A 529,658-nucleotide genomic window follows, 5' to 3' on the forward strand; every position below is an offset into this window, starting at 1 on the left:
GATAAGAAGCCAAAAGCTGCACAGAATGTTCTGGAAGCCCGTTTCCACACTGGGGGGAAGCCACATAGTATGCTATAATAATGAGAACATATACTATATGTCAATTATGACATGTCAATTACTTATTATTTCATAATAATGAGAACATTTTCTGAAAATTGTTCATATCTCATTATTATGAAATAGTAAGTCGTTATTATGAGAACTTAAGTCATAATTATTCGATACTAAGTCATAATTATGATGTCATTATTGTGATATCGGATTTCATTATTATGAGTGAGCAATTAAGTCATTATTATAAGATACGATTTCATTATTATGAGATAGGAAGTCATACTTGTGAGATACTAAGCCATTATTATCAGATAAGTCGTTTTTACGAAATAGCAAGTCATAATTATAAGCTACGTTCGATAGGCTCTTATTATTATGATAGAAATAACTGTGAGAAGATTCTCTCGTTATTTTGATATATTAAGTCATTATTATAAGAAACCTTTCCATTGTTATAGTGTCTGAAACAGGTTTCTATAGTATGGAGATATTTTGGAGGAAGAAGAAGAAGAAAAAAGTCAAACAAAATGGCGACTCCATTCATTTCTCAGACTCCGAGCAATGAAACACCTAAAACTTTGAACCGCCAGGGATTAGGAAATTATGTATTTACGTCGTACAAACAACTAAAACGAACAAGGCATAAGAAATTACACGATTTCATAGCTATCAGATTTTTTTGTTTTGCCTCATGAGCGAAACCGAAAGTAACCTTGATGTTTTCCCAGTGTGATAAATCAGAGCTCGGCGGGATGTGTTTAGTGCTCGGTGTTTGTGGCGACTCCTCGTGTTAATTAGTCACCAAACGCGTGACTTTCACGCAAGTAAGAAGAAGGGATTGTGTGCGGAGGTTTGTTTTTTCTCTCATTAGACTGGAAAAGAAGGACAGCATGGTGTGTTCTTCAGTCATCAGGTATTTCTTCGGCTACTCCACTCCGAAAATCTTAGTCATCCAGAGTAAGAAAGTGGGCGCTATTAACCGCCTGGGCCAGGCTCTGGTTATTGCATATATTGTAGGGTAAGTGTCATTTTAAAATGTCCATGTATGTTTAATTTTATTACGTTTATTTCAAATAGAGAAGAAAATCGCGCTTAATTTATATTTTATACACACACAAAAAAAAGACTGAATTTACCTCAGAAGCAGTGGAAAGTAAGAAGTTGCTAGAAGTCGCCAGGTGACACCCTGGGCTAATTTGCATATTAATTGATTCATCATTATCATTTGCATATGACATAACAAATGAGGGTATATGAAGAAAAAAAGCAACGTAGAATATAAGAGAATAAAATATAGTTTTATCAGAATATGAAGCAATGTTTTATCACTTATTTCTTTAAGTAGGAAACTCAACTAATTTTTTTTACAAATTTACAAAATGCTACCTTCTATCAAGAATATAGACAAAAAGAACTAGTCTAGTAGCTGTACGTTGTCGTGAAATGGATATGAAGGAAACAGTTACTGATGAAATAAAACTTATTTGGAAAAAGAAAATAGTTTAAAATGAGTGTGCAGGTGGGACAAACAAAGGTGCTCAGTGACTGGTTGGTGGGAACAGCGGTGCTCAGTGACTGGTTGGTGGGAACAGCGGTGCTCAGTGACTGGTTGGTGGGAACAGCGGTGCTCAGTGACTGGTTGGTGGGAACAGCGGTGCTCAGTGGGTTGGTTGGTGGGAACAGCGGTGCTCAGTGGGTTGGTTGGTGGGAACAGCGGTGCTCAGTGGGTTGGTTGGTGGGAACAGCGGTGCTCAGTGGGTTGGTTGGTGGGAACAGCGGTGCTCAGTGACTGGTTGGTTGGTGGGAACAGCGGTGCTCAGTGACTGGTTGGTTGGTGGGAACAGCGGTGCTCAGTGACTGGTTGGTTGGTGGGAACAGCGGTGCTCAGTGACTGGTTGGTTGGTGGGAACAGCGGTGCTCAGTGACTGGTTGGTTGGTGGGAACAGCGGTGCTCAGTGACGGGTTGGTTGGTGGGAACAGCGGTGCTCAGTGACGGGTTGGTTGGTGGGAACAGCGGTGCTCAGTGACGGGTTGGTTGGTGGGAACAGCGGTGCTCAGTGACGGGTTGGTTGGTGGGAACAGCGGTGCTCAGTGACGGGTTGGTTGGTGGGAACAGCGGTGCTCAGTGACGGGTTGGTTGGTGGGAACAGCGGTGCTCAGTGACGGGTTGGTTGGTGGGAACAGCCGTTTGGGTAAGTGCAACTCAGTCAGGCTTTACACAGTGGTGGACACCTGAGCAAACAGTCTTTCAACATTCATCATCATCATCAGTAGTTGTAATGTGAACCATATTGAGTGCAAAACAATTGTTAATGACTGCTCAAAAAGTTGTTAGATTTGTGGCTAGCTCTTTCTTCTTTTTAAAATTAAAGTCATTAAAAGTCTCTAAAAAGTTGCCACATCTATAGTGACCATCTCTAAGTTCACAACACTGGCCAAAGGAGCTTATGAGGGTGATTTTACGATTGGGGTGCAATTTGTGCCCCACAGGTACAGTACCAGTCAAACGTTTGGACACAGCTTCTGATTCAATGGATTTTCTTTATTTTTATTCATTAAGACACTTCATGTCTTAATCATGGACTGGCATTTGTCTTTACTTAGTTGAGCAATTCTTGACATAATATGGATTACTACAGTTGTGGAATAGGGCTATTTACTGTGTCTTTTATTATTTACTGTTTGATCTCAAGTGCATTAAGAAGGCAAGAAATTGCACCAATTTAACTTTTGATGAGGCACAGCTGTTAGCTGAAAAGCATTCCAGGTGACTACCTCATGAAGCTGGTTAAGATAATGCCAATAGTGTGCAAATTGTCATCAAGGTAAACACTGGCTACTTTGAAGAATCTAAAATATGAAACATATTTTGTTTAAAAAAAAAAATTTTGTTTACCACATGATTCCATTTGTTATCTGAGCACGAGTAGAATGGCGGCTGCCAGCGGCACCTTTGTATGCCTTCGACTCGGCCATGTTGAGCTGTATCCTTCATAATTAAGCTATTCAGCCGTAAGAGAGGATGATTCAAGCACTATTGAACTCATGGAAATGGTGCTATACAAGTTCATTATCGGTGTTATTTCAGAGGTTCGATGTCCGTCTTATTCTACAATGTAGAAAATAGTCAAAATACAAAAAAAGCTATGAATGAGTAGGTTTCCAAACTTTTGACTGGTACTGTTTGATTTACAAATATGTATTTAAAGTTAAAATAAATTTTAAACATGGATAAAGTTTCCTTCAGATAAACAACAAAAACACATCTGAACTAGATAGAGCTCGACACCAACGGCATCGACGGGGATGCCTCCGCCCGGTAGACTACACGCCTTATTAAGTTGTGATCTGGGGATGGACATTTGACCTCACAGTAATCTTGACCTGGTGAAATTACTTGTATTAGCCTTGGAGATACGGTGTTTGCAAGGTTTTCGGACAGACTTTTGACCTCACAGTGACCTTGACCTTAGACCTTTTGATCTCAAAATCTAATCAGTTTATCTTTGTCCCCAAATGCACAAATGGTGAAATTTCACCAAACTTCCTTTCAGTAGCCTTTGAGATATCGCGTTCACAAGGTTTCGGGACGGACACACGCATGCACGGACGTCTTGACCTTAGACCGTTTGACCTCAAAATCTAATCAGTTTATCTTTGTCCCCAAATGCACAAATGGTGAAAGTCTGGTGAGATTCCTTTCATCTGCCTTGGAGATATTGTGTTCACAAGGTTTTCGGACAGTCATTTGACCTCACAGTGACCTTGACCTTAGACCTTTTGATCTCAAAATCTAATCAGTTCATGTTTGTCCCAAAGCGCACAAATGGTGAAAGTTTGGTGAAATTCCTTTCATTAGCCTTTGAGATATCGCATTCACAATGTTGCGGGACAGACGGACAACTTAAAAACATAATGCCTCCTGCACCTTATGGTGGCGGAGGCATAAAAAAAGTGTGTGAGACATCTTAGTGACACGTTTTCCAATATTTCACTCCGATGATGTCACTTCCAGTGTTTTCCCGCTGACTAGATGAGTGTTGTCAAAATGGTGAATAAGTTCAAAGTTAAAATTATTTTGGTGAACTTGTTTTTTTTTCTCTTTGTGCATGTGTCCATATAATATAAAGAACATTTATACTGTGGCATGAACATATGACGTTTATCTTCTTGTGTTGAAAATATTTTCACTTGTTCACTTCACTCACTCGTGAAATATGTTCACCACTCGAAGATACGTAAACTTCATATCATGGCACAGCTTTGTAATATCCTCCCTCTCCCTCGTATATGCATGCATCTCTAACAATTCAAATATCCTGAAAAAGTTAAATTTTCTGTAATTTAATTCAAAAAGGTAAATGTTCATATATTCTGTTTTCATTACACATAAAGTGAAAGATTTCAAGCCTTTTTTGTTTTAAAGATTATGGCTTATAGCTCATGAAAACCAGAAATCCAGTATCTCAAATTATTAGAATATTTCCTAAGCTCAATCAAAAAAGGATTTACAATACAGAAATTTCCAACTTCTGGAAAGTATGTTCATTTTATACACTCAGTACTTGGTTGGGGCTTCTTTACCATGAATTACTGCATCAGTATGGCGTGGCATGGAGGCGATCAGCCTGTGGCACTGCTGAGGTGTTATTGAAGCCCAGGTTGCTTTGATAGCAGCCCTCAGCTCGTCTGTATTTTTGGGTCGGGTCTTTCTCATCTTTTTCTTAACAGTACCCCATAGATTCTCTATCGGGTTCAGGTTAGGTGAATTGGCTGGCCAATCAAGCACAGTAATAGCATGGTCTGCAAACTATTTGGTAGTAGTTTTGGCACTGTGGGCAGGTGCTAAGTCTTGCTGGAAAAGGAAATCGGCATCTCCATAAAGCTTGTCAGCAGATGGAAGCATGAAGTGCTCTAAAATTTCCTAGTAGACGGCTGCGTTGACTTTGGACTTGATAAAACACAGTGGACCAACACCAGCAGATGACATGGCACCCAAAATCATTACAGACTGCGGAAACTTCACACTGGGTTTCAAACACCTTGGATTCTGTCCCTCTCCACTCTTCCTCCAGACTCTGAGACCTTGATTTCCAAATGAAATGCAGAATTTACTTTCATCTGAAAAGAGGACTTTGGGCCACTGAGCAATAGTCCAGTTCTTTCTCTCCTTAGTCCAGGTAAGACACTAATGATGTTGTCTCTGGTTCAGGAGTGGCTTGATATTAGGAATGAGACAGTTGTAGCCTGTTTCCTGAAGATGTCTGTGCGTGGTGGCTCTTGATGCACTGACACCAACCTCAGTCCACTCCTTGTGAAGCTCTTCCAAGTTCTTGAACTGACTTTTCTTGACAATCCTCTCAAGGCTGCAGTCATCCCTGTTGCTTGTGCACCTTTTCCAGCCAGCCTTTTTAGCAATGACCTTCTGTGGCTTACCCTCCTTGTGGAGGGAGTCAATGATTGTTTTCTGGACAACTGTCAAGTCAGCAGTCTTCCCCATGATGGTGATTGCGTGTACTGAACTAGATTGAGAGATACATGGTATTTATACTGTTTTACTCAAAATGAAAGGATTCTAAAATGGAGATTTTTAAAAATCTTTTTTTGCGCTGTAGGTCGTAAGTATTAAAATAGAAAAATGCTTGAAACATTTAGTGTAATGAATCTAAAATGTATTACATTTTCACTTTCTCAAATAACTGATGGAAAATATTGAACTTTTTCATGTTATTCTAATTGTTTGAGGTGTGTGTACACACACACAGTACTGTGCAAAAATCTTAGGCACCCTATTTTTTTCATGCAACCTTTGTTACAGATTTCTATTTTATGACTTCTACATTATCGAGTCAGTACAAAAACATTCGAGTTCCAAACGTTCGTTTTCCAGCACAGAATTAAATGTTGGAAGGGAAAAAACATGTTTATATCTGAGCAGCATATTACATAAGAGACCACTTTTCAGATTAAAAAAGAAACCATATTTTAAACAAAGGGTTGTCTCACACCAAATATTGACTTTCATTTATTATGGCTTACTGGGGTTTATAATTTTTTTTTTTTAATGTTGAAACATTTAATTATTTTTAGAGCCATTTTTGGTCTACAGCATTTCTTTACATGTGCCTAAGACTTTTGTGCAATGCTGTATATTAACAAATTAAGTTGACCTGATAAAACATGAAATATCTTGGGTTCATACTGTCTGCAATGAAATACTAGTCAAAGTAAACTTAGAAATTGCTGCTTTCTTTTTTATGCCTCCACCACTGTAAGGTGCAGGAGGCATTATGTTTTCGGGTTGTCCGTGCGTCCATCCCGAAACCTTGTGAACGCGATATCTCAAAGGCTAATGAAAGGAATTTCACCAAACTTTCACCATTTGTGCGCTTTGGGACAAACATGAACTGATTAGATTTTGAGATCAAAAGGTCTAAGGTCAAGGTCACTGTGAGGTCAAATGACTGTCCGAAAACCTTGTGAACACAATATCTCCAAGGCAGATGAAAGGAATCTCACCAGACTTTCACCATTTGTGCATTTGGGGACAAAGATAAACTGATTAGATTTTGAGGTCAAAAGGTCTAAGGTCAAGGTCACTGTGAGGTCAAATGTCTGTCCGAAAACCTTGTGAACACAGTATCTCCAAGGCTACTACAAGTAATTTCACCAGGTCAAGATTACTGTGAGGTCAAATGTCCATCCCCAAATCACAACTTAATAAGGCGTGTAGTCTACCAGGCGTGGCATCCCCATCGACGCCATCGGCGTAGAGTTCTATCTAGTTTTATTTGTATTTTCTATACTTTTTCTGATTTAGGGTTGTACCTGCGTAGAGTTGGTTAAATTGTGTGGGTTTATTTACTTATTTATTTTTTATTATAGTAAATACATTTTTAATATCTGCCTGCTGAAATAACTATCATTGCACAGATATGTGTGTGTTCTGAAGAAAGGCTACCAGGACACTGACTCCATTGTCAGCTCAGTCACTACCAAGGTGAAAGGTCTAGCACTGACTAACACAACGGACTTGGGTGTGCGGGTTTGGGACGTGGCCGACTACGTTGTGCCCCCTCAGGTACTCCATCGTTCTAAGAAAGAGAAGGTACCGTTGCGAGTAATCAAAACCCAGCCAAACAACCTGATCAGCCTATCCCTGTGTTCCAATACTGTTTTCAGCTTCCCTTGTAAGCTTCCACTAACCACTTTAGAAGAGGTGTGTGGTGGGAAGCAGGTTTTTTTAAATACACTGGTAAGAGTGGTGTTTACATGATTGCTTAATAGCTTTACATATTCACTTTCCTTTTCAGCTTGCTAACCAGTTACTGTGCTAATCACCAGGTAGAACAATGTACTGAGATTATATTGGTTTTCATATGCAGGTTACATAAAACCAGTCTGAACATCGCAAATCATGCATCCATCATGATCTATGCTGCGTATCCATCAGGGTTGTGGGGGAAGCTGGACCCAGTCCCAATCCCAACTGACTTCAGTTGAGAGGGAGGGTACACTCTGGGCATGTCACCAAACTATTGCAGGGCTAATGTAGATGAGAACAACCATTAACACCATGTAGAGTAGCCTGTTGAACTAATCCATATGTCTTTGGACTGTGGGAGGAAACCGGAGCACCTGGAGGAAATCCGTGCAGACTCCACACAGAAAGGCCCCAGTTGGCTGTGAGGTTTGAACCCAGAACCTTCTTGCTGTGAGTATCCAGGAAAGGCCAAGCCTTTGAGGAGCAAAGATGGGTTGAAGAGCTCTAGTTTGTCAACAAATGTGTGAGAATTATTGAAATGTGTAATAGCAATGTTCCTTAAAGAAAGATGCAAAGAGATTTGGATATTTCACCCTCTATGGTGCATAAGTTCATAAAATGATTCAAGGAATCTGGAGGAATTTGTGTGTAAAGGGCAAGGGCACAAGCCTAAGCTGAACATCTGTAATCTCAGATCCCTCAGAAGGCACTGCATCAAGAACCGTCATTCATCTACAGCTGATATAACCACATGGGCTCAGGATTACTTTGACAAACCTTTCTCAAGTATTACAATATGGAGTTACATCCACAAATACCAGTTAAAACTTTACTCTGCAAAAAGGAAGCCTGATGTTAACTGTGTGCAGAAACTCTGACATCTCTGGTTTCTGAGGCATCTGGGATGGACCATCACCCAGTGGAAATGTGTATCATTGTCAGATGAATCAGTTTTCCAGGTCCTTTTTTGTAAGAAATGGATGCTGTGTGCTCCGGACCACAGATGAAAAGGACCATCCAGACTGTTACCAGCAACAAGTCCGAAAGCCAGGTTCTGTCATGGTAATGGGGTCATGTCAATGCCCTTGGAAAAGGTAACTAAAGGTCAATTTATGCTGACAACCCAGTCCTCGCAGATAGCGTCGCAGATGGCGTCTGCGTAGCCCCCCCTTCGCAGACGCTCTGCGCGCACCTCCCAAAAATTGTGACCACCGCAGAAGCCTCGCAGACGAGAGGGTTCTGATTGGTCCACTCTACATCCGCTGTACACGCACTTCCGCTTCCCTACTTTCCCGGTTTGGTTTGTTTTCACGACCGCCATTTTTAAAAACACGAGTGAAGATGGAGCAGCACGAAGAGCGGTTGATCGAGGAAGTGAGGAAGTACGTACATCTATACGACTCCAGTTCTAGTCATTATAAGTAACCAGAGGATAAACCCTCCACTAACCACACCCACCAACTACTCCTAGCGATTTCGCGACTTCGCGCCCCCTTGCGTTGTGGCGGTGAATAACATCGCGCACGCCTATTACTCCCCGCTCAACGATAAATTACAACTGTCTGCGAAAAGCTATCTGCGAAAGCCTTGTTGCAAGAGCATGCAGAGGCCCTTACACTTCTGTGATGGCAGCATAATGCAGAAAGGTACATTGAGATTTTGGAGCAACATGTGCTGCCTTCAAGATGACAACTTTCCCAGGGATATTTCAACAAGACAATGCAAAACCACATTCTGCACACGGTTAAAAGGTGTGATTGTGGAATAAGAGGGAGCCTGTCTCCTCGGTCCCTGAGAAGAGAATGTGTGGAGAATTTTGAAATGAAAAATATGACCTTGACGATCCCGTACTGTTACACACCTTAAGACCTGTTTGCAGGAAGAATGGGCCAAAATAACATCTGAAATGCTTCATCACTTGGTGTCTTCAGTCCCTAAACATCTTTTAAGCGTTGTGAGGAAAAAATGGCAACACGTACAAAGTGGTAAATGCTTTACTGTCCCAACTTTTTTTTAAAGTGTGTTGCAAGAATGAAAGTGTGTTTTTAAAAAAAAAATTATTTTGGGAAAAAAAATCATGAGGTAAGACCTCACATAATATGCTGTTACATTATTTTGAGTGCAATACAGCTAATATGTTGTTTACAAGTCATTGTTTTCAGTTTTAATTTCAACTTCAACATACCATCCCAACTTTTTCTGATTTGGGGTTGTAGTTTATTCTTGGTTCCTCAAAGGAAGCTAATCTTAAGCCCTGTATACTATCTGAAAGCATATACCTTTGGACAGACTGATGTTGAAGCTTGTTGTTTCACCAAGCTGAAAAAATAATCAGTAACTGTTGCTCGACTGTCCTACATATTGTGGTCAGCGTTCTAAGATTATTGGACTTCCTGCTGTCCACCTGAATACTGTGTACGAGCAGCAGGCTAGCGGCCTGGCTCGTCGAATTCTTAAGGACTCGACTCATGCTTTGTTCCCGGCATTTGAGCAGCTGCCATCTGGTCGCAGGTTCCGCTGTCCGGCCTGTAAGACCCAGAGGAGGAGAGCAACCTTTTTTCCAAGTGTTATTCTCTTCTTGAACTCTAAGAAGTCTAAGACAGTTACAATAACTTAAGTCTTCTGTACAATACTCTAGTGCAATATCACCTTGTCACTTTAACTACAATGTCACTCTAATTATATTGTCATTTTTAATTTTACCCACGCGTCCTTTTATTTATTTGCCATATTTTATCTGCTGCCTTTTTTAAATTTATTTATTTATTTTTCTTTGTTACTGGCAACAGGCCTGCCATTGTATATTGTACATAATACGCTGTTTTTTTTTTCCCCCACCTATTTTTGTGATTTTATTCTTTTTGTGATTTTATTTTCTTGCTTTTTTAATGTACCGCTCTTCGGCCTTCTAATTGCCCTTCGGGGATAAATAAAGTTTTGTCTAAGTCTAAGCTTAGGGTATCTCATGAATTATTACATTACTGACAGTGTAATCATGTGATGAAGAAAAATTCTCATCATGCATTCAAGTTTTGGGTATCTGACAATCCATACATGAGCTAAGCTAATGGAATTGAACAGCTTTTCACAGATTGTGAAAAGATTTTCCCCAGCAAGCTGAAAGGGAGGATGTTTGTAAAACAGTATTGGAACACAAGATGAAGAGTGGGAGTGAATTTGGTTCATGGTGCTTCAAAATTGTTCTCCATATTTAATTCAGCTATCATTATTATTATTATAAGCTTTTTCATAAGTGTTCCACAGATTTATCATAAATGTTTGGTGTTATTAAGAATGTTCAATAAGAAATGAATTTAAAACCCAATTCTGGAATTCTGTACATCAGTGCAAGAGAAAAATTGTGATGCATCTAAGAAACAATTCTGTTTCCCTTCCTCTGTGAAGTAGGGCTGTGGTTGCACATGCACTAACTGACACACCACTGATAGATCTGTGTGGATCTGCTGAACTTTCTATCAAGGTTTCATATCATGAGTTACACTGGTGGGCGTGGTGTTGGGGTTGAGTACACGCTAATTTCAGATAGTTAACTTCATGTTTAGGTTATGTTAACATTTAAATAACTTTTTAGCTTCATGTGTATAGAGAAGATTCTGTGTGAGAGCGAAACAAATTCACACCAGTTAAAAGAAAAGCATACATGTGGTATTGTATTTCATTTGCATCATGTGGATAACGTGTTGCACTGAAAAGCAAAACGTTCGTTGCATTGCTTGATCTCTTTAGCGAGGAGCATTAAGGGATTTTTTTTTAAGTATTAAATGTTGTCATAAATGAATGTGAGCTACCTTTAAAAGCAATCCATGCCAATGTGTTGCATTTCACTGTGCAATAGATAAGCAGTCACAGATGTGATATTGGGATAATGTAACTCTGAGCTGTAAGTATTTTATTCATATTCACACTTAATTTGTTTTGAATAATAAGTCTGAGACGCTTGATGATTTAAAGTTTTGGTGATCAATGCATCAGTACATGAGTTCGGCTTGGGATTGGACAGTGATTGCATTTCAGTGTAGCGTGACTGCAATACACCGATCAAAGTGAAATGCAACTGCCGAGTATATTCACTTCAAGTTTAGCATTTAATTCTTAAAAAAGCAGTCAACTAAATCGATCATGCATTGTAAACAGTGATTTATAGTGTACCATTATTTCTGCATGTCATTAATGAATACGATAACGTTTTTACAATTTTTTTTTACTAGTATGACCTTCTGTCTGGCACAGAATCTTCTCCCTACATATGAGGCATCATTTACTGCTAATTCCAGTCAGAACTGCGACTTTCATATTGCAGAATCAAGCCAATTGAATGCCTAATTCATAAAAGACCAGCAAGTTATACTATGCAAATATAAACCTTCTCTAATCTCTTGGTGTGTTTTATTTGATTCATTTCCTTGTATTCTATAGCTACCAGTGTGTGCTACTAAAAGTTTGCCTCTCTTGCTGTAGATAACAAAAGGAAGTGAAAACCATTGTACTACTTGGTTTGTCTGTTGAGAGGGTGGTCAAACAGATTTCTGATTTTGTGTGTGTGTGTGTGTTTTGTTTGTTTTTTCTGTATCAGGAGGAGAATTCGTTCTTTGTGATGACGAACCTGAACATCACACCCAACCAAACACAGTCACGATGTGCTGAGGTGGGATTTTATTCCTGATCTACACCCAGTACATACTAATGATATCTAACAGAATAACATGGTCTTCACTTAACTTCCTGTTGTATTTGTGCATGTCACCGCGCTGTACGCTTCTTGTCTTGATTTAGCAAAGGTTGAGCAGAAAGCAGTCTATACTGTGCACGCTGTTTGACTTGGCTTATCTCCTCATTTCTTTTCAACCAAGAAGTGAGACTTTGTGGGTAGAGGCTGATCTCATGCTCATCTCTCACAATGATTTTACACCATTCTAAATAGCTTTCACAATGAGCAAATTATTTTCGATGGAAAAATCTATAGTACCAGTCAAAAGTTTGGACACCCCTACTCATTCATAGGTTTTTCTGTATTTTGACGATTTTCTACATTGTCGAACAATACTGAAGACCACAAAGCTATGAAATAAACAGAACTTCTACAGTATGGAATTACAGTGGTGCTTGAAAGTTTGTGAACCCTTTAGAATTTTCTATATTTCTGCGTAAATCTGACCGAAAACAACAACAGATTTTCACACAAGTCCTAAAAGTAGATAAAGAGAACCCAGTTAAACAAATGAGATGAAAAATATTATACTTGATCATTTATTTATTGAGGAAAATGATCCAGTATTACATATGTGAGTGGCAAAAGTATGTGAACCTTTGCTTTCAGTATCTGGTGTGACCCCCTTGTGCAGCAATAACTGCAGCTAAATGTTTCCGGTAACTGTTGATCAGTCCTGCACACCGGCTTGGAGGAATTTTAGCCCGTTTCTCCGTACAGAACAGCTTCAACTATGGGATGTTGGTGGGTTTCTTCACATGAACTGCTCGCTTCAGGTCCTTCCACAACATTTTGATTGGATTAAGGTCAGGACTTTGACTTGGCCATTCCAAAACATTAACTTTATTCTTCTTTAACCATTCTTTGGTAGAACAACTTGTGTGCTTCAGGTCATTGTCTTGCTGCATGACCCACCTTCTCTTGAGATTCAGTTCATGGACAGATGTCCTGACAGTTTCCTTTAGAATTCGCTGGTATAATTCAGAATTCATTGTTCCATCAATGATGGCAAGCCGTCCTGGCACAGATGTAGCAAAACAGGCTCAAACCATGATCCTACCACCACCATGTTTCACAGATGGGATAAGGTTCTTATGCTGGAATGTAGTGTTTTCCTTTCTCCAAACATAACGCTTCTCATTTAAACCAAAAAGTTCTATTTTGGTCTCACCCGTCCACAAAACATTTTTCCAATAGCCTTCTGGCTTGTCCACGTGATCTTTAGCAAACTGCAGACGAGCAGCAATGTTCTTTTTGGAAAGCAGTGGCTTTCTCCTTGCAACCCTGCCATGCACACCATTGTTGTGTTTTCCTGATGGTGGACTCATGAACATTGGCTAATGTGAGAGAGGCCTTCGGTTGCTTAGAAGTTACCCTGGGGTCCTTTGTGACCTTGCCGACTATTACACGCCTTGCTTTTGGAGTGATCTTTGTTGGTCAACCCCTCCTTGGGAGGGTAACAATGGTCTTGAATTTCCTCCATTTGTACACAATCTGTCTGACTGTGGATTAGTGGAGTCCAAACTCTTTTAGAGATAGTTTTGTAACCTTTTCCAGCCTGATGAGCATCAACACCTTTTTCTGAGATCCTCAGAAATCTCCTTTGTTCGTGCCATTATGCACTTCCACAAACGTGTTGTGAAGATCAGACTTTGCTAGATCCTTGTTCTTTAAATAAAACAGGGTGCCCACTCACACCTGATTGTCATCCCATTGATTGAAAACACCTGACTCTAATTTCACCTTCAAATTAGCTGCTAATCCTAGAGGTTCACATACTTTTGCCACTCACAGATATGTAATATTGGATCATTTTCCTCAGTAAATAAATTACCCAGTATAATAATTTTGTCTCATTTGTTTAACTGGGTTCTCTTTATCTACTTTTAGGACTTTTAAAAATCTGATGATGTTTTAGGTCATATTTATGCAGAAATATAGAACATTCTAAAGGGTTCACAAACTTTCAAGCACTGCTGTATGTGGTGAAAAAAGTGTTAATATAGTTCATATTTTTGATTTTTCAAAGTAGCCAGTGTTTACCTTGATGACGCTTTGTACGCTATTGGCATTATCTTAAACAGCTTCATGAGGTAGTCACCTGGAATGCTTTTCAATTAACAGCTGTGCCTCGTCAAAAGTTAATTAGTGCAATTTCTGACTTAATGTGTTTGAGACCTAAATAGTAAATAAAAATACAGTAAATAGCCCTATTCCATAACTGTAGTAATCCATATTATTTCAAGAACTGCTCAACTAAGTAAAGGGATGACATCCATCATTACTTGAAGACATGAAGCATCTTTAAATTAATAAAAATAAAGAAAAAAAAACATTGAGTTAGAAGCTGTGTCAGAACTTTTGACTGGAACTGTGTGTGTGTGTGTGTGTGTGTGTATGCTTGGATATTAGTAGTTATTCTATCCACATTCACTGGATATGAGCAATCGCGCGCTCTGATCGGCTATTCTACTACTAGGCTATTAGCTCCTATACCATGAGTAGAGAAAAACAAAATGGCAGCGCATGTTGCTGAACTAACCCAGAACGAAATAAAAACTCTACTCAAAATCCCAAAAACTACAAAAAAAAAGCAACAAAATATGGAATGAAAATATTTGATGGTAAGAATATATCGGGGTTTTTTTGAGTGGTTCAAAAGCTCAAGGAAGTTTGAAAATTACATAACTGAAATGTCCAAGGAAGAAGTAAATAAACGTCTAAAGCTATTGTATACCTCGGCAAGACGGCACTTTCTACAAAAAAAACCACAAGTCAATTTGTGCAGCCATCAATAGGTTTTTAAGAAGTCCGCCTAATAACAAAGCCTTGACAATAGTTGCTGACCCAGCATTTTCAGAAGCAAATGATGTTCTTGATGCCTTCGTAAAGGACTTGAAAAAAACAGGAAAAATTGCAGGAGTTGTACACAAGAAAGCAATGACCCAAGAATGTTTTACTACGCATGTATGTAATTTATCATGTGTCCACTAAGCAGAAATTATTTTTTTCAGATGATTTGGATAAAGTTTTTATCAAACTTGCAAAAAATAAATGTCTCTCAAAATTCAGTGAATGTGGATTGAATAAAAGTTGTTCCACTCAGTCTCATCGTACATGGCTTTTAGCTAACTCGGTGCTATGCACCTCTTCAGCCATCAACTCATGTACCACTCAATTTCGTGGAATAACTGTTAAATATCCCTTCATTGCATACTAGTTAGAAAGTCACGTTTTAAACATTTCAAGATGTAGTCTTATTAAACTTGACCTGTAGACTTTGTGAAATGAAATCATTCGACATATTGTTTCTTGTAGAATCCTGGACCTGAAACATCATGCGTCTCTGATCGAGATTGTAAGAGAGGATTTCATGACAGTCGACGAAACGGTAAGGTCTGGTTTTGAGTACAGGGAGATTTCTTAGAAAATCCTTCTTCCTTCTTCTTCCCCCTCCTCCTCTCGCATGACCATTATCATGTGGTAAACTTATAAAACGTCTCTGCTACATGACACAAGCTTCCCTGCATATCTGCACTGCCAAAGCAGCATGCGTACTGCAGATGCAGAGTAGTTGTAAATAACTTCATGATTTTCTTGTGAATTTTTGTTTGCTGTTTCAAAGCAAAGAATTGAAGTTGCCTAAATTAAAGGCAGAAATGCAAGCTGTTCTGCCAAGGCTTCTTAGAGTTGGATGATGGACAATGATCTAATCCCTAATTATTTGAGACCAGAACTTCTGTGACCCAGCACTTTTAGAGCCTTTCCTCAAAATCCTTATAGGCAAGTCTCATTTAGCAGCCATCTTGGTAACTTGGCTGGTGGTTATTTCAGGCTAACAAACTCTGGCCCCTGTGTAAATGAACAGTGAGAGGGCCATAACTGCACTTTCAATGACCACCAGGACATAACTTGATTTATCAAATTTGATAAATACCGGGGTGGCACGGTGGTGTAGTGGTTAGCGCTGTCGCCTCACAGCAAGAAGGTCCGGGTTCGAGCCCCGTGGCCGGCGAGGGCCTTTCTGTGCGGAGTTTGCATGTTCTCCCCGTGTCCGCATGGGTTTCCTCCGGGTGCTTCGGTTTCCCCCACAGTCCAAAGACATGCAGGTTAGGTTAACTGGTGACTCTAAATTGACCGTAGGTGTGAATGTGAGTGTGAATGGTTGTCTGTGTCTATGTGTCAGCCCTGTGATGACCTGGCGACTTGTCCAGGGTGTACCCCGCCTTTCGCCCGTAGTCAGCTGGGATAGGCTCCAGCTTGCCTGCAACCCTGTAGAACAGGATAAAGCGGCTAGAGATAATGAGATGAGATGATAAATACCGCTGAAAGGTACAACCCCGATTCCAAAAAAGTTGGGACAAAGTACAAATTGTCAATAAAAATGGAATGCAATGATGTCGAAGTTTCAAAATTCCATATTTTATTCAGAATAGAACATAGATGACATGTATATCAAATGTTTAAACTGAGAAAATGTATCATTTAAAGAGAAAAATTAGGTGATTTTTAAATTTCATGACAACACATCTCAAAAAAAAGTTGGGACAAGGCCATGTTTACCACTGTGAGACATCCCCTTTTCTCTTTACAACAGTCTGTAAACGTCTGGGGACTGAGGAGACAAGTTGCTCAAGTTTAGGGATAGGAATGTTAACCCATTCTTGTCTAATGTAGGATTCTAGTTGCTCAACTGTCTTAGGTCTTTTTTGTCGTATCTTCCGTTTTATGATGCGCCAAATGTTTTCTATGGGTGAAAGATCTGGACTGCAGGCTGGCCAGTTCAGTACCCGGACCCTTCTTCTACGCAGCCATGATGCTGTAATTGATGCAGTATGTGGTTTGGCATTGTCATGTTGGAAAATGCAAGGTCTTCCCTGAAAGAGACGTCGTCTGGATGGGAGCATATGTTGCTCTCGAACCTGGATATACCTTTCAGCATTGATGGTGTCTTTCCAGATGTGTAAGCTGCCCATGCCACACGCACTAATGCAACCCCATACCATCAGAGATGCAGGCTTCTGAACTGAGCGCTGATAACAACTTGGGTCGTCCTTCTCCTCTTTAGTCCGAATGACACGGCGTCCCTGATTTCCATAAAGAACTTTAAAATTTTGATTCGTCTGACCACAGAACAGTTTTCCACTTTGCCACAGTCCATTTTAAATGAGCCTTGGCCCAGAGAAGACGTCTGCGCTTCTGGATCATGTTTAGATATGGCTTCTTCTTTGAACTATAGAGTTTTAGCTGCCAATGGCGGATGGCACGGTGGATTGTGTTCACAGATAATGTTCTCTGGAAATATTCCTGAGCCCATTTTGTGATTTCCAATACAGAAGCATGCCTGTATGTGATGCAGTGCCGTCTAAGGGCCCGAAGATCACGGGCACCCAGTATGGTTTTCCGGCCTTGACCCTTGCGCACAGAGATTCTTCCAGATTCTCTGAATTTTTTGATGATGATATGCACTGTAAATGATGATATGTTCAAACTCCTTTGCAATTTTACACTGTTGAACTCCTTTCTGATATTGCTCCACTATTTGTCGGCGCAGAATTAGGGAGATTGGTGATCCTCTTCCCATCTTTACTTCTGAGAGCCGCTGCCACTCCAAGATGCTCTTTTTATACCCAGTCATGTTAATGACCTATTGCCAATTGACCTAATGAGTTGCAGTTTGCTCCTCCAGCTGTTCCTTTTTTGTACCTTTAACTTTCCCAGCCTCTTATTGCCCCTGTCCCAACTTTTTTGAGATGTGTTGCTGTCATGAAATTTCAAATGAGCCAATATTTGGCATGAAATTTCAAAATGTCTCACTTTCGACATTTGATATGTTGTCTATGTTCTATTGTGAATACAATATCAGTTTTTCAGATTTGTAAATTATTGCATTCCGTTTTTATTTACAATTTGTACTTTGTCCCAACTTTTTTGGAATCGGGGTTGTAGACTGCATTTCAGATTTTTCAAGTGTAGGTCATAAAAAGAATTTTCCCTGACACCCAATTATATTTGTTTAGTGAACTGAAAGCTACTGAATTTGATTCACAGAATTCCAATTTTATTAGTTTTTTTTTTGTATTTTATTTATTTATTTATTTATTTATTTTAAATGGAACAATTAAAAAAAATCGTTGGAGAATTTAGGGCCACATGGCCCTAAATTCTCCAACGATTTTTTTTTTTCCTGTTTCACCGTGACCCAATTCAAGATACTACGTCATGCATCACGTGGCGGGCTTTCCCCGTTTGCACAAGGCATTGTAGGATACAAATTTGAAACAGGAGAAGAAAATGGAGGATGTGTGCACGCGAATGAAACGTGAAGGACCGACTACAGTAACGGAAAGCGAGAAGAAAAGACGTTATGTTGCGAAGGAACGGAAACGCAGGACCAAACTAATAAATATCGGCGGTCAGCGAGCACCTTGGTGTGATCAGCTGTTCGTTTAGCAAGTTTCCCCTCTCGGGTAGCTGCGTGTGCGCGTTGTCTGCAACCAGTGGGAGATTTGGGGAGGGGGATGCAAGTCATGTGGAAATCACATGACTACTTCGTGGGTGGGGATTGGCTTAGCCTTTGGAGGTGATTGCTTTGTTACTGCAAAGTCTCACACGTGGCGATATCTCTGCATCAACTCGGCGACTGGCAATTTTATTTATTTATTTATTTTTAATTGCAGAATATCAAGCATGTTTGATACCTGCGATCTATTGCAAGCAACAATAAATCGCCATTGCAAATATCTGCACATGAAGCAATTTTTTGCTTGGGTCAAAAAGTTGCACGACCAAGTGACGGAAAATCGCTCGTGTGTGCCGGGCTTTAGACACAAAAAGTAAGTTGCTGAGCTTCTGGATGGAAAGAGTGTGTTGGAATGAAGGGGAGTTGGCTTTGGGCTTGAGTCTAAAAACAGCTGTTGAGTGCAGTGCAGTGAAGTGCAGGATTTTGAAGGGGTTAAAAGCCTACAATCACTTAAAACGTGAAAACACACCATTCTCTAAACAAGAGCCCACCCTGGAGAAGACTGGTGATAGCCTGTCAGTCTGGAGCTTTCTGACGATCAGAAAGTAATGCAGATCATCAGTTGGTAATGCACTGCAGGCTGATATTAAAGCTGCCTTAGTGAAACTGAAGTTGGATATTTTACTACAGCTGATCGAATGCCTGGTCCATTTCATGATGCGTGGTAAAAACTCTGCCACCTGCTGCTACACAGGCACTACTGTAGATCATCTTCTCCTGTCTGAAACATTAACTGGACATTCTGGTGATATTTAGATACATTTTTAGGCCATCATTAAAGCTGAAATTCTTGAATCTGTTCAGTAACTAGTCAGTTATGTCTGTTCAATGAAATGATTGCATAGTTTGCCTGGATGCATAGCCTGATCATGCAGCCCAACACTGCATGCAGTAAACTGCTGGAAATTTCCAGGTCCGAATGAACAAACCCAAACAGTACTTTCTGAACTCACTGCATGCCAGTTGCAGATACTGATTCTTTCACTTTAGTGACTCACTCCAAAAGGTAGAGTCAAATAAATCTGCCCTGGTGGTCTGGAAAAATGAAATGGGACATAAGGATAAGTATGTACCCATGGTTCTGCGACTGCAACATGTATAGGATACCCACATGGCGCCTAAAACCGAAAGGTGTCCGCATTAACTTTTTCAGCAGTTTACGCTACAGTAGCTCTTCTGTGGGATTGTACCATATGGGCAAGCCTTCGTGCCCCATGTGAATCAGTGAGCCTTGGCCAGCTGTGACTCTGTCGCCGGGTCACCGGCTGTCCTTCCTTGGATCACTTTTGATAGGTAATAACCACTGCATACCGGGAACACCCCACAAGATGTGCCATTTTGAAGATGCTCAGACCCAGTCATCTAGCAGTCACAATTTGGCCCTTGTCAAAGTCACTCGTATCCTTACACTTTCCCATTTTTTTTCCTGCTTCCAACACATCAACTTCAAGAACTGACTGTTCTCTTACTGCCTGATATATCCCACCCCTTGACAGGTGCCACTGTAATGACATAATCAATGTTGTTGTTCACTTCACCTGTCAGTGGTCATAATGTTAAGGCCCGGTCCCACTGGCCAATGGACACAAAACGTATGCAAAAAGGACACAGCGGACGAGCAAAATTTCGGGGGTGGCTCTATCCGTTTTCATCCGCTCCAGAAATGGACAAAATTGGCGAAAATTTGCGAAAACAGAACGGAAAAGAACGGACATGGGTAGTATATAGCGGGGATGTTAAACGCATGTTCATAGGAAGCCTAGCGGAAGAAAGCGGATGGAAGTGGATGACAGCTCCGAAGGGGTTACCGGTGATAACTGAGAAGCGGACGCATAGCAGAAAGAGCGGATGCATAGCGGATGAAGGGGATGCATCATGTACGCCTAACGGAAACAATGGGGATGTTGCGCGGATGTATATCGGATGCAGACCGTTCACTGCGCATGCGGGGGGTATGAATTGCGTCTGCTCCGCGGATATAAAGGGATGCAGCACGCACGCCGTCAGCATAAAGCGGAAAGACGTGCTGGCGGCTACATCGATACATCTCTACTACATCTCGTTTTTGAAGAAGGCTACTCCCCCTTTTTATACAAAATATCGATTGTCCGCTAGGTGTCCTTCTACATACTCTAGACATACTCCAGACATCCTAAATATACAAGATACATCCCAGATATAAACGCTTTGTCCGTTTTGAATACTTTATATACGAGATGCATACGCTTACATCCTTTCTATTTCCGTGCTACTAACGATGAATAGACGTTTCATGTACCTTATCTTTCCTCCCTCTTTCCATTTTCAGCTGCAGCGGATGTGAGTTGCGAGGATGCCCAGAGGATGCAGAGAGGATACAGCAGACGTTTAACGGATGATAACGGACATAGAACGTTTGTTGCTCGTTGTAAATGTTCGCTGGATGTGGGTGGAGCACAGAGGGCGGCAGGACAGAGACTGAGTTCGCAAAACTCTTTTATTCGCACTTTTCAGCGGAAGCGGTTTTCTCTCTCAGTCACACACACACACATTCCGGTGCTCGGGTTGTAGCGCTCCTCTGCTCTCGCTCTCCCTCCTTAAATAGCCCGGTTTACTGGGGAGAACACACAAAACATAGATTAATCACACTCAGGTGAAGCGATTCTGCCACTTACCTTCCCCAACTCCGCCCTCCTGTCACAGACCGGCGCTTGACCACGCCCCCGCTGCCACATACCCCCACCGCCCGACTCAGGCCGGGCGCCCGTCCGGCCCGCAGCCGACTCCCCCCCCCCCCCCCTTGACGGGAGAGGAAGTCCGCAACGACCATCTGCGCCCCCGGCCTGTGGACCACCTTGAAGTTGAAAGGTTGGAGCGCTAGATACCAACGGGTGATCTGCGCGTTGGCATCCTTCATGCGGTGGAGCCACTGGAGGGGCGCGTGGTCCGAACAGAGGGTGAAAGAGCGCCCCAGCAGGTAGTAACGGAGGGCGAGGACCGCCCACTTGATCGCCAGACACTCTTTTTCGATAGTGCTGTAGCGCCCCTCACGCACCGACAGCTTCCGGCTGATGTATAATACTGGGCGATCCTCTCCCCCCACCTGCTGGGACAAAACGGCCCCCAGCCCTCTGTCCGACGCATCCGTCTGTAACAAAAAAGGGAGAGAGAAGTCAGGGGAGTGTAACAGTGGCCCCCCACACAGTGCAGCCTTTACCTCAGAGAAAGCCCGCTGGCACTGCTCCGTCCACTGGACCGGATCTGGCGCCCCCTTTTTAGTGAGGTCAGTCAGCGGGCTGGTGACGTCCGAATAATTAGGTATAAACCTACGATAATAGCCAGCCAGCCCCAGGAACTGTCTCACCCCCTTTTTGGTCTTGGGCCTCGGGCAGGCCGCAATTGCTGCGGTCTTATTAATTTGGGGACGCACCTGCCCGTTACCCAAGTGGAAGCCCAGATACCGTACTTCCACCCGCCCAATCGCACACTTCTTCGGGTTGGCAGTGAGCCCCGCCCGCCTCAGCGACCTAAGGACGGCCCTCAGGTGTTGCAGGTGCCGCTGCCAGTCATTACTATAAATGATGATGTCATCCAAGTAAGCGGCCGCATAGGTGGCGTGGGGCCGGAGGACCCGGTCCATCAGCCGCTGAAACGTAGCGGGCGCCCCAAACAGCCCAAATGGAAGTGTGACGAACTGGTGTAAGCCGAACGGTGTGGAAAAGGCCGTTTTTTCCCGGGATAATGGAGTCAAGGGGATCTGCCAATATCCCTTCGTCAAATCCAGTGTCGAGTAAAAGCGAGCCGTGCCTAGTCGATCGAGCAGCTCATCAATACGAGGCATTGGGTACGCGTCAAATTTAGACACCGCGTTGACTTTTCTGTAGTCCACACAGAACCGGACCGAGCCGTCGGCCTTGGGAACCAAGACCACCGGGCTGCTCCAGTCACTGTGGGACTCCTCGACAATGCCCATTTCGAGCATGGCCTGAAGTTCTTCCCGAACCACCTTTTTTTTGTGTTCGGGTAATCTATAAGGACGGCTACGCACTACCACCCCCGGGGGCGTCTCTATGTGGTGTTCTATGAGATTGGTGCGACCGGGCAGGGGCGAGAACACATCCGAAAACTCGGCCTGCAACTGGGCGACCTCCGTGAGTTGGGTCGGGGAGAGGTGGTCTCCACAGGGGACCGGAGAGGTGCGAGATGCCAATGACCTTTTTTGGACCTCCGGCCCCAGCTCCGCCTTCTCCGGAACTACCGACACCAACGCCACGGGGACCTCCTCGTTCCAGAGCTTCAGCAGATTGAGGTGGTAGATCTGTAGCGCCCCCTCCCTGTCCGTTCGCCTAACCTCATAGTCGACGTCCCCGACTCGCCGTGTGACCTCGAAGGGCCCTTGCCACTTGGCGATTAATTTGGAGCTCGACGTGGGCAGCAGGACGAGTACCTTATCTCCCGGAGTGAACTCTCTAAGGCGCGTGCCCTTGTTGTACAGGCGGGTTTGCCGTTCCTGGGCCTGCCGCAAATTCTCCTGAGTTAAGTGGGTGAGTGTGTGGAGTTTTGCGCGCAGATCCATAACGTATTGAATTTCATTTTTGCTCTGCGAAGGTCCCTCCTCCCAATTTTCCCGCAGTACATCTAAGATGCCGCGCGGCTTACGCCCATATAATAATTCAAACGGGGAGAACCCCGTGGAGGCTTGGGGGACCTCTCGCACTGCAAACAACAAGGGTTCGAGCCACTTATCCCAGTTACGTGCGTCCTCACTTACGAATTTTTTGATAATATTCTTGAGGGTGCGGTTGAACCGTTCGACTAAACCGTCCGTCTGTGGGTGATACACGCTGGTGCGGATCGGCTTAATACCCAGTAGCCCATACAGTTCGGCCAGTGTTCGTGACATAAACGAGGTGCCTTGGTCAGTCAGAATCTCTTTCGGGATTCCGACCCGGGAGATGACGTGGAAGAGGGCCTCTGCAATACTACGTGCGGAGATATTGCGAAGAGGCACCGCTTCCGGGTATCGCGTTGCATAGTCCACCAGAACCAATATAAAGCGGTACCCTCGTGTTGACCGATCTAATGGCCCGACGAGATCCATCCCAATTCTTTCAAACGGGGTCTCGATTAATGGTAGGGGGCGCAAAGGCGCTTTTGGAATGGCCGCGGGATTAACTAACTGGCATTCGCGGCACGCCGTACACCACTTACGGACGTCGCCGCGAATCCCCGGCCAATAGAACCGGGCCATTATCCGGGCGAGTGTTTTATCCTGCCCGAGGTGTCCCGCCATGGGATTAAAGTGAGCCGCCTGGAATACCAATTCCCGGCGGCTCTTTGGAATTAACAACTGGGTGACACGCTCCTTCGTCTGAGTGTCCTGCGTCACTCGGTACAACCTATCCTTTAAAATGGAAAAATAGGGGAAGGTCGGGGTGGCGTTCGGCTGGAGCGTTTGACCATCGATTACTCTCACTTGGTCAAACGCGTGTCGCAGAGTTTCGTCTCGCGATTGTTCCAGTGGGAAATCCGCGAGGGATTCCCCAATAGAAAGAGGAGGGGCCGGGGGCTCCTCACTCTGTCGCGGAGATGACGTAGACGGCTCTGCGACCGCAGCTCCAGCCAAAACGACACCGGGACCCCCACCCGCTAACCGGCAGGACCCACTCTTTACTAGGTGTGCCATCAACCCCCGGAATCCCGGCCAATCAGTCCCCAAGATCAAAGAGTGGGTAAGGCGAGGATTAACCGCCGCCTTTACTATGGATTTGTCCCCTCTGAAATATATGTGGACTGACACCAACGGGTAGCAGTGAACATCCCCGTGCACACACAACACCTTCACCCCTTGTGCTCCCCCCCAATGCCTCGTCTTGCACCAGGCTTTGGCGGATCGAGGTCTGGTTGCAACCCGAATCCACCAACGCCTGATATGTCGCCCCTTGTACACTTACCGGTATGCGATATGCTCCGGCCTGATCGAGGGCAGCCTCTGGCGCGTCGGGGATCCGCACCACCGCCCCCACCTCCATCGCGACACACTGTTGCTGCAGGTGGCCCGGTTCCCCGCAGCGCCAGCAAACCGGCCCGGGCCTCCCCTCTGCAGCTGTGGTTTGAGGGTCACTCACCTGAGGGGGGGGAGAGACAGACACAGAAGGGAGAAACGGGAGGGCACCACGGGTGCGGCGGGCCGGCTGGGGTGGAGCCGGCCCCCGCCTCCGTGGTGGGGGAATGGGGCGAGGACGGGACACGGGAGGAGGGGAAAGAGAGAGAGAGAGAGAGAAGAGGAGAGAGAAGAAGATGACAGCCGTTGTCCTGCCGCCGGGACAGCCGCCAGATGATCCTCCGCCAGTCCTACGGCCTGATCCAGCGACGCCGGGCGGTGGCACTGGACCCACTCCGCGGTTCCGGCGGGTAGGCGGGCGATGAATTGTTCCAGCGCCACCTGGTCGATGATCCCCTCGGCGTCGCGATCTTCGGCCCTCAGCCACCGCCAGCAGGCGTCCCGGAGCTGCTGGCCGAACGCGAATGGGCTGCCGACTTCCTCCATTCGCAGCGCGCGGAAGCGCTGGCGCTGCTGCTCCGGCGTGCGCCCCACGCGCTGGAGGACAGCCCGGCGAAGGTCGGCGTAGGCCAGCCGGTGGTCGGCGGGGAGCTGTAGTGCGGCTAACTGCGCCTCTCCCGTCAGGAGGGGGAGGAGGCGCGCCGCGCGCTGCTCCATCGGCCACCCCGAGGCTTCGGCGACCTGTTCGAACAACGCGATGAATGCCTCGGGGTCGTCCTGCGGGCCCATCTTAGTCAAGGTGATGGGAGACGGGCCCGCGGCCGGTGCGCTGGTGGACCCCGCCGACGCGAGGAGGCGCCGGAACGCCTCTCGGTCTTCCTGTTGAGCCAGCACCAGGGCTTCGAAGCGCTGCTCCTGCTCCTTCCGGAGCGTGACGAGTGCCTGGTGCTGGCTCTGCTGAGCCGTGGCGAGGGCGTGGATCAAGTCCGCGAACGGGGAGGATTCCATGGGGCTGCAGGACAGGTGCTCCACGATCCCGGGTTTCGGCACCACTGTAAATGTTCGCTGGATGTGGGTGGAGCACAGAGGGCGGCAGGACAGAGACTGAGTTCGCAAAACTCTTTTATTCGCACTTTTCAGCGGAAGCGGTTTTCTCTCTCAGTCACACACACACACACACACACATTCCGGTGCTCGGGTTGTAGCGCTCCTCTGCTCTCGCTCTCCCTCCTTAAATAGCCCGGTTTACTGGGGAGAACACACAAAACATAGATTAATCACACTCAGGTGAAGCGATTCTGCCACTTACCTTCCCCAACTCCGCCCTCCTGTCACAGACCGGCGCTTGACCACGCCCCCGCTGCCACACTCGTATATGTCGCGGATTTACATTGTACACGGCGGAAAGTTCATCCGTTCTAAAAGTTTTGTGCAGCTCAAAACTTTTTGCGCGGATGAAATCACAGTGGACGGATGCTCGATGGATAGAGCGTATGAAGCACGTATGCAATGAGTACACAACGGATGCATAGCATTTTCCAACGGATGGCAAAGATTTTTTTACGTTTTACATCCTCTTTGCATCCGTAAGTGCAGTGGGACCGGGCCTTTATGGTTGATCAGTGTACATCAGATATTAAGACAATTTGTGTTGTAGCATTATTGTAAAGCACTATTACTTTCAGTTAAAGGTGTATTGTTGCAGCTTATACACTGATCTTTTTTTTTTTTAATGACTTTTAAGGTGTACAGACAGGCAAGTGCGTGAACTTTTCAGAGTCAGAGATGACGTGTGAGGTGTTCGCCTGGTGTCCTCTGGAGAAAAACAACAATCCTCCAAAGTAAGTTCCTACTGAAATATACTTTATCTTGATCAACTTTTCAATACGTCAAATATATTGTGTATCACAGTTTATTGCTTTTTCTTACATACAATAAGGTTATCAAATTGAATACTTTGTATGAGAAACATAACTGTTTGAATATCCAGATCACACATCATTTGCTGCAATTTTTTTTTTAAAAGTGTTGTGACTTCTTCATATATTTCTCGACAAGGAGAACCTGATCCCAAAATGCCATAAAAAGTGTGAGACCACATATTTTATGATATTACCAAAATGGAGCATGACTGACTTCTTATTGGTATTGTCTAATTCTTAAAGAAAGAAAACCTGTATTATTAGAAAACCCTGAATCTGATGATTACCTAATTCAAATACCATAATATAACTGCATTTTAATGAACTGCTATCTTTTTAATCTGAGTGTTTTTATTACCTCCGCCAAGGAGGTTATGTTTTCGGTAGCGTTGGTTGGTTTGTTTGTTGGTTTGTCTGTTAGCAACATTACGGAAAAAGTTATAAACGGATTGCTCTGAAAATTTTTCCAGAGGCGTGACTGGGCACAAGTAACAATCCATTAAATTTTGGCTGTGATCCGGATCACCTTCTGGATCCCGGATTTTTTTTTTTTTTTAAAGGATTCTTGGTGGAGGTCTGTGCTCTTGGAGTGCTTTTCTAGTATTTTCCTTGCTTTCTGTTTTTAATTCTTCAATACAGCATATTTTGTTCTTCACTATGTTTCACTTATGCTTTTAGAGACCCAGTGAATTCAAGGTACTCCACTGTAATGTATTTACTTAGATAAAATAATATGGAGCGGGACAGTGGTGCAGCAGGTAACATTGCCCGTTTACAGCTCTAGGTCTAGTCCTGAGCTTGCGTCCGTGTCTGGGTTTTTTTTTTTTTTGCATGTTCTCACCATGGGTTTCCTCTGGGTTCTCCAGTTTCCTCCCATTGTCCAAATACATGCATATAGTTGGATTGGTTACACTAAATTGCCTCTAGGTGTGAATGTGTGCATGCGTATGCCTGGTGAATAAAACCCTATTTCATCATCCTTTTTTCTTCGTCTGAGTAGCTTTCTCCTAACATCTTACCCTGCATCTCTTTGTACCGTCAAATCCATGGTCATCACATGGCAGCTCTACTGAAGCTCAGTAATACCTAATGTGACTTGCTCTTGTTGGAAAACAATGCATCAAGATGCAAGTGTTCTACGCTAAAGCAGGTAGACTTCAACTATATGTTGAAGTATAGCTAACATGATGGACTGTTCTCATGTTTATTTTCTTGGAGTTTGGGCTCAGGAGCTCTTTATCAAGGATCCAGATGAAGCATTACAACACAAACAGCTACAAGCTTTGACACATCTGTCTTTGTCATTCATTTCCTGGTAACAGCAAAATGTCATCCTGTGGAGCGCCCTCCCCGGAGGGATATCTACTTTTGGATATAATGCCTCATTTCTTGATTAGACTGAGTTCACAATTTCCATAGAGACAGTAGACTTGAATGTTTGTGAATGTTAACAGATTTCCTGGATTTCAAATCACTGTTGTCCAGCATTAGAAGAGGTTACAGTAACATTCTTGAAATACTCTCCTTTTTTGGTCCCTTTCATAGACCTCCAATGCTAGCAGAAGCAGAAAACTTCACTGTCCTCATAAAGAACAGCATTCGATACCCCAAATTCAATTTCAACAAGTAAGTTGACACATTATATGCAATACAATACGTCAACATTAAAAATATTCTATCATTTGACTTCAAATTCTCAGCAAATATGCTGGCTTATTTATTTAAAAATATATATTTTTTTAATTTTACACAGACGAAACATACTGCCCCATGTAAACAGCACCTACTTGTCACAGTGTGTGTTTAACCGTAAAACGGATCCAGACTGTCCAATTTTTAGACTCGGAGACATCGTATCTGAAGCCAGTGAAGATTTCCAGACCATGGCAGTTCAGGTTTGAAGAACTAATACAGGCTATTTATTTTTACTCAATATCACATGAGAAACCAATAGAAAGTCTTTGAGGTTTAAAGGTTTAAAAAAAAAAACTATTAAAACCACACTGAATTCTTAAAAAAAAAAAAAAAAACCACCAACCTCTTCATACAGGAGTTATACAATGACAGGTTTTAGTAAAGGTTTATATAATATAAAATGTGTGTGTGTACAACCCCGATTCCAAAAAAGTTGGGACAAAGTACAAATTGTAAATAAAAACGAAATGCAATAATTTACAAATCTCAAAAACTGATATTGTATTCACAGTAGAACATAGACAACATATCAAATGTCGAAAGTGAGACATTTTGAAATTTCATGCCAAATATTGGCTCATTTGAAATTTCATGACCGCAACACATCTCAAAAAAGTTGGGACGGGGCAATAAGAGGCTGGAAAAGTTAAAGGTACAAAAAAAGGAACAGCTGGAGGACCAAATTGCAACTCGTTAGGTCAATTGGCAATAGGTCATTAACATGACTGGGTATAAAAAGAGCATCTTGGAGTGGCAGCGGCTCTCAGAAGTAAAGATGGGAAGAGGATCGCCAATCCCCCTAATTCTGCGCCGACAAATAGTGGAGCAATATCAGAAAGGAGTTCAACAGTGTAAAATTGCAAAGAGTTTGAACATGTCTACAATGCATAATATCGTCAAAAGATTCAGAGAATCTGGAAGAATCTCTGTGCGTAAGGCTCAAGGCCGGAAAACCATACTGGGTGCCCGTGATCTTCGGGCCCTTAGATGGCACTGCATCACATACAGGCATGCTTCTGTATTGGAAATCACAAAATGGGCTCAGGAATATTTCCAGAGAACATTATCTGTGAACACAATTCACCGTGCCATCCGCCGTTGCCAACTAAAACTCTATAGTTCAAAGAAGAAGCCGTATCTAAACATGATCCAGAAGCACAGACGTCTTCTCTGGGCCAAGGGTCATTTAAAATGGACTGTGGCAAAGTGGAAAACTGTTCTGTGGTCAGACGAATCAAAATTTGAAGTTCTTTATGGAAAAAAGGGACACCGTGTCATTCGGACTAAAGAGGAGAAGGACGACCCGAGTTGTTATCAGCGCTCAGTTCAGAAGCCTGCATCTCTGATGGTATGGGGTTGCATTAGTGCGTGTGGCACGGGCAGCTTACACATCTTGTAAAACACCATCAATGCTGAAAGGTATATCCAGGTTCTAGAGCAACATATGTTCCCATCCAGACGACGTCTCTTTCAGGGAAGACCTTGCATTTTCCAACATGACAATGCCAAACCACATACTGCATCAATTACAGCATCATGGCTACGTAGAAGAAGGGTCTGGGTACTGAACTGGCCAGCCTGCAGTCCAGATCTTTCACCCATAGAAAACATTTGGCGCATCATAAAACGGAAGATACGACAAAAAAGACCTAAGACAGTTGAGCAACTAGAATCCTACATTAGACAAGAATGGGTTAACATTCCTATCCCTAAACTTGAACAACTTGTCTCCTCAGTCCCCAGACATTTACAGACTGTTGTAAAGAGAAAAGGGGATGTCTCACAGTGGTAAACATGGCCTTGTCCCAACTTTTTTGAAATGTGTTGTTGTCATGAAATTTAAAATCACCTAATTTTTCTCTTTAAATGATACATTTTCTCAGTTTAAACGTTTGATATGTCATCTGTGTTCTATTCTGAATAAAATATGGAATTTTGAAACTTCCACATCATTGCATTCTGTTTTTATTTACAATTTGTACTTTGTCCCAACTTTTTTGGAATCGGGTGTGTGTGTGTGTGTGTGTGTGTGTGTGTGTGTATAAATAAAAATATGTGCAGTGCCTAAAAGCGGAGCTCCCGATGAGTGTATAAGCAAAATATTTGCAAGAGCACAAAATTAACCTGAAATATAATAATAATAGCAGCATATGAACATTCAAATTCTGTAATGTAGTGTAGTATATTATATGGACACGAGTGTTTTACTGGGAAATACGCCACTCGTATTTTTCACATGAACTATATCCAGGACATGGAGAACTACAACTGTGACATTTTAAATAATATTGGTTGCCGTTGAGTAGTATCAGAGCTATTCCATTCAGCTAGCATGATACTGAACAAGTCGAAGACGAGTTCAAGATCATGCTAGCTGAATGGAATATCTCTTGTATACCATAAAAAAAGGCTAATGCCCGTGAATCGGTGCCATCAGCGCAGCGGTGAAGTCACCTTCCAGCCAGTGTAGCGTTCATCATTAGAGTTAGCGAATGTTGATAAAGCGGTCAAGCCAGTGCTATCGAGAGCAAGTAGCATAGGCTAATGACTGACTGAGAAACTAAGCTTTCTGTCTCAAGACTCTTCTTTCATGCACACTTGCTACAGTATTTTTCACTCAGACTTAAGTATTCATTTCCCAATGTAATTTACTTGGTTACTTTTAAAATCAACATCAACAACTACACACAGCAGAGCTACCTGGCACCCTGCTGCTAATCCCTTGCTGAATCCTTTGCCCTGTTGCTTTTTTGGTGTGTCTGGCTAAGTTTTGGCTGAGCCGCAGTCCCTGCTCTAATAGTAAAGATTCGACACTGCTTATAAATATATGTGGAAAATATCTCTAATGGAATTTTAGTAACCTTTTGGGTGTTCAATGCGTCGTTCATGTTCCCGGCGAACAAAGAAATGCTTCTGTGCATACGCAGCAGAAAACTCTCATTGGATATTCGCATTGGCTCCGACATATGACGTCTTGTTGCCTTGACAACCATGCAATATTGTGAACCATATTCGGCACTCATTCTCCATTGGGTAGAGTGACTTAATACATGTAGGATAAGCGATATGCTAACAATATTGGATGCTATTGAACCAAATGAATGAAACCCGCTAGAAGGGAATAGAACACACATTTTTATTCCATCAAAAAAGTGTCCTGTATGTATAATAACTTTCTGTACGTCACTCATGAGGAAATTGATTAATTGTTTGATAAATTTGGGTATTTTGTGAATGTGTCGATGTAATAAAAGAACATCACACGTTAGCTTGAAGATATGAAGTTTATCTTCTCATGTTGAGAAACTTGCATTTTTCATACAAAATGCATCGCAGATCTGAGTGACTTGTTTTTCGATATTTCACTCCGATGACGTCACTCCCAGTGTTTTCCCGCTGACTAGACAAATTGGTTCAAAATTAAAATTCTCCTGATTAACGCGTGGGGGGGTGGTTGTGGCGGTTTCTATATAATATTAAGAACATTACATGCTTGCGCAAAGATATGAAGCTTCTCGTGTTGAAAAATATCACACATTTGCTTTGCTCACTCATGATGTGTACATTCACCACTTTAAGATAAACTTCGTATCTTTGTGCCACCGTATAATATCCTCCTATTTTTTTCGTGGCCTGGTTTCCATCAAATCCTGCGCTCTGATTGGCTGGCGACTGGGTCTGTATCCTACGATACGGACCCCGGTTATGTACCTCTGGCAACTCGCTCATTCACAACAACAAACATAGTAGCAATTTTTGTCAACCTTTATCTTTTTTATAAGATTTATTTATAAGATTATCAAAAATCTTATAAATTTTTGCCAGCATTTCTCAGGAGAATAGCATTAATTTTACATCATGGATAGCGATAATGACAGTGTTCACAGCGAAAGCGAGTTTTACTACCCTGAGGAAGAAGAAATAAAAAAAAAACATTTCAGGAGAAAGCTAAAAACCTGTAACTGTTGCTAACGCCGAGCAAAAACATGGCTGAATCCTGAATGACTCAATTTTGTATAAATGGGGGACTACATAGGCGGCAAAATGTAGGGTTTTTTTTTCCTGCCATGGAAGTGCACTTGTATACTGAGGAGGAAGCCATTTGCTTTACAGCTGTGAATGAGGATTCAAAATGGCGGCTCGGCTTGGTTTTCCCTTTCGGGCGCTCTCGTTTTCTGTTAGAATTTGGTAAAGAAAAAAATAAATATATTATTTACCAGCTTAAGGTCGGTCCGTATGGTGAAATACCGTGACCTCGGCCTTGAATACTGACCTCGGCCCAGAGGGCCTCGCTCAGTACTTTCAAGACCTCGGTCACGGTATTTCACGATACGGACCTCCCAGCCGGTAAATAACATGTATGTATTTCGCATCAGTAAATTGCTGCATTGTCTTGTGACAATGAAACCAATAATGAGAGGCACATCGCAGTTATGAATACATATTTATTCCTTTCTTTGACCCCAAAGAAACACCATGGCATTTATTATGGTGTGACTCTGCTGGGCGCCTGGTGGACAGCAGTGAACCAGCGATTTCACGTTACATCATTACTATATATTACTATAACAATTCCCCGATTGCTGTTGATGCTGAATAACAGGCAGGCGGGATCAGATTCACTTTTTGAGTTTTATTTCAAAACTACCACTCAAACAAAACAAGCATGCTTTTCAGCCGACTTAAACTAATGCTCAAATCAATGCACCGGCGTGACTTCAGCCCGGAGAAGCTGATGACTTTCTGCTCCTCTCCCCCTTTTATCTGCTCGCCCTCACTGCACGCAAACACACAGACAGCACATAATTCACAACAGGTGCTTTCACTTTGCCACTCTCCTTCACCGGCTTCGCTCTCCATTCATAAACTGGCCCTTGATCATGACCCTGCTGCCACATGGACATAAAAACTTATCGATCCGTGGTAGTTTTAGATTATTGAAAATTAAGGAAAATGCTCATAATTGCTATTGAGCTGTGCAATAATTGCTTACATGAGTGTGCAGAGTAAGAAATCTTTCAGTTTTTTTTTTAAAAAAAGCATACATTGCCTGCTATGAAAAATCCAGTCGGATAAAAATCTACTAGAAAACATCTTCCTTGACCGAATGCAATGTATGAGCTCTGAGGGTTCTGCAATCTTGATATTTCAAACTCAATATGTTGAACAGTTGTCTGGTTACAGCTGTCACCTGTCCAACAAGCTAGTGGACTAACAAAGCTGTTTTAATTAGTTTTATATGAAACTGTCAGTTTTCCATACAATGTGTTGGTAAATAATCCCACATTTATTTTTTAAAAAGCAAATAAAAAATGAGCATTGGATTAAAAACCCATCTATCTTTATGTAAATAAAGATACAAATTTCCTTGTCTGGTGGTCAAGTGTTTTGAGATGCATTGCCTTGCGCTTGCGGTCGGGTTCCCTGTGGTGGTACATGTTGTTCAGTCCATCAGTTCTATTGTATCATACAGCTATCGGTTCAACCTTGTCTGTATCTTTTCGGATGTAAAAAAAAAAAAAGTAAAAATTGACTTACTCAAATTTATAAATCATTAAAACAAAGAAGGATATAAATGAATTAATTGTAGACATTTAATCAGTTATATTTGATCCACAGGGGGGAGTGATAGGAGTGCAGATTCGCTGGGACTGTGATCTGGACTTGTCTGATAATTCGTGTGTCCCTCACTACACATTCCGCAGATTAGATAATAAGGATCCTGACAACATTGCCTTAGGATACAACTTCAGGTTTGCTGTGATAGTGTTACAGAATGTATCTCTGGGATTTATTGCTCATTAACTGTCTCTTCTGTTATGGTTCACTTTTGATGTCCATGACAAAATTACAGGTTTGCAAAATATTACAAAAATACAGAGGACCAGGAGATCAGGACGTTAATCAAAGGCTACGGCATTCGCTTTGACGTTATGGTCCTTGGAAATGTGAGTCTTTTTCCCTCAGGTCTGTGAAAACAGTCTCTGTTCTTATGATTTAAAATTGATTGAGGTGGGGGTATTTTTTTTTTTTTTTTTTTTGCTTATACAGGCAGGGAAATTCAATATTATCCCAACATTGCTCAACATTGGGGCTGGGTTGGCACTCCTTGGCCTGGTAAGTACTGATGTATGATGGATTTGGAACTTGCATAATTAATCTTAAAAGGAAGCAAAATGGGGAAAGTTAAAATTTTCGCTCGCCTTATCTTGACCCTTTCACCACTACGTAATGTTCTCCAGAAGTGGTTTCACTGTAGTAGGGAAACTGGAAGAGCAGTCTGCAGTGGTGAAAAGGATATATATTGTCTGATAGTTCTTAAAAGTCTGAAAGAGCAAGAATGCTGACCCAGGACAAATTCTTACTCTATGCAATTACAGTTTATTTACGTTTATGAACAGATAAGGAGGGAATTAGGCAGGGAAGTAACCAAGAGACCAAGATTAACTCCACAATGCTACCACCACCATGCTTCACTATGGCGATGTTCTCATCAGGGTGATGAACAGCATTGGGTTTCTGTCAAACATAAGATTCCGTACGAAGGTCTCTCCAGACCAGATGACCCTTTTCCACTTGTTTGCTTAGTGCCCCACAATTTGCAAACAAACGGAATGTGATTTATAAAGGCACTATGAGTCACAAATATGCACACCATACTTCACAAATACAACACACCTCTCAAACGAACACAATGTGCTTTGCAAAGTATAAAACACGGCTATCAAATAGTGCGTTTTGCAAATACAAATGTTACTTACAAACAAATGCTTGACAGGTTCCACAAATGTAAAGAATGCAAATAAATCAGCAATATTTGAATTGCTAAATTGACCGTAGGTATGAGTGTGAATGGTTGTTTGTCTGTATATGTCAGCCCTGTGATGTGGCAAGTTGTCCAGGGTGTACCCTGCCTCTCACCCATAGTCAGCTGGGATAGGCTCCAGCTTGCCCGCAACCCTGCACAGGATAAGCGGCTATGGATAATGGGTGGATGGAAATCCAGACATTTTATATGCTTGGAGTTCTCTGGTGTGCCCTCTAGTGGAATCCTCCAATAACATGCGTAGTACATAGGCAAGTATGTGAACAATTACGTTCATGATGCAGGCGGTTGTCAGCACAAACGCATAGTTAAAATTCAACTAATTTACCTTTCCAAGGGCGTTGCCTTGAATTTCTCTTGAGCAATGTGTATGAAGATGGTGTGTCAATATGAGCGGTCATCGGGTAAATTTTGATATCTATGTAGCTTGTCAGAAATGCAGTTGTTTTGAAGATGTGAAGGTTAACTGCAACAGTGAAATTTCCCCTGAAAGTAATGCGTTATCACCATGTTCTAAATGTTAATTTGGTAGATAACCCAGTGATGATTATCACTGACTCGCTAGCAGTAACTGTGCTGTTGGGTGTTTTTCTATGAAATAATAAATGTTTCACTTTATTGCTACTATCCGAAGCAGCCTAGAAGGACTTTGACCTGAACTGTAACTAGTGCTGATGGTAAATCATGCTTTTTAAAAAAATATATTTATACATGTATAAAACCTCCAACAACACGTAAACTGCTAGTGAGCCAGTGATGGATATCGCTTGATTATTATCCAAATAAATGTTATGTAGAACCTGGTTAAAATCGTTACTTCATTGTTGCAGTTACCTTTCAAGTCTTCAAAACAACTGCATTTCTGACCAGCTATAAAGAGAACATTATTTACCTGTCAACCGCTCATGTTGACACACCTTTGACGCATCTGGAGAAATCCAAGGCAACTCTTTTGGAAAGTTGAACAAGCTGAATGGAGGGGTGGATACCCCTGTGGCGCCACCTGCTGCTTGTGTTCAACCCTTTGTGTGTTTTTTTTTTTTTTTCAAATCAGGAATTTGCATTTGCATGGATTAAAGTTTTCCGTCGCTACGATGGATTTCTGTCAACTGGGAGCGCTAAAGATCAATAATGAGAGTGATGCAGATCTGAGGAAAAAAGGGGGGTAGGCCCATAGGTCTGACACCGATGTGATTTAGAACTTCACCAAGCTGCTGTGATTGCCTGTTGTTGAACCCTTTCTTGTGCTATGTTTGAGTATATGTAAAGGAATAAGTTGTTGCGCTAGATAGGCCTAAATAAATAAATAGTACAGCCTACACTACTGCCTAGTCCCGGGGAGGCTCGGCGTAGGCAGCGAGCCGCGGTGCTCGGCTTGAGTTTCGTTTCTATCGGCAACTCCAGCCCGACTTTGGACGCTCGTAACTCGGCCAGGGGAGGTCCCAGCCTCTCCAAACTTGGCAGCCAGCGACCTCTGCCCTCTCCCCAACGAACCAGCGCTGCCAGGGCGGGCCAGCCCCGTGCCTCGGGACTCGATTCACCCCAAGGCGAGCCGCGGCGCTCCGCATCAGTTTCCTTTTAACGGCGGCTCCACTGATGAAACAATTTGGCTGTCCTACTACTAGGTAACTACTTGCCTACTACTAATACTAGGCCTATTGTAGTAATAATAATAATAATGATGATGATGATGATGATGATATTTGCCTATTGAAAGGTGATCAGGTAAAAAAATCTAAACAGCCCTGTTGAAGCCGCAGCGAGACCTATGCTATTAAGCCTTTTGTAGGTTAAACAGGCTTTGGCAGACAACGTTCTGGAAAGGCTGTGTTTTTCTTTGGTTTGATTAGCCTACAATTTAATCTTTTTTAAACATTATGGTTTCAGCAGTTCGCTTCAACATTGGAGGCTGCAGAGTCGGGCTGCAAGATTTCCCGACACTTGTTTAAGATGCCAAACTTCATAGTAAGGAGAAAATAATTCCACAGTATTTAGTGCCTCGTCAGTCTCAAAAATTAATAGTGAAGGACCAACGCGAATTAAGTCCCAAAAAACATCTCGTAGGCCTATATTTTACATTTTCAAAAAAGTCTGGAATTGGATGTCGGTCAGTGGAGTGTAATGAAGTGTCTCATTCACTAAGCACAAAAGGTCAGAAAACAGTGGAGAAAACAGCTATTGCTTAAACAGGCTACTAATGGTTTACATTAGTAAATTTAATGTATGTGACAAATTCATTGATTAAATAGATAAAGAAGCGAATACTCCAAAGCTCAAAATTCAGGAAAGTGGCTCCGGTGTCGCAAGTGCACAAGAACAGTTATTTGAAAGTTAACCTAATGAATTTTGTGCGTACGTGTGCGATTTCATGAAGAACCGGGACAATTGGCATTCGGTGAAAGATTCACACCTATGACTCATTATATTCACGCGCGCCCTCTCGCCCATTGTTACTTCGTTTTCCCGATTTACACGCGTGTCTGAAGATGGAGTTTTCAGAAATCTCCACTCTGCCCAGAGTTTGCAAAAGTAGCTGTTTTCAGTGACTGAAACCTCTGTATAGGTGTGAATGAGAGGTGCAACCGAATAAATAAATATGCGTCTTTTTTATCCGGCTACATGTAGGCTATCACTGCGCAAAGCCTCCAATGTTGAAATGGTAGTAATATTTGTTAAAATAATAGTAGGCTAATTTCCACATTAATTGGTAAAATGGCCCAAGGGATGTGATGGGGGGGATGGCCGTTTTATAAGGGGGATGATTTGAGATTTTTATTTCAGAAGGGGGATGCCTCCCCCCACATCCCCCCTCAACTAGAGTACTGCGTATAAGGCCACCTGACATAGGCCCTTCGAGTTCCATCACTAGAGCGCGTCAAATTACTTTCGGTTTTGCCAGCATGGACACGCTTCTTTTAAATGAAGGCACAGATGTGTCAGACATCGACAAAACGGTAAAGAATAAGTGGAGATGGGCTTGGCGAAATGAAATGGGCGATAATGGCAAGCTCCTGCTGCTGTGCCAAGGAAAAAGAAACAAAAACAGGCATCAGGTGTTGCCAAACTAGATGCCTTTGGCTTCACTGCGAAGAAGCAGAAAAAGTGAACTTTCACTTTACTTTTCTTGTTTCCTGGCTTTATTTCAACAGATTTTCCTATTTTTCTTTCTGTTCCACTCTTCTGAAAGCATGGTTCAAGTTCGACTGCACTTGCACTTTTCTCTGAACCACTGTTGTGCATTACTAAAGTATTGTTGAAATAAATTTGCACTTTGCGCTGAAAACTTGATGTTTCATCATGAATAGCCAGTAATGACAATGGTAAAGTCTTGCCTTAGCTTTAGTCATTTGTTAAAATTATGTAAATGTACTATAAGTAGGGGCTTAGGGGATGATGGACAACACGGCGTTTAAAATTTGACGCATCGCTGACATGGTAGGGGAGCTTTTTTTTTTTTCAGTCAGATTTTTTTTTTTTTTTGCTTTAATCCATGCATTTGCAACTTGTACAAGTGGAATAACAGTGCCATGCCACATTTATGTGTACTTGTCAAAAAAAAAAAAAAGGTCAGATCTTTAAAACCGATTACACAAACTTGCAAAATGTTGTGGAACCTGTCCAGCATTTGTTTGTAAGTAGCATTTTTGTATTTGAAAAATAAATTTTTACTTTTTTTTTTGTATTTTGCAAAGCACACGGTGTTTATTTGAGAGGTGCTTTGTGTTTGTAAAGGATGGTGTGTGTGTGTGTGTGTGTGTGTTTATTTGCGAATCGTCGAGCTTTTGTAAAACATATTCAGAGTGTTGGTGACATTTTGGCAGCTTTCTAACTCCATAATTTTTGTTTACTAATCAATAGTGAGTAGAGGTCCTTTAAAGCTATATGGCTTTTCGATTTCAAGAAATCAGTGAAATTTAGTTCCCTCTGAAATTTGGTCATTGTGAATGCATGTTTTATTTCTGTTTAAAAAAAAAAAAAAAAGGGCCATTCTGTGGCTGAGAAGTTATTTAATTTGAGGAGATTCCCTAGCAAACAATGTGCATGAAATCGCTTGCTTTGCGCAGTCAAGCAGACTGGGGAAGTCCGTGTGCACATGCGCAGGTTTACCTTTTGAGTTTTCCGGCATCCGGTGTTGCATTACTGCCATCTATAGGTTTACCTTTGACCATGCACTGACAGTTACATCGTTCTGTCGCTAAACGAACAGCTGATCACACCGAGGTGCTCGCTGACCGCCAGTATTTATTAGTTTGGTCCTGCGTTTAATTTCCTTTGCAACATAACGTCTTTTCTTCTCGCTTTCCGTTAATGTAGTCGGTCTTTCACATTTCATTCGCACACTCGCGTCCTCCATTTTCCTCTCCTGGTTTCAACTTTGTATCACACAATGCTTTGCGTGAATGGGGAAAGCCCCCTACGTGATGCATGACGTAGTATCTTGAATTGGGTCGTGATGAAGCAAGAAAAAAAATAGTAGAGAATTTAGGGCAGGCGGCACGGTGGTGTAGTGGTTAGCGCTGTCGCCTCACAGCAAGAAGGTCCAGTTTCGAGCCCCGTGGCCGGCGAGGGCCTTTCTGTGCAGAGTTTGCATGTTCTCCCCGTGTCCGCGTGGGTTTCCTCCGGGTGCTCCGGTTTCCCCCACAGTCCAAAGACATGCAGGTTAGGTTAACTGGTGACTCTAAATTGACCGTAGGTGTGAATGTGAGTGTGAATGGTTGTCTGTGTCTGTGTGTCAGCCCTGTGATGACCTGGCGACTTGTCCAGGGTGTACCCCGCCTTTCGCCCGTAGTCAGCTGGGATAGGCTCCAGCTTGCCTGCGACCCTGTAGAAGGATAAAGCGGCTAGAGATAATGAGATGAGATGAGAATTTAGGGCCACTGTTTAAAAAAAACTAATAAAATTGGAAGTCTGTGATTTGAATTCGGTAGCTTTCGGTCCACTAAACAAAAATAATCGGGTGTCGGGGAAAATTCTTTTTATGACCTAAACTTGGGGGTGGCACGGTGGTGTAGTGGTTGGCGCTGTCGCCTCACAGCAAGAAGGTCCGGGTTCGAGCCCCATGGCCGGCGAGGGCCTTTCTGTGCGGAGTTTGCACGTTCTCCCCGTGTCCGCGTGGGTTTCCTCCGGGTGCTCCGGTTTCCCCCACAGTCCAAAGACATGCAGGTTAGGTTAACTGGTGACTCTAAATTGACCGTAGGTGTGAGTGTGAATGGGTGTCTGTGTCAGCCCTGTGATGACCTGGCGACTTGTCCAGGGTGTACCCCGCCTTTCGCCCGTAGTCAGCTGGGATAGGCTCCAGCTTGCCTGCAACCCTGTAGAACAGGATAAAGCGGCTAGAGATAATGAGATGAGACCTAAACTTGAAAAATCTGAAAGAGCAGTTTATGTATAATTCTGTATATTATGTGTATGTACTGTTGTCTTGGCTTATTATAGCAACCCAATACAAATTCTGAAGTTCATCCTGGAAGTTTGACCTTCATGGTTTTTCAGGTGAATGTGGTGTGTGACTGGATTTCTCTGACTTGCATGCAAAAAAGTCACTATTACAGAGAACAGAAGTTTACTTATGTCGATGACTATGAGAGTGTGAGTATTTTTCTTTTCTTTTTTTTTTCCAGTCTGTGCAGACATCCTGCATTGTATATGGTGCTTATTGTTGCATGTACTTGTATCACATTTATTGAATCTAGTTGACCCTGGGGACTTGAAGGATTCTTCTAGCAACACATTTAACCAGCATTCAGACAACTTAATCTGTACAAATGCTCAATTAATGCATTTCTTTTTCTTTTCTTTTTTGGTCTGTTAGTTGTCCAGTGACGTTCCATAGAAGCAATGATTTCATGACCTGAAGATTTGCTGGGTGCCCACTGACACATGTTTAATATTAGTATTTTTATTACACCTGCTGAATGTTTTTTACTTTCATGGATCAATTAAATTAAATGTAAACAACTCACTTGCTTAACTGTCAAATTTTTAAATAATGATCAATTGTATAAATCTTCTAACATGCAGTTTGTTTATTTTTTAAATTCAGTCTCGAAATGTTAAAGATGACATTTGCAATGTTTAAAAGTTTTTCCTTTTGTATTGTAATGAGCATTGTAATGATGTCCCCCCCCCCCCCCCCCCCCCATTTTGCCTTAAAAATGCAACTTAGAAGGTATATGCTGTTTTAACGGAAGGGGTGGTCAGCCGTGAGGAAGGAAAATATAAGGTACCAGAGGGCCTTAAATGTTTATTGCAGCAACTGCTTATTGGTTATTGTGATATCTGAATATAGACCACAGAAAACACATTTTTCCACAGCATGGACATGGGCTTTCATTTCATTTTCAACACTTCCCCTCATGACTTAACTGAGCACTTGTGGTGAAAATTGGGGGAGAGTATAGGGGTGTATTTTTAAACAGGAATTCAATGGGAAAAGAAAAGGTTTTCATGTATAGATGGATTAAAACCAAATTGGAAGGGCTTGTGTAAAGCTGCATTGATTTCCATTGCTTATTCAGGGGAATCATAAAATGCAGAGAGATGCCCAGACAATGGCCCATTCAAGGGAGTAACTTTGATTTTGACATTGGTGGGGACACAAAAGTGATCCAAGGCAGAGCTTCCGAAAGGTGTTTTTTTTTTTTTCCCCTTTTTTTTTTTCCCCTAATGGTTAGGAAGTTAGTCTTTGGATCCCAGGGTTGCAGGTTCAAATCCCACCCTTACCTCTCCCTACATCTCCATCCATGGCTGAAGTGCCCTTGAGCAAGGCACCTAACCCAACATTGCTAGAATCTGATGATTTATTACTTTTACACCACACAATTCCTAATTTGTGTTTAAGCAGTCGTTCTGTCTCTTCCACAGAAATACATGAAAATAAGAATTAAAAACTTTAAGCATTTTTAGCATTAAATATTGTTTTGTTTTGTTTTTAAATTTCAATATCTGTGGTGTTTGACATGGGGGGGGGGTCTCAAAATTCACTGACTGCCTTATTGAGACACTCATAAATAGGTGCTACTGGTGGCATTTTCTATTCTGTAATTAAGCTCAATTTTAGTTAAAATGATATTTGGATATATAATTTAGTGATTGCCTATTATAGCATGATTATGATTACATTAGTATTGCATTTGTAGTATACCCCCCCTTTTTTTGTTGCCCCTCCATTTTCCATATTATGTCTTTTTGTTGCCTGTTTGTGTTTGTAACGTGTGTTATGATTTTCACTGCAGATGTGCTTGTGACTTCATGTTCATGCGGCAGTTACCAATATTCGTCTGTAGGTGGCAGTAAAAGACCATGGATTTGTTGCATCTAGCCTAGCCTAGTAGTAGTAGAAAGAGGTCTCTGTAAAACGGTGAACGCAGCAGACTCAGTGGCTGTCACGCTGTTGATTCTGAAGGCCTCTGCATGCTCTTGCGACAAGGCTTTCGCAGATAGCTTTTTGCAGACAGTTGTAATTTATTGTTGAGCGGGGATAATAGGCGTGCGCGATGTTATTCACCGGCACAACGCAAGGGGGCGCGAAGTCACTAGGAGTAGTTGGTGGGTGTGGTTAGTGGAGTGTTTATCCTCCGGTTACTTATAATGACTAGAACTTTTTTTTTTAATAATGACTAGAACTGGAGTCGTATAGATGTACGTACTTCCTCACTTCCTCAATCAACCACTCTTCATGCTGCTCCATCTTCGCTCGTGTTTTTAAAAATGCCGGTCGTGAAAACAAAACAAACCGGGAAAGTAGGGAAGCGGAAGTGCGTGCACAGCGGATGTAGAGTGGACCAATCAGAGCCCTCTTGTCTGCGGCGCTGTCTGCGAGGCTTCTGCGGTGGTCACAATTTTTGGGAGGTGCTCGCAGAGCGTCTGTGAAGGTGGGGGGGCTACGCAGCCACTGTCTGCGACGCTATCTGCGAGGACTGGGTTGTCAGCATAAATTGGCCTTGAAACGCAAGTCGCGCATCTGCATGGCCATGCAGTAGCCTACATCTGACTACTTACATTCTGTAAAACCATTAGGTCTATAAATTTAACATTCATTCATTGAGGATATTATCTAACACCAAGTTACATTGCTCCAGCATTCCTTTTCTCTGCAGCTATGCAGTAGCCTAGCTCGGATGCGTCCTGTCATGTTGCTAAACCTGCCTAAGGAGCCGCAGCAATACTTTTCTGAAGGGTTTCCATACAGCAAAAGGATTTTGTTGAGTTTTTAAAGCTCGACGGAAACCCTGCACTTACATTCTTGACTTTGAAGAAGAATGAATGAATGTCTCGTTTCTTGGGAGGGGAGCTGTCGTCCATGATACTCAAGTCAGCATGCGAGTCGTAGGGCAAGCATGCATGGACATCGAAGTCCAGCTCAATTTGTAGGCTGACGGAGAGTGGGGGGTGCGTGGGGTAGGTCAGGTGTGTACGTGTGAAATACGGGGGGTTGATGGGCGGGTAGTCATGGCTGCTGTGGGAAGTGTGCTGCTTTTACAGCAGATGGAGTGACAGCTGGGGTAGCCAACCATGTAAGTTAGCGAGAAACAGGTAGCTAATCAGAGAATGTATATCTACGTTAGGGGGGGATTATTAGCAGTGTCATACATTTAACCCTTTTGTGTGCTATATAATCATTGCTCAGGTTAGGACATCGGTTTTATTGATCGTGATTACACAGTAGCGGCTGAGTATTGGTAGGGACACGTCCTTACCCAAAATTACGCCCTAGGGCCCATTTACTTTTTGGTGAATATGGAAAAAAAACAGAAAAAGGTAGATGTTGAGCTTGATGCTGCCACTTTACAACAAACTCTATTTCCAGAAATGTTGGAATATTTTCCAAAATGCAATAAAAACAAAAATCTGTGATTTAAGTTACGTGAACCTTTTTTTTAACTGACAAAAGTACAAAGAAAGATGTGCAATAGTTTTGCTGACTGACTTGATTGTATTTTGTAAGTATAAATGAAGTTTAGAATTTGATGCCTGCAACACACTCAGAAAAATTGGGATAGAGGCATTATTACCATTGTATTACATCACCTTTCCTTTTAATAACACTTTTTTTTAAAGATATTCTTTTGGGCTTTTTTCACCTTTATTGGATAGGACAGTGCAGAGACAGGAAATGACCTTGGGTCAAAATCGAACCTGGGTCCCCAGATTTATGGTACGGCACCTTATCCACCTGAGCCACGACACCCCCCTTAATAACACCTCCCTTAATAACACCTTTTTAATCGTATGGAAACTGAGGATACTAATTGTTTCAATTTTGCAATTGGAATTTTTGTCCCTCTTTGCTTCATACAAGACTTCAGCTGCTCCTCCACAGTCTGTGGACACCGTTGTCCCATTCTTCTCTTCATGTGCCATACATTCTCAATAGGAGACAGAGCTGTACTAGCAGTGGGCCGGTCAAGCACATGCCCTCTGTCTATGAAGTCATGTAGCCCATGCAGAATGAGGCCTAGCATTGTCCTGCTGAAATGAGCATGAACTTCCCAGGAAGAGTTGTTGCCTTGATGAATATGTCTCGCTAAAATCCCAGTATACACCCCAAAATATTAGTGGTACCTTCACACTAATACAACTCCCCCATACCATCATAGATGCTGGCTTTTGCACCTTTCTTTGATAACAAACTGGGTGGCTGTGTTCACCTTTTTGGCACTGAGAACTCAATGTCTGGTTTTCCTGAAAACAAACTGAAATGTGGACTCATCTGACCACAGCATATGTTTCCACGGTCTTTCAGTCCATCTGAGAAGTTCAGGCCCAGTGAAATCAGTGGCATTTCTGCACAGAATTGATGAATGGCTTCCTCCTTGCGCAATACATTTTCAGGTTGCATTTCTGGATGCAGTTGTGGACTTGGTTCAGTGACCAGTTTTCCGAAGTACTCTCATGCCTATGTGGCTAGATTTGTCATGTTGGCATGATGGTTTCTCAGGCAGTGCTGCCTGAGGGCTTGAAGGTCACGCACATTCAACAGCAGTTTCCAGCCTCGCCCTTTATACACGGAGATGTCTCCGAATTTTCTGAATCTTTTCACAATATTATGTATTTGTAGATTTTGGAAGACCTAAATTCTCTGTAATTTTGAATTGAGAAACATTCTTTTTGAGTTGACTAACAATTCTCTCACGAATTTTGGCAGAAAGGGGTGAGCCATGACCCGTCCTTGATTGCAAAAACTGAGCTTTTGGTGCATGCTCCTTTTATACCCAATCATGATCCCCTCACCTGTCACCAATTAACCTGCTTATTGTGGAATATTCCAAAATGGCGTTACTGGAATAGCCTATAAACCTTTTGTCTTATTTTGCCTTTGTCCTGCTTTTTTTTTTTTTGAGTGTTGCAGGCATCAAATTCTCCATTAATATTTACAAAATACAATTAGGTTGGTCCAAAGAACTATTAAGCCTTTTCTTTGTACTTTTGCCAGTTAAATAAAGGTTCATGTGAATTAACATCATATATATTGCTTTTATTGCATTTTGGAAAATATCCCAGCTTTTCTGGAAATGAGGTTTGAACATGTTCAATGATGTCTAATGAAAAGAAGGTGTTTATTGACCTGTGTTCAAGTATAGCCATACCACTCTCAGAGGCTAAACAGAGTTGGGCCTGGCTAGTACTTGGATGGGAGACTACCTGGGAATACCAGGTGCTGTAAGTTTTTTGGGGCAGCCATGACCTAAATTCTTAGAGAAGCAGCTTTAGGACCAAAAGGTTGCCACTTTCGTTCCCTGGACCAGTAAGAAAACGTATGGGTGGAGGGAGTGAATGAACAGCACTTTCCCCTCCCTCTACATTCCTGGCTGAAGTGCCCCTTGAGCAAGGCATCTACAGTAACCCTCAACTGCTCTGTGTGTGTGTGTGTGTGTGTGTTCGTGTTCAAATGGGTTAAATGCAGAGAAAGAAATTCACAGTGCTCTAATGGTATATATGACAAGGGTTTCTTCTTCTCAGTATCACTTCCTTTACCTAATGTGCTGGTCAGTGAACCACCAGGGGGCAGTCACCTCCACTAATTCTTGATGGCCCTCAGAAGACACCATGTATGCTAGTCAGCAAAAACAAACTCTTTATTCTTAAATGAAAGCCACTCTCTTATTATAGCCTGCAAGAATGGCCTAGGGCTGTGATTTACATCCATTGAAGAAAATGAATTTAATTTTTAAAAAGCAATCCCCTGTTGATCTGTTTTTCATTGAAGACCTCACCCCCACCCTCATTCATCTTCACTGGCTCCCAGTCAAGTCCCACATCACATATAAAATCCTCCTTCTCATCTACAAATCTCTTCATGCCTTTGCTCCCCAGTATTTGTCGGATCTCTTACACTACTACACCCCATCCCAGCCTCTGCAGTCCACTGATAAGGGTGTGCTCCTTTATCCTCTGCACCAGACTGCAGACATTTGGGGATAGAGCCTTCAATGTAGCTCAGGGCCGGCTCTAGGTCTTTGGCTGCCCTAGGCGAGATTGAGTTTTGCCCCCCCCCCCCCCCCCCCCCAAGAAAAAAACCCTCTAATAACATCTAAATAACACTTTAATCTAATCACTCTATTCTATTACTATTAATGTACGGTGCATGGACAATAAACAAGAAGTCATTTTTATCTTTTTCATTATTGTTATTATTGTTATCATTATTCACATAAAGTGTCACAAAGTAAAATGACCACACAAATTCAATACATATCTCCATATAATGGGCAAAAACTCTTCCGCACCCTGTTCAAAGTGTAGTGCATGGACAATAAACAAAAAATTATTTTTAGTTTCTTTTTTGCTATTAAAAGTTAAGTCATCTCTGAAGAATTAACAAATTAAATGAATAAAAAATTCTACAATTCTAAATTGTGCAAACTTAAGCACCCTGTTAGGACATCAATGGGCTGTATTTTCAAACAAAAGTGCTTGATATATACATGCACATGCAATTTTTCTGTTTCATAGACGCAGAGATGATGATGGACTGTCGCTGAGGATCATGGGAAGGCTAATGTAGCGTGGGGAATAGAGAAAATCAATAATCGTAAATTAGAGTTATTATTTCGTTTTGGTTTCCCTGTTTATTATTTGTTCTGTTTTGAGCTGGAAAAAGGAAAACAAACACCAATCCCTCATTTTTTTGTCATACAGAAAAACAGGAAAACGAAATATTGAGTGGTTTTTTTGTTTGTTTTTTCGTTTTCCAGATTGAATGGAATACTTGAATGATCGGATGATACACGGACCTTAATTGTACAGCATGCATAACGTAGATAACTGACATAGATCTGTTGCTTGTTTTGAATATGGCTGCACTTGGAGCAGTCTGTCGGTGTCGTTGAGCAGTCTGGGCTGAAGTAATGGTCTTTTATGCACCGAACACGTTTCGCAGCGAGATATTCCAATGGTGCCTGGCACGTTTTTTTTTTTTTTTAATAAAACAAAGTTGCTTTGTTGATCTGTGTTCTCATTAAAATGACAGTTTAGCAGCTCATTCAAGCAACCATGTTGCGAAGAGCTTCCTGGAGGAAAATATAATAAATGCGTTGAAAACAAGAAACAATCTCACTGCGTCAAGACTGCAGGGAAACGAAACAAGCACTCAGATGTGTTCTCTTTACCAGCGCCGGCGACTGCTATAGGCGACCTAGTGTGCCCAGGGGCGCCAAGGGCGACCAAAACCCCACCAAAAAGGAGGGATGGAGTTATTGAATGGAGATGTTACCAAGTGCATCACTGGTGTACAGTGTTTTCAACCACTGTGCTGCCGAACTCTAGTACCGCGGAACACTAGTGTGCCGTGAGAGATCACCACGTGTACCGTGGAAAATTATAGAATGACTGTATATTGTAAATATTGGCAACAGCGTTTTAGTTTCAGTCAGCATTTTCTATTGGTGATGTGCCTTGAGATTTTTTCATTGAAAAAAGTGCGTCCTGGCTCATGAAAGGTTGAAAACCTTTTTTACAACACCTCTGATGCAGCTGGGGATGTAGAAATACGCGCTCCTTACCTCTGCTGTTACACTACCTGTGACAGTAGCTTCTGCTGAAAGAAGCTTTTCAAAATTAAAACTGCTGAAGACATACTTAAGGTCAACAATGAGTCAAGAACGTCTGAATGGGCTTGCTCTAATGAGCATCAACCAAGAGATCTCAAGAGAAATATCATTTGATGATATTATCAAGGAATTTGCCATTAGGAAGACCAGACGAGTCCCATTGTAATGTTACTTCAATAACAAAGTACCCATAATAGCACTTTTGTTTGAAAATACAGCCCATTGATGTCCTAACAGGGTGCTTAAGTTTGCACAATTTAGAATTGTAGAATTTTTTATTCATTTAATTTGTTAATTCTTCAGAGATGACTTAACTTTTAATAGCAAAAAAGAAACTAAAAATATTTTTTTGTTTATTGTCCATGCACTACACTTTGAACAGGGTGTGGAAGAGTTTTTGCCCATTATATGGAGATATGTATTGAATTTGTGTGGTCATTTTACTTTGTGACACTTTATGTGAATAATGATAACAATAATAACAATAATGAAAAAGATAAAAATGACTTCTTGTTTATTGTCCATGCACCGTACATTGTTTAATAGTAATAGAATAGAGTGATTAGATTAAAGTGTTATTTAGATGTTATTAGAGGGTTTTTTTCTGGGGGGGGGCGCCAAAACTCAATCTCACCTAGGGCAGCCAAAAACCTAGAGCCGGCCCTGCTGACTCGTTTTCAGAATAGTGGAAGTCATAATTTTTCTCCCCCCGTTTCTGCGCCCCTGGATGGACGCAGCGCCCTTAGCATTTGCCTATTGAGGTATTTCACCTGACGTCACAGGGTCACGTGACGCCCCGGTGTCCGCCATTTTGGACGGCAAGCTAGCTAATGTCAACAACAGTAGCTGGTATGTTACTGTAGCAATGTTTACGTTCAGTCATTTGGATGACTGTTAAAACCTTTCAGTCTCAAGTTTTTCCTTTACTGGATTTACTAGTTTACTGAGCCAGCCAGCCCCGGAGCGCTAGCTAGCCAGCCAGCCAGCCCCAGAGCGCTAGCTAGCCAGCCAGCCGGCCCCGGAGCGCTAGCCAGCCAGCCGGCTCCGGAGCGCTAGCCAGCCAGCCGGCTCCGGAGCGCTAGCTAGCCAGCCAGCCAGCCGGCCCCGGAGCGCTAGCCAGCCAGCTGGCTCCGAAGCGCTAGCTAGCCCCGGAGCGCTAGCTAGCCAGCCAGCCAGCCAGCCCGCCCCGGAGCGCTAGCCAGCCAGCCAGCCCGCCCCGGAGCGCGCTCAGTAAACTAGTAAATACAGTAAAGGAAAAACTTACAACGGGCCATGTCTCAACAGACTAAGAAGTTATTTCAATGACATTTAATAACATTTTGTTTATCCTGAGGACCGAAAGTAAATGAAAATGTGAACAAATCTTAGCTGTCAGTGAACAATCCTGGTGGAAGCAGGTAAACGTCGTTCTCCAAGCCTACTAACCTCAATTTTTGCAAATACCTCTCCCTCTGCTTGCCCTGTAAATGCCCTACGTCGCTGGATAGTGAAGGTGTTTTCTGCATCTCGCTCCTTTTTCTTTTATGTTTTTCGTTTGTCGCCTTCATCGCATTCAAACTGATTCGAGCCGTGCCGTCCAAAATGGCAGCATCACATGACTTGGTCACGTGAGTGAAATACCTCAATATTGCCTATGCCACGGGCCGGCTCTGATGTAGCTGCTCCCACTCTCTGGAACTCTCTCCGTCTGGTGATCCGCAATCCTCCTTCCCTTGGTTCCTTCAAAAAAAAAACCACCTAAAATCTCACTTGTTCACTCAAGCTTTTCGTTTTTAATTTGTTTTTAATTTTTTGTTTCACTATGTAAAGTGCCCTTGGGTTCCCTGAAAGGCTTATTATTATTATTATTATTATTATTATTATTATTATGTGATGTTAAAATGGTGCAATGCATAGTTTACTTTTCAGTATGGTAGGTTTTCTCTGTTTCACTCAACAAAGTTATTCTGTTTGTGTATTGAATTTCATGGTTTTTTTTTTTCCACCAGTGTTTTGCTTTTTGTTCTGCCACAGAATCTTCTCCATTCAATCTATACACATGCATATATGCTGACAGAGGATACATCAATATATGTGGTGAACTGTGATATTATCGGGGGGGGGTCATGACAGCTCAGCTTCATGCAACCAAATTCACCAACATGGAGTAGACTTTGACCTCAAACTGGTCCTGATCTGTCAGACAAGACAAATTCAAAGACTATTTTTTCCTGGAGAGAATGAATGGTATTCTGTGAAGACATTGTGGTTGCAACTCTACCGCAGACCTCTGAAATACACTACATGGCCAGAAGTTTATGGACACCTGACAGTTATGTCCATTTCTGATTTTTGAACATCCCAATCCAGATTTAGGCCGAATCCCATTTCACCCCTTGGACCAACCCCTTGGCCCTTCCCCTCCATTTTGCGCGTTCACGTGAAGGGGTAGGGGTATCCCAATCCCAGTTAACGCGGAGGGGTAGGGGAAGGGGTAGGGCTTCTGTACCCCTCCAAACGGAGATTTTAGAAATTAGAATTGGGATTGGGCCTTAGTCCCCCTTTGCTGTTCTAATAACTGCTACTCTTCTGACAAGGATTTCCACTAGGTTTTAGTGCATGGCTGTAGGAATTTACTCATTCAGCTACAAGAGCATTAATGAAGTCAGGCACTAACATTGGGTGAGGAGTCCGATTCATCCCAAAGGTGTTCACTGGGGTTGAGGTGAGTCTCTTTACAGGCCACTCAAGTTCTTTCACTCTAACCTTGGCATACTATGTCTCTATGGACCTTGCTTTTGCACAGCTGTAACAAGTTTGAGCTAGACCAACAAGTTTGGGCATATAAAGACATCCTTTCATCCAACAGTTCGGGGAAGACCCTCATATGGGTGTAATGGTCAGCTGTCCACAAACTTTTGGCCTGATAGTATACGGGTAGGAAAATGTAACATATTTGCTACACTGAAAGTGCTGTTGAGAACAGGTGAGACATTAGCTCCATGGTCTCACCAGAAATGCACCAAACTTTTACAGACCCAGCTTGGTGACAACTCCTGTTGCAGGAGCCTGAGAGAGTAGACCTATATGAAAGAGTGAATCCATGTTCTTTAAAAAAGGAAGAGTCTTGCATCCAGGTTACAGTAGTCATATGGCAGCTATTTGGCCATTTACAACCGGTTGGGGTGATGGTGTAAGCAGCACTGTTCGCTATAGACACCTCGAAATAAGGGAAGGAAAACCGATCTATTTCATGGCAAGATGTTTCATGTGCAAATCTCTATTTTAGTTGGTTAAAAGTTAGCTAGTCAGTTTTCTTTGCATATGTTAGCTCGCTGCCGGGTGCTTTTCTTGTCTCTGAGTAATGCTATATACATCAGGGTATACAGTGGTGCTTGAAAGTTTGTGAACCCTTTAGAATTTTCTATATTTCTGCATAAATATGACCTAAAACATCATCAGATTTTCACACAAGTCCTAAAAGTAGATAAAGAGAACCCAGTTAAACAAATGAGACAAAAATATTATACTTGGTCATTTATTTCTTGAGGAAAATGATCCAAAATTGCATATCTGTGAGTGGCAAAAGTATGTGAACCTCTAGGATTAGCAGTTAATTTGAAGGTGAAATTAGAGTCAGGTGTTTTCAATCAATGGGATGACAATCAGGTGTGAGTGGGCACCCTGTTTTATTTAAAGAACAGGGATCTATCAAAGTCTGATCTTCACATCATGTGTTTGGGGAAGTGTATCATGGCATGAACAAAGGAGATTTCTGAGGGCCTCAGAAAAAGCGTTGTTGATGCTCATCAGGCTGGAAAAGGTTACAAAACCATCTGTAAAAAGTGTGGACTCCACCAATCCACAGTCAGACAGATTGTGTACAAATGGAGGAAATTCAAGACCATTGTTACCCTCCCCAGGAGTGGTCGACCAACAAAGATCACTCCAAGAGCAAGGCGTGTAATAGTCAGCGGGGTCACAAAGGACCCCGGGGTAACTTCTAAGCAACTGAAGGTCTCTCTCACATTGGCTAATGTTAATGTTCATGAGTCCACCATCAGGCGAACACTGAACAACAATGGTGTGCATGGCAGGGTTGCAAGGAGAAAGCCACTGCTCTCCAAAAAGAACATTTCTGCTCATCTGCAGTTTGCTAAAGATCATGTGGACAAGCCAGAAGGCTGTTGGAAAAATGTTTTGTGGATGGATGAGACCAAAATAGAACTTTTTGGTTTAAATGAGAAGCTTTATGTTTGGAGAAAGGAAAACACTGCATTCCAGCATAAGAACCTTATCCCATCTGTGAAACATGGTGGTGGTAGTATCATGGTTTGGGCCTGTTTTGCTGCATCTGGGCCAGGACGGCTTGCTATCATTGATGGAACAATGAATTCTGAATTATACCAGCGAATTCTAAAAGAAAATGTCAGGATATCTGTCCATGAACTGAATCTCAAGAGAAGGTGGGTCATGCAGCAAGACAACGACCCTAAGCACACAAGTCGTTCTACCAAAGAATGGTTAAAGAAGAATAAAGTTAATGTTTTGGAATGGCCAAGTCAAAATCCTGACCTTAATCCAATCGAAATATTGTGGAAGGACCTGAAGCGAGCAGTTCATGTGAGGAAACCCACCAACATCCCAGAGTTGAAGCTGTTCTGTATGGAGGAACGGGCTAAAATTCCTCCAAGCCGGTGTACAGGACTGATCAACAGTTAGCAGAAATGTTTAGTTGCAGTTATTGCTGCACAAGGGGGTCACATCAGATACTGAAAGCAAAGGTTCACATACTTTTGCCACTCACAGATATGTAATATTGGATCATTTTCCTCAATAAATAAATGAGCAAGTATAATATTTTTGTCTTATTTGTTTAACTGGATTCTCTTTATCTACTTTTAAGACTTGTGTGAAAATCTGATGATGTTTTAGGTCATATTTATGCAGAAATATAGAAAATTCTAAAGGGTTCACAAACTTTCAAGCACCACTGTACATATCCAAATTGAATATCCACCGCAGGTACAAATCTCTTTGTTGGCTACTGATGGAGATATTTGTTTGGCATGCCTTGCAACTTGTTTTGACTAGTTTCAGTTAAATCCTTGAAACATATTTGCTTGCACATCTACTCTCTGTTTTTCATAAGATGAGCCTGATCAGGAATTTTCCATCACCTGTTGAAGCTACCCTATCACAATCAGCCAACTTGGCTTCCTGAAATTACATTTTCCAATCATATTGCTACATCACACTCTTGAATGTGGACATATACTCATGCTTGTCTTTCGGTAAATGGAGAAACATCTCTAAACAGTTGTGTCTGAGTCAGTGACTGTCACTCTTGGATATGCGAGGCAGAATCTTATATTATATAGAGGATTTATATTTCTAGATCGTTCATACTTTATCAATTCAACTTTCTTCAATACAGACAAATCAAAACCTATCAGCTACTGACATCCCAGGTGCAAATAGCATCTGTCATTAAAGGGGGCAATTCACCCTTCCCAGAATCCTCTGTGCCAAATAGCGAGTTGCCATTTTCAATGCTAGCAATATTCCAAAAACAATCTGCAACAATCTGGTGACATCCCAGGCCATACATCTTAAATCACCATGTAAAATTGAGGATATTTTGTCAAAGTATCTATATATTTTAAATTCTTTTGACTGATCCATTTTCATATGGTCATTCCATTTTAATGGACCTGGCCTCAGATGGAAATAAAAACTTTTGTATATTTTTTTTCAAAGCTTCCATGTATGACGTGTATATATAGAAAAGGAGTTTTTGTTCCACATAGAGCTAGCAGGTAGAGGTCATGTGCTTTCAAAACAAACAACGAATTGGATTCTGGGAAGGATGAGCTGGCCACTTTAAAGGGATCCTCCAGCAGATTTTCTCTTAAACTTATGTTAAGTAAAAGTATTCATAGATTTCAACAGTCAAACATTCATTTTCGGAGACCAAATAGTGTTCTAGAAAAATTTATTTTTATTAAAATACCAGATGGGCCTCCTGCGGAAGTGACATATGCAATGACATGGCATAGTGGAAGATTGGAGCAACTCGGCTGTTTATATCCTCTGCTTGCATCGTGGTTTTGCTAGTAGAGTTTGAGCAAATCATCTAATAAGATGCTTTCTTCTCCCAACAAAGAACACTGGATAATCTTGTCTTCGAAGACAACTGTCTCTGTCTGGATTTCAACACTGACTGGTTCATCTGTTTGCGCAGCAATATCCCTCTTTCCGGTCAATTCACATTCCTAGCACATAAATGAAACTGAAACTACCATGAAATAAAACTTCAGAAATTTCAAATGAGTGAGTGTCAAATGGGGTGGTGTAGTAGTTAGCACTGTCGCCTCACAGCAAGAAGGTCCTGGGTTCGAGCTCACCTGCTGACAAGGCCTTTCTGTGTGGAGTTTGCATGTTCTCCCCATGTCTGCGTGCATTTGCTCTGTTTCCCCCCACAGTCCAAAGACATGCAGGTTAGCCTAATTAGTGACTGTAAATTGACTGTAGGTGTGAATGGTTGTTTGTCTGTATGTGTCAGCCCTGTGATGACCTGGCGACTTGTCCAGGGTGTACCTCGCCTCTCGCCCATAGTTAGCTGGGATAGGCTCCAGCTTGCCTGCAACCATGCACAGGATAAGCGGCTACAGATAATGGATGGATTGAGTTTAAATGAGCAACTGGAGCCAGGGCTCATATTAAAGTTTTTGGCAAGCAGCGCTCACGCGGGGGGTTTGGGGGCGAGTAACTGGTCAAGCCACGGTTGTAGCGGGCTGAGCCTGGGCTGTTTTGAAAGGACTCTGGGAGAGGGAGGTGCCTGTAAAGTTTGCCGGGGCTATGACTTTCAGTGGCCGAGTTATGAATTTTTAAATCCCTGCATGCGTGCAACTGAAGCTAGGGCTCATATTAAAGTTTTCAGCGAGCCGCACTTACGTGGGGGGGTTCAGGGGTGAATACTGGGCTGAGCCGTGGTCGTAGCGGGCTAAGCCTGGGCTGTTTCAAAAGGTCTTTGGGAGAGGGAGGTGCCTGTAAAGTTTGGTGGGGCTACAACTTTTGGTGGCTGAGTTATGAATTTTTAAATGTGGCTGGAGCCAAGGCTCATATTAAAGTTTTCAGTGAGTTGCGCTCCCGCGGGGCTTCGGGAGTGAATAGCGCATCAAGCTGTGGTTGTTGTGAGCTGTGGCTGCCTTCTCCAGAAAGGGCTCAGTGTGCTCTACGCCCCTGTGAAAATCCATAGCAATCTGGTAAAATTAGTTAAAATATTTTTGCAGATGTGCATCTGTCAGATTCTTGGGTTGGAGCCGTCCCTGTATACTACAAAGAATCATGGTAGAACAAAGTCAAAACTAATCTTTCGGTGTTGTTGTCTCTGTTGCCACTCAACATTGCATCGGTGGACTTTTGGAGCTGAACGATGGGCAAATATTGTTGGCATGGCATTGTCTTTTATCTTTCTTTTTGTTCTGGAAGCCCCTATTAATCTTGCTTTTAATTCTGTTGATTAATCAAAACAGGATGGTTCAACATGTTTGGAGCATAAGTAGGGCACTGCAGACAGATTGTTTTGAGGCCTTCCGATGGAATGAATCCATTTCTTGCGAATAGTCAGACGATTCTGGCCAGGTAAACAGTGAAAAGATATCTTCTCGTCCTTCTTTTTAGCATCATTTTGGCATTTATATGCTGTGCAATGAGGCATACTTATTTAAAAACCTATAAATTCGGTAAAAATACTTGTAAAACTACCAAAACCACATTGTAAGCAGAGTCGTACTTGTAAAACAGCCGAGTTGCTCCAAGCTTCCACTAGTCCACCTCATCGCATATGTCACTTCCGTGGGAGGCCCATCTGGTATTTTAAGAAAAATACATTTTTCTAGAACACTGACTGTTGAAATCTATGAATACTTTTAACTAACATAAGTTTAAGAGTAAATCCACTGGAAGATCCCTTTAAGGATGACCACTGTATAACTGAATTTGTAACATAGCTATGACCCAAGTTATTGAATATACATTATTTACTCTTTAGCCTATTATTCTAGAAGACTCCATATTTCATTCAGATGTGAAGATAAATTACTGAAAAAGCAAACAAACAAAGACACAGTAAACAGTCCCATTTGAATTTGTTAATAGGTTAAAATAGGACAACACTCAACAACTTATATTACATTGAATTTACATTTAGCATAAACCGCTAACTCGATGTCCAGGCTTCCATTTTGTTTGACAGTCATGATGAGGCTGTTACTAGGCAATTGGTAAGTACAGACACCAAGCATAAGTTAGCTGATTTAGCGACCCAGCATATATCCATTAAGTCTTTTATATAGAGAAAGTATGTCATATTCGCTCAGATGTGAAGACAGAGTGACTGTGAAAACAAGACAAAACCATCAGGAATATCAACATTTCACTCAGCTTTTATGGTAAATGTTTAGAAACAGCAGAGGTGGACAAAGTACCCAACTTTATTACTTAAGTCAAAGTACAGATCCCACTGGTCAAATGTTACTCCGATACAAGTGAAAGTTGTACAGTCAAATTTTTACTGAAGTTAAAGTACTGAAGTACTTGCTTTTAAAAATACTTAAGTATTAAAAGTACATTTTCTGTTAACACATTGTTGTATTATTGCCACAACGCTTATAATACCTCATGCCTCTGAAGCAATCTACTGGATTATTTTGTAAATTCTCAAAATGAACGCATGCTGTGCCATCATGGTGGTTTAACGTTAAGCTAGCTAGTCAGTGAAGCTCCACCTGACATGCTAACAAACTCTTTTCAAACTCAAAATCATATTGGGTAGCTAACTTTTACTATAAAAGATTTCTACATTGTTTATTTGACAAGATTGTGCTAAAACATATTTCTGAAAGGACTTCAGATAAGTTAATATTATTCATTTTAGTGTAACTCTGTTTTTACATGCTAACTAACAGTATCCAAGTTACCTAGCTATGTGTTAACATTAGCCGTGGACAAGGCTACGGCAACTTGGCAGGCAAATCCATAGAAAGTCATTTGACTAACCGAGACTGCATAGCTATTGCAATATTACCGCTAGCTCTAAAAGCACAGACAACTTCATTGCAAGCTTTCTCTCGGAATAAAACGTTTATATACCTCAGTATGCTTCCGCAGGTTGGACGGCAAGTTTTTGTAGGCCTTGATGTGGTTTGTTTTAGGTAAACAAAGCAAACTTTTATAAAACAAAACGAATCTTTAATCCTTGCAGAAAACTGAAACATGGGTTCTAGGTATGGCCATGGGTGTGTGCATTCCCCAAAAGAACCGCTTCCTTCCATTCTGCCATCAACTGATCGTGTTCAAATAATGCTGCTGAGAAATCATTGAACTTGATTTTATACAGTCTATGGATGTGACGTAACCCTAGTGATTACTGATAGGCTGTCTCAGTGCCACCTGCATAAAAAACAATCATGTTTTAGAAAAGAAAAGAAAAAAACATCCACTTTAAAAGCTGTTTCATAGTAACAAGTAACGAGGACCTTGATAGAAATGTAGTGGAGTAAAAAGTATGATATTTGTCTTTCAAATGTAGTGAAGTTAAAGTCACAAGTTTCCAAAAAAATACTCAAGTAAAGTACAGATGCTCAAAAAGTGTACTTAAGTATAGTACTCAAGTAAATGTACTTCGTTACTGTGCACCTCTGAGAAACAGACTCCAGCCAACTAATATACTCTGAAATTACACCCAGGATAAACCGCTAACCCAACCCCCAAGCTTTCTGCCATATTGAGACACACTGTCTCCTCATGAGCTCAAAACAGTTTAACTTCTGAAGTCATAAGTATCACAAAAGTGAGCTGTTTCTATGGAATTTTCTCAAACAGTGAATATGATCCCATTTGAGAAGTCTTGGATATGTTCTAGCAGTATTAAAATGGCTGTCATAATATGAACATTGAACATGAACTCACAAATGACTGTGGAAAAATGAAATGCTGCAAAATGTATCACTTATCATGAAAGTATCTTGAAATATTATGACATACTATGTTGATAATAGGCGGCATGGTGGTGTAGTGGTTAGCGCTATCGCCTCACAGCAAGAAGGTCCAGGTTCAAGCCCCGTGGCCGGCAAGGGCCTTTCTGTGCGGAGTTTGCATGTTCTCCCCGTGTCCGCGTGGGTTTCCTCCGAGTGCTCCGGTTTCCCCCACAGTCCAAAGACATGCAGGTTAGGTTAACTGGTGACTCTAAATTGACCGTAGGTGTGAGTGTGAATGGTTGTCTATGTGTCAGCCCTGTGATGATCTGGCGACTTGTCCAGGGTGTACCCCACCTTTCACCCGTAGTCAGCTGGGATAGGCTTGTTGCGACCCTGTAGAACAGGATAAAGTGGCTAGAGATGATATGTTGATAATATTGTCATATAACACTATATGGGAGGAAGAGAAGAGTATGGCTTGATGATGGGGTTGGAGAGTATGGGCAATAAATACATGTACATACCCTGTACTACAATATATGCCTGAAGGTTTATTCCAGGTGAAAAAGAAAGAGAAAGAGACAGCAGTAGACAAACTGAAAAAAAATTAAACCTACGTTATTTTGAAATACAGTGCTAAATTGCGAGAGGAACTTAAAACAAAAGGGATTTTAAATAACCAACACACTTTCAATAATTATGGGAACTAAACTGGTTTATAATATCATAATCAAAGATATGTTTTTTCTCTTTCTCTCTCTCTTTACTGTGGTGATTTTATACCCTTAATGTAACCACACACATATGTAGCCATGCACACATGCCTTGATGTCATCATATAAAGAATAATCTGGTTTATGACAATTGTATTTTGATTCATATGTAAATCACACACATACAGATGAAATCACACACAAAGACTGATTTAATTTTATGCTGATTGTATATTAATTCAAAGTCAAGCATACTGATTTTCAGTAAAGAGTAAATGAAGTTAATTTGATTAATAAGTTGATTTTATGAATGATCATAATTACAGTAAAATACAGTAAAGACATTGAGATTGTTTATACTAAAAGGTTGTTTTCTGCTAAATCACAGGCCTATACAAAAAGTGTTTTATTCTAACTCCAGCACCTGCAGTGTTATATGTTATAATAAGTTAGCCAAGACCATGTTGAATTAAGCAGTTGTTCATTCTGGAGTGTTTTGCATGCTGATGTAATACATTTTATCAAGTTATTCTGAACTGGGTATTGTTACAAGCTGCAATGTGCATTTTCTTTTTTTAATCCTATGGTGTGGTAGACTGGCCAAGGCCATGAGTGTTGTTTGTTTGCACCTGCAACCTGTATGCATTTTTAACCTGATTTGGCTCCAGTCATTTTGTATCATGTATTGTATGCTATGAATACTGTGTTGTTCATGATGTACCACTTCTTATCATATGTTTTGATTCTTTCTGAATTGACCATTCATGCTGGAAAATTTGGCTCGGTTGATACAAAATACAAGAAGCGTGAGATGTACTGCCCAATAGAAAATGTTGAAGTGGTATGATGTGACATGTTAACCAATGAGATTATTTGTATACACTGTTCTTTGGGGTTTTTTTTGGAAGCTGTATAAAATGAGAACTTTGTGATTTTGAGTTGGTTCACTCTGCAGACCAAACATGGCTTTTATTAGTTGATTTAATAAATGTCTAAACTTTTCTGCAACCTCTTGGACTTTGAATCATTTCTGCTTGGAGGGTTTAAGAGTTTCCATGACATTACTTGCCTTAAAGTGATCAACAATAACAACATTTCTGAATCAGACACTATATGTGACTAAAACTTGACCAGGTAGTTGCGGGCCTCCATTAGACGCTTCTGGCGGCTTTGCAGGTTACTGCGTTTGTTGCCAATGTCATGATCTTCTTTCAGCAGCTGATCCATGTTGTTTTTGTCCTGCATGAGCTGTAGCATTTCTCTCTGCAGCTGCACCGCTGACTCCTGCAGCAGCAGGTACCTGGTCATCAGCGGCAGCTGATCAGCCAGACGCTTACTCGCAATCTAAACACATAATAAATAACAAAAAAATTAAGACCATAGCTCCAGTGCAAAACTAAAGAAGAATCAGACATGATATAATCAGGATTCAGGTTGGACAATAGGGTCAATGCTAAATCTTGTTTTTTACTTGCTTTGTTAGCAGGTTTTGGCAAACTATTATTAACTATGACTTGCAATAAAAGTTCCTAAAAGGCAGTAACATGGCTAAATAAATGCTAGCCTTTTATAAATGCTAATAACAAACGAGAGCTAATACAAACATGCCTGGAAAATGTATTTATAGGCTAAGCCTATAAATTAAGGTTGTAAAGTAGCATGAGGTTTAGAATTATTGTGCCATTTTACTGTGGTAAACTAATGTTCTCATCTCATCATCTCTAGCCGCTTTATCCTGTTCTACAGGGTCGCAGGCAAGCTGGAGCCTATCCCAGCTGACTACGGGCGAAAGGCGGGGTACACCCTGGACAAGTCGCCAGGTCATCACAGGGCTGACACATAGACACAGACAACCATTCACACTCACATTCACACCTACGGTCAATTTAGAGTCACCAGTTAACCTAACCTGCATGTCTTTGGACTGTGGGGGAAACCGGAGCACCCGGAGGAAACCGACGCTGACACGGGGAGAACATGCAAACTCCGCACAGAAAGGCCCTTGCCGGCCACGGGGCTCGAACCCAGACCTTCTTGCTGTGAGGCGACAGCGCTAACCACTACACCACCGTGCCGCCCCTAAACTAATGTTAAATTGCTAATAATTACAGCTTGAATTCACAGACATCAGTTAGCATGTTGCTATTCACAAGAAGAAATGAACTATAGCTAATAACCACTGACGCTGTAGTAGGACTTGAGGTGACGCATGAGTTCTTCAAGAGTGGCTGTGTTGTCTGCTTGATTGTATAAACTGCATGAAGCAATGCTAGGGATGCTGGATTTTTGGTTCTCTTCTTCCTCTTGGCGCCTCAGCGTGCTCACGGTGTTGCTGTACGTGCTGTCTTGTGTGTAGATGACCAGTTCCATCTTAAACTGAGTCCTCAGCATCGATTCAGCTTCCGACTCCTTCACCTGCTTTATGCATTCAATCTTTGTCTGGAGGAACAACAAAGAATCATCACACAGTGACATGCTTGAAGATTAGATTCATTGAAAGTTTAAATGTGTTGACTGCAAAGTCATCTGAAACTTTTTTTTTTTGTGCATGGCATTTTCCTATGTCTCACAAGAACAATATCACGTAGACAAGATCTGATCATTTTAAAGTACTGAGGGTCACTTTTCTCTGTTTTGGGACTATTTTCCTACCTCTTGCAGTAAACAGTATGGCCCTACGGAAATAGCCAAATGCAAACGCAGCTCACAGAGCACGCGAGTGAAGTGCACAAGCTGTGATTCGGGACTGAGCCGCTGTGTGTGTGATCCCAGCGCATACCACTTAACACTTGAAAGTGGAAGGATGGCAAGCCTAAAGACAATCATAACTACACAATGGGCAGTATTTGCATCAGTATTTGCAGTATTTTCATACTTTTATACTCTTTAATGAAAGGTGATACAAGGCGGAAGTCCGCGCCGTTTTTCAGCAGTCGCGTCATATGACCTACGCCAGCGAATCGGGAAGGTGGATGTCACAGTGACGTTGTCCAATGACGACGCCAGCTAGAGCTCAGCACAGAGTATCCGCGTATCTCAATGTTTACACAGCACCGGATCAGACACGATCTGGATTGAATACGTGGACGCTGGCGGAGTCCCGTTTCCCGGCGTTTCTAGGCGGTTTAATGTAAACGGACAGTGCATCCGCGAAGAAAACGAGACAGATACGGTCTAATGTAAACTTGGCCTAAGGGTGAGAGGCAGGGTACACCCTGGACAAGTTGCCAGGTTACAAGTTGCATGGCTAACACATACAGACAAACAACCATTCACACCTACGGTCAGGCTACGTTTACATTACGTCGAATCAGCGGATCATCAGATTAATGTTCTTAAAATGATTCGCGTTTACACTAAAACCGTTAGCCGTGCACATAGCAACGCCAATACGCAGATACGCTCGGCTCCGCAGGCATCCTGCGCTCCAAATCACTCCGCCCTGAACAGCGAGTGCCCTCTGGAGGGTGCGCACTCCGGCCCTGCGCAGCTCACACAGCGCGCAAGTGAAGTGCAGAAGCCACGATTCGGGACTGAGCCGCTGTGTGTGTGATCCCAGCGCATATCACTTACTACTTGCAAGTGGAAGGATGGCAAGCCTAAAGACAATCATAACTACACAATGGGCAGTATTTGCATCAGTATTTGCAGTATTTTCATACTTTTATACTCTTTAATGAAAGGTGATACAAGGCGGAAGTCCGCGCCGGTTTTCAGCAGTCGCGTCACATGACCAACGCCAGCGAATCAGGAAGGTGGATGTCACAGTGACGTTGTCCAATGAGACGCCAGCTAGAGCTCAGCACAGCGTATTCGCGTATTCTGAATGTTTACACAGCACCGGACCAGATATGATCTAGATTGAATACGTGGACGCTGGCGGATTCCCGTTTCCTGGCTTTTCCAGGGGGTTTAATGTAAACGGACAGTGCATCCGCGAAGAAAACGAGATAGATACGGTCTAATGTAAACGTAGCCTCAATTTAGAGCCACCAATTAGCCTAATCTGCATGTCTATGGACTGTGGGAAAAACTGGAGCACCTGGAGGAAACCCACGCAGACATGAGGAGAACATGCAAACTCCACACAGAAAGGCCCTCGTCGGCTGCTGGGCTCGAACCTAGGACCTTCTTGCTGTGAGGCAACAGTGCTAACCACTACACCACCATGCCGTGTAGGTATTCTATAAAACTTTAAATCAGAAAAAGTCATTTTTCCCCATGTGAATTTGAAGAAATGAATGAGGTTATCTGACTTAGTAAACAAATATAGTACCTGGCTACTCCCCAAGGTGCAAAGCATTATGGGTATGTGAAAGTGGTCAACGGAACTTTGTCACAACAAAATGGTGACATACAGAAAACATTGTGCCAATTAAAAGCTTATATTATACCAGCAGATCATGTTACATCTAAAAGCTGAAACATGCAGGCATCACAGATCCATATAATTGACCCACAAATGTATTTATTTATTATTTATTCTGCACACTGCTCTCTCTCTCTCTCTCTGTTTATCTGTCTGTCTGTGTGCGCGTGTGTTCACAGCTTCAGATGGGTTAAATGCAGAGGAGTAATTTTGCTGTGTTTGAGTGTACATGTGACAAAAATAAAGGCTGCTTCTTCTTAATTTATTCACAAATATATTTATTCCACTTGAAGTGTACAACAAACCAGCTACCGGATTTGGGACACACTGACATGCTGAACTATTTAGTGTTTGGACTTCTAAATACACTGGAGATGCTAAATGCAGACAAAAGTACAGATTAGGGATCGACCGATATGTTTTTTTCAGGGCCGATACCGATTATTATGGAATTGGGATGCCGATAACCGATATGTGCAACCGATAAATGTAAACATTATAATTCACATGAAATTAAACATAGCACACACTGACAAAGACCTTCATATCCATGAAATGTATGTTTAATTGTAAAATTGAACATGAAATTTTGTGCAGGGAGATGCCAGCAGCATTTGTACAATAAAGTCAAACATTAGTTAGAATAAAATGAGAAATAAAATAATAAAATAAATATTCACCAATAAAAAAAATAAATCACTCCCTACTATATTACAGCTCACCATTTTCAGTGGAAAATAAATGAAAATACACTCTGGATTCTTTTACACTAAGAACTAAGTAAGACTTACCAACTTCAAGTAGTTTTTAAATAACAAACCAAGTGTAGGGAGCTGCCTGCAGCATTTTTTAAAAAGTAAAATCAAACATACAGTAAAGTAGGGTATCACTCCCTTTCCGAATCAGAAGCGCTAGCGAGGAGAATCACTTGCGCAAGAATTATAAATACTAGTCACACCTGGCTTGTTTAAATGTTCAAACAGCGCTTTATAAAGTTGCCTTGACCACCTCTCTGAATGGCTGTCATTCTACTGTTCGAGTAGAACTACTGACACATTCACAACGTTTCCAGACGGGGATTTAAAAATGACTGGAGCCTACGTTATGCTGTTTCAGCGAGACTAGTTGGTTGTAGGCTAATTCAAGTGCTTCCTTCCGTAAGCTAAGTTTGCCTGGCTACACAGATGCAAATGGACAATTTTAACGAGTAGTAGATGAAGAATGTAAACATATAATGATGTTGTGCTTTTGCAACTTGTGTGTTTGTGACTTATTGCGGCAAAAGCAGCGTGTCCTTACCTTGATACGGGCGCCTTGAAACAGTTCAGAGTGTTTAGCTGCGCGTGCCGATTGGCTATATCTCTTGTGCCAAACAAATCAGATGTTGTGGTGGGCGGGACCGTGTTCTTGAACTCAGAGAGGCGAGTGCAGGAAAGGATGTGCAGTGACAGTCGCGTTAGGAACGAAATGGCTACAAAAAGGCATGTTATCGGCATATCGGTAGAAATTATGGCCGATACTGATAACCCTAAAAATGCAGAATATCGGCCCGATATATCGGTCAGGCCGATTATTGGTCGACCCCTAGTACAGATGCCTACCAATATTTCGAGGCAGGTTTCATGCATGCCAGAATGTTATGGGAAATTCCCAATAAAGAAAAATACCTTATAACGACAAAGGTAAGGCCAAATTTGGACTTCTAATAGTAATAAACAAGCCAGGGCCTAGATCTAGCATGTTTTATTGTGTTTAGCCTTGTCTACATTATCAGTACATAACAAACATGCTGCTAGTCAAGCCAAGCACTAAGTCTAATAAAATATATTATGTCCAAAGCCCACATCCAGATATACATTTTAACACTGCACAGAGCTTTCACACTAACCTGATATAAAATGTTCTCCACACACACAGGAATGTTTTACTGGCATCCAGTCTTCTTGTTTAACTGCAGCTCACTATTTTTCTCATATTTCTGGGTTTGCGGGGAAGTGGTGAAAAGTTAAACCAGGCTTATCTTCACATCTGTTATTACATCCAAAAGCACTACTACAAGTTTCTGGCATTGTTCTTTTAGATGTAACTTCTACAATTGTATTTGTAGATGTACTGAATTGGGTTTACAATCACTCGCATTCACTTGTGCCGTTTGTTGTCCAACACAAACCTTGGCCGGATAAGCAAATCCACAATTACAATGATGCCATGTTAAAGGCCCCTATAACTGCATACTTGCTACTGTGGAACTGAGCCCATGCATTCTAAGGCTGAGACAACTAAGTGCTAGCTAGAATGATTTAGTTATCTGTCCAGAAAAATTACGTTATCTAACCTTGCTCTATCTTGCAGTTGCACTCACTAGGCAGGCTTTCATTAACTTTTCCGCTGGCTTTTAGTCGGTGGGAGAGCGGAGTCTGCCATGTTTACCTTCGTCAACTTGTTTTGGTTAAAAGTAGGTCAAACATGCCCCACAGTGGCCACGTGATACTGATGCTTGTTTTCTTTGGCAATTTTTGGAATTGTAAAATGCGGGACGAAGTTTATCTTGGCAAAACAGTGACACACAGGGTACACAGTGTGTGCAGCATTGCAACTTCTCAAAACACCAACAGCTATAGCCACAGAACATCCATCCATCCAACCATTATCTGTAGCCGTTTATCCTGTTCTACAGGGTCACAGGCAAGCTGGAGCCTATCCCAGCTGACTATGGGCGAGAGGCGGGGTACACCCTGGGCAAGTCGCCAGGTTATCGCAGGGCTGACACAGGGACAAACAACCATTCACACTCACATTCACACCTACGGTCAATTTAAAGCCACCAATTAGCCTAACCTGCATGCCTTTGGACTGTGGGGGAAACCGGAGCACCTGGAGGAAACCCATGCAGACACGGGGAGAACATGCAAACTCCACACAGAAAGGTCCTCGTGGGCTGCTGGGCTCAAACCCAGGACCTTCTTGCTGTGAGGTGACAGTACTAACCACTACACCACCATGCCGCCGCCACAGAACATTTTGCACAGAATTCAAATTTGCAGTCAGCACCTTTAAAGCTATACGGCCTGTCAATTTCATAAAATCGGTGAAATTTAATTCCCTCTGAAATTTGGTCACTGTGATAAATGTTTATTTCTGCAATATCTAAAAAATCCAGGCCATTCTGCAGTTGGGAAGTTATTTAATTTGAGTGGATTCCCTAGCAAATAATGTGCATGAAATCGCTTGCTTCGTGCAGTCAAGCAAGCAGAGGAAGTCCGGTGTGCACATACACAGGTTTACCTGCTTCTTCTTCTTTTCCTTCTTCTTTTGGGTTTTGCTGCAGCTGGCATCCAGTGTTACATTACTGCCATCTACAGGTTTACCTTGATCGTACACTGACAGTTACATCATTCTGTCACTGAACGAACAGCTGATCACATGGAGGTGCTCGCTGATGGCTGATATTTATTAGTTTGGTTCTGAGTTTCCTTTCCTTCACAACATAATGTCTTTTCTCCTCACTTTCTGTTACTGTAGTCGGTCTTTCATGCTTCATTTGCACCCTCCATTTTCCTCTCCTGTTTCAAATTTGTATCCCACAATGCCTTGCATGAACGGGGAAAGCCCACCAGGTGATGCATGACGTAGTATCTTGAATTGGGTCATGGTGAAGCAAGAAAAATAGCAGAGAATTTAGGGCCATGTGGCCCTAAATTCATTAATTGTTCTATTTAAAAAAAAATAATAATAATAAAATTGGAAGTCTGTGATTCAAATTCAGTAGCTTTCGGTCCACTAAACAAAAATAATTGGGTGTCAGAGAAAATTCTTTTTATGACCTAAACTTGAAAAATCTGAAAGGCAGTCTACCTTTAACTATTGTGCTAGGTCTTTTGTTCATGTCTAACATATATTGTCATATGGTGCTCATGCTCCATCACTCATCAGCAGAGTTCGTCCATATAGTTTATTGATGTAAATAGGAGGACCTACCTTTGCCATTTTGAGGAGATTGGGGAAACCCAAGAAGCTGTATTGAGCCAGTTGAATGAAGGCCTTCCGAATGAGATCTAAAGACAGATGGGGAAATTTCTGTAAATACAGTGTCCTGTAATAAAACTCAATACAAACACCAAAGGAAACCCAGAATGTGGTTAGGCTCTGTGGAAATATGAAAGTCTTTCTCTATATACTGTAGGTGTATGAGCATTTAACTTCAAACAAGTTCATGACATATACCTGAGATTTCCTTCAGTTTCCTGATGGCAGGTTCTTCCAGTTGCTTGATCTGGTCCTTCACTATCACCTCAAAGGTCTTGTAGTTGATGAATCCTGGGAGTTCTCTGCCTCTGTATTTTTTTTCATATTTCTGCACTTCTTCCTCAATCCTCGTGTTAACTAGAAAAATCCCCAAAGTATTCAGGTATACGAGTATAACACTTGTCTAACCTTTCAACACAGTTTATGAAATTATCACAATATTGATTTCAACCTCTTTATTCTTCATCACTTGCAACACTTTTCCAGCTTAGATAACCAACTGGGTAGGATTTCTTCCATATATTTAACAAATGAAGTGTTAGGAATTTTGGCAATTTGGTTTTCACTTTCAAACAGTGTCTGGACAAATGATTTCCAAATTTTCAAGCTTATCACCTTTCTATCTAAATATCTAATGTAGTCAAACATTCTGTATTTTGACACTTGCTTGATAAAAAAAAAGTGTGGGTAACAGAGTTAGAACTGTGTGAAAGCAGGGGGCCAGGCACCATGTCCCTAATGTCTGTAATATATCAACACACCACTACTCACATGTCTCTCCTGAGCTGTCCAGATGATTCTTCCAGAGAAAAAAGTGCTGCCGCAGATCTGAGAAGATGTTGAAATGTTGGACGCTCTTCAGCTCCTCTCCAGTCGTGAGGTTAATTGTGTCCTGATTGAATGCTGTGATTTTCTAATACACACCATAAAAACAAAAATCATTAGTGAACTTGAAAACACCAAAATTTTATAGAAAAGCCACACATGTATTAAATAAATAGAAAAGACTAGACTACGTAGATGGTTAATTTTCTGGGACACATTAAATTTAATATCTAACAATGCTAGCTTTTACAAGGCAAAATAACATTTGAAATGTAGAAAAAGTAGGCTGAGATTCAATACTGTGTACATTTTTCATTACATTGGCATTTTTTAAATTTCTTGGTTGTTCTTCATGTCCAAAGAAGACTTTTCATTTAGCAATTCATTGGTGAGCTTGGATGTGACTCTGTAGTCCCAATCTCGAGGCGTAGAGTCTGGAGCAACATGGTCATTGAAATTCAGTGGCTGTGATCATTGCTGGTGTTGAGCGTCATTTTTCTCTTGCAGTGATGAGTTTTTGGCAGCGAGCCACCTCAAAGTTAGAAGAGGCTTGGTGGACTGACACTTGCAATTGAGGTCAAACAGCGGAGCATGTCTCTAGATTCTTGGGTTTGAAGTTGGCTTTGACAGTGTCCTTGAATCATTTCTATGGTCAACCTTTGTGTCTCTTTCCACATGTGAGTTCTCTGTACAACAGGGATCTGGGGATGCAGTGCTCTTCCATTTGGATGATATGCCTCACCCACCAGACCTGAGCCTTGATGAGCATGGATTCAATGCTGGTACATTCAGCACGGTCCAAGACTTCGAGGTTTGTGATGCAATCCTGCCACCGGATTCCAAGTATGAAGCGGAGAACTTGCATGTGGAAGTTTTCCAGGTTTTTGATGTGCCTGCGATATAGTGTCCAGGTTTCACATCCATAGAGAAGACAGGACTACCGCATTGCAGACTTTGAGTTTTGTTGTCAAACGGATGTTGTGCTGGTTAAGCACTCTTATGAAGCCTTCCCACAGCCTGGCTTGCTTTGCTAATCTGAGCTTCAATTTCTCTGTCTAGTGAGCCATCCTGAGAAAGGGTGCTTCCAAGGTAATTGAAGCGCTCAACATTAACGAGCTGGGTGCCATCTATGGCCCTGTCCACACGGCAACGGATTCAGGTGACTCCGATACAATTGCTTATCGTTTAGGCCTGGCGTCCACAAGGCACCGGCGTTTTGGGTGCCCAAAACGCAATCTTTTTGAGAACGGGTTCCAGAGTGGAAAGATCTGGCAACGTTGCCGTTGTGAAGTCGTCTGGATGAGTAGAACGGATTAGATTACGATGACATCACAACCACATGACTGTGAGTGCTTCACGCCGGGTAGAAGTGTAACGAACTCGATGCAAGTTGTCAACAAATCCTATAACTTGGTTCATGAAACGCGCTTACAAAATATTTTCACTGTGAATATTTATTGTGTAATGGTGCAAAGTGAGAGAGAGAGAGACTCTGCCCTTAGGGCAGAGTCAATCCCGCCAGCAAAAATAGGGAAAAAAAGGAGCGATCTCACCTCTTCAGATGTTGGTTTTAGTCCTAAAATACATTCCTCAAAAAGGGCGTAGAAGAGCAAATTAATCCATCAACGTGTAGCATTCAATTTATTCCGGACCATTAAAGACGCCGCCTTCCGCGTAGAATCATATGTCATCCTCGCCACCATATTGGATAGGTCAAAGCGGAGAATAAAGATTCATGTGCTGCGTTTAACTGTACCAACAGGTTTACCGTCCAAACGAGATCACATGGGATTACCTTTCACAGGTGAGAAACAACAAATTAATCCATCAACGTGTAGCATTCAATTTATTCCGGACCATTAAAGACGCCGCCTTCCGCGTAGAATCATACGTCATCCTCGCCGCCATATTGGATAGGTCAAAGCGGAGAATAAAGATTAGCTGCATTTAACTGTACCAACAGGTTTGCCGTCCAAACGAGATCACATGGGATTACCTTTCACAGGTGAGACTGGAAAAATACTTTTCATTGTATTTGGTCATTATAATGTAATTTTACAAACAGATTTTCCTGACTTTGTGGCTAATATGAAGTCTCGCACATAATAGTTTATGCTCATGCGTCCTTACTTCTTCTATTGTTCTGGTGTCTCCGAAGGGACCGTCTTACAGCGCCCCTAGAGGTGTGGCATGTGTATTGCATCATTTTCAGCAAGCGTTGCGTTGCCATATGGACCTGATATTTTACTGATCGTTGCCCATTTGGACGCGATATATTTTTAAATAACATCTCATTGTCGTTGTCGTGTGGATGTAGCCTATGATGATGGTTGGCTTGGAGTGGCTTGTGTTTGGTGCAGGCTGATTGAGCACTTCGGTCTTGCTGAGGCTGACAATCAGGCCAAATAGCTTTGAAGCTTCTGAGGAGTGATCATACATCAACTGCAAGTCAGACACTTCATGGGCCACTAACACAGTCGTCTGCAAAAAGAGCTTCCTGGGTAAGGTTTTGGAAGATTTTTGTTTTTGCTGTGAGGCAGTGAAGGTCAAAAAAGGAGCCATCCAGACACTATCTGATGTAAAGGAGCCATCCAGACACTATTCTTCAGCAAGTCCAGCATACGCCTTTCTCCAGGCCCTGGGCTGCATAAGACAACATGGAGGTGAAGAAGAGGTTGAAGAGGACTGGAGCTAGGGCACGGCCCTGTTTTACACCATTACTGATCTCAAAAGCCTCTGTCACATTACTACTGGAGAGGACCTGACCAGTCATACCTTCATGAAAGAGCTGGATGATTTTGACAAATTTCAGAGGGAATTTGATGCACTCAAGGATTGTCCAGAATGCTTTCTTGTTGATAGTGTCAAAGGCTTTCATCAGGTCAATGGAGACTGAATAGAGGGGCATATGTTGCTCTATGTACTTTTCTTGAAGCTGTCTCCTTACAAAAATCATATCCCTGGTGCTTCGGCCTGGCCTGAAGTCACACTGTGCCTCTGGAAGATTCTGCTCAGAAATAGTGATGAGTCTGTTGAGAATAACTTGAGTGAAGATCTTTCTGGCAATCAAGAGGAGTGAGATGCCCCTGTAGTTCCTGCAGTCTGCCTTACTACCTTTTATTCTTGTAGGGGGAGATGATCAGGGCATTGTGGAAGTCATCTGGCATCTTCTCCTCTTCCCACACATTCTGCAGGACATCATGAAAGGTGTCGAGGACAGCAGTCTGAGTGAATGACCTTGATGTCCGTAACGTCACAGCAGGAAGTCTATCGGGCTCATCGCCATTTCCGCTATACTAAAACACAGAGCTGACTGCAACTCCGATCTAGAGCCCTGCACTCCCGCAGGAGTCCCGCGGGACCTGTGGGACCCGACACAAAGCAGTGCGGCGCGGGACAAATTTTGAAAGCTCATTGCGGGCGCGGGTGGGAGGGGGAGTGCACAATGTGGGAGCGGGCGGGAGAGGTGATAAGCTGCAGTCCCGCTAACTAAAAATGTGTTTAAAATAAAATTTATAAATTATTAATTTATGTCTATCATATATAATTTGTGCTGGATATTTTATTTGGCATTGATAAAAACATTTTAAGATGCCTAAATTTGCGGATGTGGTCTAATCTCGCGTACGTTTCTGATTCCTTTCCGCTCTTCTGTGTTTGAGATCTCCGATCATGGCAGAAGAGCAGAGCTCCTCTAGTGAAGCTCACAGTGCTTCAGAAGTAGTGCTGCTTTAAAAAGAGGTACATTCGCGCATTTGGGAAACGCACCCCTGAAAGTGAGCTGTAGATATTTATGCTCAAATCCACTCAAAGTAGGGGGCGGGGCACCATCACGCTGTGTCTTTAAATTATATTAATTTCTTATAGGCCTACTTGTATTTCCTAGAATATAAATGTGAGGAGTGACATATAAGCTATGTGCAATGTACAATATTCTTAATATCCACTGTCGATTTTGGTAGGTGTGTTGGGTATCTCTGTAAAGCCTCAGCTGCGCATGCTGCCTGGCAACACGCACCCTCGCTACGTGTGCTAGGTGAAGGATCGGTCAGTGGAGAGCTCAGCTAAGCTCAGCATGTTTAATTCCCCAAGCCAATGACAAGAACTTTCGTGAGAAATAACGCGAACGTCTGCATCATGCGGGATTTGTGGGCGGGAGCGAGACAAAATATGGCAGGCTCGGGCGGGAGCGGGACTGAAAATCATAATTCTTTGCGGGAGCGGTACTGCAAATTCTGTCCCGCGCAGACCTCTACTCCGATCCTCCATTTTGAGCTAATTTATCGCCATGCCACATAGATGCGTTTTTGGCTGGTACAGCAGCATGACAGAAGCTGGATTTATGTTGCATTCATGGCCCAAGAATGTTCAAACTGCAAAGATTTGGACATGTTTTGCAGGAAGTTCATGGGCCCATTGGGCACTTATGAAGTGGTCTCTCCTCTGCTCTGCACATTTTACTGAAGACTCGTATGAGACCTCTGATCTGTTGAGGAGCGTTGGCTATAAGCCCGTATTGAAAGAGGGTGCAGTACCAACAATTAAATAAAAAGAAAACTACAAGAAAAGGAAAGTTATTTATTTATTTATTTATTTTTAAAAGGAAAGTGAGTTCAGTTGCACCAGTCCTCCCAGAGTGAGCCAAGGGTTGTTGCTAAAACCCGGGACGGAACAGGACATGACATATCACTCAGGCAGTGACCTCCCCGCAGTTGTTGCTAAAACTAGTGACATCCCATTCCATCCCAGGTTTTAGTAACTGCCTGAGCCCAGCAGTAATGGCGGAATGCACAGTATGAAGAAAAGTGAATGAGTGGAGCAGCCATCTGATTTCTAAACTGGATATTGCTGCCATCTCACCCTTACATGGAAGAAGTGAATGAATGGAGAACTGAACAAACAACTGAAAGTCAGAATGTTTCAAAAATAATCGGCCACAAGATCGGCCTTCAAGAAGCAAGAACACAGGCGGATAAGCTCCGACTCTCATTTGGATTAAAAAAAACATTGTTTACCTGCATTTAGATTAATACATGTAACTTGTATTGTGTGTTTAAGTTACCAGTATAAGATTAGTTAATTTGCTTCAGAATGTGATTGTCTCAGTTCATCTGATTATTTAATTAGCCTTTTACATTTTATCAGTGAAAATGCATGCATGTACATGTATGTTGCATAAGTTATAACACCTATCCTGTTTTAATGAGAGTCAACCCACAATCAATGAAGTCAAATCAGTCTTAGTTGAGCAAGTTGGCAATGGTATTTCTTACTTTCACCGTAAATTTTTATTTATATGACTTGCCTATAGCTGTCAAAGGCCTCGGCCTTAAAACCGGTTCCTGCTGTGATGTCACGCACTCAGGGCTGGCTGGCTCAGCGGAGCAGCTAGAATGCCAACTTTGCGGTCGATTTTAACTCTCAAAAATATTTTTTAAAATTCCCATTTATGCAGCATATAAGAGTCAAGGATGGAGATACAATCCACTCAGAAATTTATTTAAAAATAAAGGTTCTGCGTATCTCCTTTAAGGTCTACTGCCTAATATATCTCAGCAGGGATGCCATCCTTTCCTGATGCTCTACCCGAGTTAGTCTGGAAGATTGCTTTCTTGATCTTATCAACAGAGGGCAGTAAGTCCAGCTCATCTTGATTTGACTCAATACAGCAGGTCAATAGTGGAGGGGCTGTTAAGCAGATTACTGAAGTGTTCTACCTATCCTTCTCTCAGTCCTGCCTGGTCTTTGATCAGAGTGGTGCCCTCCAAAGACAGCAGTGGAGAGCAGCCAGAACTTGTGGGGCCATACACTGTCTTCAAGGAGCTGAAGAACTCCTTGGCATTGTGGGAGTCTGCATACCTCTGTACTTCTTCAGCTTTGTGCTGCCACCACTGGTACTGCATCTTTCACAGGTCTGACTGAACTTTTTTGTGAAGTTTCTTGAGCTTGTGAGAGTGGGTGTGTAGGCACTTATGTTGGTGAGGTGTCTAGACTTGCTGAGTGGAATGGGCAGCTTTATGAGGTGTTCAATGATCCCGGCTAGAAGAACAGGTATGCTTTTGAGCAGAGCTGACTTGCTGGTGAACCCTAATCCATGGAGCCTGTCCTCAGCTTGGGGTTTCCCCTTCCAGAAAAATGTGTATCCACCTCCCTCTTCCTTCATAGACCCTTCATCAGCAAACCAGGTTTTGCTAAGTGCAGCAATGTCAACCTTGTATCTCTACAGTTCTCTGGTGACTAGCGCCATCCTTCTCTTGAGTCTGGTGGTGCCAGCTTTGTCTAGCAGTGACATTCCATCCCCCCATGATGAGCTTCATTCATCTTTTGGTTTGTTTGACCACTGAGGGATGAGTCTGCCCGCCACAGTTTGCTGGCCAGACAATTTAAGGGCAAACATTTGGTTGGGGCACCTATTCTAGCCTCCTTCCTCATGTGAGGATGGGCATTGATGTCTTAAAGAGGCTGCCCAGACACCCTGGGTGCTGTCGGACCTTACTGTTGTCCTGGGTCAGAAAAGAATGACCACAGGCCCAAGGGCCACCTACGTGCAGGTTTATGACTACAACACACAGTAGTCACCGCCACCTGTTGCTTCAACATGCGCCCATCACTGCAAGACTTGTTCTATGTGCACTGACTGATCAAATTGCTTAACGGACCTGTACAGGAATATTTTAAAAGTGGAAGAACCATTGCACTGGGGTAGTCCCAGTCTCTTAGCCTGAGGAGTCTTGATCCAGTGGCATGAGAGACCATTATGACTAGAGACATCCCGGCTGCAGTGGATGACCAGGACTGCTTAGTGTCACATCTATGCTCTTGTAGGTGTAATTAATGATTTTGTGTATTTAAGTTTGGGTAAGTGATCACTCTTTAATAGTTACATGAAATCAGTCTCATTAAATTTGAAGGTTAATAGTTAAAATGAATCAATCCTATTGAATCGTTTAATTTGACTCATTTGAATTGAATCATATCATAGAATCAGTCTCATTTGAATCGTGTGAAGTGAATCATTCAATGAATCGAGTCAATGAATCAAACCAGGGAATCATTTAGTGAATCGTTCAATGAATCATTTAGTGAATCAAGTGAATCATTTAGTGCATCAAGTGAATCATTTAGAATTTGATAATTCAAATTTATCACTTACCAAACTGCATCTAATTATTCATACACCTTAGGAGTTCTTTGACGATGTGGGTGACTTCAAAGTATTGGAAACAACAGACAACACCACAACTTCAATAATACTGGAGTTTATTATAAAAAGATAAAAATTTTAATAAAAAGAAAAGGAAAAATTGAACAATCTAATAGCAGCAGAATTGAAATCTTCTGTAAACAGAGTGTGTGTGTGTGTGTGTGTGTGTGTGTGTGTGTGTGTGTGTGTGTGTGTGAGAAAAGAGAGAGAGAGAGACCTTGGCTCTCTCTCTAAGTTGGAATGTGTCTGTACCAGGACGTGCTATCTGCAATCTTGGTATGTGTGTGTGTGTCCGTGCCAGGACGGACCAGGGTGTCTTATCTGCAATCTTGGAGGAGGGGAATCCTCAAAGTTTAGTGAGCACGTGTGTGTATAAGCAGTTTTAGCTTGTGAGTTAACTGAACAAAAGTATTTCTAACTAGCCATGTGCTTCCAGGCCTAGTGTGTAAAACCTGAAGGCTTTAATTAAAATTAAACATTCAAACAGTCATCTGTAGTTTATATGGCTTTAAATGTAAACAGGAGAATTGCTATCAAGGTTGAATTAAACTTAGGACTTATGATATTTAATTCAAAGATGAGATACAGGACCTCTTGGAACAAAGGGGAAGGAGGAGGGGTTTGCCACGTGTTTCCTTTCTAGAACAAAGAGTTTAGCTCTGCCTTGCTAGCTTAAACATGCGGTCAGGGCCTGTTTGGGCCTGTGAACACGTGTTGAAAGCCCTCCTTGGAGAGAGAGACTTTTCAAACAGCTAAACCCTCTTAGCTTTCTAGTATTACCCGAGTTACTGAAATCTTAATGAGATCAGGATATGTGTGAGTAATGAAATTAGAATGTTAGGAGAGAGACAGAACATGCAAGACTTACTGATTAACCAAATTAAAATCAATAGTACCAAATAATAGAAAATCAACAATAATACAGTGTGCACACTTATTTCTGAATCTAACTTCACACTTAGTGAATTAATTACTAAAACTAATCTTTCGCCCAGTGCCTTTTCTTACTGCAAAAGGTCTCACCTTTGTAGGAAGCACCGTCTCACTGGAGAAGTCGATCTTGGAGAGGAAGTTTGCGCTTCGGTGAGGAAGAGAGAGATTGCTGTGAAGATCTTCGTGGATGATGATGAAAGTCTTTTCAGCAGTGCCGCGCGCACGGATTTAAGAAGAGAAAAGGGGGGGCCAGCCACTTTTCTAAGCAAAAATAAATTTGCTTTCACTTGCCGTTGCGTGCGCCTTTAAAAGAAAATGATACTTGCAAAAACCGGTTTAATAACTCGCTTGAGTTGATGATCGCGTGTTTCTGAAATCTAACTTGATCAGAGTTAGATAGAGGAGGAAACGCGCGGTTCAGACGTCTGATGGTGAGTCTCGGTTGGAGTCCGACGCGAAAGAGCGAAGATGGCCGAGTTCCAAGTCCTTTTGTTGAAACCTGAGGAATGTGTACGTGATCCCGCCCAGGCGTGACGTAGTCAACGCGGAAGTTGGCTGGGAATTGTAGTTCTTAGACCAAGATGGCGGCATGATACCTACACTCTGATGCACTCCACAGCACTTGCTGACACTGCCTTTGTGACTGAGTTTTAGTGGTGATCTCTTCTGTTCACTCTGCCAGGAATCAGTCTTCATATGCAATAGGGCTGACAAACCCAAACTTAGCTCACCAAGGGTTTCAGACCCATCGGCTACCTGCCAAAGCCATTGTTCGGGGGGTGGTCACTGTCACATGCTGTCAGCTTCATGAAGCCACAGGTGAGAGCTGAGTGCAAGTAGAGGACCAATAACAGACAAACTTTCCTGAACAGAATAAGGCAAGCCCCCCTAGCCAAAGATACTGCCTCTACCAGACACCCCAAACCCCCTTTTTTAGTTGTAATATAATTGATGTAATTAAGCTTTTTGTTTTTTTGTCTTGACTAGCTTGCTAATTTAGTTACTGCGCCAGCAAGTGGTATTGTAGATTTGCAGTCATGGCACAGTGTTTTACTAACAAACTTCCGTAAGTTGATTTAGGAAGGTATATAATTTAGATACCATTATTATTATTTCAGGCGGCACGGTGGTGTAGTGGTTAGCACTGTCGCCTCACAGCAAGAAGGTCCTGGGTTTGAGCCCCAGGGCCGGCGAGGGCCTTTCTGTGTGGAGTTTGCATGTTCTCCCCGTGTCCGCGTGGGTTTCCTCCGGGTGCTCCGGTTTCCCCCACAGTCCAAAGACATGCAGGTTAGGTTAACTGGTGACTCTAAATTGACCGTAGGTGTGAGTGTGAATGGTTGTCTGTGTCTATGTGTCAGCCCTGTGATGACCTGGCGACTTGTCCAGGGTGTACCCCGCCTTTCGCCCATAGTCAGCTGGGATAGGCTCCAGCTTGCCTGCGACCCTGTAGAAGGATAAAGCGGCTAGAGATAATGAGATGAGATGAGATTATTATTTCAGTGTGTGGGAATCTCACTGTTGAGCTTTATTTGAATTGTGTGCATCACTCACATCAATCAGGAAGCAGTTCCTCTCTCCTGGTTCTGTAGGAGGCCCTAAGCCATAGCGATCCAGTTCAGCTTGAGTTTCAGCCAACTTCATCTCAATCTGCTCCTCCAGCCGTGGCAGAGATAGCTAAACGCACACACATAAACACACCTTACAAGCAGGAAAGATTATTTGTTACACAATTCAAGGGACGTGTTCGTGAAACAAAGATATCTTTACCTCAATGTGATGGACGAGTTCGAGCGTGAGTTTCTCAGCCAGGTTGGGAATGGTGGCCATGCCTTCCTCATACAGTGTGCTGTAAAAAAAAACATCAAGCCCATTTTATGCTCAGCTCATGTAGTGTTAGTTCAATATCAGCAGTTCTGTCATTTTCAGAGTAAAAGAGAAAAATAATAGTCATGTTTGCTGGTTTAGTGAACTCTATCTCTAATAACTGACAAATAACTTAATATAGTTTAAAGGCGCACTATGTAGGATCTAGTGGCATCTAGCAGTGAAGTTGCAGGTTACAACCAACTGAATGTCTCTCCCTGACCATATCCAGGCATGTATTAGAACGCATGGTTGCCACAAGGTACCTGTAATGTACTTCCAAAATGATATCATCTACAACTGCATCAAATAGTCTGTCAGCTAATTAGGTTACTTTAAATAGATTTTATTTAGTTTAGGGTAGCGGGTGGACACCCCTTTTTGGGTGGTTCAAAAAGTAAGGCGGTTCACAAAGTTCACGCAGTAAGGCATCTCCTTCCTTCTGCTAGACTGGGAGTCCATCCTGGGATGGTGGTAGCACTCCCTTAACCTGCCAATTGCTAGGGATACCGGCAAAGCCATGGTGAGCAGCACGGTGGTTGTGTGCGCATGGTGGAGGAATTTGGAGGTGTGAGTGCAGCAGAGGAAACTGCACTCACATTGATGTTGGGTGGAAGATCTACAAGATACTGACAATGGCCAAGGTCAGCCAGTCCAGTAAAGTTGACTACTGCCAGGACTATAGGTATAGCATCTGCGGTTTCCTTCTCTAGCCACCAATGTCTCAACCCCAAATCCATCACTTATCCCACATTGCCCATCGCACAGTTAAACAAGGTGTGTGTCCTGCAAATCCTGCTCAGTATGTGGTCAAAAAGTTGGCTAACAACCCAGAAATAATACTCTCCTCAAGAGTAAAGAGGATGTTTTTATCACCACATTTAACATGAGAACACTATCATCAGAATCCCAAATTCGGGAACTAGTTGCTTCAACCGAAGCTTACAGTCATGATACAACTCCCCACAACACCCCTACAACTCCTTTGAGAATGTCAGCTCCGACCATCGAACAGTGACTTCAAGGATGCATCCAAGTCTTCGAGCAAGCAATGCAAAATCCACATGCATCCCCCTTGTAACTCGTCCCAAGGACCTGGACATAAAGAAAGGCCCTTTCTCTATGGAAGAGCTCTCAGTCGTTCTAAAGAAACTCTCAAATGGGAAAGCTTCTGGCCTAGACAACATCCCAGCTGAAGTCTGGAAGACGGGAGCTTTTAATGAAGAACTCCTTTGTATGTATAACGCTGTCTACTCTGAAAATCCCATCGACCGATGGACCCAATGATGCATCCTACACTTCCCTAAGAAAGGAGATTTCAGAGTTTCAACTAATTACAGAGGCATCACACTCACCGCCGTCACAGCAAAAATCTACAATCTACTCCTTCTCAACTGAGTATGCCCAAAGTTGGAAGCTTTACTCCAGCGTAACCAAAATGACTTCCGTGAAAACAGATCGACAACTGGCCAAATTTTCACAGTTAGATGCATCATCGAGGGAGTAAAGGTGAAAAATCTACCAGCGGTTTTACTGTTTGGAGACTTTGCGAAAGCCTTTGACTCCATCTACTGTGGAAAAAATGGAAGAGATTCTCCTTGCTTATGGCATTCCAGGGCTTTGAACCGGTTCAAGGAACGAAAATGAAAACCGGGAACTTTTTCTATTTCACATGGAACAGAAATGAAACCAGAAACTTTATTATTTTTTATGTTCCGGAACAGAAACGCTTATTAAAAATAATGGTAACCGGTTAATACCGTTTTTTATTTCGTTCCTCAAAGTTTCCGTAGCCTACAAATTAAAAAGTCATTCTCCTCCTGCGCAAGTTTCTATGACCCGCTGGCGTTCACTTCCTGTGTGACGTTCCCTGATTGAATGGAGAGCGCGGGAAGGTGGACTGCTATCACGTCTCCATGTGATAATAAGTGAATTACTGAGTGTTTGAGCAAAGAAGAACCTGAACGATGCAACCTCCCTATTGGCTGTTTGTAAAAATGTATCAGTTGTTGCCCTTCCCACGGGAATGATCGCGGGCTCGAGAGACGAGACCTGACGAGTTAGTTCGTTGGTAGCAGAACAAAATGTCTGGACACAAATCGGGTTTTCAGAAAAGGAAAGAAAATAAACGGAGGGTTGAAAATACAAAAAAGGAGGCAGAAAATGCAAAACGAGTTTTAAGGTAGGACAAATGGTTACTTTTTAAGGCAGCCCGCCGTGGCTGCAGGCTTTCAGTTGTCATTGAATGGTTACTTTTCTGAGGCAGCCCGCCGTGGCTGCCTGCAGGCTTATTTATTATAGCCCATTTAGTTAAAATAGTTGATATAAAATGTTTATAGTTATAGTTATGTGATGGTTGTCCTGATTTAGACTGTTTTTTTTTTTTTTGGGGGGGGGGGGGGGGGGGGTTGCGCGATGTTGCACCCGGGTCCAGATTAGGGCAGAACCGGCCCTGGCTACATTTCAGGTGTAGTTTGTTTTATGTATGTATGTACTTGCATAGATGTGTACTTGGTCTTCCAATTTGGCGCCTAACAAAATCTCGCGGCGCGGTGACGTCATGCGGTAGCCCTCTATAGGGCCTGACTAGCCTTTGGTAACACACTGAACGAATTCTCTTTCATTTTTGGCACTTTTTCTGTTTGTGTAGATGGGAAGACATACTGAGAATCCAAATCGCCAACATTTGAAATAATAATTGTTTTGAATTATTTCTTGTCTTATTTAATGAAGGTTGTAATAGAATTAGCCTACATTTGGCTTAAGCTGGATGAGACAGAGACATAATTTTATAGCCATTTGTTAAACAGCTGACAGGGAACGTAATTAACTGTTCCGGGAACGAAATTTTTTTTGTTCTAACCGGTTCTGGAACGTCTATTTAATGGTGGAACCCAAAACCGGAAACGTTAAAATTCTGTTTCTGTTCAGAACGAACCAATAGGAAAAAAATTCTGGTTCAAAGCCCTGTGGCATTCCCAGAGAAACACCAGATGCAATCATAATACTTTACAAGAACGTGTGATCTATGGTGCGTTCTCCTGATGGAGACACCAACTTCTTCAACATACTTGCAGGGGTCCAGCAGGGTGATGCACTTGGCCCGTACCTGTTTGTTATCTGTCTTGACTACATCCTATGGATGTCAGTGGACGAGTATAATGAGCTTGGATTCACTCTGGAACAAGCCAGGAGTCGCCGCTATCCAGCACAAAAAAAAAATCACCAACGCTGACTATGCTGATGATTTGGTTATCTTTGCTGATGACATAACCAGTGCTACTTCTCTACTTCACTCTGGGGAAGAAGCTGCAAGAAGTTCAAGGCTATGTGTCAACGCTTGAAAAACTGAGTTTATGATCTTCAATATGGAAGGTACCATCAGGCATCTCCTCTTCTCAGCACAGATGGGAACACACTGATCTTGGACAAGGATAAAATCCTTGAGTGTTGAGCAGAACACTTCCATTGCGTTCTCAATCACTCGTCCACAATCAACGACGACACGATCGCAAGACTGCCCCAAGTCCCAATCAACCACACGCTCGCCGAACTTCCAACCGAAGACAAGGTAGAAAAAGCCATTAAGCACCTGTCCAGCGGTGAGGCACCTGGTGCTGACTCGATCCTGGCTGAGCTCTACATCTCTGGTGGTCCACAATTGATTGCGAGCCTCATGGCCCTATTCCAGTCCATGTGGCACCAAGAAAAGATCCCACAGGAATTCAAGGATTCCTTGGTTGTCCACCTCTACAAATGGAAAGGAAACAGGAATGTGTGTGACAACCACCATGGCATCTCCCTGCTGTCTATCGCTGGGAAAATTCTGGCCAGAATCATGCTAAATCGTCTCAGCGCGCACCTTGAACAAGACCTGTTACCTGAGAGCCAGTGTGGGTTTAGGAGGGGTCGCAGTACCGTGGACATGATCTTTGCCGCTCGGCAGCTACAAGAGAAATGTCAGGAGCAAAATGTCAGACTCTACACCACTTTTGTGGACCTGACGAAAGCCTTTGACACTGTCTGCCGAGAAGGGCTTTGGAAGATCAGGCCAAGTTTGGATGCCCCGACAGATTCATCTCGATGGTCCAGCAGTTTCATGACAACATGTATGCAAGGGTGCAGAATGACGGCGAGTACTCCCAGCCATTCCCTGTGACCAATGGAGTAAAGCAGGGACGGAAAGCTCTTCAACTTGTGGAGATTGCAGGCTAAAACCAAAGTTCAGGAAGACATTGCCAGTGACTTTCTCTTCACCAATGACTGTGCGCTGAACGCTAGTACAGAGTCTGACATGCAGGAAAGCATGGACCTGTTCTCAAAAGACTGTGATGACTTCAGCCTCACAATCTCCACGAAGAAGACCGAGGTCTTGTACCAGCAAGCGCCAGGAGCCCCCTACACAGAGCCCTTAATCACGGTCAATGGACAGAGACTCACTGTGGCAGACAAATTCGTCTACCTGGAAAGCACTGTCACGCTCCATCAACATCGATGAGGAAGTGGCCTACAGGATTGCCAGAGCCAGCTCTGCTTTCAGCAGACTCTGAGACAGGGTCTGGCAAAGAAGAGGACTGAGCCTGCAGACCAAATTGAAGGTGTACTGTGCAGTAGTCCTTCCCTCCCTTCTGTATGCCTGCGAAGCATGGACAATCTACAGTCGACATGCCAGAAAGCTCAACACCTTCCACATGAAGTGCCTCAGGACTCTGCTCCACATTAAATAGCAGGACAAAGTTCCTGACACCGAGGTAGTCCAGCGGGCACAAATGGAGAGCATCCATGCCACCATCATGCATTCCCAACTTCAGTGGGCTGGCCATATACATCGCATGGACGACAACCGACTCCCGAAGAGACTGATCTATGGTGAGCAGACTGCTGGCAAGCGCTCTCACGGTGGTCAGAAGAAGCACTACAAAGACACCCTGAAAGTCTCCCTGAAGTGCTGTAGCATCAACCCTGCCACCTGGGAAGAAACTGCGCAAAACCGTCCTGCTTGGCGCACCCTAGTCAGATCCGGCATAGCTGATTTCGAGGAGCGACGTGTTGAGAAACAGCAGGAGAAACACCAGTGCCACAAAGACCGTGCAAGCACCTCCTCCCAGCTAGGTCCAGCTCCGCACATTCCCTGTCCCCACTGCAACAGAATGTTCAGAGCGAAGATAGGTCTGACCAACCGCGCACACACATCCACCCAGTGATGCAGTGAAGTCGAGGTCATCTTTGCCAGCGAAGGACGAACAACAACCATCAGGTCTCTAGATGGTGACAAGATCAAAGAGGCCAAGGAGTTCACGTATCTTGGCAGTAACATTGTCTCCACTAAGAGAGATATAGAACCTTGGCAAGGCCTTGGGAGCCCTTAACAGCCTTGACAAGGTTTGGAAATCCAACCTGTCCCCCAACCTGAAATGCAACATTTTTCAAGCTACTGTCGAGTAAGTCCTGGTCTATGGATCAACTGCTTGGACCTTGACTGTAAAGCTGATGGCCTCCCTTGACAACGCTTTTACATGCATGATGCAAGCGGCTCAAAATGTCAGCTGGAGGGATCACTTCACAAATAAGGATCTCTACGGTAATATACCAGCATTATCCATCACCATCCAGGAGAGGAGGTTGCAATTTGCTAGCCATTGCTGGTGCAGCAAAAAACCTCCTTCTATGGCAGCCCAAGTATGGTTCCACCTCTGTGGGTCGTCCCATGCATACCTTCCTTCACCAACTGCAGAATGACATGGGCTGCCTTTCCGAGGGGCTCCTGGCTGTGATGTCCAATCAGGATGGATGGAGGGGCAGAGTCAAGGGAGTCCAAGCTAGCTTGACCAGGTGATGATGACGAGTTGTTTAGTCTGTTAAACTATAGGTCATAACTTCCATGTAAGATAGTGAATATTATTGTTGTTTGTTCCACATTGTGGTAGCCATTTTACTGCTGTAGTATGTTCCTGATGTGAGTGGGATACTGAGGTGCGACAGGTGGAGACTGATGTTAACAGAGACTTTATTTTTGAATATCGTGCTTGCTTTTCAGTTTACTATTCTCGTTTGTTCACACATGCATGCACACACACACATGCTCTGGTTGGGAGAGATTTCCCTTCTTTGCTCTCTCTCTCCTTTTCTATCCTCCGCTGTCACTGCAAAACACACACATACCACATTAACTGACAAGAGGTGTACTGACTTTGCCACTCACCTTCCCTGGCCCCGCCCTCCATTCACAAACTGACACTTGGCCACGCCCCCACTGCCACAATTGCTGGTTCTGGGTTGGAGCCCAGTAGCCAACGGGGGCCTTTCTGTGTGGAGTTTGCATGTTCTCCCTGTGTCTGCATGGATTTCCTCCGGGTGCTCCGGTTTCCCCCACAGTTCAAAGACATGCGGTTAGGTTAGCATGGGGCGGCCTTGGGCTGAAGTGCCCTTGAGCAAGGCACCTAACCCCCAACTGTTCCCCAGGCACTGTAGCATAGCTGCCCACTGCTCTGGGTAGGTGTGTGTGTGCTCATTGCTCACTCGTGTGTGTGCATGCATGTGTTCACTGCTTCAGATGGGTTAAATGGAGAGGATGAATTTCACTGTGTTTAAGTGTGCATGTGACAAATAAAGGCTTCATCTCCTCCTTCTAACATATTTTTTCTCCATTTGATGAATCAAATCCCAGATAGACCACCCAATAACATTACCAAGGTTAGAGGGCAAGGGAAGAAGAGAGAGGAGAAGCAGAGGTGGTGGAGCTGTCGGGGCCAGGCGAGGAAGGGAAGCTACCAGCTACCAATACATTTAAAGTTGCATTTATATTCCAAGGCTAAATTATCTTTCCAGCAGAAAGTAAGCAACTATATTATCCCTTTGAAAACATTTATTCCTCATCAGTGATTTCTATCTGAGAAAGGCCACACCAGTGTTTATCCTTGTTTTCTGCTGCCACCTGTCCTGATCATGTCTTTTTATTTCATGCTTGCCTTCTTGGACATGAGTTAATGCTTACTCACTTTTTCTTGCTAAACAATAAATATAATCCTCCATTTTTCAAAATTTGGGTTCTCAAACTTGCAAGCCAATACCAGCAAACACTAATTCCTCTTCTTTCTTCTTCTTTGTCTTCCTTCTGGTGCTTCCTTCTGGATTCATGCTGCCACTTGTAAAAATGTGAAAGGCAGAAGATGCTCTCTAGAGGTTTTTTCATTCTGGTCTACTTTAGAAACACAGCAGCATAACACAGTGGCCCCTGTGGAAGAGGACCTGCTCCCTATGTAGAAATGAAGGGCTTGTTCTACGTTTACGTAAAACACAATGATTCATACTTACAGGTAATTATACACTAAAGAAAACATACTTATGAATACTATATTCCATTTCTGCTAATATATCCTCCTAAATCCTACATGGTGCACCTTTAAAGATCAGTTTAAGTAAAATGACTCTCAAATAATACTGAAAGTGAATACTGAATTTTCAAATATTTTTAACAAATTATTCATTTATGTAAATATATGTCTCATGTGACATATTAAATGTGTTCTTTTCATCAGGAATGTAGGCAACAGATGGATGTAAAAGCAGTAGAGAGCTTATTGTAGCAAAGCTGGCAGACCAAATTGGTGATCGAAGGTAACTAAATAATTAGCACAGAATAATGAGGCTTGGTAAAGTAAGGCACGGGAACACTGGGCGGTTACTTCACAATAAATGTTTGACTCGAGAGTCTTTAAATACACGGTGGTAATGAGGTTGTGATTGGGAACAGGAGTGTGCAATAATCAGTACTCCAGAGACTGAGAGTGGTGAAGTACAGGTTGGTTATTGTAGTCCGCAGCGGTCATGTTTGGAGGCCGCTACAAACTCTGGGAAATGGAGTCTTGAGTGCAAGTAGGGGCAGATATAACAATTAAATTTTTGTAATTGTGAAATATAATGTGATTGTTAATTAAATATGAATAATAATATTAACACTAGGTTAAATATTATTTTAAAAAACACGATCATTAATATAATTAAAAATATCACAGAGATTGAGTGTGCCAATAGTCTATATATTTTTAATCAATTCCAAATAGTACTAGTTCAAATTATAAATCTCAACTCATGATCAATTCAGTATAATTTCAGAATAATTCAAATTTTCAAATCGACCTTCCTAAAGTAAAACATGGCACCTGAAATGTGGGTGGTCTTTAAAGAAGTCCTTCTCCTTTTCGGTGGCTTCGTGCAGAGAGACGCGGTCCATGATCTCCTTCTGTCCTCGGCACCTGACAATCATGTAGCCTTTATTGAGGTAAATTACCTCGTTATGGATGATGGACACTACTGTCTCCTCCGTGCCTTTATCCACCAGGTCGGGCTTCGTTAGGATGCCTTTTATAATCAACACACACAAACATACAAGCTCAATGAAGCCAGCTGATGTATGTGGTAAATTTAGAGAGGAATAAAAAGAATCTCCACAGTATTTATGAAAAAGCTGCACAGACCAAGGGTCCTCTCGCCATTTGGATCAACTTCTTGTGCCATCTTCAGTGCTTCAGTAGTAGCGATATCCACGTTACATGGTACCACCACCAGGTTGATGGTTTCTTGCTTTGTGATGAACTTTTTGATCAGCCTTTTAATCTGAATGAAAGTCATTAATGTGTATTAGCGTGTATTACGAGGTATCAACTGTAACTAGGGATGCATCAGTAGCATTGTGGTACTCACTGATGTACAGCTTAGCGTTTAAGATGTTAAGGATCAAATGTGAGACAATGGACACTAGGCCTACATCATATAATAGCACCTGGTATTGGATAACCCTCCTAGCTCCCCAGGGCAAGTGCTATGGAAATGGAGATCAGCGCTGCCCAATGCACCGATTGCATGGCGCGGGAAGGACTTAGAAGGTATTGGATGCTTTACCTGTTCTCCAATGTTCTCTGGTTGGCCTTTGACAGCCACACGAGCTATACCAGGCAGATCGATGAGTGTGAGGTCAGGAACATCAGCTGATGTTACTTCCAGGCTAATGAGCTCATCACTGATACCCACGCCGACCCCAGCCATATGGTCCTGAGCTAAAAATGGCATGGATATAAGCCAGGAATAGTTTAACATCTAGGTATATAAAAGTGCATGACTAACATTAAGGAATACACACCAACTGCTGGAGTTTTTAACTAACCAAATTAGCTAAGTATTGTTAAAAAATAAGCTCAAACAAAGCTAGCTAACATTAATGAATACATCCAAACAGAGTGATCTAGCTAGCATGAGTGAAAAAGGGTTTCATGTGGAGCACTACCTTCTCTAATCTTTTTCTCCACATCTGCTGGATCTTCAATCTCCTCCTTGTAATCCTGATCCTGATCTTTCTTGTACTTGATCTTTCCATGCCAGAGGTCTTCCTCACGGCTCCTCTTCATCTTCAGTTCGAGTGGACATCTTGTCACGATACCTGTGTTTATAGACCAAATCAGAATGTTTGTCAACACTCAGGTGGGCAGTTCGCAGTGGATGAATTGTGACCACACAACAGTGAAACTACTGATGAAATTATGTCATGTTTGCCAAATCCCAACCACTAGCTAGTTCTCCCCATCATCATCATCATCATCATCTCTTGTCATGCCACCTGTATTTTGTTATTTGTATCTTTCGATTTTTGCATTGGTTTCTCATTGGAAGTGGGGCAGGCTGTGTCAGCCAATCTATATAAAACTAGTAGGCCTGTTGCTTTTAATGTGCTAGTGATTATCCAGCATGATTTGTTTAGCTCTGGGTCAACTTTGTGTGCATGATGTGCTCTTGCCCATATTGGTGAGCAGTATTCTGCAGTGGAAGAGCATAGTGCCAGAGCAGTTTGCTTCAGAGTATTGGGATCTGCTCTCCAAATGTTGTTTAGTTTGCTGAGATTATTTCTTGTTGACAGTTCATTTTTGAGTTTGTTTATATTTTATTTAAAAGATAGTATTTTTCAAGGGTAACACCTAGGTAGACTGGATTTGGGTGGTTTTCCAGTTATCTGTTGCCCCACCTGATATTTAGTTTCCTGTTTGTTTGGTGATTATTAAGATGGAAAGCACACACCTGCGTTTTGCTGAAGTTATCATTCAGGTACCATGGTTTGTAGTATGTAGAAAGAGTGTTTAGGGTATTTGATAATATTTCTTCAATTGTGAAGAAAGAGCCTGACTATGTGACTGTTGCCCCTTTTCCACCAAAGCAGTTCCAGGGCTGGTTCGGGGCCACTGCTTAGTTTGTAACCGGGTTTTCTGTTTCCACTGACAAAGAACTGACTCTGGGGCCAGAAAAAACAGTTCCAGGCTAGCACCAACTCTCTGCTGGGCCAGAGGAAAGAACCGCTTACGTCAGCAGAGGGGCGGAGTTGTTAAGACCAACAACAATAACAAGACCGTGAAAGATCACCATTTGTAAGCGACGAGAAGCAGCAGCTGTACAAACGCGAAGTCATCCATTATTATTATTATTATTATTGTTGTTGTTGTTGCTGCTGCTGCTTCTTCCGTGTTGTTTTTGCTTTGATATTCGCGCCAAGGTTTATGCAAACGTAGCGACGTAACTGACATATACAGCGACGTAATGACATATACAACGACGTAACTGACGTATACAGCGACATAATGACGTGGCTTCCCTTAGCACCGCAAGCTATGGAAAAGCAAACTGGTTCTCAGCTGGCTCGCAAGTTGAACGAGTTGTGAACCAGCGCTGGAACTGATTTGATGGAAAAGGGGTAAATGAAGAGGTCATCTGCATATATGAACCTGTGAATGTTCTGGTACTGTGGTTGGTCATTTGTATAAATGTTAAACAACATGGGGGCCTGAACTGAGCCCTGTGGGAGTCTGTCATTCTGAACTCTCCACCTGCTTTGCCTGTAATCCATTTCCATGAAGAATTGCCAATTAACAAACAGTGACTTTATTATGTGAACCATGGTGGTGGTCAGAACCGTTTGGGCCACTTTTAGTAGAAGTGCCCTGTGGTTCACTGTGTCATAAGCAGCTATGAGATTGACAAAAACTGCACAGGTGATTTGTCTAGTCTAAAACCCATCCTTGATTTATTGTGTCAGGTTTGATACATGACTTCAGCATGATCGTCCAGTTTGGAAGCCAGCTTGGTCATGTGCTAATTGTTCTTTAACAGATGGAAAAAAGTGGGCCATGATCATGCATTCACATAGTTTGTACAGAATGCACAATAGGGATATTGATTGGTAACTTTTGTGGGACACTGGGTCTTTACTTGGTTTCAACAGAGGTACCACTTTTGCTCTTCTCCAGATCTTTGGACTTTGGAAGGCTGCCACACACTTATTATAAAGTGACAGGAGCCATGCCTTTGCTTTGTCCCTAAAGTGTCGTATAATCTCTGTCGTGATTCACTCCAGGCTGGCTGCTTTCCCAGATGTAAGGTGTTTCATGGCCACATTCAGTTCTTCTGAGGTGAACAGTTTAACTACTGTGCATAATGTGGCCCATATCCATGTCCTGTTTCATTTTCTTTAAGTATCCCCTTTCTTTGTTGTGGGGCTTTCCGTTGAGTAGTAGTTGGTGGGCTACTGCATTGGGGTGACAGCAGCTATTCTTGGCTGGGATTCCTTTTCCGAGTTTAATTTTTTGATGGTTACCCAGGCTTTTTTGCTGGTATGGGTTATATCTATACTGCTTATGATTTCTTGCTAGCGCTCTATTCTTTCATTGCTAATTGAGGCTAGCAAGGTCTCTCCAAGGTCTGTGGTGTTCTCTGCAAAATGATCATTGTTGTATGTTTGAATATACTCCTGGTACACTTCTTTACTTTGGTTGGTGAGACCAGGGATTTGGTTTTTCTTTGCAACCTCCCATACCATGGTTTGGAAGTTATTGTACTGCAGTGGGTCTGGGCAGATGTTGGGGACCCCAGCTTTAAGATCTGATGCAAAGCTTTCCCATTTAGCCTTGTAGAAGTTAAACCTGTGTTTAAGTTTTGTCTCATGGGGTCTGATGACAGGTTCTATGTCAATGACCATTTGTTGATATTGGGATTTGGGTACTGGGTCACTGTGGCAGTGGGGGCATGGCCAAGCATCAGTTTGTGAATGGAGGTTGGGGCTGGGGAAGGTGAGTGGCCAAGTCATTACACCTGATGTCAATTAATGTGTGTGTGTGTGTTTGTTTGTTTGTTGCAGTGATGGTAGAGCATAAAAGGAGGGGGAGAGCAAAGAAGAGGGCTCTCTCGACCAGAACATGTGTGTGTGTGTGTGTGTGTGTGTGTGTGTGTGTGTGTGTGTGTGTGTGACTGTGTGAGTAAGTAAAGCTGAAAAACTAAGAAAATAAGGAAAATAAAGTGTGTGTGTGAACATCAACTCCTGCCTGCTGTGCTTCTGTGATCCACCCACATCAGGGATCTGTTACAGTGGTGCCAAAACCCGGGAGTACAGAAGGGAACCACCACATGGAGTCTTCCCCATTCAAAGAGCTCATCCATGCCCTCACTACCGCTCAGCAGAACCAGCATCAAGCACTGATTGCCCTCTGGAAGGAGTAAGAGCAACACTTTGAAGCCTTGATGCTGGTCCAGCAGGAAGATTGCCAAGCGTTCTGGCATCTGCTCGCATCGGCAGAGGCTTTGACCCTCACCACAGCAGGCACCCTCATGAAGATGGGCCCGCAGGATGATCCGGAAGCGTTCCTCACCCTCTTTGAGCAAGTGGTCAAAACGCAGGGGTGGCCACTCGAGCAGTGTGTGACGTGCCTCCTCCCACTTCTGGCTGGTGAGGCGCAGCTCGCAAAGCAGCAGTTCCCTGCTGACAACTGACTGATGTATGCCGATCTGAAGAAAGCCATCCTGCAGCATGTCGGCCGCTCCCCGGAACAACATTGCCAGCACTTCTGGATGCTGGCATTAGAGGAGGTTGGCCGGCCATTCGCATTTGGCCAGCAACTCCGGGATGCCTGCCGGCAGTGGCTGAGGACAGAAGCCCGTGACGCCAATGGGATCATCGATCTGGTGGCACTGGAACAGTTCATCTCTCAACTTCCAGAAGGAACGGCGGAATGGGTCTAGTGTCATCGCCTGGTGTCACTAGAACAAGCTATCAAGTTGGCGGAGGACCATCTGGAGGCAGTTCTGATGGCAGGTGGATGAGGAGACTCTCCTCGTTTCCTGTCTCTCTCTCCTTTTCCCCCCCTTGCCCTCTCTCTCTCTCTCTCTCTCTCTCTTCCCCACCCCATTCCCCCACCACGGAGGCGGTGGCAGGCTTCTCCCCAGCCGGCCCTTCGCACCAGTGGTGTCCTTCCATCTTCCTCTTCCATGTCTGTCTTCTCCCCCTCAGGTGGGTGATGCCCATAATGCCGGTGCAGAGGGAAAGCCTGGGCTGGTGTGCTGGCATGGTGGGGAGCCGGAGCATCTCCAGAGTCAGGGCTCCGCAATGGATTTGGGAGCTGTGATCTGGATCCCCAACGCACCAGGGACCACCCCCGATCGGGCTGGAACGTATCGCATACCGGTAAGCGTTCAAGGGGATACATATCATGTGTTGGGTGGATTCCGGTTGCAATCAGCCCTCAATTCACCAAAGCCTGGTGCAAGGTGAGGCATTGGGGAGAGCACAAGCAGTGAAGGTGTTGTGTGTGCATGGGGATGTTCACAATTATCCTGTAGTGTCCGTTCATATTCTATTCTGGGGCCAAATGCATAGAATTAAGGTGGCTGTTAATCCTCGTCTCACCCACTCACTAATTTTGGGGACTGATTGGCCAGGGTTTAAAGAATTGATGGAACACATAGTGAGAGATGGGTCCTGCATAAATATGTCATGGGAAGATCCCTGTGTGGCATTGACTGGGAAAGCTGTCACAGAGCCTTCTACATCAACACCACATCAGGGCGATACGAGGAGTGAGGAGCAGCTTGCCCCTCCTCCCTCTCTTGGGGATTCCCTTGAGTATTTCCCATTAGAGCAGTCATGAGACTAGACTCTGCAGCATGCGTTTGAACAAGTGAGAGTAATCGATGGTCAAACTCTCCAGCCAAGCGCGACACCGGTCTTCCCATATTTTGTTATTATTAAGGATAGATTGTACCGAGTGATGCAGGACACTCAAACCGGTGAACAGATAACCCAGTTGTTGATCCCAAAGAACTGTAGGGAACTCGTATTCCATGCGGCTCACTTTAATCCCATGGCTGGACATGTGGGGCAAGATAAAACATTAGCCTGAATAATGGCCTGGTTCTTTGGGCCAGGGATTCGCAGGGATGTCCGTCGGTGGTGTGCAGCGTACCGCGAATGCCAATGAGTAAATTCTGTGGCCATGCCAAAAGCACCTTTGTGCCCTTTCCCTCTAATTGAGACCCCTTTTGAGAGAATTGGTATGGATCTCGTCAGGCCATTAGCTCGGTCAGCACGGGGATAGCGCTTTATTTTAGTTCTGGTGGCCTATGCAACGCAATATCCGGAAGCGGTGCCTCTCTGCAATATTTCTGCACGCAGCATTGCGGAAGCGCACTTCCATATTATCTCCCGGGTCGAGATTCCGAAATGTGTGCACGACACATTTATGTCATGCACACTGCCTGAGCTGTATGGGTTATTGGGGATTAAGTCTATCCGCACCAGTGACTATCACCCACAAACGGATGGCTTAGTGGAGCAGTTTAATCAGAATCACTTTTTTTCAGAATCACTTTTATTGCCAGGTATGTGGACACACACGAGGAATTTGACTCCGGTATCACTTAGCTCTCATAGTACAAAACAGATAAATGTGCATACACAAACAAACAACAAAAATGGTGCAATAGGTGCATAGTGCAAAGTTATCCAGGTAAGTCAAGTATGAAATAGATAAATAAATATAAAGTATACAGTGTGCACAGAATGACAATATGAGTGTGCAGATATTTTACAAGTGATATTACTGATATACGAATCTGGATTTTAGCTGTTCATCACAGAAAGTATTTTCCCTTTTGGTGTAATATGGTGCATAGTGCAAAGATGAAATAGTAAATATAAGTAAGTATAAATATAATATAAGTAACAGTGAGCACAGAATGACAGTATGAGTGTGCAGATATTTTGCAAGTGATATTACTGATATATGAATCTGGATTTTAGCTGTTCATCACAGAGACAGCCTGAGGGAAGAAACTATTCTTGTGTCTGGTTGTTTTTGCATACAGTGATCTATATCGCCTCCCTGAGGGGAGAAGTTTAAACAGTTTGTGACCAGGGTGTGATGGGTCCGCAGAGATGTTACCTGCCCATTTCCTGACTCTGGACAAGTATAGGTCTTGGATGGAGGGCAGGTTGACACCAATAATTTTCTCTGCAGACCTTATTGTCCATTGCAGTCTGTTCTTCTCCTGTTTGGTGACCGATCCAAACCAAACAGTGATGAAAGAGCAAAGAACAGACTGAATGATGGCAGAGTAGAATTGAGTCAGCAGCTCCTTAGGCAGGTTGAGCTTCCTGAGCTGGCGCAGAAAGTACAACCTCTGCTGAGCCTTTTTGATGATAGTGACTGTGTTGGTCTCCCACTTCAAGTCCCGAGAGATTGTGGAACCCAGAAACCTGAAGCTTTCAACAGCAGTCACAGTGTTGATGGTGATGGGCAGCAGAATGGGGGGGCTCCTCCTAAAGTCCACTGTCATCTCCACAGTTTTGAGCGTGTTCAGCTCCAGATTGTTCTGGCTGCACCAACAGACCAGCCGTTCAACCTCCCGTCTGTCTGCAGACTCGTCACCATCTCGGATGAGGCCGATGACCATTGTATCATCCGCAAATTTCAGGAGTTTAACAGACAGGTCTCTTGAGGTGCAGTCGTTAGTATAAAGGGAGAAGAGCAGTGGGGAGAGCACATACCCATGGGGGGTGTCAGTGCTGAAGGTCCGAGTGCTGGATATGATGCTCCCCATCCTCACCTGCTGCTTCCTGTCAGTTTGTAATCCACTGACAGGTGGAGGAGGGCACAGTGAGCTGGATGAGCTTGGTGTGGAAGATGTCTGGAACAATGGTGTTGAATGCTGAACTGAAGTCCATGAACAGGATCCTGGCGTACGTCCCTGCAGTGTCAAGGTGTTGCAGGATGTAGTGTAGACCCATATTTATAGCATCATCCACTGACCTGTTTGCCCGGTAGGCAAACTGCAGGGGGTCCAGCAGGGGATCTGTGATGTCCTTCAGGTATGACAACACCAGTCTCTCGAAGGACTTCATGACTACAGATGTGAGGGCAACAGGCCTGTAGTCATTCAGTCCTGTGATATTGGTTTTCTTAGGAACCGGGATTATTGTGGAGCGTTTGAAGCATGAGGGGACTTCACATAGCTCCAGGGATCTATTAAAGATCTGGGTGAAGATGGGAGCCAGCTGGTCAGCACAGACCTTCAGACAAGATGGTGACACACCATCTGGGCCAGGTGCCTTCCTGATCTTCTGTCTGTGGAAAAGCTGACAGACATCCTCTTCACAGATCTTGAGTGCTGGTGGGGGGTCAGAGGCGGGGGGTGGCAGAATGGCAGGGGGTGTAAATGGGTCTTTAATGACTGAAGGGGGGAGAGGTGTGAATGTGTCGAATCTGCAGTAAAACACATTCAGCTCATCAGCCAGTTGATGGTTCACTGCAGTGTTGGGGGATGGTCTCCTATAGTCAGTAATGTTCTGCAGGCTTCTCCACACTGACGTCGGATCGTTTGCTGAAAGGCTGTTTTTAATCTTATCAGCATAGCTCCTCTTAGCTGCTTTCACCTCCATTGTCAGTGTCTTTCTGGCCTGATTATACAGAACTCTGTCTCCACTTTTGTAGGCCTCTTCTTTGTTCTGACGAAGTTGCCTGAGTTTTGCAGTGAACCAGGGTTTATTGTTGTATATGCGGAAGGTTTTGGTAGGCACACACATATCCTCACAAAAACTGATGTAAGATGTCACAGTATCAGTCAGTTCATGCAGGTCTGAGGCTGCAGCCTCAAAAACACTCCAATCAGTGCAGTCAAAGCAGGCTTGTAGTTCCACTTCAAGCCTGCTTTGACTGCACTGATTGGAGTGTTTATCAAACACTCAAAAACTTAATTCGGAAATTTGTAAGTGAGGATGCATGTAATTGGGATAAATGGCTCAAGCCCCTGTTATTTGCAGTACAAGAGGTCCTGCAAGCCTCCACAGGTTTCTCACCATTTGAGTTATTATATAGGCGCAAGCATTTTCGACGTGCTACGGGAAAATTGGGAGGCAGGACCTTTGCCTAGCAAGCACAAAATTCAACACGTTCTCAATCTGCGTGCAAAACTCCACACACTCACTCACTTAACCCAGGAGAATTTACGATAGGCACAAGAACGTCAAATCCGGCTGTATGACAGGGGCACGCACCTTAGAGAGTTCACACCGGGAGACAAAGTGTTTGTATTATTGCCCACGTCAAGCTCCAAATTAATCGTCAAGTGGCAAGGGCCTTTCAAGGTCAAATGGTGAGTTGGGGACGTTGACTATGAGGTGAGGTAAACAGATGGGGTGGGGAATTGCAAATTTACCACCTCAACCTGCTAAAACGTTGGAATGAGGGGATCCCTGTGGCGTTGGCATCGGTAGTCCCAAAGAAGGTGGAGGTGGGGCCGGAGGTAAAAAGAAGTAACATCTCAAACCACTCCAGTCCCTTGTGGAGACCACCTCTCACTGGCACAACTCCTGGAGGTGGCCAAGTTGCAGAAGGAATTTTCTGGCATATTCTCGTCCCTTCCTGGCTGCACCCACCTCATAGAACACCACATTGAGACGCTCCCAGGGGTGGTGGTCCGTAGCTGCCCTTAATGCTTGCCCGAACACACAAAAAAAAGGTGGTTTGGGAGGAATTCAAGGCCATGCTCGAAATAGGCATAATCGAAGAGTTCCACAGTGACTGGAGCAGCCCAGTGGTCCTGGTTCCCAAGACCGACGGGTAGGTCCGGTCCTGTGTGGACTATAGAAAGGTCAACATGGTGTCTAAATTTGATTCATACCCAATGCCTTGCATTGATGAATTGCTCAATCGGTTAGGCGCTGCTCACTTTTATTAGACACTGGATCTAATGAAGGAATATTGGCAGATCCCCCTTGACTCTTCTATCCTGAGAGAAAACTGCCTTTTCCACACCGTTTGGATTACACCAATTTGTCACGCTCCCTTTCGGGTTGTTTGGAGTGCCCGCTCTGTTCCAGTGCCTCATGGGCAAGATCCTCCGCCCTTATGCTGCCTACACGGCCGCATACCTTGATGACATAATCATTTATAGTAATGATTGGCCGTGGCATCTGGAACACCTTTGGGCCATCCTAGACTCCTTGAGGCATGCAGGTCTCACAGCTAACCCAAAAAAGTGTGCAATTGGGCGGGTGGAAGTACGGTATCTAGTTTTCCACTTGGGTCATGGGCAGGTGCGTCCCCAAATTAACAAGACTGCAGCAATTGTGGCCTGCCTGAGGCCCAAGACCAAAAAGGGGGTGAGACAGTTCTTGGGGCTGGCTAGCTACTATCATAGTTTCATACCTAATTATTCGGACGTCACCAGCCTGCTGACTGATCTCACTAAAAAGGGAGCAGCAGATCCGGTCCAGTGGATGGAGCAGTGCCAACAGGCTTTCAATAAAGTAAAAGCTGCACTGTGTGGGAAGCCACTTTTACACTCCCCTGATTTCTCTCTCCCCTTTATTTTACAGTTAGACGCATCGGACAGAGGGCTGGGGGCCATTCTGTCCCAGAAGGTGGAGGGTGAGGAGCGTCCCATCCTGTACATCAGCCGCAAGCTCTCAATGCATGAAAGCAAGTGTAGCACCATTGAAAAGGAGTGCCTGGCCATCAAGTGGGCAGTCCTTGCCCTCCGATACTACCTGCTGGGGCACCCTTTCACCCTCCATTTGGACCACACACCCCTCCAGTGGCTTCACCGCATGAAGGATGCCAATGCATGGATCACCTATTGGTATCTCGCCCTCCAGCCGTTTAAGTTCGAGGTGGTCCACAGACCGGGGGCGCAGATGGTGGTGGCAGACTTCTTGTCCCATCGGGGGGGGAGTCCGCTGCAAGCCAGATGGCTCCCCAGCCCGAGTCGGGCAGTGGGGGTATGTGGCAGCGGAGGCGTGGTCAAGCATCAGTTTGTGAATGGAGGGCGGGGCCGGGGAAGGTTAGTGGCCAAGCCATTACACCTGATGTCCATTAATGTGTGTGTGTGTGTGTGTGTGTGTGTGTGTGTGTGTGTGTGTGTGTGTGTGAGTTGCAGTGATGGTGGAGCATAAAAGGAGGGGGAGAGCAGAGAAGAGGGCTCTCCTGACCAGAACATGTGTGTGTGACTGTGTGAGTGAGCAAAGCTGAAAAGTTAAGAAAATAAGTAAAATAAAGTGTGTGTGTGTGAACATCAACTCCCGCGTACCGTGCTTCTGTGCTCCACCCACATCAGGGATCTGTTAGTCACCAATGGATTTGTCAAAATTCTGGTAGTGTCTGGATGAGACAAATGCTAGGTCAGGGTTGTACTCCTTCCTCCAGAGTGCACTCTGCAAAAATACATTGTCCTTTGCATTATGGATGATTATGAGGGTAAAGCTTACAGCCTACTCCTCCACTGCTTCTCCATCGCCATTTTTGTGACTGTAGCTCCAGATGGTATTGTGGCTTGTATTGTTGGTGGCAGTTTGTAAACTTAAACTGGATGCTTAAGTGTCCAGTATTTACTTGAAGGATCTCCAGCAGAGCTGGCCCGTGGCATAGGCAATATAGCCAAATGCTAAGGGCGCTGCATCCATCCAGGGGCGCAGAAATGGGGGGAGAAAAATTATGACTTCCACTATTCTGAAAACGAGTCAGCATTATAATGTCTTAGCCTAATTTAATTGTACAGCAAAGCATGTAGTCAGGGTGCGATTTGTCAAAAAAGGTGGGGTGGGGTGTGGTGGTGGTTGTTAATCATGAAACAAGCGCTCAACAGTGGTTCGCCCTGTCTATAGTGTGTCTTCAGGCGTGCAAGTGCGCATCCGCGGCTATTCTCTGTTTTGGCCATGTAATCATAGCCGGCGATTGCTATAGGCGACCTAGGCAATTGCCTAGAGCGCAAAGTGTGCCCAGGGGCGCCAAGGGCGACCAAAACCCCACCAAAAAGGAGGGATGGAGTTATTGAATGGAGATGTTACCAAGTGCATCAGTGGTGTACAGTGTTTTCAACCACTGTGCTGCCGAACTCTAGTACCGCGGAACACTAGTGTGCCGTGAGAGATCACCAAGTGTACCGTGGAAAATTATAGAATGGCTGTATATTGTAAATATTGGCAACAGCGTTTTAGTTTCAGTCAACATTTTCTATTGGTGATGTGCCTTGAGATTTTTTCATTGAAAAAAGTGCGCCCTGGCTCAAAAAGGTTGAAAAACAAGTGTAGCCTACGCAGTAGTGGTCGGTGATTTCCTTATGCCTACTAAAAATGCACAATGATAGGTTATAAGAGGGGCGGGGGGAGCGGTGTTCATCGGGGAATGAGAATGGCTATCCACTGCAAAAAGTAACCCAGACTACAAGTGCTTAAATGAAGAAATCCAAACTCTCGGGTGCGCAAGGGCGCAAACGAAGGCTACAGGAAGAAACAAATAGAGCCAAGTATAGAGGTAAGTCTGATCTAATCTCTCATATCAACCATTATAGTGGCAAATTAATATTTTAGACACCTGAATCAATGTCTGCCTAGCTAATTAGATGCAAACAGCAATAGACTTCAATAACAAAGTACCCATAATAGCACTTTTGTTTGAAAATACAGCCCATTGATGTCCTAACAGGGTGCTTAAGTTTGCACAATTTAGAATTGTAGAATTTTTTATTTATTTAATTTGTTAATTCTTCAGAGATGACAACTTTTAATAGCAAAAAAGAAACTAAAAATAATTTCTTGTTTATTGTCCATGCACTACACTTTGAACAGGGTGCGGAAGAGTTTTTGCCCATTATATGGAGATATGTATTGAATTTGTGTGGTCATTTTACTTTGTGACACTTTATGTTAATAATGATAACAATAATAACAACAATGAAAAAGATAAAAATGACTTCTTGTTTATTGTCCATGCACCGTACATTGTTTAATAGTAATAGAATAGAGTGATTTAGATTAAAGTGTTATTTAGATGTTATTAGAGGGTTTTTTTTCTTGGGGGGGGCACCAAAACTCAATCTTGCCTAGGGCAGCCAAAGACCTAGAGCTGGCCCTGATCTCCAGCCCACCATCTGAGCAGTCTCCACTATTCAGGATGATGGATTTATATTGCACTGCTGTAGACAGAGCTTGGGTGGGCGATAATTAGGTGCATGACTGGTATTTTTGGTGGCACTGAGTCTTTATGTGTCTCTTGTAGGCATAGTATATCAGCGTCTAGGTTGGCAAGCAGTTCCAATTTTGTACCAAACAGTCCTTCAGCATTAAACCTGGTGACTCTGAACTTTGGCATCTCCTTGTCCAGAGGCTGAGGATTTATCCTTTTACCACCTCTGGATGTACAATACAGTGTGATGTGAATTGTATCAGTTGGTCACCAAGAAGGATTAACAGGGGCACTGTAAGAATATTTGCTACGGTATATGCCCCCAGCTCTTCCCCATCATGTAGACCGAGTGAAGGCTAGCATGGGATTTCCCTGAGACACATGAAGCCAAACATTGTTTGAAGCTCATGGTCATGCTATGTCCTAGCGCAGCTGAATACACTGTGAAAAAAGCACAAACCTGCCCTCAGAAGTACATACAAGATCCTACAGATGCCTACAATTGACTGATTGTCAAGGGAAAGAGGATAACACCATCTCTCCCATCCTAACACCAGTTTTACTCTCTACTGACTCCCAGCCATGGATGGTTGTGCCTTCATGGGGATACAAAATTGTAGTCATGAATGCTTTTTCCTGTTACGAGCAGTTTATGCCAGTCCTGGAAAACTCTACAGTTATGAACTACCCTTTCAAGGCCAATGTATATCCCTGGCACAAGAGGTAGCCAAGGATCATAGCTTTCATCTTAAGAAGGTTCAAACTACTCTCAAAGCTAGGTTACTCTACAGACACATTAACTGACTTCCAAAGTAGTGTTCAGGTAATAAGCATCAGAAAAACATGAAAATCATGGCCATTAGCACTGTATATTTATTTGAGATTACTGCCCATTTTAATAAAGTGAAAATAATCTACACTACTGGTATATGGCTAAAAGTATGTGGATACAATCCATGACTGTCATGCCCATATGTGCTTGTGTAGCCCTGGTCACTGCATCCTAGTCATTAATTTAGTTGACCATAGATTATTTGCAAAGTAAATAAATAAATTCATACAGTTCATGACACATGGATACATAGGATTTATGACAAAAATATGTTAAATATATCAGTCTTTTGATTTTTCCGTGAGGTTTGCCTTATGCAAAGAAAGACAGCATAGACGTTTTTTCCTCCCTATGAGTGGGGGGGACCGAACGAGGTGAATTTAAATCTGGGTGGGACGAATCCCCCCTGTCCCCCCCTCTATCTGCGCCCGTGGGGACTTCAACAACGTGCAATTTCGTAAATGGAACTTTCCATCGTTCGTATGCTAACAGTTTAAACTAGCAACATAGCCAGCAATTTACTTACATTTCTTCTAGTGTCCATCGCAAAAAACACAAAATCCTCGCTCAGCCAGCGGCAAAACAATTTTTATGCTGTTGACTCTTACAATGACAGCAAGAGGAAGGCAAAATGTCGAAGTTTCAAGTGCTCAGTGAGCAGAATCTGCCGCGAATGTCGGCAATCAGCCGCCTCCAGAGAGGAAAACTAACAGCGTAAAGTCACTGGCGGCTTCTGATTGGCTCAGCTTGCGCATGTGAACTCCACATGTCACCCACGTCCTTGCGCATGTGAACTCCACATGTCACCCATGTCTTTGCGCATGTGAACTCCACATGTCACCCATGTCTTTATCCCATGAAAGAACAGCACATTTGCCACTTTTGAGATAAAATGAAGTGCATATGAATAAACGTGTGTGTTTATTCCTTTTTGGATTTATAGATTACCATTCGGTTTATTGAGGTGCACAGCAGTACATGCATAGTTGCTGGGTGCGATTTGCTGGGGGGGAAGGGGGGGATCATCCCCCCCTCTGGTTTTTATCTCTGCTGAAAAAAATCCTCGGGGACAACCCCGTCAATAAAACAAACAAACCAAAAAAAAAGTTGACATGACAGGCATGTTGTGACACAGTTTTCTATGGTCTACATTGCACTCACTTTCAAAATGACCCGAAGTGGCAGCTTTGATGTTCACGAACGTCCCCAGCAAATAGATACATTGTAGATAATAACAATATCCAGAGTGTGAACGTGGATTTAGCGCCATGAATCACATCCTTACTGATGAGCGCAACAGAATGAATGTATCCACACTGACAGCCTTCTTTTCCTCGCTGTCAATGGGCCAGACGTGCGTTCCTTCCCTGCTGAGAAATTCGCAGAAATGTGGATTAAAGAAGGGCGAAACGCGGCAGATAGCGCACCGACGGGAAAGCAGAAAAGGCCACATGAACTGCGCCATCAGAGCAAACTGTTCATTTAGTATTCATGTATTTTAGTGATTTTCGAGTCACTGTCCATTTAATCCGGAGGGAGAGAAACATCACAGCAACGCGACAAGCAATGCGAACTTTGTTGTGTGTTAGTGTTCGTGTATTTAGTCAGAGAGATAGGATGATGAATTTACTATCTCTGGTTTAGTGTTCATTTTCATTTAGTGTTTGGGCAGCGGGGGCGTGGTCAAGCATTGGTCTGTGACAGAGGGACGGCAGGACAGAACTGATTTCACACAACTCGCTTTTATTCAGCTTTTCAGCTTCTAGCTGCACTCGCACACAAATCAGTCGTCTAGTTGTGGAGAGAGCTCCCGCTGCTCTCGCTCTCTCTCCTTAAATAGAGCGCGGTCACTGGGAAAACACACAAGCACGTGTAACGACAGGTGTAGTGATTCTGCCACTTACCTTCCCTGACTCCGCCCTCCTGTCACAGACCGATGCTTGACCACGCCCCCGCTGCCAGAGTGTTATTCATTTGATATCATCGGATGTTATTGAGCTGTTAGCCTATTGTTACCTTAGTTTTGTGACGTTTCATGATTAAAAAAAAACATCCCCCTCTTCTGTTTTTTTGACAAATCGCACCCTGCATAGTTGCAACTGCGCAGACTACACAGGTTGTGAGCTCGAGCTTGGTTGCTATGGTTACCCACAACAAGTTTGACAGGCATATCGGGGACAGCTCCTCCTAGTTCAGGACCCCAACACGGCATGATGAAGGGTGCCAAAAGGCAGAAAACGATTGCATCGTTTTTTCAAAAAAAAAAAAAGACTGTAAGTAATCTGTGCCTTACTTTATCATATCATCTTGCAATTTTTTGATAGTTTGTTCAAAATAATGTCGTAGTGAAAGTAAAATCGTACGGAGTAGAGATGCCTTTCTGGTAGCCTCCTTCTTTCGGTGGTAGCCTGTAGATACAGTGCTCAGAAGGCAGTTTTAATGTTTAATCTGGCGTTCCCTGCCATAATTTCAGAGAGCATATTGTTTCATAAGGAAACTTTGTGAAGAGTTGTTGACTGACTGACGCTCACGCAACACACAGGCATAGTTAGGATGCACTGGTTTACACTTTACACACACACACACACACACACACGCACACACACACACGTAGCCCAGCCTCTCGCTATATTTAACAGTTGGAACTTAGCGGTTTTAAAACTAGTTTTGCAGTTTTGCAATTTCTGTGCGTGATGATAATGTGTAAACTTTGGATTTCCATAGGCTATGTTAAAATGTTATCATTGCCCTGGCCTGCAGGTAGTTCCTGGTGATGGCAGTGAGGGAGGTGAAATAACATGTATACACACTACCGTTCAAAAGTTTGGGGTCACCCAGACAATTTTGTGTTTTCCATGAAAAGTCACACTTTTATTTACCACCATAAGTTGTAAAATGAATAGAAAATATAGTCAAGACATTTTTCTGGCCATTTTGAGCATTTAATCGACCCCACAAATATGATGCTCCAGAAACTCAATCTGCTCAAAGGAAGGTCAGTTTTATAGCTTCTCTAAAGAGCTAAACTGTTTTCAGCTGTGCTAACATGATTGTACAAGGGTTTTCTAATCATCCATTAGCCTTCTGAGGCAATGAGCAAACACATTGTACCATTAGAACACTGGAGTGATACAGTAGTTGCTGGAAATGGGCCTCTATACACCTATGGAGATATTGCACCAAAAACCACACATTTGCAGCTAGAATAGTCATTTACCACATTAGCAATGTATCTTGTATTTCTGATTAGTTTAAAGTGATCTTCATTGAAAAGAACAGTGCTTTTCTTTCAAAAATAAGGACATTTCAAAGTGACCCCAAACTTTTGAACGGTAGTGTGTGTGTGTGTGTGTGTGTATATATATATATATATATATATATATATATATATATATATATATATATATATATATGTACATATATATACACGTGTGTGTGTGTGTGTGTGATATATATATATATATATATATATATATATATATATATATATATATATATATATATATATATATAAAATACACAAAATGGAATCATTTGCTGACAGCTCAGTCCCCCCCAGTTCAAAAATCCTATCTGCGCCCCTGGAACTCCCATGTCCCCTGTGTTTTTGAAAGTGGTTGGAAACTGGATTGGCATGAGCTGTGATCATAGTGCCACTGTATGTGTGTACAGGATTTTGATCTCTGGTGAGTGACCATTGATATTAACTCATAAATGATGTTTTGAATGTGTATATGCCAGTTAAGTTAGTACGGATGAACAAGATGTTAATTTCATATGTTGTATTAAAGGAGAAATGTTCATGCTAAGAAAATATATAGCTCGTTTATATTATTACATGGCTCTCACCCATACATGTCAACCTTTGGCCAATCAAACCTGTATAACCAACCTCCAAAATCCGTATTTCCGTTATAAAATCCGTATAAGATGCAAATTAAAATAATTTACCTAAAATTTGAATGATAATTAACAATGATATATCCAAGTTACTTTTTATTCAATATTAATAACAATAAACCTTCAGAATAATACAAAGCTCCAATGTTTGACAAAAACACAAAGTGTCACTCTAATGTTCTGAATTGTACTCCATGACAGCTTTTTTTAGCAGTCTGCACCAATACCTCACTAGGCTGCATGTCACAGCAAGTGTCTGTGTTGATCTTGCCGGAGTGCCCATTCAGAATCTTTTCAGTCGCTAGTGAAAGTCGCTCAGGTGGAAATACGTGTTTCAGACAAAATGTTACTTCCCGGTTGGCGGGATTCTCGCAATGCGGTGTGCGCATGATCAAAAGTGGAACGAAGTCTCGCTACCACAAGATAACGCGCGATTTCATAAGACTCTTTACTGGCTGTTTGTGCTGTCTGTGGTGTACAGTACGTTTGTAAATGTTATGCGCTCTTTTATCATCGTGGGAATTGATTATAGCTCTAAATAAATATTGAAGTTTTTTTAAAGAATCCGTATAACTTTATTTGTATGCCCGTATACTACGTTTATTGAATCAAATCCGTATAAAATACGGACATTCCGTATAGGTTGACATGTATGCTCACTTCATATGGTTCCGAGTGAGTGGAGATGAAGAAAGACATGAGACAAAGTTGATGTTTAGCCATATTTTAATTAGTGTAGTGATTGTAATTCATATGGATATGCATGTATATGTAGTTGTTATCAATAACATTATTGTAAACTTGGTTTGGCCTACACAGGTCAGGGTTTTTTTTGTCTCTCTTCTTTTTTATGGGTTTCCTTCTTCTGTGAACCCCAGGAGCGCCGCATGGACTCTTCTGCTGTGATCACTTCCGTACTGTAGAGGTGGAGGTAGCTTCCAGCAGTTGTGGCGAGCCAACCAAATTGGAGATAAGAATTGTGATTTTGTTATCCACCCGGTTGATCTATATATTTAATTTCTGGAGTGATATTGTGACCTTTTAAAAATTTTTTCTACAAATAATTTTCCAGTATCATCTTCATTTTTATTGTACTGTCGCTTTCCTTTTTGTACTTTCCACTTTCGCTTTCCTTTTTCCGTTTTTTTTTCTCTTTTTTTCGGAAGAACGCCGAGACCGGAAGCTTTTTTTTTTCTCCTTCTCCTCCTGCGTAAAGACCACAAGCGGAGGCCATCCACATCGGATCTGCTTTAATATCAACAGATCTTTGATTAAGGTACATGAATCTTTTCATCATGGCACATTTTCAGCCTGTTCAGTGTGCTGAGTGCAGGATGTTTAGTCATTCTTCCTCCGTCGCTAGTGATAGCTCTATTTGTGATAAGTGCAGATTAGTTAGCTCTCTGACGGACAAGATTACAGTGCTAGAAGCGTGTGTCCAGGCTTTAGAGAAGGTCAGTGAGCGTGAGAATAGTGTAGTTTCTGTAGAGGAAAGTCTGGATGCCCTAGGTGGAGTTAGTGATCCCCCAACTCCGGCATTAGAGCCCTTACAGTGGGGCGAATGGGTGACGGCTCAGCGGCATAAGCGTAGAGCTAAAGCTACCGCTGAGGCTCGCCCACGGGAGCACCACTCCTCTCCGCATCACGTGTCGAACAGGTTTGCTCTCCTTAGTGATGCACCCGCTGAGAAACCTGAAAGAGCTCTGGTTATAGGGGACTCTATCATCCAGCATGTGAAATTAGCTCAGCCTTTAGGGGCACCAGCAGCTTTAGTCAGGTGTATACCGGGAGCCAGGGTGCCGGACATAGCAGGTAATCTTAGGGTCCTAGGCAAGCACAGGTTCTCAAAGATAGTTATCCATGTAGGAGCTAACGAGATATACCTTTGTCAGTCTGAGGTTACCAAGAGTAACTTTGTAGAGGTGTTTAAATTAGCAAAGGCGATGTCCGATGCTGTAGTATGCTCTGGCCCCATCCCAATGCGGTGTGGCGATGTAGCTAACAGCAGGTTATGGTCGGTGGTGGTGCTCTGAAAACAGTGTGGGCTTTATAGATAATTGGGCTAATTTTGAGGGCACTGCTAGCCTGTTAGGGCAGGACGGTATCCATCCCACTCAAGAAGGTGCTGCTCTCATTTCCTGCAGCATAGGTCATAGTCTCAGAACAGGCCTAGTTAATTTCTAACAATCCAGAGTCAAGGCCAGGGAGCAGATGAACAGGCTAAACAGACTGTCTGCTAGCTGCACAGAGTCGTCACTCAGGGTCCACTACATCGAGACTGTGTCTGTTCCCCGAGCTCAACAAAAAGGTAGAAATATTCAGAGTGTTTGTTCCAGTAACCTAATCAATGTAAAATTAGATCATACTGACTGTACAGCTGCTGCCAGCACCTTTGATCTAAAAGGTGGGGCTATTAAATATTAGATCTCTTGCATCTAAAGCGCTAATGGTTAATGAACTCATTACTGATAAGGAGTTTAATATACTTTGTTTAACTGAAACATGGATTAAGCCAAATGAATATATAGCATTAAATGAAATGAGTCCTCCTGGATACAGTTATATACACCAGCCTCGTCTAACTGGCAGAGGAGGTATTGCGGTTATTTATAATGATTATCTAGGTGTAACACAAAAACCTGGTTATAAATTTAATACATTTGAAGTTCTTCATACTCATATAATGTATGTAGCCTCAAAAAATAAGTCTACCCAGTTAATTCCATTACTTATTATTTACAGGCCCCCAGGGCCATATTCTGAGTTTCTTTCTGAATTTGCAGATTTTATCTCAGATCTGGTTATTTCCTTAGACAAAGCTTTAGTTGTCGGAGATTTTAATATTCACTTCGATAACCCAGAAGACCCTTTAAAAACAGCATTTGTGTCCATTTTAGATTCAGTCGGGATTAATCAGAATGTCATAGGACCGACTCATAGCGGTGGTCACACTCTTGATCTAATACTAACATTCGGGTTAAACGTAGTTATCTCAGATCATTATCTCATCTCATTCAAACTATGTCTGAGTAATAATATATGCACCTCACCATGCTACTGTATTAAACGTACATTCACGTCAACTACTGCACAGAGCTTTATAAATGATCTCCCAGAGTTATCAACTTTGATTGGGTCACTGTCAGCCCCTGCAGAACTTGATCAGGCAACTGAATGCTTAGAGTCAACATTCCGCCATACCTTAGATAATGTAGCTCCTCTTAAAAGGAAAATGGTCAGAGACAAAAAATTAACACCCTGGTATAATGATGACACTCGCACATTAAAACAGACCACTCAAAAATTGGAACGTAAATGGCGTCAAACAAAATTGGTAGTGTTCAAATTAGCATAGAAGGAGAGCTTCCTGAAGTATAGAAAAGCTCTTAGTGCTGCGAGAACAACATATCTCTCCTCCCTAATAGAAGATAACAAAAATAATCCTAGATTCTTATTTAATACTGTAGCAAAATTAACCAGGAATAAGTCCACTATAGACACATGCATACCTGTAGTATGTAGTAGCAACGATTTCATGAATTTTTTTTAATGACAAAATTGAGAATATCCGACAAAAAATTCAAACTACTAATTTAAGGTCAGACAATGTAAGTGACCCTGTAGTTAACAATATAACTGTATCAGATCATCAATTAGAATGTTTTACTCCCCTAAAAGAAACTGAATTACTTTCATTAATCTCGGCATCAAAAGCCTCAACTTGCGTACTAGATCCCTTACCTACACGTCTGTTCAAACAGATAATACCTGAAGTAATTGAACCGCTTCTAAAAATAATAAATTCTTCTCTTACGATTGGCTATGTACCCAAATCCTTTAAACTAGCAGTTATCAAACCCCTGATTAAAAAACCTGACCTTGATCCCTATTTGTCCAGGGTGTACCGCTCCTTTCGCCCGTAGTCAGCTGGGATAGGCTCCAGCTTGCCTGCGACCCTATAGAACAGGATAAAGCAGCTAGAGATAATGAGACCTTGATCCCTGTCAGCTGTCCAATTATCGGCCAATATCAAACCTCCCCTTTATCTCCAAGATCCTTGAAAAAGCTGTGGCACAGCAGTTATGCTCATATTTACATAGGAATAACATCCATGAAATGTATCAGTCAGGATTTAGACCTAATCATAGCACAGAGACAGCTTTGGTTAAAGTAGTAAATGACTGTGCCAGCGGGGGCGTGGTCAAGCGCCGGTCTGTGACAGGAGGGCAGAGTCAGGGAAGGTAAGTGGCAGAATCACTACACCTGACTGCAATTAACCTGTGTTTGTGTGTGTGTCTTCCCAGTGACCGCGCCCTATTTAGGGAGGGAGAGCGAGAGCAGAAGAGCTCATCCCCGAACAAGACGCCAGTCATGTGTGTGTTTAGTGGGAAAAGTTGTTAGACTGAAAAGTATAGCAATAAACGCTTTTGGTGAACCTGATCTCTGTCCTGCCGTCCTCTGTGCTCCACCCACCGACACTGAACGGCTACAGTGGTGCCGAAACCCAGGAGTGGAGCACCAACGCCGAACCGCCCCATGGAGTCTTCCCAGTTCGCCGACCTGGTCCATGCCCTCGCCACAGCCCAGCAAAGCCAGCACCAGGCACTAGTCACGCTCCGTAAGGAGCAGGAGCAGCGCTTCAAGGCCCTGGTGTTGGCCCAGCAAGAGGACCGACAGGCGTTCCGGCACCTCCTCGCGTTGGCAGGGACAACCGACGCTTCCACCGCGGGCCCATCCTCCCTCACCCTGACAAAGATGGGCCCGCAGGATGACCCCGAGGCTTTCATCACGCTCTTTGAGCAAGTCGCGGAGACCTCGGGGTGGCCAATGGACCAGCGCACGGCGCGTCTCCTCCCCCTGCTAAAGGGAGAGGCACAGCTGGCCGCGCTACAGCTCCCCGCCAATCGCCAGCTGGCTTACGCGGACCTTCGCCGGGCCATCCTCCAGCGTGTGGGGCGCACACCCGAACAGCAGCGCCAGCGCTTCCGCGCTCTGCGCTTGGAGGAAGTCAGCCGGCCGTTCGCGTTTGGCCAGCAACTCCGGGACGCCTGCTGGCGGTGGCTGAGGGCCAACAACCGCAACGCCGAGGGGATCATCGATCAGGTGGTGCTGGAGCAGTTCATCGCGCGCTTGCCGACAGGAACCGCAGAGTGGGTCCAGTGCCACCGCCCGGCGTCGCTGGATCAGGCCATCGAGCTGGCGGGGGACCATTTGGCGGCTGTTCCGGTGGCAGGACAGCAGACCGCCTCTTCTCTCCTCTTCTCTCTCTCTCTCTCTCTCTCTCTCTCTCTCTCTCTCTCTCCCTCCTCCTGTATCCCGTCCTTGCCCCATTCCCCCACCACGGAGGTGGGGGCCGGCACCACCCCAGCCAGCCCGCCCCACCTGCGGTGCCCTCCCGTTTCTCCCTTCTGTGTCGGTCTCTCCCCCCCTCCCCCCCCCCCCCCCTCAGGTGAGTGAGCCCCAGAACACCGGTGCAGAGGGAAAGCCCGGGCCGGTTTGCTGGCGCTGTGGGGAGCCGGGCCACCTGCAACAGCAGTGCTCGGCGATGGAAGTGGGCACGGTGGTTCAGATCCCCGATGCGCCAGAGACCGCCCTCGATCGGGCCGGAGCGTATCGCATACCGGTGAGTATCCAAGGGGATACATATCAGGCGTTGGTGGATTCTGGCTGTAATCAGACCTCAATTCACCAAAGCCTGGTTCAAAACGAAGCATTGGGGGGAGCACAGGGGGTGAAGGTGTTGTGTGTGCACGGGGATGTTCACAGCTACCCTTTGGTGTCGGTCCACATTTTTTTCAAAGGGGAAAAAGTTATAGTGAAGGCGGCGGTTAATCCTCGCCTTACCCTCTCTTTAATTTTGGGGACTGATTGGCCGGGATTTCGGGATTTAATGACGCACTTAGTCAAGAGTGGGTCCTGCCATTTAACGGGGGGAGGTCCCGGTGTCACTTTGGCGGGAGCAGCTGTCACAGAGCCGTCTACATCATCTCCGCGTCAGAGTGAGGAGCCGCCGGCCCCTCCTCTCTCTCTTGGGGAATCCCTCGCAGATTTCCCATTAGAGCAATCGCGAGACGAGACTCTGCGACATGCGTTTGATCAAGTGAGAGTAATCGATGGTCAAACGTTCCAGCCGAACGCCACCCCGTCCTTCCCCTACTTCGCGATTATGAAGGCTAGGTTATACCAAGTGACGCAGGACACTCAAACTAAAGAGCGAGTCACGCAGCTTTTAATTCCGAAGAGCCGCTGGGAATTGGTATTCCAGGCAGCTCACTTTAATCCCATGGCTGGACACTTAGGGCAGGATAAGACACTAGCCTGAATAATGGCCCGATTCTATTGGCCGGGGATTCACGGCGATGTTCGTAGGTGGTGTACGGCGTGCCGCGAATGCCAGTTAGTAAATCCAGCGGCCATTCCAAAAGCGCCTTTGCGCCCTCTTCCATTGATCAAGACCCTGTTTGAGAGAATTGGAATGGATCTTGTCGGGCCATTAGATCGGTCAGCACGGGGGTACTGCTTTATATTAGTTCTGGTGGACTATGCAACGCGATACCCGGAAGCAGTGCCTCTGCGCAATATCTCAGCACGCAGTACTGCGGAGGCACTCTTCCGCGTTATCTCCCGAGTTGGAATCCCGAAAGAGATTCTGACTGATCAAGGCACCATGTTTATGTCACGGACACTGCGCGAACTGTATGGGTTATTGGGGATTAAGCCGAGCCGCACCAGTGTGTATCACCCACAAACGGATGGTTTAGTGGAACGGTTCAATCGCACCCTCAAAAATATTATTAAAAAATTCGTAAGTGAGGACGCATGTAACTAGGATAAGTGGCTCGAGCCCTTGTTGTTTTCAGTGTGAGAGGTCCCCCAAGCCTCCATGGGGTTCTCCCCGTTCGAATTATTATATAGGCGTAAGCCGCGCGGCATCCTAGACATGCTGCGGGAAAATTGGGAGGAGGGACCTTTACAAAGTAAGAACGAAATTCAATATGTTATGGACCTGCGCGCAAAACTCCACACGCTCACCCACCTAACCCAGGAGAATTTGCAGCAGGCCCAAGAACGGCAAGCCCGCCTGTACAACAAGGGTACGCGCCTTAGGGAGTTCACACTGGGAGATAAAGTACTAGTACTGTTGCCCACATCGAGCTCCAAATTGATCGCCAAGTGGCAAGGACCCTTTGAGGTCACACAGCGAGTCAGGGATGTCGACTATGAGGTGAGGCGAACGGACAGGGGTGGAGCGCTACAAATTTACCACCTCAATCTGCTTAAACTCTGGAATGAGGAGGTCCCCGCGGTGTTGGTGTTGGTGGTTCCGGAGAAGGCAGAGCTGGGGTCGGAGATTCAAAAAGGGACTTTGGCATCGCATACCTCTCCGGTCCCCTGTGGAGACCACCTCTCCCCGACCCAACTCACGGAGGTCTCCCAGTTGCAGACCGAGTTTTTGGATGTGTTCTCGCCCCTGCCCGGTCACACTAACCTCATAGAGCACGACATAGAGACGCCCCTGGGGGTGGTAGTGCGTAGCCGCCCTTACAGGCTACCCGAACACAAAAAAAGGTGGTTCGGGAAGAACTTGAGACCATGCTTGAAATGGGAATCGTCGAGGAGTCCCACAGTGACTGGAGCAGCCCGGTGGTCTTGGTACCCAAGGCCGATGGGTTGGTCCGGTTCTGTGTGGACTATAGAAAAGTCAACGTGGTGTCTAAATTCAATGCGTACCCGATGCCTCGTATTGATGAGTTGCTCGATCGACTCGGCACTGCTCGCTTTTATTCGACGCTGGATTTGATGGGATATTGGCAGATCCCCTTGACTCCGCTATCCCGAGAAAAAACGGCCTTTTCCACACCGTTTGGTTTACACCAATTCGTCACCCTTCCGTTTGGGCTGTTTGGGGCGCCCGCTACATTTCAGCGGCTGATGGACAGAGTCCTCCGCCCGCACGCCACTTACGCGGCCGTGTATCTAGATGATATCATTTATAGTAACAACTGGCAGAGGCACCTTGAACATCTAAGGGCCATCCTTAGGTCGCTGAGACGAGCGGGGCTCACAGCCAACCCAAAGAAGTGTGCGATTGGGCGGGTGGAAGTACGGTATCTGGGCTTCCACTTGGGCAACGGGCAGGTGCGTCCCCAAATTAATAAGATGGCAGCGATTGCGGCCTGCCTGAGGCCCAAGACCAAAAAGGGGGTGAGACAGTTCCTGGGGCTGGCTGGCTATTACCGTAGGTTTATACCTAATTATTCGGATGTCACCAGCCTGCTGACTGATCTCACTAAAAAGGGGGCACCAGATCCGGTCCAGTGGACAGAGCAATGCCAGCGGGCTTTTTCTGAGGTAAAGGCTGCACTGTGTGGGGGGCCACTTCTACACTCCCCTGACTTTTCTCTCCCCTTTATGTTGCAGACCGATGCGTCGGACAGAGGGCTGGGGGCGGTTTTGTCCCAGGAGGTGGAGGGGGAGGACCGCCCCATCCTGTACATCAGCAGGAAGCTGTCAGTGCATGAGGGGCGCTACAGCACGATCGAGAAAGAGTGTCTGGCAATCAAGTGGGCGGTCCTCACCCTCCGTTACTACCTGCCGGGGCGCCCTTTCACCCTCTGTTCAGACCACGCGCCCATCCAGTGGCTCCACCGCATGAAAGATGCCAACGCGCGGATCACCAGTTGGTATCTGGCACTCCAACCCTTCAATTTTAAGGTGGTCCACAGGCCGGGGGCGCAGATGGTCGTGGCGGACTTCCTCTCCCGTCGGGGGGAGTCGGCTGCAGGCCGGACGGCCGCCCGGCCTGAGTCAGGCGGTGGGGATATGTGGCAGCGGGGGCGTGGTCAAGCGCCGGTCTGTGACAGGAGGGCGGAGTCAGGGAAGGTAAGTGGCAGAATCACTATACCTGACTGCAATTAACCTGTGTTTGTGTGTGTCTTCCCAGTGACCGCGCCCTATTTACGGAGGGAGAGCGAGAGCAGAAGAGCTCATCCCCGAACAAGACGCCAGTCGTGTGTGTGTGTGTGTGTTTAGTGGGAAAAGTTGTTAGACTGAAAAGTATAGCAATAAACGCTTTTGGTGAACCTGATCTCTGTCCTGCCGTCCTCTGTGCTCCACCCACCGACACTGAACGGCTACAACGACCTACTGTTGGCGTCTGATCAGGGCTGTGTCTCGCTGCTTGTGTTGCTTGACCTTAGTGCAGCATTTGATACCATTGATCATTCCATTCTTCTGGATAGACTAGAAAATGTTGTGGGAGTTAAGGGAACAGCCCTCTCCTGGCTCAGCTCTTATTTAACTGATCGCTATCAGTATGTTGATATAAATGGTGATATTTCTAGACGTACTGAGGTAAAGTTTGGTGTTCCACAAGGTTCTGTCTTGGGTCCACTGCTTTCTTCTTTATATATGTTACCTCTGGGTGATTATTATTCGTAAATGTTGTATTAGTTTCCACTGTTATGCTGATGACACACAGTTGTATGTTCCTGCAAATCCTGATGAGAGACACCAGCTTAAGAGAATTGAGAAATGTGTTAAGAACATTAGACACTGGATGCTTATTAACTTCCTTCTGCTTAACTCTGACAAGACTGAAGTACTTGTACTAGGACCACATGCAGCTAGAAGTAAATTTTCTGATTACACAGTAACTCTGGATGGCCTTTCTGTTTCTTCACGTGCAGCAGTAAAAGACCTCGGAGTGATTATTGACCCCAGTCTTTCATTCGAAACTCACATTGATAACATCACCCGGATAGCTTTCTTTCATCTCAGAAATATTGCTAAGATAAGAACTTTAATGTCACTACATGATGCTGAAAAACTAGTTCATGCTTTCGTTACCTCCAGGTTGGATTACTGTAATGCCTTACTGTCTGGATGTTCCAATAAGTGCATAAACAAGCTCCAGTTAGTTCAAAATGCAGCAGCAAGAGTACTTACTAGAACTAGAAAATATGACCACATCACCCTCATCTTATCCACACTGCATTGGCTCCCAATCAAATTTCGTATTGATTATAAAGTACTACTATTGACCTTTAAAGCACTGAATGGTCTCACACCACAGTACCTGAGTGAACTTCTGCTCCTCTATGACCTGCCATGCCTACTTAGATCAAAAGATGCAGGCTATCTGCTGGTACCTCATATAGTGAAGGCTACATCAGGGGGCAGAACCTTTTTTTACAAAGCCCCACAGTTATGGAACAGCCTTTCAAGTAGTGTTCAGGAATCAGACACAGTCTCAGAGTTTAAGTCTAGGCTGAAAACATATCTATTTAGTCAAGCCTTTTGTTATGGTGTTTATGAGGTAAAGGTGTAGATCTGGAGGGTCCTCAGACATAGTGTTTTGGTAAACTGGGATGTATGGATGCTGTCAGTCCCCACTCGCTTGCTCACTCGAGTTTGTTGACAGTGTAGTGACTTATGTCCCGGGGCTCCCTCATGCCTGTGTTACCTTCTGGCTCTCCCCTTTTAGTTATGCTGTCATAGTTCTTTTTTTTTTTAATATATTTTTTGGGCTTTTTTTCACCTTTATTGGATAGGACAGTGTAAAGACAGGAAATGAGCAGGAGAGAGAGACAGGGAGGGATCAGGAAATGACCTCGGGTCGGAATCAAACCCAGGTCCCCGGATTTATGGTGTGGCGCCTTATCCACCTGAGCCACAACGCCCCCTGTTACGCTGTCATAGTTAGTTGCCGGAGTCCAAGCTTGTACTCAGTGCAATATGTATACTGTTCCTACTTATTCAGGTGACATTGGGCATACCTAACAACCTGTGTTTTCTCTCCGTCTCTCTCCCTCTCCCCCCTCATCTGTCCCTCTGAGTTACATGTTAGTCCTGGGATTGAGATGCTGACCTCTTCTGCTCCTTGGACCTGCTTGATCCTTCCTGGTGCCCTGTGTCTGGTTGGAGTCTCATCGCATCGCTCCTGTAGAGGACAGCCCCATGAGGACAGTTGGAATTCACACCTGGAGGACGCTCTGGACTCTCACAGTAATGCTTTTGTGGCTGAGGACTACAATTGACTTGCTAACTTTAGAACTGCAGTTGTCATGAACAGTTTTGCACTCAAGTTTCCATCAATGAAGAGTTTATAACATCAACAAAACTGACTTCATGTTAAAACTGTTAATATTATAGTCATGCTGTCTGTTGTTGCCCAAATGAGGATGGGCTCCCTTTTGAGTCTGGTTCCTCTCAAGGTTTCTTCCTCATGTCATCTGAGGAAGTTTTTCCTTACCACCGTCGCCACAGGCTTGCTCATTGGGGATAGATTAGGGATAAAATTAGCTCATGTTTTAAGTCGTTCAAATTCTGTAAAGCTGTTTGCAACAATGTTTATTGTTAAAAGCGCTATACAAATAAACTTGACTTGACCTTTCATGCACTGAAGGACCTTCTAATTTTATTATTATTTTTGTTGTTGTTGCTGTTGTTTGTTTATGCGTTAATACAATACACATAAAACTTACCTGTGAGTTGTGTGCGGTTTTGCTCCATACCTAAGAAAAAATGGTAAACCCATTGAGTTGATTTTTTCGTGGTTTGTCCGTGTACGTGTACCACCAGTCATACACACCGCCTAGTGGCCAGTGTTAGTAATTACCAGTCATACACACCGCCTAGTGGCCAGTGCTAGCCAGTAAAGAAATAAAACAAAAGAGACTGGCTATAGAGGATTTCGATGTGACGTCACAGGTGACGTGACGCCCAGGTGTCCGCCATTTTGAAGGTCAAGCTAGCTAATGTCAACAACAGTAGCTAGTATGTTACTGTAGCAATGTTTACGTTCAGTCATTTGGATGACTGTTAAAACCTTTCAGTCTCAAGTTTTTCCTTTACTGTATTTACTAGTTTACTGAGCTAGTGCGCTCGGGCAGGCTGGGAGCTAGCGCGCTCGCTCCCAGCCTGCCCGAGCTAGTGTGCTCGCTCTCAGCCTGCCCGAGCACGCTAGCTCAGTAAACTAGTAAATACAGTAAAGGAAAAACTTGAGACTGAAAGGTTTTAACAGTCATCCAAATGACTGAACGTAAACATTGCTACAGTAACATACTAGCTACTGTTGTTGACATTAGCTAGTGCTAACAGCTAGCTGCTAATGCACTGCTGCTACAACTACACCGACCCTAATAATACAGTTCTTGGTCATTGCCTGGTAACAGCAAATTTATAACGGGCCATGTCTCAACAGACTAAGAAGTTATTTCAATGACATTTAATAACATTTTGTTTATCCTGAGGACCGAAAGTAAATGAAAATGTGAACAAACCTTAGCTGTAATAAGATGGCGACCACCGGCTCCAGGGATGACCCGCTGATGTAGGCATGTTACCCAGCCTGGTTTTTAATGACATAGGTATACAGATCATGTGGGCCGAAGTCAGGTAAAGACGAGGGCTTCGTGTACTTCCGTACGTCAGTGAACAATCCTGGTGGAAGCAGGTAAACGTCGTTCTCTAAGCCTGCTAACCTCAATTTTTGCAAATACCTCTCCCTCTGCTCGCCCTGTAAATGCCCTATGTCGCTGGATAGTGAAGGTGTTTTTTGCATCTCGCTCCTTTTTCTTTTATGTTTTTTCCCTGGTATTTCCCACACACCTGACTGCAGGTCAGGAAGATCACCCGCGCTGCAGCGCTGCAAAGCCAGAAAAAGATAGCCTGGTAACGTGTATGGATCACGTACACCAGCATCATTGATTTTCTGGTGATATCGCTTCTTACTCGTGTCATCTAGGCCGGATAAAATACTCGACAATGAGACTTCGTCGTGATCAACAGTGTATCGCTACCGGTAGTCGCCATATTTGTGACCGTCAAAATGGCGCCGGCTACTTGTTGACATGGCAACGGTCACGTGGGTCGAAAACCTCTATAGGAAAATTCTACAACCCAGAAACAGATGGGAGCTCCGCTTTTAGGCAGTGCCTAAATCTATATATTACATATGAACATCAGAACGTTTGGTAAGCCTTGTACTTAAGTAGTTAGGTGCCAAGTTATTTAAACATTTATAAACCATAGTAACATCATGCAGGGGTAACATATCTACAGTCAGCCAACCAAGCTCATTTAGTGTAGGAGAGATGTGGTCGTATTTTCTAGTATTAGTAATCGTGCAGCAAAGTTTTGCATAAGTTGCAGCTTGTGAATGTTTTGTTTAAAAGTTCCAAACCAAACAGTAGAGCAGTACATTAATTTGCTGAAAACAAAAGAGTTCAAAATTACATACAAAACTTCCTTGGAGAATAAATAACGGACCCTACTTATTTGACATAGACTAGACAAAAGTGATGAAGACCGTGCAGAAATACGATCATTAAAAGTCAAACTGGAGTCCAGTATAACACCCAGATCTCTTGCAGATAGTACGGGTGTTAACTGTTTACCCAGGAAGGGTAATGTGACGTCAGATAGCTGGGATATAAGTTGGCTCACTCCAAATAAGACAAGCTTGGTCTTGTCAGGATTAATCAGAATATGGTTTACACAGCACCAACCTGCCACAAGAAGGACTTCAGCTACCTGGCCAAGGCATATGTCGAGGTCCTTAGTTGAAAAGGACAAGTAGTAGATCTTTACTGTTATAACTGCCTCTGAAAACTTAGGAAGGATTTCCACTAGATTTTAGAACATGGTATGGCAACAGGGGCGTGGCCAAGCGGGAGTTTGTGAATGGAGGGCAGGGTCAGGGAAGGTAAGTGGCTAAGTCATTACACCTGGTGTCCATTAATGTGTGTGGGTGTGTTTGTTTGTTGCAGGGATTGAGCATAAAAGGAGGGGGAGAGCAAAGAAGAGCATCTCCCTGACCCCAACGCATGTGTGTGACTGAATGAATGAATGAATTAAATAATTAATGTAGCAAGCTGAAAAGCTCATCTCATCTCATTATCTGTAGCCGCTTTATCCTGTTCTACAGGGTCGCAGACAAGCTGGAGCCTATCCCAGCTGACTATGGGCGAAAGGTGGGGTACACCCTGGACAAGTCGCCAGTTCATCACAGGGCTGACACACAGACAACCATTCACACTCACATTCACACCTACGGTCAATTTAGAGTCACCAGTTAACCTAACCTGCATGTCTTTGGACTGTGGGGGAAACCGGAGCACCCAGAGGAAACCCATGCGGACACGGGGAGAACATGCAAACTCCACACAGAAAGGCCCTCGCCGGCCATGGGGCTCGAACCCAGACCTTCTTGCTGTGAGGTGACAGCGCTAACCACTACACCACCGTGCCGCCCAGCTGAAAAGCTAAAATAAGTCAAATAAAAAGAGTGTATGCGAACATCAACTCTCGCCTGCTGTGCTTCTATGCTCCACCCACATCAGGAACTGTTACAGTGGTGCCAAAACCCAGGACGCACAGAAGGGAACCACCCCATGGAGTCCTCCCCATTCAAAGAGCTCATCCTTGCCCTCGCTACCGCCCAGCAGAACCAGCATCAAGCACTGATCGCCCTCCAAAAGGAACAAGCACAAAGCTTCGAAGCCTTGATGCTGGCCCAGTAGGAAGATCCGGCATCAAGCGTTCCGGCATCTGCTCGCGTCAGCAGGGGCGTCAGCCATCACCGCAGCTGGCACCCTCACGAAGATGGGCCCACAGGACGATCCGGAAGTGTTCCTCGCCCTCTTCGAACAAGCAGCCGAGGTGTGGGGGTGGCGGCTGGAGCAGCGCGCAGTGCGCCTCCTCCCGCTCCTGACTTGCAAGGCGCAGCTCGCAGCGCAGCAGCTCCCTGCTGACAGCCGACTGGTGTATGCTGACCTGAAGAAAGCCATCCTGCAGCATGTCGGCCGCTCCCTGGAACAACATTGCCAGTGCTTCCGGATGCTGGCATTGGAGGAGGTCGGCCGGTCGTTTGCATTCGGCCAGCAACTCCAGGATGTTTGCTGGTGGTGGCTGAGGGCGGAAGATTGCGATGCCGACAAGATCATTGATCTGGTGGCACTGGAACAGTTAATCTCTCGACTTCCGGAAGGAACAGCAGAATGGGTCCAGTGTCCTCGCCTCGCGTCGCTAGAACGAGCCATCGAGCTGGCGGAGGACCATCTGGAGGCGGCTATGATGGCAGGCAGACCAGGCATCTCTCCTCACTTCTCTCTCTTCTCCCCCATCTCTCTTTTCTCTCCCCACCCCATTCACCTACCACAGAGGCGGCAGCTGGTTCCTCCCCAGCCGGCCCGTTGCACCTATGGTGTCCTCCTATCTCCCTCTTCCATGTCTGTGTTGTCTCCTCTTCAGATGAGTGACTCCCATAACGCCGGTGCAGAGGGAAAGCCTGGGCCGGTGTGCTGGCGAGGCGGGGAGTCGGAGCATCTCCAGAGTCGTAGCTCCACCAGGGAGGTGAGAGCTGTGATCTGGATCCCCAATGCACCAGAAACTGCCCCCGATCGGGCCGGAACATATCGGATACCAGTAAGTGTTCAAGGGGATACATATCACACGTTGGTGGATTCTGGTTGTAACCAGACCTCAGTTCACCAGTGCCTGGTGCAAGGTGAGGCATTGGGGAGAGCACAAGCGGTGAAGGTGTTATGTGTGCATGGGGATGTTCACAATTACCCTCTAGTGTCTGTCCATATTCTATTCCGGGGCCAAATGCATAGAATTAAGGCGGCAGTTAACCCTCGTCTCACCCACTCGTTAATTTTGGGAACTGATTGGCCAGGGTTTAAAGAATTGATGGAACACATAATGAGAGGTGGGTCTTGCATAAATATGTCACGGGAAGCTCCCAGTGTGGCATTGACTGGGGAAGCTGTCACAGAGCCATCTACATCAGCACCGTGTCAGAGCGATGCGAGGAGTGAGGAGCACCCCGCCCCTCCTCCCTCTCTCAGGGATTCCCTTGGGGATTTCCCGTTAGAGCAGTCGCGAGACGAGACTCTGCGGCATGCGTTTGACCATTCCACTTGGTACAACTTTCCCTTATTTCGCTATTATTAAGGATAGGTTGTACCGAGTGACACAGAACACTCAAACTGGAGAACAGATAACTCAATTGTTGCTCCCAAAGAGCCACAGGGAACTCATATTCCATGCGGCTCACTTTAATCCCATGGCTGAACACTTGGGGCAAGATAAAACATTAGCCCGACTAATGGCCTGGTTCTACTGGCCAGGGATTCGCAGGGATGTCCATCGGTGGTGTGTGGCGTGCCATGAATGCCAGTTAGTAAATCCCGCGGCCACTCCAAAAGCACCTTTGTGCCCTCTCCCTCTAATCAAGACCCCTTTTGAAAGAATTGGGATGGATCTTGTCGGGCCATTAGATTGGTCAGCACGGGGATATCGCTTTATTTTAGTTCTGGTGGACTATGCAATGCGATATCCGGAAACAGTGCCTCTCCGCAATATCTCAGCACACAGTATTGCGGAAGTGCTATTCCGCTTTATCTCCCGGGTTGGGATTCCGAAAGAAATCCTGACAGACCAAGGTACTTTGCTTGTCACGCACACTGCACGAACTGTATGGGTTACTGGGGATTAAGTCTATCCGCACCAATGTCTATCACCTACAAACGGATGGCTTAGTGGTGCGTTTTAACCAAACACTCAAGAACATAATTCGGAAATTTGTAAGTGAGGACGCACGTAATTGGGATAAGTGGCTCGAGCCCCTGTTAATTGCAGTACGAGAGGTCCCGCAAGTGTCCACTGGGTTTTCTCCATTCGAATTATTATATGGGTGTAAGCCGCGTGGCATTTTGGATGTACTACGAGAAAATTGGGAGGAGGGACCTTCGCCTAGCAAGAATGAAATTCAGTACATTCTTGACCTGCGCGCAAAACTCCATACACTCACGCACTTAACCCAGGAGAATTTGCGGTAGGCACAAGAACGTCAAAGCCAGCTGTATGACAGGCACGCATCTTAGAGAGTTCACACCGGGAGACAAAGTGCTTATATTATTGCCCACGTCGAGTTCTAAATTAATCGCCAAGTGGAAAGGACCCTTCGAGGTCGCACATTGAGTTGGGAACGTCAACTATGAGGTGAGGCGAGCAGATAGGGGTGGGGTATTGCAAATCTACCATCTCAACCTTATAAAACACTGGAATGAGGGGATCCCTGTGGCATTGGCATCGGTAGTTCCAGAGAAGGTGGAGCTGGGGCCAGAGGTAAAAAATGTAACATCTCAAAACACTCTGGTCCCCTGTGGAGACCACCTCTCTCCGACCCAACTTACAGAGGTAGCTAAGTTGCAGGAGAAATTTTCTGACGTGTTCTAGCCCCTATCCAGTCGCACCCACCTCATAGAACACCACATCGAGATGCCCCCGGGGGTGGTGGTGCGTAGCCGCCCTTACCGCCTACCCGAACACAAAAAAAAAGTGGTCTGGGATGAACTCAAGGCCATGCTCGAGATGGGCATAATCGAGGAGCCCCACAGTGACAGGGTGTGTTTGTTTGTTGCAGGAATCAAGAGTAAAAGGAGGGGGAAAGCAGAGAAGAGCATCTCCCTGACCCCAACACGTGACATCCAGAACTGTTACACATGGCTGTTGGAATTTTTGTTCATTCAGTCATAAGACAGAGCATGAGTGAGATTTGACGCTGACTTCAGATGAGGAGGCCTGGCACACAACCAACATTCCAGTTCAATGAAAAGGTTCAACAGGTTTGAAGTTCAACAGGTTTGAAATTCGAGTGAATGGAAATTTTAAAGTTGCAACATACAAAGGCATTCTAGCCAATTGTGTGTTTTCAACTTCACAGCAACGTATATCTCTTATTAATTCCTTGTTTTTCATATTTCAAAGACTATTGCAGGGTTCTCCACGAGGGGTTTTAGAGGTGTGGGCCGCCCCCCTTTCTGTGATTCCTGCCCCCGTTTAATTTCTGCCGCCCCTTTACAAAAGGAAGAGACGTCCCTTTGTTTTCTTTGTGACAGATAGCCTTTCTCTGTTGGAGTACCGACAACGCGACAACACCCGAGTGTGAAACTCATTTACCAGCAATTAGTTTAGTTAGTCTGACGATTATAGTCTAAGAAAAGCGTTTCACACTTCGGCGTTTTTGACACATTGTTCTTGAGCCGGGGGATAACATGCCTTTATAATAACGTGTGAATCGACACCAAGTTCGAGATAACTGATTGTTATTATCGGCAGAGAAATAAAGGATAAAAACAAAAAGTTCAAAGTTGGTGCGGCAAGCGTGATATTGCCTATAAAACTGTGAGGATATAACCTGGCTATCAGTGTTACTGTAGCTCTTGAAGTGCGTACACTCTGTCGAAATGTCTCTCGAGCGATTCGGTTTTACGCGTAAGCATTGAAGTGGATGTTTAGGAAAAGAGGAAAGCAGGTAATTTTGAGTTAGTTTCTTTCAAATATCAAAGCATTTTGTGCAACCATATTTTAGAGATCATGTTAGGCTGTGTAACTATAGACCCCTTCGCAGTAAACGTCATTCATACGTAAGCGGAAATTGCGCGCGCAGCCTGGACCCAAAAAAGACTCAGCGATGCCTAGTTGTTGTGTTGTCGGGTGTCAGAATCGTAGCAGTGATGGGGTTAAAATGTTCAGAATTCCAGCAGGATCTCATCCATTCCAAAAAAATCGCCGACGTCTATGGCTACAAGCCATCAAACGTGTAGACTGGGATGAAAGCACCATCAAAAATGCGCAGGTTTGCAGCGCCCACTTCATCACAGGTAAGATCAGGCTATTTATTAAATCTTTCTTTTTTATTCTTTCTAGTCTTCGTTTATTGATGTAGCAAAATACTTTGGTAACGTTTGTCTGATTAGCTGGGTCATAGTTACACAATGTAATGAATATTGTTCGCATGTTAACTTAGCTTTGTATGCAATTTTGTTTGTAGGAGAGGTCTCGCTTGACTCAAGCAGTCCAGATTTTGTGCCATCATTATTTGTGTATGCTGAAAATCACAATTTTAAAGCAAGGATGGAAAGGTAAAATTGTGTGCCCTCACTCTAAATGCCAACTTACGTTGACTGCTCTAACCTAGCTCCCGCCCCGTTCAGTTTCATTTCTGGTCTCTGCCTCTCGCTTTTTACGCAGCTCTGATTTCTCTTAGCTGCACTCTTTACACTGTCATTCCTTTCATGCCATTACCTCCTGCAAATTGCTGTTTAGTGTTGGTATTTACTGTTGTAGCTAAAGCCACATTGCCATCACATCACTGGCATAATTTGATTAAAACAAAATGAATATGAATGTCTCATCTCATTATCTCTAGCCGCTTTATCCTTCTACAGGGTCGCAGGCAAGCTGGAGCCTATCCCAGCTGACTACGGGCGAAAGGCGGGGTACACCCTGGACAAGTCGCCAGGTTGAATATGAATGTCCCATTGTTAATCAAGTTGTACATGCCCGCACATAACATAATCATATGCGTCTAAAGACTTGTAGGCACGAAGTTTTTCGTGGGTGTACACTGAAGTCTTGTCAATAAGGTACGAGTATATATCTGGCCATTGTATACCAGGGAACTTACTAACATTGTCCGTCCACTCTTTAATTAAATATGGATCCGGTAGGCGATATCCACTTGTTAGAGTTAACTTATTTATGTATAGCATTCTCGATATTGTAACGACAATTGTTTTGCATAATCTGACAGCTCATAATGCCGGTCTATGGGCAGCGCCATTGTTTCTGGGTCCAGGCTGCGCGCGCATCCTGGCAACGGTCGGTTTGTTTACAAACATGCAAAGGGGTCTATTACAATGCATTTTCCTTGTCTGTATGAATGAGTTTAAATTACAATGTCTTTTTTCTTTTTTATCTTCTTAGACTGTTAACTGGTGAACATGGATGGAGCAGTGTAAATATAGCCATGGAGCAGTGTAAATATAGTTAAAACAACATCTTTTCAATGTACTTTACTCTCTAAAAAAAATTATTTTTTCCAGTGGTGCCTGCAATTACATTTCCATTTCAAACAATGTCAGCTTTTGTGGAGCAGTGTGAATATAGTTAATACAAAAACTTTTCTGTACTTTTCTGTTCTTTTTTTGTAGTTTGCTAAATAAAAAAATATTTTTTCCAGTTCCATTTCAAACAATGTGTCTGAATATGATGTGTAAGTGTGTAATGTTTGATGTATGATGTGTTTTGTACCAGTCCAATTGATTCCTCTATTCTAAATGATTACTATTTGAGAGTACTTTATCCAAATTTTATGCAAATGACATATGTAAATTTATGCAAATTTGTTTCAAGGTCATCCGATTGACCCCCACCCCCCTATATTTTCAATCCGTGGAGAACCCTGTATTGTCACATTTTAATGCCCTTTTATGCCTGACATAGTCCTGACATGAGTACACACACCTTTTCCACTCCTTTCTTTCTTATTTACATCACAACCCAAAAGACACTTTGTCATTAAACATTCAGCGAGCACCAGTCAAACATGTTTGTGGGTACAAACAAATGATAAATCAAATGGCTGCCCATTCATCCCTCACACACTTTTCATTCATCTTCCCTCTTCTGATGAATTTTCTAGGAAGATTCATATTTTGACTCCCTTAAATATATAAAATGTAGTCCATACTAATTCTTCTCGCACTTTTGAGACTTTCTTCCTGCCATGGTTCCAAAGAAATGTTCATTTTCAAGCTGTAGCCATCTTAAGCAAAAGAAAACTAAACAAACCTATACATCAGTGTATTTCCTAGTAGCTGTCTAACCCTGCTGTCCTTTCTTTCATCCTTCTTTCTTTCTAGATAGCCAGTGAGTCCACTATTTAGAGAATTTCTGTAGAAAATGGTCATGCTTGGACAAAGCTCATGACCAATGAATATAAAACATTGTCATTTTTACCCTTTAATCATATAATTAATGTAATTGATCAATCGGTCAATTAATTCATTCATTAAACAAATGTATTCATTCATTCATTCATTCATTCATCCGTTTATCCCACAATCCTTCCATATCCTTTATGGGAGTTTTTGTTCTATAATGTTTGATGTTGCCCCATGGAGCCTCACCACTCCCGCGGGGCAGCGCGACTCCGGACAGCGCCTCCAGCACCGAGCTCTTCCCCGAGCTCTGGTCTCCGATCACGGCGATGGCGGGCAGCGCGAGGTCCTTCTCCACCCCGAGCGCGCGCAGAGAGTCGATCAGGTCGATGCACGGACGCACTTTCTCCTCATACTGCTCACTCAGGCTCGCGCTCATCTCTGACAGCTGATAGCTAAACCTGGCAAACAGATCAGCAATTATTAGAATTATTAATTATAATTACTGCGCTTTTACGCGGCTTTGCTTTCTCCGTGTTTCTTGGAAAACTGAAACTTATACACCCGGATGCTGTACCTTTTATATAAATCAGACGAATCGGTTATTTCTAAATGATTCTTCTAGCGGAGTCGATTCATGGAATATATATATAATATATATAAACTCGGCTCATCGTTACTTTAAAGAATCGATTCAGTGAGTCGAATCTTTCTTCTGTAGCTGACTAAAAGGCCGAAAACGAAAGTATAAGCATCGGGTTTTGTCTTTTATAAGTTTTCATTTCGTGGTAGGGTTCCACAGAAAAGACCAAATGTGTTATTTCTAACCTGATTTGCTCTAATTGCGTTTTTGCACACATATAGGTTATATTTGGGTTATTTTAGGGGGAAAAGTGTACAGGTTTTATAGCAAAGTAAGCTACTAAAGTTCTCACTGAAGAAAATGCTGGAAAAAAATGCTCCGAATGAGAAGCATTAGAGCATAAAATGTGTACACTGTAAAATTTTTCACTGTGAATTTATAGTAATTATCTGGCAACAGCTTCGACAGCAAAGTACTGTAATTTTTTTTACAGTTCCTTACTGTATTTTAGAATTGCAGTATTTTACTAGAAATAAATGTACAGCTCTTTACTATATTCTTGTAAATTTACAGCACAATACTGGTCAGTTTTGTCAGCAAATTACTGTATATTTACAGTATGTAAGCTGTATTTGAATCTACAAAACTGTAGATTCAAATACAGCTTACATACTGTAAATGCACAGTAATTTGCTGACAAAACTGTCAGTTAATAATAATAATAATAAATAATGGGAGAGGGGCGGCACAGTGGTGTAGTGGTTAGTGCTGTTGCCTCACAGCAAGAAGGTCCGGGTTCGAGCCCCGTGGCTGGCGAGGGCCTTTCTGTGTGGAGTTTGCATGTTCTCCCCGTGTCCGCGTGGGTTTCCTCCGGGTGCTCTGGTTTCCCCCACAGTCCAAAGACATGCAGGTTAGGTTAACTGGTGACTCTAAATTGACCGTAGGTGTGAATGTGAGTGTGAATGGTTGTCTGTGTCTATGTGTCAGCCCTGTGATGACCTGGCGACTTGTCCAGGGTGTACTCTGCCTTTCACCTGTAGTCAGCTGGGATAGGCTCCAGCTTGCCTGCGGCCCTGTAGAACAGGATAAAGCGGCTAGAGATAATGAGATGAGATGAGAAAAGAACATCAAACTAGTTGTTTTTAATTAACTTGTTGCAGAACAGCAGCAGTCTAGTTTGCATGAGTATTACATCAGGGAAGTGAACACAAAACAATCACACTTTCTATTTTACTGAATAGTTTAAAACTTGAGCGCCAACAGTTTGAATAAGAAAAAACACTGGGTTTAGTCACTGAATGAGTGAGTGAGGGAGTAAATAAGTGAACACATGACTGGGTGCAATAGGGTGTGTGTGGGGGTGTGTATGGAAGATCAGACAAAGTCCCACTTGAAGTCACTGAGCTTCTTGATAAGTTTGCAGACATGCAGATTCATTGACGTTGCCTTCTTTTTTGACCATCTTCCCACTCTTCTTGCTCTGCACTTTCTCATGGCATGCTTTTGTGCCCCTCTCAGGATTGATGGCAATGCAGGTTCTGAAAAACATTGCAGAATGAAAAAAAAACTTCTTTCAGGTGACATTAATCTATGAATGTGGCGTACCAAGCAAGAACCTGTTCAGTACAAAGTAGTGGTCCAGAATATTGAGCCATGTGATTGTCACATTTCACTAAGTAGGCATGTATCAAGTCACACCAGTGATCAAGTTAAAAAGAAGAATGTGATGGAAAGGAAATAGTATCAGCCCTAACGGTGTTAGCAAAGGCAGCAGTAACATGTATAGTTGCTGTTCTTATGTCAGAGGCACCAGTGGTTATCACTAGGTTACTGGACAACAGCAATGTATGAAGAAAAATCAATCATGTCGAGCTGTGTGGTACAGTATATGGAAAAAGCATCGACCGCTGAATCAATTCCAGTGTGCACACTGTATCATCTTGAGACTGAAGATTGAAATTGTAGGAGGAGGAGGAGAAGACTATAGCAAGTCCCAGAACAAAGGAGGTTCCTTCACACAGCACCTCTTTTTCTATGCTCATCATCCATCGCTGGTTAGTCTGTCATTGGACTTGAAAGAAAGATTAGATTATAAACATAAGCATTACTAGAAATGGCAAAAATAATTGAATCAAGCTCTTACACCATTTACACGGACATTTACACCACACGCTGCATTCGGAAAGCCACCAGCATTGTGGCCGACCCCATGCACCCCTCACACAATCTCTTCACCCTCCTGCAGTCTGGAAAAAGGTACTGAAGCATTTGGGCCTTCACAGCCAGACTCTGTAACAGTTTCTTCCCTCATGCCATCAGACTCCTCAATTCTGAGGGACTGGACTGGTACTCACTGACTGCTGAACACACCACTCACACTGCAATCTTTGGACAGTGGACAATAATGCACTATTGCTTTACAATGTTTATATGTCTCTCACACACAAGGTTTATTAATAAATTAATACATTTATTTATTTATTCCTTTTTTATACTACCTCAATATGCACACTCAACTCTACACTTTATGTTGTTTGTGTTGTTTATTGTCTGCAGTGTTGCACTCCTTGCACTCTTGCACTTTGTGTGTTGTAGACTGTAGTCCTGTAATGTTTAGATTGTAGTCCTGTTATGTTTAGATTGTAGTCCTGTGATGCTTAATGTAGCACCATGGTCCTGGATAAACGTTGTTTCATTTTAACTGTGTACTGTACCAAGTGTACCGTATATGGTTGAAATGACAAAAAGAACCTTAACCTTAAATGGGCAGGCTGAAAGAGTAAAAAATAAAAAGAAAATAATTCAAATGTTATTATGGTCCACCTACTGAACTAATTAAGACAAAAACTTGACAAATGTTAAGAAATCTTATCTAATGCATTTTTAAATGAAAGTTGTAGAACTTATTTCTGTTGACTTATTCCCCACTAAAAACTAGATGGCAGTGTTGGCCATTTGTTTTGCACTCCACCTTTCACCTGAAGTCAGACAGGGATTGGCTCCAGCTTCCTCCTTGACCCCGACTGGATAAGCAATGTAGATAATGGATGGATGGATGGATGGATCATTACTGGTCTCATCTCATCTCATTATCTCTAGCCGCTTTATCCTGTTCTACAGGGTCGCAGGCAAGCTGGAGCCTATCCCAGCTGACTACGGGCAAAAGGCGGAGTACACCCTGGACAAGTTGCCAGGTCATCACAGGGCTGACACATAGACAAAGACAACCATTCACACCTACAGTCAATTTAGAGTCACCAGTTAACCTAACCTGCATGTCTTTGGACTGTGGGGGAAACCAGAGCACCCGGAGGAAACCCACGTGGACACGGGGAGAACATGCAAACTCCGCACAGAAAGGCCCTCGCTGGCCACGGGGCTCGAACCCTGACCTTCTTGCTGTGAGGCGACAGCACTAACCACTACACCACCATGGCGATTGCCATTTTTGTAAAACATCACTAGTACATATAGTAACCATGGAGCAGTGTGATTCTTGCCCTGAAGGGCCTCTATTAGCACTTGATCCCATTTTTGGCTACTAACCTAAGTATAATAACTGTACTGTGCAATTAGACAGTGAGCATGCATTGAACTTATCTCATTATCTCTAGCCACCTTATCCTGTTCTACAGGGTCGCAGGCAAGCTGGAGCCTATCCCAGCTGACTATGGGCGAAAGGCAGGGTACACCCTGGACAAGTTGCCAGGTCATCACAAGGCTGGCACATAGACAACCATTCACACTCACGGTCAAGTTAGAGTCACCAGTTAACCTAACCTGCATGTCTTTGGACTGTGGCGGAAACCGGAGCACACGGAGGAAACCCACGCGGACACGGAGAACATGCAAATTCCGCACAGAAAAGCTCTCGTCAGTCACAGGGCTCGAACCCGGACCTTCTTGCTGTGAGGCGACAGCGCTAACCACTACACCACCATATTGAACTCATGTATTATGAAAATTTTTATCAGTGGAAGTAGCTGGTCAACTGTGTTATCATGAAAGGGAAGTGTTTACTTCCATTTAATGGAAGAGCAACAATAACTCAGCCACAAAGTGGTAGATCATGCAAACTCACATTGTAGGATCACTAAGTGTTAAAGCATATAGCATGCAAAAAAAAAAATCATCACATGTACCTGCATCACTCATTACAGAGTTTCAAAATGCCTCTGGATGCATCATCAGCACAAAAACTATCCATCTGGGGCTTCAGGAAATGGGTCTCCATGGCTGAGTAGCTGCACACAAGCTTTAGATCACCATTTACAATGCCAAGCATTGGCTGGAGTGGTGTAAAACACACTGCCATTAGACTCTGGAGCAGTGGAAACACATTCTCTGGAGTGATGAATCATGCTTCACTATTACCCCGTTTTGACCCACAGGGAATGGGTTCCATTCTGGTTCATGCAGTAAATTTTGAACCATTCAAACCATTTTAGCCAAAAATAAATTGCTTCAGAACCTGAAAAGTTGGTTCCCAGCTGGATTAGCTATTTTTTCCAGTGCAAACCGTGATGACATCAGTGGCCGTGTGATTAGTTTGATGAAGCAGAGCATAGTAATGGAGAAAAAAAAATTGAAAAAGATATATCTTTCGAAAAAATAGAATGAAAATAAATATCGGCAATAACAGAACAAAAGCTCACAGATAATCATTGCACATGTCATCAATCTTGCTACTCTTTATAACCATGGTAAGCAGAAAAGCATCTCAGCATACAACAGCAGAAGACCACATTGTATTCCACTCCTGCCAGCCAAGAACAGGAATCATAGACTCAAGAACAAGTTCCTATTAAAGTGGCCGGTGTGTGTAAACATGCATTAGCTATATAAAGGTCCAGTTGCAGATTATATTGAGGTGTTGGATGGTAGTGGTTTGTCAATTGATGGCAGTCAATTGCTTGTTAAAAAATAAGCTCCTTTTTTCTTTATCTTCACACAATCTCTGTGTGTGGTAAGTATAGTCTAATCAGGAAGCAATATCTCATCTCATCTCATCTCATTATCTCTAGCCGCTTTATCCTTCTACAGGGTCGCAGGCAAGCTGGAGCCTATCCCAGCTGACTACGGGCGAAAGGCGGGGTACACCCTGGACAAGTCGCCAGGTCATCACAGGGCTGACACATAGACACAGACAACCATTCACACTCACATTCACACCTACGGTCAATTTAGAGTCACCAGTTAACCTAACCTGCATGTCTTTGGACTGTGGGGGAAACCGGAGCACCCGGAGGAAACCCACGCGGACACGGGGAGAACATGCAAACTCCGCACAGAAAGGCCCTCGCCGGCCACGGGGCTCGAACCCGGACCTTCTTGCTGTGAGGCGACAGCGCTAACCACTACACCACCGTGCCGCCCAGGAAGCAATATTGGAAAAAAAAAAAAAAACATGTTCTACAAACATGACTCTAAAATCCTCCCAGAAATCAACAGGAGCTCATGACCATAGATTTTAGTAGAGCAGGACAATATTAATAATGACACAGCATAGATTGGGAGTGATAACGGGTAAATGCGACAGTGAGGGGGTAAGGTGCCTGGCTGGAGCCAGTGGCAGAATCATAGGGTCTGTGCAGCGGGCCCCCACTAGCTTTACCTTTGCTGAACACTTCAATGAGCTCCCAGTAAATCTCCAGAATGTTTGTAGTGGCTGTGACTTCAGGGCTGTCTACTGAGGTGGAAGCAACAGTGAGCTTGACGACACCCAGACAATTTTGGAGGCAAGATTTGCCTCCAAAAATATCCAGCCATGATATCTCAGGGTCATTCTGTTACATCCATGGAAACCCCAGGATGATATGTTCATGGTAACATGACCAAGAAGGAGGTGGTTTCATAATTTCTCTGACTTGGACCATGAGAGGCTTGGTGCTTAAGGCGATGATTCCACTTCCAATGACACCTCCATCAATAATCCCTGATCATTAGAGGATGTTGGAGTGGTTGGGGGGGATGTGAAATTTTCATACAGCATCAGAGTTTATGAAGTTCCCAGCTGCTCAGGAGTCGATCAGGGATGAAAGAACAAAGTCAGATTCTGAGACCCTTATCTGCACATCAAGCATGAATGAGCAGTGAGAGAGACTTAAATGGCCTCACTGAGAGTGGGCTTGATGTGGTCAGTGTTCTCTCAGCTATCGGTGAGGGATTGGAGCTTCCTTGTTGGGAGGGACAACATGACATGATGTGCTTGAAGCCCCCAAAGTACAACCCCAATTCCAAAAAAGTTGGGACATGGTGTAAAATCTAAATAAAAACAGAATGAGAAGATTTGCAAATCATGGAAACCCTACATTTCATTAAAAATAGTACAAAGACAACATATCACATGTTGGAACCGAGAAATTTAATTGTTTTTCGAAAAATTTCTGCTCATTTTGAATTTGATGTCAGCAACATGTTTCAGAAAAGTTGGGACAGGGGCAACAAAAGACTGAAAAAGTTGTGTAATTCTAAAAAACTAATTTGGTTAGTTGTCAACAGGTCAGTAAGATGATTGTGTATAAAAAGAGCATCCCAGATAGGCGGAGTCTCTCAGAAGTAAAGATAGGGCAGGGTTCACCGCTCTGTGAAAGACTGCGTGGGCAAACAGTGCAACAATTTAAGAATAACGTTCCTTAATGTAAATCTACAAAGAATTTGGGGATCACAATCATCTATGGTCCATAATATCATTAAAAGATTCAGAGAATCTGGAGAAATCTCTGTATGCAAGAGACAAGGCCGAAAACTGACATTGGATGCCTGTGATCTTCAGGCCCTCAGGAGACACTGCATTAAAAGCAGACACGTGTCTGGAGTGGAAATCACTGTATGGGCTCAGGAACACTTCAGAAAACCATCATCTGTGAAAACAGTTCATTACTGCATCCACAAATGCAAGTTAAAACCAGATATAAACAATATCCAGAAACCCCGCCCCTTTCTCTGGTCCCGAGCTCTTTAACGATGGACTGAGGTGAAGTGGAAAACTGTCAAATGAATCAAAAGTAGAAATTCTTTTTAGAAATCATGGACCCCATGTCCTCCAGGCTAAAGAGGAGAGGGACCATCTGGCGTGTTATCAGTGCACAGCTCAAAAGCCAGCATCTGTGATGGTATGAGGGGGCATTAGTGCACATGACATGGGGAGCTTGTACATCTGGGAAGGCATCATTTATGCTGAATGATATAAACACGGGGTGGCACGATGGTGTAGTGGTGTCGCCTCACAGCAAGAAGGTCCGGGTTCGAGCCCCGTGGCCGACGAGGGCCTTTCTGTGTGGAGTTTGCATGTTGTCTGCGTGGGTTTCCTCCGGGTGCTCCGGTTTCCTCCACAGTCCAAAGACATGCAGGTTAGGTTAACTGGTGACTCTAAATTGACCATAGGTGTGAATGGTTGTCTGTGTCTATGTGTCAGCCCTGTGATGACCTGGCGACTTGTCCAGGGTGTACCCTGCCTTTCGCCCCTAGTCAGCTGGGATAGGCTCCAGCTTGCCTGCGACCCTGTAGAAGGATAAAGCGACTAGAGATAATGAGATGAGATATAAACACGTTTCAGAGCAATATGCTGCCATCCAGACTAAATCTTTTTCAGGGTGTAATGGAAATTTCTAATAAACACTTCAGAACGCTTAACAGTTGTCTTTTCAGTCATTTATTATAGTAGATCATATAAAGATATAAAATAGGAAAGGAAAGAGAAGAATAGAAGAAGACATCACTTCTGATGATGCCGAGAGTACGCGCACTCTCTCTGAGTTGTGTTTTAGTGGCTGCTATCTATTATACTCTAAAGGCATTTGCTTACTGCTTGCATCTTCACGTGATTGGCTCAAGATTTTCTATGAAGCTTTGTTAGAGCGTGCACCTGGCGTGCGGGCGGATGCGTAGTTATGAGAACTCAGGCACCCTGCTTATCACCACCAAGGCCAGGAATGGTGGTTACATCATGAGAAGATGCAAGCTAGGATGAACTCAAGCACCCTGCTCATTACCACCAAGGCCACAGAAAAGCGATTACAACATAGGAAAAAACATCTTTCTCAGTATAGGCCACTTGAGCTCAACACACAGAAACACAGAGAATAATAATGTTCATCCATTAAAAATTCCCTCACATTCCCCCCTTTTTATCCTATAGGATAAATTGCTAAAAGGAAAGAAAAGAACTGTACACAGTTTCAGTGATAAGAGTTCTCAGAGAGATTCGACTTAACACGTCATTGAGTGTACAGGGATAATGCTAAGGCTGTTTTTATAAGACATAGACATCTTAAATAAATGCTAGCAAGCCATATACATAGATCAGGAATAATAGAACAGGAAACAATCATAATGAAAGTGTTTTAAGTCAGGACTAATTTCATGTCAACTGTGCTGATGTCATGGAATGGTGGGTTATAGTCTTCGTGTGGGTTTGGAGGCCAGTCAGGCAAGTCATCGGAGTCTATTTTCACCATCTGGTAACCGATATTTGTCAGCTGCCTCTGAAACACAGACATACAACATTGACAGAGAACAGGAAGCAAACATAACATCACAATCACTAAGCCCAGGACCGGTATGGTGGATAGAATTAGAGTCTTCCATCCACTAAACCAACGCCACCAGCTGTCTTTATCTCCTCCATGTTCGTCTGCTCGTAATTGTTCAGCAACCTTGCGCATCTTGTTCAGTGCCTCAGTGATGTTACCATGTTAACCCTTGCCCTTCTTGACGTGTATTGGTGCTCAGAGGGCGGGCACGCCCTATCAGCCCTCGTCCCACCTCACCGGGACTTGGAGGAAACTCAAAACCCTAAGACTTATCTATCAGCTAGACACTGAAATACTCTTCCCTATTGAGGGTGCGTGCATGATTGATGTGATACTCGCACTGTTCCATGCAGTGATGCCTTTCTTCCTCATGAGCTTTAGTCAGCGTCTGGTCACTTAGGCCTTCCTTTTCCTCCTGCTCAGCCGGTTCAGGAACCCTCCTGCAGTGGCTAGCATGGATCCACATCACTCTGCCTGTGACTTTCACTGCCATTGGGGTCGTGAGCAGGACCTGGAATGGGCCGTTCCACCGTGGCTTGTTCCACTTGGTTCATCGGAAGTCCTTTACCACGATCCAATCCCCTGGTTGTAGATCGTGCAGAGGTCCCTCAGCGGGTTTGGGAAGTGCTTCTTTTACCTGTTTGTGGATAGATTTCAAAGCAGAGGACAACGTTGCACAGTAATTCAACATTGCATCATCACACAGTGTGGTGTCCAGCAGTGTTTCTTGAGCTGGCCCTATCCCCGTGTTGGGTACTCGTCCAAACAGAATTTTGAATGGGCTTAACCCATGTTTAGGCCTAGTTTGCATCCTCATTTGTGTGAGTACTACAGGGAGGACCTTTGTTCATCCTAGCCCTGTTTCTGCACAAGCTTTGCTTAGTTTATTTTTAAGGGACCCATTTTCCCTCTCTACTGCTCCTGCACTGGCAGGATGATGGGCACAATGTTGTTTCAGGTCTATCCCTAGGAATGCTCCTATTTTCTTTAGGGCTGCATTAACAAATGGTGTTCCACTGTCACTTGAGATTTTGCTAGGTATACCCCACCTAGGAATTACATCTCTCAGGAGTGCTTTGACTACCGCCTCTGAGTCTTGTTTAGCTGTGGGGAATACTTCTACCCATTTTGAAAACATGTCAACTATTACCAGGCAACACCTTTTCCCTTCACTAGGTGTCAGTTCAATAAAGTCCATTTGGAGGTGATCAAATGGTTTGTCTGGTATTGGGTGTGCTGCTTGAGTTAGTCTGATACCTTGACCTGCATTATGTTGTGCACATATCAAGCATTGCTTGCAAAATTTTGCAGCATAATTTGAAAACCCCTTTGTGAACCATCTCTTTGTTACTTCTGCTACCATCCCCCCTTTTGACACATGGGTGAGCCCATGTGCCAATTTTGCATAGAAAGGGAACATGTATTTTGGTAGACAGGGATGGCCCGAGGGACAAACCCAGACCGAGTTTGCAAGGATACAGCCTGCCTGTTTCCAGACTCGTCTCTCGTCCTGGGTGGCAGTGCTCTGAAGGTCTGCTAGCTGTAAACAAGGGGTAGAAACCTGAGGAAAGGCAAGGTTAGAGGGTGAACTGGAAGCCGAGGCTGCACACTTAGCTGCCGCATCCGCCCTGGCATTCCCTTGAGACACAAGATCAGTATTGTTAGTATGGGCAGCACACTTACACACAGCAATGGCTCTAGGGAGTAGAACAGCATCCAACAACTCAGAGACCAGTTTATGATGTGCAATGGGAGATCCTGTGCTAGTGAGAGAATTTCTGTGTTTCCAAATAGTGCCAAAATCGTGCACAACGCCAAACGTGTACCTACTGTACGTAAAAATATTGACAGATCACCCTGCAGCCAATTTGCATGTCTCGATAAGGGCACAGAGCTCTGCGGCCTGTGCTGACAGGTTTGAGGGCAGACACAATGCCTTGAGGACCTCGTGATCTGAGACTATGGCAAAACCTACTTTGTTCTTTCCCGTCTCTGGGTCTCTGGAGGCTGAACCATCCACATAGAGGATCATGTCTGGATTTTCCAAAGGGTCGCTCTTTATGTCTGCCCTGGGGGAACAAAAATCATTAGTGAGAGCAACACAGTCATGTGGCTCTCCATCGTCCTCTGTAGGGAGAAGAGAGGCAGGATTCAGAACAGTACAACGTTTCACAATGATGTTAGGCATATCAAGTATGACTGTGTTATACTTCAACCATCTCTGTGCTGACAAATGTGACGTCTTTTTCTCCAACAGAAGCAGGGAGACAGCATGTGGGACCAAAAGGGTGAGGTTAGAATACCCCACAATATTTCTGGAGGCAGTTACCGCCTTTTCAGCTGCAGCAACTGCACGCAGGCAAACAGGAAGTCCAGCCGCCACTGGATCCAGCCTGCTGGAGAAGTAAGCTACAGGTCTCAACCTATCCCCGTGTTTCTGCAAAAGAACAGAGGTCATAAAACCCTTCTTTTCATTGACAGTTTGAACAAATGGTTTATTGGGGTCAGGCAGTCCCAGAGTGGGTGTGGTCTGCAGAGCGCTCTTTAGGGACGTCAGGCATGTGCGGGACAGCTGCAGCATTGACTGCTTGCAGATCTTGGACAAACCTCCACTTATCGGGCTGGGACGGTTTTCTTCCTTCTTAACTGGAAAAATAGGAGTGCGCACTGGAGAGTCCTGGCAAGGGACAATTACATCTGCCTTCAGCAACGAATCAAAGACCGGTTTTATACCTGCAATTGCTTCTGGTTTGAGTGGGTACTGGGTCTGTTTAGGACTGAAATCTGATTTGGGGGTGATCACCACTGGTTCAGCATTCTTTATTAGGCCCACATCATGTTTACCCTTTGCCCAAACGGAATTTGGAACTCCCGCCAATTTGGGGTGCACCTCTGCTGGAGTTATGCCTGTGGAAACAGAGACAAACAGGCCACTATGGCCAGGGTCCCCAGGATCCCGGTCATCAGTGGCTAATATTACGCTGCGCTTAACATACACACACATAGCATGACTTTGTTTGTAGACCCCAAGCCTTTGACAAAACAACACACTAGGGTCCTCTGTTTGGGACCATTCATTGCCATTGACTGCACACTTCCTGACCCATTTCCCCACGTCTTTCCAATGGGCGGCTCGCGGTTTTGCTAATGAGACATGGGGTATAGAATCAATGATGTCAAAGAAATCATGTTGGCAGCAGCCGACCTCAAAGTCCTCTGACACGAGGCCACGTATAACATGTTTGAGAACACTGCGATGAGCAATGATGCAGCTGTTTGGACAACAAGTGAAATGGACCTGCACAGCACAATAATGTTTAGACCAATATGTAGTTTTGAGGGTCAATCTTTCACGTGTGTGGGGGTCTGCAAACCAAGTCTTTTCAAACTCTACATTTTGCCCTTGGTGAACATGTGCTGTGCAATGTAAATATTCCTCTTTCATATAATCTGTGTCAACTGATGAGGTGTTCAAGCGTGAGAGCTGTACAAGGTGTTTTGGAGTTTGTGTGAGCTGATCTGAGCAGAGCCGCCAGACATACACATACAGGGGGCTTCCAAACCCATACTGCACACCGCACATTTCACTTACTTCAATAGTTAGTCCATCTGGAGTGGATGTGAGATTTACTTCTAATTTGCACATTAAATCATGTGCTAACAAATTTACTGGACATGTATGTGAGATGAGGAATGAGTGGGACGTAACTATTCCTCCCTCGCTTTTACATGGGAGGTTGACTGAGAAAGTTTCGGTTACAGGTCGTCCTGAGATGCCCACTGTCTGAATAGAATTTGAGCTGAGCGGTGGGTCTACTGGAAGTACCCCATGTTGTATCACTGAGTGTGCTGCTCCAGAATCTACTAAAAAGGTTAACACATGCCCACACACAGTGAGGGGCATACAAGGGAGTTTAGAAAAGGGAGTAGTTGTGTATTTTAACAAACTTAATGCAACTTCAGGTGTATCTATCTGGACTGGTGTATCGGGCGTTTCTGTGTAGTCTTGCTGTTGCATGCAGGTGCTGCTACTAATGTGTTTAATGTTATGTGAATGCTCCTGTCTATGTGTATGTGTATCATCAGGTGTGTGTGTGTTACCTCCCCTGTTCTCTGTGTGGGGCCCGTTCCCGGAGTCTGCCCATCAGTCTGCTTTGCTGTACTCCTCACGGGGCTTCTGCCTGTTACTGTGGAGACAATTTCGAGCAATGTGTCCCTTTTGATTGCAGTTGTAGCAGGTTGCACCTTTTATCCAGGACGAGTCACTCCAGGTTGTCCTGTCTCGGCCCCTACTTCGACCTCTTCCTCCTCTTGTTCCTTTTTCTCCAGGCTGAACAGTCTGGAAAAGAGTGAGAGTGGCAGCGTGTAGATCTTGGTCTCTTTGTGTCTACTTTGTCTTCTCCTTCTCTTTCAGCAGCTTTTCTGCATGCACAGCGTACTGCTCGATCTTGGTGAGACTGGTGGTTTCCCACAGGAGACAGAGCTGCTTTACTAACTTGGCCACTGCTGGATCCATACCGCTCATGAAACTGTTCCGCAGGTGCGCTTCCCAGACCTCAGGAGTGCCTTCCACTCCAGCCAGGGTCGCGGGTCTGGTCAGGCCACTGTGTTTCTCATGCACAGCAGTGAGACGGGTGAGAAATGCTGACACCCCTTCTCCATCTTCTTGCTTACACATACTGATCTTAGTCATGTCTATGTTCAAAGGAAAAGCACTATCCAGATGAGCACAGAGAGCAGTGATGGTATCTCTATACTCACTATTGCCAGCCGCGCTCCAGTCTGGTGTAGTCATTCGCTGGTCAGCTTCCGGACAATCTTTGGAAACTTTGCTCCAATCTATACCCATCTTGATCATGAGTAGGCGGCGAAGTTCATGGGTGGTCGGTCGGAATTCTCTGCAAAATATCAACAGCTCATTACCAAATGTCTTTCCTCCTACCTCTCTCACATTGGGAAGAGAAGCCATGCTTTCCTTGATATCGGCTGTCATCCAGGGTCTGTGGACTAAAAGCACGCCATCAGCTCCAGCCACTTCCACCATTGGAAGATGAAGAACTTCAGACTTTAGGTTACAGCCTTGTGGACCCACTGGTGAGCACGTGGTCAGGTCCAGGAGAGTATCTTTTCCATCGCCATATGTAAGACCGGATCTCATGTGTGATGGAGACGCGAGGGGAGGCGCTGATGCTGGAGGCAGCTGGTAGGCTGGGAGAGATTCCAGAGGCTCAGGTTCTTTTTTTTTTCTTTGTCTTGACTTCTCCTCCTTTCTGTGGGTGAAGTGCTTGTGGGAATGATGTTCCGCCTTGCTGAGGAGGCAGTGTGTGTCGGGGTGTTGGGGCAGACTCCAGGTCAGGGTCCATCTGAAATTTCAAACACTGAGAAGAGGGTGAGAGCCCTGCCTGTCGTTTCTCTCTTTTGTACTCTCTCTTAAGTGTTTCTTCTTTCCATGCAGAAAACGCCCTCCAGTCCCCTAAGAACTTAACATTATCTGCAGACTCTTCTTTTTCCTTCTGTTTCAACTTTTCTTCTAACTGTCCTATCTGCCTGGGACTAAAACTGCCCTTTCCAGGGAATCCTAAGTCCTTTACCCATATATCAAACTGTGCCAAATAATCCTCGCCATACGAGGTTTTCATAAACTGGATGTTTGGGCTGTCATAGGAACAGCCAATTCTTATTATAGCACATGTAGCTTCACACTTACTTGCTTTTTCTTTTCTTTCCCTAACTTACTGTTTCTGTTCCTCATTGTACACTGTTATATCAATAGGTTATGACAACAGCGGCTGAGTTTTTTTTTTTTTTAGGATCACAAGAAGAACAGGTTGGACTATGTCCAAAAATGCGACACAATAATCCTTTAGGTGTGTTCTTATTAGTAAACAATTTATCTGACATTTGCCTTAAGCTAAAGTAGGCATCATTTAACACAACAACCTCAAAGACAACTCGCGCATGTGTACAAATCTGTTTCTCTGTTTCAGAATTTGGAGGAGGACAGTACTCTGTTAATTCATCAATATTTTGCGTGCACACCGGTGTGTCTTTGCAACTTCGTGATCGAACCTCTCTATCCCGTTCCTCCGACGGGCCAGTTGTTCACACAGAACAAAGGGAGCAAGATTCAGTTCTTTCCCAGTTACGAATCGCTGAACGTGAGTCCGTCGAGACACGCACCCATACTTCCTTCGCTCAAGTAGGTGAGCCGTTACCCAGTCGTCACTTGGGCGGATAATTCTCTTACACAACCCAATAAACTACTCGCAGTTTATTGTCTCAAAATTGTGTTTTATCCGTTTTCTGCAAACATATTGATGGTACCACAGCTTAGCAGTCCTCCTGGGCTCAGACAAACTTCTGTCCATCTCTTATATCATTTTTAAATACTAGGACAAATCTCTGTCCATTTCTTGTATCATTCTTTAAATACTGTTTCCACTAATTTCTTTACACAAGAATGCAAAGTTATCACTTACTGGTTCGGTGAGCCCTGACGGTCTGGTCTCTCATCCGAGTTCTCAGCTCCGCACCGTAGCCTTGGGAGTGTTCCGTCGTCCGAGGATCAGACGCATAGGGCCCACCCAGGGGACGCCAAATTGTAATGGAAATTTCTAATAAACACTTCAGAACGCTTAACAGTTGTCTTTTCAGTCATTTATTATAGTAGATCATATAAAGATATAAAATAGGAAAGGAAAGAGAAGAATAGAAGAAGACATCACTTCTGATGATGCCGAGAGTACGCGCACTCTCTCTGAGTTGTGTTTTAGTGGCTGCTATCTATTATACTCTAAAGGCATTTGCTTACTGCTTGCATCTTCACGTGATTGGCTCAAGATTTTCTATGAAGCTTTGTTAGAGCGTGCACCTGGCGTGCGGGCGGATGCGTAGTTATGAGAACTCAGGCACCCTGCTTATCACCACCAAGGCCAGGAATGGTGGTTACATCATGAGAAGATGCAAGCTAGGATGAACTCAAGCACCCTGCTCATTACCACCAAGGCCACAGAAAAGCGATTACAACATAGGAAAAAACACCTTTCTCAGTATAGGCCACTTGAGCTCAACACACAGAAACACAGAGAATAATAATGTTCATCCATTAAAAATTCCCTCACAAGGGAAGGCCTTCCTTCTTTCAGCAAGACAACGCCAAACCGCTTTCTGCACATATTAAAACTACATGGCTCCGTAGTAAAAGAGTCTGGGTGCTAAACTGGCCTGCTGCAGTCCAGACCTGTCTCCCTTTTAAAACATTTGGCGCATTATGAAGCGCAAAATACGACAAAAGAGACCCTGAACTGTTGAGCATCTGAAATTATATATCAGGCAAGAATGGGACAACATTTCTCTTTCAAAACTACAGCAGATGATCTCCTCAGTTCCCAAACATTTACAGAGTGTTGTTAACAGTAGAGATGATGCAACACAGTGGTAAACACACCCCTGTCCCAACTTTTCTGAAAGATGTTGCTGACATCAAATTCAAAATGAGCATATATTTCTCAAAAAACAAAATTTCTCAGTTTCAATATATGATATGTTGTCTTTGTACTATTTTCAATTAAATATAGCATTTCCATGATTTGTAAATTATCACATTCTGTCTTTATTTACAGTTTACACAGCATCCCAACTTTTTTGGAATTAGGATTGTAGAAATACCACCTCACCCTATGCCTTCACTCATGTTCGGAGAGGCTCAGCTTGGCTCATGAAATCTGCATGGGTTCCATGCTTGGGAGGCATATGCAGTGAGGGTCAGTTTCTGAGCAGGTTGGCAAGTTGGACAGACATATCAATTAGTGAATCGATGGAGGTTTGGTTGTCATGACATACCAGCTCGTTGAGTATCTCATGATTTAGATCTTGGCAGAAAGCAAATTTTGAGGCAGTTTCATTCCAACCACTTCTAGCTCAAGAGCATACTCTGCAACACGTTTCTTCTTTTGCTTGACCATGAGCAACTATACACCAACCTCAACCCCATCTGGGTTATGATTAAAGACTATGAAAAAGTTCAATGAATTGATCATTTGAGGATGTAGGTTTGCCAACCTTTTCCCACTTTAGCACTTCCCTGGTGAGAAGGTTCAAACTGGGTGATTCTTTGTTGGTCTGTGGTCCCCACCTGTGCAGCAAAAAACAAGGACCACTGCAGCAGAAATCCTTTACACTCAGACGTGCGAGAACTCTGTGAACTTGTCAGGCTAGGGAATCAGTGCGTTGGGAGTCATTACTTATACAGGGAGAGCTAGGAGTGCTATGACACAGCGTTGGTAAGCTGGGCAATACATGCATCAAGTTCACTCAGACATTGCTGCTGTTCTCCTAAGAGACAGCCCTGTGTAGAGAAAGCCTGCTCTACTCTCCTATGAAGTAAACTGTCAGGTAAGCAGGTGACCGATGGTTGTAAGTGCAGTTTAGAAAATTTTTATTTAGGCAATCAGGCAGACAAATCCAAAAACTGAGACAAAAGCAGAATCAATAGGCAGGCAAGGTACAGGTGAGGTACAAAAAGAATATCAAAGGCAATGGTAAAGAGCAAAATCCAAGAATCCATGCAAACGGTACAAAATCAAAAGGCTTGGTAAAGCCAGAACAATGCTCACAGAGAGTTTACTTTGCACAGAAACTACAAAAACTAAAGCCCTAATCTAGTGTGAGGTGAGATTGTGAACAGGTGCATGTAAATCAGGTGACTGAGTGGTGAGGTGTATGTTGGATGTTGTAGTCCAGGGCAACAGGTATGTTTGTAAGACTCAATGCAGTATAGAAAGAAATTCCTTTAACAGACACTTGGATTGTGTTTCTTTGGAAGCAAATAAAACACAACAGAGGGATTTTCAACAGCTATATGAACCAATCAGAAATGTGAATATTTTGGGGCATCATAGCTCAGGTGGCTAAGGCGCTATACCATAAATTCGGGGACCTGGGTTCAATTCTAACCCAAGGTCATTTCCTGATCTCTCTCCTGCACATTTCCTGTCTCTACACTGTCCTATCCAATAAAGGTAAAAAAAATCTTTAAAAGAAATGTGAATATTTTAAATAATTTACCATTTCATGCATTTGACAGATTTACACCACCTTTAAATGATAATTTACCAAAAATAGACACTATATTTGACTTCATGATTGGGTCTAAAACTTGACCAGGTAGTTGCGGGCCTTCATTAGACGCTTCTGGCGGCTTTCCAGGTTGCTGCGTTTGTTGCCGATATCATGATCTTCTTTCAGCAGGAGCTCCATGTTGTTTTTGTCCTGTATGAGCTGTAGCATTTCTCTCTGCAGCTGCACTGCTGACTCCTGCAGCAGCAGGTACCTGATCACCAGTGGCAGTTGGTCAGCCAGGCGCTTACTCGCAATCTAAACACGTTTAATTAAGAAAAATTTAATTCCACAAATGTAGACAATCAAGATCTTACAGAGTCGTTCAGGAATAAGAACTGAGAATAACATAACATCATTGGTTGCTTTATTAGGAACACCTGCACCCCTGCTGTTTCATACAGTTACCCAATCAGGCAACCATGTGGCAGCAACACAGTGTACGTACAAAATCATGCAGATACAGGTCAAGCACTTCAGTTCATGTTCACATCAAATATCAGAATGGGGAAAAAAATATGATCTCAGTAACTTTGTTCATGGCATAGTTGTTGATTGCTGGTGCCAGAGAGGCTGGTTTGAACATTTCAGAAACAACTAATCTTCTGGGACTTTCACAAACACAAGTTGACCCTGAATGGGGTATAAACATCCAGTGAGTGGCACTTCTGCTATGTTGCTGAGAGATGTCAGAGGAGAAGGGTGAGACTGTTTCAAGCTGATAGGAAGGCTATGGTGGTGGTACAGTGGTTTGTACTGTTGCCTCACAGCAAGAAGGTTCTGGGCTCAAGCCCAGCGGCTGACAGGGGCCTTTCTGTGTGGAGTTTGCATGTTCTCCTTGTGTCTGTGTGGGTTTTCTCTGGGTGCTCCGGTTTCCTCCACAGTTCAAAGACATGCAGGTTAGGTTAACACAGGGCGGCTTTAGGCTGAGGTGCCCTTGAGCAAGGCACCTAACCCCCCAACTGCTCCCTGGGTGCTGTTAGCATGGCTGCCTACTGCTCTGGGTATGTGTGTGTGCTCATTGTGCATGTGTTCACTGCTTCAGATGGGTTAAATGCAGAGAGGAATTTCACAAGTGTATGTGTGATAAATAAAGTTCTTCACAACTGTGCTGAGCAGAAAAGCATCTCAGAAGGCACAAAACATCAAACCTCGAAGTGAATGGGCTACTACAGGAGAAGACCACACTGGGTTCCACTCAAAGAAACTAGACAGTTTAACTTTTCCTGGGTTTTTTTGTTTGTTTTTTTCCCCCCCAAACAATCTTGAACTGTCCAGTTTCGGTGAGTATATTAACAGTTTCCAGTCTGCATGCATGAGACAGGGTACAGGATTTAGTCAATAGTTGAATATTCTCATTTGTATCTTATGACCTGTTTTTATATTAATAATCACCTGGATAGCCAGACATATGATCTAAATATGATTGAGATTGGACAATGTGACTGATGATAAAACCTGAAGCCTACTGTGGCAGCAATGATGTGGTCGAGCGTCGGCTGTGAATGGCAAGGAGTCAGATTGAACCAGTAGGTAACATGGGATGAGTTACACCTGTGTCTTATTGCTGGCTGTCTATTAACGTGTCTCTGTGTCTTCTAGACGGCCAGTAACCAGAGAGCGAGCGAGCGAGCGGAGTTACCAAGCACTGTTTGTGTGTGAGAGTGAGTGTGCAGCAAGGTCACTAAAAAGTGAAATTAGAGATAAAAATAAAAACACACCTGCACTGTGACACCTGTCTCCCTGTTCCTTATTGCCCAAACATTAAAAGTACTACACCTACATTTAGTTTTCATTTGCTTATCTTACATGATTTGACAAACTTTTATTAATTACAATTTGCAGTTTACATATTTGTTAAAGTTGCTACACTAGTGCCAAAACCCAGGAGTGATGAACAAATGCCCCCATAGAGTCTGAACCAGTCAGCGAGCTCCTCCAGGCCCTCACCAGCAACCTCCAGTGCCAGCACCAAGACCTTTCACGCTGTCTGTCGATCAGGGGCACCGCTTCCAGGGGCTGCTCGAGGCTCAGTTGGAGGACCAGCAGATGTAGAGGAGTCTGGTTCAGCCAGTGGGTATTCCAGCGGTCGCTCTTGCGTCCAGAATTCCCATCTAGCTGATCAAGATGGGGCCGCAGGACAACCCAGAAGCTTTTGTCAAGCTGTTTGAACATGTCGCCAAGGTGAGCTTGTGGCCAACTTCACAGTGGATGGCCCGCCCTTTGCCGCTCCTGTCAGGGAAAGTCCAGCTCGTGGCTTGGCAGCTACCGATCACCAGCATGCTGGAGTACTTGGACCTGAAGCAGGCTATACTGCAGTGGGTCAGCCACATCCCAGAAGAACACTGTCAGTGTATTCGCATGCTGGCATATGGCAAAGTCGGCTACCCGTTTGCTTTCGCACAACAGCTCCAAGATGTCTGAGCATGGTGGTTGCTGGCAAGCGAGTAGGAGATCAAGGACACCATCAATCAAGTGACAGTGAAGCAATTCATCGCACAACTGCCACGCAAAACACTGTGTGAATCACCATGCACTGTCATTGGAGGAGGTGGTCCAGCTGGCAGAAGATCACCTGATGCCATTTATGGGAGCAGATGCTCTGGCAGCTTCTCTTTCTCTCGCTCTCTCCTCACCCCTCCCCTACCCCAGCCCTGTGGAAATGGGGGCCAATTCTCCTGAAACTGGTTCCCTGAAATTGTGTCTCTCTCCGTGTTTTCTCAACCAGTTCTCCCTTGATCTCTATACTGATGCTAACCTCCTCTCTCTCTCTCTCTCCACAGATGGACCCATCCATGCCCACCAAAATCAGGAGCAAGTCCGGGCAGGTCTGTTGGTGCGGCAGGAAGGCTGGGATTTCCTGGATTCAGCACTTTTTCAAAGATGTGGGGATTCTGATTCACATTCCTGACATGCCATGGGCTTCCCCCAATCAAGCAGGAATGTACTCTGAGTATCCAAAGGGTACACATCAAGCTTTGATGGATTCTGGTTCTAATCAGACCTTCATGCATCAAAGCCTGGTTCAATACTGGGCACTAGGAAATGCACGATTGGTGAAGGTGAGGTGTGTACACTGGGAAGTTCACAAATATCCATTAATGCCAATCACTATTCATTTCCAGGGTGGAAAAACATAGTGTGGAGGCGGCAGTTAGTGGTTCTCCTGGGGACAGATTGGCTTGGGTTTAGAACATTAACAAAACAGTTAGTCGTGGATGTGTCTTGCAGTAACACATCATGGGGGAATCCTGTGGCTGGGGAGGTGGTCCCAGCATTGTCCACGTCAGCACCACATCATGATGACACGGAGAGTGGGGAGGGCCCTGCACCTCCCTTCTCTCTTGGGAATTCCCTCCCAGGTTTCCTACTGGAGCAGACAACAAGACTGTGAGGCAAGCTTTTGACCAAGTGAGAGTAATTGATGGTCAAAACCTCCAGCCTAACATTGCGCTGTCCTACCCGTATTTCTCTATTATAAAAGCAGATACTGTAGGCAGAACCTTTATTTTTAAATACATTTCTGAGTGGATAGTATCTCCATCCTTGACTTGTATGCTGCATAAATGGGAATAAAAAAATATATTTTTGAAAGTTAAAATCAACCGTGGCATGGTGATGTAGTGGTTAGCGCTGTCGCCTCACAGCAAGAAGGTCCGGGTTCGAGCCCCATGGCCGGCAAGGGCCTTTCTGTGTGGAGTTTGCATGTTCTCCCTGTGGCCGCGTGGGTTTCCTCCGGGTGCTCCGGTTTCCCCCACAGTCCAAAGACATGCAGGTTAGGTTAACTGGTGACTCTAAATTGACCGTAGGTGTGAGTGTGAATGGTTGTCTGTGTCCATGTATCAGCCTTGTGATGACCTGGCGACTTGTCCAGGGTGCACCCCAGCTTTCGCCCGTAGTCAGCTGGGATAGGCTCCAGCTTGCCTGCGACCCTGTAGAACAGGATAAAGCAGCTGGAGATAATGAGATGAGAAGAAAATTAACCACAAAGTTGGCATTTAAGCTGCCCCGCTGAGCTAGCCATGCCTGAGTGCATGACATCACAGCGGTAACCGGTTTTAAGGCCGAGGCCTTTTACAGCTATAGACCAAAGTCATATAAATAAAAATTTATGGTGAAAGTAAGAAATACCGTTACCAACTTGCTCAACTAAGACTGCATTGACTGCATTGACTCTCATTAAAACAGGATAGGTGTTATAACTTATGCAACATGTATGTACATGCATGCATTTTCACTGATAAAACATAAAAGGCTAATTAAATAATCAGATGAAATGAGACAATCACATTCTGAAGCAGGGCGGCACGGTGGTGTAGTGGTTAGCGCTGTCGCCTCACAGCAAGAAGGTCCTGGGTTCGAGCCCCGGGGCCGGCGAGGGCCTTTCTGTGTGGAGTTTGCATGTTGTCCGCGTGGGTTTCCTCCGGGTGCTCCGGTTTCCCCCACAGTCCAAAGACATGCAGGTTAGGTTAACTGGTGACTCTAAATTGACCGTGAGTGTGAATGGTTGTCTGTGTCTATGTGTCAGCCCTGTGATGACCTGGCGACTTGTCCAGGGTGTACCCTGCCTTTCGCCCGTAGTCAGCTGGGATAGGCTCCAGCTTGCCTGCAACCCTGTAGAAGGATAAAGCGGCTATAGATGATGAGATGAGACATTCTGAAGCAAATTAAATAATCTTATACCGGTAACTTAAATGCACAATACAAGTTACATGTATTAATCTAAATGCAAGTAAACAACATGTTTTTGTTTTGTTTTTTATCCCAGTGAGAGTCGGAGCTTACCCGTCTGTGTTCTCGCTTCTTGAAGGCCAATCTTGTGGCCGATTGTTTTGAAACAATCTGACTATCAGTTGTTCTTTCACTTCTCCGTTCATTCACTTCTTCCACATAAGGGCGAGATGGCAGCAATATCCAGTTTAGAAATAAGACGGCTGCTCCACTCATTCTCTATTTTGTCCATACTGAGTACTCCGCCATTACTGCTCGGCTCAGGCAATTACTAAAACCCGGGTGGAACAGGACGTCACCGGTTTTAGCAACAACCACGGGGAGGTCACTGCTCGAGCGATATGTCCCATTCTGTCCCGGACTTTAGCAACAACCCTCGGCTCACTCCGGGTTATAAAAAAAAATAAATTAAATAAATACTTTCCTTTTCTTGTAGTTTTCTTTAATTGTTGATACTGCACCCTCTTTCAATATGGGCTTATAGCCAACGCTCCTCAACAGATCAGAGGTTTCGTATGAGTCCTCAGTAAAATGTGCAGAGCAGAGGAGAGACCACTTCATAGGCACCCAATGTGCCCGTGAACTTTTCGCAAAACATGTCCAAATCTTTGCAGTTTGAACATTCTTGGACCATGAATGCAACATAAATCCACCTTCTGTTGTGTTGCTGGCAGGTGCAGCAACACATCTACGTGGCATGGTGATAAATTAGCTCAAAATGGAGGATCGGAGTTGCGGTCAGCTCTGTATTTTAGTATAGCAGAAATGGCAATGAGACCGAAAAACTTCCTGCTGTGACGTTATGGATGTCAAGGTCATTCACTCAGACCGCTACCTATATAAATCACTTTTTAATCATAAAAATTACTATATTAGATCTATTGTTAACGCTTAAAACTATTCCTGTGCCATTCTTGAGGTCTCAAGGCATTTATAAACGAAAGTGAGGCCATGGCTCTGCATGTATACTTTAAGGATGGGCAACACTGAGTGACACAAGACACTCAGATGAAAGAAGATACAACACAGTTGTTGGCCCAAATAGCTATAGGGAACTTGTATTCCATCATAATCCGATGGCTGAGCATTTAGATCAGGATAAAATGCTAAATTGCCTCATGGTCCACTTCTATTGGCCAGGGATTCATGCCAGTGTCTGCAGGTGGTGCGCAGCTTGTCATGAATGCCAGCTGGTAAATCCAGCAGCCACACCAAAGGCCCCATTGCGTCCATTACCATTAATCAATATCCCCTTTGAGAGAATTGTGATGGATCTTGTCAGGCCATTAGATCAATCTGCACAAGATTATTGCTGTGTGTTAGTCATAGTGGATTAAGCAACACAATAACCGGAAGCAGTGCCTTTTTGCAATATCTCCGCACATAGGGTTGCAGAGGCACTCTTTTGCATTATCTCCCGAGTCAGGATTCTGTAAGAAATCCTGACTGATCAAGGCACTACTTTCATGTCATGTACACTACATGAACTGGACAAATATTAGGGATTAAATTGATTCGTACTAGTGTTTACCATCTGCAATGGACAGGCTGGTCGAATGATTTAATCAAACGCTGAACAGTGCGATTCATAAGTTCATTTAGAGGGATGTTAGAAACATAAGTGGCTAGACCCTCTGTTGTTTGCATTGCATGAGGCTGACAAGCCTCCACCAGGTTTTCCCTGTTTGAATTACTGTATGGGTGCAAGCCTCATAGTGTCTTGGACGTCATTAGAGAAAATTGAGAGGAGGGACCTTCTCAATGCAAAAATGAATTTCAATACGTGCTTGACCCGAGAGCAAAACTCCATGCACTGAGTCACATAACCAATGAGAATTTGCTACAGGTGCAAGAACGTCAATCCCATTTGTACAACAGAGGGACAAGGCTAAGGAAATTTTCACTGGAAGATAAAGAACTCATTTTACTGCCCACATCAAGCTTAAAATTACTCAAGGAGCAAGGGCCCTTTGAGGTCACATGGTGAACTGGATGGAGAAGTTGACTATGAGGTCAGGCGCATGGATAGGGGTAATGCATGTCAAATTTACCACCTCAATCTCCTGAAATTGAAATGGAGAGAGGAGGTCCCTGTGGCTCTGATGAAGGTAGTTCCCAAAAGGGCAGAGCTGGGACCAGAGGTAAGTCCAAAAAGTGTGGCCCAATTCACCCTAGTCCCCTGTGGAAACCACCACTCACCATCACAGACAGCACAAGCTATCAGGTTGCAGGAGGAATTCTGCAATGTGCTTTCAGCCCTTCCCAGTTGCAGTAACCTCATAGAGCACCACATAGAGACTCCCCCAGTGGTGGTGACACGCAGCTGACCGTATTGGCCCCCATGCACAAAAAAATGTGGTTTGGGATGAACTCAAGGCAATGCTTGACATGGGGGTAATTGAGGACTCGCACAGCAACTGGAGCAGCCCTGTTGTTTTGGTTCCCAAGACCAACGTGACAGTCTGGTTTGTGTAGACTATTGAAAAGTCAAACACAGTGTCTAAATTTGACACATATCTGATGCCCACACTGATGAACTGCTCGATCTGTTAGGCGCATGTCACTTTTATTCAACACTGGACACTGGCAGATTCCCTTGACTCCATTAACCCACAAAAAACAAAAACAAACAAAAAAACAGCTTTTTCCACTCCATTTGGGTTACATCAGTTTGTCACACTTCCATTTGGGTTGTTTGGGGCCCCAGTGACATTTCAGCATCTCATGGACAGAATCCTCCATCCCTACAGTGTGTATGCTACTGCCTATTTAGACGACATCATGATTTATAGTAATGACTGGCAGCGGCATTTATAACATCCGAGGGCTGTCCTGAAATTGCTGAGGTGTGCAGGACTCATGGCAAACTGAAAAAAGTGTGCAGTTGGGTGGGTGGAAGTATGGTATCTGGGTTTCCACTTGGGTCATGGGCAGGTGTATCCCCAAATTGATAAGATTGCAGCAAGTGCAGCCTGCCCGAGTCCTAAGATCAAAAAGGGGGTGAGGCAGTTCCTAGGGCTGGTTGGCTGTTATAGGTGGTTTGTGCCTAATTGTTTGGACGCCACCAGCCCTCTGACTGACCTCACTAAAAGGGGGGCACCAGATCCGGTCCAGTGGACAGAGCCGAACAAATGAGCTTTTGCTCAGGTTAAAGCAGTTTTATGTGGGGGCCCGCTGTTGCATTCACTTGACTTTTCTCTCCCTTTTGTTTTACAGACCAAAGTGTTGGTCCAGTGGCTTCACCATATGAAGGATGCCAATGCGCAGATACATAGGCCATGGGGTTATATGGCAGCAAGGGCTTGGTCAAGCATCAGCTGTGAACAGCAAGGAGTCCGGTTGAACCAGCAGGAAACATGGGATGAGTTACATCTGTGTCTAATTGATGGCTATCTATTAATATGTGTCTCTGTGCGTCTTCTAGATGGCCATTAACCAGAGAGAGAGAGAAATGAGTTACCAAGCACTGTGCTTGTGTGTGTATGATTGAGTGTGCAGCAAGGTCACTGAAAAATGAATTTGGAGATAAAAATTAAAATGCACCTGCACTGTGACACCTGTCTCCCTTTTTCTTATTGCCCAAACATTAAAACTGCTACACCTACATTTAGTTTATTTGCTTATCTTGCATGATTTGACAAACTTTTATTGATTACAATTTGCAGTTTACATATTTATTAAATAATAATTCAGCACTCGCAGTAATATGGCTGAAGGAATGTTCATGTCAAAATGCTGACCTATAGCAAATGAGCAGTGTTGGGCACGTTACTTTCAAAAAGTAATTAGTTATAGTTACTAGTTACTTTTCCCAAAAAGTAACTGAGTTAGTAACGGAGTTACTTTGTCATAAAAGTAACTAATTACCAGGGAAAGTAATTATTCCGTTACATTTTGTTCCCCTCAAAAAAAAAATCAAATTCAATTAGTGTAATCATAATAAAAGTGAATGTTAAATGTGTTTAATGACTGAAATGGACACTTAACAGAACCAATTAGTAATGTTATCTACACTATATTAATATTTTTGTGGGACAGTGTGAGATAAGACATCTATCAAATGTAATATATTTTTGTAGTTATTAAAATTGTTACTACACTCAAAAAAACCCCAAACATTGGATTTACTTAACCGAGTTATGGCAACCGGTCCAACGAAACTGTGTTAATTTAGATGTATTGAATACAGTTTTGTTGAGTTTTTCAACACAACTGTATTCAATACATCTAAATTAACACAGTTTCGTTGGACCGGTTGCCATAACTCGGTTAAGTAAATCCAATGGGGTTTTTTTTGAGTGTAATTACTGGCCACTGACGAGGACAAACGCTTTGTTCCTCAACATAATGTGCATTGCACGTAAACACTCTTGCCTTTTATTTCAAGTAATGAAAAGTAATGGCTGTATTTCCAATGTGAAAGCGCAGTGCTGGGCTGACCGCTCGCCATCGCTGTGTCTTCCGATTGAAAGAGCGCGCAGTAGTGCAGTAGGCGTGGCCTACCTACGTATGCTGTCCAAATCTACTCTGATTGGCTTACTGTGCCGTTGTCTCGTGTCTCCCCGCCCCACACTAAAGCAGAGGAAAGAAAGGCTGAATGAGCAGCGTGCCAGATGAGAACAGCTTTAATAAAGTAACGCATAGCATTTTATTGTAAGTAACGGGAACGGCGTTATAACGATGTAAAAAGTAATTAGTTAGATTACTCGTTACTAAAAAAAGTAACGCCGTTTATTTCTAACGCCGTTATTCCCATCACTGCAAATGAGAGATAGCAAGGCTTTAAATTAGGGTATTCAGAGTAGTGTGAGGTTTAGAATCTTTCTCATGTTGTTATTTGCAAGAACACTTACGTTGTAGTAGGACTTCAGGTGGCGCATCAGTTCTTCTAGAGTGGCTTCATCATCTAAGTGATCATATAAACTATGAGAAGGAGGGAAAGCCACACCAAATTGTTGCCTCTGTTCTTCTTCCTCCTTATTTTTCAGCATATGCAGGCTATTTTTATACATGCTGTCTTGGGTGTAGATGATCAGCTCCATCTTAAACTGAGTCCTCAACATCAATTCAGCTTCCGACTCCTTCACCTGCTTTATGTTCTCGATCATGGTCTGGAAGAACAAAGAACCATCAAACCATGATATGCCTGAACATGATATATTGCTTAATGTTTATCATATATTGTCATCTGGTGCTCATGGTCAAGAGATCATAGGCAGAGATTGTAACATTTGTTGGCCATACCTTTGCCATTTTGAGGAGATTGGGGAAGCCCAGGAAGCTGTGTAGAGCCAATTGGATGAAGCCCTTTCGAATGAGATCTAAAGACAGTTTGGGAAATCTCTGTAAATACAAAGTCCTGTAGTAAAAGTTGATATAAACACAAAAGACAACCCAGAGTGGGAATGATACATTTATGTGAGATCTGTGGAAAAATGATGGAACAGTGGTGTTTCTCTACTTCACCATGTGATAAGTTGCATATGTATTTCCAGATTATATCCTTTATATACACAAAACATTTTGAACAAATCTAGGCAACGACGGTGTGTTATCCCAATGCCAAGACCACAACACACACAATGCAGACAAAAAATACAAAGCCTAAGATAAGGTTCCAAACATTTAACTTCAAACTAGTTCCTGCCATATACCTGAGACTTCCTTTAGTTTGCTGATGGCAGGTTCCTCCAGCTGCTTGATCTGGTCCTTCACTATCCCCTCGAAGGTCTTATAGTTGATGAATCCTGGGAGTTCTCTACCTCTGTATTTTTCCTCATAGTCCTTCATTTCCTTCTCAATTTTCTTGTTAACTACACAATTCAACAAAGTATTCAGGATAAAAATAAATGACGCAGTGTGCTCCATTCTATGCTCTCTCAACACTCATCTTTTTTTTTGAAAATGGAAAATTATACTGTTGATAACATCACAGTTTATGAAATTCATTTTTATCACTTTAATATATCATCACACCCCTACTTACATGTCAGTCCTGACTTGTCTAGTTGAACCTTCCAGTGAACAAACTGCTTCCTCAGACTTGGAAAGATGTTGACATGTGACACGCTCTTCAGAGCCTCTCCAGTTGTCAGGTTGATGGCATCCTGAGTGAAGGCTGTGATTTTCTATTAAACACCACAAAAACAAAGATCTTAATAAAACAAAGATGCTCAAATATAAAGTTCAACCAAATTTGTTTGCTTTCTTGTCTTCTCAGTTTCACATAATATAAATCCACAGGCCCATTATGATGGTTACCAGGAAAGATTAGCTGTTCTGGTAAACATTTATTTGAAAAGATCAACAGGGGCATGTTAAATTCAACTAAGTGGGTCTGAATTTTGGACTGTGGTTAGTGTATGTAGCAGTGCATAGTTTCCATCATTTAACAATTTGTAAGTTGATTTTTGAAACATTATATTAATGATCACTTATGATTAAAATGCACTAATCATTTTAATGATGATGAATTACATTATTTCAAAGTTTAGGAACTGTTGAGATTTATTTTGATTGTGTGTATCACTCACATCAATCAGGAAATATAACCTCTCTCCTGGCTCTGTAGGAGGCCCTGAGCCGTAGCGATCCAAATCAGCCTGAGTTTCAGCCAACTTCATTTCAATCTGCTTCTCTAGTTGTGGAAGGGACCGCTAAACAAAACACACACACACACACACACTTTACTGTGAGTAAGGATTTTACTACAAGTAGGCACATCAGGTGAAAATTCAAATTCAATCCAAATTGATTGAAACTGCTCTCACTGAGTTCAGAAATGAATGCAGAACATACTTTTTACAGAATTAAAATATATTTATCCATTCTTGAGATATTACAAATCAAAGACTGAAAAAATGGCTTAATTTTTAGAAAACTAACATAATATTCTGTAACAGGATAACATGGTCCAAAATGGACCTAATTTATGAATGAGATCAAAATTTTTTTCTTAATAACTTTATTTTTCAAGATATTTACATGGAAATTGGCAGACACATACAATGGTGCTTGAAAGTTTGTGAACCCTTTAGAATTTTCTATATTTCTGCATAAATATGAACTGAAACTTCATCAGATTTTCACACAAGTCCTAAAAGTTGATAAAGAGAACCCAGCTAAACAAATGAGACAAAAATATTAAACTTGGTCATTTATTTATTGAGGAAAATGATCCAATATTACATATTTGTGAGGGGCAAAAGTATGTGAACCTTTGCTTTCAGTATCTGGTGTGACCCCCTTGTGCAGCAATAACTGCAACTAAACGTTTCTGGTAACTGTTGATCAGTCCTGCACACCGGCTTGGAGGAATTTTAGCCCATTCCGCTGTACAGAACAGCTTCAACTCTGGGATGTTGGTGGGTTTCCTCACATGAACTGCTCGCTTCAGGTCCTTCCACAACATTTCAATTGGATTAAGGTCAAGGTCAGGACTTTGACTTGGCCATTCCAAAACATTAACTTTATTCTTCTTTAACCATTCTTTAGTAGAACCACTTGTGTGCTTAGGGTCGTTGTCTTGCTGCATGACCCACCTTCTCTTGAGATTCAATTCATGGACAGATGTCCTGACATTTTCCTTTAGAATTCACTGGTATAATTCAGAATTCATTGTTCCATCAATGATGGCAAGCTGTCCTGGCCCAGATGCAGCAAAACAGGCCCAAACCATGATACTACCACCACCATGTTTCACAAATGGGATAAGGTTCTTATGCTGGAATGCAGTGTTTCCCTTTCTCCAAACATAACACTTCTCATTTAAACCAAAGAGTTCTATTTTGGCAGGGGCGCAGATAGGATTTTTGAACTGGGGGGGACTGAGCTGTCAGCAAATGATTCCATTTTGTGTATATATATATATATATATAAAACTTTCCAAACTTTTGAACAGTAGTGTATATATATATATATATATATATATATATATATATATATATATATATATATATATATACACACACACATATATATATATATATATATATATATATACACACATATATATATATATATATATATATATATATATATATATTATATATATATATATATATATATATATATATATATATATATATATATATATATATATATATACAGTGGGGCAAAAAAGAATTTAGTCAGTCACCAATTGTGCAAGTTCTCCCACTTAAAAAGATGAGAGAGGCCTGTGATTTTCATCATAGGTATACCTCAACTATGATAGACAAAATGAGAGAAAAAAAATCCAGAAAATCACATTGTCTAATTTTTAAATAATTTATTTGCAAATTATGGTGGAAAATAAGTATTTGGTCAATAACAAAAGTTCATCTCAATACTTTGCTATATACCCTTTGTTGGCAATGACAGAGGTCAAACGTTTTCTATAAGTCTTCACAAGGTTTTCACACACTGTTGCTGGTATTTTGGCCCATTCCTCCATGCAGATCTCCTCTAGAGCAGTGATGTTTTGGGGCTGTCGCTGGGCAACACGGACTTTCAACTCCCTCCAAAGATTTTCTATGGGGTTGAGATCTGGAGACTGGCTAGGCCACTCCAGGACCTTGAAATGCTTCTTACGAAGCTACTCCTTCGTTGCCCGGGCGGTGTGTCTGGGATCATTGTCATGCTGAAAGACCCAGCCACGTTTCATCTTCAATGCCCTTGCTGATGGAAGGAGGTTTTCACTCAAAAGCTCACGATACATGGCCCCATTCATTCTTTCCTTTACACGGATCAGTCGTCCTGGTCCCTTTGCAGAAAAACAGCCCCAAAGCATGATGTTTCCACCCCCATGCTTCACAGTAGGTATGGTGTTCTTTGGATGCAACTCAGCATTCTTTCTCCTCCAAACACAATAAGTTGAGTTTTTACCAAAAAGTTCTATTTTGGTTTCATCTGACCATTCTCCCAATCCTCTTCTGGATCATCCAAATGCTCTCTAGCAAACTTCAGATGGGCCTGGACATGTACTGGCTTAAGCAGGGGGACACGTCTGGCACTACAGGATTTGAGTCCCTGGCGGTGTAGTGTGTTACTGATGGTAGCCTTTGTTACTTTGGTCTCAGCTCTCTGCAGGTCATTCATTAGGTCCCCCCATGTGGTTCTGGGATTTTTGCTCACCGTTCTTGTGATCATTTTGACCCCACGGGGTGAGATCTTGCATGGAGCCCCAGATCGAGGGAGATTATCAGTGGTCTTGTATGTCTTCCATTTTCTAATAATTGCTCCTACAGTTGATTTCTTCACACCAAGCTGCTTACCTATTGCAGATTCAGTCTTCCCAGCCTGGTGCAGGTCTACAATTTTGTTTCTGGTGTCCTTTGACAGCTCTTTGGTCTTGGCCATAGTGGAGTTTGGAGTGTAACTGTTTGAGGTTGTGGACAGGTGTCTTTTATACTGATAACGAGTTCAAACAGGTGCCATTAATACAGGTAACGAGTGGAGGACAGAGGAGCCTCTTAAGGAAGAAGTTACAGGTCTGTGAGAGCCAGAAATCTTGCTTGTTTGTAGGTGACCAAATACTTATTTTACCGAGGAATTTACCAATTAATTCATTAAAAATCCTACAATGTGATTTCCTGGATTCTTTCCCCCCATTCTGTCTCTCATAGTTGAAGTGTACGTATGACAAAAATCACAGGCCTCTCTCATCTTTTTAAGTGGGAGAACTTGCACAATTGGTGGCTGACTAAATACTTTTTTGCCCCACTGTATATATATATATATATATATATATATATATATATATATATATATATATACACACACTACCGTTCAAAAGTTTGGGGTCACTTTGAAATGTCCTTATTTTTGAAAGAAAAGCACTGTTCTTTTCAATGAAGATAACTTTAAACTAATCAGAAATACACTCTATACATTGCTAATGTGGTAAATGACTATTCTAGCTGCAAATGTCTGGTTTTTGGTGCAATATCTCCATAGGTGTATAGAGGCACATTTCCAGCAACTACTGTATCACTCCAGTGTTCTAATGGTACAATGTGTTTGCTCATTGCCTCAGAAGGCTAATGGATGATTAGAAAACCCTTGTACAATCATGTTAGCACAGCTGAAAACAGTTTGGCTCTTTAGAGAAGCTATAAAACTGACCTTCCTTTGAGCAGATTGAGTTTCTGGAGCATCACATTTGTGGGGTCGATTAAATGCTCAAAATGGCCAGAAAAATGTCTTGACTATACTTTCTATTCATTTTACAACTTATGGTGGTAAATAAAAGTGTGACTTTTCATGGAAAACACAAAATTGTCTGGGTGACCCCAAACTTTTGAACGGTAGTGTGTATTCATGTTATTTCACCTCCCTCACTGCCATCACCAGGAACTACCTGCAGGCCAGGGCAATGATAACATTTTAACATAGCCTATGGAAATCCAAAGTTTACACATTATCATCACGCACAGAAATTGCAAAACTGCAAAGCTAGTTTTAAAACCGCTAAGTTCCAACTGTTAACCATAGCGAGAGGCTGGGCTACGTGTGTGTGTGTAAAGTGTAAACCAGTGCATCCTGACTTTCTAACTATGCCTGTGTGTTGCGTGAGCGTCAGTCAGTCAACAACTCTTCACAAAGTTTCCTTATGAAACAATATGCTCGCTGAAATTATGGCAGGGAACGCCAGATTAAACATTAAAACTGCCTTCTGAGCACTGTATCTACAGGCTACCACTGAAAGAAGGAGGCTACCAGAAAGGCATCTCTACTCCGTACGATTTTACTTTCACTACGACATTACTTTGAACAGACTATCAAAAAATTGCAAGGTGATATGATAAAGTAAGGCACAGTTTACTTACAGTCGTTTTTTTTTTTGAAAAAACGATGCAATCGTTTTCTGCCTTTTGGCACCATCATGCCGTGTTGGGGTCCTGAACTAGGAGGCGCTGTCCCTGATATGCCTGTCAAACTTGTGAGTAACCATAGCAACCAAGCTCGAGCTCGCAACCTGTGCAGTCTGCGCAGTTGCAACTATGTCTGTACTGCTGTGCACCTCAATAAACCGAATGGTAATTAGTCTTTTGATTTTTCCGTGAGGTTTGCCTTATGCAAAGAAAGACAGCATAGACGTTTTTTCCTCCCTATGAGTGGGGGGGACCGAACGAGGTGAATTTAAATCTGGGTGGAACGAATCCCCCCCGTCCCCCCCTCTATTTGCGCCCGTGTATTTTGGTCTCATCCGTCCACAAAACATTTTTCCAATAGCCTTCTGGCTTGTCCACGTGATCTTTAGCAAACTGCAGACAAGCAGCAATGTTCTTTTTGGAGAGCACTGGCTCTCTCCTTGCAACCCTGCCATGCACACCATTGTTGTTCAGTGTTCTCCTGATGGTGGACTCATGAACATTAACATTAGCCAATGTGAGAGAGGCCTTCAGTTGCTTAGAAGTTCACCTGGGGTCCTTTGTGACCTCGCCGACTATTACACGCCTTGCTCTTGAAGTGATCTTTGTTGGTCGACCACTCCTGGGGAGGGTAACAATGGTCTTGAATTTCCTCCATTTGTACACAATCTGTCTGACTGTGGATTGGTGGAGTCCAAACTCTTTAGAGATGGTTTTGCAACCTTTTCCAGCCTGATGAGCATCAACAACGCTTTTCCGAGGCCTTCAGAAACCTCCTTTGTTCGTGCCATGATACACTTTCACAAACGCGTTGTGAAGATCAGACTTTGATAGAGCCCTGTTCTTTAAATAAAACAGGGTGCCCACTCACACCTGATTGTCATCCCATTGATTGAAAACACCTGACTCTAATTTCACCTTCAAATTAACTGCTAATCCTAGAGGTTCACATACTTTTGCCACTCACAGATATGTAATATTAGATAATTTTCCTCAATAAATAAATGGCCAAGTATAATATTTTTGTCTCATTTGTTTAACTTAGCTCTCTTTATCTACTTGTTAGAACCTGTGTCTGTCTCAGTTCAGATGCGTTGACGTAAGAGCGCTCTGGAGCAGGGTTAAAGCAAACCACACGAGTTAAATCAATCTGGTTTATTCAGGCACTGCTCAGTGATACACACAGAGAGCAGGGTTTATATACATCAGAAGCTTGCGTGACAAGATAAGTAAGGGGCTCGGGGGCACAAGGTCAACTCGCCAGATAAGGAGTCGTTTTTATTATACATGAAAGAGCAGACCATACACCCCCTAGAACAGGAGGAACCAGGAATGTGGTTTCAGCGAAACTAGAAGGTACAGAGAAAATAAAAGAGTATGTTCTCGCGATTATGCACGTTTACCAGGGTGTGAAAGGGTCATAAAGCTCAGGACAGCTATGCACGAGAACACACACAATCTTACAATCCCCTCTTTTATACTTTGTTTACAGAGTATAACTACAGTTTAGACTCTAATGTATTGGCAGACATAGGGGTGTAACCAGAGTGCGCAACCATCATATTGTAGATCCTATCCATACAGCAACCTAATGAAAAGTTCGTATTTCCCTGTCGTTCTACACACACTGGGAACACAAATTTTGGTGGTACCTGAGCCGAGAACCCTTGAGGTCGAAACATTTCTGGAATCCAAAACTTCCGCATCGTTCGTATAGATTTTAAGCAATCAGTTAGGTTATTCAACGTGTTCTTGTGACAATTGTGCAAGCCTTTTACCTGCGAGTGGTTAGAGAATTCGGAATGAGTGTGTGTTTGATTAACTGTATACCCTCCCAGACACACCAAAGTTAAACATGAGCGAGCTAACTGTTGTAAGGCGCCAAACGAGCCGTTCTGCGACCTAGGAGCGAGAGACACAGATGCTGAGCTCACAGGCATTAAATGACAGACATAACATGATTCATTAGTATGTTGTTTAGCAGTCCAGTTGGCAAATTGCCAAAAAACGTTGTCCTCGTGGCTGGCTTGAGCGGGATTCCCTGCTCCAAGCACTAAGACCAATACCAGAAGGAAAGTCATACTGGTCACTGACTTTGTTCTTTCTGTGTCCACAGGATGTAGATAGTTGAAGGTAGCCCAGGCTCACGTGTCTTCCAGATTCCTCAGTTCAGAAGTCTGCGGGACGCACCGACCATCCCCTCTTTGTAGATCAGCCGAAACCGGATCACTCCGGATGCTGGAAAGGGGATCCCTGAAAAGGCCGTCAGCTATTGTCACAGCAACTTTCTGAAACACAAAAACCTGTTAAGCATCAACAATATAGATTTCTATTACATTGGAGCCTTCTTTATTCGACTGGCATGAATCCACTGTGGAAAAAGGTCAGTTAGTACAGCCGTTCGAGTTACAGCGAGCACATCCGTGGGTTCACTGTAGGGCGGTTCCTCCAAAGGAGCGCCTAATTTCGCAAATTTCTTTACCAACACTTTATCCCCTACCTCAAAGGGGTGAGTGGGTGCCTCAGGAATGGGAGGCTTTTTGGAATTTAGTCTCGTCCAGTACTCATCCAACACCCGCATGAGACCCACGGCGTACTCACTGAGATGTACATCAAGATCACTCGTTCCTATAGCCTGCATACCTCTGCGCCAGGGTGTAGGAAAAGGCCGGCCCATCACGAGCTCATACGGAGACAGGTTGTCGAGGGCCACTTGAGCGGTCATTCGCATGTCAGCGAGGACTAAGGGTAAAATTTGTACCCAGTTTTTAGTGCCGGTTTCTTGCATTGCCTTGCGCAGCTTACCCTTGATTGTTCTATTTGCGCGCTCCACAATGCCGGAGGATTGTGGATGGTACGGGATGTGGAATCGCCAAAGGATTTTTAAGTCTTTACACAGTTCTTGTGTCACCTTAGAGGTGAACGGCGTACCTTTGTCAGAGTCTATCCCTACCGGGAGACCATAACGCGGAATGATTTCTTGCGTCAATTTGTTTACCGCCGTGCGAGCGTCTTCTTTCCCGCAAGGGAAAGCCTCCACCCATCGTGAAAATTTGTCGACCATGACCAAAAGATACTTAAAGGGGCCCTGTTTTGGCATGTGAGTAAAGTCAATCTGCCATTCCTGGAACGGCGTGTCAGGTATGGGAAGGTGCTGATGTACCGCGCCTGGTTTAGATGGATTATTCTGTGCGCACGTTAAACATCTGTCTAGAATGTGATGTACATCGGTGTGTATTTTGTCGATGCAAAATATTTTGGATAAATCCTCCACTACCCCCCTTCGTCCGCGGTGAGTGGGACCATGAAACTCGCGGACGAGAAATGGAGTGCAATGTCTAGGCAAACAGAGGCGACCCTGAGCATCGATCCGAACGCCGTCAGACGGCTGCGCGCCGCATGAGTCCCAGAAATGGTTGTCTGAGGCCGAAGCGGAGGCCTGGAGGGAGATCAAGTCAATGTCCGGAAGAACGGCACTAATCATGCGACTGGATGAGACCAGGGAGAGAGTAAGCGAAGGCGGAAAAACACCGGAGGCAGCCGCGGCTTTGGCAATGCGATCGGCGAGAGAGTTTCCCCTGATCTCAAAAGAGTCCCCAATACAATGAGCACGAGTCTTAACAATGGCTAAAGAGCGCGGGAGAAGACAGGCGGTGATTAAATCAGTAACAAGCGAAGAATGAGAAATGGGCTTACCGTCTGCAGTGGTGAACCCACGCGAAGCCCAAATCCGACCAAAGTCGTGAGCAACGCCGAAAGCGTAACGTGAATCAGTGTAGATAGTGACGTCTGTGTCCTGGGCAATAACACATGCACGGGTTAGAGCGTATAGTTCGGCAGCCTGAGCCGAGGAGAAAGGAAGAGAAAAAGCTTCAACAGTTTCATCAGGAAGGCGGCACACAGAATAACCACACACGAAAACGCCGTCAGAGGGGCGTGAGCACGAGCCGTCCACAAACAGCGAATCACCTGAAAGTAACGGGGTGGAGCGTAAGTCGGGGCGGATACTTGTCTCGAAAAGAATGCTAGAAATGCAGTCGTGTGTTTCAGAAGGAAGAAAATCATCCTGTGAATTGAGGAGGCGCTGAAGCGCGTGCGCGAGAGAATCAAAAGAGGAGGAGGGCTTAACAGTAAGGTTTTCGGTGGCCAAAAGAATAGACTCGTATCCAGAGCGACGCTGCGCAGATAAATGCTGGGTACTGAGGTTCTTTAAAACGTGCACTACATCATGTGAGGTGTGGAGAACGAGCGGGTGAGACAAAACCAGCCGTTCAGCGTCCGTGACCATGACAGCACATGCAGCCACCGCCCTGAGGCAAGCAGGGAGGCCCTGTGCCACAGAATCAAGAGTTTTAGAGAGGAACGCACAAGGCCGCATACCCCCCCCGTGCTCCTGCGCCAAAACCCCAGACGCAGTTCCCTGCTGGTTGCACACATATAAATGAAACGGCAAACGGTAATTCGGAAGTCCGAGAGCAGGGGCCGAGCATAAAGCCTGTTTCAAGGCCCTGAAGGCCGTCAGCATCTCATCAGACCACACCAGGGGCTGAGTCAAAGGGTCCGAGTGCAGAATTGCAGAGCGCAGACACTTGTCATAGGTGGAACAGTCAGGAATCCACTGGCGGCAGTAATTGATAAGTCCCAGAAAAGCCATGAGGGCGTGTTTGGTGGCAGGCACCTGAGTGTCTAGGATGACCTGCACACGCTCGGGGCTGAGCCTGCGGGAGCCCTGGGAGAGATCGTGACCCAGATATCGAACATTGGGGAGGCAGAACTGAAGCTTAGTTCGTGAGACCTTGAAACCTTCTTGCGCCAGAAGAGAGAGGAGAGCGAGTGTGGCTTTAGCGCAAAGGTCCTCGTCCTCCGCCGTTACCAGAAGATCATCCGCGTATTGGAGCACGGAGGAGCCCGAGGGGAGGCACAAACCGGCCAAGGCGTCCCTCACTACGGCTGTAAAAACCGCGGGGGAATCGACATATCCTTGGGGTAACCTGGTCCATGTGTACTGCTTTCCCCTGTGCGTAAAAGCGAACAGGGGCTGCGTGTCGTGGCCCACAGGGACGCTGAAAAAGGCAGAACAGAGATCAATTACAGAGAAAAACGCATGTTCACACGGAATCGAGGCCATAAGAGAGGGAACGTCTGGAACTAATGGGGCGACTGGGATAATTAACTCATTAATCTTACGCAAATCCTGGGTGAAACGCCACGTGCCGTTGGGCTTCTGCACCGGGTTCACTGGAGTGTTATAAGGGCTGACACAGGGAACAACCACACCTTGCTCTAGGAGAGAACACAGAACATCATCAATGCCAGACAGTTTAGCTGGGGAAAGGGGGTACTGTTTTACATATACTGGCGAAGAGTGTTTAATGACCGCCTCGTAAGGGGTACAGTTAACAAAGCCCACCTCGTCCTTATGTTCCGCCCAAAGAGAAGCTGGGAGATCAGAAAGAGAGGGTGTGAGGCAGGTAACGGCACAAGCAGCATTGAGAAGGTTATGGGGAAGAGAAAGAGAGGTGAGGGCAAGAGCAGCCGACGAGGTTTCGTCTGGTATGTCAACAACCATGTGTGAGCCATTAAAAGAAATAGAGAGCCCTAGGAGGCTCATGAGGTCCCGTCCAAGCAGGTTAAAAGGGCAATCAGGCATGCAAACAAAGGAGTGAGAAAACTTCAGTAAAGGATCAAGGGCACAAGTAACAGAAAGGGGGGGCGTGCAACTGGAATGGAAAGGAACCCCTTCTATTCCCACAGAGCTTACAGACCGTGTAGATAAAGGACCCGCATATTCCCTCCCCACTGAGGACATGGTAGCCCCGGTGTCGAGTAAAAAAGGATATTCAGTCCCTGCCAGGCATAAAACAATAGTGGGAAGATCTTCGTTAAGAGGGGAGCTGAATAAAAGATTTAACATAGCAACGGTCGGGGTTTCATCGCTCTGAGGGCAGCCCTATGGGCGGGCAGGATCTCTCTGCCCTGTGGGGCTTGAACCGGCGCGCATGACGGGTTTCTCGCGTTCCTGCTCATCTCGCTGTTTCGCATGACATTCTCTTATCCAGTGCCCCTCTTTTCCACAATAGTGGCACTTTCCATTTCTCCTCCCTCCCCCGCCGCGCGGTCCCGTTCGGCGACCCCTCTCCTGTCGTCCCTCCGCTCGTCCGCCCGGCACGACGGATAAACATGCTTTATTCGTTTTACAGTCTAAAAGACCATCGCTCTCCAGCGTGCGCACCCGCTCCCCGGCCTGACGGAGGACCAGATTATTCCGGTCACTCCAGTGATGTTTTAAAACGCTCTGTATTTCGGGGCGACAATTAGACAGAAAGGTGGACAAGAACATTGGGTTCGGGTTTGCCAAATCAAGTTCAAGACCTCCCAAATGTTGCCAAACTTCCCCAAAGCGCTTCCAGAAAGCCGACGTCAGCTCAGAACGCTCCTGTTTGCAATTAGTGACCTGTGACAGGTCTCTATTTGCTTGTTTTAAGGCGAGCAGGTATCGCGTCAATTGCTCACGAAGCTGCTGCAGTGCGTTCGGCGTGTCCTTCCAAAAGAAGGTAGTCACGGTGCGCCGACGCGGGCGACCGTCATCCCCTTCATACTCTTCCTTAATATTTTCAGCTTGATCATTGACGGGGCGGAGGACCTGTACGTTTTCTAACAGGGCCGTCTCATCGTATGCGCCTCCTAATTTATTTTGCAGAATAAACCGGTAGTCGGCTCCCGTTAGCTGACAGTTACGAGAAACATTAATTAACTGATCAACAAAAAGCAAGGGCTTATCGGGTGACGGAAGAAGCGAGATGATGTCCTTAAGAGCCGACGGGGACGGAGGAGTTATATCAATACCACTGCGCTTTGCAACCCATACACAAGCAGCGTTTTGTGGCGGATAAGGACGCGAGCCGGCGTCTGGTCCCACATCATCGGGATTATCCCAATCGTCATCATCAGTGTCATCATCGGTATCGTCACTACTTTCTTCGTCTTTGCCGTTCTTGGCTGATGCAGGCGCACCCTTTATCCCTCCGGGACGCTGCCCTCTGTCAACCGTGGGGGGGGGGCACGCAGACACAGCAGCCAGGGACGGATAAATTTTAGGAATCGTTTTTGCAGCTGACGGCGATTTACCAGTAATTTTTCCAGCCTTACTATAAGGTGGAGGTTTACTATCTAACGAGGCTGGAGGAGCAGAATGAGATTTGGATTTTCCTAGCGCCGCCTCCTCCGTTTCCTTGGTGACAGGTGCAGCCCGAGGCTTCGGGATGGATTTCAGGACTGAACGGGGAGTATAAGCCTGTTTAAAATTATCCCAAATCTTCTTCATGTCATACCACTTAGCGTAACCCTCCCGCATATACGGGCGATCCCATCCGGGGTCCCCTAATCCCTCATAAATCATGCGATGGGCCGATGCAAGATAACCAGGATCGAATGTACCTTGACGAGGATATGAAGGAATTTGAGGGTTGGCCTCGGTCCAACCTGCCAAATTATCGAGCCAGGGAGAAACATAATAAGCGAAACCGCACCTAGTCATCCATTCGGCCGGGGTTTCCCCTGGCGCAGGCTTAGGGAACGAGCTTCCCATCGTACAATGACAACAAACGGATCTGAAGAGGAACAGACAACAAATATAGTACAAATTTGTATAGCGCGCTCTTCCTGGACTCGAACCAGGGAAAACTGTCCTCCGTAGGACACTACGAAACTACTGCCAACCAGGTAGTCAATCAAACATGTCTTACCTGATTGAGAGTATCACGTCGGGGTCACCAAATTGTTAGAACCTGTGTCTGTCTCAGTTCAGATGCGTTGACGTAAGAGCGCTCTGGAGCAGGGTTGAAACAAACCACACGAGTTAAATCAATCTGGTTTATTCAGGCACTGCTCAGTGATACACACAGAGAGCAGGGTTTATATACATCAGAAGCTTGCGTGACAAGATAAGTAAGGGGCTCGGGGGCACAAGGTCAACTCGCCAGATAAGGAGTCGTTTTTATTATACATGAAAGAGCAGACCATACACCCCCTAGAACAGGAGGAACCAGGAATGTGGTTTCAGCGAAACTAGAAGGTACAGAGAAAATAAAAGAGTATGTTCTCGCGATTATGCACGTTTACCAGGGTGTGAAAGGGTCATAAGTTCAGTACAGCTATGCACGAGAACACACATACAATCTTACACTACTTTTAGGACTTGTGTGAAAATCTGATGATGTTTTAGGTCATATTTATGCAGAAATATAGGAAATTCTAAAGGGTTCACAAACTTTCAAGCACCACTGTAGTTAGTTATTGACATGAATCAGTTTGATTTGAAAAAAAATAAGTAGGTAAAGCTATGAAAACTCACTTCAAAGTCTCCTATGAATCATAACATCAAAACTAGCAGACAGAAAATTTTGCTGAATACTTCATCAGAAACAGTGAGAGCTAGAGAACATCCCTATAAAAGTTATCTGACTGATATTCATGAGTAATCCAGTCGGAAACCGATCAGAAGAGAGAGAGCCTGACCACTTTCCCGTGACTCAAAAAGTACCGGCAGTTTCCCGACGTCATGCGAGCAGAGAGTGCACTCTGTTGTACCAACTTCAACCTGCCGTTACTCCCAAAGTACTGAACAGATCTTAACAAGATAAATTTCTTTGGAAAGCAGAAATTATAAACTTTTTAATTATAGTATTCACAATAGAAAATATTCAAGAGTTAAGCGCTGACAGGTTTGTAAACTTAGATGAGCGTCTGCATGCAGAATTTTCACACCACGGCCAGCGAGCGCCTGATATACCTACTAAAAGCAAGGGTTTTCCTTGCATGCAATCACAGGATCTTGAAACAATGCTTTCTTTACCTCGATATGAAGGACGAGTTCAAGTGTGAGTTTCTCAGCTAGTTTAGGAATGGTGGTCATGCCTTCGTCATACAGCACACTGTGGAAAATATTATTCATATTTTAAACTCAGCTTTTTATAAAATGCAATTTTTTTCTGGTTTAGTGATCGCTATGGCCCCTTGTACTAGCTAATATGTTTAATAATCTTATCATAAGATTTAACTTTTTACATACTGCTCCTTGAATGCCCTAAAGGAATTTCAATCCCAAATTCAAATGTTTGATTTTAAAACATTTTTAAATGACAACTCTAAAGACAGAACTGTCCCAAATATGAATAAAATGTGCACCTGAAATGTGGGTGGTCTTTAAAGAAGTCCTTCTCCTTATCGGTGGCTTCTTGCAGAGAGACGCGGTCCATGATCTCCTTCTGCCCTCGGCACCTGACAATCATGTAGCCTTTAGTGAGGTAAATGATCTCATTATGGATGATGGACACTACTGTCTCCTCCGTGCCTTTATCCACTAGGTCAGGCTTTGTTAGGATGCCTTTTATAATCAACACACGCAAAGAAGTTCATGGAAGACATCGACTGCATGTGGCATAGGAAAAGAAGAAGATGAACAAGAAAAAACACCCACAAGTTTTGTAGTTTGCTGTAAATTAAAATGATATATTAATGTAAAGACTGCACAGACCAAGGGTTCTCTCGCCGTTTGGATCAACGTCCTGTGCCATCTTTAGTGCTTCAGTGGTGGCGATGTCCACATTACATGGCACAACCACCAGGTTGATGGTTTCTTGCTTGGTGATGAACTTTTGGATCAGCCTCTTAATCTGAATGAAAGTCATTAATGTGCTGATATTACAGCTCAATACAACAATGGTTAATTTTTATGTTTTATCAGGGTGTACCATGTTATAATAGTGGCATATTTATTAAGAATACCACATTTTAAAAATATTTATTAGTTAATCCCTCAGGGTGGCACGGTGGTGTAGTGGTTAGTGCTGTCACCTCACAGCAAGAAGGTCCGGGTTTGAGCCCCGTGGCCGGCAAGGGCCTTTCTGTGTGGAGTTTGCATGTTGTCCGCGTGGGTTTCCTCCGGGTGCTCCGGTTTCCCCCAAAGACATGCAGGTTAGGTTAACTGGTGACTCTAAATTGACCATGAGTGTGAATGGTTGTCTTTGTCTACAGTTGTGCTCATAAGTTTACATACCCTGGCAGAATCTATGATTCTTTGACCATTTTTCAGAGAATATGAATGATAACACAAAAACATCTTTTCCACTCATGCTTAGTGGTTGGGTGAAACCATTTATTGTCAAACGACTGTGTTTTCTCTTTTTAAATCATAATGACAACAGAAACTACCCAAATGACCCTGATCAAAAGTTCACATACCCTAGTGATTTTGGCCTGATAACATGCACAGAAGTTGACACAAATGGGTTTGAATGGCTACTAAAGGTAACATCCTCACCTGTGATCTGTTTGCTTGTAATCAGTGTGTGTGCATAAAAGCTGAGTGAGTTTCTGGGATCCAGACAGACTCTTGCATCTTTCATCCAGCCACTGATGGTTCTGGATTCTGAGTCATGGGGAAAGCAAAAGAATTGTCAACGGATCTACGGGAAAAGGTAGTTGAACTGTATAAAACAGGAAAGGGATACAAAAAGATATCCACGGAATTGATAATGCCAGTCAGCAGTGTTCAAACTGTGATTAACAAATGGAAAATCAGGGGTTCTGTTAAAACCAAACCCCGGTCAAGTAGACCAACAAAAATTTACGCCAAACAGCACAGAGACAAGTCTCAAAACTTCTGGAACAAGGTAATTTGAAGTGATGAGACCAAAATTGAACTTTTTGGCCACAACCATAAACGTTACATTTGGAGAGGTGTCAACAAGGCCTATGATGAAAGGAACACCATTTCTACTGTAAAGCACGGAGGTGGATTGCTGATGTTTTGGGGATGTGTGAGCTCCAAAGGCACAGGAAACTTGGTCAAAGTTGAAGGAAAGATGAATGCAGCACGTTATCAACAAATACTGGAGGCAAATTTGCACTCATCAGCCCGGAAGCTGCGCATGGGACGTACTTGGACATTCCAACATGACAATGATCCAAAACACAAGGCCACGTCGACCTGTCATTGGCTACAGCAGAACAAAGTGAAAGTTCTGGAGTGGCCATTTCAGTCTCCTGACCACAATATCATTGAGCCACTCCGGGGAGATCTCAAGCGCGCAGTTCATGCAAGACAGCCCAGGAATTTAGAGGAACTGGAGGCTTTTTGCCAAGAAGAATGGGCAGCTTTACCATCTGAGAAAATAAAGAGCCTCATCCACAACTACCACAAAAGACTTCAGGCTGTTATTGATGTTAGAGGGGGCAATACACGGTATTAAGAACTGGGGTGTGTAAACTTTTGATCAGGGTCATTTGGATGTTTTTTGTTGTCATTATGATTTAAAAATAGAAAACAGTTGTTTATCAATAAATGGCTTCACCCAACCACTAACCATGAGTGGGGAAAAAAGTTTTTGTGTTATCATTCATATTCTCTGAAAAAAGGCCAAGAAAGCAAAAATTCTGCCAGGGTATGTAAACTTATGAGCACAACTGTATGTGTCAGCCCTGTGATGACCTGGCGACTTGTCCAGGGTGTACTCCGCCTTTCGCCTGTAGTCAGCTGGGATAGGCTCCAGCTTGCCTGCGACCCTGTAGAACAGGATAAAGCGGCTAGAGATAATGAGATGAGATGAGTTAATCCCTCATAAAATATGTCAGTTAGGGAGGCCTGGCCATTGTGCCTGATGACCCAAATTTGACTATTTTGCCTTACTTGAACTCCGATGTTCTCTGGTTGGCCTTTGACTGCCACCCGGGCAATACCAGGCAGATCGATGAGTGTAAGGTTGGGAACGTTGGCCAAAGTCACCTCTAAGCTGATGAGGTCATCACAGATGTTCACACCAACCCCAGCCATTTGGTCCTGAGCTATAAAAAATGGAAAGCACATAAGACAATAATAGTAAGGGAAAAAGTAGTAAGAAAGCAAGAGATATGCACAGTTATGTGCATAACTAAGAAAAGCTAGCTAAAAGTAGAGAAACTCACTAACCAAAAAAACGTTTAAAAAAGCCAAAATTATGATGGCAGAGTAGGGCTATTTTAGGCTTTAAAAAATGAAGCTAAGCCAGGGGGTAATATTCTGAGAAAAAAACCTCAGTGTTACGTCCATGTGCATTGGCAACTCATGTGCAGTGCTCAAGCTTATTAGGATGAATTGCCATGCACCTGTTCCTGATCAGAGCACTTTCACAGCTCGTGCTTATAAGGATTTTCAATAACACACAGACGTTACAAAGTATACGCTCTGTACCTTGTGTCTGATGTTACCAACCCTTATGTTATTGTGTTATTTTTCTGGTTCTGACTATTTTGCAATTTTGGATTTTGCCCTCTGTCTTTGCCTCCAATACACTGTCTGTGCCTTGCTTGACCATTGCCAGTTTCTCGACTCTGCTTTTGCCCAACATTTTGGATCTATTTGCCAGTGTGTTTCGATTAACTCTTTCAGCACTTATAGCCATCTATTGCCATTTAATATCGTCTATTTCATAACACTCAGAATTTCCAAGATTAAAGGGTTTTTTTTAATATATTTTTTTAAATCTTGGATATTCTCCAAGCTTATTAAGTCATAATTTCATTAGGAAAAAAAACCTCAGAAATTGTCAGTCCTGTGCGTTGTGGTGCGTACACCTGAAGGCGTGCCTCGGGCTGCATGGCGGCGAGTGAGCTCCAGCACGCACGCCGTGAACAAGGCGCACCTGTTCTCAATTAGAGAACTAGGTGTTTAGCTATTTAAGGACTGCACTGATGCAAATCCAATGCAAAGTATTATGCTACATTAAGTGCGCATTACTGAGCTTTTCTTCCCATGTTTGTGGTTTCTCAATTCTTGTTCCTGTTTCTAGTTCTCGTTTTGCCTCTGACATACTGTTTGCGCCTCGATCGACCCTTTGCCCGTATTCTTGTTTATGACCTTGCCTGCCGATTTGGACTGTTTGCCTTTTTTGTATATATATATATATATATATATATATATATATATACACACTTCATTAAACTAAACACTTCTGCCTCCCTCACATACTTGACAGAATACTTTGCCATACCATGGATGTAGCAGACGTGTTTCAATACACGATTCCACACCGATTCCGGGTTTCCCTGCTGCTAGCCTCATATTTCCACCAGTGTACTGATGCTTACCCTCCTACACCCTATGATGGAGAATATCACCCGTGTGGATTCCACATCCAGTGTGGGGTCCTCTATGAGGACTTCCAAGAGCCCAAGCCACCCAAACCCATCTGGGTAAGCTTCATCCTGACGTTCATTGCTGGACGAGCATGCAGATGGGTGGAATACCTGATTTGGGTTGAACACCCGTGCCTTCGAAACTCTCAGACCTTCTTTGCCATGCTCAAGTTTATCTTTGAGTCAGTAGTAAAGGAGGAACCCCATGAACATTTTTGGGGAGGGGCAATCATGCCAGTGGGCAACTCAGCAGAGGAGGCCGTCGCTCTAAAGCGCCTCCTAAAGGCAACCATTCCTGTGGCTGACTCAGCTGAGGAGACCATCGCTCCAGAGTTCCCTCCAGTGACTGATATAGAGACAGCAGAGGAGGCTGTCTCTTTTGAGCTGGTTTCTCAGCCAGAACCAGCACCTGAACTGATGCCTGAACCCTTGTCGATATCAGAATCTATGCTTGAACCGGTGCCAGCATCTGTTCCTGCTCCCATGCCAGAGGTGGAGCCAATGTCTGCTCTCATGCCAGAGGCAGAGCCAATGTCTGCTCCAGAGCCTGCATCAGGGCCCACTCCAGTGCCAAAGCCTGCGCCTACTCCAGAGCCTACTCCAGTGCCAGAGCCGGTGCCTACTTCAAAGCCTACTCCTAGCTAAGAACCCAAGTCGTGTCCAGACCCTGAGCCCAAACCCCCACCGGGGTCAAGTATGATGGATTTTCACTCCCGGGGGAGCTCTTTGGGAGGGGGTTCTGTCAGTCCTGTGCGCTGTGGTGCATGCACCTGAAGGCGCGCCTCAGGCTGCGCGTGCGGCTTGTGAGCTCCAGCACCAGCACCTGTTCTCAATTAGAGAACTAGGTGTTTAGCGCTGATGCAAATGTGATGCAAAGTATTAAACTACGTTAAGTGTGCATTACTGAGCCTTTCTTCCCGTGTTTGTGGTTTCCTGGTTTCTCGATTCTTGTTCCTGTTTCTCGTTCTTGTTTTGCCTCCGACATACTGTTTGCGCCTCGACCAACCCTTTGTCTGCATTTTCGTTTATGACCTTGCCTGCCGGGCGGCACGGTGGTGTAGTGGTTAGCGCTGTTGCCTCACAGCAAGAAGGTCCTGGGTTCGAGCCCCGGGGCCGGCGAGGGCCTTTCTGTGTGGAGTTTGCATGTTCTCCCCGTGTCCGCGTGGGTTTCCTCCGGGTGCTCCGGTTTCCCCCACAGTCCAAAGACATGCAGGTTAGGTTAACTGGTGACTCTAAATTGACCGTAGGTGTGAATGGTTGTCTGTGTCTATGTGTCAGCCCTGTGATGACCTGGCGACTTGTCCAGGGTGTACCCCGCCTTTCGCCCGTAGTCAGCTGGGATAGGCTCCAGCTTGCCTGCGACCCTGTAGAAGGATAAAGCGGCTAGAGATAATGAGATGAGATGAGATGAATTTACATGAGAAAAAAAATCAGAAATTCCAAGATTAAAACATCACAAATTTACATGAAAAACAAACTTGGAAAAATCATGTTTGTCAGTGAGCCAGATGGCTTCACTGTGCAAGTTTGGATCAGCGTCATTACACCACAGATCCCACGCGTCAGCCAAGAGTTATAGGAAATGCAGTCAAAAAGAATAAAGCGCTAAGGGAGTTTCAACTATAGTTCCCAGAATGCATTGCAGCCAGTAAGCATGATGGTATTATTCTCCTAAATTTGTGACTTCCATCTTGGAATTTCTGACTTTTTAATCTTGGAATTTCTGAGTTTTTTTCCCCCCCACAAATTTATATTTTCCAAGATTATAAAATCACGAGGTTTTTTTTCTCGTAAATGTACAATTCAATTCTGAATTTTTTTCCCTAGAATATTACCCCCTCCTCAGTGCCATTTTTTTTTTACCTACAATGGCCATAATATGTTGTTGTACAAAATAAACCTTGCCAGCTAACATTAGAGAAAATATCCAAACAGAAGTAAATCACTAAACAACTTTTTATGGGTTACTTATTATGGGTTACTTTGGGTAGATTCATTGTTTACGTATAATCCTAATTAAATCCATTCATGTTCCATTCTGTAACATGATAAAATGTTTCTACAAATGCAAGAAAAGTGGGAAATGGGGATTATGCTCAATGTTTCCTGGTAGGTTTAATAAAATATTAGCCATATAAAGGCCCAGTCACACAGCCGATCACGCATAAATCACGTATAAAGTTGGCTTGTGCGTGATTGTCAGTGGAGAAATTGACCATTTTTTGGGGGTGTGCGTGGTCGAAAATCACCGATTAATTGCGCATGAACTACGTACAAATCACTTACAATCACTTACAAATCACGCACATCAGCGCATAGGGTCAAAAGAGGGACAATTTCTGGTTTTTATTGACGAACACTCCACGCATAAACTGCGTATGAACCACGTATAAGCACGCATGAACCACACACTAGCACTGATGAACGACGCATAGAGTGCGCATGTCAGTGGATATCAGTGAAATGTACGTGTTACTACAGCGAGACATGCGTGATATGTGCGTTATTCGTCAGTGAAAAGTCATCGACGTGCGCGGTAGCGGTAAATTTCTTGCGATCAACCACTAACGGTCCACGCATATGTCGAGCATTGTCCGCGTCAGAACTACGGCAAAGGACGCACGAATTACGTTAAACGGCGCACAATCGCGCATACTTGTGCGTGATCAATATTTTTGAGCAGCTCAAAACCTGGAATCGTGCACAAACCCGATTCGTCGAACATCCACTGACAACTACTGATGCTCCACGTCAAAAAAACTTATGAATTACGCACAGCACCGATGAATCGCGCACGACTTGAAATTTATGCGCAATTCATGCGTAAATCGTAAGTTTTGGCTGTGTGACTGGGCCTTTAGCATTTAGGCAAAACTTATTCAAATTTCCTTGATTTTGTTCTTGCAGAGTTGCAGAGAATGCAGAGTTGAATATCTAATAATATAGTTAAAATATTTTATGCATCAGGGTCTGTGTACTACCTTCCCTAATCTTTTGCTCAACAGCTTCTGGATCTTGAAACTCCTCCTCATAATCATGGTACTGGATCTTTCCATGCCAGACGTCTTCCTCTTTGCTCTTTTTCATCTTGAGCTCGAGCGGACATCGCGTCACGATACCTGCATGTTTAATGGCAGAGAATTAATGGATGCTAAAAGCTTAATAGATCCTTTTACTGATTAGGATCATCTTCAGTTTCTATTTTAGAACAACTGAAGCTAGTTGTGTTAGTTAGCGAGCAATTTCATTGCAAAACAAAGAAAGTGACTGAAAAAAAAGACAGTGACTGTTCTTGTTTTAATTTCATCATTGATATACAGTAAAAAAGACCTTGTATGATCACATCTTTCAAACTTAGCCTGCTGCCATATAAGTTTCGAGTAATGATATCCTTTCTGTCCTGCTCATATTTCACTGTTCTTCCTTTGTCCACATACCTGTCCCTGTTGTTCGTCCATTCATCCTTTCATCCTCCCACAGACTCGAGGCAAATTTATTTGCATAGCATATTATGTAGGCAGGGCAGCACGGTGGTGTAGTGGTTAGCACTATCGCCTTACAGCAAGAAGGTCCTGGGTTCGAGCCCAGTGGCCGAAGAGAGCCTTTCTGTGTGGAGTTTGCATGCTCTCCGCGTGGGTTTCCACTGGGTGCTCTGGTTTCCCCTACAGTCCAAAGGCATGCAGTTCAGGCTAATTGGTGGCTCCAAATTGACCGTAGATGTGAGTGTGAATGGTTGTCTGTGTCTATGTGTCAGCCCTGCGATGACCTGGCGACTTGTCCAGGGTGTACCCTGCCTCTTGCCCATAAATCAGCTGGGATAGGCTCCAGCTTGGCTGTGACCCTGTAGAACAGGATAAGCGGCTACAGATGATGGATGGATGGATGGATGGATGGATTATGTAGGCAGAGGACATTCAAAACTCTTTACATAGCAGACAAGAAAAGAATGTCACACCACCGACTGAGGAGAGATAACAAAATTCAATCCAATTTAATATTTTTATATACAACTTTGAACAAACATTGTCAGAAAACAGATTTACAGAAATCTGGAAAGTGATTTAGATCTCTAACTGGATGTTCACTAAAATGATCCAGTTTTAGATATTTCAACTTGTGCCCTCCACAATTATTGGCACCCCTTGTAAAGATTAGTAAAAAGGGTAGAAAAAAAATCCACCTTTTGGTGAAGTCGCTTCATCTCACGTTGAAAAAATGAGAAAAATCTCATCTCATCTCATCTCATTATCTCTAGCCGCTTTATCCTGTTCTACAGGGTCGCAGGCAAGCTGGAGCCTATCACAGCTGACTACGGGTGAAAGGCGGGGTACACCCTGGACAAGTCGCCAGGTCATCACAGGGCTGACACACAGACAACCAGTCACACTCACATTCACACCTACGGTCAATTTAGAGTCACCAGTTAACCTAACCTGCATGTCTTTGGACTGTGGGGGAAACCGGAGCACCCGGAGGAAACCCACGCGGACACGGGGAGAACATGCAAACTCCACACAGAAAAGCCCTTGCCGTCTAACCTGGAACTTTCTTGCTGTGAGGAGACCGTGCTAACCACTACACCACCGTGCCGCCCTTTTTTTTTTTTTAGCTTTTTGGAAATAAACACTCAAGGTAGGTTTGGTATAAAAAGAAGGATGGCTATAATGAAAAGAACCCTATCCCAAGGTTCTGTGATGTTCTGGGGCTGTTTTTCCTCCAAAGGCCTGGAGACCTTGTTAGGGTGCATGGCATCATGGACTCCATGAAATACCAGGACATTTTAAATCACAGTCTGGTGCCAGTGATTGTGGAAGGCACTTTTGTAAAGTTATTTTTGTTTAAAAAGTTATTTTTAAACTACAGTTGAATGAATGTCTCATCTCATCTCTCATTATCTCTAGCCGCTTTATCCTTCTACAGGGTCGCAGGCAAGCTGGAGCCTATCCCAGCTGACTACGGGCGAAAGGCAGGGTACACCCTGGACAAGTCGCCAGGTCATTACAGGGCTGACACATAGACACAGACAACCATTCACACCTACGGTCAATTTAGAGTCACCAGTTAACCTAACCTGCATGTCTTTGGACTGTGGGGGAAACCGGAGCACCCGGAGGAAACCCACGCGGACACGGGGAGAACATGCAAACTCCACACAGAAAGGCCCTCGCCGGCCCCGGGGCTCGAACCCAGGACCTTCTTGCTGTGAGGCGACAGCGCTAACCACTACACCACCGTGCCGCCCTTGAATGAATGTGAATAGGTTATGTTTAATGCATGAAAATAGTTAATATAAAAGGGTTTTTTCTAAGTAAAAATAAAATGATGTTGCCCCATGGAGCCTCACCACTCCCGCGGGGCAGCGCGACTCCGGACAGCGCCTCCAGCACCGAGCTCTTCCCCGAGCTCTGGTCTCCGATCACGGCGATGGCGGGCAGCGCGAGGTCCTTCTCCACCCCGAGCGCGCGCAGAGAGTCGATCAGGTCGATGCACGGACGCACTTTCTCCTCATACTGCTCACTCAGGCTCGCGCTCATCTCTGACAGCTGATAGCTAAACCTGGCAAACAGATCAGCAATTATTAGAATTATTAATTATAATTACTGCGGGCGGCACGGTGGTGTAGTGGTTAGCGCTGTCGCCTCACAGCAAGAAGGTCCTGGGTTCGAGCCCCGGGGCCGGCGAGGGCCTTTCTGTGTGGAGTTTGCATGTTCTCCCCGTGTCCGCGTGGGTTTCCTCCGGGTGCTCCGGTTTCCCCCACAGTCCAAAGACATGCAGGTTAGGCTAACTGGTGACTCTAAATTGACTGTAGGTGTGAATGTGAGTGTGAATGGTTGTCTGTGTCTATGTGTCAGCCCTGTGATGACCTGGCGACTTGTCCAGGGTGTACCCCGCCTTTCGCCCGTAGTCAGCTGGGATAGGCTCCAGCTTGCCTGCGACCCTGTAGAAGGATAAAGCGGCTAGAGATAATGAGATGAGATGAGATAATTACTGCGCTTTTACGCGGCTTTATGTCCTCCGTGCTTCTTGAGTACTTTGATGCTCCAGGTTGCTTCACCTGTCAAGCAAATTGCCAACGAATCGGTTCTTTCTAAATGATTCTTTGAATCGAGTCGATCCCAGGAGTCGCGTGCAAACAAGCACCAGGGCCGCGTTAACCCTTGCCGAGGCCCTGGGCAGACACCCCCCCCCCCCCCCGAGGCCCCGCCCCCGCCTGTTGTCAACTGCGCTCAGCAAATTCACCCCCTCAGACGTGCCTGTCTAACTAGACACAGAAACGTAAATAATGACAGTGGCACAATTAGAAATACTATTGACCATACTAGCGAGACATCCACTTTCACCTGAACAAGATTTTTGAAGTAGACATTCCTTGTAAGGCGGCACGGTGGTGTAGTGGTGGTTACTAACCACTACACCACCGTGCCGCTGTTCTGAAATTTCTTCCTACCTATAATTTCTTCCTACCCATAGCGGAAATTTATAGCTGTATCTGAAATTTCTTCCTACCTATAGTTTCTTCCTACCTGTAGCGGAAATTTATAGCTGTATCTGATATTTTGTCCTACCTTGTGAAAATATCCTACCAGCACAAATATCTTCTTCCCTCTGTGTTCAGGGTGGTAGCAAATTATTATAGACATCAAACCCCTATAAATATCTGCTTCCCTCCATCTTTTAGGAGGTAGCACATTATTATAGATATCAAATCCCCATAAATATCTGCTTCCTCTGTGGTGAGGGTGGTAGCAAATTAGCTGTATCTGATATTTTGTCCTACCTTGTGAAAATATCCTACCAGCACATATATCTTCTTCCCTCTGTGTTCAGGGTGGTAGCAAATTATTATAGACATCAAACCCCTATAAATATCTGCTTCCCTCCATCTTTTAGGAGGTAGCACATTATTATAGATATCAAATCCCCATAAATATCTGCTTCCTCTGTGTTGAGGGTGGTAGCAAATTATTATAGACATATAACCCCTATAAATATCTCCTTCCCTCCATCTTTTAGGTGGTAGCACATTATTATAGATATCAAATCCCCATAAATATCTGCTTCCTCTGTGTTGAGGGTGGTAGCAAATTATTATAGACATATAACCCCTATAAATATCTGCTTCCCTCCATCTTTTAGGTGGTAGCACATTATTATAGATATCAAATCCCCATAAATATCTGCTTCCTCTGTGTTGAGGGTGGTAGCAAATTATTATAGACATATAACCCCTATAAATATCTGCTTCCCTCCATCTTTTAGGTGGTAGCACATTATTATAGATATCAAATCCCCATAAATATCTGCTTCCTCTGTGTTGAGGGTGGTAGCAAATTATTATAGACATATAACCCCTATAAATATCTGCTTCCCTCCATCTTTTAGGTGGTAGCACATTATTATAGATATCAAATCCCCATAAATATCTGCTTCCTCTGTGTTGAGGGTGGTAGCAAATTATTATAGACATATAACCCCTATAAATATCTGCTTCCCTCCATCTTTTAGGTGGTAGCACATTATTATAGATATCAAATCCCCATAAATATCTTCTTCCCTCTGTGTTCAGGGTGGTAGCAAATTATTATAGACATCAAACCCCTATAAATATCTGCTTCCCTCCATCTTTTAGGTGGTAGCACATTATTATAGATATCAAATCCCCATAAATATCTGCTTCCTCTGTGTTGAGGGTGGTAGCAAATTATTATAGACATCAAACCCCTATAAATATCTGCTTCCCTCCATCTTTTAGGTGGTAGCACATTATTATAGATATCAAATCCCCATAAATATCTGCTTCCTCTGTGTTGAGGGTGGTAGCAAATTATTATAGACATATAACCCCTATAAATATCTGCTTCCCTCCATCTTTTAGGTGGTAGCACATTATTATAGATATCAAATCCCCATAAATATCTGCTTCCTCTGTGTTCAGGGTGGTAGCAAATTATTATAGACATATAACCCCTATAAATATCTGCTTCCCTCCATCTTTTAGGTGGTAGCACATTATTATAGATATCAAATCCCCATAAATATCTGCTTCCTCTGTGTTCAGGGTGGTAGCAAATTATTACAGTACAGTGAATATGGTCCAACAACTACTTCAACTTTGCCGCGGTCTTTAGCCGCCCAGAGTTCCTTCACTAAAACAAATACAAAGAAAAAGTGTGGCAAAATATATTTATTAACTTTATGAAAACGTGAATAAATCTTGCAACTTCTGCAGCTGATTTGGACTTGAGTGGAAAAGCTTCCACCCACTTGGAAAAAAAATCAGTAGCTGTCAAAATGTATTGAAAGCCATTGACAGTTTTGGGAAGTGGTCCAGTAAGGTCGATCCCAATCAAATCCCACACGCCAGAGACCTAAAAAAAAGTAATATAAAGATAACCATAACACTAAACTGTTCACCTCCCATAAGGACATAGGGAGAATGTGATTTCACACTATTGTTACCTACTGTATAGTTTTGCACGAGTATTAATATGTATTTACCTTTATCGGCTGCAACTCCCCCACTGCAGTCAATGGTTTTCCAACCTTTTGGCATCTGTCACATTCTAAGATCTTGAAAATATATAAACTACATTATTAACATTATTTGTGTGTGACAGTCAGTTTATATTAAACAAACAAACAAACAAACAAAAAAACATTAAAAAAACATACCCAATTTTTTATGTCTACAGACATCCCAGTCCAGTAGAACCTGGAAGAGATTGCTGCCCATGTTTTAAGGATGCCAGTATGACCGCCCATGGGGGAGGAATGGAACTCCATGAAAAGTCTCCTGGCTTCCTCCCTCTTTTTCACCACCTTCTTATTACCAAACCAGAGATCTTTTTCTGTTAATGATACATTACTTTAATAATGCGTTATCGCCACATACAGTATTCTAAATAACATGCATCATAGACTTGTGATACTAACCCCTTACTCTGAATTTGGAGGCATATCTCCTCAGGTTTTGCCTCTGACTTTTTCCATACCCCGAGGGGTATGTGCCTTCTGTCAGGAGGGCATGCACCTGATCTCATTTACTTTCCATGTCTGTACAGTAATGTTAAAATGACTGTAGGTCAATACACTCTCAAAAGAGATGTGTTAAAAACAACACATATTTAACACATCAGCGTGTTTATATAAGGACAACACAGTTTGTGTTAATAAATGTGTTGAACTCTATAACACAGTAACTGTGTTGAACTATTTAACACACTAGTGTGTTAAAACAACACAGTTTGTGTTTTATTAATATTAAATAAATAAAACACAAACTGTGTTGTTTTAACACACTAGTGTGTTAAATAGTTCAACACAGTTACTGTGTTATAGAGTTCAACACATTTATTAACACAAACTGTGTTGTCCTTATATAAACACGCTGATGTGTTAAATATGTGTTGTTTTTAACACATCTCTTTTGAGAGTGTATCACAGAGACTTGCAAACGAGCCTATGTAATACCAGAGACATGCAAACCCTGCGCTAATGTAAAGGTAGGCTACTGAGTAAGTTTCGAAACAGCTGGTAAACAGAGCTATTACACATCGAACTGCATGCTCTCAGAAACAATCATATCATGTATCATAAAAACGTACATCGTCTTGTAAACTAGCTTAGGCTACACAGCGAGATAATGTATTGTAAAGATGTATTTCGTCTCGCAAACTGCAAAGTCTGGGCTAATTTCGTAGGCGCATGAGCAAGTTGTATGACTACATGAAAATGACAATGCTTCGCAGTATTAGCTATTCAAACTGCATTCAAACACATATCATGCACGTGGCAAGTTGAACTATTTGACTGTCAAACATATGCATTGAATACTGGTCATAGAAGGTATTAAAAATACAAGAAACTAACCTTGTGTAATACAGTAGCAGAAAATTATGGCCCTGTGAATTCGCCGTTGTACGCATGCGCAGTTAACTCGGGTAGGACGTTTTCATGGGTAGGATGAAATTTCAGAACACCGCCTTACAAGGAATGTCTACTTCAAAAAATCTTGTTCAGGTGAAAGTGGATGTCTGGTTAGCGCTGTCGCCTCACAGCAAGAAGGTCCGGGTTCGAGCCCTGTGGCCGGCGAGGGCTTTTCTGTGCGGAGTTTGCATGTTCTCCCCGTGTCCGCGTGGGTTTCCTCTGGGTGCTCCGGTTTCCGCCACAGTCCAAAGACATGCAGGTTAGGTTAACTGGTGACTCTAAATTGACCGTAGGTGTGAATGTGAGTGTGAATGGTTGTCTGTGTCAGCCCTGTGATGACCTGGCGACTTGTCCAGGGTGTACCCCGCCTTTCGCCCGTAGTCAGCTGGGATAGGCTCCAGCTTGCCTGCGACCCTGTAGAAGAGGATAAAGTGGCTAGAGATAATGAGATGAGATGAGAATATGTTGAATCGATCATATTTTTTTGTAGAATTTACAAATTGTTGTAGTTTAAACACAGACAAACTGTAATACTAAAACAGAATGTGATAGTTAAAATTACATCATTGCACTGTTAAAAAAATTAAAAAAAATGTCAGTAGAGGCTCTCCGGCACATTTCGTAAAACTCTAAATCAAATAAAATATCTGTTTAGTAGATCGTTGCTTGTAACCATCATTTTACATTGAATCCCGATGAAATGTTCATGCAATCATTGTTTATTGTAAAATGAATATCTGTAAAATTAACAGTTATGTATTGATTACTGTACATTGAATACCTGTAAAATTTACATTTAGTTATCATTAATTGTACATGGAATCCCAGTGAAATGTACAAGTTATTCTGTAATGTTGTTTACATTTCACTGTATTTTAACAGGATTATTCTGGCAACCACAGCCATGGGCGCCACCAGGGGGGAAAGGTTAGAACAATTCTAGGGGCCCAGCACTGCCATGGGGCCCTTTAAGGGGCTGATAATATGCTTTTAATGATTTTAATAAGACTTTTGAAATAACAACAATGCAATATTCCATCTGGTAAAATGAGCTAATTGAACAAGGTTGTCTATTTCTTGAGTTCTTCAACATATTGTCATTTAACCCTCCCCCTTTTGCAAAATGGTACGGTCCAGTTCTGGTAGAAGCGCGATGCGTTAAATCTGTGTGCTGATCAGTGCAACGCTACTTGCTGCTGTGTCGCGGTGCAGCAGCCAGCCAGCCAGCAGTGGAGTGCGTACAGTCTTATCTCATTCTCTCTAGCCGCTTTATCCTTCTACAGGGTCGCAGGCAAGCTGGAGCCTATCCCAGCTGACTATGGGCGAAAGGCGGGGTACACCCTGGACAAGTCGCCAGGTCATCGCAGGGCTGACACATAGACACAGACAACCATTCACACTCACATTCACACCTACGGTCAATTTAGAGTCACCAGTTAACCTAACCTGCATGTCTTTGGACTGTGGGGGAAACCGGAGCACCCGGAGGAAACCCACGCGGACACGGGGAGAACATGCAAACTCCACACAGAAAGGCCCTCGCCGGCCCCGGGGCTCGAACCCAGGACCTTCTTGCTATGAGGCGACAGCGCTAACCACTACACCACCGTGCCACCCTGCGTACAGTCTATGATCGCTAAATATGAAGAGTGGCTGTCAAAAACATAAAGAAAGGCAGCTGAAAGCTGAGAGGGACCGGAGAGGCAGGCAACTGGTCACTCAGTTTTTCCCAAAGAAAGGTACCGGTAGCTATCGCTCACATGTGTGTTCAACATATTAGTGAATGGTAAATGAACAGTATGAACGTGGTTGGATTAGCCTATCAAGAGAACACTTTTACAGTTTGTACAGTGACATTTTTTCCATTTTAATAACTGAACTGACTTGTGTGATAAACAAGATGAAATATTACGTTATGCTGGTGCTAATAACTAGTGCTAATAACCAGTTTCATAACTAATGGGGTGCCCTAAATATGCACAGATTCAGCCTCAGGGGGACCTCCGCCCTACCAAACCACTGAACCCCCCTTTGGAGAAGGAGGTAAGCAGCAATACAACCCATAAATGCTTTAGGATTGACGTTTTTAATGAGCGAGCGCCATATACAGTTTGCTAGATTAAAGTGTTACTAATAATGGACACCAGTCAAGTGTTTGACATGGTTACGTGCAGGGGCGCCGCTAGAAATCTTGGGCCCTATGAAAGATTACAATTTAGGGCCCCCCGGTAAAATTTTCAAGCTCAAGCAACTGAATTTCAAGTCTGTTTTTGGCTGGCACTTCTACTTTACTATGCATGTGATCAGCTACCTATCAAGTTTAGGTGATACAATTATTTGGTATACGAGCATTTTAAATGCAGAACTGTCAGAATTAGACTGAATAGACTGTTGCCTTAAAAATGATATATATGGAAGATATATATTTTTCTTTTATGAGCAACTATTATTAGGCCACTCAGTAGCCTATGGAGTTCATTCAATCCAAATGTTTGTGTTGAGAGAAATTGCATGCATCACTGTATCAGTATGGATTTATAACATCCTGTATGCACATTATGGATACTCCAGAGCCCTCCAGCAAACATCATCAATAATCAGGATTACAAAATGTATTCCTTTGTTTCCTCCATTTATTGACTTATTGTATGTGATCAAATGTATGCCTTGACGAATAACTACACTAGTTTTTTGATACAATTACATAGTGCACTGCAACAAATCCACTAAGTGTTTTTGGTTTCTTTTAGGCATCACACATTTATTAGAAAACACAGCAAATGTTCAAATATTCAAGTTAAATACTTAGCAACAGTATCAATAAATCCACACATGAACAATAGCAATGATATCTATGACCACAGCTAATATGCAAAATATTAAAGTTAAATACTTAACAATATCAACAAATCCACACATGAACAATGGCAAAACATCTAGACTTAATTATACAATAAAGATACCTATGAAAAAAGGTGATTTTTTTTTCACACACAGTGTGATATTCGGACTTCATAATTTATCACTCCTGCTTAGCAACTTCTAGAATGTTCACCTCTGTTGCGCACATAGAAAAACTAACAGCTGCTCTAAGCTGCGCTAATAGCGGCGCTGCGCATACACGGAGCTACACATTTCACGTGTCCCGCGCCCAGAATCAGACTGTACCATTAGTAAAAAGGGTGGAGGGGTGAAATGACAATATCATAAATAATTCAAGAAAAATCTCATCTCATTATCTGTAGCCGCTTTATCCTGTTCTACAGGGTCGCAGGCGAGCTGGAGCCTATCCCAGCTGACTACGGGCGAAAGGCGGGGTACACCCTGGACAAGTCGCCAGGTCATCACAGGACCGACACATAGACACAGACAACCATTCACACTCACGGTCAATTTAGAGTCACCAGTTAACCTAACCTGCATGTCTTTGGACTGTGGGGGAAACCGGAGCACCCGGAGGAAACCCACGCGGACACGGGGAGAACATGCAAACTCCGCACAGAAAGGCCCTCACCGGCCACGGGGCTCGAACCCAGACCTTCTTGCTGTGAGGCGACAGCGCTAACCACTACACCACCGTGCCGCCTAATTCAAGGAAAATGTTATAGCAAATCATAACCATGTATAATTTGCAAATTTTAACAGATGAAATGAAATATTTTATTTCAAAAACTTACACAAGGCAATACTATTAAAATAATATTAATATCCCTCACGCGGCACGGTGGTGTAGTGGTTAGGGCTGTCGCCTCACAGCAAGAAGGTCCTGGGTTCGAGCCCCGGGGCCGGCGAGGGCCTTTCTGTGCGGAGTTTGCATGTTCTCCCCGTGTCCGCGTGGGTTTCCTCCGGGTGCTCCGGTTTCCCCCACAGTCCAAAGACATGCAGGTTAGGTTAACTGGTGACTCTAAATTGACCGTAGGTGTGAATGTGAGTGTGAATGGTTGTCTGTGTCTATGTGTCAGCCCTGTGATGACCTGGCGACTTGTCCAGGGTGTACCCCGCCTTTCGCCCGTAGTCAGCTGGGATAGGCTCCAGCTTGCCTGCGACCCTGTAGAAGGATAAAGCGGCTAGAGATAATGAATGATGAATGAATAATATCCCTCACAGGCCCCCCTGTCAGTGCCAGGCCCTTAGAATCGTCCTAACTTTCCCCCCCTAGCGGCGCCCCTGGTTACGTGTGTGGAATGTTCACACGTTCTAAACCATTGGTTTCAAATTGAGGAGCTGGAGAAAGCGCAGCACACATAAAAGAGGGATAGAGGTTACAACATATGAAGAAATACGTACGTAATTGATCAAATTGAAATGTCACTCCGTGTCACTTTGAAATAAATTTATAATAAGATGTTTCCTGTCTTTTATGGGTAACATTTGTAAGGCTACTGAGTATGGAGTTCATTTAAATGCATCAAACTTGTCCCTGGTAGGTTAATACATAAAATGTAATAAAGTCACAAACTCAAGGTCCATGGGCTATCAAAAGTCAAATAATGACAATAGTGCAATTGTGACGAGGGTGGGCAAAGTTGGGGGGCCCAAAATTCTAATCTTTCATGGGGCCCAAAATTTCTGGCAGCGCCCCTGACCACAGCTGCCAGTATTTTTCCGTAAAAACAACGGATTTTTTTTTACAGTGTGGTGGCGAGTAAAAAAACAATATCAAGAAGATGGTTAAAGTCAGACCCTCCTACAATAGGAGAATGGCTAGATGTAATTCATGATATATACACAATGGAAAAGTTGACTTACTCCCTCAAAATAAAGACTGACGACTTTTCTAGAATCTGGCTTAGATGGACTGGGTATGTTGAACAAGTGGGTTTAAGATCAGATTTTGCTTGAGGTATCTTCCTGTAATGTATGTATGCATGCCACTTTTCTTTAATTCTTTTCTAAGGAAAGCAGTGAAACTTAACCCTATGTTCTAATTGTTTTTATTGTATATAAAAATGTTCAAAAAATAGCCCAGGCACACAATGTTGTGACGATTATGGATGGATATTTTTTGGGTTTTCTCTGCTGGAAATGGTTTTATTTGGGTTTGAATTGTTTACCTATTTTAGTTTTTGCAAAGGAAACTACTGTGTAAAGAAAGAAAGAAATGAGAAATGGAAGGATAATATCCTCTATTGTATGTGACCTGATGGCTAAATAAAGAGAAAATTACAAAACAAGAAATACTATTGAACGATAAGACTTTATATCCATCAACACCTACACTACCGTTCAAAAGTTTGGGGTCACTTTGAAATTTCCTTATTTTTGAAAGAAAAGCACTGTTCTTTTCAATGAAGATCACTTTAAACTAATCAGAAATACACTCTATACATTGATAATGTGGTAAATGACTATTCTAGCTGCAAATGTCTGGTTTTTGGTGCAATATCTATATAGGTGTACTGTATAGAGGCCCATTTCCAGCAACTATCACTCCAGTGTTCTAATGGTACAATGTGTTTGCTCATTGCCTCAGAAGGCTAAGGGATGATTAGAAAACCCTTGTACAATCATGTTAGCACAGCTGAAAACAGTTTAGCTCTTTAGAGAAGCTATAAAACTGACCTTCCTTTGAGCAGATTGAGTTTCTGGAGCATCACATTTGTGGGGTCGATTAAATGCTCAAAATGGCCAGAAAAATGTCTTGACTATATTTTCTATTCATTTTACAACTTATGGTGGTAAATAAAAGTGTGACTTTTCATGGAAAACACAAAATTGTCTGGGTGACCCCAAACTTTTGAACGGTAGTGTATTTAATCGAGAAAAAGCAGTGGTGAAATAGGCAATTGCATGGTGAAAAAATCCGTCAGACATCACAGTTAACAAGTCTGGTTAACTAAAGTTTAGCCTCAAGAAGCCTTTGAATGAGTGAGTCAATGAACAACATGTCAAGAACATAACCGAGGCCTACAACAGTTTCTTTAGTATTCAGAACAAGAACATTCATTTGGTATATAACCGTTCATTTTCATTTTGGAATCCAGGCGACTTTAACTTGTGAAAACAAAGAAAGAAAAATATCTTGCTTCTCAGAAATAAATCTCAAAATGTTAGGCTATGTGAAACATTTCATCCTTTCACACACGTAATGGGGCGGCACAGTGGTGTAGTGGTTAGCGCTGTCGCCTCACAGCAAGAAGGTCCTGGGTTCGAGCCCCGGGGCCGGCGAGGGCCTTTCTGTGTGGAGTTTGCATGTTCTCCCCGTGTCCGTGTGGGTTTCCTCCGGGTGCTCCGGTTTCCCCCACAGTCCAAAGACATGCAGGTTAGGTTAACTGGTGACTCTAAATTGACCGTAGGTGTGAGTGTGAATGGTTGTCTGTGTCTATGTGTCAGCCCTGTGATGACCTGGCGACTTGTCCAGGGTGTATCCCGCCTTTCGCCCGTAGTCAGCTGGGATAGGCTCCAGCTTGCCTGCGACCCTGTAGAAGGATAAAGCAGCTAGAGATAATGAGATGAGATGAGACACACGTAATGTCCCAAACAGCAGTGGCACACAGCTTTGCGCATTCAGTTTGACAGTCATGGGTCAACTTACAAGGGCACTTTCCTACTTTTCTGGAAAACGAAGTCATTAATTAAATCTTTGAACTCAAGCTGGCGTAGCGTGTGAAGACATGGTGGACAGTGATCATATTGACAATGGCGGGTGATTTATGCGACGGGACAAGGTGGGCTTCCTTACGGGTGGCGAAATGCATCAAAAATGTTATCAATATGATCAAAACTTCTGAAGATATCGTTTCATATTTTCCGATCTCGCTACCTCCGAGGCCCCCTAGTGGCCGAGGCCCTGGGCAGCTGCCCATGAAGCCCATTAGGATAACACGACCTTGACAAGCACAAACAAATCAAAGAAAAACAACAACAACATGTTGTTGGCTCATACAGAGTAGACAACATGGCTTAGTGTAGCTGTGTGTCTCTGCAGCTAGTCTACACAGTAAACTCTCCTCACTTAAACAGGTTTGTTCTGAAGAGTCTCATCTCATCATCCCTAGCCGCTTTATCCTGTTCTACAGGGTCGCAGGCAAGCTGGAGCCTATCCCAGCTGACTACGGGCGAAAGGCAGGGTACACCCTGGACAAGTCACCAGGTCATCACAGGGCTGACACAGACAACCGGTCACACCTATGGTCAATTTAGAGTCACCAGTTAACCTAACCTGCATGTCTTTGGACTGTGGGGGAAACCGGAGCACCCAGAGGAAACCCACGCGGGCATGGGGAGAACATGCAAAGTCCACACAGAAAGGCCCTCGTCGGCCATGGGGCTCGAACCCGGACCTTCTTGCTGTGAGGCAACAGTGCTAACCACTACACTACCGTGCCGCCCTATCCTGGACCAATTTAGTGGGTTTTTTTATATGAAAGTATGTCCCTTTACACACTCATCCAGAAGGGTAATTTTGCACAAGGCCATCTGTCTACAGCAGAAAAAAATAAAATAACAAAACACGTCTGGAAAAATCCCAAGTGAGGTGTGCAGTTGGACCAACTGAATGGTTCAAGGTGAAGGTGGGACTCCATCAGGGATTTGCTTTGAGTCCTTTCTTGTTTGCCATAGCGATGGATAGCTTGACGGACAAAGTGAGGCAAGAGTCACCATGGAACATGATGTTTGCTGATGATATTGTGATATGTGGTGAAAGTAGAAAGTTGGGTTTGGAGAGATGGAGGTATGCATTGGAACGAAGAGGAATGAAGGTGAGCAGTAGCAAAACAGAATACATGTGCATCAATGAGAATGGGGATGAGAGTGTAGTGAAGATACAAGGAGTAGACGTAAAGAAAGTTGGTGAATTCAAGTACCTGGGGTCAACTGTGCAGGAAAATGGGGGCTGCGATAGTGAGGTGAGAAAGAGAGTGCAGGCAGGATGGAGAAGGATTTCGGGAGTCATTTGTGATAGGAAAGTCCCAGCAAAAGTGAAAGGTAAGATGTATAAGACAGTAGTGAGACCAGCTGTGATGTATGGATTGGAGACCGTACCCTTAACGAAGAGACAGGAGGCAAAGTTGGAGGTGGTGGAGTTGAGGATGATAAGGTTTGCGATGGGAGTGACGAGGTTGGACAGGATAAGGAACGAGCACATCAGAGGGACAGCACATGTGGAGAGCTTGGGAATTAAGCTAAGAGAGATGAGACTGAGATGGTATGGGCACATCCTGAGAAGAGATGCAGAGCATGTTGGAAGGAGAATGTTGAGGATGGAGCTGCCAAGCAAACGAAAACAAGGAAGGCCAAAGAGGAGATACAGTACATGGATGTGGTGAGAGAGAACATGAAAGTGGCAGGTGTGGTAGAGAAGAATGCAGAAGATGGAGCAATGGAGACAAAAGATCCGCTGTGGCGACCCCTAATCGGGAGCAGCCAAAAGAAGAAGAAGAAGTCTGGAAAAATCCCAAAGGAGTCTGGAGCCATATTGATCCAGATTCGTGACGTCATGTGCGGATCCGCCAGCAGGCAGAGAGACCCTGCATGGATTCAGTGCACAGTCTGTGTAGACCAAGTTTAGCAGCTAGCGATTTTGCATTTAAATGATGATAGTTAAAAGCTTCAGCTTCTAAAACCATGGATTCATGTATCAATGCTCATCTATCTATTGTTACATAAATCATATTTTTTCTAATTACTATTATGTATTTATATATTTCTTCATTTAGAAGAGTACTGGCTACTGTAGGAGAAAGATTTCATTAGCTACACACATGGAATCAGCTAAGCAGGGTTGTATATACATTTAATGTGTTTGACAGGTCCCAAGATCTCAAGCCCTGACACGCATATCCCTTGATACAGTGCCTTGAAAAAGTATTCATACCCCTTGAACTTGTTCACATTTTTCCACCTTACAACCACGAACTTAAAAGTTTTTTATTGAGATTTTATGTGATAGACCAACACAGAGTAGCACATAATTAAGAAGTGAAACGAAAATGATAAATGGTCTTCAAAATTTTAAGCAAATAAAAAGCTGAAAAATGTGGTGTGCATTAGTATTCAACCCCCCTGCGTCAATACTTTGTAGAGCCACCTTTTGCTGCAATTACAGCTGCAAGTCTTTTCTGGTATGTCTCTACCAGCTTTGCACATCTAGACACTGAAATTTTTGCCCATTCTTCTTTCCAAAATAGCGCAAGCTCAGCCAGATTGGATGGAGAGCGTCTGTGAACAGCAATTTTCAAGTCTTGCCACAGATGCGCAATGGGATTTTGGTCTGGACTTTGACTGGGCCATTCTAACACATGAATATTCTTTGATCTAAACCATTCCATTGTAGCTCTGGCTGTATGTTTAGGGTCATTGTCTTGCTGGAAGGTGAATCTCCTTCCCAGTCTCAAGTCTTTTGCAGCCTCCAACAGGTTTTCTTCCAGGATTACCCTGTATTTAGCTCCATCCATCTTCCCATCAACTCTGACCAGCTTCCCTGTCCCTGCTGAAGAATAGCATCCCCATAGCATGATGCTGCCACCACCATGTTTCACAGTGGGGATGGTGTGTGCAGGGTGATGAGCAGTGTTAGTTTTCCACCACACATAGCGCTTTGCATTTAGGCCAAAAAGTTCAACTTTGGTCTCATCTGACCAAAGCACCTTCTTCCACATGTTTGCTGTGTCCCCTACATGGCTTCTGGCAAACTACAAATGGGACTTCTTATGCCTGTCTTTCAACAATGGCTTTCTTCTTGCCACTCTTCCAAAAAGGCCAGATTTGTGGAGTGTACGACTTCTAGTTGTCCTGTGCACAGATTCTCCCACCTGAGCTGTGGATTTCTGCAGCTCCTCCAGAGTGATCATGGGCCTCTTGGCTGCTTCTCTGACCAGTGCTCTCCTTGCTCGCTCTGTCAGTTTAAGTGGACAGCCATGTCTTGGTAGGTTTGCAGTTGTGCCATACTTTTTCCATTTTTGAATGATGGATTGATCAGTGCTTCTTGAGATGTTCAGAGCTTGGGATATTTTTTTATAACCTAATCCTGCTTTAAACTTCTCCAGAACTTTATCCCTGACCTGTCTGGTGAGTTCTTTGGTCTTCATGATGCTGTTTGTTCTTCAGTGTACTCTAACAAACCACTGAGGCCTTCACAGAACAAGTGTATTTATGCTGAGAGTAAATTACACACAGTAGGACTCTATTAACTAATTAGATGACTTCTGAAGGCAATTGATTGCACTGGATTTTATTTAGAGGTATCAGAGTACAGGGGGCTGAATACTAATGCACACCATATTTTTCAGATTTTTATTTGTTTAAAAGTTTGAAGACCATTTATCATTTTCGTTTCACTGCACAATTATGTGTTACTCTGTCTTGGTCTATCACATAAAATCTCAATAAAAACTTTTAAGTTCGTGGTTGTAAGGTGGAAAAATGTGAAAAAGTTCAAGGGGTATGAATACTTTTTCAAGGCATTGTACATGTGAAGTAAGTGTATTATCGCCCAGCGCTTTTGTGTTGCTTACTTTTGTATGTGTCAATAAATAACATTATCCATGTACCACACAAACACAGGAACACCTAATTTAGAGTATAGTTTCTCTTATTTCTTACCCTGGCAACAGTCAACTTGTGAATTGCCGATTTTCTCTGTCTTTTTCTCAGCTCTGCTTGGTCCTTGGCTTTGAGGGCCTCAGTGGATGCGACACTTTGCCTTCTGTCAGGGGAGACGAACACGGCTGGCTCCTTTGGTGACGCTGGCACAAATGGAGACGGTGTTGCTTTGGGCATTCTAACAGATGGAACTGTGTCTTTTTTCAGATCAAGTTGTTTCTTGAAGCCCATTTCCCACTGCAAATAGTTCTCAAAGTCGTCGGGCTTTATGAAGCAAGCCCCGCATATGATGCTGTGGTCTGTTGCATGTTGCCAGTTTTTCCGGGTGCCTCGCACGAAGCGCTCCCATTTCTCGCTCATTGTCCGGTCTTTTGGAAAACCATGAGTACTAATCCCATCATGATTGGTGTTGCCACACCTTCCTACGATACATCTGTTAACCATTTTAATAATTACGTGATAACGTTGAAGAAATTTGCAGAAAACCACCAGGTCATTTTCTCATAAACAAATCAACGCTGACATGGGATTCAGAAGGAGGCGTCCCGCATGTGATGTCACAAAAATCAGTGTTTACCAGGAAATCCAAACACCAAGTTTTTTCAGAGGTAGACAAATTTGCCTCAAATGGCTTGATTTCAACTGAATTTTTCTGGTATTGCGCAAGGTAAAACAATTGCACAAAATGCAAAATGTGACAGATATTTGACCAAAGTTTAATATAAAATAAGAGAATTACATTGATCTTGCTCCTAAATATATCCAAGATGTGCCCTTTAAAGCATATACGCAGAACCATGGCCTCACTTTCGTTTATAAATGCCTTGAGACCTCAGGAATGGCACAGGAATAGTTTTAAGCATTAACAATAAATCTAATATAGTAATTTTTACGATTAAAGTGATTTATATAGGTAGCTGTCTGAGTGAATGACCTTGACGTCCATAACGTCACAGCAGGAAGTCTATCGGTCTCATTGCCGGTAGCTGGTTTGCAGGTATACTTTTCAAGTGGAACAAATACATTTATGGCTAAATTAAGAAGAACAAGTCTTTATTTTGTCACAATTAATCCATGTACGCACGCGCGCGCACATACACACACACACACAAAGAGAGAAAGAGAGAGAGCAAGCAGGGGGCTGAATAAATAAATAAATATATTTGTGGGTAAATTCTATGGATCTGTGATGCCTGCTGGAAGAGAAAAGCAGGGCAGATTGAGACTCAAGCGGCTGTGGTTTGTTTACACTCGATACTAAAACTTGTAGCGTCCTAGCAACCTTCTCAAAGATGCATACAAAAGCTTAGAAACTTCTTTTTACCCGGGCAAAAACGATAGAGGATTTATTACCTCCGCCAAGGAGGTTATGTTTTCAGTAGCGCTGGTTGGTTTGTTTGTTTGTTTGTTGGTTTGTCTGTTAGCAACATTACGGAAAAAGTAATGAACGGATTGCTCTGAAATTTTTTCCAGAGGTGTGACTGGGTACAAGTAACAATCCATTAAATTTTGGCGGTGATCCGGATCACCTTCTGGATCCCGGATTTTTTTAAAGGATTAATCTTTTCCCCATTAAAATGAATGGGCGCATGACGCAAAAAACAGATTTTTCCTTCTGTAGGCCAAACCGTAAGGTGTAAAGTCATGAAACTTGGTACACTGATAGAGGAGTGATTGATTTCATCAAGTTTCATGTTGGTACGTCTCACGCTGTAGCGCCACCAACTGATCACAGTCTTACATGCGTTCATGCATGTAACTTTTGATCCGTATGTCCGATTTTCATAAGTCTGGTGCCGTTGGAATCCTTGGAGCTAGACGATTCCAACGCACCCTATCACGTCATTCTCCGCCTAATTAGACTTTCCGCCATTTTGAATTTTGTCCAAAGTGAAGGTAGAGTGACCCTGGCCGCATGTTTTGTCCGATCAACACGAAACTTGGCAAACATGATTTCCAGTCCATGCCTAATGAATATTATTCGTTTCACTCTCATATGTCGAAGCGTTCCCCCGTGGCAGCCAATCAAAATAGATGGCAAAGCCACCAAACAGGAAGTGAGCTCATATCATGGAAACATTTTGACTTATCAAGACCATATTTAGTGGCATGACTTTGGACACCATCCAAACTACCCTCATCAAATATGGTGTCATTTGGCCACTAGGGGGCGTCACAATTAGCAAAAACGTATTTTGGCTCATATCTCAGAAACGCTTTGATGTATCAAGACCATATTTCTTGAGATGACTTTCGGCACCAGTTCATGTACGCTCATCAAATTTGATGTCATTTGGCCGCTAGGGGGCGCCACAAGGAGCAACAACGTGTTTTGGGTCATATCTCTTTACGGATTTAGAATTACATCTACATTTTGATGTTAGTGATGCTCTGGGATGTCCCTGTAAAGAACCTTGCCAGCCTGTCATCTCTGTATGAGAATCCGCCTTGTGTCTTGGCCAAACTTTTGCGTGTTGACACAAAACTTGTCATGTGGGCGTGTGGTCGCCTCTCTTGCCAGGTCGCCATGGCGGCGCACCTGAGCAAGCACACTTTTGCATTTTCTCCAGAAATGCATTCAAGTTATTATTATTACCTCCGCCAAGGAGGTTATGTTTTCGGTAGCGTTGGTTTGTTTGTTGGTTGGTTGGTTTGTCTGTTAGCAACATTACAGAAAAAGTAATGAACGGATTGCTCTGAAATTTTTTCCAGAGGTGTGACTGGGTGCAAGTAACAATCCATTAAATTTTGGCGGTGATCTGGGTCACCTTCTGGATCCCGGATTTTTTTAAAGGATTCTTGGCGGAGGTCTGCGCTCTCCGAGTGCTTTTCTAGTCTTGTAGTGTTCTGATCCCCAGATCTTTAACCCAGCCACATATAAAAAGTTGTTCTCCTCCAGGTTCTTCCAGGTTTTCATCTGTTTGTCCGTGTAGAACAATGTCTGCAGCAGCAGCAGGTACTGTAGTTTGAGATGTCGGGGAACTCAATGGATGGATAATTTTCCAACTCGTAATGAATGAATGAGTAACTTTATTTAAACATGATAAGTTGATCAGCGGGCGGCACGGTGGTATACATAACTATTGTCTTTATTTAACAGTATACATAACTATTGTCTTTGTATTTAGTTACGGCTACAATAGGATCAAAATTTATTCTACTAATGTCAAATTTAGCTAGTAAAATTCTTGCATAGGAAAAATAAGGATCTATCCCATTGAGTCATTTCTATATCCACTTCTTTTGAGTGTACTTCTAGGTTTTAATAACTTGCTTGTTTTCTGTACACAAACATGGCAATAAGTTCTTGTGTGAATCGACCAGACTCCACTTTTGGATCATTAATCCCTTTTGACTGAGAATGCTCTGCATGCATGGTTTTATGTTGGTTTCTGGCACATCCATGCAGTTTTAAATACAGTACCTACAATTAAAAACAGTTTGTTTTTATTGCATTTATTTAATTCCTGGACTCCCATCTGTAACAGGGAGTGGTGTTGCATTCCATTAATACACTTTACAATAGATTATTAGATTCTAATAAAATAGATGAGCCAAAATAATTGGGGATCTTTTTTAATGGGCCCCGACTCATTACAAGTATTCTCAGACTGCACTGTAGACTACATGTAAAGGGTGTGCACCATCTTTTTATGTTTATGGTGTCATTAACACGCATGTTCACAAGCCAAAATGATAAGATGCTGCAGCAGGCTTACTGAGTACACACACACACGTGTTGGCTGTCCAGCTACTGCTCATATTCATTAATAGGGTACCCCTGTACTTACTATACCCTGTGTATGTACATAGGACATGTGCCATTTTGGGGCTGAGCCTCACTTTGATTTTTACGACAGCAGCTGGATAGGTCTGTGAGAGATGATGATTTTTGTAACGGCTCTGAAGAAAATCTGCTTGGGCCTCTTGGCTCACACTGTCAAGAAAACAGTATTTTTGTATTTATAATGTATATTCATTTTGGATATAGAAGCATACGTTATATTTATGGAAACAGACACTGAAACATTCTCTTCATTAAACCCATCTCTCATTTCTTGCAGCACTGACAGGGCTTAAAGCTCCCATCAATCCCTGTTATATAGGTTTCATGGTTCTTCAGTACAGCACAGTTCCTATATATTGTGCCATATCAGGTGTAGTTCTAGCCCAGATTAGAGGTTAAAGGGGAGTTATTGGGGGCAAAGAGGAGGTTTAAAAGTGAATTTTGGGGGGAAATGTTTATAGTTATCTCTGTATTAAGCTCTGTCTGTTAGGGTTTTGCTGGGATTCAAACCCAGGTCGCTGGTGTGATAATCTAGCAAACCCCCACTAGGCATGACTCAAGTGCAGAGGCGTGAGGCATAGGTAGAGTATCAAAAAACAGTTTATTTACAAAATATGCAATCCGATGGGAAAAACAAAAAGAAAATCCAAAAGCTCAGAAGATGTATGAGAAAAAAAAATCTAAAAGTTCAAAGTCAAAACAAAAGGCCAAAGATAAGAAAAGGCAAAAATCCAAACGCTCAGAAGATCAAAAATACAAAGTCCAAAGATAGCAAAAACATCAAAAACACAAGGGCACAGGCAAGATACGTGGGACAGAGAAAACTAGCACTAGGCAACATAGCATAAAGACTCCGTGACTAGGGAACAAACAGAGGGGTATTTATACACAAACTAATAAAGGAACAGGGCAGGGCAGGAAACAAGCAATCAAGACAAACACAAGACACAGTGGCGGCCTCTAGAGGCCAAAACAAACATGACAAGATAAACATAACAGTGGCCTCTAGAGGCCAAAACAGTCCCAGTCCTAACAGGACCCCCCCCCCCCCCCCCCGGAGCGTCTCCTGACGTTCCCAGGGCGATCCGGATGGGCCAAATGGAAGTCCCGGCACAGTCCTTTATCTAAAATGTCCTGGGCGGGGACCCAACAGCGTTCCTCAGGGCCATATCCCTCCCAATCTACCAGATATTGAAGTCCGCCGCGGACCCAGCGGGAGTCAAGCAGGCGATGCACGGTGAACACAGTCTGACCCTGGAAGATGCGGGGCGGTGGGGGATTCCTAGGGGCAGGGGCATGCGTGGACGTCAGTACGGGCCGCAACAGGGAAACATGGAATGTGGGGTTGATCCTCAGAGTCCGGGGCAACTGGAGCCGGTAGGCGACAGGGTTCACCCTGCGCACCACCTTGAAGGGGCCAATGTAGTGAGGAGCAAGCTTGCGGTTCTCCACCCGCAGTGGAAGGTCCTTGGTGGACAGCCAAACCCGCTGCCCAGGGCGGAAAGCGTGGGCAGGTCTTCTATGGCAGTTGGCCTGAATCTGGTTGGTTCTGGAGGTCTGGATGAGGGTCCTCCTGACCTTGCTCCAGGTCTTGCGACACCGTCTCAAGTATTGATTGACTGAGGGCACCCCAGCGTCCTCCTCCTGGTCCGGGAACAGGGGTGGCTGGAACCCGAATTGGCACTGGAATGGTGACAGCTTGGTGGCCGATGACTGCAGGGTGTTGTGGGCGTACTCTGCCCATGGCAGCCAGGTGCTCCACGATGTCGGGTTATCCATAGCCAGGCCTTGCAGGGTGGTTTCCAGGTCCTGGTTGAGCCTCTCCATCTGGCCATTGGACTGTGGGTGGAAACCAGAGGAAAGGCTGGCAGTGGCTCTGATGACCTTGCAAAACCCGTGCCACACTCGGGAGGAGAACTGGGGCCCCCGGTCAGAGACGATATCCTGTGGGAGACCAAAGACTCGGAAGACGTGATTAAACAACAGTTTAGCTGTTTCAAGAGCAGAAGGGAGCTTGCACAGTGGTAAAAAGCAGCAGGCCTTGGAGAATCTGTCAACTATGACTAAAATGACAGTGTTACCTTGTGGCTCAGGGAGACCCGTGATGAAGTCGACTGCCACGTGGGACCAGGGATGCCGGGGAATGGTCAGAGGATGCAGGAGACCCTGGGGATGATGACGTGGGTTCTTGCTTCTGGTGCACACTTCGCAGGAAAGGACGAATGACCTCACTTCCTTCTCCATGCTAGGCCACCAGAAGCGTCTTCTCAAAAAGTCCAGGGTCCTTCAAGTTCCCGGGTGGGCGGTGAGAGGGGACGAGTGACCCCACTGGAGAACCTTGGCCCGGGCTTGATGTGGGACATACAAGAGGCCCGGTGGCCCCGTCCCAGGACCAGGGTCCTGGCGTTGGGCTCGTCGGATGGCCTCCTCAACACCCCAGCGGACAGGGGCCACAATCTGGGACACAGGGATAATAGGCCCAACTTCGCTCTCCCTGTTGGTGGGAGCGAACAGCCTGGAAAGTGCGTCAGGTTTGGTATTTTTGGAGCCGGGGCGGTATGATAGGGTAAAGTCGAACCGACTGAAAAATAAGGCCCACCTAGCCTGTCATGGACTGAGTCTCTTTGCTTGCTGGAGGTACTCCAGGTTCTTGTGGTCCATCCAGACCAAAAATGAATGTTGCGCTCCCTCCAGCCAGTGCCTCCACTCCTCAAGGTCCAGTTTAACTGCTAGCAGTTCTCGATCCCCCACGTCATACTGGGACTCCGCAGAACTCAGGCGGTGAGTGCAGGGGTGCAACCTTCCTTACGAGTGTTGAGAGAGGACCGCGCCGACGCCGCTGTCCGAGGCGTCCACCTCAACGACGAAGGGTTGCGAAGGGTCCGGGAGGACCAGAATGGGTGCCGTGCAGAAGCGGTGCTTGAGGTCTTTGAATGCCTTTTCCGCCTGAGGAGACCAGACATATGATCCACCTGTCCCTTTGGTGAGGTCCGATATGGGCGCTGCTACAGAACTAAAGTTCCTGATGAACTTGCAGTAGAAGTTAGCAAATCCTAAGAACCGCTGAACCTCTTTGACAGACTTGGGGGTGGGCCAGTCCCGGACGGCCAGGGTCTTGGCTGGATCCATCTGGAGTTGGCCTGTCCGTACAATAAAACCCAGAAAGGAGACCTCGGGAACATGAAATTCGCATTTCTGGGCCTTAGCGAACAGATTGTTCTGTAGCAGCCTCTGGAGAACCTGGCAGACATGGTAGCGGTGCTCCTGCACGGTCTTGGAAAAGATTAGGATGTCGTCGAGGTAGACAAAAACGTATAGGTTAATCATGTCCCTCAAGACGTCGTTGATTAGGTCCTGAAAAACAGCTGGTGCATTGGTGAGTCCGAAGGGCATCACCTGGTACTCGTAGTGCCCAGATGGGGTGTTAAAGGTAGTCTTCCACTTGTCTCCCTGTCAGATACGGATGAGGTGGTATGCATTCTGTAAGTCCAATTTGGTGAAGATAGTGGCATCTTGGAGCAGATCGAACGCTGTAGACATCAGTGGAAGGGGATAGCGGTTGCGTACAGTGATCTTGTTCAGACCCCTGTAATCAATACATGGCCGGAGCCCCCCCATCCTTCTTGCCGACAAAGAAGAAGCCTGCACCAGCGGGTGAGGTGGAGGGTCGAATGAACTCAGAGGCCAAGGCTTCCTTGATGTACTCCTCCATGGCCTTGCGTTCTGGCTGAGAGAGGGAAAACAGTCTGCCACGAGGAGGGGTAGTCCCAGGGAGCAACTCGATGGCACAGTCGTAGGCACGGTGCGGAGGGAGAACGGCGGCCCTGCTCTTACTGAAAACTTCCTTGAGATCCCAGTACTCTGTGGGAACTTGAGATAACTCAGTGAGATCAGGAGGCTCGACAGGAGACACAGGAGAGCTAGAGAGCAGCCAAGAGGCATAGCAAGCAGGACCCCACTCCACAACCTGGCTAGTGACCCAGTCTATACGAGGGTTGTGGCAGGTAAGCCAAGGAAGACCTAGAATAACTGGGAACTCAGGTGAAGGAATCAGGTGCAGGGATATTTCTTCCTTGTGACCTTGAGACTGGAGGAAGACTGGAGAAGTTACTTGGGTGACTCTTCTGTCACCTAAGGCTTGGCCATCCAGGGCAGACACAGACAGTGGGACTTCAAGAGGTGCAGTCGGGACATTGATACTTTGGGCGAAGTGAACATCCATAAAGTTTCCAGCCACCCCGGAGTCTAACAAGGCCTGACAAGAGTGGACGGACTCACCCCAGGAGATGGAGACCGGAATGTAGACTCCTTGGCCAGGGAGTTTGGGAGAGAGGGTAGGCTGGAGCTCAAAGGTGAGTTGGCACTGGGTAAGGAACTCCCGACACTCACTGTGCTTGCCGTCATACCTCTGTGGTGCAGGAAGGCTGGGTTCACGAGGTGAAGGCAGCATGGCAGGAGGCACTGGAGCAGGAGCAGAATCAGGCGGAGGAGATGGGGGCAGAGAAGTCAGCTGTGCCAGGGTTTTCCCAATTTGCTGAAGCAGTACCTCGTGGCGAGCAAGGGTCTCACATTGGCTTGCAAGAGTCCGTCCATGAGTGTCCATGGTGGATCCGAGGCGTGTTAACGCGGCCATCATTCCCTGAAGGTTAGCCGGGTAGCCAGTTGAAGAAGCCTCTGCTGAGTCGGTCATGACGGAGTCTTTCTGTTAGGGTTTTGCTGGGATTCGAACCCAGGTCGCTGGTGTGATAATCCAGCAAACCCCCACTAGGCCACCAGGGGGAATGACTCAAGTGCAGAGGCGTGAGGCATAGGTAGAGTATCAAAAAACAGTTTATTTACAAAATATACAATCCGATGGGAAAAACAAAAAGAAAATCCAAAAGCTCAGAAGATCTCATCTCATTATCTCTAGCCACTTTATCCTGTTCTACAGGGTTGCAGGCAAGCTGGAGCCTATCCCAGCTGACTGCGGGCGAAAGGCGGGGTACACCCTGGACAAGTCACCAGGTCATCACAGGGCTGACACATAGACACAGACAACCATTCACACCTACAGTCAATTTAGAGTCACCAGTTAACCTAACCTGCATGACTTTGGGGGAAACCCACACGGACACGGGGAGAACATGCAAACTCCGCACAGAAAGGCCCTCGCCGGCCACGGGGCTCGAACCAGGACCTTCTTGCTGTGAGGCGACAGTGCTAACCACTACACCACCATGCCGCCCAGCTCAGAAGATGTATGAGAAAAATAAAAATCCAAAAGTTCAAAGTCAAAACAAAAGGCCAAAGATAAGAAAAGAAAAGGCAAAAATCCAAACGCTCAGAAGATCAAAAATACAAAGTCCAAAGATAGCAAAAACATCAAAAACACAAGGGCACAGGCAAGATACGTGGGACAGAGAAAACTAGCACTAGGCAACATAGCATAAAGACTCCGTGACTAGGGAACAAACAGAGGGGTATTTATACACAAACTAATAAAGGAACAGGGCGGGGCAGGAAACAAGCAATCAAGACAAACACAAGACACAGTGGCGGCCTCTAGAGGCCAAAACAAACATGACAAGATAAACATAACAGCGGCCTCTAGAGGCCAAAAACAGTCCCAGTCCTAACACGGTCTTAAATAGCCACTTACATTCCCTCAGTTTCCCTGGGTATATTCACTGTCTTATATGTACACTGAATGTCCTGAGCAGGAGCTCAGATTGCAGTTGCTAAAATAGTAATAATTTATTGATAGAAGGTGTTTTGTGGTCAGTGTACTACAGTGTAGTGTGTCATGTGGTAATGCATTATATGACAATGCAACTTTCATAAATATTACCATATATCAGTTGTAATTGTGTTCTATGCATATACCTGCAACTCTGACAATATCATTTTCAGTGACAAATAAAATAGTTTTGAAAGTTTCTACTTTTAAAACATATTTTTGATATGGTAATTTTCTTTAAGAGATTTCATTTACAACATGTCTCTGAAAGTTCAAAATGTATCTCCAGGCATTTAAAAACTGCAGAGCTTCCGGGGGCCTCTGGCGGCCTTATTGGGTTGACTGGCTTTCCCATTTTCCTGGATTGGTATTTTGATTATGGTTTTTTTTTTTAATAATGATGTATGTAATACTAACACTTTAAACTACAGCCAGCAAATATACAGGGTATGAACCTGTTCAAATCATTGGCTCTATTAAACACTTAACACTTTAATGTTTCTGTTAAACTAAATGAGAAGAAAGTTAAAGCGCACAAAGCATCTAACTTACAAATATATATTCTACATCTGTGACCTCATAGATGTATTTCATATAACCTAGGCTAGACATACTGAACATTAAAAGTGTTATGTGTTTAATCATTTTTTCTCTTTATCAAAATCCATCAGGTGTAATAGAATTATTAGACAAAGATGATATGGCTAATATTAACCACTAGATGGCACTGTTGGCCTTTTGTCCTTTCTCCAACTTCATTGCTAATTGTTCTGTGGGAGGGGAAAGGATCAAAATACAGAGGTAATTAGACAAGACGCCTTTATTTATCACACGTACACTAAAGCACAGACTTAAGCACACAGTGATATTTAACCTCTGCATTTAACCCATCTGAAGCAGTGAACACACATACCCAGAGCAGTAGGCAGCTACCGTATGCTACAGCGCCCGGGGAGCAGTTGAGGTTGGGTGCCTTGCAGGGACAGATCCAGACCGATGTAACCTATGCATGTGCATCAGCCAGAAATATATATGCACCACTTGGCATCGGTCACAGGGCATTTGTTTATATGTGGCTATAGCCCATGTAGCTAGCCACTAGCTAGCTACATGGGCTATAGTCACGCTCAACCAGCAGACCAATGGTCCAACCACCTATGGTAAACGTGATGCTTACCTGACCTAATTACCTGTATTCTTACGATGCTTTGTGTAGCATGATCTGACACAAAGAACCTAGGTCAAACCAATAAAATGCTCAAGAAAGAGATCGAAAATTTGAAAGTCACCATGAATAATGGGCTGAGCTGCGGTCATAGCAGGCCGTGCCTGGCTGTTTCGAAAGGTCTTGGGGAGAAGGAGGTGCCTGTAATGTTTGGCAGGGCTCGGACTTTTGGTGGCCAAGTTATGAATTTTTAAATTTCTGTGTGCATGTGCGGCTGGAGCCAGGGCTCATATTAAAGTTTTAGGCGAGCTGTGCTTGCACAGGGGGTTTGGGAGCGAATAATGGGCCGAGCGGGGGTCATAATGGGCCGTGGCTGCCCTCTTCGGAAAGGGCTCGGTGTGCTCTATGCCCCTGTGAAAATCCATCGCGATCTGGTAAAATTAGTGTAAACGTGCATCTTTCAGATTCTTGGGCTGGATCTGTCCCTGCCTTGCATGTCTTTGAACTGTGGGGGAAACCAGAGCACCTGGAGGAAACCCACGCAGGCATGGGGAGAACATGCAAACTCCGCACAGAAAGGCCCCCGTCGGCCATTGGGCTTGAACCCAGAACCTTCTTGTTGTGAAGTGACAGTGCTAACCACTGCACCACCATGGTGCCCCCCAAAAATGACAGTAAGCTCTAAAAGTGACACGACACCATACACCCTAAGAAGTGGATATTTCTCTTAGAAAAGTGACAATATACCACAGTGTGGTGGCACAGTGGTGTAGTGGTTAGAATTGTCGCCTCACAACAAGAAGGTTCTGGGTTTGAGTCTGGTGGCCTTTCTGTGTGGAGTTTGCATGTTCTCCCCGTGTCGGCGTGGGTTTTCTCCTGGTGCTCTGGTGTCCCCCACAGTTCAAAGACATGCAGTTAGATTAACATGGGATGGCCTTGGGCTGAAGTGCCCTTGAGCGAGGCACCTAACCCCCAATTGCTCCCCGGGTGCTGTTAGCATGGCTGCCCACTGCTCTTGTTATGTGTGTGTTCACTGCTTCAGATGGGTTAAATGCAGAGAGGAGTTTTGCAAGTGTCCATGTGATGAATAAAGTTATTCTTCTTTTAAAAAGTGGTTATATCTGTAAGATTTGATCATTCATTAAAAACTGAGCATCTGCACATCAGGCATAGCCCTAAAAAGTGTCACTAAGCCATAATAATTGACTGCATGCCCCCCAAAAAACAAAGCAACAAAACACACACACACGTTGTGATCATATTTAATGATATTATCACCCTTTTGGATGCATTTATGTGTGGAATGTTATGTTTTAAGAAAATAATCAGTGACAGGGTGATGTGATGAATTGGAGCTACTGTTACCAATCTGAACCTGATTATTTTCCTATAACGGCTTGTCCCTAAATGATTATTCCTCTCATCACAACAATTTAGGGTTTAATCTCTCTGTTGAAGTTGCTAAGAAAGATTTTGTACTGTGAAATATTATGCATACCAGGTGAAAGGTTTTGAACTGTCTATACTCTGTACTGTACTGTATGCACTGAAGAAAGCTGAATTGACAAAGAATGATCAAGAAATGTAGTCTTCTGCCGCCTTGGAGATTCTGCCTCACGGATGTCCAGAATGGGGCGGCACGGTGGTGTAGTGGTTAGCACTGTCGCCTCACAGCAAGAAGGTCCTGGGTTTGAGCCCAGTAGCTGGCGAGGGCCTTTCTGTGTGGAGTTTGCATGTTCTCCCCGTGTCTGCGTGGGTTTCCTCTGGTTTCCCCCACAGTCCAAAGACATGCAGGTTAGGCTAATTGGTGGCTCTAAATTGACCATAGGTGTGAATGTGAGTGTGAATGGTTGTTTGTCTCTATGTGTCAGCCCTGCGATGACCTGGCGACTTGTCCAGGGTGCATGTTCTCCCCGTGTCTGCGTGGGTTTCCTCTGGTTTTCCCCACAGTCTAACGGCATTTAGATTAGATTAGATTCAACTTTATTATCATTACTCATACAGGGTAACGAAATGCAGTTAGCATCTAATCAGAAGTGCAAATAGCAGAAGTGCAGTATAATACAGTATGTACAGATAAGCAATATATACAGGTGAATGCAGTTATGTACAGCTAGTGCAAATGAGATGGTTATAGTGAGTAGAGAATGTTCAGATAAATAAATAGGATGTTCAATAGTTCTGTGCAGTATATGTACAGTAGTTAAGGGAGAAGTAACTACAGGTAGGGCTATAAAAAAGGGTGGTTATAATTATCCTTAAGGCTATATACAGAAGTAGCTAACTTGCTATGCAGATGTCTTGTGGATATAAAAGGAGTCAAATAGGCATTCAGAATATACACATATACATACATATATACACCTATACATGCACACCTAAACTTAAGTGTGGATGTAAGCATATACATATATACACACACATGCAAGACTGGCTGTGTAGATAGATCCAACAGCAGCGAATATTGATGAATATGTACAACTATGGACCCAGATGTGCAGTTATCAAGTAATTGGTGGCTCTAAATTGATCATAGGTGTGAATGTGAGTGTGAATGGTTGTTTGTCTCTATGTGTCAGCCCTGTGATAACCTGGCGACTTGTCCAGGGTGCACCCCGCCTCTCGCCCATAGTCAGCTGGGATAGGCTCCAGCTTGCCTGCGACCCTGCAGAACAGGATAAGCGGATACAGATAATGGATGGATATTCAGAAGCACTGACACAGTCATAGAATCAGCTGTACAGAGATGTTTCTTACTTTCCTGACAAACACGAGTATACACTCGCCAGCTACTTTATTAGGAACATCCATACACCTGCTGTTTTATGCAGTTCTCTAATCAGCCAATCCTTTGACAGCAGCACAATGCATCAAACCATACAGATAGAAATCAAGAGCTTCAGTTAATGTTCACTTCAAACAGTTTACACACAAGTATAGGAGTACGGTGTAATGGCTTTTTATTCCGTGCGGTGGCAGCAGAGACCCCTACATGCTTTTGTTTGAGGAACCGCAGAAGAAGAAGGATTACCAAACGGAGATCTCGAGCTCACTGACGTTATCGCTATGCGCTAGCATCACTGGTCTTATATATGGGCGTGGCTATTCTCGAAGACGGGTGGGAAAACAACACGTATCTGCATTATCGTCACACGACGTCCACCGGTTTTTACATCATGATGGCCGCCGCCTTGAGGGGAAGCTTTGTATCATTGGCCAAGGTGAGGGAGCGTTAATGATGATAAATACAAAACGGTATTTTAATTGAGGATGTTGAACTTACATAAAAAAGGTATAAAAGATGTCCATTGGAGTTTAGTGCAGTGTTTTGGGTAAAAACTAACAGTTCCTCAGTAGCGAGCAACGTGTTTAGATAGATACTGTTAAGATAACTTTCTCGAAATTTCTCCAGCTATTACATACATACATGCATGTGTGTGTGTTAAAAACAAAGTTGCTGCTTTGGGTGTACAGGTGAAGAGAATATTGATTTTAGTTTCCCATATAGCTTTAAAAATTAGGCATGTTTTTATTGTAAATGTATTCTCCTTGGTTGGAGTTAAATGGCTTTATTAGCTGATGTTAGAGCTTGATAAAGGCGTCTCTTCCCTTATTATCGCCTTGTCAGTGCAGTGAAGAATTATTGTGGTTATATTTTGTTATTAAGCTGAAATACATGATAAAACTGCCATTCAGATATCTTCAGTAAGAATCTGAGGTGACTCGTTTTTGGGGGGACAGTGCTCAGTGTAAACGAGTACACCCTCTTTGAAAAGTAACATTTTAAACAATATCTCAATGAACACAAACAATTTCCAAAATGTTGACAAGACAAAGTTTAATATAACATCTGTTTAACTTATAACGGGGAAAAAGTAAGGCTAGTAATATAACTTGGATTACACATTTTTCAGTTTTACTCAAATTAGGGTGGTGCAAAAATGAGTACACCCCATAACAAAAACTACTACATCTAGTACTTTGTATGGCCTCCATGATTTTTAATGACAGCACCAAGTCTTCTAGGCATGGAATGAACAAGTTGGCGACATTTTCAGCGGATACAGATAATGGATGGATATTCAGAAGCACTGACACAGTCATAGAATCAGCTGTACAGAGATGTTTCTTACTTTCCTGACAGACAAACACGAGTATACACTCGCCAGCTACTTTATTAGGAACATCCATACACCTGCTGTTTTATGCAGTTCTCTAATCAGCCAATCCTTTGACAGCAGCACAATGCATCAAACCATACAGATAGAAATCAAGAGCTTCAGTTAATCTTTCAATTACGTTCATTATGTCATATATTAAATATAGTTAGTTTTTTTTTTGCTTTTTTATCAGACATCTAGTTTTTAGGTTTGTTTACCTGACATGTTTCGACGTACGACTGTCGTCTTCCTCAGAGTGTCACCGGATGTTATTGGTGACGCATCTTTTACCAGCTGATGTTTCCGAAGGCGTGGCCTTCCTGTCTGGTTTGCCAGAGTCATCCGCACAGAAGATAATAAACATCAGCGCTGGATCAGGGAGGCCATGGAGATCCGTAAGCGAAGTCCGAGGACCATCAACCGGGATGAGGGAGCATACATGCTCTCCCATACCTGGAGTGCCATCTTGCAGGGGACGAACAGACAGTAGAAGGCGTGACCGACCTGTCAAACCAGACAGGAAGGCCACGCCTTCGGAAACATCAGCTGATAAAAGATGCATCACCAATAACTCTGGTGACACTCTGAGGAAGACGACAGTCGTACGTCGAAACATGTCAGGTAAACAAACCTAAAAACTAGATGTCTGATAAAAAAGAAAAAAAAACTAACTATAGCTTCAGTTAATGTTAATGACATTTTGCAACATCAGTCTTTTTCCATTCTTCAACAATGACCTCTTTTAGTGACTGGATGCTGGATGGAGAGTGATGCTCAACTTGCTTCTTGGGTCATTCCATGTCAATTCAACCGGGGCCCGCGCACTTAGGTCTGAAAAAATCACCAGATGTACCCATGTTACCTAGGAGAAACACTGTAAATTTATTTGAATGTAAGATGTATACTTTCCATGTTACAGCCAGTTTTACTGAGGGAGGGGGGTTACTCTCAGAGTAACCACAGGTGCCCCTAAAATCACTGAATCATTGAAATTGAAACGGATACCTCCACCGCTGCACAGGCGCTCTCAGGTGATCATGTTAGGGCAAAATTGGCCTTTGGTTATTTACTCTTTACATTAATGTTATAGAAAACATTGCTCTCAAGGGTGCATTTTGCCCATGTTCAGGGTGGAAAATAAAAAAGAGAGATTTGAGTAAGACAAGCCAAATTGGTGTTTTTAAAAAGAAGGGATCATGGAAAATAAAGAAGAAAATATTTTTAAAAATCTGCGCACATTCCCACAAGGTGTTACGGTGCTCTGAAAATGACATCCAAAATGATTTGTCAGACTTGTGAGGTCTTCTGTTCAAACACTGATAGAGTTTCCTTTCTGTTTATTGCTTTTTTTGAGAGTGTTTCTACTTCTCTCAATAAGGGAAAAAAAATCAAGAGCCTATGTTGGGTAAAAATATGTCTTCTGAAGGCCTAAACAGAGCACAGCCAAAAACTCCAATAAAATTTTGATCATCTTTGAGGGAGTGCTATGACTATGCAGGATCATCCAGACCCAGAATGACAGTTTTGCTACATACTATTCCTATTTATGTACCAGCATGCAAAATTTGAGCCTCCTACATGGTTTAGTTCTTGAGCTATGGGCTTGTGAATTTTGACAAAAAAAAAAGAGTCTGAACAAAATTGACACCCCCCTCCCCCAGTAAAACTGGCTGTAACATGGAAAGTATACATCTTACATTCAAATAAATTTACAGTGTTTCTCCTAGCTAACATGGGTATATCTGGTGATTTTTTTTATTTTTTTTTTTCAGAATTTTTTGAGACCTAAGTGCGCGGGCCCCGGTTGAATTGACATGGAATGACCCTCTTTAGAATTCCCCATCGGTGTTCGATTGGGTTCAGATCAGGAGACGTACTTGGCCACTGAATCACTTTCACCCTGTTCTTCTTCAGAAATCCAACAGTGGCCTTAGATGTGTGTTTAGTCATGTTGGAAAAATGCACGACGATCAAGGGCACGGAGTGAAGGTAGCATCTTCTCTTTCAATATAGATCAATACATCTGAATTCATGATGCCATGAGTGAAATGCAGCTCCCCGACACCAGCAGCACTCACGCAGCCCTACATAAGGACACTGCCACCACCATGTTTCACTGTAGGCACCATGCATTTTTCTTTGTATTCCTCACCTTTGCGACATCATACAGTTTTGAAGCCATCAGTTCCAAAAACATTTCTCTTGGTCTCATCACTCCAGAGTATAGAGTCCCAGTAATCTTCATCTTTGTCACCATGGGCCCTGGCAAACTCTAGGCGGGCTTTTTTGTGCCTGGACTTTAGGAGAGGCTTCTTTCGTGGACAGCATCCATGCATGCCATTCCTCTGCAGTGTACGCCGTATTGTGTCACGGGAAATAGTCGCCCCAGTTTGGCTTTCTACTTCTTTAGATAACTGCAGTGAACTTGCATGCTGATTTTCTTCAACCCTTCTCATCAGAAGATGCTCCTGTCGAGGTGTTAACTTCCGTGGACGACCTGGATGTCTCTGTGAGATGGTTGCAGTTCCATCTTTCTTAAATTTTTGTACCACTTTTGCTACAGTATTCTGACTGATAAGTAAAGCTTTGCTGATCTTCTTGTAGCCTTCACCTTTGTGATGTAAAGAAATTATTTTCTTTGGGGAATTCTAAGTTGAGCATCACTCTCCATCCAGCATCCAGTCACTAAAAGAGGTCATTGTTGAAGAATGGAAAAAGATTGATGTTGCAAAATGTCGCCAACTTGTTCATTCCATGCCTAGAAGACTTGGTGCTGTCATTAAAAATCATGGAGGCCATACAAAGTACTAGATGTAGTAGTTTTTGTTGTGGGGTGTACTCATTTTTGCACCACCCTAATTTGAGTAAAACTGAAAAATGTGTAATCTAAGTTATATTATTAACCTTACTTTCCCGTTATAAGTTAAACAGATGTTCTATTAAACTTTGTCTTGTCAACATTTTGGAAATTGTGTTCATTGAGATATTGTTTAAAATGTTACTTTTCAAAGGGGGTGTACTCATTTACACTGAGCACTGTAATTAATTGTACGCTACTGCAGTGTAGCAGGAATATTTCATAGCCTGTGTAGTGCACTAATATTGGGAACAAGGTACAGTATCTAATATTAAGTGATTCCCTTGGAGGTATATAATAACATTACACGATGTGTAGCAGGATTGAAATTCATCACTTACTTACTGATAGATAGAAGCACCTTTTAATAAGAACACCTACACACTTGATCATCCATGTAAAAATGCCATCATTGTGACTTTGACCGTGGCATGGTTGTAATGCCAAGTAGGCTGGTTTAGGTATTTCATTAGCTGTTGACCTCCTGGGATGTTGACGTTCCCAACAGTCTTTAGAGTTTACACAGAATAGTGTGGGGGAAAAAAACACCACATCCAGTTCTGCAGGTGGAAGTGCCTTGTTGACAAGAGAGGTTAGAAGAGAATGACCAGACTGGTTTGAGAGCTAACAGGAAGGCCATGGTAACTCAAATAACCACTCTTTACAGCCATGATGAGCAGAAAAGCATCTCGCCCTGGGTTCCACTCTTGTCAGAAGTTGAGGAAATACATACGCATACTTAGATTGGAGAAAATCATGTCATTAGCGAAGATTTTCTTGAGGATGTAGAAATCTTTGTTGCATTAATATTGGCAGTATGGTGTTCAGTCCCATATTGTTTCTTATTGATCTTATAATACTCTACATAGTGTGCATGGATTAAAGTTTTCCGTCGTGTGACGGATTTCCGTCAACTGAAGTCTCCCAAGGCCAAATGTGAGGTCGGTGCTGATCCGAGGAGAATTAAAATGACGGGTGGTTGGGTAGAGATTGGGTTATAACACTGATGTGTTGCAACACCAACTATCAGCAGGGTTTATTTAACTTTTTTGTTTTTGAGCCATGCTTTGTGTCGTTCATTTCCTATGTTTGATCATGTTTAAACGTTCGCTGTCTACGGTGCGGCATTAAAAAAACACGCGCTGTCAAAATTGGCAAAATACATTCCCATGTGCTTGGCGTGCTTGTGTCTGACCATTTCTGTTTTGTATTAAATTAAATCTTGCCAAAATGACTTAGTTCAAACCTGGACATATAGAAATAGAGCATGTAAAAAAAAAAACGAAAAAATAAACCCCGGAAAGCCCGCTCCTCTGCTTCAGCCAGACTTGAAGACCCGACGGTGCAATGCTTGCAGACTGTCAGAAGTAATTAGACCTAAATTTATAGCTAACAAATCAGCAGACACCCCAACAATTATTATTTTCGTTAGGCCAGTGTATAAGGTATGTTAGAACCGTGCCTTATAGCCTACGTTATATCACAATTTAAAGGACGTTTGAGGAGTTGGAGGCTGCGAGCGCAATGATGTTCCGACATGCGCTAAACTTTATTCCCTGAAAATCATACACCAGCGTTCAATGCCCCAAACAGTCAAAATGTCTAGAAGACTACGGTTAAATAATAATCATAGCCTACTCAGTTAAATTACGTCAAAACATCTGTTTCTGGCCTATGAAATGATGGAGGAAAATGAGAACGAACGCAAAGTAGATAGCAGCCAACTTAACACGATCTTTTAGGTAACTTAACACTCGTGTTGGCCACAATATTTCTCTTAATAAAATCTTGAATTGTTTTTGAAGTCGTATTCAACACAAAGTAAGGTCAAACCCCAATTTTAATTTAAGCGAAGATCCAAACTTTTTTCTATATTGACGTCGAGCATAGAGGAGCATGTCATTCTGCTTTCGGTTTCGGCAGCATGGATGCGCTTTACATGAAAGAAGGCACTGATGTGTCTGCCATCGATAAAGGTGTAAAAAACAAGTGGAGGTGGGCTTGGCTGTACGAAATGGGTGAAAACGGAAAGCCATTTAGTTCATGGTGCAAAAAACTAAACATTCCAGGCGCTTGCATTTGTGTGGTTTGCCACAAAAAAATAATATACGGAAGCAATGGAAAGAGTGCAATAAATTGAATATATTAATCCATTAATTAATTGATGATAGTTATCAGTTCTAAGTTAACCATTCTCAGAATTTCATCGAAATCCACCCATAACCCCCCTCCTGTAGAATTTCATCGAAATCCACCCATAACCCCCCCCACCACCCGTAAATTTTGTCAAATAATTTTTTTTTGCTTTAATCCATGAGTGTGTAGATGAATAATTTTATACGCTGTTGAGTGCGTATAAATGGTATATAGGGTGTAAGCTGCTGAATCCCAAACGGCCCTCTATTGTAACATGTAGAAGCCATTGTTTTATAGCCTATGTAGAGAGCATGGATCTGGAAGCCTTTTGGGATTTAGCTAGATGTACACCGATCAGCCATAACATTATGACCACTGACAGGTGAAGTGAATAACATTTGATTATCTCTTTACAGTGGCACCTTGTCAAGGGGTGAGATATATTAGGCAGCAAGAAAACGATCAGTTCTCGAAGTTGATGTGTTGGAAGCAGGAAAAATGGGCAAGCGTAAGGATTTGAGTGACTTTGACAAGGACCAAATTGTGATGGTTAGATGACTAGGTTTGAGCATATCCAAAATGGCACATCTTGTGGGGTGTTCTTGGTATGCAGTGGTTAGTACCTTTCTGTTTTAGCCAGCATTAACTTTTTCAGCAGTTTGTGCTACAGTAGCTCTTCTGTGCGATTGGACCATATGGGCTAGCCTTCGACACCCATGACCCTGTCGCTGGTTCACCGGTTGAGCTTCCTTGGGCCACTTTTGGTAGGTACTAACCATTGCATACTGGGAACACCCCCCAAGATGTGCCATTTTGGAGATGCCCAGACCCAGTCATCTAGCCATCACAATCTGGCCCTTGTCAGAGTTGCTCAGATCCTTACGCTTGCCCATTTTTCCTGCTTCCAACACATCAACTTCAAGAAATGACTGTTCTCTTGCTGCCTAATATATCCCATCCCTTGATGGGTATTGTTGATTTATTTCATTACAATGTTATTCACTTTACCTGTCAGTGGTCATAATGTTATGGCTGATCGGTGTATAATGACGCTAAAAGTCTGCCATAGTATAGTTTAAATAATGAATAACTACAAATTATGCAGTGATGCATAATTGCTGAAAAAGTTCATTAATAATGAATTATATAATATGCAAACTACACGATACAACAATAGTGATTAAACTAGATTCTGCATTAAACAGCTCGCTAACAAAACGTTTTTTTTTACAGAGCTAAGACTGGTCCATAAACATAAGAAGTTTGACCTGAGCGCATAGATGGTTAGGTGACCTTTTGACCTCTGTTGACTGTTTCCTGTTTGACCCATCCATAGGGCCTGACTGGTGCTGCCATAAAGCCACTGTGCGTGCGCTCGCTGAGCCTCTCAACCAATCAGAATGCTTCAGAGACTCCACCAGCGCGGGCTGACAGCACCTTCAAGGTCACGATGGTGCCAGGAGATGGTGTCGGACCTGAACTCATGATGGCTGTCAAAGAAGTGTTCAAGGTAAATATAAAGTGTTTCTGCATGAGCACTGACATTAAATTAAAGGAGCAGAAGCTGTTTAATACCAACGGTTCCAGGGTATTTCTCGGTCACAAATGCTTACTTGGTAGGACAGGTCCTTCAGAGGCAGGTGTGCGTTATTGAAAAAGCCCTGCCTTGTACATGTGCATAAGATTGTGGGTGCTTTAAGAATGCAGAGGATACACACAAGCATCGTTGCAAAATTCTCTGAACGAAGGACTCAGTCCATGGTGGAATTTGAAAGATTCTAGACATTGGAACAGTTCTTCTACGGGATTTGATAACGTGGCATTCTTGAAATGCAGCTGTTATGTATCCTTCCTTGACTTTGAGAGAAACCGCCAGTTTAAAAAAACAAAACAAAAACAAAACCACATAACCTCTAGTATGGTGAGAGCCTGTGACAGGACAAGTTGTGACAAGGAAATCTGAAGAAATTATAATATTAACATTGTGCTATGATGGTACAGAGGTAGAGCAATTTATATTTCTACAGTGAACTGAAAATAATGCAAAGGCTAAGTATGATGCACTGTTTTCTTTGATTACCTGTTCCGGCCTGGTCTACATTTAAAACGTTAAATATTCCTGTTTGGCTTGCTTTAGTATCCCCTGACATTAATAGTTGCTAGAGACTTGATTTACAGTGTCTTGCAAAAGTATTCATCTCCCTTTTGTGTTTGTCCTGTTTTATTGCATTACAAGATGGAATTACAGAGACTCAGATTGTTGGCGCGCCCGCGTCTAAGACGCACTATTTCAAATAATGAACGCATTGTCGAGAGGGGCAGGGGCCAATATGGATGCGAGTATTTTATACCCTATTTGGAACGTTTTGTGGCGTATTACTTGACTTCATGGTCTCAATATCAAAAATCTTGCACAAATATGCAACTTCCAACATAATTATCTGGATATTCAACAGATTTCAGCATCGGATGAATTTGTTTTGACTGCTGCCATATTGAATATACGTCGGACCCGTTCGTGTATTTACGCCGCCCCGTTTGTAGCGTCCCAAGCGAGTAAAACCTGATCCAAGTCTTTCGCCAGGTGGCGTCTTACGGTCTATGTACAAATATTCGAAAGAGACAAGAAAACATGGATAAGAAAAAAAAGAAAAATACATCTATTTTGTCATTTTTCAGCAGAAAGAGAGTACATTCACCTGAAAAAACTGACACCCCTGATACCCAAGGTAATTAGTCATACTAGATTTACACACATCCTGATTCTGATGATTTAATCAACTGTTGTATCATTAGTATCAGACATTATTAATTTTCAAACTTCATAGCCTGAATTTGAACCCAAGATTGAAGATTCAGCATCCCATCTGATTCTCTGAAATTAGAAGTAGAGATGATTAGAGACAAGCAGAATTACACCGTCACAGCATGCAAAAAACAAACCCATTCTTGTGCTATAATTTACAAGGAGGAGATAATATAGATGTGATATATAGTGGCCTGTGGTTGAATTCCAAAATATTGCCACTGATTAAACAATATCTCAATATATTTGGTTGAAGCATTGATTTTTGTCATCGACATTGCTTCATATGGCTTCTAATACCAAAAAAAAAAAACAGAATTGAGAAGAAAAAAACAGAATTGAGAAGAAAAAAACAGCCCCTGGGCTGCCCCAGCTGTTCATTGGGCTCGCTTCGCTCACTAGGTTCGCTTCAACTGAAGGATAATCACTGGGCCCCCCATTGTAGAAATGGGCCCCTGTTTTTTCCCAGGAGGGGCCATGTGGGCCCCTTGACCTGCAAAACAATCTGAGTCTCTGGAATTAAAATGGACTATTATTGGGGGGGTTAGCACCATTTGATTTACACAACATGCCTACCATTTTAAAGGTGCAAATTGTCTTTTTACTGTGACACAAACAATAAGATGAAAAAAACAGTAATCTGGAGTGTGCATAGGTTTGAAACCCCTAAATAAGAGCTGGACCAAACAATTAACTTCATAAGTCACATAATTAGTTGATTTAAGATCCACCTGTGTGCAATCAGTGTCACATGATGTGTCACATGGTGTCTTTATAAATCAACCTGTTCTGGAAGGACCGTCCCTGTGTCCAAAATCACTCCCTACTCACTATATAGTGAGTTCGCCATTTTGTAGTGCTGTCCGAATGTATAGTGAGAATTATTACACCCTATATAGTGCACTCAAAGTATCCCACAATGCATCATGAAAAGTAGTGTACAACCGATGGTCACTAACCAAGCAATATATACACCATCATGCATTGTGGTCACGCTGAAAGAAATCAAATCAAAAGCCTCAAATTTAATTTAATAAAAGGCAACAGCAAAGAAGACAGGATTCAGCCTTGATTTAAAAGAACTGAAAGATGCAGCAGACACAAAGTACTTTGTATTTATTAATATGGGAAATACGCGCAGTATAATATCTATCACAAAAATACATGCATGTATTTATTATTGAACACCCACCAGCCAACTGATCTGGCACATTTTAATTGTGCGACAGTAATGATGTAAATAGCAGCGTGACAGACTAGTGTCCGAAAGCGTTTTTTTCATTTTACCAATGAGCTCACTATATAGTTCTCTATATAGGGAGTAGTGAACAGGTGAGTGGTTTTGGACACAGGGTCTGACTCTGCAACACTACTAAGCAAGCAATATGAAAACCAAGGAGCACTCCAAACATGTCAGACAGAGTTGTGGAGGAATATAGATCAGGGTTGGGTTATTTTAAAAAAAATCCAAAATTTTATATCCCACAGAGCACCATTAAATCCATTATCGCAAAATGGAAAGAATATGGCACCACTACAAACCTGACAAGAGAAGGCTGCCACACTAAAACTTATGGCCCTTTTCCACTACCCTTTTTCAGCTCACTTCAGCTCGCTTCAGCTCACTTCAGCCCGACACGGCTCGCGTTTCGACTACCAAAAAACAGCACGACTCAGCTCGCTTCAGCCCTGCTTAGCCCCTAAAACTCGCATCGTTTTGGAGTGGGGCTGAAGCGAGCCAAAGCGAGCCGAGTGAGGTTGGGGGCGTGAGCAGACACTCCCCTGTGCACTGATTGGTGAGGAGGAGTGTCCTCACATGCCCACACGCCCCGCGAGCACGCTGGGATCTGTAAACACCGTAAACCCGGAAGAAAGAGAATTACGAATTACGAGAATTTCTGAAGCCTTATGCGCCTCGCCTCATCTATACGCTCTTGCCAGTATCTGTTGGCGTTGTCGGTGACAACAAGCCACAGAACCAAGACCAGCAACACTAACGACTCCATGTCCTCCATGTTTATTGTTTACTATCCGGGTCGTGACACTACCGCTTAAAAGCTCACTGATGTCACTGTTTGTGCTGCTTAACGACATCACGTGACGTCCACCCACTTTCGCTAACTCCACCCAATGTGTCCACCCACTTCCAGCCAGCACGGTTCAGCGCGGTTGTAGTCGAAATGCAACTCCAATAGCCTCACTCAGCTCGACTCAGCACGGCACGGCTCAGCCCGACTCAGCCGCGTTTGTAGTGGAAAAGTGGCATTACAGACTGGTCAAGGAGGGCATTTATGCAATAAAGACACCAAAGAGAACACTGAAGGAGCTGCAAAGGTCCACAGTAGAAATGGGAGTATCTGTCCATAGGACCACTTTAAGCCATACACTCCACAGAGTGGGGCTTTATGGAAGAGTGGCCAGAAAAAAAAAGCCATTGTTTAAATGAAAACAAACAAAAACAAGAAAGCACATTTGGAGTTTGCCCAACAGCATAAGCCAGACTCCCCAAACAGGGAAGATGATTCTCTGGTCAGATAAGACTAAAATTAAACTTTTTGGCCATCATGGGAAATGCCATGTGTGGTGCAAACCCAACACTTTCCAACACCCTGAGAACACCATTCCTACAGTGAAGCATGGTGGTGGCAGCATTAAGGTATTAGGCAGAGACCCGTCCACCCGTAAATTTGACGGGCAATTGCCGATTTCAACGGGCAAGTATACACACAGACGGATACTGAAACGGACGATAATGCCGAAAATTTTCGCACATGAATACTCCCACATGTCATCCGATAAATCCAGTTATGTTCCGCCCACACACGGACTGGCCATCGGGAGTAGCGGGAGTTTTCCCGGTGGGCTGGTGGTTCAGCGTGGGCCGGCGGAGGAAAAAAAAAAAAAAAAAACAGTTGCGCGCTGGCCTTTAATATGATAAGCAATGTTAACAGTTTCTTTAACAAACTGTTAACATTGCTTATTACAGTTGCGCGCTGGCCTTTAATATGATAAGCAATGTTAACAGTTTGTTAAAGAAACTGTTAACATTGCTTATCATATTAAAGGCCAGCGCGCAACTGTTTTTTTTTTTTTTTTTTCTCCGCTGGCCCACACTGAACCACCGGCCCACTGGGAAAACGAGGGTTATGTATATAACCGCGGTTCTATGAGTTTCGGATGACCGCCAGAGGCGGTGCTTTCAGCACATGGATATCCATCACACGAACGTGCAGGTCGAGTAATAGTAACAACAAAGTCACGTGTGACCTGGGTGACGTCACCCCGTGACCCCGGCATAAAAGACCGGTAAACCCAGGAAGTGACCTCTTGGCAAATCTTCTCGTGTACACTCCGAGTGACTGCCAAGCTCTGGCGGTCATCCGAAACTCATAGAACCGCGGTTATATACATAACCCTCGTTCTATTTCATTTCTACTGACCGCCAGAGGCGGTGCTTTCAGCACATGGATGACTAATACCAACCAGGTCATGAGGAGTGCCTACCCGTACCCAGTGCTGCTGCGACGGGCCTGGAATGACAGCCGTCGCCACAGGATTATGTGGGACGACATTAAGACGGTAAAACCTGGTGAAGGTGCAGCTGGAAGCCCAGGAGGCTGTGCTGCATATGTCTGAAAGGGGCACGCCCTTCAGTGATGCCCGTGAGGCTACCACGCCCCGTGCAGAGTGCGCCCTGGCAGCCGGAGGAATCGGGAAGCCACTGTGCCTGTAGGCATGTAATATGGCCTCGACTATCCACTTGGATAGCCTCTGCTTAGAGAGCGCCAGACCCCTCGACGGTCCTGTGTGGCACAAAAACAGGGCGTCACTCCTACGGAAGCCCTCTGTACGCGACACGTACACCCTGAGGGCGCGAACTGGGCACAAAAGTTCCGACCTCTCACCATGGCCCGCCTCGAACGCCGCAAGGCTAAGGGGCTGGTTGACGAAGGTAGCAGAGAGGTTCTTTGGGAGGAAAGAGGGGTTAGGCCACAGGGTGACCCCACTGTCGCTGGAGTGCCACTGCAGGCACTCCCCACTGACTGACAGCGCGTGTAGTTCCCCGACGCGCCTCGTCGATGTAATGGCCAGAAGAAAAGCAGTCTTCAGGAAGAGCCATGAAATGTCTGCCGTGAGCAGGGGCTCAGAACGGTGCGTCGCAGAGAGCCTGCAGCACCAATGAAGGTCCCATGTGGGTACCCGGCTCCGTCGGGGGGGTCTCAACCGGAGAGCACCCTTCAAGAAACGTGCCACCAAGGCGTGGGACCCCACGGTCCTTCCCCCAACTCTGGCATGCTGAGCAGAGATGGCAGCTGCATAGACCTTGATGGTGGCAGGGGTAAGACCCTTATCAAAGCAGAGACTGGCGGAACAGTCAAATGGTCGGCAGGGGGCAGCATGTAGGCTCCTCCCCCCGAGTTAAGCACCAGTTGGAGAAAAGCCTCCATCTGTTGGCATAGAGGGCATTGGTGGGGGGTGCCCGAGAGCTTGCAATGGTATTGACCACTGCCGGCTCACAAGGACCTCGCAGGGGGTCCGGCCCTTCAGCGGCCATACCCAGAGCTGCAGACGGGCTGGATCCGGGTGCCAGATCTGCCCTCCCAGCTGTGATAGCAGGTCAGTCCTCACTGGCAGGCACCAGGGGTCGCCGTTCAGAAGTTGCAGCAACTTGGGAACCACACTCTGCCCGGCCACCGGGGGGGCGACAAGCAGCAGCCCGTGGTGGTCCATCGCAACCCTGTGTAGGGTTGGCACGATCAGCAGCAGAGGGGGGAAGGCATACAGCAGTTGCCTCGGCCAAGCATGCGCCAGCGCATCCTGGCCCAGGGGACTGGGGCCGTGGAGGCTGAACCACAGAGGGCAGTGTGCCGACTCCTGGCAGGCAAAGAGGTCCACCTCTGCCCTGCCAAAACATTCCCAGATGGCGAGAACCACCGCTGGGTTGAGTCTCTATTCCCCGGGATCGGGGTCCTGGCGGGACAGCAGGTCTGCTGCCCTGTTGGCAGTGCCTGGCAAGTACATGGCACACAGGCTCAAGAGATGTCGATGGGCCCACCGCAGAAGTTGGCCAGCCACTTCCAAGCACTGGAGGGACTTTGTGCCTCCCTGGTGGTTGATGTAGTACACTACCGTAGCGTTGTCCGTCCGCACCAGAACGTGTCTGCCGGTCAGGCCTAGGAGGAAGTGCTGTAGGCCGAGGAACACGGCCCGTAGCTCCAGCACGTTGATGTGCTGCGCCCGTGCAGCACCGGGTGGAGGTGGAGACCGTTGAACCACCTCTGAAGCGGCATAAGTCCAGAAGTCCCAGCGGGACCAGAGAGGAGGCTGCCGTAAGCATGCCCAGCAGGCGCTGAAAGGTCTTCAGGGCGAGTGACCTACCCCGTCCGAAGCGGCCAAGCAGTAGGCGGATGTTGTGGATCCTGGTCTGGGAGGGAGTTACCATCAACGACCTCGAATCCAGGTGCATGCCCAAGAAAGTAGTCTCCCGGCTGGGCACCAGCGAGCTCTTCTTGTAATTCACCCTGAGCCCCAGCTCTACGACATGCGAGAGCACAGTCGCGATGTTGGTGCGGGCCTGAGCTGCTGACTGTGAACAGACAAGCCAGTCGTCCAGGTAGGGCAGGACACGCAAACCCCTTGCCTGAAGTAGTGCCGCTGCCGCACATCCGGTGAACACACGGGGTGCCAGCGATATCCCAAAGGGCAGAACATTGAACTCGAAAGCCTGGCCCTCGAAGGCAAACCGCAGGAACTGCCTGTGGTGTGGCACAATGGGAGCATGGAAGTAGGCGTCTTTCAGGTCGAAGGTGACAAACCAGTCGCCCGCCTGGATGTGGTGTAAGACATCCACTGTACGCAGCATGCGGAATCTCATGGTCCTCAAGTGGGAATTGAGGGACCTCAGGTCGAGGATCGGGCGGATACCGCCGTCCTTCGGAACCAGAAAATACCTGGAGTAGAACCCACCTTGCTGTCTCTGCCTGTCGACGGGAGAGACTGCTCCTTTCTCCAGGAGGGTGGCGATTTCCTGCCGGGGGACGAGGGACTTCCCCGGATGGCTCACGGTGGTGTGTTTGACCCCATGGAATGTGGTGGACGGCGGCAGAACTGGATGCGGTAACCCTCGGTGAGGGTCACCAGCACCCAGGGGTCAACGCTCTCCAGCTTTGGAGCTGTTCGCTGGAAAAGCGGCCGACCGCCGGCGCGCTGATGTCAGCGCCGTCCAGAGCGCCCCCGTCGGTCACCATGGGGGCGACGAGGAGTGGACTGGGTGTAGGGGGCGGCACCGCGGGTCCGGGAGGTGGTGGGGTGGCGAAAGTCATCAACCCGTCTGGTCTCCTGGCGGGTGCGTGGCCGAGACAGAGTCGGTGTGGGCCCCCTGAAGGACTGGGCAACATTGCCATGGTGGTGGGCCTGGCGGGAGCCAGCGAACTGCTGTTACGCCTAGATGACCTGGGCACTCCGATCCAGGGCTTGCTGAGTGGCTTCGCCAAACAGCTCCCCGGGGACAACAGGGAGAGAGTGCAGCACACGCCGGTCGGGCTCGGCCAGAGGGGACTGTGCCCGCCATATCTGCTGGCGGCCGAGGGTGAGATACGACATCAGCCGGCCCAGTTCCCGCGACGAGTAGGCAAAGGCCTGGAGCCGCGTCACACAGCTCCCGTGATGCCGCGCTCGTCCCCTCCAGCGTCTGGGGGTCCATGACACCTGGCTGGCAGAAGGGAACTTAAATAGGGCGAGAACGCTCCAAGTGAGTAGCCCAAAATAAACTATCAGGCGGAAATAAAAAATAAACGACCGGGCGAACACACCCGTGGTCGGGAATATTAACAAGGATGGCGCCGTGCGCTACAGAACTGATAAACAGCGGCGAGAAACACCGCTTTAATTTAAATGAATGAAGACCGCTTACCTGAGCGACAACAAACCGGCCTCCAGCAGCGAGGACACGCCTCGGAGGGCTAGTCAGCTAACTCCACCGAGCGAGAGCGCTCAGCTTAACGGAGTAACAAACAATACGAATATAACACACAAGACAGCCGGCCCGTGAGCAGGCCGCGCTTCTCAATGTTGGGCATCTGCAGGAGGCCATAGGTAGGGGTGTCCTGCATTGCCGCCAGGGCCCTGCAGCGGGAACACTGCCCCCTGTGGCGGAGGCTGAAGATTCGCCAGCAGGGCCTTCATCTCCTCCAGCTCGGTGGACATCACCTCCACCTTCTGAGCCAAATCGCCCGAGCGCTTCTTTTTCGCCTTAAAAGCGAAGACGTGTGGGGGAACCCACGGCGCTTGCTGGGCCCCGCTGCTGCAGCCGACACCGTGTCCTGTCCCCCCGAGGCCCGGGGGATGTCAGACGGAGAATCCAGCCGAGCCAGCCCGGCGGTCCGCGCAGCCACGCTCAGGCACATGCAGTCTGCGCAGGCCGTGTCCGTCAGCCCCTGCCGCAGGTGATCAATACCCAGGCATGAGGGGCACTCGCGGTGGCCGTCCTCCGGTTCGAGGGGGACCGGCAGTTGGCGCAGCGAGAGAAGAGGTCCATGACGCCTGGCTGGCAGAAGGGAACTTAAAAAATAGGGCGAGAACACCCCAAGTAAGCAGCCCAAAATAAACAATCAGGCGGTAATGAAAAACGACCGGGCGAACACACCCGTGGTCGGGAATATTAACAAGGATAGGCGCCGTGCGCCACAGCACTGATAAGCAGCGGCGAGAAACACCGTTTTAATTTAGATGAATGAAAACCGCTTACCTGGGCGACAACAAGCCAGCCTCCAGCGGCGAGGACACCGCCCCGGAGGGCTAGTCAGCTAACTCCACCGAGCGAGAGCGCTCAGCTTAACGGAGTAACAATACGAATACAACACACAAGACCGCCGGCCTGTGAGCAGGCCGGAGACAAGGCTACACAAAATAAGGCGGTTAATAATATTAACAAAGATAGGCGCAGTGCGCCACAGAACTGATAAACAGCGGCGAGGAACACCGCTTTAAATTAAATAAATGAAAACCGCTTACCTGAATGAGGACAAGCCGGCCTCCAGCGGTGAGGACACCGCCCCGGAGGACTAATCAGCTAACTCCGCCGAGCGAGAGCGCTCAGCTTAACGGAGTAACAAACAATACAACACAAGACCGCCGGCCTGTGAGCAGGCCGGAGACAAGGCTACACAAAATAAGGTGGTTAATAATATTAACAAAGATAGGCGCAGTGCGCCACAGAACTGATAAACAGCGGCGAGAAACACCGCTTTAAATTAAATGAATGAAAACCGCTTACCTGAATGAAGACAAGCCGGCCTCCAGCGGTGAGGACACCGCCCCGGAGGACTAATCAGCTAACTCCACCGAGCGAGAGCGCTCAGCTTAACGGAGTAATAAATCAATACGAATACAACACACAAGACAGCCGGCCTGTGAACAGGCCGGTGGCGAGGCTACACAAAACAAGGTGGTTAATAATATTAACAAGGATAGGCGCCGAGCGCCGCAGAACTGATAAACAGCGGCGAGAGGAACGCCGCTTTAATTTAAATAAATGAAACCCGCTTACCTGAAGCGAAAACAAGCCGGCCTCCAGCGGTGAGGACACCGCCCCGGAGGGCTAATCAGCTAACTCCACCGAGCGAGAGCGCTCAGCTTACGGAGTAATAAATCAATACGAATATAACGACAAGAGTTGGTGGACTTAGCGCAGTTTCTTGGAGGGTGCATAAGCACAGCCCCAACCCTACGGGTAACGAAACTACCACAGCGCTTTGTCCAAATTTCAACCCAACTCGCAACCTGCAAACGCGAGAAGATGTAAGCGGTCACTTCCTGGGTTTACCGGTCTTTTATGCCGGGGTCACGGGGTGACGTCACCCAGGTCACACGTGACTTTGTTGTTACTATTACTCGACCTGCACGTTCGTGTGATGGATATCCATGTGCTGAAAGCACCGCCTCTGGCGGTCAGTAGAAACGAAATAGAACTCCCGCTACTCCCGATGGCCAGTCCGTGTGTGGTTCCGCCATCATTTACAAATCGTAAGAAACACAGTTTAATACGAAAAATACTGAAAACTTGAAATGAAAAATCAGAATATTTCATCGTTTCCGCCATTTTGGCCCGCACTGAATCTTGTAACATGCGGACTGAATAAATCGCGAATTCTGATTGGTCGAAAATTGCCAAACACCCTGCGTTGTAGTTTCCTCTTTCTTGGCGGGAGAACCGCATTTTTTTTTGCTGACTCACTCTTCTGGATCAAGATGAATCCCAACAAACGCCCCAAATTGAATGTGACAAAAACTGATTCGTTTTTCCACAAAAAGACAGAAAAGGTATGTGTGATACATTGATTAACAAGGGGGGTTCATTGGGGTATGGTAAAATAGAATACTGTTGGTTTTTTTTTTTATTAAATACTGTAACTAGATCAAAAGATTATATACAATTCATTGTTGTTTATTTTCTTTTCACTTTTGTTACCAAATCAAACACCATACATACATCTGATACATTCAGGAGTGAAACTGAAAAAAATACAAAGTAAAAATATGCAATATTTCTGATCAAAAATTACACGCCATTTCACCCTGAAAATGTCCTAGAATGCAGGAAATGAAGTCTAAATTTCAAAAATTTTCTGGGGGGGCATGCCCCCAGACCCCCCTAGAGGGACTTCGCGCCTGCGGCGCTCGTCTTCGCACCTGCGGCGCTTATCAGGATTATATAAAATATTATTTTTGACTGGTAAATTTCTTTTTCTGCCTAATACCCTAGGCAGCATCATGCTGTGGGGATATTTTTCATCTGCAGGGACAGGAAAGCTGGTCAGCAGTGAAGGAAAGATAGATGGCACTAAATACAGGGCAATTCTGGAGGAAAACCTGTTTGAGTCAGCCAGAGGTCTGAGACTGGGTTGAAGGTTCACATTCCAGCAGGACAATGACCCTCAACATACTGCTAAAGCTACACTAGAGTGGTTTAAAGGGAAACATTTACATGTCTTTGAATTACCTAATCAAAGCCCAGACCTCAATCCAATTGAGAATTTGTGCCATAACTTGAAGATTGCTGAACATCAACGCATCTCATCTAACTTGAAGGAGTTGGAGCAGTTTTGCCTTGAGGAATGGGCAAAAATCCCAGTGGCTAGATGTATCCCATCTAATAGAGATGTACCCCAAGAGGCTGGCAGCAAAAGGTGGCTCTACAAAGAATTGGCTTTGGGGTTGAATACCTATGCAAACTCCACATTTCTGTTTTTTCATGTTTGTGTCACAATAAAACAACAATTTTCACCTTTAAAGCGGTAGGCATGTTGTGTTTATCAGATGATTGACCCCCCCATAAAATAAAATAAATTCCAGCTTGTAATGCGACAAAACGGGACAAACGCCAAGGGGGATGAATACTTTTGCAAGACACTGTAGAGACTTAAATTATTGCTTTTCTACAGTATCGGGTATGTTAAGGCACAGTTTCCATCCCTCTCTCCCCTTGCAGGGTGCTGATGTACCTGTGGAGTTTGAGGAATTCCATCTGAGTGAGGTACAGAACATGGCAAGTGAGGAGAAGCTGGACCAGGTGCTGACCTCCATGAAGAACAACAAAGTGGCCATCAAAGGTAATCTATTTACAAATGTTTTATATAAGCTTGGGGTCAATGCCTATTTCATCCATCAATAATCAAAATTTTCCCAATGATTTTCAATGCATCAGTTTTTTTTTTTCCCCCAGATAAAAAAAAAAAAGGTGTAAATAAATAGATGAATCCTTCACCCTTTCACCACTGCATAACTGTTTCCAGAAGGCGTTTCCTTATGACAGTGAGATCGGAGTAGCAGTCTGCAGTGGTGAAAGGGTTAATTATCTACAACCCCAAATCAGAAAAAGTTGGAACAGTGTGGCCAATGTAAATAAAAAAGAAAGCAGTGATTTCTAAATTTACTTTGACTTGTGTTTCATAGCAGACAGTCTGAACCCAAGATATTTCATGTTTTGTCTGGTCAACTTCATTTCATTTGTTAATATACATCCATTCCTGCGTTTCAGGCCTGTAACACATTCCAAAAAAGTTGGGATGAGGCAATTTAGGGCTAGTAATGAGGGAACACAAATAATGATGTGATTTGAAACTGGTGATGTCAACAGGTGAATGCAATCATATTTGGTATGAAATCAGTATCCAGGAAAGGCCTAGTCTTTGAGGAGAAAAGATGAGCTGAGGATCTCAATTTTGTCAACAAATGTGTGAGAAAAGTATTGAAATGTTTAAAAACAATGTTCTTCAAAGAAAGATACGAAGGGATTTAAATATTTCATTCTCTACAGTGTACAGTTAAACGATTCAAGGAGTCTGGAGGAAATTTTTTTTTTTAAGATTTTTTTTTGGGCTTTTTTCACCTTTATTGGATAGGACAGTGTAGAGACAGGAAATGAGCGGGAGAGAGAGACGGGGAGGGATCGGGAAATGACCTCGGGCTGGAATCGAACCCGGGTCCCCGGATTTATGGTATGGCGCCTTATCCACCTGAGCCACGACGCCCCCAAACTGGAGGAATTTTGATAAGTAAAGGGCAAGGGCACAAGCCTAAGCTGAACACCCGTGATCTCCGATCCCTCAGACAGCACTGCATCAAGAACCGTCATTCATCTATAGCTGATATAACCACATGGGTTCAGGATTACTTTGGTCAACCTTTGTCAAGCACTACAATATGGAGTTATATCCACAAATACCAGTTAAAACTTTACTGTGCAAAAAAGAAGCCTTATGTTAGCGGTGTCTGGAATCACTGTTGACTTCTCTGGGCTCGGAGGCATCTGGGAAGGACCATCACCCAGTGGAAACGTGTATTGTGGTCAGACGAATCAGTATTCCAGACCAGACCAAAGATGAAAAGGACCATCCAGACTTACCAGCAACAAGTCCAAGTGCCCTTGGCAAAAGTAACTTACACTTCTGTGATGGCAGAAAAGTACATTGAGATTTTGGAGCAACATGTGCTGCCGTCAAGATGACATCTTTTCCAGGGAAATTTCAACAAGACAATGCAAAACCACATTCTGCACACATTACAAAGGCATGGCTGTGGAAGAAGAGGGTGCCTGTCCCCTCGGTCCCCAGTAGAGAATGTGTATTGATCTTAGAAATGAAAAATATGATAACGACGACCCCGTACTGTTGCACACCTTAAAACCTGTTTGCAGGAAGAATGGGACAAAATAACACCTGAAACGCTTCATCACTTGGTCTTTTCAGTACCTAAACATCTTAAGCGTTGTGAGAAAGAATGGCAACGTTATAAAGTGGTAAATGCTTTCCTGTCCCAACCTTTCTTTTTGAAATGTGTCGCAAGAATCAAAATTGAAATAAGTGTTTATTTTGGAAAAAAAATACCCAATAAAATTTACGAGGTACAATATCAGATAATGTGCTGTTGTATTGTTTTGTGTGCAATACATGTCAAAGATTATTTACAAATCATTTTCAGTTTTAATTTCAATTCCAGCGTACCGTCCCAACTTTTTCCGATTTGGGGTTGTGAGTTGCGAAGTCTCTTTGGTATTCAGTGTCCTGTAAGGAAGCACCATTAGATGGTGCCGTATTAGCCTGCCTGATTGTGACCAAGCAAAAGGTGAACAAGGTAATGGGATAATAACTGTATCCACCCCTTGTGGTCTCTGAAAGCTGTTATTTTCCACTACATTAAACGGAAAGCAAATTGAATGAATTGGAAAGCACATGCATTAGAGTTCTAATTTAAATTTTGGCTAATTTTAATGCGTCCATGCCTCAAAAACATGTCGATAAAACAGCATGCTGGTCAAGAATTGATATCGGGGTTTATTTTATTTTTTTTTTAAAGTGACATGCCTAGTTATCCTAGTACATCATTAAAGCACTGACCGTTATGTCAAAGGAATTGAATAGCAATATCAGTTTTCCTAATTCTAAGGTATGTTTGGAATTATCAGTGCAAGTCTAGAAATGTGCAAAGATTGCCAACTTCGTCTTTTCTAGACTGGATGCACTGAAATATACATTGCATATACATTCCTATTCTTCTGTGTACCAAAATAATTATTTTCTTTATACTAGGGCAGTTGAAGTTAACGTGATGATAACATTTTCATGCAAATTTCTTTGAACGATACTAATTTTTTTGATGCGCGATTAACGCATGCACATTCTGTTGCCCCCTCTCCCATCATTTGGGAAATCAGGAAGTGACAGCGCGAGTGAGCGATGCTGCGAGTAGCTGGTCGGTGCAAGTTGTGATAAAATGCACTTATACAGGATCAACTTATATTGTTGCATTCTGACTACTTTATTATTATTTTTTTATGTTTTAATATGCTTTTGATGGTTCAGAGGGGAGAAAACAAAACATGTTTAGGTCCATGTGTGTGTGTTTCTAAGCATACAGACTGTACACTGGAGTGAGAATGAGAATTTTTGTTCTGAGAAATTTGTGAGTGACGTAAAAGTGTTTTATAAATGCAGTTTTTGCTCACGAATGTACTGTATTGCATTTTACTGGAAAACGGCTTTGAGCTGTGTGGCGTAACAAATGCATTTATTTGGGTTTTTGTATTTTTATTTTCTTTATTTAAAAGATGGACACTACTGTTTTCCAGGGTTCACATCACTGAGTTTGTTTAGTTTATTTTATTGCATAGTTTGAGGCTGGATGTTGAGCACAGAACTAGAGGAAAATACTATATTGTTTTGTTCACACTGCATTGTGCTAAACCCTAAATTATAAATGCTTTATAACGCTGCTTTATTTTTGAAATGAAGTGGGGGAATAAAATAACCACAAAAATATTTTTTTGCTCTGTCCAGCCTTATCCTTCCTGACCCGGCCACATACATTTGCATAAAGCAAGAATATTTGTCCACTCCCACTCCCCAAAAACTTGAAAAGTGCCCCTCTAAGTTACATTTTTAGAACAGCTTAAAAAAGAAGCGTGATTGTGAGGTAACTATGGACAATGTGATTAATCGACATTAAATATTTTAATCGATTGACAGCCCTACTTCATGCATTTTCACAAATGCTATGTTTAATCATTTGCATAGATGTTCAGCAGTTTCACTAATAAGGGATAATTAAAAAATTGTGGCTTTGTTTTTTCTGGACATAGGGAAGATCCACACACCGATGGAGTACAAAGGAGAGCTGGCTTCCTATGAGATGAGACTAAGGTTCTGCTTCATTCACAACACAGCACACTTTGCAGAAACATTGTAGCACTACTACAGATGAATAGTGAGAAGACCCCTTGACCCCACAGACCGGCTGTTGAGACTGTGTGGGTTGTTGGAAACAGTACATATTGTTAAGTAGGTACTCATATGACATGTCTTTAGAAAGCTAAGGCTCTTGTGATTTCAATTGAGGCAAACCATTTCAAGATACAGTCAATGCCTCTGTCAGATGACCAACGAACAATCAATAGCAAAATTCAGGTAATTCACCTATGAGCCTCATAATACTCCACTGATTGTTTTTAATGGAATGGTAATCAGTCTTGTTATATTGGGAAAGGTCTAGATGATCCAATTCAGTAACTATTTAGTCCAAAACAAGTTATTACATCAATAAAGACCCACGGACTGCAACTGCATCATTTCAAATTAGCTGGCAGATGTGCCTGATCTTCCACATATTCTTGGTCATAATTCCAGTTCGCTGAACTCTGACCTTTCGATTGACACCTCAGTTGTGCTTCCATGTCCTGTCCGCAGCCTAAAATAGCCAATGAGATTCTGTGCTGAAAAGAAGTGCGTGCCTCTCTTCTTTTGTGTTCAGACCGAGCAAATTTCAACCAGTTGTGCTGAAGAATGGCACATGCAGCTTCAACCAAAGAATATACATTGCTTCGTCAAGGAAGCACATAAAACACATCCATAAAGCATGCATAAAATTTGTAATTGTTTTGCTAAGCTTGTGCAAAGTGGCAAATATGATTTTTATACTTGGGATGTAAACTCAACTGGGATATAAATGGATATCTAGTGCCATCTTCTGGCAACACACAGAGTTGCTGGGTCCAAAGGGCCCTCATCTCATCTCATTATCTGTAGCCGCTTTATCCTGTTCTACAGGGTCGCAGGCAAGCTGGAGCCTATCCCAGCTGACTACGGGCGAAAGGCGGGGTACACCCTGGACAAGTCGCCAGGTCATCACAGGGCTGACACATAGACACAGACAACCATTCACACTCACATTCACACCTACGGTCAATTTAGAGCCACCAGTTAACCTAACCTGCATGTCTTTGGACTGTGGGGGAAACCGGAGCACCCGGAGGAAACCCACGCGGACACGGGGAGAATATGCAAACTCCGCACAGAAAGGCCCTCGCCGGCCACGGGGCTCGAACCCTGACCTTCTTGCTGTGAGGCGACAGCGCTAACCACTACACCATCGTGCCACCCCCAAAGGGTGCTATGTTTCTTTTTATATTTTAGAGATTTTTTTTTTATTTGTATTTTTCACAGACAGCAGGAAATATTTAACATCTGCATCACTGCAAATACAGTAGTCCCAAAGCAATTCAGCTATCTGTTCTTTTACAGTGTGAACACCACTCACAAAACAAACAAACCAACAAAAAGCAAAACAAAGTGCCTACAAACATAAATAACAATTGACATTGACCTCTGCTCATACAGAACAGTTACATATATACAGCTAAACAGACATGTTCTCTATATAGTTCAAAAAAGGCCCCCAAATCTGGTTGAATAGTTCTTCTTTCCCCCTAACATTGAAAGTAACTCTCTCATACAGTTGGAGGAAAATGTTTGTACACCCTTTGGAATTTTTTACATTTCTGCCTAAATTGGTCATAAAACATCATCTGAACTCTCCAGCAATCTTAAGAATGAACAAACAGTGTCTGCTTGAACTAAAACCACCCAAACATTTGCGTTTTATCATATTTTTATTGACCATAAGATGGAATTATTCACAGGATAGGGAGGCATAAGTAAGTACACCCTTTGATTTAGTAGCTCGTTGACCCTCCTCTGGCTGCAATAACTTCAACCAGACGTTTCCTGTAGTTGCAGACTAGATGGGCACAACGATCAGGAGAAATCTTGCACCATTCCTCTTTGCAAAACTGTTGCAATTCAGCAAGATTCCTGGGATGCCTGGAATGGATGGCTTTCTTGAGGTCATGCCACAACATCTCGATTGGATTGAGGTCGGGGCTTTGACTGGGCCATTCCAGAACGTGAATTTTGTTCTTCTGAAACCATTCTAATGTCGACCTTATTCTGTGTTTAGGGTCATTGTCCTGTTGCAGGACCCATCCTCTCTTGAGTTTCAACTTTTTGACAGATTGCCTCAGGTTTTTCTGCAAAATATCTTGATATACTTCAGAATTCATTTTCCCATTGATTAGAGCCAATTGTCCAGGTCCAGAGGCAGCAAAGCACCCCCACACCATGATGCTACCACCACCATACTTGACGGTGGGGATGAGGTTTTGCTGATGGTGTGCTGTACCGACTTTCCTCCACACATGATGTGGTGTGTTCCCCCCCAAACAATTCAACTTTGGTTTCATCAGACCACAATATGTTTTTCCAGTGGTGCTGAGGAGCATCCAAATGCTTTTTCGCGAACTCCAAATGAGCAGAAATGTTCTTTCTGGACAGCAATGGCTTCCTCCGTGGCCTTCTCCCATGAATCCCATTCTTGTTCAGTGTCTTTCTTATAGTAGATGTGTCCACAGAGATGTCTGCATGTTTCAGTGATTTCCTCAAGTCTTCAGCGGACACTCTTGGATTCTTTTTTACCTCATAGATGATGACTCGCAGTGCCTTTGGAGTGATCTTCACAGGGCGGCCACTCCTTGGCAGAGTAACAACCGTTCCAAATTGTCTCCATTTATACACAATTTTTCTAATTGTAGACACATGAACACCAAGGGTCTTAGAGATGGTTTTGTAACCCTTTTTAGCTTTATACAAATCAATTATTTTGTGTCTTAAGTCTTTAGACAGCTCCTTTGAGCGAGGCATGATGCACAGAACATGCCTCTCATCAAAACACACCTTTTAACTGGTTTTCCAGTGGGGTGGGTAGCTTACGACACACCTCAGTGATTGGACATCAGGTTGGCTCACACCTGAGTCAAATTGTTTAATCATCTAATTAGTCTAATTCGCTCTTGGATGAGCCTTAGCTAAGGGTGTACTTACTTATGCCTCCCTATCCTGTCAATATTTCCATCTTATGGCCAATAAAAATATAATAACATGTAATTGTTTGAGTGGTTTTAGTTCAAGCAGACACTGTTTGTTCATTCTTAAGATTGCTGGAGAGTTCAGGTGATGTTTTATGACCAATTTAGGCAGAAATGTAAAAAATTCCAAAGGGTGTACAAACATTTTCCTCCGACTGTATAGGGCGATTTTTGTCAGTAGCTCAGTCCATTCTTTAAATGAGCAAGACGTAGATGATTTCCAGTGTCTCAGGATAATGCGACATCCTGATACAGTTGCCAAACGTACCCATAACTTGTATCTTTTAGTTATTTTGATATTTTCTGGCAGCAAACCAAAAATACATAAATCTGGTGACATAGAGAGATCACATTGAAGAAGAGAACTTAAAAGATTCACAGTCCCATCCCAGAGATCAACATTTTTTTCACATTCGTACAACATGTGCATCAAAGTCCCAGTTTCTTTCTGACATTTCCAACAAGTATCGCTGTCCATTAATTTCAGTTTGGCTAGTTTACAGGGGGTCCAGTACTTTCTGTGGAGCAGTTTGTACTGAATGAGCTGAGATTGCATTTCCTGTGAGCTAATATACCAAGACTCAACCAACCACTTCCACGTATCTTCTAGAACTGGAGTGCCTAAGTCTTTCTCCCAACACAACCTCAATCCCTCTAATTTGGGGGCTCGCGCCTCTCTGATAAGATGGTAGAAAGTAGAGGCTTTTTTAAAGCCAGGTTTCATAAATACCTCCTGAAAACCAGATGGCGGGTCTGGGGCAGACTTCAATTTAGCTCTAATACAATGTGAGAGTTGTAAATATTTCCAATACTCCTTTTGATCAAGGTTAAATTCTTGTTTGATATCACTAAATGATTTAATACCATTGTCACTAAACACATCCCCCAATAGATTAATACCAGATTTGGACCATGTTTCCCACATAAATGTTTTTTTATCAATTAGCAGTTTTTTATTAAACCAAATGGAAGCTTTGGTTGAAAGAAAAGGACAAATATTAATAAGTTGGTAAGGCCTCGACCATGTTTCTTGTACAAAAGCCAAAACTGGGTCGTCAAAGGGTGTCCGTCTACCACTCTGGGTGAGAGAGGCCTCTAATGTAGTCGGGGCCAAAAGCCCTTCCTCCATGTTCACCCATGATGGCCTCTGATCTGGAAATGTGTAAAGTTTCTACATTTTCGCTAATTGGGAGAGAGAGAATGCATAGTGGTACCAGTCCACCTTAGACAAAGCCAGACCGCCCCCAACTTTGGCAGCATATAGTTTAGACCTACTAAAAGCTGGCTTTTTACCCGCCCACACAAAGTCCTCCACAATTTTGTTGTAAAGTTTAAGCAGGCATTGCGGAAAGGTCAAAGGTAACATATACATAATGTACTGAATCTTTGGGGAAATAATCATCTTAACTAAGTTAATTCTGCCTAATAAAGAGAGATTAATTTTTGCCCAGTTCTGCAGAAGAGATCTAATATTTTGTATAACTGGATTAATATTTACATGCATTATTTTATCCAAACCAGGGGTCAATTTAATCCCCAGGTAAATCATACCCATAGGCATCCATTTACAGTCGGAGGAAAATGTTTGTACACCCTTTGGAATTTTTTACATTTCTGCCTAAATTGGTCATAAAACATCACCTGAACTCTCCAGCAATCTTAAGAATGAACAAACAGTGTCTGCTTGAACTAAAACCACTCAAACAATTACATGTTATTATATTTTTATTGGCCATAAGATGGAAATATTGACAGGATAGGGAGGCATAAGTAAGTACACCCTTAGCTAAGGCTCATCCAAGAGCGAATTAGACTAATTAGATGATTAAACAATTTGACTCAGGTGTGAGCCAACCTGATGTCCAATCACTGAGGTGTGTCGTAAGCTACCCACCCCACTGGAAAACCAGTTAAAAGGTGTGTTTTGATGAGAGGCATGTTCTGTGCATCATGCCTCGCTCAAAGGAGCTGTCTAAAGACTTAAGACACAAAATAATTGATTTGTATAAAGCTAAAAAGGGTTACAAAACCATCTCTAAGACCCTTGGTGTTCATGTGTCTACAATTAGAAAAATTGTGTATAAATGGAGACAATTTGGAACGGTTGTTACTCTGCCAAGGAGTGGCCGCCCTGTGAAGATCACTCCAAAGGCACTGCGAGTCATCATCTATGAGGTAAAAAAGAATCCAAGAGTGTCCGCTGAAGACTTGAGGAAATCACTGAAACATGCAGACATCTCTGTGGACACATCTACTATAAGAAAGACACTGAACAAGAATGGGATTCATGGGAGAAGGCCACGGAGGAAGCCATTGCTGTCCAGAAAGAACATTTCTGCTCATTTGGAGTTCGCGAAAAAGCATTTGGATGCTCCTCAGCGCCACTGGAAAAACATATTGTGGTCTGATGAAACCAAAGTTGAATTGTTTGGGGGGGAACACACCACATCATGTGTGGAGGAAAGTCGGTACAGCACACCATCAGCAAAACCTCATCCCCACCGTCAAGTATGGTGGCGGTAGCATCATGGTGTGGGGGTGCTTTGCTGCCTCTGGACCTGGACAATTGGCTCTAATCAATGGGAAAATGAATTCTGAAGTATATCAAGATATTTTGCAGAAAAACCTGAGGCAATCTGTCAAAAAGTTGAAACTCAAGAGAGGATGGGTCCTGCAACAGGACAATGACCCTAAACACAGAATAAGGTCGACATTAGAATGGTTTCAGAAGAACAAAATTCACGTTCTGGAATGGCCCAGTCAAAGCCCCGACCTCAATCCAATCGAGATGTTGTGGCATGACCTCAAGAAAGCCATCCATTCCAGGCATCCCAGGAATCTTGCTGAATTGCAACAGTTTTGCAAAGAGGAATGGTGCAAGATTTCTCCTGATCGTTGTGCCCATCTAGTCTGCAACTACAGGAAACGTCTGGTTGAAGTTATTGCAGCCAGAGGAGGGTCAACGAGCTACTAAATCAAAGGGTGTACTTACTTATGCCTCCCTATCCTGTGAATAATTCCATCTTATGGTCAATAAAAATATGATAAAACGCAAATGTTTGGGTGGTTTTAGTTCAAGCAGACACTGTTTGTTCATTCTTAAGATTGCTGGAGAGTTCAGATGATGTTTTATGACCAATTTAGGCAGAAATGTAAAAAATTCCAAAGGGTGTACAAACATTTTCCTCCAACTGTAAATTGCCATGAGCTCCTAATGGCAAGGGGGCACATTTTAGAAAGAGGCATAGCCTCTGACTTTGACCAATTAATGGTATAACCAGATATTTCAGAAAATGAGTCAATAATTGAGGACATAGACGGCACTGCCACATCAGGATTACTTGAAATCAAAAGAATGTCGTCAGCATACAAAAAAAGTTTGTGTTCTTCTTGCCCCATACGTACCCCTTCGATATGTTTGCATTCACGTAATGCAATTGCAAGGGGTTCAAGAAATAAAGCAAAAATCAGTGGCGATAAAGGTGAGCCCTGTCTAGTACCTCGACTAAGATTAAAGGACGGTGACATTATCCCATTCGTAAGAACAGTAGCCACAGGGTCAGTGTACACTAACTCCAACCACTGCATGAAAGACTGACCAAAACCAAATTTTCTTAACGTGTAAAATAAAAAGGCGTATTCCACTTTATCGAACGCCTTCTCGGCGTCTAGGGAGAAGGCGACAACAGGATCTGGGTTATTTCTGCTCCTCCAAAATATGTGCAATATCCTCCGCAGGTTATCAGCTGAACATCTATACTTAAAACCCACCTGGTCCCCATGCACTAAACTAGGAAGCACTTTCTCAAGCCTAATTGCAAGAACCTTGGAAATAATTTTTTCATCCACATTAATCAACAAAATTGGATAATAGTTACCACAATGTTGAGGGTCTTTCCCTTTTTTGTGTAATAACTGCTGATCTCATGCTACGTGGCAGTCTACCCCTCTCCAGAGCGTCTGTATAGACTGCTAATAACCTAGGAGCCAGTTCTTCCACAAAAATTTTATAGAAATCTGATGGAAATCCATCATTACCAGGCGACTTGCCCAACTTTAAGACTTTTGATAGCCTGTTTTATTTCAGTTATAGTAAGCTCTTCTTCTAGCCCCGTTCTCTGTTCCCTCGTCAAAGTAGGTGTTTTAATTGAAGAAAAGAATTCTGATAATCTTTGTTCCTCTACAGGTCCATTAGAGGTATATAACTCTTTATAAAACTTAAACACCTCATTAATCTCCATCTTATCAGTGGTCAGTGTATTATTATCCTCATTGAAAATGGAGGGAATTAAATTATTAGACTGTATTTGACGTACTCTATGTGCAAGTAATTTGCCAGTTTTCTCACCCTGTTCAAAATATTTCTGATTTAGACAGAACATGGCGTGTTCAACTTTCTTCTGTAATATGCTATTTAGATCAAATTTCAGTTTAATTAATTTATTCCATATTTCCTCGTCTGGATGTGACGTGTTGTTTTTCAAGAGCCTTAATGTCCTGTTCTAACCTCAACATTTCCCCCCTCTGGGCCTTTTTCATCAAGGAGCTATATTGAATAAGACAGACCCTTATATAGGCTTTGAAAGCATCCCAGGTGAGGCCAACATCTTCAATAGATCCTTCATTACATTCCCAGAATTCCTTCATTTTCAACCTTATATATTCACAATAGCTCTTATTGTGTAAGAGTGAACTGTTAAAGGACCCATGGCATGGTGGTTTGTTGATGCTTTAAACGGGCTCGTGGAGGTTTCCGGATGTTATATCCGCAGCCTTTCTCGAAATGAACCCTCGGCACGTAGATATAGCCTCCTGGGAGAAAGCCCCATTTCAGCCCTTTTCCCAGTGCGTCGTTTTGCTAATGAGAAGCATGGAGGCGGGGAAGGGTAGAGGGTGGGGGCGGGCCATGGGGGGAGGGGCTAGCGCAGAGTACCTGGCTAACTGCAGGAAGCGGTTAGCTGCACAGCTAATGTAGCCATTGCAAGGCTAACGCACCGATTTTAAAACACGGCAAAACGACTTAACAGTTATACACTTACTTGTTCGGTGTTTGTGGCTGATGCGGCAGGGATGCTTGGTACGGACCCAGGCTTCAGTGACAGTTGATGTGCAAAACCTGCCCTGTACTGTCCCAAGTTGTGGAAACATTCATCAGGAAAATGCTTCCGACAAACATACACCGTCTTAGGTAGACTCGACGGCGTATTATTGGAGTAAATAAAATTAAGCCACTGCGTCTTCAGGGGCTCTCCCGTCGGCAGTAAAAACAGACTCCTTTCTGTGTTGTCACATCCATGTACAGCGCAATTTCCGTGTTTCGCTCGCTTAGGTGGTGCCATGTTATTGTGTCCTCTATGGTCTCCTCACTACAAAATTGAAGTGACGTATCTATGGTGGCAACTTTTGAGCTGGGCGGGCAATCCATACAGTGGGTGGGAATCCAGAGGGGGGGCGTGGGGATCATTTCCCTTGCTGACGTAGTAACGGGAAGAGCCTATCAACGCGCCATTTTGATGCGCCATTCTCAAATGTTGACGAAGGGTGGGCATAGTTTGGTTTACACATTATGACATTTCTAGCCACTGGGGTGACTTAAGAAGGTCAGAGGAACTCATTTTAACGTTAAAAAACCTCAGAAAGTGAAAATTTCATGCCATGGGACCTTTAAGACGCCACCTAAATGAGGGTGGAACTTTTTCCCTACTAGACAGGAGGAGCTCAATTGGGGTGTGATCAGTTACAACAATGTTACCAATAGATGACCCAATAGTTTGACCCACCAAGGAGCGAGATATAAGGAAGTAATCTATCCTAGAATATGTAGAATGTGGATGGGAGAAACATGTGTAGTCACGTTCTTGTGGATGGAGCACTCTCCGTATATCCACTAAGGCTAGCTCGTCTGACACCACATCCAAAGCCGCACACACGGAATCGTGTATTTGTTTGGGTTTTGAAGGCTTGTCTAGAAACACATCCCTGACCTGGTTGAAATCCCCTCCGATAATAATATTCGTATTCCCAACATTACGTATTAAATTGCAAATTTCATGGAAAAAGTCAGGTTGAGGAGAGTTGGGGGCATAAATATTCACCACAGTCATCTTCTGACCCTCTAGCGCAGCATCCAAAATCACCCATCTACCATCTTTATCAGCATAATGTTTGAAAACCTGGAAGTCAAAGTTTCTTTTAACCAGTATAACCACGCCTCTTTTCCTACTAGAGAATGTACTAAAATACACCTGGCCCACCCAGTCTCTTTTAAGTTTTAAAGATTCCTCCTCATCAAGATGAGTTTCCTGAATAAGAGCAATGTCTGTCTTTTTCTGCTTTAAATAAGTCGGGATTTTCTTCCTTTTAACTACAACCCCGATTCCAAAAAAGTTGGGACAAAGTACAAATTGTAAATAAAAACGGAATGTAATGATGTGGAAGTTTCAAAATTCCATATTTTATTCAGAATAGAACATAGATGACATATCAAATGTTTAAACTGAGAAAATGTATCATTTAAAGAGAGAAATTAGGTGACTTTAAATTTCATGACAACAACACATCTCAAAAAAGTTGGGACAAGGCCATGTTTACCACTGTGAGACATCCCCTTTTCTCTTTACAACAGTCTGTAAACATCTGGGGACTGAGGAGACAAGTTGCTCAAGTTTAGGGATAGGAATGTTAACCCATTCTTGTCTAATGTAGGATTCTAGTTGCTCAACCGTCTTAGGTCTTTTTTGTCGTATCTTCCGTTTTATGATGCGCCAAATGTTTTCTATGGGTGAAAGATCTGGACTGCAGGCTGGCCAGTTCAGTACCCGGACCCTTCTTCTACGCAGCCATGATGCTGTAATTGATGCAGTATGTGGTTTGGCATTGTCATGTTGGAAAATGCAAGGTCTTCCCTGAAAGAGACGTCGTCTGGATGGGAGCATATGTTGCTCTAGAACCTGGATATACCTTTCAGCATTGATGGTGTCTTTCCAGATGTGTAAGCTGCCCATGCCACACGCACTAATGCAACCCCATACCATCAGAGATGCAGGCTTCTGAACTGAGCGCTGATAACAACTTGGGTCATCCTTCTCCTCTTTAGTCCGAATGACACGGCATCCCTCATTTTCATAAAGAACTTCACATTTTGATTTGTCTGACCACAGAACAGTTTTCCACTTTGCCACAGTCCATTTTAAATGAGCCTTGGCCCAGAGAAGACGTCTGCGCTTCTGGATCATGTTTAGATACGGCTTCTTCTTTGAACTATAGAGTTTTAGCTGGCAACGGCGGATGGCACGGTGAATTGTGTTCACAGATAATGTTCTCTGGAAATATTCCTGAGCCCATTTTGTGATTTCCAGTACAGAAGCATGCCTGTATGTGATGCAGTGCCGTCTAAGGGCCCGAAGATCACGGGCACCCAGTATGGTTTTCCGGCCTTGACCCTTACGCACAGAGATTCTTCCAGATTCTCTGATTCTTTTGATGATATTATACACTGTAGATGATGATATGTTCAAGCTCTTTGCAATTTTACACTGTCAAACTCCTTTCTGATATTGCTCCACTATTTGTCAGCGCAGAATTAGGGGAATTGGTGATCCTCATCCCATCTTTACTTCTGAGAGCCGCTGCCACTCCAAGATGCTCTTTTTATACCCAGTCATGTTAATGACCTATTACCAATTGACCTAATGAGTTGCAGTTTGGTCCTCCAGCTGTTCCTTTTTTGTACCTTTAACTTTTCCAGCATCTTATTGCCCCTGTCCCAACTTTTTTGAGATGTGTTGCTGTCATGAAATTTCAAATGAGCCAATATTTGGCATGAAATTTCAAAATGTCTCACTTTTGACATTTGATATGTTGTCTATGTTCTATTGTGAATACAATATCAGTTTTTGAGATTTGTAAATTATTGCATTCTGTTTTTATTTACAATTTGTACTTTGTCCCAACTTTTTTGGAATCGGGGTTGTATATTATGACAACCCGCTATATTCCATGAAACTATTTTACACACTGTCATAAAGCCATATAACCCATATTATAGCACAAGCCCAAATAATTACATTCTGTTTAACCCATAATATCGCAGCACACCATTCTTGATATAACCCAGAGGTCAATATAGATTCAACAATGCAAAATAGTAGGCACATCAATAAAAAAACAAAGACAAAAACCGTTGGGTAGAACTAAACCCAACATAACAAATATTCAGCAGGTCCGTAGCACTCATTGGTCCCATTTGGCCACCCTCCTCACTCGTTCCTCCCCACCCCCTCTCTATATAGGCTATCTGTATCAAAACAAAAACGCCGTAGAGATATTCAAACGTAGTCAGTTAGCGGCTCTAATAATAAAAACCCTGAAAATAATTTCCCTGTAACGTTTCCAAGTGCATAGGCTATACATTTTCCCCATAAAGAATAAGTAAAGTTATCCCATTAGGCTAATAAGCCAGCAACAGGGAAGATATGTGAATCAACTATTACCTGTCATTATTATAAGTAATTAGATTAAGCTGTGTTAACCAGTATCCTCAGTTTCTGAAGGCACCAGATCTCGGTCATCCTCCACTTCGATTGGCGAGAGTCCGCTGATGAATCGTTTTGCCTCTGCGGGACTGGAGAACTCATGTTGTTCGTTGTTCACAGAGAAAGACATGATGGCAGGAAAGCGCAGCGCATAGAGAATCTTGCGCTGTTGCAGCAAGGTGCGCACCCCGTCAAACTTCTTGCGTTTCTCTAGGACCTCTGGCGCATAGTCCTGAAACAGGCGCACTCTCATGCCTCTCCAGACAATCATCTTCTTTCTAGCTGCCGCCATAACGCGCGTCTTGGCTTTATCCCTTAAAAAGCGGACGATGATGTGTCTAGGTCTCGGATCCTCCTCGTCGGATTTAGGGCCCACGCGATGAATTCTATCGATTTCAAACCAAGCATCTTCCCCTTCAATTTGCAACGCCTCAGACAGCAGGGTTTTCACACAACCCTCTAGGTCAGAGCCCTCTGTCCCCTCTTTGACACCAGAGATTCTAACGTTTTGACGTCGGAAAAAGCCCTCTAGAGTCGTCAGTTTTTCTTGCAGGCGGTGGTTCTGTTTCTCCAACTCTCTCCTAGTTGAGCTCGCTTTGTTCTCCTCATCCTCCAGGTGGGAAATTCTCGTTTCTGCTTCGTCCATCCTACCGCCAAGAGTTGTCACCATTTCATTAAGACTCTCAATACCACCTTTCACTACAGTCATATCGTTAGCTAACTGCTCAAGAATAGATCTTATGGCAGTCAGTTCACCAGCAACATTGTCCTTCGATAGATTTTTAGATTCAGCAGGTGGCTCCGCCATCTTCAATAAAGTTGTAGCCGGCGAAGTTTGTGTAGGTTTCCCTCTAGAAGCAGTAGGCTGATTCCGTGTAAAATAGTGACTTTTTTGACTCCTCACACTGCAGTAAAGCTACCTAAATCAATATATTGTAAAATTATCGACGTTACATGAATATTAACGAGGGTTTGAGGAATTCCGAGCTCCGCTCTGGTTTAGGCAGCCATCCTGGGCAGGTGTACCACGTGACTCCTATATTTTAGATATTCTATAAATTGTATATAATACAGATATAAACTATAATATACATTATTATATTTGAATAAGTAATATATACTTGTGTAAAGCTAATTATTTGACCTTTTTATATGCACAAAGTTTAGTTTCAAGAAGGGAGGGGAAAGCACTATAAATGTGTTTTATACTCCTTATACAGTAGATATGAGACAGGGTCCCTCTAGTACCCCTTTTCGACCAAGTGGGAACAGGTTCTTGAACCGGTTCTGTTCACGACTCTTTGAACCTTGGTGCCAGCTAGCAAACCAGCCCACACTTTCACCAGTTTTGAAGGAATCATTGTAATCAAGGATGTGCCATGAACAGAGGGTGTTGCACAATGCACCATGGATGTAAACAGTAGTAGCAAGGTGGCAGTGTGCATTGATTACCTGCACGCTTATTTTCCTATTATTGCAGATATTTGCATTTGGTCCCCCCCCCCCCCCCCCCCCCCCCCCTTCCCTGAAGATGTGTCCTTTTCCGTTGTGTTCTGCATTGCTGTGGTCCACTTCCTCTCTAAAATAATTGCGTGCCCACTGATGTAATCATGCTTTGCGCTGGGAAAACCAGCTATATTTTGGTTTCAGCTGGAAACCAACTTTTCAGGTTCCGAACCAATTTATTTTTGGTCGAAATGCTCTGAACAGTTCAAAATTTGGTGTGCGACTCAGAATGGAACCCATTCCCTGTTGGCCAAAAAGGGGTATCTGTGTTACCTTTCATTAGAGACCAAAATTCAAGCCTTTTTTATTTATTAATTTAAATCCTAGGTATGTACCATGGTTACCAAGGGTCCTTTGAAGTCTTCAAATGGCCCCTTTTGGAAAACATCTAGACAAACCCTTAGTAAAACATGCAAAATATTTGTTCTGTTATAAAATTTGATCTTGGCGTAGGTAATGCTTCATGATGTGGTCCCATTGTATTTTAAAGCTAAAAAGTCCCGGTCATAGTCATCTGCAGGCATCTGTTTTGGGGGGAAATCAGACGGAAAGAAAAACATCTTGCGTCAATGTGTGTAGCCTTCTATTAATCAATGCCAGTAGCCTTTACTGTACAATGATTTGTGACTATTGTTGAAAAACCTTCAGTGTCACCTTTTAGAAAAGACCAAAACCATGCTTGTTCTCCAAATGGTTCAAGAACAGCTTTCAGTTAATTTTGGGTACACATTTAAGCCAATTTCCCAAGAAGACCTAAGGGATTTTAAAAAATGAAGGTAATCTTTTTTTTTTTCTTATTGTAGAGTGTAAATAATGCCGCTTTTCCACTACAAACGCGGCTGAGCCGTGCCGTGCCGAGTCGAGCTGAGCGGGGCTGTTGGAGTTGCATTTCGACTACAACCGCGCTGAACCGTGCTGGCTGGAAGTGGGTGGACACATTGGGTGGAGTTAGTGAAAGTGGGTGGACGTCACGTGATGTCGTTAAGCAGCGCAAACAGTGACATCAGTGACAGTGGCGGAACAAGTCAGAGCCGGGCCGGGGGCGGGGCAAATGACCGGGCCCTTTATTAAAGCTTATCATAACATCATTTTAGGCTACAAAATGTCCGCAACTGCGGTGTTTACCAATTTCAACACTACCGGGTGCAACTATGTTATTTAGTACATCAAGTCCTTCAAACGAACATGTAACTCAGAAACAAAAAACATTAGGATACTGTACATGGCTCATAATAAAACATCAATAGCCTATACTGCGCACATTATTTGAAGGGCATACGAATGAGCGCTCAGAGTGGTGACAGGAAGAGTCAGAAATAAAAGGAGCGCGGTGCAAACCTCACTGAATGCACTGTGTTTACCAATTTCAACACTACGGGGTGCAACTATGTTATTTTGTACATTAAGTCCTTCAAACGAACATGTAACTCAGAAACAAAAAAACATTAGGCGACATACTGTACATGGCTCATAATAAAACATCAATAGCCTACTGCGCGCATTATTTGAAGGGCATACGGCGAGCCTTGCGCTCCGCGAACTCGTCCACGATGCTCTGTATGTCACTGATTCAGTGATCTTTTAAGCGGTAGTCTCACGACCCGAATAGTAAACAATAAACATGGAGGACATGGAGTCGTTAGTGTTGCTGGTCTTGGTGCTGTGGCCAACAGATACTGGCAAGAGCGTATAGATGAGGCGAGGAGGCGCATAAGGCTTCAGAAATTCTCGTAATTCGTAATTATTCTTCTTCCGGGTTTGCGGTGTTTACAGATCCCAGCGCGCTCGCGGGGCGTGTGTGGGCATGTAAGGACACGCCTCCTCACCAATCAGTGCACAGGGGAGTGTCTGCTCACGCCCCCAACCTCAGTCGGCACGGTTTGGCTCGCTTCAGCCCCACTCCAAAACGGTGCGAGTTTTAGGGGCTAAGCAGGGCTGAAACGAGCTGAGTCGTGCTGGTTTTTGGTAGTCGAAACGCGAGCCGTGTCGGGCTGAAGTGAGCTGAAGCGAGCTGAAGTGAGCTGAAAAAGGGTAGTGGAAAAGGGCCATAAGAGAGAAAAGAAACAAGACCAGCCATTTTGTTTCAGATTAAAAAAAAACCCATCCTTTTTATGTAATGCTTTAATTTCACTTGAACATGATCTCTGGAATAGAAATCCATCCATCCATTATTTCTAGCCACTTATCCTGTACAGGGTCGCAGGCAAGCTGGAGCCTATCCCAGCTGACTACGGGCGAAAGGCAGGGTACACCCTGGACAAGTCGACAGGTCATCACAGGGCTGACACATAGACACAGACAACCATTCACACTCACACCTACGGTCAATTTAGAGCCACCAATTAGCCTAACCTGCATGTCTTTGGACTGTGGGGGAAACCGGAGCACCCGGAGGAAACCCACGCGGACACGGGGAGAACATGCAAACTCCACACAGAAAGGCCACTGTTGGCTACTGGGCTCGAACCCGGACCTTCTTGCTGTGAGGCGACAGTGCTAACCACTACGCCACCGTGCCGACCGGAATAGAAATCCAGCTTTTAAGAAATATTTTGTTATTTTCAGTTTATAATAAAAATTGGATGACCTGTAGTGTGATAAATTACCCTCCCCCCCAAAAAAAAACACTAAAAACAAAAAACTGACCATTGCTTAGGTGTTAAACTCTTTCTGATATTAAGTGACACCCCCAGAAGCCCCTCCCCCACCCCATCTTGTATTAGTAATCTTTTGATTGGTGCTTTGGAGTATGTTTGGGAAGTAATGTGAAGTAAAATCTATCAATGCATTTTCAAATTATATATTTAATATCAAGTGTATTTATTAGCATTGCATGAAAATTTTAACAAAAGGACAAGATGGTGTAAAATGTAACATCTTGCAATTTTAGCTGTAATGCTAATTAGAAAGTGATTATGTGCTGATCAGCACTAATGTATTGAAACAGTTTAAGCAGCAGCTAACCAGTAGTCAAATGCCACCCATGTGGAACAAGGATTTGTATGAGGGGAATTGTGTGGGGGTTTTTTAGGGTTCCTGAGTGTGTCTTTTTGTGTTTTTAATGACAGGAGGAAGCTGGACCTGTTTGCTAACGTGGTTCATGTGAACAGCCTGCCGGGTTACAGCACGCGCCACAACAACCTGGACCTGGTGATCATCCGCGAACAAACTGAGGGCGAATACAGCTCACTGGAGCATGAGGTCTCTCACTCTCTCACACACACACACGCGCATGGTCTGATTCATTGAAGAGATCTGTCAAATAGGTTAGCTATTGTAATTACCTCTCTGATATGTTGCAGCGGCCTAACCCAATCAGATCTACCAGATCGAAACAGAAAAATTTACTATTAAAACCAGTTGTTAAAACAAAGTATGGTGAAGCAGCTTTTAGCTACTATGCAGTGCAGCTATGGAACCAACTGACAGAGGACATTAAAAATGCTCCTGCTGTTGGCAGCTTCAAATCTAGGTTAAAGACCAAGCTGTTTTCAGATGCTTTCTGTTAAGTAATTAATATTGTCTTCTTTACATTTTTTATAATCTTTACTTTCTCTGCATGTTTTAAATTTACTTTAACTTTATTCTATTTTATTCTGCTGTTTTTTTTCTTTTTCTCCTCCTATTTGAACTACTACTTCATTTTATTTTATTTCTACTATTGTTTAATTCTTATTATTTTCTTTTAATTCTTTTAATTAATTGTTTTAGAATAAAAATAAAATTATTTTATGTAATTTTATTTCTCTATTGTTTACTGTTTTTGTTTTTACTTCTGTAAAGCACATTGAACTGCCATTGTGTATGGAATGTGCTATATAAATAAACTTGCCTTGCCTTGCCTATTGTTTAACACCTGAACAGGACAGAGTGTAAAATTTTCTTTTGTCTGTAAATTACATTGGACAAAATTCAGTATGTTTATCGAATTTGCGACCCTGAGAGGAGATGTCTGGAACATGTGCTGAAGTGTTCAGTTCAACCCATTACTTTTGGTTCTTGACTTGACCCTCGTTATTCACTAGGCAAAATCAGATCCACTCTTGACCCTTTTCAGTTTGTTTTTAATAGTCATGAGCTAATAATGAATGTAATGAGACCTTTAAGTGGATGGTAGACATATTTCTCTTTATTGCGGTGCTGCCTCCTGTTTGCATGTTGTACTGTACGTGTGTACGGTCATAACTTAATATTTGGAAATTGTTTTCCCCTTTATAAACCATTGTGAAGATTGAAAGCTGTGTGGCTTGGCTGAGGTAAACAGTGTAGTCAGATCAGGGAAAACTGAGTGATTACTACAAGTTTGGAGTGTTTGTGTGATAAAACTAATGGCTTACTTATTTTCCTTCCTATTTTCTATCCAATCAAATATAAAAAAAACATTATAACAAGGAATTGTTTTGTGTGCTACAGAGTGTGACTGGAGTGGTTGAGTGTCTGAAGATCATCACAAGAGAGAAGTCACGCCGCATTGCCAAGTTTGCCTTTGACTACGCCACCAAAAAGGGCCGGAACAAAGTTACAGCAGTGCACAAGGCCAACATCATGTGAGCCATAATATAGGATCTATTTTTACATCTAGGACTAGTCTTTTAATGAGCCATTCATACTACATCACATGTTGCGTTTTTAAACATAGGCAGTTTAACAGGGTGGAATTCATTTGTCGTTACAAATGTTAGCAGTTTTAATCAGGTCCTTAAAAGGTTCATTGAGAGGCCTTAATGAACAAGCCTAACTGAGCCCAAAAGCTTCCTTTTGGTCATTTGAGGTTAAGATTAGGTTAAGGCAGGGGTGGGCAATTATTTTTTCCATGGGGCCACATGAGAAACAGAAAATTTTGTGGAGGGCCAGACCAAAAGGCTGAACTAAATTCTGCATTATATTAATTGTATTTCTTTATATAAAACAGTAAATAACATTGTTTTTACAAGCTGCTAAGACTGGTAAGAGTATGGAAAAAAACGAGGTTGCCTTACAAAAAATGTCATTTATTCAATCAAATTTCCCAAAACAATGGTTAACAAAATGTGAACGTTTGTACCTTTTTTTTTTTCAGTCACATTCACCCCAAAACACAATAAAGACATCACAATATTGTCTTTCTACTCCAAATATCAAGCAAGATACATCATATTATAATAATGATGCCCACATTTGTAGTCTAATCAGTTTATTTGTTCAGTGAGAGAAATCTCGTCTCTGTTGGTCTTTAACGAGTGCATCAGAGTCAGGTTGAATGTCTGAGGTGGAGATGCGAAGCACAGCTGACAGATGATCATCAGTCGATTCGGTGTAGGTATCAGATCTACAGATCAGCTCGGGCTCCGGCGCCTGCTGGTGACGTCACACAATGTGATTGGCTGGACCATTTGAAGGATGACGTACAAGTTTGTGGTTGGTCTGGACAAATTACGGAAGTAGTTATCGCGGGATTAGGTTTCGTGGGATTTCATGTCATGTTCATGTCGCACGCATTACGTTTTTGTTGAACACAACTTCAAAATAAAAGCAATGCACATTCAGTCCATGCACGAGGTAAAATTAGAAAATACGTTTATTTTGTAATTTCTAATTAACCTTACGCGGGCCGGTCAGAATGAACCGAAGGGCCGGATGTGGCCCGCGGGCCGTATAATGCCCAGGTCTGGGTTAAGGTGTGGACATGGTGACATTTAAGGCAGCTACTTAATACCATAATTAACATCAGTGGAAACTCCTGACAAGAACAGTAAGACAAATGGGTGTGCATCTCTTTACATGAGAGAGTAAGAACTTTTTTTTTTGTCCCCCCCCCCCCCGGTCCAAACAGGAAGTTGGGTGATGGGCTCTTCCTGCAGAGCTGCGCTGAGGTGGCTGAGCTGTATCCCAAGATCAAATACGAAAACATCATCATTGATAACTGCTGCATGCAGGTACTGGAACTTAATCAAGCTCACAATTAGTTACACCATAATTTATAAACCTTCAACTGTAATTTGTAATTTATTTTCACTGGAAATTTCATGCAAAGTTCAATCTTTGTACTAAAATATAAGGCCATTCTGTAAGCTCTGTGCTTTGCTTTGTTGTTTAGCTGGTCCAGAACCCATACCAGTTTGATGTCCTGGTAATGCCAAACCTCTATGGTAACATCATTGATAACCTGGCTGCAGGTTTAGTGGGTGGAGCTGGCGTGGTACCCGGAGAGAGCTACAGTGCTGAATATGCTGTGTTTGAGACGGTCAGTGTTTTAGATCATACACTGGGGGGGGGGGAGAACAGAAATGAGCCTGAAAATCAAATGTTGTGTTTATCTTGTGTGGGTCAAAGCTTTAGTGGCTTATAAAATTGATGAAATTTGTTTCATTTTCAGATAGGAGTATAGATAGTTTTCACTGACGTCACGGCATTCCGGGGAACGCCCCCCAGCCTCCGTCTTGTGGGTCAAACAAAACAGACCATCGCCATTACCGGCTACGTTATCTCGGACGAATTTATGAAGTTATATAGTCAGTTTTCTAAAATAAAGATCAATGTCAGCAAAATCAAGCAAACAGAAGTATATAGATACAATAGACGACATCTCACCACAACGGTATGCAGCCAAACTGGCCTTGATTGGGGGAATTGACCCCTACGAAGTGGACAAAGATGCATTTTCAAGTGACTATGCAGGGCTGCCAAAGCCTGAAACTGCCAAAGCCTGCTCCAAAGCCTGAAACTGACTTCATCAAACTTTAAAGGCTGTCTGATATATACAACTTTATATATTCTAGCATTAAATAGACTGTTGAATAACAGGGATGCAAACAGTGCGCCTTTTGGCGGATGCCGCCTTTTTCACGGCTGAATCGCGCAGATCCGATTTTTTTTTTAGGGGGGGCGTTGGAGTGTCTGATTATAATTTCAAAGTAAATTCTGTATTAAAATTACTAAATAAGCAAATCCATTACAGTCCATGAAACAGGAAGTATAAGGATGAGAAAAAAACAATTTAAATCGGAAAGCTGCGCACATTTGCGCAGCCCGAGCGGTGTGCAGGACTGCGCAAATGTGCGCAGCTTTCCGATTTAAACTGTTGTTTTTTTTTTTTCTGCGGATCTGCGCGATTCAGCCGTGAAAAAGGCGGCATCCGCCAAAAGGCGCGCTCTTTGCATCCCTGGTTGATTAAACACAAATCAAATCATACAGAATAGACCTAAAATGTTTTTCAAAAATGACCCTTGCGTGAGTGAAGTGACAAGTGTCAAATAGAAACGTGACAAACGAGCGATATTAAGTGTACATTACAATGTAAACGTACACTCAGCGGTTCCAGTTAGGCATTCTCCAGAGATTGTTTACATGATGTTTTGGTTTCCAAAAACAAACTTAAACACAATTGATTGTTTATTTAAACAACTTACCACTTATAAAATGATCGGAGCAGACTTTGCTGTGTTTGGAAGGCTGATAATCCTTGCGGTTGATTCTCGCAAGCCATAGATTTCTCCTTTGTATGCTGAGTTTCTTTGTTTGCTCACCTTCGTGCTCCCGTACAGTGGGATTTCCATAAAAGCTCCGCTTGACGTCATCATCTGACCTATTACGACAGCCGTGAATACAACAGGTGTGCACCATTGCTAGCTTTAAATAGCCTGCTTGGGTTCTTTTGAAGACTTTGTACTCGCGCGTTACAATGTGTGCTCAGTGACCCGTACGGTAAGCTTGACCCACAAGATGGCCGCCACTAGGGAATCCCCGACTCTGTGACGTCATGTGCAAACTATGTATTGTTCTCGAGCATGATTTCTTTTTCATTGTCTCTGTCCATCAGGGGGCAAGGCACCCTTTTGCTCAGGCTGTTGGGAGGAACATTGCTAATCCTACTGCTATGCTTCTCAGTGCTGCTAACATGCTGAGGCATCTCAAGTAAGTTCATCACCAACTTGCCTCATAACCGATACCATATACCTCCATGTACTGGTGTGTTACTCCTCATGGTCTACACCCTATTCAATCTGTGAATGATTTTAGATTGGCAATATGAGGCTGCAACCTGGTAATAATATTGTACTAGCAAATGTAGATCAAATGAAAACACACCTTACACATTCCCTTTGACTTTAGTGAGTGTTATTTTTATTTTAATTATTTAATAATTAGTTCACTTGTAGGTCTTGTCAAGTTAGATCTTTTTTTTAAATTGAATTATTTGCCAAAGGCGAAGTGAATATCGGTGACTAATAACTGAGATGAAGTCGAGATTATTATTTAAATAATATTGGCTGTCTTTGAGTGGTATATCGGATATATTCCATTCAGCTAGCATGATATTGAACGAGTTGGGGGGGGGGGGGGACTTATCAATATTGTGGTGTTATTGTGGCTGAGAAAATGCATAAAAATAATGTTTTGTTCATGAACTCTGTTTCAGTCTGGAATATCACTCTAACATGGTGTCTGAAGCTGTTAAAAAAGTTATCAAACAAGGCAAGGTAAGAAGCATTCCATTTCTTTTTAAAATTTTTTTTTTCTTTTTGTGTGCACGCGCGCGCAGAGTTGTCGCAAGGTCTAAAAATCCATCCAAGATCTGTTTTAACTAAATGAATAGAACATTTTACTCTAATGTACAGTACATACTAGAGGTCTGTGCGGGTCGGATTTTTCAGTCCCGCTCCCACCCGTGCCCGCATTGTGCAGTCTCGCTCCCGTCCGCGCCCGCAAAGAATTATGATTTTCAGTCCTGCTCCCGCCCGCGCCTGCCATATTTTGTCCTGCTCCCACCCGCAAATCCCGCATGATGCAGACGTTCGCGTTATTTCTCAGGAAAGTTCTTGTCTTGACACAGCGTGATGGTGCCCCGCCCCCTACTTTGAGTGGATTTGAGCATAAATATCTACAGCTCACGTTCACGCTTGTTATTATTTACCTTGTTTCTGAATTCGGAATGTTGAAATGGCAGCATGTAGACCTAATAATAATAATTATTTAAGTAGGCTAATCATTTAAGTATGCGCTCTCCCGTGGTGCGTCTCCTATGAATAATTAGTGTGAAAGGAGAGATGGATCGCACTCTTGAACTTATTCTTTTAGTTACATTTCTTTTCAGTTGTTTTTAGCAGCAGAAGGAGACAAACGTTTCGGCTGTTGCCTTCGTCAGTGTCTCTAATAATAATAATAAACAACAAAAAAAGACAGGCGAGCACGTAATTCCAAGTGGAAATTTGGTATATTTATTGTTCAGCCATACAAAACATTTGGCTAACCCAGTTTACATTTGTAAAGCATTTCTAACTAAAATGTCCGATTTCAGGACTCTTGACTTTTTAACGGTAAATGTACCTCTTTTTAAAGCAGCACTTACTTTTGAAGCACTGTGAGCTTCAGTAGAGGAGCTCTGCTCTTCTGCCATGATTGGAGATCTCAAACACGGAAGAGGAAAGGAATCGGAAACGTACGAGAGATATTTATCCTCTCCTGGATCAGAATCGGAATTCTGATGACCAGCTCATCTAAGGTGTCATTGAGGCATCATGTTAGTGTGGGTCACTGGAGGCTGGGTGTGAACGGCGAGTCATTAGAGTGATCAAAGGATTGCCCGTTAGGGTGATCAATGGCAAATTTAAGATGCCATTCCTCACTCAATCTGGCAATCTGACTCTCTCTGCAAATTTAGGCATCTTAAAATGTTTTTATTAATGCCAAATAAAATATCCAGCACAAATTATATATGATAGACATAAATTAATAATTTATAAATTTTATTTTAAACACGTTTTTAGTTAGCGGGACTGCAGCTTATCACCGCCCGCGCCCGCAATGAGCTTTCAAAATTTGTCCCGCGCCGCACTGCTTTGCGGCGGGTCCAGTGAGTCCCGCGGGAGTGCAGGGCTCTAGTACATACTGTAAGTACCAACAGAGCGGTGTACATTAGGACTGGAATCATGAAATCCTCCTGATCCAACAAATTCTTGATCAGAATTCCTTCGGCATTGGGTGGGAATGGGTTAAAAACATCCTGTGCACATCTACCTTTTAAAGACAGGATTTGCATATACTCTGCTATCACAGTGTTGCTCGTTCTTGTCTTTGAACCATTAATATCTGCCTCCATTATATTAGCCTTTTGTGTTTAAATCCTGTTTGGGAAATATAATTCAGATGTTAATAAAACAGTTCTTGGAAGTGGATTCAGACTTTTGGGCCTGGAAAAGAACTGACGAACATGAGATATGTATACATGTATGAGGTGGTATAATGTGTGTCACGGTGTGGGTGTGTTTGCATGTGATAAGACAATGATTACACTTTTTATGCTAAGAAGAGAAACCTCTAACTACCTGATTAATCCTGACCTCTATTTCAGCTTGTTAAAGTAACTCATGGGCTTCTTGTGGTTGCACTTTTCTCTGTTTTGATGACTCCTCAAGCTGCTTATGATGTTTCCTTGTTTTCGAGCAAAATTTGAATGTGTGTAAGAGAACGTGGTGCACAGTAGTGCATCGGATACCTGGATTTGATGCGGAGCTCAAGTTGCCATCTGTTTTATGTGTTCTTCCCATGTCTGTGTGGGTCTCCTCTGGGTCCTCTGGTTTCCTCCAACTCTCCAAAAACATACCAGTAGGTGGACACACATGCCAGATGCTCTGCAATGGACTCGCAGTCCATCTAGGGTGTGTTCCATCCTTGTGCCTAGTGTTGTAGAACAGCATCAAGTCAATCAAGCGGTTGTACTCTGCTGAACGTGTGATGGTATCACCTCCATCATCACATCCATGATGTCTTGTTGCCTTGCGTCTTGTGTTCTTGGGTGGAAAAGCGAACATGTGGAGAACAAGAGCAGCAAACAGATTTTTGAAGCATTAAATAATAGCTGTAGGATTATTCCAGTGTCTGGCATTTTGTTGGATAGATACTTTAATGATCCAAAAGGAAATGTAGACATCCCGTAGCTCTTAAGACACATACTTATACTGTACATTCAACACACACAAGGACAAAGAAAAACACAACACCAATGGACTGGACATTCATGGTGAATGCATATTCCACATTCAGTCACTGTGAGTGCACCAATAGAGATCTTGCAGTCACGTGACCGGAAAGTACACAACCGCCATCTTGTCGGTCAAAAACACCGCTGAATACTGCTGCACTTGTGTACAGAATGGATCAATTTCAACCGACGGACTACACGGCTCATTTTTCTAATGAACAGATAACTAGATATATGTCTAAAATAAACGACCTACAGATTTGTGACCCTTATGGCTTTCCGGACGGAGTTTTCACGACCGGATTTTGAACTGCCAGCGGAATACCCGGACGTGTATAATTACCTCATTAACTTTCCCTCGCTGTTCAGTGGTGAAGCACTGCGTGCCTATAAATCTCTGGACAGTTATCTCTACAGAAATTCAGGATTTGTCAGTGACTCAGATGTGGCATCTTGTAAACAAGAATCCTCATTGGATGGGTAAGTCACTTAAGTATTGAGTATAGCACTGACCAGCCGATTATAGAATAAGGTAATTCCAAATTGTCCGTCTTGTTTACATGGATCTGGTGTTGGAGAGGTAGAGGTTTGGCAGTGGAGATTTGAGTGGCTGTTTTCTGAGCTTAGTCAACAGGCCGGCTCTATAGCCTCGCTTTTGCTCCCGGCACCGCCTCCTTCGCTTTGCTTCCGATAACAATCCACGAAGACCCCGCTGGTCTCGCTATCTCGTCCGGAATGTTTTTTTTTTTTCTCGTCCGGAATGTTGTGCATGCGATGGAAATCGCTACAAACCGTCATTTTCTGCTGGAAACCAGTGTCCAGTAAGTCCGTACGGTTGTAGTGGATATTGAAGTCCGGTACAGACGAACAACACGCAAAAATACACACAAAAAACATAAAAAACGTGCACAGGTAGGGAGAGCTTGTAGCCGCAGCCGTTGTAGTAGAATTGTATATAGTAGGGTTTTCCAGAAGAAAAGGTAGAAGTAAAAGCAGAAGTAGAAGGCGGAATATGGCGTTTGACCGACAAGATGGCGTCTGTCACAATCTGGATCGGCTGTGACATCACATGCAAGTGCTCCATAGGGGGATAGTGCAAAAAGGTGGGTCAGAGTGTCCATAAGTCTATAGGGATGAGACATAAAAATCACAGTCTGTATTTATAGTGCAAAAAAAAAAAGTCAGTCAGAACAGGAAAGTACTGATTACTGCACTGGCTGGACATAAGGAATATTTGCTTAAATTCAGGCATAAAAACAGGTAAATTACCAAAGGAGTATTTTGTTGCTCCTTTTTAGAATATTCAACATAATATTAGTTAACGGAAACACAACATGTTGATTTTTTAAATGCTCACACGTTACAAGCTACAACAGTTTGAATGAGAACTTGACATAGCATCGTTCCTACTTATAGCAAAGTTTTCACCCGTCTCTAGGACAATTATGAATCAACTCTATTATATACAATTCTGTATGTCTTTTAAGTCCGAAGTTATACTTGGCAAATAATTTATCGGCTACAAAGGTGTAACGTTTCTGACTGAAGTGGCCTTTTTACAAGCAGGCTGGAAATACAGCATTTTGATTATGAAAAATATTTCTATTGAAATACTGTATTTGTGATGTGTTCTGTGATTCTGGTGCTATTTTGTTGGATGTTGCTGTATCTTAGCAATTTGCATCAGATGTGATTGTGTTCCATGTTGATGTCACAGGTGGACATGGTGATCACAGTTCAAATAGTGTTTAATAGGAGAAAAAGTTTCAACAACCTCAAGTTCAAACTATATTTTCAGGGATGAGAGTTTTCCGCTTTTTGGCGGATTTCCGCTTTTTCTGAGTGAAAATCGATATTATGCCAAATCCGTTGAGATGTTGTTTTTCATTGAGGGGGGTTGGGGTATGTTCCTTCGTGATACTCAAGCGTACGACGATGTTACATGTTTACATTTTTGCCATCTTTAGTCTCGCTAAGTCTCGCTGTAGAATACGTGTTATCTACAATGTAATTGGCCAAAACATCGCTGGCGAGAGCATGATAGCCAATCATAACAGTTGTTACAAGAGTGTGGGAGGGAACAAAAGCCAATCATAACAGTTCTTACAAAAGTACCCGCATCGTTCTATTTTATCGAAACTTGCACATGTTCATCGTTGCTGCGCTTCAAAAATACGTTTCTCTTTCGTATCGGCTTTTTTACTCAAAATGCCGAATACAATTGACAAGCGAGACGAAGTGAAGGTACGTGAAATCGATGCTGGTATAAAAAACAGAGCGAGGACTGACAAGCTTTTGTCTTTGGCCAAAAGGCTGAAGAAGAAGTCGAAATTATTAAATGAAAATGAGAAGTGACTGTGAATTATAAATAATTGTATAAAGTGTACATAGACATTATCCCATAAACTTAGCATTCGTTTGATTTAATACATTGAACATGTAAACTTAAATATTTCAAAAGACTTTGAAATCATATGCAACTAATGAGGACATAGGGTGACTGACCTTTTCTCCCTAAGAAATTTTATTTAATATATAAACATTTTGATAATTAATAAAACTTGCGTTTAATGTGAATTTAGTTTGTCATTTTTGTTGATCATAAATTATAACCATACCCTTGAATGTAGAATGTGATTTTATTTTGAATTCAAACAATACTCCTGTTGATTTGAAACATATTTTCATGTAAATATATAAAAAAGACAACAGTTTTTTTATCTACTACAGCTCAGATTGCAGGAAAAGTGGTTTGTAAGGCCTTATTTTTCAAAATTTTCCTGGGGGGGTATCCCTCCCAGACCCCCGGCTTCGGGCACCATCTTGTTTTCTGCTTTTTTGGTGACCACCCACTCTCATCCCTGATATTTTGCTGTTTGCTTATGAAAACAAAAGCGAGAGCTTGTTTTCTTAAATATAATGTTTCAGTGGTGCTCATTGTCATATTAATGTCTTCGACGTCGAAGTAGTAGAAACCCCAGAATGCAATGCAGATTATATGATGCAGTTGTGCTGAGTTATGACAGAAGACATGGCTAGTTGGTGTATCTTTGAGATGACGAGCACAATAGCATTGATGATGTATTGGATTGAAAGTTAAAGCTTTGGAAGCTGATCTGTTTGAGCAGAGTCGAGGAGGTGAGAGAGCTCATCTCATTATCTCTAGCCGCTTTATCCTGTTCTACAGGGTCGCAGGCAAGCTGGAGCCTATCCCAGCTGACTACGGGCGAAAGGCGGGGTACACCCTGGACAAGTCGCCAGGTCATCACAGGGCTGACACATAGACACAGACAACCATTCACACTCACATTCACACCTACGGTCAATTTAGAGTCACCAGTTAACCTAACCTGCATGTCTTTGGACTGTGGGGGAAACCGGAGCACCCGGAGGAAACCCACGCGGACACGGGGAGAACATGCAAACTCCGCACAGAAAGGCCCTCACCGGCCCCGGGGCTCGAACCCAGGACCTTCTTGCTGTGAGGCGACAGCGCTAACCACTACACCACCGTGCCGCCGGTGAGAGAGCTATTTTATGATATAAAATATCATAAAATATATTTTGGATGCCATTGAAGATCACATGTTCGTTATAAAGATTAATGTACACAAGGTTCAGGTGGGCGGCACGGTGGTGTAGTGGTTAGCGCTGTCGCCTCACAGCAAGAAGGTCCGGGTTCGAGCCCCGTGGCCGGTGAGGGCCTTTCTGTGTGGAGTTTGCATGTTCTCCCCGTGTCCGCGTGGGTTTCCTCCGGGTGCTCCGGTTTCCCCCACAGTCCAAAGACGTGCAGGTTAGGTTAACTGGTGACTCTAAATTGACCGTAGGTGTGAATGTGAGTGTGAATGGTTGTCTGTGTCTATGTGTCAGCCCTGCGATGACCTGACGACTTGTCCAGAGTGTACCCCGCCTTTCGCCCGTAGTCAGCTGGGTTAAGCTCCAGCTTGCCTGCAACCCTGTAGAAGGATAAAGCGGCTAGAAATAATGAGATGAGATGAGGTTCAGGTGTTTGGTCCCCCCCCTTCCTTTTCTTTCTTTAGGAAGTTCCATGTGAAGAAAAGTTCTTTGCTAGAGAAAGGAACAAATATCTTGGAGAAAGGCTTCAAAATATATTCTTAGTCATACAGGCACAATTGAAAAGATAAGCAATTACATAAACAGAATGGATATCCAAGCCAATACTGGATCTCCTGTTAGTCCAAACAACTGCAGTTATGTTGTTACTAATGGAGCGTCTTTAGTTGAACCTGGATAAAGCACATGATATAGATTTCTGCACATACCTACAGTTATTACGTGCAACTTGCTGTAAGCCAGTCTTTTTTTTTTTTTTTCATTTTTTAAACTTTATACTTTAAAAGTTACTATTGCTAACACGTTAGCCATGCAATCAGCATTTAAAGGTGCTAGTATATTTACTAATTGAAGAATATTTCGGTACAATGATCACAACGTATGTTTACTGCCAGTCAACTTTGACTTTATTTGGATCCACAATTAGCTTGACATTTCTGTTAGCTATTCTCCCTGTAGTCCTATACATAAAATACAATACAATATCACATGACAGACAGGGAAACTACAGAACAAATCACACTAAAATACATAAGGCCCAAAAAAAAAAAAAAAAAAGTGTGTTTCCGGTAACATGAAATACTAAAATAAGGTCGGTAGGTAGGAAAAAGTTTTTTTTTTTTGTTTTTTTTTTTCTTAATTTTTTTTTTTATTTTGTTCGAAAAAATTAACACAAGTAAACATCTTACAAAATAGTATTTTGGCACAGAATCCTTCATACCACACATCATAATAAAATAAGTGTTTTAAATCTTTAAACGAATAAAAAAAAATATCGCGAGAGTTCGAGTTATGATCTACGGAAGCGATATTTCATGATATTTTCATGTAATAACGTGAAAACACCTTATCAAGAAATAACGTGAAAATAACGTGCTAGGCTACTTCCATTAAAAGCAGACGGCCTAGCCTAGCCTACTGTAGAACTTGGGTCGAGCAAAAACACCGAGCACAAACATGGCTGAATCCTGAATGACTCCTATTTGTATAAATAGGGGACTACATAGGCGGTAAAATGTAGTGTTTTTCCCTGCCATGGAAGTGCACTTGTATACTGAACAGGAAGCAATTTGCATTACAGCCTTGAATGAGGATTCAAAATGGCGGCTCGGCTCATACAAGTGCGCTTCCATGTTTATGCAGGAGGGCGGATAGAAGTGGCGAAACATATTTTACTTTTTATCGTGTCTTTCGCAACTTGAATGCGTTGAAACACAAAATTATGACAAACTAACGCCGCTTACACTAAAAGATCGAGGGAAATTTGTAATAAAAACTTTACGGTCGGCAATTTCGACGCGGAAATTCTCGATCGGTCGGGTTACCGGAAACACACTTTTTTTTTTTATTTGGCCTAATCATACTGCAGAAATAAAGGAAAAATACAAGTTCATTCATTAACTGTCCTGTCGTGTGTTGTATTCCATTGATGAGACATACGGTAGAGGAAGCGTTTCCTTTCAGCATTGGTTTTAGGTTTTGGCAGTTTGATGGAATTTGTTGTTGATCGAGTTTGGTACCGACTGTTGTTTGACTGGAAGGTGAGTTGGTTGTACAATGTTTTCGGCACTCCAGTGTGTAGTATCCTACGAAATGTGGCAAAGCTTCTGTGTTGGATTCTCTCGCTCACCGGTAACCAGCCTAAGATGTGTAGCATTGTTGCACTGTCTGTCTTGGTATCACATCCTAGGGCAAACCTTGCTGCTCTATTTTGCACTACTTGGAGGTGTTTGATGTTTTTAGCTGTTGTGTTTCCCCATACGGGAGAGCAGTAATCCAAGTGAGAGAGTACCAGGGTTTGTGCCAGGTCCTTTCTTATCCTAGGAGGTAATTTGTTTCTAATCCTGTTTAGTTGACTCATGCTTGCATTACACTTCTTCACTAAGTGACTTATGTGACAGTCCCAGGTCAGGTGCTGATCTACATGTACTCCTAATAGCTTTACGGCTGGGACCTGCTCCAACTGTGTCCCCTGAGCTCTAGTTCTAGCGGTGGTACTTTCCCTGTTTACTTGGTTGTTCCCACTAGCATCGATTTGAGATCCCTCTGGACTGGGAAGTTATTGAAGCTTAAAGAGCTGTTAAATTTTGTACACAGCCCTCTAAGGGTCATTGTGAGGATTTTTTAAAATTTAATTTTATTTTATTTGAGGTTAACTCAAAAGTATTCCAGTGGAGCACAAACGCGGCAGGGCTCAGAATACTTCTTCACTCGTCTCAGAAACGGTTCTGTCCGAAATACCTGACAGCAGTCACCAATTGTTATGTAGCGTAGGAGAAACCTGAAGGACTAGTTCCTGTCTCGCTGTACTCTCAAATGTAAACAATGCTGCCGGAAATCTGAGAGTCGCACTATTTCAAAACAGAAATGCATCATGACCGTCAGCGTACAGAGAGCAGTACATTGTTCCAAATTTGGTGATTTGGGAGGCTGAGCTGATTTGGATACGTCATAATGTGTCTGCTGTGGATATGAATAATGAAGCATGAGAAATAACCGGGCCTGGACATGAGAGCATTACTAACTACTAACCTAATGACTTTATCTATAACTTGGCACTATTTTTCCTTTTCTTGCATGTTCCCAGTTCTGTAATGGTGCTGTATGAATGAGATCTGCATCTGCTCTCACTTCAAAAGCACTCCGCGCATCTTCATTGTTTTGAATGTATTTAAGATCCAAATCTCTTTTGTGTGTCTCAGGTGCGGACGCGAGACCTCGGCGGTTACAGCACTACGGGTGATTTTGTCCGTGCCGTCGTGGCCAACCTTCGTCACCGGCCTGTGTACTAAGGACCCTAGCCCCTCCCAGTAGACCTCTTTTCACCCCTTCTGCCCTTACTGTTTCCATTACTTGCACTGCTGCTGTCAGTATTTGAAAGCAGGCTTTGCGTACATGACTGTTTTTTCTGCTGCAATGTTTATTTTTGCTGGGCTTTTTTAAATTTGCTTCTTGTCCATTCATTTCATTTTCTTTTTAAAATCTGTGCCAGAACAACCCAATGTTCCCAGCCAAATCCAGAACACTGGAGAAAGGCCTCTAGTTCTGTTTGTTCACTTTCTTCACCGTAAAAGTTCTCATTTACACCATTTCTTGTGAAATGAGATGTCTTAACCTGACTGCTCAATGTTGATTGAGTCACATCAGGGCACTGTTTCTTTTCTCATCTTATACAGTCGTCCTAAGTGACGTACAAGATACTGTCATGTTTGTATCTCTACTACTCATTTGACCAATGGCTGCTAGCGTTCAACATTTCATAAAACTTTGCCAGCTTGTTTCTGTGTGTCTGAGCAAATTGCAGGTCACCTAAGTAGGTTAACAGTTCAGTGGAGCTCATTTAAGATAAGATTGATTTCTCGGCTCCATTGCTCCACATATGCAACAAAAAGAAACGTTTTTTTTTTTATGTAAAATGATTTTCAACAGTATTGGAATGGATTCTGAAGCTATAGTCAACATTTCATTAGGTTTTTGTTTTTTTAAGCTAGGTGAGATGAGTATATTACCACAAAAATCAGTATTTATGATCAAACTGCTTGTTTTTCACATAAACACTCCTGTAAAAAAATAGTGTTGGCACCCAGGTGAAAATAAAGACTATTCTATAAAATGGCATGGTCATGTGGCCGTTTTATAAAGAACATCATGTCAATTGACTCCTGTTGGGGCTTTTTGTATCAGTTGCTTAGAGAAATGGGTTTGGGAAGCTAACACTTCAAAATTTCACATTTCATAGGCATATGGCCAGCTAATTTTCAAACCCATCATGCCTTGCACTAGGTATGAAGAAACAGTCATGCAGAGCAAACCATGGGCTTCCCATTACATTATAACACTAATTTAGCAAGCAAAAACCTATCAGTACATTTCATCAAGCATTTCTTTATTGTGTAATGACAAATGAATCATTTTGACCATTCTGTGTTTTCACATCAAAGCGGATAAGCTGAAGTACTGAATGTGGTCTGGTCTTGTACAGCTGCAGGATATTGTGTTTTAAAGAACAGCTCTGCACATGTGTATTTTAGTGCTGGAAAAAATGGAAACAGAATGTGCTTGGGGCTTTAACCCCATAAATTCTGAATGCCCAGGAACTGGAAATTCTTAGTGTACCATCATAAATTCACATTGACTGACTAATAAAATGGCGAGGTAAAAGAGTGTAAGATGTCCTGGCATGATATAAACTTGTAGGCTAACTGAAGATCGAATATAATTATGAGTAGCACGCTGTGTGAGCACAATCGCTATCAGGCGCGTTAAAATGTAAATAACTTTTCTAGAATTTCACCAAAACTCATTGAATTTTCAGCATTGTAAGAGAACTCCCTAAAGTATTATTCAGCAAAACCCCAGAATGATAGCACAAATCTAGAATTTTTAACAGAATTTTAGTTCTTAAAATTTAACGTAATTATGGACGTCACACATTTACACCCGTGAAAAATCACTTTGAATGCTGTTTTGAAAGTTTTGATCAAATATTCTCTATAATAAAAAAAATCGCTTAAATATTATAAACAGTCTTTTAATGTATCAAAAAAAAAATTTTGATAAAGCAAGGAAATTCGGAAGAAAATTTGTTTTTTCTTTTGCTTGTTGTGTGCGTCACGCTACCAAAATCTAACTAACCCCTTCATGAACAATTCCAACTTTCATGGACTTGTAGCGCGAATAAACCTTTCAAAAAAATATATAATACTTCTCACCCAGTAAATTAGAATCCTGGTGATTTATATCCTCGTAGCTTCAGTAGATCTAGAGATTTAGTCGATTTAGTAAATCCCAAACGCTATGAAACACGCCAGCCATCTATGGTGAGAAGTGCTGCTGTAGTTGAGAAACTCTCATTTCTCCCACTTCCAACTAACTCCGTGACCCATACCAAAATAACAATGTCATGCTCATCACTTAAGGATGATTTATGCCAAGTTTCACGGAAAAATACAGCGAAATAAACTTGCTAGAAGCATTTTTCAAAATCCCAAACATTATGAAACATTTCCTGTAGGGTTTCAGGTTACAAATTTCGAGAATAGAGAAATTGCGGCGCAAAAGTTTGCCACTAAACTCGCGAAAATACTCCATCCTAGCGAGTTTCACAACCGAACGTGACAGTCCGTGACCACCCAGGAATGTTCTAGAAGGTCCGCTTCTAGGGACGTGCAATCGAGAAAGACGCCACGTGACGGTAGCAAAGGTATTATTTCCACTGTCTTATGACGTTTTTGCTTGTTTTAGCGCGATAAACAATGCATTATGGGTAATCATTAAAATGCTGATTTCAAGGTTAAAATGGGTAAAAACAACTGATTTATATAGATATTGTAAAAATTGTGCCTAATAGTTATTTCAGTACATAAAATCAAAACCTGAATTTTAAATTTTTTTCCCTATGTTACACCATTGTGCATCTATAGCATGCTACTCATCAATTCAAGAAATATTGTATTGTGGTGGTGTTAATTCAGTTAGTGAGTTAAAGAAATGCTTGTTTTGTGGCTACGAAAGGAAAAAGGTGAAGGTGATGACTGATTCTGTCTTCATAGCAATATGCTTCCTGTAAATAATGGCTGGAAGTTGTCCAAAATATTGATCCTGAGCTCGGGTTACGGTCTCTGTGGAGTTTCGCATGTTCTCAGACCCTTAACAGGATAAAGTGGTTATTGAAGATGGATGGAAAAATGACCAGCTTGTGTATTTTGGACATTTGTTCATTTAGCCATTGCTTTGTCCTGGTGCGGGTGGTGGAGGATCCAGAGCACTGGGAACAAGTCAAGAACACATGAGTCTATCTCCGGGTACTATAAAAACATGCATGTTGACACAGGCATACACACCTAGGGGTATTTTAGCATAGCCAGTCCACCTACTCTTGTGTTTTTCAGAGGAAACCCAAGACAACGTGAGAACATGGGACAAACTGGACATGGGAAATTAAAATATCGCTTGGAAAGCTTCCTCTACAAATGTTTGTGTTTGTTTCTAAAATAATGGTCTATTTCTTTGGCACAGGTGCGCACGGGAGATCTGGGAGGCTACGCTTCAAGTGCCGAGTTCACACAAGCGGTCATTTCCAGCCTTTCTGCATGAGTGTGCATCAGATCAGTGTCATTACCGATGTGGTTGTGTAAATGCTTTTGATGCTACTCATTTCCTGATAAGATGATTGCCTAATAATTGTATGCTTTCTGCATTTTTCATGGACAAAAATATTCCTGTCTCGAATATGTTTAAAGTAGAAAATGTGAAATCCCCACTTTAAACCCCACCTGAACTTGTTAGCTAGTTTTGATGATGAATGAGGCACCGTTGTTGTCTAGTGAGTAAGGGCGCAAGCTACAGTTGGTGAAAAACATGAAAAATGGTCAGGTAAATTAGCGATACGCTGCATAACCTGGATGTTAGTAAATCAAAATGAACACTTTGAAGTATGCTGGAAAAGGTACAGTGGGGCAAAAAAGTATTTAGTCAGTCACCAATTGTGCAAGTTCTCCCACTTAAAAAGATGAGAGAGGCCTGTAATTTTCATCATAGGTACACTTCAACTATGAGAGACAAAATGAGAAAAAAAAAATCCAGAAAAATCACACTGTCTGATTTTTAAAGAATTTATTTGCAAATTATGGTGGAAAATAAGTATTTGGTCAATAACAAAAATTAATCTCAATACTTTGTTATATAGGGGCGGCACGGTGGTGTAGTGGTTAGCGCTGTCGCCTCACAGCAAGAAGGTCCTGGGTTCGAGCCCCGGGGCCGGCAAGGGCCTTTCTGTGTGGAGTTTGCATGTTCTCCCCGTGTCCGCGTGGGTTTCCTCCGGGTGCTCCGGTTTCCCCCACAGTCCAAAGACATGCAGGTTAGGTTAACTGGTGACTCTAAATTGACCGTAGGTGTGAATGTGAGTGTGAATGGTTGTCTGTGTCTACGTGTCAGCCCTGTGATGACCTGGCGACTTGTCCAGGGTGTACCCCGCCTTTCGCCCGTAGTCAGCTGGGATAGGCTCCAGCTTGCCTGCGACCCTGTAGAAGGATAAAGCGGCTAGAGATAATGAGATGAGATGAGATGAGACTTTGTTATATACCCTTTGTTGGCAATGGCAGAGGTCAAACGTTTTCTGTAAATCTTCACAAGGTTTTCACACACTGTTGCTGGTATTTTGGCCCATTCCTCCATGCAGATCTCCTCTAGAGCAGTGATGTTTTGGGGCTGTCGCTGGGCAACACGGACTTTCAACTCCCTCCAAAGATTTTCTATGGGGTTGAGATCTGGAGACTGGCTAGGCCACTCCAGGACCTTGAAATGCTTCTTATGAAGCCACTCCTTTGTTGCCCGGGCGGTGTGTTTGGGATCATTGTCATGCTGAAAGACCCAGCCACGTTTCATCTTCAATGCCCTTGCTGATAGAAGGAGGTTTTCACTCAAAATCTCACGATACATGGCCCCGTTCATTCTTTCCTTTACACGGATCAGTCATCCTGGTCCCTTTGCAGAAAAACAGCCCCAAAGCATGATGTTTCCACCCCCATGCTTCACAGTAGGTATGGTGTTCTTTGGATGCAACTCAGCATTCTTTCTCCTCCAAACACGACAAGTTGAGTTTTTACCAAAATGTTCTATTTTGGTTTCATCTGACCATATGACATTCTCCCAATCCTCTTCTGGATCATCCAAATGCTCTCTAGCAAACTTCAGACGGGTTTGGATATGTACTGGCTTAAGCAGGGGGACACGTCTGGCACTGCAGGATTTGAGTCCCTGGCGGCGTAGTGTGTTACTGATGGTAGCCTTTGTTACTTTGGTCCCAGCTCTCTGCAGGTCATTCACTAGGTCCCCCCGTGTGGTTCTGGGATTTTTGCTCACCGTTCTTGTGATCATTTTGACCCCACGGGGTGAGATCTTGCGTGGAGCCCCAGATCGAGGGAGATTATCAGTGGTCTTGTATGTCTTCCATTTTCTAATAATTGCTCCCACAGTTGATTTCTTCACACCAAGCTGCTTACCTACTGCAGATTCAGTCTTCCCAGCCTGGTGCAGGTCTACAATTTTGTCTCTGGTGTCCTTTGACAGCTCTTTGGTCTTGGCCATAGTGGAGTTTGGAGTGTGACTGTTTGAGGTTGTGGACAGGTGTCTTTTATACTGATAACGAGTTCAAACAGGTGCCATTAATACAGGTAATGAGTGGAGGACAGAGGAGCCTCTTAAAGAAGTTGTTACAGGTCTGTGAGAGCCCGAAATCTTGCTTGTTTGTAAGTGACCAAATACTTATTTTACCGAGGAATTTACCAATTAATTCATTAAAAATCCTACAATGTGATTTCCTGGATTCTTTCCCCCCATTCTGTCTCTCATAGTTGAAGTGTACCTATGATGAAAATTACAGGCCTCTCTCATCTTTTTAAGTGGGAGAACTTTCACAATTGGTGGCTGACTAAATACTTTTTTGCCCTACTGTACATACATTACCAGCTTGATGTCACCACAATGGTATGAAACAATTAGCTGTGCTCTTCTCATCACACCTCCAGCGTCCTGATGGACACACTCAATGAACTCACTCCTCCATCCTCATTTCTCAGTCCTTATAAAAGCAGCAAGTCTTATCTAGTTCAGATCAGGTCAATCGCTGACGCACCTTATTTACTGTTATCGCAGAGACTGAATCTTATCACAGGAAGTAGTTTGAACTGGAAATTAAGCTATTTTATATTTATTTGCTTGTTAACTAACTGCTATTCTTGAGTGTACATAAATAAATTTAAATGCTGCATCTCAGAATTGTGCTTTGAATTCATCTTAAATTCTGTATGAGGAAAATACACAACACGCATTTAATCAGTATTAAGGCCCTTTGTTGTTATAAGTGCCAACACCCTGTTCATTATGTACATCAGTGACTTGTTCGGTTTTTTTTTTTATTACATTTATTATTAGTAGTAGTAGTAGTTTAAGTAGTACAAACATACTCTTAAGGCCTTAAATATAGCGTACCATAGAATACTGGAGTTGAAATTGAACAATGAATATGACATGTTTACAATATTTACATCTAAATCAGTGTAAGAATTACAGCGCTTTTTATTTATTCACAAAACATACATCATATGTGCAGGATGATTTACAGGATGGTCTCAACCTGTTCACCATCATGTTCAATACACAAAAACCAGCGAGCAACTGCAAGTAGGGCCCAATTATGCCAGCAGCGGTCATGGCACACCACACATTCAGGAGAAAAATAATCCATAATTTTGACTAACCCTGTATGTACATTTATGTTACAGTACAGGTATTTAACAGACACTCTTATCCAGAGTGTGACATGCAATGAGCAGCAAGTTGGGGGTTTGGTGCCTTGTTCAAGGGCACTTCAGCCATTCCTGCTGGACCAGGGGATTGAACTAGCAACCTTTTCATCCCTCTGTGGAATTGATCCAACAACCTGTGTAGTCAAGTCAAGTTTATTTGTATAACGCTTTTAACAAATAACATTGTCGCAAAGCAGCTTTACAGAATTTGAACGACTTAAAATATGAGCTAATTTTATTCCTAATCTATCCCCAATGAGCAAACCTGTGGCGACGGTGTCAAGGAAAAACTCCCTCAGACGACATGAAACCTTGAGAGGAACCAGACTCAAAAGGGAACCCATGCTCATTTGGGCAACAACAGACAACATGACTATAACATTAACAGTCCTAACATAAAGTCAGCTTCGTTGATGCTATAAACCCCCCCCACCGACGGAAACCCGAGCGCAAAACTGTTCATGACAACCGCAGTCCCAAAGTCAGCAAGTCAACTGCAGTCCCCAGCCACAAAAGCACCACTGCAAGAGTCCAGAGCGTCCTCCAGGCGTGACCCCCAACTGTCCACGTGGGGCCATCCTCCACAGGAGCGATGTGATGAGACTCCAACCAGACACAGGGCACCAGGATGGATCAGGCAGGTCCGAGGAGCAGAAGAGGTCAGCATCTCGATCCCAGGACCAACATGTAACTCAGAGGGACAGATTTTTTTTTTTGGGGGGGGGAACACAGGTTGTTAGGTATGCCCAATGTCACCTGAATAAATAGGAACAGTTTACATATTGCACTGAGTACAAGCAGGGACTCTGGCAAAACTAACTGACAGCATAACTAGAAGGGGAGAGCCAGAAGGTAACACAGGCATGAGGGAGCCCCGGGACATAAAGCAGCCAGCCACTACACCATCAACAAACTCGAGTGAGCAAGCAAGTGGAGGACTGACAGCATCCATACATCCCAGTTTACCAAACCACTCTAAGGACCCTCTAGATCTACACTTTTACCTCATAAACACCATTAACAAAAGGCTCGACTGAACAGATATGTTTTCAGCCTAGACTTAAACACTGAGACTGTGTCTGATTCCCGAGCATTACTTGGAAGGCATAACATAGTCCCTCTATGGAATTGATCCAACAACCTGTGTAGTCCCTCTGTGGAATTGATCCAACAACTTTTGTGTAGTCCCTCTGTGGAATTGATCCAACAACCTGTGTAGTCCCTACTGTGGTAGACAGCTGAAATATAATAACTTTGGCAGTGTCCACATATTTATGGACAGTTTACCAAAACACTCTAAGGACCCTCTAGATCTACACCTTTACCTCATAAACACCATTAACAAAAGGCTTGACTAAACAGATGTTTTCAGCCTCAACTTAAACACTGAGACTGTCTGATTCCCAAGCATTACTTGGAAGGCATAACATAGTCCCTCTGTGGAATTGACCCAACAACCTGTGTAGTCCCTCTGTGGAATTGATCCATTGGTGCCTGGTTGGGGTAGTATCAAGGGGCTCTCTCACACCGAGCAGAGCCACGCACCAAGCCAAGCACCCCTGCCAAACTGGGTAAGTAAAAACAAAAAAAACAAACGGCTTGACAGGTTCCCAAAAAAAAAAAATTAAGGTGGCATGGTGGTGTAGTGGTTAGCATGGTCACCTCACAGCAAGAAGGTTCCGGGTTCGAACCCAGCGGCCAGCGAGGGCCTTTCTGTGTGGGTTTCCTCTGGGTGCTCCGGTTTCCCCCACAGTCCAAAGACATGCAGTTAGGTTGACTTGGGGCGGCCTTGGGCTGAGGTGCCCTTGAGCAAGGTACCTGACCCCTGACTGCTCCCCGGGCGCTCTAGTGTGGCTGCCCACTGCTCTGGGTGTGTGTGCGTGTGTGTGTTCACTGCTTCAGATGGGTTAAATGCAAAGGATGAATTTCACTTAAAGAGTATCTTCCTCCAGTCACATCAATCTATAACCCCGATTCCAAAAAAGTTGGGACAAAGTACAAATTGTAAATAAAAACGGAATGCAATAATTTACAAATCTCAAAAACTGATAGTGTTCACAATAGAACATAGACAACATATCAAATGTCGAAAGTGAGACATTTTGAAATTTCATGCCAAATATTGGCTCATTTGAAATTTCATGACAGCAACACATCTCAAAAAAGTTGGGACAGGGGCAATAAGAGGCTGGAAAAGTTAAAGGTACAAAAAAGGAACAGCTGGAGGACCAAATTGCAACTCATTAGGTCAATTGGCAATAGGTCATTAACATGACTGGCTATAAAAAGAGCATCTTGGAGTGGCAGCGGCTCCCAGAAGTAAAGATGGGAAGAGGATCACCAATCCCCCTAATTCTGCGCCCACAAATAGTGGAGCAATATCAGAAAGGAGTTCAACAGTGTAAAATTGCAAAGAGTTTGAACATATCATCTACAATGCATAATATCATCCAAAGATTCAGAGAATCTGGAAGAATCTCTGTGCGTAAGGGTCAAGGCCGGAAAACCATACTGGGTGCCCGTGATCTTCGGGCCCTTAGACGGCACTGCATCACATACAGGCATGCTTCTGTATTGGAAATCACAAAATGAGCTCAGGAATATTTCCAGAGAACATTATCTGTGAACACAATTCACCGTGCCATCCACCGTTGCCAGCTAAAACTCTATAGTTCAAAGAAAAAGCCGTATCTACAGTGGTGCTTGAAAGTTTGTGAACCCTTTAGAATTTTCTATATTTCTGCATAAATATGACCTAAAACATCATCAGATTTTCACATAAGTCCTAAAAGTAGATAAACAGAACCCAGTTAAACAAATGAGACAAAAATATTATACTTGGTCATTTATTTATTGAGGAAAATGATCCGATATTACATATCTGTGAGTGGCAAAAGTATGTGAACCTCTAGGATTAGCAGTTAATTTGAAGGTGAAATTAGAGTCAGGTGTTTTCAATCAATGGGATGACAATCAGGTGTGAGTGGGCACCCTGTTTTATTTAAAGAACAGGGATCTATCAAAGTCTGATCTTCACAACACATGTTTGTGGAAGTGTATCATGGCACGAACAAAGGAGATTTCTGAGGACCTCAGAAAAAGCATTGTTGATGCTCATCAGGCTGGAAAAGGTTACAAAACCATCTCTAAAGAGTTTGGACTCCACCAATCCACAGTCAGACAGATTGTGTACAAATGGAGGAAATTCAAGACCATTGTTACCCTCCCCAGGAGTGGTCGACCAACAAAGATCACTCCAAGAGTAAGGCGTGTAATAGTCGGCGAGGTCACAAAGGACCCCGGGGTAACTTCTAAGCAACTGAAGGCCTCTCTCACATTGACTAATGTTCATGTTCATGAGTCCACCATCAGGAGAACACTGAACAACAATGGTGTGCATGACAGAGTTGCAAGGAGAAAGCCACTGCTCTCCAAAAAGAACATTACTGCTCATCTGCAGTTTGCTAAAGAGCACGTGGACAAGCCAGAAGGCTATTGGAAAAATGTTTTGTGGACGGAGGAGACCAAAATAGAACTTTTTGGTTTAAATGAGAAGCGTTATGTTTAGAGAAAGGAAAACACTGCATTCCAGCATAAGAACCTTATCCCATCTGTGAAACATGGTGGTGGTAGTATCATGGTTTGGGCCTGTTTTGCTGCATCTGGGCCAGGACGGCTTGCCATCATTGATGGAACAATGAATTCTGAATTATACCAGCGAATTCTAAAGGAAAATGTCAGGACATCTGTCCATGAACTGACTCTCAAGAGAAGGTGGGTCATGCAGCAAAACAACGACCCTAAGCACACAAGTCGTTCTACCAAAGAATGGTTAAAGAAGAATAAAGTGAATGTTTTGGAATGGCCAAGTCAAAGTCCTGACCTTAATCCAATGGAAATGTTGTGGAAGGACCTGAAGCGAGCAGTTCATGTGAGGAAACCCACCAACATCCCAGAGTTGAAGCTGTTCTGTACGGAGGAATGGGCTAAAATTCCTCCAAGCCGGTGTGCAGGACTGATCAACAGTTACCGCAAACGTTTAGTTGCAGTTATTGCTGCACAAGGGGGTCACACCAGATACTGAAAACAAAGGTTCACATACTTTTGCCACTCACAGATATGTAATATCGGATCATTTTCCTCAATAAATAAATGACCAAGTATAATATTTTTGTCTCATTTGTTTAACCGGGTTCTGTTTATCTACTTTTAGGACTTGTGTGAAAATCTGATGATGTTTTAGGTCATATTTATGCAGAAATATAGAAAATTCTAAAGGGTTCACAAACTTTCAAGCACCACTGTAAACATGATCCAGAAACGCAGATGTCTTCTCTGGGCCAAGGCTCATTTAAAATGGACTGTGGCAAAGTGGAAAACTGTTCTGTGGTCAGACGAATCAAAATTTGAAGTTCTTTATGGAAATCAGGGACGCCGTGTCATTCGGACTAAAGAGGAGAAGGACGACCCAAGTTGTTATCAGCGCTCAGTTCAGAAGCCTGCATCTCTGATGGTATGGGGTTGCATTAGTGCATGTGGCATGGGCAGCTTACACATCTGGAAAGACACCATCAATGCTGAAAGGTATATCCAGGTTCTAGAGCAACATATGCTCCCATCCAGACGACGTCTCTTTCAGGGAAGACTTTGCATTTTCCAACATGACAATGCCAAACCACATACTGCATCAATTACAGCATCATGGCTGCGTAGAAGAAGGGTCCGGGTACTGAACTGGCCAGCCTGCAGTCCAGATCTTTCACCCATAGAAAAAACATTTGGCGTATCATAAAACGGAAGATACGACAAAAAAGACCTAAGACACTTGAGCAACTAGAATCCTACATTAGACAAGAATGGGTTAACATTCCTATCCCTAAACTTGAGCAACTTATCTCCTCAGTCCCCAGACGTTTACAGACTGTTGTAAAGAGAAAAGGGGATGTCTCACAGTGGTAAACATGGCCTTGTCCCAACTTTTTTGAGATGTGTTGTTGTCATGAAATTTAAAATCACCTAATTTCTCTCTTTAAATGATACATTTTCTCAGTTTAAACATTTGATATGTCATCTATGTTCTATTCTGAATAAAATATGGAATTTTGAAACTTCCACATCATTGCATTCCGTTTTTATTTACAATTTGTACTTTGTCCCAACTTTTTTGGAATCGGGGTTGTACAAGATGCGTAACTTTGACAAGAACAACCTTGTCCAACTTACAGCACGCCATAAGCAGACTTACTATAGGGCTTCATATCTGCCAAGAACTATGGAACAGCCTACCAACTGAGCTGAAAACCATGCCAATGTCCTTAGTGAAATTCAAAAAACTAATTTCTGAACACTATCACCAGAGATTATCATCAGCCACCTCAGTGACTCATTATATAATGAATTAGTCTAGTATTTTTGATAAGATATTTACAGTAATGTTATAACTTTTAGACCATTCCATTTTTGCCATTTCAGTTTTTTTTAACGCAAAACAGTTTTAAAAAGTCTAATGTCCTTGGCGAAATTCAAAAAACTAATTTCTGAATACTATCACCAGATATTATTATCCTATCAGACACCTAAGTTACTCATTATATAATAAGTCCAGTATTCTTTGATAAAATATTTAATGTTATAACATTTAGACCATTTCACTACGCTTGCTATTTCATATTGATTTTAACATAACGTAAAATAGTTCTAAGAAGTATTTCCTGTATGTTTTAATGTTATTACAATCAGGGAAGGTTGTCAATTGGGACTCAAGTCCTGTATCCTACTCCTGTCACACTGTTATCATAAATAACCCTGATTCTTTTTTTTGGGCTCTATATAACTATATTTAGCTCACTTAATATATATTATTGTACCATAAGTTGTAAATAGTGACGAATAAATTAAACAAAACTAAACTGTGCTTGAAGTGTGCATGTGACAAATAAAGGTTTCTTCCTACTTCTTAACAACCTGTGTAGTCCCTCTGTGGAATTGATCCAACAACCTGTGTAGTCCCTATGTGGTGTGTAGTCCCTCACCTTAACAGCTATTAGTTTATTGTTTATACTGCTTATTTCATGTTTACCTACTATACCTCAAGTGCCCTTGACTGTTTATTTGCTCCAATTTATCTCATCTCATCATCTCGAGCCGCTTTATCCTTCTACAGGGTCGCAGGCAAGCTGGAGCCTGTCCCAGCTGACTACGGGCGAAAGGCGGGGTACACCCTGGACAAGTCACCAGGTCATCACAGGGCTGACACATAGACACAGACAACCATTCACACTCACATTCACACCTACGGTCAATTTAGAGTCACCAGTTAACCTAACCTGCATGTCTTTGGACTGTGGGGGAAACCGGAGCACCCGGAGGAAACCCACGCGGAACCCACACAGAAAGGCCCTCGCCAGCCCCGGGGCTCTTGCTGTGAGGCGACAGCGCTAACCACTACACCACCGTGCCGCCTTGCTCCAATTTATATTATATATATATATAAATAAATGTGTGTATATATATATATATATATATATATATATATATATGGGTGTTTAGTCTATGTCTAGTTCTTATCTAGAGTGTTTATACTCTGTGTGTATATATATATATATATATATATATATATATATATATATATATATCCAAAAGTATTCACTCACCTGCCTTGACTCACATATGAGCTTAAGTGACATCCCATTCCTAATCCATAGGGTTCAATATGACGTCGGTCCACCGTTTGCAGCTAGAACAGCTTCAACTCTTCTGGGAAGGCTGTCCACAAGGTTTAGGAGTGTGTTTATGGGAATTTTTGACCATTCTTCCAGAAGCGCATTTGTGTGGTCACACACTGATGTTGGACGAGAAGGCCTGGCTCTCAGTCTCCGCTCTAATTCATCCCAAAGGTGTTCTATCGGGTTGAGGTCAGGACTCTGTGCAGGCCAGTCAAGTTCATCCACACCAGACTCTGTCATCCATGTCTTTATGGACCTTGCTTTGTGCACTGGTTCACAGTCATGTTGGAAGAGGAAGGGGCTAGCTCCAAACTGTAAAAACAGTCTGCATGCCTAGGTGCTTGATTTTATACACCTGTGGAAGCCATGGAAGTGATTGGAACACCTGATTCCGATAATTTGGATGGGTGAGCAAATACCTTTGGCAATATAGTGTATATATATATATATATATATATATATATATATATATATGGGTGTTTATGTCTAGTTCTTATCTAGAGTATTTATACTGTTTGTGTGTATCTCATCTCATTATCTCTAGCCGCTTTATCCTGTTCTACAGGGTCGCAGGCAAGCTGGAGCCTATCCCAGCTGACTAGGGGCGAAAGGCGGGGTACACCCTGGACAAGTCGCCAGGTCATCACAGGGCTGACACATAGACACAGACAACCATTCACACCTACGGTCAATTTAGAGTCGCCAGTTAACCTAACCTGCATGTCTTTGGACTGTGGGGGAAACCGGAGCACCCAGAGGAAACCCACGCGGACACGGGGAGAACATGCAAACTCCGCACAGAAAGGCCCTCGCCGGCCACAGGGCTCAAACCTGGACCTTCTTGCTGTGAGGCGACAGCGCTAACCACTACACCACCGTGCCGCCTGTGTGTGTGTGTGTGTATATATATATGATATGAGTGTTTAGTCTCTGTCTAGTTCTTATCTAGAGTGTTTATACTGTTTATTTCAATTATTCTATTTTTATTTATTGCATTGCCTGTTTGCACCGTGGGTCAGAGAGGACTGAAATTTCATCTGTGCTGTATGTCGAGCATGTATAGCATATTTGACAATAAAGTTGACTTGATTTGACTAGACAGCTGAAATTTAATAACGTTGGCAGTGTCCACATATTTATGGACGTGATATGTTTTGATGCTGGTGTATTTAATACAAGCCGCGGTGTCGCCGCAAGAGGGCGGAACACACCCATGAACGATATGTGGGCGTGGTTTGATGTCAGCGCAGGGGTGAGCCCCGAAAAAAACGGACACCCATGGGCGTGGTCTTTGCTGGGAAGGAGGCGGGGTTTGCCACTGGGAAAATCCGCTCTTTCCCATTCCACTTCGCCAGGCGCAACATGGCGGACTAGGAGAGGCGGCACAACAGCGGCCGGATACAGGCAGGAAAACGCGGGATACAGGCACCTGGTGTTGCAGCGAGCACAGAAACGGATCCTGGTGGAAAAGAAGAGGAAGAAGGGAGAAGAACAGAGTACTTTAGAACTTGTTCGGACATGTAATTTAGAAGCAGGTTCCGAGCGGGCCGTGTACAGCGCAACCTCGGCACTCGGGGTGAGGAGAGGAGTCGTCCGGGGCCGGGACACCGAGCGCAGGAGACCAGGCTCACAAACCCCGCGCTTCACTGCAGCTAGTGGCGGGATACAGCGGGTGAAAAAGGGCAGTGAGGTGAGATACACACGGTTTTCTAAATATATTCACCCGATAAACTGAAGTTGGGAATAATAAAGCTGTAGATGTGCTGAGTGTGAGCGGAATAATAAAGCGCGCTGAGAGGGAGGAGACACAGCGGCGCTTTTAATGGAGGGCGGGGCCACAGCGCGCACGCGCACACACACACACTTCCATACTTCAGTTCAACACATCTCATCTCATTATCTGTAGCCGCTTTATCCTGTTCTACAGGGTCGCAGGAGCCTATCCCAGCTGACTACGGGCGAAAGGCGGGGTACACCCTGGACAAGTCGCCAGGTCATCACAGGGCTGACACATAGACACAGACAACCATTCACACTCACATTCACACCTACGGTCAATTTAGAGTCACCAGTTAACCTAACCTGCATGTCTTTGGACTGTGGGGGAAACCGGAGCACCCGGAGGAAACCCACACGGACACGGGGAGAACATGCAAACTCCGCACAGAAAGGCCCTTGCCGGCCACGGTGCTCGAACCCGGACCTTCTTGCTGTGAGGCGACAGCGCTAACCACTACGCCACCGTGCCGCCCAGTTCAACACACAACCAAGATATTTAATATTCAGACTGATGATAAACTTCCTTGTTTTTTTTCCTAAATATGAACTCATTCTGAATTTGTTGCCAGGGATGTACTTTTTCAGCATTAATGATGCCTTTACAGATGTGCACTAATACCCTCCCATACCATCACAGATGCTGGCTTTTGAACTTTGTCCTGGTAGCAATCTGAGTGGTCCTTTTCCTCTTTAGCCCAGAGGACACAACTTCCATGATTTTCCAAAAACAATTCGAACCGTGGACTCGTCAGACTTTGTATCAGTCCATCGCGGATGATCTCAGGCCCAGAGAATTCTGCACTGTTTCTGGATGAAAAAGAAAATAACCTTTATTCGTCACATGCACACTTCAAGCACAGTGAAATTCATCCTCTGCATTTAACCCATCTGAAGCAGTGAACGCACGCACGCGCACACCCAGAGCAGTGGGCAGCAGTCAGGAGTTTGGTACCTTGCTCAAGGGCACCTCAGCCCAAGGCCGCCCCACGTCAACCTAACTGTACGTCTTTGGGTTGTGGGGGAAACCCACGCAGACACAGGGAGGCTCTTGCCAGCCGCTGGGTTCGATCCCAGAACCTTCTTGCTGTGAGGCGACCATGCTAACCACTACACCACCGTGCCGCCCATAACGTTATTGATATTTGACTTTGCCTGGTAGATGCAGCGACAAACTCTGTTTAGCGACAGCAGTTTTCTAAGTGTTCCCGAGCCTTTTATACAATTATGTAAGTTTTTATTGTAGTGCTGCCTGAGGGATCGAAGGTAGCATACGTTCAGTATTACATGCAGAGATTTCTCTGAATGATTTGATGGTGAAATCCCTAAATTCCTTGCCGTTGTATGTTGAGAAATGTTGTTTTTCACAACGTGGTGAACCTCACCCCATCCTTACTTGTGACCGACTGAGCCTTTCCATTTACCAGCAAATCTGTTTACTTGTAGAACGTTCCCACCAGGTGTTTTTCAGTATTCCACAACTTTCCCAGTCTTTTGTTGCCCCGTCCCAATTTTGTTGTGTTGCAGGCATTAAATTCAGAATGATTATACGGTACCAGTCATACGTTTGGCTGCATCATCTTCAAATGTAATGTTTCTTTATTTTTATTAATTAAGACACTACATGTCTTAAAGTAACAATGGATGTCGTTTCTCTTTGCCGAGTTGAGTGGTCTTGGCATAATATGGATTACAGTTGTGGAATAGGGTTATTTACTGTGTTTTTATTGTTTACTGTTTGATCTCAGCTGCATTAACAGTGTGGGAAATAAGGAATTTTAAGCAGACTGTCACAGGACAGACAAGTCTGAAATGTTGTCTGGCCGTCCAAATTTCAGCATGTCCGAATGGCGGGCTAAAAGCCTGGAACAATATGGCCGTGGGTTCGGGGCCCAACTTGGGGCCCCGAAAGCTGAAGGGCTTTAGATGCCTAGAGATTGCTTCTCAGCTATTTCCAGGCACGTTTTTGTGCTCTTTGGAGGCCAAATTACACTACAAATTGAATCTAATTTGCAAGAAAATGTCAAAAGATTCAAGAAAAACGTGCTTAAACAGAAAACAGTAGCACACACGTCAGTTCCATGTCTAGAAAAAAGTATGGGGGGCAAGGATGTTCCAGTTGGTTACAACTTACTGGTACTCATATATAGGTACTATAATAACACTCATGAACCATGTCAACAATGAGTGGTTTTTTTTAATACTATGTTTATAATAAGTCTATAAGAAATTCAGTAATTAACAATACAACTATTCTTATATAATAGAGTTAAAATTTTGAGTACGAGATTCCAAATAACTTTGTAGCAAAATGACTCAAAACTAGACATGGGAATCTCATTTGGCATTCAGAGTAAAATCTGCTGGACTAGAACTTAGAAAATAAAAACTCTATTAAAATAGAAATCAGCATCCTCCAAAGCATATGGCTGACCGTCATTCTTATTATTCAAGATGTCTTTATTGAAATTCTCAGTGAAGTCGCCACTGAATTGCTTTCAATTTACAGACTTAAAAGTTAAAAACTTGTACGACTAACGATATTGCACATCTCGTAACATTCGTAATTAAAAGTAGCAAGATTCTTACACTATACCCCTTATACACAATGATTAACACATTCATAAAATCCACATAAATAAAATATGTATACATCGATTGCACTTAATTTTTCGATCGTCTGAAAACAGAGAAGTGTTAACGACATGAAAAATATTTGCGGCTTGCTGCTGATGGAAATTATTCCCCAGACTTATTGAGCAGGTTGCACATGTACGGACTAGGAGAATCGCTATATTGGTTTGTTCTTGTTTTGGGGCAGGACACATTATCTCATCTCATTATCTGTAGCCACTTTATCCTTCTACAGGGTCGCAGGCAAGCTGGAGCCTATCCCAGCTGACTACGGGCGAAAGGCGGGGTACACCCTGGACAAGTCGCCAGGTCATCACAGGGCTGACACATAGACACAGACAACCATTCACACTCACATTCACACCTACGGTCAATTTAGAGTCACCAGTTAACCTAACCTGCATGTCTTTGGACTGTGGGGGAAACCGGAGCACCCGGAGGAAACCCACGCGGACACGGGGAGAACATGCAAACTCCACACAGAAAGGCCCTCGCCGGCCCCGGGGCTCGAACCCAGGACCTTCTTGTTGTGAGGCGACAGCGCTAACCACTACACCACCGTGCCGCCCCAGGACACATTATGAATGGAAAAAAAATGCACATAACCATTGATTGGCACTTAACATAATACTGTACTGCAAAGTTTCATGTAAACTGAACTCTTAATCAACTGACTGGATCAATCCGATACCGTCAACCCGAAAACACAGGTTCAACTGCATCATGCAATAAACAGTGAATGTTGAGTGTATTATTATTATTATTATTGTCATCTTTAGCATGTTTCCCATTTAAATTGTACAATTTTTATAAGTTGATTGGGGTGTGTAGGAATTTTCAAGCTATAATCCATGACTTCCTGATTAACTGGGGTACAAATATGCGGTGACGCAGAGGCCAAATTCGCTTTGCCATCCATCAACATGGGGAAAGATAAGAGCCTTTTCTGTCAGTTAACCACAAACATAAGCACCTGAAATTTGCGAATCGCTACTACAACTGGTCTGGTCTGATGAAACAAAAATAGAGCTTTTTGGCAATAAACACTCAAGGTGGGTTTGGGATAAAAAGAAGGATGGCTATAATGAACAGAACCCGATCCCAGTTGTAAAATATGGTGGAAGTTCTGTGAAGTTTTGGGGCTGTTTTTCCTCCAAAAACCCTGGAAACCTCGTTTGGGTACATGGTGTCATGGACTCCATGAAAAACCAGGACATTTAAAATCAAAATCTGTCTGTCTCTGCCAGGAAACTAAAACTGGGTCATCATTGGCTCTTCCAGCAGGACAGTGATCTGAAGCACATGTCCAAATCAACACACACATTCACTGAGCACGGGTTCACTGAGCACAGAATCAAGCTTCTGCCATGGCCATTTCAGTCCCCGACCCGAACCCCAGTGAAAACCTGTGGGGTGAACTGAAGAGGAGAGAGCACAAGAAAGGACTGAGGACCCTGGATGATCTGGAGAGGTTGTGTAAAGAGGAACGGTCTCGGATGCCCTGCTCTGTATCTCCAACCTTATAAAATGTTATAAGAGACTCAGTGCTGTTTTACTGGCAAAGGGAGGTGGTACAAAGTATTAAGTTCAGGGGTGCCAATAATAGCGACACATACAGTATTATTTTTTGATGAGGGATTTGTTTTTCTTTGAAGAAATTTTCTTTCAATAAAAGGTTGGATTTTTCTCATTTTTTCAGTGTGAGAGGAAATTACTTCACCAAAAGATGTTTTGGGATTTTTTTTTTTCTAACCTTTTTTTTTTTTTTTTAAATTAATCTTTACGAGGGGTGCCAGTAATTGTGGAGGGCACTGTAGGTCAGAAAGGATTTGCAAATCATTTCATTCTGTCTGTCTTTACGCGGCGTCCCAGCTTTTCTTGGAATCTGGGTTGTAGATTCTACACTATAGATGAAAGTCTTCCGGATTTACCCGGAAATCCGGATATTTGACAAAACTCTTGAAAATCTCCGGTTTTCCGAATGGAGAAATTTATTTTTCGGATTTTTCGCATTCCTAGACGCGGCGTAATACTTCGCATCATCGTTGCATGGGCGCGGTCCTTAAAAAGTCCAAACATAGTTCATTGATTAAAGACAGGTGTTCTTTGTTAACGGTGCGCGTGCCGGATCTCGTTAGGCGCGCGCGCCCAAGGCGTGCCTTCAGGTGCATGTGCTAAGGCGCGCAGGACTGACACCGTTCTGCGCAAGCACGACACAATCGCACTAGAAAGCATGTTCAAGCTGCCAGTGTAGCTGCAGTCTTTTTAGTTGCGAATTACAAGTATTTCCTCGTGTTAATAATTCGCCATTTCAAAACAAGCAAAACTTTCCTCCTCCTTTCGACGTGAAGAGAGGTAAGCAATTTATTATATATTTTTTTTCTATCAAAGTTGCATTTTGTGGCTTTGAAGCGAAGTTTTAGTGCCGTTTCTAGAACACAACATCAAGAAAACGTGGAAGAAACAGCAATAATGGAAGAGCCGGTTTCTAAGCTGTCTAAAACTAGCAATGGGAATTTATTTTTTGTTACATAATGTACTCAGGCTGCTAGTTAGTGTGTGACACCCCCGAAAAATCCTAGCTACGCCCCGATTTACATGAGAAATTTGGTATTCATTGATGTTTTTAAGTTTACAGACAATACGAACTAATGTAAACAATTGGCTTCAACTCGCATAAATATGAATTGGAAATGTTTAGTTCGCTTTAGCTTATGCAAACGCACAAGCCTGGCAAGCCAGACTAAATGTGAATATTTAGTCTGGCCTCGATCCGTAGACATTTCCGACGGGTGTGGGAGGAACAAACCGCTGTCTTTCAAACTGTCTCTGTGCGTATAGGCCAACGCTCTGACCAATCAGCGCAGCAGTGACTGTGACGTAGTCAGAGCGACAGAAAGCAGTGGGGGAGACCTTGAAATAAATAATTTTTCAAAATGCGTATTAATTAATAAACAGGTTCTAGATATTAAGAAGCTTGGAGATAATGACCACAAGTTTGGAGTCTGTACCGCATACTTAACATACACTCTTATTTTTTCCAAGTGTTTTTCAAGGGTTTGCTTAAACTGTTTTTGAGAGTTTTTATTTAGTGGTGTTTGGTGAAATAATTTCCCTTAAATTTAAAATAACGGGAAAATAAGAAACAATCAAAAAGTAATGTTTCAAAGCTGTTTATTAATTCTTCGTACTGCACAAACTAGCCCCATCCTTTTGGCTACGAGCGGAGCCAGCTGGTAGATCAGACTTTTGCCATAGCCGGTCGGCAAAACAGCGAAAACGTCCTTCTTGAAAAGGAATGAGCGGAGAGCCTCTTCCTGCTCATGTTTCAGCGAAAACTCCAAGTCTAATAATTCTAAAACTGATTCCAAAGCGGAGTCAAACGCGCGCTGTTCACTAGCCGTAGCCATCTTTCCTGCTGCGCTTTCTCCAACGTCGCGCAGCTTTGTCGTCACTCCTGCAAAAGCCCGCCCAAAGAATCCAAACAAAAACCTTGCGTTGTGATTGGCGGGCACGATTTGATGCCCGGGGTGTTTTTGTTTATATGGTGCGAGGCTAGACCCACTCGCTAGGCAAAAATATTTTTGGCCGCTAGGCGGGTGGGTCTAGTTTACTAGGCTACAAACGCACAGCTCTACTAAAAGATTGATAAACGAAGCTCGATGTCCCCAACATTGAAACCTTTAGAAACTCTAACAGACCTTTACTTTTTAACAGTACTGTTTTGGGATTTTGCTGAGTTTACCTTCAACTGTCTGATTTTTTTCTTTCAAAGTAATGAACTGTGTAGCAGGAAAATCACCGCGTTTTCTAAATGCACTCCTGAAAATTACTCATTAACTAGGGGAAATAAATTTGATATTGTTGACATGTTAATCATTAATGTACATGAAAGAAAAAGGCTTAAAAGTTATAACTTAGTGAAAATAAGTACTAGAATGCACTAGAATGCAGAGTTTTGCGTGTTATGTTACTAAAATTGTTTCGGGGGACGTCCCCCCCCCCCCCCAATCTTAGTTTGACTTTCAAAAGTTCAGGATTTTTTTTCTTTGCTCCACTTTCATCTCTGCTACACACTCCCATTCGCACAAACTCGCACTTCCATTCTACACACGTTCTATCTACTACGGACAATAACGTTCTCTATGTTACTTTTACATTCCACACCACTGCATTACGAAATACCATATTGGTCATTCTTGCTTTCAAATCATATTTTACACTTTGTTACCTTTAGTTGCATTCTACATGATCACATTTATTCTCCACAGTCTCTACTCTCAGTCACAGTTGCTTTCTAACATCAGATTAGACCATAACTTGCTTAGAACGTTGTTGTACTCAATTTTGTTCTAAACTGACAGTCTTCTTTCTTCTACGCAGGGCCGCTGACAGCTTTGGCTGGGCCCGGGACAAAATGCTCTGAATGCGCCCCCCCCCCCCCCCCCCCCCCCGGGCCAACCCACACACACACCCACCTCTCTTATCCCAGTCTCTACTCACTCCAACCCTTAAATGACAGGTATTCAAAAACCATTCAACCGGTCAACAACCATTTCATTTTAGCATTTCAACATTTTTACAGTTTTAACATTTTAACAAAAAAAAGCCCAAAACCAGCAACCTCACACACATTGTGATCCTGTGAAGTAATCCCCAATTTCACTGAATCTTTCCCCCCTGTACTGTAACGGAATAAGCGGTTACTGTTACTTCGTATCCTTTAACCGAACGCCGACAGCTCCCGCAATGCCTTCCTAAACTCGTGGATAGTCTACTATAATCACGCGATTGGGGTGCTCTTGAAGGAGCAGCGATGGACGGGGGATTTCGGGCAGGGCTGGGGGCGAACATAGTATACTGTGCGTGCGTACTGTCCAGTGTGAAAAGCAGAGAAGAACACACCGCTCGAGAAACGGCGGGATATGATTGTGGGCTAATGTGAATATTCTTAGCTTCAATCAGATATATGAAACACAATGCTATTAAGCGGTTGTGGTTATGAAATGATTCAATGCCCTGTGCGTTTGATATGGTGTTCAGTGTGACTTGCTCTCCCCTCGTTTGTATCATGAATTGCGTGCTGCGCGTGCCTTGGTTGGGGTTACTTTACGGGGCTGGAAAAAGTTGGCTGTGTCTTACCTGGCTCAGCTGCCCCACTGCCTTTGCTAGTACCTGCTGCATCATCTGAATCTTTTTAAAAATATTTATGCAGTGAGCCCCTGAGTCTCTTGGTTTCTTCCTCTCTTTTTCTCTTTTCTTTTCTGTGCTCCTGACTTGTGCATGTTGGCAAATGGCACGCAGGCTGATTGTCGAAGCGCTATGATCGAACGATGTCGGTTTTTTCCCCTTAATCAAAGAGTCAGACCAAACCATTTTTGCATTAGGGGTGGTAGGGGGTTCTTGACGCCTTTTTCAAAGACAATAAAGGCAAAAGATCTAGAAATCATTTATTGAATGCAAATATAGCACATTTCTCCCCCAAATCAACACATTTTGAAATGAAATAAAATAATTTAATCACAACTTCATGAGAGCCCAGTTCTGGGCCCTCCCCATTCCTGGGCCCGGGACAACATGCCTGTTTGTCCCCCCCTGTCGGCGGGCCTGCTTCTACATATCGTAAATGCTTACTTTCATTGTCTTCAGCCACATTCTGCACTGTCATGTTTAGTCACTGTTACATTACACACTTCCTTTTACTCTGTTAAACATCCCTTTATTACATTGTCACATTCCTCGGTGTAATGACACTACCTGATCATTATACTGTATAGCGTGCATGTCTACACAGACGTATTGGACGTGGTTATAATCAATCCGATCTTTTTCAACACAATCTCCTCATATGCAGTCAAAATCTGAGCTCACATTTCGGTCTTATTGCACACCGTTAAAAATGACTTCAGTTCCCCTTTAAACTTGCTTTATTTCCTAATTAACGTTATTCAATTACGGTTTTAGTAACCTTATATCGTGACTCGTATCGGCAACTAATTGCAATTAAATATTATGCTTATCGGCCCGATGTAGTTCATTTGGTTCACGGCAGGCGTCGCTTGCCCACGCGATCTTCACAAGACTTGTGCGAGACTTCGAAACGTGAAGTGTCAGCCAGGTGTCAGTGCCGCCATTTTTGGAAACTGTTTTCCAAACGAAATATTGTACAAAAACGAGTTTAAATGACGATTACTGCCTACTCCCCCCCCCCCCCCCCCCCCAACTTTCCTGCTTGCTATCAAAACAAACAAAACTTCCGGCTTGATTACATCAGCATTCGAAAGAGGGCGCACGCGTCTTTTGACAACCCCTGTGTCCGAAATCGTGCCCTACTCGTTATATACGACACTATATAGTGGGGACGCTATTTTGTAGTGCTGTCTGCGCTGAAATAAATCAGTTTCAAATTTGATTTGATAAAAGGCAGTGGCAAAGAAGAAAGTATTCAGCCTTGATTTAAAAAAAAAACCCTGAAAGATTCAGGTACTTTGTATTTCTTAAAGGGCTCCTGACAGCAAAATTATGCTCTAAAATACACTACCGTTCAAAAGTTTGGGGTCATCCAGACAATTTTGTGTTTTCCATGAAAAGTCACACTTTTATTTACCACCATAAGTTGTAAAATGAATAGAAAATATAGTCAAGACATTTTTCTGGCCATTTTGAGCATTTAATCGACCCCACAAATGTGATGCTCCAGAAACTCAATCTGCTCAAAGGAAGGTCAGTTTTATAGCTTCTCTAAAGAGCTCAACTGTTTTCAGCTGTGCTAACATGATTGTACAAGGGTTTTCTAATCATCCATTAGCCTTCTGAGGCAATGAGCAAACACATTGTACCATTAGAACACTGGAGTGAGAGTTGCTGGAAATGGGCCTCTATAGATAGTTTTCACTGACGTCACGGCATTCCGGGGAACGCCCCCCAGCCGCCATCTTGCGGGGCAAACAAAACGGACCATCGCCACTACCGGCTACGTTATTTCGGACAAATTTATGAAGTTATATAGTCAGTTTTCTAAAATAAAGATCAGTGTCGACAAAATCAAGCAAACAGAAGTATATAGATACATTAGACGACATCTCACGACAACAGTGTGCAGCCAAACTGGCCTTGATTGGGGGAATTGACCCCTACGAAGTGGACAAAGATGCATTTTCAAGTGACTGTGCAGGGCTGCCAAAGCCTGAAACTGCCAAAGCCTGCTCCAAAGCCTGAAACTGACTTCATCAAACTTTAAAGGCTGTCTGATATATACAACTTTATATATTCACAGCGCGCCTTTTGGCAGATGCCCCCTGAATCGCGCAGATCTGATTTTTTTTTTTTTTTAGGGGGGGCGTTGGAGTGTCTGATTATAATTTCAAAGTAAATTCTGTATTAAAATTACTAAATAAGCAAATCTGTTACAGTCCATGAAACAGGAAGTATAAGGATGAGAAAAAAACAGTTTAAATCGGAAAGCTGCGCGCATTTGCGCAGTCCTGCACACCGCTCGGGCTGCGCAAATGTGCGCAGCTTTCCGATTAAACTGTTTTTTTCTCATCCTTATACTTCCTGTTTCATGGACTGTAACAGATTTGCTTATTTAGTAATTTTAATACAGAATTTACTTTGAAATTATAATCAGACACTCCAACGCGCCCCCCCCGCCCCCCCCCCCCCCCCCCCCCCCCCCCCCCCCCCCCCCCCCCCCCCCCCAAAAAAAAAAAAAATCGGATCTGCGCGATTCAGGCGGCATCCGCCAAAAGGCGCGCTGTTTGCATCCCAAACACAAATCAAATCATACAGAATAGACCTAAAATGTTTTTCAAAAATGACCCTTGCGTGAGTGAAGTGACAAGTTTCAAATAGAAACGTGACAAATGAGCGATATTAAGTGTACATTACAATGTAAACGTACACTCAGCAGTTCCAGTTAGGCATTCTCCAGAGATTGTTCACATGATGTTTTGGTTTCCAAAAACAAACTTAAACACAATTGATTGTTTATTTAAACAACTTACCACTTATAAAATGATCGGAGCAGACTTTGCTGTGCTTGGAAGGCTGATAATCCTTGCGGTTGATTCTCGCAAGCCATAGATTTCTCCTTTGTATGCTGAGTTTGTTTGCTTGCCTTCGTGCTCCCGTACAGTGGGAATTCCATAAAATCTCCGCTTGACTTCATCATCTGACCTATTACGACAGCCGTGAATACAACAGGTGTGCACCATTGCTAGCTTTAAATAGCCTGCTTGGGTTCTTTTGAAGACTTTGTACTCGTGCGTTACAATGTGTGCTCAGTCACCCGTACGGTAAGCTTGACCCACAAGATGGCCGCCACTAGGGAATCCCCGACTCTGTGACGTCATGTGAAAACTATCTATACACCTATGTAGATATTGCACCAAAAACCAGACATTTGCAGCTAGAATACCGTATTTTCTGGACTATAAGCCGCTACTTTTTTCCTAGGTTTTGAACCATGCGGCTTATACAAAGGTGCGGCTATTCTGTGGATTTTTCTTCCACCGCTAGGGGCGCTCTAACTGGAAGTAGAATCAAAAATAAGATAGATGAAAAATCAATGCAAAGAAGAATTAGCAGATCTTTAGCAGATAGAACACGCACGACAAATTACTAACTGGTAATTATTTTCAAATCCAGCGAAGATGATTAAAGTGACTTGTGGTTTCAAACACAGGAGAAATGAAGGTAAATAAATACCGGTTATTTTCTCTTGGTTCTGTTCCGTTTTAATCAGCAAAGTTGCTGCCATGTTAAAAGGCACTGTTCGGAAAGAATCTGTTCAGGTACATACATGTACATTTACAGTACAAAATCGTTCTGTACATGCAGTAAATATCTAATTTTTCAACATAGATATCTGCGGCTTATAGCCCGGTGCGGCTTGTATATCTTTTTTTAAATTTTTTTTAAAAAATAGAGCGGATGCGGCTTATATACAGGTGCGCTCTATAGTCCAGAAAATACGGTAGTCATTTACCACATTAGCAATGTATAGAGTGTATTTCTGATTAGTTTAAAGTGATCTTCATTGAAAAGAACAGTGCTTTTCTTTCAAAAATAAGGAAATTTCAAAGTGACCCCAAACTTTTGAATGGTAGTGTAGGTTTCTGTAATAAAACTACAAACACTACTGATCACTTTCATGATAGAACTAACCACCAACAGAACGAAATCAGTAGATTTGTCTTTGTGCGAAGTTGCGTCAATTTGGCCAAGCGCTAAGCCGCTGTCAGTGGCCACCATATTTGCCGTGACATCACATGCAGAACGACTGCTCGGCCTTCAAGGCAGCTATGGCTGACGAAACGGAGTGATTTTCTGACCAGTCTTCAGAAACTGAGGCCCTTTTTGAGGTTGACACTGGACATGACTGATTACATGAAGACGAAGCAGTGGGTGGCATTTTGCCTTATCGTTTTGAGCCGTATCTGAACGATTTGCCTGCAGAAGGCGAGATTTCCGACTCGGACACAGACGACGACGGGCCCAATGCAGAGGACGTCGTGATCCCAGCTGACATCGGGAAGCGCCAAAACACTGAATGGTAATATAATAATAATAATAATAATAATAGATCTAGTCCTCTGGGGGGGCATGCAGACAATATTATCGCACTGATTTCCTTTTAAAAAAATATACTCTCTTGAAAGTTCATGGTCTTTTAGATTTGGGCCGTTTTCTCACATTTTTATTTGATGAGAATAAAAACTTCTATGAACTGATGAAATTCAATTGCATGTTAGGCCTATAAGGTCCAGCCAACATGGTATTGCAGCAGAACTGTGGCAGAACTTTGAATCATGAACAAATTCACCTATTGCTATTATATATTAGTAAATATCTCATTACAAGATGGAGATCTACACCGAAAAATCATCAATCAACAACTAAGCAAACAAGTGTCACATGTCTGTCAAACAGAGGCCCACCTGTCATTGGGAGTCCACATGTCCCGTGTCTGGCGCACTTGTTTTGCCCACTCTTCGCGTCTGATGGGATCCTTGGGAAAGGTATACAGACTATACCTGGCTTCCCTGGTGTTTGAGCAAAATCCAGCCACACAACGAGCAGGCATATTCACCAAAATAAACGACTCAAGGCCAATTTATGCTGACAACCCAGTCCTCGCAGACGGCATCGCAGATGGTGTCTGCGTAGCCCCCCCACCTTCGCAGACGCTCTGCGCGCAGCTCCCAAAAATTGTGACCACCGCAGAAGCCTCGCAGACAAGAGGGCTCTGATTGGTCCACTCTACATCCGCTGTACACGCACTTCCGCTTCCCTACTTTCCCGGTTTGGTTTGTTTTCACTACCGCCATTTTTAAAAACACGAGCGAAGATGGAGCAGCACGAAGAGCGGTTGATCGAGGAAGTGAGGAAGTACGTACATCTATACGACTCCAGTTCTAGTCATTATAAGTAACCAGAGGATAAACACTCCACTAACCACACCCACCAACTACTCCTAGCGATTTCGCGACTTCGCGCCCCCTTGCGTTGTGGCGGTGAATAACATCGCGCACGCCTATTACTCCCCGCTCAACGATAAATTACAACTGTCTGCGAAAAGCTATCTGCGAAAGCCTTGTCGCAAGAGCATGCAGAGGCCTTCAGACGCAAAAGTATTCACTTGCAACGCACTGGTGAACAAAGAGAAGTTGAGAAAATGTCTGTCAGTGGTTCTGCATGTGACGTCATATCCGCCTTCTTCCTCGGCCATGGGTTGGCTCACTATGATATTGATTTATCTGCGTGGCGGGCCATTCAAAACGTTGTTTGTTACTATTCTGTCATGCGATGTGTGAAGTAAATATGTCATTTTATTCAACTCAATATGGCTGAAATTAACAATTTAACATATGTTTTGCTGTCAGGAGCCCTTTAATGTGGGAAATACACTCAGTGTAATGTGTTTTATCACAAAAACACATGCATGTATTTTTATTATTTTGAAAACCCACCAGCCAACTGATCTGGCACGTTTTAATTGTGTGACAGTAATGACGTAAATACCAGCGCGACGGATTAGTGTCCGAAAGCGTTTTTCCCTCTACCGAGTAATTCCTTATATAGGGAGTAGTGAACGAGTGAGCGTTTTTCGGATGCTGGGAACATTGGCAGATGTTGGTCACTTTGATTTCCATTACGTTTTACTTCCGTCCTGTGATGTCTCACACAGGTCTCAACAAATTTCGTTTACGGCCATTGCTTTGACATACGGACTGATGTGTTACATAGCATATTTCAAACACTCATAACTTGCTATAGCAGTGACAAAATAGCTATCAGAAATGCATTCCTATATTTAATAAAATGAGAAACAGAATTTTGATAACTTGCCTTCAGTTCCCTTTTAAACAGTACACGGTAAAGTTCTACATGATCCCTTTTTACACACCCATTTCTTTTTTTTTCACCTTTATTGGATAGGACAATGTAGAGACAGGAAATGAGCAGGAGAGAGAGAGAGACGGGAAGGGATCAGAAAATGACCTCGGGTCGGAATCGAACCCGGGTCCCCGGATTTATGGTGTGGTGCCTTATCCACCTGAGCCACGATGCCTCCTACACACCCATTTCTACATTCCACAGGATCACATTTACATTTGCACATTCACTCATCATCCTGTACCACCACATTTCTACAAAGTTCCCTGTCGTTGTACTGCACGCAGGTTAAAATGTGCACAACTGTGTAATACACAACAGAACAACTGAGAACAACGATCGTTGAGTGTGTTCATCACAAAAGTCCATGTTTTTGTTGTGAGAGTAAGGAAGGGCACATCCAGCTACTTTATGAAATGAAACAAAAGCAAGTGTTGGATTTTTCAAAAATTGGACTGAAGTAATTGTTTGGTCTGAATGACCTGGTAGAGTATCACAGCCATCATCACTTCAGTTTCATTCACGTACAGTTCGCTTCCGATTCCAGTCACAGCAGTAAGATTGTCTATTTCAGTGATGGTGCTTGAGATTAGTTTCATTATTTAGACCAAAATAAACGAACGTGGATGTGTCAAACAAATTGAGACCTATCCGTTACCCATAGCCGCTTATTCTGTTCTACAGGGTCGCAGGCAAGCTGGAGCCTATCCCAGCTGACTATGGGCGAGAGGCGGGGTACACCCTGGACAAGTCGCCAGGTCATCGCAGGGCTGACACATATGCCGCTTTTCCACTACAAACGCGGCTGAGTCGGGCTGAGCCGTGCCGTGCTGAGTTGGGCTGAGTCGAGCTGAGCGGGGCTGTTGGAGTTGCATTTCGACTACAACCGCGCTGAACCGTGCTGGCTGGAAGTGGGTGGACACATTGGGTGGAGTTAGCGAAAGTGGGTGGACGTCACGTGATGTCGTTAAGCAGCGCAAACAGTGACATCAGTGAGCTTTTAAGCGGTAGTCTCACGACCCGAATAGTAAACAATAAACATGGAGTCGTTAGTGTTGCTGGTCTTGGTTCTGTGGCTTGTTGTCACCGACAACGCCAACAGATACTAGCAAGAGCGTATAGATGAGGCGAGGCGCATAAGGCTTCAGAAATTCTCGTAATTCGTAATTCTTCTTCTTCCGGGTTTACGGTGTTTACAGATCCCAGCGTGCTCGCGGGGCGTGTGTGGGCATGTGAGGACACTCCTCCTCACCAATCAGTGCACAGGGGAGTGTCTGCTCACGCCCCCAGCCTCACTCGGCTCGCTTTGGCTCGCTTCAGCCCCACTCCAAAACGATGCGAGTTTTAGGGGCTAAGCAGGGCTGAAGCGAGCCGAGTCGTGCTGTTCTTTGGTAGTCGAAACGCGAGCCGTGTCGGGCTGAAGTGAGCTGAAGCGAGCTGAAGTGAGCTGAAAAAGGGTAGTGGAAAAGGGCCATTAGAGACAACCATTCACACTCACACCTACGGTCAATTTAGAGCCACCAATTAGCCTAACCTGCATGTCTTTGGACTGTGGGGGGAAACTCACGCAGACATGGGGAGAACATGCAAACTCTACACAGAAAGGCCCCCCCCCCCCCGTCGACTACTGGGCTCAAACCCAGAACCTTCTTGCTGTGAGGCGACAGTGCTAACCACTACACCACCTTACAAATTGAGACCAGTGTCGCAAAAGTTTGTTTCAAAATACTATTGCAATTTGAAACAAGGGTGCGTTTAAAAAATGTCCCACATTTTTTCTAATTTTGCCATAAATATAGTCCATAATCTATAATGTGACCCCTTTCAAACTTTCTATATTGCTGCATAAATCTGACTGAAAACAACAGATGTTCACACACGTCCTAAAAGTAGATGGAGAACTCCAAACAAACGAGACAAAAATATTCTACTTGGTCATCTTACAACCCCGATTCCAAAAAAGTTGGGACAAAGTACAAATTGTAAATAAAAACAGAATGCAATAATTTACATATCAAAAACTGATATTGTATTCACAATAGAACATAGACAACATATCAAATGTCGAAAGTGAGACATTTTGAAATTTCATGCCAAATATTGGCTCATTTGAAATTTCATGACAGCAACACATCTCAAAGTTGGGACAGGGGCAATAAGAGGCTGGAAAAGTTAAAGGTACGAAAAAGGAACAGCTGGAGGACCAAATTGCAACTCATAAAGGCCAATTTATGCTGACAACCCAGTCCTCGCAGACTGTGTCGCAGATAGCGTCTGCGTAGCCCCCCCACCTTCGCAGATGCTCTGCGCGCACCTCCCAAAAATTGTGACCACTGCAGAAGCCTCGCAGACAGCGTCGCAGACAAGAGGGCTCCGATTGGTCCACTCTACATCCGCTGTACACGCACTTCCGTTTCCCTACTTTCCCGGTTTTTGTTTTCACGACCGGCATTTTTAAAAACACGAGCAAAGATGGAGCAACATGAAGAGCGGTTGATTGAGGAAGTACGTACATCTATACGACTCCAGTTCTAGTCATTATAAAAAAAAAAGTTCTAGTCATTATAAGTAACCGGAGGATAAACACTCCACTAACCACACCCACCAACTACTCCTACCGACTTCGCACCCCCTTGCGTTGTGCTGGTGAATAACATCGCGCATGCCTATTTCTCCCTGCTCAATGATAAATTACAACTGTCTGCGAAAAGCTATCTGCGAAAACCTTGTCGCAAGAGCATGCAGAGGCCTTTAGGTCAATTGGCAATAGGTCATTAACATGATTGGGTATAAAAAGAGCATCTTGGAGTGGCAGCGGCTCTCAGAAGTAAAGATGGGAAGAGGATCACCAATCCCCCTAATTCTGCGCCGACAAATAGTGGAGCAATATCAGAAAGGAGTTCGACAGTGTAAAATTGCAAAGAGTTTGAACATATCTACAATGCATAATATTGTCAAAAGATTCAGAGAATCTGGAAGAATCTCTGTGCGTAAGGGTCAAGGCCGGAAAACCATACTGGGTGCCCGTGATCTTCAGGCCCTTAGACGGCACTGCATCACATACAGGCATGCTTCTGTATTGGAAATCACAAAATGGGCTCAGGAATATTTCCAGAGAACATTATCTGTGAACACAATCCACCGTGCCATCCACCGTTGCCAGCTAAAACTCTATAGTTCAAAGAAGAAGCCGTATCTAAACATGATCCAGAAGCGCAGACGTCTTCTCTGGGCCAAGGCTCATTTAAAATGGACTGTGGCAAAGTGGAAAACTGTTCTGTGGTCAGACGAATCAAAATGTGAAGTTCTTTATGGAAATCAGGGACGCCGTGTCATTCGGACTAAAGAGGAGAAGGATGACCCAAGTTGTTATCGGCGCTCAGTTCAGAAGCCTGCATCTCTGATGGTATGGGGTTGCATTAGTGCGTGTGGCATGGGCAGCTTACACATCTGGAAAGACACCATCAATGCTGAAAGGCATATCCAGGTTCTAGAGCAACACATGCTCCCATCCAGACGACGTCTCTTTCAGGGAAGACCTCGCATTTTCCAACATGACGATGCCAAACCACATACTGCATCAATTACAGCATCATGGCTGCGTAGAAGAAGGGTCCGGGTACTGAACTGGCCAGCCCGCAGTCCAGATCTTTCACCCATAGAAAACATTTGGCGCATCATAAAACGGAAGATACGACAAAAAAGACCTAAGACAGTTGAGCAACTAGAATCCTACATTAGACAAGAATGGGTTAACATTCCTATCCCTAAACTTGAGCAACTTATCTCCTCAGTCCCCAGACATTTACAAGACTGTTGTAAAGAGAAAAGGGGATGTCTCACAGTGGTAAACATGGCCTTGTCCCAACTTTTTTGAGATGTGTTGTTGTCATGAAATTTAAAATCATCTAATTTTTCTCTTTAAATGATACATTTTCTCAGTTTAAACATTTGATATGTCATCTATGTTCTATTCTGAATAAAATATGGAATTCTGAAACTTCCACATCATTGCATTCTGTTTTTATTTACAATTTGAACTTTGTCCCAACTTTTTTGGAATCGGGTTTGTACATTACATTACGTTAAAGGCATTTAGCAGATGCTCTTATCCAGAGCGGCGTACAACATACCCAGAGCAGCCTGGGGAGCAGTTAGGTGCCTTGCTCAAGGGCACTTCAGCCATTCCTGCTGGTCCAGGGAGTCGAACTGGCAACCTTCTGGTCCCAAAGCTGCTTCTCTAACAATTAGGACATGGCATTCCCATGTTTTTTGAGGAAATTCCCCGTTATTTATTGTTTTATTGAGGAAAATGATCCAGTATTACGTATCTGTGAGTGGCAAAAGTAGATGAACCTTTGCTTTCAGTATCTGTTGTGACCAGCTTGTGCAGCAATAACTGCAGCTCAGTGTCTGCTGTAACCGTTGAGGAGTCCTGCACATTGGCTTGGAGGAAATTTATCCCATTCCTCTGAACAGAACTCTGGGATGATGGTGGGTTTCCTCACATGAACTGCTCACACATTCCTTTTGGATTAAGGTCAGGACTTTGACTTGGCCATTCCAAAACATGAACCTGATTCTTCTTTAACCGTTCTTTGGAAGAACAGCTTGTGTGCTTAGGGCCATTTGTCTTTGTTACTGCTTTTCAGTCAACAGGGAACGGGTTCTTGAACCAGTTCCGTTCAGGATGTGCCAGCTACGGAACCGGCCCGCATTTTCACCTATTTTGAGCAGAACTATTGTAATCGAGGATGCGTCATGAATGAAGGGCATTGCATAATTCACAACGGGAGTAAACAGTAGTAGCAAAATGGCAGTGTGCACGGATTACCTGCGAGCGTTTTTTCTGTTGTTGAGGAGAGTTGTTCCCCCCCCTTCTTTTTTAAAATGAACTGAAAATGTATCCTTTTCCATTGTGCTCTCTATTGCTGCGCTCTGCTTTCTCGCCAAACTAATGACACACCCACTAATGGCACGGTTCACACTGGAAAAACCAGCTATGTTTCAGTTCCAACTGGGAACCAACTTTTCAGGTTCCGGAACAAATTCCTTTTGGTCGAAATGCTCTGAGCGGTTCAAAATTTGGGGCGCGAATCAATAAGGAACCTGTTCCCTGTCGGTCCCTTTTGGTATGACCCACTTTCTCTTGAGATCAAGTTCACAGACAGATGTCCTGACATTTTCCTTTCAAATTTGCTGGAGTAATTCAGAAATCATTGCTCCATCAGTGATGGCAAGCCGTCTTGGCCCAGATGCAGCAAAGCAGGCCCAAGCAGGGCTCTACTGTACATTAACTTTTGAAACCACTTGTCCTGTTGGGCAAGTTGAATGGAAATTTACTTGTCCGAATGTGAAGTTGACTTGTCCGAAGAAATATTTGAGAAAACCCCCCCACAAATGTCTAAATTTTTATAATGAACACCATCAACAACAATTCAAAGATTTGGAAATTGCCACATACTCAACGTAAATATACAGTTGAATAATGATCCCGCCAACAGAAATGTCAACGAATCCATGTGTATGACACGATTAAAACCAATCATAAATGACCGTTTACTTTTCAGCTCAAATACACGAAGCGGTATTGGCCGGTTTCGCAAGTGGAATATTCAGTCCCCCCCAGGATTTCGCGGGCCTTTTTTGTGATTGTTGCGGGCTAAAATGTCTGATGTTGCGGGGGGGGGGGTTTCCAAAAAATTGCGATGAAAGTTTCGGTGTTTTTTAGTTTTTTGTTGCGATTACATTGTGGGAGGAAGTGAAAGTTGCGAGAAATTGTTGTGATTTTCTCTTTTTGTGATTAAAATTGAGTAAGTTATTACTGAAAAACTATTGATTAAAAAAAAGACACTGAGAAATGGTCCGATAAACATCTTTACCAATATAAAAGATTACCAGGACTACAAAAATGCAGAAAAATAGGCTTTACTTATCCAAATGCTCCTGTTGGTTCAAAAGTTGAAGTGCATAGAACCTCACAGCACAACATGAAGTTACCTTAAAATATAATATAAATGCCTCAGCTTTCATGTAAGAAAAAAAAACTATTAATACTAGTACTGTGTGCAGGCAGTCTCTCCTGAAGACTAAATTAAACAATAATTATAAACTAATAAAATAAATGGCTCAGGCTTCATAGAAGAAAAAAAAACAATTTGAACAGAATCTCACAGTATGATGCTGAAGCTGCCTAAACAATGGAAAATAAAATACCATTTTGGCAAAAATGTTGGCATCCATTAATTGCTTGTATTAAGTAAAAACTAGACAGGGACACTCTAACGAGTGCAAACCCCGCCTTTTCCCTATTAAAATACATTGGGCGAAAATTTCGAAGTTCTGCCATGACCTTGACCTTTGACCTCCAAAATTTAATGGTTTCCTTCCTGGGTGATTGGCAACACATGTACAAAATTTGGTCCAAATCGATCCATTGGTTCTTGAGATATCTTGCAGACACACAGACAGACAGACAGATACACACACACACACACAGACTGACGCAGGTGAAAATAATAACCCCTCCGACTACTGTCGGCGGGGTTAAAAATAATGTAAAGTGCATACAGTCCTTCACTGTAAACATAACACACTTTCAGTAACAGAATTTAAGCCTACATAAACACTGACTCGCACATGCTGCTTCTCTTGAACGTATACACGGAAGTAAGGCGGAAGGTAGTTTGTCGACGCCAACAATTGGTCAAATTTGCGGGAAAGTTGCGGTGATTGGATATAATTGCAAACCCCCGCTTTCATGCAGAATGCCGGGGTACTGCTTTTCGCGATCTTTTGCAGTTATTTTGGTCGGTAAGTGTGAAACGTTTGACTCGCACATGCTGCTTTACACGGAAGTAAGGCGGAAGGTAGTTTGTCGACGTCACCTCAAGACGACGCCGACGATTGGTCAAATTTGCAGGAAAGTTGCGGTGATTGGATATAATTGCAACACCGCCCTGAATTCGCGGGGATTGGTTGAATTTGCGTTGATGTTGCAAATCGCAACATCGCGAAATCCTGGAGAGTCTGAATATTGCGCATGCGCACATTGCTCTTTCCGACTAGAAACATCTGGCGATTCATCAAAACAATATGTCGAGTGAGAAGCTTCGGAAATAAACTGATAAATTTGATATGTAACCCGAATATCGGCGTGTTTTGGCACTTGTCCAATCGGACAAGTAACTGAGACGATGAACTTGTCCGACATAAAGTATCACTTGTCCCGGACAAGGGTTAATGTCGAGCCCTGCCAAGCCATGATGCTACCACCCTCATGTTTCACAGACAGGATAAGGTTCTTCTTCTGGAATGCAGTGTTTTCCTTTCCTTTTCACAATCGCTCGCTGATATGTAATATCGGGTCATTTTCCTCAGTAATTAAATAACCAAGTGTAACGTTTTTTTTTTTTTTGTCTCATTTGTTTTGGTTCTCTTTATTGACTTTTAGGACTCGTGTAAAAATCTAATGCTGTTTTAAGGTCATATTTATGTAGAACATTCTAAAGATTTTGCAAACTTTCAAGCACGTTTCTGTGTCTGTCTCTGTGTTTGAATGCCAAGATAATGGCTAAAATGGCCTTGGAGAATCTCTCCACCCTTTACTTTCATATAGACAGCAAAACAAACATCTCAATATCCAAAACAGTACTCTTTCAGTCTTAAATGACATCTAGCCCAGCCAAGTATTGAAATTTGCACAAATGTCATATGTTTGTCAGTGAACGCACGCACTACCAATAACACGAGGATGGATTTTAAGTGAGTTTACAGTGCACTCAGTGTAATTTGTACCAAGTATCCGAAATGAGTTATTTACTCTGCCAGAACATTGTGTTATTGTCATATCAGTGTCTGCGAATTTCCAGTTCATGTGATAAACGTCCTTCCTCGACACAGCCGTATTAATGAAATATCTCCAGCTGAAACTACTTAGCTCTCTGGATAGATGCAAGATTGTTTTCCACAATGAACACGTTCTGTGATGTGCTCAGTGGGTGGGCATACCAAAGGAGCAGGTGTACCTGAGTTTAGCTCTCGTCTCTACTGCTCAGACTCTGGTTCCTAGTTTGACGACATGGTGGAGGCATTTTGGCTCAATTTCAATAGGAGGCAGTGGAGCCACGCTGTCCATGTTTCCTACAGTCTGTGGTCTACCCTGATAGCGTTAGTGTAGCTGTTTTGTCCCAGGGCTCGACGTTAATGGTAGTCCGACTGTCCGAGACAACCAAATGTTTGGTCCAGATAAGTCAAATCCGCATCTGCCTGCCTGACAGGATGAGTTCCAACAAAACTAGTTCAATCCCCTCAGTGATCCGGCCATGTTATTGTTTACAAAATTCCTGGGAAGCCGAGTACAGCAGGTGCGTGTATGTTTTTTTTTTTTTTTTTTTTTTTTTTTTTTTTTTAAATTTACCACGTTGTAATATCTCATTATAGATTATTAGACGAATTCGGAGAAATGGTGGTCAAATACTTCAGCAAAATTAATATGTGGCGAATCTTCATTTCATTCAGACGCTTGTGTTTTTCTTTCGTATGGTTCACATTACCCATCACAAACGTCATAAAATATTTTGGAGGAAATTTTACGACAGTGCCGAACTCACTCAGTTTTTCATTCACAACGTGATCCTGTCCCCCTTATTATGTCCAACCTGTTTTTATTTCTTTAAATTAATACTTTTTACTGGATTAATCAAGATTTAACTTTATTTCCTCTAGAAGTTTTGAATTTGAGTGAGTCTGCCTCTTAAAACTATAGATCAGGTAATGGGTTATAACAACACACACCATATTGGGGCACTGGATAGTTTCTGTTTATTGTTACAGTTAAAGTTTGAGTTTTATTGAAATTATAAATCATTAAAGCATAATGATTATCATAACTATATCTGCTTTTTGATCAAATTTATCACTTTTCTTTCATTGAACTAGTAAATACGTAGTAATAAAAAGGTTATGGTCAGGACAAGTGAAAAATCTTGCGGCTTGTCTGACTGGACAAGTGGATTAAAAAGTTAATGTCGTGCCCTGTGCCCTATGTTTTTGTATTTTATTCTTATGCGAGGCGTCCGTATTTTATTTATTTTTTTAACTTTGTCACTTTGATGCATTGCAGGCCCAGTCCACAAGTTTGTCTTTTGGGATAGTTTTCCTTTAAATGCATTTTACAGTTTTTCTCAAATGCTAAAACACATTTCACAAACGTTTCCTCTATGTTCCCCAATGTCTAAACACAACACCCTTTTCTAAAGCTACATAAACACAACCACACCTTCTCACTTCAAAACTAAAACTTTCACACCAAAAGAGCAGCTCGAAGCTTTCAAAAATGTAAACACTATACACATCATTACACACTACAGCAAAACTATTGAAAACACAATGCTCAATTTGTGAGAAGGTTCTTTGTTTCATAACTGCCAATGCATATTTTTTGAAACTTTACAGTAACGGATCTTAGATCTCTGTAGAGGATTAGGCATTTAGATTTGTGAGTTTCATATGAAGAGTATAAATCTATAGAAAATACTGCATGTACACTACTGTAACACAACTCAATGCAAAAACAGAATCTATTGCACACAACAGTACTCTTGAAAACATGTTCAGGGTGTGAAGTTTTTTCATTTACTTTATTCACACCACACACACACCACAATCACTGTGCGGCATCATGTCGCTGAGCTGCATCGGGCCACATCACCTCATCCACATCGCAGGCTATATTCTCTCTTGCCAGGTACCGCAGGAAAAACGCCCTGGAATGGCGCATCCATCCTTGGAAGGCCTCCACTGGGATGTCACCACAGGCCAGCTCCATTGCCCTTAGGAGGTTCTCTCTAGTGTATGGTTGTCTGTCATAAACCTTCCATCTCCACGATGAGAAGAACTCCTCTATAGGGTTCAGGAAAGGGGAGTAGGGTGGCAGACAGACATTTAAAAACTGGTTACTGTTGGTGGTGAACCACTCTCTGATTTGGTTTGTTCTGTGGAAGCGGACATTGTCCCAAATGATTACATAAATGGGATGTGCGGGCCCAGGATGGTGGTGTTGGCGGTCCAGGAGGATGTCTCTTAGCTCCTCTAGGAAGGTGAGGAGACGTGGGGTGTTGTAAGACCCAAGGACAGCATGCCGGTGGACAAGCCCCTCCGAACCCATGGCCGCACAAAGAGTAGTATTACCCCCCCGTTGGCCAGGAACCTCAGTGATTGCTCTTTGGCCAATGATGTTACGGCCTCTTTGGCTTCGTTTCTGCAGGTTGAAGCCAGCCTCATCCAGGAAGAGGTACTCATGAGGTCTGGCCATTGCGTCCAACTGTAATATCCTCTGTGAAAATGTGAAAGTGCACAGGTGTTCAGAACAAGTCAATCAGGTAGCACAGTATTGTCCAGAAGTAATGTAGGTCACTGAGCAACACGGTATGTCCACTAACTGTACTGTGAAGATGGATGTATACTTACTTGCACATACTCGTAACGTAGGTCTTTGTGTCGCGCAGAGTTGCGCTCAAAGGGAACCCTACAGACCTGTTTCATCCGGATCTTTTGGCGCCGGAGAACTCGGTCTATTGTGGCCAAGCTGACATCATCAATGCTCTCAAAGTTGACATTATCGGCAATGACTTTGTCTCTGATCTCCCGGAGTCTGATGAGGTTGTTCTCACGAACCATATCCACAATGAGGGTTTCTTGTGCCGCTGTAAATATGGCAACCCTCCCACCTCTATGTGGCATTCTTTCAACTCTAAAGAAAGAAACGTGTTGTCAATTGACATGTTTTACAATAACAATTGATTTGAAACCAATAGACTACTTTCACAGGCTTGTAAAACTGTATTGTGACAAAGAAAGCAATAGAGTACAATACCTGTTGTGTTGTCTGAATGCCCTGATAATGGTGGCCACGGTGAACCTACCCAGGTTTGGACGGACTCTTAGTCCTGCTTCAGCCATTGTCATGCCATGGACAATGACATGGTCAATGACTGTTGCTCGCATCTCGTCCGTAATGATGGTGTGAGGTTGTCTTGCTCTTCCTCCTGGACCTTGTCCTCTCCCTCCTGGACCTTGTCCTCTCCCTCCTGGACCTTGTCCTCCTCTTCCTCGTTGGCCTGCACCTCTTCCTCCTCTGATTTGAACTCCACTTCCTCGTTGGCCTGCTCCTCTTCTTCCATGGCCAGCTCTTCTCCCTCCATGGTCAGCTCCTCTCCCTCCTCTGACTCGAATTCCTCTTCCCCTGACTCTGCCTTCATCCATTGTGTTTGTTTGGAATCTTCAGCAAACTGTGCACTCTGAACTTGCTTTTATACATGTGGTCACAGCATTAGCAACAAGTGTCTTCAATTTTGAGTCGTTGTGTGTAATTAATGACGCCAGGTGTGTTCATTGTGTTCAGATATTGCTGACTGTGGCAAGCATTTTGCATCACATGAGCTTTCATTTGAGAATATGAGCAGAGTTCTTTTGCAACTTGTGTTTTAGCAAGGAAAAATGTGTTTAGATTTATGAGAACGGAGGATTGTGTTTTGTGAATTGTGTCTTCATGTGAAATGTGTTTATGATATTGGCAAATGATGGCTAGATTTAGTAAATGTGTTTAGACAACTGGTCATTTGGTTTAGAAGATTGGCTTTTGTGTTTTAGCATTTGAGAAAAACTGTAAAGTTTTGAACAGAGTTTAAAACACAGGATTTCCATGAGGGTCAGTTTGAAACGGGCCCACAGATGAAATAAAAGAACACTGAACGTTCAGTGACGTTGTTGTTTCTTTAATCATGGCATTCTAAAATATTTTCTTGGTAAGGTAAATACTTCAAATGCTTATTAACAAATGTTCTCGGCCCTGTGTGACCTTGTAATGTTTTTGCATTAGAGGCGGTAAACTGTAATTGCAGGTTTGTGTTCTAATCGGGGGGGAGTGGACGACAAAGAGCAACGTTGGAAATATGAGATTTCAAACACCCCTCCCCCCTCTTTTTTTTTTTCCCCTGCACAGTTATAATATTAGGACTAAAAGGAATATTAGGAAACTGAATACTGACAATGAGTTCAGCTCTTTTTCCTTCAGGATAAAATGTGGCCTACTTCCTGTTGGAGCAGTCTGTAAAAATTGATTCTTTAAATCCCAGAGCTGCTGTTCAGCGTTCGTATCCTGCTTTAATAGATGTGACGCGGATGTGATTTAATGCACAAGGCGAGTCCAAATTATGAAATGTAGGTCTTTCTGAATGTGCTTTGTGCCTGCCGGATCATGTCTCAAGCTTGTCTATGAGCTTCTTTAACTTCTTTCTCATGTGTGTTTCGCTGTGCTCTGCTTTTAAATTCGCTGAGCTGTGCTGGAACACACAGAGCAATTAACCTTCCAGGGTGCCGTTTCCCAAAAGTGTCGAGGGCATCTCAAAATTGGAGCATCGTAGAAAAATGGGAACGTTTTCCACCCTTGCACTAAATTCAGCTCTGAATTGTTCCCGCTTGATGTGGAATCGGACACAAGCCTGAGCCCACGCTTTGTCTGGTCTCAAACTGAACACAGGCTTTGTTTTACTGATAGTAAACAGTTGATAGGGTTCAGCTTCTTGATTGCTCTGGTCTGGTCTCGATTGTCTTCCGCTTCTGCTTGATCAGCTCTTCATGTCTGCGCTTGCCCTCCCCAGAGGTTGTGAAATACACACCTATCAGTCTGGCATCTGGAGAAAACACCCTGTTCTGTCCTCAAAGGCATGTTTTTTTTTCTTTCTCTCTCTCTGTCTCATTTTTTCATTCATCAGCCCCTCAAAGTACTCCTTTTTTTTTTTCTCTTCCATCTCCTTCCTTCCATCAGTCACTCCTCACTTGGAAGTACATTTCCATCTTTATCCTTCATCACCCTAAGGCCAAACAAAATAATATATGTGTTTCCGGTTACCCGACCGACCCTATAAAAATACTGCGACCCTTCAACTGTTTATGACCACGATAAACAAACTATTTCTCGCGCCCGACCCTACCTGCTTGGCAGCCACCTGGCGAGTCAAACGAGAACCGCTAGGGCGTGTCATGTAAACCACTCGGTATTTGCCAAAAGACACAAGGCCCGTCAGGAGTAAATTGGGGAGGCTGGGACCTCCCCTGCCCGAGTTACGAGCGTCCAAAGTCGGGCAGGAGCCGCCGATAGAAAAACGAAACTAAAGCTGAGCACAGTGGCTCTTCGTCCCGAGGCGTGGGGCAAGCCCGCCCTGCCCGCGCTGCTTCGTTGGGGGAGAGGGCAGAGGTCTCATGCGGGGAAAATAATTTAGTGTGGATATGGCTAGATAGTGATTGAAATAATGCATACATCACAAGGAACTGTTTGCTCAGGGTATAAATCAGGTATTCAACACTTCCAATGCTATTCTATACTCAACTTAAGATATCTGAATTGATAATAAATCTGAAATTGGAGGAGTTTGTGTCAGTGAAATGATACATTCCTTGATTTCCTCCTGATTTAAACCTTAGAGCAAATAGCATGAACCATGGACTAACAGGGCTGAAAAATGAAAGCATTTGCATTTATTTTGCAACACAATTTACAAACACAGAATAGGAAACTTTAAATATAGGAAATTTAGTTTCTTTATTTGAAAAGAAAATGGCACGGAGCAGCTGTATTCATTAGAACAACATAAGTGAACATTGCATTCATAGACAGAATAAGAAAAAAAACATGAAGCAAATATGATGTCATTAAGGCCGAAATGTTAGGCATGCACCTAATTTTGATAAACACACAAGACATCAGTTTTAAGTATGAAAGTGCCCATTAGTATATAAAAATATATTTTGGAAATGTTCAGAACTGAAGGGATCGATCTAGGTACTGGACCACCACCACCACTCTGGCCACCACCAAATAGATCATCCACCAAAATATTCCCATTTTACCTGGAAAATGAAAGTATGCCATCATTATTAGAACAATTTATATACAAGTGCATCCTTATATCATCAACGATATCTGATGACTAGGTTTAGTTTTGAACGAGTATTTTGCAAAAAAAAAAAAAGTTTTCAAAGGAAGCTTCTCACTTTTTCCTACCTATCCTAGAAAATTTGCCGTAAACTTTTGGGATAAACAATTTTTTTTTTCCCTACCTACCTACCCTATTTTGAAAACCCAGGAAACACATATATATTATTTTGTTTGGCCTAACCTGCTGCACATCCTTTCCAGCTTGGTCCCACCGTCTAGCCAATCGGTACAAGTCTTTTTCTCCTTCCTCAGTGGTAAACCTCTCATCCAACTTGCCATATGCTGTTTCCTTTGCCATCTCTCTCTTCACCTTACGCCACATCTCCTTGTACGTCTGTCTACTTTGTTCATCTCTATGACTCCCCCACTTTGCCAACCTCTTCATATACTTTCCTGAATATCGCCAGAGGTTATGAAATACACACATCAGTCTGGCATCTGGAGAAAACACCCTGTTCTATCCTCAAAGGCATTTTGTGTGTGCGCGTGCACATTTAATGGACTCGGCAAACATTTTACCATCTAACTCGGAAAAAGCTAAAGTTTTACCCCTTTGTCTATTGGCGTGTACAATCTTGTTAGATAGCATCAGTGAACTAAAGTTGCCAATAAAGTACGTATTTGTTTGCCTAGAACTTCCATCAGGATTGTTATTGGGTTACAGGTAGCTGTGATGTATGATTGGCTATAAACTCAATGTTAGCTTTTTCACAAAGCATTACGATCTATTTAACAGTTATTCCACGAAATCGAGTCGTGCTTGAGTTGGTGGCCGACGAGGCGCATATCGCCGAGTTGGCTGTAAGCCATGTACGATGAGATTAAGTGGAATAACTGTTTTATTCTATCCACATTCACTGAATTTTGAGAAATGGAGTGTGTGTTTATTTATTTTTTTGCAAATTCGATAAATAACTTGATACAAAATTTCTGCTTGGAATGTAAACAAACTGACGAAATGACGGTAGCAATTTGTGAAAAATGCTATAATAATTTCTTAGAAAAAAAAGTTTTATTCCATATTTTGTTGCTTTTGGGGGGGTTGAGTAGAGTTTTTATTTTGTCCTTGGTTGTCATCAACACACTGCCATTTTGTTTTTCTCTACTAATGGTATATGAGCTGATAGCCTAGTAGTCGAGTAGCCAATCAGAGCGCATGATTGCTCATATCCAGTGAATGTGGATAGAATAATAATGTATATTTTGTGGGGTTTTTTAAAATAAATATATATGGTCAGGTTCCTTACTTCAGTGACTCTCCAACCTTTTGTGGCCATCTGTGACACCTCAGAAATGTCGGTTTGATTTCACAACCTCCTCCCTCTGGACTCCATTTCTCCACTGCTCTTATAAACGCATTACGTTGCTATGCCTGCGGTCACTCCTGGCATGTTTGTAACTTTATTATACATGATGGCTATCAAGTGCTTGGACATGAACATGACATTGCTGACCAGAACTAAATGATACAATTATCAATTTCCAGCTACTGCACACTGCCACAACTGGTGTGTGTGGTTTTTATTTTTTGGTTCAGAGCACCACCTTTTCTCACAGCCAATGGTGATTAAATACTGACTGATCCCCTATTCTCAAAGGGGATTTGATCTGAATGTATAACGTGTTATAAACAGATACAAAATAGATATGAATGAGGTGCGCATTTATTTATTTAAAGAAAACATTAGAAAAGTTCACAGAGCGTCTAGCTGAGACTAAATGTGTGCATCAGGACTGTGATCCTGATATGAAACTCAAGGGACAAAGACCATGTTGTGTGACCGATTTACTAGCAGTCAATATGTAATCCATGACAATTTTCACGGATGACATACTGACTGCTGGTAGTTCTAACTTGCCCCTTTTCCACCAAAGCAGTTCCAGGGCTGGTTCGGGGCCAGTGCTTAGTTTGGAACCGGGTTTTCTGTTTCCACTGACAAAGAACTGGCTCTGGGGCCAGAAAAACCGGTTCCAGGCTAGCACCAACTCTCTGCTGGGCCAGAGGAAAGAACCGCTTACGTCAGCGGGGGGGCAGAGTTGTTAAGACCAACAACAATAACAAGACCGCAAAAGATCGCCATTTTTAAGCGACGAGAAGCAGCAGCTGTAGAAACGCGAAGTTAGGGCTGCACAATTAATCGAATTTAATCGAAAATTGCGATTTTGGCTGCCACGATTAAATTAAATGAAAATCGCGATTTATTTCCATTTAAAATGCGAGCTCTGCTGCATATCTGATCAAGCACTTTTTGACCAGTACTCCGCCAAACCATTAGGGGGCGAACCGACGCATGTAAGGTTTCATTACTCCGCCTAAATAAGCAAGCAAGCCAAGTGCACAGAGCTTCAGTGCAGCGGTATCCAGTGTTGCCAGATTGGGCGGTCTTAAGTGCATTTTGGCGGATTTGAACATATTTTGGGCTGGAAAACGTCAGCAGTGTCTGGCAACACTGGCGGTATCTTCTTCAAGGGGTGATAGCGTGAGAGTCGGTAACAGATTGAGCGTATTTAGCACTGGAGGCAATGTTGTGACCTGCCTTCGCTCATGTTTAAAGCCAGAGCATGTTGATAGGCTGGTCTTTCTAGCTAAAAACTTGTAGGCCTCAGTATAATGCTATGTAATTGTTGCAACTGAGTTTTCAGTTCCTTCATCCTTTGGTAATTTCTTGGTTAAATTTCATTTATTTGTCATTTGGAAATCAGAATTTCTCTTTTAAATTTCATTCTGCACTGAAAGCTGTTCATATTGTTTGAGTATAGTGAAATAAAATTTAAGTGATTTCCCTAACATCAAGAATAATCGTGATTAATAATCATGATTACAATTTTGATCAAGATAATCGTGATTATCATTTTTTCCATAATCGTGCAGCCCTACGCAAAGTCATCCATTATTATTGTTGTTGTTGCTGCTGCTGCTTCCGTGTTTTTGCTTCGATATTCGCGCCAAGGTTTATGCAAATGTGGCTACGTAACTGACACATACAGCGACGTAACTGACGTATACAGCGACGTAACTGACGTATACAACGACGTAATGACGTGGCTTCCCTTAGCACCGCGAGCTATGGAAAAGCAAACTGGTTCTCAGCTGGTTCGCAAGTTGAACGAGTTGTGAACCAGCACCAACACTGGCCCCGAACCAGCCCTGGAACTGATTTGGTGGAAAAGGGGTAACTGTGGGTTGATTTCTAGTTCCTCTTTAGTAGACATGTAACAGTTTATCATGCAATGATAAATCCTAGCTATAATTGTGGTTAGACAGCAGAGAGGGCATAACAACATATAGTAGTGGGAATGTATCATAGGCAGAAGTAACACAGCTCTAATGCTATGAAAACATACCAACCCCCCCCCCCAAAAAAAAAAAACAGATCTCAAATGGGAAAGAGCTGTTGTATGATTGATTTGTATAAATAGATTTAACAAGAATGGCGGCACGGTGGTGTAGTGGTTAGCGCTGTCGCCTCACAGCAAGAAGGTCCGGGTTTGAGCCCCGTGGCTGGCGAGGGCCTTTCTGTGTGGAGTTTGCATGTTCTCCCCGTGTCTGCGTGGGTTTCCTCCGGGTGCTCCGGTTTCCCCCACAGTCCAAAGACATGCAGGTTAGGTTAACTGGTGACTCTAAATTGACTGTAGGTGTGAATGTGAGTGTGAATGGTTGTCTGTGTCTATGTGTCAGCCCTGTGATGACCTGGCGACTTGTCCAGGGTGTACCCCGCCTTTCGCCCGCAGTCAGCTGGGATAGGCTCCAGCTTGCCTGCGACCCTGTAGAACAGGATAAAGCGGCTAGAGATAATGAGATGAGATTTAACAAGAAATTGGTGCTCTCCTTTTCAAACTGCTCAAAGCTTTAAAGGACATGGGACATGGATTTTTACCTGGGCATAATTATGTATAAAGGACATAAGAAATGCCATCTAAATCACTGCAGGGCGTCAAAAATGTGAAAATCATCACATTATTCAAGTTTTTTTATACATCAGCGTAAAACAAGGATTCGTTAATGAGCTAGGTGGTCACGTGACCCGTGACGTCACAAAAACTTTCCAAGGAGCCAGCGCTTGGGAATCTAATGTAAACAGGTTACCGAAATGGACACCATCGACAGTGACATTCCCGATGTTTCACAGAGATGTGAAGTTAGACCCGATCAATTCGAACCGATAGCTGGAAATTCACATGAACATGGATCTTGTCTTTACTCTGACGGGTCAGATGATTTTGAGAGTGAGAGTTCATTCAGCCCTCATGAAACTGAAAGCGGTCGGCTCGATAACACTTCCTGGTAAGTTAAAAACAATTCTGCTCAACGGCTAATGATCTGTTGAAAGAAGTATTATTTTTGTATCATACATTGAAAGTTCATCATAGATCTAGCTAAAGTCCGTTGCAAGCTAGTTTTTTTTTTTTTGCTGATATTTTTCGAGATTGATTGAGATACAATGCTTCCAGAGTCCGAGATGAAAACATTCAAAATGGCAAAACGAGTCAGAATTATGATAATCAATAATTGATACACCCAAAATTATAATACTAATCCTTACCTCGGCTTTCAGTCGCTTAGCGCAGAGGTCTTCAACAGGGGGGTCGCGAAATCGCACCGGATCACTCGTATCAACAAAAATATTCCTGCCCTCCGTGCAGGGATGCAAACAGCGCGCCTTTTGGCGGATGCCGCCTTTTTCACGGCTGAATCGCGCAGATCCAATTAAAAAAAAAAAAAAAATAGCGATGTTGGTTCATGGAGCATGAGGCATGAAGTGTAAGGATGAGAGAGAGAGGCGGTTTGGGTCGGGAAGCTGCGCGCATTTGTGCAGCCTGGCGCAGGTGTGCGCGGCTTCCCGATTTGAACTGTTTTTTTTTTTTATCATCCTTATGCTTCCTGTTTCATGTTTCATGAATTAATATCGCTCAGTACCTGAGTATTAATGTTGAAACTGTGAAATGGTCCGAACACAGTTTGTGGGAAACAGTAGGTGCAAAGTTTTTTTCAACAGGTGTTCTGTAAAGTTGTCCTACCAAGCCTACTGCGCATGCGCGAAGCCTACTGCGCATGCGCAGGTGAGCCCACACTTTCCTCAGCTTCGGGTCCTTGGGGAATGCAAAAAAACTTACTCCAGGGCATTTCCCATTGGAATTATTGCAACCATAAGCAGCACAATACACCATGATGTCCAATGTATGATGTCCAATGTACTTTAAAGACTATAAAAACAATTTTCATCCACTTCTCCATTCATCTACCCGCTTGTGCTGTGCCCGAAAGATTTTGTGACGTATGATCACATGACAGCAGCTCTTCTGGTTGCAAAAAATGCATATCGGAAGTCGAGCAGAAATGCCATATAATCATCACGAATATAACGATTTTGCTGAATTTAATAGATGATTTTGTATTTGTTGATGCAATTAATTCATATTTTTAATGGAAAGAAACTGATATAGCGTGCTTTTATGTTTCATGTCCCATATCCTTTAAAAGAAGGTAAAGTGAATAGAGGTAGTACAGATGTTCATAAGTTTTACAACCCTCTTTCCAAAAGGTGGAAAGTTGTGAACTGTAAACAGAATATGCTGATATTTCATAGAAATTAGTACAAAGACAACATTGTATTGTTTGTTGAAAAATTTGATGTCAGCAACACGTTTCAAAAAAGTTCGGATGGGGTAAACAAAAGACTGAAAAAGTTGTGTAATACAAAAAAAATAATAATTTGGTTAACTGGCAACAGGTCAGTAATATGATTGGGTATAAAAAGAGCATCCCAGAGAGGCGTAGTCTCTCAGAAGTAAAGATGGGGAGGGGTTCACCACTCTGTGAAAGACTGCGTGGGCAAACAGTACAACAATTTAGGGAAAACATTCCTCAATGTAAAATTGCAAAGAATTTTGGAGTCACATCATCTATGGTAGATAATATCATTAAAAAACTCAGAGAATCTGGAGAAATCTCTGTATGCAAGAGACAAGGCTGAAAACTGACATTGGATGCCTGTGATCTTCAGGTGGCACTGCATTAAAAACAGACACGTGTCTGTAGTGGAAATCAGTGTATGGGCTCAGGAACACTTCAGGCCAAGTTTACATTAGACCGTATCTGTCTCGTTTTCTTCGCGGATGCACTGTCCGTTTACATTAAACCGCCTGGAAACGCCGGGAAACGGGAATCCGCCAGGGTCCACGTATTCAATCCAGATCGTGTCAGCTCCGGTGCTGTGTAAACATTGAGATACGCGGATACGCTGTGCTGAGCTCTAGCTGGCGTCGTCATTGGACAACGTCACTGTGACATCCACCTTCCTGATTCGCTGGCGTTGGTCATGTGATGCGACTGCTGAAAAACGGCGCAGACTTCCGCCTTGTATCACCTTTTCATTAAAGAGTATAAAAGTATGAAAATACTGCAAATACTGATGCAAATACTGCCCATTGTGTAGTTATGATTGTCTTTAGGCTTGCCATCCTTCCACTTGCAAGTGGTAAGTGATGTGCGCTGGGATCACACACACAGCGGCTCAGTCCCGAATCACTGGTTGTACACTTCACTCGCGCGCTCTGTGAGCTGCGCAAGGCCGGAGTGCGCACCCTCCAGAGGGCACTCGCTGTTCAGGGCGGAGTGATTTGGAGCGCAGGATGCCTGCGGAGCCGAGCGTATCCGTGTATTGGTGTTGCTGTGTGCACGCTAATCGTTTTAAAAACGTTAATCTGATACGTATTCGCTGATACGGTCTAATGTAAACATGGGCTCAGAAACCCATCATCTGTGAAAACAGTTCATTATTGCATCCACAAATGCAAGTTAAAACCATAAATAAACAATATCCAGAAACCCTGCCACCTTCTCTGAGCCTGAGCTTTTTTACGATGGACTCAGGCGAAGTGGAAAACTGTCCCGAGGTCTCACGAATTAAAAGTAGAAATTCTTTTTAGAAATCATGGACACCACGTCCTCCAGGCTAAACAGGAGAGGGACCATCTGGCTCATCAGTGCACAGTTCAAAAGCCAGCATCCGTGATGGTATGAGGGTGCATTAGTGCACATGACATGGGTAGCTTGTACATCTGGGAAGGCATCATTAATGCTGAATGATATCTACACGTTTCAGAGCAATATGCTGCCATCCAGACAAAATCTTTTTCAGGGAAGGCCTTCCTTCTTTCAGCAAGACAATGCCAAACCGCTTTCTGCACATATTAAAACTGCATGGCTCTGTAGTAAGAGTCCGGGTGCTAAACTGGCCTGCCTGCAGTCCAGTCCTGTCTCCCATTTAAAACATTTGGTGCACAAAATATCACCAAGGAGACCCCAAACTGTTGAGCAACTGAAATTATATATCAAGCAAGAATGGAACAACATTTCACTTTCAAATCCACAGTCACTGGTCTCCTCAGTTCTTAAACGTTTAGAATTGTTAAAAGTGGAGGTGATGCAACGCAGTGGTAAACATGCCTCTGTTCCAAAACTTTTAAAAACGTGTTGCTGGCATCGAATTCAAAATGAGCATATGTTTAAAAATAAATAAATAATTTCTCAGTTTCAACATTTGATATGTTGTCTTTGTACTATTTTCAATGAAATATAGGGTTTCCATGATTTGCAAGTCATCGCATTCTGTTTTTATTTTACGGTTTACACAGCATCCCAACTTTTTGGAAATGGGGTTGTAAGAAAAGCCCTATCTGTTATTAGCTTTTTTTCATTTTTAATAAAAGGGATATTTTGTTTAATAGGTTTTTACTCCAACCTTTACAAATGTGGGTAAATAATTATTGTCGATGATTGATTGATTTAAGAAAGTGAAACAGAACTTTTTTCTTTTTTCTTTACCAAAAGGAATATTTAAGTTGATAAAAGGAAAATAAAGGTTGCATTTGTAATGTTGCGATCACAATTTAAAATTTAGTTTTTTCCGAACTGTCATGGGAAAATTGATTCGTGAACCTAATATGGTGAATCGAATTGTGGACTGGGTGAATTGTTAAGGCCAATTTATGCTGACAACCCAGTCCTCGCAGATGGTGTCTGCGTAGCCCCCCCACCTTCGCAGACGCTCTGCGCGCACCTCCCAAAAATTGTGACCACCGCAGAAGCCTCGCAGACAGCGTCGCAGACAAGAGGGCTCTGATTGGTCCACTCTACATCCGCTGTACACGCACTTCCGCTTCCCTACTTTCCCGGTTTGTTTTGTTTTCACTACCGCCATTTTTAAAAACACGAGCAAAGATGGAGCAGCACGAAGAGCGGTTGATCGAGGAAGTGAGGAAGTACGTACATCTATACGACTCCAGTTCTAGTCATTATAAGTAACCGGAGGATAAACACTCCACTAACCACACCCACCAACTACTCCTAGCGATTTCGCGACTTCGCGCCCCCTTGCGTTGTGGCGGTGAATAACCTCGCGCACGCCTATTACTCCCCACTCAACGATAAATTACAACTGTCTGCGAAAAGCTATCTGCGAAAGCCTTGTCGCAAGAGCATGTAGAGGCCTTTATAGGTTTACTGTTTGGGCCACGCCCAGTTCAGGTTTTAATCCGAAGACGGTTACAAATATTTGAAGCACTAAACACACGCGCAGAGAGAGAGAGAGAGAGAGAGAGAGAGAGTTCCATACTACATATTAAGTAACACAGTGCCATTATACAGTATATATGATATGATTTTTTAGATGATATCATACTGTGAAAACATCTACCCTAACAATGCATTATAGTGAATCAGTTTGGCTGGGGGTTGACCAGTTTCAAACGTTCTTTTGGGCAAGACATTTTTCAGAGGTTGTTGGGCAATTGTTCATTGTGACGCAACATGCGCAAACAAAAGCAGGGACGGGTAAACCCTGCAGCGTCGTTATATGAAGTGTGTGTGTTCTGGTTGTGATGGTATGTCAGGTGCTCTCCCACTGCGGAGCATGTGTTTGGCTGTGCTGAGGTGTATTTGTCTTGTTGCCAGTTAATGCCCAAGTATGGTGTAATCGTTGCTGTTTGTAATTATGGCTGTAATTTGCAATCCATAATTATGAATAATGTGAAAAAGGTTACTTCCTATCAGGTTCTCAGATCACGATGTAAGCTTTTCTGAATCGTTTCCGGAGTTCAAATGTTTCACCATGTTTAAACTTGACCTCGGCCCATTCGCTGCAGACATGGACTTCCTGTAACTATCGTTGTCCTATCTTTGGCATCTGGCTCATGATTGGGCCTCGTCTTGCTTCCAAGCTGGACTCGACTCCTTTATGTTCAGTTCTTGTTTTAAAAAAAAAAAAAACCCTTTTAATTTCCATCAGTTTTTTCATGTCAGTGATCCTTTTTTATTTTAAGCCTTGTTATATTTTAATGTCTATTACAAAAGCAGTTATTATTCCTTGACTGCTTCATGATACTGTTCTTCTAAGAAAACTTCAGATGTTTTGTGTGTAGCTTTTTTTTTTGTGAACAGTTGTAAGGATATTCATTGAATCATGGTGGGGGTTTAATCAGCAATATGAACAATTTTTTTTTTAAATTTACCTCATGTAAGTTTATTGAAATATTTTCAATCACCTTTTCTTTATGTGCTGAATAGCACGTGATTTGGTATATTTAAGTTATTCCACAAAATCGAGTCGTACATGAGCTGATGGCCGACGAGGCGCATAACACCAAGTTGACTATTGCCCCTTTTCCACCAAAGCAGTTCCAGGGCTGGTTCGGGGCCAGTGCTTAGTTTGGAACCAGGTTTTCTGTTTCCGCTGACAAAGAACTGGCTCTGGGGCCAGAAAAACCGGTTCCAGGCGAGCACCAACTCTCTGCTGGGCCAGAGGAAAGAACCGCTTACGTCAGCGGGGGGGGCGGAGTTGTTAAGACCAACAACAATAACAAGACCGCGAAAGATCGCCATTTTTAAGCGACGAGAAGCAGCAGCTGTACAAACGCGAAGTCATTTTTTATTATTATTGTTGTTGCTGCTGCTTCTTCCACGTTGTTTTTGCTTCGATATTCGCGCCAAGGTTTATGCAAACGTAGCGACGTAACTGACGTATACAGCGACGTAATGACGTGGCTTCCCTAAGCACCGTGAGCTATGGAAAAGCAAACTGGTTCTCAGCTGGCTCGCAAGTTGAACGAGTTGTGAACCAGCACCGGCCCCGAACCAGCCCTGGAACTGATTTGGTGGAAAAGGGGTATACAAGACATGTATGATGAGTAAGTGGAATAATTGTTTTATTCTCTCCACTTTCACTGGATTTTTCAGAAATGGAGCATTTTTTATTAATTTATTTTTTTTTCAAATTTGATAAATAAAAACTTTATGCAAAGCATCTGATGGTCATTTCCGCTGAGAATGTAAACAAACCAGTGAAATGACAGTAGCAATTTGTGAAAAATGCAACAATTCTTGGAAGAAAAAAAAAAGTTCTGACCATCAAATACTTTTATTCCTTTTTTTTTTTTTAAATCCCCTGGCATATAATGTGGGGGGATATAGCTAGCGCTCTGTCCTTCTGTTTGTCTGTCTGTAAACATTTTAGTTTCCGGAGCATAACTCAAACTATTAGGAATTTTTATTTATTTATCCATCCATCCTCCCATGAAACCTGACAGTTATGTTAAGTGACTCAAGGACTTGTGCCTTTTGACGTTTTGGGATTTCTGTGATTTTTTTTTTTTTTTCCCCCCCTCTCCCCTCCTCTCTGTATTTTCATGGCAACCACTTCAACTTAGGAAAATTTTGAGTGGGGTTTCATGTGGGGGCCGGGGAGGCATGTCCTCTCCTGATGACTCTCTTGTTTTTTTGTTGTTTTTTTTTACCGCCATCGATTGGGCTGGAGTGTGGAACAGGAGATATTGTGGGTGGTGGGAACTATATTCTTTTAGCCATTTCTGTTTCTTTTAAATACTTGATAATGTCACCATTTAGTTTTTCTCTACTCACGGTATATGAGCTGATATCCTAGTCGTAGAGTAGCCAATCAGAGCGCGTGATTGCTCATATCCAGTGGATGTGGATAGAATATTACTCTGTCCACACTAGGGATTTTGTACCGGTACGATACTACTTTCGTACCGCAACACCTGTCCACACTAGCAACTATACCGGTACTGTAGCAGTATAACTGTATCGGTACGAAACCCACAAATGTATGGGTTTCGTATAGGTACTGTAGCGCTTCGCTGTAGCGTGGACGGATGAAGCGGCTCTGTATCGATACAAATATAATGTGCATGCGCAAAGTCACGCACCTCAATCAATGTCTTCGCTGAATAAAATAGTGAAGAACGGAGATTCGTTTTCTTTGTTTCTTTCTCAACTGCCTCGCGCGTTTTATACGATTCGACTGAATAAATGACCACCAGAAATACAGACTGTACATTGACAACAGAAAGCGCACACGTTGTTTCATCCGCCATATTCTCGGAAGGAAGTTACTCGGTAACCACGGAAACATTTCGCGCACGCGCATTTCAACTACCGTGAAAGAAAACCGCAAACATTTCTCGCTAGTGTGGACAGATGCACTAAACTGTACCGGTATACTTTGTATCGATGCAGTTATACCACTATCGTACCGGTATATACATGTATGTGAACACAGCTTATTTGTATGTATTCAGTTAGCGAGGGGTATACAGGCATGTATTCCATTTATATTTAAATTAGTGCTGTCAAAAATGTCGCGTTATTAACGCGTTAACTTGACTCAATTTTAACGGCGATAATTTTTTTATCGCGAGATTAACGCTCTGTGACATGATGTAGGTTTTTCATAAGCTTTTGAAACTGCCAGGAACTTGGAACAGAGACTTTGCTTAGAAAACCGATAGCAGCTACACTGTAATGCCACGCCCACACAGCCAGAGTCCTCTGCCCCACCAAAGAACCAGCGTGGGCAGGGCGCGCTAGTAGAGATGGGATTTATGGCTCTTTGATGGGATCCGCATCTTTGTGATCTGTTCTTTGAAAAGAGCCGTTCAAAAGACTGGCTAATTTGGCTCTTTTTAAATATTTATTCAGTTTTAAGAAGACAGCGTCTAAAGAAGCCAGATCCCTCTGAACTGTAAACGGTTTTGTGATGCAAATATATCACTCTTTTGAACACATACTGTTTTGAGACGAAAAACGTTTTACTTTTGTGACCCCAACAAACTTGCTGGACTACTTTCGTCTGGACCAAAACTGGACAAGAACTGGACTCACAGGATGCTGTCAGGGGTAAGTCAGTGTGTTTGCACGACACTATTGATGGGGATGCCATACAGATTCATGTCAAAAATCCCGAACTCTCCCTTTAAGTTACCTAAAAGATCGCGTGAAGTTGGCTGCTATCTACTTTGCGTTCGTTCTCATTTTCCTCCATCATTTCATAGGCCAGAAACAGATGTTTTGACGTAATTTAACTGAGTAGGCTATGATTATTATTTAACCGTAGTCTTCTAGACATTTTGACTGTTTGGGGCATTGAACGCTGGTTTATGATTTTCAGGGAATAAAGTTTAGCACATGTCGGAACATCATTGTGCTCGCAGCCTCCAACTCCTCAAACATCCCTTAAATTGTGATATAACGTAGGCTATAAGACACGGTTCTAACATACCTTATACACTGGCCTAACGAAAATAATAATTGTTGGGGTGTCTGCTGATTTGTTAGCTATAAATTTAGGTCTAATTACCTCTGACAGTCTGCAAGCATTGCACCTTCAGGTCTTCAAGTCTGGGTGAAGCAGAGGAGCGGGCTTTCCGGGGTTTATTTTTTTCGTTTTTTTTTAACATGCTCTATTTCTATATGTCCAAGTTTTAACTAAGTCATTTTGGCAAGATTTAATTTAATACAAAACAGAAATGGTCAGACAAGCACGCCAAGCACATGGGAATGTATTTTGCCAATTTTGACAGCGCGTGTTTTTTTAATGCCGCACCGTAGACAGTGAACGTTTAAACATGATCAAACATAGGAAATGAACGACACAAAGCATGTCTCAAAAACAAAAAAGTTAAATAAACCCTGCTGATAGTTGATGGTGTTGCAACACATCAGTGTTATAACCCAATCTCTACCCAACCACCCGTCATTTTAATTCTCCTCGGATCAGCATCGACCTCACATTTGGCCTTGGGAGAGTTCAGTTGATGGAAATCCGTCACACGACAGAAAACTTTAATCCATGCAGCCCTAGTCTGAATCTTCGCTTCATATATAATTTTTATTTTCAACTAGCCAGCCGGGCTGGCTAGTGACAGGAATTACCCGCCAAATGACAAATTAAGTCGCCTCAGGCGACCGGACCACCGCGAATTTCAAGCCCTGTGATGCCTGCATGTTTGAGCTTTTGGATGTAATGTGATCTGCTGGAACAATATACATTTTTAATTGTCATGATGTTTTCTGCGTGTTGCCATCTTGGTGTGACGCAGTTCCATAATTATGCTAATCAGTTAAAGCTCCTCACATTCAGCCATTTCTGTAGGACCAAACTGTTTACCTCAAGAGGTAGGAAAACTGTCCCAAAATGGAGAAAAGCAACCCTCAGCACATCAAAACGACCACAATGTCCACATGATATTGTTCTTGCGAGACATAGGAAAATGCCATGCACCAAAAATAAATAAATAAATAAATAAATAAATAGAAAAATTCCAGATGACTTTGCAGTCAGTACCATTAAGCATTAGCCCGGCTAGCTCAGTCGGTAGAGCATGAGACTCTTAATCTCAGGGTCATGGGTTAGAGCCCCACATTGGGGCGGCACGGTGGTGTAGTGGCTAGAACGGTCGCCTGGTTCGAACCCAGCGGCTGGCGAGGGCCTTTCTGTGTGGAGTTTGCATGTTCTCCCTGTGTCTGCATGGGTTTCCTCTGGGTGCTCCGGTTTCCCCCACAGTCCAAAGACATACAGTTAGGTTAACGTGGAGCGGCCTTAGGCTGAAGTGCCCTTGAGCAAGGTATCTAACCCCTGACTGCTCCCCGGGCGCTCTAGTGTGACTGCCCACTGCTCTGGGTGTGTTCACTGCTTCAGATGGGTTAAATGCAGAGGATGAATTTCACTGTGCTTGAAGTGTGCATGTGACAAATAAAGGCTGCTTCTTCTAAGCATCCAATATACTATGTTGGCACATCAAACACTCTTCATCCTAGACCTAGTGAACGAGCACAAGGATATTTTTTGAAGACGACTATAAAGCATTTCCATAAGTCACTCTAGAGAAGGGTGTAAATGCTTTTTTTAAAAGGGGAAGGAAAAAAAAAAAAAAAAACTTGTGAATTCTTGTGCAGTTGCTTCTGCATTTTCACTCTTGCCTAACCTCCATGTTTCCTGCTGCTGCTGTCAATATAAAAACATAAAGCTACTTCTAGTTCAACATTCAAAACCAGATGTGCTGCATCATGTGCTATTTTATAGCCTGGCAAATGACTAATGTGGGTGGAAGCCATTTTGTGAAAATAAAACATTTGCAGGTGACGGCACGATTAACATGAATATCAGAACTAGGACCTTTATGATATCGATCTAAACTTTCTTTTATTGACAGGAATGAAAAAAGTACGAGTTTAGACAAGTAAAAAAGTCCTGACCACAGAACAGACAAGAAAAGCATCAACCTCAGGAGGTATGAACTTCACGAATTTCCATCCGAAACTTCAAGCTGAGCACCTGCTTAAACTGAGACTGAATGAGAATTTTCTGTGTAAATAGTCACACAACTTTTGAATTTAAATTAGTGCTGTCAAGCGATTAAAATATTTAATCGCGATTAATGTCGCGACAGTCATAGTTAACTCGCGATTAATCGCAATTTAATCGCACATTTTTGTCACATAAAAAACACCATTGTAATTCTCTTATCAGCATAAAAAAGTGAATGGGCTTGCTTTGTACCAATGTTTTTTTTTTTTTTTTTTTATTGCAAAGCATAACACGTCTTGACACAGCCACTGCAAAGTGAAACCTAAGCCGAGCACCGGTGCGGGGCTAGCAAGAGAACCATGAGTGAAATGATCTACTGTTTGAGTTAGTCTACAACTCTAATCAGAGAGATAGGTTACACAGTGACGGTAGGCTTGACATGCTTGATTATAATATAAAGTACACCATTATATTAAGTTTAAGTTGTTCGTTGATAAATATTGCATTGAATCTGATCTTTACTGTTTCAGCTCACTTAACACATTTTGTACTTTTACACTTTCTGCCTGTTGATGCGTCGCGCTGTCCAATCAGAGGCGGCCAAATTTGCATATTACAGGAAGGATTTCTGGGATAGGTTCAGAATAAAACAGCTGAATCCTGAATGACTCCTATTTATACAAATAGGAGTCATTCAGGATTCAGCCATGACACGGAGCAAAAACATGGCTGAATCCTGAATGACTCCTATTTGTATAAATAGGGCACTACATAGGCAGCAGTGGTAGTTTCTTTTTCCCTGCCATGGAAGTGCACTTGTATACTGAGGAAGAAAGCAATTTGCATTACAGCCGTGAGGCGGCTCGGCTCGGTTTTCCCTTTCGGACGCTCTCGTTTTCTGTTAGAATTTGGTAAAGAAAAAAAAATATTATTTACCAGCTTACCGGGTCCATGAACATAAATCTGACAGCTGACAAGGTCGGGATATAAACGAATCGAATACAAACCACCCGCCGGGACTCCTACTTATGCGGCTCCAGCTTATCCTTGAAGCTGGAGCCGCAGCTGGATGAAGCCGGCAGCGCGCAGTGATAAGAAGGGAGAGAAAATAGTGCCAAGTGATTTCGAGGTCTGACTTTTTATTTGGCAACGGTTTTGTGATGCAAATATATCACTCTTTTGAACACGTACTGTTTTGAGACGAAAAACGTTTTACTTTCGTGACCCCAACAAACTTGCCGGACTACTTAAGTCTGGACCAAAACTGGACAAGAACTGGACTCACAGGATGCTGTCAGGGGTAAGTCAGTGTGTCTGCACGACACTATTGACGGGGATGCCATACAGATTCATGTCAAAAATCCCGAACTATCCCTTTAACACTCGTGTTGGCCACAATATTTCTCTTAATAAAATCTTGAATTGTTTTTGAAGTCGTATTCAACACAAAGTAAGGTCAAACCCCAATTTTAATTTAAGTGAAGATCCAAACTTTTTTCTATATTGACGTCGAGCATAGAGGAGCATGTCATTCTGCTTTCGGTTTCGGCAGCATGGATGCGCTTTACATGAAAGAAGGCACTGATGTGTCTGCCATCGATAAAGGTGTAAAAAACAAGCGGAGGTGGGCTTGGCTGTACGAAATAGGTGAAAACGGAAAGCCATTTAGTTCATGGTGCAAAAAACTAAACATTCCAGGCGCTTGCATTTGTGTGGTTTGCCACAAAAAATAATATACGGAAGCAATGGAAAGAAAGCGCTGTCGCGCCATCAACTGGAAGCCAGCCACAAGGCCAATGTAAGGGGTCTTCAGCACACCTCTTCTTTACCAGGAGCAAGTCTCACCTCAACCGAGGTCAGTCCATCTATGGCTGATTGTGTCTGTGCACAGAAAATACGTGTCTGTGCTTTTATCTCAAAAACGAACAATGGTGAAGAATCACTCAACAATAAATTGAATATATTAACCCATTAATTCATTGATAAAGTTGTCAGTTCTAAGTTAACCATTCTCAGAATTTCATCGAAATCCACCCATAACCCCCCCCATAAATTTTCAGTCAAATAATTTTTTTTTGCTTTAATCCATGGGGCTGTGCAATATATCGAATATACTCGATATATCTCCGAAAATTCTGTGTGAGATACATAAAATTATTATATTGTAACTATCGAGTATTTTATGGTCATCTGCCGACTTGCGTTTGTTTTGTGTTTGTTGCGTTTGTTTAAAACATTTTCCAGTGGTTTTCTCCCTGTCCCTCAAGCAGTAACTTGAGAGGCTGCCTAAGGGGAAAAAAAAAACAATAACGTCACGCACTCGCCAACCAATCCCGGGCGACATCTAGGTGCTGAAAGGAACTTGCGGGAAGATTTTCTAGTTTCGGTTTACAGCGCTGACTCGGTTCGTGCAATCGCTGGTGTTGCATAGACTACCATGTAAGCTCTGTCAGTTTCAGCGACAAATTAAAAATGGAAGCGGACGAATTGGTTCCTAAAAGAACTAGTAAGGGGTCAGTCATCTGGCATTTTTTTGGATTATATTATGGTGCTCTGTGTTGTTCTCATTTATGTATTTAACAACAGTATCAAAATACTCGGGTCTTAAAATAAATGCACATTAGTCATGAACAATGGTAACTACTCTCTTTTTTGTGTTATTTTTGACAGAAGTCAAATTCATACATGAACAAATTTTGGCGAGTTGATTTTCTGTTTGGCTAGTTACTTTGGAAGGTAACTAGTCCAGCTGGCTGGTGAAAAAATATATGAATTTTGAGCCCTGCATCATAGATCTATATAATTTGCCCACAAATGTATTTATTCTGCCCACTGTGTGCGCTCTCTCTCTCTCTCTCTCTCTCTCTCTCTCTCTCTCTCTCTCTGAGCACGTGTGGGTTAAATGCAGAGGAGGAATTTTGCTGTGCTTGAGTGTGCATGTGTACAAATAAAGGCTGCTTCTTAATTTACCCAGAAATGTATTTATTCCACTTGAAAAGTGGTCGGCAAACCAGCTACCAGATTTGGGACACTACGACATCCGGAACAATTTAGTATTTGAATTTCTAAGTACACCGGAGATGCTAAAGGTTTGCAAAAGTACAGATGCCTACAAATATTTCAAGGCAGGTTTCATGCCAGGATGTTATGGGAGATTCCCAATAAAGAAAACTACCTTATTATGCCACAAGTAAGCTCAAACGTGGACTTCATAGAGTAATAAACAAGCCAGGGCCTAGATCTAGCATATTTTGTGGTGTTTAGCCTCGTCTACATTATCAGTACATAATTAACATGCAGCTAATCTCACCAAGCATTAGGTCTAATAAAATATATTGCATTCAAAGCCCACATCCAGATATACATTTTAATGCTGCACAGAGCTTTTATACTAAGCTGATATGAAATGTTCTCCACACACGGGGATGCTTTGTTGGCGTCCAGTCTTCCCGTTTAACTGCAGCTTGCCATTTTTCTCCTATTTCTGGGTTTGCTGGGAAGTGGTGAAAACTTAAACCAGGCTCATCTCCATGTCTTTTATTACATCCAAAAGCTCTACAGGTCATCTTTGAGATGTAACTACTTCAAGTTTATCTGTAGATGTTTTCTAAATTGGGCTTACAGTCACTCGCATACACTTTCGCTGGTCACTGGCAAACACAAAGCTTGGCCAGATAAACAAATCCACAGTTATGATGACGTCACGTGAAAGGCCCCTATAACTCCATACTCACTACCGTGGAGTCGAGCCCATGCATTCTCGGGCTAAGATAGCTAAGTGCTAGCTAGAATGACTTGGTTATCTGTCCAGAAAAATGACGTGTAACATAACCTTGCAGTTGCACTCACGAGGCAGGCTTTCCTTTTCTTTTCCACTGTCGGGAAAGCAGAGTCCGCCATGTTTGCCCTCACCAACTTGTTTTGATTAGAAGTAGGTCAAACGTGCCCCACAGTGGTCATGTGATATTCTTTCTTGCTTTGGCAATTTTTGGAATCCTAAAATGCAGGGTGCATTTCGCCTGAGTAAAGCATTCACACTAGGGCTGTGCGATATGTGATAAAATTATTATATCGTAACTATCGAGTATTTTATGGTCATCTTCCGACTTGCATTCGTTTCGTGTTTGTTGCGTTTGTTTAAAACATTTCCTGGTGGCTTTCTCCCTGTCCCTCAGGCAGTAACGTGAGAGGCTGCCTAAGGGTAAAGAAAACAATAACATCACGCACTCGCCAACCAATCCCGGGCGACATCTCGGTGCTGAAAGGAACTTCCGGGAAGATTTTCTAGTTTCGGTTGTGTTGCCAGATTGGGTGGGTTTAAGTGCGTTTTGGCGGGTTTTGAACATATTTTGGGCTGGAAAACGTCAGCAGTATCTGGCAACACTGCCGGCGGGAAGATTTCCTAGTTTCGGTTAACAGCGCTGACTCAGTTCGTGCAATCGCTGGTGTTGCATAGGCTACCGTGTAAGCTCTGTCAATTTCAGAGACAAATTAAAAATGGAAGCGGACGAATTGGTTCCTAAAAGAACTAGTAACTGGCATTTTTTTTGGATATCGCGAGGAGGACGTGGAACAGCAAATGCCAGTTTGTAAAGCGTGCAAAAAAACCTGTCATCACGAAAGGCAGCAGCCGGAATTATACACATCTGAGAGGCAGAGCCAGAAAACATTCAGTTCAAAAGTGTGCAAAGAGAAAAATTATGTTTTGCAGATCTCTCCTTCTCTCCCTCAATCTCTCTCTCTATTGTGAATGTTCCAGTGGTTCTCAGTAGTCAGGTTAATACCTTGGAGATCCACCTCTATTTTTTTTAAATAATTTAATGAATGAGCACTTTTCTTATTTAGGCTAAATGTCTTTCTCAGTGTTGAGCTTGCACTTTATTGGTTTGAGCTCTGAATTGTGTTGCCCCTTTGTTGCAATTTTCAAGATTGTTTTTGCAGTTTGTGCGACATCTTTGTTGAATAAAAATAGTCTTATTTCAATTCAATTGTGATTAATCACGAACATGAAAATGTAAAATGTGTTGTTGAAAACCAACTGTAAAGTTAATCAAGAATGTTATTTAATCTGCAGGGATTGTAGTGAAAACAGTAAAGAGTAAAAGTTAGATTTCATGGGGTCCTTTAGAGGAGATTTAAATATATCGAGATGTATATCGTGAAATGGAGAAAATGTATCGGGATATTCATTTTTTTTCCCATATCGCACAGCCCTAATTCACACATAGGATACACGATGTGTGCAGAAGCGAAACATCTCGAAACAGCAACAGATGGAACGTTTTGCCCAGAATTCAACGTTGCAGTCAGCACTTTTAAATACCGATGCCAAAATGGAGATCATGAAATTGTAATGTGTACATGTGATGAGTTTTAGAATGGATGATTTGTGCTTATTTTGTTAGATTTGCTCACATTGGTAGCAAAAACATGCCCATGGTTTTAATGGATAAACTGAAAGCACTCAAGGGGTGCTTTCAGTTTGGGCTGAAATGATTCCTCGAGAAACTAAATCATCTGTGGAAATTCCTTTCCTCGAAGCAGTGTTTCTAACTATGCACAGCTCACTGTTTTGCACTGATGATTTACTGTTGCACAAGTTGCTTACGCTGTGGACATGTGACACGAAGACGTAATTTGATGGCACAGGTTGCAAAATGGACAGAGCGAGAGAGAGGAAATAGTAAGGGGTGAAAAGAAGAGACTGGCCAAAGATGATAACAGAAAGTGTCCAGAGTTTGGGATTGTTTTGAGCTGGAAAAAAAACCCTGAAAAACTTTGTACAGCGTGTCTGCTGTCGGACTGAATTGGCCTACCATCAAAGCGCCTCGGCTTTGACACCGAGCAGACCGGACAAGGTAACGTTAACTTTAGTATTTAAGGTAAATCAATACGATTGCTAGTTGAGATGAAGGCTAGTAATGAATGTATATTAATTATGACTACAATATATGTAATGACTAATTAAGAACATGATCAATGTGGCGGTAGTTCTGATGTTGCTAAGTTTTGCTTCAGGAAATAACCACAGAAAATAAAATGCTGCAGTCAATTTGTGAAAGCCTGAGCTTCATTCATGCTGTTGTTATGATGGTCTCTCTCACACGTGTGTGTGCGCGCGCGCACACTAGTATATAGAAAGACATTTGAGGGAAGTAGAAGTAGATGGCACCGTTTAGACTCTAAACGGTGCCATCCATCTACTTCACCACGAAAAAAAAAAGTGGAAGAAATCAAATTTGTTTCTGTTCATTGATTAGCTAGATTGGCTTATATTCTGAAAATGATTAGTTTATCGAGGACTCCCCCCCCCCCCCCCATGTATCAGATAAGATACATAACTTATCTGATACAGAATTAATGGGTTTAGAGTCTGTTGAATCCTGTGTATAGGGTGCTGCCGCATAAGAAAAAAAAAAAAATTAAGGATTGAGGAAAGTAACCCAGCTGAAAGAACTGCTGTGTTTCTGCATGACAAACTCAAATAATTAGATGCCAACTTATTAATTAACTGATTTATTCACTTAATTAACCCCGCCGACAGTAGTCGGAGGGGTTATTATTTTCACCTGCGTCAGTCTGTGTGTGTGTGTATCTGTCTGTCTGTCTGTCTGTCTGTCTGTGTGTCTGCAAGATATCTCAAGAACCAATGGATCGATTTGGACCAAATTTTGTACGTGTTGCCAATCACCCAGGAAGGAAACCATTAAATTTTGGAGGTCAAAGGTCAAGGTCATGGCAGAACTTCGAAATTTTCGCCCAATGTATTTTAATAGGGAAAAGGCGGGGTTTGCACTCGTTAGAGTGTCCCTGTCTAGTTTATTTATGTTTTACACATCAGCAACAGTACTTCTTTCTGCCCTATCGTGGACCTGGTGAAGCAGGGCTCTACATTAACTTTTGAAACCACTTGTCCTGTCGGGCAAGTTGAAAGGAAATTTACTTGTCCGAATGTGAAGTTGACTTGTCCGAAGAAAAATTTGAGGAAAAAAAAAACACAAAAACTATTTGTAATAAACTAATTTCACCAGAATTACTTTAACACAAAAATCTATTCACTGCAGAAAAAAATTGGACTTCATCAATCATTAATTTATTTATGAGAAATTGAAAATCAGAAAATTAAAATTATACAGTATATTTTCATTTTTAAATTATTAACTTTTGAATATATAGGTATCCTCCACTGATTTAATTGTTGTCTAATTATTCATTGTGGCTTCTGTATGGTATTTAATGGTTGTGATGAAAGTTGCGGTGTTTTTTAGGTTTTTGTTGCGATTACATTGCGGGAGGAAGTGAAAGTTGCGAGAAATTGTTGCGATTTTTGTCTTTTTGTGATTAAAATTGAGTGATATGTTAAATATTAAGTTATTACTGAAAAACTATTGATTAAAAAAACAAAGACACTGAGAAATGGTCCTATAAACAACTTTACCAATATAAAAGATTACCAGGACTACAAAAATGCAGAAAAATACTGTACTTTAAAAATACTTTACTTATCCAAATGCACCTGTTGGTTCAAAAGTTAAAGTGCAGAGAACCTCACAGCACAACATGAAGTTACCTTAAAATATAATATATAAATGCCTCAGCTTTCATGTAAGAAAAAAAAAACTATTAATACTAGTACTGTGTGCAGGCAGTCTCTCCTGAAGACTAAATTAAACAATAATTATAAACTAATAAAATAAATGGCTCAGGCTTCATAGAAGAAAAAAAAACAATTTGAACAGAATCTCACAGTATGATGCTAAAGCTGCCTAAACAATGGAAAATAAAATACCATTTTGGCAAAAATGTTGGCATCCATTAATTTCTTGTATTGAGTAAAAAATAATGTAAAGTGCACACAGTCCTTCACTGTAAACATGACACACTTTCAGTAACAGAATTTAAGCCTATATAAACACTGACTTGCACATGCTGCTTCTCTTGAACGGAAACACGGAAGTAAGGCGGAAGGTAGTTTGTCGACGTCCCCTCAAGACGACGCCAACGATTGGTCAAATTTGCGGGAAAGTTGCGGTGATTGGATATAATTGCAACGCCGCCCTGAATTCACAGGGATTGGTTGAATTTGCGTTGAAGTTGCAAATCGCAACATCGCGAAATCCTGGAGGGTCTGGTAAACGACCGTTTACTTTTCAGCTCAAATGCACGAAGCGGTATTGGCCGGTTTCGCAAGCGGAATATTGCGCATGCGCACATCGCTCTTTCCGAAGAGAAACATCCGGCGATTCATCAAAACAATATGTCGAGTGAGATGCTTCGGAAATCATGTGAATAAACAGATAAATTTGATATGTAACCCGAATATCGGCATATTTTGGCACTTGTCCGATTGGACAAGTAACTGAGACGATGAACTTGTCCGACATAAAGTATCACTTGTCCCAGACAAGCGGACAAGCGTTAATGTCGAGCCCTGTGAAGTTTCATGTTTTCGCCAGCAACAATTCACAACACGTTACAACAACTACAGCTGTCAGTCTAAAAACTGACGTACTTATGGGTCCGTCTTAGAAACTGGTCTCTCATTTGGGACATCTCATTATCTCTAGCCGCTTTACCCTATTCTATAGGGTCGCAGGCAAGCTGGAGCCTATCCCAGCTGACTATGGGCGAAAGGCGGGGTACACCCTGGACAAGTCCCCAGGTCATCACAGGGCTGACACATAGACACAGACAACCATTCACACTCCCATTCACACCTACGGTCAATTTAGAGTCACCAGTTAACCTAACCTGCATGTCTTTGGACTGTGGGGGAAACCAGAGCACCCGGAGGAAACCCACGCGGACACGGGGAGAACATGCAAACTCCACACAGAAAGGCCCTTGCTGGCCATGGGGCTCGAACCCGGACCTTCTTGCTGTGAGGCGATAACGCTAACCACTACACCACCATGCTGCCCCCATTTGGGACATTTATGGTCAAAAAATAAATTTTCTAATTTTACTTTTTTTTTTTTTTGCATTTACCTAACACTCAATGTTTCTTTTGTCATGTTTACTAAGAATAAAGATAGTATCTTGCTTTATCTGGCCTCCACTGTGGAAAATTTTTTTGATTTACAATTCAGATGCTTTTGTAAAATTTGATTTCCATATAAAATAACTACATCATGAAGAATTAAAGCCGCTCCTTCACAGATGAGTGAAAATATTGAATAAATTTCCTCTTTTTGATTGCTTGGGTTAAAAATGCCAAGTTATGATGACTGAATTGATTATTCACTTAAATATGAATAATATGATACATTTTGGGTATTTGATATGGCGAAATAGGACACAATGGAAAAATCAAGAACACACCGGAAAGATGAGAATAACGGCGGTGGTAAAAGAACAGCGACTGTACCGGCTGAAGGTCGCGCGGGTCTCTGTTGCGGCGCGCGAGCAACGGGACATCACTACCGCACTGGACAGAGCGGGGGCGGGGCAAAATGACTGGTCGTAGATTCTATCAAAAGTTCGATCTAAATTGACAATGGTTGCAAAATATTGGCCTAAAATACACAAACACTACGAAATATGAAAGTAAGATGAAAAAGAAACATTCTATTGCCTTATACTGCAAGACTAAAACAAAATAAAACTGTCAAAACTCACCTTTTCAGTGATAACGTCCGAACAGATCACTTGCGTAACAAAGACCGCAAATGGAAGCACGATCAACTTCTAACTGCTGGAGTGGAAAATTCCATTCTACACATGCAAATTGTTAATGTGTGTCCTTCCCCGCACACAAATAACACGCTACGGTAAAAAATAGACCACAGCTCATTTTATAGCTCAGAAATTCAGACAAGACCAGCTACCATCGTAACATATTCTGTAAGAAACATATTCTATACCTAACTTTCAGCTTTCGTTTTAAAAAACAAAATCACAGATTTATAACTAAATTTTTATATGGCGTAGTGATTTTAAGTTACTACTTTTGGTGAGGTAGTGACCTTGACCCCAAGGCTTTCCGTTTAGATCAAAACACACGATTGTATTGGTTTTGGGTTTGTGGAAAATGGAGTTACAACGGTGATCAAATATTTTGCATGATGTTTTATTACGGTTATGATTATTCTGTGAGCGCACCAGTCCTTAGGTGTATAAAGTTACAACTTAAAATACAATTAGTGATAACTGTAGACTTTTCAGTGGACTACAACCTTTTTAAGGGAACGCGAAGTAGTCAACCATTTATCATGTCCCAGGTCAAGCCGCAGTTTTTCCACAAATTTGCAGAATTTTTGCCAAATTCTGAATATTCACATCAGAGATTTAGTTTTATGTGTTATTTCTTTCATCATTTTATTTCAAATTAAAACCAACGTCACCATTCAAAACCGTATAGTTTATTGACTGCGAGTATATTTAGTGGGGTTCCCCCACACTACCCAGTTTCTGAGAGAGACCCATATCCGATTTAAGCCTTGGTCAGAACCTGACGTTTCCGACAAACATATCGGTCAGACAACTGACGTGAGACCCAGAGATTCATCGATTGACATGAGTAATTCATTAAAATGGAGCGGAAAAGTTTGGTAGATCAACATTTCTGCAAAAGCAAATTTAACGCCATCTGAAATTAAGAGGGGGAAAAAAACCAACAAAATGGGCAGCATTTTGCTTCTCTTTTCCCAAACGGCATCTGTTGCTTGTCATATTTATGACCGATGACAAATTGCACTAAAATTCACACTAACTTGTGGTTGTTTTCTGTCTGATGCACCACCACACTCGCATGAAGAGACCTCTCGCTGGTCAGCTTTGACACAATTCGCTCACGTCACTGTAGCTCGGGGACCAGAGTGATGTTTGGGAAATGAAGTGTGTGCGCATGTAAATTCTTTAAATGGTACTATTCAGGAATAAATGCACACTCGGTCAGAACTTCTCTCGGCCAAAAATCTTAAGCGACTCTCAGTAAAATCCACTGAAGATTTCAGATTTTCATTGCCTCGGTTATAATGTCAGTGTGGTGACTAGGGCTGCACGATTATGGAAAAAATGATAATCACGATTATCTTGATCAAAATTGTAATCGCGATTATTAATCACGATTATTCTTGATGTTAGGGAAATCACTTAAATTTTATTTCACTATATTCAAACAAACAATATGAACAGCTTTCAGTGCAGAATGAAATTTTAAAAGAGAAATTCTGATTTCCAAATGACAAATAAATGAAATTTATCCAAGAAATTACCAAAGGATGAAGGAACTGAAAAACTCAGTTGCAACAATTACATAGCATTATACTGAGGCCTACAAGTTTTTAGCTAGAAAGACCAGCCTATCAACATGCTCTGGCTTTAAACATGAGCGAAGGCAGGTCACAGCATTGCCTCCAGTGCTAAATAGTCTGTTGTTCCGACATAGTTAGCTTTTCTCTCTCACCTCAATCTGCTACTCTCACGCTACTCTCTTTCTGCTCTCACGCTATCACCCCTTGAAGAAGATACCGCTGCACTGAAGCTCTGCGCACTTGGCCAGTGTTGCCAGATGCTGCTGACGTTTTCCAGCCCAAAATATGTTCAAAACCCGCCAAAAAGCACTTAAAACCGAACAATCTGGCAACACTGCACTTGGCTTGTTTGCTTATTTAGGCGGAGTAATGAAACCTTACATGCGTCAGTTCACCCCCTAATGGTTTGGCGGAGTATTGGTCAAAAAGTGCTTGATCAGATATACAGCAGAGCTCGCATTTTAAATGGAAATAAATCGCGATTTTAATTTAATCGTGGCAGCCAAAATCGCGATTTTCGATTAAATTCGATTAATTGTGCAGCCCTAGTGGTAACCAAGATCCATGATGAGCGGTGGTCCTGTTTCTGCAGTTGCTTTATCACAAGGCGTAGACAAGGACAGCTCTTGGTTTTATTATAAGAGTCAAACTTTTTTTTATATACATTAGGAGCATTGAGAATAGTGTATTATAAATAGTATGACACCAAGACATCCAAACGTGACCAGTGCAAAGTTACGAGTAGATTTATTTGTCATCACTAAGTTGGTTAAAACTAGAGACCTGTGCAGGTCTGAGCTCAGCCTTTGTCTGATTGATTGGGAGATGGAAGCTACGGTACATAAAGAGAAAAAATATCCCGGTCAGAAATACGTCAACGCCAGGATTCAGGCCGACTTTGTAAAATCTGTTCCTTCCCTGGACAGCGCTCTAGACCGCTCGGCCACAGAAGATTACATCGCAAGCTGAGGTTAAAGTGCATATCGGGTAAATTCAGGAGCAAGATCAATGTAATTCTTCTATTTTATATTAAACTTTGGTCAAATATCTGTAACATTTCTGCATTCTCTGCAAATTTTTTTTTTTACCTTGAGCAATACCAGAAAAATTCAGTTGAAATCAAGACATTTGAGGCGAATTGGTCCGCCTCTGAAAAAACTTGGCATTTGGATTTCCCGGGAAACATTGATTTTCGTGACGTCGCGTGCGGGACGCCTCCCTCTGAATCCTACGTCAGCGCTGGTTTGTTTATGAGAAAACGACCTGGTGGTTTTCTGCAAATTTCTTTGTTATCGCGTAATTATTAAAATGGTTAACAGATGTATCGTAGGAAGGTGTAGCAACACCAATCTTGATGGGATTAGTACTCATCGTTTTCCAAAAGACCGGACAATGAGAGAGAAATGGGAGCGCTTGGTCTACACAGGCTGTGCACTGAAACCGTGCAAAGCTCGCGCAGCCTGCTGGCGCTTCCGCAGGTGACGTCACGAATCTGGCTCCAGACTCCCTTGGGATTTTTCCAGACGCGTTATTGTTTTATTTTTTTCTGCTGTAGACAGATGGCCTTGTGCAAAATTACCCTTCTGGATGAGTGTGTAAAGGGACATACTTTCATATAAAAAAAACAAACACGAAATTGGTCCAGAATATGCACTTTAAGTAAAGTAACACTTACATGGTCAGTACACAGTGGTGCCACACCGTGACTGTGGAATGGCTATCTGAGGCTGGCACATAAATTATATTCTTAAACACGCTCGAACTCTGTTAAACATGCACATACAGACAGGTGCCTCTATAGGCTTCAGCCAAAGGCTGAGCCAAAAAACCGAAATAAATTAAAAGTAAATAAATATAAGAAACACCGTAGGATCAACGCACTAGTTTTTAGTGACTGTTAATAAAACAATAAGGGTATTGCGTTTGTTTTCTCTCCCATATAAACAACAAACTAGCCCATGAATGATCAGGGGGCGGTGTTGAACGGTACTGTTTAAATGACAATATGCCTCCTACAAATGACGCAAAATCTTCCAATAAGACCGCAAAGATTGATGTTATGCCTGAGCTGTAGTTAGGTTGGAACTTGTAGCAAATTTAATATCCCTAAACCCCACTTTTCTCCTTGTACAAAGCAACAATCATTATGTTGATTGACCATGTGTTTTCGAATCATAGCTGATCCGAAAGGCCATAAATTAATGGAAAATCAATAAGGTCAGCCGATTTTCACAGACTCTGTCAAGACTGATCCGGAAGATCTCGAAGGGGTGTGTGACGTCACACGTGTAACAAAGATCCAGGTATCAATTTCGTTCATGTGCGCAGCAGTGGTTAGACCGGTCTCGATATGGAATCACGCTTTGGAGAGAATTCTGATAGTGATTGGGATTCTTATACAGTATGTCGAATGAAGGGGCAGATGATTATCAAGGATATCCTGGAGTAAATGGGTATCTTTTCGAGCCCCCAAGACGAGAAACAGATGCCAGTTCACTCAGTTCAGGGCAGTCCCGCTCACCACTGATAGCGCACCACCAGCCAGAGAGAATTGGAAACACAGCTTGGTTTGTGGATTTTTATTCTAAGCTGGCCACTGCAAAATACAAGGAAAATATTTACATGTACCTCAATAAATGCAGAAATGTAATCTTTAAAACGTAAATTTATTCAGTGTAATTATTGAAAGAAAATATGAAGTGGGTGATAATGGGGGAATCGACAAACTGTCTAAATATCAGGTCAAATGTTGTTTATTAAATAAACGGGTTTCTTTTTTGCTCCAATAATTCCAATGTGGTCGTTCTGGTGGTGATGAACACTTGATGAATCAGATTTATTATTAGTAGGCGACACGAAATCTGCCCACTTCGTTTGCACAAACCTCACCCACTGTCGCTTTAGATTAGTGTCATTTCTCGGAAATTCGTGAACTGAATGTCCTGTTGTATACGGATTTGAACATCCAAACACAACGCAGCACTTTCCGATCATTATTTTTGTAAGATTCCACCAACAATATCCAATTTCAGCGAGTAAACAAGTACAGAGTCAGATGAACGGAAATGGCCCAGATAACCGGGGTTCCATGTGTGACGTCGTGCAGGATTTGCCCTGAGGCAAGGCTGCCTTTTTCCGGGATCTGGAAGCCGCAATTTATTGGTAGTTTTGTCCTTGATAATATAACAAGGTAATTATTTTCCCCCCTGCTTTATTAATTAATTTTGGCTGTTACTAATGTTATAATACATAGGGCCAAATTACTCAATTCTGATTGGTCAATCAAGGAGGGCTTTTTTCCTTTACACGGGGCCGTATTTCTGAAATGCTATTGGCTAGTTCATTGCTTGGTTACGGTTACAAAAATTAGCACATTTTGTCAACAAAATGGCTGACTCAGCAATGCTGCGTTTTGCTATATTTGATGAAGAAATGATCAACCAATTGAAAGCTGCAAGCGAAAATGAAAATACCCCCCAAAAAAGTACGAATTTTTGGCTTTCCGTGTTTAAGAAATGGGCCGCAGAAGGACAAATAAACGCCTCTCTAGTGGCATATGGATGCTGTGAGTTAGGCAAGGTGCTATCGCAGTTTTCTGCAGAAGTGAGGAAAGAAAATGGGGAAAATTACGAACCAGACTCTCTTAAAGTAATGCAGGCAGCATTGGATCGGCATCTGAGACCAGAGAAATCTCCAGGATCAATCCTGAAAGATGTAAATCCTCGTGTCGTGTTGCCATGTCATGATGAAAGACGCTTTAGAAACTGATTCAAACGTGCAAGATAGTCTTGCACCCTGATTGGTTCAGAAAACGTGAATGACAAATGTTGTGAACTTGAATGGCTTCCGAAGTATGAATTTGGCCCTATATATTATAAACAAATAAATGTATGGTTCCTCGTAAAATTAAGGATCAATTTCACTCGTACTTTCGAAGTTTTGAAATTTCAAAACTTCAAAATCACTCGTGAAATTTAATCCTTAATTTTACTCTGCCCCATACGATTACCTATACACATGTATTCATTTTAAAGCATTCCAGTAAGGTATTACATTACGCTTTTTAAGTTTAAACTTAGGGCGGCACGGTGGTGTAGTGGTTAGCGCTGTCGCCTCACAGCAAGAAGGTCCTGGGTTCGAGCCCCGGGGCCGGCGAGGGCCTTTCTGTGTGGAGTTTGCATGTTCTCCCCGTGTCCGCGTGGGTTTCCTCCGGGTGCTCCGGTTTCCCCCACAGTCCAAAGACATGCAGGTTAGGTTAACTGGTGACTCTAAATTGACCGTAGGTGTGAATGTGAGTGTGAATGGTTGTCTGTGTCTATGTGTCAGCCCTGTGATGACCTGGCGACTTGTCCAGGGTGTACCCCGCCTTTCGCCCATAGTCAGCTGGGATAGGCTCCAGCTTGCCTGCGACCCTGTAGAAGGATAATGCGGCTAGAGATAATGAGATGAGATGAGAAGTTTAAACTTAAAGGCAGTGTTTGTTGCTTTTGTTATTAATGCCTTGTAGGTTTTATGTATACTTTTTTTTTTTAACCAATTTAATTTTTTAATTCAAATTTTTTTTCCATTTCAGAAAATTTTTTCTTTCAAACCCAGAATGTAAAATGGCACTTAAATGCACTAAACATCTTTCAGTTTGATTATAATAACATTGTATGCAGTTTAAGTAATAATTTTTTTTTTTTAATATAAAGGAAACCAATTACTTGTTCATTTTAGGATTCCAGTCTTTTAGTCTTTTCTAATAGTCGATTACTAAAAAAATCGATAGCTACAGCTGTAATTTTAGCTAACTTTAAGTAGACGTTGATCCTAATAATAACATTGACACCATATAAAATTCCTTGAGATAAGTATTGTCTCCGTTTAAGACACCAACTCCTCTGAGCTGTTTTATCCACATCCTAGTGACCTCTGCAGTGAAGATGTATTGTGTCCTAGCATTATGGAGAGTAGGCCTGGGCGATAAGTACTGTTGATGCAATTCAATAGCAGGAAGAAAATTGTTTGAGAGATTATTCAATGGTTTCACTTAAATGTATAGAAGGAAAACCGCCAGCATAATGAACAGACAAAGTTAATTTCCATGAACAAACCTCAGGCGGTCTCTTTACCTGGCTCTCAAGCAGACTATTGTATCCCTTGTTGATGGAGTGAAGAAAGCAGCCTCACGTTTAACAGGGATCGAAACGGGAATTTGGGAGCAGTGGTCCATTTGGACCAGTGCCTCTCAGAGGTACTGGTCCGAATGGAGTAGCACTGGTCCGTATTTATAATTACAAATTTCAAGCCGATTTTTATATATTTATTCATATAATACAACCATATTATACATGAGTGATCAATTTCAACTGTCTATAAACTTCTTCCTCGGTCATCTCGTTATCATCACAATCTTCGAAACCTTAGGGCTTAGGTTGGTTGATCCGTGTATCCTTGCTGGTGCTAGGTTGATTTGGCTCATTCTGATTCCTAGATGGATTGGTGGATGATTTGGGTGGAATTTTCGGAGCAACGAAAATGAACGGGAAGAAAGGAAACTTCGCGCAGCCATGCTGAATGTAGCGGTGTATACTGCGCACGTAAACAATATGGCGGCGCCCGCGTCTATGCCAACTTGACAAATGTCTCACAAAATTGATTTAAATTATCGTAAAAAACGGTAAAATAGACCAAGTTCTGCTTAAAATGGGCGAGAATCATTGATAGAAACCATCGAGGCAGTGAGTAGTTTGATATATAGCGTGGCAAGCCAGTCGCCCACTTGGTCGAGTACATGTCACTAGTCGCCCGTACCCTTTCCAGTTCGCATTGGCGAGTGGGCGACCGCCCGTTTCGATCTCTGGTTTAACAGATGTATTATTCAGTTGCACCATCGACATGTGACAACAGAAACCGCGTGGCGTGAGAGAATGAGCAGTGTTTCCCACAGGGCTTAAATATACTTGACGTGGTAACGAGCGGAATAGTCACGATTACCTGCTGCCACAGAAAATTCTCGACATCTTATGATTTTTTGGATCACGTTGTGTTCTGCTCCGCCCATGCTGCTTAGGAAATCATGCATGTTATGAGGAAGCCATGGCCTAAAGGTTAGAGACGCAAGCAGCTTTGGGACCAAAAGGTTGCCGGTTCAATTCCCTGGACCAGCAGGACTGGCTGAAGTGCCCTTGAGCAAGGCATCTAACCCCCAACTGCTCCCCAGGCTGCACTAGGTATGTTGTATGTCGCTCTGGATAAGGGCATACGCTAAATGCACATAATGTATTGTAACATTATCTATCTGCGACAACCACGTCTTGTATCTGCCTTTTCTAATCATAAAAACAAAAATTGCCTATAAATTTGTTACCGACACACACATAGTATGACCAAATGTGTATGGACCATTAATGTCCTTTTAAGCTACGGTCACACTTCAGCTTTCGATGCTTTGCGATGTGTTATCGATGAAAATGAGGTGTCTTGGTAGCGATACATGGTGATGTACAGCGGTACTTGAAAGTTTGTGAACCCTTTAGAATTTTCTGTATTTCTGCATAAATATGACCTAAAGCATCATCAGATTTTCACACAAGTTCTAAAAGTAGATAAAGAGAACCCAGTTAAACAAATGAGACAAAAATATTATACTCGGTCATTTTATTTATTGAGGAAAATGATCCAATATTACATATCTGTGAGTGGCAAAAGTATGTGAACCTCTAGGATTAGCAGTTAATTTGAAGGTGAAATTAGAGTCAGGTGTTTTCAATCAATGGGATGACAGAAGAAGAAAGAAGAAACCTTTATTCGTCACATGCACACTTCAAGCACAGTGAAATTCATCCTCTGCATTTAACCCATCTGTAGCAGTGAACACGCGCGCGCACACACTCAAAGCAGTGGGCAGCCACACCAGAGCGCCCGGGGAGCAGTCAGGGGTCAGGTACCTTGCTCAAGGGCACCTCAGCCCAAGGCTGCCCCACCTTAACCTAACTGCATGTCTTTGGATTGTGGGGGAAACCGGAGCACCCGGAGGAAACCCACGCAGACACGGGGAGAACATGCAAACTCCACACAGAAAGGCCCTCGCCAGCCGCTGGGTTCGAACCCGGAACCTTCTTGCTGTGAGGTGACCATGCTAACCACTACACCACCATGCCGCCCTCAGTGTGAGTGGGCACCCTGATTAAAGAACAGCGATCTTTCAAAGTCTGATCTTCACAACACGTTTGTGGGAGTATGGCACAAGCAAAGGAGATTTCTGAGGACCTCAGAAAAAGCGCTGTTGATACTCATCAGGCTGGAAAAGGTTACAAAACCATCTCTAAAGAGTTTGGACTCCACCAATCCACAGTCAGACAAATTGTGTACAAATGGAGGAAATTCAAGACCATTGTTACCCTCCCCAGGAGTGGTCGACCAACAAAGATTACTCCAAGAGCAAGGCATGTAATAGTCAGCGAGGTCACAAAGGACCCCAGGGTAACTTCTAAACAACTGAAGGCCTCTCTCACATCGGGTAATGTTAATGTTCATGAGTCCACCATCAGGAGAACACTGAACAACAATGGTGTGCATGGCAGAGTTGTAAGGAGAAAGCCACTGCTCTTCAAAAAGAACATTGCTGCTCATCTGCAGTTTGCTAAAGATCACGTGGAAAAGCCAGAAGGCTATTGGAAAAATGTTTTGTGTACGGATGAGACCAAAATAGAACTTTTTGGTGTAAATGAGAAGCGGTATGTTTGGAGAAAGGAAAACGGTCCATTCCAGCATAAGAACCTTATCCCATCTGTGAAACATGGTAGTGGTAGTATCATGGTTTGGGCCTGTTTTGCTGCATCTGGGCCAGGACGGCTTGCCATCATTGATGGAACAATGAATTCTGAATTATACCAGCGAATTCTAAAGGAAACTGTCAGGACATCTGTCCATGAACTGAATCTCAAGAGAAGGTGGGTCATGCAACAAGACAACGACCCTAAGCACACAAGTCGTTCTACCAAAGAATGGTTAAAGAAGAATAAAGTTAATGTTTTGGAATCACCAAGTCAAAGTCCTGACCTTAATCCAATCAAAATGTTGTGGAAGGACCTGAAGCGAGCAGTTCATGTGAGGAAACCCACCAACATCCCAGAGTTGAAGCTGTTCTGTATGGAGGAACGGGCTAAAATTCCTCCAAGCCGGTGTGCAGGACTGATCAACAGTTACCGGAAACGTTTAGTTGCAGTTATTGCTGCACAAGGGGGTCACACCAGATACTGAAAGCAAAGGTTCACATACTTTTGCCACTCACAAATATGTAATATTGGATCATTTTCCTCAAATAAATGACTAAGTATAATATTTTTGTCTCATTTGTTTAACTGGGTTCTCTTTATCTACTTTTAGGACTTGTGTGAAAATCTGATGATGTTTTAGGTCATATTTATGCAGAAATATAGAAAATTCTAAAGGGTTCACAAACTTTCAAGCACCACTGTAAAGGTAAGCTAAAAGTTGTGGTCACGCAGCAGGCAAAGATTTGACTGTCATGCCTTTGTGCACTTGAATCTGGCATGGCTCGAGCAGCCATGCTTGCTCACGGAGTGCACGCGTACTCTTGGGACTCAGTCATTATGGGAAACACCTGATGCTGATTTGAGCGCAGTCAGCACGTGCATTTAAGGACACTGTTTTCACAGAGACATCGCAAAGTATGATCATTATCACTGGCATGTTTGTTTTTAGCCATGTTTATGGCTCTATTTCATTTGTGTTTTGTTACTCTGACCTTGCTTCATGTTCTGTTTTTGAAAATATCACGCCCGCTAGTAAACACACTCTTCCTGGACTTGCTTCCCTCTCCCGCCACGTACCTGACAGAATACTTTGCAAAGTCTATGAAAACAGCGTCCTTATACGCATGTGCTGATTGCACTCAAATTAGCATCAGATGTTTCCCATAATGACTGGGTCCCAAGTGTGCGCACAATGTGCTCCGAAGGATCTCCAAATGTAAATGCACCTTTTTAAGCCTTAGTGAAGGTTAGGCTATGCCGAGCCACTGTGTTTATTGAGGCTCCTGCGAGCATCGGGGACATGGATTCGGAGCAAATGCATCTCAAGAGGCTCGACAAAGGTTGCCCAAGCTTCGGGAAGTATTCCCAAATCCATCTGTTGCCCCTTTTCCACCAAAGCAGTTCCAGGGCTGGTTTGGGGTCAGTGCTTAGTTTGGAACCAGGTTTTCTGTTTCCACTGACAAAGAACTGGCTCTGGGGCCAGAAAAACCGGTTCCAGGCTAGCACCAACTCTTTGCTGGGCCAGAGGAAAGAACCTCTTACGTCAGCGGGGGGGCGGAGTTGTTAAGAAATACAAGACTGCGAAAGGTCGCCATTTTTAAGCGACGAGAAGCAGCAGCTGTACAAACGCGAAGTCATCCATTATTGTTGTTGTTGCTTCTGCTTCTCCATGGTGTTGTTGCTTCGATATTCACGCCAAGGTTTATGCAAACGCAGCGACGTAACTGACGTATACAGCGACGTAATGACGTAGCTCCGCTTAGCACCCCGAGCTATGGAAAAGCAAGCTGGCTCGCAAGTTGAACGAGTTGTGAACCAACACTGGCCCCGAACCAGCCCTGGAACTGATTTGGTGGAAAAGAGGTATGTGAGTATTCACCACTTAGTTTGCTGACAAAAACATTGCATTGAAATTTTTCGTGACTTTTTTGGCCACTCACGAGGTGAAGACGCAAAAAAAAAACAACTCGTGAAGCTTGGCGAGCATTCGCAGTGTATCTCTCAATTTGTGGCAGTGCTACTAATTTTTCATCGCCAAGTCTTCACAAATCCATCGCGAGCTGTTGTGTGACCAGGACCTTACTAATCAGTTAAACAGGCTAGGGAAAAAAATTATACAAAACTGAATGCCCTGACCTGGACTCTAGTGTTCTATGTTGTCATGGTAATGTTGACAAAAGCATGTAAGGTGCAGACTGATTAAGATTGTACAGCATGTGAAAGCTCTCTGTTCATGTGGCCGGTTATTTGGTCAGTCATTCCAGCATAAAAGTACGTTATGTTCATTATTATTTATCTATCACTCTCAGAAACAGAACCTTCTCATTCTTCTTACATATTTGCTAAAATGTGTCGCCAAATATACTTTGGGAGGCTGTTAATATTCCTTGGCGAGTAAAGTCTGCGTGTGGAGAAACACTGTTGATAAAATGTTTCAATTCAACCTTTTTTCTCCTGGTAATTATTAATCATGGGTCATTTAAAAGTTATCAGTAATTATCAACATTGGCTGAAATTACATTTTATCCTGTAAAAATGTTCAGCTCTATCGCCAAGATCTAATAGAGAGTTTTTATTTTCTCAGTGCGATTAACCACAAGGTGACTGTTGCTTACAGCAGGGCAGTTGCATGCGCAGGACTTTCCCTGTGTTTTGCCCGTGTTTCCATATACCTGTTCTTGATACCGAGATGATCGTCCGTCATCTGTGTGAGAATTAATCAGCCTGGAATACAATAATTTTATAGACAGCAGATCACATGTAGTAGGGGTTAGAGCAAGTAACCTGTGCTGTAGTTTGAGCACCTTGAAACACACCGGCCTTCATTTATTAATCTAACATCGAAACCAGCGCACATCCAAATGCAGAAGTCATCGTACATGAGGGTTCATGTGTGATTCCTGAAACGTTTGTACCTCACCAATCACAGCGTAAGGGTGATTGGGCATTGATAAAGTGATGGCTTTAAACCTCATCTCATTATCTGTAGCCGCTTTATCCTGTTCTACAGGGTCGCAGGCAAGCTGGAGCCTATCCCAGCTGACTATGGGCGAGAGGCGGGGTATACCCTGGACAAGTCGCCAGGTCATCACAGGGCTGACACATAGACACAGACAACCATTCACACTCACGTTAACACCTACGGTCAATTTAGAGTCACCAGTTAACCTAACCTGCATGTCTTTGGACTGTGGGGGAAACCGGAGCACCCGGAGGAAACCCACGCGGACACGGGGAGAACATGCAAACTCTGCACAGAAAGGCCCTCGCCTGCCACGGGGCTCGAACCTGGACCTTCTTGCTGTGAGGCGACAGCGCTAACCACTACACCACCATGCCGCCCCTGGCTTTAAATCATCATTTAAATAATCCCCCCCCCCCCCCCCCAAAAAAAAATATTCTCAATTTAGAGGCCCTGGCCCTAGACTTTACGACATGGGGAGGCGTAATTTGGCCAACAGGCCATGCAAAGACAGTTGAATGAATTATTTCTATTTGGCAGCCTGAAAAGTAGCATCATAAGTAGTCCGAGAAATTGAGTATGGAAAGAGATCACTGCTGTGGTCAAGTGCTGCTGTCGATAATCGAACTCCAGGTGATGTTTTAATATTTAACTTGTACATCTGTGATGGTCTATCTACTGTATATAATAATGTTCTGTAATGATGTTTAGTTCTGGGTATGACTTTTTAAACTGCAACTGGTGGTGAGTCTCACATCTGGGAGGACTTGAGTGTTGGGGGAAAGTGGAGTTACCCCTGAATTACCATTGCTCCCAGGTCTGCTCTGACCCGAGTGGTAACACCTACCTGGGTTCCAGCTATGGGTTAAATAGTACATCACCAATAAGGCGCTGGAAGTAGGGTGCTTTTTGGTGCAGTGTGGTAGATGAGCCCAACAGGGTCAATGGCACACCACCAGATGGCATGTGGAAGAGCCACTCAAATGGCCAATGGAAGGCATCACTCGGTAAGTCAGTTGTCACTGCGGGGCAACTTCCATACCCATCAGGCACCACTTTGCATCAGGTCTGGAGGTCCAGAGAGACAACACAATGGGGGCACGACATCGTTTGTCTTACCTTGCCGTGCAGGGTGCTTCGCTAGGAGAGGAGAATAGTATATGAGAGCTCACAAGGCCAAGCATTCCATGGCAGCTTGGTCGGCCCATTCGTGCTGCCGCTGCGGACGGCTCTGTCACTCTGGTGCAGGCCTCGCGGCCCATCTGCATTTTTGCGCATCCTAATGAAGCAGTCATCATCGCTAGTGATGGATGGCTGACGTAATGATGTTTCAGATCAATCAGAGACGGGCACCACTACTGTTCAGCCTTTGGGTAGATAAACTGGCCTGGAGCCACATGAAGCCAGGCAACTGCGAGCTGCAAGACTGAGCACGTGTCCTCCATCCCCCTTGCTGATACACTACCAACCTGGTGATGAAAGCGACTTAATTGCCACTCGTTACTCTGAATCACAAACAGTTTGAAAATAACCTGTTTAGTGTATGTTAAGGATATGACACAGTCGATGTAGGCCTTTACAAAATACATTTTATCTTCCGCTGTACGTTTTTAAATGATGAATGCAGTATGTGGTTGTATATGCTTAGGTGCTGGTCAGAATATGTAATCTAATAACAATTCTGCCCTTAGCCAGGTTTACTTTACTGTGCTGTATGGCATGTTTGCGCTGACTCAAATCTTGCATACGTGAGGTGAGAACTGGTGTGAGATTTAATCGTAGCCTTCGCTCACATCTGAGCAAAAGGGGACTAACTCTGGAATGGGATGTTCAACAAGCACATATGGGTTGATAGTCAGGTATCTGTCTTTTGGACTTGGTATACATAACAAATGATAACTTTCGTTAAAATGAATAGGAAGCAGTTTTATTGCTTTCTTTTTCTGGTTGTTGAGCAACCTTGTTCACCTGTCAGTATGTATTCAAAACAAAAAAAGCCTAATGTCCCTGGCAAAATCCGCATATCCTACATGCCCAGGCTACTGATTTGTCCAACCTTTCAAATAAAGTCCATCAGAGGATGTGATATTCATGCACTCTCATTTGTCCACATTTCTGCATGTACAGTGTAACACCAAACCCTGATTAACCATCAACACCACTGACAGTCATCAAGAACAGTGTTCTTGCTTAAAAAGTATGGAATCAGTTTTGTGCCAAAATGTTCATACAATACTTTCGAAATATCAAACAAAAACGACAAATCAAAATACAAAAAAAAAAGTCATTTTTTTTAGACTGGCAAACAAATTATTCGTGTAATCGTGCAAAATATCAGTCTATTACTCTTCAGAAACCTTTTATTTTTGTTCCGCGTCTTTCTCGGTTTTGTTTGACGTAATTTATTTTGGTTGCGATTCCAGCTTTCTCGTTCGTGCTCCCTGACTTTTTGCTTGCAGTTTTGACACAAACTTCACGTGTGGGTGGGCTGTCCAGGAATGCATTCCCATTGGGTAACTTGTGTTTGACTGACAACTACGCTCAGCCATTCCCTACTCGGATTTTGGCGGACTGTTTGACGAGTGACCGATCCATTGACGATACACAAGGATCGAGTGGACTTCAGTGGCGACTATGATATTGAATTTACACTGTTGAATTAATTCAATATCATAGTCGCCACTGAAGTCCACTCGATCCTTGTGTATCGTCAATGGATCGGTCACTCGTCAAACAGTCCGCCAAAATCCGAGTAGGGAATGGCTGAGCGTAGCTGGAATCGCAACCAAAATAAATTACGTCAAACAAAACCGAGAAAGATGCGGAACAAAAATAAAAGGTTTCTGAAGAGTAATAGACTGATATTTTTGCACGATTACACGAATAATTTGTTTGCCAGTCTAAAAAAATTTACTTTTTTGTTTTTTTGTATTTTGATTTGTCGTTTTTGTTTGATATTTCAAAAGTATTGTATGAACATTTTGGCACAAAATTGATTCCATAAAAAAGCAGTAATGTGGCATTTACTGTCGCCAGTTGGTGTTTTTTGAGTGCATGGTGTTCCTCAGTGAACTACTAATAAACTGATTTACTGGAGTCACGCAACACATTTTCATGCAGAAGAATGGGACTGCTAAATAAACGCATTTTAAATCAAAAGCAGTTCCTTGTTGGCAATGGCATATGATCCTTTTCCATTGCCTTAGACTGTTTGGAACTAGTCTGTGCTCGAATGATTTCTATTATTTATTTATTTGTTTTGAAAGACCGAAAACAGTTTATTTAAACGTTTTTGGATACGAGGAGTATGAGACACACACTGATCAGCCATAAAATTAAACAAAACTGACAGGTGAAGTAAATTACATGTTGTTACCATTGGCACCTCTCAAGGGATGGGATATATTAGGCAGCAAGAGAACAGTCAGTTCTTGAAGTTGATGTGTTGGAAGCAGGAAAAATGGGCAAGCATAAGGATCTGAGTGACTTTGACAAGGGCCAAATTGTGATGGCTAGATGACTGGGTCTGAGCATCTCCAAAATGGCACATCTTACGGAGTGTTACCGGTATGCAGTGGTTAGTACCTACCAAAAGTGGCCCAAGGAAGAACAACCAGTGAACCGGTGACAGGGTCATGGGTGTCAAAGGCTCGTTGATTTCACATAGAGCATGAAGGCTAGCCCATATAGTCTAATCCCACAGAAGAGCTGTTGTAGCACAAACTGCTGGAAAAGTTGATGCTGGCTAAAACAGAAAGGTACTAACCACTGCATACTGGGAACACCCCACAAGATGTGCCATTTTGGAGATGCTCAGACCCAGTCATCTAACCATCACAATTTGGCCCTTGTCAAAGTCACTCAGATCCTTACGCTTGCCCATTTTTCCTGCTTCCAACACATCAACTTCAAGAATTGACTCTTCACTTGTTGCCTAATATATCCTACCCCTTGACTGGTGCCACTGTAACAACATAATCAATGTAATTTGCATTACCTGTCAGTGTTTTTTAATTTTATGGCTGATCGGTGTATATCAGATATTAGAAATAACAAAGTCATACAATCATATCCTGCCTCTCATATCTCTTGTAGTGGTGTGATTGTAATGGGGTCTGCCACTGACTGCCTCTTCCCATATTCTCTCACCCTGAGCAGGGCTTTTCCCCAGAAAAAAAATATCAGAGCAGTGCTACTGATGTGGAGCCCAGCTCCTAAGGGCCGGCTGCTGGTGGGGGGTCTTCAAATGGAGACTTCAAATGGTGCATTTTGGTTGCATCTAGGGCTGGTTTCGGCACAATTCAACATTTATTTTTTTACCTTGTCACGTTTGCAAGGGGCAAAATTAGATTTGAAATGAAAACACTAGTGTGTGTGTGTGTGTGTGTGTGTGTGTGTGTGTGTGTTATTTACCAGCTGGGAGGTCCGTATCGTGAAACACCTTGACCGAGGTCTTGAAAGTACTGAAGTACTGACCGAGGCCTTCTGGGCCGAAGTCAGTATTCAAGGCCGAGGTCACGATCTTTCACGATACGGACCAACCTTAAGCTGGTAAATAATATATTTTTTATTTTTTTCTTTACCAAATTCTAACAGAAAACGAGAGCGCCTGAAAAAGAAAACTGAGCCGAGCCGCCATTTTGAATCCTCATTCACGGCTGTAATGCAAATTGCTTCCTCCTCGGTATACAAGTGCACTTCCATGGTAGGAAAAAAAAAACTACATTTTGCCGCCTATGTAGTCCCCTATTTATACAAATAGGAGTCATTCAGGATTCAGCTATGTTTTTGCTCGGCGTTAGCAAGTTGGAGGTTTTTAGCTTTCTCCTGAAATGTTTTCTTTTATTTCGTCTTCCTCAGGGTAGTAAAACTTGCTTTCGCTGTGAACACTGTCGTTATCGCTATCCATGCTGTAAAATTAATGCTATTTTCCTGAGAAATGCTGGCAAAAATTTATAAGATTTTTGATAATCTTATAAATAAATCTTATAAAAAAAAATAAATGTTGACAAAAATTCTACTGTGTTTGTTGTGAATGAGCAAGTCGCCAGAGGTCCGTAACTGGGGTCCGTACCATAGGATACGGACCCGCTCGCCAGCCAATCAGAGCGCAGGATTTGATATAAACTGCACCGCAAAAAAAAAATTTATTGCACAACAAAAAATGCATAATATTGGCTGGCATTGAGTGGTATATCCGATATATTCCATTCAGCTAACATGATACTGAATGAGTGGAAGACGACGCAGCCTTGTTTGTTTACAAACTGTCAGTCGCTCACTAGCATGGAAGTTTTACATCTCCGACTTGTCTCTTTTCCAGTTTGTCAGTGTCCGTTGGTGTGTTTTTCTCTTGTAAATATGTGTGAAGAATATCTAATGTAGTTTTGGTAGCCTTTTGGGTGTTCAGCCCCATCTTCGGTTTCAGTTTATTTATTTAGTGCTTAAACCTAGCACTGAATTAACCCTGTCTTCTCTTTTTCCTGGCCAACAAAGAAATGATTGTGCGCATGCGCAGCAGAAAAGTTGTCATTGGATCATCACATGAGCTCCGATGTGTGACGTAGTGTTGTCTTGACAACGATTGCACGCTCATTCTCCATTGGGTAGAGTGGCGTAATACACGAAGGATAAGCAATATGATATTGTATGCCGTCAATAAACCCACTAGAAGGGAACAGAATACATGTTTTTATTCCATGGACAAAATGGCCCGTGTGTATAATAATGAACAATATAGCACGCCTCTTCATTTAACAATTCCACGATGCCAGGAACAGAATCGAGGGCAAATCATGCAACAGCGCCATCTAGTGCCCAGCGTCTAGAACGTGGCTTTATGTACAGTTGCAAATGGCAGTCAGTGCACACAGCGAAACCCTTTATTTTCACTTCTGGGTTGAGTACCAGGATAGTCTAGACCTATATATTACAATATCTTCTTATTTCTATAGTTATTACTCCTTTTCAGAGGGGAATAGGAGATATTTAGGTGCAGAAAGTACTCTACATTGTTCCATTTATGGCCCTTTTTTTTTTTTTGTCATTTGTGCGCGCAAGTGATGATGCGGCGCTGACGTCGCACAACAGAGCATCGCGTATCCACGCTTTGGGGAAAGTCCTGCTTATACTTGGGTGCATTTCAGATCTGCAGGGACACTTTTGTCTCATTTGCATACTTGTATTGAGTTAATTATTTACTAGAAGAATTAAAAAAGCTTTAGCGTAGTTAATATTTCAATCTCCATGAGTGTCGTGCTTGGAGATGTAAAATTCTCGATGGTTTAATTGTGATGACCATCCTGAAGTAATGTTTCTGCATAGGTGAGATGTTGGTTAAACAGAAAATGTGATGAATGTTGATTTTGCAAAAATGTGTGTATTTGGATTAAATGTTAATGTATTTAGTGTGTGAACACCACCTGTTTAAAGTCAGACAGGTTCTTAATTGACTCTGAATAGCTGTAATGTGTATTGTGTTGATCCACAATGTCCAATACAGCAGTGGAAAACAGCGGTCCTGTAACTGTTAGCTGATTTTCATCCTGATTAGCTCTGGCTCCAGGCAAAGAATAGGAAGACTGAGAGTGTGTGTGTGTGAGAGAGAGACACAGTGAGAGAGAGATGCAGTGTTACCCTTGCCATACTTAAAGCCATATGTTTCTGGCATGTGTTGATGTGTGATGTCAATCAACTAGGGATGGCGAAAACTAAAAAAAATCTTGACCGACCACCGAGCCTCATTAGCCAGTTAAAGTCGGTTAACCTATGAGTTTAAACAGGGATGCAAACGGTGCGCCTTTTGGCGGATGCTGCCTTTTTCACGGCTGAATCGTGCAGATCCGATTTTATTTTTTAGGGGGGGCGTTGGAGTGTCTGAATAATTTCATCAGAGTAAATTCTGAATTAAAATTACTAAATAAGCAAATGCCGTTACAGTCCATGAAACATAGGAAGTATGAGAAGAAAACAGTAAATCAGAAAGCTGCGCACATTTGCGCAGCTTCCGCGAAAACGTGCGCAGCTTTCTGATTTACTGTTTTCTTCTCATACTCATACTTCCTATGTTTCATGGACTGTAACAGCATTTGCTTATTTAGTCATTTTAATACAGAATTTACTGTGATGAAATTATTCAGACACTCCAACGCCCTCCCCCTAAAAAAAATCAGATCTGCACGATTCAGCCGTGAAAAAGGCGGCATCTGCCAAAAGGCGCGCCGTTTGCATCCCTGTTTAAAATTCTAGAATTGGAATTATTAGAATCTATTCTAAATCTAACCGCGAGCATCCGCACATTCAGTCCCAGTCGCTGCCCTCCACTCACATTACCTTTTCTACAGCGCGAAACATTTAGTCCAACGCGGCACTGATGTCGAGGGGTTTGTTTTGTATTGGAGCGGAGGACAAATGGCTCCAGCTTAGAGACAGTTTCAGTTGGCCACGATGGCGTTGAAAATAAAGTCAAGTGCTAGAAGAAGTACATAACATTCAGTGATGGGAATAACGGCGTTAAAATAAAGGCTGTTATAACGCCGGGTAATCTAATTAATTAGCTACAATCATTATAACGCCGTTACCAATATCAACACGCCATTACTGCATGGTATTGAAGTTGCTCTGAAGCCATCACCAACTTGGCTCACAGACATAAAAGCTGCATTTGTCACTCCCCCTCCAGACACCGCCATCATTTCATTCTCTCCCCTTCCCTACAAAAGTCGGCATCTGCGCCTTTAGTTTGTGTGGAGAGATATGATCTGCAATAACATGCATTGTTGGCTACAGATCGAAACATACTTTCAGAATGCACTGGCCAAGGCAGGACTAAACTCGATGTGCCTTCTAATAATAATTAAAAAAAAAACAGAATAGTAATTTGTAAGCTAAAAAGCCTGTGTCTACACTTTTCTTTCGCCGAGTGGCAGCTGTCTTCAACTGGGGCGGGAGGGCGGGACATGACTGAATGGGTGTTTTCTGATTTGTCAGCTGTCGTCCTTACACCACATGGCATGCCCCAAGCGTTTACAACACAGAATTCCAGGTTCTCCGCTCCAAAATCAGCAGCTTCAAAACGATTGATTTTTTTTTTTTTAACCGACAACCAAAAAAAAAATTAACTGGTTGACGTTGATTCGGTCAACCATCGGTCAAACGGTCATCGGTTAACATCCCTACAATCAACGCTACTGAAAATGACAGATAACTGTTCCAAACTTGTAGATTAAATGTTTTGTCATTTTTAAATGTTCAGGACATGCAACCAAAACGAGGTATCGTTATGTAAAGATGTTTTAAAATTTTTTTTCTTGTGCCGGTTTTGTAGGCTAGTAAGGGCAGATGCTTGAGTGACAAACTCCTGAAGCTTTGAATTGCACTTTAGGAGAAGCTGCTTCTGTTTTTAGAGAACCAGACATGTACGGTTCAACTTGGTCTGTGGTGATTTGTTGTTTCATCTGCAAAAGGAATGCATTCAACTAATAAGGCCGCAGGTTGGGGAAACGTCATCACACTGCTGCAACTCCTGAACCAAGCAGAGAAACCAAGCCTTCTGACCGACTTCTCAGGAGATGATGTGGCCAACCCCCCCCCCCCCCCCCCCCCCCCTATTTTTTTTTTTTTTTTTGGGGGGGGGGGGGAAGAATAAGCACCAGCTCATTGCCTGCTGACTCCATTGTCGCGCAATTATTTTTGTGGTTTTTGTGAAATTTTTGCATAATTGCATCACTTTTAATGTGAATATTTAATATTGCATTAAATTCATCAACAATGTTCTCACATCGTTTATTCACGTTGCGGTGTATGTGTAAAGACAGAGCTAGCTGCCCCCCCCCCCTTTTTTTTTTGTGCAGGCTAGCTGTGAGATTATTACATACCTGTCTGATGACTGATCACTTGAAAACTGGGTGGGTTCAAACAAAAGATATTATGATCCAAGTTGTTTTTATCTAGACATATTTAAATAATATTGACTGGCTTTTTTTCATGGTATATCAGATATATATTCCATTCAGCTAGCATGATACTGAACGAGTCGACAAGTAGCTGAATGCAATATATCTGATATACCATGAAAAAAAGCTATTATTATTATTATTATTATTATTTTATATACACATTCAACAGAGCAATTATAGATTTTACAAAAAGTTAAGAACGGGGTAACTTGCCAATATTGAATGCTGATTCTGATCGAATGTTCTGTCAATCCAATGTACTGTACAAAGTCAAAGTTCTAACAATAAAAATGGTACAAGTCCAAAAAGCCTGAACAACAACCCAACTTGTATACCAGCTGTGTCCAGGTTGACAGTTCAAGGTCAAAGTTACTTTTGGTCATAGTTAATCGTTACATTGCAGTTGTTCACAACAAAAGGGCTTTGCTGAGTGAAGTCCACGAGTGACGTCCTCTTGTAAAAGTCTCCGTCACTTTTCCTCACCTCCAAGTAGAACTTTGACAATATTTTCGCTATTGCTCTCTCTTCCAGTTTTTTGATGTCTGTTGGTCTGTTTTTCTCTTGTAAATATGCGTGAAGAGTATCCAGTGAATTTTTGGTAGCCTTCAGTGCGTCTTTCTCTTACAAAATTCTCTCAAAATCTTCTGCTTTTAATGAAGCAAACCTCGCGGCCATGTTTGTGTACAAACTGTCACAGTCACTAGCACAGACGTTTTACATCTCTGACGTGTCTCTTTTCCAGTTTTTCGATGTCCGTTGGTCTGTTTTTCTCTTGTAAATATGTGTGAAGAATATATAATGAAGTTTTGGTAGTCTTTCGGGTGTTCAGTGAGTCTTTAGTTTCAGTTATCAGTTTATTTATTTAGTGCTTGCACCAAGCACTGGATTAGCCTCGTATCCTCTCTTTTCCAGCCGACAAAGAAATGCTTGTGTGCATGCGCAGCAGAAACGTTTTGTCATTGGATCTTCGCATGAGCTCATATGTGTGATGTGGTGTTGTTTTGACAACGTGCAGTATTGTAACAATATTGCATACTCATTCTCCATTGGAGAGAGTGGCGTAATACACGGAGGGTAAGTGATATGATAATATTGCATGCCATTAGTAAACCCACTAGAAGGGAATAGAATACATGTTTTTATTCCATGGAAAAAGTGTCCCGTAGGTATAATTATAAAAAAAAAATTAGCACATTTAGCTTAATTTTTGGCACCTGTAGAACACTGGGGTAAGAGACAGATGGGCCAAATTAGGGTGAATGTACAGATTAGGACCGGGATTATCAAAGCTCAGGAAGTTTGGGGGGCACGATGGCAGGGATTGCAGCTTTTATCTAGGGTTGTCCAGCTGTGTGTTTTTCTCTCTCTGTCTTACTCATGCACACACGTAAGCAATCAAGCTGTCAGAAAAGCCACAATCTAATCCTGTCTGGGGAAACTGAAACGGGCAATCCCTCGAAGAAACATGACCACAATGAAAGTGTGTGCGCTGCATGATACTCAGTCATGTGCAGTGAGTTGCTGAATCATGTGTAGAGGAAGCAAGACATTATCCTTCAGATGGTTTAACTGTCTGACCTTTGGACAATTTTCTCATCCCGTATTCCAAAGTATGTTGAGAACGAAGACAAAGACCCTTTCTACACTAGCTTAATGCACTTTACTCGGCTAGACCTACAAAATCCAGGTGTGTGTTTTAGGATGGAGATGTAATAAAGTTACAGCCACACTACAGCTCACGATGCTTTGGGGAATTTTGGTGACGATGCATGGGGATATACAGGTGAGCTAAAAGTTGTGGTCAGACAGCAGGCGAACACTTGACTGTCACGCCTTCGCTCGCTCAAGTGGTCACGCTTACTCACGAGACCCAGTCGTAATGGGGAAACACCTGATGCTGATTTGAGCGCAATCAGCATGCACATATAAGGACACAGAGGTTTTGCGAATTATTATCACCGTCACATTTATTTCTCACCATGTTTATGACTCTCTGCTTTCGGTTTTGTTACTTGCCTTAGTTTGTTTTCGTAAATATTACACCTGCTAATAAACACTCTTCCAGCACTTAGACCTGTCCCTCGCTGCATACCTGACAGAATACTTGCAAAGTCTCTATGAAAAGTGTCCTTATATGTGTCAGATAACGGAATCCAAGGACACATGTCCGCCCGGGGGCATTTTGAGTTATTGACAGATTCAGAAAGTAGGCCTGCAGTTTCTAAACTTTCCAATGATGCCTTCCATGTGGAGATCTGACAATATTTGAAGAATGTGTGGCCTTTTGAAAGTGTATACCTCTTAAAACAAGAAAGGGAGAAAATCGCCCTCAAAGTTTTCCATCTCAGCTACTCTGGGTGTAGGGCGGGCACATAATGGTGCTCATTTGCATGACATTAAGGAAAGCCCTACCCCCTACTAGCTAGCACGATGCTACTTTCATGTAAACAAATCACCACGTCAATTTTCCTTCCATGCAAAGTATGCCCAAAACAATTATGAAGTACAAAAATAAGTCCTAAAGTATACTTTAACGTTTTGTGGTTGAAAAATTACTCACACCGTAAGAAAGAAAGATAGCACGATGATAACACAACTAACGCAATGCTAGTTTCATGTAACCAAACCACAACACTCTCCGTTACATGCAAAAATAACAAAATACTCACACCATAAGAAAGAAAGATAGCACGATGATCACACAACTAACACAACGCTAGTTTCATGTAACCAAACCACAACACTCTCCGTTACATGCAAAAATAACCACACAGCCTTAGATTAATAAACTTACCCCATCAGAAAGAGAAACGTCGCCTTGCACACATCAGTGCCTCTGATGGAATAATGTAGTCCTAGAACACTTCCTTTTGGTTGCGTTTTTTTTGCTAGAAATGGTCATCTCCGATGTAAATACCGTGTGTCTGTTTGCTTCGCGGTGTTTCAGCTCCTCTGTGCTCTGTTTAGCTTGCTCATTCCATAGTGAAATTACACACCTGTATGCAGTTAAGTAGCCACGAGCTCAGCTCGTATCATACAGCTGATTGGCGAAAAAAAACCCCAAAAGACTCGAATCATCATGTGAATGGCCCATATGGTAATTTACCCACACCCCCCAGCAGGCTACAGTCCTGACAAAAACGAGACAATTTGCAACAAAAAATGTATGCTTTTCCAACAAAACAATCTATTATCTGAAATACTGATTGCATTCTTCAAGATCTCAACTTGCACATTATGGAATAAAACGAAAATCACAAATTTCGAAAAAAAAAAATGCTTCTTTTGCGATTATCTCGGATTTGTTTCGGCCGACATGCGTCCCTGGATTCGGAGAGGCGTCACATATGCGTGTGCTGATTGCACTCAAATCAGCATCAGGTGTTTCCCATAATGACTGGGTCCCAAGCACGCGAAGGCTACTCAAGAGGCGGAGACACACCAAAAAACAACTCTCGAAGCTGGGAGAACAATTGCTCTGTATTGCACGATTGATGATGCGTAGGCTTAGGCTGCTGGGCCATAGAAGGTTCACGCTGCACGCTGGATGCTGCACGCTACACGCTACACGTTCACGTGAAGAACCGGACCCTGGGCCATTAAACTTCATGCTTGGATGTTCACGTGTTGCGTCTGTTCTACTTTGACCGAGTAACCAACAATACGGACTCTTCGGATGACGACGATTGCCTCATTCTGCTTTTACTGAGACAGAGGAAGAGAAAAAGGAACAGAATTTGGAGCCGAGAACACTTCCTTCTGAGAGAAACCCGTGGTGAATTTCACCGAACATTCTATAATCTGCTTGACAATCCCGATGAAGAACTATTTTTCAATTATACCATTCAATTATATTTTTTCTGAAGTTTTCCCCTGAAAGCATAGAGTTATCTCCCTAGACCCGTTCTGATTGGCTGGCGCGGCGGTGACCGCATGCATTGACTGGAATTTCCATCTTCACGCCTAGAAAAAAGTGTGCATGTTCATTTCACGCTTCACGCGTGAAGTGTGCAGCGTGCAACGTGAACGCCGTTCTATGGCCCAGAGCAAGTCATGCTACGTTTGTCCACTTTTCTTTACACGCGTGTAGCGTGTAGTGTGCAGCATGCAGCGTGCAGCGTGAACCTTCTATGGCCCAGCTGCCTTAGCTAGCGAGCCGTGCAACTGTTTTTTTTTTCCCACGGCCAGTTCTCAAAAAACACGGCCATAAATCCCCAAACACGGCCTTTAAGTTTTATACTAAACTGTGCTAACTGAAATTTTGTTCTTTTATGAAGTAATTTTGTGCATTTCTGTGGACGTTTTTGTCGACGGTCAGCGGTTTCCCAGGGCGTGCCCGGCACGTCTGCTTTCCACATATGGAAGTTAAATCGAGAAAATCAAATTTACCGCCAAAAATGTAGCCTTCTTATTGGTCAGATTTCGAAACGAGGCTTGAATGGAAGCAAAATACTACGAGTTTTGAGAGCTTCACTGGCGAAGCTCGGCAGGTTTAGAATGAGTAGGTCATGTATTTAGATAAATATCTTCGAGTTTTTAATCGTACAAGCATGATAAACATATTCACAAACTTTAAACTTTCCTATGCACCCACTGTCAAATAATATTATGGTTTTTAAATGACCTAAATTAGATGAAACATAAAACATGCCACATTCCTCAGTCACACTGGACTCGGCGCGCTGAGAGCCTGCTTCCGCATTCATAAAAGACTGTTCCCATGGTAACGGCATGATAATCACGTTCACTCTTTCGGTTTCGACTGGTTTCTCTTTTGCCAAGAGTTACATTATCTTAAATAGTACTTTCATAAATTATCATTATTATTATTGAATGTGGGTGGCACGGTGGTGTAGTGGTTAGTGCTGTCGCCTCACAGCAAGAAGGTCCTGGGTTCGAGCCCCGGGGCCGGCGAGGGCCTTTCTGTGCGGAGTTTGCATGTTCTCCCCGTGTCCGCGTGGGTTTCCTCCGGGTGCTCCGGTTTCCCCCACAGTCCAAAGACATGCAGGTTAGGTTAACTGGTGACTCTAAATTGACCGTAGGTGTGAATGTGAATGGTTGTCTGTGTCTATGTGTCAGCCCTGTGATGACCTGGCGACTTGTCCAGGGTGTACCCCGCCTTTCGCCCGTAGTCAGCTGGGATAGGCTCCAGCTTGCCTGCGACCCTGTAGAAGGATAAAGCGGCTAGAGATAATGAGATGAGATGAGATTATTGAATGTTTTTTTTATTTTTATTTTTGTATTGTTTACAGTATTTACATTTCAAGTAACTCCAGGAAAATTTCCTTTCATTTGTAACTTAATTTCACTCATTTTTAACTTCTGTTTATTGCACTTTTTAACAGAATCAAAATGATTCCTAACATTTTGTGATGTAACATTTGCATTATGTATATTTCGTAAAATCAAAACTTGTTAAAGGTATCTATTATTTTCAATTGTATGTATTTCATAATATTAATCTTCAGAGTCGGCTGAATCTCATTTTATCTTAGCTGTATAAAGATGTATTTTGTGTAATAGGGCTTGATCGCAGCAATTTGTATTTTGTTGTTTGTCTTAAGTGCACTAGAAATTATAATTTAAGGTTTCTGCTTTTATTACAGGAATTTATAAAAGATTTTATTGATACACTGATTTTGTAAAGTTCTGGTTAATGAATAAGAAACTAAATTTAAACTTTGTTATACACTACCGTTCAAAAGTTTGGGGTCACCCAGACAATTTTGTGTTTTCCATGAAAAGTCACACTTTTATTTACCACCATAAGTTGTAAAATGAATAGAAAATATAGTCAAGACATTTTTCTGGCCATTTTGAGCTTTTAATCGACCCCACAAATGTGATGCTCCAGAAACTCAATCTGCTCAAAGGAAGGTCAGTTTTATAGCTTCTCTAAAGAGCTCAACTGTTTTCAGCTGTGCTAACATGATTGTACAAGGGTTTTCTAATCATCCATTAGCCTTCTGAGGCAATGAGCAAACACATTGTACCATTAGAACACTGGAGTGAGAGTTGCTGGAAATGGGGCAGCTAGAATAGTCATTTACCACATTAGCAATGTATAGAGTGGATTTCTGATTAGTTTAAAGTGATCTTCATTGAAAAGAACAGTGATTTTCTTTCAAAAATAAGGAAATTTCAAAGTGACCCCAAACTTTTGAACGGCAGTGTATATATATTTTATTAAGTTAGTAAATAAAATTTGTGTTAAATGCCTAATAAAATATAATTCACACTTAAAATTAATGCCCCCCCCTCCCCAGTCGCAACCAAGGTGGGGTTTACATTAGACCGTATCAGCGGATCATCAGATTAACGTTTTTAAAACGATTAGCGTGCACACAGCAACTCCAATCCACGATTCGCCTGCACACAGCAACGCCAATACACGGATACGCTCGGCTCCGCAGGCATCCTGCGCTCCAAATCACTCCGCCCTGAACAGCGAGTGCCCTCTGGAGGGTGCGCACTCCGGCCCTGCGCAGCTCACAGAGCGCGCGAGTGAAGCGCACGAGCAGTGATTTGGGACTGAGCCGCTGTGTGTGTGATCCTCGTGCATATCGGGCATTCGCGTCACTTACCACTTGCAAGTGGAAGGATGGCAAGCCTAAAGACAATCATAACTACACAATGGGCAGTATTTGCATCAGTATTTGCAGTATTTTCATACTTTTATACTCTTTAATGAAAGGTGATACAAGGCGGAAGTCCGCGCCGTTTTTCAGCAGTCGCGTCACATGACCAACGCCAGCGAGTCAGGAAGGTGGATGTCACAGTGACGTTGTCCAATGACGACGCCAGCTAGAGCTCAGCACAGCGTATCCACGTATTCTCAATGTTTACACAGCACCGGACCAGACACGATCTGGATTGAATACATGGACCCTGGTGGATTCCCATTTCCCGGCGTTTCCAGGCGTTTTAATGTAAACGGACAGTGCATCCGCGAAGAAATCGAGACAGATACGGTCTAATGTAAACTTGGCCCAAGTTACACTCCCTACTTTCAGAAAAACACTCCCAATCCTGGCTAAGCCCCTGCGGTGGTGATACTTTTTCATCGCCAAGTATCCGCAAATCCATCACAAGCTGTAGTGTGATCAGGACCTAAACATACACATATAAGGGGTGTAATGATGCACGAAATTCGAATTCCATACAACACACTGGTGATTTCATATGTTAAACATTTTCAGTCCAGCAGAAATGAGCATTAGCTGAATGTGCCTTTTCAATTGATTTACATTTAACATTTATAAAAGCACCCTAATTGAATCTTCATAATGAGTGTTTGTGATCCATTCAGACTCTTGGCAGCATATAACCAAACAAAAGCTGCATATTAGAATGTAACAAAATTAAACATTAGCTCTCTGACTCAAGGGGGTGCGTCCGAAGCGCAGAGCTTTCCTCCATTCTCATTGTTCTCGGCAGTCATGGACATGTTTTGAATCCTGCTATCTTTTAATATGAACTTCCCAGTCGCTACGGTGATTTCTTGATCCCAGATTGAATCAGCCGGGAAATGCTGCCCGAGTGCATCAGAGTGGTGTCTGTGTGTGTGTGTGTCTAGTTCTACTAACCCTCACAGGAGGGTGATGTCAGTGTAAATGTGTGTGAGATATTAGCACACTGCAACATTTCAGTCCACAGCTCACCTGCTTTCACTGTCTTAACAAACTGCTCGCGTCCACCGCATCTTAAATATTTGGAGGAAAAAGGTACTGTTCTTGACGTACAGGAGAAGATCCTGTTGTGGTATTCTGCTGTTCCTCAAGGTTTGAGGTTTTGTGCATTTCTGAAATGCTTTTGTGCTCTCCACTGTTGTAAAGCATAGTTATTTGGTTTACTGTAGCCTTCCTGAACCATTCTCATTCTCCTCTGGCCTTTCTCATCAACAAAGCATTTTCACTCGCACACGTCACTTAATTTATTTCCCCCCGCACCGTTCTGTATAAACTCTAGAGACGCGTGTGTGTGTGTGTGTGTGAGAGAGAGAAAACCCCAGGAGATTATCAGTTTCTGAAATACTCAAATTATTACATTATGTTAGTGGCATTCTGCAGACGCTCTTATCACGAGCGACGTACAACATACTCAGAGCAGCCTGGGAAGCAGTTGGGGGTTGGGTGCCTTACTCAAGGGCATTTCAGCCATTCCTGCTGGTCCAGGGAATCAAACCAGCAACCTCTTGGTCCCAAAGCTGTTTCTCTAACCTGTAGCCATCTGGCACCAACAGCCGCATTCAAAGTCACGGAGATGATTTTATTTCTTTATCCCCCCCCCCGTGTTTGATGTAAACATGAAGTGAAGCTCTTGACTTGTATCTGCATGACTGTATGCATTGTGCTGCTGTCAAAGGATTGGCTGATTGAGTACTTTCATTACACTTCTAAGCATATATACTTTACAGAGGTGTTGAGAAAAATGAGCTGCATTTCTCAGACTCTGTTAGGGAACAACATCGCATAGTGATAAATTTGGGCAGTGGCTTGATTGGATGTTTGTCGAAAACATTAACACACTATAGTTACAACAGACGTTGTTTGAAGAGGATAATGGTATAAGGGTTGTTTTACAATCAGGGTACGCAAGCTAAAAATCACATTTAACACTTATTATCTTCAATATCAAAAGGCTTGACTAAATAAACTTGGTTGTTTATTGTAGCCCTGTGATAGCTCTATTTACCATGCAAAAAAAAATTGGTGATAACGTTATTTTTGGTGAATGTATGGCAATATATGTCATATTTAGCAAAATTACTCGTGTCCTTTAGAAAAAGTGCTTTTTTGACCACAGGTAGCTCCAAAAGGGATGCACTTAAATCATTCTTTATACCATAAAACACATATTTGGTTCCATTTCATTGGAAACATAGTTAAAGTGCCATTCCACCATTGGATGTATTTTTTTGGCATAAAATACAATATATTTTATGACAACATGACTAGACAGAGAAATCTTTTAGCTTCAAAATGATATATCAAACATAATTTTTTGACAACGACAAGTATATTAATTTTGCGACCAAAGTCACCTACCCTTTTAATTTCCGTGCGGTAGTGAAACGTGATTTCATTGGCAGGTTCCCCTTCTTGTGTACCACGTCACGTGTGATGTGGCACAGATTATCAGCAATGGCGGATAGAACGCGATTGTCAGCTTCGGAAAAGAAGCGAAAGAAAATAGCAAGTGATGCCCAAAGGAGACGGTCGATGGTGAATATCGGCACAGCAATCGACAAGTGGAAATCGCGTTCTATCCGCCATTGCTGATAATCTGTGCCACGTCACACGTGACATGGTACACAAGAAGGGGAACCTGCCGATGACATCACGTTTCACTACTGCGCGGAAATTAAAAGGGTAGGTGACTTTGGTCGCAAAATTAATATACTTGTCGTTGTCAAAAAATTGTTTGATTTATCATTTTGAAGCTAAAAGATTTCTCTGTCTAGTCATGTTGTCATAAAATATATTGTATTTTATGCCAAAGAATACATCCAATGGTGGAATGGCACTTTAAGTTTTAATGTTGAATGCCAGTAAGTTTTCAGACTATTTTGATCAAATTAGTATGTAATTGTGTCAAAAAAATGTCCTCTCCGAGACAGCTAATTTTTCAATATAAAATAACATATCTAAAATGATTTTCATCCTAAAATGTGGTCAAGATATTGGGACATAAATATTAGAGACAACTAACACAAAGCTTACAGCCTTATATTTAAAAGCACTATGGAAGTAGTGGATTCTGAATTGTCAAAAAAAAAAAATGTCCTCTCCGAGAATCACGTCATTTGTTTCTCCCAGCCCTGCTTAAAGCTACACTTAATCTTGTTATAATACAAACTATTCAGTGACTGCGGTGAGGTTTGTGGCTAGTGAGGCACTGACTTTTTCAAAATCAGATTTTCAAATATGCACCAAAATATTTGCCAAATACGGATTAGTTTCATATCTCATAGCAGCATTCTTTACATAAGGTACATACTTGGCCAAGGAAGAATGAAAAATGAATGGCAGTTCAGTAGCCTACCTCCAAAAAACACCACGGCGGACCACACAGCAGGTACCATACACAGAACAGGCCACGCAGCACCACGGCGGATGCCAGACAAACCACACAGCACCACGGCGGATGCCACAGACAAAAAAATAAGAGAACAAGAGACAGGGATAACAGAAAAAGCGGTTTCTTGTAGCACAGCCACACAGCCAATCTTTTCGGTTGTACCACTCACTTTGAAACGATCGGGTTATCTTCTGCCCAGGTCCTTTGAAGTAATTCCTTTAGCGCCGGCGTCGGCCGTCCATTCTTTATCACATCCCGTTTTCCTTGAAAGTCCAACTTTGAGAAACCTTTCAGTTGAGCTATTACATCCTCCATTAATTTGTTGCAGTCAATCGGAACAAGCCAACAGCAGTCCAAATTAAACTTTACGTGACGACGTAGAGAAGAAGCAACCACCAAACAAGAATAACTGAGCTCACGTACGCCCTCTGCACTGCGGCAGAGCTACTGCCTGCCTCACCTCATGTCTTTTCAGTGCGGCTTTATGTCAAATTGTTAACACTAAATAAGTGATACACATGCGTAGAAAACATTACATATTATAAGGAAAGTGAGGACATATTATACACATGTCTACAATGTATAAAAAACATTTTAATACAGCATTACGTTGGTAGCATACACAGAGTAAGCAAAAGGCACGCGCTCAACCCAGTTAACAAGGGATTGCGCAATCTGACGTGAGGCACGGCTTGGTGCTGCCTCATGTCACTGCATATTCGCAATTGAATAGGAAATAGGCAAATACTGCGATTTTGATCGCAAAAATGATTGTAATTATTTGAATTGTACAGAAATGGCATATATAGCACAGATGATTGGACAAATCTTTATCATTATTTACATTCATTACATCTCATGATGGCTGGATGATGACCGGCGAGGCCCTGCCTCACCTGCCGCCCCTGACCGCACGTCACTGAAACTATTACCCATGCCTATGTTCATATGTGTATTAATTTCCAAAAGTGCAGATTTGATAGTTTTTTTAAAACCCAGTTTGAATCAATTTGAATTTTGGACCCCTGTGACACAAACTTTGTACCCTGATTGTAAAACAACCCATAACTACACAGTCGGCCTGTCCTCGGGAATTTGTACATGAGTTAATTTCACTTGGCCTGTGTTAAAGTATTTAACACATGACGAGCGAGTTAACTAGTTATTAGCTACCACTTTTTATTTTTAAAGATGTCTGCAACAGAATTTTAAATGCCTTTGTGTTCCAGTGAACGTCTGTCTTGCTGAATACACTGAGCACAAGTGATGATGATATCAATAAAATGGCGTAAGCCAAACTGGCAGTCATGATCCGACTGCAGCATGGACTCACTACATCATTGTTTGTTCTTTAATTTAGTTTCCATCTCCCTCCATCATATCATCTCTTTCTATAAAAGCCCCTTTATACATCAGTCAAGAGGAAATAATTTTGACCATCATGGTGCGTTTCTAAATGTCCAGAGCCTTGAATTAGGTGGAAACAGCAAGCTGCGTGCAGCAAATCCTCGCCCCAGACATTTCCTCGACAAGCTGACACATGCCAACAATTCCTTATTAGCTGGAAAATGTCTGTTTTACCATCGCATGCCTTGAGCAAATAAGAGTCCATTTGCTTGCAGTTTCATGATATTCACATATTTCTCTCTCTCTCTCTCTCTCTCTCTCTCTCTCTCTCTGTCACTTTCTGCTCTCTAGGCAGTCGTTGTGCGAATGAGTGAGTGATACACAGCACTTTTTTGCAGGTAAGTAGGCAAAATAACCAATTGGTGTCCTCACTACTTTTATTGCTCTCTGAGATCCACTTACCCAAGTTGTCACATTTAATTTAATAATACAGATTAAGAAACCAATCGTGATTGTATTCAGTATATATGTAGAGCTCTTTTCCAAAGTGCTATAAATCCATTTTGATTGTTTTCAGAAAAATGACATTTACCCAGACCCATAAATTTTGCAAATATTTAGTTTATCCTGTTATAATAGATAGTTGGTTCAGTCTGAACATTTTCAACAATAACTGACAAATCTAACAACAATGTTATTGATTATTAATCCAAAGTTTATTATATATATACAGGGGCTTCAAAGTTTGGGAGAATAGCAGGGTACAAATAATTTACAGCAGGGTGCAAAATGGTAAAATGTCTGCCAGCGGCAGACATAATGCACGCAAAGTGTGCAGGGATGGATAGATAGATAGAGAGAGAGAGAGAGAGAGAGAGAGAGAGAGAGATATGCAAGTACGAATTTTTCATGGGGCGGGATGGTTTGGAACAGGCCATCTAAAATTGGGATAACATTTACCCGGGACGGGTATTTGAGGCGGGTCGTCTAGCTTAAGCTTGATTAGCGTTGTTACGCACGCCAGTGTTTCCCACAGAAATTTTGGAGACTAATGGGGAGGTGCGGGGGTTGTTTAAAATTGAGTGATATGTTAAATATTAAGTTATTACTGAAAAACTATTGATTAAAAAAACAAAGACACTGAGAAATGGTCCTATAAACAACTTTACCAATATAAAAGATTACCAGGAGTACAAAAATGCAGAAAAATAGGCTTTACTTATCCAAATGCACCTGTTGGTTCAAAAGTTAAAGTGCAGAGAACCTCACAGCACAACATGAAGTTACCTTAAAATATAATATAAATGCCTCAGCTTTCATGTAAGAAAAAAAAAACACTATTAATACTAGTACTGTGTGCAGGCAGTCTCTGCTGAAGACTAAATTAAACAATAATTATAAACTAATAAAATAAATGGCTCAGGCTTCATAGAAGAAAAAAACAATTTGAACAGAATCTCACAGTATGATGCTGAAGCTGCCTAAACAATGGAAAATAAAATACCATTTTGGCAAAAACGTTGGCATCCATTAATTTCTTGTATTAAGTAAAAAAAATATGTTGCCAGATACTGCTGACGTTTTACAGCCCAAAATATGTTCAAAACCTGCCAAAATGCACTTAAAACCGCCCAAATTGGGCGGGAAAACGCGCAATCTGGCAACACAGGCGGCAGTAATGGCTGCACTCGTGTCGAGGATGTAAACACAGTTGACGCGACAACGGACATACATGACATAGTGGATGTAATTTACGTTCACAACTTTTTTTGCTGTCAGAAATATTTAATATTAAATTTTGTGACTCGACTGACAATAGCCGGCGGCATAACAAGCCATAGCCGGCGATTTGCCGCCGGTGACTGGCTACTTTTGAGACCGCTGTGTATATATATCTTTTTCAAAATGCTATAAATCCATTCATTTTTTCTGTCTTTCTGTTTTTAAAACAAGAGAACATGCTGTAGATGTATAATATCAGGAACTTTCATCATACAATTTATAATAAGGCCATTATTAAAAAGTGTTCTGTTTCCGGTCCACCGGCCGGGTGAGTGCCGTTTGTGCGGTTGATTTTTTTTTTTTAACACCGGTTTTGACTTTTTTTTCGGGTTCGTAAATCTAAAATCGAACTTGACATTTACGCATTCACAGGGCTTTCAACCAAGGCTCATACTAGCCAGCCATGACAAATAAGTAGCCAGCCGGGGGGGAGTAAACACAAAATAAACTCCTGTGCACGCAGTTCCCAGGATTAAATGTATTTTCCACAGACCATTTATTTATTCACCTTACTCAAATACAAAGTAAAATGGCAGTAAATCATCTTTCTTTTCTTGCGTATTGCATCATGAGGCGTTCCTGGCTTGTAAATCTCTTATTTTCGGTGCATGACACATTCACGCAGCTGAGCATGCTATGAATTAACAACGACAACGGTCTGCAGTGGCGGCTACACAAACACTCGGCGAACATTTCTCCATTTCTGTATGAAAATACACTCCAACGACTCAGTTTGGTTTCATTTACAACCAACGGTGTCTTTTGATGCCAGCACGTAATTGAACGAGAGATGACTGGTTTACCGGAGACAAAATAAGCGTTATCTCTGCTTCTGTTCCCTCTGACGGCCCCGACACACTACTGCCTCCGCCGAGTGCACGCACACACACCGCATGTCGGGGCCGCGGATGAGTTACTCTCCCTTGATCAACGAAGTCGGCGGGGAATTTGTGGTTATTATCGGTACAAACAGCGCGAATCACAACTTAAATGAGTGCGGTTCAGTTTGACATTATTGTCAGTCCGTTAGATAAACATTTAATTTTATTAAAATCGAAAATTAATATTTAGAGCCTGTGGGCTACAAAAATAATAGTCATTAAAGTAGCCGGCTGGACTTAATTGTGTAGCGGGCGCTTGTGGAAAGCCCTGCATTCCGCGCAGAACATAGAACTGAATCAGCTCTGCGCATGCGCCGTGCGGCACAAAAAAATGGCAGCCATCATGAAGGAAGGAGATCCGGAGTTTTCAAACATTTGCTTAAGTGTGAAATCGCAAAATGGTATTCTAGCAAACAACAAAATAGTAAAGATTCAGAAAAACAAATCATTCAGTGATCATTTTAATAGTGTAATTTCATCCGAACTAGACCTAACGGCCGATTTTAGAACTACAAAAAGTCTGTGTGTCAGACATTTTAAGTACCTTTGTAAAAGTTTTGCAAATGTTGCAGTCAGCATTTAAAATGCTAACTTAAAGTTTTTGTACAAGTTTCAGTTGATTAAACTGTCATATTTTATTAAATGTGTCTGCTTTTGTAATAAAAAAAGTACTGAAAGAAAAAGCAAACACAGCATTGCTATTTCTTATCCATCCATATATATATAAAATCCATCCCTCCCTCCCTACTGAAAATTTTTTTGCTCACCCGGTGGACAGGAAACGGATTTTTTTTTAAGGATGGCCTAAAATCAAATAAGTTATATAAACACTTAACGTTCATTCATTTATGGTTAATCTTACATTTTAAGACCGTCCACCACAGAAAACAACTAACTAAATAACAAATGGCCAGTTAGTTAAATTTTTTAAATGCAGTCCATTCAAAATACCGCCTTAAATAGCATGACAAAACCACTAATTAAATAACAATAATCAGCCCGCCACCAGAATAGCGAATTTTTTAAGCTTTGTTTGCTCTCGTCATGGTTATCTTTGTTTAAACAACGTCTTCTACCACCTGGTGTAGGTCTCACAGGTTCTTCAGAACCATCAAAAGTATTCACAACCACCATTTGCGCTCATGATGATATAATATTTTATATATACACACACACACACACACACACACATATTATATATATAATATATATATATAAAATATACACACACATACATAATATATATATATATTGTGTGTGTATGTATGTATGTATGTATATATATATATATATATATATATATATATATATATATATATATATATATATAATATTATGTGTGTATGTGTGTTTTCCCCAGAAAAAAATTAAAGCCCTAAATTCTGGCCTGATAATACACAGACAATTGAGCGCCAACGGCCCAAAAGCAAGCGCTGAAGGCGCGAAGCGAAACTGGGGGGTGGGATGTCTGGTTTTTTTTTTTTTTTTAAATAGATGCTCTCAGGTGCATTTTCAGGGTCTCTGAGAGGTTTTAGATACATGATTATAGGGTAGATTTTACCAGTGTTTCAATGATTTCTGACCTAAATAGTATTAATGTATACATATTTGAAATTTCGCCTTAAAGTTCAACATGCAAGTTAAACTGTTTTGTTATAGACTACTGAGGTATGTGATGGATTGAAAATTTACGGGGATCCCTTAATTATCTCTGATCAAGTAGTGTTGTAACAAAAGCGTACATGAAAATATGAACCGTGGTTTGCTCCAGCTTATGCAATCCAATGAAGAGAATCGATCATCATGACCTCCTGTTGATCACAAAGGGATCTGAACCTAAGACCTGCCACCTTAAAATAAGTTGCTGTATTACTATAACTGTAATGATTTAGAATGTTTCGGATGCAATTACCGTAATATATGTATAACTAAGATACACTGAAAAGAAAAGTAAGGCACCTGCATATTATAAAGTTTTTAAATTTTGGCACTTTATTAAATGGACTAGATTAAGATTAAAACATATTTAAAGGAAAAGAAAACTTAATTCATACATTTAGGTTTGCAGAAAGATTATGTACTTATTAACAAATTGTCTTCATGAATGTGTTTGTGTCAAATGTAGCATAATTTCGAATAATAACGATAAGCATATTTGGCAGTGTGATGTCACTGTGAGCCTTTAAGAAAAGAATAATCCGGAGCCTTCTTTTGTTAAATGGATCCCAGTGACCTCACACTGCCAAAGATGCTTATGATTATTATTCGAAATTATGCTACATTTGACACAACACATTCATGAAGACAATTTGTTAAGAAGTACATAATCTTTCTGTAAACTTAAACGTATGAATTGAGTTTTCTACTCCTTTAAAGCAGATTAATTCTCCTTGGCTTTTGCTTGGCCCAATGTTGGGCAACCCTCTCATTTACCCCTTTTCCACCAAATCAGTTCCAGGGCTGGTTCGGGGCTGGTGCTGGTTCACAACTCATTCAACTTGTGAGCCAGCTGAGAACCAGTTTGCTTTTCCATAGCTCGCGGTGTTAAGGGAAGCCACGTCATTACGTCGCTGTATACGTCAGTTACGTCGCTACGTTTGCATAAACCTTGGCGCGAATATCGAAGCAAAAATAACACGGAAGAAGCAGCAGCAGCAACAACAATAATAATAATGGATGACTTCACATTTGTACAGCTGCTGCTTCTCGTCGCTTAAAAATGGCGATCTTTTGCGGTCTTGTTATTGTTGTTGGTCTTAACAACTCCCTCCCGCTGACGTAAGCGGTTCTTTCCTCTGGCCCAGCAGAGAGTTGGTGCTAGCCTGGAACCGTTTTTTCTGGCCCCAGAGCCAGTTCTTTGTCAGTGGAAACAGAAAACCCGGTTCCAAACTAAGCACTGGCCCCGAACCAGCCCTGGAACTGCTTTGGTGGAAAAGGGGCAATAGTCCATCTCGCGGTCATCCATGCTGATGTGGATCAAATTGTCCAGCGAGTGCTTTTTGAGCCAGTTGCTGTGATCAAACTTGACGACGTTTTCGTTGTCGTGACAGTTGTTTGGTTTTGTGCACCATCACTCACGTGGGTTTGTTGACGTTTAGTCAACCAATCTTTGATCGAAACCATAATGATGATAGACTAGGTCAAATTTTTGTGATTTTAAAATCAGTCGGCTTTGTCCGTCTGGTGGGGGACAACATCGGCAGCCAATGAGATCGCTTATAATGAATCGGAAAATTCCGGGATGTCTTGACGTTTTCTTTCGATATTTTTATTGGACAGTTTGAACACGTGATCTTGACATCGTTCGTTTGTTTACATCATACCACACGGGCATATTACTTTGACAGAATCAACACAAACATTGGAAAAAAAAAAGACCGCTTGTTTAACGCAAATATCAATCAATATGGAAATGGATCTGTTATTTGCTCTCCTATGTATCTAGTTACTTGTGGGTAGGAAATTTAACGTATCGATATAAATCTAAGCGTATCGTATTTTAACTAAAGCGACTAAGCGTATCGGCAGGCAGAGCAAGCATATCGGGCCCGATACGCTAAAACGCTTTGGGGAAAACCATGATATAACACACCAGTTCAAAAGTAAAATTCTTTTGATTCGCATTTAAATTCGAAGATAAACTTCATATCTTTGCACAACCGTGTAATATCATAAATTTATTATACGTACGGGCCACTTTTTCCATTGAATAAAAACATGTATTCTATTTCCTTCTAGCAGGTTTATTGATGGCATGCAATATTATCATATCGCTTATCCTCCATGTATTACGTCACTCTCCCCAATATAGAATGAGCTTGCAATATTGTTATGGTATTGCACGTTGTCAAGACAACACGACGTCGCATATCGGAGCTCATGCAAAGATCCACTGACACAACTTTTCTGCTTCACATGCACACAGTCATTTCTTTGTCGGCTGGGAAAGAGAGACGACGAGGCTAATCCAGTGCTAGGTTTAGGCACTAAATAAATAAACTGAAACCAAAGACGCGCTGAACACCCGAAAGGCTACCAAAACTTCATTATATATTCTTCATGCATATTTACAAAAGAAAAACATACCAACGGACATCGAAAAACTGGAAAAGAGACACGTCAGAGATGTAAAACGTCTGCACTAGTGAGTGACTGTGATGGTTTGTAAACAAACATTTAAGCAAGGTTTGCTTCATCAAAAGCAGAAGATTTAGAGAGAATTTTGGCTGCCAGGTCGCTCCGTTGTGTGTAGTCGTCGATGTTGATTTTAAAAGTAACTAAATAAATTACACAGGGTAGATGCTAATGATAATATTCAGCTTGACTGCAATAGCATTGGCATGCACTAGCATTGACCTTCGCTAACACTACACCATCTAGAAGGTAACTGGACTGCCGCGCTAACAGCATCGAGTCGCAGGTAAGCTCGCGTTGGCCTTCTAGACTGCTGATATGAAGAGTGTGTGTCTGTATAATAATAAGATTGGCTGGCTTTTTTTCATGGTCGATCAGGTATATTCCATTCAGCTAGCATGATATTGAACTCGTCTTTGACTCATTCAGTCATTTTATATATAACTTTTTATATAGAAATTTATGTGCATATTTTTTAAAGAATAATAAGCCTTTATTTAATGGCTGTCTGTTACTAAAGTAAACGGTGTACTAGTGTGTCGGCTCCATCACAAGCCGATATCCGATTTCAGTGCACATGGCTGCGTCCAGAGAAGCCTATTCTTAGGAAGATCATGATTTAGAATGGATAAATTGTTTTATTTTCAATTAAAAAGTGTGCAGGGACCAAATTGGCACTTGCTGTGATTGGCAAGCGGCGTTTATTCTTTGGGTTTTATTTGGCTTTAAGCATTACGTGGTGGGCTCGTATACTGTACAACGGCAGTTGTTAGACTACAGGTCTGCTGTGAATTCTGCATCGTGAAAATATTGTGCAGGTGTGTTGCACGGGCCTTTTTTTTTAATGGTCATTTGCGAGCGGGGGGGGGAATATTGCACAAGCCCAAGTTTAATTGATGCAGTGTAGGAAATAAGGAATTTTAAGCAGACTGTCACAGGACGGACAAGTCTGAAATGTTGTCTGTCCAAATTCCAGCCCAATGGCTTGGAACAATGCGGCCAGGGGTCCGGGGCCTACCTTTGCACCCAGGCACATTTTTGTGATCTTCAGAGGCCAAATTACACAACACCATGAGTTGCTAATTACACTACAAATTGAATCTAATTTACAAGAAAATGTCAGAAGATTCAAGAAAAACATGCTGAAAGTTCTACCTAAGGAAACAGTGGCACACACAGGTCAGTTCCATGTCTAGAAAAAAGTATGGGAGGGTAAGGAAGTTCCAGTTGGTTACAACTTACTGGTACTCGTATATAGGTACTCTAATAACACTCATGAAACAATCAGTGCGTTTACATGCACATCCAAATCGAGCTACTGTCGGTAATCGAGCTAAGGGTCCCAGCAGGGGTGCCAGAGAAATCCAATCCTACATGCACACAAGGAAATCGAGCTATTGTGTGAGGTACATTGTGCACCCGAGCCACAGGTGGCGCTACACGCCCCATCGTGTTGGTACACTTCCGGTTGTCGTCATGAAGAAGAGCTATTCAAGAGTATAAACAAAGTTATAAGTTCCGTGTTCACAAGAAGAACGACGACGAGGACAGCAACATCGAGAGAGAGAAGATGGACAACAACGAAGCAGTTCAGCACTTGTTGAACCGCTTGTGGTCTCGTCACTTCTGGAAGGGGCAGTGCTGAAGTAAGTAGCTCGACTACGTAGCTCGATAGGGTTTACATGCACTAAGTAGCTCGGCTACAATCGCATAATCTAGGTCGCATAGCTCGATTACGAGAAATCCAGTTCGGTTTGAGTTCAGCCGAGCTACGGCAGAAATTCGATTTTCTCTATTTGCATGTAAACGCACTGATTTGTTTTGTTTTGTTTATCCTATGTTTATAATAAGTCTATAAGAAATTCAGTAATTAACAATACAATTATTCTTACATAATAGAGTTAAAATTTTGAGTACGAGATTCCAAGTAACTTTGTAGCAAAATGACTCAAAACTAGACATGGGAATCTCATTTGGCATTCAGAGTAAAATCTGCTGGACTAGAACTTAGAAAATAGAAGAATAAAAACTATTCAAATATAAATCTACATCCTCTAAAGCATATGACTGTCATTCTTATTATGAATGGGGGGAAAAATGCGTGTAATAATAACATAACCATTGATTGGTACTTTGGCACTTAACATAATACTGTACTGCAAAGTTTCATGTAAACTGAACTCTTAATCAATGACTGGATCAATCTGATACCGTCAACCCGAAAACACAGGTTCAACTGCATCGTGCAATAAAAACAGCAGCGAATACTGAGTGTATTGTCCTATTTAGTGTGCCACTCGGGGAGAAGGAGGTGCCTGTATATTTTGCCGGGGCTAGGACTTTCAATGGCCGAGTTATGAATTTTTAAATCCCCATGCGAGCAAGCAGCTGGAGCCAGGGCTCGTGCTAAAGCTTTCCGCAATTGCTCCTGATGTCAGATCAGGCCGAGCCTGAGCTCGTTCGAAAGGTTTCGGGGAGAGGGAGGTGCCTGTAAAGTTTAGCAGGGCTGGGACCATCGGTGGCTGAGTTAAGAATTTTTAAATGCTGGCTCGAGCCAGGGCTCATATTAAAGATTTTGGTGAGCAGCGTTCGCACAGGGTTTTCGGGGGAAAATAACAGGCCGAGGTGGGGTCGTAGCAGGCCGTGCCTGTACTGGTTCGAAAGGTCTCGGGTGAGAGGGCGGTGTCTGTAAATTTTGGCAGGGTTAGGACCATCAGTGGCCAAATTATGAAATTTTAAAGAAGTGCCCGCGCGGGCTCCTGTTTCGCAGGCCGTGTTACGACATGATGTATTCGCCCAGTGTAACATTTGGAAGAAAATTAGAAGAAGATTAGACCCATATATTTAAAATTTTTCGTGGGCCATCCGGTTTGATGCTTTTGAAATACACACGGACAAATGCAAAAATTACTGGTAAATATCCACTGGTCTGGCCTTATTTCTTGCACTGTGAATGACACTTCTCAGCATGTCCCTTCCTTTCCGTAAAATACACTTTGCTGTAACGGAAACCAGTAATCACAGCATCCTTGCGTTCTCGGTCACATGTTCTTATGTATGATTTTGATATGGTGAAAAAAGGCGACTGGCTTTCTGAAAGTAAGCAAATGTACTGAAACAGAACAAGCCGAGAAAAACACCTAACTGCCCCAAACATGCAGAGTGTATCACTACACTGGGCCCCCTTTTCCACCAAAGCAGTTCCAGGGCTGGTTCGGGGCCAGTGCTTAGTTTGGAACCGGGTTTTCTGTTTCCACTGACAAAGAACTGGCTCTGGGGCCAGAAAAACCGGTTCCAGGCGAGCACCAGCTCTCTGCTGGGCCAGAGGAAAGAACCGCTTACGTCAGCGGGGGGCGGAGTTGTTAAGACCAACAACAATATCAAGACCGCGAAAGATCGCCATTTTTAAGCGACGAGAAGCAGCAGCTGTACAAACGCGAAGTCATTTATTATTATTATTGTTGTTGTTGTTGCCGCTGCTGCTTATTCCATGTTGTTTTTGCTTTGATATTCGCGCCAAGGTTTATGCAAATGTAGCGCCGTAACTTCCGTATACAGCGACGTAATGACGTATGCAGCGATGTAATGACGTGGCTCCGCTTAGCCCTGCGAGCTATGGAAAAGCAAACTGGTTCTCAGCTGGCTCGCAAGTTGAACGAGTTGTGAACCAGCACCAGCACTGGCCCCGAACCAGCCCTGGAACTGATTTGGTGGAAAAGGGGTATGGGAGGAGATTGTAAACTACTACGTGACTGCATTGGAGTGATTTGGATAATTAAATAAGTTATTTTTCTTTCAAATTGTTATTTTTCTTTCTTAAATGCCATAAAATATATATTTAAGACCCAGTGTACCTAGCCAAAATGTTTGAGGTTTCGTCTTCGTCCTGAACACACACTGAATTTAAATCATGATCTTGAGCTCATTTTCAGCTCTTTTGCTTGTCTAACACACTCGTCATACACTGAATACACACACTGAATCTGTTGGCTAATGCAGCACACTCAGGGTCTCGGGTAACTGCATCAGCTGTGTTTGATATGGGCCAAGCACAGCTAGCTAGCTTAGCCTAGCTAATGGTAGCCTGTTACCACAGCGGTTAAATCAACAGCATCAGAGTGTTCCTTGTCTGATTGCTAAATAATAGGCTTATAGCAAAGTGCTGTGGGTTCTAAACCTCATGCCATCACACAGAGATCTGCAGCGGTTTGAAGGTCTAACACTGGGAACCACTAAAGTGCAAGACTGCTACAGTGCACCTTGAAATTTTGTGAACCCTTTAGAATTTTCTATATTTCTGCATAAATATGACCTAAAACATCATCAGATTTTCACACACGTTCTACAAGTAGATAAAGAGAACCCAGTTAAACAAATGAGACAAAAATATTATACTCAGTCATTTATTTATTGAGGAAAATGATCCAATATTACAGATCTGTGAGTGGCAAAAGTATGTGAACCTTTGCTTTCAGTATCTGGTGTGACCCCCTTGTGCAGCAATAACTGCAACTAAATGTTTCCGGTAACTGTTGATCAGTCCTGCACACCGGCTTGGAGGAATTTTAGCCCATTTCTCTGTACAGAACAGCTTCAACTCTGGGATGTTGGTGGGTTTCCTCACATGAACTGCTCGCTTCAGGTCCTTCCACAACATTTTGATTGGATTAAGGTCAGGACTTTGACTTGGCCATTCCAAAACATTAACTTTATTCTTCTTTAACCATTCTTTGGTAGAACAACTTGTGTGCTTAGGGTCGTTGTCTTGCTGCATGACCCACCTTCTCTTGAGATTCAGTTCATGGACAGATGTCCTGATATTTTCCTTTAGAATTCGCTGGTATAATTCAGAATTCATTGTTCCATCAACGATGGCAAGCCGTCCTGGCCCAGATGCAGCAAAACAGGCCCAAACCATGATACTACTACCACCATGTTTCACAGATGGGATAAGGTTCTTCTGCTGGAATGCAGTGTTTTCCTTTCTCCAAACATAATGCTTCTCATTTAAACCAAAAAGTTCTATTTTGGTCTCATCCGTCCACAAAACATTTTTCCAATAGCCTTCTTGCTTGTCCACGTGATCTTTAGCAAACTGCAGACGAACAGCAATGTTCTTTTTGGAGAGCAGTGGCTTTCTCCTTGCAACCCTGCCATGCACACCATTGTTGTTCAGTGTTCTCCTGATGGTGGACTCATGAACATTAGCCGATGTGAGAGAGGCCTTCAGTTGCTTAGAAGTTACCCTGGGGTCCTTTGTGACATCGCCAACTATTACACGCCTTGCTCTTGGAGTGATCTTTGTTGGTCGACCACTCCTGGGGAGGGTAACAATGGTCTTGAATTTCCTCCATTTGTACACAATCTGTCTGACTGTGGATTGGTGGAGTCCAAACTCTTTAGAGATGGTTTTGTAACCTTTTCCAGCCTGATGAGCATCAACAATGCTTTTTCTGAGGTCCTCAGAAATCTCCTTTGTTCGTGCCATGATACACTTCCACAAACATGTGTTGTGAAGCTCAGACTTTGATAGATCCCTGTTCTTTAAATAAAACAGGGTGCCCACTCACACCTGATTGTCATCCCACTGATTGAAAACACCTGACTGTAATTTCACCTTCAAATTAACTGCTAATCCTAGAGGTTCACATACTTTTGCCACTCACAGATATGTAATATTGGATCATTTTCCTCAAGAAATAAATGACCAAGTATAATAATTTTGTCTCATTTGTTTAACTGGGTTTTCTTTATCTACTTTTAGGACTTGTGTGAAAATCTGATGATGTTTTAGGTCATATTTATGCAGAAATATAGAACATTCTAAAGGGTTCACAAACTTTAAAGCACCACTGTATCTTGTCCTTGGTGAATCTGGTCAGAATCTAACCATACCCCCTTTTTCTATTTCCTGTTGCAACAAGATTAATGGTTATACTAATCAAATATGCCGTACACTGAGAGGCTCCGGTTGAAATTATGGATTCTCTGAGGTGACTGGCATAGTGTTATCTTATGAGGGGTGCAGTCTTGAAGAAAATGGTACTATGCCAGTCACCGAAGTGAATCCATAATTTGATTTATATCCCTTGTCAAAAAATTCCAAACTAAGTGTTAACTACAAAGAATTAGAAATAAATATTAAAAAAAAATGTATCATATGATGTAGATCTACACACACAAAAATGCTCATGGAGCCACAGCTGTGACTCGAGTTGGCCATAAAGCTTAAAATTGTGACATCAGTTCATGGTATATCCAGGATGTACCATGACTGACTCACACCATATCCATTTATTTATTTAGTTTCCATTTTTGACATCACGAGATGCATTGCTTCATCAATGGCAGAACTATTTTATGTCATGTGAGCCATCCTTGGCCAATCCCTTCATGGGAATTTTCTCATCTCATCTCATTATCTCTAGCCGCTTTATCCTGTTCTACAGGGTCGCAGGCAAGCTGGAGCCTATCCCAGCTGACTACGGGTGAAAGGCGGGGTACACCCTGGACAAGTCGCCAGGTCATCACAGGGCTGACACATAGACACAGACAACCATTCACACTCGCATTCACACCTACGGTCAATTTAGAGTCACCAGTTAACCTAACCTGCATGTCTTTGGACTGTGGGGGAAACCGGAGCACCCGGAGGAAACCCACGCGGACACGGGGAGAACACGCAAACTCCACACAGAAAGGCCCTCGCCGGCCACGGGGATCGAACCCAGGACCTTCTTGCTGTGAGGCGACAGTGCTAACCACTACACCACCGTGCCGCCCGGGAATTTTTGGATGAGGAATATAATTTACAGTGGGCAATGTTTCATATTTAGAATCTAGCAAATGTTTGTTATGCATGCGTCTTATCAGTAGCAAGGAGGAAAAAATGCTTCATATTAGGAAAAATTGGACATCTGACAGTGCGAGTTAAAGCGAAGATGCTTTACACAGGGTGGCCACGGGTCCTTAAAAAGTCTTAAATTTAATTTTCCTAAAATAAGGCCATTAAAAAGTCTTAAATTTCAAACCCCGTGGTCTTAAATTTATGGAGATGTTACTCAGTCATATCGTTAAAATGTGGTTCACTTTGGATGGGGAAAAAGTTTAATCATTTTTGATGCTCACAATTATACTGCGCAGGCTCCGAATCCACCGGTTGCTAGACACACACGTGCTTGACAACCACTCAGTGCCTGATCTGTTGATGGAGGGTAGTCCGAGCCACAATGGGTAAATGTAAATGTAATGATAACTGGCTGCAAGATGCAAAATACTCGTGGTGGCTGAAAGCTGTACCCAAAGATGCCAACGAGGCATACTGTGTAGCATGCTGTAAGACTTTTAAGTTGGGCACAATGGGGATAAGAGTGGTGGACTCTCATATGAAGAGCGCCAAGCACGTTGCTTTTGCTAAAGGCCGCGAGCATCAGCCTCAAATATCCGACTTCAGCGCTGCCACCACTAACGGTCGTGGAGAAGAGGATAGATCTGCGAGATGTAAGAGAAAATTGTGTGTGTGCGAGACTGTGTCGAGTCATGGAATCCACGGACACATGTTGGCCGAAATGAATCCGAGAAAATTGCAAAAGAAGCATTAATTAATGCTAAATAAATTAATTAATTAAGGCTCAATAAATTAATTAATGCTTCTTTTGCGATTTTCTCGGATTCGTTTCAGCCGACATGTGTCCGTGGATTCCATGACTTGTCACTATTGCGTGCATGTGAGAGAATAGTATTGTTTGTGTGTGGGTATCGTTCCAAGTGTTTTAAGAAGTGCAAGTGAGCATACCTTTCAAGTGAGTGAGCCGAAGTTTCAGGTGTATGTGCATTCACATTGTTTGACTGTTGTTTTCTGCATTGTTGTTTGACCAAAGATGGAATTGAACAATTCTGCTTACAGTGTGACTCCCCAAGCAGAGAAAATAATAATTAAAAAAGCCTGTTGCATTAGATTCTGTGTGTGACTTCATTCACATTTTCACATTGTTACATTGGAGTCAAACGTTGTGACTGCATTCTGATCGTCACATAGTTATAAGTTTATCCGATCCTTATATTGTGTTCTGAGTGTGTGAATGCCTGTCAAGGAAAAGAAATGAAGTACTTCTACTAGAATAGTGTTTTCTGGTGAATGTTTACAAGAACAATAAGTTACATTAAATTATATAGTGGTTTTTTTTTTCAAAAGAGTACGTTTTTGCGTGACTTTAGATTTGGTCTTTCTTTTTTTTGGAACATGGTATGAAAAAGTCTTAAATTTAACTTGGACGAACCTGTAGACACCCTGTTACAGTGTCTCTCTCTCTTTTTCAGGGCAGTATGGGTTTGTGTCCCCTGCTCCTGTTGTGTGCCTTGGCCTTTGGTTGGGCCCAGGAAACACCCAAACTCTCAGGTAAGCTCGGTGCAGCCTTTTAATTAATTCGGGTAACATAAGTTAAGTTTTGTCTTTTATTGCTTCAATGTGGCTGAATTATTCACACTACATTAGCACCCGAGCATTCTTGTAACACCAGTGCTTAACGCCTTTCAGATTTTTCGAGTTAGGTCATAAAAGAATTTTCCCTGACACTGTTATTTTTGTTTCGAGGACCGAAATCCACTGAATTCGAATCACAGACTTCCAATTTTTTTAGTTTTTTTAAAAAAAATAGAACAGTTTATTAATTTAAGGCCATGTGGCCCTAAATTCTCTGCTATTTTTTCCTGCTTCACCATGACCTAATTCAAGATACTATGTCATGCATAACATGGTGGGCTTTTGCCGTCCACACAAGGCATTGTAGGATACAAATTTGAAACAGGAGAGAACAATGGAAGATGGGAGCGCGTGAATGAAATGTGAAAGACCGACTACAGTAACGGAAAGCGAGAAGAAAAGACATTATGTTGTGAAGGAAAGGAAACGCAGGACCAAACTTATAAATATCGGCCGTCAGCGAGCACCTCGGTGTGATCAGCTGTTCGTTTAGCGACAGAATGATGTAACTGTCTGTGCACGGTCAAAGGTAAATCTGTAGATGGCAGTAATGCAACATTGGATGCCAGCTACCATAAAACCCAAAAGAAGACGATGATGGTAAACCTGCGCATGCGCACATGGACTTCCTTTGTCTGCTTGACTGCACGAAGCGAGTGAGAGAATCCCCTGAAATTAAATAACTTCCTAGCCACAGAATAGGCTTGCTTTTTGAGATATTACAGAAATAAACATATCACGATGACCAAATTTCAGAGGGAACTAAATTTCACCAATTTTATGAAATCGAAAGGCCGTCTAGCTTTGTCAGTAGATGGACAACGTTAAATTCTAGCGTTACGGCAGTCACACAGCTGTGATTTCCTGTACAAATGTTGGTTGGAGATGAATCTTTCTGCAATAAATCTGTTTATCTATCAAATCTCTTTCTCACCTCTCCCTCTTTGTGTCATCAGACTCCCTAATCTGCTGGTAACTGTTAAATAACTTTTAAAGTTCAGTTTTAAAGGTGCAGTGATGTGAATTATTATTATTAATTTTTATTTTATTTGTTTTTTTTATTTAAGGCTGGCTCTGAAATGCTCGTTTCTGTCGCAGTCTATAAATGTTTTGTTATTGGAAACGGGTGTGCAAAAGTGTGCATACGCAAGTGCAAATAGCAAATCAGGTCTCAGTCTGAAGCTTGTGGTCAGCAAAAAGTACAAAAACATCTTTTGTAGAATATTGTACACAGTTATATAAAAGACATAGAACACTGTAAAGCGACGGGGTTCAAAAGCAGTAAAATAATGCAAATTATCAGCTTTTACTTTTAAACTTCCACAGATTTACTTTATCGCCTTCTTGACACAGTATGGTGCCAAAATTTATTCCCTCATGGTACTTAAGGTTTACATCCAACTAAAAATGGACTGAAATGAAGACGGTTGGAGAAACCGCATGAAAACATTCAAAGTTATGGGACACTAATGTTCAGTGTAGTTTATGCTGAAGGAGCATCTGAAAAACAAATTTAACCGTACTGTGATGTATACAAAATGACCTTATGCGATTTTAAAAACTGGCTTTTTTGAGCTATGGTTTAGAAATATAATTTAAGGGGCTCTGGAGTGGTGCAACAGAAGCGTGTTCCGCCCCATCATCCAGAGATGGCTAGTTTGAATCCCATTGATGCCACACAGCCATCATTGGCCAAGATTACAAAATTTGAGGGGTGAATTATTTTTATTTATTTATTCTTTTCTCTCCAACCCCCGTCAATTACAGCGATGCTAGGGCGTCTGTGAGCTCATACATACAGACATGAGTGGATAGGGCTTTCCATCAAGTGTCGTCGTCACCCCCCCTGTTTGAAAAGATGCGGTTGGCTGGTATGATTTCACAGATGATTTCACTCTTAGCGGTCATGTAATGGGGAGACATGTTTGGTGGGTATTAGAACACTGCGTGTGTCATTTATTATCGCTGTCGCACCGCATGATTTCCACCACAAAACCTCCATTAGCGTGCAGATCACTCATCTCGTAAGGGTGGAAGCAACACAGTCTTTAATAAGGCAGTGAAAACGTTATAAGGCATGAATTATTAGAAACTGAATATAATGTAATTGTCATTTAATGATTTTGTTGCCTTGGTGTAATTTTATTGGCTCAGCTTTTGGCTGAAGCTTATAGAGGCACCTGTCTGTATATGTATGTTGAACCAAGTTCGAGCGTGTTTTAAGAATGTAATTGCTGTGCCAGCCTCAGGTCACGATTCCTATATCAGCGCCATGTTACATGACCTCAGTTCACAATGTAATCCTCCATGGCTGAGCAGTCTAGAACGCTGTCCAGGAAAGGAACGGCTTTTGCAACGCCAGTTCGAATCCTCGTGTCAACATATTTCTGAACGGGCTTTTTTTTCTTTTCTTTTCTTTTCTTATTTATGTGCCTTTGCACCAGTTCCTGAAACTTTTCCCCCACAGATTAACCGCTGCGTTTCTATAACCTTCTAGAGCCTCTAACATAATTATATACCCAGGCTCATGATGTACCATAGATTCCATCTCCCAGTCAGAAAAAGGCTGGGCTCAGACCTGCCCGGGTCTCTCGTCACTGAAGCAAGCATTTTGATCGGTCTGTTTTATTGTTTTGCATGGCTTATTTGCTACTTGGGTTACTGTTAGTCTTTACGTAAAAAAAAAACTGTAAAGGTGTGTCTCTTAGTTTGGTTCTTTCAACAAAAGCAATCAGTTTTATTTAGTTGAAATGGCAAATTTGATAATGATGTGCTGTATTGCAGTAGATGCAAACGCAGATGACTCTGTCTGTCTGTCTCTCTCTGTGTCAGATCCGAATCAGATTGTGACGACCAAACCCACAACTCCTCCCCCTACAGGACTCAACCATACTAATGAGACTGCCCCTGCAGCCACAACCCCGCCCCCCAGGCAACCTGCCACTGTTGCCACTACGAAAGTAACAGTAGAGACACCAGCTTCAGTGGGCCCCATGGCCCCTCCTACCCCTACTCCAGCTCCGCCTCCCCACACCAATCACACCACCAGAGCACCGCCCCCAGAGCCTACCACCATTAGAGGAGGAGGGACAGAGGAGAAAATCACTCCCACTCCTCGTCCCATAACCCTGCCCATGCCTTCCACAGCTAAGGGTCCTTCCATCACCACCCTCCCCACTGGTCCTGATAATGACACTACCCCAGTTTCGGGTCTTTCTCCTGATGACTCCAGTATGACCACCAAGTCACCTGAAATCAACACCACGCCACATATCAGCAATCCTCCAGGTATATGTGTGTGTTAACTGTTTGGGATCTCAAACTTTTTGTGATGGTTTAATTTTGACTTATTTACAGTTAAGAATTAAAAGCAGTATTGGAGTTTATAGCACATGCATATCACCCTAGGTACCTTGATTTAATCTTTTGTAACCAGCGTTTCTGATTTACTCTTTGTAATTGAGAGAGAAATCTGACAAGTCTCTCCCCCCCCCCCTCCCCCCACAGGTGGAGGTGGAGGTGGTGGTGGTGAAGGTAAAATTCCACTAAGTTTCATATTGCTTCTGGGTTTTTATCCCCCGCTGGCCGAAAGGCCCGAAGGGGGATCATGTCATGGCGATTTCTGTCTGCCTGTCCCAGGAAGGGTACTCACTAGTGCTGTCAAGCGATTAAAATATTTAATCGCGATTAATGTCGCGACAGTCATAGTTAACTTGCGTTTAATCGCACATTTTTGTCACATAAAAAAACATTGTAATTCTCTTATCAGCATAAAAAAGTGAATGGGCTTGCTTTGTACCAATGTTTTTTTTTTTTTTATTGCAAAGCATAACACGTCTTCACACAGCCACTGCAAAGTGAAACCTAAGCCGAGCACCGGCGCGGGGCTAGCAAGAGAACCATGAGTGAAATGATCTACTGTTTGAGTTAGTCTGCAACTCTAATCAGAGAGATAGGTTACACAGTGATGGTAGGCTTGACATGCTTGATTATAATATAAAGTACACTATTATATTAAGTTTAAGTTGTTCGTTGATAAATATTGCATTGAATCTGATCTTTACTGTTTCAGCTCACTTAACACATTTTGTACTTTTACACTTTCTGCCTGTTGATGCGTCGCGCTGTCCAATCAGAGGTGGCCAAATTTGCATATTACAGGAAGGATTTCTGGGATAGCATTGAGTTTACAGTTCAGAGGGATCTGGCTTCTTTAGACGCTGTCTTCTTAAAACTGAATAAATATTTAAAAAGAGCCAAATTAGCCAGTCTTTTGAACGGCTCTTTTCAAAGAACGGATCACAAAGATGCGGATCCCATCAAAGAGCCATAAATCCCATCTCTACTAGCGCGCCCTGCCCGCGCTGGTTCTTTGGGGGGAGGGCAGAGGACTCTGGCTGTGTGGGGCATGGCATTACAGTCTAGCTGCTATCGGTTTTCTAAGCAAAGTCTCTGTTCCAAGTTCCTGGCAGTTTCAAAAGCTTATGAAAAACCTACATCATGTCACAGAGCGTTAATCTCACGATAAAAAAAATTATCGCTGTTAAAATTGAGTCAAGTTAACGCGTTAATAACGCAACATTTTTGACAGCACTAGTACTCACATTCTGAAATCAACTCCTCACACAATTTTTGGAGGACTTTCACGAAACTTGACGGAATTCTTTGTTATATGTTGGTAATACGCGTGTTGCAATTTCGTTCAATTCAGTCGCATTTTACCAGAGTTATGGCCTAGTTGCCAGCGGGGGATATTGTGCTCTCAGAGCACTCTTGTTTTGTTTTATATTTTAATGCATACATTTTCATGCAGAAAAACCCACTGGTAAGTTGAACTATATTTGCACAAATAATAGGATGATCCAAAAGTCGGGGGGGCGGAAATGTTAATGTCTTGGATATGACCCAGGGATGGCTCGTGATTCGATAAGATTGCAATCCGTGGGATTGTGATTTGATTTGATTTAAAAAGTCTCTCAAAGCATCTCAGTTAATATTTTTGATACACACATTCTTTTCTCTTCATCAAGTGGCAACGGGCGTTCATAAATCTGTGGTTACCATCACTGAACCGGCATTTCTCATTGAATCCATTACTTGAGCATTTCATTTAAAAAAGTATATAAGTATAATATATTATTATACATACAGGATACATTTTCCATGGGCTAAAAACATGTATTCTTTTTCCCTTCTAGTGGGTTTCATTCATTTGGTTTGATAGCATGCAATATTGTTACATATCGCTTATCCTACGTGTACTACATCACTCTACCCAATGGAGAATGAGTGTCCAATATGGTTTGCGATATTGCATGGTTGTCAAATATTCAATATAAGAGTTTTCTGCTGTACGTTCGCAGAAGCATTTCTTTGTCCGCTGGGAAAGAGAAAGATGCATTGAACACCCGAAAGGCTACCAAAACTTCATTAGATATTCAGGCATGTTTACAAGAGAAAAACATACCAACGGACATTGAAAAGCTGGAAAAGAGGCACGCCGGAGACACACAACTTCCGTGCTAGCGAGCGACTGTGACAGTTTGTAAACAAATATGGCTGTGAGGTTTGGTTCATTAAATACAGGAGATTTTGAGAGAATTTTGAAAGAGAAAGACGCATTGAGCAACTAAAATGAATGTGTATGTATAATGATTATGATGATATTGGCTGGATTTTTTTTTTTTTGTGGTATATCGGATACATTCCATTGAGCTAGCATGATATTGAACAACTCTTTGACTTGTTGAATATCATGCTAGCTGAATGGAATATACCACTGAATGCCAGCCAATATTATTTAAATATTGCATGTTCATAATACATACCCTGTGGTGTAAACAATCCAGTTGACTTGTGTGGGTTTTTTTGTTTTTTTTTTAACTGCACTTGTTGGACCCGTGGACATCACTCAACCATCCTCAAATCAAGACACAGCGATCATCGCTGTGACGGTGGCCTTATCGTCTCTGCTGGTCATCTTCTTCATTATCATCGTTCTTTACATGCTCAGGTCAGGTGATAGACACACACACACACACACACACACAATATATATATAATGCAGTACATTTACATTAACTCATTTGCCAGGTGTGTTTCAGGCAAATGTATTTCACAGAGCTGTGCGATTTAAGGGTTAAAGATCCTGCAGCAGTGTTTTTGTCTGGCAGTCCTCACTTTCAAACTCTCACAACCTTCTTGCCATTAGCAGTGATTACCTGTATCATTCCGGTTCCTCTGCCTTCTTTTCTTTTCTCCTCTCCTCTCCCTCTTGCACACATGCTGAGTTAAAGCTCATTCACGATACTGATTTTTAGTTCTTTTTTTCTCTATTTGTATCCCTGTGTTGTGACAGGTTTAAGAAGTACAAGCAGGCAGGAAGCCACTCGAACTCCTTCAGACTGACCAATGGCAGGACGGATGACACAGGTGTGTGTGTGTGAGAGAGAGAGCGAGAGAGACCATTTCCACATGTATGGGTTCTGTGGAAGTCACATTTGGGAGTTATCTTTAATCAAGCCTCATTTAAATGAAGTTTACATTTTAGTCTTTTCACTTTCCTGACGTGCAACGCCAGTGTAAGAATTCCGTAATAAAATGGCCAAATTTCTGTTCATCTATCTCCATGAAACAAGCTCGTGTTTTGTTTCAAATTGCGTACTTATGACCTGTCCTAGACTGCTACTGAGTACTAACACTAACCGGTTTTCCTTTTACAATTAACGTTTGTATTTTTAAAAAAGATCTCCTGTAGCCTTTAAACCTCCCAAATGGTCTGTTTTCTACAGGAGATTCATAATGGCCATTTGAAGCTTGTTTGCCCCCAAAGGTTTGGAAAGCCTTGTGATGGGCTCTTGATTTTTGAATAAAAACACTGTACCGGTTTAGTAGCGCACACAAATTGCCATGCCGTGTTACATTTTGGCAGAATATCTGAGGTGGTGGAGTATAGTCATTCATAAATTTTGTCATTGCTGTGTTTTTTTTTTTTTCCATCGTATAGAACTCATTTGTGAGCGTGATCCATTTTCCACTGTTAGCTTTACACACGCTGGTTTAGACTCTCTGAAAGATCAAGGAATTCCTCAACTGCCACTAAAAACTTTAGGCGGGAAAAACAGTCAGGTGTCCGGTTATTTTTTTAAGATATATTTTTTGGGCTTTTTTCACCTTTATTGGATAGGACAGTGTAGAGATAGGAAATGAGCGGGAGAGAGAGACGGGGAGGGATCGGGAAATGACCTCGGGCCGGAATCGAACCCGGGTCCCCGGATTTATGGTATGGCGCCTTATCCACCTGAGCCACGACGTGTGAAGATTCAGGCTGATATTATTTTTTTTTTTTTTGAATAAATCTCAAACAAATTGATAATTCCCCCGAGTCCAGTAAATTCAGTGGACTGTGAGTTGGCTGATGTTCCCGGGATATAATCTTCCAATTTGTACTTTTATTTTCATGCATTGTTACTTTCAGGCTTGTAGTACTCGAGTCCAGGACCCGTGCCCTAATTTTAAGGAATCGTGACTTGACTTGGACTTGATGACTCGGACTCGTAAATTGGAGATGAGGACTCTGATTTTTTTTTCTTTATTTTTTTGTAGCATGCCATAATAATTTGGCACAAAATATTTATAGCTGCATTAATTTTGTACTAATTTTGTGCAAGAGTGTCACACCTGCACGCCTTGGTGCATGCATCAGTTAGACTCTTGTGCGAGCGCACCATGCGGACTCGCGTGCGCCGTAAACGATTCACACCTGCACAGGATTAAGGCGCAGTCAGCGTGCCTGTATAAAAACTGTGAAAACACACTTACTTTGCGAAGTATTGGGTTGCATTGCTGACACATTACTGAGCCTTATTTCCTTGTTTGGGTTCCTGATCCCTGATTTCCTGTTTCTAATCTTTGATTCTGCCGAGTCGATGATAGCCTGTTTGTGCCTCGCTCAACCTATTGCCTGTTCCACTGTTTTACGATTTTGCCTGCCGTTCTGGATTGTTTACTTGTATTAATAAACGCACCTTCTGCACTTGCATCCGTCTCCCAACCATCTCTGACAGAACACTTCGCACTCCCTGACAAAGAGAAGCGCATTCACCTGTTCATACGTCATGTTCAGGAACAAACTAATGTGTAATGGCGCTGAAACAGCCACCGTCAAATGGTGTGGTTGGAGTCTTGTTCTCGGACTCGACTCGAAATTTTTTTGACTCGGACTTGAACAGTGGAGACTCAAGGTTTAGTGACTCGACTACAACACTGGTTACTTTCAGCAAAGATTTAAATAAAATGTCTTGGAGTATATTCACACCAAAAGTTCTCCTCGACGCCGTTACAGAAGGGACTGTTATTGGTGAAAGCCTGACTGGAATGAACAGTTGAGCTGGTTTTGATTTTATGCAGATTGGAAGTTCAAGGTGGAGTAAGTGGATAATTTTGGATGGTATAGTCAGTGTTTAATGTTCAAAAAATAATGTGTAAAGCATTATAAAGATTAACAGTGTTCAAATTCGGAGGCAGAATTGCAGCCTCATAGCTCCAGGGTCACAGTTTAATCCTGAGTTCAGGTTACTGCCTCTGTGGAGTTTTGGACGCCTCCAATGTTCCTGGTGTACTTGTCGGTTTCTTCTGTGTTCTTTGGTTTCCTCTCACCTTCCAGAAAAATACCAGCTGGAGGATTGGTGAAGCTTAAATGCCTTTAGGCGTGAATGAATGTATGAGTGTGTGGGAGATTAACTAATGTGGGGGGATTTTTTTTTTGTACACTGTACTGTGGTGCCCACTACTGGCCAGTTTGTTAGCTGTGATTGCAGGATTTACAAAGTGATTTATACATACAGTACTGTGAAACTCTGGGGCACCAGATTCTTAAGACCAGACTTTGTTCTATTTGTCCTAGGTTTTTTTTTATTGTATGACTTCTACATTATCGAGTCAGTACAAAAACAGTTACAGAAAAATATCAGTAAAGAAAGTGCAAGAGACACTTTTTAGACCAAAACCGAATAAAGGCTGCTGGGTTTTCTCATCTCATCTCATTATCTCTAGCCGCTTTATCCTGTTCTACAGGGTCGCAGGCAAGCTGGAGCCTATCCCAGCTGACTACGGGCGAAAGGCGGGGTACATCCTGGACAAGTCGCCAGGTCATCACAGGGCTGACACATAGACACAGACAACCATTCACACTCACATTCACACCTACGGTCAATTTATACCCTGTCCACACTAGGGATTTTGTACCTATACGAAACTACTTTCGTACCGCAACACCTCTCCACACTAGCAACTATACCGGTACTGTAGCGGTATAACTGTATCGGTATGAAACCCACAAATGTATGGGTTTCGTATCGGTACTGTAGCGCTTCGCTGTAGTGTGGACAGATGAAGCGGCTCTGTATCGATACAAATATAATGCGCATGCGCAAAGTCACACACCTCAATCGATGTCTTCGCTGAATAAAATAGTGAAGAACAGAGATTCGTTTGTTTCTTTCTCAACTGCCTCGTGCGTTTTATACCATTCGACTGAATAAATGACCACCAGAAATACAGACTGTACATTGACAACAAAAAGCACACACACGTTGTTTCATCCACCATATTCTCGGAAGGAAGTTACTCGGTAACCACGGAAACATTTCGCGCACGCGCATTTCAACTACCGTGAAAGAAAACTGCAAACATTTCTCGCTGGTGTGGACAGATGCACTAAACTGTACCGGTATACTTTGTATCGATACAGTTATACCACTTTCGTACCGGTATAAGTGTGAACACAGCATTAGAGTCACCAGTTAACCTAACCTGCATGTTTTTGGACTGTGGGGGAAACCGGAGCACCCGGAGGAAACCTACGGGGAGAACATGCAAACTCCGCACAGAAAGGCCCTCGTCGGCCACGGGGCTCGAACCCGGACCTTCTTGCTGTGAGGCAACAGCGCTAACCACTACACCACCGTGCCGCTCCTGCTGGGTTTTGCTACAAAAAATTAGAAGTGTGAGAATCAAAATCTCCAGAAGAACTGTGGCTGCTCAGTGAAATTCGGAGCTCATTTTCTTATAAAACTACACTAATTGTACCCAAGGTTACTTTTTTTTTTAAAGGGTTGTCACACCAAATATTGACCGTTTCCTTTATTACTATTTACTGTGCTTTACAGTATTTTTTTTTTAAATGTAGAAACGTTTAACTTGATTATTTTTGAAGGCATCTTTGCTCTGCAGCATTTCTTTGTGTAGACTGATTAATTAATTAATGTGCTGTGCAGTTGATTGACACTCATTTGATTCCTGATGATTGATTTATTTTTCTGAAGGCATAACTGCAATACGTTTTTCTCTCCTTTCCTGTTCCTTGCACTTCCTTTCCTTTTCCTTCCTATTAACCTCACAGAGTTTCAGAGTGTGCCATTATTGGCCCGCTCACCCAGCACAAACAGGAAGTACCCGCCCCTTCCAGTAGACAAGCTGGAGGAGGAAATGAACCGTCGCATGGCTGATGACAACAAACTCTTCCGGGAAGAATTCAATGTAAACACATGCGCAAGCACACACCCGCACATGAATCACTGTGATAACGTGTGACTCATGAGTTAGATGAATCATTAAGCATTGCTTGATTCATCTGGAATGTTCAAGAATCTGGAAGCGTTTATGGATGTTCTGGTTGAGTTTAAAGCAGGATGTATAATGGGCGACTGGTTGGAAATTTGTTCGTCTAATTTTTTTAAAGTCAGCACATTTTAAAGGTCCTGACCAGAGGTGGACAGTAACAAAGTACATTTACTTGAGTACTGTACTTACAGTGGGGCAAAAAAGTATTTAGTCAGTCACCAATTGTGCAAGTTCTCCCACTTAAAAAGATGAGAGAGGCCTGTAATTTTCATCATAGGTACACTTCAACTATGAGAGACAGAATGAGGAAAAAAAAAATCCAGAAAATCACATTGTCTGATTTTTAAAGAATTTATTTGCAAATTATGGTGGAAAATAAGTATTTGGTCAATAACAAAAGTTCATCTCAATACTTTGTTATATACCCTTTGTTGGCAATGACAGAGGTCAAACGTTTTCTGTAAGTCTTCACAAGGTTTTCACACACTGTTGCTGGTATTTTGGCCCATTCCTCCATGCAGATCTCCTCTAGAGCACTGATGTTTTGGGGCTGTCGCTGGGCAACACGGACTTTCAACTCCCTCCAAAGATTTTCTATGGGGTTGAAATCTGGAGACTGGCTAGGCCACTCCAGGACCTTGAAATGCTTCTTACGAAGCCACTCCTTCATTGCCTGGGCGGTTTGTTTGGGATCATTGTCATGCTGAAAGACCCAGCCACGTTTCATCTTCAATGCCCTTGCTGATGGAAGGAGGTTTTCACTCAAAATCTCACGATACATGGCCCCGTTCATTCTTTCCTTTACACGGATCAGTCGTCCTGGTCCCTTTGCAGAAAAATAGCCCCAAAGCATGATGTTTCCACCCCCATGCTTCACAGTAGGTATGGTGTTCTTTGGATGCAACTCAGCATTCTTTCTCCTCCAAACACGACAAGTTGAGTTTTTACCAAAAAGTTCTATTTTGGTTTCATCTGACCATATGACATTCTCCCAATCCTCTTCTGGATCATCCAAATGCTCTCTAGCAAACTTCAGACGGGCCTGGACATACTGGCTTAAGCAGGGGGACACATCTGGCACTGCAGGATTTGAGTCCCTGGCGGCGTAGTGTGTTACTGATGGTAGCCTTTGTTACTTTGGTCCCAGCTCTCTGCAGGTCATTCACTAGGTCCCCCCGTGTGGTTCTGGGATTTTTGCTCACCGTTCTTGTGAGCATTTTGACCCCACGGGGTGAGATCTTGTGTGGAGCCCCAGATCGAAGGAGATTATCAGTGGTCTTGTATGTCTTCCATTTTCTAATAATTGCTCCCACAGTTGATTTCTTCACACCAAGCTGCTTACCTATTGCAGATTCAGTCTTCCCAGCCTGGTGCAGGTCTACAATTTTGTTTCTGGTGTCCTTTGACAGCTCTTTGGTCTTGACCATAGTGGAGTTTGGAGTGTGACTGAGGTTGTGGACAGGTGTCTTTTATACTGATAACGAGTTCAAACAGGTGCCATTAATACAGGTAACGAGTGGAGGACAGAGGAGCCTCTTAAAGAAGTTGTTACAGGTCTGTGAGAGCCAGAAATCTTGCTTGTTTGTAGGTGACCAAATACTTATTTTACCGAGGAATTTACCAATTAATTCATTAAAAATCCTACAATGTGATTTCCTGGATTCTTTCCCCCCATTCTGTCTCTCATAGTTGAAGTGTACCTATGATGAAAATTACAGGCCTCTCTCATCTTTTTAAGTGGGAGAACTTGCACAATTGGTGGCTGACTAAATACTTTTTTGCCCCACTGTAAGTACACTTTTTGAGTATCTATACTGTACTTTATTCATTTTTTTGGCAACTTATGACTTTAACTTCACTACATTTGAAAGACAAATATTGTCCTTGTTACTCTTTATTATGAAGTGACTTTGAAAGTGGATGTTTTTTTCTTTTCTTTTCTTTTCTAAAACGTGATTGGTTTATTCGCAAGTGACACTGAGACAGCCGATCAGTAATCACTAGGGTCACGTCTCGTCCGTAGACTGGATAAAATCAAGTTCAATGATTTCTCCACAGTGTTATTTAACACGATCAGTTGATGGCAGAACGGAAGGAGGTGTTTCTTCTGGGGAATGCACCACCCATGGCCATACCTAGAACCCATGTTTCAGTTTTCTGAAAGGAATAAAGAGTTGTTTCGTTTTAAATGTTTGCTTTGTTTGCCTAAAACGAACCACATCACAGCCTACAAAAACTCGCCGTCCGACCTGCAGAAGCATATTGAGGTATAAAAACGTTTTATTCCAAGAGAAAGCTTGCAATGAAGTTGTCTGTGCTTTTAGAGCTAACGATAACATTGCAATAGCTATGCAGTCTGGTTAGTCAAATGACTTTCTATGGATTTGCCCGCCAAGTTGTCATCGCCTTGTTCACGGCTAACGATAACACATAGCTAGTTAACTTGGACACTGTTAGTTAGCATGTACAAACGGAGTTACGCTAACATGAATAACATATTAAGTTCTCTGAAGTGCTTTCAGAAATGTTGTAGCGTAATCTCGGCAAATAAACAAAATGTAGAAATTTTTATTTTCTAGTAACGTTAGCTACCCAATATGATTTTTGAGTTTGAAAAGCGTTTGCTAGCATGTCAGGTGGAGCTTCACTGACTAGCTAAGTTAACGTTAAACCACCATTATTCCATAGGCAGATTCATATGTGCATGAATACATGCGCACGTGAGACCTGTGAGATGGACAGTATTGTACTAGTGAGTCACAATAAGTTGCTGGAATTTTTTGTTTTGATGTCAGGTGATGGTCTTGCATGTTTTTATCTCGCTTAAAGCAGTGCTGCTGTTGGGCAGTTATTAAGCTAGAGGTGTGGACCTGGGTTTTAAGCAGGTTGGATTGTCATTTTTATTTTCTGAGCAAGCTGCATTTACAGCTATTCCACTGTCTTCCTGATTTAATATACACGTGTGTGCACACACTGCCACAGCTGGGTCAGAACACTACCATGCTGCTTCGTGGGGGTGGGGAGGAGTGTTAGAATTAAAAAAAAAGAGAGAAAAAAATGAATGGCTCTTTTTCAGTTTGGTTGCATTTCATTTTGTACCATTCTACGCGTACCAGGTGTTTATTCTACAGGTTCTACAAGTTAGTCGGTAGTTTCAGGGGCATTCAGTTTTGTAAGTGTTGTGGCCATAATACAACAGTGTGTTGACAGAAAATGTACTTTTAATACTGAAGTATTTTAAAAGCAAGTACTTCAGTACTTTAACTTGAATACAAATTTGACTGTACAACTTTCACTTGTATCGGAGTAACATTTGACTAGTGGGATCTGTACTTTGACTTAAGTAATGAAGCTGGGTACTTTGTCTACCTCTGGTCCTGACTGCAAAGTTGAATTCTGGGCAAAATGTTCCATTTCTATCGCTGTTGGAGTTTTGAGATGTTTCGCTGCTGCACACACTGTGTATCCTGTGCAGAGGTGGACAAAGTACCCAGCTTCATTACTTAAGTCAAAGTACAGATCCCACTGGTCAAATGTTACTCCGATACAAGTGAAAGTTGTCCAGTCAAATTTTTACTTAAGTTAAAGTACTGAAGTACTTGCTTTAAAAAAATATTAAGTGTTAAAACTACATTTTCTGTCAACACATTGTTGTATTATGGCCACAACGCTTACAAAACCGAATGCCCCTGAAGCTACTGACTAACTTGTAGAACCTGTAGAATAAACACCTGGTAGAATGGTACAAAATGGAACGCAATCGAACTGAAAAAGAGCCAGGGTTTTTTGTTGCGTTTTTTTTTTTTTTTTTTTTAATATTCCTTCCCACCCCCATAAAGCAGCATGGTAGTGTTCTGACCCAGCTGTGGCTGGGTCAGAACACATGGGTGCACACATGTATGTGTATATTAATCAGGAAGACAGTGGAATAGCTGTAAATGCAGCTTGCTCAGAAAATAAAAATGACAATCCAGCCTGCTTAAAACCCAGGTCCACACCTCTAGCTTAATAACTGCGCAACAGCAGCACTGCTTTAAGCGAGATAAAAACATGCAAGACCACCATCTGACATCAAAACAAAAAATTCCAGCAATTTATTGTGACTCACTAGTACAATACTGTCCATCTCACAGGTCTCACATGCGCATGTATTCGAGTGTGTGCACAAATGTATGTTAATGTACAGTATATGTTAATCAGGAAGACAGTGGAATCCCAGACTTGCAAGTGACGTCAAAGTATAATCAGAAACCCGGATGTTGGTGGAGATACAAATGCGGGGTCAAGCGACATTCCATACAAAATATAGTCACGCGTGCGCAACTTTCTTTTGTTTTTCCACTGCTTTTAAGCGTTCTTTTAGCTATGCCATATCTTTGTGCTGTATGTGGTTGTGGTCACAACAGTACTCGTAACCGTGGCACGTACCGATTTTTTTCTAATTCTGTCCGTGATTCAGAAAGAGGACGAGGAAACTCTGAAGCTTAGTGCTGAGAGGAGACGAGGGGATCAGGACGTTTTGTCCAATGACCATTTAGTCCAGTAGTTAAGACATTCCCTCCAAAGCCTTTTTCGTATGCACTATCCATTATTTTATATTCCGGTGTTCGCAAACGAAAGCCCCGTGAGAGGACTGCTCTGCACCTAAAGGTTTAACATGATCCAGCCGGCTTTAAAAATTAATAACTCGGCCAACGGAGCTCACAGCGAAGTCAAATTTGACAGACACCTCCCTCTAAGCCAACCACTTAGAAGGAGCACGGTCTCAGGTCGGTGGTAAACTTCGCGAACAAAGCCCCTGCGAGAGCGCTGCTTGGCGCCTAAAGATTTAATATGATCCGTACTATGGCATTCATTTGCTTTACAAAAATGCGTTTTGCTTCGGTCAAATTCCATTGAGAATTCCTCCTTTTTTCAAACAAATACCTGAAATATAAAATAACTGATAGTGCGAATGAAAGGCTTTGGACAAAAGGACCTGTATTCGTACTCGATGGTCAGTAGAAGTGTCTTCAGAAAAGTCTGACTTTTTTTTTTTTAATATATGGGTCAAAACCACACCTATCTCTTCGCTTGATTGTTTAAATCGTGGTACTACTGAGAAAATTCAGCATTGTTTGCACACACGCTTTCAGCGGCTGTCATCCTAGTTGCTTTGTATATCCACCATTGTGGCGGACACTCGTAGTGAAGTTAGTCATAAGTTGCGAAAAAAACAAACCTCAAAGTACAGATACTCAAAGTGTACTTAAGTACAGTACTCAAGTAAACATACTTCGTTACGGTCCACTTCTGATCTTATGTGTAAATGTTTTGCTGAGATAAAACGCATTACGCGTCTTACGATTCCTGAGATCGCCAAAGCAAATGAGCAACAAGATCATGTGACCACTGTGGGGCATGTTTGACCTACTTTTAACCAAAACAAGTCAGTGTGGGCAAACATGGCGGACTCCGCTCTCCCTCCAACTAAAAACCAGCGGAAAAGAAAAGGAATGCCTGCCTAGTGAGTGTAACTGCAAGATAGAGCAAGGTTAGACGTCATTTTCCTGGACAGATAACCAAGTCATTCTGGCTAGTGCTTAGCTATCTTAGCCTTAGAATGCAAAGGGCTCGACTCCATAGCAGCAAGTATGGAGTTATACACCTAATGTTTTGATCTTGCAGAGAAAGAAACAATAAAACAAAAGCAGCAACAGGGAAAAGAGATAGACGTCTTTTGTTTCACCGATCTATTTGCGAATGTCAACCACAAATTACATCCCTGTGACTCGAAACTCTCTGAGGTCGATGCAGAGTCATGATGTTTTCCCGCACGTCGCCATCTTGGTGTGACGCAGTTCTATAGTTATGCTAATTAGTTCAAGCTCCTCGCATTTGGCTATTTCTGTCGGACCATATGGTTTACCTCAAGAGGTAGGAAAACAGTCCCAGAATGGAGCAAAGCGCATCAAAATGATCCCATCTCATCCATATGATATTGTTCTTGCGAGACAGGAAAATGCCGTGCACAATAAAAAAAAATAAATAAAAAAATTTTGAAAATTTTAGATGACTTTGCAGTCAGCACCTTTTAAAGTGTGAATCAGTCTGAACAAAACATGATCATAAGTGTAAAAACCAAACATTCACAGAGACCAAAATACACCCTTGCTACAGTATGTGATTTGATTTTCATTAGTTAATTTCAGTCATGCTGAATTTTCTTTTCCACCTTTTATTATATTAGGGTTTTTTTGTTTGTTTGTTTTTAAACTTTAGCATTTCCATTCAGATTTTCCTGGAAGCACATTTAAATATCGAAACCCCACTTCAATATGTCATTCAAGTGTCTATTTCATAGACTGACCTTTTGTCTCATAAACAAGTACAAGTGCTGTCCTTTTTTTTTTGGCATTATATCTAATTTATTTGGTTTATGTTGCTTTTCTGTAGCTCGTTTCTCAATTCACTTGTGTGATCGGTTGTTAATTGTAGTTTTCTAACAAACACGCTACGTTGTGGATTGCAGATTGGTTCTTGGTACAAGGTCCTTGTCCATCCATGACGTTTGATTGGTTTTCTCTGCTTCATCTCTGCAGGCATTACCAGTTTGCCCCATCCAGGCTTCGTGTGATGCCGCCTCCAAAGAGGAGAACAAGGAGAAGAACCGCTATGTCAACATTTTGCCCTGTGAGTCTGGCTGATGTACATGCACACACACATACAAGAGGATTCAAAGGCTCCCTGTGTGTACTTATCATTAAAATACATTATATATAATGTAAAGACACATCACATTGTTTGTTTGGTTTTTTTTTTCCTCTCTTAAACACTAAAAACACCTGGTATTGACTTGATAGCTATGGTAACTCTGTTTCACTATCACTGTTTCAGTCAGTCAAAAGACCACACTTTTTTTTTGGACCTGAATTAATAAAGAATGGGGAATTTATTATTTAAATTTTTTTTTTAATAAAAGTGAACATATTAGTTAATATGTCTGTATGGTCTGTATGTAAAGAGAACCCAGTTAAACAAATGAGACAAAAATATTATACTCGGTCATTTATTTATTGAGGAAAATGATCTAATATTACATATCTGTGAGTGGCAAAAGTATGTGAACCTTTGCTTTCAGTATCTGGTGTGACCCCCTTGTGCAGCAATAACTGCAGCTAAACGTTTCCGGTAACTGTTGATCAGTCCTGCACACCGGCTTGGAGGAATTTTAGCCCATTCCTCCGTACAGAACAGCTTCAACTCTGGGATGTTGGTGGGTTTCCTCACATGAACTGCTCGCTTCAGGTCCTTCCACAACATTTCGATTGGATTAAGATCAGGACTGTGACTTGGCCATTCCAGAACATTAACTTTATTCTTCTTTAACCATTCTTTGGTAGAACGACTTGTGTGTTTAGAGTCGTTGTCTTGCTGCATGACCCACCTTCTCTTGAGATTCAGTTCATGGACAGATGTCCTGACATTTTCCTTTAGAATTCGCTGGTATAATTCAGAATTCATTGTTCCATCAATGATGGCAAGCTGTCCTGGCCCAGATGCAGCAAAACAGGCCCAAACCATGATACTACCACCACCATGTTTCACAGATGGGATAAGGTTCTTATGCTGGAATGCAGTGGTTTCCTTTCTCCAAACATAACGCTTCTCATTTAAAACAAAAAGTTCTATTTTGGTCTCATCCATCCACAAAACATTTTTCCAATAGCCTTCTGGCTTGTCCACGTGATCTTTAGGAAACGAGCTAAAGATCACGTGGACAAGCCAGAAGGCTATTGGAAAAATGTTTTTTGGATGGATCTTTAGCAGACGAGCAGCAGTATTCTTTTTGGAGAGCAGTGGCTTTCTCCTTGCAACCCTGCCATGCACACCATTGTTGTTCAGTGTTCTCCTGATGGTGGACTCATGAACATTAGCCAATGTGAGTGTTCAGCTCTTTTAGATTTCCCTGCCGAAAAGGGTGCCAGGAGAGAAATAACGTCGGTATAACTCAAATGTCCAATGTGTTGTTTGTTTATTTTTCCTTATTTATATGTCCACTTTGCAACAGCATCAGCATCATCAGGTTATTAACCTGTGAAATAAAACACCAAGTTGTGCTATAATTGTTTGAATAAATATAAATACATAATAATATTATATAGCTTACATAAATAATTCACATAAATATATTTAACCCTTTAAAACCACAACCAACTACACACCCACAAATACAAAACAATGGAAATGCATATGCAACTAATTTAAATAAGCAACAACTCAAAATCACCACATAGCTAAAATACAGGCAACATTTCACAGCCATTGCATTGCATACACAAAAAAACATTGCAGAGCAAATAGCAAGTTGCAGCTCTAAATAACAAACACGGCAACTCATCCCCAGTACCAAGTGAACTACGTGACCCAGCATGCACTTCAAGAAGCAGTCTACTACAGCGCGACTACATCACCCAGCATTCACCACGGATCAGGAAGTGGGCTCGTACAAGCGAAGCACAGAGTTTCAAATGTTTGCACTGACAAGCAAACCAATAAACTTAAACAGTAAACACCGGGTTAAAACAATATTCTCGCCAAGCGATCAGAATGACAAAGTTAGCAAACATCCGATCTAGTTTACACAAAACAACAACCGTAGACCAAGTAGTTAAAACAACCGGCGAAAGGAATTTAAACAGCACCTTACCAGTGGCGTACTCTCTCGAGGCATGCAAGTTGGATCAGTGCTCATTTGTCACCATGCTCGTTCCCGCATATATTTGGAATACTGACAGTGCGTGCAACCAACCACCAGCCAGGTAAGTGCTCCCTCCTACCTAAGCAGCTGTGCTGCATTACGCCATCACCCGTGGTTTCGCGAACTAATTATCACCCGTGACAGCGAGCGCAACAGTGAGAGAGGCCTTCAGTTGCTTAGAAGTTACCCTGGGGTCCTTTGTGACTTTGCCGACTATTACACGCCTTGCTCTTGGAGTGATTTTTGTTGGTGGACCACTCCTGGGGAGGGTAACAATGGTCTTGAATTTCCTCCATTTGTACACAATCTGTCTGACTGTGGATTGGTGGAGTCCAAACTCTTTAGAGATGGTTTTGTAACCTTTTCCAGCCTCATGAGCATCAACAACACTTTTTCTGAGGTCCTCAGAAATCTCCTTTGTTCATGCCATGATACACTTCCACAAACATGTGTTGTGAAGATCAGACTTTGATAGATCCCTGTTCTTTAAATAAAACAGGGTGCCCACTCACACCTGATTGTCATCCCATTGATTCAAAACACCTGACTCTAATTTCACCTTCAAATTAACTGCTAATCATAGAGGTTCACATACTTTTACCACTCACAGATATGTAATATTGGATCATTTTCCTCAAGAAATAAATGATCAAGTATAATAATTTTGTCTCATTTGTTTAACTGGGTTCTCTTTATCTACTTTTAGGACTTGTGTGAAAATCTGATGATGTTTTAGGTCATATTTATGCAGAAATATAGAAGATTCTAAAGGGTTCACAAACTTCCAAGCACCACTGTATTCCATTCAGCTAGCATGATATTGAACTCGTCTTCGACTCGTTCAGTATCACGCTAGCTGAATGGAATATATCTGATATACCATGGGAAAAAGCCATTATTATTCATACACATTCCTTTTGGGTGTTGAACGCATCTTTCTCTTTCGAAATTCTCTCAATTTTCCTTATTTAATGAAGCAAACCTGGTGGCTATGTTTGTTTCCAAATTGTCACTAGCGCGGAAGTTTTACGTCTCCGACGTGTGATATGTTGTCTTGACAACCATGCAATGTCGTAAACCATATTCAACGCTCATTCTCCACTGGGTAGAGTGATGTAATACATGTAGGATAAGCGATATGCTAACAATATTGCATGCTATCAAGCCAAATGAATGAAACCCGCTAGAAGGGAATAGAACACGTATTTTTGTTCCATCGAAAAAGTGTCCTGTATGTACAATAATTGATGATATCTGTACTATGAAAGAACAACTACCATGGAAGTCAGTAGGCAGGTGGTAAATTACATCACTAAACCTTTAAAATGTGACATCTCATCTCATTATCTCTAGCCGCTTTATCCTGTTCTACAGGGTCGCAGGCAAGCTGGAGCCTATCCCAGCTGACTACGGGCGAAAGGCGGGGTACACCCTGGACAAGTCGCCAGGTCATCACAGGGCTGACACATAGACACAGACAACCATTCACACACTCATTCACACCTACGGTCAATTTAGAGTCACCAGTTAACCTAACCTGCATGTCTTTGGACTGTGGGGGAAACCGGAGCACCCGGAGGAAACCCACGCGGCCACGGGGAGAACATGCAAACTCCGCACAGAAAGACCCTCGTCGGCCACGGGGCTCGAACCCGGACCTTCTTGCTGTGAGGCGACAGCGCTAACCATTACACCACCGTGCCGCCCTAAAATGTGACATTATAAGCCAAATTCCAAACATTTACACTTTAACAGTACGACTCTTTAAAGTCTTCAACAAATGTTATTTGATTTTTAGTCAATGCTGGAACAGTATAGTAAGCAGGAATCAGAATGACATGCACGTTCTTTAGATATCAGCTGCATTTCTGTCCCTAAAAGGACAAATAACAGATTAAGCTCAACTTGCAGTACTTTTTATCTGAAAAATCCAGGTACCGGTAGGTGTTGTAAGTCAAGTCAGTTTATTCGCATAGCGCTTTCTTTTAACAGACATTTGTTGCAAAGCAGCTTTACAGAAAAATAAAGATTTTAAACATACAGTGCCGCCTAGTAGTATTGGCACCCTTGAAGTTTATGTACTTAAAGTTAAGCATCTCCTGAACAAAAGTGATGCAGAATTTTTCTACAGATAGCTCGTGGTTAATATAAAAGAGCAAAGTATCAACAACAAAAAAAAAAAAAACAATTAGAGTGGAAAAAAAATGAAAAAGGTAAATCTTGCTGTATCGCTAGTATTGGCACCCTTTGCTGTTAGTCCTAAAACCTAACCTAACTAAACCTAATTTGACTCACCTATGGTAAATTACAAATGGAAGTCACCTGTGAAGACCTGTCTGTGCCCATGTGACATGAAATGGCCAATGAATGATGAGATTTGTGTTTTGAAAAACCAACTGTTTCACTAAGTCCCTTTTTCACAATGGTGAAGACAAAAGAGCTGTCTGAAGAAACAAGAAATGCAGTTGTTGACAAACACAAGAGCTCCAAAGGATATAAAGCCATCTCCAAAGAGCTCGGTATCCCTGTGTCAACAGTGCGTAATGTTATTAAGAAATATTTGAAGCATGGAACTGTCAAGAACCTCCCCGGGCGTGGGGGTAAGAGAAAAATCAATGATAGAAGTCGTCGAAGGTTGGTGCGATTGGTGGCAGAATCACCTCAGTTAACATCTACGGACCTGCAGGCCCACCTGGAACAGTCTGGGGTAACTGTTTCAAGAAGCACCATAAGGCGCACACTCAACACAGCAGGGCTACATGGGCGGAGGCCAAGGAAGACCCCATTATTGAAAAAAAAGACACAAAAAGGAGCGTCTGGAGTTTGCGAAAGAGAACCTGGACAAGCCACAGTCCTTCTGGGAAAATGTCCTGTGGACAGATGAGACAAAAGTAGAGCTTTTTGGGAATTCTCACAGGCAGTATGTTTACAGGCGCTGCAATGAAGCATTCAAAGAAAAGAACACCCTACCAACAGTCAAGCATGGTGGAGGATCAATAATGCTGTGGGACTGCTTTGCTGCATCTGGGACTGGAGGCCTTACCTGTGTCATAGGGATTATGAAATCTGAAGATTATCAACAGATTTTGAAGCAAAATCTCCTGCCCAGTGTAAGAGAGCTCGATTTGAGGCGAAGATCTTGGGTACTCCAGCAGGACAAAGACCCCAAACACACATCTAAAAGCACACAAAAATGGTTAGAAAAGAAAAAATGGACTGTTTTGAAATGGCCAGCAATGAGTCCTGACCTCAATCCAACTGAGAATCTTTGGGGGGAGTTGAAATCTGCCATTGGCAGAAGGAATCCTTCAAATATCCAAGACCTAGAGCGCATAGCAAAGGAAGAGTGGAAGAAAATACCACAAGACAAATGCAAGAAGCTCATTGATGGCTACAGGAAACGTTTGGAGGCCGTCATCGCTGCCAAAGGGTGTGCAACCAAATACTAAGGAGGGGTGCCAATATTCCTGCACCTGCTGTATTTCTGTTTTTTGTTGTCTTAGAAATTAAAATGCCTATTTTGAACAAAAACAACTTTTCAGTTCCTTTGGACCTTCAATTAAAAGATCTTGGTATTGCAAATTGTGTCCATTTCCAATTATTTCTGGAGATATTACAAAAGTTGTGAATAAAATTAAGGGGTGCCAATACTGCTAGGCGGGGCTGTATGAACTAATTTTATCCCTGATGAATTTATTTATCCCTTTTACGGACTTTTTATGGAAATGTTACATAATAAACATAGATTGACTGCCAACAGTTGTCGTTAGACTTCCATTGTAAGTGGGTTTCCAGTAAGCAAGATTTCTGTTGTCATTATACCCCTGCTCGGGGGAGGGATGGAGTGTTGGATGACTGGAAGTTGAAGATGCATTCCTCAAGTTAGTAGTATTACTCCACTATGTATGTTGGAAACAAAATGCTTTGCAGTTCATTGTAGCAAAGTCTTGACTAATTAGTGATTTATCTTTCCGGAAAAGGAACAGGGCCACTCCCTCCACGGCATTTGTGTTGCTGCACCCGGCAGCGATACATTGCTTTCCGGGCTCTTTCCCTTTTTCTCCCCCTTCTTCTCCATAACAGTTGTAGATCGTAGTTTAACGATTTGTCTCTCTTTCTACGTTGTGTTCTGTCCCGAGTTTCCATCAAAATGAAAGTAATCTAGCAGAGAGTCAGACAAAAGCTACACTGTGTGGACGTAAGTGGAAAAACCGCCGGTAAAACCACCCACACTCCTGACGCCACGTGAAAGCCAGCTAATAATAGCGACACTGGTACCGGGATTCCCTTGGCGGGAAATTTAAGCTCAACGAATTCTGAATGCTCCTGACATTTACAACGTGGGTTTCAATTACAAGTTTTCATTGTCGGGACTTGTACTATTATTATCATTCAAGGAGGAAGGGGGTACATTTCTCTAGGCCTTTAATACACTTTACACAATTATTAATAAATAAAATCAACCATTACCCTTTGGTTCATGAATTATGAATTGTTTTTGTTTTTTGTTTTTTTTTTGGGGGGGGAGGTTTACACTACCGTTCAAAAGTTTGGGGTCACCCAGACAATTTTGTGTTTTCCATGAAAAGTCACACTTTTATTTACCACCATAAGTTGTAAAATGAATAGAAAATATAGTCAAGACATTTTTCTGGCCATTTTGAGCATTTAATCGACCCCACAAATGTGATGCTCCAGAAACTCAATCTGCTCAAAGGAAGGTCAGTTTTATAGCTTCTCTAAAGAGCTAAACTGTTTTCGGCTGTGCTAACATGATTGTACAAGGGTTTTCTAATCATCCATTAGCCTTCTGAGGCAATGAGCAAACACATTGTACCATTAGAACACTGGAGTGAGAGTTGCTGGAAATGGGCCTCTATACACCTATTGCACCAAAAACCAGACATTTGCAGCTAGAATAGTCATTTACCACATTAGCAATGTATAGAGCAATGTATTTCTGATTAGTTTAAAGTGATCTTCATGGAAAAGAACAGTGCTTTTCTTTCAAAAATAAAGAAATTTCAAAGTGACCCCAAACTTTTGAACGGTAGTGTACCTCCGTCCGTCCATCTGAAACAACACCCTTTTTCTCAGCAAGCACAAATCATAGCCACTTGGTAACAAACTTCAGTTTGGGGTTGTATACCAGTTTCAGGTCTGTCGCACATCAACTTCCTGTTTACTGACTGAACGCATTTACGAAACCTATAGCATGGATTTAAAAAAATTTCGTAACACTTTTCTCAACAACTACAAATCCCACCTGTTTGATATTTGGTACCGAGCTTCAGCTTGGGGTTCTATACTGTCTTTACCATTTTCAGGTCTGTCGCACATCAAATTCCTGTTTACCGACTGAATGTATTTACGAAACATATAGGGTGGATTTTGACGCCATTTCAAGAAGCAAAATGCTATTTCAAAATGACAGTTTACCAGGATGCTATTTGAAATCCCTGGGGAGAACACTGCTCTTTACTTACTTGTTTCAGGGTTAATTATTTGTTGACGTCAACATTCATAATAAGTGTCCTATTCCTTCGAATGCTTGCATTCTGATATAAGTGAGAGTGGGGAGATACGCAAGTGAGCAGTAGCTCACAGTTGATCTTGTTTCAGTGCAGGAAAACAAGTTAATTGTAGTCTGAAATACTTGCACATATTTCACTGATGTGGCAGAAAAAGGCTGGGTTGGGAAAAAAAATGCTGCAACATGTCCATAAAGTAGAGCTTTGCAAAACCGTAGAAAATGGTATAGTTGGTATTACTTCCATTTTTATTATTGATGATGATGATGATGATAATAATAATGCTCTTTTGAACATCCCATGTGTTTATGTGCTCTCTCTTTTTCTCTCTCTCTCAGATGATCACTCCAGGGTACATCTCTCCCCTCTAGAGGGCGTCCCAGACTCAGATTTCATCAATGCCTCTTACATTAATGTGAGTTGGAACACCACATTTCACTCACACATATTTGCACTCTAATAAGAGAAAGCTAATGTATTTCTCTCTCTCTCTCTCTCTCTCTCTCTCTCTCTCTCTCTCTCTGAACAGGGCTATCAGGAGAAGAACAAATTTATAGCTGCCCAAGGTAAATAAAAATTAATGAAGAAAGATATGTGAGGGAAAGAGACATTGAAAGGCTCAGGACCATCATTAGCTTTATTTCTAACAGTGAAGCAAAAGTCACTCGGAGCTCTTGGGTGTAGTGTGAAAATGAAATAACGTGTGTGTGTGTGTGTGTGTCAGGGCCAAAAGAGGAGACTGTGAATGATTTCTGGAGAATGATCTGGGAACAGAACACTGCCACCATTGTCATGGTGACCAACCTAAAGGAGAGGAAGGAGGTACAGTGGTGTAGTAAATTTAAAAAAAAAAAAATATATATATATATATATATATATATATATATATATATATATATATATATATATATATAAAATTCAGACACTTTTTTTTTTTTTTTTAAACTTTGTAAAAATCTGAATTTTGCCATGGTCATAAGTCAGGAAAAAATGAAAATGGCAAGGAAGGTTTATAGGGATTTAAATTATGTGCATGTCTACAGGTGGTTTTCGTAGTCAGAAGACAACATTTTAAAACAGAGTTCATTCTAATCTTTTTTTTTTTCCCCTAAGAGAAACCGTATCTCTTAGTTAGTCTGACCAGTTTTGGTATTTACATACTGAAAAAAAAATGCACATAAAGGACCAGCGAGTCGAGATGTAAGCGTGTGTCCATAATCCTTTCCTCTTCCATGATGAAAGTGTAAAGATAAGTATTCAAATCCATTTACTTATTAAAGCAACATCATTCTTCATGCACCTTGATAGAAATGCAAATGCCAGAGGAATATATTGTGCTAGCATACAGCACTTTATCAAAGCAAATTAAACAGATGATCGTTAAAGTAAATAAAGAGAGCCTGTATTAAGGTAGCAGGGCCGCGTTAATCCTTGCCGAGGCCCTGGGCAGACACCCCCCCCCCGAGGCCCCGCCCTCGCCTGTTGTCAACTGCGCTCAGCAAATTCACCCCCTCAGACGTGCCTGTCTAACTAGACACAGAAACTTAAATAATGACAGTGGCACAATTAGAAATACTATTGAACGATAAAACTTTATATCCATCAACACCTATTTAATCGAGAAAAAGCAATGGTGAAATAGGCAACTGCATGGTGAAAAAATCCATCAGACATCACGGTTAACAAGTCTGGTTAACTAAAGTTTAGCCTCAAGAAGCCTTTGAATGAGTGAGTCAATGAACAACATGTCAAGAACATAACCTAGGCCTACAACAGTTTCTTTAGTATTCAGAACAAGAACATTCATTTGGTATATAACCGTTTGTTTTCATTTTGGAATCCAGGCGACTTTTAACTTGTGAAAACAAAGAGCGATAACAAAGAAAAATATCTTGCTTCTCAGAAATAAATCTCAAAATGTTAGGCTATGTGAAACATTTCATCCTTTCACACACGTAATGTCCCAAACAGCAGTGGCACACAGCTTTGCGCATTCAGTTTGACAGCCATGGGTCAACTTACAAGGGCACTTTCCTACTTTTCTGGAAAGCGAAGTCATTAATTAAATCATTGAGCTCAGGCTGGCGTAGCGAGTGAAGACATGGTGGACAGTGATCGTATTGACAATGACGGGTGATTTATGCGACGGGACAAGGTGGGCTTCCTTACGGGTGGCGAAATGCATCAAAAATGTTATCAATATGATCAAAACTTCTGAAAATATCGTTTCATATTTTCCGATCTCGCTACCTCCGAGGCGCCCTAGTGGCCGAGGCCCTGGGCAGCTGCCCATGAAGCCCATTAGGATAACGCGTCCTTGTAAGGCAGTGTTTATTGTAGATAAGAGTCCAGTAGGGAGAAAGAAAGACGACGATTATTATTATTATTATTATTATTATTATTATTATTGTAATAGTGAAAAGAACGGTGATGAAAATGTGGGTGGTGTGTTACAGTGCAAGTGTGCTCAGTACTGGCCGGATCAGGGCTGCTGGACGTATGGGAACATCCGTGTTTCTGTAGAGGACATGACTGTGCTGGTGGACTACACCATACGCAAGTTCTGCATTCAGCAGGTATCGTACATGAACGTCTGTCTTGGTCGTCACTGGTTCAAACAGACTATAAAAATGATTTGCAGAGAACAAAAGACAAAAATCTTCCCTTATCGTTTCGTAGAAGTGTGTCATCCAGACCATTTAGTTGCTGCTGTGAAATAGGGTGTTGCCTCAAGTCCTGTCTTTCTACTTCCTGGATTAAAAATTATGAAACCAGTTAATCCAGGTTATTACTTAACTCAGGATAGCCTCTTTTACCATTTACAATCCCTGCCAGAAGTATTGGAAAGCCAAGGCAAGGCCAGTTCTAAGTACATAACAAGAAATGTTTGTTTGTGTATTCTTTGCTTGCAATAACTGCATCAATCCAGCGACCCCCTGACACCAAACTGTTTTTTGTTGTTTTTTTTTTTTTTTTTTTGGGGGGGGGGTGATTTTCCAGGTTTGTACTGCAGCTTCTTTCAGATGTTTGTTTTAATGAGTAGTTGAAGTGTGACTCAGTTGGGTTCTGCTCAACTTGGCCAGTCTTCCACTTTTTCCACCGATGAAGTCCTTTGTTGTGTTGGTAGCGTGTTTTGAGTCATTGTCTTCCTGCATGATGAACTTCCTCCCAGTCCATCCTTAAGGCCTTCCCATCACTTTGGTAGAGGTTCATCTTGATTCCAGAACTTTTGTGGCTCATCTCTGTATTTCTTTGCAAATTCAAGTCTCCTGTTCTTACTGCTGATGAGTGGTTTGCATCTTGTGGTATGGCCTCTATATCTCTGCTCTCAAAGGCCGAATCCCATTTCACCCCTTGGACCAACCCCTTGGCCCTTCCCCTCCATTTTGCGCGTTCACGTGAAGGGGTAGGGGTATCCCAATCCCAGTTAACGCGGAGGGGTAGGGGAAGGGGGAGGGCTTCCGTACCCCTCCAAACGGAGATTTTCCTGGAGCTGACTCCGAACGAAGGGGTTTGAGTGATTTCCCACAATGCCATGCGGATTTCAGCGAGATTTCATGCGGATTTCAGAAAGATGGCGGTTCCCGCGGCGAAAGATTGTCATAAATGTATTTTCTCCATTATTTACGTGTTTTAAGTTATCCAGAGGAAACACGCCGCTTGATTCGCTTTCGAGCTGAGAATGAGCAGCGATTTCTGAAATCCAAGCTGCTGCTAAAAAGCTTTGGGAGTGAGTATTGTTTTCGGTTGCTTTACTGCGTACGTTTTGTTCTGTTATTCTCGCTTTTATTGTTTACATGAGTGTTCTGACACCTCATTCTGTCGGATGTGGTGCACGAAGCGCCAAAGATATCCCATTCAGTGGTGTTAGTTAACAAATCACACCCTGCCAGCAGAGATTTCTGGTTCTGCCTCTGGCTCTGACTGTAGCGGCTGGTCGCAGCCAATGACGCATTTGGTCGCGTTTTGCTAACGTAAACGCTGACGGAGGTACGCGATGACGTATGCGATCGTTGAAGGGCTATCCCAATATGTAAGGGTTGAATTTCAAGCCCTATCCCTTGTAGCTCAGTTTCAAGGGGAAGGCGGAGGGGAAGGGGGAGGGGTAGGGGTAGAAATTAGAATTGGGATTGGGCCAAAGTCGTCTTCGAACGGTGGATTGTGATCGCGTCACCCCTGCGCTGTGGACGGTGTTGTTGATGTCACTGACTCTTGTTTTGGGGGTTTTCTTCACGGCTCTTGCAATGTTTGGGTCATCAACTGCTGTTGATTTCTTTGGCCAACCTGTTCTTTGTCTGGCTGTTAGTACACCAGTGGATTCTTTCTTTTTCAGGCCATTCCAGATTGTTGTATTGGCTAATTGTTGTCGTGCTATGTTCTAAGGGGTTTTGTTTTGTTTTTTAAACCCATCTGGATGTAAATATCAGGAAATGAAAGCTGACATTCTATCATCTTTAGCTCTTCTGGCCCTAAAGCCGATAAGCTATTGCCATGGCATGGTGTCTGTCGTCCACAATTCAGTGAAATCATATCCCCTCCGTCAATTATCCATGGATTTCCGTTCCGATTGTTTTGTTTGAAAGAACTCCTCACTCTACGCAAAACTTGGTCGTTGTTTTGTCAAATTCTTTTGCTAACGAGTTAGTAATTGGGGCGGCACGGTGGTGTAGTGGTTAGCACTGTCGCCTCACAGCAAGAAGGTCCTGGGTTCGAGCCCAGCTGCCGGCGAGGGCCTTTCTGTGTGGTGTTTGCATTTTCTCCCTGTGTCCGCATGGGTTTCCTCCAGGTGCTCCCGTTTCCCCCACAATCCAAAGACATGCAGGTTAGGTTAACTGGTGACTCTAAATTGACCGTAGGTGTGAATGGTTGTTTGTCTCTATGTGTCAGCCCTGTGATGACCTGGCGACTTGTCCAGGGTGTACCCCGCCTTTCGCCCATAGTCAGCCGGGATAGGCTCCAGCTTGCCTGCGACCCTGTAGAACAGGATAAGCAGCTACGGGTAATGGATGGAGTTAGTAACTGGGCCAAATGAACGAATTTTCTGGGCCTCTCACTAGAATGTTATTTCCTGTCTCTCATTTCTCATCTGATTCCAGTTCTAATCGATGTTTTGGGTAGATCTTCCCATGAGGAACAAAACTTGGTCGTTTGTTTGTTTTGACTTTCCTGTTGTAAAGAACTTGCTTACAACTTTATTTTCAGTTAGATCTCATCTCCTCCCTCAGTTCTCACTGGATTTCAGTTTTGATTGTTTCGTTTGCGAGAACTAGTCCTTCTGTACAACACTTGGTCACTGTATTGTCAAATTTTTGCTAACGAACTGCTAATTAGGTCACCTTAATGAGTTTTCTTCTGACCTAGAATTGTATCTCCTTTCTCATTTATCATGCGAGTTCAGTTCTGATCGATATTTGGGGTCGATCTTCGCTTGGGGAAGAAAATTTAGTCCTTTGTTGATTTTCCTGTGGTAAACAATTTGTCATGGAGGTTGCTCCTCTCTCACGTTGTCACGTTTGATGTTTTGGTAGTCATGGCGGTTTTGATGGCAGGCCAGATGAACTGCTACGTCCTTGGCGTTCTGGTCTGATTTTAAACCCAAATGTCTTCAGTGTATAGCAAAAATGAAAGAACTGGCCTGGCCATTCCAATACTTTCGAAGGGGACCGTCTGTTCCAGGTAGCTTATTAAAAAGACATCCATAGTGATTTGTATCAAAGTCTCCGAATTGCGTTGACGATGGGAAGACAACTAAAACTACTGTCTTAGCACTGTGGACCAGGGTACATCTTCAGTAAATTTCACCAAATAATTAGCGTGTTTCCTCTCTTCTTGTGTGGAAGTCTAGTTATGGTTCTCGTAAAGCAAACAAACCCAATAATGAAAATGTTTCAGAACAGTGAAAATATTTTTAACTGACTTAAACCGAAGATGTTAAATGGAGTTCTGAAAGTGGCTTTATAGTGCTGAGAGTTAGAAGTAAGTGTGTGTGTGCTGATTCAGCATATGTGCTGTTAATGTGAAACCTTTCTCCTCTCTCGTTACTGTGCCTGTAGGTGGGGGATGTATCAGGGAAGAAGCCCCAGAGGCTGGTGACTCAGTTCCATTTCACCAGCTGGCCAGACTTTGGTGTGCCCTTTACTCCCATCGGCATGCTTAAGTTCCTTAAAAAGGTTAAAGCGTGCAACCCACAGTATGCTGGGCCCATAGTGGTGCACTGCAGGTACTGTTTCTTCTTTATCGTAGCCCATATTTCCCCTCACAGCACATGCCTATGGAGACGGTTCAATCTGATCCATTAAGGTTGTTTATCCTTAATGAGTCATGAAATAAACACATATCAGCCATGTACATTGTGTTTCAAAAAAATTTGATACTATTTGAGATGCAAATATCCCAGACACTATGTAGTCTAGGCAGATGAAACCAAACAGGCTTAATGTTGAGCGATAGCCTAGTAAACTAGACCCACCCACCGAGCGGCCAAAAATATTTTTGCCTACGAGTGGGTCTAGCCTCAGACCATATCAACAACACGCCCCGGGCATCAAATCGTGCCCGCCAATCACAACGCAAGGTTTTTATTTGGATTCTTTGGGCGGGCTTTTGCAAGAGTGACGACAAGGCTGCGCGACGCTGGAGAAAGCACAACAGGAAAGATGGCTACGGCTAGAGAACAGCGCTTGTTTGACTCCGCTTTGGAATCAGTTTTAGAAGAATTAGACTTGGAGTTTTCGTTGAAACATGAGCAGGAAGAGGCTCTCCGCTCATTCCTTTTCAAGAAGGACGTTTTCGCTGTTGTGCCGACCGGCTATGGCAAAAGTCTGATCTACCAGCTGTTTACCCTCCCCCACTGCTTTCTGTCGCTCTGACTACGTCACAGTCACTGTTGCGCTGATTGGTCAGAGCGTTGACCTATACGCACAGAGACAGTTTGAAAGACAACGGGTTGTTCCTACCCACACCCTTCGGAAATGTCTACGACCGAGACCAGACTAAATATTCACATTTAGTCTGGCTTGCCAGGCTAGTTGAGCGATATAAGATTTATTCCTCAAAATTTGAATGAGAAAGTCAAAGGTATGTGGATTCCATGAATGATTTCACAAATTCTCAATATTCGCGAACCCGCTCGCTCGACCGTCTCTTCCGATGTTGGTGGTCGTCCAGATCCTTTTGCCCCGCACACACAGCCTTCCTCTTTGAACTTTTTGTGCCGTGTCCAAATCTGCATTGCAGTTGGTGCATTTTTAGAGAATTCTCTCATAAACGCACGCTGCCGTTTTGTTCGAGCGTACTCTAATACCTTTTCTTTTCCAGCAAATGGCATTTCTATACCAAAAAAAGATACAAACAACAAACATTTAAACATAAAATTGACCTGTTTCCACACATGCTGTTAAAATTTGAACGAGAATTGGCAAAATTGTTAGATTGTGAAATGATATCAAATTTTTTTGAAACACCCTGTGTATCTTTTCTATCCGATTACCTTTACAACTGGAATCTGTTTGAATGGAATGTACAGAAACACAGCTGTACGTTTTAAACGTTTTTTTTTTTACATTTTAACATTTTTTTTTCCTTGCTGTCTGTGTAATAAGGACATTTGAAGATGTTCAAGAGCTTACCAACAGCAAACGGTTACGACATGCAACTCGCATGCGCTTTACTTTAGTTTTGTTTACTTGTAACCTACACGTAAACAGATTTTAGCCGACTTCTTCAGAGATTATCGTGCATAAGAAACGGTAGTTTTTAAAGTGGATTGAATTCATTCAAAATTCTTACACGAAAACATGGACCCCAGAATTGCCTGAAGGTTAAATACTAACACGTTTAAAAGTCTAGATTTGTTGTTGCCTTGACGTACCATTTAAATTGTCTTGTTCTCTGTTAAATAACTTGTAATACTGATTAGTGTGTTAATAGGTAATTTTTTTTTTCCATCGTTCATAATTGAATTTACTATAAGTTATATTATGATTACATTACTCGGTTGAAACTTATTTTGTATTTCATGATTTTCTCTTTCATTCTGTCTGCCTGTCTTAGTGCGGGTGTCGGGAGGACGGGCACCTTCATCGTAATCGATGCGATGTTGGACATGATGGCTGCCGAGAGGAAGGTGGATGTGTTCGGCTTTGTCACAAGAATCCGAGCCCAGCGGTGCCAGATGGTGCAGACTGATGTTAGTTCAGTTCACACACTCCAACAATGTTCAACTCCCACACACTTTTAATTGTCAAGTTTGTGCACACTGAAGCCCGTCGCGTTTCATTAACCCAGAGCAGGTGAACTTCACGTGTGTATCTTGTACTCACTCGTACACAAGTTTCCTACATATCTGATGTATACTTTGGAGATCAGGAGTGCAGTTTGAATACGGTGGCTCACAGTTGTAGTCGAGTCACTAAACCTTGAGTCCGAGTCAAGTCCAAGTCATTTAAAATAAAATAAAATTTCGAGTCCGAGAACAAGACTCCAACCGCACCATTTGACGGTGTGTGTTTCAGCGCCATTAACATTAGTTTGTTCCTGAACATGACGTATAAACAGGTGAATGTGCTTCTCTTTGTCAGGGAGTGCGAAGTATTCTGTCAGAGATGGTTGGGAGATGGATGTAAGTGCAGAAGGTGCGTTTATTAATATGAGTGAAGACAGGTAAACAATCCAGAACGGCAGACAAAACAGTGAAACAGGCAATAGGTCGAGCAAGGCACAAACAGGCTATCGTAGACTCGGCAGAATCAAAGGCAAGAAACAGGAAATCAGAGATCAGGAACCCAAACAAGGAAGTAAGGCTCGGCAATGTCAGCAACGCAACTCAATACTTTGCAAAGTGAGTGTGTGTTCAGTTTTTATATCGGCACGCTGATTGCGCCTTAATCCTGTGCAGGTGTGAGTCGTTTACGGCATGCACACGAGAGTCCGCTTGGCGTGTGCGCTGTCCGGAGCACACCCGAGAGTTAATCTGATGCACACACCAAGGTGCGCAGGTGTGATATTCTTGCATGAAATTAGTACAAAATTAATGTAGTTTATAAATACAACCCTGATTCCAAAAAAGTTGGGACAAAGTACAAATTGTAAATAAAAACGGAATGCAATAATTTACAAATCTCAAGAACTGATATTGTATTCACAATAGAACATAGACAACATATCAAATATCGAAAGTGAGACATTTTGAAATTTCATGCCAAATATTGGCTCATTTGAAATTTCATGACAGCAACACATCTCAAAAAAGTTGGGACAGGGGCAATAAGAGGCTGGAAAAGTTAAAGGTACAAAAAAGGAACAGCTGGAGGACCAAATTGCAACTCATTAGGTCAATTGGCAATCGGTCATTAACATGACTGGGTATAAAAAGAGCATCTTGGAGTGGCAGCGGCTCTCAGAAGTAAAGATGGGAAGAGGATCACCAATCCCCCTAATTCTGCGCCGACAAATAGTGGAGCAATATCAGAAAGGAGTTCGACAGTGTAAAATTGCAGAGTTTGAACATATCATCATCTATAGTGCATAATATCATCAAAAGATTCAGAGAATCTGGAAGAATCTCTGTGCGTAAGGGTCAAGGCCAGAAAACCATACTGGGTGCCCGTGATCTTCGGGCCCTTAGACGGCACTGCATCACATACAGGCATGCTTCTGTATTGGAAATCACAAAATGGGCTCAGGAATATTTCTAGAGAACATTATCTGTGAACACAATTCACCGTGCCATCCGCCGTTGCCAGCTAAAACTCTATAGTTCAAAGAAGAAGCCGTATCTAAACACGATCCAGAAGCGCAGACGTCTTCTCTGGGCCAAGGCTCATTTAAAATGGACTGCGGCAAAGTGGAAAACTGTTCTGTGGTCAGACGAATCAAAATGTGAAGTTCTTTATGGAAATCAGGGACGCCGTGTCATTCGGACTAAAGAGGAGAAGGACGATCCAAGTTGTTATCAGCGCTCAGTTCAGAAGCCTGCACCTCTGATGGTATGGGGTTGCATTAGTGCATGTGGCATGGGCAGCTTACACATCTGGAAAGACACCATCAATGCTGAAAGGTATATCCAGGTTCTAGAGCAACATATGCTCCCATCCAGACGATGTCTCTTTCAGGGAAGACCTTGCATTTTCCAACATGACAATGCCAAACCACATACTGCATCAATTACAGCATCATGGCTGCGTAGAAGAAGGGTCCGGGTACTGAACTGGCCAGCCTGCAGTCCAGATGTTTCACCCATAGAAAACATTTGGCGCATCATAAAACGGAAGATACGACAAAAAAGACCTAAGACAGTTGAGCAACTAGAATCTTACATTAGACAAGAATGGGTTAACATTCCTATCCCTAAACTTGAGCAACTTGTCTCCTCAGTCCCCAGACGTTTACAGACTGTTGTAAAGAGAAAAGGGGATGTCTCACAGTGGTAAACATGGCCTTGTCCCAACTTTTTTGAGATGTGTTGTTGTCATGAAATTTAAAATCACCTAATTTTTCTCTTTAAATGATACATTTTCTCAGTTTAAACATTTGATATGTCATCTATGTTCTATTCTGAATAAAATATGGAATTTTGAAACTTCCACATCATTGCATTCCGTTTTTATTTACAATTTGTACTTTGTCCCAACTTTTTTGGAATTGGGGTTGTATTTTATGCCAAATTATTGTGGCATGTTACAAAAAATAAAGAGAAAATCCGAGTCCTCGTCTCCAATTTACGAGTCCGAGTCCAAGTCATCATTGCTCAAGTCCCAAGTCGAGTCATGAGCCTTTTAAAATTAGGGCACGAGTCGGACTTGAGCACTACAAGCCTGCGGTGGATGCTACGGTATGTAGTTCTTACTTATAGCAAATTGGCTTTAATTGAATGTCCTATGGCTCATCCCCTGAGCCACCTTGACTCTAATGTTACCTCAGTTTCATACTCTGAGCTCAATCCACCTGTCTCACTGTCTGACTAGCTTTCAGTCTTCTAAATTTCTGGTTTTGAATAATGGTGTTCCAGCTTCAAACCTGCACTCTTCTGTACAATTCCTGCATAAATGCGTGATGCACAACTTGCATGAACCATCAATATGAATGACATATATGTATCAGTCACATTGTGAATACATTGAAAATGTACGAAATTTGACTGTATTACTGTAAGTGCTGTATTGTCCTGAGCAGGGTAAACAGAGAGCTGTTTCTGCTGCATTTTGTGTAATAAAAGGACTAGGGCATGTCATGCTTTCATCTCTCCCTCCCGTCTCTCTTGCATCTCTGTTCCTGACTCTTTGTCACCGCCAAATTAGAAAAAAATGCATGTTCGTGTCTAGAATAATATTTGAAGCATATATTTATCATGGATGCAAGCGGCGCAATTTTTGGCGGATGCCGCCTTTTTCACGGCTGTCTGGGGGACTTGTGTGAATCGCGCAGATCTGATGAGTTTTTTTTTTTCTTTTTTTGGGGGGGGGGGGGGGGGGGGCGTTGGAGTGTCTGATTATAATTTCATCAAAGTAAATTCTGTATTAAAATTACTAAATAAGCAAATGCCGTTACAGTCCATTAACCATAGGAAGTATAAGTATGAGAAGAAAACAGTAAATCAGAAAGCTGCGCACATAAAGCCAATTACGTAACTTACGTTGGACTGATGGAAATCCTTGCGCGTGCAGTGAAGTGCAACCAGCAGCAGATAATGGCGCGCAGCCAATTGGCTTTACGTGCGCAGCTTTCTGATTTACTGTTTTCTTCTCATACTTATACTTCCTATGTTTCATGGACTGTAACGGCATTTGCTTATTTAGTAATTTTAATACAGAATTTACTTTGATGAAATTCTAATTAGACACTCCAACGCCCCCCCCAAAATTTATCGGATCTGCGCGATTCACACAAGTCCCCCAGACAGCTGTGAAAAAGGCGGCATCCGCCAAAAGGCGCGCCGTTTGCATCCATGATTTATGGAAAATGATGGGCGGCACGGTGGTGTAGTGGTGAGCACGGTCGCCTCACAGCAAGAAGGTTCCGGGTTCGAACCCAGCGGCCAGCGAGGGCCTTTCTGTGTGGAGTTTGCATATTCTCCCCGTGTCTGCGTGGGTTTCCTCCCACAGTCCAAAGACATGCAGTTAGGTTAACGTGGTTAGGTTAACTGCTCCCCGGGTGCTCTGGATGTGTGTGTTCACTGATTCAGATGGGTTAAATGCAGAGAGGAATTTCACAAGTGTACATCTCATTGTCTCTAGCCGCTTTATCCTTCTACAGGGTCGCAGGCAAGCTGGAGCCTATCCCAGCTGACTACGGGCGAAAGGCGGGGTACACCCTGGACAAGTCACCAGGTCATCACAGGGCTGACACATAGACACAGACAACCATTCACACTCACATTCACACCTACGGTCAATTTAGAGTCACCAGTTAACCTAACCTGCATGTCTTTGGACTGTGGGGGAAACCGGAGCACCCGGAGGAAACCCACGCGGACACGGGGAGAACATGCAAACTCTGCACAGAAAGGCCCTCACCGGCCACGGGGCTCGAACCCAGGACCTTCTTGCTGTGAGGCGACAGCGCTAACCACTACACCACCATGCCGCCCCACAAGTGTACATGTAATGAATAAAGTTATTATTTTGGTGATTATCCTTTGACCTGATTTGCGGCACCCAAGGGTCACCTATGTGTAGCCACCCATCTACAAAAGTTTAAAAAGGCAAATTTGGTTTATAAGATTTTTTTTTCTGATGTTAAAGCAAGTATTTATGATATTTAAACTAATAAAGATAATTCCAATACTAATAATAGTAGAGGTTATAGATGATGCATGTTAAAATGCTTTAGGTATTGGAACGTGGTGCTTAGGATCTTTTGAGTATTTTGACTTTTAAAGGGCACCATGTCCCCAACACTCTTAATTGTAGTTTGGTTGTTACGGTTTCAGAAGTGCTGTTATTTTAGGACCGAGCTTTCAAACAGGGCGATCTGAAAGCTCTAACCATGTTTCACTTTCTTTCTGTCTCTCGTCCGCAGATGCAGTACGTATTTATTTTCCAGGCTCTTTTGGAACACTACCTGTATGGAGACACAGAGCTGGAGGTCACCTCTCTAGAGTCTCACCTGGCCAAACTCTACGCTCCTTTACCTGGAGCCGGTTGTGGTGGTCTGGAGGCGGAGTTTAAGGTGGGTGTGGCCCAACGAGGGCCAGAACTTTGGTTCCTTCTGTGAGCAGCTGCTGCTTATGATATTTCACGGACACATTTATGCTCCATGAGTTCAGGTCAAGCAGGAGAGAGAGTGGCAGAGAGCAGGGAACGATTTGCAAGTGAAACTTCATGAACGTCATCACAACAAATTAAATATTCAAATAATCAAACAGTTTCCTTCCACGTCACTCAAAAGGTAGAGAATAAGCTCTCTATAACCTTACATGCCTATCAGTAATATCATGACTAAGTTATTCCAGGAAATCGAGTCGTACATGAGGTGCGTAGCTGTTACTGGTTGGTTCAGCAACATGCTCCGCTATTTTGTTTTTCTCTACTCACGGTATATGGCCTAGTAGTAGAGTAGCTAATCAGCGCACGTGGTTGCTCATATCCAGTGAATGTGGATAGAATAATATCTTTTTATTTTAACTTTATTTTTCATCATAGCACACGCTTGTTACTGCAGTACCTTAAAGTGCATATCCTGGGCCAATTTCGTGGGTTTTTTTTTTCTTTTGTTTGTTTGTTTTTATATGAAAGTATGTCCCTTTACACACTTATTCAGAAGGGTAATTTTGCACAAGGCCATCTGTCTACAGCAGAAAAAAATAAAATAAAACGCGTCTGGAAAAATCCCAAGGGAGTCTGGAGCCAGATCCGTGACGTTACCTGCGGAAGCGCCAGCAGGCTGCGAGAGCTTTGCACGGTTTCAGTGCACAGCCTGTGTAGACCAAGCGCTCCCATTTCTCGCTCATTGTCCGGTCTTTTGGAAAACGATGAGTACTAATCCCATCAAGATTGGTGTTGCTACACCCTCCTACGATACATCTGTTAACCATTTTAATAATTACGCGATAACGAAGAAATTTGCAGAAAACCACCAGGTCGTTTTCTCATAAACAAACCAGCGCTGACATAGGATTCAGAGGGAGGCGTCACGAAACGTATGATGTCACGAAAATCAATGTTTGCCGGGAAATCCAAATGCCAAGTTTTTTCAGAGGCGGACCAATTCGCCTCAAATGGCTTGATTTCAACTGAATTTTTCTGGTATTGCGCAAAATGTGACAGATATTTGACCAAAGTTTAATATAAAACAAGAGAATTACATTGATCTTGCTCCTGAATTTACCCAAGATGTGCCCTTTAATGTCACGAAGAATATTCTTGAATAAAAAAGTAAAATGGTGAAGATGCGCGCGCACACGTCTTTTCCTCACTGTTTATTGATTTATTTATTCTGAACCTTTGTCTCTCTCTGTAGAAGCTCACCTCTATAAAGATCCAGAATGATAAAATGAGAACAGGGAACCTTCCAGCCAACATGAAGAAGAACCGTGTGCTGCAGATCATTCCATGTAAGTAAGCCGTGTATGTGTGTATCAGTCCATGCAGCTTATGAACACTCTTGATTGACAAACTCTACATAAAGTTGGACTTGGCCTCTCTCATTTTCTTACTTTCTTCCGCTCTTTCAGATGAGTTTAATCGAGTGATCATTCCTGTAAAGCGCGGTGAGGAGAATACAGACTACGTCAATGCCTCCTTCATCGATGTGAGTGTCTTCCTCCCTCACACACCAAGTGCAGCTTTCAGTGCTAAAACAATTTCACCATCTATCTAGACAGTGGCAGAATAAGATTACAAAGGCACTTGTAAGAGAAAAGGATTGATTTGTCTGAGGGCTGTCTTCTGTTTTTGCTGTGTAAGTGTGTTTTGGTCTGTTTGTTTTGTCCCAACCCCACCCACCCAGCTATTACTGATTGAGTACTTGACAGCTGGGCTCCAGTCTCACCCTGAAGACCTTTTTGTATTTGTTTATCAGTTTTACCAAACTCAAGTTTGACATTCACTCAATTAGGTTTGCAGGCCATTCTGATGCTATTGCCAGGAAAAGGAAGAATAAACCTTTGACAGCTATATAGATCCATCCTTCCATGCTCCATAACCGCTTATCCTGTGCAGGGTTGCAGGCAAGCTGGAGCCTATCCCAGCTGACTATGGGCGAGAGGCAGGGTACACCCTGCATAAGTCGCCAGATCATCGCAGGGCTGACACATAGAGACAAACAACCATTCACACTCGCATTCACACCTACGGTCAATTTAGAGCCACCAGTTAACTTAACCTGCATGTCTTTGGACTGTGGGGGAAACCGGAGCACCCAAAGGAAACCCACGCGGACACAGGGAAAACATGCAAACTCCACACAGAAAGGCCCCCTGTCGGCCACTGGGCTCGAACCCAGAACCTTCTTGCTGTGAGGCGACAGCGCTAACCAGTACATCACCGTGCCGCCCCAACTATAGCCTCGGTCACAACCGGCCGTACGTGCTCCTACGGCCGGTCTACGTGCAAGAAACGCACGGAGGGCGCGCGTGTGACGTGCTGATTTTCGAGCCGTAGACTGGCCACAGACCGGCCGCAGAGGTTCTTGGTCATGTCAAACAAACTCTACGGGCGCTTACGTTTTTTCAGGTTGCAAGACAAACTTACGGCCAACGCGCGTCTTTCTCCATGAACAAAAAAAAAACGCAGCGATTTGGGAAACGCCAAAAATCGCACAGCCAAAAAATCGTACGTCCGGTTGTGACCTGGGCTTATATAGATTTGCTGTATAAATCTAGTAATATGAAGCTAGTCAAAAACATGAAACTGTTATGTTGTCATTCCATTAGGGCAACACTTGCAGTAATAAAGTATTTATAAGCAATTAATTCATTAATCAAAGGATAGTGGTTGATTTTATTTATTAATAATTGTGTAAAGTTTATGAAAGGCCTAGAGAAATGTACCCCCTTCCTCCTTGGATGATGATAATAATAGTACAAGTCCCGACAATGAAAACTTTTATAATTGAAACCCACGTTGTAAATGTCGGGAGCATTCAGCATTTGTCGAATTTAAATTTCCCGCCAAGGGAATCCCGGTACCAACGTCGCCATTATTAGCTGGCTTTCGCATGGCGCCAGGAGTGTGGGTGGTTTTACCGGCGGTTTTTCCACTCACTTCCACAGAGTGTTTTTTGTCCGACTCTCTGCTAGATTACTTTAATTTTGACTGAAACTTGCAACAGAACATGACGTAGAAAGAGAGACAAATCGTTAAACTACAATCTACGACTGGTATGGAGAAGGGGGAGAGAGGAAAAAAGGGAAAGAGCCCGAAAAGCGATGTATCGCTGCCGGGTGCAGCAACACAAATGCCGTGGAGGGAGTGGCCCTGTTCCTTTTGCCGAAAGATAAAGGTAATCACTAATTAGTCAAGACTTTGTTACAATGAACTGCAAAGCATTTTATTTCCAACATACTATAATACTACTAACTTGAGGAATGCATCTTCAACTTCCCACCACCACCACTGTGCATTTACTGGGCGGTCTACTGCTGGCGATGGACTATGCACGGCCACGGAAAAATTGAACTGAAGACTGTCAGCTATAGCTGTACTAGGCTAGCATATCATCTTAGTCTTTTCTTAAAATGTCTATTCTAATTCTAAGAACGTTTTGAAAAGCTTACCATTCCATATTTGCAAGTCGGTCTTCATGATCGTCCTCACGTTCATCATTGTCACTGTCCCCGCTGTCCTTGGACAATTCTGGCTCGAATCAGTACGGTTCGATATGTCTCTCTTCTTCCCTATCGCTGGCCACTTCTTCTTCCTTGGTCAGTACATACAGTGGTGCTTGAAAGTTTGTGAACCCTTTAGAATTTTCTATATTTCTGCATAAATATGACCTAAAACATCATCAGATTTTCACACAAGTACTAAAAGTAGATAAAGAGAACCCAGTTAAACAAATGGGACAAAAGTATTATACTTGGTCATTTATTTATTGAGGAAAATGATCCGATATTACATATCTGTGAGTGGCAAAAGTATGTGAACCTTTGCTTTCAGTATCTGGTGTGACCCCCTTGTGCAGCAATAACTGCAACTAAACGTTTCTGGTAACTGTTGATCAGTCCTGCACACTGGATTGGAGGAATTTTAGCCCATACAGAACAGCTTCAACTCTGGGATGTTGGAGGGTTTCCTCACATGAACTGCTCGCTTCAGGTCCTTCCACAACATTTCGATTGGATTAAGGTCAGGACTTTGACTTGGCCATTCCAAAACATTCACTTTATTCTTCTTTAACCATTCTTTAGTAGAACCACTTGTGTGCTTAGGGTCGTTGTCTTGCTACATGACCCACCTTCTCTTGAGATTCAGTTCATGGACGGATTTCCTGACATTTTCCTTTAGAATTCGCTGGTATAATTCAGAATTCATTGTTCCATCAATGATGGCAAGCTGTCCTGGTCCAAATGCAGCAAAACAGGCCCAAACCATGATACTACTACCACCATGTTTCACAGATGGGATAAGGTTCTTATGCTGGAATGCAGTGTTTTCCTTTCTCCAAACATAACGCTTCTCATTTAAACCAAAAAGTTCTATTTTGGTCTCATCCAGCCACAAAATATTTTTCCAATAGCCTTCTGGCTTGTCCACATGATCTTTAGCAAACTGCAGACGAGCAGCAATGTTCTTTTTGGAGAGCAGTGGCTTTCTCCTTGCAACCCTGCCAGGCACACCATTGTTGTTCAGTGTTCTCCTGATGGTGGACTCATGAACATTAACATTAGCCAATGTGAGAGAGGCCTTCAGTTGCTTAGAAGTTACTCTGGGGTCCTTTGTGACTTCGCCAACTATTACACGCCTTGCTCTTGGAGTGATCATTGTTGGTCAACCACTCCTGGGGAGGGTAACGATGGTCTTGAATTTCCTCCATTTGTACGCAATCTGTCTGACTGTGGATTGGTGGAGTCCAAACTCTTTAGAGACGGTTTTGTAACCTTTTCCAGCCTGATGAGCATCAACAAGGCTTTTTCTGAGGTCCTCAGAAATCTCCTTTGTTCGTGCCATGATACACTTCCACAAACATGTATTGTGAAGATCAGACTTTGATAGATCCCTGTTCTTTAAATAAAACAGGGTCCCCACTCACACCTGATTGTCATCCCATTGATTGAAAACACCTGACTCTAATTTCACCTTCAAATTAACTGCTAATCCTAGAGGTTCACATACTTTTGCCACTCACAGATATGTAATATTGGATCATTTTCCTCAATAAATAAATGAGCAAGTATAATATTTTTGTCTCATTTGTTTAACTGGGTTCTCTTTATCTACTTTTAGGACTTGTGTTGAAAATCTGATGATGTTTTAGGTCATATTTATGCAGAAATATAGAAAATTCTAAAGGGTTCACAAACTTTCAAGCACCACTGTAGTCATCAACTTGAACTGACGCAAAACTACTAAAACTTGAAGTTTCTCCCTCACTAAATTCCTGCTCACTTTGCTCATTCTTGTTGTTCGTGGCCGACACACACCAGTGATGTCACGCGGCTCCCGTCTGCTACTTCCGGGCAGTTCTAAAAGAGCTAAATTTACTCTGCTTTTATCTGCGAATATATCTGCTACCGTGCGGTTTAGAGAATAGTCGCCTCTGTCCAAGGACTCAATAAACTTCGCCGAATTTAACTGCTGTTCTGTTTTAGTGCAAAAAAAAAAATGCATTCTTTTTTTTCTTCTCCAGTTTCTTCTATATTACAAATTCTTTTCTAACTATAATATTTGTGTCTCTGTGTGTGCGTGTGTGTGTGTGTGTGTGCAGGGCTATAGGCAAAAGGACTCGTACATGGCAAGTCAGGGACCATTGCAGCACACCATCGAGGACTTCTGGAGGATGATCTGGGAATGGAGGAGCTGCTCTATTGTGATGCTCACTGAACTGGAGGAGAGAGGACAGGTAGAGGGAGGGGAGGATGAGTAGAAATGGGGGATATGTGAAGAAAGTGAAGACAGACACAGATAGAAGCTATGTGTATGGTCAGCCTTAAAAATAGGAAGCAGGGAGACAGGGAAAGAGATGTAGGTATGAAGAAGTGGGCTGTAAAATAGAAGATAGGAGTGAATGAGAGAGAGGGACAGTTGTGAGGGGAACAGCTGGGTACTAGAGGACCCAAGCAATCATCATACAGTGCAGTGTTCCATTTGCATAATCTGTCTCTGTCTTCCTCTGCAGGAGAAGTGTGCTCAGTATTGGCCCACTGATGGCGTGATGGTGTGTGGCGATATGTCCATTGAGCTGAAGAGAGAGGACGAATGTGAGAGTTACACTGTCCGAGATCTGTTCGTCACCAACACCAGAGTGAGTGTCCACACACACAACCCACAGAGCTCCTGTCACTACTGTTTATCCCTTGCATCCTGTCTTTTGCAGCATCAGCAACACTATCACTGTGTGCATGATGTATTGTGAAAGTTATTGTGCATCATGGAAATCATATTGCGATATTTTGGCCAGTCAAGCGTGTGTTTGTGTTATCACTCAGATTGCCACTACAATATCTCTCTTCCACTCAGCTGAATGTCACAGCCCGTTATAAGTAGTAGTGTTTGCATCAAGTACAGTAGAAAAGCTGCTAAGGGATGGATAAGCTTTATTTCATGTTAAATATTTAATTTAAATATAAATTGTTAATCTCGCTGTTCATTTATTCCTTACTGAAACCTGACATCATCCCCTGGAGCTAATAAGAGGCCAAACTTTTGGTTGGATGATCTATTGTAATTGATGTCTTTTGCCTGAAGAGCTTTCAGAGTTATTTATCTACAGTTGGTTAAATGACTGCTCTGAATATGCAACTGCTTATAGTGTTCAGGGTGTGACGGATGATTTACACTGACTTGAAAGACAAAAGATGCTCCAACAGTCCAACTTTATAGCATGCATAAAGAAACCCATCAAGTTGTTTTCTGATGGTTTCGGTCCTATGTGTGCCTGCCACCACAGGAAACCCAACAACTAGTGAAGTAGAGTAGTAGTCGGGACAGTATAGTAGTGAGTAACTTGTCGCTGTTGTCACCCGACATTTTGTACAACATAAGGAAACTGTAATGGTAAAGAAATAAAACGAGAGGCTGGCTATGATATAAGAAAATTCTACAACCCAGAAACAGATGGGAGCTCTGCTTTCAGGTAGTGCCTAAATCTATATATTAATCTAATGCAAAGAAACTAAAGGGGTGTTCACATGGCACATATTTGCATCGATGCTCCACCGATGTATTTTGTTGCGATATATCTTACACCGGTGTAAATTTTGTGGAGCGTTCACACATCACAAACCTGCTTACTAGAGAGAAGCGTGTTAGCACCGGTGCAGCCCCACTTGCGTTCACATGGCAGTTTTTTTCAGGTAGTGCCTAAATCTATATATTAATCTAATGCAAAGAAACTAAAGGGGTGTTCACATGGCACATATTTGCATCGATGCTGCACCGATGTATTTTGCTGCGATATATCTTATACCGGTGTAAATTTTGTGGAGCATTCACACATCACAAACCTGCTTACTAGAGAGAAGCGTGTTAGCACCGGTGCAGCCCCACTTGCGTTCACACGGCAGTTTTTGCGACCGTGCTATACGATAGTAATAATGCGGAAATGAAATAAGCTCATGCGTGAAAATGTACTTCCTTTTCCCGGTTGTCATGGCATCACCAAGCGCCGGGAAAACAACGTGGATGAAGACACCAGTGTTGCCAGATACTGCTGACGTTTTCCAGCCCAAAATATGTTCAAATCCACCAAAATGCACTTAAAACCGCCCAATCTGGCAACACTGGAAGACACGCAGTTCTGTGGTTGTTGATATTCGCCATTTTGGAAGCGCAAAATACCAGGATGCAAATTATGCAATGCCCGTATGTAATCAACTCTCCTCACACGTAGCGAGTCTACCCCTGTAGCATTCAGACGTCCCATTTTCTATCGGTGCTGCCCCGCAAACTAGCATTTACTCCGGAGTAAATTTCTTAAACCACCTCCCGAGCAGGGTTAGATTTGCACCGGTTTAAGCAGCTTTCAGGGGCTACACCGCTATAACTTTGTACCGTGTGAACGCTCTACCGGGGCAGCCCCGGTGCTATACCGGAGTAAAAGTTGCTGTGTGAACACCCCTTAAGAGGGAGATTTTTATATTCTGCTTTTGTCCATCAGTTAAAAATATATAGAATATGTTTAGAAAATAAAATATTATTTTATTTTACCCTGTCATCAAACAACTGCCTACTGGGGGGGGAAATGTAAAAAAAAAAATAAAGAGGTGCTTACATCTTGGTACCCTGTTAACCACACAGGAAAGGAGGAGAGAAGGGCATCCCTCCCCTTCCCCCCCCCCCCCCCCCCCCCCCCCCAAAAAAAAACATTAATTTCCACATTTCTGCCAGCCAGTTGCTGGGGTATGGAGTCTTCTTTGTCTTTAATCAAGAACATGGTCTTTCAGTTTGACAGCAGTATTTATTCACTTTCCGTTCAGATTTTGCAACGGTTTCTCCTTTCTCTCTCGAATAGCCCCTGCTTTGTGTGTAAATTTGCTCTGCTTCAGCTCAAAAAAACCTGCCCTCTCTATTAAATAGCCCCTGAGACTGCTTTTGTACATTCCTGAATCTTCTGCTCACAAATTTGTGCGCGCGGTCTCGGAGTTTAGTGAAGCAACCTTCTCAGAATTCACCAACCAGTAGAATGCAAGGTCTGACATTGACCTATGAAGTCGTCACAGCCTTGTTGGATGCTTTACTTATGGGTGGGTTACTGTTTAACAGGGTTCATCCACTCCTGCCATCCAGGGCTTTATTACCAGTATACAGTGGTGCTTGAAAGTTTGTGAATCCTTTTAGAATTTTCTATATTTCTGCATAAATATGACCGAAAACATCAGATTTTCACACAAGTCCTAAAAGTAGATAAAGAGAACCCAGTTAAACAAATGAGACAAAAATATTATACTTGCTTATTTATTTATTGAGGAAAATGATCCAATATCTGTGAGTGGCAAAAGTATGTGAACCTCTAGGATTAGCAGTTAATTTGAAGGTGAAATTAGAATCAGGTGTTTTCAATCAATGGAATGACAATCAGGTGTGAGTGGGCACCCTGTTTTATTTAAAGAACAGGGATCTATCAAAGTCTGATCTTCACAACACGTTTGTGGAAGTGTATCATGGCACGAACAAAGGAGATTTCTGAGGACCTCAGAAAAAGCGTTGTTGATGCTCATCAGGCTGGAAAAGGTTACAAAACCATCTCTAAAGAGTTTGGACTCCACCAATCCACAGTCAGACAGATTGTGTACAAATGGAGGAAATTCAAGACCATTGTTACCCTCCCCAGGAGTGGTCCACCAATAAAGATCACTCCAAGAGCAAGGTGTGTAATAGTCAGCGAGGTCACAAAGGACCCCAGGGTAACTTCTAAGCAACTGAAGGCCTTGCTCACATTGGCTAATGTTCATGAGTCCACCATCAGGAGAACACTGAACAACAGTGGTGTGCATGGCAGGGTTGCAAGGAGAAAGACACTGCTCTCCAAAAAGAACATTGCTGCTCATCTGCAGTTCGCTAAAGATCACGTGGACAAGCCAGAAGGCTATTGGAAAAATGTTTTGTGGACGGATGAGACCAAAATAGAACTTCGTGGTTTAGAGGAAAAGCGTTATGTTTGGAGAAAGGAAAACACTGCAGTCCAGCATAAGACTGATGTTTATGATTATGATGTTTCACCATCTGTGAAACATGGTGGTGGTAGTATCATGGTTTGGGCCTGTTTTTGCTGCGTTGTGGACCAGGACAGCTTGCCATCACTGATGGAACAATGAATTCTGAACTATACCAGCGAATTCTAAAGGAAAACGTCAGGACATCTGTCCATGAACTGAACCTCAAGAGAAGGTGGGTCATGCAGCAAGACAACGACCCTAAGCACACACGTTGTTCTACCAAAGAATGGTTAAAGAAGAATAAAGTTAATGTTTTGGAATGGCCAAGTCAAAGTCCTGACCTTAATCCAATCGAAATGTTGTGGAAGGACCTGAAGTGAGCAGTTCATGTGAGGAAACCCACCAACATCCCAGAGTTGAAGCTGTACTGTACGGAGGAATGGGCTAAAATTCCTCCAAGCCAGTGTGCAGGACTGATCAACAGTTACCGCAAACGTTTAGTTGCAGTTATTGCTGCACAAGGGGGTCACACCAGATACTGAAAGCAAAGGTTCACATACTTTTGCCACTCACAGATATGTAATATTGGATCATTTTCCTCAATAAATAAATGACCGAGTATAATATTTTTGTCTCATTTGTTTAACTGGGTTCTCTTTATCTACTTTTAGAACTTGTGTGAAAATCTGATGATGTTTTAGGTCATATTTATGCAGAAATATAGAAAATTCTAAAGGGTTCACAAACTTTCAAGCACCACTGTATGTACTTGTTGGACTTTTGGCATTAATGCACGTATCAGTGTCAATATTTTTTCTACTGTAATAGCTCCATGTAGTAGCCCCATAGCACATTGTCTTCCGGTTAAACAGCTACAGTAAAGCAGATGCACCCGCGGAGACAGTGTCATACCTTGCATTCTATTGTTTGGTGAATTTTGATCGAGTTATCACTAAAATATGAGCAAGCAAAGAAATCTGTGAACAAATGATTCACGAGCACACAAAGCAGTCTGAGTGTGAGCAGGGTCTATTTGAGAGTGAGGGAGAGAACATTGCAAAATCTGAACCTGAAACGAATAAATACTGCTCTCAAATTGAAAGACCACACTCTTGATTAAAGATGGGAATAAAACTCCAGACTGTGGTGACGGTTTGAACACTACAGGCGGTGACCTTTCTGAACTGCTGCTCTTTTCCCCAGCAGAAGTACCCATGCTGTTTGGACAGAAGCATAATTATACCCCCACTCCGAAGGGGGGGGTATACCGGTGTACATCTGTCCGTCCTTCGGAAACCCCCTTTTTCTCAGCAACCACAAATCATAGCCACTTGGTACCAAATTTCAGCTTGGGGTTCTATACCGTTTTCAGGTCTGTCACACATCGACTTCCTGTTTACTGACTGAATGTATTTACGAAACCTATAGCATGGATTTACAAAATTTTCGTCACACTTTTCTCAGCAATTACAAATCCCACCTGATACGATAAATCAGGTGATAAATCAATATCGTATATGTAAGGCTTGCGTACAGTACTAGTACGTAATACATCTTTTTAGAACACAAAACACAGTTTTGCCTCTAATGATGACTAGCAATATTGCAAAGATCTCGTCTCGTCTTCTTCCGCTTATCCGGGGCCGGGTCGCGGAGGCAGCAGTCTGAGCATGGAAGCCCAAACTTCCCTTTCCCCAGACACCTCGGCCAGCTCCTCGGGAAGAACACCGAGGCGTTCCCAGGCCAGCCGAGAGACATAGTCCCTCCAGCGTGTCCTGGGTCTTCCCCAGGGCCTCCTCCCGGGGGGACATGCCTGGAACAGCTCCCCAGGGAGGCGTCCGGGAGGCATCCGGAAGAGATGCCCGAGCCACCTCAGCTGATTCCTCTCGATGTGGAGGAGCAGCGGCTCTACTCCGAGCTGCTCCTGAGTGACTGTGCTTCTCACCCTATCTCTAAGGGAGCGCCCAGCCACCCTGCGAAGGAAACTCATTTCAGCCGCTTGTATCCGTGATCTTGTTCTTTCGGTCATTACCCAAAGCTCATGACCATAGGTGAGAGTCGGAACGTAGATCAACCGGTAAATCGAGAGCTTTGCCTTTTGGCTCAGCTCCTTCACCACAACGGACCGGTAAAGCGACCGCATCACTGTGGAGGCTGCACCGATCCACCTGATCGCAAAGCTGAATTATAAAACTAAAAACATTATAAAACAGGAGTCTGTACTGCAGTACTGTCTTTGATGGGCCAATGATAAATGGGGTAAGATATATTTATCTATGGGATAATTCACTTTGCAAATTATATATACGGTACTTACTGTAGAGGGTGTGGTTTACTATTTGAGACACAAAAGCATGTCTTTCCATTCACTGAACGTACTTACCTCTAGCTTTTTTACATATATACAGTGGTGCTTGAAAGTTTGTGAACCCTTTAGAATTTTCTATATTTCTGTATAAATATGACCTAAAACATCAGATTTTCACACAAGTCCTAAAAGTAGATAAAGAGAACCTAGGTAAACAAATGAGACAAAAATATTATACTTGGTCATTTATTGAGGAAAATGATCCAATATTACATATCTGTGAGTGGCAAAAGTATGTGAACCTTTGCTTTCGGTATCTAGTGTGCTTCCCTTGTGCAGCAATAACTGCAGCTAAACGTTTCCGGTAACTGTTGATCAGTCCTGCACACCGGCTTGGAGGAATTTTAGCCCATTCTTCCGTACAGAACAGCTTCAACTCTGGGATGTTGGTGGGTTTCCTCACATGAACTGCTTGCTTCAGGTCCTTCCACAACATTTTGATTGGATTAAAGTCAGGACTTTGACTTGGCCATTTCAAAACATTAACTTTATTCTTCTTTAACCATTCTTTGGTAGAACGACTTGTGTGCTTAGGGTCGTTGTCTTGCTGCATGACCCACCTTCTCTTGAGATTCAGTTCAAGGACAGATGTCCTGACATTTTCCTTTAGAATTCTCTGGTATAATTCAGAATTCATTGTTCCATCCATGAAGGCAAGCTGTCCTGGCCCAGATGCAGCAAAACAGGCCCAAACCATGAAACTACCACCACCATGTTTCACAGATGGGATAAGGTTCTTATGCTGGAATGCAGTGTTTTCCTTTCTCCAAACATAACGCTTCTCATTTAAACCAGAAAGTTCTATTTTCGTCTCATCCATCCAAAAACATTTTTCCAATAGCCTTCTAGCTTGTCCACATGATCTTTAGCAAACTGCAGATGAGTAGCAATGTTCTTTTTGGAGAGCAGTGGCATTCTCCTTGCAACCCTGCCATGCACACCATTGTTGTTCAGTGTTCTCCTGATGGTGGACTCATGAACATTAACATTAGCCAATGTGAGAGAAGCCTTCAGTTGCTTAGAAGTTACCCTGGGGTCCTTTGTGACCTCGCCGACTATTACATGCCTTGCTCTTGGAGTGATCTTTGTTGGTCAACCACTCCTGGGGAGGGTAACAATGGTCTTGAATTTCCTCCGTTTGTACACAATCTGTCTGACTGTGGATTGGTGGAGTCCAAACTCTTTAGAGATGGTTTTGTAACCTTTTCCAGCCTGATGAGCATCAACAACGCTTTTTCTGAGGTCCTCAGAAATCTCCTTTGTTCATGCCATGATACACTTCCACAAACATGTGTTGTGAAGATCAGACTTTGATAGATCCCTGTTCTTTAAATAAAACAGGGTGCCCACTCACACCTGATTGTCATCCCACTGATTGAAAACACCTGACTCTAATTTCACCTTCAAATTAACTGCTAATCCTAGAGGTTCACATACTTTTGCCACTCACAGATATGTAATATTGGATCATTTTCCTCAATAAATAAATGACCAAGTATAATATTTTTGTCTCATTTGTTTAACTGGGTTCTCTTTATCTACTTTTAGGACTTGTGTGAAAATCTGATGATGTTTTAGGTCATATTTATGCAGAAATATAGAAAATTCTAAAGGATTCACAAACTTTCAAGCACCACTGTATTTGGATGTCCTGACGTCAACCCGGGAAAACGTAGGGGGCACCAGCGACCACTCGTAGCGATGAAAAGCACAAATGCGCACGCGCGCCTGAAGCCAGCCAATCAGAATTGCCGTTACAAATCCGGAAGAAAAACCCAAAACAGTGATCACAGGAGAGGCGAGGATGCTGGGTAATACATCTTGTTTATTGTAATGTACTCGCTCGAAAATCATTTTTGTGCTTAAAGAAGCCGACCATAGATGTGCCTGAACAGGCCTAACTCACTAAAATATTTCTGCCCGAGCGTTTTGGTGGGGCAAATCAGGCATTCGGGCAATGCCTGGCGTTGAGGCTTGATGCTACAATGGAGCATCCTACAGTGAAAGCCAAACCGTAAATCCATGTGCATGGTTCTGCACAACTTTGATTGTCAACGATCTGGTATTTTTCCCAAACATAGCTACTGTATGTGTTGCCCTGCTCTACATGGATCTTTGCAGATGAATATATGTTGTGTATACATATGAATGTGTGCCAGAGTTCTAGCTCATTTTCATCACCCTGTAGAGCTTATTTTCTTTTGATTTTTAAAATGTTTTAGTTTTGACTCTATTTGAAAATAAGAACCTGCTTTAAAATTTTTTGCCTAAGACATGTTCTTAGGTAAAGCCTAGGTCACAACCGGACGTACGATTTTTTGGCCGTGCGATTTTTGGCGTTTCCCAAATCGCTGCGTTTTTTTTGTTCGTGGAGAAAGACGCACGTTGGCCGTAAGTTTGTCTTGCAACCTGAAAAAAAACGTAAGCGCCTGTAGAGTTTGTTTGACATGACAAAGAACCTCTGTGGCTGGTCTGCGGCCAGTCTACGGCTTGAAAATCAGCACGTCATACGCGCGCCCTCCGTGCGTTTCTTGCGTTTTTTGCACGTAGACCGGCCGTAGGAGCACGTACGGCTGGTTGTGACCGAGGCATAAAGGGGTCTAAATGGACCATCCTTAGCCGAACAGGTTCTTAAAGTCCAGGTTCTTTTACGCGGGTTTTTACTGTTCTTTGTCTTGTTCCGATCTGATGTTCGATTTTGCTCACTGGTATTGACGGATGATTATCTGTTAAAATAATCTTACATTTTAATTATGCATATTTACTTTAATATTGGCATGCTCAACAATATTGTGGTAGTAAACACACACGTACTGTACTTGATCAGGCTGTTTCTTGGATTCAGATTAGCACCACAATGTCCTGTGGAAAGTATGTTAACGTGTGTTTGTGTCTCTTGCTCGCTCTCTCTCTCTGTCTGTGCACAGGAGAATAAATCTCGTGCTGTGCGTCAGTTCCATTTTCACGGCTGGCCTGAGGTGGGGATCCCTGCCGACGGTAAAGGCATGATCAACATCATCGCTGCCGTGCAGAAGCAGCAGCAGCAGTCTGGAAACCATCCGATCACAGTGCACTGCAGGTGAACCATGCCCTCTCTACTCCACTAATCCACAAACGAAGGTGGAGCCTGAACCACACACACTGCTACCATAGGAACGCTGTTACCATTGAGCTACACTAACTGATTATGTACACCAAAGAGAAGAAACAGTTGTGACTGCACCACTTTGGGAAAACATTGACCCCACTCGTCAGTGGAACACTAACTAAAGATGCACGGTTAAGAGACAGAGATTTTTCAACCTTTATCATGCATCAGCGTCAGCTTTTTGATGACAGGATGTTTGTGCTGTTGCTAGACATTGTGGTTGAGGCCCATTTCTCAGTCATGTGTCTGATACACTTGTTTAAGAGACTGAGAGATTTTTCAGCTCAGTTTGTGTTGCTCAACGTCAGCATCAGCGTCAAGGTTTTGACCACAGGATGGTTTTGCTGTTGCTAGACATTGTGGTTGAGGCCCATTTCTCAGTCATGTGTCTGATACACTTGTTTAAGAGACTGAGAGATTTTTCAGCTCAGTTTGTGTTACTCAACCTTTTATCATGCATCAGCGTCAAGGTTTTAACCACAGGATGTGTTTGCTGTTGCTAGACGTTATGGTTGAGGCCCATTTCTCAGTCATGTGTCTGATACACTTGTACCAGGTCCACACACACTACGTTCTCAGTGTAATGGCTGTGCTGATGGTGTTCCAGTAACCACATATCTGGTCAGTGGTGGTCATTTGATATTTTCCTTTCCCTATTCAGTAATCAGTAATTACACTTCTGTGTGGTAGGAATAAAAAAAAAAGGGCAGTGAGTGTAGGTAGTATATGGTAGGTGAGGCTCATAAACTGAATAAGTCCATGTACATGACTAAGTCTAAACAAAGTGTATTTATGTACAACCCCGATTCCAAAAAAGTTGGGACAAAGTACAAATTGTAAATAAAAACGGAATGCAATAATTTACAAATCTCAAAAACTGATATTGTATTCACAATAGAACATAGACAACATATCAAATGTCGAAAGTGAGACATTTTGAAATTTCATGCCAAATATTGGCTCATTTGAAATTTCATGACAGCAACACATCTCAAAAAAGTTGGGACAGGGGCAATAAGAGGCTGGAAAAGTTGAAGGTACAAAAAAGGAACAGCTGAAGGACCAAATTGCAACTCATTAGGTCAATTGGCAATAGGTCATTAACATGACTGGGTATAAAAAGAGCATCTTGGAGTGGCAGTGGCTCTCAGAAGTAAAAATGGGAAGAGGATCACCAATCCCCCTAATTCTGCGCCGACAAATAGTGGAGCAATATCAGAAAGGAGTTCGACAGTGTAAAATTGCAAAGAGTTTGAACATATCATCATCTACAGTGCATAATATCATCAAAAGATTCAGAGAATCTGGAAGAATCTCTGTGCGTAAGGGTCAAGGCCGGAAAACCATACTGGGTGCCCGTGATCTTCGGGCCCTTAGACGGCACTGCATCACATACAGGCATGCTTCTGTATTGAAAATCACAAAATGGGCTCAGGAATATTTCCAGAGAACATTATCTGTGAACACAATTCACCGTGCCATCCACCGTTGCCAGCTAAAACTCTATAGTTCAAAGAAGAAGCCGTATCTAAACATGATCCAGAAGCGCAGACGTCTTCTCTGGGCCAAGGCTCATTTAAAATGGACTGTGGCAAAGTGGAAAACTGTTCTGTGGTCAGACGAATCAAAATGTGAAGTTCTTTATGGAAATCAGGGACGCCGTGTCATTCGGACTAAAGAGGAGAAGGACGACCCAAGTTGTTATCAGCACTCAGTTCAGAAGCCTGTACCTCTGATGGTATGGGGTTGTATTAGTGCGTGTGTCATGGGCAGCTTACACATCTGGAAAGACACCACCAATGCTGAAAGGTATATCCAGGTTCTAGAGCAACATATGCTCCCATCCAGACGACGTCTCTTTCAGGGAAGACCTTGCATTTTCCAACATGACAATGCCAAACCGCATACTGCATCAATTACAGAATCATGGCTGCGTAGAAGAAGGGTCCGGGTACTGAACTGGCCAGCCTGCAGTCCAGATCTTTCACCCATAGAAAACATTTGGCGCATCATAAAATGGAAGATACGACAAAAAAGACCTAAGACAGTTGAGCAACTAGAATCCTACATTAGACAAGAATGGGTTAACATTCCTATCCCTAAACTTGAGCAACTTGTCTCCTCAGTCCCCAGACGTTTACAGACTGTTGTAAAGAGAAAAGGGGATGTCTCACAGTGGTAAACATGGCCTTGTCCCAACTTTTTTGAGATGTGTTGTCATTTAAAATCACCTAATTTTTCTCTTTAAATGATACATTTTCTCAGTTTAAACATTTGATATGTCATCTATGTTCTATTCTGAATAAAATATGGAATTTTGAAACTTCCACATCATTGCATTCCGTTTTTATTTACAATTTGTACTTTGTCCCAACTTTTTTGAAATCGGGGTTGTATAACATAAAAATGTGTGCGCATCTGTTTTTCTCAGCGCCGGCGCAGGTCGTACGGGCACATTTTGCGCTTTGAGCACGGTTCTGGAGCGTGTGAAGGCAGAGGGTATCCTAGACGTCTTTCAGACAGTGAAGAGCCTGCGACTGCAGAGACCACACATGGTGCAGACACTGGTGAGTGCACACACACGCGCGCGCGCACACACAGAGACTCGCAGGGCCACTGTCTGCTTCTCTTTTTCTTATCCATCTTATCCATTTGAACCCTTATGTTCTGTTCAGGTAACAATGATCTCTTTTAAAGTTCTGTCTAAAAGATGATTTCTTTCCCATAAGAATAATAATCATCTTTCGGCTGCTCCCGTTAAGGGTCACCACAGCGGATCTGTTCTGCATATTTGATTTGGCATAGGTTTTGCACTGGATGGCCTTCCTGACACAACCCTCCCCAATCTATCAGTGGCTGGGCATTTTTACCTAATGTTTTTGAACTGTGAGAGGAAACTAGAGCACCCTGAAGAAACCCATGCAAACACCACACAGAAAAGCCCCCGTTGGCTATGAGGTTTGAACCTGGAACCTTCTTGCTGTGAGGTGACCATGCTAACCACTGCACCATCATACCGCCCATCTTTCCCATAAAAATGATTTCCCATTTAACAAATGTAGGAAATAATTTATTATTACAGGAGGCTGGTCTTTGTAATTATAAAATAGAGCGGATTCCAGTTACCCAAATATGGTAGATGTTTTTGGGTTTCCGTTTTGATTCATTTAACTTCTTTTGTTAATTACTGAGAGTAGACATCCGTATGGACAAATTGTAAATTCATGGGCAAGTAAAGGCGCCCATTTCCATGTTTTGGTTTCCCCGAAACATAACTGACAAGGTTAAAGAGTGGTATCTGACACGACAAAACACATGCTGAGCTAGTTTGCTAGTTAATTGCTAGGTTTCGTGTGACGTCACATCCACCTCATTAGTTATTCAAAACTTTAGCTGGTGGTCTACCAAAGCTCAGTCGACAAAGCGTTTGTATGGAGAAGGTGCATTGCTTGTATGAAAAACGCCTTACGCTTGCGTTGTTTTAGGTTGTTCGAATCAATCAAATTGTGAAACTGATCAGTTTCTTCAGGGTTCCCCGCGAACTAATAAAAAAGGGTGAATGAACACAGGATTTCACAAAAAGACGTTGAGAAAGGCGGCTTTTGAACCCCTCACTGAAATCGAAGGGAGCAGAGTCGAAGCATGCTCGAGTTTGCAGTAATCACTTGGCGAAAGGTTTGTATTTCCCTCTCAGCTGTGTCGCTAGCGTTTTCAAAGTACTTTTCTTGCTATGTGTTATTTTATGGTACTTTTTTTAGTCCCGAAGCGCTAAAGTCCCCGACTGTTTCTTTGTTTACTCCTCACAAAGTCCATATGCATGAAGGTCACGACAAAATTCTTCCCCAGCCGTACAGTTACAATGCGCCATGATCACTTCTCCGTCTTGTTTAACTAAGATCCAGGTCTTTAAAGGGGTTTCTGATGATCTTTGTGAATGATTTAGCTGAGAGATAAGCGCCAACCAAGTGAGAATCAAGTGAACTGTTTGTTTACACTTCAACTTGCAGCGCTTCGTTGTAAAGACGCGAATGAAAAGCTTTATGTAAAAAAAAAAAATCATACTTACACAGGCAAAAACAATCCAGGATTCATTCGGTAGCGACTTGACACCGAGGTCCTTTACCCAGCCACATACAAAAAAGTTGTAAGCCTCCATACTCTTCCACGCTTTCATCTGTTTTGCGGTGGAGAAGGACGTCTGCAACACCAGATAGTTCGAGATGTCGGGTAACTCGACTGAAGGGTAGTTTTCGAGATCGTATGACAAATCCTTCTTTCCCAGACTGTAGGGGTCGATTCCATTGCACACAGCAATCTTCTGAATATATCTAAAGCGAGCAGTGGCTTCTAGATTACGAGCGTACTCTGATTATCGCTAGTTGTTTGCACTATGACAGCTGTTTAGACCACCAGCTTCCAGTAAAACTGCTAAGAAAAGTCATGTGACTGAAACCCAGCAATAGCCTAAAGGAAATGAACAGGTTTGATTTTGATGCAATTTGAATAAAGTTTCTAATGTAGCCATATCATTCACGGCCTTGACCAAAAGTCAGCGTCACTGCCCAAACTTTCAGCTGAGATGTGATGAAGACTGCACAGCACCGTAAAGCATGTTATGTTTCAACATGGGTATGAACCAAATTAAATACAAAATTTTATCGTTTTCTGCTTGTTCAATCTACTCATCCAACAGGCAACTCGAAGTCTATTAAAAAAAAATTTTTTTAAATCCCAGACATCGTCATCTTGTTTATTTGTTGTGTACATGTACACACGCGGCGGCACGGTGGTGTAGTGGTTAGCGTTGTCGCCTCACAGCAAGAAGGTCCGGGTTCGAGCCCCGTGGCCGACGAGGGCCTTTCTGTGTGGAGTTTGCATGTTCTCCCCGTGTCCGCGTGGGTTTCCTCCGGGTGCTCCGGTTTCCCCCACAGTCCAAAGACATGCAGATTAGGTTAACTAGTGACTCTAAATTGACCGTAGGTGTGAATGTGAGTGTGAATGGTTGTCTGTGTCTATGTGTCAGCCCTGTGATGACCTGGCGACTTGTCCAGGGTGTACCCTGCCTTTCGCCCGTAGTCAGCTGGGATAGGCTCCAGCTTGCCTGCAACCCTGTAGAACAGGATAAAGCGGCTAGAGATGATGAGATGAAATGAGATGTACACATGCTTGTATGAAGCAGACTGTCTGGCGATGGCTGGCTGATTTTTTCTCACTGTCTGTCTCAATGCAGGAGCAGTATGAATTTTGCTACAAAGTGGTCCAGGAATACATCGATGCCTTTTCCGACTATGCCAACTTTAAGTAGGGACCCTACTGAGCGGGCGACGTCCTCCATCCTCAGCCTCTCTCTCACACACATACAGTTACACACCAAGCTCAGCACTGGACTGGCTGCAGTCACAGAAAAGGGAACAAGGACCGAGGAGGACAAGCGGGGTGGCATTTTTGTCAGAAGAGGACAAAAAAAAGATGCCTTCTTGAGTATTTTGTAATTTTGTGTATTGTCTTGTTAATATGTTCGTCTTTATTTTTTCCAGTGTAAATACACTTCCCCGATCGTTTTTGTTTTTAGATGCAAGTTTTAGAGTGACCTTTTTTTTTTTCCTAACGTAGTTTACAGGTCTATGAATATAAACATACTTATACGACTCTGAATTGGTTTTGAGTTAAACAGCTGGACCATGGGGTGAAATCATTCCCCCTCTCCCCTTTTTCTCTTTGTGCAGCTGAGTGATAAAGACCTGACCACTCAAACCTGTTTCACTTTTGCTTGCAGCCATATTTGTGGCTCACTTACATAACACAAAAACACAGCCTTTTGCATTTTCTTCACATATACGGTGCATTGATCTGTTCTATGCTGGAGAAACCAGGGTGATTTTTACTCCTCCTCCTTCAAAAAAAAAAAAAGCAGCAGTGTATTGGACGAGGTAGATCCCAGTTCCTCACGGAGGACCGTTTCAGAACCAACAAACTGCGTGATTTAAGAAAAACATTGAAACTGTTTTGGACACTGTTACAGTGTCTGGGCGCCACGTTCTTTTAGCACAATTGCGTTTTAGTTGTTCTTATAAATATGTTTGGGCTCTGAGAGAGTGGCTCGTATGGTTCTCAAAAATGTTTCAACAGGTGCTTCTTTTCTTATAAAACAAAATGGCACAAAATCATTGCTGTCATCATTGACAAGAGACAGGACACTGCTTTCAGACAAAAGCTGTGTCAAAATTGGTTCTTGAAAGTGTGATCACAGAATGTATGTAGAATATTTCCCCCATCATACTTCTCGCAGCAAAGCTTAAGAAAGGCGGGATTAGTCCTGAAAGGTTGTTCAGTCACTCTCGGGGTGTTTACAAGCTTAATACGTTGCCAAATGTATACCACATGATCATTTCTAATAATGAGGGTGAATAAATACTCCCTGAAAATGACTGATAAGAAAAGAAAGCTAGTTGTTTCTGATTAGCATGGTCCTATTTGTGGAGCTAGCAAAGACTGAATGGGACGGGTCATTGTCCTATTGTATTCTTCTGTCTGGCTATTCGTACTTTATTTCATTATTAGCACTTTTTTTTTTTTTTAGTGAAGCAGTCCTTTAACACTCCACTGAGCCAGTCAAATGGAAAACTACCAAGAATCTATCTCTCTGTCTCATTTACATGGCTTTTGAGGTTCAAGAGGAAAGTGAAAACACTTGATCAAGGCAAACTAAACTGTGCAACATTTGCCTAGTTATAGCAAAATGGGGTTTGCTTCGTTTTACTTTCCTCTTTCTAAGGGGTCAAAGGTCACTGTTGAGAAACCACAAATAAACCAGTACCCCAAACGCCATGGCCAGCCATACACATAATTTATTAGATGTCCACAGAACACTTCCACCGTGACTTTCCAGTGTTTTTAAGTGAATTGTCAGCTAGCTTCAGTCCGATTTTGAGTGAATGTTTGAAATTAGCGCTGTACCTAAACTCCATGGGCGTCCGAGTCAGAGCCTGCACACTGCTGATTGAGGAAATGAGCCCTGAGATATCACTCGTCTCTGATACGTCAATCTGGATTAATTTTTTTTCTTAATTAAAAAATAAAAATAGTCAAATTTCCTTATGTAAAGGAAGTCTGGCGGGTTCTGTTTTTGCTTTAAAAATTTTCAGGTTAATTTATCCATCTGTAGTGCATGTGTGATAGCAAGATATTCCACTCACCTGAGGTATGAACAGAAAACCTGTTCATTCGTATAGTATTTAAAAATATAATGTAAGGGCAGTTGTGCCTATACAACCTGGAGTTAACTCTACAAATCTCACTCACTCACTACAGGTGAGGCAGCTTGAAAAACGCTGGAGGATTTCTTTTTTTCTCCCTTTCTTTCTTAATGAGAAACACTGTGCCAATACACACACTGAGCAAAGTAACCCCACCCAAACCTTCTACCCACTGTTGGCAAGCTCCGCCCCTTTAGTCCCGCCTTCTCGGAGGTGCGGATCACTGAGCAAGTGCCTATGTAGTAACTTCACTGCAATATGTGCGTGTTTGCTATATGCTGAATGAGCTCTGGACTCAGCTCTTCATGGTTTTTCTAACTTCTCAGTGGTGAAATTTTGGACTTGATGCTTTTTCAGGAATTCTTCTTTTAAGCTGATGTGTGTTGAATCTCTGAAAATTGGTTTCTTGGACTTTTTTTTTTTTTTTCTTCTGCTCTTGTCCGAGGCCCCACATAAAATCAGAAATGATTTCTTAACAGTTGGCTGTTGAACTATTCACACACCATCAAACAATACTGACTTTCAAATTCTAGTTAGTTCTATCTGGGGGTTTCCCAGTGTCCCTGAGAACCCACCGTGGAATATTCCAATACTTTTGGAAAACAACATCCTGTTGATCTTCGGTTCGGAATGTTGCGTCAGTCTGTGGAAGAGGATAAAACCTGCAAGAAGAGAAACAAACACAGGATAAAGCGAGAATGAGAGATCCCTCTTGCACTGTCTTTTCGTGTCCTTGCTTTTCACACGTGATGCTCTTCGTCCATTCATCCATTCCAAGTGTCTTCACCCCTCCACCCTTTTCTAGTTCCGTCTCATTGACTGGGTCACATTGTAAATTTGACCCCCATTTTAACTTGAGACTTTTTCTTCCTCCCCCACCTTGTGTACGTCATCCTTTTGCTTTCATAATCCTGAATGTTCCCATCTGTACATAACGTTATTTATAGTTCATTCCTTTCTGCTGCCTTGCTTATTTTTTTTATTCTTATACATTTGTATGATAAACTGTACTTGGACCATTTTTTTTTTTGAAAGTATTAGAATTTTTTTCCCTTTGTTTTAAAGTTTGGTATTATCATTATTATTGTCTTAAAATCTTATTTTTAATTTGCATCTGTTTTTTTATAGTGTTATTCAAAATTTTGAATGTGTATATAATTATATATATATATAAATAATATTAAAAAGGGGCGGCACGGTGGTGTAGTGGTTAGCGCTGTCGCCTCACAGCAAGAAGGTCCTGGGTTCGAGCCCCGGGGCCGGCGAGGGCCTTTCTGTGTGGAGTTTGCATGTTCTCCCCGTGTCCGCGTGGGTTTCCTCCGGGTGCTCCGGTTTCCCCCACAGTCCAAAGACATGCAGGTTAGGTTAACTGGTGACTCTAAATTGACCGTAGGTGTGAATGTGAGTGTGAATGGTTGTCTGTGTCTATGTGTCAGCCCTGTGATGACCTGGCGACTTGTCCAGGGTGTACCCCGCCTTTCGCCCGTAGTCAGCTGGGATAGGCTCCAGCTTGCCTGCGACCCTGTAGAAGGATAAAGCGGCTAGAGATAATGAGATGAGATGAGATATTAAAAAGTTATCTATAGTTATATAATGCTAAATGGCCTTTCTAAGCAAAGAACTGTTCCAACCTAATAATAAAAATGCTTGAGATTTTATCACTGGTTTGAGTCTGAGTGGACTGAGTTTGTGTAATTGTGTATGTTTCTAAGTTTATAATTTAAATAAAGTTGATCAGTAGTCATTTTCTTTATCTCTGTAATTAATTTGTACTCCACTAAAACTTTTTATTTTATAAAACACAGATTCCACTTTGACCGTATTTGTTTTTTGTTTTTTTTCATAATCTCAGGCTTTTAGAAGGGAAAAAAAAAGATTATTGGTTTGGTCTAATTTTTTGTAAGATCCAGCTTGTCCCTATGTTCCAGGACACTAATCCATACCTGATTAAGATGTCAGGAATCTGCATCTGCTGCCACCATAATGAGGGAACAGCACTGTTTTTTAATGAAGCAAATCCTTAACTATTTTAAAATACACATTATTCCATAATGAGTAAATAATGCTAACGTTGGGCAGCACGGTGGTGTAGTGGTTAGCGCTGTCGCCTCGCAGCAAGAACGTCCGGGTTCAAGTCCCGTGGCAGGCGAGGGCCTTTCTGTGTGGAGTTTGCATGTTCTCCCCGTGTCCGCGTGGGTTTCCTCCGGGTGCTCCGGTTTCCCCCACAGTCCAAAGACATGCAGGTTAGGTTAACTGGTGACTCTAAATTGACTGTAGGTGTGAATGTGAGTGTGAATGGTTGTCTGTGTCTATGTGTCAGCCCTGTGATGACCTGGCGACTTGTCCAGGGTGTACTCCGCCTTTCGCCTGTAGTCAGCTGGGATAGGCTCCAGCTTGCCTGCGACCCTGTAGAACAGGATAAAGCGGCTAGAGATAATGAGATGAGATGAGATGCTGTGTAAAGTTCAAGTATTTTGTTGTTAGGAGTAAACTGGGAATGCCAGCATGTTCTCATGATTGCAAGATTGTCAAGTCAACTGCTCTGTGTGTGTTCACTGCTTCAGATGGGTTAAACGTAGAGGAGGAATTTCACTGTGTGCTTAAGTCTGTGCTTGAGTGTACGTGTGACCAAATTTAAAGGCTGCTTCTTCTTCAAGTGCAGTCATGTGGCAACAGTGTATGGAGAATTATAAATAATTAAAGCAATATCCCAACTTTTTTAATCTCTTCTATCTGTAATATAATGTATGCACAATTACCAAGACGTCCCTGTAGTGAGAGAAAAAAAATCGTAGTTCTACACATTTCTTAAGAAATTTGCCAAAATATTATTAAACATTTAAATTAAGCCTTAAATCAGTATCTTTCATCCTTTTAAGACTATGATTCTCAAATAGGGGTGCAGCTGTGGAAATTTCAACCTGTTATAATATTCCTTATTATAACACGCATTTTAGGTATTTTCCTTCCACGCATTTTAGGTATTAGCCTGTGTGACAGGTTTAATATAAACCACAATATCTGAATTATTATTATTATTATTATTATTATTATTGAGAAATAGGAGTACTTTTACAGAGAGAAGAATTAGTGTTCATTCTTGAGCAACATTACCCCAACATAATGTTTTTGCATGATGGTGCATGGATACCATGGCCATTTGTGAAAGCGTACGGTAAGTAACTGGAATGTTTTAATGTTTGATTGCAATATAAATCTTTTACTATATTGCTATAATAAAATGTATTATATTCCTCATCAAAAAAAATCTCGTGCAGGGATTAGCCAAGGATGGCTCACGTGATATAAAATAGTTCCACCATTCATTAAGTATCTCATGATGTCAAAAAAAAATGGATAAGGCACGAGTCAGTCATGGTATATCCTGGATATACCATGAACTAATGTCACAATTTCAAGCTACATGGCCGACTCGAGTCACAGCTGTGGCTCCATGAGCATTTCTATGTATATAGATCTCCGCATCATGATCATGCCTATTGATTTGATTTTTTTCCCCCAGATTTATTTCTAATTCTTTGTAGTTAACACTTTTAGTTTGGAATTTTTTGATGAGGGATATAAATCAAATATACCATGCACTGAGAGGCTCTGGGAATTATGGATTCTCTTCGGTGACTGGGGTAGTACTATTTTCTTCAGGGCTGCACCCCTCACAAAATAGTACTATGCCAGTTACCTCAGAAAATCCATAATATCAACCGGAGCCTCTCAGTTCATGGTATATTTGATTATTATATCCCTCATCAAGGGGCGGCACGGTGGTGTAGTGGTTAGCGCTGTCGCCTCACAGCAAGAAGGTCCGGGTTCGAGCCCCGTGGCCGGCGAGGGCCTTTCTGTGTGGAGTTTGCATGTTCTCCCCGGGTGCTTCGGTTTCCCCCACAGTCCAAAGACATGCAGGTTAGGTTAACTGGTGACTCTAAATTGACCGTAGGTGTGAGTGTGAATGGTTGTCTGTGTCTATGTGTCAGCCCTGTGATGACCTGGCGACTTGTCCAGGGTGTACCCCGCCTTTCGCCCATAGTCAGCTGGGATAGGCTCCAGCTTGCCTGCGACCCTGTAGAACAGGATAAAGCGGCTAGAGATAATGAGATGAGATGAGATCCCTCATCAAAAAATTCCTGTGCAGGGATTGGCCAAGGATGGTTCACGTGACCTAAAATAATTTCACCATTGATTAAGTAATGTCCAGTTGTAGTCAGAAGTTTACATACAGTGACGTGAATGTCGTCTTGGATATGAACGTCATGGCAATATTTGGGCTTTCAATGATTTCTCTGAACTGTTCATTTTCTGTGGCAAAATGATTGTACAACATATTTCTTTCATAGAAAAAAAACCCCATTAATTTGGTGCAGAAGTTTTAATTTATTTTGGGTTTTTTGAAATCGGTACAGGGTCAAAATTTACATACATTCACTTAGATTATTCATTCAGAGGTGCTGAGACTTCCAAAATATCTCTTATCTTGCCGAGGCCCCTTAACTTCCTGTTAATGATTATGATTATAATAATGATTAGGTTCTGGGTTCACGCCTACTGGTCGACTGGGGCCTTTCTGTGTGGAGTTTCCTCCAACAGTCCAAAAACATGCTGATTAGGTCAACTGGTTACTCCAAGTTGCCCATATGCATGAATGTGGGTATGAATGGAATCGCTCTCTGTCGCTGTGTGTGTTAGAACTGCAATAGACTTTTCATTTTACTTGGTTGTACGGTGTTTTTTCACATGTCCGATAACTTGCTGCTGTAACACAATTTTCCAGCTTGGGATCAATAAAGTACATCTATCTGTCTACCGTATCTATCTTGTATCCCTTCTGTTGCTCAGGAGACAAAATGGTGATTCTCTTTTAAGGATCATTTAAGTATTCCTTTTGTCACAGTTCTTTCTCCTAATTTTGCCTTAGGAGAAATAAAAGAAGCAAAAGATGAGACATAGCAATGAGACAAGTAGGAGTCACAAGAGAGATATTAGTTTGAGAAGCAGGAGAAATAGGGGAGGTCTCTTGTATGTTTGAGTGTACAGTAGTCTCATTTACAACTTGTTTCTCCTTAGGAGAAATAATACAGCAAATGAGGAGACATTGCAATGAGAAACTGTTGAGAAGGAGGAGTTACACTTGAGACATCAGGTTGAGGATCAGAAAAATAGGGCACTCCATAGCATTTCGTTTCAAACTTTTATTTTATAAAACAAAGCAAACCAGTTTCACTTAAAACATGGACTTTAAGCAATGGGAGCTTGCACACTTGCACTTTAAAATGGACTTCAAGCAATGGGACTCAATGCCATGTTAATGCCTTGATATGTTCTTTTTACAATGACAATTAAAGCCTATCTATAAATCAAACAACATGGACAAATAAACTAATAACATAAACAAACTGAACTTGCGCCATACTGTACACAGTGGTAGATGCAAGCGTGGGCTGGTCAATCTGCGTCTTCTATCCTGGTGGTGGAATCAGCCACAGGGAGGAGGGAGAGAAAAGCAGAAAAAAGAGAACATTGTTAGTTTATGAGCCACTCAAAAATGCAAAGTAAGACATTTGTCTGACAGTCAGCTTCATCCAATAGTGTAAGAGAGGAAATAGAGAAGCGTGTCTAATTTCTGGAAGTACTGAAGTTGTGCAAGTGAAGAATGGGGGACGTGATAGCTACCACTCACGTTTGCTAAATGTTGCCCCATTGCAAAACAGATTTTATTAATAATAATAATAATAATAATAAGTTAAATTTATATAGCGCCTTTCAAGAGGCCCAAGGACGCTTTACAATTATAGACAAGGGAAAAAATAAATTAATAAAAAGTAAAAAGTCCACCAAGTAGGGGTCAGGATGTAATTTCCGTGGTGTAGCAGCCACAGTCCCACCAAAAGGTGCACGAAAACAAGTCCCACATCTCCAGCACCGCCGCCGTGACGCCGCCAGCAACATCGCTCGAACACTATGCCATGGATCCACAAAGCGAGCACAGAAGCTCCGCCACGCAGAGCGCTGGTGTGTCCCAAACCGCCTGCACAGCCGCCGCGACACCACCGAGCAACATCGCTCGGAACATCACGCCAAGCACTAAAGGACAGAGCGCTGGACAACCATGATGTAAAATGAGCAACAGGCTCACTGCAGTCCATAGCTGGGAGCACAGGCATCACCCACAGCGAACCAAGGCCTGGAGGGAACCGACGCCCAAAACTGGGTCTGGAGCTACACCACAACCGGCGGACAAAACACTCAAACAAACCTCAAACTACACAAACACACAGAAAATAAATAAATAGAAAATAGAAAAAGAAAGAAAATAAAAATAAAATAAATTTAAAAAGCTCTGGTGAGAAGCGGCAGCCAGAACGCGCACGACGTACTCTCAACCAGAAACGGAAACGAAAAAAAAAAAACTTATTGATACACTTGTCAAGCTTAAACAAGTTTGTTAAATTCCCTCACCTCATCTAGTGAGTAAACTGTATTGTCAGGCTAGGATTAACCCCTGTCCAGCTTAACACTAGGCAAAACCTTGTTTTGGTTGGACTAAGCCTATTCAGTGTAAAAAAAATTAGGCATCTGAAAATAATTTAGTTCTGAGTCCTGATTTCAAAAAAGTAATTTGGGCATTTTTTTAATGTCATCTGGGAGCTGGCTCCAGAGTCAGAACGCATAACAACTAAATGCAGCTTCACTTTGTTTAGTTCTGTTAGTGGTTTCAACAGGAACATTTCTCCTGTGATCTGTGAGGCTTAAGTTATGAGTATTGCTGGACCATGTCACACAGTCCCATTGAAGGGCAAATCTAGTGTAAACTGATCCATAGCCCTGTTGTTTGAGCTCACCAGGCACTGTCCAAAGGAAAAAGAACAATAAAATTTGGCATAACCTAGACTGAGTTATGGACAGGGAAATAAAGCTGACCCAATAGGGCAAAGAGCCTTCGGTTTCTTTGCCCCATTAGGTCAGCTATAACAGAGCTATTCCAGAGCCATACAGAAATACTTCTATATGTCTCTGAGCTATACTTCGCTGTCCATAACTCAGACTTGGCTGTGCCACATTTTCTTGTTCTTTTTCCTATGGACAGCACACAGTGATGGATCAGTTTACACTGGATTTGTCCTTTAAGTGATTTGTAACATTTTTAGCCTAGAAATCTAGACGCCCCCAGCGGCAGCAAATGTAATTTGCAGCCAGGGACAGTCTAGCAACTCTTCATTGGGGCTGCGAGCTGAAACCCCAAAACTGGCTGGGCCAATCACATCGTGAAGAGCTGAATCGGAAGGCGGGCATAATGACAGAGATGCGATGGTTTCGTGTTAGAAATAAACAGTAGAAGAATTCTCTGCTACTTGAAAACAAAGATGATGTTGCGAATTGTGGGATGAGGTTCATCTCGCGTACAAATGGTTAGTATGTTTTAGCGATAAAGTAGATAGGCTATTCAACAAATAATCTGAACTGAATGATGTTGGAAATAGCCTACGCTACAATCAAAGCTACAACAAACTACTTGGATGTTAGTTTATGGGGTCTGGGGTGAGGCTACATTACAGCAGTGACATCGCTCTAAGTCACCTTCTTCGTTGCTCTGATTGGTTGTAGCGCTATCCTACTGCGTGTAGAGGGATTTGAAAGACAACCGTTTATCCCGCCCTTCCCGCCAATGGTGCGTCCCCAGACCCAACATCTTGATGTGGGTTTGTGCGGTGCCAGGCTAACACATTTTGACATTAACTGTATAAACGTTGAATAATTTTAGTGCAATAGAGGCCTACCCTTAAAAGAGCCCACCAATAAAGCCTACCACAATTGGAAATAATTCAAAATAAAAGAGAAAATTACCCCAGCTTCATGGATTTTTTGGAACCTCCGGCCCTCGTTTGACATTTATTAACAAAAGCCTTCTTGACTTTTGAAGATTCCACAGCTGTCCATCCGCTGAGCGTTCCGCAGTGCATAATGTAGGCTGCAGATAAAAGGCAAAATCAATCTATCAGTGTAGTAATAATAGCTCTGAAACTGACAGTTCCGGTCATTGATTTTGATTGGCTGAAATGTGTTCCTTTCTGTTGTAATTCCTGGCTAACCTTACACAAGGTTACACATTCTTGCGTACACATCCCTACGCAAGGAATTGTAAAAAATTAAGTCGTTACAAGCTGTGGCCAATGTTCCACTTACTACTGTGTGACAATCTACATTATTGGTGTAAGGAATGGTTATTTTTAAATAAATCACTTTAATTTTAACTTGATGTGTCTTTATTGAATAAAACCATCAACATATGTTGTAACAGTTACAGAAAACCAATAAGCCACCTGAGGCCATGGGCTATACTGTATTTACAGTGGCTAAGGGGGTCTAACTGCACTCCGCTGCACATCGTACCAAACTATACCCCTTAGCTAGCTTGACAAACCAGACGATAACATCAAAATGTATGGTCTGGCTACAACCGATAGACCAGGCTCAATTCAAGGTGTGGAATCAGCGGTTGTCTTTCAAACTGCCTCTGCATGCAATAGTAGCCTGATATGCTACCACTAGAGTACGTCCAGGCGACTCTCTAGAAAGATAGAACGATATGATTGGTCCGACCAAACTTGGGAGAACAGCTACTGAGGCCCTATGGTTTGTTTCTTGATGTACCTGCATAGCAAATCCATTTGCTACTGCTAGGGTACGTCTAGATTTCTAGGCTACCCCTTAGCCATTGTAAATACAGTATAAATCACCGCCCCTTGTGGCTAATTGCTTAAATACATGATGAAAGAATATTATAGAAATTAATAGAACAATTTATTTACTACCCCTCCTAGAACTGCCACCTTATTGTGGTGGAGGGGTTTGTGTGCTTGAATGATCCTAGGAGCTATGTTGTCGGGGGCATTACGCCCCTGTTAGGGTCTCCCAAGGCAGACAGGTCCTAGGTGACAGGCCAGACCAAGAGCAGTTCACCAAAACCCTTATGGAGAATAATTGATCAAAGACCGTGACGTCGCCCGGTATGGCGCAGCTGGGGCCCCACCCTGGAGCCAGGCCCGGGGTTGGGGCTCATATGCGAGCACTTGGTGGCCGGGCCTTTGCCCACGGGGCCCGGCCGGGCTCAGCCCGAATCCGTGATGTGGGCCCGACCTCCTGTGGGTTCACCACCCACAGAGGTAGCCGTAGGGGGCCGGTGCAGTGTGGATTGGGAGGCAGTCGAACGCAGGGGCCTCGATGACCTGATCCCCGAACACAGCGGCTAGCTGTTGGGACATGGAATGTCACTTCGCTGGGGGGGAAAGAGCCTGAGCTTGTGTGGGAGGTTGAGAGGTACCGGCTCGAGATAGTCGGGCTCACCTCCACGCACAGCTTGGGCTCTGGAACCCAGCTCCTCGAGAGGGGCTGGACTCTCCACTTCTCTGGAGTTGCCCATGGTGAGCGGCGGCGGGCTGGTGTAGGCTTGCTTATAGCTCCCCAGCTCAGCCGCCATGTGTTGGAGTTTACCCCAGTGAATGAGAGGGTCACCTCTCTGCGCCTTCGGATTGGAGAGAGGGCTCTTGCTGTTGTTTGTGCCTACGGTCCGAATAGCAGTATAGAGTATCCGGCCTTCTTGGAGTCCCTAGGAGAGGTACTGAGAGGTGCTCAAACTGGGGACTTCATTGTTCTACTGGGGGACTCCAATGCTCATGTGGGCAATGACAGTGACACCTGGAGAGGCGTGGTTGGGAGGAACGGCCTCCCCGATCTGAACCCGAGTGGTGTTTTGTGATTGGACTTCTGTGCTAGTCATGGTTTGTCCATAACGAACACCATGTTCAAGCATAGGGGTGTCCATAAGTGCACGTGGCACCAGAACACCTTAGGTCGGAGGTTGATGATCGACTTTGTTGTCATTTCGTCTTATCTCCGGCCCTATGTCTTGGACACTCGGGTGAAGAGAGGGGCTGAACTGTCAACTGATCACCACCTGGTAGTGAGTTGGATCCACTGGCGGAGGAGGAAGCCGGACAGACCTGGCAGGCCCAAACGTATGGTGAGGGTCTGCTGGGAACGTCTGGCCGAGCACTCTGTTGGGGAGGTCTATAACTCTCACCTCCGGGAGAGCTTCTCCCAGCTTCCAAAGGAGGCAGGGAACATTGAGTCTGAGTGGACCATGTTCTCTACCTCCATTGTAGACGCAGCTGTTTGGAGCTGTGGCCGCAAGGTCTCCGGTGCATGTTGTGGCGGCAATCCCCGAACCCGGTGGTGGACACCAGAAGTAAGGGATGCCGTCAAGCTGAAGAAGGAGTCCTATCAGGCCATGTTGACCTCCGGGACTCCTGAGGCAGCTGACAGGTATCGGCAGGCCAGGCGTGCCGCAGCTCGGGCAGTTGTGGAGGCAAAAACTCAGAACTGGGAGGAGTTCAGGGAGGCCATGGAGAAGGACTATCGGTCGGCCTCAAAGAAATTCTGGCAAACCGTCCGGCGTCTCAGGAGGGGAAAGCAGTACTCTGCCAACACTGTTTACAGTGCGGGTGGGGAGCTGTTGACCTCGACTGGGGACATTGTCGGGCGGTGGAAGGAATACTTTGAGGATCTCCTCAATCCCACCGTCACGTCCTCCATTGAGGAAGCGGAGGCTGATGACTCAGAGGTGGACTCGTCCATTACCCAAGCCGAAGTCACTGAGGTGGTTTGCAAGCTCCTCGGTGGCAAGGCACCAGGGGTGGATGAGATCTGCCCTGACTATCTCAAGTCTCTGGATGTTGTGGGGCTGTCTTGGCTGACACGCCTCTGCAACATCGCGTGGTGGTCGGGGACAGTGCCTCTGGAGTGGCAGACTGGGGTGGTGGTCCCTCTTTTTAAGAAAGGGGACCAGAGAGTGTGCTCCAATTATAGGGTAATCACACTTCTCAGCCTCCCAGGGAAGGTTTACTCCAGGGTACTGGAGAGGAGAATTCGGCCAATAGTAAAACCTCAGATCCAGGAGGAACAATGCGTTTTTTGTCCTGGTCGCGGAACACTGGACCAGCTCTATACCCTTCATAGGGTGCTCGAGGGTTCATGGGAGTTTGCCCAACCAGTCCACATGTGCTTTGTGGATCTGGAGAAGCATTTGACCGTGTCCCTCATGGTATTCTGTGGGGGGTGCTTCGGGAGTATGGGGTACGGGGCTCTTTGCTAAGGGCTGTCCGGTCCCTGTACAAACGGAGCAGGAGTCTGGTTCGCATTGCCGGCAGTAGGTCAGACATGTTCCCAGTGCATGTTGGACTCTGGCAGGGCTGCCCTTTGTCACCAGTTCTGTTCATAATTTTTATGGACAGAATTTCTAGGTGCAGCCAGGGGCCGGAAGGAATCCTGTTTGGGAACCACAGGATTTCATCTCTGCTTTTTGCGGATGATGTTGTCCCGTTGGCTTCTTCAAACCAGGACCTTCAGCATGCACTGGGGCGGTTTGCAGCCGAGTGTGAAGCGGCTGGGATGAGAATCAGCACCTCCAAGTCCGAGGCCATGGTTCTCGACTGGAAAAGGGTGGCTTGCCCTCTCCAGGTTGGTGGAGAAGTCCTGCCTCAAGTGGAGGAGTTTAAGTATCTCGGGATCTTGTTCACGAGTGAGGGAAGGATAGAGCGTGAAGTCAACAGGGGGATCGGTGCAGCCTCCGCAGTGATGTGGTCGCTTTACCGGTCCGTTGTGGTGAAGAAGGAGCTGAGCCAAAAGGTGAAGCTCTCGATTTACCGGTCGATCTACGTTCCGACTCTCACCTATGGTCATGAGCTTTGGGTAATGACCGAAAGAACAAGATTGCGGATACAAGCGGCCGAAATGAGTTTCCTTTGCAGGGTGGCTGGGCACTCCCTTAGAGATACAGTGAGAAGCACAGTCACTCGGGAGGAACTCGGAGTAGAGCCGCTGCTCCTCCACATCGAGAGGAATCAGCTGAGGTGGCTCGGGCATCTCTTTCGGATGCCTCCTGGACGCCTCCCTGGGGAGGTGTTCCAGGCATGTCCCCCCGGGAGGAGGCCCCGGGGAAGACCCAGGACACGCTGGAGGGACTATGTCTCTCGGCTGGCCTGGGAACGCCTCGGTGTTCTTCCCGAGGAGCTGGCCGAGGTGTCTGGGGAAAGGGAAGTTTGGGCTTCCATGCTCAGACTGCTGCCTCCATGACCCGGCCCCGGATAAGCGGAAGAAGACGAGACGAGAATTTACTTACTAAGTATTCCACTGACTTTTTCATGGTCCAAGACTTTGTAATGTAAATGTAAAATTCAAATAGAGTAAAACAGTGTACACCTATTAGTAAAGTTATCCCTCCCAAACATATAACAGTTCATATGCCATCAAGGGCTGAGACTGTGCAAGATTAAACTAGGCACATCAGCTGGTTTCTCACTGTAGATCTTTGCATTCTCAATTTTCCAAGTTTGCTACTGAAGTCTGACTGTTCAAATTCAGGCAAACCCTCCAGTGCACATGATGTGTGGTATGAAATTGTGATGCCTTTCCAGCGCAATTCCAAAAAGGAATACATGTCTGGCTCGGGGCTACGCTGGACAGGGCATTATATATAAAGCTGGGCATATGGCCACCCTTGTTGACAAAAACTGCAGATGATAAACGCGATAACAGATGGTAATTCCACAGTGAATAAATGCCAGACAACCGATTTGCTAATGTCTAGCCCTCAAATTACTGATAAAGGTAGAAGTATGGTCATATTAGTTCATTTACATTTAGATTGCTGATGTTATTATCGAGCTAGCTAGGCCATTCACAAGGCGTGTGCAGCAGCTAACCATTCTGCCCGACTTTTTGTGCTACAAATTCAATTAATTACAAAGAAATGTTAACTGGTAAGTTATTCATGACTGCAGATGCCGACTTGCCTATTTCTCGATCCCTTGACTGCATCAAGGCTAGCTACTTCCTAGTTTACCTGGGTTGAAAGAGTGCCCTTTCACTCCTGTTACAATATGCTGCAAGTTAACGGTTAAACAAAAGTGAGAACATATTGTGGGAAATAATATACTTACTATTTTGGTCCACCGCTGTTTGTTCAGCAATTTGGTCTGATAGTCTATGGTAGTCTTCCAATTTTTTAGGAGGCTGCCGGCTTCTTTTCGGTGGCATTGAGCTGTAAACCAGTGGCAATAACATTAGCTTCGTCATCTTGACTGACATAATACCAAAGTCATTTTGAAATTCTGTGCATTTTGGCTACAGCATGGCTTAACACCAATGGCATTCAAAACATACAGACCAAAGCTGTATCTAGGGCTTTGATAGAGACTAATATAAGCTAGCAACGTTAAATTGTCTAGCTTTAGACAAGCTGCACTACGGAAGCGTATTGCTGCCACACTCAAAAAAAAAAGGCTTAATATCAAGTAATTACGTGAAAACTTTGTTATAACAATATCTTATCACGTTTTTACAATATATTTATCATGTAATAACACATCACGTAATTTCATGATACAAAATCATCATGTTATAACATGAAATTATCACGTTATTTCATGATATTTTCATGTAATAACGTGAAAACACCTTATCAAGAAATAATGTGAAAGTATGTTTTAACGCAGGGGTGGGGAATTATTTTTTCCATGGGGCCACATGAGAAACAGAAAATTTTGTGGAGGGCCAGACCAAAAGGCTGAACTAAATTCTGCATAATATTAATTGTATTTCTTTATATAAAGAAGTAAATAACATTGCTTTTACAAGCTGCTAAGACTGGTAAGAGTATGGAAAAAACAAGGTTGCCTTACAAAAAATGTCATTTATTCAATCAGATTTCCCAAAACAATGGTTAACAAAATGTGACCGTTTGTACCATTTTTTTTTCAGTCACATTCACCCCAAAACACAATAAAGACATCACAATATTGTCTTTCTACTCCAAATATCAAGCAAGATACATCATATTATAATGATGCCGTGTCGATTCTGTGTAGGTATCAGATCTACAGATCGGCTCGGGCTCCGGTGCCTGCTGGTGATGTCACACTGTGTGATTGGATGGACCGTTTGAAGGATGACGTACAAGTTTGTGGTTGGTCTGGACAAATTACGGAAGTAGTTATCGCGGGATTAGGTTTCGTGGGATTTCATGTCATGTTCATGTCACGCGCATTGCGTTTTTGTTGAACACAACTTCAAAATAAAAGCAATGCACATTCAGTCCATGCATGAAGTAAAATTAGAAAATACGTTTATTTTGTAACTTTTAATTAACCTTACGCGGGCCGGTCAGAATGAACCAAAGGGCCGGATGCGGCCTGCGGGCCGTAAAATGCCCAGGTCTGGTTTAACGTCATAGGCTAGACCAGGGGTTTTCAATGTGTGGGAGAGTCAGCCCCCCCTCAGAGAGCAAATAAACAACAGCGTCCCCCCCTTACAATTTTTATTGTTGCTATACTTAATGTTCCATTCGTATTTAAAAAAATGGTTGTTGTACACATTTTTATTTTTTTTATTTTAAACATATGAGCTTTTTTAAAACCTCTCTTTTACACATTTTAAACATCTGTGCTTTTTGAAACCTCTTTTTTACACATTTTAAAACATCTGCGCTTTTTAAAACATCTTTTTTACACATTTTAAACATCCGTGCTTTTTAAAACCTCTTTTTTACACATTTTAAACATCTGTGCTTTTTAAAACATCTTTTTTACACATTTTAAACATCTGTGCTTTTTTTAAAACCTCTTTTTAACACATTTTAAACATCTGTGCTTTTTTTAAAACCTCTTTTTTACACATTTTAAACATCTGCGCTTTTTAAAACCTCTTTTTTTACACATTTTAAACATCTGCGCTTTTTAAAACCTCTTTTTTACACATTTTAAACATCTGCGCTTTTTAAAACCTCTTTTTTTACACACTTTAAACATCTGCGTTTTTTTAAAACCTCTTTTTTGCACATTTTAAACATCTGCGCTTTTTAAAACCTCTTTTTTTACACATTTTAAACATCTGCGCTTTTTAAAACCTCTTTTTTTACACATTTTAAACATCTGCGCTTTTTAAAACCTCTTTTTTTACACATTTTAAACATCTGCGCTTTTTAAAACCTCTTTTTTACACATTTTAAACATCTGTGCTTTTTAAAAACTCTTTTTTTTTTTACACATTTTAAACATCTGTGCTTTTTTTTTAAAACATCTTGTTTTACACATTTTAAACATCTCATAGCATTGTTAGCTAGCACCTCTTGGCAGACAACACACTGTGGCAGTGGAGCATCTTCAGATCCAGTCCATGAAAATCCAAACTTTAAATAATCATGGTCATACTTCCTTCTTTTTTTGCTTGGCCCAGACTCTGTCTCCTGACTCACTGTAGCTTTAGGTACTAAAAATTGATCCATTTTGTCTCTGGCAAAGGCTAGCTGAAGTTCGCTAAATGTCCGCAATAGTAACTTATTCTGGTTTATTTTTCCTCACGTTGCGCCCCCCTGAAGAACTCTGGCACCCCCTAGGGAAGGTGCGCCCCACACTTTGAAAAGCCCTGGGCTAGGCTACTTCCATTAAAAGCAGCCATCCTAGCCTCACCTACTGTATAACTTTGGTCGAGCAAAAACACCGAGCAAAAACATGGCTGAATCCTGAATGACTCAGTTTTGTATAAATAGGGGACTACATAGGCGGCAAAATGTAGTGTTTTTCCTGCCATGGAAGTGCACTTGTATACCGAGGAGGAAGGGAAAACTGAGCCGAGGTGCCATTTTGAATCCTCATTCACGGCTGTAATGCAAATTGCTTCCTCCTCAGTATACAGCCTTCCGTAGCACAGCCAGTGATGTACAAGTGGCTAACATTAAACCAGCTAGCTAACGTTATGTGCTGCTTCGTCAGGTTGTTCAATGTCACCTATACACGACGGATTTGACATTGAGTCTAAAAATATGAAAGAACTTTAGCAAATTACCAAAATGTTAATGTACCTTCTCTGAGTTTTCGTGGTGGCAAGTTCTGAACAATCCTTCATGCCCACGCCGTTTCACTGGGCGCCAAATCTTGACTGGAGGTAAATTCTTCTTCACGCGAGTTTGCCGCGTCCGACCGTTAGGTGGGTGATGTGTGGGTCACGCCGCAAGTGATCTAACATCATAATGTCATCATCTGCGCATCTTTACCAGAGAGAACTAAATGAGCATTAAATGAGTTCACTTAGAGAGCTCTCTGATGCATAACCCTGAGTAAAATATGAGATGCACAAATGTATTGTTTAAGCCTTTGTTGAGATCTCTTTTGTAAATCAAAAAAGGACTAAAGGGTTGTTTTACAATCAGGGTACACAAGCTAAAAATCACATTTAACACTTATTATCTTCAATATCAAAAGTCTTGACTAAATAAACTAGGTTGTTTATTGTAGCCCTGTGATAGCTCTATTTACCATGCAAAAAAAATTGGTGATAACGTTATTTTTGGTGGATGTATGTCATATTTAGCAAAATTACTCATGTCATTTAGAAAAAGTGCTTTTTTGACCACAGGTAGCTCCAAAAGGGATGCACTTAAATCATTCTTTATACCATAAAACAAATATTTGGTTCCATAATCATTGGAAACATAGTTAAGTTTTAATGTTGAATGCCAGTAAGTTTTCAGACTATTTTGATCAAATTAGTAAGTAATTGTGTCAAAAAAATTTCCTCTCCGAGACAGCTAATTTTTCAATATAAAATAACATATCTAAAATGATTATTTTCATCCTAAAATTTGGTCAAGATATTGGGACATAAATATTAGAGACAACTAACACAAAGCTTACAGCCTTATATTTAAAAGCACTATGGAAGTAGTGGATTCTGAATTGTCAAAAAAAATTTCCTCTCTAAGAATCACTTCACTTAAAAACTGGTACAAGAACCAGTTTGAATCAATTTGAATTTTGGACCCCTGTGACACAAACTTTGTACCCTGATTGTAAAACAACCCTAAGCTGAGATGACTAGAATGAGAGCGGTTCAAGATTGTGTAGAGACCTTTTTTACAGAACTGATGGAGCCTAATCTGAGACTCACCAAATAGATCTGAAATGAGAATTGTGTGAGTTTACAGAAAGAGGTCTCTGGTGGATCAGCCTGAGTAAAGTATGAGATGTATAAATTGGTAAACACTGAGCATTATTTAAAACATTGTTGAGAACTCATTTGTAGATTAAAGGTAGTCTACAATGAGATAACTTAACTCTTTTGCTCCAGAGACAAACCTGAGAAGCAGGAGACAAAAGCAATAATCTCATTTTAATATCACTATGATCTCATTATTGTCTAGGAGAAATGATTGAGAAAGAGAAGAGATCTCATTTTAAAATTTCCTTTCCTCTGGGCAGGCTGATCCCTACCTCTCAGCCAATCAGCTGGGATTGTTTCCAGCTCGTCTCATCTGCGACCTGTAATGGATAAGTGGCATTAAAAAATGAATGAATGAAAATATCTTATTTAACCAAATAAAATTGCATTTTATTGTCTCACACTTATGGAAGGAGTCTTGGGTGGTAGCACTTTCTACTATGGGAAAGTGTTCAGGACAGAGGTCTTTTGTGTTTTCTGGTTTTTCTATAACAAGACAAGTCTTATTATCCCATCCAAATGAGAGAAAAAGAGAGGCTGGTGATGAAACAAGAGTTTATAGCTGCTATAGTATAAGTGATAACAGGAACTAACTTGTCTCATGGATGTTCAAGTAAATTAAATGTGACTATAGCAAAGTGCTGTGGTTTAAGAGGAATAAATCTTTGGGAAGTTATTGTAACTTTATATCAGGCCACATCACAGCACCTCATTGTAGAATATTTAACAATTACTCGCTGAAGGCGAAGTGAATATCGTCTCGTCTCGTCTTCTTCTGCTTTATCCGGGACTGGGTCGCGGAGGCAGCAGTCTAAGCAGGGAAGCCCAAACTTCCCTTTCCCCAGACACCTCGGCCAGCTCCTCGGGAAGAACACCGAGGCGTTCCCAGGCCAGCCGAGAGACATAGTCCCTCCAGCGTGTCCTGGGTCTTCCCCGGGGCCTCCTCCCGGGGGGACATGCCTGGAACACCTCCCCAGGGAGGCGTCCAGGAGGCATCCGAAAAAGATGCCCGAGCCACCTCAGTTGATTCCTCTCGATGTGGAGCAGCAGCGGCTCTACTCCGAGCTCCTCCCGAGTGACTGTGCTTCTCACCCTATCTCTAAGGGAGCGCCCAGCCACCCTGCGAAGGAAACTCATTTCGGCCGCTTGTATCCGCAATCTTGTCCTTTCGGTCATTACCCAAAGCTCATGACCATAGGTGAGAGTCGGAACGTAGATCGACCGGTAAATTGAGAGCTTCGCCTTTTGGCTCAGCTCCTTCTTCACCACAACGGACCGGTAAAGCGACCGCATCACTGCGGAGGCTGCACCGATCCGCCTGTCGATCTCACGCTCCATCCTTCCCTCACTCGTGAACAAGATCCCGAGATACTTAAACTCCTCCACTTGAGGCAGAACTTCTCCACCAACCTGGAGAGGGCAAGCCACCCTTTTCCGGTCGAGAACCATGGCCTCGGAATTGGAGGTGCTGATTCTCATCCCAGCCGCTTCACACTCGACTGCAAACCGCCCCAGTGCATGCTGAAGGTCCTGGTTTGAAGAAGCCATCAGAACAACATCATCCGCAAAAAGCAGAGATGAAATCCTGTGGTTCCCAAACAGGATTCCTTCTGGCCCCTGGCTGCGCCTAGAAATTCTGTCCATAAAAATTATGAACAGAACCGGTGACAAAGGGCAGCCCTGCCAGAGTCCAACATGCACTGGGAACAGGTCTGACTTACTGCCGGCAATGCGAACCAGACTCCTGCTCCGTTCGTACAGGGACCGGACAGCCCTTAGCAAAGAGCCCCGAACCCCATACTCCCGAAGCACCCCCCACAGAATACTATGGGGGACACGGTCGAATGCCTTCTCCAGATCCACAAAGCACATGTGGACTGGTTGGGCAAACTCCCATGAACCCTCGAGCACCCTATGAAGGGTATAGAGCTGGTCCAGTGTTCCGCGACCAGGACGAAAACCGCATTGTTCCTCCTGGATCCGAGGTTCGACTACTGGTCGAATTCTCCTCTCCAGTACCCTGGAGTAAACCTTCCCTGGGCGGCTGAGAAGTGTGATTCCCCTATAATTGGGGCACACTCTCCGGTCCCCTTTCTTAAAAAGAGGGACCACCACCCCAGTCTGCCACTCCAGAGGCACTGTCCCTGACCGCCACGCGATGTTGCAGAGGCGTGTCAACCAAGACAGCCCCACAACATCCAGAGACTTGAGATACTCAGGGCGGATCTCATCCACCCCCGGTGCCTTGCCACCGAGGAGCTTGCAAACCACCTCAGTGACTTCGGCTTGGGTAATGGACAAGTCCACCTCTGAGTCATCAGCCTCCGCTTCCTCAATGGAGGACATGACGGTGGGATTGAGGAGATCCTCAAAGTATTCCTTCCACCGCCCGACAATGTCCCCAGTCGAGGTCAACAGCTCCCCACCCGCACTGTAAACAGTGTTGGCAGAGTACTGCTTCCCCCTCCTGAGGCGCCGGACGGTTTGCCAGAATTTCTTCGAGGCCGACCGATAGTCCTTCTCCATGGCCTCCCCGAACTCCTCCCAGTTCCGAGTTTTTGCCTCCGCAACTGCCCGAGCTGCAGCACGCCTGGCCTGCCGATACCCGTCAGCTGCCTCGGGAGTCCTGGAGGTTAACATGGCCTGATAGGACTCCTTCTTCAGCTTGATGGCATCCCTTACTTCTGGTGTCCACCACCGGGTTCGGGGATTGCCGCCACGACAGGCACCGGAGACCTTGCGGCCACAGCTCCGAACAGCTGCGTCCACAATGGAGGTAGAGAACATGGTCCACTCAGACTCAATGTCCCCCGCCTCCCTCGGAAGCTGGGAAAAGCTCTCCCGGAGGTGGGAGTTAAAGACCTCCCCAACAGAGTGCTCGGCCAGACGTTCCCAGCAGACCCTCACCATACGTTTGGGCCTGCCAGGTCTGTCCAGCTTCCTCCTCCGCCAGCGGCTCCAACTCACCACCAGGTGGTGATCAGTTGACAGCTCAGCCCCTCTCTTCACCCGAGTGTCCAAGACATAGGGCCGGAGATCAGATGAAACGACTACAAAGTCTATCATTGACCTCCGACCTAAGGTGTCCTGGTGCCACGTGCACTTATGGACACCCCTATGCTCGAACATGGTGTTCGTTATGGACAAACCGTGACTAGCACAGAAGTCCAATAACAAAACACCACTCGGGTTCAGATCGGGGAGGCCGTTCCTCCCAACCACGCCCCTCCAGGTGTCACTGTCATCTCCCACGTGAGCATTGAAGTCCCCCAGTAACACAATGGAGTCCCCAGTCTGAGCACTCCTCAGTACCTCTCCCAGGGATTCCAAGAAGGCCGGATACTCTATACTGCTATTTGGGCCGTAGGCACAAACAACAGCAAGAGCCCTCTCCCCAATCCGAAGGCGCAGAGAGGCGACCCTCTCGTTCACTGGGGTAAACTCCAACACATGGCGGCTGAGCTGGGGAGCTATAAGCAAGCCCACACCAGCCCGCCGCCACTCACCATGGGCGACTCCAGAGAAGTGGAGAGTCCAGCCCCTCTCGAGGAGCTGGGTTCCAGAGCCCAAGCTGTGCGTGGAGGTGAGCCCGACTATCTCTAGCCGGTACCTCTCAACCTCCCGCACAAGCTCAGGCTCTTTCCCCCCCAGCGAAGTGACATTCCATGTCCCAACAGCCAGACGCTGTGTCCGGGGATCAGGTCGTCGAGGCCCCTGCCTTCGACTGCCACCCAATCCACATTGCACCAGTCCCCTACTGCTACCTCTGTGGGTGGTGAACCCACAGGAGGTCGGGCCCACGTCACCTCTTCGGGCTGAGCCCGGCCGGGCCCCATGGGCAAAGACCCGGCCACCAAGCGCTCGCATACGAGCCCCAACCCCGGGCCTGGCTCCAGGGTGGGGCCCCGGCTGCGTCATCCCGGGCGACGTCACGGTCCTCGGATTTTTCTCCATAGGGGTTTTGGTGAACTGCTCTTAGTCTGGCCTGTCACCTAGGACCTGCCTGCCTTGGGAAACCCTGACAGGGGCATAATGCCCCCGACAACATAGCTCCTAGGATCATTCAAGCACACAAACCCCTCCACCACAATAAGGTGGCAGTTCAAGGAGGGGGAAGTGAATATCGGTGAATAATAATCAAGACGAAGTCGAGGCGGATAATTGTTTTAGTTTCAACACACAGGTGATTATTTATTTAAAAATCATTTATTTCAAACTTCAAAAGGAGCATGCCAATGTAATAAAGGTGCACGCAGACTTGTGTCACTTATCTACACGACTCACATAAAATACTTTGTTTTGAAATCAATAAAATAGATCACAATTCCACCTTACCCTTGAATAGTTTTAGACCCAAACTTCGTAGCATCTTTAGTGCTTTTAGGAACAGCATTTTCTTTCATAATTTGTAATTCTTCCTCACTTACGGTGTGTTGCTTGAGGTGATTATCGGGAAATAATCCGAATCTCTCGACCAATCAGCATGCGTGATTTTCTATAATCACCTCCATATTTATACTAATTACTTATATCAGCATGTCCTGTTGTGTTTTCTTCCTTAAATATAACTAAAACAGCTTTGGTAAGGCCAATAATGTCTGTTTTATCCTATGACTTAGTTTGCATTATATAGCAATTAGTTTGCATTATATAGTGGCATCCATTAGAAGTGGCTAAACATGTCAAATTTCTTGTCTGTATTAGCTACACTGTGGAAGCTGGAGAGATTAGACTGAATCGTAATGGAGTAGATATTAATTTCAGGTTAGAGCAGGTGCTGGCGTTTTACTGATAGCTTTAGTAGTATTATTAGTATGAATATTGTCTGCCCCAGCTGGTGTGAATGGGTTAGATTTGGCCAGTAGTCAGGTTTTAGCCTTTTGTATGACTTTATTTCCATGAAATTGCTCTCACACATTCAAATTAATGCATATTTTATGAGAGATCGGTTTGAATGTGCAGATTGTTTTTAATCTAGATTGTACATTTTGCCATGTGTAATACTATGCGTCTATTTTTAAATGATTTTGAGGCATTTTAAAGTGTGAATCAGTGTGACCTCGTGGCTTTGTGTGCGTGTGTCAAACTGGCACTTTGTGCGGATTAGTGCAATGTGTTTAAACACCGTTTGAAGGACAGGAACTCAATCAGTGTCTCACCCAGCCAAATTAATTAGCCCTTTAACAGCATGCACAGTTATTTTCAGATTTGGGTCTTGTCAGGGTGACCTAGCACTTGCCAAAGTTCAAAGGTCATTCTGCTGAGTTCAGCTTGGACAGCAGAGAGGAAATGAGGTGACTTATGGGTGGCCAGAAGAGGGCAGCCACACTAATGAAACATTAATAATACACACTGTTTGACATACTGATGATTCCTGAAGAGAGAAACTACTTCTACACAGTAGCCAGGACATATGTTTTTAATCTGTTCTTTTAAAACTGTTTAAAAAGCTGATACAAATCATAGCCTTCTCTGTGGTGATTGTAATAATTATGGTTGAGACAAAAATCCCTTTATATGCATATTATAATAGTTTATCATGTTCAAAATGCATTTCTTTTTAATTTTTTAAAAATTACTTTCAATAAAAAAATCATTCGTCTTGTCTTTATTTGTCTTGCCTTTGGGCAAACAGTGCAACAGTTTAAGAATAACGTTCCTGAATGTAAAATTGCAAAGAATGTGGGAATTGCATCATCTGTGGTACATTTACTTAGACTTAGGTCCTCCTGTGCCTATTGGCACATTGGGCAGCAAGTTTCTGCCACTTAGATTTGTCAGCCGCAGCTTCATCAGCCTTCTCCCAGGGATGTTCATTCTCTTTAGGTCCTCCTGGAAAGTACTCCTCCATGTGATCTTTGGCCTTCCCCTCCTTCTCTTGCTGACTGGCCGTGTCCATGTTATGGCTGTTTTTGCATGGCGGTGGTCTGGCAGGCGTAAGATGTGGCCTGTGAGACGTAATCTTCTTTCGGCGACAATTTCACTCAAAGGTTGTGATCTGGCCCTCCACAATATTTCCTCATTTGTAACATGGTCCTGCCATCTCACTTTTAGGATCTTCCTCAGGCTTCTTTGGTGAAAAGACATCCAGCTTTTTGCTTGCACGAGCTGTACGCTTCCAGGTCTCACTGGTGTAGATAGCTGTGGGGATAACTATGTTGTTGTAGAATCTGAGTTTTGTGTCACAGTCTATGGTGTTTGCTGTCCAAATGGTGTTCATTCATTTAAATGAATCTGTGGTACATAATATCATTAAAAGATTCAGAGAATCTGGAGAAATCTCTGTATGCAAGAGACAAGGCTGAAAACTGACACTGGATGCCTGTGATCTTCAGGCCCTCAGGTGACACTGCATTAAAAGCAGACACGTGTCTGTAGTGGAAATCACTGTATGGGCTCAAGAACACTTCAGAAAACCATCATCTGTGAAAACAGTTCATTACTGCATCCACAAATGCAAGTTATAAACAACACCACCACCTTCTCTAGGCCCAAACTCTTTTACAATGGACTGAGGCGAAGTGGAAAATTGTCCCGAGGTCTGACAAATCTCATCTCATCATCTCTAGCCGCTTTATCCTTCTACAGGGTCGCAGGCAATCTGGAGCCTATCCCAGCTGACTACGGGTGAGAGGCGGGGTACACCCTGGGCAAGTCACCAGGTCATCACAGGGCTGACACATAGAGACAAACAACCATTCACACTCACACCTACGGTCAATTTAGAGTCACCAGTTAACCTAACCTGCATGTCTTTGGACTGTGGGGGAAACCGGAGCACCCGGAGGAAACCCACGCAGACAACATGCAAACTCCACACAGAAAGGCCCTCATCAGCCACGGGGCTCGAACCTGGACCTTCTTGCTGTGAGGCGACAGTGCTAACCACTACACCACTGTGCCGCCCTGTCTGACAAAAGTAGAAATTCTTTTTAGCGGAGCTCCATACCTAAGAAAAAATGGTAAACCCATCGAGTCGATTTTTTGTGGTTTGTCTGTGTACCGCCACTCATACACACCACTTAGTGGTCAGTGTTAGTAATTACCAGTCCTACACACCGCCTAGTGGCCAGTGTTAGTAATTACCAGTCATACACACCACCTAGTGGCCAGTGCTAGCCAGTAAAGAAATAAAACAAAAAAGACTGGCTATGATATAAGAAAATTCTACAACCCAGAAACAGATGGGAGCTCCACTTTTAGGCAGTGCCTAAATCTCATCTCATTATCTCTAGCTGCTTTATCCTGTTCTACAGGGTCGCAGGCAAGCTGGAGCCTATCCCAGCTGACTATGGGCGAAAGGCAGGGTACACCCTGGACCTGCATGTCTTTGGACTGTGGGGGAAACCGGAGCACCCGGAGGAAACCCACGCGGACACGGGGAGAACATGCAAACTCCGCACAGAAAGGCCCTTGCCGGCCACGGGGCTTGAACCCGGACCTTCTTGCTGTGAGGCGACAGCGCTAACCACTACACCACCGTGCCACCCGTGCCTAAATCTCATCTCATTATCTCTAGCCGCTTTATCCTTCTATAGGGTCGCAGGCAAGCTGGAGCCTATCCCAGCTGACTATGGGCGAAAGGCGGGGTACACCCTGGACAAGTCGCCAGGTCATCACAGGGCTGACACATAGACACAGACAACCATTCACACTCACATTCACACCTACGGTCAATTTAGAGTCACCAGTTAACCTAACCTGCATGTCTTTGGACTGTGGGGGAAACCGGAGCACCCGGAGGAAACCCACGCGGACACGGGGAGAACATGCAAACTCCACACAGAAAGGCCCTCGCCGGCCCCGGGGCTCGAACCCAGGACCTTCTTGCTGTGAGGCGACAGCGCTAACCACTACACCACCATGCCGCCCCGTGCCTAAATCTATATATTAGAAATCATGGACACTGCATCCTCCAGGCTAAAGAGGCAAGAGACCATCCGGCTTGTTATCAGTGCACAGTTCAAAAGCAAGCATCTGTGATGGTATGAGGGTGCATTAGTGTACATGACATATGGGTAGCTTGTACATCTGGGAAGGCATCATTCATGCTGAATGATATCTACACGTTTCAGAGCAATATGCTGCCATCCAGACAAAATCTTTTTCAGGGAAGGCCTTCCTTCTTTCAGCAAGACAATGCCAAACCGCTTTCTGCACATATTAAAACTGCATGGCTCCGTAGTAAAAGAGTCCAGGTGCTAAACTACGGATCTCCGGAATATGCTCCCCCTGCCATACCCTAGACGGCGAACCACCCACCTATGCACAGCTATGCCAGATCATGCCCTGGACCTCCCAGCCTCTAATACTCGCACCCTGGACAGAACCTTCCTCCACACTGCTGTCCGGGTATGGAATAGCCTTCCAGAACATGTAGTTGGACCCATAGACACTGGCCCCCAGGCCTTTAAATGCAGGGTCCACAGGCATCTTCTGACCACTCCTCCCGCTACCAGATGAGCTACAGTGAACCAGATGATTGGCCAAGTGGAATTGTATTCTATCTTGCTATTGTTCACAATTGTACACAATAAAAAATAAAAATAAAAAAACTGGCCTGCCTGCAGTCCAGACCTGCCTCCCATTTGAAACATTTGGCGCATTATGAAGCACAAAATACAACAAAGGAGACCCTGAAATGTTGAACAACTGAAATTGTATATCAGGCAAGAATGGGACAAGAGTTCTCTTTCAAAACTACAGCAATTGGTCTCCTCAGTTCTCAAATAGTGTTGTTAAAAGGAGGTGATGCAACATAGTGGTAAACATGCCCCTGTCCCAACTTTTTTGAAACGTGTTGCTGACATCAAATTCAAAATGAGCATATATTTTTCAAAAGACAATAAAATTTCTCCGTTTCAACATTTGATATGTTGTCTTTGTACTATTTTCAATGAAATATAGGGTTTCCATGATTTGCAAATTATAACTTTCTGTTTTTATTTACAGTTTACACAGCATCCCAACTTTTTTGGAATTGGGGGTGTAGCCCCCATTTGAAATCGTAGGCCTATATCTGCAAAATGACTCATGCCTATGGAAATCCATGTTGTTGCATATCATTCATTGTTTGTGTGTGTGTGTGTTTGAGTGTATATATGTATTCGGGTGGCATCCCTCAGGGGGTCAGCGGTGTTTGAAGATGATAATTGGAATTGAGCCGATGTTATGTGTCCCAACGGAACCCTTCAGACCAGACTGTGTGTGTAGGTATATGTGTGTGTGTGTATTGGGGTATAAATAGAGAGGAGTATGAAGATGGTCTCAAGCACTGAAACTCCAAGACAAGAGCTTTTCAGACTTGCACTTCACAGAAGATTCACATCTGAACAAAACACATCAAACAAGGTAAAAAGGTAATATATTTCATCATTTTCTTGAATTGTGATGTAGAGTATTATAAAAGCTTGTTCGATTCTTCTCCACCTCATTATTTTCTACTTGTATTTTGGTGTATTTTGCCTGTTTCCACTTTATATTTTAATCTGTTGATACTACATTTTAGTATTTTTTAAAAAAGTGCTAAATGAAATTATTTTCAATTGTGTGTGTGTCAGCAGATTACTTCCTGACTTTCTTACTTTATCAATAATACTTTATTAATTGCCTTTGATATTTTATTGATTGATTATAAAATCTGTGAGTATGCATCCGTATGGACAAACTAAAGATACACAGTTTTGATGGCTGACAAATCATTTGCTATGATAGCTGAGAACTACAGTTGCCATGATAACTTTAGGATTGCCGTTGTCATGAACAGTTTTGCACTCAAGTCTCCATCAGGGAAAAGTTGATAACTTCATGTTAAAACTATAATGAATTTCCTGGTTACACAGTCGTACTTTGTGACTATATAGAACACAGTTAAAGAAGCATGTTATTTATAATAATGCTATCTATTAGCACCCAAAAGAGGATGTGTTCCCTTTTGAATCTGGTTCCTCTCACAGTTTCTTCCTCATGTCATTTTAAAGTGTTTCCTTGCCACCATCGCCTCAGGCTTGCTAATTAGTGATACATTTATAAATTCACATGTTCAAATAAAATTGACTTGACTTGTGTGTGTAGAGTGATGGTCAGCGTGTGCAGGCTGTTGCTGGTTGCTGCCTTGCTGCTGTGTTTGCAAGCGCAGTTGTCTGTCTCTCAGCACTGGTCTCATGGCTGGTACCCCGGAGGAAAGCGAGAAATCGACTCTTACAGCTCGTCAGAGGTCTCTGTCTCTCTTTCTCTCACAAACATACATAATTTTACATAAAACAGCTGTTACAAGAACTGAAATGTGAACAAGTATTTGGGACACACACACACACACACCAGCCACTTTAATAGAAACTTGTTCTTGACTCTAAGACTCCTGTTCTTGGCTGGCAGGACTGGAACCCAATGTGGTGTTCTGCTGTTGCATGCTGAGATGCTTTTCTGCTCACCAGGGTTGTAAAGAGTTGCTGTGAGTTGCTATATCCTTCCTGGCAGCTCGAACCAATCTGGCCATTTTCCTCTGACCTCTCTTTTCAACAAAGCATTTATTTCCACTCACAGAACTGTTGCTCACTCAATGTTTTTTCCCCCGCACCACTCTGTGTAAACTCTAGAGACTGTTGTGTGTGAAAACCCCAGGAGAGCAGCAGTTTCTAAAATACTCAAACCAGTCCATCTGGCACTGACACCCATGTCACAGTGAAAGTCACAGAGATGACAATTTTCCCCATTCTGATGTTTGAAGTGAACATTAACTGAAGCTCTTGATTTGTATCTGCATGATTTTATGCATTGTGCTGCTGTCAAGGGACCGGCTGATTAGAGAACTGCATCAAACAGCAGGTGTATCTAGGGTGTACCTAATGAAGTGGCCAGTAAATGTGTGTGTAACTCATATCTCACGTTAAGGTTCTGGTGTCCTGTACCATACTAGATACGAGTATATAATAAATAAAATGCAGCAACATAAAATGAAAAATCAGTGAAAGTATTCCCATTTCCTGTCAGTGGTTATGAAATCATCCTTCCTGCTGTGTCTCACTGCTTGGACAGATCTCTGGGGAGATTAAACTGTGTGAAGCAGGAGAATGCAGCTATCTTAAGCCTCTTAGAACCAATGTCCTGAAGAGCATCCTGGTGAGAACTCAATCTACATCTTATTACTTTTTATTCAGATATTAAGAAGAGATCTACTTGCAAACTTAAAATAAACCTGAAAATTCTGTTTACGCTACATGTATTCATGTTTCTGAACTGTTAAAATGGCAGATATTTTGTTCTAACAGTGACACGTGCGCTTGTAAAACAGTGTTAATCGCTTAATTACTTAAATGTAATTGATTGACTCAATTAAATCTTTACCGCTTTCATCAGTAGTATTTTATTTAGATGTATACTAGGAAATAAGAATTGAAGCTCCTCATTTCAGTAGTCTCATTTCATCTCATTATCTCTAGCCACTTTATCCTTCCTACAGGGTCGCAAGCAAGCTGGAGCCTATCCCAGCTGACTACGGGTGAAAGGCGGGGTACACCCTGGACAAGTCGCCAGGTCATCACAGGGCTGACACATAGACACAGACAACCATTCACACTCCCATTCACACCCACGGTCAATTTAGAGTCACCAGTTAACCTAACCTGCATGTCTTTGGACTGTGGGGGAAACCGGAGCACCCGGAGGAAACCCACGCAGACACGGGGAGAACATGCAAACTCCACACAAAAAGGCCCTCGCCGGCCACGGGGCTCGAACCCGGACCTTCTTGCTGTGAGGCGACAGCGCTAACCACTACACCACCATGCCGCCCCATTTCAGTAGTATAAACTGGTATCAGGCTATGACCTTGAGGTGTATTTAATCACCTCCAAGTGCATTTTTACTCATGTCTCTTTGAGTTACCTTCTTTAAATCTTTCTTCTTTTGAGGGTTCTTTAATTTTTTCCCCTGACAATCCTGTTCCCTCTATAGCTTGATGCCCTTGCAAGGGAATTCCAAAAGAGGAAGTGACCTCATCAAATCATACCACGGCATCATAGCCTCTTTCTCAGCTCATTCCACTGGTCTGGACAGATGCCTCTGCTATTCCGTGGGCGTGAACATGTGTGTTTATGTTTATCTGGTTTTAGCATCATGCTTCCTCTCATCTGTGTATGAAGCAGCTCTGTGAAATGCATCATGTGATCATTGAATAAAATTTGTATTTTGGTATTCTGTCTCTTTCTGAAGAAATATATAAGAAATCCCCTGCTTTGCCAAATATATTATTATTATTATCATCTTTGTAAAAGGCTTAACTTGAGTTGTGTATTTAGCCGATCTCCTTAAACCCATTCTGAGCATTTCTTTCAGCTGAGGCCTAAAGAGAGGACTAGTCATAGCTTAGCCTGTGGTAGATATTCTTACATTGTCCATAAACTCTGTAATAATGCTCCAGAGGACATTAGGGATGCTAACTGACCCAAAAAATTAAAACCATACACTACGTTGCCAAAAGTATATGGACACCTGACCATCATAGACATTTGCGAGCCATCCCCCAAACTGTTGCCATCAAGTTGGACGGTACATGATGTCTTTGTATGCTGTAGTCAGTCCCCCCAGGATTTTGCGGGCCTTTTTTGTGATTGTTGCGGGCTAAAATGTCTGATGTTGCAGGGGGTTTCCAAAAAATTGCGATGAAAGTTGCGGTGTTTTTTAGGTTTTTGTTGCGATTACATTGCGGGAGGAAGTGAAAGTTGTGAGAAATTGTTGCGATTTTCTCTTTTTGTGATTAAAATTGAGTGATATGTTAAATATTAAGATATTACTGAAAAACTATTGATTAAACAACAAAGACACTGAGAAATGGTCCTATAAACAACTTTACCAATATAAAAGATTACCAGGACTACAAAAATGCAGAAAAATAGGTTTTACTTATCCAAATGCACCTGTTGGTTCAAAAGTTAAAGTGCATAGAACCTCACAGCACAACATGAAGTTACCTTAAAATATAATATAAATGCCTCAGCTTTCATGTAAGAAAAAAAAACTATTAATACTAGTACTGTGTGCAGGCAGTCTCTCCTGAAGACTAAATTAAACAATAATCATAAACTAATAAAATAAATGGCTCAGGCTTCATAGAAGAGAAAAAAAAAACAATTTGAACAGAATCTCACAGTATGATGCTGAAGCTGCCTAAACAATGGAAAATAAAATAACATTTTGGCAAAAATGTTGGCATCCATTAATTTCTTGTATTAAGTAAAAAATAATGTAAAGTGCACACAGTCCTTCACTGTAAACATAACACACTTTCAGTAACAGAATTTAAGCCTACATAAACACTGACTCACACATGCTGCTTCTCTTGAACGTATACACGGAAGTAAGGCGGAAGGTAGTTTGTCGACGCCAACGATTGGTCAAATTTGCAACACCGCCCTGAATTCACGGGGATTGGTTGAATTTGCGTTGATGTTGCAAATCGCAACATCGCGAAATCCTGGAGGGGCTGTGTAGTATTACAATTACCCTTCATTTGAACTAAGGGGCCAAACCTGTTCCTGTACGACAATGCCCCTGTGCACAAAGTAATGTCCATGAAGACATGATTTGCTAAAGCCGGAGTGGAAAAGTTCGATTGGCCTTCACAGAGTCCTAACCTCAACCCTACTGAACACCTTTAGGATGAATTGGAACACTAGGCCTACTGGTTAGATATTAGTGCCCAATCTCACTAATGCTCTTGTGGCTGAATGGGTATATCCCCACAACCATGGTCCAAAGTCTAGTGGAAAGCCTTCTCAGAACAGTGGAGAATATTATACCAGAAAAAGGGAGACCAACCCCATGGTTTTGAGATGAGATATTCACTGGTCAGGTGTCCACATACTTTTGACCATATAGTGTACTTATTTAACTTGGCCTGTTCAAAAAAAATCATGTAACTCAGTTACACTTTTGTTTAGTGTGTAAGTTCATAGGTACAACCGAGGTCTAAATACAGTTAGGTCCATAAATATTTGGACAGAGGCAACATTTTTCTAATTTTGGTTCTGTACATTACCATAATGAATTTTGAACAAAACAATTCAGATGCAGTTGAAGTTCAGACTTTCAGCTTTAATTCAGTGGGTTGAACAAAATGATTGCATAAAAATGTGAGGAACTAAAGCATTTTTTAAACACAATCCCTTCATTTCAGGGGCTCAAAAGTAATTGGACAAATTAAATAATCTCATCTCATCTCATTATCTCTAGCCGCTTTATCCTTCTACAGGGTCGCAGGCAAGCTGGAGCCTATCCCAGCTGACTACGGGCGAAAGGCGGGGTACACCCTGGACAAGTCGCCAGGTCATCACAGGGCTGACACATAGACACAGACAACCATTCAGACTCACATTCACATCTACGGTCAATTTAGAGTCCAAATTAAATAATTGTAAATAAAATGTTCATTTCTAATACTTGGTTGAAAACCCTTTGTTGGCAATGACTGCCTGAAGTCTTGAGCTCATGGACATCACCAGACGCTGTGTTTCCTCCTTTTTAATGCTCTGCCAGGCCTTTACTGCAGCGGTTTTCAGTTGTTGTTTGTTTGTGGGCCTTTCTGTCTGAAGTTTAGTCTTTAACAAGTGAAATGCATGCTCAATTGGGTTGAGATCAGGTGACTGACTTGGCCATTCAAGAATATTCCACTTCTTTGCTTTAACCTCCTAGGGCTTAGCGGTCACATGCGTGGACAGCACTTTTTAGAAATTTGGAACAAGAATCCACATATGTGGACATACTTTTTCTCTAAAAGTACATCTTATCAAAAGATGATGCTTAGTTTTTATTCTAATCAGGTTCTAATAAGCCCAAATAGCAAAGAGAAATAAAAAATGCATGTAAAAAACAGCTTGGGCCTTAGGAGGTTAATAAACTCCTGGGCTGCTTTGGCTTTATGTTTTGGGTCATTGTCCATCTGTATTATGAAACGCCGACCAATCAATTTGGCTGGATTTGAGTACACAGTATGTCTCTGAATACCTCAGAATTCATCCGGTCGCTTCTGTCCTGTGTCACATCATCAATAAACACTAGTGACCCAGTACCACTAGCAGCCATGCATGCCCAAGCCATCACACTGCCTCCGCTGTGTTTTACAGATGATGTGGTATGCTTTGGATCATGAGCTGTACCACACCTTCGCCATACTTTTTTCTTGCCATCATTCTGGTAGAGGTTGATCTTGGTTTCATCTGTCCAAAGAATGTTCTTCCAGAACTGTGCTGGCTTTTTTAGATACTTTTTTAGCAAAGTCCAATCTAGCCTTTTTATTCGTGAGGCTTATGAGTGGCTTGCACTGTGCAGTGAACCCTCTGTATTTACTTTCATGCAGTCTTCTCTTTATGGTAGATTTGGATATTGATACGCCTACCTCCTGGAGAGTGTTGTTCACTTGGTTGGCTGTTGTGAAAGGGTTTCTCTTCACCATGGAAATTATTCTGCGATCATCCACCACTGTTGTCTTCTGTGGGTGTCCAGGTCTTTTTGCATTGATGAGTTCACCAGTGCTTTCTTTCTTTCTCAGGATGTACCAAACTGTAGATTTTGCCACTCCTAATATTGTAGCAATTTCTCAGATGAGTTTTTTCTGTTTTCGCAGCTTAAGGATGGCTTGTTTCACCTGCATGGAGAGCTCCTTTGACCACATGTTTTCTTCACAGCAAAATCTTCCAAATGCAAGCACCACACCTCAAATCAACTCCAGGCCTTTTATCTGCTTAATTGAGAATGACATAATGAAGGAATTCCCTACGCCTGCCCATGAAATAGCCTTTGAGTCAATTGTCCAATTACTTTTGGTCCCTTTAAAAACAGGGTGGCACATGTTAAGGAGCTGAAACTCCTAAACCCTTCATCCAATTTTAATGTGGATACCCTCAAATGAAAGCTGAAAGTCTGGACTTTATGTCCATGTCCATTATATAACTATAACTTGAATATGTTTCAGTAAACAGGTAAAAAAACAAAATTTGTGTCAGTGTCCAAATATATATGGACCTAACTGTATGTTCACTGTGGTCACTGGTCAATATGGTCACTGTGTTTGTGGAACTCAATAAATCGCCACCCCATTACCCCAATGTGGAAAGGACATTATCATTGTTATTGTATATCTGATTTAGCCACAGCGCGGTGGTGTAGTGGTTAGCACTGTCGCCTCACAGCAAGAAGGTCCTGGGTTCGAGCCCAGCGGCCAACGAGGGCCTTTCTGTATGGAGTTTGCATGTTCTCCCCGTGTCTGGGTGGCTTTCCTCCGGGTGCCCCGGTTTCCCCCACAGTCCAAAGACATGCAGGTTAGGCTAATTGGTGACTCTAAATTGACCGTCGGTGTGAATGGTTGTCTGTGTCTATGTGTCAGCCCTGCGATGACCTGGCGACTTGTCCAGGGTGTACCCCGCCTTTCATCCATAGTCAGCTGGGATAGGCTCCAGCTTGCCTGCAACTTTACACAGGATAAGCGGCTACAGATAGTGGATGGGTGGATGATTTAGTCACCCTTACAAAAAAAGTTCATTCAAGTGTGCTTCTAGTATACTTCTTTTAAACTAAAAATAAGAGAGTATGCTTTCAGTTTACTTTTTATTTACTTACCAGAGATATACTTAATAAAGTTATACACACAAGTATACTTGGCTTATACTGAAAAGTATATAGAAAAGTCCAAGTATATTAAACTTGTACTTAAACTTCTGATCAAGATATACTTAAAAGTGTATTAAAGTATTAAAATATTTGTGCCTTATGTTTAAGTGTACTTACCCTGTAGTTGTGCTTATCCTTTTGATAGTAATACTATAAAATACTTCTTTTTCATACATATTGGCTTCTTTGTGATATAGTTCAGACATTTGCAATATTTTTTCCGCCACTAGTTCTGTCACTGTTCTTTGCTGGGTTAGACAACATTGTTAACTCTTAGGTATGTCTGTGGTTCCATATAATGTTTTTTTTTTTTCATTTCTCCTGAGTGGGATAATTAATTTTGTTTTTCTTTAGAGCTTGGATGTCAATTTCAGTTGTCATTGCAATGTTTTTATACTTTGGCATTTAATACAATGTTGCTTTAAATTTTTAAAGAAAATGAATATGTTCTTAATCCTGAGTATCTGTTTTTATTTTGTGAATTCTTACCTTTATAACTTCATTGTAACTTAAGGTACAAAACACTTAAGTTGTCTACTGGTAGTGTGCATGAGGTAAGGGTTAGGGCTAGAAAACTAATAGTATACCTAGAAGGGTAATTGCAGTATACTTCAAAACTAAAAAGTGGACTAGATATATATAACCAGTAACTAATAGTATATTTCCAGTATGCTATAAAGTATACTTTTATAAACTAAAAAGTGGACTAGAAGTGTGTAACGAGTAAACCAATAGTATATTTCCAGTATACTACAAAGTATACTTTAGTAAACTAAAAAGTGGACTAGATATATATATAACCAGTAACTAATAGTATATTTCCAGTATGCTATAAAGTATACTTTTATAAACTAAAAAGTGGACTAGAAGTGTGTAACGAGTAAACCAATAGTATATTTCCAGTATACTACAAAGTATACTTTAGTAAACTAAAAAGTGGACTAGATGTATAAAACAAGTAAACCAATAGTATATTTCCAGTATACTATGAAGTATGCTTTTGTAAACTAAAAAGTGGACTACAAGTATAGAACTAGTAAACTATTAGCATATAAGTTTACTTGTGGTATACTTGCAGTACAAAATAAAAAAAATACTAGTTGTATACTCAAAGTTTACTTCTCTGAGACTTAAAGTATACTTTTTATAAACTAAAAGTGGGCCAATTTAGTCCCAAGAAGTATTAGATTAGTTTACTTACAAGTATACTGTAAGTAAACTAATCAGTATACTTGGTACCAGTCAACCCTGGACAGGATAAGTGGTTACAAATAATGGATGGAGTTTTTCTGTCCTGTTGAGCATTTTTTGTGTTCTTTTTGCAAATGTAATTGCTAGCACATTGTTAGTGCAAGATATCCTGAGCAAAAATAATATTAATCCTGATATTAGTCATTTACTGTCATTGTTCGCTTGCTATAAGCAGTTTGTCACCCCAAAAGCAGGAATGAAACAATGAAATATATATTACATAAGACTGAAATGGAAATAAAGACCTGGGAAGATTAAAGGAAGTAATAATGGTTTTGTCTTGTCTGCAATGTGCTGACCATACTGCTGACAGCTCAAAACAAAAGAAAGAGAAGAGAAGAAAAACAGCTCAGAGGCTGTTTTTTTTCCTGTAAAGGAAGTGTGTGTATGTGGGGTGGGGGGGTGGGGTGGGGGTGTGAGCATGTGGTTGCGTATGCAAAATAAGGTATACTTGTATACCTGTGTGTATATCTGTGTTTCAGCTTTCAATAGTAATAGAACAGTTAACAGCATAAATGTGTATGAAAGTAGCTCTGTAGTGCATATGTATGCACTAAATTTGAATCTTTGAATATATGAAAGCTAATTTCCAATTGTCTTCAGTTCATTGTACCAGAAATAGTGTTTTGGCTGTTTTACTATCAGTCATGTTGGTTCGTTTCATAAAAACAGTTGTTATTATACTGGCGCTAAGTTATGGAATGATTTACCTGGTTTTATCAGATTGTTAGGGACTAAATATTATTTTAAGAAAGCTGTTAAATAATTCTTTGTCACAAATTCTAGTTAATGATCAAGACAATTTTATGTATTATTAGCCTTATTTGTTCATTTCTATTTTGTTAGTCACTTGCTATGCCTATTTGCTGTTTTTTTTTCTTTATACTGAGAACCACAATGGAAATATTTATGCTTTACTGTACCATTCTTGGCAATATCTGTTTTATGTATTTTATGTACATGTACTTTTATTGCCAAAAAAATCAATCCATCCATCCATCCATTATCTGTAACCACTTATCCTGTGCAAGGTTGCAGGCAAGCTGGAGCCTATCCCATCTGACTATGGGCGAGAGGCGGGGTACACCCTGGACAAGTCGCCAGGTCATCACAGGGGTAACACATAGAGACAAACAACCATTCACACTCACATTCACACCTACAGTCAATTTAGAGTCACCAGTTAACCTAACCTGCATGTCTTTGGACTGTGGGGGAAACCGGAACACCCGGAGGAAACCCATGCAGACACGGGGAGAACATGCAAACTCCACACAGAAAGGCGCCCCCCCGTCAGCCACTGGGCTCGAACCCAGGACCTTCTTGCTGTGAGGCGACAGTGCTAACCACTACACCACCGTGCCGCCTTGGACAGAAAAACTATCAAGAAAAAAGTACTAATAAAGTAAGTATAAGCTGTCATTTCTGAGCTATCCAAGGACAAAAACAAGAATCAACAGAAACAGGATCCAGTGGAACTTTATTTCTAGTTCTGGAAAAAGAAATATATTTTTGGAGTTGATTGGCACAATCACAGTATTTACAGTAAATGCTTACTGCATTATCATTGGGTGTGTGAGTATACCACTGTTAAGTGAAATATGCAAGTGCTCATAACATTTTGGTTACCCAGATCCATGATCAGACAGACAGACAGGCATACACACACACACACACACACTTGCTTTTGTACTCACCCAGTTACCCACTGATGACTTGTCGGTATGAATTTCCTGTAAAAGCGCACACACCCTCATAAACATTCATTGTGCTTGTTTTGTCTGGTAACAGATACCACTGGAAAACAGACAGTGATGTATAAATGCTGTATACATTTGCATGTGCTGACACAATATGCTGTGTTCATAATTCTCCCTGCAATGGGTCACAAAGAGTTGGACAGTGTTTATAACGTACTACCCCAAATCAGAAAAAGATGGATGTTGATATTGAAATTAAAACTGAAAACTATGATTTGTAAATAATCTTTGACTTGTATTGCATGCAAAACAATGCAACAGCACATTATTTGAAGTTTTACTTCATGAATTTTATTGTTTTTTCAAAATAAACACTAAAGATATATTTTAAGTTTTGTGAGAAGGAATGCCAACATTATAAAGTGGTAAAGATTTTACCGTCCTAACTTTTTTTTAAATGTGTTGCAAGAATCAAAATTGTAATGTGTTTATTTTGAAAAAAAAAAAAATTCATGAATGGCACGGTGGTGTAGTGGTTAGCGCTGTCACCTCACAGCAAGAAGGTCCTGGGTTCAAACCCAGTGGCAGACGAGGGCCTTTCTGTATGGAGTTTGCATGTTCTCCCCGTGTCTGCGTGGGTTTCCTCCGGGTGCTCCGGTTTCCCCCACAGTCCAAAGACATGCAGGTTAGGCTAACTGGTGACTCTAAATTGACCGTAGGTGTGAATGTGAGTGTGAATGGTTGTCTGTGTCTATATGTCAGCCTTGTGATGACCTGGCGACTTGTCCAGGGTGTACCCCGCCTTTCGCCCGTAGTCAGCTGGGATAGGCTCCAGCTTGCCTGCGACCCTGCATGGAATAAGCGGCTATGGATGGACGGATGGAAATTCATGAAGTAAAATATCAAATAATGCGTTATTGTATTATTTTGCGTGCAATATAGGTCTAAGATTATTTACAAATCAGACAAGAGCAGACATCGTCAGAGTGGTATGGCCGTAAGCTGGTCAAATCCAGACTTCATAGTCAATAAAACTCCACTAAAATCTCAAATTTGGAAACAAAAAGGACTCCCATCTTCATCACATTCTTAAAAACAACACTCTCAGCAGCTTTGAACAATTGTGAACATATCGTAATCTGATCAAGTATCCGCAGGATGTGCTGGACAAACAAGTCTGATCCATGGAGGCCCCAGCTCACAACTTATAGGGTTTAAAGGATCTGCTGCTAAAGTCTCAGTGCCTGATACCACAGCACAGCTTCAGAGATGCTGTGAAGTCCATACTTCAAGCAGGTCAGAGCTGTTGTGGTGGCAGGTAATTATAATGTTATTGTAGTGCAATAAATTTACACGGTCATTTCACATTTAAACATCTTCTTAAAGTCTGTTCAGTTCATGTTAATCAATAGACTAGAGCGGCGGCTACAATTATCGACACCTTAACGATATTTTGGCCATTGCAAAAGTAGAAAAGACTTTCAATATGTAAATTGTGCATGAATAGTTACTCAAACTTCCACTGGAAAAAAAATTGAGTTGATTCCTGATTACTTGTATGTGGTATAAAGTGAAAAAAAAAACGTTTTTTATTTTAAAATTGTTTTACATAGACTTATATTTAGTACAAAATATCTTTTATATAAATATATTGATGTCAGTGCTTATGTAAATAAGGAAGTAATTCTAATGTTTGTAAACAAACAAACAAACGAACAAACAAACAAACGTTTAACCTGTGTCAGAAAATCTTTTTGTTCCACTTACTACCCACTTTCTCAGTATTTTCATAGATCACATTTTGTAAATCATTTGTTGTTGTTTGTATTAATTTCTAGTTTTGTAGTTCACCAATAAACGTCTACAGGTAATTGACATTGTAACCACATGAAAATCCAGATCAAAGGTCGCATGTCATTCCTTGAATCAAAACTTTATATTTTTACATCTAAAAATATAAAATGTCGACTGATATTAGAGTGTCTCATTCTCATTATATCTACCATACACTACAATATATGGTTAGCGCTGTCGCCTCACAGCAAGAAGGTCCGGGGTCGAGCCCTGTGGCCGGCGAGGGCTTTTCTGTGTGGAGTTTGCATGTTCTCCCCGTGTCCGTGTGGGTTTCCTCCGGGTGCTCCAGTTTCCCCCACAGTCCAAAGACATGCAGGTTAGGTTAACTGGTGACTCTAAATTGACCGTAGGTGTGAATGTGAGTGTGAATGGTTGTCTGTGTCTATGTGTCAGCCCTGTGATGACCTGGCGACTTGTCCAGGGTGTACCCCGCCTTTCACCCGTAGTCAGCTGGGATAGGCTCCAGCTTGCCTGCGACCTTGTAGAACAGGATAAAGCGGCTAGAGATAATGAGATGAGATGAGCACTGTTATTATTATTTTTTTAAGTACTTCATCTACTTCAACAATGTTGCACAAAGATCGATCCATAACAGTTGTAAATGTCACTTAATTCCACAGGGTGTTGATAATGGTGGACACCGGTGAAAGTGATCACTATTAACAACACCTCACTTGACTTCTCAAATGCGCGTTTAGATACAAAATGCCAACTGTCAAATGAAAGAGTAAGAAACAAAGTAGGTTTTGACAAGGAGATCATGAAATATCGGTGAATTTGGTCAGTAAAAACATGTCCGTGACCTTTCCACCATGCTTACCTGCGATGATAACATCTGGGTTTTCCTGAAATTGTTGTCGTGCTAAATAAAATTCCATCTCAGGTAACGAGCTGTCATCAGATGACAAGGTCGGGGGGGGGGGGGGGGGGGGGGGGTCTTCCGGTTGATTAATTAACCAGTAATAACTGTCGTAAATGAAACTCACCTTTGTAAAATTGTTTTTTTTATTATTGGTAAATCTGAAAAGGTATCGATAACTACAGTATGGACTGTCAATAATTGTAGTCGCCGCTCTAGATAATAATGTATTAAAAATGTATATCCAGTTATTAGTTATGTCATTAGTCACTGGCATGGTTTCTACAATGGTAACCTAAATTAAATATTGAACATCTTTGAAATGACTTTTACAATAAATACTGTAATTTATTGTAAAAACATCCAAGATAATACTTAAGTACTTAGTTTTACAGTGTAAATACAGTGTACAGTTTCCTTTTCAGCAGGGCTAATTTCAGTTTAGCTTCATCTCCACACTAATGTTGATCGTGGAAGGAGAGCTTCCTGAAGTATAGAAAAGCTCTTAGTGCTGCGAGATCAACATATCTCTCCTCCCTAATAGAAGATAACAAAAATAATCCTAGATTCCTATTTAATACTGTAGCAAAATTAACCAGGAATAAGTCCACTATAGACACATGCATACCTGTAGTATGTAGTAGCAATGACTTCATGAATTTTTTTTAATGACAAAATTGAGGATATCCGACAAAAAATTCAAACTACTAATTTAAGGTCAATGTAAGTGACCTTGTAGTTAACTATATAACTGTATCAGATCAGCAATTAGAATGTTTTACTCCCCTTAGAGAAACTGAATTACTGTCATTAATCTTGGCATCAAAAGCCTCAACTTGTGTACTAGATCCCTTACCTACACTTCTATTCAAATAGATAATACCTGAAGTAATTGAACTGCTTCTAAAATAATAAATTCTTCTCTTAGGATTGGCTATGTACCCAAATCCTTTAAACTAGCAGTTATCAAACCCCTGATTAAAAAACCTGACCTTGATCCCTGTCAGCTGTCCAATTATCGGCCAATATCAAACCTCCCCTTTATCTCCAAGATCCTTGAAAAAGCTGTGGCACAGCAGTTATGCTCATATTTACATAGGAATAACATCCATGAAACGTATCAGTCAGGATTTAGACCTCATCATAGCACAGAGACAGCTCTGGTTAAAGTAGTAAATGACCTACTGTTGGCGTCTGATCAAGGCTGTGTCTCGCTGCTTGTGTTGCTTGACCTTAGTGCAGCATTTGATACCACTGATCATTCCATTCTTCTGGATAGACTAGAAAATATTGTGGGAGTTAAGGGAACGGCCCTCTCCTGGCTCAGCTCTTATTTAACTGATCGCTATCAGTATGTTGATGTAAATGGTGATTTTTCTAGATGTACTGAGGTAAAGTCTGGTGTTCCACAAGGTTCTGTCCAGACCCGTTGCAACAAGGTAGGCAGACTTGGCAATTGCCTAGGGCCCCAGCCCTCGAAGGTCCCCCGCTGCCGAACGACTGGTTATGTATTCAACAGCAATGACAACTTTTTGAACGCGGCAGCGCAGCGCCTAATGACACTTGTTGAAATACCCTAGTTCCAAGGGGGGCCCCCTAATGCACAACAGCACCTCCCTACATGCTTTGGCCGAAAAGTGCAATGACAGTCTGTTGTCAACCCCTCAATGCCCATCTCCGTCCAGTCAAGTGGTTGCAGAGCTCCGCAGCAAAAAAAACCCAAAATCAAATATGAAGCGAAATTACCCCTCAGGGAGCCAGAAGAGAAAGAAGAAAAGGGAAGAGGAAGACAGAAAAAAACAAGACACTGGTAAGTGAGAATGTACACACTCATTAATACCAAGCGGGTCGACAAGCAAATTTGGTAGCTAGCTTACGTTAATGGTAGTTATCTTGTAGACAGTGTTTATAACAGTGATGTAAATGTTGTCATGCACAACAGGCTTACAAACTTGCAAGGACTGGCCCGCAAGCAGCAGTTTTAGACATTTTGCCCATGATTCTAGTTGTGTATTCTTAAATTTTTATGTTTTTCTATACCTTTTGCACTTTTCTGTGTGTGCTGGTTCTTATTAAGATTCTTATTCATGTTTGTAATCATTTAATCACCATTTGAAGTTATTTCTACTTGTGTATATACTGTAAATATTTAGTGTTGTGTTATTTGCACATTTTATATTACTTTGTCTTATTTTCATATTTGATTTTTATATATATGTGTGTGTGTGTATATTTTGTCTATTCTTGTGTTTAATTGGGTTTGATAATTATTTATAATAATGTAAAGAGTTAATTTATTAAGTAAAAATCGTAAGAATGATTACAATATGTGTGATGTTTATTTATTAAGTCTTCAGTGGGTAGGCGGCCATAAGGCCTTTCGTCGAGGGGGGGATAATTATGGGCCCCAGATCCCCCTTTGCCTAGGGCCCCCAAATAGCTTGAAACGGGCCTGGTTCTGTCTTGGGTCCACTGCTTTTTTCTTTATACATGTTACCTCTGGGTGATATTATTTGTAAACATTGTATTAGTTTCCACTGTTATACACAGTTGCATGTTTCTGCAAAACCTGATGAGAGACACCAGCTTAATAGAATTGAGGAATGTGTGAAGGACATTAGACACTGGATGCTTATTAACTTCCTTCTACTTAACTCTGACAAGACTGAAGTACTTGTACTAGGACCACATGCAGCTAGAAGTAAGTTTTCTAATTGCACAGTAACTCTGGATGGCCTTTCTGTTTCTTCACGTGCAGCAGTAAAAGACCTCGGAGTGATTATTGACCCCAGTCTTTCATTCGAAACTCACATTGATAACATTACCCAGATAGCTTTCTTTCATCTCAGAAATATTGCTAAGATAAGAAATTTAATGTCACTACATGATGTGGAAAAACTAGTTCATGCTTTTATTACCTCCAGGTTGGATTATTGTAATGCCTTACTGTCTGGATGTTCCAATAAGTGCATAAACAAGCTCCAGTTAGTTCAAAATGCACCAGCAAGAGTCCTTACTAGAACTAGAAAATATGACCACATCACCCCCGTCTTATCCACACTGCATTGGCTCCCAATCAAATTTTGTATTGATTATAAAATACTACTATTGACCTTTAAAGCACTGAATGGTCTCACACCACAGTACCTGAGTGAACTTCTGGTCCTCTATGACCCGCCACGCCTACTTAGATCAAAAGGTGCAGGCTATCTGCTGGTACCTCGTATAGTGAAGGCTACATCAGGGGGCAGAGCCTTTTCTTACAAAGCCCCACAGTTATGGAACAGCCTTCCAAGTAATGTTCGGGAATCAGACACAGTCTCAGCATTTAAGTCTAGGCTGAAAACATATCTGTTTAGTCAAGCCTTTTGTTAATGGTGTTTATGAGGTAAAGGTGTAAATCTGGAGGGTCCTCAGACATATAGTGTTTTGGTAAACTGGGATGTATGAATGTTGTCAGTCCCCCACTCACTTGCTCACTCGAGTTTGTTGATGGTGTAGTGGCTGCTGCTTTATGTCCCGGGGCTCCCTCATGCCTGTGTTACCTTCTGGCTCTCCTCTTTTAGTTATGCTGTCATAGTTAGTTGCCAGAGTCCCTGCTTGTACTCAGTGCAATATGCATACTGTTCCTACTTATTCAGGTGACATTGGGCATACCTAACAACCTGTGTTCCCCCCCCCCCCCCCCCACCAAAAAAAAGCTGTCCCTCTGAGTTATATGTCGGTCCTGGGATCGAGATGCTGACCTCTTCTGCTCCTCGGACCTGCCTGATCCATCCTGGTGCCCTGTGTCTGGTTGGAGTCTCATCACATCACTCCTGTAGAGGACGGCCCCATGTGGACAGTTGGAAGTCACACCTGGAAGACGCTCTGGACACTTACAGTCATGCTTTTATGGCTGACGACTACAGTTGACTTGCTAACTTTAGGCCTGCGGTTGCCATCAGGGCCATAGCCAGCATTTTAAAACCACCGAGATCCGTGACGCACGCACAAAGCGTGCGCCAAAAAATTTTCGACATATTTAAATGAGAGGGGTGAATTATACGTCACACAAGAGATCTATTCCTGAAATTACTTTTAATGTTGTTTGAACTGAATATCATCAGTTTTGAAAAAAAAAAATTATGTATGTGGCAAGAGTAAGAATAATTTAAGCTTGTTTAATGGTTTGATCTGGCCCAAGCAATGAGGACAAAAGATACCCTAACCATGTAGCCTATTAACGATACATTAATAAAGATAAATTATTAATGATACATTAAAGATACATTAACAATCTGGCATCCGTTACACCTACACAAAAAAAAAAAATTCTGGGAAAAAAAATCAGTATACACCACCATGTTTGAATAAAGAGTAGGGGTAACTTTAAACTTGTTGAACAGTTTGCCTGTGTACAGTGGGGCAAAAAAGTATTTAGTCAGCCACCAATTGTGCAAGTTTTCCCACTTAAAAAGATGAGAGAGGCCTGTAATTTTCATCATAGGTACACTTCAATTATGAGAGACAGAATGGGGGGAAAGAATCCAGGAAATCACATTGTAGGATTTTTAATGAATTAATTGGTAAATTCCTCGGTAAAATAAGTATTTGGTCACCTACAAACAAGCAAGATTTCTGGCTCTCACAGACCTGTAACTTCTTTAAGAGGCTCCTCTGTCCTCCACTCGTTACCTGTATTAATGGCACCTGTTTGAACTCGTCATCAATATAAAAGACACCTGTCCACAACCTCAAACAGTCACACTCCAAACTCCACTATGGCCAAGACCAAAGAGCTGTCAAAGGACACCAGAAACAAAATTGTAGACCTGCACCAGGCTGGGAAGACTGAATCTGCAATAGGTAAGCAGCTTGGTGTGAAGAAATCAACTGTGGGAGCAATTATTAAAAAATGGAAGACATACAAGACCACTGATAATCTCCCTCGATCTGGGGCTCCACGCAAGATCTCACCCCGTGGGGTCAAAATGATCACAAGAACGGTGAGCAAAAATCCCAGAACCACACGGGGGGACCTAGTGAATGACCTGCAGAGAGCTGGGACCAAAGTAACAAAGGCTACCATCAGTAACACACTACGCCGCCAGGGACTCAAATCTTGCAGTGCCAGACGTGTCCCCCTGCTTAAGCCAGTACATGTCCAGGCCCATCTGAAGTTTGCTAGAGAGCATTTGGATGATCCAGAAGAGGATTGGGAGAATGTCATATTGTCAGATGAAACCAAAATAGAACTTTTTGGTAAAAACTCAACTTGTCGTGTTTGGAGGAGAAAGAATGCTGAGTTGCATCCAAAGAACACCATACCTACTGTGAAGCATGGGGGTGGAAACAGCATGCTTTGGGGCTGTTTTTCTGCAAAGGGACCAGGACGACTGATCCGTGTAAAGCAGGGGTGCCCAAATTGATCCATAAAGGGCCATGTGGCTGCAGGTTTTCATTCCAGCCATGCAGCAGCACCCTGATTTGGCTTATTCAATCAACTGACACACCCACCCTTTAATCAAGGGTGGGTGTGGCTGCAAGTATTTGACTGTGTGAAGACAGTTCAGTTGATTGAATGAGCCAAATCAGGTGTGCTGCTGCATGGCTGGAATGAAAACCTGCAGCCACATGGCCCTTTATGGATCAATTTGGGCACCCCTGGTGTAAAGGAAAGAATGAATGGGGCCATGTATCATGAGATTTTGAGTGAAAACCTCCTTCCATCAGCAAGGGCATTGAAGATGAAACGTGGCTGGGTCTTTCAGCATGACAATGATCCCAAACACACCACCCGGGCAACGAAGGAGTGACTTCGTAAGAAGCATTTCAAGGTTCTGGAGTGGCCTAGCCAGTCTCCAGATCTCAACCCCATAGAAAATATTTGGAGGGAGTTGAAAGTCCGTGTTGCCCAGCGACAGCCCCAAAACATCACTGCTCTAGAGGAGATCTGCATGGAGGAATGGGCCAAAATACCAGCAACAATGTGTGAAAACCTTGTGAAGACTTACAGAAAACATTTGACCTCTGTCATTGCCAACAAAGGGTATATAACAAAGTATTGAGATGAACTTTTGTTATTGACCAAATACTTATTTTCCACCATAATTTGCAAATAAATTCTTTAAAAATCAGACAATGTGATTTTCTGGATTTTTTTTCCTCATTCTGTCTCTCATAGTTGAAGTGTACCTATGATGAAAATTACAGGCCTCTCTCATCTTTTTAAGTGGGAGAACTTGCACAATTGGTGACTGACTAAATACTTTTTTGCCCCACTGTACGTGTGTGTGCTTCATGAAAGTGCGCTGATGGTTACCATGAAAAAAACGTGTCTCCTGCACTGCGTTCCTCCCCCGAGTTGCGCACTCATTCGTTTTTGTGTTCTTGGTCTCAGAGCCGCACGCATGAAACAGACACAGAAGACAGAATCAACGTTTAACATAATTAACAATGCACTTTTTATGGAGACGTTTTAATGTTATTCTTTATTTTTTTATCCAGTTGAATATTTAGCGTACAAATGTATTTTCAGCTCTTAAAAATGACCGAGGTCCGGACCTCGGGGGCCTCATGGCTGGCTACGGTCATGGTTGTCATGAACAGTTTTTCACTCAAGTTTCCATCAATGAAGAGTTTATAACATCAACGAAACAGACTTCATGTTAAAACTGTTAATGTTATAGTCATGTTGTCTGTTGTTGCCCAAATGAGGATGGGTTCCCTTTTGAGTCTGGTTCCTCTCGAGGTTTCTTCCGCATGTCGTCTGAGGGAGTTTTTCCTTGCCACCATCGCCACAGGCTTGCTCATTGGGGATAGATTAGGGATAAAATTAGCTCATGTTTTAAGTCGTTCAAATTCTGTAAAGCTGCTTTGCGACAATGTTTATTGTTAAAAGCGCTATACAAATAAACTTGACTTGACTAATGAAGTGAAAGTCTTTGACGTCTTTACTGAGGTTTTTCTTTTATTATTAGCTCCGAGTTTAGTGTCAGTTAGGGGCGTAGCCATCATTTTAGAAGCGAGGGGGACAAATTGTTCAAAGGTCTATTGAGTGATTTATCATCCTCTCGCATTCATTTGCACCTCTCCTTAGCAGCTAAAGAACCACATAACCACAAACAGCACAGCACCAGGGAACCGACTTTAGTTCTTTAAAATGATATACTATCAAAATCTAAAGTCAAAATCTATAAATCTATAAAGTAAAATTTATAAATAGAATTAAGAATAGTAGTAGTGACATAACTAGTTATATTCTCTTCTCACCTGTGACCCTGCCTAATCATCCCTGTTGGCCTCTGGTCCACTGTCTTCTCTCTCACCCTGCTCTTTCTGTTGTGGCAATAAAGATTAAAAAATATGTGGAAAGCAACATTTTGAAATAGAATTAGGAATACAGTAATAATAATCAGCAAATTCATGTGCTTTAAACTCATCTCATTATCTCTAGCCGCTTTATCCTGTTCTCAGACTGACTATGGGCGAAAGGCGGGGTACACCCTGGACAAGTCGCCAGGTCATCACAGGACTGACACATAGACACAGACAACCATTCACACTCACATTCACACCTACGGTCAATTTTGAGTCACCAGTTAACCTAACCTGCATGTCTTTGGACTGTGGGGGAAACCGGAGCACCCGGAGGAAACCCACGTGGACACGGGGAGAACATGCAAACTCCACACATAAAAGGCCCTTGCCGGCCACGGGGCTCAAACCCGGACCTTCTTGCTGTGAGGCGATAGCGTTAACCACTACACCACCATGCCACCCGTACTTTAAACTTTACCACAAAAATAAATTAAATCTTTACAAAAATAACAGTCAAAGGAACACAAATACATTTATATTCTTATTTTCTGTGAAGTGAGTAATCTTAGAGTAGCCAAAATAGTAACGTTACTCAAGTAAAAGTAAAACGTATTTTGCAACAAAACAACTCTTAAGAGTACAATTTATCCAAAAAGTTACTCAAGTAAATGTAACGGAGTAAATGTAACTAGTTACTACAGCCTCTAAGTTAGCTAGCTAGCTTAACTAAGTACATTGACATCTATTTGTCATCTTTTAGCTAAACATTATCTACATTCAACAGCATTACTCAACTTACACGGTTTCATCTCATCTCATTATCTCTAGCCGCTTTATCCTGTTCTACAGGGTCGCAGGCAAGCTGGAGCCTATCCCAGCTGACTACGGGCGAAAGGTGGGGTACACCCTGGACAAGTCGCCAGGTCATCACAGGGCTGACACACAGACACAGACAACCATTCACACTCACATTCACACCTACGGTCAATTTAGAGTCACCAGTTAACCTAACCTGCATGTCTTTGGACTGTGGGGGGAACCGGAGCACCCGGAGGAAACCCACGCGGACACGGGGAGAACATGCAAACTCCACACAGAAAGGCCCTCGCCGGCCACGGGGCTCGAACCCGGACCTTCTTGCTGTGAGGTGATAGCGTTAACCACTGTGCCACCCGTACTTTAAACTTTACCACAAAAATAAATTAAATCTTTACAAAAATAACAGTCAAAGGAACACAAATACATTTATATTCTTATTTTCTACCCAGAAGTGAGTAATCTTAGAGTAGCCAAAATAGTAACGTTACTCAAGTAAAAGTAAAACGTATTTTGCTCTTAAGAGTACAATTTATCCAAAAAGTTACTCAAGTAAATGTAACTAGTTCCTACCATCTCTAAGTTAGCTAGCTAGCTTAACTAACTAAATTGGCATCTACTGTATTTGTCATCTTTTAGCTAAACATTATCTACATTCAACAGCATTACTCAACTTACACGGTTTGTTTGGAAAAAAAACTGTCTAAAGTCTTTAGCCTCTTGGTTGGTTTGCTGAACATACAGAAGCGCTGCCCAGATCTGAATCACACCAAAGATACTCATACAATATTTTCTAAAGCGTCTCTGATCACACCACAGCAGGGTTTCTGATAAACTTTCCTACACGTCAATGCATCCTACAAAGCCCTACTGCGCATGCGCAGAGCACAAAACGTCATTTCTTGGCATTTGAATAGATTTTTGTCCTACATCAGCTGTGCTATAAACGGTGCAGATTAACGGCGTGCATTCAATCTTTACTACTTAATCTAACATTACACAGATGAAAGTAAGAGAAACCCATTTAACACCAGTAAACACAACTTTGCTCCAAGTAACCTTTACTAGCTGATATGAAGTAAACATTACTAGTTGGTTTTAAGCAACCTCAACATTCAAGTTCCAAGTAAGGATAACAAATATTTTCAGTGGAGATTACTTTTAAATGTAAAGATAACTTGAAAGAGAACAAGTTATATTACTTCATTTATTTGAGGCAACGAGTTTCCACCTTTTTTCCAAGTAAGCTTAACTTATTCTTTTTTACAGTGAGTGTAGTATATTCTGGTGGGGTCATTTGAATTGTGAAATCACGAAATGCATTTTGTCAATCACGGAATGCATTCCCTATATCACGAAATTCATGGTGTCAATCACGACATATATTTTGTCCACAGAATGCATTCTGTACATCACAACATGTATTTTGTCCACGGAATGCATATGATGCATCACGAAATGAATTTCGTCAATGACAGAACGCATTTCGTCCATCATGAAATGCATTTCGTCGGATGAAATGCATTTCGTCCATCACAGACAGTTCAAACGACCTCGTCAGAATATTCTTTTACTTTAATATATGAATGCAGGACTTTCTGACAACTCAGTGACCATCAGAATATGCCTTTACATTAACATATGAATGTAGGAAGTTTTGACAATTCAAACGACCCCACCAGAATATACTACACTCACTGTAAAAAAGAATAAGTTAAGCTTACTTGGAAAAAAAGTGGAAACTCATTGCCTCAAATAAATGAAGTACAACCCTGATTCCAAAAAAGTTGGGACAAAGTACAAATTGTAAATAAAAACGGAATGCAATTATGTGGAAGTTTCAAAATTCCATATTTTATTCAGAATAGAACATAGATGACATATCAAATATTTAAACTGAGAAAATGTATCATTTAAAGAGAAAGATTAGGTGATTTTAAATTTCATGACAACAACACATCTCAAAAAAGTTGGGACAAGGCCATGTTTACTACTGTGAGACATCCCCTTTTCTCTTTACAACAGTCTGTAAACGTCTGGGGACTGAGGAGACAAGTTGCTCAAGTTTAGGGATAGGAATGTTAACCCATTCTTGTCTAATGTAGGATTCTAGTTGCTCAACTGTCTTAGGTCTTTTTTGTCGTATCTTCCGTTTTACGATGCGCCAAATGTTTTCTATGGGTGAAAGATCTGGACTGCAGGCTGGCCAGTTCAGTACCCGGACCCTTCTTCTACACAGCCATGATGCTGTAATTGATGCAGTATGTGGTTTGGCATTGTCATGTTGGAAGATGCAAGGTCTTCCCTGAAAGAGACGTCATCTGGATGGGAGCATATGTTGCTCTAGAACCTGGATATACCTTTCAGCATTGATGGTGTCTTTCCAGATGTGTAAGCTGCCCATGCCACACGCACTAATGCAACTCCACACCATCAGAGATGCAGGTTTCTGAACTGAGCGCTGATAACAACTTGGGTCGTCCTTCTCCTCTTTAGTCCAAATGACACGGTGTCCCTGATTTCCATAAAGAACTTCAAATTTTGATTTGTCTGACCACAGAACAGTTTTCCACTTTGCCACAGTCCATTTTAAATGAGCCTTGGCCCAGAGAAGACGTCTGCGCTTCTGGATCTTGTTTAGATAGAGCTTCTTCTTTGAACTATAGAGTTTTAGCTGGCAACGGCAGATGGCACGGTGAATTGTGTTCACAGATAATGTTCTCTGGAAATATTCCTGAGCCCATTTTGTGATTTCCAATACAGAAGCATGCCTGTATGTGATGCAGTGCCGTCTAAGGGCCCAAAGATCACGGGCACCCAGTATGGTTTTCCGGCCTTGACCCTTACGCACAGAGATTCTTCCAGATTCTCTGAATCTTTTGATGATATTATGCACTGTAGATGATGATATGTTCAAACTCTTTGCAATTTTACACTGTCGAACTCCTTTCTGATATTGCTCCACTATTTGTCGGCGCAGAATTAGGGGGATTGGTGATCCTCTTCCCATCTTTACTTCTGAGAGCCGCTGCCACTCCAAAATGTTCTTTTTATACCCAGTCATGTTAATGACCTATTGCCAACTGACCTAATGAGTTGCAATTTGGTCCTCCAGCTGTTCCTTTTTTGTACCTTTAACTTTTCCAGCCTCTTATTGCCCCTGTCCCAACTTTTTTGAAATGTGTTGCTGTCATGAAATTTCAAAATGTCTCACTTTCGACATTTGATATGTTGTCTATGTTCTATTGTGAATACAATATCAGTTTTTGAGATTTGTAAATTATTGCATTTTGTTTTTATTTACAATTTGTACTTTGTCCCAACTTTTTTGGAATCGGGGTTGTAATATAACTTGTTCTCTTTCAAGTTATCTTTACTTTACGTTTAAAAGTAATCTCCACTGAAAATATTTGTTATCCTTACTTGGAACTTCAATGTTGAGGTTGCTTAAAACCAACTAGTAATGTTTACTTCATACCAGCTAGTAAAGGTTACTTGGAGCAAAGTTGTGTTTACTGGTGTTAAATGGGTTTCTCTTACTTTCAGCTGTGTAATGGGTACCTAATTCCTGATTGTAAGGTTTACTTGCAGAATCTACACCTTACTTATAGTTTGTAAGTATCAGCAACTTGAACAATTAATGTCTCACTGACACAGTGTAATGTAATTAAATGTTATGTTATTTTTATTGCAAGACATAAAACGGCATAACAACATACTGGAGCATCAATACAGTTTTCATTCAGTCAATAACTTTTTTAAAGCTTACTTTCATTTAACACATCCAACCCAGAGAAGCATAACATTCCACTGAAAGTGTCAGTCCACCATTTCTGGAATTAAACTCATTTTCTCCACCTCCACTCGAGTTAAATAACTGAGTTTTACCTTTCTCCTATTCATCCAGCCATTCTCCTTGTCTGGCGAGGCAACAGCACACACAAAACAAACTTCCACAACTAATTTTGAATGATTTCATTTTATTGGAACACTTCAAGATGGCCAACTATTTGTTTTGAACAGGTTTACGGATTAAGTAGTAAAGACTGAATGCACGCCGTTAATCTGCACCATTTATAGCACAGCTGATGTAGGACAAAAATCTGTTCAAATGCCAAGAAATGACGTTTTGTGCTCTGCGCATGCGCAGTGGGGCTTTGTAGGACACATTGACGTGTAGGACAGTTTATCAGAACACCGGCTGCTCATGATGCGTTCCCACGTGTTAAACATGAATTGAGTGGCTGTAAAAAGTGCGGGGGGACAGAGGGCACAAATAGAGTAGAGTGGGGTAATACGCCCCCGTGGGGTAATACGCCCCCGGCCTGTTTTACCCAAAATAACCACCAGATGGCACAAAGTTACATTTCTATTGTTGCTATGGACTGGCTTGACAACGGGGATATACAAATATCCACTGTGGATCGCATATCAGCAACGCAGCGGAGAGAAATCAAATTTTATGGTAAGTGATATAATTTTCAGATATCAGTAAAACTGTATTTAGATAGCTGCTATTTCGTCAGATATCACAGCTGTGTATGTGGTATGAGCAGGGCTGGCTCTAGGTCTTTGGCTGCCCTAGGCGAGATTGAGTTTTGGCGCCCCCCCCAAGAAAAAAACCCCTCTAATAACATCTAAATAACACTTTAATCTAATCACTCTATTCCAGTGATTCTCAACCGGGGGTCCGCGGACCCCTAGTGGTCCGTGGTGTAATTGCAAGGGGTCCGTGAAAATAAAATATCTTTAAAAAAAAAAATTTTGTTCAAATGTGACTGAGACCTTTATCTAGCTAAACTACAGAGTTGTATAATATATAAAATATAAGATATATAAAAATATTTTCAGGAAGCTGATGTGGCAAAACTCATTAATTTGCAAGGTTCCAGTTGGCGCTCAAAATTAAGCTAATGTTACAAACCTCACTACACCACACCCAAGTGACACAAAAACAGAAGTGAGGATGCTTTGCTCTGATAACACACACCATCTGGCTCTACAGATAAAACCAAGACTTAGTTACATAATTATTATATTATTGCTTAATTATATATTATATTCATTGAGATTTCATACTTATGTTTGTTTTTGTTCTTGAAGAGTGCATAAAAAATCTGTTTCATTACATTCATATTTCTTAAATCTACTACATAAAAGTTCTGTTTTGTTATATAATGTTCAGAAGATGAAATCTGTTTCATTACATTCATATTTCTGAAAGCTACTATATAAAAGTTCTGTTTTGTTACATAATGTTCAGAACATGCTGCATAAAATTTATGCAGATAGGATATTTATGCCATAAATATCCTGTTTTGTTACATATTTCTGGAAACTATGCTGTTGTGTTGTGAATAGAGTGAATAAATGCCATAATGCAATTTAAAATGCAGTTTCTGCTGTTTCTATCAAATTGCACCCTAGCCTCCAGATCGGGTGGGAGGGGTCCTCAGGGTTGATCAGAAATATGCAGGGGGTCCAGGACCCCAAAAAGGTTGAGAACCACTGCTCTATTCTATTACTATTAAACAATGTACGGTGCATGGACAATAAACAAGAAGTCATTTTTATCTTTTTCATTATTGTTATTATTATTAACATAAAGTGTCACAAAGTAAAATGACCACACAAATTCAATACATATCTCCATATAATGGGCAAAAACTCTTCCGCACCCTGTTCAAAGTGTAGTGCATGGACAATAAACAAGAAATTATTTTTAGTTTCTTTTTTGCTATTAAAAGTTAAGTCATCTCTGAAAAATTAACAAATTAAATGAATAAAAAATTCTACAATTCTAAATTGTGCAAACTTAAGCACCCTGTTAGGACATCAATGGGTTGTATTTTCAAACAAAAGTGCTATTATGGGTACTTTGTTATTGAAGTCTATTGCTGTTTGCATCTAATTAGCTAGGCAGACATTGATTCAGGCGTCTAAAATATTAATTTGCCACTATAATGGTTGATATGAGAGATTAGATCAGACTTGCCTCTATACTTGGCTCTATTTATTTCTTCCTGTAGCCTTCGTTTGCGCCCTTGCGCACCCGAGAGTTTGGATTTCTTCATTTAAGCACTTGTAGTCTGGGCTACTTTTTGCCGTGGATAGCCATTCTCATTCCCCGATGAACACCACTCCCCCTGCCCCTCTTATAACCTATCATTGTGCATTTTTAGTAGGCATAAGGAAATCACCGACCACTACTGCATAGGCTACACTTGTTTTTCAACCTTTTTGAGCCAGGGTGCACTTTTTTCAATGAAAAAATCTCAAGGCACATCACCAATAGAAAATGTTGACTGAAACTAAAACGCTGTTGCCAATATTTACAATATACAGTCAGTCATTCTATAATTTTCCACGGTACACTTGGTGATCTCTCACGGCACACTAGTGTTCCGCGGTACTAGAGTTCGGCAGCACAGTGGTTGAAAACATTGTACACCACTGATGCACTTGGTAACATCTCCATTCAATAACTCCATCCCTCCTTTTTGCTGGGGTTTTGGTCGCCCTTGGCGCCCCTGGGCACACTTTGCGCTCTAGGCAATTGCCTAGGTTGCCTATAGCAATCGCCGGCTATGATTACATGGCCAAAACAGAGAATAGCCGCGGATGAGCACTTGCGCGCCCGAAGACACACTATAGACAGGGCGAACCACTGTTGAGCGCTTATTGTTTCATGATTAACAACCACCACCCCACCCCACTTTTTTTGACAAATCGCACCCTGACTACATGCTTTGCTGTACAATTAAATTAGGCTAAGACATTATAATGCTGACTCGTTTTCAGAATAGTGGAAGTCATAATTTTTCTCCCCCCGTTTCTGCGCCCCTGGATGGACGCAGCGCCCTTAGCATTTGCCTATATTGCCTATGCCACGGGCCGGCTCTGGGTATGAGTAGACAAGTCAGTACGTTAAAAAAAATACATTAGGTATAAAAAGTTGAATCACATTTTGAAAGTAAGACCCTTTTTTGTAAAAGTGTAGTCTGTGGGGTAAAACGCCCCCTTAATGGCGGGGTAAATGGCCCCCAGGGGGCATCGTTTCCTTTTATCATAATTACTGTATTTCATACATTTCTGAATAGCAGATACGTAGTTTTTAATAACATCTCGCTTACCTGGTTGAGTAAAGCAAGTAATTTGAACTTAATATTAAAAATAATTGAAATTTTAAAAAATTGAAATTAAAATGCGAAATATAATAAAATAATGCATCTATTCATTAATTCAGGGATGCTTTCTTGTTTCTTTCACATTATAGGCTTAAGTAAACACTTTTGCTATCCAAACAGCTTTTTTTGAGTGAGGGGGCCTATTGCCCCACCTCAGGGGGCCTTTTACCCCACTGGGGGGGGGGGGGGGGGGGGGGGGGGGGGTAAAAGGCCCCCTTGGCACAATGTTTGTTTTTCACATCACATCACATTATCTCTAGCCGCTTTATCCTTCTACAGGGTCGCAGGCAAGCTGGAGCCTATCCCAGCTGACTACGGGCGAAAGGCGGGGTACACCCTGGACAAGTTGCCAGGTCATCACAGGGCTGACACATAGACACAGACAACCATTCGCACTCACATTCACACCTACGGTCAATTTTAGAGTCACCAGTTAGCCTAACCTGCATGTCTTTGGACTGTGGGGGAAACCGGAGCACCCGGAGGAAACCCACGCGGACACGGGGAGAACATGCAAACTCCACACAGAAAGGCCCTCGCCGGCCCCGGGGCTCGAACCCAGACCTTCTTGCTGTGAGGCGACAGTGCTAACCACTACACCACCGTGCCGCCATGTTTGTTTTTGTTAAAAAAAAAAAAAATTAAGTATTAACTTTAGGCAAACTTTAGGTGGCATTATTTTTTCATGTCACTGTTGTCAAAAACTATGATTAAAACTAAACACATGGTTCATTTCAACTTGGAGAAAAACTGAATTTTCCTTAAGGGGGGCTTTTTCCCCCCACTCTACTCTACGGGGAGTGCAGGGGACATGTCCCCCACGCCCATGGCCACAGGCTTGCTCATCGGGGATAGATTAGGGATAAAATTAGCTCATGTTTTAAGTCGTTCAAATTCTGTAAAGCTGCTTTGCAACAATGTTATTTGTTAAAAGCGCTATACGAATAAACTTGACTTGACTAATGAAGTGAAAGTCTTTGACGTCTTTATTTCATTATTAGCTCCGAGTTTAGTGTCAGTTTCAACCACAACCCAGATGAGATTGTGAGATGAGAGACAGAAAGAGAAAGAGACACACACACACACACACACACACAGAGCTCTCGGGGAAACATGAGGCAGCTTCAGTCCGCTTCTTTGAGTTGTTCAGGATTTTGGACACACTGTTGATTTCAGTCTGGTTTTAGGCTTCAGGGGAAAAAAAGCTGAAGTTTGCTAACTTTTCTGGCGTGGACTTGAAGCCGGTGCGATTCACTCAGTAACGGTAAATTCATTTTTATTCGACGTCCTCTAACGGAAATTCTACAAAGCAGGCTTTCTGTGAAAACATTTAATGTCCTAAAGTAACATTACCATGTTGTAGCAGGTCTGATTTGATCAAATGCTTCAAATAAATAGTAAAGACAGAATGCTGTTTCATCATTTGAACAACTGAGGTAAACTACAATTTACTGTACTTTCCGCACTGCTGCAGTCACACCCTCAAGCATACACTTTTTATACCTAGTGACGTTTTAAAACTTTAATAATATTTTTAAAGATATTTAAAAGACATCCATGTTTCCAAGTTAAATATCATTCATAAAGATTAAGGAAAAAAAAAACCTCTTTAGGGTACTAACCCAGTGACAGGAAGAAGGGAAAGGGGAAGTTGGCTAAGAGCTCCTTTAGGTTTAGGGTCTTTATTTTTCCAATAAATTCATAAGGTTTAATTGCATGTTCCAATATTTGCTAAAATCATTTCAGTAATGGGTAGGTTCAAATAAAAGGTGCCATGGTCTAAGTCGGGATGGCACGGTGGTGTAGTGGTTAGCGCTGTCGCCTCACAGCAAGAAGGTCCTGGGTTCGAGCCCAGTGGCCGACGAGGGCCTTTCTGTGTGGAGTTTGCATGTTCTCCCCGTGTCCGCGTGGGTTTCCTCCGGGTGCTCCGGTTTCCCCCACAGTCCAGAGACATGCAGGTTAGGCTAATTGATGACTTTAAATTGACCGTGAGTGTGAATGATTGTTTGTCTTTATGTGTCAGCCCTGTGATAACCTGGCGACTTGTCCAGGGTGTACCCCGCCTCTCGCCCATAGTCAGCTGGGATAGGCTCCAGCTTGCCTGCGACCCTGTAGAACAGAACAAGCGGCTAGAGATAATGGATGGATGGATGGATGGATGGACTTTTCACCATGGGAGGCAGGTCCTTCAGTGCCACTGCCCCAAACTCTGTTTTCTCAGTCTCTCTGTGACTGCTCTTCTTTCTCTACTTTCAAATCTCAATTGAAGACTTATCTTTTCCATGAACATTTTTATTCCTCTCTTACTGTTTAGTCTTTTTTTCATCCCTACTGTAAAATGACTTTGGGATTGTGAAAGGCAGTATAGAAATTATTATTATTATTATTATTATTATTATTATTATTATTATTATCATATTCATCTTTTTATCTCAAACGCTAGTTTTTTATCTCAAAGTCTTTAGTATAGTATACAGCAAAAACAAAATAATTGCCGTTCCAATGCTTTTAGAGAGAATAATGACATCAAAATTTTTTTTGAGGTTATGCAGCATTCATTTTAACCAGGGTTCAGGATTATACAACCCCAGTTGCAAAAAAAAATTGGGATGCTGTGTAAAATGTAAATAAAAACAGAATGCAATGATTTGCAAATCATGGAAACCCTATATTTCATTGAAAATAGTACAAAGGCAACATATCAAATGTTGAAACTGAGGAATTTTATTGTTTTTTGAAAAATATATGGTCATTTTGAATTTGATGTCAGCAACATGTTTCAAAAAAGTTGGGACGGGGCATGTTTACCTCTGTGTTGTATCACCTTTACTTTTAACAACACTTCGTAAACATTTGGGAACTGAGGAGACCAATCGCTGTAGTTTTGAAAGAGAAACGTCGTCCCATTTTTGCCGAATATACAATTTCAATTGCTCAACAGTTTGGGGTCTCCTTTGTCGTATTTTGCGCTTCATAATGCACCAGATGTTTTAAATGGAAGATAGGTCTGGACTGCAGGCAGGCCAGTTTAGCACCCGGATTCTTACTCTCGAGCCATGCAGTTATAATACTGCAGAATGCAGTTTGGCAAATAAGCAAGGCCTTCCCTGAAAAAGACATTATCTAAATGGCATCATGTTGCTCCAAAACATGTATATATCATTCAGCATTAATAGTACCTTCCCAGATGTCCAAGCTACCCATGCCATGTGCAATAATGCACCCATATACCATCACAGATGCTGGCTTTTGAACTGTGTGCTGATAAACTGGATGGTCCCTCTCCTCTTTAGCCCTGATTTCCAAAAGTAATTAAAAATTTCGATTTGTTAGACCACAGGACAGTTTTCCAGTTTACCTCAGTCCATTATAAAAGAGCGCAGGCCCAGAGAAGGCGGCGGCGTTTCTGGATATTGCTTATATATGGTTTTAACTTGCATTTGTGGATGTCGTGATAAACTGCGTTCACAAACAATGTTTTTTTGGAAGTGTTCCTAAGCCCATACGGTGATTTCCACTATAGAATCATGTCTGTTTTTAATGCAACATCGCCTGAGATCTTCAGCCTTGTCCCTTGCGTACAGAGATGTCTCCGAATTCTGTGAATCTTTTAATAACATTATGTGCTGTAGATGATGATCTTCTTTAGTATTCTGCCTGATGGCAGGTCTGGCTCTGATGTCCATCAGAGATTCTAGGGAACATTACAGTAGTGGTTTCCCGTTGCCTTCTACTGGATTATTATAGAGGTTTTCAACCATTCACACCTAGAGTAGCCAGTTAACCTAACCACATGTCTTTGGACTGTGGGGGAAACTGGAGCACCTAGAGGAAACCCACACAGACATGTGGAGAACATACAAACTCCACTAAGAAAGGTGCCCCCCCCCCGTTGGCCGCTGGGCTCAAACCCAGAACCTTCTTGCTGTGAGGCAAGTGTTAACCACTACACCACCGTTCCGCCCACCATACGTGATGTGATCCTCAAATTCTTTGCAATTTTACATTGAGGAACATTTTTCTTAAATTATTGCACTATTTGCCCTTTGTGCTATTGTCTTTCTCAGAGTGGTGAACCCTACCTATCTTTACTTCTGAGAGACTCAGCCTCTCTGGGATGCTTTCTTTTTTATACCCAATCATGTTACTGACTTCTTGCCAGTTAAGCCAATTAGTTTTTTTTAACATTACACAACTTTTCCAGACTTTTGTTACCCCTGTCCCAACTTTCGTGAAACATGTTGCCAGCACTAAATTCAACATGAGCATATATTTTTGAACAAACAATAGGATTTCTCAGTTTCAACATTTACTATGTTGTCTTTGTACTATTTTCAATGAAATATAGGGTTTCTGTGATTTGCAAATCATCGGATTCTGTTCTTATTTACGTTTTACACAGTGTCCTAACATTTTTGGAATTGGGGTTGTAGAAGAGAAAGGGACAGAATGAGGTAAGCTTAATTTAAGCCACTTGCGCTCTTGAAGTCTTTGGACTCTTGAAAATTTAGCATGATGAGTAACTGGTGTCTGTGGTATGTACTTCGATTTAGTTGAGCTAAATTCAAAACTTGTGATCTGTCAAGATACATATCCTGTTTAGTCTGTTATTAAAGAGATGGGAAAGAAAACTGATTTTAATGCCTCTCTCATAAACATACGATTCTTGTTTTTTTTTTATCCTTCAGAATGAAAAGCTGCACCAGACCCCTCAACCAGGGAAGGACTTGGCTTTTCCTCTTATTGTCAATATTGGTATTTTGTGGTCTGATCAGATATGTAAAAATTACTAATGATAATGACATCAAATCCAGACAAGCCAGAGGGCCAACAGATACTCAGTGGCGTTTTACTGAACAATATGGAATCAACTGTTTGGATATTTATGACATGGACCCTGTTAGTTTGGGTAAGACTTTGGAACTCAGAAAGAAAGTCCCTCCCATTCCAAGTGACATGAGCATGGTGAATGCAAATTTGGACTGTGTACAATTCTTGGCATCAAAGGGGTACAGTAAAGTCAAGATATCTGACCAGGAACGTGATTTTCCACTTGCTTTCTCTCTGGTGGTGCACAAAGATGCATACATGGTAGAGCGGCTCCTGCGTGCCATTTATGCACCACACAACGTCTATTGCATCCACTATGACCTGAAATCATCAATGACTTTCGCAGAAGCTATGCATGGTCTAACACGCTGCCTTCCCAATGTCTTTGTGGCTTCACGGTTAGAGACAGTGCAGTATGGGGGCATCTCACGCCTCCGTGCTGACCTCAACTGCCTCTCTGATCTCCTAAACTCCCACATCCGCTGGAGATACGTCATCAACCTATGTGGCCAGGATTTCCCACTCCGTTCCAATGCTGAGATTGTATCCGACCTCAAGGCTCTAAAAGGTATGAACGTGCTTGAGACAACCCGTCCCAGCACATTCAAGAAGCAGCGCTTCACTTTCCAGTTTGAGCTCAAAGATTCACAATCACGGTACCATGCTACTCCAGTCAAAACAAATCAGAAGAAACAGCCCCCACCTCATAACATTGAGATATTTGTGGGCAGTGCTTACTTCGTTCTCTCCAGAGAGTTTGTAAACTTTGTGCACTGGAGTCCTCTGGTAAAAGACTTTCTAGCCTGGTCTGAGGACACATACTCACCTGACGAACATTTCTGGGCCACCTTGATTCGCATCCCTGGAGTCCCTGGTGCGATCAAAAGGTCTGACCCAGACATTTCAGACTTGATGAGCAAGACACGCCTGGTGAAGTGGCAATACCTGGAAGGGAAGCTTTATCCAGCATGCACAGGGGTACATGTACACAGTGTATGCATTTATGGTGCTGCTGAACTCCGGTGGCTCCTCAACGATGGACATTGGTTTGCCAATAAGTTTGATCTGAAGGTTGATCCTGTGGTCATTGAATGTCTTGAAAGGAACTTGACTGAGAGAGCAATAGTTACAACATGGTAAATGCTTGGACATTTTCTCAATCACTAATTTCCTGTCAATAAACAAACTAGGTGTTCCTGGACTGACTAGACAAACATTTAAACAACTTTTGAATGTGCTAATATTTCTGATTAGTACTTCTAAAGTGGAGATTTGGTTAAATATTTATTTATTTAATTCTCACATTTTTATGAAGCTGTTTTGATCTGAGTTATGAACCTGTGGTTAGCATTGCAGATGTTTGGACTGTTTTCAGGCAATTTCTATACATTCAGTTTATTATATATACACACTCCCTGGCCAAAAAAGTCACTATTTGAATAAGAGCAATTCCAGCGTTATGGACGTGACACTTGAACTCAAAATGGCAACAAATGACCCAGTGCATGTTTTATTGTCTCCCAGTATTTAAACAGGTGTTGCATATTTTAAGGCTGTACCATACTGGAGAAGTGATAGAACAAGAACAGTTCCCATAGTACATCTAGGGCATGCCAGAAAATGCCAATAAAAGATGCGTTATGGATGTGACAGAAAAAGTATCACTTTTCTTGGGTGACTGTACATTTTTATCAAACTCTGTGAAATTGTAAACCTAATGTCGAAATGGAGATATCCATTTGATAGAGGGGTCCAAGGTGAATATTAAAAAATCTTTGTTTAAAATATTTTGTATTTCATGCAGAGTTTCGGAAGGAAAAGTCAGCGTTATGGATGTGACGAAATTCCGTTATGGATGTGACGCGTCTGAAATAGACATGGCATATGTTTAGAAAATCAGCAATTTAACCACCATAACCCTTTGAAAAACTCTCTAAATATCAGCTAAAACTATCAAAGTTCTTAAATAATATTTAGGATGGCTATTGTTTTGCTGTTTTGTGGATTTTAGCATACATTTCTGTGGCTTGTGGCAATAATATAGAATTGTACATGATCAAAGTTGATTTTAGCTTGGGGTTTACATTATAAGAAAGAAAGACTGACAGTGACATATTAGGTTGGTTACAAATTGGTTCAACTTATTCACATCTGTAAAATACAGGCCTAGGTGAGACCTCTGGGAGTGGTTTTGATGTATTACATGTTGCTTTATTTTTGCATGGTGAGGTTGACATTTACATGGAATTGCCTATAAGCAAATAGTTAAGAGCTTTGATTGGACAATTACTGCAGTGATTAATATGTTTCCACAAGCAACAATTCTTTTAACTCTAACTGATGCAGTGAGTAGCTTCTCATTTCTTAAACAACCATGTCAGAAGATGTATCCCATAGTCATGGAAAAGATGTTATTGTGTTTCAGAAGGGTCAATGTATTGGCTTGCATCAAGCAAAAAAAAAAAAAAAAAAGGAGATTGGTGAAACTACTGTAATTGGGTTAAGAACTGTACAACACATGAATGATAGTGGGGGGCACGGTGGTGTAGTGGTTAGTGCTGTCACCTCACAGCAAGAAGGTCCGGGTTCGAGCCCCGTGGCCAGCGAGGGCCTTTCTGTGCGGAGTTTGCATGTTCTCCCCGTGTCCGCATGGGTTTCCTCCGGGTGCTCCGGTTTCCCCCACAGTCCAAAGACATGCAGGTTAGGTTAACTGGTGACTCTAAATTGACCGTAGGTGCGAATGTGAATGGTCGTCTATGTCTATGTGTCAGCCCTGTGATGACCTGGCGACTTGTCCAGGGTGTACCCCGCCTTTCGCCCGTAGTCAGCTGGGATGGGCTCCAGCTTGCGTGCGACCCTGTAGAACAGGATAAAGCGGCTAGAGATAATGAGATGAAAGATAGTGGTGAACTGTCAGTTTTGTGTAAGAAATGTGGTCAGAAAAAAATCTTGACTGACCATGATCAGAGATCACTTAAACACTGGGTGAAATCAAATCATTTTATATATATATATATATATATATATATATATACACACACATACAGTATATAAATAACTCATGGCTATGTTTAATAGTGATAGTAAGAGCCTTTATACACACACACTAAGTGATGGGTGTATCAGGGTAAGAAGGGAAGCGCATGAAGCGATGCGCCCATCATACATAGTGGCCACAGTACAAGCCTCTAAAGGCAGTGTTATGATTTGGGTTTGCTTCAGTTGATCAGGTCGCAGCTCAACCATAAAAAGAGACAATAAAAGGAAGTCAGCTGACGACCTGAATGTACTGAATGGCCAAGTTATCCCATCAATGGATTTTTTTCTTCCTTGATAGCACGAGCATAAAATTAGGGGTCAAATTATGAAAGTGTGGTTCAGGAGGCATGAGGAATCATTTTTGCGCATGAATTGGCCACCACAGAATCCCGACCTTAACCCCATTGGAAGTCTTTGGGATGTGCTGAAGAAGACTTTACAGAATGGTTCGACTCGCCAGTCCTCAAGACAAGATCTCAGCAAAAAATAAATGCAATTCTGGATGGAAATAAATGTTGTGATGTTGCATAAAGTTGTTGAAACAATGCCACGGTGAACGCACACCATAATCAAAGTCAAAGGTGGCGCAACCAACTGTTAGTGTGTGAGGGTTTTTGTTTGTTTGTTTACTGGGCCAGGCAAGGTATTGTATATAATGTATAATATAGTTAGTTTAATTTTTAAGCCTCGAGAACCATGGTGCCACATTTAAGGCAGTAGAACTCTCAGTACACAATAGTATACAGTGTGTAGAGCTTTTTTTAACCATCAACATTGTCACAAAGCAGCTTTACAGAAATTCCAGATATAAATTTTAATTTTATCCCTCATGAGCTAGGCAAAGGCAAAAGTGCCAAGGAAACTCTCCCTGAGGCAGTATGACAAAAACACTGAGAGGAACCAGATTCAAAACAGAACCCATCCTCATCTGGGTGACAATGGAGAGTACGATTGTAAATATTTTCCCTTCTCCAACTTTATACTGTATAGTCAAATAGTGCTATTGTGTGACCAGGAACTTGTGATCTCATGAGCAATTTATGAATATGAGCATCAGTTATTTCTGAATTCAATGTACACTGGATTTATATAATGGGCAAGAACACTGTGAAATACCTAGGCAATACTGAGAACATGGACAAGGCTACAACGTGACTGCACTTATATGGTGAATAGGGAAGTTATTTTGACATGGCAACAACTTCCAACAATGTACTCTAGGAGTTATCTGAGCTCTAAATAGAGAGCTAAAACCACATAACTAACATCCATCCATCCATCCATCATCTGTAGCCGCTTATCCTGTCCTACACGGTCGCAGGAAAGCTGGAGCCTGGCGATATAGGCGAGAGGCAGGGTACACCATGGACAAGTCATAACTAACAGTTTATCATTTATGACTAAATTATGATGTTGCTTGAAAATGTAAGCAGTTTTTGGCAGATCTTAGACTTTTGGATGCGACTATAGAGTATATATATATATATGACTATATGAAGTTTGTGATTATGTATGAGCTGTTTTCTATATCTGTGGGATTTTGCAGAGCTCTTTTTCAATGCTGTGTTCTTTGCTCTCTTTTTTCTTTCTTTTTCTTTCTCTCTTTCCTTTCGAACAGCGTTTCTGTTCATAAATTGTTTTATGGGTGTGGACATGTCTGGCATTGGCTTCTGGGCTTCATATTACATTTTTCAGGGCATCCCTTCATAGGTTATATAAACACTTGGTCACAGTTGGACATTATTCAGGACTAGGCAGTACCACTCTTTTTCTTTCTTTTACCCAGTGAGATGTCATGGCAGGTTTTTTCTTTTCTTTTTTAAATCTTATGTATGGTAAGAGCAATTATTGTGCTAAAACACTATATTGTTATCCATAGGCATTATTATTACTAAATTCTATGATTAAGTCAACTTGAACCGCTTAATGTAGAAACTTTGTTCCAACTTCACTGCGTAGGTCTCGTAAACAACACGAGTTATTTAATTTTCATTTTGATACTCCACTCATATCCATCTTTTTTTGCTTTGCAATCACTAGTATTTCTTTGAAGAAATGCAAATCTAATTGCAATTTGTTAACCCTTGTGTGGCTCCCATTGGGAGTCATCACCAGGGCAAACTGACCCAGGACCCTGAGAGTTTAATACACCACAGACATCCAAACTATACATAATTATATTGTATATACAGCACCAATCAAAAGTTTAGACACCTTTACAGTGTGGATAAGACAGGCGTGATGTGGTCGTATTTTCTAATTGTAAAATGTATACTGGACAATAGCAAGTAAAAATAGGAAGGAAGTGTTATGTGAGATGAAGATTCTTAAGTCGTCATCTGTGGGATATCCAGCTTAATCTGCCTTGTTAGTTGGAGCTCCTGAAAATGTGTCTGAGGATTAGATCGTTATTTCAGTAGGAAATGTGACCACTCTGAGGTACTTGGCTGGAAACGATGACACCATCATCATTCAGACGCCTTTTTCTACATTCTGAGTGGCTCAGGGAAAAAAGTAAACTCATGGCTTTGCATTTCTTTTTATATTTCTTTTTAATCTTGTCTTTCAGGTCTTCCACTTTAGTGACACATCCAGTGCAATTTGATGACCTGACTTTTCTTTATCAGTGCAACCCATTGTTCTGGTCTTACTTATCTATGCCTGTGTAGTTCACTGTACATGTACAGTACATGATTTGCTCACTTTGGTATTCCTTGTACAGTATGTATCCCACATGTACTGAGAAATTGTAACATAGTAAAGAAATGGGCATGTGTCAATGGCATGATTATAGCACTTTAAAAAAAAAACATTTCTTGGATATACTGGGAGTTGAGAACGTTACTGTATTTTTACACAGACAAGGCTCATGGCTTTGCATTTCTTTTTATATTTCTTTTTAATCTTGTCTTTCAGGTCTTCCACTTTAGTGACACATCCAGTGCAATTTGATGACCTGACTTTTCTTTATCAGTGCAACCCATTGTTCTGGTCTTACTTATCTATGCCTGTGTAGTTCACTGTACATGTACAGTACATGATTTGCTCACTTTGGTATTCCTTGTACAGTATGTATCCCACATGTACTGAGAAATTGTAACATAGTAAAGAAATGGGCATGTGTCAATGGCATGATTATAGCACTTTAAAAAAAAAAACATTTCTTGGATATACTGGGAGTTGGGAACGTTACTGTATTTTTACACAGACAAGGCAGAATATATGCCCTCATACTTGGTCAGCTTCCAAAGCTAAGCTTCCATTACCTAGACTTGGCCACAATACAAAACTGCTAAGTAAGACAGAAGGTAGGTTGAATATTCAAAGAATATCAGAGATTTTTTGTAAGCAATGTGAGGCTGGAAACCAGCATTTATGAATTTCAGCATATTATAAATATATATTTCTTCCTCTGTAACATCTCTCAACCAGTTTACTTTGTGAGATTATTTGATTTCACAATGCTAACTGTGGCTCCATTTGTAGATATCAGTAATGACCAGAAACACCAAAGATCCATAACCACTACAACCAATTCCTAATAATGAACAACAATTCGAGCACTTATCGCTTGACTATGATGACACAATGAACAAGTTGGACAACATTAAAATCTTTAGCCACACTTGTGGTAAGTGAGAAATGTGGAAAGAATTCAGTGTTATGTGGTTTGTTTAAGCATTTATCTTTGCCACATCCTTCACTGTTTTCCCTACCGAAGTTACTGAAATAAGCGAATCTATGCCTTTTCTTTACCTTATGGACCATATTTTCATGATTTTCATTAAAGTGTGGTGAAAATAATGGATTAATCTACCTTACATGAGCCAAATGGTGAACTTCAAAGTACACTTACTTATTCATGCAATTATCTAAATCAGCCAATCATTTGGCAACAGTGCAGTGCATAAAATCATGCAGATATGGGCCAGTATCTTCTGGTAATTTTCACATCAACCATCAGAATGGGGGTAAAAAGTAATCTTGGTGATTTTGACCGTGGCATGATTGCTGGTACCAGCCAGGCTGGTTTGAATATTTCTGTAACTGCTGATCATCTGGGATTTTCATGCAAAACAGTCTGTAGAGTTTACTCAGATTGGTATAATCTTAAAAAAAAAAAACATCCAGTGAGTTCTGCAGGCGGAAACACCTTGTCTTTTCAAACTTGGGTGTCTGGTAGTATGTCTGTCTGTGTGTGTGTGTAACAGAAAGAGAGGTGGGGACAGGGGTAAGCAAAAATGTAAAGAGAAGTAACATACAGTGGTGCTTGAAAGTTTGTGAACCCTTTAGAATTTTCTATATTTCTGCATAAATATGACCTAAAACAACATCACATTTTCACACAAGTCCTAAAAGTAGATAAAGAGAATGCAGTTAAAAAAATGAGACAAAAATATTATATTATACTTGGTCATTTATTTATTGAGGAAAATGATCCAATATTACATATTTGTGAGTGGCAAAATTATGTGAACCTTTGCTTTCAGTATCTGGTGTGACTCCCTTGTGCAGCAATAACTGCAACTTAATGTTTCTATGAGATTCAGTTCATGGACAGATGTCCTGACATTTTCCTTTAGAATTCGCTGGTATAATTCAGAATTCATTGTTCTATCAATGATGGCAAGCCGTCCTGGTCCAGATGCAGCAAAACAGGCCCAAACCATGATACTACCACCACCACCATGTTTCACAGATGGGATAAGGTTATTTTGCTGGAATGCAGGGTTTTCCTTTCTCCAAACATAACGCTTCTCATTTAAACCAAAAAGTTCTATTTTGGTCTCATCCGTACACAACATTTTTCCAATAGCCTTCTGGCTTGTCCATGTGATCTTTAGCAAACTGCAAACGAGCAGCAATGCTCTTTTTAGAGCGCAATGGCGTTCTCCTTGCAATCCTGCCATGCACACCATTGTTGTTCAGTGTTCTCCTAATGGTGGACTCATGAACATTAACATTAGCCAATGTGAGAGAGGCCTTCAGTTGCTTAGAAGTTACCCTGGGGTCCTTTGTGATCTCGCTGACTATTACACACCTTGCTCTTGGAGTGATCTTTGTTGGTCGACCACTCCTGGGGAGGGTAACAATGGTCTTGAATTTCCTCCATTTGTACACAATCTGTCTGACTGTGGATTGGTGGAGTCCAAACTCTTTAGAGATGGCTTTGTAACCTTTTCCAGCCTGATGAGCATCAACAATGCTTTTTCTGAGGTCCTCAGAAATCTCCTTTGTTCGTGGCATGATACACTTCCACAAACATATGTTGTGAAGATCAGACTTTGATAGATCCCTGTTCTTTAAATAAAACAGGGTGCCCACTCACACCTGATTGTCATCCCATTGATTGGAAACACCTGACTCTAATTTCACCTTCAAATGAACTGCTAATCCTAGGGGTTCACATACGTTGGCCACTCACAGATATGTAATATTGGATCATTTTCCTCAATAAATAAATAAATGACCAAATATAATATTTTTGTGTCATTTGTTTAACTGGGTTCTCTTTATCTACTTTTAGAACTTGTGTGAAAATCTGATGATGTTTTAGGTCATATTTATGAAGAAATATAGAAAATTCTAAAGGGTTCACAAACTTTCAAGCACCACTGTATACAGATATACACTGAACATTAAAAACACTGACAGGTGAAGTGAATAACATTGATTATCTCATTACAGTAGCACCTGTCAAGGGGTTGGATATATTCGGCAGCAAAAAAACAGTCAGTTCTTGAAGTTGATGTGTTGGAAGCAAGAAAAATGGGCAAGTATACTGTAAGTATCTGAGTGACTTTGACAAGGGTCAAATTGTGATTGTTAGATGACTGGGTCTGAGCATCTCCAAAATGGCACATATTGTGGGGTGTTCCTGGTATGCAGTGGTTTGTACCTACCAAAAGTGGTCCAAGGAAGGATAACCGGTGAACTGGCAACAGGGTCATGGGTGTCGAAGGCTCATTGATTCGCATGGGGCACGAAGGCTTGCCCATATGGTCCAATCCCACAGAAGAGCTACTGTAGCACAAACTGCTGAAAAAGTTAATGACACCTTTCTGTTTTAGCCAGCATTCTTTTTTTTTCAGCAGTTTGTGCTTCATCAGGATTGCGGATGAAGCTGGAGCCAATCCCAGCTGACTTCAGGTGAGAGACAGGGTACGCCATGGGCAGGTCACCAATCTATTGAGACAAACAACCTCATATTCACACACTCATTCTCACCTATGGGCAATTCAGAATAGCCAGTTAGCTTAGTCCACATATTTTTGGACTATGGGAGGAAACCAGAGTACCCACGCAGGCACAGGGAGAACATGCAAATTCCCCACAGAAAGGCCTCAGTTGGCCACAAGGTTCTTGCTGTGAAGTGAGAGTACTAGTCATTGCACCACCATGCTGCCCCCTTATTAACAGGATTATCATATTATCATGAAGGCATCTGGAAAATGGAAACTAATGACACAATGGATATTTAAACTGAGCATTAAGCTGAGCTTTTTTCCCCAAATGCAACTTTGATGCAGTGTGACAAAACCTCAAAAGTTATACAGACATGAACACAGGCGATACAGGAAATAGGAGATTGGGGGTGTATAGGATATCCTGTTATTGTTCACCAAAAAAATTTTAAAAAGTAAAAAAAAAAAAAAGACAGCTGTCTTTTAAAGCAGAACAGTACACCATTCTTAAAAGAAAAAGTGTCTTGCAAAAGTATTCATCCCACTTGGTATTTGTCCTGTTTTGTCACATTACAAACTGGAATTAAAATGGATTTTTGGGGGGTTAGCACCATTTGATTGACACAACATGCCTACCACTTTAAAGGTGAAAAATTGTTGTTTTATTGTGACACAAACAATAATTAAGTTGAAAAAAAAAAACAGAAATCTGGATTGTGCATAGGTATTCACCCCCTGTCACAGGAAGCCCCTAAATAAGTGCTGGTCCAACCAATTCACTTCATAAGTCACATAATTAGTTGATTAAGATCTACCTGTGTGCAATCAAAGTGTCACATGATCTGTCACATGATGTCTGTATAAATCAACTTGTTCTGGAGGGACCCTGACTCTGCAACACTACTAAGCAAGCAACATGAAAACCAAGGAGCCTCCAAACATGTCAGAGACAAAGTTGTGAAGCAGTATAGATCAGGGGTGGGTTATAAAAAATATCCCATGGAGCACCATTAAATCCATTATAGCAAAATGGAAAGAATATGGCACCACTACAAACCTGACAAGAGAAGGCTGCCCACCAAAACTCACAGACCAGGCAAGGAGGACATTAACCAGAGATGCAATAAAGACACCACAGATAACACTGAAGGAGCTGCAAAGATCCACAGTGGAGATGGGAGTATCTGTCCATAGGACCACTTTAAGCCATACACTCCACAGAGTGGGGCTTTATGGAAGAGTGGCCAGAAAAAATCATTGCTGAAGAAAACACATTTGGAGTTTGCCCAACAGCATGTGGCAGACTCCCCAAACACATGGAAGAACATTCTCTGGTTAAATGAGACTAAAATTGATCTTTTTGGCCATCATGGGAAATGCCATGTGTGGCATAAACCCAACACCCTGAGAACACCATTCCTACAGTGAAGCATGGTGGTGGCAGCATCATGCTGTGGGGATGTTTTTCACCTGCAGGGACAGGAAAGCTGGTCAGGACTGAAGGAAAGATGGATGGCACTAAATACAGGGCAATTCTGGAGGAAAACTTGTTTGAGTCGGCCAGAAGTTTAACACTGGGATGAAGGTTCACATTCTAGTAGGACAGTGACCCTAAACATACTGCTAAAGCTACACTGGAGTGGTTTAAAGGGAAACATTTAAATGTCTTGAATTGGCCAAGTCAAAGCCCAGACCTCAATCCAATTGAGAATCTGTAGCATAACTTGAAGATTGCTGTACACCAACGCAACCCATCTAACTTGAAGGAGTTGGAGCAGTTTTGCCTTGAGGAATGGGTAAAAATCCCAGTGGCTAGATGTGCTAAGCTAATAGAGACATACCCCAAGAGACTTGCAGCTGTAATTGTAGCAAAAGGTGGCTCTACAAAATATTGACCTTTTTTTTTGGGGGGGGGGGGTTGAATACCTATGCACTCTTCAGATTTTTTCCTCTTGAATATTGTTTGTGTCACAATAAAACAACCATTTTTACCTTTAAAGTGGTAGGCATGTTGTGTAAATCAAATGCTGCTACCCCCCAAAATCCATTTTAATTCCAGCTTGTAATGTGACAAAACAGGACAAACATGAAGGGGGATGAATACTTTTGCAAGACACTATATTTGTATTGTGTAGCAGTATGAGATTTGGCCAAAAATGTCATTTTTATGGTGCAGCTCAGTACTGGGCTTAGTATACTACTTCATGACCTCATGGATTAATTAGAAGGGGATGATTTATGACAGATGTGTGTGGAAGGAAATTAGCAACATGTGTTCATACTGAACAAGAGTTCCTGAATCAATGCATGCGTAAGCCTTTTTCTCATTGCCACTACAGACTCCTCCTCCACTTCATGCTGCTATTTTACAGAACACTCCTGTCTAAGAAATTGTTTGTTTGTGTAAAGCATACTATGCCAAATTAATTTCTGGAAATAACAGCAAAAATGCACTATACTCTTCCCTAACCTTCCACTGGTTCACAAGTGGAACCACAACGAACAAACAAACTACTTTTCTGATATGTAAAACCAATTCATTATTCTCATTTGAAGTCTTTTAAATACGAGGTGCTAATAAAAAGTTCCAGGACTGTTCCTGTTGTGAACAAGCAGAGCGTGGCAAGGTCTTGCTTATGCAGCAGGAGCATGAGTCAACATCAGGACCTGTGTTACATGTGTTTTTGTGACAACATGCACATGCGCATTTGTGATTTTCACAATGCGCAAGGATTTATGATCAGCAGCAGAGACCCTTGAAATACTTCAGTAAGCCTACAACAATGAAGCAATGAGCCGGACGAGGTATTCTGAGTAGCGTTCACTGGAAGACGATGTTCTGCCCCTCTTGACGCACGAATGCCACTCACTTTGTATCAGAAGTGAATGTAATTTGAAAATAGGAATTAAGAAACCAACATGAAACTATACAGGGTGTTCCTTAATATGGATGGTGGCAACTCCTGAAAAATGTCAAGTCAGTTTATTTGTATTGCGCTTTTAACAACAGATATTGTCACAAAGAAGCTTTACAGAAAAATAAAGACTTTAAACATATGAACTAATTTTATCCCTAATAAATTTATTTATCCCTGATGAGCAAGCCTGAGTTGATGGTGGCAAGAAAAACTCCTTCAGATGACATGAAGAAGAAACCTTGAGAGGGACCAGACTCAAAAAGGAACCCATCCTCATCTGCGTGATAACAGATAGCATGATTATAAATAACTCGCTTCTATAACTGTGTCCTATAGTGTCACAAAGTACGACTGTGTAACCAGGAAATTCATTACTGTTTTGAACTAGTTATTAACTAGTTTTTCTGCATCATGCAGTGACATTATATTTCTTATCTTAGCGTTGTTTCTGAGATGAAAGAAAGCTATTCTTGTAATGTTATCGATATGAGTTTCAACTGAAAGACTGGAGTCAATGATCACCCCAAGATCTTTTACAGTTGCATGTAAAGAAACAGAAAGGCCATCCAGAGTTACCGTGTAATCATAAAACTTGCTTCTAGCTGCATGTGGTCCTAGTACAAGTACTTCTGTCTTATCAGGGTTAGATAGAAGGAAGTTAATTATCCAGTGTCAAATGTCCTTTACACATTCATGAGTTTTATTAAGTTGGTGTCTCTCATCTGGCTTTTTCAACTGTGTGTCATCAGGATAACAGTGGAAGTGAATACCATGCTTACGGATAATATTACCCAGAGGTAACATATCCAAAGAAAAAAAGCAGTGGGGCTAAGACAGAACCTTGAGGGACACCAAACTTTATCTTAGTATGCAAAGAAAAATCGCCATTTACATCAACAAACTGATAATGATCAGTTAAATAAGACCTGAGCCAGGAGAGGGTTGTTTCCTTAACTCCCACAGCATTTTCGAGTCTATCCAGGAGAATAGTATGCTCAATGGTGTCAAAAGCTGCACTAAGGTCAAGCAATACAAGCAGGGAGACACAGCCCTGATCAGATGCCAACAATAGGTCATTTACTACTTTAACCAGTGCGGTCTCTGTGCTATGATGCGGTCTAAATCCTGACGGATACCTTTCATGGATGTTATTCCTATGTAGATATGAGCATAACTGCTGTGCCACAGCATTTTCTAGGATCTTGGAGATAAAGGGGAGGTTTGATTTTGGCCTATGATTGGACCACTGACAGGGGTCAAGGTCAGGTTTTTTAATCAGGGGTTTGATAACCGCTAGTTTAAAGGATCTGGGTACATAGCCAGTTCCAAGGGAAGAATTGATTATTTTTAGCAGAGGTTCAATTGCTTCTGATATTATCTGTTTGAAGAGTCATGTAAGTAAGAGATCTAGTACACAAGTTGAAGGTTTTGATGTGGAAATTAGTGAAGTTAGTTCAATTTCTCTAAGGGGAGTAAACATTTGAATTGCTAATCTGATAGTTATATTGTTAACTAAAGGGTTAATTAAATTGTTTGGCTTTAAATTAGTAGTTTGAATTTTCTGTCTGATATTTTCAATTTTGTCATTAAAAAAATTAATGAAGTCATTGCGACTACATATTGCAGGTGTGCATGTGTCAATGATAGTCTTTTTCCTAGTTAATTTTGCTATAGCATTAAATACAAATCTAGGATTATTTTTGTTATCCTGTATTAGGGTGGAGAGATATATTGATCTAGCAGCACTCAGAGGCTATACTTCAAGAGACTCTTCTTCCATGCTAATTGGAATACTACCAATGTTGTTTAACGCCATTTACATTCCAATTTTCGAGTGGTCTGTTTTCAGGTGCATGTATAATCATTATACCAGGGTGCTAGTGAGTTTTTTTTCTTTAATCATTTTTCTTTTAAGTGGAGTTACATTATCTAAAGCATAGCGGAATGTTGATTCTAAGCATTCAGTTACCTGATCATGTTCTGTGGGGTGTGATGGTAATCAAATCAGAGTTGATAACTCTGGGAGACTACTAATATAACTTTGTGCAGTAGTTGACGTGAATATACGTATGACAGAGTAGCATGGCAAGGTGTATGTATTGTTGCTCAGACATACAATGGTGCTTGAAAGTTTGTGAACCCTTGAGAATTTTCTTTATTTCTGCATAAATATGACCTAAAACATCAGATTTTCATACAAGTCCTAAAAGTAGATAAAGAGAACCCAGTTAAACAAATGAGACAAAAATATAATAAATTGGTCATTTATTTCTTGAGGAAAATGATCCAATATTACATATCTGTGAGTGGCAAAAGTATGTGAACCTTTGCTTTCAGTATCTGGTGTGACTCCCTTGTGCAGCAATAACTGAAACTAAACATTTCCGGTAACTGTTGATCAGTCCTGCACACCGGCTTGGAGGAATTTTAGCCCATTCCTCCATACAGAACAGCTTCAACTCTGGGATGTTGGTGGGTTGCCTCACATGAACTGCTCACTTCAGGTCCTTCCACAACATTTCGATTGGATTAAGGTCAGGACTTTGACTTGGCCATTCCAAAACATTAACTTTATTCTTTAACCATTCTTTGGTAGAACGACTTTTGTGCTTAGGGTCGTTGTCTTGCTGCATGCCCTACCTTCTCTTGAGATTCAGTTCATGGACAGATGTCCTGACATTTTCCTTTAGAATTCGCTGGTATAATTCAGAATTCATTGTTCCATCAATGATGGCTAGCCGTCCTGGCTCAGATGCAGCAAAACAGGCCCAAACCACGATACTACCACCACCATGTTTCACAGATGGGATAAGGTTCTTATGCTGGAATGCAGTGGTTTCCTTTCTCCAAGCATAATGCTTCTCATTTAAACCAAAAAGTTCTATTTTGTTCTCATCCGTCCACAAAACATTTTTCCAATAGCCTTCTGGCTTGTCCACGTGATCCTTAGCAAACTGCAGATGAGCAGCAATGTTCGTTTTGGAGAGCAGTGGCTTTCTCCTTGCAACCCTGCCATGCACACCATTGTTGTTCAGTGTTCTCCTGATGGTGGACTCATGAACATTAACATTAGCCAATGTGAGCGAGGCCTTCAGTTGCTTAGAAGTTACCCTGGGGTCCTTTGTGACCTTGTCGACTATTACACGCCTTGCTCTCTTGCTTGGAGTGATCTTTGTTGGTTGGCCACTCCTGGGGAGAGTAACAATGGTCTTGAATTTCCTCTATTTGTACACAATCTGTTTGACTGTGGATTGGTGGAGTCCAAACTCTTTAGAGATGGCTTTGTAACCTTTTCCAGCCTGATGAGCATCAACAATGCTTTTTCTGAGGTCCTCAGAAATCTCCTTAGTTCGTGCCATGATACACTTCCACAAACATGTTAGATCCCTGTTTTTTTAAATAAAACAGGGTGCCCACTCACACCTGATTATCATCCCATTGATTGAAAACATCTGACTTCAATTTCACCTTCAAATTAACTGCTAATCCTAGAGGTTTACATACTTTTGCCACTAACTGTATTTAGAATGAGATAATGATTGGAGATAGCTTCAGACTGTGGAAGTATGACTATATTTTTGTATGCTGTTTTCAGAGGGTCCTCTGGGTTATCAAAGTGAATATTCAAGTCTCCAACAACTAATGCTTTGTCTAATTAAACAACCAGGTCTGAGATGAAATCTGCAAGTTCAGAAAGAAATTCAGAATATGGCTCCAGAGGCCTGTAAATAAGCAACAGAATCAGCTGGGTAGACTTATTTTTTGTGGCTACATAGGATATGTTAGTATTAAGAACTTCAAATGCATTGAATTTCTAACCAGGTTTTTGTGTTACACCTGGATAATCATTATACCGTAAATAACTGTAATGCCTCCTCCTCTGCCAGTTAGATGAGGCTGGTGTATATAACTGTATCCAGGAGGACTAGCTTCATTTAAAGCTACATATGCATTTGATTTAATCCATGTTTCTGTTAAACACAGTACATTAACTTCCTGATCAGAAATATGTTCATTAACAATTAGTGCTTTAGACATAAGAGATAATATTTAATAGTCCTACCATTAGATCAAAGGTGCTGGCAGTGGCTGTATAGTCAGTATGATCTAATTTTATATTAACTAGATTACTAGAACAAAATCTCTGAGTATTTCTACCTTTTTTGTGTAGCTCAAGGACCAGGCATAGTCTCGATATAGTGGACCCTGAATGACGACTCTGTGCAGCTAGCAAACAGTCAGTTTAGCCTGTTAGTCTGCTCCCTGGCCTTGACTCTGGATTGTCACAAATTAACTAAGCCTGTTCTGAGACTATGAGCTATGCTACAAGAAATGAGAGCAGCACCTTCCCGAGTGGGATGGATACCATCCTGCCCTAACAGGCCAGGCTTGCCCTCAAAACTACTCCAATTATCTATAAAGCCCAAATTGTTTTCAGAGCACCACCTGGACAACCAGCAGTTCAGTGACCATAACCTGCTGTAAGCTGTCATCGCCATGCCGCATTGGGATGGGGCCAGAGGATAGTATAGCATCAAACATTGTTTTACTAATTTAAACACTGTAGCTTTCTCTAGGTGTGGGTGGAGCACAGAGGACGGCAGGACAGAGATCAGGTTCAACAAACAGTTTTATTGTTCCACTTTTCAGTGGACACAATAGGTTTTATGCAGACACACACACATCAGGTGTCTGGTTCGGGAGAGATCTCTCTGCTCTCGCTCTCCCTCTCTAAATAGGGCGCGGTCCCTGGGAAGACACACAAACACAGGTTAATTGCTCTCAGGTGAAGTGAATCTGCCACTTACCTTCCCTGACTCCGCCCTCCTGTCACAGACCGGTGCTCGACCACGCCCCCGCTGCCACATACCCCCACCGCCCGACTCAGGCCGGGCAGCCGTCCGGCCCGCAGCCGACTCCCCCCCCCCCCCCCCTTGACGGGAGAGGAAGTCCGCCACGACCATCTGCGCCCCCGGCCTGTGGACCACCTTGAAATTAAAGGGTTGGAGCGCCAGATACCAACGGGTGATCCGCGCGTTGGCATCTTTCATGCGGTGGAGCCACTGGAGGGGCGCGTGGTCCGAACAGAGGGTGAAAGAGCGCCCCAGCAGGTAGTACCGGAGGGCGAGGACCGCCCATTTGATCGCCAGGCACTCCTTCTCAATCGTGCTGTAGCGCCCCTCACGCACTGACAGCTTCCGGCTGATGTATAGGACCGGGCGATCCTCCCCCTCCACCTGCTGGGACAAAACGGCCCCCAGCCCTCTGTCCGACGCATCCGTCTGTAACACAAAAGGGAGAGAGAAGTCAGGGGAGTGTAAAAGTGGCCCCCCACACAGTGCAGCCTTTACCTCAGAGAAAGCCCGCTGGCACTGCTCCGTCCACTGGACCGGATCTGGCGCCCCCTTTTTAGTGAGGTCAGTCAGCGGGCTGGTGACGTCCGAATAATTAGGTATAAACCTACGATAGTAGCCAGCCAGCCCCAGGAACTGTCTCACCCCCTTTTTGGTCTTGGGCCTCGGGCAGGCCGCAATCGCTGCTGTCTTATTAATTTGGGGACGCACCTGCCCGTTGCCCAAGTGGAAGCCCAGATACCGTACTTCCACCCGCCCAATCGCACACTTCTTTGGGTTGGCCGTGAGTCCCGCCCGTCTCAGCGACCTAAGGACGGCCCTCAGGTGTTGCAGGTGCCGCTGCCAGTCGTTACTATAAACGATAATGTCGTCCAGGTAGGCGGCCGCATAGGTGGCGTGGGGCCGGAGGACCCGGTCCATCAGCCGCTGAAACGTAGCGGGCGCCCCAAACAGCCCAAACGGAAGTGTGACGAACTGGTGTAAGCCGAACGGTGTGGAAAAGGCCGTTTTCTCCCGGGATAATGGAGTCAAGGGGATCTGCCAATATCCCTTCGTTAAATCCAGTGTCGAGTAAAAGCGAGCCGTGCCTAGTCGATCGAGCAGCTCATCAATACGAGGCATTGGGTACGCGTCGAATTTAGACACCGCGTTGACTTTTCTATAGTCCACACAGAACCGGACCGAGCCGTCGGCCTTGGGAACCAAGACCACCGGGCTGCTCCAGTCGCTGTGGGACTCCTCGACGATGCCCATTTCGAGCATGGCCTGAAGTTCTTCCCGAACCACCTTTTTTTTGTGTTCGGGTAGTCTATAAGGGCGGCTACGCACTACCACCCCCGGGGGTGTCTCTATGTGGTGTTCTATGAGGTTAGTGCGACCGGGCAGGGGCGAGAACACATCCGAAAACTCGGCCTGCAACTGGGCGACCTCCGTGAGTTGGGTCGGGGAGAGGTGGTCTCCACAGGGGACCGGAGAGGTACGTGATGCCAAATTCCCTTTTTGAACCTCCGGCCCCAGCTCCGCCTTCTCCGGAACTACCGACACCAACGCCACGGGGACCTCCTCGTTCCAGAGTTTGAGCAGATTGAGGTGGTAAATCTGTAGCGCCCCACCCCTGTCTGTTCGCCTCACCTCATAGTCGACGTCCCCGACTCGCCGTGTGACCTCAAAGGGTCCTTGCCACTTGGCGATTAATTTGGAGCTCGACGTGGGCAAGAGTACGAGTACTTTATCTCCCGGTGTGAACTCTCTAAGGCGCGTACCCTTGTTGTACAGGCGGGCTTGCCGTTCCTGGGCCTGCCGCAAATTCTCCTGAGTTAGGTGGGTGAGCGTGTGGAGTTTTGCGCGCAGGTCCATAACGTACTGAATTTCATTCTTACTCTGTGAAGGTCCCTCCTCCCAATTTTCCCGCAGCACGTCTAGGATGCCGCGCGGCTTACGCCCATATAATAATTCGAACGGGGAGAACCCCGTGGAGGCTTGAGGGACCTCTCGCACTGAGAACAGCAAGGGTTCGAGCCACTTATCCCAATTACATGCGTCCTCACTTACGAATTTTTTAATGATATTTTTGAGGGTGCGGTTGAACCGTTCTACTAAACCGTCCGTTTGTGGGTGATATACACTGGTGCGGATCGGCTTAATCCCCAATAACCCATACAGTTCGCGTAGTGTTCGTGACATAAACGTAGTGCCTTGATCAGTCAGAATCTCTTTCGGGATTCCAACTCGGGAGATGACGCGGAAGAGTGCCTCTGCAATACTGCGTGCTGAGATATTGCGCAGAGGCACTGCTTCCGGGTATCGCGTTGCATAGTCCACTAGAACTAATATAAAGCGGTACCCTCGTGCTGACCGATCTAATGGCCCGACGAGATCCATCCCAATTCTTTCAAACGGGGTCTCGATTAACGGTAGAGGGCGCAATGGCGCTTTTGGAATGGCCGCTGGATTTACTAACTGGCATTCGCGGCATGCCGTACACCACCTACGGACATCGCCGCGAATCCCCGGCCAATAGAATCGGGCCATTATTCGGGCTAGTGTTTTATCCTGCCCTAAGTGTCCGGCCATGGGATTAAAGTGAGCCGCCTGGAATACTAATTCCCGGCGGCTCTTTGGAATCAAAAGCTGCGTGACTCGCTCTTTAGTTTGAGTGTCCTGCGTCACTCGGTATAACCTATCCTTCATAATCGCGAAGTAGGGGAAGGACGGGGTGGCGTTCGGCGGGAGCGTTTGACCATCGATTACTCTCACTTGGTCAAACGCATGCCGCAGAGTCTCGTCTCGCGACTGCTCTAATGGAAAATCCGCGAGGGATTCCCCAATAGAGAGAGGAGGAGCCGGTGGCTCCTCACCCTGACGCGGAGATGACGTAGACGGCTCCGCGACAGCTGCTCCCGCCAAAACGACACCGGGACCTCCCCCTGTCAACTGGCAGGACCCACTCTCTACTAGGCGCGTCATTAAACCCCGAAATCCCGGCCAATCAGTCCCCAAAATTAACGAGTGGGTAAGGCGAGGATTAACCGCCGCCTTCACTATAAATTTTTCCCCTCTGAAAATAATATGGACCGACACCAAAGGGTAGCTGTGAACATCCCCGTGCACACACAAAACCTTCACCCCTTGTGCTCCCCCCAATGCCTCGTTTTGAACCAGGCTTTGGCGAATTGAGGTCTGATTACAACCAGAATCCACCAATGCCTGATATGTAGCCCCTTGGATACTCACCGGTATGCGATACGCTCCGGCCCGATCGAGGGCGGCCTCTGGCGCGTCGGGGATCCGAACCACCGCGCCCACTTCCATTGCTGTGCACTGCTGTTGAAGGTGGTCCGGTTCCCCGCAGCGCCAGCAAGCCGGCCCGGGCTTCCCCTCTGCACCGGTGCTCTGGGGCTCACTCACCTGAGGTGGGGGAGAGACAGACACAGAAGGGAGAAACGGGAGGGCACCGCGGGTGCGGCGGGCCGGCAGGGGTGGTGCCGGCCCCCGCCTCCGCGGTGGGGGAATGGGGCGAGGACGGGACACAGAAGGAGGGGAGAGAGAGAGAGAAAGAGAAGAGGAGAGAAGAGATGTCGACATCCGCTGTCCTGCCGCCGAGACAGCCGCCAGATGATCCTCCGCCAGCTCGACTGCCTGATCCAGCGACGCCGGGCGGTGGCACTGGACCCACTCCGCGGCTCCTGCTGGTAAGCGGGCGATGAACTGTTCCAGTACCACCTGATCGACGATTCCCTCGGCGTCGCGATCTTCGGCCCTCAGCCACCGCCAGCAGGCGTCCCGGAGCTGCTGGCCGAACGCGAACGGGCTGCCGACTTCCTCCATCCGCAGCGCGCGGAAGCGCTGGCGCTGCTGCTCCGGCGTGCGCCCCACGCGCTGAAGGACAGCCCGGCGAAGGTCGGCGTAGGCCAGCCGGCGATCGGCGGGGAGCTGTAGTGCAGCCAGCTGCGCCTCTCCCGTCAGGAGGGGGAGGAGGCGCGCCGCGCGCTGCTCCATCGGCCACCCCGAGGCTTCAGCGACCTGCTCGAATAACGTGAAGAAAGCCTCGGGGTCATCCTGCGGGCCCATCTTAGTTAAGGTGAGGGGAGACGGGCCCGCGGCCGGAGCGCTGGTGGGCCCCGCCGACGCGAGGAGACGCCGGAACGCCTTGCGATCTTCTTGCTGGGCCAGCACCAGGGCATCGAAGCGCCGCTCTTGTTCCTTTCGGAGTGCGACGAGCGCCTGGTGCTGGCTTTGCTGAGCCGTGGCGAGGGCGTGGACCAGGTCGGTGAACGGGGAGGATTCCATGGGGCTGCTGGGTTGGTGCTCCATGTCCCGGGTTTCAGCACCACTGTAGCTTTCTCTAGGTGTGGGTGGAGCACAGAGGACGGCAGGACAGAGATCAGGTTCAACAAACAGTTTTATTGTTCCACTTTTCAGGGGACACAATAGGTTTTATGCAGACACACACACATCAGGTGTCTGGTTCGGGAGAGATCTCTCTGCTCTCGCTCTCCCTCTCTAAATAGGGCGCGGTCCCTGGGAAGACACACAAACACAGGTTAATTGCTCTCAGGTGAAGTGAATCTGCCACTTACCTTCCCTGACTCCGCCCTCCTGTCACAGACCGGTGCTCGACCACGCCCCCGCTGCCACAAACACCTTTACAAAAGTTGCTCTTCGTAACCTAAGGCTGAAATGAAGGCATACATTATTAGCTCCTAAATGAATATTGTCTAGGACCCTAAGATTACCTGCTACGTCCGGCGCCCTGGCTCCTGGTATACACCTGACTAAAGCTGCTGGTGCCCCTAAAGGCCATGCTAATTTCACGTGCCGTATGATAGAGTCTCCCATAACCAGAGCTCTTTCAGTGGGTGCTTCACTGAGGGGAACAAACCTGTTTGACACATGAAGCAGAGAAGAATGGTGCTCCCATAGGTGAACTTCAGCATTAGCTTTGGCTTTATGATTATGCTGCCAAGTCGTCACCCATTCACCCTGCTGTGAGAGCGCTTATGCCAGAGTTGGGGGATTGCTAACTCCACCAAGGGCATCTAGAGTTTCCTCTATAGAAACTACACTGCTCTAATACTCACTAGCCCTCTCTAGAGTCTTGATGCGCACCTCTAAAGTTGGAATCTTCTCTGTCAGAGAGCTATCTAGTATACACTAATATAAATTAATCTTGCCCCTTCGCTGATAACAGCCACACCCGAGTATGGCTTATTAGCTTGTGACTGGAAAATGGGCCTCATTTGTCAAGCTGAATATGAATGGATTTGTTTATAAATCATTTGTAGTAGTATTTACACACACACACACACACACACACACACACACACACACACACACACACACACAGGTATTCATGAAAATCTTGTTAAATTCAGAAAAACTTTACTATCCTACTCCTGAGTGTACATAAATTTACACATAAGAAAACTAACTACTGTAAACTGCAAATGATCAGCTTCAAATCACAGTGAATTGCTGCACTCAGATCACATTGTCAGATTACATTATATAACCCCGATTCCAAAAAAGTTGGGACAAAGTACAAATTGTAAATAAATACGGAATGCAATGATGTGGAAGTTTCAAAATTCCATATTTTATTCAGAATAGAACATAGATGACATATCAAATGTTTAAACTGAGAAAATGTATCATTTAAAGAGAAAAATTAGGTGATTTTAAATTTCATGACAACAACACATCTCAAAAAAGTTGGGACAAGGCCATGTTTACCACTGGGAGGCATCCCCTTTTCTCTTTACAACAGTCTGTAAACGTCTGGGGACTGAGGAGACAAGTTGCTCAAGTTTAGGGATAGGAATGTTAACCCATTCTTGTCTAATGTAGGATTCTAGTTGCTCAACTGTCTTAGGTCTTTTTTGTCATATCTTCCATTTTATGATGTGCCAAATGTTTTCTATGGGTGAAAGATCTGGACTGCAGGCTGGCCAGTTCAGTACCCGGACCCTTCTTCTACGCAGCCATGATGCTGTAATTGATGCAGTATGTGGTTTGGCATTGTCATGTTGGAAAATGCAAGGTCTTCCCTGAAAGAGACGTCGTCTGGATGGGAGCATATGTTGCTCTCGAACCTGGATATACCTTTCAGCATTGATGGTGTCTTTCCAGATGTGTAAGCTGCCCATGCCACACGCACTAATGCAACCCCATACCATCAGAAATGCAGGCTTCTGAACTGAGCGCTGATAACAACTTGGGTCGTCCTTCTCCTCTTTAGTCCGAATGACACGGCGTCCCTGATTTCCATAAAGAACTTCACATTTTGATTCGTCTGACCACAGAACAGTTTTCCACTTTGCCACAGTCCATTTTAAACGAGCCTTGGCCCAGAGAAGATGTCTGCGCTTCTGGATCATGTTTAGATACGGCTTCTTCTTTGAACTATAGAGTTTTAGCTGGCAATGGCGGATGGCACGGTGAATTGTGTTCACAGATAATGTTCTCTGTAAATATTCCTCAGTCCATTTTGTGATTTCCAATACAGAAGCATGCCTGTATGTGATGCAGTGCCATCTAAGGGCCCGAAGATCACGGGCACCCAGTATGGTTTTCCGGCCTTGACCCTTACGCACAGAGATTCTTCCAGATTCTCTGAATCTTTTGATGATATTATGCACTGTAGATGATTATATATTCAAACTCTTTGCAATTTTACACTGTCGAACTCCTTTCTGATATTGCTCCACTATTTGTCGGCGCAGAATTAAGGGGATTGGTGATCCTCTTCCCATCTTTACTTCTGAGAGCCGCTGCCACTCCAAGATGCTCTTTTTATACCCAGTCATGTTAATGAGCTATTGCCAACTGACCTAATGAGTTGCAATTTGGTCCTCCAGCTGTTCCTTTTTTGTACCTTTAACTTTTCCAGCCTCTTATTGCCCCTGTCCCAACTTTTTTGAGATGTGTTGCTGTCATGAAATTTCAAATGAGCCAATATTTGGCATGAAATTTCAAAATGTCTCACTTTCGGCATTTGATATGTTGTCTATGTTTTATTGTGAATACAATATCAGTTTGAGATTTGTAAATTATTGCATTCTGTTTTTATTTACAATTTGTACTTTGTCCCAACGTTTTTGGAATCGGGGTTGTAGATACACTACAGATACAGATTACACTGTCAAGTTTAAATATATAGCTTTTGCATTTCAACTACACACAAATTTGACAACAAAAATTTCTTTGAAGCCCAGTCCTTTTCATATTAAAAGAATTAGCTAAAGAAATATTAGAGGGACATTCTGGCCAAAAGCTAAAATTTAACTATTGATAGAGTTGCTGCAAACATGTCTACTCAAATCTTACACTGATGATGCCGTGGGCTCTGTAGTGAGATTTCTCCATGTGATTACTGGGGAAACCCCCACCTGATTATGTACACTACGGTTCAAAAGTTTGGGGTCACTTTGAAATTTCCTTATTTTTGAAAGAAAAGCACTATTCTTTTCAATGAAGATCACTTTAAACTAATCAGAAATACACTCTATACATTGCTAATGTGGTAAATGACTATTCTAGCTAAATTCTACTAAATGTCTGGTTTTTGGTGCAATATCTCCATAGGTGTATAGAGGCCCATTTCCAGCAACTATCACTCCAGTGTTCTAATGGTACAATGTGTTTGCTCATTGCCTCAGAAGGCTAATGGATGATTAGAAAACCCTTGTACAATCATGTTAGCACAGCTGAAAACAGTTTAGCTCTTTAGAGAAGCTATAAAACTGACCTTCCTTTGAGCAGGTTGAGTTTCTGGAGCATCACATTTGTGGGGTCGATTAAATGCTCAAAATGGCCAGAAAAATGTCTTGACTATATTTTCTATTCATTTTACAACTTATGGTGGTAAATAAAAGTGTGACTTTTCATGGAAAACACAAAATTGTCTGGGTGACCCCAAACTTTTGAACGGTAGTGTATCTTGGGGCTGGAGACCATAATTACAATGTTTATGGTGGATAATTGGGTGGGGGATGGAGAGAGTCAGGAGAAATGTGGTGCAGTGCTCTCCAACTAATGGTATATTCAGGGAAACCACATAGCTGACTCAATAAGCAATCATTTTGCTTTGTAAGCAGATTCTTGCATTGGAACGAATGGATTACTCAAGCGATAGAAATGACTCAATTGTCATTTGTGTTGAGTTATTTTTACATAGTGACATCCAACCATACATGTATGAATCAGAATACACAGAAGAACTGCACCAGCAAGAAGCACAAAAGGTCTTTCAAAATTACACTGAGACAAATAACTAATGTTTGCAGTAACACAAGTAGCAACCATAATTTAAGCTAGTAATGTGACATGATTTTTTAAAATTGTTTACCTTTGTGTTCTTGATTTTACTAGTGATCTTACTAGTAGTTACATGACTGTGGACAAAACTAATTCTCCTGCCACAGTCACAACTTCATTTTCCCTGGGCTTGGCCCTTCTCTGATCTCTGTTTTGTACCAAATAAGACAGAATCAGTTTATCATTGTCTTTGGTGGATGACCCAGTAACCCTGCTTTCCAATTTCTTTTATAGTACTCCAGTTTGAAGCGTTGCTGCACACTGGCAAATATACATAATTATTCGAAGTGGAGGCGTAGAGATTGTTTTAGTGTTTGTAAACAAAGATGTCTAACCTGGCTCACTAAAATGTTGCCCAAATATTATTATGGATTTGCACTAAAAGACAGAGTGCTATTCAGATAAACTAACACTTTCAAATGGTGTAACCTTGAAGGTCCTTATGACTTGGTGTCCTGTCAATAGTTAAATGTGGCTAAGAAGTGGTCTGGCATGCAATGACCATATATATTATTATTATTATTATTGAGAATAATATATGTTATTGAATAATATTGATTCTGAGGGAAATTTGCAGCAGTCAAGTTAAGTCAAGTTTATTTGTATAGCGCTTTTAACAACAGACATTGTTGCAAAGCAGCTTTACAGAAAACTAAAGACTTTAAACATGAGCTAATTTTATCCCTAATAAATGTATTTATCCCTAATGAGCAAGCCTGTGGCGATGGTGGCAAGGAAAAACTCCCTCAGACAATATGAGGAAGAAACTTTAAGAGGAACCAGACTCAAAAAGGAACGGGGGATGCCTGGTGTCACCTAATGGTTAATAACAATATAGTTTGTGAGCTACACAGGTGTAGCTGGTAACTACTCCTGGTGTCTTATTCAGAAGTATGAGATGAAGAGGGGGTAGGTTGACCTCAGCTCTCCCCACAGGAAGCCTGAAGTATGGGGAGTGTGGGAACCTAACTGTAGCACAAACTGTTGAAAAAGTTAATGTTAGCTAAAACAGAAAGGTGTCAGCATTAACTTTTTCAGCAGTTTGTGCTACAGCAGCTCTTCTGTGGGATTTGACCATATGGGCTAGACTTCATGCCCCATGTGAATCAGTGAGCCTTTGAAACCCATGGCCCTGTCACTGGTTCACTGGTTGTCCTTCCTTGGACCATTTTTGGTAGGTAATAACCACTGCATAGCGGGAACACCCCACAAGATGTGCCATTTTGGAGATGCTCAGACCCAGTCATCTAACCATCACAATTTGGCCCTTGTCAAAGTCACTCAGATCCTTACACTCGCCCATTTTTCCTGCTTCCAACACATCAACTTCAAGAACTAACTGTTCTTTTGCTTTCTAATATACAGTATCCCGCCCCTTGACAGGTGCCACTGTAATGACATAATCAAAATGTTATTCACGTCACCTGTCAGTGGTTTTAATGTTATAGCTGATTGTAAAACCCATGGACATCATCAAATGCAGAGTTTCCTCTTTTGAGATGCTTTGCCAGTCCTTTACTGCAGCTGCCTTCAGTTGCTGCATGTCTTTCTGCCTTCACTTTAGTTTCTTAGTAAGTCAACAGTATGCTCAATTGGGTTGAAGTCAGGTGGTTGACTGGGCCATTTAAGAACATTACTTCTCCAGTGCATTCCTTCTTTTAAAGAATGGACCAAATTATTGATTTGGACACTCCTAAAAAGTTTCTGCTATCTCTCTGATAGGACTGGTTTTTTTTGTTTGTTTGTTTGTTTGTTTTTAGCCTAATGATAGCCTCCTTCACTTATATGGGCACCTCACAGCTTATTGAGAGTTCCCATGAACAGCTACCAAATGCAAATTCAACACTTGGAATCAACTCCAGACCTTTTATCTTCTTAATTGGTCATGAATCAATGAGGAAACGAGCTAGACCTGCAATTAAAGCTGAAAGTCTACACTTAAATCATATCTTGAGTGCTCATTTCAAATCCACTGTGGTGATGTACAGAGGCCAAACCTTCATCACTGTCCAAATACTTATGGATCCAATTGTTTATCTGTATATATATGTATACGTATGTTTTGTATTGCCATATCACCAAGTTCTGTGGCTGCAAAGGTGTCCTCTCGCTGGGAATTAATGCACAAGATTCATGTACTAGTTTGTTTTCCTTAGCCTACAGTATATTAATGCACTTAACTACCTAACTCTCTCATCATGCAATATTACATTACATTATTAACCATTTTTAGCTGAATCAAAGAGGTTTCACTGCATTCAAAACACTGGAGTGGCACACTGGTTTTACTTGTTCAGTTAGCTAGCGAATGAATTTATCATTTGTCCACCCCTGTATCACTTGCCCTGTGAGAAATGGAAGCAGTCTTTACAAGCTTCTGGTTTGTGTTGCACATCGCTCTGGATAAGAGTGTCTGTGTAATGTTATTGTGTCATGTGATGTGAATCAAGGGCATAACCATGGTATAGACATCGGAAGGGATCCAAATGAGAGTCCTTCCCCAGAACTTTTAAGTGCATTCCCCACAATTCTATGATATTTAGAGCATAGTTTTGAGCACTACATTGACCATTTGAATTCACATTACGATAGTAACTGACCCTCCACTTTCTTGGTCTCTCTCACACATGCATGTGCGTACACATACACATTGCACTGTGCGTGTCATTAGAACATCATTTGAAACAGATTACATACTCAGCTCTTACTGAATAAAAGAGGTATGACCCCACAAAATCAGCCCAGTGTCACAAAAATAAATAGTTTTATTGAATATTACACATCTACAGTTAATTATCTTTAAAATAAGGGGTGATTTGTTAAATGTGATTCAGCCAATCTAAAGAAATTAGCGAAAAGAAGGCATCATCACTTTAACTGAAAATCAGGTTTGAAATCAACAGTTTGTGATGTTTCTTGCAAGCCACAACCAAGTGTACAGTTGTGGGTGGGTGGGTGGGGTGGGGTAGGGGACTAGGATTGGCAATAACACACTTCCGTGTTCCTTTGGGTTGATGGGCCCAACCAAGTCAAAATGCATTCTTCAGGCCATGTCTTGAATACTACACAAGTACAGTATGTTATTTGGGATGTAGATGGACAGAGAAATTTATCCAGTTATTTTCATTGATAAACTACATTAGTGCAATATTTCAGGATCATGAAAAGTAGTAAGACATATCCTATTAATCTAAATGTGGCTTATCTGAATATGACTGAATATGAACATTTCAAAATATTATCACACAAAGTCCATCTTTTATAATCATAGGTGCTAAAGAAGGCAACTGGATTTGCTTGAAGTCCTTGAAGATGTTTCATCTCTCAGCTGAAAAGCCTTCTTCAGTTCTGTCTGACTAGTGTGGAGTTCCAGGTATTTATCCTCTAGTGGACCAAAAGCAACCCTAAGGAGAGTCGTTGAGGTCACATGGGTCGTTGACCCTGGTTGTTAGGGTCACTGGAGGCCGGGTGTGAACGGTGTTAGCAGCCTAGAGGGTCGTTAGGGTGATCTGACAGGGTCAATGACCCATGTGATCTCAATGACTCTGCTTAGGGTTGCTTTTGGTCCACTAGAGGATAAATACCTGGAACTCCGCACTACTCAGACAGAATTGAAGAAGGCTTTCCAAATGAGAGGTGAAACACCTTCAAGGATTTCAAGCAAGTCCAGTTGCCTTCTTTAGCACCTACGGTTTACGATGACCTGGATGACTGAGAATCTTCACAGTCCATCTTTTATAATTCTAAGTTGTAAAATAAGTGAAAGAAACAAAGGAAGAGATTGTCAGTTTCTGTCATAAGCCAATTAATAAATCAAGCAACGCTACATGGGGTTGTGACCCTTGTTTGGGAACCCCTGATGTAATGCCTATGTTATGCTTATGACCAATCACTGATCACCATTGTTCCCAATGACCAATCACTGTTTATCACGGTTTGTAAATAACCAATCACTGATGCCTCCTGTTTGTCTCAGCCCATGTTTACATTAGACCGTATCAGCGGATCATCAGATTAACGTTTTTAAAACGATTAGTGTGCACACAGCAACACCAATACACGATTTGCGTGCACATAGCAACGCCAATACATGGATACACTCGGCTCCGCAGGCATCCTGCACTCCAAATCACTCCGCCCTGAACAGCGAGTGCCCTCTGGAGGGTGCGCACTCCGGCCCTGCGCAGCTCACACAGCGCGCGAGTGAAGTGCACAAGCCACGATTCGGGACTGAGCCGCTGTGTGTGTGATCCCAGACAATCACTTACTACTTGCAAGTGGAAGGATGGCAAGCCTAAAGACAATCATAACTACACAATGGGCAGTATTTTCATACTTTTATACTCTTTAATGAAAGGTGATACAAGGCGGAAGTCCGCGCCGTTTTTCAGCAGTCGCGTCACATGACCAACGCCAGCGAATCAGGAAGGTGGATGTCACAGTGACGTTGTCCAATGAGACGCCAGCTAGAGCTCAGCACAGCGTATCCACGTATTCTGAATGTTTACACAGCACCGGAGCTGTCACAATCTGGATTGAATACGTGGACGCTGGCGGATTCCCGTTTCCCGGCGTTTCCAGGCGGTTTAATGTAAACGGACAGTGCATCCGCGAAGAAAACGAGACAGATACGGTCTAATGTAAACGTAGCCTCACTCTCACACCTCTTCGTTTTAAACTCTCTTGTCTTGGATATTCACATATAAGGAACAAAAGCAAGTAATGTTTTCTTTTACAGCTACTCACCCTTTCACGACGACTTCTTTTCGTCTATATTCGTGATACTCATCTCACAAAAGGCAGGGTACACCCTGGACAAGTTGCCAGGTCATCACAGGGCTGACACATAGGTGGGGTTTACATTAGACCGTATCAGCGGATCATCAGATTAACGTTTTTAAAACGATTAGTGTGCACACAGCAACGCCAATACACGATTCGCGCGCACATAGCAACGCCAATACACGGATACGCTCGGCTCCGCAGGCATCCTGCGCTCCAAATCACTCCGCCCTGAACAGCGAGTGCCCTCTGGAGGGTGCGCACTCCGGCCCTGCGCAGCTCACAGAGCGCGCGAGTATAGCGCACGAGCAGTGATTTGGGACTGAGCCGCTGTGTGTGTGATCTCAGTGCATGTCGGGCATGCGCGTCACTTACCACTTGCAAGTGGAAGGATGGCAAGCCTAAAGACAATCATAACTACACAATGGGCAGTATTTGCATCAGTATTTGCAGTATTTTCATACTTTTATACTCTTTAATGAAAGGTGATACAAGGCGGAAGTCCGCGCCGTTTTTCAGCAGTCGCGTCACATGACCAACGCCAGCGAATCAGGAAGGTGGATGTCACAGTGACGTTGTCCAATGACGACGCCAGCTAGAGCTCAGCACAGCGTATCCGCGTATTCTCAATGTTTACACAGCACCGGACCAGACACGATCTGGATTGAATACGTGGACCCTGGCGGATTCCCGTTTCCCGGTGTTTTAATGTAAACGGACAGTGCATCCGCGAAGAAAACGAGACAGATACGGTCTAATGTAAACTTGGCCATAGGCTACATCCACACGACAACGGCAACGAGATGTTATTTAAAAATATATCGCGTCCAAATGGGCAACGATCAGTAAAATATCAGGTCCATATGGCAACGCAACGCTTGCTGAAAACGATGCAATACACATGCCACACCTCTAGGGGCGCTGTAAGACGGTCCCTTCAGAGACACCAGAACAATAGAAGAAGTAAGGACGCATGCGCATAAACTATTATGCGCGAGACTTCATATTAGCCACAAAGTCAGGAAAATCTGTTTGTAAAATTACATTATAATGACCAAATACAATGAAAAGTATTTTTCCCAGTCTCACCTGTGAAAGGTAATCCCATGTGATCTCATTTGGACGGCAAACCTGTTGGTACAGTTAAACGCAGCTAATCTTTATTCTCCGCTTTGACCTATCCAATATGGCGGCGAGGATGACGCATGATTTTACGCGGAAGGCGGCGTCTTTAATGGTCCGGAATAAATTGAATGCTACACGTTGATGGATTAATTTGTTGTTTCTCACCTGTGAAAGGTAATCCCATGTGATCTCGTTTGGACGGTAAACCTGTTGGTACAGTTAAACGCAGCACATGAATCTTTATTCTCCGCTTTGACCTATGCAATATGGTGGCGAGGATGACGTATGATTCTATGCGGAAGGCGGCGTCTTTAATGGTCCAGAATAAATTGAATGGTACACGTTGATGGATTAATTTGCTCTTCTACGCCCTTTTTGAGGAATGTATTGTAGGACTTAAAGCAACATCTGAAGAGGTGAGATCGCTCCTTTTTTTCCCTATTTTTGCTGGCGGGATTGACTCTGCCCTAAGGGCAGAGTCTCTCTCTCTCTCTCTCTCTCTCTCTCTCTCTCACTTTGCACCATTACACAATAAATATTCACAGTGAAAATATTTTGTAAGCGCATTTCACGAACCAAGTTATAGGATTTGTTGACAACTCGCATCAAGTTCGTTACACTTCTACCCGGCGTGAAGCACTCACAGTCATGTGGTTGTGATGTCATCGTAAACAAATCCGTTCTACTCATCCAGACGACTTCACAACGGCAACGTTGCCAGATCTTTCCACTCTGGAACCCGTTCTCAAAAAGATTGCGTTTTGGGCACCCAAAACGCCGGTGCCGTGTGGATGCCAGGCCTAAATGATAAGCAATTTTATCGGAGTCACCTGAATCCGTTGTCGTGTGGACAGGGCCATAGACACAGACAACCATTCACACTCACATTCACACCTACGGTCAATTTAGACTCACCAGTTAACCTAACCTGCATGTCTTTGGACTGTGGGGGAAACTGGAGCACCTGGAGGAAACCCACACAACACCATGCAAACTCCACACAGAAAGGCCCTTGCCAGCCATGGGGCTCGAACCCGGACCTTCTTGCTGTGAGGCGACAGCACTAACCACTACACCACCGTGCCGCCCTTATTCGTGATACAAATTTTAATATTTTGTAAATGTGTAAAAGTTTACTTTGTGGTGCTATGACCAAAGATGACAAGTATTATTATTAAACAAAACAAACTATAATTTATTTTCTATTCTGATAACACTCTTCTATTTTATTATAATCTAGGTGACAATCTTCCTTCATGTACCCTAATTTGTAATTTGATATTCCAATGATCATGATTAACAACATGCAATTTAGTCTATGGACCGGTTCAGTTTGTGCGGTGAGCATGTTAGCTGCTGCTTATCACTGAAACTTTTTCTTTTCTTCCTGTGTTTGCATGTTTGATGTTTGCTTTCTGTTTTAATCCCTTTGTCCACTGGTTGCTGGTTGTGCTCCAGACCCAGTCTTGAGCATCAGGTTTCCTCAGGCTTTGATGATGTGTGTGTCCGCTTGCTCTGGACTACAGTGTGCCTGTTGCTCTCATCGACAGCACTGTGTGGGACGACAACACTGTAATTAGATCCTAGCAGCTTTCGGAGGACTCTGTGTTTCTTTTTCTTCTGTATTGTGACCTTTGGTGTGAGAAAGGCACTACATACATTTATTATAATAATAATAAAGCAACTTTTTGAAGATGCTTTAGCTACTTTCCCCTGAAAAGAGTTGGCATTATACAGTCATGGGGAAAAGAAAGTACACTGCCTTCAATTCTATGTTTTTATTTATCAGGGCCAAGATAGCAATTGTATTAGTCTACAGTCAAATTCTATACACAGTCCAATAACCTCAGGTTGGCAAAAAGCAACCAACCAAACAAACAAAAATACAACATTTCAATATGTAGATATTTTCCCCAAAAAGTAAACCAACATTGAGGACCCAGACACTTGCTGTGAGGCTAAAGTGCGAACCACTGCACCACCATGCCGCCCCACAAACCTAAATCACATTTATGTTAAAAATCTAATGAAAGTGAAGAATATCCATCAAATCATAACATATAGGACAATTTTTAAGACTAACTAACTAGCAAGATAAGCTATCTTGCCAATATCTGAAAGTAGCATGGCATATTTCCTAACCAACCAATCATTAATGCTGCTGAATAAAACTATACAACAAAAAATACAATGATATATGATCGTGTTTGCTTGTAAATGAACAGATGGAAATGGGTTTCACATTACCTGAAACACTGTTAATCACCTGCTCGAGGTTTCACCTGAAAACTGAGGCGCAAGCTTTCATTGGAGACCAACAACATTGCTGAAGAGTCTCATCTCATCTCATTATCTCTAGCCGCTTTACCCTGTTCTACAGGGTCGCTGAGGAGTCATAACAGCAAATGCACTTACAGTGTCTCGCAAAAGTATTCATCCCCCTTGGTGTTTGTCCTGTTTTGTTGCATTACAAGCTGGAATTAAAATGGATTTTTGGGGGGTTAGCACCATTTGATTGACACAACATGCCTACCACTTTAAAGGTGAAAAATTGTTTTATTGTGACACAAACCATAATTAAGTTGAAAAAAAAAACCAAACAGAAATCTGGATTGTGCATAGGCATTCCCCTTTCATAGGAAGCCCCTAAATAAGAGCTGGTCCAACCAATTCACTTCATAAGTCACATAATTAGTTGATTAAGATCCACCTGAAACATATATCAGAATAAAAATAAAAAAAATCAAGGACCATGACATCACCCGGTATGGCACAGCCGGGGCCCCACCCTGGAGCCAGGCCCGGGGTTGGGGCTCATATGCGAGCGGCTGGTGGCTGGGCCTTTGTCCACGGGGCCCGGCCGGGCTCAGCCCGAAGCGGTGACATGGGCCCGACCTCCTGTGGATTCACCACCCACAGAGGTAGCCATAGGGGGCCGGTGCAGTGTGGATTGGGCGGCAGTTGAAGGCAGGGGCCTCTACGACCTGATCCCCGAACACAGTGGCTTGCTGTTGGGACATGGAATGTCACTTCGCTAGGGGGGAAAGAGCCTGAACTTGTGCGGGAGGTTGAGAGGTACCGGCTAGAGATAGTCGGGCTCACCTCCACGCACAGCTTGGGCTCCGGAACCCAGCTCCTCAAGAGGGGCTGGACTATCCACTTCTCTGGAGTCGCCCATGGTGAGCGGCGGCAGGCTGGTGTGGGCTTGCTTATAGCTCAGCCGCCATGTGTTGGAGTTTACCCCGATGAACGAGATGGTCGCCTCTCTGCGCCTTCGGGCCGGGGAGAGAGCTCTTGCT

At 42.7% G+C, this 529,658-nt stretch overlaps 10 protein-coding genes, 1 long non-coding RNA gene and 1 other non-coding gene across 21 annotated transcripts; 6 read left to right on the plus strand and 6 right to left on the minus strand.

Annotated features, from left to right (window-relative positions):
- The first annotated feature begins 603 nt into the window (after positions 1-603).
- p2rx4a (purinergic receptor P2X, ligand-gated ion channel, 4a) lies at positions 604-41,113 on the plus strand. 2 transcript variants are annotated; one of them, XM_060935641.1, is made up of 12 exons: positions 605-1,075; positions 6,991-7,138; positions 11,916-11,987; positions 15,369-15,441; positions 26,301-26,397; positions 28,024-28,104; positions 28,232-28,373; positions 33,793-33,926; positions 34,028-34,121; positions 34,225-34,290; positions 40,493-40,588; positions 40,812-41,113. In XM_060935641.1, the coding sequence occupies exons 1-12, from the start codon at positions 948-950 to the stop codon at positions 40,830-40,832; spliced, it is 1,152 nt and encodes a 383-aa protein (XP_060791624.1). In that variant the 5' UTR covers positions 605-947; the 3' UTR covers positions 40,833-41,113. The 2 variants fall into 2 exon arrangements, with proteins under 2 accessions (XP_060791625.1, XP_060791624.1); XM_060935642.1 differs by lacking the exon at positions 40,493-40,588 and having other exon boundaries at positions 604-1,075.
- On the minus strand, positions 21,128-25,636 carry LOC132895265 (zinc finger protein 18-like). 2 transcript variants are annotated; one of them, XM_060935643.1, is made up of 2 exons: positions 24,507-25,636; positions 21,128-21,166 (listed from the first exon to the last, which is right to left on the minus strand). In XM_060935643.1, the coding sequence occupies exon 1, from the start codon at positions 25,562-25,564 to the stop codon at positions 24,677-24,679; it is 888 nt and encodes a 295-aa protein (XP_060791626.1). In that variant the 5' UTR covers positions 25,565-25,636; the 3' UTR covers positions 21,128-21,166; positions 24,507-24,676. The 2 variants fall into 2 exon arrangements, with proteins under 2 accessions (XP_060791626.1, XP_060791627.1); XM_060935644.1 differs by lacking the exon at positions 21,128-21,166 and adding an exon at positions 21,488-21,700.
- A 17,957-nt stretch (positions 41,114-59,070) lies between the features above and the next one.
- On the minus strand, positions 59,071-125,293 carry LOC132895266 (interferon-induced GTP-binding protein Mx1). The gene is made up of 13 exons (XM_060935646.1): positions 125,260-125,293; positions 124,932-125,143; positions 87,230-87,382; positions 86,848-87,002; positions 86,424-86,562; positions 86,109-86,307; positions 77,851-77,929; positions 77,635-77,757; positions 67,893-68,034; positions 67,320-67,478; positions 67,074-67,150; positions 60,911-61,165; positions 59,071-60,070 (listed from the first exon to the last, which is right to left on the minus strand). Exons 2-13 carry the CDS (start codon positions 125,119-125,121, stop codon positions 59,846-59,848), a joined length of 1,896 nt encoding a protein of 631 aa, XP_060791629.1. The 5' UTR covers positions 125,122-125,143; positions 125,260-125,293; the 3' UTR covers positions 59,071-59,845.
- A 17,656-nt stretch (positions 125,294-142,949) lies between these two features.
- LOC132895267 (interferon-induced GTP-binding protein Mx1-like) lies at positions 142,950-177,271 on the minus strand. The gene is made up of 12 exons (XM_060935647.1): positions 177,018-177,271; positions 174,655-174,792; positions 170,190-170,344; positions 168,036-168,174; positions 167,687-167,885; positions 167,355-167,433; positions 154,181-154,303; positions 153,634-153,775; positions 153,302-153,460; positions 152,892-152,968; positions 152,501-152,758; positions 142,950-143,174 (listed from the first exon to the last, which is right to left on the minus strand). The coding sequence occupies exons 1-12, from the start codon at positions 177,205-177,207 to the stop codon at positions 142,950-142,952; spliced, it is 1,884 nt and encodes a 627-aa protein (XP_060791630.1). The 5' UTR covers positions 177,208-177,271.
- Positions 162,194-164,344, minus strand: LOC132895268 (uncharacterized). Its single transcript, XM_060935648.1, has 2 exons — positions 163,688-164,344; positions 162,194-162,341 (listed from the first exon to the last, which is right to left on the minus strand). Exons 1-2 carry the CDS (start codon positions 164,307-164,309, stop codon positions 162,271-162,273), a joined length of 693 nt encoding a protein of 230 aa, XP_060791631.1. The 5' UTR covers positions 164,310-164,344; the 3' UTR covers positions 162,194-162,270.
- A 28,614-nt stretch (positions 177,272-205,885) lies between the features above and the next one.
- On the plus strand, positions 205,886-263,579 carry idh3b (isocitrate dehydrogenase (NAD(+)) 3 non-catalytic subunit beta). 2 transcript variants are annotated; one of them, XM_060935653.1, is made up of 11 exons: positions 205,886-206,037; positions 213,306-213,479; positions 225,265-225,385; positions 228,913-228,973; positions 245,138-245,270; positions 246,483-246,616; positions 247,882-247,984; positions 248,146-248,292; positions 249,868-249,962; positions 250,468-250,528; positions 263,122-263,579. In XM_060935653.1, exons 1-11 carry the CDS (start codon positions 205,909-205,911, stop codon positions 263,197-263,199), a joined length of 1,236 nt encoding a protein of 411 aa, XP_060791636.1. In that variant the 5' UTR covers positions 205,886-205,908; the 3' UTR covers positions 263,200-263,579. The 2 variants fall into 2 exon arrangements, with proteins under 2 accessions (XP_060791636.1, XP_060791635.1); XM_060935652.1 differs by lacking the exon at positions 263,122-263,579 and adding an exon at positions 259,806-260,716.
- A 10,880-nt stretch (positions 263,580-274,459) lies between these two features.
- On the plus strand, positions 274,460-434,111 carry ptpra (protein tyrosine phosphatase receptor type A). 2 transcript variants are annotated; one of them, XM_060935650.1, is made up of 23 exons: positions 274,460-274,826; positions 360,267-360,313; positions 375,032-375,110; positions 378,027-378,482; positions 378,702-378,728; positions 381,126-381,207; positions 381,553-381,626; positions 385,597-385,733; positions 392,399-392,489; positions 400,427-400,503; positions 400,618-400,654; positions 400,813-400,910; positions 402,545-402,664; positions 406,142-406,308; positions 408,141-408,276; positions 413,106-413,255; positions 414,546-414,639; positions 414,760-414,836; positions 418,953-419,087; positions 419,364-419,489; positions 428,137-428,288; positions 430,789-430,924; positions 433,588-434,111. In XM_060935650.1, the coding sequence occupies exons 3-23, from the start codon at positions 375,038-375,040 to the stop codon at positions 433,660-433,662; spliced, it is 2,520 nt and encodes an 839-aa protein (XP_060791633.1). In that variant the 5' UTR covers positions 274,460-274,826; positions 360,267-360,313; positions 375,032-375,037; the 3' UTR covers positions 433,663-434,111. The 2 variants fall into 2 exon arrangements, with proteins under 2 accessions (XP_060791633.1, XP_060791634.1); XM_060935651.1 differs by lacking the exon at positions 378,702-378,728.
- On the minus strand, positions 298,569-300,627 carry LOC132895269 (uncharacterized). The gene is made up of 3 exons (XM_060935649.1): positions 299,823-300,627; positions 299,417-299,699; positions 298,569-299,282 (listed from the first exon to the last, which is right to left on the minus strand). The coding sequence occupies exons 1-3, from the start codon at positions 300,209-300,211 to the stop codon at positions 298,614-298,616; spliced, it is 1,341 nt and encodes a 446-aa protein (XP_060791632.1). The 5' UTR covers positions 300,212-300,627; the 3' UTR covers positions 298,569-298,613.
- trnak-cuu (transfer RNA lysine (anticodon CUU)) lies at positions 316,601-316,674 on the plus strand. Its single transcript has one exon. It is a non-coding gene; the product is annotated as a tRNA-Lys (tRNA).
- A 6,691-nt stretch (positions 434,112-440,802) lies between the features above and the next one.
- LOC132894883 (uncharacterized) lies at positions 440,803-481,738 on the minus strand. Of its 2 annotated transcripts, XR_009655684.1 has the most exons (5): positions 452,588-452,875; positions 451,542-451,792; positions 448,624-448,724; positions 443,471-443,594; positions 440,803-441,089 (listed from the first exon to the last, which is right to left on the minus strand). It is a non-coding gene; the product is annotated as an uncharacterized LOC132894883 (long non-coding RNA). The 2 variants fall into 2 exon arrangements; XR_009655685.1 differs by lacking the exons at positions 451,542-451,792; positions 452,588-452,875 and adding an exon at positions 481,311-481,738.
- gnrh2 (gonadotropin-releasing hormone 2) lies at positions 461,788-464,830 on the plus strand. Of its 2 annotated transcripts, none has more exons than XM_060935014.1 (4): positions 461,788-462,036; positions 462,752-462,893; positions 463,715-463,798; positions 464,633-464,830. In XM_060935014.1, exons 1-4 carry the CDS (start codon positions 461,933-461,935, stop codon positions 464,669-464,671), a joined length of 369 nt encoding a protein of 122 aa, XP_060790997.1. In that variant the 5' UTR covers positions 461,788-461,932; the 3' UTR covers positions 464,672-464,830. The 2 variants fall into 2 exon arrangements, with proteins under 2 accessions (XP_060790997.1, XP_060790998.1); XM_060935015.1 differs by having other exon boundaries at positions 461,788-462,028.
- A 9,624-nt stretch (positions 481,739-491,362) lies between the features above and the next one.
- Positions 491,363-496,925, plus strand: gcnt4b.2 (glucosaminyl (N-acetyl) transferase 4b, tandem duplicate 2). 4 transcript variants are annotated; one of them, XM_060935655.1, is made up of 4 exons: positions 491,363-491,575; positions 491,678-491,747; positions 494,714-494,765; positions 495,000-496,925. In XM_060935655.1, the coding sequence occupies exons 3-4, from the start codon at positions 494,761-494,763 to the stop codon at positions 496,279-496,281; spliced, it is 1,287 nt and encodes a 428-aa protein (XP_060791638.1). In that variant the 5' UTR covers positions 491,363-491,575; positions 491,678-491,747; positions 494,714-494,760; the 3' UTR covers positions 496,282-496,925. The 4 variants fall into 4 exon arrangements, with proteins under 4 accessions (XP_060791638.1, XP_060791640.1, XP_060791637.1 ...); XM_060935657.1 differs by lacking the exon at positions 494,714-494,765; XM_060935654.1 differs by lacking the exon at positions 491,678-491,747.
- Positions 496,926-529,658: the final 32,733 nt, after the last annotated feature.

Source organism: Neoarius graeffei, chromosome 12, assembly GCF_027579695.1.
Source record: "Neoarius graeffei isolate fNeoGra1 chromosome 12, fNeoGra1.pri, whole genome shotgun sequence".
NCBI classification, from domain to species: Eukaryota; Metazoa; Chordata; class Actinopteri; order Siluriformes; family Ariidae; genus Neoarius; species Neoarius graeffei.

Coding starts and splice junctions, on each gene's coding strand:
- gnrh2 (XM_060935014.1), top strand. CDS start 461,933: ATGAAGATGGTCTCAAGCACTGAAACTCCAAGACAAGAGCTTTTCAGA. Junction 462,894..463,714: donor ACTCTTACAGCTCGTCAGAG/GTCTCTGTCTCT, acceptor CTGCTTGGACAG/ATCTCTGGGGAGATTAAACT. Junction 463,799..464,632: donor ATGTCCTGAAGAGCATCCTG/GTGAGAACTCAA, acceptor TTCCCTCTATAG/CTTGATGCCCTTGCAAGGGA.
- LOC132895269 (XM_060935649.1), bottom strand. CDS start 300,211: ATGGATGAAGGCAGAGTCAGGGGAAGAGGAATTCGAGTCAGAGGAGGG. Junction 299,700..299,822: donor GCATTCAGACAACACAACAG/GTATTGTACTCT, acceptor TTCTTTCTTTAG/AGTTGAAAGAATGCCACATA. Junction 299,283..299,416: donor TACGTTACGAGTATGTGCAA/GTAAGTATACAT, acceptor ACATTTTCACAG/AGGATATTACAGTTGGACGC.
- p2rx4a (XM_060935641.1), top strand. CDS start 948: ATGGTGTGTTCTTCAGTCATCAGGTATTTCTTCGGCTACTCCACTCCG. Junction 11,988..15,368: donor CACAGTCACGATGTGCTGAG/GTGGGATTTTAT, acceptor TGTTTCTTGTAG/AATCCTGGACCTGAAACATC. Junction 34,291..40,492: donor GGTTGGCACTCCTTGGCCTG/GTAAGTACTGAT, acceptor ATGGTTTTTCAG/GTGAATGTGGTGTGTGACTG.
- LOC132895266 (XM_060935646.1), bottom strand. CDS start 125,121: ATGAGCGCGAGCCTGAGTGAGCAGTATGAGGAGAAAGTGCGTCCGTGC. Junction 87,003..87,229: donor GGAGAAAAAGATTAGAGAAG/GTAGTGCTCCAC, acceptor TGCCATTTTTAG/CTCAGGACCATATGGCTGGG. Junction 77,930..86,108: donor AAAGACCACCCACATTTCAG/GTGCCATGTTTT, acceptor TTTTTTTTACAG/CACACTGTATGAGGAAGGCA.
- ptpra (XM_060935650.1), top strand. CDS start 375,038: ATGGGTTTGTGTCCCCTGCTCCTGTTGTGTGCCTTGGCCTTTGGTTGG. Junction 378,483..378,701: donor ACATATCAGCAATCCTCCAG/GTATATGTGTGT, acceptor CTCCCCCCACAG/GTGGAGGTGGAGGTGGTGGT. Junction 400,911..402,544: donor ACCTAAAGGAGAGGAAGGAG/GTACAGTGGTGT, acceptor GGTGTGTTACAG/TGCAAGTGTGCTCAGTACTG.
- idh3b (XM_060935652.1), top strand. CDS start 205,909: ATGGGCGTGGCTATTCTCGAAGACGGGTGGGAAAACAACACGTATCTG. Junction 225,386..228,912: donor CAACAAAGTGGCCATCAAAG/GTAATCTATTTA, acceptor TTCTGGACATAG/GGAAGATCCACACACCGATG. Junction 246,617..247,881: donor GTGCACAAGGCCAACATCAT/GTGAGCCATAAT, acceptor CGGTCCAAACAG/GAAGTTGGGTGATGGGCTCT.
- LOC132895267 (XM_060935647.1), bottom strand. CDS start 177,207: ATGAGCGCGAGCCTGAGTGAGCAGTATGAGGAGAAAGTGCGTCCGTGC. Junction 153,776..154,180: donor GGTTATATTTCCTGATTGAT/GTGAGTGATACA, acceptor GGTGTTTAATAG/AAAATCACAGCCTTCACTCA. Junction 153,461..153,633: donor AGACAAGTCAGGACTGACAT/GTAAGTAGGGGT, acceptor TGAATTGTGTAG/TTAACAAGAAAATTGAGAAG.
- LOC132895265 (XM_060935643.1), bottom strand. CDS start 25,564: ATGGAATCCTCCCCGTTCGCGGACTTGATCCACGCCCTCGCCACGGCT.
- LOC132895268 (XM_060935648.1), bottom strand. CDS start 164,309: ATGTCCTCAGTGGGGAGGGAATATGCGGGTCCTTTATCTACACGGTCT. Junction 162,342..163,687: donor GCGTTTCACCCAGGATTTGC/GTAAGATTAATG, acceptor TCCTCGGCTCAG/GCTGCCGAACTATACGCTCT.